Source organism: Homo sapiens, chromosome 4 (assembly GCF_000001405.40).
Source record: "Homo sapiens chromosome 4, GRCh38.p14 Primary Assembly".
Lineage (NCBI taxonomy): Eukaryota > Metazoa > Chordata > Mammalia > Primates > Hominidae > Homo > Homo sapiens.
The window spans coordinates 117,898,145-118,474,860 of record NC_000004.12 but is presented as its reverse complement, the minus strand read 5'-3'; the positions used below and the strand labels follow the sequence as shown (position 1 = coordinate 118,474,860).

The 576,716-nt window shown below is 37.5% G+C and overlaps 2 protein-coding genes, 5 long non-coding RNA genes, 1 other non-coding gene and 2 pseudogenes across 28 annotated transcripts, besides 11 other annotated features; 6 read left to right on the top strand and 4 right to left on the bottom strand.

Moving 5' to 3' along the window:
• On the top strand, positions 73,993-74,465 carry NDUFS5P5 (NADH:ubiquinone oxidoreductase subunit S5 pseudogene 5; annotated as a pseudogene).
• Positions 76,287-76,336: an enhancer, noted in NCBI's record as "active region_21846". NCBI's record gives its function as "activates an Ori minimal core promoter by ATAC-STARR-seq in GM12878 lymphoblastoid cells {active_cell/tissue: GM12878}" and the evidence as "EXISTENCE:reporter gene assay evidence [ECO:0000049][PMID:35858748]".
• Positions 76,422-77,621: an enhancer, noted in NCBI's record as "MED14-independent group 3 enhancer chr4:119318395-119319594 (GRCh37/hg19 assembly coordinates)". NCBI's record gives its function as "activates an origin of replication core promoter dependent on BRD2, BRD4, P300/CBP and CDK7 cofactors, and independent of MED14, by STARR-seq in HCT116 cells {active_cell/tissue: HCT116}" and the evidence as "EXISTENCE:reporter gene assay evidence [ECO:0000049][PMID:35650434]".
• Positions 121,268-122,113: an enhancer, noted in NCBI's record as "H3K27ac hESC enhancer chr4:119273903-119274748 (GRCh37/hg19 assembly coordinates)". NCBI's record gives its function as "activates a minimal SCP1, AML or CMV promoter by ChIP-STARR-seq in naive H9 embryonic stem cells {active_cell/tissue: H9 hESC(naive)}" and the evidence as "EXISTENCE:reporter gene assay evidence [ECO:0000049][PMID:30033119]".
• Positions 121,632-121,891: a silencer, noted in NCBI's record as "silent region_15651". NCBI's record gives its function as "represses an Ori minimal core promoter by ATAC-STARR-seq in GM12878 lymphoblastoid cells {active_cell/tissue: GM12878}" and the evidence as "EXISTENCE:reporter gene assay evidence [ECO:0000049][PMID:35858748]".
• Positions 121,858-194,823, top strand: PRSS12 (serine protease 12). Of its 4 annotated transcripts, none has more exons than NM_001440549.1 (13): positions 121,858-122,642; positions 136,547-136,685; positions 139,210-139,388; positions 142,995-143,145; positions 156,305-156,483; positions 158,538-158,679; positions 161,464-161,660; positions 166,284-166,425; positions 175,923-176,128; positions 179,005-179,083; positions 179,800-179,922; positions 191,750-192,030; positions 192,673-194,823. In NM_001440549.1, exons 1-13 carry the CDS (start codon positions 122,141-122,143, stop codon positions 192,825-192,827), a joined length of 2,475 nt encoding a protein of 824 aa, NP_001427478.1. In that variant the 5' UTR covers positions 121,858-122,140; the 3' UTR covers positions 192,828-194,823. The 4 variants fall into 4 exon arrangements, with proteins under 4 accessions (NP_001427478.1, NP_003610.2, NP_001427480.1 ...); NM_003619.4 differs by having other exon boundaries at positions 192,618-194,823; NM_001440551.1 differs by lacking the exons at positions 175,923-176,128; positions 179,005-179,083; positions 179,800-179,922; positions 191,750-192,030; positions 192,673-194,823 and adding exons at positions 168,858-168,916; positions 170,982-174,495.
• Positions 121,922-122,001: a silencer, noted in NCBI's record as "silent region_15650". NCBI's record gives its function as "represses an Ori minimal core promoter by ATAC-STARR-seq in GM12878 lymphoblastoid cells {active_cell/tissue: GM12878}" and the evidence as "EXISTENCE:reporter gene assay evidence [ECO:0000049][PMID:35858748]".
• LOC124900766 (uncharacterized) lies at positions 182,844-186,908 on the top strand. The gene is made up of 2 exons (XR_007058245.1): positions 182,844-185,161; positions 186,103-186,908. It is a non-coding gene; the product is annotated as an uncharacterized LOC124900766 (long non-coding RNA).
• Positions 195,038-196,099, bottom strand: SNHG8 (small nucleolar RNA host gene 8). Of its 3 annotated transcripts, NR_034010.1 has the most exons (4): positions 196,069-196,099; positions 195,724-195,917; positions 195,430-195,472; positions 195,038-195,237 (listed from the first exon to the last, which is right to left on the bottom strand). It is a non-coding gene; the product is annotated as a small nucleolar RNA host gene 8 (long non-coding RNA). The 3 variants fall into 3 exon arrangements; NR_003584.3 differs by having other exon boundaries at positions 195,724-196,099; NR_034011.1 differs by lacking the exon at positions 195,724-195,917.
• SNORA24 (small nucleolar RNA, H/ACA box 24) lies at positions 195,541-195,671 on the bottom strand. The gene has a single exon (NR_002963.1). It is a non-coding gene; the product is annotated as a small nucleolar RNA, H/ACA box 24 (small nucleolar RNA).
• Positions 196,272-196,321: a silencer, noted in NCBI's record as "silent region_15649". NCBI's record gives its function as "represses an Ori minimal core promoter by ATAC-STARR-seq in GM12878 lymphoblastoid cells {active_cell/tissue: GM12878}" and the evidence as "EXISTENCE:reporter gene assay evidence [ECO:0000049][PMID:35858748]".
• Positions 196,392-196,571: an enhancer, noted in NCBI's record as "active region_21845". NCBI's record gives its function as "activates an Ori minimal core promoter by ATAC-STARR-seq in GM12878 lymphoblastoid cells {active_cell/tissue: GM12878}" and the evidence as "EXISTENCE:reporter gene assay evidence [ECO:0000049][PMID:35858748]".
• On the bottom strand, positions 208,090-208,910 carry LOC124900765 (uncharacterized). The gene is made up of 2 exons (XR_007058244.1): positions 208,879-208,910; positions 208,090-208,410 (listed from the first exon to the last, which is right to left on the bottom strand). It is a non-coding gene; the product is annotated as an uncharacterized LOC124900765 (long non-coding RNA).
• LOC105377392 (uncharacterized) lies at positions 208,828-223,414 on the top strand. Its single transcript, XR_939113.3, has 3 exons — positions 208,828-209,077; positions 215,786-215,885; positions 223,174-223,414. It is a non-coding gene; the product is annotated as an uncharacterized LOC105377392 (long non-coding RNA).
• NDST3 (N-deacetylase and N-sulfotransferase 3) lies at positions 216,227-441,539 on the bottom strand. 13 transcript variants are annotated; one of them, NR_146513.2, is made up of 14 exons: positions 440,950-441,539; positions 419,970-421,105; positions 369,756-369,843; positions 359,901-360,055; positions 336,622-336,807; positions 331,177-331,305; positions 250,188-250,370; positions 247,879-247,975; positions 241,770-241,849; positions 237,641-237,815; positions 234,167-234,337; positions 232,712-232,821; positions 221,260-221,362; positions 216,227-219,268 (listed from the first exon to the last, which is right to left on the bottom strand). NR_146513.2 is itself a non-coding variant. In XM_006714416.4 (14 exons), the coding sequence occupies exons 2-14, from the start codon at positions 420,948-420,950 to the stop codon at positions 219,149-219,151; spliced, it is 2,622 nt and encodes an 873-aa protein (XP_006714479.1). In that variant the 5' UTR covers positions 420,951-421,105; positions 440,950-441,539; the 3' UTR covers positions 216,227-219,148. The 13 variants fall into 13 exon arrangements, 11 of the variants coding, with proteins under 11 accessions (XP_006714479.1, XP_016864329.1, NP_004775.1 ...); NR_146514.2 differs by lacking the exon at positions 440,950-441,539 and adding an exon at positions 440,269-440,375; XM_006714416.4 differs by having other exon boundaries at positions 241,726-241,849.
• LOC107986307 (uncharacterized) lies at positions 270,435-420,124 on the top strand. 4 transcript variants are annotated; one of them, XR_007058243.1, is made up of 4 exons: positions 338,225-341,314; positions 348,759-348,859; positions 418,063-418,199; positions 420,036-420,124. It is a non-coding gene; the product is annotated as an uncharacterized LOC107986307 (long non-coding RNA). The 4 variants fall into 4 exon arrangements; XR_007058242.1 differs by having other exon boundaries at positions 348,759-348,869; XR_007058241.1 differs by lacking the exons at positions 418,063-418,199; positions 420,036-420,124 and adding an exon at positions 270,435-270,701 and having other exon boundaries at positions 338,126-341,314; positions 348,759-349,575.
• Positions 279,943-280,443: an enhancer, noted in NCBI's record as "H3K27ac hESC enhancer chr4:119115573-119116073 (GRCh37/hg19 assembly coordinates)". NCBI's record gives its function as "activates a minimal SCP1, AML or CMV promoter by ChIP-STARR-seq in naive H9 embryonic stem cells {active_cell/tissue: H9 hESC(naive)}" and the evidence as "EXISTENCE:reporter gene assay evidence [ECO:0000049][PMID:30033119]".
• FKBP4P1 (FKBP prolyl isomerase 4 pseudogene 1) lies at positions 279,966-282,134 on the top strand (annotated as a pseudogene).
• Positions 280,444-280,944: an enhancer, noted in NCBI's record as "H3K27ac hESC enhancer chr4:119115072-119115572 (GRCh37/hg19 assembly coordinates)". NCBI's record gives its function as "activates a minimal SCP1, AML or CMV promoter by ChIP-STARR-seq in naive H9 embryonic stem cells {active_cell/tissue: H9 hESC(naive)}" and the evidence as "EXISTENCE:reporter gene assay evidence [ECO:0000049][PMID:30033119]".
• Positions 283,227-283,909: an enhancer, noted in NCBI's record as "OCT4-NANOG hESC enhancer chr4:119112107-119112789 (GRCh37/hg19 assembly coordinates)". NCBI's record gives its function as "activates a minimal SCP1, AML or CMV promoter by ChIP-STARR-seq in primed H9 embryonic stem cells {active_cell/tissue: H9 hESC(primed)}" and the evidence as "EXISTENCE:reporter gene assay evidence [ECO:0000049][PMID:30033119]".
• Positions 532,994-533,665: an enhancer, noted in NCBI's record as "H3K4me1 hESC enhancer chr4:118862351-118863022 (GRCh37/hg19 assembly coordinates)". NCBI's record gives its function as "activates a minimal SCP1, AML or CMV promoter by ChIP-STARR-seq in naive H9 embryonic stem cells {active_cell/tissue: H9 hESC(naive)}" and the evidence as "EXISTENCE:reporter gene assay evidence [ECO:0000049][PMID:30033119]".

Below are 576,716 nucleotides of genomic sequence, written 5' to 3'. Positions count from 1 at the left end.
TTACTGGTTCCTAATCTCACCCATCTCTTAATATTGGAATATACCAGGTGTCAGTCCTTGAACCTCTTATCAATCTATATTCATTCCCTTAATGATCTCATTCAGTCTTATGGTTTTAAATATTATTTACATAATAAAAATCCCCACATTCATATCTTTAGCTTCTACTTCACCCCTGGATTCAACTTTACATTCAACATGCCCCAAATCAACTTCTCAATCTTCTGGATAAGATGGAGTAAAAAGAATTGGATTTATTCTCCTACATTAAACAACTAAAAGATGGGTAAAACACATGATACAATGTTTTACAAGACAATTGGCATCAGGCAACAAAAGACAATGATCTCCCAGAGAAGGGCAACAAAGCAAGAGTCCAATCACTGCCCCAACTCACTGCCCTGTGAAAGTTTCTAGGTCACACTGCGAGGAAGAATAATCCAGACAGAGCCTGGCAGACTCCCTGAGTTGTGATGGAAATGAAGTCAAGAGTCCAAGCAAATCAACATTACTGGAATTCACAGGACTGAGTACTGAAGACAAGCCTGCACAGAAAGAGAATTCCAGAGATTTTCAGTCTCTGGAAAATATGAGAGATAATAGTACCCAGTGCCCACACATAGGGCCAGGAATAGTACCTACTCTCAACAGCTAGACTGTAAAACCTCATGCATGATTCATGAGTCACTGGGTAGAGCACAAGTCAGCAAACTTTTTCTGTAAAGGGCCAGATAGTAAATCTTTCGGTTTCTCAGGCCACATGATCTCTGCTTCAGCTACTCAACTCTGCAGTGGTAGAGCAAAAGTGGCCACAGAAATATGTTAATAGATGGGCATAGCGATGTTCCAACAAAATAGCCTGAGGAGCAGATTTGGTCAATGAGTTTACTGACCCCCCCATAGTAGAATATACAGAAAGGTCTTGCCTCAGTAGTTGGGAATAATTAGCCCAGAACAATCTTAGAAGCCTGACAAATCTTAAAGGAAAGACTCAAAGTGATAAAACTGTTTCCAAGTAACTTGTATTCCAGAAGAATGCTCAAAAATACTTATATAAATACTAAAATATGCATATAACACTCAGCAAAGTAAAACTCACAAAGCCCACCATCTAATAAAAAATTACTATGAGTATAAAAATTAATCAATGGAAATCAACCCAGAAGAGATGAACAAATTTTAAAATAAATAATGGAGATTTTTTTCCAAATTGGATTGAAACTATAAAGCCACAGGATTTTAGAAGGTCAACAAACCCCAAGGGAGTAACAAAAAAACAACAAACAGAAAGAAGAAGAAAGAAGGAAGAAAAAAGAAAGAAGAAGAAAACTACACCAAGACACATCATAATCAAACAGTTCAAAGCCAGGGACAAAGGAAAATAATGTGAGAATACAGTGGAGCAACATCTTTAAAGTGCTAAAAATAAGAAAAAGCCAATTTCGAATTCTATACCCAGCAACAGTACCTTTTTTTTTCTTTTTTGAGATGGAGTCTCTCTTTTGCCCAGGCTGGAGTGCAGTGGTACGATCTTGGCTCATTGCAACCTCCGCCTTCTGGGTTCAAGAGATTCTCCTGCCTCAGCATCCGGAGTAGCTGGGATTACAGGTGTGTGCCACCACGCCCAGCTAATTTTTGTATTTTTAGTAGAGACAGGGTTTCCCCATGTTTGCCAGGCTGATCTCAAACTCCCAACTTCATGATCCGCTTGCCTCAGCCTCCCAAAGTGCTGGGATTATAGGTGTGGGCCACCGTGCCCAGCCAATATTATCTTTCAATAACTAAGAAGAAATACTTTTCTAGACATATAAAAGCTGACAGAATTCATCACCAGCAAAGCCATAGTACAAGAAATGTTGAAGGAAGTCCATCAGGTAGAAACAAACTGACATTATGTGAAAATATGGATCTGTACAAAGGGATGAAGAATACCAGAAATGGAAAGTTCATGGGTTTTAGACATAAGTACAATGGGTATAAAAATATGTATTTTAAAATATGTATTTTAAGATTTTAAAAATTATTTAAACCTCTTTAAATGACAATTGACTTTTTACTAATAACAATGTAGTATGGGGTTTGTGACACACATAAAAATAAAATATATGACATCATAGCACAAAGGTCAAGATGAAAGTATACTGTTGTAATGTTCTTGTACAATATGTAAAATGGTATAATGTTACTTGAAGATAAAACTTGAAATTAAAGACAAATTATAAGTCCTAAAGGTACCACTAAAACAACAACAAAAAATTACAGCAAATAAGCCAACAAAGGAGATAAAATGAAATAATAAAAACTATTCAGATAACTCGAAATCAGAAACGGGGAAAAAGAAAACATAAAACTAATGGGTCAGACAGGACACAAATTTCAAGATGATAGATTTAAAACTAACCACATCAATTATCACATTAAATGTGAATGGCCTACATCACCAAATAAAAGTAAAAATTATCATATCAGATAAAAAAGTAAGAACAACTGTATGCTGCCTACTTTACATGTAAAGACAAACAGGGTAAAAATTAAAAATAGACAAAAGAAAGCTGGAACAACTATAATATTAAGACAAACTAGATTTCAGAGCAAAGAATCTTATTATGGATAAAGCAGGTCATTGCATAATGATAGAGGGGTATAATTCATCAAGATAGCATAATAATCCAGGTTGTCTATGCAACTAATAAAAGAGCTGCAAATGACAAAGCAAAAAGTTCTGCAAGGAGGAGGGGGCGAACCCATAATTATAGCCTGAGATTTCAATATCCCTTTCTTAATAATTGAAAGAGTAAGAAGACAATAAATCAGTAAAATACAGCAGAACTGAACACCCACCAAGCCAACCTGGCCTAACTAACATTTATAGAACATTCCAACCCCCAAATAGCAGAACGCATATCCTTTTTAGGTACATATGGAACATTTACCAAGATAGAACATATTCTGGGCCACAGAACAAGTCTCAATAAATTCAAAAGGATTTGAGACATACAAAGTATGTTCTCTGAGCAAAATGGAATTAGAAATCAGTAACAGAAATATATCTGGAAAACTCCCCAAATATTTGGAAACTAAACAAACTTATAATCTGTGACTCAAAGAAGAAAATAAAAAAGGAAATTAGAAACATTAAAGTAGTAATTGGGGGAAAATTTATAGCTCTAAACACCAGTATTAGAAAAGAAAGGTCTCAACTGAATGACCTCAGCTCCTACCTAGAAAAAAGTTTAGAATAAAGGTAACAGAAATCAAATAGAAAACAGAAAAATGTGAAAACTTGGTTAAGCCTAAAGCTAGTATTTTGGGATGATTCTTCCCATTTTCTCCACAAAACTTGCTCTACCTACAGAATTCTCTATCAGTTATTAAAAGGATGCCTTCCTTTTTCATATTGCTCAGGCCTAAATTCTGGTTCATCCTTGACTCTTTCTCTTACTCTACATCCAGTCTAATCAGAAAATTTTATTGGCTACATCTTCAAAATATACACAGAATCCTTTCATTTCTACTTCCAGATATATCACCCTGGTCCAAACCTCCTTTACCGTTCACCTGAATTACTGCAATAGCCTCCTAACTGGTCTCTCTTTTCATACCCCTGCCCACTCCACCCTTAGTTTTCTTTGAACAAGAGTAGCCAGAGGATCTTTTTAGATGTATGTCATTTATCACTCCTCTGATTTAAAAAACAAAAACAAAAACACCTCCAAAGACTACCCATTTCACTCAGAATAAAAGTCAAAATCCTTATAATGTCCTATGAGAACTGATATATTCTGACTCCTAATATACTCATGTTCTTTGCTGGCTCCAACCACACTGGCTTTTAAATGCTATTCCTCCAATATGTCAAACATGTCTCTGCTTCAAGTCCTTTGTACTATACCCTCATCTGTCTGCAGGACAATATCTCCATATATCCATATGGCTAACTTCTTTACTTTCTCCACATCTTTGCCCCAGTGCTGGCTTCTCATTGAGGTCTTCGTGAATATTCTTTTTAAAACTCTAACTTCCCACTTACCAACACTAGCTCTCTGCCTCCCACTTTCACTTTTTTCCATAGAACTTACCATCCTCTAATACCCTCACTTCTAGTGTGTGCTGTCAGTCCCTTCAACCCCATTAAAGTGTAGGCTACAGGAGAACAGTGATTATGATCTATTTTATTCACAGTTATATTTCCCAAACCACTGGGACTATGCCTGGCACATAGGAGACATTTAATAAATAATTAGGAAATGAATAAACTTTTCCTTATCAGCCTCATTTTTGGCTACCTGAAGATTTATTACCACTTTTTGAAGTTTTTCTTGATTACTGCAGCATTTTAGTACTCCTTATGAGTTTACAGTCATTTTAAAAGCTTGTATATTTCAACTGAGTATGTGCTTTTCCAAATCACTTATTTCTCCAGTTACAAAAAAGACTTATGTTGCCTAATTCTAGTCTCAATCCATGTTAAATTGCTCCTTCTATTGATGTAGCATTTTATTTTATTTCATTTATTTATTTATTTTAGACGGAGTCTTGCTCTGTCACCCAGGCTGGAGTGCAGTGGCACGATCTTGGCTCACTGCAACCTCCGCCTCCCAGGTTCAACCAATTCTCCCTGCCTCAGCCTCCTGAGTAGCTGGGATTACAGGTACCTGCCACCTTGCCCGGCTAGTTTTTGTATTTTTTGGTAGAGATGAGATTTCGCCATGTTGGCCAGGCTGGTCTTGAACTCCTGACCTCAACTGATCTGCCCACTTTGGCCTCCCAAAGTGCTGGGATTACAGGTGTGAGCCACTGCGCCCAGCCTGCTGTAGCTTTTTAATTAAAATAGTTTTCCTCTCCAAAGTATAGCAGTTTATAGACTGCCTATTAAGATTAATTTTAATTATATTAAAGTACAAAAATGTCTTCAATCTAGTATAGCTAAACACAGAAACAAGTAAATATATAAAATCTGCTTTTAAAATTACGTATATAATTTCTGCCACTATAACAGATGGTTTTTTTTTTTTTGAGATGGCGTCTGGCTCTGTTGCCCAGGCTGGAGTACAGCGGTACGATCTCGGCTCACTGCAAGCTCCGCCTCCAGGGTTCACACCATTCTCCTACTGAGGTAGGAGGTAGGAGCCTCCTGAGTTGCTGGGAGTACAGGCGCCCGCCACCATGCCCGGGTAATTTTTTTGGATTTTTAGTAGAGATGGGGTTTCACTGTGTTAGCCAGGATGGTCTCAATCTCCTGACCTCATGATCCGCCTGCCTCAGCCTCCCCACGTGCTGGGATTACAGGCATGAGCCACCGTGCCTGGCTAACAGATGCTATTTTAAAATAATAAAATTATATGAGCCTCCTCTGGGCATCCAGACAGTAGTCATGGCTCAACACTAAGTGCACAACTCTGAGAAAGTCTTTGGGACAAAACATCTGTCCCAGCAATTTTAGACAGACATATTATGAGCTGGTACGTAAGAGAAAAATGTCTGTTTGCTGTTAAGAAAATAGTATACTATGTGTAAAAGCGTGAGGTTTTTTTCTCAATAGTTTCTTCTTGATATAAAATTCAAAGTTAACTTGACAGAGTTTTACTAAAACTTAAATTTCCTAGTATTTTCTCATGATTTGAAACAGTTGATGCCAAATGGATTAAAGGAGGTATCTAAATTCAAAATATACTAGTATTTGTTCTTGATGAAACTTAGGCTGGTAGAAAATGACACCCATTCATTAAGGCTTTAATGCTAATTCTTAATTATTTTGCATGAAGCATTTTTTTTAAAGACTTAAAATATATACAAGTATTACTATTTAATGGTTTGGCTTTTTGTATATTCCTTTGGCTCTACAAGTGTGAATATTATAAAGCATGCTACAAAACTTTAATTTTAGATTTAAAATTTTAAAAATTGTAATATTATTTTTCGTAATTTTTTTTTTTTTTTGAGATGGAGTCTCTCTCTGTTGCCAGGCTACAGTGCAGTAGTGTGATCTTGGCTCACTGCAACCTCTGCCTCCTGGGTTACAGCGATTCTCCTGCCTCAGCCTCTGGAGTAGCTGGGATTACAGGTGCGTGCCATCATGACTGGTTATTTTAAAAATTTTTTTGTATTTTTAGTAGAGACGGGGTTTCACCATGTTGGTCAGGCTGGTCTTGAACTCCTGACCTCGTGACCCGCCCGCCTCGGCCTCCCGAAGTGCTGGGATTACAGGTGTAAGCCACAGCACCTGGACTATTTCTTGTAAATGTCAAGGAACAATTTTATAGTGTTAATACATTTACTTTAAGCATCTACTCTATTTAGCTGAGACTATGCTTTTTCTGCTACGGTGACAAAAGTCCATCCAAATTGCTATGCTTAATACATTCTTTATTACCAAAGTCCCAATAAAAGTAGTAATTCAAAAAAACTAAAACTCAAAAAAAAAAAAACAACCTTCAGCATAATGTGGAATAGCTGTATTTTAATTAAATGTACATAAATCCTTTTTACAAAGCTTCTTGCCTACTATGAATGGAAATGTCTTTCTTCTTCTGCAATCATGCTCCTTCCCTTCACTAGAGATTCTTCACGCTGCCCCATGCAGTTTAATACAGTCATGTCCTTGTTCAATTATTAGATTCCTAATTTTAAACATAAGAAATTTAAATACACACTAAATGCATAATGTGGATTAATCAGAGAGCGTAGGTCTTAGAAGACACAGGATATTGAAAAGTTTGAATTTAATAGGCAATATAGCTGTGATGCATAAAACAGTTAACGGGAGGGATGGAAGGAAAAGTAGGTTTAAATTCTTACATTCATCCCAGGAGGCTGATTCATGCATCGTGTTCCACCTGAAAGCAATCCCTAGGCTGGACTAAAATTAAACATTCCCCTGTCCTCTCCCCAGTTACATTCTTTGATGCTCAAATTATATATGCAATAGCACTTCAGTGAGACTGATGCTGAAACTACATAAATAGAGAGAGAGAGGAAAAAATAAAAGCTGAGTCCACCAACTTTTCCATGATTACTTTTAGGAAGAGGCATAATAACTAAAAATATATATGTATTTTAGTATAGGAATGCACCCAATAAATAGAAATTCTGGCATATCTGTATTGTGAATTGTGTTTTAAAAATGTTAACTTACACCAGAGTAAACATATTTGAATAAATTTAATAAGTACATGAAACCATTTAAGGATATCATATCCAAATCTCAGCTTATCTTCAAGTTTCAAGGTGATATAAGTCTGTTCCGGAATCCTTACATCATTCACAAAAGTCTACAAGGAAACAAAAAAAGATGTTAGGTTACGTATGAGGTATTAATTCTTACATTTCAGATAAGCAAATTCTCAAATCTGAGAGTTAAAAGCACATATCATACGGTGGCTAATACAGCCTGAGTATTATAAGATGTGCCATGCAGCCTGTAAGCTGATAAATGATTTTATACTAAGCCTTTTATCTCTCTTACTGGTAACACACAAAGAACCTTACCCCTGCTAAGGAAATTCTGCATATTATAAGTCATATATAAATATTTGGATTGAGCTTTACCAATAAGCTTGCAAATAAAGTTGAGGCTAAAACTTAAAGAATTTACATGCATTCATCCAATCATTTATTAGAATCATTTAGCTACCAACTGTTGGTGAGTACTCACCACATGCCAGGCTGGATGCTAGGTGCTGGAGATGGTGTGGTGGACACAGTGTGGTCCCTGCCTTTGGTCCTGCTCTTGTATGTTTCTGTGCATAAAGTCTCCCACTTTCAGAGGAGGCAATGGGATTCTTCAGCTTCTGGCTGCTGTCTGAGGTTTAGACTCATCAAGGTGAGGAATGTATTTGTTGCCAGGCTGGAGTGGGGAGCTTCTTCTGAGGGTTGTGGCCCAGTTGGAAAGCCAGCCACAAATCATGCTCAGATTGATAGTGCTCTTAAAAATAAATTATCTCCTGGTCTTACGCCACTGATGGTCTTGTCAAGAAGGACATTAATCCTATTCTCCCTTTAATCACATGCCAGGGTTGCGTACAAGCCAACTGAGACAAAAAAGGTACCTATACAGCTGGACATAGCAAACTGTTTAAATGACAGCCCTGGCTCAAACAGCTTTTCCAGGATGTGAGTGTGTGTGTGTGTGTGTGTGTGTGTGTGTGAGAGAGAGAGAGAGAGAGAGAGAGAGACAGAGAGAGAGAGAGAGATTGAGATTCTCACTGGCATTTGCAGATACATTTCCAACTCAGTACTAAGGGTAACGAATAGGCCTGGCCTGTTGGCCCAAGACTAATAGTAAGGACATGGCATTTAGCCGAGCTTAATTCCCCTGCTTGGTTTCTGGCTATTCAAAGATAGCTCCAGTGTCCAGACTGCAGCAGTCTTTGCTCCTCTGTTAAATACAGTTGTGCCAATTGCCAAGAACACTAAGATATTCTTGATTCTTAAAGACACCAAGCAAGTGTGAAGGGGATGATGAAATACAAATTAGCTTCATCTAGGATATTGCTCTTTAGGCCGGCCTTCCTATTAGTTAGTTGGGAGAATGCAGATTGCCTTGTGGTTTGAGACCTGTTATTCAGTCCAGCTGGTGCCCAAATCAGGAGATTCTTTGGGACTAAACAAATGAGACTTGCTCACTCTTATCTTGACCTCATGTTTATTCCTCAGCTCTTCCCTTGTCATGCAAAGTGGATCCTATTTTTCTAGGACTATATTCCAAACTGCATCTGCTTTAGAACCAAATAAGTCTCTCGCATTCCCCCTCCACTCCTTGCAATAGTTTTCCTTGCCTCTCTAATGTGCATATCCCCTTCAACTACATGACTGGACCAGGAAAAATCTACTTAGCCTGAAGCCAATGACTCCAGATGATCATAAATAGACTCCAGATGATCATAAATAAACACCAGAAATGCTAAAGTCGTCCCTGCATTGGCCAAGAGCTCTTTATTTCTGCATGCTCAATGGAGCAGAGAAAAATGGATTAGAGCCTGGAAGAATGTGAGTGTAACTATTGTTCATTGATGATCAGCTACTGCTGTGTTTTCAGTAAAAGGGTGGGTCTCCTCTCTCTGACCCTAATTTGATTCAAATATTTTTACCCTCTAGATCAACAATTTGAGTGAATGTCAGCTCCCATATCTGGGGAGAGAATTGGGGCCTGAGATAGATTAGTATATTCAGCTCTCAACTTACCCCAGCAAGTTCTGACAATACTGTACAATCAGACATAAACCATTTTAAATTCCCACTTATTCTCTGCAGAACCTGACTCTCAAAGGTAAATTACAGGAATAAAAAGCCATCCGCTGGAGGTAGGAAGTGGGAGATTAATAACAAATAGAGAGCATAAAGACTAGTTAAATTTATTTATTTTTAATCTAAGTGTTCCTTTTATTATCAGATTTGGAGCTCAGGAGAATAAGGAGGTCAAAGAGGTAGAGAGAATACACGTGGCTGAGATTATATAATGCCATTCTAACAAAGTAATAAAAGTGTCATAAACTCCCTGACATTTAATATCCTAAAGGACAGCTAGCAATCTCAAGGACTAAATAGCTTAGGAAATTTCCTTTAGAGATAAAGAGTGTGTCCTCAATCAAAGGGCTGTGGACTCGGTCACTCATTCACGTTTTATGATGACATAGGATGATTTGCTTACAAATTGAGAAAACAAACCATATCCGCAAGTGCCAGCTTCAAAGCAAAACTGGGAAAACAAATCTACCTATACTGGCCATTTTAAATGAAATAAAAACTTTCTGATTAAGGTTTGTGGATTTCTTTCCTTGTTTTCATCACAAAGAAAAGAGAAATGGAAAGGAGAGAAGAAAGGCAAAGCCCACTGCTCTTTGAAATACAGATCACGACGCCCACAGAACCATATTTTTCTTGGATATGTACATTTTTATACAACTAAGCATTCCTGGATTTGGGCTCTTTTAGGAAATGTATCCAACAACCTGATCACTAGCCAGAAACCATAGAGTGAATGTTGAAGAAGCTGACCCACATATTTCCAAGGTACCTTTAAAATACATCTTTTTTAAAGATGATCAGTTCTTTTGGTGATTCACGTAGCTGGGCAATGGTCCAACTTCACTGTCTAATGTCTTTTTCCATGAACAGTTTCTCAGCAGTGGTCAGGTGAGTAGCATTGACCACTCAATGCTCCACTTTAGTTTAGGACATTGAAAGCCACAAGAGAATGTTACTACCGCCTCTACAACCAGAACAAGTGAAAAGGTCTTCAAGAGAATAACATTTTTCAGGTCCTCAGAGAGCTGAGATTATAAAGTAACATATTGAATTAAATTCATGCTACTCCAAAGAGAGAGGAACATACAACCTTTTCATTCCCAACTTGTAGGCCAAAAGCGGACATAATCTCCAAAGGGGGAAGAACCTGACAGGCTTCATCAGCATTTCAAAACTTCCTATCAAGCTAAACCAATTTAAAAATGCCTATTAGATGGCCAGGAACAATAGTTTATGCCTGTAATACCAGTACTTTGGAAGGCTGAGGTAGGAGAATCACTGGAGGCCAGGAGTTCAAGAACAGCCTGGGCAAGATAGCAGACCTGTCTCTACAAAAAAAAAAAAAAAAAATTAGCCAGGTGTGGTGATGTATGCCTATAGTCCTAGCTACTCAGAAGGCTGAGGCAGGAGGATCCCTTGAGTCTAGGAGTTTGAGGTTACAGTGAACTATGATTGTGCCACTGCACTCCAGCCTTGGTGACAGAGAGAGACTTTGTCTCTAAAATAAAAATCTTAAAACCCTATAAGTCACTTAACGATTATTCACAAATAATTAATAATAATGACTAGTGTTTAGCATGTTATATGCTTAACTTCATATACCTTCTAACTCTTGAATCAAATACTGCCACTGAAAATTTTTTTAATAGATAAATAACCCAAGGCTTAGCAGAAGTGAAATAATTTGCTCAGAAACTTTCACAAAGCTTTTAGCCCAGACCAGGCTACTCTTCCACTGCTGTTCGTGATCGGAATGAAAATCAGGAGGTGCTTACATTGCTAAAATTTTCTGAATATCTGAGGCAGATTTTCTTTTAAGTCCCAAGGAATCGTTGTGACATTCCCAGGGAAATGAAAAAACCTGAAGTTTTAAAACATATGCATACTTTCAATTTAACTGCCCCAAATCATCTGAATTGATTATGAAACCAGCCCAATATCCCCATAGAACTGAAGTTTATGGGTTAAAAAAAAATAAACATAGAAATAGACCCCTCTGGTCTTAAAACTTGAGAAACTTACATTTGTCTTATCTGAGTTCCTTTCTTAGGAAACCCACCATCAGGCCTCCCAGATAGTATCAAAGAACTGAAACTTATTAGATCACTGCATCTGGACAATGAGATGCCAGACCCCTCCCTAATTCCTGTTCACCTACACATAGTTCCCGTCGACCAAATCCTCTTCCTTACCCCTCTCTAATTCTGTTCTTCTACATGCAGTTAAATTCCTTCACTGCTGTATAAACCCCTAGTTTTAGTCAGTTGCAGAGATGGATTTGAAACTGATTTCCCATCTTTTTGGCTGCAGCAATCAATTAAAGTATTTTCCTTGGCAATATTCATTGTCTCCGTGATTGGCTTTCTTCATTATTATTTTAATCTATTCATTTATTTATTTTGAGGCTGGGCTATGAGACTGGCTGATTTTTGTATTTTTGGTAGAGACAGCGTTTCACCATATTGCTCAGGCTGGTCTTGAACTCCCGGGCTCAAGCGATTCACCTGTCTCAGCCACCCAAAGTGCTGGGATTAAAGGTGTGAGCCACTGTGCTTGGCCCCAGTGATTGGCTTTCTGTGCAAAGAGCAATAGGACCTAGATCGAACCCCTGACATTTTGCTAACAGTTATTTAAATTCTCAAAGGAATTGTGCAGGGAAATTAAAGATATGCAAAGACTAAATGTTGCTTGAAATAAATACTTAGATGCCTAAGCCCCTCACTGCATAATCACTCTTGACTTTTTTTTCCTTAGGTGGTATATATATGAAATTATTATAAAATATATTATAAAAATTAGAATTTAAAATGTAAATATTCACTCCATGCATGCTTTGTTCAGGAATGTTACAATGATTTAAAACTAGAATAAACTACATCATCAATAGTATTTAACACGCTACTTATAGAGGCTTAATATTTAGAATTCAACCCAATTTCTATTTCAACATGGTAGACTGAGGTGGTATCACTTGCCCTTCTCATTTAAACAAGCTGTAAGAAAGGCTGTTCAAAGGGGAAAACATACTTCCTAACATAGATAAAAGAGTATTCTGTGTCTCAGCCAGCCACAGTGGTGGCTCATGCCTGTAATCCCAGCACTTTGGGAGGCTGAGGCATGGATCACCTGAGGTCAGGAGTTCGAGAACAGCCTGACTAACGTGGTGAAACCCTGTCTCTACTAAAAATGCAGAAATTAGCCAGGCATGGTGGCATGCCCCTGTAATCCCAGCTACTCAGGAGGCTGAAGTGGCAGAATTGCTTGAACCCAGGAGACTGAGGCGGCAGTGAACTGAGATCACATCACTACACTCCAGCCTGGGCAATGGTGCAAGACCCTGTCTCAAAAAAAAAAAAAAAAGTATTCTGTGTCTCTTTGAAACTCTTTGTGGCTACATATTTCCATTAGTTTCATAACAGTTTCCCATTCTTCGCTGAGAAGCACGGGCTCAGAGTGTGACCACACCAGACCAATCTGGCTCAGCTTTCATGTCACAATGTTGTAGTTGTTTTTCAGTTGTCATAAAGCACAGATTGAAGGTCACATAAGCTGAGCATGCCCAGATGAACCAAGTGTGCAACCATAGGGGGAAACCTAAGAGCTCAGACTGAGGGGAAGGGACTGAATTAAGAAGTGGATACAACATGGTAGGATCCAGGGTCTACTTAGATCAAGCTCTGGCATCACCCCATGGCAGGATCCAGACAGATCCTACCTCCCAGCATCATCTCAAATCTCATTGCAAGATCCAATCAGATCACATCTCATCACCTTATGCTTATAAACCCAACCCAAACCCCAGCACAGGGAGACAGATTTGAGTATTTCCTCCTGTCTGCTTGCCAGGCGACTCACAATAAAGCTTTTCTTTTCTCAAAAGCTGGTCCAATGGTATTAGCCTCTCTGCACCTTGGACAGTGAGCTCATGATTACTCAGTAATGAGAGGACTTAACTAAGAGTTACTCAGAACATGAGCCATCCCTGCCGTGAACTACCTAGAAAGATGATGTTGATGGCAATGACGATGATGATGGATAATTGTGAAATAGTCACTAAGTGGCTGGGACGGTGGCTCAGCCTGTAATCCCAGCACTTTAGGAGGCCGAGGCAGGGAGATCACTTGAGGCCAGGAGTTTGAGACCAGCCTAGGAAACATGGTGGAACCCTGTCTCTACTAAAAATACAAAAATTATCTCGGCGTGGTGGTGGCACCTGTAGTCCCAGCTATTTGGGAGGCTGAGGCACGAGAATTGCTTGAACCCAAGGGGCAGAGGTTGCAGTGAGCTGAGATCGCACCACCACACTCCAGCCTGGGTGACAGAGTGAGACTCTGCCTCAAAGAAATAAATAATAAAAGTAAATAAATAAATAAATATATTCACTAAGTGTTTTATGTTAGATTATCTGGTTTAAAAGTCACAACAGCTTTCTAAGGAGGATATTATTATTGTTGTTATTCCAACTTTATAGATGAGGAAACAGCAAAAAGATCTAAAGTCCCTTGCCCAGGACCACATAGCTAGAGAGTATTAATACCTGGAGGCAAACCCAATAATCTGATTCCAAAGCCATGTCCTTTTCTCCATTGTGCCTCTGCGCCACTAGAGCTTACCATGTTATATAAAGTCTCTTGAACTCCTAGTCATAACTTGTTAAACGAGACCTTTAGTTTACTGGTTTAAGATTCTGGATTCTCACAAATTCCACCCATGGAAATAAAGTGTGTGGATGCATAAAATGCACTGGAATACCCCTCACTTCTCCACAATGTCAATGTATTAATTAGCAAGTGCTTATTGCACGGTGGCAGCCTTTAGCTGGATGCTAAGGAATGCTCCTACTTCGGGTTTTTAGCATCTGCTTAGAAATACTCATTTTACTGGGCCAGGCACGGTGGCTCACGCCTGTAATCCCAGCACTTCGGAAGGTCAAGGTGGGCAGATCACTTGAGGTCAGGAGTTTGAGACCAGCCTGGCCAACATGGTGAAGCCCTGTCTCTACTAAAAATACAAAAATTAGCCAGGCATGGTGGCGCATGCTTGTAATCCCAGCTACTCAGGAAGCTGAGGTGGGAGAACCGCTTGAATCCAGTATGTGGAGGTTGCAGTGACCCAAGACTGTATAGCTGCACTCCAGCCTGGGCAAAAGAGCAAGACTCTGTCTTAAAAAATAATAATAAAAAGAAATACTCATTTTACTATTATTCTATAAATTAGAAGTTACTTAGAGATACTTTTTGAAGCAAGTTCTTGTCATCAAAACAATACTCAGGCTCTCGACCTTAGCGCCATTTTCTTGGAAACCTCTGCGCCATGAGAGCCAAGTGGAGGAAGAAGCGAATGCGCAAGCTGTAGCGCCAAAGAAGAAAGATGAGGCAGAGGTCCAAGTAAACCGCTAGCTTGTTGCACCGTGGAGGCCACAGGAGCAGAAACATGGAACACCAGACTCTGGGGGTGCTGGTACAAGTTGTGGGACTACATGCTACTGCCTAGAGCTTGTCTCAATGGATCTAGAACTTCATCACCCTCTGATCGCCGATCACCTCTGAGACCCAACTTGCTCATAAACAAAACTGCCCATGTCGGTCCTCTGCCCTGGACCTGTGACACTCTGGACTATTTCTGTGTTTATTTGTGGCCGAGTGTAACAACCATATAATAAATCACCTCTTCCGCTGTTTTAGCTGAAAAAAAAAAAAAAATACTCAGACACTCAGATCTTCAATGTCAGAATTTTTAAAAACATGACCATGTTCTTTTACAAAAATTCATGCTCAGTTATCAACTGACGTCTGATCTCAATTCGTACAGCCAACTACCCTAAACTGCCTCACTTTGGATTATTTTTAAGCAAACCCCAGATATTAAATCATTTCATGTGTAAATAACTCAGCGTGTGTTAACAACTCAAGGAAAAAATTCCACAGAACCAGAATCTCATTATTATACTTTAAAAAAAGTATTAATTTGTTACTATCAAATATTCAGTTAGCATTCCAATTTCTCTGATTGTGTCCTAACTTTTTTTTATACTTTGAGTATCATGTTGTTCTTTGTCATAATTAAAGGTTATCATTTCCCAAAGTGTCTTCCTTGAGATGTTAAGTGATGTTATGCAATTTTTACAAAACATCTTGTGGGCCAATAAATTTAGAGGACACTGAAGTAAAACAGAGTTAAACAGATTTCTCACTGTAGGACTTTTTTTTTTTTTTTTTTTTTTTTTGAGACAGAGTCTCGCTCTGTCGCCCAGGCTGGAGTGCAGGGGCGCGATCTCGGCTCACTGCAAGCTCCGCCTCCCGGGTTCACGCCATTCTCCTGCCTCAGCCTCCTGAGTAGCTGGGACTACAGGCGTCCACCTCCGCGCCCGGCTAATTTTTTGTATTTTTAGTAGAGACGGGGTTTCACCGTGTTAGCCAGGATGGTCTTGATCTGCTGACCTCATGATCCACCCGCCTAGGCTTCCCAAAATGCTGGGATTACAGGCGTGAGCCACCGTGCCCGGCCTCTCACTATAGGACTTTCTTAAGCCTTCGATATATTAGTGTGCATTGGGACCTTCAACAGAGGCACTTGGTATGCAGCTTTTCCCAAATCAGTTTGAACATAAATTTTTTTTTCTGAAACACACCTTAGAAAATATTGCCATGGGCAAAGATTTTTGTCTCAGTTTTCTTTTCCTTGTGTGAAATTTAATGGAGTTCATTTTGTCCCCCTAGAAATCTCAGTGGAGACCAGTTTCACCTGTACACAGCCTAAATTCTGTTAATGAAGGGATTGTTTCAGAACAATGGTTACAGGGTTAGCATGTGAGTAGAGCAATGGCCACCATATTTTCTGCAAATAAAAGTTTAATATATGTTGGGTTGATACATGGTTTGAATACATGACTTAGCAAAAATGCACAGTATTTAAGTCAGCACTATTCTTAGAATTTAGCACGTGTGATCAGGCTTTTGGATAAAATGAAGCTGTTCTTTACCAGGGAAAACAGCCCATTCTTGCTATGCGACAACTTGCGTAGTGACTATGCTTTCCAAAAACTGATAGAACATATTGTATGAAATAGGATTTCTGTATCACAAGGGGCTAGAAGTAAGCGATCTGAGAAATATAGATTTAATTCCAAAAGTAAGAAATGTCTAGGACATTTTATCGGTTTATAGACATAACAAGGCAAAACATTTGCAATTAGGTGTCTCTAAGAGGTTTGAGATGTGCTATCTTTGAATGAGAAATGGCCGCATAGACTTATCTAGTTCAAGCACTGGATTTTCAGTTTCTCTTGAGGTACATGTTCTATGTCTAGTGCTCACTCCATAATCCTAAAACCAATACTATAGAGAAAAAGTGGCTCAATTTATGTTTCAAAATGAAAGCAGCTATACTGGCAGAGGACAATGATTTCCCATCTCCTATGAGGGACAGGGAGAAAATGGAAGGCTGAAATAATATTATATTAGGATTACACTGAGTTGGCCCAGGTGACCCTAACTTTTCTGTAATATCCCCAGGATCATACCCTCCGCCAGGGCTAGTCTTTGAAATGCCCCTATCTTTTAATCTACAACAGTCACCATCCCCTATGTAATAAGAATGATGCATATCTGCCCAGGACCTTTCCAAAGCCTGTATCTTTTAGGACAGTCATGAGTGCAGTAGCCCAGGGGTTATGTGTTGTTTCAGGATTTTACTTAGCTAACTTGCTTTCGCTTGGGCAGAAACAGCAATCAAATTAAAATGAGTGATGCTAATTGGGAGGCTGGTTGATTTCTATTTTCTTTTGCATCAACTGCTCTGAGAGCAAAGTTAGAAAAGTTTGTTTTCGCTGGCAGGCATCGGGAACATGACTGCAATTACCACCCTCTCATTTTCCAAGCTAAGGCTATAAACAGTGAAGAATGACAATGTCTTCTTCAACTGCAGCCACATTTTTTGAATTGCTGGTCTGTGCGAAATTTCTCTATTGCCTCTAGTTAAGGACCAGGCACCTATATTGAGGCATTAGCACCAGGCTTGGCTACGGAGGTACAGAGTCAGGCCCTAGACCTTCAGGGGTTTGTAGTCTAACTGGGGAGAGATGGCTAAATTATCAATCATGGAGCGTGTGGTCTCCTTTCTTTCCAACTTTTTATTATGAAAAATGTCAACAGTCAGAAAAGCTAAAGGAATATACTGAGCACCCACATACTCACCCCTTCGATTAAAAAACTAACAGCTGCGATTACTTGCTTTATCGCTGTGTGTGTGTGATATTTTTGAACAACTTGAAAGTAAGTTGCAGAGATCATGACACTTAAAACCCCTAAATAATTTGGCCACATCTCTTAAAAATCAGAACATTCTCCTATCTAACCAGAGTACTACTATTATATCTAAGAAAATTTTAACTCCCTAATACCATTAATATCCCATAAATATTCAAATATTCTAACTTGTCCCCAAAACATCTTTTGGTGCTGTTTTGTTCTAACCAGAATGCAATTAAGGTTTACACATTGGATTTGGTTGTCATGTTTCTTTAGTATCTTTTTTTTCTCTTTTTTCGAGACAAGAGTCTCGCTCTGTTGCCCAGGTTGGAGTGCAGAGGCACAATCTCGGCTCACTGCAAACTTTGCCTCCCGAGTTCAAGCGATTCTCCTGCCTCAGCCTCCAGAGTAGCTGGGATTACAGGCGCCCACCACCACTCCTGGCTAATTTTTGCATTTTTAGTAGAGACAGAGTTCTGTCATGGTAGCCAGGCTGGTCTCGAACTCCTGACCTCAGGTGATCCACCTGCCTCAGCCCCTCAAACTGCTGGGATTACAGGCGTGAGCCATTGCATCCGGCCTCTTCAGTATCTTTTAATCTAAAACAGTCACCACCACTCCTCTTCCATCAGGACACCGGCACCCTGACTTTTTGAAGCGCTCAGGCCAGTCATAGAATGTCCTACTTTATAGATTTGCTTCATTGCCCCCTCATGGTGTCCGTTAATGTTTTTCTCTGTCAATGTTTCCTATAAACCAAAACCAGAAATTATGTCAAAAGTCTTGATTAACTTGATTAAACATGCTTGACAAGAAAACTTAAGTACAAATATGACACAGTGCAGCAGTTTTAGAAAACAATCTGGAAGCTCTTCAAAATACGAAGCTTGGAGTTCCCGCCTGATCCGGCAGTTCTGCTCTGAGGTGTACACCCAAAAAAAATGAAAACATGTCCAAACAAAAACTTGTAACAAGTGTTCATAGCAACGTTATTGATAATCGCCGAAAACTGGAAAACAACTCAACTGTCCATTAAATAATAGATTTTTTTAATGTGGCAAATTCACTGGTGTGGTGACTCACACCTGTAATCCCAGCACTTTGGGAGGCCAAGGTGGGTGGATCACTTGAGGTCAGGAATTTGAGACCAGCCTGGCCAACATGCTGAAACCCTGTCTCTACTAAAAATACAAAAATTAGCTGGGCATGGTGGCACACACCTGTAATCCCAGCTACTCAGGAGGCTGAGGCATGAGAATCGTTTAACCCAAGAGGCAAAGGTTGCAGTGAACCAAGATCACACCACTGCACTCCAGCTTAGGTGACAGAGTTAAGACTCTGTCTCAAAAAACAAAACAAAACAAAAAAAGATAAAATGTGGCATATTCATACAATGGAATATTATACAAGGAATAAAGTGCTGATATCTTGAGGAACCTTGAAAACATCCTGGGTGAAAGAAGCCAGTGACAAAAGACCACATATTAATAATATATGATTCCACTTATATAAAATGTTCATAATAAGAAAATACACAGAAAAGAAAGTAGATTTGTGGTTGCCTAGGCCTGGGGGTGGTAGGAGGGGGATAGAGAAATGACTGCTCATGGCTATGGGGCTTCTTTTGGGGGTGATGAAAATGTTCTAAAATTAGATTCTGGTGGTGGTACAACTCTGTGAATATAAAAAGCCTTTGAACTGTATCTTTAAATGGGTGGATTGTGTGATGTATGAATTATACCTAAATAAATCTGTCAGAAGAAAAAGAAAATGTTCATAGATGCTGCAGTGCATTTTGTATTGTGTCACATCAAGAGGCTCCCAAGTTCACACCATCCCCTGTTTAATGATGCTCAACCTCTTAGTTGAGATGGTGACCTCAGGTCTCTCCAAATGAAAGGATTGCTTTCCATTTGTACAGAGCAAGCAATCTGTGGGGTGACAGATTGAAACACACAAGCAGCCTGCTCCCAGCATCTTCCCACCTCATGTTTTAGCAGACACTGCTAAGTCTGGTAAGACACTGCTAAGACTGACAAGTCTTACTGGAATAAATCATTTCACTGGGATTACAGAACGGCCAACAGTTCGTCTTACAGATTCAAAAGCTCAGATGGTTTGACAGACTTTCCAGAGTCACTAGACAGGATAGTAGCAGAACAGGGACTAGAGCCCAGGGCTCCCTTTTCTAGCCCACTCCTGGTGCCATTGCCTTAGACTGTAATTCACCTGTGTATAAAGAGAGCCTCTGCTGCACTGAGGGGCAGGAAAGTGCTGAATAAGGAGTATTTCAAGGATCTGGCCGCAAAATTATTGCCTCACAGCCTGGAGGAAATCCAGAAAGACTTCCTGGATGAGGTTGGGCTGTTGCTGTAGGCCTTGAAGGTTAATTAGGAAAACACAGGAGGAATCCATCTGTAGCAGAAGCAAAGAATCCTGGCAGGAACAGCCTCAGCATAGGGGAGAAACACTGTCAGTGAGCAGGGGAGTTAGAATTATTTATAACCTAGCACTAAAGGGCATGAGCCCTTGAGCCAAATTGTCAGGATTTGAGCACCAGCTCTGCCACTTTCTACCATAACCTCTCAGTGCCTTGATTCCTTGCTTATGAAAAGGGGATCATAGTAATACCAACCTCATGGGGTTTTTATGATAATTAAATGAGTTTGAGAACAGTTCCTAGCAACAGTAAGTTATCAAAAGTATTGGTTACCTTTACATTGCACAAAATGTTTGGATGGCAATTTGCAAAGAATAGGAGTGCTATAGAAGTTAATGACAGCCAGCTGCCTTTCCCTCTGGAAACATGGCATTGCCCCTGCTCAGTAAGCACCCCTTGGGCACTGCTACTGCAAGAGGCAAAGTGGGTTTTAGGGAAATAAGTCAGGATTGAAACCAGGATATTTGGGTTGCAATCTCACATCTGCCACCTACCACTGAGTGATGTAGAGTGAGTCCCCTGTCTTCTCTGAGCCTGTCTCTACAGTGTGAAATGGAGAGGTTGGACTAGCACATGTTCAATGATCTTTCTGCCTCTGACCTCTGACGTGTGATTCTAAGAGTCTTCAGTGGGTATTTCAGCTCCTGCATCCTGCTCAGGGCTGCTAGGTTATGTAGAGTTGGCTCCTAGAAGTCTAAGGCATTACTTCTCTGACGTCAGAGTTGGTACATCTCAGAGCATCCAAGGTTACCCAAGGTTACTTCCATTTATCCATTTATCCATTTGTCAAAAGGAGTAGATTCTTCCCTCTGTTGCACAGAAGATTGGTTCTAGAATCCCCACATATTCCACATTGACCATACTCAAGTCCTATACTCAGCCCTGTGTACAGAAAAAGTTGGCCCTCTGTGTACATGGGTTTCTTGTCCAGGAATACTGTATTTTCGATCCAAGTTTGGTTGAAAAAAAATCCACTTATAAGTGGACCCATGAAGTTCAAACCCGTGTTGTTCAAGAGTCAACTGTAGTTTTAAAAGACTCACCTGAATTAATCAATCCTACAGTGAGTATGTAATTTTTTTTTTTTTTTTGACAGGGAGTCTCACTCTGTTGCCCAGGCTGGAGTGCAATGGTGCGATCTCAGCTCACTGCAAGCTCTGCCTCCTGGGTTCACGCCATTCTCCTGCCTCAGCCTCCAGAGTAGCTGGGACTATAGGCGCCCGCCACCACGCCCGGCTAATTTTTTGTATTTTTAGTAGAGACGGGGTTTCACCGTGTTAGCCGGGATGGTCTCCTCCTGACCTCGTGATCCGCCCGCCTCAGCCTCCCAAAGTGCTGGGGTTACAGGCGTGAGCCACCGCGCCTGGCCGTGAGAATGTAATTTTTTATAGTTACTCTTATTGTAAGTCGTAAGTAGCTCATTGTGTCAATGTCATAAAAGTTATGTTTCTTTCATTGTTTTCTACTTTTTAGTCTATCTATCTGCAACTTATAAATAAGCATGTTGGCTAGAAAACAGAATTCGTGGGGAAAAATGTAAATCTTTGTTTGCACAAAGGTTTCTTTGACGCTCATAAGTACACAGCATGAAGCACATCTAAATGTGTATGTTATATTTATGATTGAGAAATATCAGGTGAAAAACATAATTCTGGCATGTCCTCAACTCCACATTCCATATATAATATTTTCCTTCTTTGCATTTTGAGACATAGCAGGCAATCAGCAAAGATAACTGATTGATATTATACCCTATAGTGGAGAAAGAGGGCTGAAAACATCTCCAAGCTGACCCGTCCGCCCCTCCCCTCCCCTCCCCTCCCTTCCCCTCAAGACAGGATCTTGTTCTGCCACCCTGGATGAAGTACAGTGGCACAATCATAGCTCACTGCAGCTATGATCTCCCAGGCTCAAGTGATCCTCCCACCCCAGCCTCCCAAGTAGCTGGGACTACAGGTACATGTCACCATGTCTGGCTTTTATTTTTTTGTAGAGATGGGGTCTCCCTATGTTCTCCAGGCTGGTTTCGAACTCCTGGGCTTAAGCGATCTTCCTGCCTTCACCTCCCAAAGTGCTGAGATTACATGCATGAGCCACTGCACCTAACCTCATTGTTTTCTTTATTCCTGGGTTTCCAGTGCCTAGAACAGTGCCTGGTACAAAAGAGTTACTAGAACAATATTGGACGCTGTCGTGGCTTTAAAACACATCCACAGGTCGGGTGCAGTCACTCAGACTGAGAGATTCAAGAGAGAGTGGGGAAGAAACTGTGGTGCATTTTGTGATCTAGTCCCTGAAATTGTATGCCTTCACTTCTGCTTTATGCTAAATCACTAAATCCAGCCTACACTTAAAGGGAGAGTAATTACGTTCTACTTCTTGAAAGGAAAAATGTCAAGGAATTTGTGTGTGTGTGTGTTTCTTTCTTTCTTTTTTTTTTTTTTTTTTGAGACAGAGTCTCACTCTGTTGCCCAGGCTGGAGGGCAGTGGTGCAATCTTGGCTCATTACAGCCTCTGCCTCCTGGGTTCAAGTAATTACCCTGCCTCAGCCTCCCAAGTAGCTGGGGTTACAGGTGCCCACCACCATGTCTGGATAATTATTGTATTTTTAGTAGAGATGGGATTTCACGATATATATAGGCCGAGCATGGTGGCTCATGCCTGTAATCTCAGCACTTCGGGAGGCCGAGGCAGGTGGATCACGAGGTCAGGAGATCGAGACTATCCTGGCCAACATGGTGAAATCCCATCTCTACTAAAAATACAAAAATTAGCTGGATGTGGTGGCGCATGCCCGTAACTCCAGCTACTTGGGAGGCTAAGGCAGGAGAATCACTCAAACCAGGGAAATGGAGGTTGCAGTGAGCTGAGATAGCGCCACTTGCCACTGCACTCTAGCCTGGTAACAGAGCAAGACTCTGTCTCAAAAAAAAAAAAAAAAAAAATATATATATATATATATATATATACACACACACACACACACAAATTCCTTGACACTTTTCCTTTCAAGAAATAGAACTTAATTACTCTCCCTTTAAGTGTAGGCTGGATTTAGTGATTCACTTCTAATGAAAAAAACAAAGCAGAAGTGTCTGGGCATGGTGGCCCACACCAGTAATCCCAGTTTGGGGAGGCCAAGGCAGGAGGATGGCTTAAGGCCAGAAATTCTAAACCAGCCTAGGCAATGTAGCAAGACCTCATCTCTACAAAAACAAAAATGTAAAAAGTATTAAAAATTAGCATGAAGCAGAAGTGAAGGCATATAATTTCAGGGACTAGATCACAAAATGCATCACAGTTTCTTCCTCACTCTCTCTTGAATCTCTCAGTCTGAGTGGAAGTAGCTGATGTATTGTGAGCAGCCCTATGGCAAGGCCCACATAATGAGGAACTGAGGCCTCCAGCAACAGCCATGTACATGAACCCTTCTGGAGCAAATCCTCCAGCCACAGGCAAGCCTTGAGACGATGGCATTCCCAGCCAACATCTTGACTGCAGCCTAATGGAAGACCCTGAGCCAGAACCACCCAGCTAAGCCATTCTCACATTCCTGACCTTTAGAAACTTTACAAGAAGACGAATGATTGATGTTGTAAGCCGCTAAGTTTTGAAGTGATTTGTTATGCTGCAATAGTAACTAATACAGATGCATAAATGAATAGAAAATCTGTTGCACATTTATGTACCCGAAGAGTGTCAATATCCAAACATCTTTTTTTCTTTTAAGTTCTCCAATTTATTCCTTTTTTGGTTGTGTCAGTAAACATACAACTCCATGGGTAGTTTTGTGGTAGAGCTGTCAAAATAACAATAAAAATATAATGAAATATGATATGATCTGATTAAGATCAAGTAAGATGTGTGAGAAGTCTAGCAAACTGGAGGGAAAACGCTGAAAAGTCACACTGGCATGAGACAAAATTCTGTCTTGTCTTCTCCACACTCATGCATAAGCTGGGAGTCCTCTTTTCCTCCTCTTTATAGGGAATAAAGTTGCTTCCCCTGCTCCTTCCCTTTTGCTTAGAAAAAAAAAAAGCAAGCTGTAGATTTTTAGCAGCAGCAACCTGCTCTAAAGTAAGCCACGTTATCTAGGAGAAACAGGAACATTTCAATCAGGGCTAAGATGATTTCTTTAAGGATAAAGAGCCCAATATATCTCAAATGGAATTTTCCAGGAAAAGAACATATTGTGAGTCTAGCTCCCAAGTTAGTCCGCTGGCTAATACACTGAGAAGCCAGGGTTACTGGTTGTATCTTTCCAAACCAGCATGGTTAGTTTGGTTGGCTTCAACATGGCATAAATAAATCCAAACTTCTGAGTTTAGTAATCACAGTATTAGAGGTGACACTGACTGCTTCAACAACAACAAAATTAACCCTAAAACGTAGAATGGCTCTCAACACAATAGAAGCTTATTTCTCATTAACATAAAGCCCAGAACACACATTCGTGATCAGTAGGAGGCGCTCATCTGAGCCAGGCACCCAGACCCTTCCATCTTGCGACAGACATATGGCTTCCCATCTGCTGTCTTTGTCCACATGGACACAGAGAAGGCACACAAAGAATTGCAAAGTAGAGAGCCTGTGGGCCAGGCCGTGAAGTCGCAGGCATCACTTCTGCTCAGATTTTCTTGTCTAAGCCTCAGTCACTTGGGCTCCTGACCACAAAGATCACTGGTAAGCACAGGAAGAAGGGGAGACAGACGCTCGAACAGTTAGCCCGTCTCTGCCACAGTAAATGGCACCACTTACTCCTGCACAGCCATAGATAACCTCCTCAGCTTTCTCCCTCCAGAGCCCATTCCATTCTTACTTGCATCCCTAACCCAAGACAGATCGAACCCCCTTCCTCTCTGCTCCAGGGAACCTTGCAGCCATCTTATCTCCATCATATTAAATATTGCTCAATTGCCATCATTTATGGGCCTGTCATTCCACTACTGTGTTAGCATCTGGAGAGCAGAGAGCATGTCTTTTCCTCTGTATATCATGGTGTCTGGCAAAGAGTAGACACTCATTTGACAGATTGAAGGATGAATAAAGTGTTACTCAAAACAAGTCCAAGTAAAATAATATGGAGAATTGTGTGTTAAGACTATTTTTGATAGAACACAAGGTTGGGCCCAAAGGCTCATGCCTGTAATCCCAGCACTTTGGGAGGCCAAGGAGAGAGGATCACTTGAGCCTGGGAGTTCAAGACTGGCCTAGGCAACATAGTGAGACCCTGTTTCTACAAAAGAAAAAAGAATTAGCCAGGCATGGTGGCAAGTACCTATGGTACCAGCTACTTGGGAGACTGAGCTGAGATCACTTGAGCCCAGGAGTTCGATGTTACAGTGAGTTATGATCATGCCACTGCACTCACCCTAGGTGACAGAGCAAGAGCTTGTTTCAACACAACGTGAAAAGGAAATATAAGAAATAGCAGAGCCATGCCATATTCAAAAACAAAGGGCAGCTCTTGCGGTTCCATCGCCTATCTGTGAAGTGCCAAGACAAAAGCAAGAATTCTAGTATTTATGACAGTCTGGTCATGGGCCATGCGAACTCTCACTTCAACACTCATGTTTTTAGGGTATCTAAGATGTACTGCCAGGGACCATAACAGGGTGAAAGTTGGACCTGGGCCGGGCACGGTGGCTCAGGCCTATAATCCCAGCATTTTGGGAGGCCAAGGCGGGTAGATCACGAGGTCAGGAGATCGAGACCATCCTGGCTAACACGGTGAAACCCCATCTCTACTAAAAATACAAAAACAAAATTAGCTGGGCATGGTGGTGGGGTGGCGGGCACCTGTAGTCCCAGCTACTCGGGAGGCTGAGGCAGGAGAATGGCGTGAACCCGGGAGGTGGAGTTTGCAGTGAGCTGAGATCGTGCCACTGCACTCCAGCCTGGGCAACAGAGCGAGACTCTGTCTCAAAAAATAAAAAAAGAAAGAAAGTTGGACCTGTAGGGGAAATGACAGGAAGGCAGACTTGGTCATAACTGAAGAAAGGAAAGGACATAGAGCAGACATCAGATGCTCTGAAGTTCTAGTGTTGGCCCTGTCCTTGGCTAGTGGTACATCCTTGGATAAATCATTTAATCTTTCCATGCCTCAGATTTCTTGCCAGGGAACGAATGAAGTTGGATTAATTGGCCTTCCATATCTAGAATCCTAAGACTCCTTGAACTAGAGCTTGCCAACAAGCTTAGGAGGCCAGTAGCTCCCCATCACTGAAAGTATTTGAGCAAAGATGAGATGATCCTAATAACCATGACAGCCTCCTTTATTTTGTGCTTACTATGTTTCTGGAAGTGTGCTAAGCATTTCTTTTTTTGCATGCTTCCTCTTAAGAATACTATGGAGTAGGTACTAATATCATCTACATTTTACAGGTAAGGAAACTGTTTACAGAAGTTAAGTCACTTCCTGAAAGTCATTCTGCTGCCCAATGGTGGTGCCAGGATTTGAGCCCTGACTAGTGTCTTGCTCTGTGTGTCTGTGTGTTGCATTTCTGTGCTTGGAAAAGTCTGACTGGATGGCTTCATAAGGACACTTCCCTTTTTTTTTCTTTTTTTTTAAGGTGGAGTCTCACTCCGTCGCCCAGGCTGGAGTGCAGTGGTGCAATCTCAGCTCACTGCAACCTCCACCTCCTGGGTTCAAGCCATCCTCCTGCCTAAGCCTCCTAGGTAGCTGGGACAACAGGCACATGCCACCATGCCCAGCTAATTTTTGTATTTTAAGTAGAGTGGGAGTTTCTCCATGTTGCCCACGCTGGTCTTGAACTCCTGACCTCAGATGATCTGCCTGCCTCGGCCTCCCAAATTGCTGGAATTACAGGCATGAGCCACCGCGCCTGGCTGGGACACTACTTACTTATGGAAACTATACATTAAGAAATTGAGTGACTGGGCCGGGTGCAGTGGCTCACGCCTATAATCCTAGCACTTTGGGAGGCCAAGGCAGGCGGCTCATGAGGTCAGGAGATCGAGACCATCCTGGCTAACACAGTGAAACTAAAAATACAAAAATTAGCCGGGCATGGTGGTGGGCACCTGTAGTCCCAGCTACTCAGGAGGCTGAGGCAGGAGAATGGTATGAACCTGGGAGGTGGAGCTTGCAGTGAGCCGAGATCACACCACTGCACTCCAGCCTGGGCGATAGAGTGAAACTCCGTCTCAAAAAAAAAAAAAAAAAAAACAAAGAAATTGAGTGACTGGCCTGGAAGGAGAAAGGGGAAACTCCTGAGCAAAAAAGCCCCTCCTATTTTTACAATCTTAGCATTTATAATTGCATGCTGGTCATCAGGTGTGGCTTGTATGGGCCTAAGAATGTTTTCTGAGCTGGGAGGATGAAAGTAAAGCAAAGTGTTCTGCCCAGCAACAGCATGTGGGACACCAAGGCTCAACTGAGCTGAGCAAATAGAAGACTTGAAATGGCTTTATTTCAGTGGGGGATTCTTTAGTAGTAGTTGTTTTTTAATTTTGTTTCGGTTTGATTTTTTGAGATGAAGTCTCATTCTGTTGCCCAGGCTGGAGTGTAGTGGTGGCACTATCACAGCTCACTGCAGCCTCGATCTCGTAGGCTCAAGGGATCCTCCTGCCTCAGCCTCTCATGTAGCTGGGACCTGACTAGCTGGCCAGCCATATCCCGCTAATATTTATTTATTTATTTAGTTAGTTAGTTAGTTAGGAAGAGACAGGTCTCCCCATGTTGGCCAGGCTGGTCTCAAACTCCTGAGCTCAAGTGATCCTCTCATCTCATCCTCACAAAGTGCTGGGATTACAGGCCGGAGCCACAGCAACTGGCCTTGTTTAGTTTCAGTGAATAAAATTGACTTTTGAGGGAGCTACAGAGGCAATATAGCAGCTTGGAATCCAGGAAGCTTCCTTGGTCTTGGGTTTCTAAGGGTCCCAGGCATATTATAAGCAACTGCTCCTGATGGAGGCACTAGGGTATGAAGAGCTAGGTTCTGGAGCTAGACCGCCTGGACTTCTGTCTTGATCATGTGCTTTTGGGAACATGACCTATCCCGTCAGTGCCTCACCCTCTTCACATGCAAAGTAGAAACAATGACAGCAGCTGCCTCGTTGGGGTTACTATGATGATGTATGTCATGACTTAAAACACATAAGGTGCCGACAGCAGTGGCTGGTACGTAATGGATACTTAACAGAGCCATTCCTTTCAGGGTCAATGGGGTGATGGCTATTTTATTTTTTTCTTTTTTTTCAATTTGAGACCAAGCACTCAAGAAAAAATATTCAGGCCAGACGTAGTGGCTCACGCCTCTAATCCCAGCACTTTGGAAGGCTGAGGTGGGTGGATCTCTGGAGGTCAGAAGTTCAAAACCAGCCTGGCCAACATGGAGAAACCCCATCTCTACTAAAAATACAAAAACTAGCCGGGCGTGGTGGCACATGCCTGTAATACCAGCTACTCGGGAAACTGAGGTGGGAGGATCACTTGAACTCAGGAGGCGGAGGTTGCAGTGAGCTGGGATCATGCCTCTGTACTCCTGCACTCCAGCCTGGGGGAAAGAACAAGACTCTGTCTAAAAAAAAAAAAAAAAAATCATCCTGAAGTCATAAAGCGAAAGAGTAACAAAGGTGGGCAGGCAGGAACTACTCAGCAGTGTAGAATGGGCCCTAGAAGCAAGGATTATTCCAGAGTCATCTGAACTCAGACTCACAGGCATCACCGACAGGCCAGTCCTGCCCCAGCTCAAGCCCTGATACTAGGGGGGCCAGGCTGGGTGGGGGCGGGTAGGGGGTGGCCCTTGCAAAACAGCCTCTATCCTGTGCAACAGTTTATAATTCAGCAGAGAGTGTTTTGTTTTTAAGAAATGTCCAACTGGATATATGGCATTGCTGTTAAAACTGTTTTTATTACCTTATGGGACTACAAGAAAGCCTAGGGATGTATTAATACGTATAGGGTTGACAGGCCCATAACTATAAAGTAATGGCAGGCATTATCCATACATATTCATGGAAGTGGGAGTCCAGGGGCAGACACAGAACATTCCCAGAGGGAGCTGACCCACTTTATTATTTTTATGTAGGTTCAGATATTATTTCTCAGGTACAGCATAAAATGATGCTTTATTCCATCAACTATAACCCAGGCACACAGAGTCATTCCATTTCCCAAAGGAAATCAAGCAAATAAACCTTTAGGCAGCAAACAGAAATGCATTTTCTCTCCTCTCCCTGCCTTCTTTTGAGGAACAGAATTAGCAGGTTTGCCTAGAGTGCACTCTTCTCTCTTGAACCACATCCTCAATCCCCAAAGGGAACACAGTGAGATCTTCCCCAAAGGTAGTTCAAAGTTGGGGGCCCTTTCATTTGCCAGGATCTAACCCAGCTACTCAGGAGGCTGAGGCAGGAGGATCACTTTAGGCCAGGATTTCGAGAGCAGCCTGGACAACATAGTGAGACCCTGTCTCTACAAAAAAATTTTAAAAATTAGCCGAATGTGGTGGGGCATGCCTGTAGTCCCAGCTACTCAGGAGGCTGAGGTGGGAGGATTGCTTGAGCCCAGGAGTTTGAGGTTATAGTGAGTAGTGATGGTATCCCTGCCCTCTATCCTGGACGACAGACCAAGAATCCAGCCCTAAAAAAAAAATTTAATTACAAATTTTTAAATCTTTAAAAATTAAAAATCTTACATTTTTCTTTAAGATTTATAAGAGGACTCAGTAAAGGCTGTGCTGGCAATAACATCAAACTACTGAATTCTTTGAGAACTCACTGGAGATTATTATTTTGCATGACATAACTAAACATCTTAATGGTTGACTTAATTACTTAGATGTCAGTCTGTGTGTTTTTGGTGTCGTAAGTACAAAGCTTAGAAATGTTACTTTTAGGGCCAGGAGCAGTGGCTAACGCCTGTAATCACAACACTTTGGGAGGCTCAGTCAGGCGGATCACCTGAGGTCAGGAGTTTGAAACCAGCCTGCCCAACATGGTGAAACCCCGTCTCTACTAAAAATACAAAAATTAGCCAGGTATGGTGGCAGGCACCGGTAATCCCAGCTACTTGGGAGGCTGAGGCAGGAGAATCTCTTGAACCTGGGAGGTGGAGCTTGCAGTGAGCCGAGATTGTGCCATTGCACTCCAGATTGGGCGACAAGAGCAAAACTCCGTCTCAAAAAAGAAAAAAAAAATTACTTTTAAAACCAAGTACTAGCTCATCTCTAAGTAATACAATTTAAGTAGGCAAAAGCCCCTGGAGGTAGCCTGAACTTTTTATACTCTTAGCTGAGGGGACAGAACAGAAATGATATGACATTTACAGAAACCTATGTGGCCTGGCCTCATTGGAATTTTTTCTGTTAGTTAAATAAAGACCATTTGTTTCTATTGATTAAAAACAAAATTATTCATATGATGGGTTCAAGAAAACAAATTATTTCCCTAATGGACAGTGTAGGTCAGGACTAGAAGCAAACAAGGATCTTCTATCCCTCACACATCTCAACACTCAAGCAAAAACTCAAAGAAAACAATGATACTGATGGCCACGTCATGCACGGTGCTCACACAAGGATGCCAAGAGGCTTAATATGTGTTCCTTACCTGGACCCTTTTCACTGGATCAGAAACACGGATGTCTTAGTCTGATAGGCATCCTCTGCTAATGCATTTTAAATGATTGAATCAATCATTTGATAGGCCACTTTTTATAAGATGCTACGATACCCTATGAAGCACTATTAAAATATTCATTTTTCTGCACACCAGATGCGGCCCAATTGTTCATAACCAATATTGGTTCTCTGGCAAAAGGAGCAAAGGCAGCCCTCTAAGATATTCCTCACTGATATTCCATTTTTCAGTGGCTAGGGAGACATGAGTAGGAAGCAAATCTGGGTCCCAGCACCCACTATCTTGGTGCCATCAAAGTGCCGCTGCTGGCAGGTTCCTGGGCACCATCTGAGACCAACCCCACTGTGAGGTTGAAGGAGGCTGATCAGAACAGTGGTCCTCCACCTCCTCCCTGACTTCCCAAGTCATCTTCTATTTATGTGGAATTATTCCCATAACTGGGGCCAGATGATCCCACCCTGGGAAGACTGGGGAAATTCCCAGAATGCTGACCTGAAAGTCCAATTTTCCCAATGTTTCTACTGTTCCCATGTCACAAGTCTTTGGGCAAAATCTCCCAGGCTTGAGAGATTTCAATCCAGCCTGGATCACCTCTCCACTTCCTCCATCCCAGAATGAAATTAAAAATCCCGTCTGCTGTCAATGAGGAGTCCCTTCAGGCCCTAAAGTTTAGGAAGAGGAATCCCTATCTTGTCTTCTTCACTGTCATCCCGGCACATCAGTTACTTAAAACAACCCAATTTCAAGAACTGATAGACCTTCATTTCTGGACACACCAAAAACAAGCAAATTCCAGAGGATCAGCTTCAGGGTGGCAGAATGGAAGGAGTAAAAGCCAACCACGGGGCCAGGTGCAGTGGCTCACGCCTGTAATCCCAGCACTTTGGGAGGCTGAGGCGGGCAGGTCACCTGAGGTCAGGAGTTCAAGACCAGCCTGGTCAACATGGTGAAACCCCATCTCTATTAAAAACAGAAAATATTAGCCAGGCATGGTGGCGGGCGCTGGTAGTCCCAGCTACTCGGGAGGCTGAGGCAGGAGAATCACTTGAACCCAGGAGGCGGAGATTGTGGTGAGCCAAGATTGCACCACTGCACTCCAGCCTGGGTGGCGAGTGAAACTCCATCTGAAATAACAACAACAGCAAAAAGCCAACCATGGGATCTGTGGCACAGCTCTCACTTCACCATTAGCTCAGCCAGGACTGGCAAGGGAGTGCCGACTGGAGAATCTTATCCTCTGTTCCTTAGCTGTTTAGATGTATAAAGCCTGAGGGCTTTGCACCTAATTAGGGTTTCAGAGCTTTGTTTTTCTCTCATCTAATTACATTTGCCCTGTGGGGAAGAGCCTCTGTCCAGGAGGCATTGCTCTCTGAAAATCTGTCTCAGCCCAACAACAGGTGCGAGAAGGTGAACAGCTCCTCTCCCCACCAATGCGGTGAGATGCCGAGCCAGGCCCTGGCTTCTTCTTGCTCCTCTCCTTTCATTATCTCTAACTCCAGTGTCAGCCCTCAAGCAGTCCCCTGCTTTGTCACCCCTGGCAAGGTGGGGAATGTTCTCTTAACCTGCAGCTTTCTCCTTCGGGAACAAAGCGCAGCCTCTTAGCAGCTAGCAATCAACTCCTGTGCTCAGGGCCTTCCAGCCAGACTTTCTGCAGTGCACCCTGCAGGGGGTAAATTATCCTGAGCTTGGAAAAAGTGACTGAAATCACCTCCGACAGAGGGAAATGGGTTTTCATAAAAGATGTTTCCTCATCTTCGGTTGCAACTCAATTCAACTGACCATTTCCCACCCTGGATCTCAAAAGAAATTTCTGCTTTGCTTCGGGGTATGAGCCCGGGTGATAATGAAAGGTACTTAGGAAGCCAGGCCTATTGAAGCAGCGTAGCCCTCAGAGGGGCATGGCTGACTTGGCTAAGAGTAGGACAGGGTGTGGGGTTGAGGAATCCATGGGGACTCAGGGCATCCTGTCGTAGACACAGGAGCTGACCCAGCCACAGGGTCACAGGACAGCCTGTGTCACCACAGTTTCTGTGCAGAGTCCAGAGTTCACAAATGAGATAAATGGACATTTGCTGACTGGGGTAACTCAGCATCTATTCACCCTATTTCTGGGAAAAGCCTCAATTTACATGTGGGAATGGACCACCCCCTTATTGTTATAGGAGTTATTAAGAAATTATTTTAGGCAGATAGAGAGGAAAAGAGGTCCTTGGGAAGTTTTTGTTTCTTTTAAAGCAGATCCAGAAACCTTTCTTGTCTAACAGGAGAGCGCCAGCTCTAAGAGCCACTGGCAAGCTTTGATATGCAAACGCAGGTCACTGGAAACTGAGTCCACCCAAACATGGAGATTCCAGGTTTCTTCCTTGCCCCAACAGGTGGCTGGCAACATGGCCGCCCCCACATATCCCCACGTGTGTAGAACATCATGGCGCCCTGCATTTGCATCTTAAAAGGCTAGAGTGTGAGGGCCAGCTTTTTCGCAGGCTATGTGAATGACATGCCTGGTCAAACCAATCCTCTGAGCCCTATGCAAGCCAGCACCGCCTCCTCCAGCCTCCTCATATAACTAGCTGATTACACCACACACACACACACGCCCTCCCCCCACATCCCTTCTCCCCACCGGGGTTTTCTCTCTGTTCAAATCCCCTCTCCCTCTGTCTCTGTACTGGGGAGCTGTTTTCTTCTTCCTTCCTTCTTTCTTGTATATTAAACTTTTCGCTCCTTAAAACCACTCCAGGTGTATCCGTGTCATTTTATCCAAATGTGTGCTAGACCAAGAACCCTGGTGTTCCTCCAGTCATCTGAGCCATATCATTATCTCATTCTGTTTTTGATGGCACTAACCACCAGCATACCCTGCTCCATCAGAACACTCATCCTCCTGAGCTCTGTGAATGGCTCAGGATGCACAAGTGAGAGAAAAATGTAGCCAAGTGAGGAGGCAGAGAGAAACTGCCTCCTGGTAACACAGTGTGCACCCCTGGATCAAGCCATGCCTGAAGGCAGTTTATTCTGAACTTTTACAATAAGTGCTCTTTTTGTTTAAATCATTTTGGATTGGGTTTTTGTTCACTTGTAAGCAAAAGCACACTATGATAAAAGGGGATACAAGACAAGTATCACAAATCCAGAAATGGGAAGGGCCCAACCCCAGAGCCCAGGCCAGTCAGGGAAGTGAAGAAACAGACAGCATCTGAGATGCCTATGCCCAGTATCCAGGGGCTAGGTCCATGGTCTTTGAGCCTTAAGATGCAGGAGATCCCCGTGGGGAACTTCACAACAGCGTAGATTCCCACTCATTCCCACAGCCAATTCTCATCCTTAAGTCTGGAAGGGGAACCAGAGGTTTGGTTTTTAACCAGTATCCAGGCAATTTGGAAGCAGATAACACAGAGAATACTTTGAGAAACACTTCCCTACACTCTGAGCTGGGAGTTAAAGGACAGGGTTCCAGTCTCTGCGGTGAGGCAGTGGCAAGAGCTCCGTGGGTGGGAAGAATATTAGGCCAGAGCTTAGAACAGGACTGCAGAAGCAAGCATGGAATGGAAGCACATCTGGTGATCTGTGACATACAACGAGCCTGCAGATCACAGGCAATGATTTTTGGAAACTCATCACACAGTAGTTTGAAGCAGCAGGAACGATTTGATCCAAAGTGCCACGTGAACACTTCCGAGTCTACAAATGCTTTCATAGGTCAATCTAAGCTGTTCCTCCCAACCAACCTGTCTGGCAATTAGAAATTAGGAAATTAAAACTCAGAGTGTCTAAATAGCATGCACAAAGCCACACAGCTCACTGGTTCAGTAGCCTAGACCTGGGTCCCAGTCTGTCTGACACCAAACCCCACACTTTTCAAATAATTCTCCCTTCCACTGGGGGAAGGGCTGGGTCTCAGGAAAGGTCTAAGGGACACACAGTGCGGGGATCAGTGAGACCCTGCTCAGCAGGCCCAGATGAGGGAAGGGGGTGCTCCACCTGACTGCGCAGGAAAGCAAGGCCATTTTAACTTTGCAGCATCTTCAACTCATCTGGCTCAAGAAATCCCAGCCCAGCTTGGGGATGGAGAGTGGAGGAAGACAGGGGCACCCTTGCAAGTGAAGACTAAGCTCTGATTTTTTTTTTTTTTTATCTTACCCAAATTCCCTATCTAAAGGGTCTGGGAGTGATGCCCTACAAACCATAAATTCTCATCAGATGGATTTTATTTAACCCTATATATTGTGACTTACTTTCCAGCCTGACTCTTTCATAACATTATGAGACAAGGAAGAAAATCAAAATATTTTACCCCAAAACATAGGCTTTTTTGTCCATATCTTGAAATGGCCCTGCAAAGCTGTCCTTTGTGGGGGAAAATTTGTATCTGTAAAGAATCTCTATTAACATAGCTAGATATTTTTCTTCCAGGCCCTCCCAATCCTAAAGAGATTAACTGAAAGTCTAGCACTTTGTTTTTTTTGTTTGAGACGGAGTCTCACTCTGTCACCCAGGCTGGAGTGCAGTGACATGATCTCAGCTCACTGCAACCTCTGCCTCCCGGGTTCAAGCGATTCTCCTGCTTCAGCCTCCTGAGTAGCTGGGACTACAGACGCCCGCCACCACACACAGCTAATTTTTATATTTTTAGTAGAGATGAGGTTTCACCACATTGGCCAGGATGGTCTCAAACTCCTGCCCTTGTGATCCACACCGGCCTGGGCCTCCCAAAGTGCTGGGATTACAGGCGTGAGCCACCGTGCCTGGCCAAGTCTAGCACCTTTTAGTGATCTGAATAGGAAACATTTGCCATCTATTGTCTCTGAGGACAGCCTCTATAAGACTTCAAAAGAACCTTGGTCTCCACCATCTTTTATCTTAACTTGAAAATTTCCTTTCTATGGATCCCAGGTCTTTAGACAAACTCACTGAAATTTACCTATAGCCTGGAAGTGCCCCTCTCCTCCCGTTTTGGTCCCACCTTTCTGGACCAAACCAGTGTATTTCTTAAATGTACTTGATCGATGTCTCATGCCTTTCTAAAATGCATAAAACCAAGCTGTACCCCGACCACCTTGGACACATGTTCTCAGGACCTCCTGAGGGCTATGGCAAGGGCCATGGTCACTCATATTTGGCTCAGAATACATCTCTTCAAATATTTTACTGAGTTTGACTCTTCATTTACAGGAGCAATGGAAATGATTTTCTTTGATCACAGTGTCAGCTCCTGACATTGGGTTGCGCCCATCTGTGCTGCGGACTCTTCTCTCAGAATGAGAGAGGGAGATGGCTCCCAGTGCGGTTGGAAGTCACCCCGCCCCACAACAACACAGTGCAACAGGCCCCGGCTTCATGCCCATTCAGTTCAGGACAAGTTTTTTGGAGCATCTACTCTGGGCCAGGCCCGCAGGATACTAAGATGAAATAGAGACAGTTCCTGCCTTTGAAGGGTGGTGATTTACCGGTGGGGAGAAAGGAAGAGGCCCATGAAAAGTCGTGTCTGTAGAAGGTAAGAAGGGGCACAACCGCCATGGCAGGGGAGTCACAAAGGAGAAGCACTCAGCCTGCCGAGAGGTCCCAGGACTTTCCTGGAGGATCAGTCCCCAAACTGACTGTGACAGGGAGTAATACCCAGATAACAGCAGAGGCCCAGAATAAGAAAGAGTCTGTGAGTGGGCAGAATTCCCTCCAGGGTCATGAGGGAGCTGACTTCTGATTAGGGCATTTCATCCTTCTCTGAAATGCAGCTGAGAACTGGTCAGCCTCACTCCCTTGCTGAGACCAATAGCAATCCCTGATGATCTCGCCACAGGTCCAGCAGGTGCCCCATCCACACTTTGTCCCCAGCCCCTACCTGGAAGCTCCAAACACCTACCTGAGGGGCCAACTCTGATTCCCAAGGAGGTGACACCTCCTGCCCCTTGTTGATAGAACATTGATAAGGAAATAGGACTGAGTTTTAAGCTTCTTTCCATGTCAAATATTTAAAGGCAATATAATGTTCATGTTTAAATAATATTTCATGTGTAATTAAACAATCCCTTATTGTTAATTAGATGGGTTCCAATTTTGAACTGCTATAATCTGTGTATGTGTCCTTGATTAAATCCTTAAGAGAAATCCCTAGAAACATTATCTTAGGGTCAAATGGCTTGGATATTCTGTAAACTGCTGATAATTATGGGAAATTGCCTTCCAGGAAGGTTATAACAATTTGCCTGATCCCCAGCAGCAACAGACTTTACAAAGTACTCAGTATCTAATATTTAATTTTGATAAAGATAAGCTTCTCCCTTCTTCTTCACTTAAAATTCTGTGTCCCACCTCACTTTTCAGTGTCTCTTCACACTGACAAGACGGTTAGCTAATACTTCAGAGCTTGCAGAGCATCTTTATACACTTTTAATCCTCCTAACAACCGTGAGAGATGGAGCTTACTATTATCATCCGTGTTTGCAAATGAGGCCCTGAGAAGTTGAGTGATTTCTGTAAGGTCTCAGAGCCAATAGACACTGGTAATGAAATAAAATGCAAGGCCCCTTATCTTTGGAGCCCAGTGTTCCTTCCACATAGGTGGTTCTCCACCCAGGCTGCCCAGGAGAATGTGGAATCTCCAGCAGTTCTGACTTAACTGGCCTGGTGTGGATGTCTGTGATGGGTGAACATTCCCAGACCCTTTTAAGAACCTGATAGAAGTGGTGGACCCACTTCCCAGAAAAAGGGATGCACAAGAAAATAATTGTCCTGAGTGGGTCTGACAGAATCAAGTGAACCCGTTAAATCTGGATCTAGAGGTCAGAGACTGAGAATGTCAGAGATGCAAAAGAGATTCAGTGCAAGAGAAATCCTCCTACTGGTTTTGAAGATAGATGTTGGCACCCTGTGTCAACAACCTGAGAGTGGCCTTGAGTTGCTGGGAGCACCCCAGACTGACAAACAGCAAGAAGAATATGGGGACCTCAGTCCTACAACCACAGGAACTGAATTCTACTGACAACCAGTGAGCTTGCAAAGAGGACTTGGAGCCCCAGATGAGAAGCAACCCTGGCTACCCCGATCTCAACCCTCTGAGATCCTAAACAGACAATCCAGCCATGCAACACCCAAACTTCTGACCTATAGAAACCCTGAGATAATAAATGGGCATTGCTCTAAATCACCAAGTTTGTGGTAATTTGTTACACAGCCATAGGAAGTGAATCGACCTGATATATCTGAGCACCTGCTAGGTTATCATTAAGATTACTCTTCAAAGGTAAAAATTATTTTTCAAAATGTTTCTGCCCTACCTTCCGTGAGCATCTGGTGATGGATGGACACACACACGTAAAGGTAGACTGTGTTTAGGTGGGCATGGTGGTGCATGCCTGTGGTCCCAGCTACTCAGGAGGCTGAAAGAGGAGGATCACTAGGGCCCAGGAGTTCAAGGCTGCAGTGAAGCTGTGATTGAGCCATTGCACTCAAACTTGGGCAACAGAGCAAGACACCAGCTCTAAAAAAAAAAAAAAAAAAAACTGCTGAATGCTATAAATAAGATTGGAACTTGCTCTGCTTTTACAAGACCACTGTTAGATGACCACTGACAAGAAGACTGTGAGCTGGTCTCTGTAGGAAGCAGGGGCCTGGGCAGCTCTGGGGGCAGAGGAGACAGGCCTGGGGCAGAGACACCTCAGGGCATTTTCAGAAGACAGCCAAAGCAGCCATTCCAGCTTGCCCAGGTAGATGGCAAGTCAATGGGAAATGATTCCAGGAAGGTAGGGAAAGATGGAATTCTGGAGAGCATTGGACCTCAGATTGGGAGTCTGAACATCTTTCCATATGCATCAGGAAGTCATGGAAAATTCACAGACTGGAGTGACTTTGGCAAAGGTGGGATTTAGGAAGACTGATCAAGGCACGGGATAGACCCATGGATGAATAGCCTTCTGGTCAGTTTGTCCCTGTGGTTTTCTATGCTGAGGAGGTGGGAATGTGCTGGGTGAGTCAGCTGTGGATTTGTGTCCCTGCCTCACCTCACTCCCCACTGTCGTGGATTTGTTGGCTCATCTGTAGTGCGCTCCCTGAAGAAACACTCAGTTCACTCAGCTTGTTTCTAACCCAAAGCACTCTGCAGGGCCCATCCTCTCATCTTTGCCTGGGGATGCCAGACCACGCACTGCGGATGCCTTCCGCCTTAGCACTAGTGGGCTAAATGATGACTGCCTTGCTGTCCCAACACCACCCATCAAAGGGAAGACATCACTACTGGGGTCAGTACAGCCCAAGTGACAAACTCTATTCCCTCCTTTCTCTCCATCCCATGGACCCTTGATTTGCTAAGTGGGAAGACACTTTCTCGTGGTTCAACATCACTTAATCTGCACAATTGCTTCTGCAGCCTAACTCAGCCAGAAACCCTGGATATCTGGGCAAAAGTGCATATAACTTTTAAAAGGATTACTACTGCTTTTAATGTTCCCTCTGTCTTGAGTCAGACCACCACAAAGGGCAGATCAGAGTTAATATTATATATCAAAGTCCTGCCATCAGCCTGTAGGATTTATTACTAGCATCTGTCCACTTCAGAGCTATGAGAACCAATGGAATTGGATCTAAGGTTTTGAGTTGGCTCTTGTGCATGGAAATTTGATGCAAACACTCTAATTTATTGGCCCTAAAGGGCTTTGGCAAGTCACCCACTGAACACAGAGTGAAATTTGCAGAGGTTTCCCCTCTGCTCGAACAGTGGTGTTCTCAGCACGTACAGGGAAGTTCTGCCCCCTTCCAGCCAGATGAGCTAGGGGATTTTGCCTACCCTTTCTGAACCTCAGTTTTCTCATCCATAATATGGGAATAAAAACATGATCCTGGATACATGTCTCATGCTAGGCACAGAGGCAGGGTACTTTCTGCCCTGAATGCCTTGCTATTGACGCATCACCAGTAAGGCATGCATTCATTGCACAGAAACTTAGGCATATGCCTACCAACATGCCCGATGTTGTGTGAGGCCTGACCCCTGTGAGGATGCACTTCCATCTGTGTGAATGGATTCATGAGACCAGCCCTCACTCTCAGGACTGAGGGCATTGGTGCTCTAACTTGTCTGAATATGGAATCAGCTGGAGAGATTCTGTAAATTACCAGTCCCATTCCACCCCTGAGATTCTGATTTCATCGGTCTGATTTCATTGCAGCCTGGTCGTTGGGATGTTTAAAACTCTCCCTGGGAATTCCAATGTGCAGCCAAGTTTGCAACTACACGGAGCCAGGTTAGTGGTGCGGTCAGCATGGTGATAATTGGGCTCATGAACCCATGACCTCAGCTTCATCAGGAGACCCACTGCAAGTACTGGCCCAACAGGAGGGAAAGGAGCTGAGTCAGATGATACCACTGAGGGGCATGAGCAAATGAAAAAACAGGAACCCAGCCATGAAGCTGGGCCTGAGTGTTGGAGATGCCACTATAGAGACCCTGGTCTTAGCAATCCAGACTTTTCCCTAGTAGAAGGGAGAGGCAAAGATTATCCTGGCCGGGACTGTGTAAGGCCTTTGAAGGTTGACCGTCCATCTCACCCTGCTGTTTCCCTCCTTCCCTGCAGAACAGCTGTTCACCTGAATGTTCCAGGCTTTTGGTTAACAACCCCTGGTCTTTTATACCCATTCACACTCAAAATCAGGGGGAATTCCTTGAAATGGTTAAAATGCAAAAGTGAAATTTAGAAGCCCTATGAATGAAACAACAATCCAACAAAAAATTCCCAACACTTTAAGCAAATGCTTTTCAGGCAGAGCCTTCAAATTGCTACTGTCCCACTATCTTCTGGAATCGTGTGTGTGTGTGTGTGTGTGTGTGTGTGTGTAGAGCAACAGGTGAAGCAGCAACCATAAGGTAGCCTACTTCAGGTCTGGCACCTGTTTTCACTGCTGTCATGCCCTCTTCACTGAGATCCTGACTTAAATATGTACACATGTGAATGCTGATTTCTTAGCATGAATTTTAACTCAGCTCCTGCTCGAGCATCAGTGATTCCCAATTCCCATCAGAGTGAATGGCCCCTTCCTGGTCTCTGCAGTCAGTCCTCTGAAGCTGCTCAGCTGCACCCCTGGGAGCTGAGGGGCCAACTCTGACTCCCAGGAAGGTGACCTCTGTCTCCCTTCCAGGGCCAGAGATGCAACATCACACACACACTGCCTTTGGAACGTGTGATTAAGCTTTTGGCTGCCAGTAGCCTGACAGCTTCCAGCAGCTTTGTCTGCCACTGTGTCCGCTTCTCTGTGCCAAAGTCACTGAAACAAAGGGACTGCAGATGTTGCTGTGAGGTCCTTCCGATTCTCCAGGACAGAGGAAAGCACTACATTGGGTGGGGGGTGGAGTGGGGATGATGGACTGTGGGAAACCTGCATGATGGGCGTGAAACAATAAAAATGAAGCTGATTTTCTTCATAGCACTTGCTGCCATAGAGATACATTTGTTTCTGTGTTCCTCTCACTGGAATGTAAACTCACTGAAAGCAAGGACTTGGCTTATTGCTGTATCCCAAGAGCCTGACACAGTGCCTGGCACATGGTAGACACTCAATAGATGTTTGAGATAGGGAGGGAGGGAGGGAGAGAGGGAGGGAGGCAGAAAGGGAGGGAAGGAAGGAGCAAGGAAGGAAGGAAGGGAGGGAGGGAGGGAGGGAGGGAGGGAGGGAGGGAGGGAGGGAGGGACATAGACTGTGGAGTTGGATAGACTTGGCTTTAATCCTTTCTGTAGCAATTCTAGCTGTGTAAAAATACGCGAGTGAGTCATTTATTCTCTTTGAGTCTCTTTCTTCATCATAGTACCAATTAACAGGGCTGGGGTAGAGAGTGATACATGTAAGGTTGCTAGCACTATTGGCAATCAAAACATGAGAGCTACTTATTTACATTGTGAGTATTGCTACTACTGATATTATTAGTTCTGGACATTACTAATGATGTGAGCACTGGCCTTTCATCAGAGATTACTGGATAAGGAACATTTACCGTCTTGTCTCTGCTCATTGTGCTAAAGTTCCTTCTTTATCCAACAACACTTTCTCCTGTTTTCCCAATTTAGTGAAAGCATTAATCTTTTCACTCTCATTCTTCCTGTTTTGTTTCCCATAATATGGGTCCCATCCTTCCTCATGAGATGGGTATCTCAGCAATTGAGCCCACCCCACCCACATATTTGACCCTGATCCAAGACCCTCATTTCTGGGAATGAACCCCAGATCAGCCATGATAGAGGATAGCCTGGTTTTATCTTTTTGCTTGTGAGCAGGATCCAACAATTCTCATAAAATTTTCCCCAGCCTGTTCAGTGGAATTGTCAAAGCATCATTTTCAAAAAGTGAAAACATGATTCTTATATAAGTCTATAGGGAGTGTGTATAAAGATCTGTTCACTTCACAAAAGAAAGAACCAGAAGATGGTAAAGCTGTTTGAAAAGAGAATTGGAAGGAGAAAGATTTGGATAGACCATCAGAAACAGCATGCTGACATAAGTTTGCTAATTTGGAAACCTCACTCATTAATGTCCTGTAGAGCAATAAAATCTTTTTACAGGACAAAAATCATTTGTATCTCTACCAGACAAAAATTAACATGTAACTTGGCAGAGTCTGGGCCCTAATCAATAGTAAATAGTAAGTCAAACAAAAGTACATTCCCTTAGAGAGTTAAAAAAAGCTTTGGTGGTTTGTTAGGCAACCTTCCAGTATGGCATTAGAAAGACGTGCAGTCATCCTATTTTGATTTCCAAGTTTGGGATACTTTTCTTTTTGAGATGGAATTTTGCTCTTGTTGGCCAGGCTGGAATGCAGTGGCATGATCTCACCTCACTGCAACCTCCCCGTCCCCGGTCCAAGCAATTCTCCTGCCTCAGCCTTCCCAGCAGCTGGGATTACAGGTACACACCACCACGCCTGGCTAATTTCTGTATTTTTTAGTAGACACAGGATTTCGCCATGTTGGCCAGGCTGGTCTCAAACTCCTGACCTCAAGTGATCTGCCCACCTTGGCCTCTCAAAGTGCTGCGATTACAGGCATGAGCCACCATGCCCAGCCAAGTTCAGGATACATGTTTAAAACAAAATTGGTCCCCCTCAGCCTGGTGGATGTCCCTGCAGAATTTTAAAATACTATGATGTTCTAGATGTCTGATGCTGTCAATTCTCAATGGCCAGAAGAGGGCATCTGCCCAGATCAGTTCAGGTGTCTATCCCTGGTCCAATCGCCTGTGCCCAGGGTAGCGTATCAGGTACACAGGGCTGTTTCTTCCCTGCTATTGGTAGAACAGCTTTTCCAAGAAGGGGATAGGCTGGAATGGAAGAAAAGAGTCCAAAGAGGAAGGAACCACAACAGAAAGAGAATTGCTTTCCTTTCAGTTGTGGGAGCACCAGCTTAATGCCTCTTTTCCACATTTGCCCAGCAGAGGAAATGTTTGGGCCGAATGACAGAAAACCTAGGGTAGCCTTTTTGGTGCCTCCTGACAATCACAGAAGCAGGCTGGGATCCTACCCAGGTATGGCAGAGCAAGTGAGCCCACCTAGGTGGGAATCCTTACCCTCCTAATCCTGCAGGTTCACTTCACAATCTTGTGTAGACCTTAAACGGTTGTTTAGACAGTTATATGAAATGGAGTATTTTCTGGAGAAAAGGACAGTGAATGGGGATATGGGGATTTTTTTTTTTTTTTTTTTTTTTTTTTTGAGACAGAGTCTCACTCTATCGCCTAGGCTGGAGTGCAGTGGCATGATCTCTGCTCACTGCAACCTCCGCCTCCTGGGTTCAAGTGATTCTCCTGCCTCAGCCTCCCGAGTAGCTGGGATTACAGGCGCCCACCACCACACCCAGCTAATTTTTGTATTTTTAGTAGAGACAGGGTTTCACCGTGTTGGCCAGGCTGGTCTCAAACTCCTGACCTCAGGGTATTCTGCCCGCCTTGGCCTCCCAAAGTGCTGGGATTACAAGCATGGGCCACCGCACCGGGCTGGGGATTTCTAAGTCCACTTGACTCTCTCCCCTCTGGGCCTCAATGGGCAGCATTTTATCTGTAGCCTTTTTATCTTATAATAGTTTAACTAATGGATCTATTTTGAGTAAGGGATATGTACAAATTCTTTTGTGATTCCAGGAGGAGATGAGAAGTACAAAGTACAATTATAAAATTATCATTGTCACCATTATCTCCAATCAGCACATCATTCACAGTGACAGTTCTAAGAGCTTTATATGGGAAAAGTGTAATCTATTGCAAATAGAGGGCCATCATTACTGCTCTTAGGCTCCCTTTAGGATTAGGGATGCAGGTTATCATCTAGGTCCTGCGGTCTCCTAGAGAGAGCAGGGAGCACCATCTCCATTAGTCAAAAGAAAGAAAAGTAAATGTTAAGAGATGAGACTAGGGCAATGACTCCCTGTTCTTGAGACAACGAGTCAATTCAGTGTCGAAGAAAAACTCAGTAAGTTTTGATGCCTTGCTCTTAACCTACAAACTTGGTAGAGCCACAGAAAGAACATGGAGCAAAATGAAGAAATGGTTTAGTTCCTCTAAGGATCCTTTCATACTTAGGCATTGCTTAATCCAGTTGACTGATTTTTCAAAGAATCTTGCCATATCTGATTTGAAAGCACACAAAGTAGGTGGCTACTTCACGCCTCATCTCTTGGCTCTAGGATCATATTGGGATTAGGCTTTGGGATCAGGTTCTTTGCAGATCAGAAATGGCATAGGGGAGTGTACCGGGAATCAGACAAACCTAAGCACACATCCAGATTCTCCATTTTTTTTTTTTTTTTTTAGCTGTGTGGGAAAATCTCTTTGCTACTGACATGGTTTGGCTCTGTGTCCCCACCCAAATCTCATGTTGAATTGTAATCCCCAGTGTTGGATGTGGAGCCTGATGGGAGGTGATTGGATCATGGGGGTGGTTTCTCATGGTTTAGCACCATCCCCCAGTGCTGTCTCATCATAGAGTGCTCATGAGATCTGGTTGTTTAAAAGTGTACAGCACTCCCGCTTTAGCTCTCTTCCTCCTTCTCCAGCCAAGTAAGACGTGCCTCCTTCCCCTTCACCTTCTGCCATGATTGTCAGTTTCCTGAGGCCTCCCAAGCCATGCTTCCTGTATGGCCTGTGGAACTGAGAGTCAATTAAACATCTTTCTTTTTTTTTTTTTTTTTTTTTTTGAGATGGAGTCTCGCTCTGTCACTCAGGCTGGAGTGCAGTGGTGTGATCTTGGCTCACTGCAACCTCCACCTCCAGGGTTCAAGCAATCCTCCTGCCTCAGTCTCCTGAGTAGCTAGGATTACAGGTGTGCACCACCACACCCAACTAATCTGTGTGTGTGTGTGTGTGTGTGTTTAGTAGACACGGGGTTTCACCATGTTGGCCAGGCTGGTCTCTAACTCCCGACCTCGTGGTCTGCCCACCTTGGCCTCCCAAAGTGCTAGGATTATAGGCATGAGCCACCGTGCCCAGCCCACCTCTTTTCTTTATAAATTACCCGGTTTCAGGTAGTTCTTCATAGCAATGCAGACTAATACAACTACTTTGATTCTCACCTTTCCTTATTTGGAAAAATATTTCCATTGAAGTGTTGTGGTGAAGATTCAATACAATTAAATGATATAACATATGTAAAGGGCTTAGCAATAACCCAATGGCTAATAAGCAGCCAAGGAGTGGTAGCTCTCAGTATAGTCAGCCTCTAAGAAGAGAGCAAATGTTTATTTTCAAGAAGAATTATGCAGAAAGGGCCACTTTCAGTCTACCATTCCCCCAAATTCCTTGAAGGAAGGATGATGTGAGCAGCAAAGGAAGAAAGGAGAGTGGGCATGAAATACTATAGAACCTGCAAAGAATGAAGTCCCTCTGTCTGTGTGTGCCTATATCAATAATTTAAACTTACACATTCATGAGATTTACTGTGTTTATTAGGATGTACATGTGTCCCTAAGAATCTGAGAGTTCCTGAGAGACAGAGACGGTGTCTTACTCATCTGCTCTCCCCAGGTCCTGGCTTACTACCTGGCACTTATTGGGTAATAAATGTCTGTTGAATGCATGGAAAAAGAAAGGTAGGAAAGGTATGAAGGAGAAGATGGAGGTCACGACCAGTAGAAATCTCAGCTGTTCTGCCTGGGCTCCATGTCATCTCCCTGCTATTAGGCCCATCAGAATGTAAGCACAAATGCCTAGAGAATGACAAGCTTCTTTGGGACTCTGCTGACTAGACATGACATAAGACTGGACAGCTTCTGGGGAACTTCCAAGAACTGGCTCCAGGCAGTGACTAATCCTAGGAGCTGCTGGCTTGGCTGCCTCTCTCCCTTCCTTATTTCCAAGATTGGTCACCTCCTGCTCTGAAATAGCAATTGATTTTCAGACATGAGTTGATAGAGCCATGATTTTCTAATACTGTTCCAAAGGGGCTAAAGTACCTCTGAGGAGCAGTGCAGGCTAGGATCAAACTCTCCCTACCTTCCACTCCACTCCCTACCTTGCCCCTCCACCTCTGCCCACTTTCTATTTCCTCAGGCACAGCAGCTTCTACCTTATGGATTACAAATTCTGGTCATCCATCTATGGTTGCATTAGGAAAAGAGTATTGCTACTTTCATTTTCTTTTCTAACCACTGCCCTAGAAGAATAACACCTCACATTCTCTGGTAGACTGAAGCCTGCAGCTGCAAGGATGCTCAGAAAACCAGACTTCTATTCATTGGCCACTTGCTGCACTTTCTGTCCCTCGATCCTTGCAACGTACCTTTGAGGTAGGCATAAAAATCCCCATTTACAAGTGAGAAAACCAAGGCAAAAGAGGTTCAGTTTATTTCAGGCTCAAATGTGCTTCCAGTAGCTTATAGCCTCTACAGCTAGTGTTTGAACCCAGGTCTGAGACAAATAGGATTGACAAGGGGAGGGAAAAGAGGAACAGAAATTCTTTTCTATAAGACAATTGTTTATGCAGCCAGGATTTCTTAACATCCAGTTTGTGCCTACGGACATAATCTTTGAATTTGCTTTGTTTCTCGATGAATAACTTGGAAGCTATTCAAATAACTTGGAAGCTTCCTTTAAAAGGAACATCAGGAGGTGATTTTTGACTAACCCTAGGTGTAGTTTCTGAGCCAAATAGATTTTCAAATAAGAAAATGAGAGGACGTGAGGTTGAGGAAAATGATAGGCATTCCAACCTCACCCGCTTGCTGACGACCTCCAAGTGATTTCAACAATGATTTCAAATATTTCACTTTTTAAGTCAGTGTGACTTAAGTATGAAATTGCCTCTCCCTAAAGCTCCCCTAAGGCCTAAACAGTCGTCATTACCATAGCTGTGACAGGGAGACTGTTGAATTTATAATCTATTGGCCATTCACAGCATAGCGTATAAACCTAGCTCATGATTTCTTTGCAATAGAAGTGCACTTTTTCATCATATTCCCTTCACAACTTACTCACCAGATCAGACTTTGAGCTCTCCTCCTGACTTAGCCTGGATCATTTGAAATGGTCATCCATCCTTTGGCCCCAATACCTAAACTAAGGTCTATGAACAATAAGATGATTTTCTTCAGTGGGACTTTTTTGTTTAATATAATATTAGATATTTCCCCTGATACAGGGCTCAATCTTTTTCTTTTTAAAGCAATATTTCTCAAAGTACTTTTCACAGAACTTAAGTTTCATTAAGCACTTCACTAAAAGAAAAGTCTGTGATCTCATAAATTTGGAAAATATTGAGAATTAGAGCCCCCTCTTAGATATGTACTGTAGCTACTCAGCTTGTTACAGATGAAGTAAACATTGTAATATTCACCCAGCTTTTGAGTGATGTCTATTAACGTCACCCAAATGAGTATTCCATGGAATGCACTTTGCAAAAACCTATTATTCAAGAAAATTCTGGAGCATGAAAGCTATTAACGATAAACCCATTCACAAAATCACACCAAATATCTAAAATCATGTTTAAAATCTCCTAGAAATGGGTTGAATTGCCCACTTCAGAGACAAAGTGATTCTTTTGTAATAACGAGTTTTGTTTAGTGAGTACTTATTATCTCATTGAATCCTGAGGACTACCTCACAAGGTAAGTATAGCTCTTTTCATTACACATGACAAACAAGGCTCAGAGAGGTTAAGTAACTTGCTCAAGATCACAAAACTGCAGAGTGACAAAACTAGAATTTTGAATCTAAGCTCAAAGGGTCACCAAACCAAATTTGGGTCCACCCACCCAGCCTATCAAAGTCAAGCACTGATATCGGCATTGCTGAGACAGAAGTTGAGGAATTTATTGCAGGCAGCAAGCAAGGAGTATCAGGCAGCTAATCCTTAAGGCCTAATCTCCCTGATGGTTTATGTGTAAGGGTTTTTAAAGGTGGGAAGGCAGAGGTTGCAGGCAAGGTCATACAATACATGGAGGCTACATATTGGTTTGGCCAAAAAAGGCAAAATATCTCGAAGTGAGGGCCCACAGGATAGGTGACCATTAGATGAATTCAAAGATTTTCTGATTTGAGACCAGGTGCAGTGGTTCACACCTGTAATCTCAGAGCTTTGGGAGGCCAAGGTGGGTGGATAACTTGAGGCCAGGAGTTTGAGACCAGCCAGACCAACATGGCAAAACACCATCTCTACTAAAAATACAAAAATTATCTGGGCGTGGTGGTGTGCACCTGTAATCCCAGCTACTCAGGAGGCTGAGGCATGAGAATCGTTTGAACCTGGGAGGCAGAGGGTTCAGTGAGCTGAGATCGTGCCACTGCACTCCAGCCTGGGCAGCAGAGTGAGACTCTGTCTCAAACAAACAAACAAAAACCCAAAGATTTTCTGATTTGTGATTGGTTAAGTTTTGGCTACAAACTTGGGGTCAGCAGAAAGGAATGTTCTGCTCTGGCCTGTGGGTGTGACTTCCTCCAGGTCCCTCAGGAAGAAATTGAGAACAAAGAACAGTTGTGAGAGTTCAGTCCTCAGTTCCTCCTTATCTGAGATCTACGAGCCAACAGGTGGTATTTTCCATTTAGCGGGGTCTGGGTTTCTACAAAACAACTCAGGGACATATGTTAAGATGTTATCTCTAGTTTCTATAGGGAAACAAACATTTTGTGGCTCTAATTTTCTTTTTTTTAAATTATACTTTAAGTTTTAGGGTACATGTGCACAACGTGCAGTTCTGTTACGTATGTATACATGTACCATGTTGGTGTGCTGCACCCATTAACTCGTCATTTAAGATTAGTTTGTGGCTCTAATTTTCTTGACTGTTGTTTTAAGCTATTATTACCTTCTTACTTATCAGGGTGCTCATCTACTTCTTGAGGCTAGCCAGGTGGCTGGAATTTTCCTTGGAGGTACTCAAGAGATTCCTTTATTTTTCGTGCCTTAAATGGGTCTGTTCTCCCTCTTCAAAGCTCAAGCTCTTAAGGACTATGCTATTGTTAGATTTTTCATATTGGAGCAGACCTTCCCTCCTACTCAAGAACACCCCTTCTTCAGACAGCCTGGCTGGGTCTTCATCCTGGGAGAGCTCATGAAACACAAACCAGATCTTGGCCCTCACATGTGTCTAGGCAGAGCTGAGCCTGGGCAACACCAAGCATTCCCCCGATTTTGCATGCCCCAGCCAATTCAGAGTCAAGATCCATGCTCAGCTCCTTCCCTGCAAAGTGCTAATGATGAAGCATGGGGATCAAGTCAGCAAACTCCAGAAATGGTCTTAGACTAGGAGTCAAGCCTTGAGATCCTATTACACACCAGATTCATTCCCTGATTAGAGCTGCTGAATTCTTTTACTCTCACTGCACTCATGCTAAAGTTTCTTTCCTCCAGCCTCCTAACCCCAGAGGAGGCTGAGCCATGATACCCATTGTCAAGCAATACATATTTAAGGAGCCCCTGAGATATGTCAGGCACCATCATAGGTGCTGGGACAAGTGAATGTGACCAGGAAAGTCCCTCCCCTCTCAGAGGTTCTTTTCAAGTTGGAGGACAGCAAATACAGAAATATAGAGTCTAACATAACAACAGGGAGTAATAAACACTTTGAAGAAAAATAAAGTGGAATAAGAGGGTAGGGTTGCCATAGGGTTCTCTGGGCAGTCTTCTATGGGAAGGCCACTTGTTTGGGCAGAGAAACAAAAGATGTCTGAAAGGAGGACTACGGGCCCCCCATAAGTGCGCTCCGGTCTGCGCACAGGGCAATGGGCATGTAATTTCCTATGATTAAGACCTACAGTATGTACAATATTACTGCAACAGACACTGAGACTGACTTAGCATTGTTTCATAGTATCCGAGTTGCTCTGTTGGAAGAAAGTGCATGTGATGGGCATTCATTTGCTTCTGCCATCAGACAGATTCTCTACCTTTGTCCTTCCTACAAGATTCCCTAGGAAGGCAGGGCTCAGTGGCTCACACCCGTAATCCCAGCAATTTGGGAGTCCGAGGCAGTCAGATCACAAGGTCAGGAGTTCAAGACCAGCTTGGCCAACAAGGTGAAACCCCGTCTCTACTAAAAATACAAAAATTAGCTGGGCATGGTGGCACGTGCCTGTAATCCCAGCTACTCAGGAGGCTGAGGCAGGAGAATTGCTTGAACAGGGACCCGGGAGGCAGAGGTTGCAGTGAGCCAAGATCGCACCACTGCACTTCAGCCTGGGCTACAGAGTGAGACTCTGTCTCATAAATAAATAATAAATAAATAAATGATTCCCTAGGAAGCTGACTCCCACTGAATGTGCCACTCAGGAGTCCCTGCTCTCTAGATTACAGTTGAGTTTGCTCAATGCAAGGCCCCAGCAGAAATGTTGAAAATAAGAGCAAATAGATAGTTAACCACTCTTTAAAACAACAATGGATGTATACTTCTCTGGCCTCAGCTCCCGTGGGGAAGCTCCAGTGCCAGTCCCTGGGTGCTTCACCATTTTCAGTTAGTTCCTAAACCTTGTAAACAGACCCTTCACTAAATTCTTCCTAGTTAACCCTTTGAGAATGAAACCATTTCCTGCCAGGACTCTGACAGATACAAAGAACCCACAGCCGACTGCTGGGTGCGCGGCAGACCTGGTGCATGGCTCCACACTGCCATCTTGGGGGCTGGCACAGGCTGGCAGGCACTGAGTCTGGGGAAGGGAGCTGGGGCTGGAGGTGTGGAGGGGAAGACCGTGCATAGTTGCTTCCTGATCAGCTCTTTATTTGATTGAGAGTGAGGCAGGGAAGATTAGAGGGAAGCTTACAGTGGAATTCAGGGCTGAGGCTGCTATTCTTTTGCTCCTTGTAACTTCCTACAGTGTTGTCAGCATCCACATACTTCTCTGTGGGGTTGGTCTCAGAGCCAGGTTACCTTGTCTTAGGTCCAGTGGCACCCTGACTGGCTTGGTGTCCTTGAACAAGTTACCTAACCTCTCCATACCTAAGTCCCTCAGCTGTAAAATTAAAAAAGAAAAAAGAAGAAGAGTACCTACTGCATAGCATTGATTTGAAGATTGAATGAGCTGGTATTATACAACGTTTAGAAGCAGTGCCTGACACGCAAAAGGCTCTCAACAAATACTATCCTTTACTAATATCCCGTGTGTCTGTATCAGAGCTGGGGGGGTGGAGGGACAGAAAGAAGTGGGAGAAGGTAAAGAGATGGGCAAATGATCTCTAAAGTCTCTCTGGCACTAACACAATTCTTTATTATGTGTTTTGTCTGGCTCTTTATATTGATAGCTGTTCCAGAGGCAATCAATACCTATTAGTCGGTTTTATTCTTATTTTGCTGTCTGATCTTACAGGGGAGCAAACTGAGGCAAAGCATGAACTTACTTCTCAGGAAATTAACCATTATGTTGGCAATCGCTGTGATTATTTGAACAGCAGCATCTGGACAAATTTAGTCACATGAAGTACAGAAGAGAGATTTCTCATGGTTAAAACGAAGCTCTCTTTATTTGCTTCTGCTAATTAAAAAATCAGAGCTAAAGATACTTAAACACTACAGTTAAAATGCCATGGTTGTCTATTGGCTTAATGAATTCTCTTATGAAATCAACTCTAAAATGTTATCCATCATAAATCATGAAACACAATTTTTCTTATTCTCTTTAGAGCTTTACAATTCATCTTAAAGACCAGTGTTTACACTCTCTTCTGTAGGTTGTACAATAACCTTTGGCGAGAAAAAATAAAAGTCTGGCTTTCTGACTCATAAGTGTGTTCCCTTTAACAGAAAAAGAAAATATGTCCTCTTTAAAACTGATGATCATTGGTCACCTCAATTTTATTGAAGTTCACTTCTGACCTCTTTAGATGTAGTTCTCTACATAAAACTTCCCAACAGAATTCTCTGTCTGAATGCCTCCTCCACAAACAAAATTTTAAGAACTAAAATCATCATCTTTCCTTCCAAATGTGCTCTCCCTATGTCCCCAGGGCTCTCTATGTGTAGAGCTGAGACCATTTGCCACTCAGTTTCCTCACCCAATTAATTACAAGTCCCAACAATTTTCCTTTTTTTTTTTTTTTTTTTTTTTTTTTTAGACGGAGTCTTGCTCTGTCACCAGGCTGGTGTGCGGTGGTGCAATCTCAGCTTACTGCAACCTCTGCTGCCTGGGTTCAAGCGATTCTCCTGCCTCAGCTTCCCAAGTAGCTGGGATTTCAGGTGTGTGCCACTACATCCAGATAATTTTTGTATTTTTAGTAGAGAGGGGATTTCACCATATTGGCCCAGATGATCTCAATCTCTTGACCTCATGATCTGCCCACCTTGGCCTCCCAAAGTGCTGGGATTACAGGCGTGAGCCACCATCCCTGGCCCAGTTTTGCCTTTTTAACATCCCTCAGCTCTTCAAATCCATTTTCTCTTCTCTAACACCTCCCCATTCCCCAGCTCGTAATGAACTCTTAAGTAGATTACTACAATCACTTCCCAAATGGTCTTCCTGGCTCCATCAGCCTTGTGACCTTCAAGTTCATTCTCCACATGGATGTCAAAGTAACTTTCTAAAATGAAAATCTGACCACGTTACTCTCTTGCCTAAATCTGCCTATGGCCGCTGTTAGGATCAAGTCTAAACTCCCGACCCTGGAACATCAGGTCTTCGTGTTCTGTTTACTGCTTCTCTACCTCACCTGCAACCAACACCACTCCCACATCCATATTCTGCTCACCGTGTATCAACATGAACAGGAGGTGGGTGTTTCAGTCCCCAGGAAGACACTGGGCCTTTTCAATCATCTACTGCTGTGTAATAACCACCCCGCAAACTGACCACATGATTTCATTTTGCAAGGGTTCCTTCCTTGGGCTGTGTTCAGCAAAAGGGTTTACTGAGCTGGCAGGTCCAAGATGGCCTCACTCACAGGACTGGCTGTTGATGGGAGCCTTGATGCTCTTGGGCTCACCCCTTATCCTCCAGTAGGTTAGAGCTTCTTACAGTGGTTTCAGGCAGCATCTGAAGACAGTAAAAGCAGAAGCTCCAAGGCTTCTTACATTCTAGCCTGGAAAATCACATCACATTGCTTCTTTCATATTTTTTTTGGCAAATCAGGTTGCAAGGCTTGCCCAGATTAGGGTAAAGAGGCTCCTTTTCTTTTCTTTTTTTTTTTTTGTTTGAGTCAGAATCTCGCTCTGTTGCCCAGGCTGGAGTGCAGTGGCGCGATCTAGGCTCACTGCAAGCTCTGCCTCCTGGGTTCACGCCATTCTCCTGCCTCAGGCTCCCAAGTAGCTGAGACTACAGGCACCTGCCACCACGCCCTGCTAATTTTTTTTTTTTTTGTATTTTTTAGTAGAGACTGTGTTTCACTGTGTTAGCCAGGATAGTCTCCAACTCCTGACCTCGTGATCCGCCGGCCTTGGCCTCTCAAAGTGCTGGGATTACAGGCGTGAGCCACCGTGCCCGGCCAAGAGGCTCCTTTTCTTGATGAAAGGAGTAGTGAAGTCACATTGCATGTCCTTGCAAAGGGACATGCAGACCACATTAGAGAGAATATGTGCCTGTATTTTGCAATCTGTAACATGGGCATAAACTAAATGTTTTCCAAAGGGAATAGGGCAAAACAAAAAGGACCTTGACCACTCCTTTGGCCCTGAATAAATCCAGGAAGCCTAAGAGTATGACTATCCTGAGGTAGAAAGAGGGTCACATGCTGGATAAGAGGTACCTGGGCTCTCCAGTTACAAGAAGAGAGCATGGTTACATTTATAATCACCATTCCCAACATGCTGTGAGTGCAGGCAGCTACCAGGAGGAGAACAAAGGAAATAACCAGGACACCCATCTCTAAACCTGTTAATTTAATCACACAGAACACTTCTATTTAAAATTCCCGAGGGTTAAGATGTAAGAATGCTTATCAAGGTAAATGCTGTTCACACTGCTTGGAGTGTCAGGCCTAGATCTCTATCCATCAGAAACAACAATATCAATAACAACAACAGCAACATGATGATGGGGCAATTTCTGAAAAGCACCATGTATTTTATCGATACATGTCCGTTGCAGAAAATCCAGGTGAATCCAAAGAAGAAATGAATGTCTTCCACAATCCCATAGCCCAGAGCTAACTAACCACTATAAAGAACCCAGCGTGGTTTTAACTAATGGATCAAAAGATGCTCATCAAAGGCTCTGAGCTTTCCTGAGTGCTAACAGGAAACATCCAGCATCTCTGGTCTCTCCAAGGCTGCAGGTGTCTTTGCCCATAGTGCCTGTTTTGTGTCAGGGAAAGAATCAACCTGGGAGCCAAGCCCAGGAATCAGGATGACCAAGACATACTGGACAAGGAGGGAACAAACCCATCCAAGGACACTCAAGGACAAATCAAGCAAATGAATTTAAGGGAGACCGGCTCATGGTCTGCTTTGCTGCTCAGCATGGCTGGGAGGCACAGTGGAAGATCATGCATCCTGCCCCTGGGACTCCTGTGCCAGAGCCTGAGAGCTTTCTCCTGCCCACAGGCTAGGGGTAGGACAGTTGGAATTGATCCATGCCTTCTAGCTAGACTGTGGGTCCCCTCAGTCTTGGGCATGGTGACAGCCCAGCATCAGACAGAGGTCAGTATCAAACTAGAAAATTTAATAAATGCTGTCAGATTTGTAGACCCAAGAAAATATAAACTGCCAATCACGGAGGAAAAAAATCTCTCAATGATCTTATCTTTATATGATTCCCTTGCTGCCTGGAAATTGACATTTCCTTGGGGATAATCTGGTCATAGGATTGGTGAAGGTGGAAGGGAGGCAACCTCCGAAGGTGGGGCCCTCTGCTCACCTGGGACAGGGAGGGCCTGAGGTAGGTGTCTGTGTGGGCTGGGGAGGAGGATGGGAGCAGTGCTTCTAGATGTTTCCACTTTTTCCTCATTAGATAATAACGAATGGGTGATTTCCCTAGTCACTGCAGTGTGAGGAAATCTACAAAATTAATTTCCCAATACACTTTACAGGATAGGTGGAGAAACCCATGAAGCACAACTGCAGTGGGTTATAAAAAACGGCCTTTCGAGTTGAGCAATAAATTCGTTCGAGCAGCCATTCTGAAGGACAAACGTGGCTCTGTATTTAAGAGGGGCATTCCAGCCCTTCTCTAGCCACTGGGTTGACAATGACTCACCAAAGCCTCTGGTAGCCACCACAGGACACCCAGAGCATATGTTTTAAAGCTGAACACCAAACTGCGGACTTCAGGAGTAAGTGAACTGACTGGTTTTTATTTTGTTTTACTGCTTTTAACATTACAGTAACTGTTACAGGTTCCAGCAGGCTAACTGGGTGGAAATGAGTTTGGTTTCACTTAGTCTCTCTAAAGAGAAAGCAAGTCCGTAGACTAATACCTAATAAAAGCAAAGCTCCCAACAATTGAAATTGCCTGGGCTGCTCTGTGTGTCCCACATGCATGGGTGTGGGTGCCAGTGTGTGTGCGCGTGTGCATGCATGTGCATGTGTGTTGGGATAGAGTGGTAAGAAAATGGGAAATAATAAGAATGTTCAGTCCATAGCCTTTCATTATAAAAAGGTGAGCTGTAATAAATACTAGTGCCACATTTAGCCAAAACTTTACTCCAGCCAAAGGTGATATTTTCATGATAACATCCTGTGATTGCTTTGTTCTTCGTCTTTTATGTTCTTCCTAGATGGGCTCAGAACATACAAGAATTAAGCACACATCTTATTTTCCAGTGATAATGCTACCGGCAAATTCTGTTGTTTGTATAAACATCAGCCATGTTTATATAACTAAACTGGTGTTTTGTTTTGTCAATTCAGCAAGAAATTAGACCAAATGGTGGCTTAATGCTGCATTGATTTGGCTATCAATTTCTTTTCACTTTTCTGCAAAATATTTAATACATTATTAAATTGAATTATGCTGACGCCACAGTTGTTCTTATCTCAATTGTCTTAAAATTCATTTAATTTTTTTCCTTTGGTTTCATTATTCAAATTTTAACTTCAGTTATCAAGATTTTATCTGATGGAAGAGATGGAGTCCATTACTAAGGACTCCATTGTGCTCCATCATGCCAGAGTTGTAAAATAGATCTTTTAAAGGAAATTTACTGTGATTTTTTTCTATTTAAGAGCTTCCTCTCCAGTTGAGCATGTAAGAAAATTATACCAGGAGAATACAGTAAACTCTATGAGGCAAGCTATAAACATGTAGCATTGTGATTAGGGCTGGTTCTCCTTCTAGAAACATGGTAGGATTGGAATTTCATACCATCCTTGAAGTTAGAGACAGCCACGTGACTCATTTAGCCAATGAACTGTGAGCAGAATGACATGTCACTTCCAGCAGAAACTTTAAGAATCTGAGAGACAGTCATACGTTTTCCATGTGCTGTAGCCTTATACCCAAAGCCTGGGTCCCAAGTGACCATGACAGGCAGAGCTCCCTGTTGAGCCACAGAGATTTAGAGAATGGCTGTTAACACAGCATAATCTAGCCCATCCTGACTAATCTGATATTAACATGTATAATAAAGAATTCTATCAATGCTGAGGGAAGATGATTAGTTAAGGTCCTAGGTTGCAAGTCTCAAAACCTCTTCTAAGGATTGTAGACAGGAAATTAAATGACTTCTAGTCCCTAGAGTTCCCAATCTCCTACCATCCCATCCTAATATGACAGAAGTAATTCCTGAGTTGCTTCTGAAACCAGAGCTTCTCTCAGAACCCTTAGCCTGCCAGATGGCTTCTTGGAGAGCCCTCACTCACTTTTCTCCTTCTGCTATTGCTGCTCATTCATTCCAGCTTTTAAAAATTCATCTTTATCCAGGAACCTCGCTTCTAGAAAAGTCAAACCGGTGCTTCCAGGAGGCTACAGCTATCGAGCAGTGACCTTGCCTGTCATGTTCAGCCCTACATCTCAAACTCCAAGCACATGGCGGTCACTCAGTTAATATTTATTAAATATTGAACACTTCTTTTTCAAAAAGCAAATTTCCTTTTGAGTATTCAGCTACTGGTAGATTAAACATGTCCTCAAAAGAAACTATTTGTAATCACGCTAATTAATTAGAGGAAAAAAGGTAAGAGAATTCTAGTTTCTGAATAAATTAACTCATGCTAAGTCATGTCCTTTACTCATGTTACCTGAGGTACACAAATATAATGTAGAGTAAAATATATCTCAAGTATATCTTGATTCTAACTGCAAGAGGATACCATTATTGTGTAGTCACAAACTCCAAAAACTATGTAAATTTGTATCCTCAGCTTCAGCAGTAATTCTATGACTTACCCTAGGCAAGCCTGAACAGGTCTCTACAGCTTAGTTTCTTGTTTTGTTAAAGGGATTTAATACAAGCTTACCTCACCAAGATGCTATGTAAAACAGTTTCTATTTATTGCAAGTACTGTATGATTTTTGTGTCTATTGGTGTGGAGCAACACACTCATTACATGATGGCATCAAAAATTTTGTGCCACTAAGGATGCCAAATTCTTGGAGATACTAGAGGGATTATAGTGCATATGACTAATTAATTTTGGGGATTGTGTTGCAGTTACATCTAAAGACAAACTTGGAATTTAGGCTGAAGAATTGTCTCAAATCATTTTAAATTGTGTTTTTAGAATATGACACTTAAATATCTCAGGATAGCCTCAAAACTTCAGTAGAAAATCGGGGAAATATGCCTAAATATCTCAGGATAGCCTCAAAACTTTAGTAGAAAATCCGGGAAATATGCCTTATAAGCTTATAAAGTTATAAAATTTATGGTTTTATGTATTATATAAATAGAGCATTGCAGACACATTCCTTATTTTGAAATAAAAAAACCTTCTGATATTAGCATTCATTTACTTAAGACCCTGTGGAACTCAACAAAGCAATAGAGCTGGAGAAAGGATTGCTAACTTATCCAAGATATAGTTCTGATTCTGAATGGATACTATCCATCTTTCTCAAAGAAACTGGGACTTGCAATAAATATAGTTTGATAGGATGCATTATGTAGAGTTTTTTCAAAGATTTTAAAATGTCAAAAGAGCCTTATAATTACTTTACTATAAGTAGCCATAATACTGCAATAGAATTCAGCAAAATCAATCATTTAATTTAATTTATAAAATTAAAATTTTTGTTTACAAATATAAAATAGGTTTTTAAAATTCTGAAGTCATCAAAATGAACTAGCTTTCTGACTTGAATCGAGTCATCTAACCACACTGTATCAGAGATTCCTCAATTGCAATTCAAAGGAAATGAAATAATTCAGTGATTCTCAAACATTTGGGTCAAGGATACCTTTACCCTCTTAAAAACTGAGGACCTCAAAGAGCTTAATTTATGTTTATGTGGATTATATCAATCATTATTTACCATATTAGAAATTAAAACTATCATTAAGATAAAAACTGAGATACTTACTAATTTATTTAAAAATAAGTAAATATTCTATTACGTTATAAGCAGTATATTTTATTTAAAAAACTATATTTTCCAAAGATAGCTTTTTTTTAAGAAGAGTAACATTGTTTTACATTTTTTCAAACCTGTTTAATGTCTAGCTTAATAAAAGGTGGCTGGATTCATACATCTTTTTCTGCATTCATTCTGCTGTGCATTTATTCATGTTGTTTCGCATTTTGCATTTATTCATGTTTTGGTAGAAATATTATGAAGAAAATTTGGTCGCAAACAGAGTATATATTTGGAAAGGGATTTATGCCTTTAAAACTTTGATATTCATTTCAGATAATTGTTTGTTGCTAATATGCTTATATCATCAAAAGGAAGATGTGCAAAAGGGTAGTTAATGGCATCTTGGGCTGCTGTTTTTAGAATAAGAGAAGAGGTCTTACTCAGCTCAGTAATGCTTGTCTAGAGAGTGCCTGGTTTCTTTTTTCTTTCTTTCTTTTTTTTTGAGACAGAATTTTGTTCTTAATGCCCAGGCTAGAGTGCAGTGGCGCAATCTTGGCTCCCTGCAACCTCTGCCTCCCAAGTTTGAGCAATTCTTCTGCCTCAGCCTCCCGAGTAGCGGGAATTACAGGCATGTGCCACCACACTCAGCTAATTTTGTATTTTTAGCAGAGACGGCTTTTCACCGTGTTGGTCAGGCTGGTCTCAAACTCCTGACCTCAGGTGATCTGCCTGCCTCGGCCTCCCAAAGTGCTAGGATTACAGGCGTGAGCTACCGCACCTGGTCCCTGGTTTCTTTTTAATACTACATGGAAATTTCACATGTAGTAATGTCTTAAAGCCTAGTTGCTTTGTGAAATCTGAAACATAGCAATAAATTTTTTATATTAAGATTGAAAAAAAATCCATATCAAAGAATAACATGTTGGGAATGGCTTGAAGAGACTAATAGAGATTATGCCATCCTTTAGTATACCACTGCTGAGTGATAAGAGGAGGCAGCGGACAAAACTATGGGAAGAATCCAACAAGTCAATTAAAGTTAATGATTTTAACCCACCCCTCTTAAATACTGAAGGAATAAGCCTACCAAAAAATATAATCAAAACTATATAACATGATCTGATTAATAAACTAAAATTAATAAAGGAAGATATAGAATCTTAACAGAGAATACATATTTTTCAAAACACATATGGAACAGCCACAAAAATCACCATGAATGAAGTCATAAAGGAAACTTCATATATTTCAAAGAATTCATGAAATGGAGATTATGTTATTTCATCATTATAGGATTTAATTAAGAATAAACACTAAAGCCGGGCACAGTGGCTCACGCCTGTAATACCAGGACTTTGGGAGGCCGAGGCAGGTGGATCACTTGAGGTCAGGAGTTTGAGATCAGCCTGGCCAACATGGTGAAACCTCGTCTCTACTAAAAATACAAGAATTAGCTGGGCGTGGTGTTGCATGCCTGTAATCTCAGCTACTCAGGAGGCTGAGGCAGGAGAATCGCTTGAACCCGGGAGGCAGAAGTTGTAGAGAGCCAACATCGTGCCATTGCATTCCAGCCTGGGTGACAAGAGCAAAACTCTGTCGCGAAAAAAGAAAAGAATAAACACTAAAAAGATGGATTTTTTAAAATCTCATAACTCTAGGAATTGAAAGTAATTAACATCCCTTGGATTAAAAGGGGGAAATTAAAAAATTCTTTAGGCTGAATGAATACATTTATCAAAAAACAAGAAAGATTGAGAAAAATAAAGCAAATATAAAGCTCAAAGAGCTAGAAAAGGAAACAAAGGAATAAATATATAGAAACAAGATGAGACAAGATTATACAAGTAAGAGAAAATCAATAAAATGGTAAAGAAAAAATTAGTAGAGATAATTTAACAATCAAAACCCTATTTCTTTGAAGAGATTTTTTAAATGTACACGTATCTGACAAAGTTGATCAAACAAATTGTGATGGTTAATTTTAGGTGTCAGCTTGACTGGATTAAGGAATACTTAGAATACTGGTAAAGTGTTACCTCTGGTGTGTCTCCTCTCAGATGTTTCCAGAGGATACTGGCATGTGAGTCAGGGACCAAGCAAGAAAGTTCTGCCCTCAATGTGGACAGGCACCATCCAATCAGCTTGGGGCCTACATAAAGCAAAAAAACTCTCTCTCTCTCTGTCTTTCTCTCTCTCTCTCTCTCTCTCTCTCTCATCCTGATTAATACAAAGAATATAAGAGACTAAGAAATTAAAATTCAACCCCCAAAAGAGAATCACCTATAGAAATAGTAGTGATTTCAGAAATAATAATGAACTATATAGCAATAATATTGAAAAACTTCAATGAAAAAAGAAACAAATTTCCAGGAATAATTTGCCTGGAAAGTAGAAAACTTGAATTGCCTGTTAGCTATGAAATTGATTTCTAATCACCCATCAGGCCTCTGGTGCAGGTAATGTTTGTTATGGTCAAAGTTCTTTATTCTAGTTAAGCAAATCCACTCTAGCTATTATAATCTGAAAATACTTTATTAAGAAATGTATGAGGCCCAGCATGGTGGCTCATACCTATAATTCCAGCGTTTTGGGAGGCCTAAGAGAGCAGATCATTTGAGCTCAAGAGTTTGAAACCCACCTGGGCAACATGGCAAAACCCCACCTCTACAAAAAATGCACACAAAACGTTAGGCAGGTGTGCTCGTGTGCGCCTGTAGCCCAGCTGCTCGGGGACTGATGTGGGAGGATGGCTTGAGCCCGTGGAGCGGAGGTGGCAGTGAGCTGTGATCAGTGCCACTGCACTCCTGGGCGACAGAGTGAGACTCTGTCTCAAAAGAAAATAAACAAATAAATAAATTTTAAAAGGAAATGTATATATATCACAGAAGTACTAGAAAGACTTAAGTAACAGACTCTGACTTAGTTTCCAAGAATGATCTCCAAAACCCAGCAGGACTGAACAACTAAGAGAACTGCAGCCACTATTATGATCAGGAATTTGCCACCAGCAGTACTGGTTTTAGTATCACACTGCCACTGCCACAATCTATACTATAAAACCAAATGTACTGTACCCTGTTTCCACATAATTCCATCTTGAATCAAAATCTCCCACAAGTGAATATTATTAACAGAACCTAAATTACATTCAGAATCCTAACTGCTAGAGAATCTAAAACATGTAGATTTTACTTTCAGTCTCTATATGTTATAAAGCAGTTGGAACAAGATTGAAAAAATAATCTACAGGATCAGATTGTTTTAAAGATGGGTTCTTCAAAACTTTCCCAGAAGAGCTAAGTCTAGTTTATACAAAGTGTTCCAGAAAAAAGAAAGTGAAGGACAGCTGCACAACTCATTTTAAGTCTTCGACTCTCAACTCATTTTAAGAAGTTAATTATAATCTTCAGACAACCACTGGATTAGGACAGTACAAGAAAAGAAAGTTATTAGCTACTTGTTAGCCGTAAGTGAGTTATTAGCTCACTTTTGAGCAAAAATGTGAAATTCTAAATAAATATTAGCTTATTTCAACCATGTTTTAATAAAATATGGCAATGTAAATTTTATTCCAGAAATGTAAGGAGGTTCGTCACCAGAAAAGATATTAATATAATTTATCACATTAGTAGACTAAAGGGGGGGAAATGACTCAACATATGGAGAAAGACCATTTGATAATGTTTAACATCTAATTATGAGATATTTTAAAGTGTTAGAAAAAACTATGAATTAAAGATAATTTTTTAATTTGACAAAAGCTTTTTTTTTTTTTTTTTTTTTTGAGATGGAGTCTCGCACTGTCGCCCAGGCTGGAGCACAGTGGTGCGATCTCAGCTCACTGCAACCTCCACCTCCTGGGTTCAAGCGATTCTCCTGCCTCAGCCACCAGAGTAGCTGCAACTACAGGCACCCGCCACCACTCTTGGCTAATTTTTGTATTTTCAGTTGAGACGGGGTTCCACAATGTTGGTCAGGCTGGTCTCGAACTCCTGACCTCAGGTGATCCGCCCACCTCGGCCTCCCAAAATGCTGGGATTACAGGCATGAGCCACCACTCCTGGCCTTAACAAAAGCTTTTAATAAATATCTATTAGCAAACTTAGGAAAAAAAATTGTGACATATCATCTTTAGGGACAAGAAAGAGTCTTGCATGGCTTCCATTGAATATGGTGAGGGGTTCTCAGTCAACACAGTATTTTTTCCTTCCGAAAAAATGGGAAATATAAGGATTGGATAGAATGGACGACCCAACCCTTTCACAGTTTGCAGATTATTAGATCTTATACTAGAGGACCCAATTGAATCGATAGACAAACTATTAGAACTAATATGAGAGCTCAGAAGGGCTGTGGAGATGCAAGATTTATGATAGACAACAAAACAATAGTGAACACATATAGTATTTACTTAATTCATATATAAGACATTTTATAAATATTTTATGTATATTAATTCATTTAAATTCCATATAAAAATCAGTAACATTCTTCCGTATCAGCAGTGACCAACTGGAAATTAGTATAAAATGCAATTTCATTCACAACAGCAATAAAAACTACAAAGTATATAGGATATAAACTAATGAATGAACCCATCCTTTAAAACAGAGTTTTTCAAGCTCTATTAAAGGACATAAAACAAGATCTAGGTAAAAAGGAAAAAGTACCACATTCATGAGTGGGACAAATGAATACTGTAAAAATATCATTCTCCCTAAATCTATAAATTCAATGCAATTTTAATGAAAATTTCATGAGGATTTTGTGAAGAACTAGGCAATTAATTAGCTTATAAAATGTGCATAGAATAATAATAGACCACAAATAAATAAGATGAATTTTTTAAAAAGAAGAGCAAAGAGAGGGAACTTGTCTAGTTGAATATATTAAGACATATAAAACCATAGCAATAAAAATAGTATGATACCAGTATAGGAATGGACAAAAAAAATGATATAACAGAATAGGAAACCAGTAAACAAGCCTATGTTATATATGAGAATGAGGAATATAGTAGAAATTAGCATCATAACTCATAGAGGAAAGACACATTATTTAGTATGTGGCTCAACACATAGGAAAAAAATAAACCTAACTATGAAAGGCAACACTATGAAGTGAGTGAAATACATGAAGCTTTCTTTGTGAACTTGGGATGGGAAAGGATTTTTAAACAAGACCCAAAAAGTACAAACCTTAAGGGTGTGTGGTGGAAATTGATGGATGTGATCATGTTAAAACTGAATATTTCTATACAAAGAAGATATGATAGACAAACTTAACAGGCTGGTTGCAGACACATTAGCAGGAGATATTTTTAAAGTGTAACACTAAAAAGTGATTAACATTTAGACCATATAAGGAACTACTAAAATCTACAAGGAAACTCAAAAATTGAACAAGGACTAAAATAGACAATTCATGGGAAGGGAATTCTAAATAGCCAAAATGTATATGAAGAGATGTTCAACTTCACTTGTAATCAGAGAAATTCAAATTAAGTCAACAAAGAATCGCTAAAAATTACAAAGTCAGCTAATACTAAGTGCTGGCTAGGATGTCAAGAAATCAGAAAACTCATGCACTATTGATGGGAGTGTAACTCACAATACCTAGTGAAATTAATTATTCATATAATTTGTATACTTATCATTCCCTCACCTGGGTTTATATTGTGTACAAATCCTTAAGGGGATATTTTGGAGTGTGGTATCCTATCATTATTAGTGTTAGCAAGAAGTTAGAGGCAGCTTCATGTCCATCCCTAGGGAAATGGCTACTCAGAATACATAGCATGTACACACAATGGGATAAAATACAGGAAGAAGTAGTTAACCATTTTTATATGTAGGAATGTAGATGGATCTTGGAAATATGGAATTAATTCTATAGAACAAAACAATTTTTATATATTCAAAATACACATATACACAGAAAACAACCATATGTTGTATCTCAGGGCTGTATTTTCAGATGCCTAAGGAAACATATTGGATATATTAATGTGTATATCTCTGATGGGAAAGATGATGTATATGAGAATGAATAGGACAAAGGGGAAAGAATAATGAAATAAAACAGGGGCATTGTATGGACTCATAATGACGATGGAATCTGAAATCTGTGTATTTGAGAGCGGTATGACTCACAGATAATGCATGTGTGTCCTAATTTGGGGAGGAATATTTAAGTAATGTTCTCAACAAAAGGAAGCACTGGTTTTAAAACAGATTCTGGGAGGATTTGAATGGCCTTATGTAGAAGACAGATGGATACGTGATTAATACAAATTCTTGCTTTAGGTATTTTCCTCCCTCAGAAGTGTTGGAAATTAATCTGAAATTAATTTGCCTCCAGCAATCAGTCTAGGAGAGGAGTAGAAATTTAAAACCATGGTTATTTAATATTCAAAGAGAATGGCTCTGTAAATCTGGAAAACACAAATAACCTGACAAAAGCTTGTTTTTTATTTAGTTTCATGTAATCTGTCAGGCAGTAGTTTAAAAAGTATCAGGTTTTTTTCTTCTGGTATTATTTCATTGCATGTACTCACTGACAAAACCTTTTATTTATCAGTAAAATGTTCCCTATTATTCATTGTTATGCAAGCAATATACCACAAATCACTGCATAGCTATTTTTAAAATTTTATTATTATTATACTTTAAGTTTTAGGGTACATGCGCACAACGTGCAGGTTTATTACATATGTATACATGTGCCATGTTGGCGTGCTGCACCCATTAACTCGTCATTTAGCATTAGGTATATCTCCTAATGCTATCCCTCCCCCCTCCCCCCACCCCACGACAGTCCCCAGTGTGTGATGTTCCCCTTCCTGTGTCCATGTGTTCTCATTGTTCAATTCCCACCCATGAGTGAGAACATGTGGTGTTTGGTTTTTTCTCCTTGCCATAGTGTGCTGAGAATGATAGTTTCCAGCTTCATCCATGTCCCGACAAAGGACATGAACTCATCATTTTTTATGGCTGCATAGTATTCCATGGTGTATATGTGCAACATTTTCTTAATCCAGTCTATCATTGTTGGACACTTGGGTTGGTTCCAAGACTTTGCTATTGTGAATAGTGCCGCGATAAACTCATGTGTGCATGTGTCTTTATAGCAGCATGATTTGTAATCCTTTGGGTATATACCCAGTAATGGGATAGCTGGGTCAAATGGTATTTCTAGTTCTAGATCCCTGAGAAATCGCCACACCGACTTCCACAATGGTTGAACTAGTTTACAGTCCTACCAACAGTGTAAAAGTGTTCCTATTTCTCCACATCCTCTCCAGCACCTGTTGTTTCCTGACTTTTTAATGATTGCCATTCTAACTGGTGTGAGATGGTATCTCACTGTGGTTTTGATTTGCATTTCTCTGATGGCCAGTGATGATGAGCATTCTTTCATGTCTTTTTTGGCTGCATAAATGTCTTCTTTTGAGAAGTGTCTGTTCATGTCCTTTGCCCACTTTTTGATGGGGTTGTTTGTTTTTTTCTTGTAAATTGGTTTGAGTTCATTGTAGATTCTGGATATTAGCCCTTTGTCAGATGAGTAGGTTGCAAAAATTTTCTCCCATTCTATAGGTTGCCTGTTCATTCTGATGGTGGTTTCTTTTGCTGTGCAGAAACTCTTGAGTTTAATTAGATCCCATTTGTCAATTTTGGCTTTTGTTGCCATTGCTTTTGGTGTTTTAGACATGAAGTGCTTGCCCATGCCTGTGTCCTGAATGGTATTGCCTAGGTTTTCTTCTAGGGTTTTTATGGTTTTAGGTCTAACATGTAAGTCTTTAATCCATCTTGAATTAATTTTTGTATAAGGTGTAAGGAAGGGATCCAGTTTCAGCTTTCTACATATGGCTAGCCAATTTTCCCAGCACCATTTATTAAATAGGGAATCCTTTCCCCATTGCTTGTTTTTGTCAGGTTTGTCAAAGATCAGATAGTTGTAGATATGTGGCATTATTTCTGAGGGCTCTGTTCTGTTCCATTGGTCTATATCTCTGTTTTGGTACCAGTACCATGCTGTTTTGGTTACTGTAGCCTTGTAGTATAGTTTGAAGTCAGATAGTGTGATGCCTCCAGCTTTGTTCTTTTGGCTTAGGATTGACTTGGTGATGCGGGCTCTTTTTTGGTTCCATGTGAACTTTAAAGTAGTTTTTTCCAATTCTGTGAAGAAAGTCATTGGTAGCTTGGTGGGGATGGCATTGAATCTATAAATTACCTTGGGCAGTATGGCCATTTTCACGATATTGATTCTTCCTACCCACGAGCATGGAATATTCTTCCATTTGTTTGTATCCTCTTTTATTTCATTGAGCAGTAGTTTGTAGTTCTCCTTGAAGAGGTCCTTCACATCCCTTGTAAGTTGGATTCCTAGGTATTTTATTCTCTTTGAAGCAATTGTGAATGGGAGTTCACTCATGATTTGGCTCTCAGTTTGTCTGTTATTGGTGTATAAGAATGCTTGTGATTTTTGCACATTGATTTTGTATCCTGAGACTTTGCTGAAATTGCTTATCAGCTTAAGGAGATTTTGGGCTGAGATGATGGGGTTTTCTAGATATACAATCATGTCATCTGCAAACAGGGACAATTTGACTTCCTCTTTTCCTAATTGAATACCCTTTATTTCTTTCTTCTGCCTGATTTCCCTGGCCAGAACTTCCAACACTATGTTGAATAGGAGTGGTGAGAGAGGGCATCCCTGTCTTGTACCAGCTTTCAAAGGGAATGCTTCCAGTTTTTGCCCATTCAGTATGATATTGGCTGTGGGACTGTAATAAATAGCTCTTATTATTTTGAAATATGTTCCTTCAATACCTAACTTACTGAGAGTTTTTAGCATGAAGGGCTGTTGAATTTTGTCAAAGACCTTTTCTGCATCTATTGAGATAATCATGTGGTTTTTGTCTTTGGTTCCGTTTATATACTGGATTACGTTTATTGATTTGCATATGTTAAACCAGCCTTGCATCCCAGGGATGAAGACCACTTGATCATGGTGGATAAGCTTTTTGATGTGCTGCTGGATTCAGTTTGCCAGTATTTTATTGAGAATTTTTGCATTGATGTTCATCAGGGATATTGGTCTAAAATTCTCTTTTTTGTTGTGTCTCTGTCAGCCTTTGATATCAGGATGATGCTGGCCTCATAAAATGAGTTAGGGAGGATTCTGTCTTTTTCTATTGATTGGAATAGTTTCAGAAGGAATGGTACCAGCTCCTCCTTGTACCTCAGGTAAAATTCGGCTGTGAATCCATCTGGTCCCGGACTATTTTTTGGTTGGTAAGCTATTAATTACTGCCTCAATTTCAGAGCCTGTTATTGGTCTATTCAGAGATTCAACTTCTTCCTGGTTTAGTCTTGGGAGGGTGTATGTGTTGAGGAATTTATCCATTTCTTCTAGATTTTCTAGTTTATTTGCATAGAGGTGTTTATAGTATTCTCTGATGGTAGTTTGTATTTCTGTGGGATCGGTGGTGATATCCCCTTTATCATTTTTTATTGCGTCTATTTGATTCTTCTCTCTTTTCTTCTTTATTAGCCTTGCTAGTGGTCTATCAATTTTGTTGATCTTTTCAAAAAACCAGCTCCTGGATTCATTGACTTTTTGAAAGGTTTTTTGTGTCTCTATCTCCTTCAGTTCTGCTCTGATCTTAGTTATTTCTTGTCTTCTGCTAGCTTTTGAATGTGTTTGCTCTTGCTTCTCTAGTTCTTTTAAATTGTGATGTTAGGGTGTCAATTTTAGATCTTTCATGCTTTCTCTTGTGGGCATTTAGTGCTATAAATTTCCCTGTACACACTGCTTTAAATATGTCCCAGAGATTCTGGTATATTGTGTCTTTGTTCTTGTTGGTTTGAAAGAACATCTTTATTTCTGCCTTCATTTCATTATGTACCTAGTAGTCATTCAGGAGCAGGTTGTTCAGTTTCCATGTAGTTGAGTGGTTTTGAGTGAGTTTCTTAATCCTGAGTTCTAGTTTGATTGCACTATGGTCTGAGAGACAGTTTGTTATAATTTCTGTTCTTTTACATTTGCGGAGGAGTGCTTTACTTCCAACTATGTGTTCAATTTTGGAATAAGTGCAATGTGGTGCTGAGAAGAATGTATATTCTGTTGATTTGGGGTGGAGAGTTCTGTAGATATCTATTAGGTCCACTTGGTGCAGAGTTAAGTTCAATTCCTGGATATCCTTGTCAACTTTCTGTCTCGTTGATCTGTCTAATGTTGACAGTGGTGTGTTAAAAGTCTCCCATTATTATTGTGTGGGAGTCTAAATCTCTTTGTAGGTCTCTATGGACTTGCTTTATGAATCTGGGTGCTCCTGTGTTGGGTGCATATAAATTTAGGATAGTTAGCTCTTCTTGTTGAATTGATCCCTTTACCATTATATAATGGCCTTCTTTGTCTCTTTTGATCTTTGTTGGTTTAAAGTCTGTTTTATCAGAGACTAGGATTGCAACCCTGCCTTTTTTTGTTTTCCATTTGTTTGGTAGATCTTCCTCCATCTCTTTATTTTGAGCCTATGTGTGTCTCTGCACGTGAGATGGGTTTCCTGAATACAGCACACTGATGGGTCTTGACTCTTTATCCAATTTGCCAGTCTGTGTCTTTTAATTGGAGCATTTAGCCCATTTACATTTAAGGTTAATATTGTTATGTGTGAATTTGATCCCGTCATTATCTTGTTAGCTGGTTATTTTGCTCGTTAGTTGATGCAGTTTCTTCCTAGCATCAATGGTCTTTACAATTTGGCATGTTTTTGCAGTGGCTGGTACCAATTGTTCCTTTCCATGTTTAGTGCTTCCTTCAGGAGCTCTTTTAGGGCAGGCCTGGTGGTGACAAAATCTCTCAGCATTTGCTTGTCTGTAAAGGATTTTATTTCTCCTTGACTTATGAAGCTTAGTTTGGCTGGATATGAAATTCTGGGTTGAAAATTCTTTTCTTTAAGAATGTTGAATATTGGCCCCCCACTCTCTTCTGGCTTGTAGAGTTTCTGCCGAGAGATCAGCTGTTAGTCTGATGGCTTCCCTTTGTGGGTAACCCAACCTTTCTCTCTGGCTGCCCTTAACATTTTTTCCTTCATTTCAACTTTGGGGAATCTGACAATTATGTGTCTTGGAGTTGCTCTTCTCGAGGAGTATCTTTGTGGCGTTCTCTTTATTTCCTGAATTTGAATGTTGGCCTGCCTTGCTAGGTTGGGGAAGTTCTCCTGGATAATATCCTGCAGAGTGTTTTCCAACTTGATTCCATTCTCCCTGTCACTTTCAGGTACACCAATCAGACGTAGATTTGGTCTTTTCACATAGTTCTATATTTCTTGGAGGCTTTGTTCGTTTCTTTTTATTCTTTTTTCTCTAAACTTCTCTTCTCACTTCATTTCATTCATTTGATCTTCAGTCACTGATACCCTTTCTTCCAGTTGATCGAATCAGCTACTGAAGCTTATGCATTCATCACATAGTTCTCGTGCCATGGTTTTCAGCTCCATCAGGTCCTTTAAGGACTTCTCTGCATTGGTTATTCTAGTTAGCCATTCATCTAATCTTTTTTCAAGGTTTTTAACTTCTTTGCGACGGGTTCGAACTCCTCCTTTAGCTTGGAGAAGTTTGATAGTCTGAAGCCTTCTTCTCTCAGCTCATCAAAGTCATTCTCCATCCAGCTTTGTTCCATTGCTGGTGAGGAGCTGCATTCCTTTGGAGGAGGAGAGGCACTCTGGTTTTTAAAATTTTAAGTTTCTCTTTTCTGTCTTTTCCCCATCTTTGTGGTTTTATCTACCTTTGGTCTTTGATGATGGTGACGTACAGATGGGGTTTTGGTGTGGATGTCCTTTCTGTTTGCTGTTTTCTTTCTAACAGTCAGGATCGTCAGCTGTAGGTCTGTTAGAGTTTGCTGGCCACTCCAGACCTCGTTTGCCTGGGTATCAGCAGCAGAGGCTGCAGAACAGTGAATATTGCTGAACAGCAAATGTTGCTTCCTGATTGCTCCTCTGGAAGTTTTGTCTCAGAGGGCTACCCAGCTGTGTGAGGTGTCAGTCTGCCCCTACTGGGGGTGCCTCCCAGTTAGGCTACTCGCGGGTCAGGGACCCACTTAAGGAGGCAGTCTGTCTGTTCTCAGATCTCAAACTCTGTGCTGGGAGAACCACTACTCTCTTCAGAGCTGTCTGACAGAGACATTTAAGTCTGCAGAGGTTTCTGCTCCCTTTTGTTTGGCTATGCCCTGCCCTCAGAGGTGGAGTCTACAGAGGCAGGCAGGCCTCCTTGAGCTGTGGTGGGCTCCACCCAGTTTGAGCTTCCCAGCTGCTTTGTTTACCTACTCAAGCCTCAGCAATGGTGGTCACCCCTCCCCCAGCCTCGCTGCCACCTTGCAGTTCGAGCTCAGACTGCTGTGCTAGCAATGAGCAAGGCTCGGTGGGCGTGGGACCCTCTGAGCCAGGCACGGGATATAATCTCTTGGTGTGCCGTTTGCTAAGACCATTGGAAAAGCGCAGTATTAGGGTGGGAGTGACCCAATTTTCCATGTGCCTTCTGTCACAGCTTTGCTTGGCTAGGAAAGGGAATTCCCTGACCCCTTGTGCTTCCCGGGTGAGGCGATGCCTCACCCTGCTTCGGCTCATGCTTGGTTCGCTGCACCCACTGTCCTGCACCCACTGTCTGACAAGCCCCAGTTAGATGAACCCGGTACCTCAGTTGGAAATGCAGAAATCACCCGTCTTATGCATCACTCATGTTGGGAGCTGTAGACTGGAGCTGTTCCTATTCAGCCATCTTGGAACCCACCCACCGAACTTTTCAGAGTTGATAGTAAATTTGATTTAAGTTATTAACCCAATTATGTATTTTAATAATTTTTATCTATGTTACAATTTTTCTAAATTTTGTACAATAGAATATACTACTTTTATAGTGAAAAATCAGGCTGTGTATTGTATTTTGCTATATGATGCCATATAAAGTATATGATCCCAAAAAACTAGAAGGAAATGTGCAAAATATAATAGTGTTTATCTTGGGATGGTAGAACTTCATGTGATTTTTTATTTCTTTTGTCTCCTACGATGATCATCGGGAAAATTTTAAGAATGCATAAATTTCCTGGATAAATAAGGAAAAATGCCTTTTAAGCTTAATTTTATATTTGCAAATCTTTTGTTTAAATAAACGAGTAAATGTTCTGAACTATTTTATTTCACTTACTGATGTAGGAACACTTAAAAGGAAATCAGATGAAGATCACACTTGTGGAATCAATGTAAAGAAACAAAAAGCACTCTAAAATTCTTTCCTGCTTTATTTAGTAGATGTTTATTAGTTGATATATTTCAATGATTATTTCTCTGAAAACTTACAGATTTTACATCTGAAAGTAGATAAATAAACATAGTCAAACACCAAAGGCATTGCTTCTTTCAGTGCTTCAGGAATTACTTTGTTTAAAAGTAATTTATCAAATACATGAGAAGTCATAATTTCAGTATGACATTTCAAAAGTTTTACCCAAGTATTTTAGTTAGGTATTTTTCTTGCTGTTGTAAAGCACCTACTTCTTCAGTTTTGATCCCACCATTTCAATGCCAATATTTTAGCTCTGAAGAAATATTAAATAGAAATATAATCACAATATATAAACTTGCATTCTACTTGGTTTTCCAACCAGAAAGTATTTTCAGAGCAAACTCCAAAAACCAGATAATTCCTCAACTTTCTGATATGATTTGGCCCTGTGTCCCCACCCAAATTTCACCTTGAATTATAATCCCCATAATACCCACATGTCAAGGGCAGAACCTGGTGGAGGTAATTGAATCATGGGGGAGGTTCCCCCATGTTGCTCTCATAATAATGAGTGAGTCTCACAGATGTGATGGTTTTATAAGTGTCTGCCATTTCCCCTGCTTGGATTTCTCCTTCCTGCTGCCTTGTAAAGAAGGTGCCTTGCTTTCCCTTGGCCTTCTGCCATGATTGCAAATTTCCTGAGGCCTCCCCAGCCATGCTGAACTGTGAGTCAATTAAACCTCTTTCCTTTATAAATTATCCAGTCTCAGGTATGTTTTTATTAGCAGCATGAGAATAGACTAATACAATAGCTTAGTTAACATTTCTAGTTTTTCCTATTTTTATCTTTACTAAACTTATTCTCACATTTTATAATCAAGATTTTAAATTCATCTAACTTGCTTTTATTTATTTTATTTATTTATTCATTTATTTTGAGATGGAGTCTTGCTCTGTTGCCCAGGCTGGAGTGCAGTGGTGCGATCTCAGCTCACTGCAACCTACACTTCCTGGATTTAAGCAATCCTCCCACTTCAGCATCCCAAGTAGCTGGGATTACAAGCATGCACTACCATGCCCGGCTAATTTTTGTGTTTTTAGTAGTGACAGGGTTTCACCATGTTGACCAGACTGGTCTCAAGCTCCTGACCTCAAGTGAACCACCCACCTTGACCTCACAAAGTCCTAGGATTACCGCGCCCCACCTAACTTGCTTTTATACATATAAAATGAACTATTCCATTGTGAAATTTATTTTTTTTTTTTGGCCATCATATCAATGTCATTTTTTTCTGGCCTATATTTTACTTGTTGTTCTGTATATTCTGATGTCTGCCCTAGAAACATCCTTGAAAATACAGTCTTGAACAAAGGCAGTCAGGTGCTTCTTCTCAAAAGATGTAAAGAAATGTGAGCTATGTAGAGAACTCTCTTCTTACAGTAAAGCAAGAGGCAGAGAGGCTGCAGCTATTCCGATAGATTGCTAAACTGTGGAATTAAGGGTGGCATTAATTCTTTTTTTCTCTGCTCTGTTTCCTTCTGTTAGTTCCTTCACTGCTGTTTCTTGCATCTAGCATAATGCCCTAGCACCTAATACAGTGCCCGGCATTGAGGAGCCCTTACTTTTTGAGAGAGTAGAAGGAAGGAAGGAATTCAGTTTCCTATTACTGCCGCAACAAATTACCACAAACTTAGTGGTTTAAAACAACTACAATTCTGTAGTTCAGAAGTTTCACATGGGGCTCTCTCTGCTAAAATTGAGGTGTGAACAGGGCAGCATTCCTTTCTGGAGGCCATAGGAGAAAATCTGTTTCTTTGCCTTTTCAATTGCAGAGGTCACCTGCATCCCTTGACTCGTGGCTCCCCTTCTCTGACTCCAAAGCCAGCAACACAGCAACTCTCTGACCCTGCTTTCAGCGTCATATCTCTTTCTGACTCTCATTTTTGGCCTCTCCCTTCCACTTTTAAGGAATCTTGTGGATACATTGAATCTACCTGGATAATCCAGGATAATCTGTCAACTGATCAGCAACCTTCATTCTGTCTGCAATCTTAATTCCCCTTTGCATGTAACATAACATATTAACAGGTTCCAGGGATTCAGATGCGGAGATCTATGAAGGGACCATTATTATGCCTACCCCCTCACTTTTGAGGGCAGTACCTATTCTGACCAAACAAATCTAGCCAACAAGCAGGTCATACAGTAGCAGGAGAGTAATTTAGGTGAAAGAAATCACTTAGAAGAATGTTATGAGCATGGCGAGCATGCTGAACCTTGCTTAGCCAGTAAATCCAGTAATTATATTGTGATTTTTAAAAACCATAAATTAGAGAAGAGACAAGGGCATAAGCATCAGATCGCCATGCCTTTCTTGGATGTGCAGAAAAGGTTCGGCCTTAACGTAGATCGATGGTTGACAATCCAAAGTGCTGAACAGCCCTACAAGATTCCTGGTCGATGTCATGCTTTTGAAAAAGAATAGATAGAAAGTGCACATGGAATCGGTAGTATCTGGGCAGAGAAAGAGTGCAAGATAGAATATGATGATTTCACAGAGAGTATACTTAGGCAGAAAACGATGAGACATGTGAGTACTATGAGGAAGCAGCAGGATAAGCTGATAAAGGAAAGGAAGTGCACCCCTCCACCTCACCATGTGGGCAAGGGGGAGCCTCAGCCCTGAGCAGAGCAGCTGCTGATGTCTAGGGGCTGATTTCATGTTCTCTGTTCTCCACTGGAAAGGTTGTTTACAGAAAACCTCCTTGTCAAAGTGTGTGAAAATAAAGGATTGCTCCATCCTAAAAAAAAAAAGAAAAAAAAAACACTAAACTGAATGATGCACAAATATGTAAATGATTTTCCATTGTGGTAGAATTATGAATTATTTAAATTGTTAATGTTGTTCTGCATTTATTAACTTTTCTGCAATAATTAGGTTTTGCTTTATAATTATGTTAATTTTTCAGAATTTTAAAACAATCTGCATAGACTGGGGAAGTTACAAACAGAAAAGAAATACATGAAATGACTCATATGAAATTAACATATATAGCTACTCTTCAACATGTGCTGTGTCCACTCAGGGTTAAATGGATTAAGGGCGGTGCAAGATGTGCTTTGTTAAACAGATGCTTGAAGACAGCACGCCCCTTAAGAGTCATCACCACTCCCTAATCTCAAGTACCCAGGGACAAACAAACAGGGCAGAAGGCCGCAGGGACCTCTGCCTAGGAAAACTAGAGACTTTTGTTCTCGTGTTTATCTGCTGACCTTCTCTCCACTATTATCCTATGACCCTGCCAAATCCCCCTCTCAGAGAAACACCCAAGAATGATCAATAAATACAAAAAAAAAAAAAAAAAGAAATTGATATAAATGATAAAGGCTTAATACATAAATTAGATAATAATTTATAAAATTAGAAAATTTAAAAAAGAAGGATAAATTTCACACATAATACCACTACTCCCAACACAATCCCTTTAAGATGTTTGGTATAGTCTTTCCTATTCCAACATAAATGAGATAATAGACATATTAAAAACACTGTAACTGTGGATCATTCTAAAATATAGTAAAATTATCAAGTCATCCCACTACCACATTTAGCACAGGCTGCTAGTAGTATCCTTATTTCTTCTCTGAAGTTCTAGTACAGGTAAATAGAGGGGGCATTAAAATGAAAAAAATTAGACTGGAGTAAATAAGAATTTTTTTTCTGGGCCAGGCACAGTGGCTCATACCTGATCCCAGCACTTTGAGAGGCCGAGGCAGGAGGATCACTTGAGCCCAGGAGTTTGAGAACAGCCTGGGCAACATGGCAAGCCTCTATTTCTACAAAAAAAAAAACAAAACAAAACAAAACAAAAAACAAAAAAAACACAAAAATCAGCTTGGCGTGGTGGTGCGCGCCTGTAATCCCAGCTACTCAGGAGGCTGAGGTGGGAGGATCGCTTGAACTTGGAAGGGTGAGGCTGTAGTGAGCTGTGATTCTGCCACTGCACTCCCGCCTGGGTGATAAAACAAAATCCTGTTTCAAAAAAATAATAAAAATTACTTTTTCTGACAAAGAAATCGTTGAAAGATGGCTTAAAACATGTTCAGAGGACAGGGAAACTCAGCAAACACTGTGCTTCCCAGTGCTTTTGTCTCTGTGTACCAGGTTGAGTTTTAAAGTGATCAGGAAATAACTAGGGCTTCTTATTCAAGAGTGAAAATGAGACTCTTCCCACAGGCTAGAGTCTCTAAAAGTTACCACCCGCAAGTCCCAAGCCACTCTTAACCAGTCAAGAAATACATCCCACTGGCTGATGAGAGTTGGAATTACTTCTTTTGCTAATTGACCTAGTACTTGGCATGCTATTGTAGGGGAGAAAATAGAATTTCTTTTCTTTTTCTTAGGTTCTTCGTTGAGACACTCTCCTGAAGTCAGATTAACAAAAGAAAAATAAGCAGAAGTTTACTAACACTTGTACCCATTACGTGGAAGAGGCCTCAGGGCAAACATTTATCTTTCAAGGTAGTGTTTTAAGGGCCTGCTGAAATGGTATTTTAACAATGGCCCATAAATCCTATGTAGTGACAAGACAAAGAAATGTTAAAAGAAAAACCTTAGCCAAATTAAATTTGGCAGAGTTTAATTGATCAAAGAACAATTCGCAAATCAGGCAGCCTGAGCCAGGGAGACTCCAGTGCAACCATGTGGTGGAAGAAGATTTACAGACAGAAAAGGAAAGTGACATACAGAAAACAGAAGTGCAATAGGAAACAGCTGGGTTGGTTACAGCTTGGCATTTACCTTATTGAACAAGGTTTCAACAGTTGGCCCCCTTGGCCAAAACTCAGTAACTGCACAAGCATAGGCTTTAGTCTGTGTACACCTCCATTTAAGTTATAGTTCGCTATGTACAGAGAAACCTTTAGGCTGAACTTAAAATATGTAGGGAGGCAGCTTCAGGCTAAACATGATGTAATAGAAAAGAGTATGTTCAGGTTTCCAAAAGGCAAAAAAATGTAGGAAGGTAAATTTATGGGAAAAGGAAAGTCTCCTCCTAAATCCTCTGGCACCAGTATCTCTGAGTTCTGTTTCTGAGCTGATAAAGGACCCCATCTTCAGGTGCGAAAGGCAGAGGGGAGGGGCACAGTGTACTCCTGCCTTTCAACCTTAATTTTAGCTCAACAATCCCCAGTGTTTTAGAGAGGAATATTCTGGTTTCCTTCATCACAGATATGTGCCCAGAACATGTAAAATTGGTTTTCTGCCTCTATTTCCCTGTCTAGCACTCCTTTTCCTCACTAGAACAACTGGAGTTCTATCCAAAACCTCAACCTGTAACAGATGGGCTGCATCACTGATATTGTGCCAGCTCCAACCCTAGAATACAGACTCACATCTGCCCAGAACAGCTGAAGCCTTGCCAGAGAAGGCATGATTTTCCAGAAGCACAAAGCCTTTCTTCGGTATGGCTATACATTTTTTTCTGCATGATAAAAGCCATAATTACATGACACAACATTAAAAAATGTAGAAAATAAGGACAAATTTCACACATAATACCACTACACCTAACACAATTCCTTTAAGAAGTTTGGTATAATTATTCTTATAAAGTTGTTAATGTACAGTCATTTTTATAAACATGTAGAGCAAAGTTCCTAGTTTCAGAATAAACTAGGCTCACACTAGAACTCAGACATGTCTGGGCATATCTCAAGGTCTTGCTGAGGCCTGCCAGGGGAGAGAATTGTGAGGTGGAGTGGGGCTCCCAGCTGGGATTCATGCCAGCCACACAGACCCACATATAAGTTCTGGGGAGAGAGGACAGTGAATGGATATGAAAAACTCTTCCCACCAACGAACCAGCAAATGAAAACCTAATTTCATTACTGTTTGAAATCCAGATATCAGAGTTTATCAATAAAGTGATGGAAGAGTGATTTCTACAACTTCAGCAGGAATACAGTCGGACTTCTCCTTTAAGGGCTTAGGGATAGCTTCCTCAGGGCACTAACCCAGAGGAGAAGAAGAGGGCAAGATATAATCAGTGAGATGTCTGAGGTCACGAGAACAAATGAGAAGTCCTCTGGAAATGTGAGGAAATGTCGGAGGCTTTTAAACAGGTTGAGGACAGAGGAATGTTACTGTGAACCTATCATTCCACCTCTAGCCTGGAATGGCTTTATGGAATTCAGGTTCCTTTTGGAGCCTCAAGGAGCAACGTTATATCCTGGTGCATTGTCTGTGTGCTCCAAAGATTGCTTCCTTCCCTAGAATTACAGCTAATTGACATGTTAAAGACAATGGTGGGGACATGGTTAGACTACACTGCAAGCTCCTGGAAGACTGGGACTGTGCTTACCTCATTCTCTATTCCCAACACTTAGCACAGTGCTAGCACGTAAGAGATACTCAGTAAACACATGCTAAATAAATGCCAGATAAATACAGAATGAAGCCCAGTACACCTGATTACAGACGGAACCTTTGGAGGTCACCGATGATTTGGGGAAATCAGTGAACTCTGTGACAAGACTAAAACTGAAGACATCCTGCAGACTGCTCTAAGGTCTTCAGAGGGTAGAAACTGATCAAAAGCCTGAAAACCATTCAAAGCCTTATTGCAGACAATCTGTACAACTGTGATGGAAGGCTATGGGCAGGGGGTGGTAGTTTTAGAATGGTAAAGAGTGATTAGCTCTGAGAACATTAAAAGAAGGAGGCTTTTTGGAACAAGAGTTAGGAACCTAAGAACCAGAAACAGGTCAGAAATTGGGCATGCACAACTGAGGTCATATGAGCCAGAGAAGTAAATTCAAATGCAAAATTTTAGTGGCTTAACATAATAAAAACACTTGCTATTAGGGAGTGCAAATGCATATCACTGTCTCAAGGGTAATTTGGTGACATAGTTATAACCAACTATGTGCCAGACTTTAAATGTATTATCTCATTTGGTTTTCTCAATAATCCTAGTTAAGTATTAATATTAACTCTATCATATAGATAGGGAACTCAGATGAATTAACTAATCCAAGGATGTACAGCTAGTGAAGCTCTGAGTACAGGCAGCTTAGCTTTGGAGGTCAAGATTTGAACCAGGCTCTGATCTCTTTCGATGTAGTAAGAGGTGAGGGCTTTCTGAATGATACTTCTGTTGCTAGGAATTTCTTCTAAGGATAAATAGTCAAACATGTTACTAAAAATATTTTGATTGTAACTTGGATTATAATGGTGAAAAAGTGTAAGCATCCAAAGTGAGGCAGCAAGTCCTAGGTGTAAAGACACCAAGGGTTTTAGAGTAAGTTCTGGGTTAGATCCTGTCTCTGTCACCTACCATGGAACCTTAGACAAGTCACTGACCCACTCTAAGCCTCTTCCATAAAATCAGAATAGTAATATGCCTACCTCACAGGAATTTAAAATAGGAAAATACTGTTTTCTGGAAGCCTCAAGTAAAGATGTGACTGCATGAAGACAATAGCTCTTTGAAAATCTCCAAATTTGGTAACTTAATTATACAAATAAAGAAATGTTTTGCCACTGATACAATCAGCTTAATCTTTAGTGCATTAAAGTTAGGGAAACCCCGAGGGAAATTGTAAAAAGTGAAAATTCTAAAATAATCCACAGCAGCTCCGATGAGACAGTGAGTCTCCAGCCTGCCTCTTTCAAACCTCTGTCTGTGTTTTCCATAGATCAACATTCAATGGTGGTGGAGGAGGTTCTCCTGCTTGCATTTGCTGGGACCAGGCCCTTTATTGTTCCACTTTAGTTCAAAGATGCAAGGTCACTAAGCACGCTTCTTTTTTGTATCAGTTTTAGAAATTATTTTATCTTGTTCTACATCACTTTAACATTCATGTAATTGTTGAAATTTTACCACCCAAGGCATAAAAGGAAATATCAAATAACCTTGAAGCAGGAATTTTTTAGATGCATGAGTGGCTTTGAATCCCAGCTCTCTTACAGTGGTCCACAAAGGGAAACATTTAGTCCTTTATGTACTTCTGGAACAGAATGAAGGAGGGTGCCTTAAAACTTTTATCTTTACTGTAACAATTTCTTACTATTGTATTGCCTTTCTTTTCAATTTAAAAGGATAATAAGAGAAATAGTTACAGGGAAAGTAGGTTTCAGTTTCAATATTTTGAACAAAACAATCTATTGAGTCTTTGACATTTTTTAGAAAACTCACCCGCAGGGAAAAAAAGTTTGCTGCTGCTTTTTTTTTTTTTTTTTTTTTTTTTAAATAGAGACAGGGTCTTACTCTGTTGTCTAAAGCGGAGTGCAGTGGCACAGTCACACAGTCACACAGTCACACAGTTACAGGTCTCACTGTGATTTCAAACTCCTGAGCTGAAGCTATTCTCCTGCCTTGACCTCCCAAAACACTGGGATTACAGGAGGGAGCTGCCTGGCCTGCTGCTTCTTAAGTCTCATTTTAAAAAACTTTAAAAACAAGGACATTCATGAGAATTATCTGATGATTCCTGCAATATAGTGAGATTCATTTAAGGTCAGAGCACCAGTAAAAAAAAATTTGCTGCCTGGAGGAAACACAGACCCTAGATTAGATGGTCCTGATGATCTATTACACTGGCAATAAATAGCATGTCAGAATAGGCGCTATGTTCTGGAATATACTACTCATTTTTTGAATTTTTAAAACAATATTTTAAGCAAGGATTCTGCTTCCATAATCTTTGGATTCTGATAATCCAAAAAAAGGATTTAAACCCCTTTTTTGATCCCAATCCAGATTTTACTCATGGCCAGAGCCACCTGGTTTCTGGCTGAGGATAGCTGGTGGAAGATGAGAGGGGCACACGTTGCACAAAGGAGTGTGCTGACTATGCTTGAACACACAGAAGACAGAGAGAGAAAAGTGCTCGGTATGCAATATGTAGAATGATTTTGCACATCTAATTTTTGCTATTCAGGAGTACTACTTAGAAGAAAAATACTACCGTTAATCAGCATCCAGTCAGAAAAATAGAGCCCTCACAAGGTAGTTCAATAGAGGTAATTTAGTATAGAGACCTGTTACAAAGGTCCTGAAATCTGGGGCCAGCATGATTGTCTGTCAACAGAATCTTTACCCCCAGGCTGTTTCTTTCATTTAAAAAAGAATGAGGTAAATAAAAATTTTCTTTTCAGTTGCTTTCTTCTTAGAAATTTTATTCTTCGTATAGATTCATTAAAATGTAGTTTATACATTTATATATAGTTTTAGTATAGTTACTGTAAATCCTTTTCTTACTTTTCCTATGCAACTCATACTCAGAAAAGTATGGGTTGCATTTATTACTATTACTCAGAAAAGTGTGTTTAAAATTGTAAAATCAATAATGTTCATTTTAGAAATCTAAAAAATATAGAGAAAAAGCTTTAAACTACCAGTTATTTTATCACCTAGAAATAACACTTGAAATTTTTTCGTTTAAAAGCTTCTAGAAAAATCTGTATGGAATCAGATATGCTTGTCACCAGCTTTTTTTCCTTTTCTTTTGCAGTAAACATACTTTGTTTTCTTCCTTCTTCATTACGTATTCGTCAGAAGCATTCTCTTTAGTGGCTTTTTCAATATATTCTAAGTCTAAATTTTTTTCTTATTTTCCTACCAGTGGACGTTAAGTTTCTTTTCAACTCTTCATTATTTCAAATTGTGCTTCAATATTGCATTGCAATATTGCATTGAAGCAGGATTTGAGTAACACCTACGCTGGAGTGCGGTGGCACAGTCACAGCTGACTGTAGCCTCGACCTCCCAGGCTCAAGCAACCTCACAGCTCACTGTAGCCTCAACCTCCCACCTCAGACTCCTGAGTAGCTGGAACTACAGGAGCACACCACCATACCTAGCTAAATTTTTGTGTTTTTTGTAGAGACGGGGTTTTTGCCATGTTGGCAAGACTGCTCTTGAACTCCTAGGCTCAAACGATTCACCCAGCTCAGCCTCCCAAAGCACTGGTGTGTCCAGAATTTATTCCTTCTTGTGGGTTCTTGGTCTCACTGACTTCAAGAACGAAGCCGCGGACCCTCGCGGTGAGTGTTACAGCTCTTAAAGATGGTGGGTCCGGAGTTTGTTCCTTTAGATGTTCAGATGTGTCCAGAGTTTCCTCCTTCTGGTGGGTTCGTGGTGTCGCTGACTTGAGGAGTGAAGCTGCAGACCTTCTCAGTGAGTGTTACAGCTCATAAAGGTAGTGCGGACCCAAAGAGTGAGCAGCAGCAAGATTTATTGTGAAGAGCAAAAGGACAAAGCTTCCACAGCATGGAAGAGGACAGGAGCAGGTTGCAGCTGCTGGCTAGGGTGGTCCGCTTTTATTCCTTATTTGGCCCCACCCCCATCCTGCTGATGGGTCCATTTTACAGAGCGCTGATGGGTCCATTTTACAGAGTGCTGATTGGTCCATTTTACAGAGTGCTGATTGGTGCGTTTACAATCCTTTAGCTAGACACAGAGTGCTGATTGGTGCGTTTTTACAGAGTGCTGATTGGTGCATTTACAATCCCTTTGCTAGACACAGAGTGCTGATTGGTGCATTTACAATCCTTTAGCTAGACAGAAAAGTTCTCCAAGTCACCATTCTACCCAGGCAGTCCAGCTGGCTTCACCTATCACTGGGACTACAGGGTGTGAGCCACCGTGCCCAGCCTGTAATATTCTTATAAATAAACTTTATTTTTCCTTTTTGATTATTTCCAAGCCAAAAACAAACAAACAAACAAAAAAAACTTACTCTCTTTTTGCCTCTCTTCTTAATTAGATTTGTGAAAAGAGAAAAAAATCAGCTTCAATCATGATTTAATATGAGTAGTGTTAAATAACATGATTTCTCAAAAATAGGGGAATAAGCAATATAAAAAGCAATTAGACATAACGAATGATCCCAGCAACCTCTAAAGACTTAAAATATCCCTAAGTCCCCTCGACAGTCTCTTTCTTTTTTTCTCTCTGTCTGTTTTCCTCTAAATGACCTCAATCTTTTTCAGTATTATCCCTTAGGAAAAAAATCTGATTCTTTTGTATAGATACTCCATTTGTTTAAAGACTGTAATCAGAAACAATATTATTTTCTACTATTTCTTCAATTGTTATTAACAGCATTTCAGGTAAATAATAAACTTGGATATACATCCTTATACTTAATATTGTTTCTATGGGAAAATGTTCATAGATTCAAATACGTATTTACAAATGAACTTTTAAAAACACAATTTGCTTATAAATAAAAGATTTTCAGTATCTCAAAAATTAAACCATATTCACTTAGCCTCATATTTCATAATTCTTATATTGCCAAATAACACCGTGCTTAGATATATAATTAATCATCAGGTCAAATATTAATATTTTCTTTTTGTTTTAGCTCTTTTTTTGGAGACAGAGTCTAACTCTGTCACCCAGGCTGGAGTGCAGCGGTGCGAACATGGCTCAGTGCAGCCTCAACCTCCTGGGATCAAGCAATCATCCCACCTTACCCTCCTAAGTAGCTGGGAGCACAGGTATGTACTACCATGCCCAGCTAATTTTTTTTATTTTTTATTTTTTGTAGAGATGGGGTCTTGCTATGTTGCCCAGGCTGGTCTTGAACTCCTGGGTTCAAGCAGTCCTCTAGACTTGGCCTCCCAAAGTGCTGGGATTACAGGCATTGAGCCAATGTACCCAGCCCTTTTTTTTGCTTTTTTTGAGATAGCGAGATAGGGTCTCACTCTGTTATCCAGGCTGGAGTACAGTGATGTAGTCATAGCTCACTACAGCCTGGAATTCCTAGGCTCAAGTGATCCTCCTGCCTCAGTCTCCCAAGTAGCTGGGATTACAGACATATACCACCACACCTGGCTGAATACTGTCTTTTCTAAAAGATTTGTGTGTGTGCATGTATTATATATTAGATATGGTAGAATCTTTGTAGGACCAGGGCATTGGAATTATTAGCATGACCCTTAAATTACATTGATCTCCAAAATGAGATTATAAACCATAAGAGTGAAGATCCTGGACAAGCTATATAAAATAGCAGTCACCTCTGTTGCTTGCTGTCCCTTTGCCCGGCTTTATTTTTCTTCATAACATTTATCACCACCTGGCTTATATGTATATGTTTTCATATTTATTGTATGCATATTTCACTAAACTCTAAGTACCATGAGAGCAGGACATTTATTTCATTCTCTGCTTTATTCACTCCCTGGTACATAGAAGGTGCTCAATAAATGTGTCTTATTTGGCCAGGTGCAGTGGCTAACGCCTGTAATCCCAGCATTTTGGGAGGCCGAGGCAGGCAGATCAACTGAGGTCAGGAGTTTGAGACCAGCCTGGCCAACATGGTGAAACCCCATCTGTACTAAAAATACAAAAATTAGCCAGCGTGGTGCTGCGTGCCTGTAGTCCCAGCTACTTGGGAGGCTGAGGCAGGAGAATTGCTTGAACCCAGGAGGCAGAGGTTGCGGTGAGCTGAGATCATGACACTGCACTCCAGCCTGGGTGACAGAGTGAGACTCTGTCTCAAAAAAAAAAAAAAAAAAAAATTAAAAAAATTAAAAATGTGTCTAATTTGAATGAGTGAATATTACTTGAATAAACAGTGAAGATTCTTTGTTTTCAGATTTAATAGAACAGAAATAACGTATAATAAAATACTGAAAAATTTGTAAATAAGCCAAGTTTTGAAAACTTTCAAGTGTCATGTTTTTATTATCCTTTGAAAATTTTAATGTGTCAATTCCGTGGCTAAATCTGTGCAGGAAAGAAATATGAATCTCAGGGAAAAAAATGTCTTTTTTTTCCCAAGTAGATTAAAGAGTTTTGCCTTAAAAATATGCGGTAAACTAACTCTCTGAACCAAGTAGCATTGCTAATGATTTCAAAATGTGGTTGCCCTGACCTTCATGGAAAGTCACAAACCTGTTTTTCATTTAACACAGACTTCATTTGCTAAATTTTTAATAAGTAAATTAAACCTCCCACATCATAAAAATTACCCTTGGATAGTGAATAATATGTAATCTAAATTTTTGAAAACTAAGAATTCTCAGCAATTCAAAGATAAACTGTTCAGTTTCTTTTTTAGAGGGGCAAGTCTACAAATAAATAATGAGGGCCGGGTGCGGTGGCTCATGCCTGTAATCCCAGAGTGCTGCCCCAGCACTCTGGGATTACAGGCATGAGCCACCGCACCCGGCCAGGAATGGGATGGATTCTAAACAAATGTTTATTAAAACCCACAACTGTGTTCACTTTTGGTACTGGACCTCCAAAGCAGAGTAATTGAATATACAATCACAGAATTTTTTTTTCATTTATAAAAGGAACTACAAGTTAGATTGTAAACAATAGGCAAAGAATCGTTAACATTAGTCATCCTTACAACCAAAGCCTTGCTTTCTGATTCACTAGGAGGTGAACCAGTTAATATACCAATGCCCTGCACTTTTTTATTATATCTCTTTTCTCCACGTGTCTTTTTCACTCTAGCCTTCCCTTTTCAGACCCCTTCCCTCCTGTCACAACACAGTCAAACTACATACTATACACATACCAAGCTGTGTCTTTGGTATAAAGCTATTGTATGCCTAAAGTTTAATGTTGGTATGTTGCCTTTACTAAAGGACCTAGGCATAATTATCTCATTAGCACAATTACAGCAATAGCCACACATTATCACAGAAGGTCATATGGAAAAAAGTTATTCCCTTTTCCTTCTCTAAAATACTTCCCTGTAAAGAAAGCAATTACTTTACTTTTGTCATCTCCTGCAAGTATAAAGAATATTTTTTTTTATTTAGTTTGGCCTCTGGAATCACATAGATAGGTATTTATATCAAAGTCTAGAAAAACTGTCAAGAATGTTGCCTTAGTAATCCCAATGCTTGCAAATCTATCATTAGAAAATATTCCAAAATATGGGAAAGTATGAATGTGATTATTGTTACAAGTAACACAATTAATTCTGGCAAAATTCAGCAAATTGTATTTGTAGAAAAGATAACAGAGAAGTCACAAAATTAATGAAACATTTCTAAAACAGGTTCAAGATTGAACAGGAGTTAAAATATAGCTCTAGTGTAGATCGTCCAGGCTACAGAAATCCCTAAAATCTCTTGTCAATATGCTGCTACTGGAATTAGCTCCAACTGCTTTTTCTGTCTTGGTTTCACTGAGCTTAAGATTAAAAACCCAGAAGACTGATTGACTTTGTGTTTTAAAGCAACGAACACTCCAAAATACAGTGGATCAAAAATAAATATAAATTTATTTATCTCTCATGTAACACTCCACATTATAGTTCAAGGCAGATAATCTGTCCCACAATGTCATTCAAAGACCACGTGGTCCCTTTTGTTTCATTGTACTGTTATCCCTTAGGGACTGTCGACTAGCCAGATAACTACAGACGGCTCACATGAAACGAGGATACAGAGCTTAGTGGATAAGCAGCTTAATTCTTTTAAAAGATGCTGCCATCTAGAAGTTGAATATAATATTTCTGTTCATTTCCCGTTTGCTGAATGCTAGACACACATACACAGATCTGAAAGTAAAGTTAGAAATGTGGTCTCCAAACTAAAACTTGAAAATATTCTACTGCTAAAAAATGGAAGAGGAGAGTGAATGCTGGGGACCAGAGCAAAGACTAGGATGAAGCAAGTATATTGCCTAAGGTGCAAAATTTAAGGAGACACTTGCAGAGATAAGGTTTGTTTCTGTGTCCCCACCCAAATCTCATCTTGAATTGTAATCCCCACGTGACAAGGGAGGGACCTGGTGGGAGGTGATTGGATTATGGGGGCAGTTTACCCCATGCTGTGCTTGTGATAGTGAATGAAGTCTTATGAGATCTGGTGGTTTTAAAAAGTGTTTGGCAGATCCCCACCGCTCTGTTCTCTCCTGCTGCCATGTAAGACATGCCTTGCTTTCCCTACACCTTCTGCCATGATTGTAAGTTTCCTGAGGCCTCCCCAGCCATGCAGAACTGTGAGTCAATTAAACCTCTTTCCTTTATAAATTACCCAGTCTTGGGTATTTCTTTATAGCAGTGTGAAAATAGGCTAATACTGGCTGGGTGTGATGGGTGCTGTAATCCCAGCACTTTGGGAGGCTGAGGTGGGCAGATCATTTGAGGTCAGGAGTTTGAGACCAGCCTGGGCAACATGGTGAAAACCCATCTCTACTAAAAATACAAAAATTAACAAGTCATGCTGTTGCACACCTGTAATCCCAGCTATTCGGGAGGCTGAGGCAGGAAAATGGCTTGAACTTGGGAGGTGGAGGTTGCAGTGAGCCGAGATGGTGCCACTGCACTCCAGCCTGGGTGACAGAGTGAGACTCTGTCTCAAAAAAAAAAAAAAGATTAATACACTCAATGTTATATAAATACATGTGCTACTTAAATTTTGCACCCTAAGAACTTCACTTGCCTTAACCTAGTTCTGGTCCTGCTCTGCCACCCCTAGCTTAGATTACATAGGAGCACAAAATAGCTTAATTTACCAAGAGTGCATACATTGGGGAAGAAATGGTTCACCAAAAAGAAGTTGGAATACAATTGGTGAAAATAGGCTGAATATATGGTGTGTGGCCTGAAAAAAAATATCCATTACAAACATGAAGATGGCTGTGATATATTGCCAAATTCCCACAACCTTTTATAGCCCCTGTATCCACATCCTTTGTCATGTAAATTTTCAGCTCCCTCCCTTTGGATCAGGGTTATATGTTTGATGAGCTTTGACTAACAGAATGCAATTGGAATAGAACAATATTGGGAAAATCTTATTTGTTTTAAAACTTCATTCAAAACTACTCCCATGAAAAGGCAAACTGAGTATTATGTTAGCTGTGGGTTTTTCATATATAGTTTTTACATGGAGGTGGTTTTATTTCTGGTTTGTTGTACATTTTTATCATGAAAGGGTATTACATTTTGTAAAATGCTTTTTTCTGCATCAATTAAGATGATCATGTGGGTTTTCTCCTTCGTTCTGTTAATGTTAATTAATGTTAAATAATTAATGTTAATTAATTATGTTAATATTATGTTAATTAATTCTCATATGTTGAACCATCCTTGCATTCTAGGAATAAATTCTACTTGGTCATGGTGTATAATCCTTTTAATATGCTGTTGAATTCTGTTTGCTAGTATTTTGTTGATAATTTTTGCATCAGTGTTCATAAGGGATATTGGTCTGCACTTTTCTTGTAGTTTTTGTCTGGCTTTGGTATTAGAGGGTTGTTGGCCTCATAGAATGAGTTAGAAGATGTTTCTTTAGTTTTTTTGGAAGAGCTGAAGAAGGATTGTTGTTGATTCTTCTTTAAATGTTTGATAGAATTTGCCAGTGGAGGTGGCAAACTTCAGGTTCAGGGCTTTTTTTGTTGTTGTTGGGTGGTTTTTGATTACTAATTCAATCTTCTTACTAGTGATGAGTCTATTCAGATTTTCTATTTCTTTGTGTTTCAGTCTTCGTGTTTCATTCTTTTATAATCTCTTTATTTCTATAAAATTGGTATGCCTCCATTTTCATTTCTGATTTTAGTAATTTGATTCTTCTCTGTTTTTTTCTTTGTCACTCTAATCATTTGTCATTTTGTTAATCTTTTTGAAGAAACAACTTTGGGTTTTATTTATTTTCTCTATTGTCTTTCTATATTCTTATTTTATTTATTTATTTATGCTTATTTGTTTGTTTATTTGAGACAGGGTCTTGCTCTGTCACCCAGGCTGGAGTACAGTGGCATGATCATGGTTCACTGCAGCCTCGACCTTTTGGGCTCAACCGATCCTCCCACCTTAGCCTCCCAAGAAGCTGGGATCACAAGTATGTGCCACCACACCCAATACCCAGCTAATTTTTATTTACTTATTTCTTTATAGAGACAGGGGTCTATGTTGCCCAGGCTGGTCTCAAACTCCTGGGTTCAAGCAATCCTCCCACCTCAGCCTCCTAAAGTGTTGGGATTAAGCATGACACATCATTCCTGGCCTATTCTATTTTATTATCTCTGTTTTAATCAGTATTACTTCTTTCTTTTACTGTTTCTTGAGTGGGCCAACTTTATCCCCTACCTTTACATTAGCTTTCACCTTTGCTTGGGGTGTTCTTTAACAGCTATTTTCTAGTTGGCTTGTTCCTTCCTTTCTCTCTCTCTTTCTTTCTTTCTTTCTTTCTTTCTTTCTTTCTTTCTTTCTTTCTTTCTCTTTCTCTCTTTCTTTGACAGTGTTTCACTCTGTCATCCAGGCTGGAGTGCAGTAGCATAATCATAGCTCACTTTAACTTTAAACTCCTGGGCACAAGTGGTCCTCCTACCTCAGCCTCCCGAGTAGCTAGGACTACAGGTTTGCACCACCATGCCCGGCTTATTTATTTATTTATTGAGACAGAGTTTCGCTCTTTTTACCCAGGCTGGAGTGCAATGGCGTGATCTTGGCTCACTGCAACCTCCGCCTCCCGGGTTCAACTGATTCTCCTGCCTCAGCCTCCCCAGTAGCTGGAATTACAGGCATGCACCACCACACCCAGCTAATTTAGTATTTTTAGTATACATGGGGTTTTTCCATGTTGATCAGGCTGGTCTCGAACTCCCAACCTCAGGTGATCCACCTGCCTCGGCCTCCCAAATTGCTGGGATTACAGGCATGAGTGACCATGCCCAGCCCAATTATTTATGTATTTATTTATTTATTTTGTAGAGACAGGGGTCTCACTATGTTACCCAGCTGGTTTTGAACTCCTGGCCTCAAGTGATCCTCTCACCTCCGCCTCTTAAAGTGCTGGGATTACAGTCATTCTTTTCTTTAGTATTCAGTTCCTCAGGAAACCTTTATTTTCCACACTAGAGTAGCCTGCAGTTATTCTCCATCACCCTTTTATTCCTCAGAGCTTTTATTACTTTGTGATTCCATTAGCCCATTTTGCATCACTATAAAGGAATACCTTAGACTGGGTAATTTATAAAAAGAAGTTTATTTGGCTCACAGTTCTGCGGGCTGTACAAGCATGGCATGTGCTCAGCTTCTGGCAAAGCTTCAGGAAGCTTGCGATCATGGCAGAAGGCAAACGGGCAGCCAGTGTATCACATGGCAAGAGAGGGAGCAAGAGAGAGAGGAGGAGATGCCAGGCTCTTTTAAACAACCAGCTCTCGTGTGAACTAATAGAATGTGAAATCACTAATTACCATGGGGAAGGCACCAAGCCATTCATAAGAGATCCACCCCCATGACCCAAACACCTTCCAGTAGGCTCCAGCAGCAACATTGGGGAACACATTTCAACATGATATTTGGAGGGGACAAGCATCGAAACAATGTCAGTGATATTTTCTTATTTCATTTTGTTTGCTCCCTATGACTACTACATGCATGTACACACACACAAACGTGTGCATGCACACATATTAGAATGTAAGCTCTGTAATAACAGGAACCTTCTCTGTCTGGTTCAACCACTGCATCCCAACTGCCTAGAACAGTCCCTGGTTCAAAAATAAAAGATGCTCAATAAATATTTGTTGATTCCTCTAAGATGTTGCAAAGGCTATTATTGTGAAAAAGAGATGATTGGCTGAAAAATGTATTACACCTTGCTCCAAGGAGATTACTGAGAAAGAAGTAGTTTTAGATTTTAAGATGAGGCTAGATGCAGTATCTTATGCCTTTAATTCAAGCACTTTGGGAGCCTGAGGTGGGAGGATCACCTGAGGCCAGGAATTGAAGACCAGTCTGGGCAACATAGTGAAACCTCATCTCTACAATTTTTTTTTTCAATTTAGCTGGGTGTGGTGGTGTGCACCTGTAGTCCTAGCTACTTGGGAGGCTGAGACTAGATGATCAATTGAGCCCAGGAGTTGAAGGTTACAGTGAGCACGATTGTGTCAGTGTACTCCATCCTGGGTGACAAAGCAAGACTCTGTCTCTAAAAAAGAAAGAGAGAGAGACAGAAAGAAAGAGACAGAGAGAGAAAGAAAGAGAGAGAAAGAAAGGAAGGAAGGAAGGAAGGAAAGAGGGAAGGAAGGAGAAAGAAAAGAGAAAAGAAAAAGGAAGGAAGGAAGGAAGGAACGAAGAAAGGAAGGGGAAGGGAAGGAAGAAAGGAAGGGAGAGAAAGAGAAAGAGAAAAGAAATTTTAAGATGTTAGTAATCAAAATAATTACTAATATGCCTTAGTAATATAATAATTACTGTGTTATAGGGCATCTTTAGAATCAGCATCTACTTATTTATAGATTCTTCCATTCATTTTTGAGGCTAATGGATTTTGGACTACAAATATACACTACTCATTTAAGGAGGTCAGTATGTGGCACTAAAATGAGCATCAAACTGAGAGTTTGATATGTTAGTTTGTAGCCCCATCTTTGCTACAATATAATTGTATGATTTTGATTAGAATTATTTAACTTGGGCCGGGTGCAGTGGCTCATGCCTGTAATCCCAGCACTTTGGGAGGCCGAGGCGGGTGGATCACTTGAGGTCAGGAGTTTGAGACCAGCCTGGCCGTCATGGCGAAACCCCATCTGTACTAAAAATACAAAAAATTAGCTGAGTGTGGCGGCATGCACTTGTAATCCCAGCTACTTGGGAGGCTGAGGCAGGAGAATTGCTTGAACCCAGGAGGCAGTGGTTGCAGTGAGCTAAGATCGTGCCACTGCACTCCAGCCTGGGTGACAGAGTATGACTCTGTCTCAAAAAAAAAAAAATTATTTAACTTATCTGTACCTTGGTTTCCTCATTTGTAAAATGAGGATATTAAATTAGATTAGTCAACAAGTACCTTCTAGCAATCTAATCTATAATTTCATAATTTATAGCTCAATTTTATGGGTTTGAGATAAATTTTTTAATTGTTAGATATTCATAATACATTTCTATATTTTTAAATGCCAAGTTCTTTGATGAGTCATTAATAATCCACTTATAATATTGTATCTACCAATTGGAACACAGTCTGCTTCACACATTTCCACTTTATAATGGCATTTCCAGAACTGAACTTCATTAAGTCTTTCCTACCCTAGGCAAGATGAGTAGTTGACTCTCATTAAATGTTTGTTGTATTTTTATCTTGAGTCTACCAACAGGAGAGCAAAGATAGTACAGCATGATCAATTTTTAAGAAAAAATAAATAAATAAAACTGGACCTAGGCCAGGCATGGTGGCTCACACCTGTAATCCCAGGACTTTGGGAGGCCAAGGTGAGAGGAACTCAAGGATCTCTGGACTCTAGGAGTTTGAGACCAGTCTGGGCAATGAGACTCCTGTCTCTATTTTTAAAAAATTAATAAATTAATTATTTTTAAAAAATAAAAAAACTAGACCTAGTGAAATAAAAGGAAATGAGTTAAAAGGATAAATCATTAACTTCGTAATTTAAAACTGCTAGGTTTTTTTTAAATTTTTATTTATTTTTTCACAGAATCTCACTTTGTAGCCCAGGCTGGAGTGCCCTGGCACAATCTAGGTTCACTGCAACCTCTGCCTCACAGGTTCAAGCCATTTTCCTGCCTCAGCCTCCGGAGTAGCTGGGATTACAGGCGCTTGTCACCCAAACTGGATAATTTCTGTATTTTTAGTAGAGATGGGTTTTCTCCATGTTTGCCAGGCTGGTCTCAAACTCCTGATCTCATGCTGGTCTCAAACTCCCACCTCGGCTTCCCAAAGTGCTGGGATTATAGGTGTGAGCCACCGCACCTGGCCAGAACTGCTGTTTTTATTTAGCAGCCAACAAAGTGTCTAAAATCTAGAAATCAACCTCATTGCTTGTGCTGAATGTTGTCAGTAATCCTGCTGCTACTTATGGATTGGATGTAATTGATTACATTACAAAAGTACATAAATAACACTAAATCAAGGAGTTGCATTTTAATATAACAACTAAAATAATATAATAATAGGTTAAGGAGAAAAATAAGTATTTTCAGACTCTATGATATTGATAAAATAAGTGGTAATTGCATTTCAATATAAAAGACATTAATCTAAATATAAAGAGTAACATCGAGAGGACAATACTGATGCTTCACTTAACCTTTTAAGATCTTAAATGTAAACAACTGTCATACATTGGAAGAAATAGATCTTAGCACGTGAGGTAACTTTACTTTCCAAGCTTCCTGACTCATCACTGGAGGACCCGTCACATTTGTGTTGAGATACACAGTGTGCACAGACACATAAATAAAAATATTTTTGGTACATTTAGAGTACAAAAAAGCTTCTGGGCTATAACAAAAAGAACATTTCATGTCTTCAGAGTTTGAAAGTGGGAAAGACTAGCTATAAAAACCCAATAGGCAGCTCTGCTCATTAAGAAAATTGTGGGTTATAACCGTATAAGGTAAAGTTTTTATTTATTTCCAGTTAAGTTGCCATTTAGGGACACTTGTACGATTGCAAAATGCCTTCTGAGGATATAATCTATTTGATTTGTTACCATTTCTTTATAGGAATAGAGATAACATAAAGGAGTCTCCGAAGAGGTATTAGAGACTTTAGTACTGGCCAACCATTTAGCATGTTTCTAATTATCCTTTTTGTCTCCTCTGTACTTAGACCATTTAACTAATTTAGAATCCTCATTGAAACATCCTCTGCTACGAACCATTTGTGGAAAGACTTACTCTATACAATCCATTTTGTATTATATAATGAAAGGGCTGAGCAGAAGGGATTTGTTAGGCATAATTTATATCTACTGCACAGTCAAACCTTAATTATTTAGTGGCTACCTGTCCTGTTTGGGGATTATACAAGCATTTGGCCTTTACTTTGTCTCACTGTGGCTATTTAGCTATTTCACTAATCACTGATACATCTGCCAAGAGTAGTTTGGAGATAGAGGAAAGCAGGGGATCATGTTGTCCATCATTTTGCTATTTATTAGAGGATTTAATAAAATCTTTGAGGAAAGAGGGGACTTAAGTGCCTGTGTAAAGTGACTGTCAGTGGATTTTAATGTTTCCGTTAGCTGTATTAGTCTATATATTAGTCTCTCTCTCCCAAGGACAATTAAAAGTTGTCTGTATATGTTTTTAAAACCTTAAAATACGGATAAGAACATGGTTATGCATATTAGCATTTTAAATATATTATCCTACAAAAAAGTTATATCAAATTGCACTCCCATAAATGGTATGTGAGAGTGCCTTTCCCCTTTAAATTTCTCCAAACAACACTGTAGCCCAGTGCAATGGCTCACGCCTGTAGTGGCAACACTTTGGGAGGCCAGGAGTTTGAGACCAGTCTGGCCAACATAGGGAGACCAGTGTACACACACACACACACACACACACAAAAGAAATAGCTGAATGTGATGGTGTGTGCCTGTGGTCCCAGCTACTTGAGAGGCTGACGTGGGAGGATTGTTTGAGCCCAAGAGGCTGAGGCTGCAGTGAGCCATGATCACCCCACTGCGCTCCAGCCTGGGCAACAGAACAAGACTTTGTCTCACAAACAAAAACAAAAAAAACCAACACTGAATTTTTTTCCTCAACAGAGTAGGTGAAAAATTATCTTTAACTGTTGTGCATTTTATCTTTCAGATACATAAATGCCCAAAGACATTTTCATTTCAAGAAATAATAAAATCCACAGAGAAGTTTAAGGGGGAAGGTTAAAGGGAGAGGGATATTAAATAAGGAAAATTATTTTTAATATAATAAAATGTTTCCTTTAAATTGCATTTTATATTAAAACTTCTTTCAGAAGTAGAAAAATCAAATGAAGAATTTTAATTTCACATTACAAATATTTAATATTAACATATAACCTGATATTGCTATATTGTTACTTCAATATAAAATACCACTATGAGCTAATCCAGCAAAATCATTATGTAAACTAACTGGAAAATTAGATAAGGGGTAGCATCTCCTGTTATAAAATGAGTGAAAGGAATATATCAAAAGGAATATATTAAAAATTTACTTACTTTCATACTATGACCAGCATTTTCTCTTGCTATCCAAACCCCTTTTTGATTAATCATTTCCTTCTTATAATCATTTATAATAGAGAATATTTGGAAATGGTCAAAATCTTCAACAATGGGGGAGTATAATTAAATATTGTGCAGCCAAAATGGAAATTTCAAAGAAATGTTAATGGCAAGGAAAATACTCTGCAATGACATAATGAGTGAAAAAGTCAGAGAACAGAACTGAAAATTCCATGTGACTTCCATTTAGTACTCCCATCTCCCAAAGGTAGAGAGCAAGAGAAGAGAAGGGAGAGGAAGGGAGAGGAAAGAAAGAACATATATAAGTGTTAACAATAGTTATCTCTGGACTATGACATATGAGAATTTTAATTTTCTAAGCTTTATTTCTGATGTTTTTATTAACAAAATTTACGCTACATTCAATGTGTATTTTTAATGTCTGTATTCATGCACCTATCAGCATACACTACAGCAATTTCATCATGTCACATCTTCCATAAAAATGGGATTTCCTTGGGGAAGGGTCTTGTTTATTTGTATTTCCAGCACATAGTGCTTAACAAATCCTTCTTAAACGCAAAACCTCAAGAAACATTGAAAATAACCTCACAATACAATGAACTTCCAACTATCAGGGTACTCATCCCCTAGATTTTCCAAGTATTAACACTTGTCAGATTTATTATCTGTTTATCATTGCTGATGTCATGACACATCACCTCTCGAGAACAAAAATACTATTCTACATAAATATAATATTGTCACAAGCTATACAGTTAATACTATGTAATACTATTATGTTATGTTCAAATGTCCCCAATTGTCTAAATAATAGCATTGACATTTATAGCTTTTTAAAAAAAAATCCAGGGCAAAACAAGGACCAGACAGGCATTGCATTTAGATCATGAGTTTTTCTAGCTTTTATTCTAGGAGTGTTCTGTTTTTGTTCTTGTTACTTTTCTTTGACTTCCATGAGACTGACATTTTTGAAACATTTGGGCCAGGTGTTTGATAGAATGTCCCACAGTTTCAGTTTGTCTGATTGTTTCCTCATGATTAGAATCAGTTGAAATATTTTTGCCAAAAATATTACAATGATGATATAATGTCTTTCTCAAATGACATTACTGGGAAGTACATAATATCATTTTGTCCTATTTATATTCTTATTTTCCTTTAAAAAGTTCATTTATTTATTTTAATTGACAAATAAAAATTGTGTGGTTATGGTATACAACATGATGTTTTGGTATATGCATACATTGTGAAATGGAAAATTCAAGCTATTTAGCATATGAATTACCTCACATACTTATTTTCTTGTGGTGAGAACACAAAATTTACTCTCTTAGCAAATTTCTTATTTATTTATTTATTTATTTATTTTTGAGACGGAATCTTGCTCTGTTGCCCAAGCTGGAGTGCAGTGGTGCAATCTCAGCTCACTGCAAACTCCACCTCCTGGGTTCAAGCAATTCTCCTGCCTCAGCCTCCCAAGTAGCTGGGATTACAGGCATGCACCACCATGCCTGGCTAATTTTTGTATTTTTAGTAGAGAGGGGTTTCACCATGTTGGCCAGGCTGGTCTCGAACTCCTGACCTCAAATGATCTGCCCACCTTGGCCTTCCAAAGGACTGGGATTACAGGTGTGAGCCACCGCTCCCGGCAACACATTTCAAATACACAATATATTGTTATTAACTGCAGTCACCATGATGTGCTATTTTTTATAGGTCTCTTGAATTTATTCCTCCTGTCTAACTGAAATTTTGTGTCCTTTGATCAACATCTCCCTAGTTCCCTTATTCCCAAGTCTGGTAATCACCATTTTACACCTTGTTCTGATGAGGTTTCACTTTTTCATATTTCACAGATGGAATCATATGGCATTTATCTTTCTGAACCTGAATTATTTCACCTAACTTATGTCCTCCAGGTTCATCCATGTTGTCACCAATGACATATATATTTTTTTCTAATATAAGTATTTCAAGTGCTATAATTCCTTTCGACTACCATCATAACTGTATTCTACAAATTTGCATAAGTAAATTCATTTTCATTCAGTCCTAAATATCAGCTTCCATTGTGGTTACCTTTTGAAATCATAAATTATATAGATATGTGTTTTGACATCTCAAACAAAAGTTTCCCCTTTGTTTTTATCACCCAGATCCTCTGATAATATTTCTGAGCCATTTGAGAATAAGTTGCAGATATTATACCATGTTATCTCTTAATATTTCAGTGTTTGTTTCGTGTATACAAGGACAATCTACTACAAAATCACACTAGGACAAGGAAATTAGCATTGTAAATTACCATCTAATCCATAGGCCCCTTTCAAATTTTACCAATCGTCCAGTGATGTCCATCAAAGGTCCTAGATCTAATCCAGGATCACATGACACATTTAGTTGACATGCTTTTTTAGATCCCTTCAGTCTGAAACATTTCCTGTCTTTCTCTTTCATGCTCTTGTTACTTTTGAAGAGTTACTTTGTAGAAAGTCCCCCAAATTGGTTTTGTCTGATTTCTCATGATTTGTGCATTTTTGACAGAAATACCACATAAATGATGTGGTCTCCTCAGTGCATCATATCAAGACCCACAAGGTATCAATTTGTCCTTTATCTGATGATGTTAACTTTGAAAACTTGGTTAAGATGGTGTCTTCCAGTTTTCTCTACTTGAAAATTGGTTAAATATGTTGTCATTATTAATTAATAAGTAATTAACAAAACACTTTGAGGCTATGTGAATATCCTATTCCTCATGATACTTCACTGATATGATTTGGCTATGTCCCCACCCAAATCTCATCTTGAATTGTAGCTCCTATAATCTCCATGTGTTGCAGGAGGGACCTGGTGGGAGGTAATTAAGCCATGGGGGCAGTTTTTCCTGTGCTGTTCTCATGATAGTGAATAAGTCTCATGAGATCTGATAGTTTTATAAAGGGGAGTTCTCCTGTGCATAGTCTTTTACCTGCCACCATGTAAGACATGCCTTTGCTCCTCCTTTGCTTTCCACCATGATTGTCAGGCCTCCCCAGCCATGTGGAACTGTGTGTCAATTAAACCTCTTTCCTTTATAAATTACCCAGTCTTGGGTATGTCTTTATTAGCAGCATGAGAACAGACTAATACATTCACCCATCAGTTTTAGCATTTTTTTTATTATTCTTGCCTGAAGATGGACTGTGACATTCGACAACACTGTTGAGATTATGCTTTGTGCCAGTGAACCTAATTACTTAGTTAACATCATTATAGATTCATGGCTTTCTACTTTACTCAAAGAGTCTTCATCCATTACCATCATTATTTATTTGTTGGTTTGTTTTGGACCTCACTTCCTGGTGCCATCTCTTCTAGTTTCCTCTTCTGCCTCAAGCACATCTCCACTATTCTAGCTGTTGGAGAGCAGCATGAGGCCTCTGTGCTTAAGAGGCTGAAGCCTGCCAGAGCTGCTTGAGGACAGCTGTGGTTTGTCCTTTTAGGGTTATCTGTCCTACCCTGTCATACACCAGCTACTCAGGGAAACTGAAGTCAGATTTCACCTCCTTTATTTTGCTGCTCGAATTGTCTGACCCTTGGCCAGTGAAGCCCCTTCCAACTGGTTTCTGTGTCCTTTTGATATGTCCCCACTATTCTTTGCTCTTTCCTTATTCTTTAGCCCAACAAGGCATGCCTGCTGTATCCCTGGGATCAACCATTTCTCCAAGGACCCCCTTGGAGAAGAACTCCAGGGTTCCTTCTAGTGGAATTATTTCTAGAAAACTAGATCTAGGCACTAGGTATGCTTGTTGCTAAAGTGATTTCTTTACTTCTTGGACTTCTCAGGGTATTGAGTTACAAAATATATGTGTGCACATTTGGACATACAGCTGAATGTACAACCACACATACATATGTTTATTCCTGTTTCTATTTTTTTGGTTGTTTCCTTTGGCTTTTTTGTTTTGTTTTTTTGTTGTTGTTGTTGTTGTTGCTGTTTTTGTTTTTTAAGATAAGGTCTCACTCTGTCACCCAGTGCAGTGGCATGATCACAGCTCACTGCAGACTCGACCTCCTGGCCTCAAACTATCCTCCCAGGCTCAAACGATCCTCCCACCTCAGCCTCCTGAGTAGCTGGGACTGTAAGTGTGCACCGCCACACCTTGTTAATTTTCAAATATTTTGTAGATACAAGGTCTCGTCATGTTGCCCAGGCTGGTCTTGAACTCCTGAGTTCAACAAATCCACCTGCTTTGGCCTTCCAAAGTCCTGGGATTACAGGCATGAGTCACAGTGCCCAACCTTGCTTCTGTTATTTTATCTATTTCTATATCCATATCTATCTATACCTTAAGCTATCCATTTATTTGAAACAATGAGTTTACACAGATATCTCCAGTTCCAATCCAACGGCACAGGATTCATTCCAGCATTTCTTTTTTCTATATTAGTACTCCTTTTTCCTTTGCTCCCATTATTTCCAATTTTCTCTATATGTAAGCAAATTCCTGGGCCTTCCTATTTGAAATATCTCAGCCTGATGAAGAAGGAAGAAGAAAAAAAGGAGGACAACATAGGAAAGAAGAAGGAGAATGGTCCATTTAGAAAGCATAGCTTCAGGCACACCAAGCCTGGCACATGAAGAAAGGCTCTGCCAAGAAAAGATGTATTAGTCTGTTCTCATGCTGCTAAAAAATACATACCTGAAACTGGGTAATTTAACAATGAAAGACGGCCGGGCGCGGTGGCTCACGCCTGTAATCCCAGCACTTTGGGAGGCCGAGGCGGGCGGATCACGAGGTCAGGAGATCGAGACCATCCTGGCTAAAACGGTGAAACCCCGTCTCTACTAAAAATACAAAAAATTAGCCGGGCGTAGTGGCGGGCGCCTGTAGTCACAGCTACTTGGGAGGCTGAGGCAGGAGAATGGCGTGAACCCGGGAGGCGGAGCTTGCAGTGAGCCGAGATCCCGCCACTGCACTCCAGCCTGGGCGACAGAGCGAGACTCCGTCTCAAAAAAAAAAAAAAATAAAAAAAAAAAAAATAAAAAAAAAAAAACAATGAAAGACATTTAATTGACTCGCAGTTCCACATGGCTGGAGAGGCCTCACAATCATAGCAGAAGAGCAAGGGATGTCTTATATTGCGGCAGGCAAGAGAGAGCTTGTGCATGGGAAATCACCTTTATAAAACCATCAGATCTTGTGAGGCTTATTCATTATCACCAGAACAGCACAGGAAAGACCTGCCCCCATGATTCAATTAACTCCCACTGGGTCCCTCCTGTGACACATCGGAATTGTGGGAGCTAGAACTCAAGATGAGATTTGAGTGGGGACACAGCCAAAACATATCAAAGGAGAAGAGGAAGAAAGAATCTCTCCAGTTATTGTTAATATTAATTATTGTCACTTGGTTTAGGTGTCTACTATCTTTTTCCAATTGTAAAGGAAATGTTTATTCCTGAATAGTTTATAATGAATGTGAGATTAATTCTTTGACAGTAAATATCTTGTTCTCCAACAATATTTTAACCACTCAATAGTTTTAGCATCTATTAATGATACTTTCCTGAATGGTATTATGTTGGTGTCTGGAAAATGGTGATTTACTAATTCTATCATCTTTTGTATGTTCGTTATCTAACACTATTCTCTGAAGGGTAGCTTCACTTTCTCCCTTTTTTTCTTTTTTAGTATCACTATAAACTCATGAATTATTTTTATAATCTGGGTATACAAAGAGGAATCACACTCAGAGCCCACACTCCAGTGGTTCGCAGTTTAGTAAAAGAGAAAGATATATACAAGTAATTACAGGAATGTGATAGAACTCACAAGTAATTCAGGAAGAACCAAATTATCTGTAAACACTAACTAGAAAGCCACTTGTTCTGTTCAACATCAATTTCAGAAGTTATTTCCCACCAAATCTTCTAGGTTGAGAATACAGTACTTATTTAATGGCTGTAGTTCCTGTGTACCAATATACTGTCAATAAAAGAGATATCTGAGGGGAGCCCTTAATTTGGTTTGAACAACTGTTATTCTATTTGTGCACCGAGTAACACATTTTGTAACTTTAAATGGACTCAGTGATGTATTTTAAAAAGAATGTGTAGGTCATGGCTAATGTTGTTGCTGTCTGAGAGATGTCTATATTTTATGAGAACAACAGTCCAGAGGATTATCATGTTTTGCATATTTTCCCCCACAAATGTCTCCATTTTTCTGAGAGGCTCATAAGTTCAACTATATTTCATCACCAATCAGGAAACCAGACAAAGCTCAGACTATGAAATCCATTGGCTTTGTTTAGGTTTATTTTAAACCTCAGTGCACTCATATTTTTGCTTTCATTTAGGTTTTCACTAGTGAGTTCACAAAGTACTGTATGCATCTGTTTGAAGATGGGCAGAAATCTTGTGACCATCTCACTGCCTGTAAGTTTCCCTGCATGCAGGTGTCCTAGCGGTGAAGGACAAGTGCCTCAGTTCTGGTTTCACCTTTTAAGATGCAGCACATTATTCAACCTCACCAAACCTCAATATGCTTATGTGAAAATGTCTGTCTTGTAGAGGTTGCTGGGTTGATTGAGCGAGGTAACGTATATTAAGTTGATTTATCATTGCCAGTAATTAATCAAGCAATGGCCACTGTTACTATCCAAATAGCACAAAAACAAAAAGCAGACTTTAAGCCATTGGTCAGGATATGCTTGATGATTTTTCCACTAGAATTATTTATTTATGTATTTATAGTCAGTCAGTACTTCTCTAAAATATGCAATTCTCTATCATTCCATGTGATACCTTCATTAAGTGATAACGTATCACATCCTATGTGATATCTTTTTTTTTTTTTTTGAGACAGAGTTTGGCTCTTGTTGCCCAAACTGGAGTGCAACAGTGCGATCTCAGCTTACTGCAACCTCCACCTCCCGGGTTCAAGCGATTCTCCTGTGATCTATGCCTCTTTGTAGCTAAATTCACATTATCTATTTAAAAATAATAGATTATTTTTTTTGAAATTTTTTTTTGAAAATTTTTTTCAACTGTTTTTTGAAAATTTCCCTTGTGCCTTCATTATCACACTAACTAAACCTCACTAGATAGTAACGTAAACCTCTTTAGCAACAAGCTGACGCTCAACAGCTTGAAGAAATATGCAGCCATTCTACAGAACTCATTATAGATTAAGACAAAAGACTTCATTGTAATTTCAGCAGACAAGTGACTATAATGTCACAGTGGTAAAAATGCTTCATTTTTGCATGCTTTCTAGAAAAACTGAGATAAAATCTCACAATCACAACTCATATATTTTATAATTTAAATTTCAAGGTATTTTTTCACTCTGAAAGCTGATATCGTGAATTTTCTTATGAGTTTGTGGCAAAAGTTATCTTGTGATAAATAATTGTCATAGGAACTCTTTTATTATGTCTACAATGTTAAAATATCAGTTGGATGCCTCACTGAAATATGTAATCATTTTATGAGTCTTTTAACATGTTGACATTTTACACTATTCTGTTTTAATGATATCAACAAATTATACCAGATTCGAGAAGATTAAATAACAAAAAAAGGGAAATAGCATTGTTTCTCTTAATATGATCAATCATAGTAATGATAATATTAACAGAATAGTGCATAAATAAAATGTAAACACTTTAACGGCCTAATGACTTTAGACAGATATTTAAGGCTTCAATCTGTCAAGGGAGATGAAGAAACCTCCAAGGTTCATGGGTTTTTCACAGAGAGGGAGAGCCTGGTTTCTGTCTGTCTTTAGTCCCACAGAGGAAGATGAGAAACAGAGCTAATGCTTCTTTTATCTTTTTTTCTCCTGTTTTCCCCTTTATTCCAGTCCCAAGAGGAAAATTTCAGAGCTGGCATGTCCATTATGCAAGTAACGGATTTCAGAAGAAGAATTTTGAGGCTGGGTGCGGAGGCTCATGCCTGTAATCCTAGCACTTTGGGAGGCCGAAGCAAGTGGAACACTTGAAGTCAGGAGTTCAAGAACAGCCTGGCCAACATGGTGAAACCCCGTCTCTACTAAAAATACAAAAAAAAATTAGCTGGGCATGGTGGTGGACGCCTGTAATCCTAGCTACTCGGAAGGGTGAGGTGGGAGAATTGCTCGAACCCAAGAGTCAGAGTTTACAATGAACCGAGATTGCGCCACTGCACACTCCATCCAGCCTGGGCGACAGAACGAGACTCCATCTCAAAAAAAAAAGAAGAATCTTAAAGAACGATAGAACATGTACGTGGAAGAGGAAGATAGAAACAAAGGAAGTGGGAGAACTTCAGGCTTAGTAAGCTGTGCAGAAAAAATTACCACTGAAATGGGTGTGGGAAGAGACAAAGAGCATTCAGGAGGAAAAATGGCTGAGAAAAAGAGGGAAGGACAATAGGGAATGGAGATGTTTAGAAATCACCATAGAAAATAACAAACGTCGAGTGGAAAACTTTCCTTTTCTCCAAATGACTTGCTCAAGTTCATTCTGTTTTTTTGTTTGTTTGTTTTTGAGATGTCTGATGCCCAGGCTGGAGTGCAATGGCACAATCTCGGCTCACTGCAACCTCCGCCTCCAGGGTTCAAGTGATTCTCCTGCCTCAGCCTCCCAAGTAGCTAGGATTACAGGCACACACCACCACGCCCAGCTAATTTTTGTATTTTTAGTAGAGACAGGATTTCACCATGTTGGTCAGGCTGGTCTCGAACTCCTGACCTCGTGATCTGCCCGTCTTGGTCTCCCAAAGTGCTGAGATTTCAGGCGTGAGCCACCGTGCCCGGCCAAGTTCATTCTTTAGCAGGCACTGGAAAGCTGGGAAAAAGCTGTTGGCCACGTACTCAGAAGAATCAAGCTCCTCAGCAAGCTACTCATAAAAAGTATCTGTCTCAACCTGTTCACCTTCACCTCTCACCTGGTCTAGAATTTTAACCTCTTCTCTCATTCCTTTGGATGGCAAACCAAAGTATCAATAAAAAACCATCATTAAGACTTTTTGAGGTAGGGAAGAGGCCCTGAAGGTTATTTTAGTGTAGCACAATGGAATTTATCAGATTCACTGGTACTGTTTGAAAACACCAAGAGCCTGATATGGTCCACAACAAAGTGTTTGCACTGAGGGAATTACAGGAAGAGGAAAGATTGTAACTCAACGATTGTACTCCTAAGGCTGCCTTCTAAGTAGGAGTCTCTAGAAAGCACCACACCTAGCAAAGTAGGCCCTGGGATCTGATTCCGGAAGCACACTCTTAGAGAGGGCAAGAGTAACCAAAGTGAAGACTATGGAAAAGCAAGAAGTACAGATTTCTTTTTTTTTTTTTTTTTCAGACGGAGTTTCGCTCTTGTTGCCCAGGCTGGAGTGCAATGGCACCATCTCAGCTCACTGCAACCTCTGCCTCCCAGGTTCAAACGATTTTCCTGCCTCAGCCTCCCAAGTAGCTGAGAATACAGGCATGTGCCACCATGCCCAGCTAATTTTGTATTTTTAGTAGAGACAGGATTTCACTATGTTGGTCAGGCTGGTCTCGAACTCCAGACATCAGGTGATCCACCCGCCTCAGCCTCCCAAAGTGCCGGGATTACAGGCGTGAGCCACCGCTCCTGGCCACTTTAAAAATATCTGTTTTACATAGGGCTTACTTTGGTTTGTTGTCTGTTGACAGCCAGGACTGGAATGGGCCTGGATGGGGTTCCTCAGTGTCTTGAGCAGACTGGCATGAAAAGTCAGGGATTACACTGTTCTTCCTCCTAAAATTGGCTGTCTGGAATAGCATGGTGGCACCCTTAAGAGTCCCAAGTTCAATTTTGGGACTAATGCTTTGAGATTACATACTCATTGAATAGTCTCTGATAATTGATTATGAGAACGTAATTGATTGGGTCTAACCTAAACTCAGAGGTGATCATTTGGGTCAGAGTTGACTAGCAATTGAAACTTAGGGCAGAGAGGTAGTGAATTCTAAAAGGTAGTCTAGTACTTTTGAAAATGAGGGCACTTGTTTTAATCTACATTTTGGGCTGGAATCCTCTGGAAGGACATTTATAGGGGAAAAAATGGACCTTGGTTAATAAGATTTAGATAGGTGGAGAACAGAGTAAAGACAATCATTGATTCATTTACTTATTCCTTCAAGAAATATTTATGAAACTGCATCACAGGTAAAGTTCAATGGCCTAAATGCTTTATATTTTTTCTTTTCTTTTTTTTTTTTGGAGACAGTGTTGCGCTCTGTCACCCAGGCTGGAGTGCAGTGGCGTGATCTCAGCTCACTGCAACCTCCGTCTCTTGGATTCAAGCAATTCTTCTGCCTCAGCCTCCTGAGTAGCTGGGACTACAGGCGCACGCCACCACACCCAGCTAAGTTTTTGTATTTTAGTAGAGACGGGATTTCACCATGTTGCCCAGGCTGGTCTCGAACTCTTGAGCTCAAGCAATCCGCGTGCCTTGGCTTCCCAAAGTGCTGAGATTACAGGCGTGAGCCACTGCGCCTGGCCACTTTATATTTTTAATACAGTAAAAGAGTTAAAATGTCAGTGTGGGAAGACAAAAAAATCAGCATATAATTTAGTCCTTAGAAATATTATTTCGTTTGTTTTGTATTTTGAAGGCTCAACAACACTTTAATTTGGTCTAAATTCCTTTGCCTACCAATTTGAACGACAAAGAAAGTTCACTTCCTTCCCAAAGAAGCTGAGATTTTAATTAAATACACATTATTTACTGGACTTCAGGGTCCCAAATAAACACTGGGTGAGTTTTTTTCTAAAGGTTAGCGTGTTCTCAAGGGTTTATAACAAGTTTTCCTGACTAGTTCCATTTCAGTCTGGATTGCAAAACTGCTTCTTGACACATGCTTTGGAAAGGAACAAACATTTAATCCTCTAATAATATTGAATGAACATTGATCTTTTTTTCCTTTTTTCTTTTTTTTTTTGAGACGAAATCTCGCTCCGTTGCCCAGGCTGGAGTGCAGTGACACAAACTCGGCTTACTGCAGCCTCTGCCTCTCTGGTTCAAGCTATTCTCCTGCCTCTTATACAAAAAAAAAAAAAAAGGGGAACAAAAAACATACCGTCTGTTGAGTGCATATGAAGTAACAAACAGCATTTCTTTTTACAGCATCTCTGCAAAACATTACTATGAGGTGACATTGTCATCTACAGATGCAACTCAATCAAAAACAGCAAGTCTGAGGTATAAAATAGCCAAGTAGAATTTGACATAATGTGCATTGATTGCCAATCTATGTGCTATCCACTAGGCAACATAGTATCTCCTTATTTAAATATAACAATAAATATAAAGAAGAATTTAATGTTAAGAAAAAATAAGTAAATCCATCTTTTGAATGATCACCTTTATTGTAATATTCCCTTCTTCTGACAGAAAGTTAATGGTTAGAAACCTGCTAAAGATCAAGGTTATATTTCAAAGAGAGCTTGTGTTGTTGGAGGCCTGGGGAAAGAAGGAAGAATAAAATCATTTGCAGCTAACTATAGCCTGCATGGAAGCCCTAGAAGCATTATCTATCTGTGATTAAGGAAGAGGAATTTTCTTGAATTCTTTTTTTTTATTTTAATTTTATTTTTTTAGGAGACAGGGTTTCATTCTGTTGTCCAGGCTGGAGTACAGTGGCGTGATGATAGCTCACTGCAGCCTTGGCTTCCTGGACTCAAGTAATCCTCCTACCTCAGCCTCCCAACTAGCTAGGACTGCAGAGGTGCACCACCACACCTGGCTAATTTTTAAAAATTTTTTGTAGATGAGAGGTCTCACTATGTTGCCCAGGATGGTCTCCAACAGCTGGCCTCGAGCCATCCTCCCACCCTGTCTTCCCAAGGTGTTGGGATTACAGGTATGAGCCATCGCACCCAGCCTTGAATTCTTTTGGCCTGTTATTATTCAGGAATTCATACAGAAGCCTAGGCTGGGCACCTTAAAAATTTCTGAAACAAACAATCTTTGTTTTTTCTTTCTTAACAGAATAATCACTGAAATGTTAAGAACTCTTTCAGGTAACGTTTATGTTTATTGATCAATATTTTCCCTTGGCAGAAGATTGTTATGCCTGCTCTTAAGCACCAACTACTTGAGGCCAGAGAGCCTAATGTTTACCCAGCTCCTGGGCAGGCTGAGTCTCAATTGTCATTGAACATGTGACTTCATTAAACCACGTCTAACATTTCCCTCTCCTACCTCTTTTCTCAGAAGACAGTCTAGTGGCCCAGTATGTGGCCAAATTGAATTGCAAGCAATAGGGAGAAAAAGCCAAAGTTCTTTTCACTTCCCTTTACTTGAGCTTTAGAGTTCTTATTTTGTACTTATACTTGAACAATAATAATTTTATTAACATTATTAACAGACATTTATCTAAAGTGTATTATATGCCAGGTACCATGCTGTTATTTCATTATTTATTCATCAAATAATGATTACCAGCTGGGTACAGTTGCTCACACCTGTAATCCCAGTGCGTCGAGAGGCCAAGGTGGGAGGATCATTTGAGACCAGGAGTTTGAGACCAGTCTGGGCTACACAGGGAGATGTTGTCTGTACAAAAAAATTAAAATTAAAAAAAGTTACTGCTGAAATATTAGAGTTATCCTTATTTTATAGACAAGTAAACTGAGCTAAAGGAAGTTAAGCAACTTGCCTGATGTCATCCGAGTTAAGTAAGAAGCAGAGTTAAATTTTGAACACAGACTTTTTCTGACTCCTCTTGAAGGCCAGTCCTTAATTGCTACGTTACATAATATAACATAATACATACAAAATTTCTTTGAAATTGTGTGTTAGTGGTCAGTAGTTTTCAAATAGCTATTTTTGTTATTTTCTTTCTTTCTTTCAAGAGATATGGTCTCATTCTGTCACCCAGGCTGGAGTGCAGTGGCACAATAATAGCTCACTGCAGTCTTGAACTCCTGGGTGCAAGCAATCTTTCTGCCTTAGTATCCTGAGTAGTTGGGACTACAGGTGTGGGCCACCAACCCCAGCTAATTAAAAACAGATTTTTTTTTTTTTGTAGAAATGGGGTCTTACTTTGTTGCCCAGAATGGTCTCCAACTCCTGGCCTCAAATGATCCTTCTGCCTCAGCCTCCCAAAGTGCTGAGATTACAGACGTAAGCCACTGTGTCCAACCTACTATTTTCAATAAGAGCAGTTTATGAACTAAATATTTCTCACTTTCTCCTTAAATTAATACTTCTGTGTATATATATATATATATATATATTTTTTTTTTTTTTTTTTTGAAAAGTCAGACCTGACTGGGTATGGTAGCTCACGCCTGTAATCCCAACATTTGGGAGGCCAAGGTGGGTGGATCACTTGAGGTCAGGAGTCCGAGACCAGCCTGGCCAACATGGTGAAACCCTGTCTCTACTAAAAATACAAAAAATTAGCCGGGTGTGGTGGCGCACACCTGTAATCCCAGCTTCTCAGGAGGCTGAGACAGGAGAATCGCTTGAACCCAGGAGGCAGAGGTTGCAGTGAGCCGAGATGGTGCCACTGCACTCCAGCCTGGGCAATAAGAGCAAAACTCCACTTCAAAAAAAAAAAAAAGTCAGATCTAAAATAAATGTTATACCAAAATATACAAAAATTATCCCACTTAATTCTTATAACAATTTTAAAAGGCTTAATGCAGTTATATAACTTGCCAAAATGCTCAAATTGATAATAAGCAGCTGAGATGAATTTGAACCCAAGCTGTGTGAGCTCATAGCTTGGGTTGGTAACTGCCAAATTATGCCATAGAAACTCACATATGTGACAAAATCATAACCAGGTCAGGCATTCAGCTCAGTGGTAAGTGGTGACCCCTCATTAGCTATAATATTCCCATTTGGTTTTTCTGCTTTTCAAAGTCCAGATCTTTATGTTCAGCTGGTGCTCAAGTGTGGAAACTTGCCTGATAAACTCAGTCACCAGAGACCTGAAGATTTTAAGTTCTTTAAATCTACTTTTCTAAATTGGATGGCTGCATGGCTACAATTCCTATAACCCGATGTAAGACTTCAGTCTAATATAACTTTGTAGATTAATGAAGTCTACTAGGATCTTCATCTTTGCTTTTGAGAAATCATGAATTGAGCATCTGTACTGAATTTTATAGTTGAAGATAACAATTAGAATAATTTAGTTGCAAATAAAGCTTATTGGCTGGTCACAGTGGCTTACCTGTAATCCTAGCCCTTTGAGAGGCTGAGGCAGGTGGATTACCTGAGGTCAGGAGTTCAAGATCAGCCTGGCCAACATGGTGAAACCTCTTCTCTACTAAAAATACAAAAATTAGCTGGGCATGGTGGCGGGTACCTGTAGTCCCAGTTACTCGGGAGGCTGAGGCAGGAGAATCACTTGAACCCGGGAGGCGGAGGTTGCAGTGAGCCAAGATCATGCCATCGTACTCCAGCCTGGGCAACAGAGTGAAACTCTGTTTCAAAAAAAAAAAGAAAAAAAGAAAAAGAAGCTTATTTTCTGTTCTGCAATGAAGTGGTTATGGTCCTGCCTGCGTATCTCATCTTAATCACTTACTACTTTTATAGATTTAGGCAAGTTGATTAAACTCTCTGAGCTTCAGTTTTCTTTTCTTTTATTATTATTTTTTCCCCATTGGATAATAATGCCTGTCTGCCTATATTATAGGCTTTGGGAAGAATTAATGAACATACATAAAATGAATGATTGATATGATTGACGATATGCTTATTGTGGGGTCTTGAACAGAGTAAGTGTTCAATTAATGCCAACTCTTATTATTTTACCTAAATTGTCAAGATATTCACTTTGACTCTTCCCCTGTCTATAGTTTGTATGCTGTTAAAGCAAGTTTTGAACATGAGCTAGAGTTCAACAAACAGACAAATCTGAAAGAATAAGGATAGATTTTAAAATTTAATGTTTATGGCTGGGTGTGGTGGCTCAGGCCTGTAATCCCAGAACTTTGGGAGGCCAAGGCAGGCGGATCACCTGAGGTCAGGAGTTCGAGTCCAGCCTAACCAACATGGAGAAACCCTGTCTCTACTAAAGATACAAAATTAGCTGGGCATGATGGTGCATGCCTGTAATCCCAGCTATTCGGGAGGCTGAGGCAGGAGAATTGCTTGAAACTAGGAGGCAGAGATTGCGGTGAGCCAAGATCGCACCATTGCACTCCAGCCTGGGCAACAAGAGCGAAACTCCATCTCAAAAAATAAAAAATAAAAAAATAAAATTTAATGTTTATTTATTAGATTTACTGTTTATAATTCTTCTTTATAGTTTGTCCCTTTTTATTTCACCTAAAATTTGATTTGGCATTAACCACATAGTGTAGTTTGGAACAAACCTTGCTAGATACTTAGGTATACAAAAAGAGAAGGTAATCTGGCTTTAATCCTTGCAAATAAAAAGCAAGCAAAGGTAAATATTCTCAACCCCCTCAGAGTAACTTAGGCTTATGAATCATCAAGTGTAGATAATGAGAGTTTCTGTTTGAAATAAAACAGTATCGTTAATTACATCTCTTGTATCAGTTTTTTAATTTCCCAAAAATATCTGATCTATTCATTTATTTTTCCTGATTATAGCATATGCTTTATTTTTTACTGATTTAAATACAGTAATTTATACCGCATGCAGAAATCTTTTTAGATTGTTTAATATACTGCAACTTCATGAGCCCCATGGGCTAGAGTGAAGCTATATGAGAAACAGTAAAATCCCAGTGTTCTTCTGTATTTGCCAAAGAGAAATGTAGGTGGTTGTGTGTTCCCGGATTGATTTAGCATATGTCTGACCGCTTAAAGCACTTTTCAAATTATCGTTGCTCCAAATTCATATCCAGATGCTTTTATAAATTGTGTAGGTTACAATCCATCTAGTTCAAAGCCTCTAGAATAGTGTAGGTTACAATCCATCTAGTTCAAAGCCTCTAGAATGGATAATCCAATCCATTTTCTGAGAGAATTAGAAAGAAAATGTAGTGAAAAATGTATATTTTTAGCAAAATATTCTAAACAAAGTAAGTTTTTATTAACATTTCCCATAAAATCTATTAAATTTGCAGGAAACAGTAACAACAACCTTGTAACCCTGTATTCACTGCATTCTATGCATTTACCTCCAGCCAACCATCTCACAAAGGTAATCTAATCCACTGACCAAAAAGAGAACTAAGTAAGAGACTGGAGATAGAATCAGTGAAAAACATTATTGAGCAGCTTTCACTAAATGAGAATCTGGAAATGAGTAAGACCCAATATCTCCCTCAAAAGCTTACTTACAGTCAACACAAATCCATCCAACCACTTGAGAAAAATTCTTCTTCATTATGAATAAGTCGGTATATCTTTAAATGGACGCTACTAGATGGGTGTACATTAAAGATATTTTTACTCTGCTTGCACTCTTTCTTTAAAGATCTTTATCAAACATATTTAGAAAATAAAACAATATAGAAAATTATAAAGTATAAAATCATAGCTTCCAAAAACACTGTGTATCACAATCAAAAATGAAAATCATGACGTTTGTCTTCTTAAACCCATGTCATTTATCTGGTTTTTGTGTGTTTTCAATGTTTAAACATTTTAAATTCCTCCCTTCTAGAGATCTATTTTTTAACAGGTCATCTCCTTCTGCTTTAATCATTATATGCCTTGAGCTAATTAAGGTCCAAAGGTTAATGTTATCCAAAGTTATTGTTGATTCTCTGAAATAATTTACTTAAAATATTTCTGAAGACGAACATTCCACAAGACATGTGCATTGCATTAATAGGCATTGTTTCACAGAACAAAGTCTAACCAGTTACCATTTCTTATTTTAGAATCCTGATGGAACCTAGCAACTTATATAAAGTTGTCTGCTCAGCCTCAGCTGTGGGCTGCAACATAACTAATGCTATGTGCCAAATACTGTCTTACTTGTTTAATGACCATATTTCATCTTTTAAATGACATTCGATAGCAAAGAACATTAAGTCATATGAAAAAGCCTTTTACACTGGGTAGAGGTTTCTAAGCCTTCTAAAAATAAAGACTAGTCTAGGGTAGCGTCATATTTTTAATGCCCTGAGTTTGTTTTATTACACAGCTCAGCTGTTAATACTGCCAATGAGTCTCTGTTTCAAAACTGTGTCAATCTTTCAGCACCAAAATGAGGGCATATTGTCCTTCACAACGTAGCTGTTTTATGAAAGTGGGGGAAAAGAAATTCTTTCTGATTTAGTTGTACCAGCAAATTTTGTTTCTAGTTGTTATAGCTTCATTATGCATATAAACTTTTTGACGCTTTGGGGTTTTTTGTTTGGCTGAGAGTGTATTGGGAGGCAATAGAAATGTGTGTAGCTTAATTTATTGGACAGGAAATTCTGATGCATTACAAAATACTCAGAGATGTTTGTTTTGAAGATAGTAAATATAATTTAACTGAAAAACTTTGGTAATCTTTTTGTCAAATTAAACCATGGTTGTTTTGGTTTTGTTTTACAATTCTTTGTCTTTAGCAGTATTCTAATGAGAGGCCTTACAAGTGATAGCTTTTCAGGAAGCATCTTTCTTACCCAAATTTCTGCTCCTCGGGACTCAGTTCAGAGGGTGCCTGAAATCCTATAGTTCCCTTGTCAGTTTCATGCATTCTTTTGTCCCTATTAAGATATTAATAACTCAAGGCTGATTGACATATTAAGTCTTATCAGGCAGCTGGTACACTCTGGAGTCCTACTGTGAGTCTGGATACCTAAATTCATGGATAAAATCTTTTGCTTTCTTGTAACCAGAAAAATAATAGACCAAGAATGAGCCTGCTCATAAAGTATAGTGGGAGATGCAATTGTAGGGAAATTAAAACACTTTTGCTTGGAACTGACCCTATGTTTTGTTTAAAATGCTTGTTTCATTGAAAATGCACTTACTTATTTAGCATTTAGAAAATACATATTGCCACATTATAAACACAGTATTTTTAAATTCTCTGTTTTAGAGCAATTTTGCAGAATATAACTGTTAACCAGCCTCAAAGATGGCCCCCAACAATCCCTATCTCCTAGAATTCACGTCATTTCATAGTCTTCTCCTGCCCTGTACCAGGGCTAATTTACTGTGTGAGTAATAGAATATGACAGCAGTGATGATATGCCATTTCTGAGATTAAGTTATAAAAGTCTTTGTGTCTTCTGTCTTGTTTGTTCTTTTGTATCATTTGCAATGGGGAAGCTAACGTTACGTTTTAAGCACCACCTTGGAGAAGTCCATGTGGTAAGGAACTGAGGCCTCCAGCCAACAGCCACATGAGTGATCTGGGAAACAGTTCCTCTACCTCAGTCAAGCCTTCAGATGACTGCAGTCCCAATAACATTTTTACTGCAACTTCATGACCCTGAGCTGCAGATTAGCCACTCCCAGATCTCTGATCCTCAGGACTCTGTGAGATAATAAACACTTGTTGTTTTAAAACACTAAGTTGTGGAACAATTTGTTATGTGCTATAGATAACTCACACAATTACCTACACATCATTTACTGTGAAAAATCCATAGACTAAAATACCCATGAAACATTATAACTTAGCATGAAATTCCTGCCAGATAAAGAAGTATAAACTAGGTCTGGTAAAACTCAAATGGTTACAAAGGCCAGGCAAGTGGGGACCATGGGGAACTGAAGACCATTTTCTAGGTCTCTGTAAGGATAGAAACAGCTCTAGACATTTGTTGCCATGTGAGAATTTGGATTGCAGCATTGCCAGATCTTTTGATTTTTCAAGGTAGTACACATAGGTTGGATTAATCTCTTCCCAAGCATCCATTATACCCCAGATAATTAGTCCAAGCTGATCCTAGGATGTTTATCCTCCCTGCCAGAGAATGTTTATTGAACAAGTATGTGACCCAATTCTGGTCAACAACATTAGAGGAAAAATCTCCAAGGAGGTTTCTGGGAAAGATTTCTTTGCTCCTAAAAAAGAGGTACAGAAATAACAAGTCTCTCTTCTTCCTCTAAACACAGGCTCTGTCTGAATATGATGTCTTGCCATTTGCTGGCAGTATGAAGGTGAAGCTAACAGTAAGATGGGCAGGCAGAAAAAGACAAGGAGCCTGGGACCTCAAGAGCATAGTTAGTTAGACATTGAAGGAATTAACCCTGGGGAATTTGATGCCTCCTATTTTATGAGACCTATATGGTCCTTAAAAAACCTTATTGTAAGGCAGCTTGAGGTTTACTTTACTTGCAGCCAAAAGTATTCTTACAGTTACATAAGAGAAGCTAGAAATCAATAATTTTATGTGTGAGCTACTCATCTTAAAATCATGAATGAAATTTAATTTTTAAAATGAGTTGGGGCTGGGCACTGTGGCTTACGCCTGTAATACCAGCACTTTGGGAGGTCGAGGCAAGTGGATCACCTGAGGTTAGGAGCTCGAGAAAAGCCTGGCCAACATGGTGAAACCCATCTCTACTAAAAATACAAAATTAGCCAGGTTTGGTGGCAGGCACCTGTAATCCCAGCTGCTTGGGAGGCTAAGGCAGGAGAATCACTTGAAGCCAGGAGGCGAAAGTTGCAGTGAGCCGAGATCATGCCATGGTACTCGCACCTGGACAGCAAGAGTGAAACTTGGTTTCAAAAAAATAAAAATTAAAAAAAAAATGAGTTGGTAGCACATAAAACATATTTGGATGGCATATGCATTTTGCTGGCTTCTGGTTTGCGATGTCTTTTGTAGACACTACACTACCATATTATAAAAAAAAAAAAAAAAGGAAAAGACTCATTTGCACTTTACTTAAAAACCTCATTTGTTCAATGACTATTCATTGGCTGCCAGTTAAGGACCAATCACTGTGGAGTGCATAATTATTTCCATTAAAGAGCTTATAATGAAGACAGCTCTGGATTAATGTGATTATGATTGTGAAATTCTGTGTGTATAGCGTGCCAGGCTAACACATATTTTGAGAGCAGAATTTGGTTAGGGAAGATTTCACAGTTTGAACAGGGTTGTTGAAAATTTTCAGGCTGACAAGAATTTAAGTAACGTTGTGCTTATTGTATAAGAACCAAATGTTATGTGGCTGTAAACAAGTTAATATAATCATAGTATGATATTTGAAACAAGGGGAACATTTTTATTCTCTCGAAATCTGCTGTGGTCAAATAATACCTAAAGTATTGTTTTTTAATTCTATGAGCTACAGTTTAATGAGGATATTGTTGCACTTGGGCTTAACCAGAGAAGGGGTTCCAGCATAAGGCATCAAAATAAGAAATGGTAGAAGGAAAAATAGTTCATTTAGTCTAGAAAAAGCAGAAAAGCCCTGATAATTGTTTCCACAAACTTAAATGATAGTCATTTGCTTAGTGTCCAACATAATATTTTTAATCCTGTAGAGTAGAATTGTTACCTCCATATTATGGACAGGCAAACTATATTTTGAGAGGTTATCAGTAATGACGGATTACTGGGAAGCTAGGATCCTGAAATCATGTTGTCACAGGGTGAACCCCAAAATTGGGAGGCCATGTGAGTTCTTGGCTTCATGTAGGAAGGAATTCAAGAGTGAGCCAACAGAGTAAAGTGAAAGTAAGTTTATTAAGAAAAGTAAAGGAATAACAGGGTGGCTATTCCACAGGCAGAGCAGCAGCATGGGCTGCTTAAGTATACTTATGGGTATTCCTTGATTATTCACTAAACAAAGGGTGGGTTATTCCTGTGTTTTCTGGGAAAGGGGTTGGGAGTTCCTGAAACTGAGGGTTTCTCCCCTTTTTAGACTATACAGGGTAACTTTTGGATGTTGCAAACTATCATGGCACTGGTGGGAGTGTCTTTTAGCACGCTAATGCATTATAATTGGCGTATAATGAGCAGCCAGGATGACCAGAGGTTGCTTTCATCGCCATCTTGCTTTTGGTGGATTTTCACTGGCTTCTTTACCACATCTCGTTTTATCAGCTGGGTCTTTGTGACCTGTATCTTATGGAGCCAGTCCTGCTCACCTCCTATCTCATCCTGTGACTAAGAATGCCTAACCTCTAGGGAATGCAGGTCTCATCCTCCAAGAAACCAGCCCCTATTCAAGATGGAGTTGCTCTGGTTTGAACACTTCTCACACGATCTTCATGCCTCCCCACTCCCAGTGAATTCCCTGGGAGACATCTATATGTAGAGGACAAGCTTAGCCAAATGCAAGCTTTTAAAATTAACTGGAATTTTGCCCCCAAACCCCAAAGCAGTTTACTAGTATCTAGGCCAAATAGCTAAACAGCGCCTTTTCCTACCTTTTACTACAACTGTTACCCAAACCTCAGCTTTATGGTTCTTATGATTCCAATGATAAAGTAAAGAAAAACACAATAAGCAAAAGGAGAGAAAATAGGAAACTGATTACTTATGCTTATGCAGTCTTATTTATTTTTATTTTTTATAGAGACAGGGTCTTGTTATGTTGCCCGGGCTGGTCTTGAATTCCTGGGCACAGATGATCCTCCTACCTTGGCCTCCCAAAATGCTGGAATTACAGGCATGAGCCACTGCTCCCAGCCATATACAGACTTATTTATACCTCACATGATAATACTACTAATGGACCCTAGTAATGTGGACTAATTACTGCTCTTGGATCTGCCCCCTCAAGTCAACACATCTCCTCTTTCTTGAGGATAGAGAGAAATGGGGAAGAAAAGAGTCTTTAGCATCCCCTGGAGGCCAAGAAGCTAATACATAATTTAACAGGGATTTGAACCCAGGTGGGGTGGATTCCACAACTGTTACTGCCCACTCAAATAACCTCTATTCCCCCAAATCAGTAGGAGGATAGAAACAGAATTACAGCTAGATAAAGTAGGTTTCTACCTGTAGGGAACTTCTGGCTTTATGGAAGGGAAGATTTTCTGAACAATTTGGATTTTCTAGAGATAAGAGTGTGCTGGCTCCCAAGTAGGAACTTCTCCCGTGATTAGTTTTAAAGAAATAGATGGGGCCGGGCATGGTGGCTTACGGCTGTAATCCTAGCACTTTGGGAGGCCAAGACAGGCGAATTAGTTGAGGTCAGGAGTTCGAGACCAGTCAGCCAACATGGTGAAACCCTGCCTCTACTAAAAATACAAAAAATTAGCCAGGTGTGGTGGTGCATGCCTGTAATCTCAGCTACTCAGGGGCTGAGGCAGGAGAATCACTTGAACCTGGGAGACAGAGGTTGCAGTAAGCTGAGATAGTGCCACTGCACTCTAGCCTGGGTGACAGAGTAAGACTCCATTTCAAAAAGAAAGAAAAAAAAAGAAAGAAAAAAGAAAGAAAGAAATAGATAGAAGTCCATTTGTCAGAAAGTTCTGGAAGGATTCCTGCATTTGACAGGAAGTTGGAGCTTTAAGCCCTTTTCCACACTAAGATTCTGTGATTCCCAGATCATTGGCAAGCAGTTCTGGTGCTGTGTTTCTTTCAATCTGTTTACTCTTTTCCTCTGTGATCACAGCCCACTTGCAACTAGAAGGCTGAGGGATTTGAAAACCACTCGTTATACTTAGGCAAACTCCTCTGGAGAAGTGTTTTAATTTGAGATACTTAGTGTTTCATTGGCTTTCAGGGACAAAACTTGTGGAGAGGAAGAGAGAGAACATACAAAGAGAACAAGCGCTCAAGTGAGCAGAGCTACAGCAGCCTCATGACTGCCATCAATCTTAAAGCGGAAATTGCTGAGGTGCAGTAAGAGGCAGAGCATGATGGGGAGGGAAAATCTAGGCAAATTTCCTGCATCACTGATGTAGATTTTCACTGGGTGACTTAGTTTGAGGGGTTAAGAATTCAATGGCAGTTACTGATGCTATTCCACCGTACAATATGGAGTACTCTGTTCAACAGTTTACATGCATTATCTCAACTACCCCTCACAGAGATCTAGCATGCAAGTACTGTCACTCTCCCTTTTTCACAGATGAGGAGCCTTGGGCTTAGGAGGTAAAGAAACTCGTCTGAATTTCCCTACTGATTAGTGTGCAGATCAAGCACAGGTTTGATGCCAAGGCCAAAGTAACCAAGTTTAGGAACTATATATAGAGAGAGTGTGAGGCGCACACACACACACACACACACACACTCCTTACCTATTAGTACATATAATTTGGGTAACCCTGAAAATGAGTCTGTAGAACTAATTTCTGCATAGGAATTATATCATTTAGGTGAATTTTAAACATCAATCCAAATTAAAAAGCATTTTGTTCTGTTGATGAAATTCAACCTTAAACCATGAGAAAAATCAAGATCAAATGACTCCTATAGTACTACTGTTGCAATCATTGGCCCTCAGATGTCTTCATGGTTTGGGGCGAGCAGAGAAGAGTGTGACTAATACAAGGCATAGGTGGAGACTTTCCCTGTATTGCCAGAGACTGCCTACTAACAGGGACTTCTGACCCCAAAGCATTGTGCCATTCATTTGGCAATTCATCATTTATTTTTTGGATGTTTCTCTTATTTTTTTGAATTTTACATAAAATATTATATTGTCATCTAATTTTCTTTTCACCTCTCTATAGGCTGGACAATGTTCTATAATTTTGAGTCCCCTACAGTCCCTAGACAGTCCCTCATATTATTTGACTTTTTTTCCTTTGATGTGAAAGAGCAATGCTCAGTGTTCTTTTGAAAATTTTTTTTGCCATTGGAATTGTCAAAGTAAATACTGTTCTTAGCCTTCTGTTTAAAAGTTCTTAGCTTTTCTAAATGCAGGCATTATCTAAATTGTAAATGGGCCTTTTCCAAAAGTTATTTTGTATATTGGTTTTTGGAACTCTCTAAAAATAATATACATATCGGCTATGTTTCCAAATCAAACTACACAAGAGCTATTCAGCCCATCACTTATGTGAAGTAAGATGATCCCCTAAACTACCACAAAACCAAATATTCATGTATAACACAGTTGCCGTGGGAAAGCACAGATATGCAGATGTATGTGTACCGCACCCTCACCCCCAAGACTACCCACCCTCCCTGCCGTTGTGTGTGCAGGGAGACTCTTCCCTTCACTTCCCTAGGTTTCCAGTTGTTGTTCTGGATCTAGGCACTACCAGAACAGGGCTGTGTGGCAAAGGAGAGTTGAATTCTTGGGTCCCAAATCAATGACAGAGGATTGATGAAATCAGAGGTGATGGAGGTGACAGAGTCCCATTATGGGGGCCTCCCTGGGACTTCCAAGTGTTGAGATGAGGTGTGCCTGCAAGATGTCATTTGTTTCTTTTTGTCCCTTTCCTTGTTCCTTTGTTGCTGCTGAAAGGAAGGGAAAGCAGAGGATCAGCTGTGGGAGTTTTTTTTGTTTTTGTTTTTGTTTTTTTTTTTTTGGCAGGGTCTCACTCTGCTATCCAAGCTGGAGTGCAGTGGCGTGATCACATCTCACTGCAACCTCAATCTCCTGAGCTCAAGCAATTCTTCTGCCTCAGCCTCCTTGTAGTTAAAAAATGTTTTTTTAGAGAGACGGAGTCCCACTATGTTTCCCAGGCTGGTATTGAACTCCTGGGCTCAAGCAATCCTCCCACCTCGGGCTCCCAAGCTGCTGGGATTATAGGCTTAAGCCACTGCACATGACGAAGATTCTTACAGTTGTAACAAGATGGAATTGCCTCCCCTCTCCTTTGGCATATACTAGAGGGTGATGAAAATCCTGGGAGGGAGCTTTGACTAAGTAGCGCCTTAATAGAGGTAGAAGGAAAAGATTTCTTCCTGTAAATCCCTGTACTCTTAATTCCCCCCAACTCCACACACGCTGTGATGTGACAGGTAGAAGAGGGAGAAATGCATTTCAGAGATTGAACTGGGAATTGGAAATTCTAAACATCTGTATGTTGGTAGCAGCAAGGAGAAATGAAAGAAGAGAGGAAGAGAAAATATTAGCAGAGGAGGGGACTAACATGTCAAGAAGAGAGCTATTTAAGACACACTTTTCCTGTCAAATAGAAGGCAAAACCCAAGCCAAGGCCCTCAAATCATAATTACATAAATGCCCTTATATTTTCTAAGAAAAGTATGTTTTAAAACTTAAATGATGAAATCCGGACGTGGAATTTTCTGTGGGTAACTCCACTTTGTGTATGTCAATTTTATAGTCTGTTAAATGTTAAGTGGCCTCAGAGTACAGGGAAGTGGAGGAGAGGCCAGACTGCCTGAGGCCATGCTCCTCTCTGGAGCTCAGATCTAACAGTCTTCTGTTTTATTCACTTCTCTCTCATTATTTTCCTGTCTGCAAGGTATGTAGATGCATGGAAATTGGGTCTGCTTCTGGACCCCCAGGAAGCATGGAAGCAATGATTGTAGGGGTCAATGTGGGAAGGGGAGGGAGCAGGGTCCAAGCAGCCTCCCCACAGTCCTAAAATGAGCCTTCCCTGGGCCATCAGGTGTGTAGCCTAAGGTGGAAAAGCTAGTCAGAAAGAAAAAGGGCTGACCCCTGATAGAACTGTCACCTATTATTTCAAAAATCTGTGATTGATGAGCTCTGCCAACCCTCACTAAAATGAACAAATAGACTACTCCAGATATATATTTTATCTTTCATTGTCTTCCACAAGTATAGATTTAACTATGCTTTTGGAGCCAGAAAAGTATTAGTAAAAAAATAATGGGTAAAAACAACTGGAATGAAAACAACTTGAATAAAGATTTGACAAATACATCCCTGGACTCTTAACATCATTTCTTTTACCCAATTCTCTCTAAAGTAAAATCAAATATTTCATTAATAGGAGTGAAACAAAAAACAATAAAACGACCCACAAAATTAAAGATGGATTTTTTTTTTTTTTCTTGAGACAACGTCTCCCTCTGTCGCCCAGGCTGGAGTGCAGTGGCACGATCTCGGCTCACTGCAACCTCTGCTCCCAGGTTCAAGCGATTTTCCTGGCTCAGCCTCCCAAGTAGCTGGAATTACAGGCGTGCGCCAACACTCCCCCGGCTTTTTGTATTTTTAGTAAAGGCGGGTTTCATCATGTTGGCGACGCTGTTCTCGAACTCCTGGCCTCATGTGATCCGCCTGCCTGGGCGTCCCAAACTGCTGGGATTACAGGTGTGAGCCACCTCGCCCGGCTAAAGATGGCTTATTTAAAGCTAGTAGTGAATTAATTCAGTTCCTAATTGAAACCTAGGTTTTAACAATAAACATTTGAATTTTGTTCAAGTTTTCTTCAGGGTACATTATATTATGAGACAGCATTGCTTTTTCACAACGAAACGTGACCATGCCAGAAAATAAAATGTTGCCTTCTTTACGGGCTTCCTTCTCCTTGTCAAACTTTGGTAGCATAGTCAGAAACAACTGAAAGGCAAAATACTAAAACATACAGCTCCAGTAACTTTTTTTTTTTAAGATTCTAAGCCAACAGTTTTTTGGAGCCTGCGGGAGGGGGGCGAGGAGTGTTGAAAGGGCCCTACTAAGCTGAGGTCGAGCCAACAGTGAAGCTTCAAAATTGTCAGCAGGCAGAGTCTCTGGAGAGGCAAATGAATAGGCTTAACAGAAGTCCCTTGCCCTGCAAAAAACGAGGCAGGTGCTAGGGGGGTGGACTTTTTGGATAGGATGGAAACCGGGACGGATGAAGTCTTCTCTGGTTAGAGAGGAAATTTGGTATTAAGAGAGCCTCACTGAATCCCAATAATAACCAAACAACTGGTGTTGTCCAGGGCACCGGCTGGAAAGTGGGAGGCAGGAAGCAGAAAGGCTCAAGCTCCTTTCCCTGAGTCGGTTCAGGATTTTAATTTCAGCCAATGTTTATTGGGGCACGGTGTTAAGCACGGTGATATCAAGCTGAATAAAACGTGGTCTTGTCCTTGAAGAGCGTATAGTTCAGTGAAATGGCTTTAACATTCCTCGTGGGTTTTGATAACTTTTATCCTGGGAGTTGTCAGGGAAGAGCTGCATCTAAATCCATCCATACTTTGGTAAAGATTTCAAAACAGAGGAAGCAAGATACGGGGCGACGAGGTTGGAGGAGAGATGACGGCAGGGGCCGGTGCCAGATTTGGGAGCCGCCAACGCCGGGCTGTGCTGGTGCTGCATGCTGGCAAGGGGCAGCCAAGACCGTGCTCCGCGCGGGCACCCTCGGGCTCGGTCCCAGCAGCTGGCAGTGCCGTGCGGGCGGACTGCGGTGGGCCTGGCAGGGGCCGAGCGTAGGTCCGGAGCAGCTTGCGCGGCCGGCGCCCGCCCCCAGGGGGCAGAGTTCCCGGGCTCGTGCCTGCGCCGCTACCTGGGGCTCAGGCCCAACCGCTCCCCGCTGCGTCCGCGCCTTCTCTTTTCCGGTCCTCTCCGCCGGCCGGGGCTCGGCTGAGCTCCAGATTTCCCCACCCGCGGCCGCCGCCAGGGGACAGGAGCCGAGGCGCGGCAGGGCACCAGCGGCGGGAGGCAAGGTTGGGGAGGCGAGGGCGGTCCGCGTGCGGGGGCGGGAGGGGGCTGGGGGATTCGAGGGACGCGGCAGCCCCGCCCCCGCCCCCTCCTCTTCTCCGCTCCAAGCCCGAGAAGCTGGGGAGCATGGACCAGACCCCGCAGCGCTGGCACCATGACGCTCGCCCGCTTCGTGCTAGCCCTGATGTTAGGGGCGCTCCCCGAAGTGGTCGGCTTTGATTCTGTCCTCAATGATTCCCTCCACCACAGCCACCGCCATTCGCCCCCTGCGGGTCCGCACTACCCCTATTACCTTCCCACCCAGCAGCGGCCCCCGAGGACGCGTCCGCCGCCGCCTCTCCCGCGCTTCCCGCGCCCCCCGCGGGCGCTCCCTGCCCAGCGCCCGCACGCCCTCCAGGCCGGGCACACGCCCCGGCCGCACCCCTGGGGCTGCCCCGCCGGCGAGCCATGGGTCAGCGTGACGGACTTCGGCGCCCCGTGTCTGCGGTGGGCGGAGGTGCCACCCTTCCTGGAGCGGTCGCCCCCAGCGAGCTGGGCTCAGCTGCGAGGACAGCGCCACAACTTTTGTCGGAGCCCCGACGGCGCGGGCAGACCCTGGTGTTTCTACGGAGACGCCCGTGGCAAGGTGGACTGGGGCTACTGCGACTGCAGACACGGTTAGTGGCCTCGGGGCGGCCGCGGAAACTCCGGACGGGCTCGGAGCCAGTGAGGCTTGGGGCCGGCGTACAGGTCTCTTGGAAAAAGTGACGGGGTGTGTGGGGTTGTGGGCTTGCGTTTGCGGGCTGTGATGGTGGGCTGCAGCTGGGTTACCAGTAAGGTATACTGGTGCTGCAAATCTAAGCCAGCCAGGTGTGCTTGTGTGAAGGTTGTCAGGGGTGACAGTTCTATGCAAGGTGCTGAGCTCTGGGTTTCTGAATTTGCTCTGTCCTCTGGCCACTGTGTGTGTGTGTGCGCTCGTGTATTGGGTGACAGTGTGCTTTGGGCGTCTGTTCTCTAGATTAGCTTACGTTGAGTGGGTTACCATATTTACATTAAAGAGGCATAATTACTTGTTCTGGAAAGGGAAATGTTACATTAACGTGGCAATCAATAACCTTCCCTCCATTCTTTAGACTCCGATTTTTAAAAATGTGGTAAAATTTTGCCTTAATTTAGCTGTTGACCTCTGTTTTAAAAAGTATGGCAAAATTATGTGGCCAAAATCAGCCATATTCACATACTCCAGCTCAGTATGGTAAGTATCATCAGTGACTGGAAAAAAAGAAAGGGAAAAGAGATGGGAATACTACTATCTTGGTGAAGTAGCAACTTAATATAGTTATACACAGTTTTCCAGAGCCATTACTTAGCTTTATATGTTTTATCAGGATTAGTTGGTAACATCAGGAGATAAAGGTGGCAAAATGTTTTAGGTTTGTGGTAATAAAAGCATCACACTAATAAATTTAATGTAAATGAATAATCCAGCTTTGAACATTGCTTCATTTTGAATTGTTGGGATTTTGTTGAAATTAGGTTTTTTTTTTTGTTTAAAAACTGAGGAAGAAAAAATATCCTCAAAGTTTGAATTTCTTTTCAACAAAATATTTTTGGCAGCTTTCCATTCACACTGTGGGGCAAGGGTTTCCTGAATTGAGATTCTGAATCATATTGTACTTTGTACTTTTTGGAGGTAACTTGGAGGTTATCTGTCACAATGTCATTCATTTCCTGGAGAAATTTTATTTATCAGTACCTTCAATTGCATTAGTGCTTTGAGTTAAGGAAAAGTGATAGGAAGGTTAAGATCAATTATCCTTTATCCTCGGGAATGAAGTCATCGCTTTACTTGTGTTTCATGAACAGAATGCCAATGTAGCTATAAAAAATTTGAGGTGATGTCAAACAAAGAGTGCTAGCATTGTCTCGTTATTCACCATAAGAGATTATAGTAAAATCTTAGGTTTAGCAAACATTGACTTTTTTCATCTTCATATTATTCTTAGTTTTATAAATAGATAAGAGCAGAGAATTATTAGAGAATGAATGTGTAGGAGAGAATATACAACTTCTCTTTAAGTACATAAGCACAGACTCAAGAAAAGTAATTTAAAGTTAAAAAATGATAGTGATCTGTTGCTCTCTTTCTGACATAACTCAGCCTTATGTTTCAGACATGGAGAGTAACTTGTCCTTGGATTTCCTGCCACCTCACCTTCTTCAGTTGACTAGAAATGTAAATCTTTTGAATGCCTTTATGTTCCTAGCTAACTCTCACCAGACAAAATCCCAAATACTGCATAATAGTTATTTGTACTTCCTGGAGTAAAGTGATTGAACAAAAGAGAAACAAAAGAAACCACTCAAGATGGGAGATAAATGCCCTTCCCACCACCACAAAAAAATAGGAAAACGATCAACTGTGTAATAATGAATTACTTTCACAGACTCAATCTCATTCTATCATTTACTTCTCCAGTCTGCTTGGGCATAACCTATAGCTTTGAGATGAGTGGCATATTCTGAACGTTACGGCTCTCTTGGTCCTACATTTCAATTAGGGGTGTGAACAAAAGTATCATGGAGTGGTGAAAAGAATATTGAATTGTGCTTTAGAAAACACTGGTGTCTGTTTTGGCTCTGCCAGTAGCTGTGCACTGTTGGGTAAGACTCTTAACTCTTAGAGCTTTGGTTTCCTCATCAGGAGAAACGCAAGTTTTGAGTAAATTAATTTAAAAGACCTTTGCAGCGCTGAGCATGTACGCAAAACAACCTGGCCTGATCATAGTAGCTAGGACTTACTGTGCATTCATTCTGTGTTGGATGCTGGACTGAACATTTTATGTGCATTTTCTCATTTCATTCTTTTATTTTTATTTATTTATTTATTTTTTGACAAGGGTCTTCGTCTGTCACCCAGGCTGGAGTGCAGTGGTGCAATCTCAGCTCACTGCAACCTCCGCCTCCCTGGTTCAAGCGATTCTCCTGCCTCAGCCTCTTGAGTAACTGGGATTACAGGCACCTGCCACCACGCCCGGCTAATTTTTGTATTTTTAGTAGAGATGGGGTTTCACCATGTTGGCCAGGCTGGTCTTGAATTCCTGACCTCAGGCCATCCACCCGCCTCTGCCTTCCAAAGTGCTGGGATTACAGGTGTGAGCCACCGCTCCCGGCCTCATTTCATTCTTGTAGCAACCTTCTGAGTGAGTTCCTGCATTTTACTGATGAAAATATGTGAAGACATATTATGAGGAGTATAGGAGAAAATAGGGTTAGATATGTGTATTTTTACTTCACAGCTGATTTTGCTGTATTTCTTTACTTACATATACACATGTAGAAATATCTGCATTGTGTAGTAATCCTCATTTTGTAGTTTATGGACTAGTCTAACAGGAAGAAAGGGAATTATGTTTGGCCTGATGCACATGATTTACAGTCTCTTATGCTTAAAAGATATCTGGTATCTTTTTCTTTGTTTTTTTTTTTTTTGAGATAGGTTCTCTCTCTGTCACCCGGGCTGGAGCGCAGTGGCGCAATCTCAGTGCACTGCAACCTCTGCCTCCTGGGTTCAAACGATTCTCCTGCCTAAGCCTCCCAAAGTGCTGGGATTACAGGCAAGAGCTACCATGCCCGACATATTTTTTTCTTTAAAGAAATCCAGGGCAAAAGAAAATAACAATTTACAGTAATGTGATCCCTCCTTTAAAAAATACACTGCTGGCCAGAGTCACATATTTCATTGCATTGAGAAAAATGAGGAAGTTGGTGTCTCCATGGTGAAGAGTTGATTGAAGCCAAGTTGAAGGGGCAGGGTGGGGACCTCAGGTGAGCCAGGGCTGGGCGTGGATGTTCCAGTGGCTCAGATGTCAGAGAGCAGGAAACATGATACCTGGGCCCTGGTTTTATGAAACTTGCAAATTAATACTAAAGAATCATTCTAGGGCTGGGCGCGGTAGCTGTCGCTTGTAATCCTAGCACTTTGGGAGGCTGAGGCAGGTGGATCACCTGAGGTCGGGAGTTCGAGACCAGGCTGACCAATGTGGAGAAACCCCTGTCTCTACTAAAAATACAAAATTAGCCAGGCATGGTGGCACATGCATGTAATCCCAGCTACTTGGGAGGCTGAAGCAGGAGAATCGCTTGAACCTGGGAGGCAGAGGTTGTAGTGAGCCGAACTCACGCTATTGCACTCCAGTCTGGGCAACAAGAGCGAAACTCTGTCTCAAAAAAAAAAAAAAGAATCATTCTGGCTATGGGAATACACTGAATCAGCCCAGGGAGCTGGTCTCATTATGAGCATTTAGAAACACCTTGGGACTTGTTAAAATGCAGATTCCTAGACTGTAGCCCAGGCTCTGAGTAATTCTCAGTTCTGGATCAGGAATGGAACATGCATTTCTATTGAGCAGTCAAAGTGATTTAGATGCTGAAAACTCTGTCACAGTCAGGCAGAACACATGGAAGGGCATTAGAACCCACCTAAAATGTATAGTGGTAGGTGATGATATAGACTAACTGAGCCCACCATTCTGTGACTTAACCCTGTTAGGCTTTAGGAGCAGGTGTAAGGCATGCCAATGTTAACTTTTTGTGTAATTTTAGAAATGACACTTCTGGTTTTTTATTTGACCAGTGTAAGATAGTAATAACCTAGTTCACTGGAATATGGTTATTTTATTTTTATTTTTTGAGACAAAATGCATTTGTGCCATCTCAGCTCACTGCAACCTCTGCCTCTCAGGATCAAGCAATTCTCCCACCTTGGCCTCTGAAGTAGCTGGGACTACAGTCCAGCTAATTTATTATTATTATTTTTTGTATTGTTTGTAGAGATGGAGTTTTGCCATGTTGCCCAGGCTGGTCTCCAACTCCTGGGCTCAAGTGATTCTCCCGCCTTGGCCTCCCAGAGTACTGGAATTACAGGCATGAGCTACCATGGCTGCCCAGAATATGGTTATTAATTGAATGTGAGCTAGGTTATTTTTGCATTTCTACAGGAAGAATTAACAGGCAACTGATTTCCCCCAACAATAGCTTGTGACCCAGCATGGTGGCTCATGCCTGAAATCGCAGCACTTTAGGAGGCTGGGGCAAGGGGATCACTTGAGGCCAGGAGATAGAGGCTGCAGTGAGCTATAGTCATGACACTGCACCCCATTCTGGGCAACGGAGGGAGACCCTGTCTCTAAAACAAGCAAAACAAACACAACAAAACACGATAGATTGCAATAACTTAGTGTTTCCTGCCTAGGAGGGGCAGTCACTTTTCTAGTCTCTGGTTGGCATAGCAGATGGGGCAACTTGCTTGACACTGTGCTGAGAGCCTCCCTTTTTTACAAGCCAACCATAGGTGGCTGATGATTGAGAGGTAAAACATTAAATAAATGAGAAAGTTTTAATCATTGAGATTCTGGAGGAGAGGATGAGTCAAGAGATCTGACTTTTTGTCTTGTCATGCTCCTCTGTTCATGTGCACCTACCCACCCAAAATCTCTTGATTGAAATAGAGATAGAGGACATGTGGACCAAGTACTATTGTTTACAGGCTGTACTCATTGAATTCCATCTGTTGTTTGTAGTGAGTGTTAATTAAAAAGTTAGCTGAAAGCTGTCCCCCGCCACTTTTAAGGGCTACATCTTGGTTCTATGTAGCAGGTGCTGAAAAACATTTATTAGCAATACCAGATTTGATACATTTCCTGGTTGATTTTAAATATTGAGCTCAATCTGCTTTTCAGACTAAGGCAGATGTCAAATACTTAGATTTGGGGGCATTATCTGATTTCTTAACTAGTGTGCATATTTTTTTTTTTTTAGAGAAGACAATAAGATATCCCGTTACTATTGCCTTTTATGAGCTATTGTCCAGGGGTGTATATTTACTTATGTGGTCACTGTCTGTGTGTGTGTGTGTGCATGTGTGCATGCATGCACACGCATGTGTGCGCCTATGTGTTAAGACACCAGTCCCCAACCTTTTTGGCACCAGGGACCAGTTCTGTGGAAGGCAGTTTTTCCGTGGACCTGGGGGATGGTTTCATCAGGCATTAGATTCTCATAAGGAGCATGCAACCTAGATTCCTTGCATGCACAGTTCGCAATGGAGTTCGAGCTCCTAGGAGAATCTAATGCTGCTGCTGATCTGATAGGAGGCAGAGCTTAGGAGGCAGAGCTCAGGTGGTAATGTGAGCGATGGGGAGTGGCTGTAAATACAGATAAAGCTTCACTTGCTCACCTCCTGGTCACCTCCTGCTGGGCAGCCTGGGGGTTGGGGCCCCCTGTGATAAGATAACCTATGTAAAAGTAATTTGGTTTATAACTGAAGGGAAAATGAAATATCCAGTAATAAGGTACTACTCACAGGTACCTGCATTTGATGGATATTATGCAGATACTAAAATAATTATTGTAAATATTATATATATATATATATAAATAGGAAAGTGTTTACGATAGTGTTTAGGGGAAAGAAGGGTATGAAATTTATATATAATACATTATGACTGTGAAAATAAAGATGCTTTTGGAAGATTTGGAAGAAAACATGATAATTATGAATTTGGGTGTGGATGTGTCTTGAATCAATTTGGGTGGTTTTGATAGCAAAGAATAGAAAACGGAAACAATAAGGAGGCTTATTGTTCCTATTACAAGAAGTCCATGTGATGGGCAGACTCCAGCATGGTACACTTCTGTTCCTCTGCTACTTTCTTGGCTCCTCTATCCTCTTCAGAAGCGTGGCCTTTATTCTTAGGCTGGTGGTTATTCCAGGCTTCACTTAGAGATAGAACAATCTGCAGAAGGAAGAGAGCCCCTCTGCAGGAATGTCCTTTTGAAACAAGGAAACCTTTCTGGAATTTCCCCCACAGACTTCCACATTTCATTTGCCCAGACTGGATCACATGTTCCTTCCTGACACTCTTTGGAAAGAAATGTACAATTACCATGATTACATAGATTAGTTAGCTTAACCTCTGAATCATCTGGGGATTCAACTGGCAAGGAGGAAACAAGGTAGTTGTTGATCAGAACCAAAAGGGTTTGCTAAGGAGTATGGTTGGGACTTGTCCTTATATTTGGGAAACTTAATGCAATTAAAAAATAACAGTAAGTAATTTATAAAGTGCTGTAAAATGTTACATTCATTTTTTTTTAGTCATATCTGGATGAATAACATTTAGACTCTGGTTTGGTTGACAAAGCATATTTCCTTGTCTTAAGATGCTATTTGCAGGCAAATATTATGACGCATTTATATCTGAAATGAATAATTCCATAATTGATGAGAATGCTGAAGTTAGTTCATTTATTAAGTAAACATGATTATATGATTTAATTCTAATTTTGAAGGTTTTTTCCCCCTGAATTAAATTTTAAAGAAAGCAGTCCTTTGAAGCCTCTCTCCTTAGCTGCATAGTAAATAGGCATTATATGAACAATTGATTTAGACTGATGTTTACATGGTTGGTCTGTTGTCATTAGAAACTAAAGAAGTGTTTATTTTTGCCCCTTTAGCATCTTCCTTTTCCAGGGCAGTCTCCTCTTCCCCTCCTCCTCCTTCTTACAAATCAGTGCAACAATATTAATAAAAAAATTATTGTATGCAAAACACTAAAGCAATGATATTTACCCCCCTACAAGCCACACATGCACATTTAGCCTCAGTACTTTTTATTAGGATCAGCAGAGGGGATACAAAGTGTAATGCTGGTTCTTCTAACAGGGTAAGGATAGGTTTCATTTATTCCTTAAACATTTACTGCATTCACACTAGGTGCAGCATTTATAAAGATGAATCAGAAATTCACCTTTGTCCTCTGGTTGAGGACAGCCATTTTCTGGGTGAGGTGTCAGAAGAATAATAAGCATTTTCATTACCTTCCCTGTGGTGCATGATCTGGGAGACAAGAAGATTATTGTTTGGTTTCAATTTCATCACTCACTGCTATGCAATAAAATGGTAATACCCATACCATTTGTTTATGTGTAGATGGTCTGGGGACACACAATTTGTGAAAGCTTCTGTTGAGGTTATATGCATGTATTGTTAGCCTACTATAGCTTAACCATGGACAGAGTCATCTTTTTTTGTTTGATATCATATAATGTTTTAAACTAAGGAATAATTTATAAGATTTATAAATTTCTAATCAGCACACTGTAAATGGGTAGAATTGCTAACTTAGGGGATGCACTCTCATTTTGAACTATACCAACTGATTTTTTTTCTCAGCATTTAAGTTGTTGTATACATGAATAATAAATGAACAATTAGTATGAATTATAGATGTGAACTAATGGAGGCAAATATAGCTCAGTTGGATCTTGGTTCAGGGGAATGCCTTGTATGTTAAAAATGATTTGATTCATTTTGACCTGGGATGACTTGAATAAAATATACTATTTAGCAAAGATATAGCAGGTTTAATTAACAGGTAAATATAATTATAGATGAAAATAGTATAACTTAGTACTGTAGAATATAGTGAAGAAAGAAAATAACATAAAAATTAACCTAGCATCCCCTACTGTACTTGAAAAATTCAACCAAGAGTCCCCCAATTCAGTTGTTTTCAGGTACTGTAATTTTTTAAATATATTTTATAATTGATAGAGAATGGTCATTTAGTATATTTTTATAGTGTTGCATTTGGTATAAGACATAGTATTATATTTAACTTAATGTCAAATATGTGTACTAAATTGTTCAACATGTAATGGTTTTTTTCTATTCTTTTGAATAGGTCATAAATTGAAATTTCTGTATCACTCACAGCTTTAAGTGTACTTTTTGTCAAGGATCTGAACACTAGCTGGATGTTGCCAGTATGCATTCTTTCTATTCCACTAGAACAATAGAAATGACTAAAACTAATTATTTTATGCATCTGTAAAGTTCAATAATAGACAAGAAAGGATTTGTGTGAAAACGTGAAGTTTTTTTTTACTCTTTTATCAAACTGTGATTTTTTAAAAAAAGATTTTAAAAATATTTATTACTAGTTTTATTCAGAAAACACTATTGGGGTGGGTCTTTGTTTTTACTGCATTTTCTTTCTCTTTAAATTAAGGAATGCTATTTTATAAGTACATTTTAATGAGGGGTTAACTAAATAGGCAGGCATGCATTTTTTCCCCCCACAGGGTCTTTCTTTGTTGCTCAGGCTGGAGTATAGTGGCACAGTCATAGCTCATCGTAACCTTGAATGCTTGGGCTCAAGCGATCATTTGCCTCAGCCTCCCAAGTAGCTGGGATTACAGGCCTGGGCCACCACGCCCAGCTAATTTTAAAATTTTTTGTAGAGGTGGGGTCTTGCTATGTTATCCAGGCTGAACAGGGATATCTTTTCATTTGCTTTATTTTGGAATAAGCTGGGTATATAGAATGAAGATAGTTGACTCATTTGGTTCCTTTTCTCCTATTTCTTTTAGGTTTCCTTCACATATGGAATATGGAAAGGAAGGTTGTTTTGCTTTTGTTTTTGTTTTTTGTTTTTTGAGACAGGGTCTTGCTCTGTCACCTAGACTGGAATGCAGTAGCACAATTATAGCTCACTGCAGTCTTGAACTCCTGGGTACAAGCAATCCTTCCGCCTTAGTAGCCTGAGTAGCTGGGACTACACACGTGGGCCACCAAGCCCGGCTAATTTTTAATTTTTTTTTTTTTGTAAAGACAGTGTCTCACTCTGTTGTCTAGGCCGATCTCTAACCCCAGGGCTCAAACAGTCCTCCTGCCTTGGCCTCCCAAAGTGCTGGGATTACAGGTGTGAGGCACTGTGCCTTGCCTTAGTCTTAAATCTTAAAGCTCAGAAACCAATGAGACTTGTGAAGGGAATTTTTATCCAGTCTGCTGTTCTCTAGTTTACCTGTATTGACTGAGACTGATAAGATGGTTAAAGAGAACTCTTCTTGAATGCCTGTCCCTCTATTTGGGGAATTCCTGTTTTCTAGCGAAGTTGTCCATCAAGCAAATTTCTGTTACATGAACCTTTTATGTTTTCTTTCCTTTATAAAACTGGAGGCCTATGTACTTAGAAGGAAAACAGTTGTAAACTATTTTACTGTAAATGTTTAACAGTTAAACATTTTTATCAAGGAATTAAGATAGTAGAATTCTGAACATTGTTGTACATTGGAACATTTTGCCTTTAAATAGTTATAACACCAGCAGACAGTTGACCTTTTTCTTTTTTGGTAGCCGTTCATTTCAGGAACTCTGGGGCCTCCACTGCATGACATGCCATCACGCATAGTGGTACAATTCCAGACTTTCTTCCTTTACTAGTTTGGTCTGCATGTTTATAATGCTTAATATAATTGACCTAAAACCTCTGCTTGAGACTTTAAATTATTATTCTTAACGCATTTTAAAGATAGAAATATGTAGAATAGAATATTTTCTGTGCACGTGGCACTTGAGAGACTTTAAGACAGTGCAACGCTGGATCACACACACTCCGGTGTGGTCCAGGGACACAAGCTCTGACTAGAGTATCGAAGAATGGTTGGTTGCTCTAGGAGAATGTGGGCGGAAGGTGAGGGATCAATTCTTGATAATAAAAAATTGGACAATTGAACAATATTTGCCAAACAAAGAATTTCGTCTACAATTTATGCAAATCACTTTATTGTTAGGTACAGCAATAGAAATTAGTTCACTTGGTTAGCTTTGGGCTTTGCGGATTTCTTTGAGCTAAGGTTATTTTCCTTTCTCCATTGTGTAATTGTGTACCTATACATTTGTGCAAATGTGTACACCCACACGTTCATAGTCCTCCTACAACTTTGTACAGCTGTGGGACAAATCAGCTTCTACTGGAGGATTTGCGTCAACTATAGGAGCACCAGAAAGCCACTTCTCTCCTGTTCCACGGTGTAAAGAAACTTCAGGCTACTTTATGCTTCTCTTCCTAGTTGGCTTATTTCCATACAAGATTTGGTGGATTAGTTGCAGTATTTTCAGTAGGATGGTGAACTCTAACATGGTATAATGCATAAAGTAATATCTGAAGTTTTGAAAGGTACTTATTGTATTTCAGGGTCTTTGCTTAAGTTTGGAGGTAGAAGGTCAGTAACCAGGGCAGGGAACTAGGAGATAGTTGATCATGGCTCTGTAACTGCTCAGTTGCTTTGGTCTGTAGCTTTTTCATCCATAAGTAGAAGGAAATAAGTTATAGTTTTGTTGTTGTTGTTGTGGTTAGCTTGCTTTTGAGATGGAGTTTTGCTCTTGTTGCCCAGGCTGGAATGCAGTGGTGAGATCTCGGCTCGCCGCAACCTCAGCCTCCCGGGTTCAAGTGATTCTCCTGCTTCAGCCTCCCAAGTAGCTGGGATTACAGCCATGTGCTACCATGCCTGGCCAATTTTGTATTTTTAGTAGAGACGGGGTTTCTCCATGTTGGTCAGGCTGGTCTCGAACTCTCAATCTCAGGTGATCCACCCACCTCGGCCTCCCAAAGTGCTGGGATTACAGGCGTGAGCCACTGTGTCCAGCCATAAATTATAGTTTTTAAGATCTGGACCACCTCAGCTTTTCTAAGAGAATAAATGCAGCAATAACAAAATAAAGCCAGAAAACAAATGAAAACTACTACTTATCTTAAATGTATATAGTGTTGGGTCTCAGAAAATGATATCACCAAATGAAGGCCTCAGAAGTAGTCTCAGAAACAAGTTTTCCTTTGATCTTTTCCTACTTTCCTGTCACTGGCCCTTCATTTTCCCCTGAGGCTAGCCGCAGAAACTAGAATTCCTCTTTTCCAAGGTGGGCCATAGACACCAGAACCCCTTGTTTCCACAATCAGCCATAAAACCTAAAAATATTACTCAACTCCCCTCATGTCCCAGCTTTCTGTGTAAAAACTGGCCTTAAAAATTTATCTGACCTACCTTGTTTGATTACATAAGACCCCCATTCCAGAGAGGGTTCTTCTCCATACCCAGAAAAAAACAAAACAAAACTCAAAGAGGCCAAGAAAAATCTAAACTGATAAGCCTTACTGGGTTTCCCCACTCAGTCTATTGAGATTAGATCCTACCCATTTTGTCCAAACATATTTCTACGTGGCTGACCACACTTTGTTAAACCTGAACATAAAAATGGGCAGTATCTCCTATAGCTTTGGGTCCTCATTCTAAAGGCTCCCACGTCACGTAAAACCACGATCAAATAAATTTATATGCCTTTTATCCTAATAGTATGCCTCTTGTCAGTGAACCTTCAGAAGGCAGAGAAAGTGCTCTTGGCTCCTACAATAGAATGAATCGTGTGTTCAAACTTTTAGTCTTTTAGAGCATATTTGAATGCTGTTTTTAAAAAAGTTGTTTCAAATAATTATTAGAAGAATTGAGCTTTATAGAATGATATAAATACTCATTCTGAGTCCTAGGTAGATGGTTTCCTCCGAATAGACATTTTTATGGCCCTTAGGAAAGGATAAACCATGTGGAGGACACTGTTAGGAAGGTGTGTGTTGGGGCTGGCTGTGCCTGGAGTGGAATCTGACATAGAATTCATTAGTCATTGACATGCAAATTGCCTTTTAAGAATTGCAAATATTTGTCTTCATTTGTTAAAGGAAAATTGGATGAGCACTGCACATTTCTTGCCATATAGCAGATACTGCTAAATGAATCCAGGCTTTCACAGTGTGCTTGGAGCGTTAGAGAAAATGATGGTGCAGCTGATAGTTGACCTGGAAACTATTTCCAGCTCTATCATTGCTATTATATTGTTATGGTCATAATTATACTTTACTCAGGATTTTCTCCTTCTCACCTCTAAGTGCCTCAATCATTTAGATTCATGTGTACATCATTTCTTCTTGATAGCTTTTTGATGTAGACACTATTTTAAATCTTATGATCACTTAATGTGCATAAGTACACATTTCGTTTGTTTTCATTACTAGAACTATCTTCCAGCCCTTTTGACCTGAGTAACTTCGTGATTAAGGGGAGGAATTAGTAAAGAAATAATAGATTAAATATCAGTTCAAATAAAGTTTGCTTGAGGTCAACAAATGAATTCTTTGACTAAAATAAACTGCTGGCATTTGTGATGTGCATAATATTACGTGGACCTCTGTAGAAGAGATTTTGTGATATAAAAAATCATTAAAGATCAGTTGAACTCTTCAGAAATACTTCCTTAAAAATATTCTGTAGTTCATACTTCACTGAGCTAGGCAGGACTTCCTCTTGCTTACTGTGAATTAAAGAAGTTTAGAATATATGAATGAGTTTTAGATGATTTGTCATATGAATGACCCATGCCCTGTTCATTCCTGAATAGTCAGGATTTGGCAGTACTGTACAATGCTCACCTCCATTTATTATTGCCTTTTGTTTGAATTAAATGAGACTTTGTTTTTGTCGTGAGAAATATAATATGTTTTTCTTAAATGCTTACATTTTTAAAGGATGATGATGTGGAAAATAATAGTGGTGGATGACTAAGCCTGTACAAATGAAATGAATGGATACTTTGTGAATCTAATATTTTTGGAAGTTATTATGAAGCCATACATAACTTTGAAATATGCAAATTATGCTAGATTTTTTGGGTAGGATTGATTTTTTAAATTAATTTCTTAATTTTCTTACCTGTGAAAGGCCATTGTAGGTGATTTTAAACAGAATTTTATGCAATTCTTAAGTTGTCTGAGGTTAATTCTGTCTCTGCTCAGTTGTCCCACTTGCTACCTCCCAGTGCCTGCTCTGGAACCAGTCCCAATGAGAAGAGGAATGTAGGTCTTTGAACCACACTTAAGGAATAAGACCAAAGTGTTATCTTTCCTAAGGGTGCTTGAATTTAAATCTTGGCTCTTTTAAAGACTGAAAGGAATGACTTAAATTGTGGACTTTGGGACAGCTCTTTGGGTGTGGTATATTAGAGGAGGTGAGTTTCCAGGGGCATTCAATTATACATACTACCTAGTGGCTATTTTTCCAAGACTAGCATTAGGCAGTATTTTCAAAATGAAGATTATGGACATAATCTTCAGAATTTTAATGACTACTACTGAAAGTTAAAAGGGGAAAACACATTTTATTTTTCCTTAGTGGATGAACAAATCAAATGGAAGATATAACACAGCTAATTACAGCTAATTCATATGCAGAACATTTAATTTTGTTTCTGTGTTTCTTATTGATGACCTCATGAGAAGAGGAAGGTAATAAATGATAAAAACTTCATATGTGATGTAATCTATTATTTGAGATACAAGATCTGATATTAGTCATTCTTCCACTTTTTCCCCCTTTGAAAATTACAGTGGTTGCTTCTTGATGAGGAGATATTGGAATAAAGAAAAAAATTATAATAGGACTGTCTGTTTGCCTAGATAAAAAAGAAAATATAATTAGCATTGACGTCAGGATGTTAATTACAAAAAAGAAGGAGCTTGCTAAATCCTCACTTAAAGGAAGAAACACATGCCACACACAGTGGAGGCTAAATCATTCTGCCTGGATCCCTTACTACTTAAGTTTAAAAATCATGTTAACCCAGGACTGGCTCAATATGTTCAAATGATTATTTACTATTAAAGGGTTTTGGGATTCTTTTCCACTTTAGGATCAGTACGACTTCGTGGCGGCAAAAATGAGTTTGAAGGCACAGTGGAAGTATATGCAAGTGGAGTTTGGGGCACTGTCTGTAGCAGCCACTGGGATGATTCTGATGCATCAGTCATTTGTCACCAGCTGCAGCTGGGGTGAGTGTACCCATCCCTGACCAAATCAGTCAGCTAGTATTTGAGAATAATGCTGGGTGCCCGTCATTGCTTTGTAAAGCTTGTATCTTTGTTTCTTACTGTCACTTTCCTCATTCTCACTTTTCACAAAAGAGCTATAAAGAAAGGGCCCCAAATGGAAGAAATGAATTCTCTCACATGCAAATGTACTTCACATATTACTATCTGGGCTGAACTAGGAAAATGGGCAAATACTAAGTGGGCAAATTTAAAAGCATCTTTTGGTCTTTGTCTTTAACAAAATACAGAGGCCTTTGAAGCAAGTTATGCCTTTACAAATTCTAAGAATTTGATTCTAAAAATTATAATTTCTTAGAATTATAATGAATTAATTATAATTATTCTAATTATTAATTATAATTAATTAATTAGCACAGCCTTAACTTGTTGTTGTCATTTGATTTTACCTTTCTACTTTTATCCACCCACAAGTTCCATTTGTGTGTGAAAGGGGCAATGTTTACCTGTGCCCTTGTCCTTGATGGGGAAGTGGTGATGTCCCAGGCCTTAGGTTTTGGTGCTGAGGAGGTCTTGTGGAAGATGGCAGCTTCTGTTAGCTCTGGCAGTGTCCTGCTGTCCTGAGGAGCTGTCAGCCTGGGAACTGGCTCCACTGTAACCCTAGGCACTGTCTTTACGACAAGTCAGTGTATTTTGAATTCATCAGTCCCAGCATCTTTATTCCTTGTGCCATAGAGTTTCACCAGGAGCAGAAGGCTTCTTTTTGGGACAACAGGTTTTATTTTTGTTTTTCTTATTCTTTTGTTTTTGTGTCTCCTTTATATTTTCTAAGCGCACTTAACATATGTTTTTTCTTGGCCTTTATCACCAGAGGTCTTTAGAAAGCATGGAAATATTTTGTTATTAAAAAAATACAGTCTAAAAGACTGAAAAAGAGGTTTGCAGTTTGCAAGTATTTTGCATTAATAATCAGAGTGGTAATATGATGACACAAAATGAAGAAGTAGAACTTTAATTTACCAGATTTCTCTTGTCTTACCACTAGGAAGCTGAGGAATGAGTATTGAATAAAAGCAAAGCTTGAAGGCCTAAATTTTGCTTAGATTTTTGATGCTGTTAGAGCAATAAATAGGGTTATTATAGTAAATTAAAATTAATTATTTTGATGAGTTGATATAAATCAGGATGAACGAAGGAGTAAGGCCAGAGCCTATAAAGTGTTATGGTGCTTGGAAATGTTAATTACTGATTTTATCATGAATACTTAGTCTGGCAAACAGACAATTGGCAAGTGGGCAGGTCACAAAGAATGATGATTTCATGCTTTTTCCTTTGAGGGGCAAGAGATGTAATAAATTTGTAGGCTGATGTCAATGTCTTCCTTTATATACATACCTATTTGTGCTTTTATTACCCCGGAAAATCAGAAAGGAATAAAATTTTCTGTGAGATACAAAGAAACAAGAACGCTATAGTGGAGGTGTGAACTACTGTGTGGTTTATTAGTCTTTTGATTGATGAAAGTATGTAAACTATTATTCTGCAAACAAACTTCAGATAAGCTGATCCAGCTGCTTATATAGTATCATCTCTCAGTAGTCCATTTAAAAAAAAAAGGAATTGCACGATAAAATCAGAGAAACCCAGCTTTATTGCTGTGAAGACACATTTACATTTTAGATATACCCCAAATATTTACAGTTTGGTTGATGGAATGCTGCAGCATGGAGACAGTTGTAGAGATTACCATGTTAATCAGATAAGCATTTCACCTTTTTTAAAATTTAATGCCAGTTTGTACACAGCAGAGGTTACTTACAAAAATATGTGGATTAGATGAGCTAAAAGCAGAACCCGTCTGTATGCTATTATTTTCATTTTTTCTTTTAAAAATACTCTCCTGGTGTTAGGAAAGAGATGCATGTTGCTATGTTATTAATTGGTTTCAAAGGCTTGCTAGCAAATACTATATACAGTGTAAGGTTTTAAAAATTATAAATGGATTGCCTCCCGTGATATTATTGTGCTTAGATGTAGTAATAATAATTTTGAAAATGCTAGCCTAGAATGTTAGAGTCAGAAAGAATCTTCAAGCATCCAGATTTTTCTTTTGACACATTAGAAGACAAAGCCTTCGAGTTACTTGCAGCTTGGCATGACTTTTAGCTGAGCCCAGACTGGAGTCCAAGCCTCACTGAAGCTCGTGACACACCTCTTGCACACAGCCTTACTTTTTATGTCTGCAGTACTTGGCCATTTTCTTCTAAATCAGTCATTGGTGGTAAAGGCACATAAAGTAGTTATTTAAGATTGATGAAAAGAATTCCATAAGTAGGCAAACCACGTTGTGATCTGATGTTTTGATTTCCTTGAAACTGATGTAGTCTTTTGTGTTTTTCTTCTTTCTTTCTTTGTTTCTTCCATATTCATCTTTGTTGATTTCTTCCATTTTTTTTCAAATCCAAATGTTTTGATAAAAAGTTTTGCCTACATTTGATAAACCTAATATCGCTCATTGTACTTCCAGAGGAAAAGGAATAGCAAAACAAACCCCGTTTTCTGGACTGGGCCTTATTCCCATTTATTGGAGCAATGTCCGTTGCCGAGGAGATGAAGAAAATATACTGCTTTGTGAAAAAGACATCTGGCAGGGTGGGGTGTGTCCTCAGAAGATGGCAGCTGCTGTCACGTGTAGCTTTTCCCATGGTAAAAAAAAGAAAAAAGTTCTGTTGTTTTACTTTCATTATGTTTTAAACGTGATTCCAGATGATGAAAGTGTCTTAGTTATAATCATTTCCTTAAAGACTTTAATTACAGAAATAAGTCTGAGTCAAAATATTTTACCATCTAATTAGTCTTCAATATGAGTACTGTTAATTTGAATTCCATTTGATTTTCCAGTGGTATCTCATTTTTAACATATTTTCTATTTTATATAATTTGCTTAAATAAATATGTATATTCTATAGGTTATATATATACTGTATAATATATTGTATATGAAACACATATTTTAGTCATGGAAAATTATGATGGAATCAAGCTGGAAAATAATCATGAAAGTAAATATAGAATACAGCAAATACAACAAAATATTTTCACTTTGTGTAATGCAATATAATTATGGCATCAGTGTTCTTGGGGCTGTAGAGAGCACCTTCCCTAAAAATGGATTGTTGGCTTGAATGAGGGCTTCTTCCAAGTTCCATAGAGTAGGTATGTGGTAATTATCAGTATGGGTTCAGTGTACAGATATGTTTATATTCATGGAAGTAGAGGAAGGAACAACTGCCTTTAAGATGGTGAAAGAGTTTTCTGGGTACCATGGTGTATTTTAATGAATGATCACAACCTGAAGCCACCATACTCTCATGGTATCCCTTTTTGCATTTTCCTTGGTGATAGCAGCATGACCAGATATCCCAGGACTTGGAATGGTAGCAGTCAGCCCAGGGCAGTGGTTTTTGTTTGAGTACAAGTATCAGGGGGAAGAATAAGGAAGCTCCTACCACAAAACAGAGAGACCCATTTTGGAGTAATTCCTCTGGATTGGCTGGAAGAGCCAATGGAGGGATATAGTCCAGGTGTATACTCTGAGAGCTATAATCCTTTTTTTTTTGACTGGGAGAGGCATATGTTAAACCTTGATGTCTTGTAAGTTTTCCCTTTTCTTCTTTTGGTTCTCTACCTTTGGGTAATGCTACTTTTGCTAAATCCAATGCTGCTTCAAGGATGATGTGAACTGGGCCCAATAATTTATTGCTGTTTGTAGATTATTGGTTTTACTCTATGCTCAACCTGATTGATAAAATGTTTTTCAAGTAGTAAAGTAAAAAATTTTAAAAATAATTATAATTTTTTTTCAGGATATCTATCTACATTTTTTACTCCTTCCACCTTCTATAATCTATTCATCTGTTTATATTCTGGTTGCAAAGATAATTTTATGGTCATCTATAAACATATATAAAATATAGAAAGTTATGATAAATTAGAAGTGAGAATTTAAAAAGATTCTCTCGTGGTAGATTAAATGAGAATGTGGAGTTGTATAGCTGAAATCAGCGAACATTGAGTTCACCTTAAGGGATAGTGATAGATCTTTAGTATACTTCCCTTAAATTTGGGAATTACACTTAGTGTCTTGTCATTCTGTACTTGTAGCTTTTCCAACATTTCAAAGTAGAAGATTGCATGCAACTTGGATACAAAAAATAGCAGCAATCTAAATGAAAACGTGGGGAGTTTAATTATCTATAAGCTAAATATGAGTCCATTGATTTACTGAATTTTCTTTCAAATGAGTTTTGTGTTTGTTGGAAGGATGGGGCTGTTAACTAAATCTTGTCCTTGTGCTTTTCTGTATTTTTTATATTTTAACAGTCATCCAAAAAGAAAAAGAAACCACATTTTAAAATAAAACACAACATAGGAAAGTGAAAGGTGGTTATGCCATAAACTGTCTAGGTCCTAGATGGTTTTCAACTTTCTCTTAAAAATTTTTGTTTTTCTGTTTTCTCCAAGCTTAACAGGTGGGGAAAAATATATTAAGAAATGTATACATGTTTTTCTGTATTTTGTAAGCTTTTTAAAGGAAAAATAAACATCATAATTTGTGAGAATTATATTACCATCATTCAGCCATATATATTAAACCTGTCTTTATCCATTAACAAATTGTAAGTGCTAGTTAACTTATGCAAGTAAACAGTATATGCAGATAGTCACTAATCTAAATTTCTGCTACAAAACTCAAATATGAGTGCTTACTTTGGCAGCACGTGTACAAAACTCAAATATGATATTTGAATTTAAGTGTGAATATCCAAATGCCGTTTACTGACTGCTACAACTGTGGAAAATTAGAAACATATTTCATACAGATAAATGATTAGTATTTGGCAAAAAGTACAACTAGACTTCATATTAGAGGACCAACCTGTTAATTTTTACCATATTACGTCCTTTATTCTAGTAAAATTAGACTGCTTTACTCTTTGCCAGACACATTCAGCTTTGTGCTTCTTTCTTTTGTTCATAATGTTCAAGTGGCCTGAACATGCTTCCCTCATCTCTGACTTCCAAATCCCATCTATCTTGGCCCTCTTAAAAAAACAGCTTTTTCACAAGTGATTCCCTAAGTACCCCCAACCATGAGTAAGGTCCTTTGCTTCTGAACCACTGTAGGGTTTTTTGATAATCTCTTGTCTGTACTCCTTTTATCGACGCCCTTAGGCAGTAAACTTCCTGAGGGCCGGGTCTGTCTGGTGTCTCTTCGAATGCCCTGCAGCACTGATCATAACACCTTGTACAAGGCATATGTCTGATATCTGTTTGTTAATCAGAAATTAATGAATAGATGTTGCCAATTATTTTTTCTTGTTTGGAGTGTCTTTTCTAGGTTTATTTAGCATTGCTTGTCAGTTGAGGCAGTCAATAAATAATTATTATATGCCTCTGTATACTAGGTACCTGAAATACATAGGTGTAAAGGAACACAGTATTTCTGTCCTCATTCTAGCCAAGAGGAGTGAGACAATTGACATGTAAACAGTAAATCAGTGACAATTTTAGATAAAAGTAAATACTCTCAGGAAGACAAAATTAGGCAATGTAATAGGAAGTCCCTTAGTGTGCTGTCTTATCCAGGGCAGAGAAGAGACAGAGAAGTTCACAGTCTGACAAGGGCTAGATCAGGGCTGTAGATTATGAGACGGTAGTCACATTTGATGGTCCTTATCAGCGAAAACGGATATGAGCTGATTCATGCCCAAATGAAGTTTCAATATTGTTCTGTTGAGGTACTGGCCATGATGTCCAGCAACTTGTTTTAACGAATTAGATATTAACTTTGACTTGATTTCTACAAATGCATAGATAATTCTATACTGAAAACAAGTATGTTATAGACATAAGTGTCATTCTTAATAATGACATATTGGTAATGCTCAAGTTACTGTAAATAAAAAAAAATCAATGCCACCACCATAATACTATACAAATCAAACACATTTCCAGTAATGCGCAGCTTTTGAGTGTGCCTTTTCTAGTTTCTGAGGTTGTTGGGGAAAAGTGAATTTAAACACATTTCCTCCTAAGAGTTACTTGTATTCATATAATTCAATTTGGGATATTTTAATTGGCCAAGATTACCATAATATATTAGATATATATACGTATGTCCATATCACTGGTGTGGCTTTATAAATATTATTTAATTATTGAGAATGGCAAAAAATATAGAATATACCTAATCTTATCAATCAATGTAAATGCATAGGTTTTGCTTATTTTTAACTTCACATTGCACAGGCCCAACGTTCCCCATCATTCGCCTTGCTGGAGGCAGCAGTGTGCATGAAGGCCGGGTGGAGCTCTACCATGCTGGCCAGTGGGGAACCGTTTGTGATGACCAATGGGATGATGCCGATGCAGAAGTGATCTGCAGGCAGCTGGGCCTCAGGTTTGTTTTTACTACTCTTGTTTTGCTTAAACTTTTGAATCTTATTATTTCCATACCCAAAGGCAGGTGCTGTTTGTTTAAATTGCACATTTCCTTGAACAAATGGGACAAGTTACCTTTTGATCTTTGTAGTAGGGCTGTAGGCTTCCTGAAGAGCAGTTAACGTGTACTCTGTAGGTTTAACCTGCTTGTGTCTGAATTAGGCTGATTTTATGTCACTAAGAATCTAAGCTTTTATTACTTCTCATTGGTAGTCTTTACGTTACTCCCAGGTAGTAACCAGCACTGTAAACTATAGTGACTTAATCAAATTCCATATGATGAAAAACTGGTTGTTAGCTTGTAACTCAAATTTAACTTCTAGTCATGAAATGTTGTCTAAACTTTTGAACTGCACTTCCTTGTTAGGTATGTGCTTAGAACAAAGGATATTTATTAATGTACAAAGGAGATAATTCCCCTGTAGGGTTGGAAAGGAAGCCTATGTCATGAAAACAGCAGTCTGAAAATCAACATTCCAGGTTGCCTCAGTTGGGATTATTCTGGAGTATTATAATTTTAGGCCTTCTAATCCCTCTGTTTAGTGATTCTGAACATTGGTATAACAAGCCTGAAAGTTTCTCTAAAATTATATTGGGGGATCTTTTAAAAGTTAATCATTTTCTTCAGATTTTAAAAAATATTTCATTTAGTTAATCATTTACTACAGAATTTAAAAATATTTCATTTAGCACTGAGGGGGCCAATGATGGGAGGCCTGTTCTTCCCTGTTCATTGTGTTCAGTTAACCATAATCCTTGACTGGAGCATGATTGTTGAACCTTGAACAATTTTTACAGTTCAATTTTTTTGTAATTTTTAAAAATAATTGGCTCTCTTTCAAAATTCTATGTTATATTTGAAGTATTTTAAAGTAAAATATAGACACTTTAACACTTTGTCTATAAACACTTCAGCATGCATCTCTTACAAATAAGAACATTGTTCTATGTAGCCAAATTATCATTATCACAACTAATTATTGGTAATCATTTTTAATATTGTCTAATACTTCATCTTATTCAAATTTTCAGAGTTGCCCCTACAGTGTCCTTGGCAGATGGCTTGTCTGAAGCAGAATTTAGTCCAAGACCAATCTGGATATTATGTTCCTTAAGTGTCTTTTACTCTAGAAAGGCCTGGGTTTTTTGTTGTTGCTGTTTTTTTTTGGTTTGGTTTGGTTTTTCCATAATGCTGATTTGTTGAAGAGCCAAGGCCAGTTGTTTTGGAGACTGTCCCATCTTCTGAATTTGTCTTATTTTTTTCCTTCTGGTGTCATTTAGTTTACTCTTCTGGTTCTTGTAATTCATAAAATTAGAGTTTAGGTTTAAAGGCTTGATTAGATCAAAGCAAACATTTTGTCTGGAAATCATCACAGGTAATGTATTCTCATCTTGCATTTCACCAGGAGTCATGAAAAGCTCTAGTTTTCCCCACAAATGAAGCTGAAATTGAGCACTGGTTTAAGTGACATCAGCCTGATCCTTTACTGTAAAGTTAGATTTCCCCCTGAAACTGACTATGGGACCTAAATGCTAATTTATAGTTCACATGTGGGACAAGAACAAACACAGCAGATCCTGTGTCAACAGGTTTTGCTGTGATTACTGGCATTGTTTACGATGGTATGATCATTTTCTTTGGGTTGGTTAGGAATATGGCATCTTGGTTTCTTTTGAAAAAACTAACAAGTACGTTTATGAGACAAGATTTTTTAAAAGTGTTTTGACTGGGTATCAATTTCACGAGCAATTTTCTCAAAGTTTCCCGGTGCCTGCTGTTGGAGTCAGCATAGCATATGATTATGGGCGTGTGTTCTGGATGCTGAAAAACCTGCATTTAAATCCCATTTTTGGAGTTGCGAAAAGCTACAGAATATCTCTTAGTTGCAGTTTTCTCATCTATAACGTATTTCTTAATTTATAGGGTTTTGTGTCTACAAGCAGTTAGCACACATAGTAAGTACCATATACATTGGCTATCAAGGGCACTCTAATTAGGTAGTTATATTTTAAAGATGTTGTTAAACATCTTTATTGTTTACATTCAAAGTAACCAGCATTTGGTAATGACAGAGCACCAAACACTATTCCTCCATCTGGAACTTCTATTTAGTTAGCTGTATCTATGAACTTCTATATTTTTAATACACTCTAATGTGTACATATATGTATTCACTGGGTTATCAGTTATGTGTTCAGTGACGTGCTAATTGATTTTCATGTGAGTTACTAAGAAACCTATGTCTTTGCCAAAAATATTAAGAACTTTTAGGGTATAGTAATAGCATTTTTAATATTATCAGTTACAATATGGGTTATTCTAAGTTTAAGGTAAAAGGCATTTTTGATTATTAATATATTTGTGGGTAAAGGCAAGCTTTTGTTGCTTAGAAAAATCCATAGAACATTTAAGTGACACACTGAATATTAGTTACATTACAGTTACTGAAGTGATTCCAAAAATCCATGTTGTGGCCAGGTGCAGTGGCTCATGCTTTAGGAGGCCAAGGTGGGAGGATAGGTTGAAGACTAGCCTGGGCAGTATAGCCAGATCCTGTGTCTACAAAAAAATTTTTTTAAATAGGCTGGGCACGGTGGCTCACACCTGTAATCCCAGCACTTTGGGAGGCCGAGGTGGGTGGATCACGAGGTCAGGAGTTTGAGACCAGCCTGCCCAACATGGTGAAACCCCGTCTCTACAAAAAATACAAAAATTAGCTGGGTGTGGTGGTAGGCACCTGGGATCCCAGCTACTCAGGAGGCTGAGGCAGGAGAATTGCTTGAACCCAGGAGGCAGAGGTTGCAGTGAGCCACGATTGCACCACTGTACTCCAGCCTGGGCAACAGAGCAAGACTCCGTTTCAAGAAAAGGAAAAAGAAAAAATTAGCCAAGTGTGGTGGAGCACAACTGTAGTCCCGACTACTAGGAAGGCTGAAGTGGGAAAATTACTTGAGCCCAAGAGGTTGAGGCTACTATGAGCCATGATCACATCACGGTACTCCAGCCTGGATGAGACAGCAAGACTCTCTTTCTAAAATATAAAAATAGAAATTCATGCTGTAATGTAGAGTTCTTTTTTTTTTTGTTGTTGTTTTAATGTAGAGTTCTTCCTTGAGACAAATATTTTTTTCACTTAAATAGAAACAGTTTTTAAACAAAGGCCATATTGACAAGGATAATCAGTTACCTAGAAAAAATATAGAGATAGAATCACAAGGAAGGCCATATTAATGTTGAACACACTCATGGGTTAAGTAAAGTATTAACGCCTTTCTCAAACACTAGCTCATTGCTGCTTTTCCTATGAGGGGATTCTTTGGAAAAGTGATTAAAATATACAAGCAAAAATCCTCCACAAGCACTTGTAACAAATAACAATCCAGCTTTATAGAGATTTGTTTTTATTATAAGTACTCTGATGCTCTGAGCTGACATTCTTCGTTTACTTTTCTTGCACTTGATTTTATAGTTCTCTCATAAGTTTGCAATAAAGCAGTACTCTACGACTCTTCTTTCTCTATAATTTGTTTTGCTCATTTAAAGGCTAAGTACTTTCAGATGAGGATTGTTTTTTAATGGCACAGGATTGATAGCAGACACATAATTGTTGCTTGTCTCAATTTATGATTCATTCTTAAGCAAATTTCATCTCAGTTTTATCTGCCTTGTTGAATTCCCACAGGGAAACTACATCATGCTTTTCTGGAGTAGTGGTTACAGTTTATTTATGAGATGCTGTCATTGTTAACCTTCATCTTTTAATGGTGTCTGTATATTTTGGTAGCTGGCAAGCTTCCTAAATACAAAAGGAATTATTATACTTAAGATACTTAAATTTGATTAACCCAGAACATGGAGAAAGATGAGCAGCGGGAAAGGAGGCAGCCAGATGTTAGAAAATTAGATAACTTGAGAACGCATATGTACCCAGTGAAGTTTAGTTGGAGACATTTTAACTGAAGTTCCTTTTTATGTGCTTAACATTAAAAGCACTTTCCATGTCTTTCAAAAACTCTTAAAAGCATAGCTTTGTACTGTGAGATCATATTTTATTTTGTGGATGTGCCATAATTTACTTGGGAATTTAAAAATTGTGGATACTTTCTTTCCTTTTAGGGTGCTTTCATTTTTACTTTTTTGCTCTAAAATTATATAGAACCATATTATTGAGTAGTAGAATACAAATTCTTCCCATATAAATTACTCTTTAAAAATTGTTTTTTGCCAGGCATGGTGTCTCACGCCTATAATCCCAACACTTTGTGGGGCTGAAGTGGGAGGACTGCTTGAGCCCAGTAGTTCCAAACCAGCCTTGGCAACATAGTGAGACTCCCATCTCTACAAGAAAAAAAAAATTAGCTGGTTGTGGTGGCACGCACTGGTGGTCCCAGCTACTCAGAGGCTGAGGTGGGAGAATTGTTAGTCCAGGAGGTTGAAGCTACAGGGAGTTGCAGTTGCACCACTGCACTCCAGCGTGGGTGACAGAGTAAGACCCTGTTTCAAAAAAAAAAATTTTTTTTCTTTGCTCTTTTATTTTACGGTTCATTAAATTTTAAAAAACATTGTATAAACCAAGCTTGTCCAACCCACAGCCCGCAGGCCATATGCAGCCCAAGACGGCTTTGAATGTGGCCCAACACAAATTTGTAAACTTTCTTACAACATTATTTATTTATTTGTTTATTTATTTTAGATCATCAGCTATTGTTAGTGTTAGTCTATTTTATGTGTGGCCCAAGATAAGTCTTCTTCTTCCAATGTGGCCCAGGGAAGCCAAAAGATTGGACACCCCTGGTATAAACTTTACAACAAAGATAGCCTGGTATATGGAATTATTGAGCAGGAAAGATAACTTGTTTAACAGTTGAGGAAGTTAGGCCCACTGAGATTACACAATATTCCCCAAGTCTGTTAGTGGGAGGCAGAGTCTTGAGGTTTATGGCTCCCAATTTAGGATTTTTTCTGTTATGTTACATTATTTGTAAAATGGCGAGGTGTTAATAAGAATAAATACAAATATAGGGCTGAAAGAAATAAGGAAGTCAAGAGAGAAAGTTAAATTTAAGAAGAAAATGATAGTGACCGTGTTTTAGATAGACTGTATTTGAGGTGCCATCAGCCATCAATTGACAGCGTTCCAGGAGGCTGCAAGAATGCTCAGTGTTTCGGTCTGCTCTGTAGTCAGACAAACTTTACCATTTAGTAGTAGTGTAATGTTGGACAAGTTATTTAACTTTTGAGCCTCTGTTTCCTTATCAGTAAATTTGGTATAATAGCATCATTCGGTTGCAGGGAGGAAGAAATTAGTTAGTATGTCTAAAAGCACTGTTAGACCAGTGCCAGGCATGCAGGAAGCATTTGATACACATCAAACATCATTATTGGAGATGGCGGGGATTGTTTTCTAGAGAGTAATCTAGGATATTAAAAATGAGTTTTTTCATCCATGGATTACAAACTCTGTATATGGCACAAACTGATAATTGCAGTTAAAGAGCCAATCTTTTATAACCTAATAAATAATTATGTTGTACAATAGAATGGCCTAACTCTATTCTAGGTCTACCTCAAAGCAGTAGCTAATCCTGGGGATTGAGTTAATCAGATGGTGCCATTTATTTGGCCTTTTTCTGTGTATGTAAGGGGGAAACAAAAGCAAAAATTTTGTATTAATACAATTTGATTAGCTAAATTTAGATTTAAGAATGTTTTGAATAGGGATTGGAAATAGAACCAGTTCAGTAAGTGTTTATTGAGGATTGCTGTTATGTAGGTCAAATATCTTTACACAGAAAATAATTCAGGGTATTAGATCAGAGTATCTCTGCCCAAAAATTTATTTACAGATTATCAGAGGGTAAAAAACTAGACAACACTAGAGCTTTTATTACAGATGAACTGCTGGGGCTGGTATGGAAATAATTTCCATGAAGGACAGAGAACACACAGCTTTATCAAATTCACATTTACTTGAACAGTTCACGAGTTTTTGTTGATTTCCTCAGTATTGTAATTCATGACTCTTTAAAAGCAGAGTCATCAATTATTTTGGTATTCTCTTGAAAGCCAGCATAGTTCTGAGTACCAGGAAATGCTAGTGACTGGCTGAAGCAATGTGTGAATATGTAAATACTGTTTTCTTAACTTAAACTAAAAAGTTAGCCAGAAAACCTGATTTTGTGTTACATTATAGTTTCCTGGTTAATGTTTTTTGTTGTTGTTCTCAAGTTTATTCTGCTGGTTATTCTGATTAGTTTATTTTAAACATTTTTGTATCATTAAAATAATAAACATACAGAAATGGATGAGAAGAAAATAAAACACCCAGGTAGTGTTTTTTTTTTTTTTTTAATTTTCAGCTTTTCATGGGTATATTGGACCCATGTAATGAGCATAGTACCCATAGGTAGTTTTTCAACCTACGTCTCTCATCCCGCAGTAGCCTGCAGTGTCTGTTGCTCTCACATTTATGTCCATGTGTGTTCAATATTTAGCTCCCACTTATAAATGAGAACATGTGGTACTTGGTTTTCTGTTCCTGTGTTAATTCACTTAGGATTGTGGCTTCCAGCTTTGTCCATGTTGCTGCTCATCAATGGTGGATTAGATAAAGAGATATTGGCATGTGTATACCATAGGATACCATGTAGCCATGAAAAAGAATGAAACTGGGCTGGGCGTGGTGGCTCACGCCTGTAATCCTTTGGGAGGCTGAGGCGGGTGGATCACAATGTCAGGAGTTCGAGACCAGCCTGACCAACATGGTGAAACCTGTCTCTACTAAAAATTCAAAAATTAGTGGGTGTGGTGGTGGGCGCCTGTAATCCCAGCTACTCAGGAGGTTGAGGCAGGAGAATCGCTTGAACCCGGGAGGCAGAGATTGCAGTGAGCTGAGATTGTGCCACTGCACTCCAGCCTGTGCGACAGAGACTCTGTCTTCAAAAAACAAAAGCAAAAACAAAACAAAAGAATGAAACCATGTCCTTTGCACCAAGTGGTGTTTTCAGAGAGGATTTAAAAATACATAGCATCCCCAGAGTCAATGTTTGGGGCTTGTACTCTCTTATCTTGTAATCTCCTTTAAGGAACGGGCCAAGTTCAAAGGCAATTAACCAGAACTTTTGCTTTTTCCTTGAATGTGTGTCATGTAATAATTAATGTATTTGAAACACAATATACTTCAGCTCCCCTTTCTCAGCCTATCAGAGTATTCTCAGCCAAAGCATGACTTTAGGATTTGTTACTTTTTCTAGGGAATTAAAAAGCCTTCAGTTGCTTGTCTTTTTGCCTAAAAATTGTATGAAAGTTATATTAATATTTTAAATCTCCAAAAATGTGATAGGTAAGCATGCATTATTGTTTAATTTTACCACTAGTGATCTTGAGCTTCTTATCCTGTGGTCATTGGCCATGGATATTACTTCTTCTGTGCATAGTTGGATCCTCTCTATTGTCTATTTTTTTAAGTTGATTGCTTTGTCTTTTACTAAAATGTGATAATATCCTAGCACTTTGAGAGGCTGAGGTGGGCAGATTGCTTGAGTTCAGGAGTTTGAGACCAGACTGGGCAACATGGAGAAACCCTATCTTTGCAAAAATTTTAAAAATTAGCCAGGCATGGTGGCATGTGCCTGTAGTCTCAGCTACTGGGGAGGCTGAGGTGGGAGGATGGCTTGAGCCTGGGAGGCAGAGTTTGCAGTGACCCAAGATTGTCCCACTGGAATCCAGCCTTAGTGACAGAACCAGATGCTGTCTTTAAAAAATTATCTATCTATCTAGATATATATACACACACACACACATATTTATATAAGTAAACTGTAACTGAAATGTGTGTGCATGTGTGTGTGTGTATATATATATATAAAAAACAAGTTATTACTATTATTCATTTCTAGGAGTTTTTTTTTGCAAATTGCAAATGTTTCTTCCAGCCTATTGGTTTGCATTTTGACTCTGATTATGGTGTGTTCTGCTGTATGGTAGTTTTCAATTTGTATGTGGTTGAATTTAACTTTTTTGGTTTTTGTTTTCTGACTTCTGGGTTTCCTAGGAATTCTCTCTTACATCCAAGGTTATAAAAACTATGTTCCTATATTTTAGTCTAGTAACTTTTTAGTTTTCTTTTCTTTCTTCCTTCCCTCCCTCCCTCCTCCTCTCTTCCTTTTTCCTTTTGCTTCTTTCTCCCTCCCGCCTTTCTTTCTTTTCTTTTTTTTCCACCTATATTTAAGCCATCTGGATTTCATCTTTTTGTTATCACTTTGGGATCAAATTTTATATTCTTCCGTATTGGTCTCAGGTTTCCTTATAGCACCTAATCATGGCTCAATGAATTATACCCATTGAAATTTTCCTTAATAGATTTTTTTTGGTGGCATTTATCTCAGGGCAAAGATCCAAGAAGGCTGTTAATCTGCCTTTCTCTAGAGCTTTCCTATCTGGCTTCTCTGTCAGTGATCCTGTCTCCTCCTGTTTTGTCCTTCAACTCTCAGTGTTCTCTAAGTCAGTTTCCATATTTGCTTTCATTAATCTCTTTCCTCTAGAGCAGGGGTCTGCAAACTTTTTCTGTAAAGGGCCAGAGAGTAAATAGACTTTGCAACTACCCAGCTGGGCCATTGTAGCATGAAAGCAGCCATAGACAATAACTTAGGAATTCGTGTGGCATCATTCCAATAAAACTTGGTTTCTGGACAGTAAAATTTGGATCTCACTTGATTTTTCACATCACAAATTATATTCTTATTTTGATTTTTTTTTCCTGGCGTTTATAAAATTGAAAAACCACTCGGCTCACAAGCAATATAAAAACAGATAGCATACCTGATTTGGTGCACAGGTCATATTTTGCTGACCTCTCCTCTAGGGCATAGGGCTTCTTCTCTCCTATCCTGTATCTTCCCTGTAAAAAGGAACCACAGGTCTCAGGCACACAACTCCAAGCAGTTTTCTTCTTTCAACCAATATTAGTATTTTCATAAACATATTACAAATAATACATTTCAGTAACTCAGCCTCCATCCCCAAATTGTGGGAATTACAGCTTTTACATGACTTTTGAATTTTATTTTCTGTGAGTGTTAAACTGTTCCCTTGTTTAATTTATTGTAATTTTTTTTTTTTTTTTAAGATGGAGTCTCGCTGTGTCACCCAGGCAGGCTGGAGTGCAGTGGCGCAATCTCAGCTCACTGCAACCTCCACCTCCAAGGTTTGAGTGATTCTCCTGCCGCAGCCTCCCAAGTAGCAGGGATTACAGACACCACCATGCCTAGCTAATTTTTGTATTTTTAGTAGAGATAGGGTTTCACTACATTGATCAGCCTGGTCTCAAATTCCTGACCTCAGGTGATCCACCTGCCTCGGCCTCCCAAAGTGTGGGGATTACAGCTGTGAGCCACGGCGCCCAGCCTATAGTAAGTGTTTTATGAACATGTTTTCTCTGGGAGAGGATATTTTTTCTACTATAAGTAATCTTTAAAACAGTTGAATTTTTTTCATAGCCTTGTACACTACTATTGCAAGATCATTTTGATTTAAAACATATTTTTCTAGGAACATCAGTGCTTTCATTGCACAAAACGTTTTATTTTGGCACAACAGCCTTTTTAAATAAAATACTTTATGTGCATTCAAATATTTGAAAATGTTTGCCTCTCATTAGATATATCTCTACCACAGGAAAATCTGAAGTTTAGTGATGCAGGTCAGAGCTTACTTAATAGTCTTCTGGGCCGTTACCTTATAATCTATAATAAAAAATAACACATACATGCATTTGTTCAGTCTCCTATAGGCCATAAATTACTTCCATAAATATTTCTTTGAAATTTACTTTAAAATAAATAAATAAATGAAACAACATTAAAACCAGAAAATGTTAAGATATTGATTGATTCTCCCTTCCTTACCATTCCCCCAACTTTACTTTTTGGGGATGAAGGAAAGTAACAACCTTGGTGTTTGTTTAAACTAAATACCAAATGGTCTTTAGATAAATGGCTTAGCAGTGAAAAATATGTTATTTATCAACTGTCAGGGGTACGTGGGGATTCCTTAACGTGCCAGAAGAGGGAAGGGAACCAGCATTTATTGAGCTCCTACTTTGCATCAGTTTAATTCCTACAACCCTGCAAGTTAGCCGTTATCATCCCTGTGTTCAGCTTTGCATCCTAAGCCTGGAAGGTTTTAGTAACTTCCCCAAGGTAGCCCAGCTTGTTGAAGGTACAGCCCAGATTGGAAGCTGAGAGTCTGTGTCCACATATACTTCTCCACTTCAAAGATTGAGCTTGGAAAAAATAAGCTTTTTGACATGGTCAGTAATATACAAATATTTATACATGATTAGTGCACTCTTCTCTAGGCATATAGACATACTTTGAAACAGCTGAAAACTTTATTTAGAACAATCCTATTAATTAAGCATTTATTGACTCTTTCCAGAGTAGACATGACTTTCTGTTTTGTCATTACATTTCCCTTAGCAAAACAAACAAATTCACTCACAAAATTGTCATTTTGACAATATCATTTGTGTTAGGATTCCTTTGTGTTAGGACTCCAATATTATATGTGTTAGAATTCCAAATGTTTTCCTCACATTTGTCCTATTAGTTCTAGATATTAGTCTTTAATTTTTGTTGGGGCAGATTGCTCAGAGTCCACTGTGTTACAAGTATCAGATAGTGCCAGGATTCTAAATTTTAAAATGTTAACTCCATGAAAATATTTTGCTTAAGCCATCTTCTTTTCCTCAGCTTCCTCTATACCTCCTATAATATTCTTTTATCCTTCCTCTTGAATTTTAAACTCAAATTTTGAGTTTGGCACACTCTTTGAATTTTAAACTCAAAGTGAGTCAGGTGATGACGGAGCATTCCCTAAGCATTTGCTTTAATGATATTGTTGTTATTATTATTATTATTTTGAGACAGGATTTCTCTGTGTCACCCAGGCTGGAGTGCAGTGGCATGATCACGGGTCATTGCAGCCTTGACTTCCTGGGTTCCAGCAATCCTCCCACCTTGGCCTCCCGAGTAGCTGGGACCACAGGTGTGTGCCACCACACCTGGCTAATTTTTGTATGTTTTTGTACAGATGGGGTTTTGCCCTGTTGCCCAGGTTGATCTCAAACTCCTGAGCTCAAGTAGTCCACCCACCTTGGCTTCCCAAAGTGCTGGGATTACAGGCGTGAGCCACTGTGTCTGGCCCTCTAATGATATTAAAATAGGTGTTAACTTTTAGATATTTTTGTTTTCTTAGGCATGTTCTTTTAAAAGAAACTTCCATGTTATCTAGTAGAAATAGTGAATCAGGCTCCTTTTTAGCCGCAAAATTGGTATCTAAGACTTTACCATTAGTGGGGTATTACAGCCATTTAGCACACTTTTTTTTCTTCAATATATTTTTGTTGTAAATTCTCAAGTTATAATGTTATAAGAAAAGAGCAGCTAAAATAATGGGGGAGTAGATGCAGTATCATTGAAAAACAAACTAAAAATATAAATGCTATAGTCTAAAAATTAAAAGCCTAAAAGGGACTGAAAATGCAATATCTGAAATTATTAATCACTTTGACAGGTTTGTGATCTTCACTTAAATCTGGGGTTCTAAGAATATGCTATTGCTTTGAATTGTGGGAGAAGTAAATTAACTACAAATAAACTTCAGTAAAGAGATGTTTTTGTTAGAAATAGACTTGGCTGTCAGGCATGGTGGCTCGTACTTGTAATCCCAGCACTTTTGGGAGGTTGAGGTGGGAAGATTGCTTGAGTGCAGGAGTTCAAGACCAGGCTGGGCAACATAATGAGACTCCATCTCTACAAAAAATAAAACATTCACTGGCACGGTGGTATGCACTTATAGTCCCAGATACTGAGGAGGCTGAGGTGGGAGGATCACTGGAGCCCAGGAGGTCAAGACTGCCTTAAGCCATGATCACGCTGCTGCACTCCAGCCTGGGCAACAGAGTGAGACCCTGTCTCAAAATAACAACAACATTAAAAAAGAAGTAGATTTGGCTGTGAGTAACAAAGAACTGAAAATAACAGCAGTTTAAACAAGTTTAGAGTCGAGTGTATTTTATGTTTAGGAAAAGAGACTAGAGGTAGCCAGCTCAAGAGTAGTTTGGTGGTTCCGCAATTATTAAGGCCCCGAATCTCTCTTGTTTGCATTTCTGTCATCCTTAGTATGGGACCCTATGGCCCAAGATAACTTATTAGGCTCCAGCCATCCTTGCAGTCAGGAGAAGGAAGATACTTCCTACAAGTAATACATGGTACTTCCACCTAAATATCACTGGTCAGAACTTATGGCAGGGTGCGGTGGTTCACACCTGGAATCCCAGCACTTTTGGAGGCTGAAGCAGGAAGATTGCTTGAGGCCAGGATTTCAAGACCAGCCTGGGTAACATACTGAAACCCCACCACTTCAAAATAAAAAATAAAAAGAAAATTAGCCAGGTGTGGTGGCATATACCTGTATTCCTAGCAACTCAAAAGTCTGTGGTGAGAGGATTGCTCAAGCCTAGGAGTTAAAGGTTGCAGTAAGCTATGGTCATGCCACACCACTCCAGCCTGGGTGACAGAGTGAGACTATGACTCAAACATAACAAAAAGAAAAACAAAACTTAGGCGTCTAAAATAGGAGCACAATTTTATTTGGGGATGATGAAAAAGTTCTGGAGATGGATGGTAGTGATATTGTACAATAATGTGAAGGTGCTTAATGCACTATAAACCAAAAATGTTTTAAATGGTAAACTTTATGTTATGTTTATTTTACCACAAACAAACAAACTTAGTCATCAAGAAGGAGGGGAGGCCAAAATGTGATTTTAATTTTGGATAGCCATTGTCCTCCTAAAAATCTGAAGTTCCATTACTAATGAAGAAAAGGAGGTTAAATATTGGGCAGTACCTAACTTTGAAACATGGGTAATGGCTGAAAATATAAAGGACAACAAACAAATATACAAAAAAGAAATACAGAAAGTCATGCATGACCTGTGAAGTGAATTAATAAGTGGGGATTAATAATAATGCTTTTACTAGGGACAAAAAAAAAATAAAAGACCAATCTTTGGTATCTAATCCAGAATCCTTACATTCTTTTATTTGTTCAGTGGCATTGCCAAAGCATGGCATCAGGCATATTTTGGGGAAGGGTCTGGCCCAGTTATGTTGGATGAAGTACGCTGCACTGGGAATGAGCTTTCAATTGAGCAGTGTCCAAAGAGCTCCTGGGGAGAGCATAACTGTGGCCATAAAGAAGATGCTGGAGTGTCCTGTACCCCTCTAACAGGTAAGGATTTCACTCCATTAGTGTACCAGTTCTTGCCCCCAGTACCATGTCGGCCTGCCACAGCTTCCCTTCTCCTTAATTTCAACATTACCAAATGAGCATACAAATAAATACACCAAATAAAACAAACAAAAAGAATGCAAACCGTATATTAAAGTACCATCTTTTTATTCATAGTTATTCCTGAATTTTTCAATTTAAGGCTATATAGTCTTGTAAAGCTAGATCAGAAAATAGGACTTTGTTGCAGTATATAGTACCCAATAGTCAAAATCAGTGTGCAGTGATACATTCCAGATATTAGGTGTAATAATTCCATCTTTAGTCCATTCATCTATTAACGTTTCTTGACTCAGAATGTGTTTAGAGCTGGTATTGATGCAATTGTTGATTAAAGCACACTGTGAAAGAAACCAAGTTAACTTTGCTATGCACAATTTTCAGACTATTCCAAATGACAGCATGCCTGTCAAAATGTGTCATGTGTTGTAAGAAGGGCATATGTGAGTACAAACTGGTGTGCGTGTATGTACTTACATGTTTAGGGAGAAGAAGAAGGAAATGGAAAAGGCAAGAGAAACTGACTCATCAGAAACCATTTAGTAAAAAGAACTTGAAGAAAAAAATGTTTTGTTTACATATTTCTTTAGTGAAAATCAATAACTTGTTAGAATCTATGAAATACCAGATTTATATCATTCTCTTCACATACTTCTATACATGCAGTTGTTTTTATTAGCAGATTAACACATTAATACACCATAGAAATGTATTTACGCCAGATTTTTAGCCAGAGCACTTCATTTTCTTGAACTGCCATTTTCCCCTCCTTCAAATGAGGATAGTCTTGTAACATTGCTGTGATGCTCAGATGAGATAATGCATGTCATAATGCTTTGCAGACAGTAAAATATTATATTAATAAAAGGTTTGTTGCTCAGAGACCTTTACTTTAAAAGATCCCTGAGATTTATGAAAAGTATGACCCTTACCCAAGATTATTTATATGTTTCATTGAGAGTTTTTGGATTATTTTGGTTGGAAATGGCTTTTAAATCTACTTTTTTTGGAATTAAATTTATTATACTGTTTATCTGCTTAGAAGCTCTTTATAGAATTATAGGCAAATTAATTATTATTTGAGTTAATAAGATTCAAATTCAGATCTGTATTATCAATAAAAGAACAAAGGCGAGACATATCTTCCAGTTTTTATAATTCATGAATGCCTAACAAATAATATATGCATTGACATGACAGACTGTCTTTTATCCAGAATAGTTTTTTTCTGTCATCCTATTTCAGTATTTTTTTCATTTGCAGTTAAAATTCTGAGCTATTTCCAAGTTACTGTATTTTCTTTTTAAATTTAAATGACATGTATTGCTCTGACTTGAGACTAAAGTTATATGAAATTTCCCAAATGTTGTTTAATCTAGAGAAGTCTAAATAGATACTTTGGAATTATATCAGGATATATTTTTCTACATAGAGAATAGGGGTACCAATAAAAAGGAAAGATATATATATATATATATATTTTTTTTTTTTTCCGTGAGACGGAGTCTCGCTTTGTTGCCCAGACTGGAGGGCAGTGGTGCGATTTCAGCTCACTGTAACCTCTGCCTCCTGGGCTGAAGCGATTTTCCCGCCTCAGCCTCCCAAGTAGCTGGGATTACAGGCATGCGCCACCATGCTCAGCTAATTTTTGTATTTTTAGTAGAGACAGGGTTTCACCATGTTGGCCAGGCTGATCTCGAACTCCTGACCTCAGGTGATCCACCTGCCTCAGCCTCCCGAAATGCTGGGATTACAGGAGTGAGCCACCACACCCAGCTGGAAAGAATATTTTATTAGGACAGAAATGTGTTACGTCAAACTTCAGAAACAACATGATAACCTCAGAGGGTCATTTAGCACAGATGTAATGTAAGTTTAGCAAAAGGCCTAGAGTGAGGCCTGAATATGGTGATATTTCTTGTGAAATACAAATGTTGTTTTGCCTTTTTTTGAAAGTTGATTTGCTTAGTCTCTGTGTCTCCTCTTTATCACAGATGGGGTCATCAGACTTGCAGGTGGGAAAGGCAGCCATGAGGGTCGCTTGGAGGTATATTACAGAGGCCAGTGGGGAACTGTCTGTGATGATGGCTGGACTGAGCTGAATACATACGTGGTTTGTCGACAATTGGGATTTAAGTAAGGTTCATTAATTATAAAGGCAGTTAAATGCCAGATTATATTGTTAAAAGTCTTATTATGTTAATCCCTACTTGTAATTTTTATAATAATAAAAATACCTGTTCTCTCCTACCTGTGTATGGAAGTACAACAATGAAAAATAATGACATTTTCTAAGATGATGAATAACCACCTCTTGCTGTTTATTTCATTTACCTTTCCTGCCATGACCCCTCTTCTTGAATAATTAGTTGAAGCCAGGGGTGACCTCTAAGTCCCCTTGTGTCTATTCAAGTAAGACTTTGAATGCTCATTTTTATTCTGACACGTCATTACTATTGGATGTTTTTAGTTTTGACATCATTGTCTAAAATTGCAGAGAAGTCTAGTGTCAAATGCTTTGGTATTACATTATTCCCTTTCTCAGAATGTGATGATAATTATCACTTTTATTTGAGAAAAACAGCCCTCTTGTTAGGAGATGACCTTTAGAACTTGCTTTTGACCTCACTCTCTTAAAAGCTGAGTATCACACTTTGGGACATGTATTTTATGTCACACACATAATGCATTCCAGAGTAAAGACTTAAGTTGGTCGAAGTAACTGCAAATGATGCTTTTGAGTTAAATATTTGAATGAAAGCTATGAATGCCTATTCTTTCTTGTTTTCCATATTTCTCTGTCATGCTTGAAGTAATTGTCTTATGCTTAAAAAAACTGGCAAAATTGTTTCATTTTAGCTTGATTAGAGCTGACTGAAGATATTCACTACACTTTAAAAACATAGCTTCATTCAAGCTAGGCAAAGCCATGTTAAACATATATTTTAAAATTTATAAAAGTAATGTAAAACCATTGGAAAATGATGAAAATAAAAAACTCCATAATTTTTTATCCTTATGCTATCATTATAATTTGGGTAGATAACTTCATATCAGCTCTAGTAATGGACATGTAATTTTTATCCACATTTTTAACCTTATATTGCTACATACTCACAATTTTTAATGAAAACAATATCCACAGAATTTTCATACTGTAATTTACTTAATATTAGGTCAGCTTAATTTTTCCTGTGATAAGTAATGCTATCATGAAAACACAATATTCATATAATTTCCCCCATTTTGTCTTTTCTTGGGCAGAGAAGTTACTGTAATTTTTGTGTAAAAGGGTATGATATGACAGCCAAATAAATACAATATGCTGACAATTGATAAGAATTAGTTAATAAATATCACTTTATATTTAAGTGAATCTCAGACTGCCAACTATACTCTGTTTTCACAGATTTAGAGAGATTCATAAAATCATGTCATTTCTATTTATTTTCACATTTAGAGAGATTCATAAATCCTGTTATTTCTATTTTTCATATTTTTTTATTAATGAAAACAACACTGATTTTTTTCTTCATATTTTATTTTGTTTCACAAATCTATGCACAGAGTATTCACATTTATTTTAAAAATGTTCTCAATAATGTGTGTAAAAAGCTCTAAATGATTGTGTTAGAAGGTAGTCAAAGCATGTGTTACATTTGCTTCTAGTTTACAAAGGAATTTTTGAAAAAGAATATTCTTTTGTAATGAGAAAAAGTAAACTTTGGGTTTTTTTGTACAAATGCAATTCCAAAGTAAAATGACTTCCTGTTATCTGTTGTGTAGTTGCTATGGACAGATGATAATCTAATGTATTTCGTGAAAAAATGGTCTATAAGTTAAAAGTGAGCAATATACGATTTAGGCTTATTACTTTTCTAGCCAAGGGTTGATTAGTCAGCAAAATAGAAGGAAGAGAAGCCATAGAATGATTAAAATTTTCATTGTTTTAATTTATTAAAATATTCATTTTGTCAAATAAATTTAATAAATACTTGCATAAAAAAAGAAGAAAATTCATGTCAGATAGAAAGATCTCTTCATATTCTTAGTACAGAAATAATAAAAACATCAAGTAAGGGAATTATTATATGAGTAAGAGTTGAATCTTGTAGGCTGTTAGAACTGAAAGGTGTCTTAAAGATTTTTAAGCTCCGTGATTTCTGGAGGTTTGGATTTTATGGAACAAAAGGAAATAAAATTGGGAGGATGAAAGAAGGTGCAGATTGACTTAATTTCTAATTTAAAAAATTTTTCAGATCTCTCCTATTTCTGCAGCATATATATTTATTATACGTTTAGGTTTTGTTTCTGTAGTGCAGTGTTACAAATACACTCAATTGGAACACAAATATAATTGATAAACATTTTAAAGTTGAATTTGTATACCTTATGAAAAGCTAAGAATATTATAATTCTGATTTTGATGGGCTGAAATCTAAATTTAATCATGGATTAGGTATAGTGCTTGAGCAATCACTGAACTAATCCACACTTTTTATTTTGAAAGAAGACCAAAGAGAAGCTGCTGAAATCAAATGAGTTCAGAGGGAGCATCAGAAGCAAAATGAGAAAAGTGTTCTCACTTTCTGGTCACAATTTCTATGGTCAGGAATTTGAGATTGATCTCTTTGCATTCTCTCTGATTGGTTTTGTAGACAAAACACAAGAATGAATGGGGAAAAAGTATTAATTTTTCATTTGTTATTCGTTGAAATAATCGAACATTTTTAAGGTGATTAAAACATGTGATGGGCTGGGCGAACATAGCTCTAAACTGCGTCCCCAAGGTAGGAGAAAGAACAGATACTTATCCTCTGAAGTCATGTCACTGAACTAAGTTGCTTGTGTTAAATGTTTTGTGGTTCCCTGAACCAAGAGACAGAAGTTCTATACACAGTGTTTATTCAATTGTCACAGATATGGTAAACAAGCATCTGCCAACCATTTTGAAGAAAGCACAGGGCCCATATGGTTGGATGACGTCAGCTGCTCAGGAAAGGAAACCAGATTTCTTCAGTGTTCCAGGCGACAGTGGGGAAGGCATGACTGCAGCCACCGCGAAGATGTTAGCATTGCCTGCTACCCTGGCGGCGAGGGACACAGGCTCTCTCTGGGTGAGGACTGGCTGCAGCTCTCAAGTTTCCATCATTCAGTAGCCATTGCACCTCTAACCACTGGCCTTGAATATGAAGTGTTTCTCATCTTTGGCTTTTTTTGGGGTCTATTTCCCATAACTGTCTAATTTTCAGTAATTTTTATGCAGAGAAAAATAATCTTTTGAGTCTGTGCGCCAACATTATGAAATTTCTACCCCTAAATTGTTTTTCTTTACTTAGAAAATTAAGTTCCTCACTAACAATGTTTACAATCATCTGTATCTGAAAAATGGAATAAAGAAGCTGCAGTATCTATTCCCCTTACTCCTCGGTCACTTATTCTGATTTTCATTTACCTTGAATTCTAGTGAGCTATTTGGGATAGGATTTAAAATAAGAATATTCTCCTCTCCCTGTCTCATGGTTCATTTCTTCTCTAGTCCTGAAGCCTTGTCGTTCGTTGGTCACCAACCATCCATTGCTCTTTTAAGTGTCTCAGTGGTCTTCTAAGTGGATTAATTAAAGTTAATAGCTCACCCATCTTTCTAGTGTAACTTGTTATTTTAGAAACCCATCAGGGACCTCTGTTACTCTTCATTTACATTTTTTTAGACTTTTTGGATAAAAGGTAACTAGCTCCTCTAACTGTATTGAAATAATTATAGATAAAGATCCTCTTGAGAGTAGATAGCAGTTAAACATTCTTGATAAATTTCTTAATGTCTGATGAGGAGGGCAGAATATATATGAATGAAAAATACAGAGGGAAATATTCAAAATACTTTGTTGTATGCTATCACAGCTTTATTATATATCTATCTGTGTGTATGTGTATGTGTGTGCGTGTGTGTGTGTGTGTATGTGTATGAATAGATGTTAAAATAGCCTTAGGTGGTCTTTACTTTTAACCTTGGATTGAATCAACTCCTTTGTATTCTCCTGTTTGGAGACTGTGAAGCTGAAATCTTCATGTTATAAAGTAACAACTTTTTGAACCTCAGAGTATTAACCATATTACATACTTTAAATTTGTCAGAGTCTGTGGCTGATTCCTCATTGTACTGTACACTGTGAGAGCTTGGTGACACTGCATTAATCTAGCATTATACCAAGTTGAAATACATGTTTTTATTCCATCTCTTGCAGGCCATATTTCCATTTTTCTTTCTTTTCATTTTGTTCTCCTTTTCCCTTGCCCCTTCTTTTGAAAGATTTGTGATCCTCCCAGGATTATGTGGTGGATGTGGTTGAGGGAGATAGAATTTGTTTGCTGGAGATGGATTCTCTCAGCCCCAGATAGCAGGTGTTGGAATCATGGGATGATCTACGCAGATATGCTCTGTGAGCTCCCAGTGATGAAATACTATGTGACCTGAGTTCTCTGTAGGCCTGTGTTGTTAAACACATCATATGGTTGGAATAACTAATCTTTTCTGTTCCCTTGAAAATCTTTTTAATTCTAGGACTCTAGATGTATTTTTAAAAAATTTAAAAACCTGAGGGTGATAATTATTAATAAAATATATGATCACTATTATGAATCTCTTTGGTTCTAATCTCAGTAATGTGTCTATTAACTAAAGTCATTTGTCTGAAGAACATTATATCTGAGCCAAATATCCTTTTGGGATAGAATCATATTACTATTTGTTCATTCATAGATCATTACTTCCACCTATTAAAAACTACTATATATTTAAAAGGGAAGCTTAGAGGAGGAGATAACAGGATAACAATATAAATAACAGCATTTAGGAAACAATGGAGATTTTTTACTTCTTTGGCACTGCAATGATGAGCTCTTGGACTACTGCTGTTTTCAGCTATTTGAAGGCTAATTTCTGGACCTTAACTTTATATGTCAAGGGAAACTTCTCAAAATTAGTTATAGCCCTGTAGACACTCTTTTGGGTCTGTGGTAGGTGAAATGCTCAAAAGCAGTATTCTAGATTAGTAAAAGTAATTCTAGTAAGAATACAGTTATGTGAGTTGGCAGAAATTTCTGGGATGGTAAAAATATGGATTTCTCGTTTTAATATTACATTAATTCTAAAGTTCAGAGTATTAAGTCCTGGCAAAGATTTCTTTCCCAGTGAGGTTGTTGCCTCTTACTCAATTTTACAGTATAAAATTAGGCTTAATTTAATTAATTAATTAATTAATTAATTGAGACAGAGTCTCACTCTGTCACCCAGGCTGGAGTGCAGTGGCGCAATCTCGGCTCACTGCAACCTCCACCTCCCGGATTCAAGCAATTCTCCTGCCTCAGCCTCCCAAGTATCTGGGATTACAGGTGCCTGCCACCACACCCAGCTAATATTTGTATTTTTAGTACAGATGGAGTTTTGCCATGTTGGCCAGGCTGGCCCCAAACTCCTGACCTCAGGTGATCTGCCTGCCTTGGCCTCCCAAAGTGCTGGGATTACAGGTGTGAGCCACTGAGCCTGGCCTAAAATTAGGCTTTTGCTGTGTATGTATGCATGTTAGAATTTATCTTTTTTCTAAAAGACAGTAGTATTTTATAAAAATAATGTATTATGTTACAGGAAAAATCAAAGAAAACTACTGAAAGCTTGAGATATATATTAAAGATAACTGTATACCAATATGATTGTTTAGCTTTTCCAAAAACTTTATATATTTAAGATTTTGGAAATAAAACATGCTATGTATTATTATTTCTGTAACAACACAAACTTAATAGTGACAACGTATGGATGGCATGACTTTTGTCATCCAGTTTCCCTTCAAGAATTAGGAATTTAATGATTTTGTAGAATGAATGGCTAAAATTAGGTTCAGAAATATTGTATGCATTATTTTTACAAAGCCATGCAAGTTATACTTTAAAAACACTTTATCATTTTTATTTTCAGAGTATATGAAAATGTGCCTGTAAAACTACCAGAATGGAACATGTAGATCTAATTTCATGTGCAAATGTTTTCTTAATTTTGAACCAAATATCCAAAAATATAAAAAGTGAAAACTTTAATAAAAGAATTTCATTTGTTTGATTTTGGTATCTGAGGATCACTTTTTCACTTTCTGTTCTTGCAAAGAACTCCCAAATTTCAGATGTATTAATGAGAAATATGAAGTTTCAATATTGTGTTTTATGACACAGCTAAAACTCCAAGTTTTTATCCAGCTGATAGTAAGCAGTGCATACATAGAGTTGGCACGCCATAAACATTTGTTGAGTTTGATTTTGCTCTGTGATTCCGCTATACTGCCTTGTCCCATGAAGTGAACATGATTAGGGATAGAGACTGGGGAGCCAACAACTCTTGGGGCAACACAGAAGGATGGAGAAGTAAAAAATGGGTCAGAAGAATAAAAATAGAGTGTGTCCATCTTGCTAACAATATTTTCTTTTAGTTAACCAATGTTGATTTAGTAACTTCACATATTGGTTTAAACATATATTAAATAATATATTGTCCATTACCTGCAGACTTCTACCTCCCTAGTTCTGCTAATAAGTTTACCATGCTTTATTGTATTCCCTAAATCCTTAACAGCAAATCTTGGCCCTGAAGCTGGAGACCCTTCTAGTAACTAGGTAATCAGATGTGTGAGTGTTAGCTTGCTTGGGTTGCTATAACAAAGTTCCACAGAGGTGACTTAAACACAGATGTTTATTGTTTCACAGTTTTGGGGGTTGGAGTCCACAATCAAATGTCAGTAGGGTTGGTTCCTTCAGAAAGAACTGTGAGGGAAGGGCTGTGTGAGAGAGAGAGATGCTCCAGGCCTCTCTCCTTAGCTTGTATATGGCAGTCCTCTCCCTGTGTCTCTTCACATCATCCTCTTCATGTCTAAATTTCTCAATTTTATGGGAATACCAACGTATTTGATTAGGGCTCACCCTAATGACCTCACAATTCAACCCATGCAAGTCACAGTGAGGAGTTTCGATTCAAAATCATAATTATTGGTGTGGTGATATGTGACACTTTACAAATCCCTTCATTTGTATTAACTTAGATAAATCTTAATTTGCTAGAGTTCAGTTTCTCAACTTTTAACTCAGTAATTTTTGTGACTTAATTCTTTCCCTTAAAATCAATAGAAAGCCTTAGATGGTAACTGTCCCTATTTACTGCTTTTTTTTTTCTTTTTCTTTTCTTTTTTTTGCCTCCTCCAGCATTAGACTTGAATCAAGTTACCCAACTATGAATGCCAAGATTGTGTCTATTTATATCGTTCTAAAAATCTTGTCTTTGGTGTATAAACTTCTAGCTCTCTGTTCATGGATAAATGAACAGACATGAAGCAGAAACAACCTCAAGTTAATGTTCTTTTACTATTTAGAAGTAAGGTGTAATAAAATAATTCACAGTTTTATAATGCTGTTCATTCATTCAACAAACAGCAATTGCATATCCTCTGTATGCCAGGCACTGTTCCACAGTCTGGGGATACAAGGTTGAGCAAGGTGAGCACTTTGAATTCAAGGCTGCAAGAGACATACAAAAGTGGATAAAATTTTTATTGATATATCTCCTCTCTCTCAAAAAAGTATTTCCCATCTGATTTTATAGCTGATTAAAAAGAACAATTGTGTTTTGTAGAGTCGCTCATGCTTTAGAATCAGTTTGCATGTTTGGGCTGTTCTAATACTTTTGAATCATGACTTAGGTTTTCCTGTCAGACTGATGGATGGAGAAAATAAGAAAGAAGGACGAGTGGAGGTTTTTATCAATGGCCAGTGGGGAACAATCTGTGATGATGGATGGACTGATAAGGATGCAGCTGTGATCTGTCGTCAGCTTGGCTACAAGTAAGGAAAACCTAATTATTTGGGATGGTTACTGATGAGCATATCTGAATTTTTAAATGCTTAATCTAATGAGTTACTTTTTACTTAAAATGAGCTTCTGTCATTCATTTGAAAATACTGGCAGCATATTGATTTGATCCAGAATTATAAAGAAGTAATAAGTAGAGCCTATTCACATTTTTCTACTCACAGAAAATATTATGTCACACAAGAAATGTAGCTTTTTATCTAATAACAAAATAGTCTAATAACTCTGACTAGTCATAATACAGCTTGTATCAGCTTCTGTCAGTTAACCTTTTCTCTGTGATTGATGTTTCAACACTGTAGCCTTTTAAGGGACTCTAGAGTTATTGAAATTACTGTTGGTTCTCATTTTTCTTGATAGTTATAAAGTCACTGTGGACACTGAATTAGCAAATGCTGAGCCATTGCTCCTAGAGCTGAGGTCACTGCTCTCCCTTCTTGTTTCAGCTTTCATACTTGTTAACAGTTGTCCTCTTTTACAGTCTGTGTGGTGCCAATTTTTTTTTTTTTGCATTTCTGTGCTTGCTTTGCTGATGACTTCACTGTTTAAAATGGCCCCCATTTATAGTACCGAAGTGCTGTGTAGTGTTCCTAAGTGCAGAAAGGTTGTGGTGTGACTTAGAGAGAAAATGCATGCATTAGATAAGCTTCCCTCAGGCGTGAGTTACAATAAGAACATGGCACTAAATAGAATGTGAAAAGGACACTTGTTTACAGTGTGAGAGGAGCAAAAAAGAAGGCAGATCATCTCCTGTTGGTTAGACCTCAGCTGGGTAATTTAAAATTTTACTGGCTCTGCATATGTCATGAATGACTGTGAAAGCACCCTAAGTAATGATTTTGAAGTAACAAAAATATGGAAAATGTTACAATTCAGAGGGTTATAAATTTAAGATAATATGTATATAAATTGCCTAGCTCAGAGTAGATTACTAATAGTAATTTGGATTTAAAAATATATCCTTAATTATATATCTGTGTTCATTTTAAATATTGAACACTTCATATGGTTATTTTCTATAAAGAATACATGTTTATTTTAAAAAGCATTTCTGTTTTAATAAAAGTTCACATGTTGGGGGTAAACTTCAAAATCAAAGTTGTTTCTGGTTACTCGATACTACTTCAATTTATGGCTCAGTTTTGGACCCAGTTGCAATTCCAGTTGTCCTACAGCCAATTAATCCTTCATTTGTGATATAAATTTTCAATTTTCAAAATATGGGGCAGTAAAGTAGGGAGAGTCTACATTAGATGTGAAAGTGAATTTGGTCAGTGGTTAATTTTAAACTTCTTTTGCTCACTGTGTTTCTATCACTCCTTTTTCCATTTGAAAAAAAAATTATTCTTGTTCTTGCATTACATTCCCAGTACATTTCCTCACCCAAAATCAGCCATTAAAAGATATTGCTCTTTGAGACTGGTTTCTTGGCCATATTTTAATTTTATTGTCTTGGTGGAAGTGATCCAGGAAACCTAGTATTACCTTTGGAAATACAAAGGGGAAGATTGGCACCAAAGTTGACCTTCAAATTGTGTGTCTCAGCTAAGTTTAAGGAGAGAAAAATTTTCTAGGCATATTCATCAAGCATCATCAACACACATGTAGTCGTGTGTTATTACTTGGATTTCTTTCTAAATTGTTCATTACTTTTTATTTATCATCATTGATATAGTTTGGATATTTGTCCCCACCCAAATCTCATGTTGAGATGTAATCCATAATATTGGAGGTGGGATCTGGTAGGAGGTGTTTGGATCATGGGGGCAGATCCCTCATGAATGGCTTAGGCCATCCCTTGCTGATAAATGAGCTCATGCCCTGAGTTCACATGAGATCTGGTTGTTTAAAAGTGTGTGGCACCCTCCCACCCCGCTTTCTGCTGCTACTGTTGCTGTGTGACTTGCCTGTTCCCCCTTCACCTTCTGCCATGATTGAAAACTCCCTGGGCATCAGCAGAAGCCAAGCAGATGCCAGCCCCATGCTTCCTGTAAAGCCTGTAGAACTATGAGCCAATTAAACCTCTTTTCTTTATCAATTACCTAGTCACAGGTATTTCTTTATGGCAATGGAAGAATGGCCTAACACAATCATTTAGTCCATTTAACATTTAACTCAAAAGTGAATTTAGCCTCATGTTAGAATGGCTATGGTCAAAACAACAAAGGATAACAAGTGTTGGTGAGGATGTGGAGAAACTGAAACCCTTATGCACACTGTTGGTGGGAATGTAGAATGGTACAGCCACTGTGGAAAGTAATATGGAAACAGTATGGAAAACAGTTCCTCAAAAAGTTAAAAGTAGAACTACCATATGATCTAGATATCCCATTTCTGGGTATATGGCCAAAATAATTGAAATTAGGATGTCAAAGAAATATCTGCACTCCCATGTTCATTGCAGCATTATTTGCAATAGCCAAGATGTGGAAACAGCCTAAATGAATGGATGAAGAAAATGTGGTATGTATGTGTATATATATATACAGTTACTGAAAGACAAATACTACATGATTCCACTTATATGAGATATCGAAAATAGTCAAACTTATGGAAGCAGAAATAGAATGGTGGTTATCAGGGGTTGGGAGGAGAAGAAAATGGGAAATTATTTTTCAATGGGTATAAAGTTCCTGTCATGCAAGATGAATAAGTTCTAGAGATCTACCGTACAATACAGTACCTATAGTTAACAATATGGTACTATATACTTCAAAATATGTTGAGGGTATAGATCTTATTTGTGTTCTTACCAAAGCCAAATGAAAACAGAAACAGAACATAACAAAACAAACAAACAAACCTCAGAAAAGAACACAAGGAAATTTTTGGAGGTGATGGATATATTTAGCACCTTGGTTGTGGTAATGGTATCACAGATACATGCATATGTCCAAACTGAAGAAGATTTTTTATATTGATTATACCTAATTAAAGCTAAAAAAGAAGTGATTTTAGATGAGAAACACACTCTAGATTAAGTGAACAAAGTTTGTTGCAGCTTTCAATATTTCTGTAATACTTATCAATCAAGAAAAGCATCAAAAGACTTTATAATTGCATTTTAAATAGTCTTACAAGTAATTCAGTAATTTAATGTTACTATAACAAATTGGATAACATAATCTGCAATTTGCCATCAAATAGTATTTAAATGAGAATTGTTTAGCTATTTGATTAAATATACTTGAATATTTTTATAATTTCCCACTGAAGGGAAATTGGATTTCATATAAGAACATATATGTATATTTTCAGTATATATATATATGTGTGTGTGTGTGTGTATATATATATATATATATAAATTATAAACAGGTATGTGACTAGTGCCGAGGATCTTTTTTTCATCATGTCTATTTTGAATCACAAAAAATCTTTAATAAAGGACTTATTTGTAGAAATCAATCCAGGAAACTTTGAAGCTGTTATAAGATTTGAGCCTCATAAATAGGAATTTCAGAGATCTGTCCTCCAGCCAGTTCTATGATGCATGAGGATTAGTCCTTGGAAATACTGAGAATCAAAATGGTATTAGAAAGCCTTTTCATAATGGGAAAGACAGAAATGAGATAATAAAAAAGGAAATGTGAATGGTAACTAATACAGATATGCTTAAAGTGAACAGAAAGTAAAAGGCATTATTTATTGATGCATTACATAATGTCTGACAAAGTCTAGCATATGAGCATATTGTTCGTAGATTGTTGATAGAGAATGTGTTGAGATCAGTTAAATTCATTGAGATAGACTAAGTAGTCATGACGGAAATTCCATTATATTTACACTTTATGTGGATCCAGTAGCATATGTTCCAATATAGCATTGTTTTTGAACATGTTTGTTAGCGTATTAATCCTTAAAAAAATTTTAAAAATTGTATATTCTCACTGCTTTAATAGAGATCTAAAATTAAGTGTATCTGATATCTATTTTACATTTAAATAGCTGCAAAGGACTTAATTTCTGGTATATTTGTATGACATTTGAATATAAAACAGTTATACCACTCTTAATTATATCCAGTGAAATATAAATATAGTAATTTGATTCAGCTATCCATTTTAAAAAATACATGAACAAAAAATACTTCTTTGACCAGAAATTTTACAGTTTTTTTTTCTCCTTGAAGTTGTATTTTAAATTTTCTTCCCCCACGGAATCTCAATGTTATTATGCCTTAAAAATATGTGTGTATATGTATATATACACACACATATATGCACACATACACACATACATATACACATGTATGCATATATACAGATACACACACACACGTACATGGAGAGAGAGAAATTATGCTAACAAGTTTCAGGTGTCTCTGGAATTTATAATTTCTAGTATACAACTGATAATAAACAGCAAAATATTTAATAAAATTATTAAATAATTATTAAACATAGAAAATAAAAGTTTACCAAAGCTCTCATTTCTTAATTAGACCAATGGGTTGGGTTTGTGTTGCTTGGATTAAGGAAGCTTCATTGCTATCATATATTTTGAATTTTTCTTTTGTCCCCTTTAGAGGCTTTCAAACTTTGGAGGAATGCACTGCGGTAGGATTTGGAGTGAGTGCAAGATATGCTTTTTGTGAAGTGAGAGAAGAGAAATTTTGAAAGAGAAGTTTGATCTTGATAGCAGCAAGATTATTTTTAAGAAATAATATATGTGAAATTTGAGGATATAAAAATTGATTCACTTACAGCCTGTGTATCCCTTGGAAAGTTATTATCTACCAGGAGCACTTGACATCCAGTTTAAAGACTAATTATCAGAAAGTGTTGTGTCATTGAAATTTTCAGCTATGAATTACTAGATTCAGTAAACCAGTGAGAAGCCTTTCCCTTTTTTCTATGGATGGCAGAGTCCTTAATTGTTTAAAGAAAGAGTAGTCAAAAGAAAATGTATTAGATTTCACTATATCAATGAGAATTTAATCATGTGCTGTTATTTGTTAAAATGTTCTCTAATTTCTACTTATTGATATATCTAAAATGGTGCTTTTTTTTAGTTTGTGCAAGTTGATCAGTTGCTAAGAAATGATCCTTTTGGTTTCTTTAAGTGAGTTAAATTTTACTTTCTGTATGTCTACTTCTACCTGCCATCTACTTTTATGTTATTTATCATGCTTTATTTTCTGTTTTTTGTGTAATCATCTGTTTTTTGATTTTCATGATTAATTCAATTTTCAATTTTCATCTTTTCTCAGTGGTCTAGAAATTCAACATTCTTATTGTTTTTCTGGAAGTTCTCTTTAAATTTTTAGCAAACATACTGAAACATACTTTCTTAATAATTTCAAAAATTATTATCTGTAACTTCCCCTTCCTGAAAAAGATAAAGACATTTAACATATTGTTGTTTACTTTCTACCTCCACCCATTCTCACCTCTGAAACTTCTGGGAATCATCTGGAATTTTTGTTTCCAAATTCTATTAATTTTTTATTGTCTTCAAATTATGCCGATTTGAATTTCAAATTTCTTTACATTATACCTATACATTATCAGCAATTATTTTTATTTTTAAAGAAGGTTAATAAACAACAATCTCAACAATCTTATGCAATTTTGCCTAAGAAAAAGGAGAGACAATACAAGTAAACATAGAGAACAGAAAAGAAATTTAAGCACAGATATATAGAAGGTTAAACAAAAACTCTAGTAGATTAACAATACAGCTGGGCACGGTGGCTCACGCCTGTAATCCCAGCACTTTGGGAGGCCGCGGCGGGCAGATCTCTCGAGGCCAGGAGTTCAAGACCAGCCTGGCCAACATGGTGAAACCCCATCTCTACTAAAAATACAAAAATTAGCCAGCTGTGGTGGCTTATGCCTCTAATCCCAGCCGCTCGGGAGGCTGAGGCAGGAGAATCGCTTGAACCAAGAAGGGAGAGGTTGCGGTAAGCTGAGATTGTGCCATTGCACTCCAGCCTGGGCGACTTTTCACCAGTCCTTAAGAAACAGTTTCTGAATTACATGAATTGTTGCAGAGCAAAGAAACTTATGGAAATCTTTCCATTTATTTTATGAAGCTAATTTAATGTGATTTCAAGACTAGGTAAGTAAACACACAAAAAAGAAAACTATACCTCAATCTAATGAATCTACATACAAAGTTATTTTGCTAACAAAATATTAGCAAATTTAATTCTACAATGTATTAAAAGAGCAATATACCACCAGTAAGTGGAGTCTGTTGTAGGAATGTAAGAGTGATTCAAACTGAGACATTCAATTAATGTAATTCAGTGTGTCACCCATAAATATACAATAATTTTAATAAATGATTAAACAAATATCTTAATAATGTTGAAAAGTTATATGATAAAATCAACATTCCTTCTTAGGAAGCTGAGAACAAAATTAAACTGCTTTAATTTTATATCACAAATAAGCATCAAATAGGAACAAAAGAGTGCCTGCCATTACTGCAATGATAGCATTGTCTGGAGGTTGCACTAAAGCCTTAAGAATTGAGGTATCAGTATTGAAAAGGAAGGGTCAGAATATTTATATGAATAATATGATTGTTCACCTAGAAAACCCAAGAGAATCAACTGGAAAGAGACTAGAACTAGTGTTTATTAATGTAACAAGATAAAACATAAATACTTAAAAGGCAATCGTCTGCCTGTGGGATAAGTAGAAAATAAAAAGAAAAACAGATCTGTAGAAGTTACAAAAACTAACAACAAAACAAAAACTAGGAATACACTTTGTAAGAATTGAGACCTATGTGAAAAACCTAAGTCTTTACTAAAGCTAGAAGACCTTATCAATGAAGAGATGTACCGCAATCCTGAATGTGAAGACAAAATAGAAATAAATTTATACATTAAATACTATGCTAGTAAAAATCTTTCATTTTTCTTGGTGTGCATATGGGGTGGGGAGGGGGATTTGACTTCCAAATTCATCTGAAATCCAGTCCATGTGGTACTGGCACAGGAATAGTCAAAGAGGTCAGTGACACTGCAGCAGTGGCTTTCAACCTTGGTTTTAGATTGAAATCATTTTGGAACTTGAAAAAACACTACCCATTCTACTTTAATTCATGTGAGATGAGGTTCAGGTTGTGCTATACTTTAAGTGTTTTCAAAGGCAATTCTGATGGGTAGCCAAGGTTGTGAATTACTGAACTATAAAGACCAAGAAATGGCTTGTGCACATATAGCATGATAAATAAGAAAGACTTTCAAATCAGCAGGTTATTGGGACAACTACTTTAAGGACAAAAATAAAGCTAGATTTCTTACTAACACTAATAGTAAGACAGAAATAAATTTCAGACAGACAAGAACCGTGATATACAATAAATACATAAAATTTAAAAAATGCAATAAATAATATAATTAATTAATTGATTAAAAAATAGAAAAAAGTAGAATAAAACTTCTAGGAAGAAATCTAAGCTGCCCACAAAGATTTATGTATAAGGATATATATATAATTGTAAGAAGTCTAATAATTTTAAAACACATGCGCAACAATGAAGAAATAACTTAGTTTTCTTTGCCAAAGTTTGATGGAGAACTATCCGCAGAAGAATCACCTACAGTTTTGTTAAAAACAGATTACTTATTTTTTAAATGATTTCTTTGTCTATTGTATGCCATTATTCTCTACTAGAAAGTATATTCACCAACAAATATATTTCTAGAAATATCAACTTTTAAATTTATCTTTCCACTTTCCTTGGAGTAGTTTTTAGGAAAGCTACATTCTTAATTTTTAAGTTTATCAATTTTAAAATTTATAGTTTATACCCTCTATGTCCACTTTATTAAGTTTTTCCCTAACTTGAGATTTCAAGGATAGTTTTCCAATAATTCATCTGGAAAGCTTTTGCTTCTGATAACTATTTCATTAATTTGCTTGAAAGCTTTTGCCTTTGATAACTATTTCATTAATTTATCAGAAATTGAGTTCTAAATATGGCGTTAGTTTGAAATATTTATTTCATTTAAATATTTTTGTATTTGCATACTTTAAAATGTGTTATTAAACAAAAAATTAATAAACTAAAAGTAAATCTGCCATTTAGTCATGATTCCTATTTTTCTCTGTCTCCGTTAAAAATTGTACTTTTAGGCCAGGTGTGGTAACTCACTCCTGTAATCCTAGCACTTTGAGAGGCTAAGGTGGGTGGATCGCTTGAGGTCAGGAGTTGGAGATTAGCCTAGGCAACATGGTGAAACCCCGTTTCTACTACAAATACAAACAAATTAGCCAGGCATGGTGGCATGCGCCTGTAGTCCCAGCTACTTGGGGGGATGAGGTGAGAGGGTCTCCCGAGCCCAAGAGTTCAAGGCTGCAGTGAGCCGAGATCACGCCATGGCACTCCAGCCTGGGTGACAAAGTGAGACTGTGTCTTAAAAAAAAAAAGTAAATAAATATAAAAAATTGTACTTCTTTTTTTTTTGAGATGGAGTCTCGCCTTGTCACCCAGGCTGGAGCGCAACGGCGTGATCTCAGCTCACTGCAATCTCTGCCTCCTGGGTTCAAGCCATTCTCCTGCCTCAGCCTCCAGAGTAGCTGGGACTACATGCCCAGCTAATTTATTTTATTTTATTTTATTTTATTTTATTTTATTTATTTTATTTTATTTATTTTATTTTATTTTATTTTATTTTATTTAATTTTATTTATTTTATTTATTTTATTTTATTTTATTTTATTTTATTTTATTTATTTTATTTATTTTATTTATTTTATTATTTTTGAGACAGAGTTTTGCTCTTGTTGCCCAAGCTGGAGTGCAATGGCACGATCTCGGCTCACTGCAGCTTCCGCCTCTTCGGTTCAAGTGATTCTCCTGCCTCAGCCTCCCAAGTAGCTGGGATTACAAGCACGTGCCACCATGCCCAGCTAAATTTTTGTATTTTTAGTAGAAACGGTTTCACCATGTTAGCTAGGCTGGTCTTGAACTCCTGACCTCAGGTGATCCGCCCGCCTTGGCCTCCCAAAGTGTTGGGATTCTAGGCATGAGCCAACGTGCCCGGCCTAAAAAAATTGTACATTTTTCTTCTAAAGGAGGCAAAAAAATTAGTTCTTACCTCTGTAGGTTATTATTTAATCTCATTGTTTTCTTTGCAATATTATACCAATATTAAGAGAGTATTGTACTCTTTAAGAGGGTAAAAAATTTAGAGGTGATTTTTTCCTGCTTAAACGAGAGTTAAAGACTATCATGATTTTTTGATGTGCCATTAAATGTAAGTTTCTTAGAAAAAGCTAAATTAGAGGCAAGTGATGTAATAAAGTAGCTGTGGAGTATGGGAAAGTATAGTTAATACCTTTTTTATTTAATTTTTTTTGACAGTCATGAAACAAATGGTTTTTAGCACATGCAGATGCTAATTTTAATATGTAAAAATTAAGGAATAAAATTGAATACATGTTGTGATTTATTCAGATATATGACTGACTGATTCTTCACATGATTAAGAATGTTCTGTCTTCAGGGGTCCTGCCAGAGCAAGAACCATGGCTTACTTTGGAGAAGGAAAAGGACCCATCCATGTGGATAATGTGAAGTGCACAGGAAATGAGAGGTCCTTGGCTGACTGTATCAAGCAAGATATTGGAAGACACAACTGCCGCCACAGTGAAGATGCAGGAGTTATTTGTGATTATTTTGGCAAGAAGGCCTCAGGTAACAGTAATAAAGGTAAGTCACCTTCTGGAGCCCTAAACAAGTCAAGGAATACTAATTCCCATTCCATTACTATAAGCAGTACTTTGATAACAGAAATCTAGTACAACAAGAACGTATACAGATCCATGTCTTGTGCTATTACTTAGATCCGGTAGTTCTTGGCAAACTTGCCTAGGTGGGGCTGACAGGCAGAACAAGGTTCAGGGGTAGGAATGAATTTACGGGGCCTTGTAATCTCTGGGATCATCCTCTTTTCACTTTCTTAGCCATTTCTCTGTTTCCTTTTTTAGATGTAATAAAGCTCTCATGCTTGTTGCTATCTTTGAAGATTCAGAATTGATAATGACTTCATAAAAAGGAAAGAAATGAAAATATAGAAATGAATTAAAGGCATTTCTAAAGTCTTACTAATATTTTAAACAAGGATATTTAAAAATGAATTTCAAAAAGAAAATGATGTTTTGTAGATTTTATTCTCTGAAATTTAAAAATTTAAGGAAAATGATAAGTAATCCTTTCGTATGATACAGTAATGTTTCATACTTTAAATGAATAGAGTTCTTGAAAGCTCTGCATACATTTAATTTTTTTTTTTTTTTTTTTTGTTGAGACGGAGTCTTGCTCTGTCACCCAGGCTAGAGTGCAGTGGCACGATCTTGACTCACTGCAACCTCCACCTCCTGGGTTCAAGTGATTCTCCTGCCTCAGCCTCCCGAGTAGCTGGGATTACAGGCGCCTGCCACCACGCCCAGCTAATTTTTGTATTTTTAGTAGAGACGGGGGTTTCACGTGTTGTCTAGGCTGGTCTAGAACTCCTGACCTCAGATGATCCGCCCACCTCAACCTCCTGAAGTGCTGGGACTACAGGCGTGAGCCACCACACCTGGCCTATTTAATTTTTATGAAACATTCTTTAAATGACTGAGAGAATGAGCTATTTTGGAGAAATTTGTGGTACATTTTATGAAAAGAACAGTTGCCTCTTTATCTGGATTGAAAGTTTATAGTTCTGATACACTGGATTTTGTTAAAATCAGGTGCACCTGTATTTTGAGGATTCTCTTTTTCTAACACCTTTTAATAACTGCCAAAGACAATGCAATAAGTGAATTGGATGTCGTTAATATGATTCTTTGCTGTCTGAGGGGCTTCTGATTGTGAAAAGAACACTTACAATCCTTTTCACTTTATTTTCTATTCATATATATTAAATATATATACATATTTTTATATATGAATGTGTGTATAGATATATGTATATATGTGAATGATTTGGCCAGCTCTTTCCCCTGAATACTGATTATAACTTAATTTACTGAATTCCCTTTAATAATTTAAATTACCATTACAAATGGGATATAACTGATTCTTTGAATTATGTGAAATTCCGTAAGCAGTTGAAAAACATAAAAAACATTATTTATATGTTTGTTTTTAATGCCTTCCTAGAATTATAGCAATATTCTTTTTGATATCTTTCCATGGTTATGGCAATGCTACCATACTTCAAGTAAAAAGATTTCATCTTAGCCCAGCTAGATTACAGAATCTGGCATATTAACCAGTTGATTTTATGTTGATACTCAGGACCTGGTGACATCTATAAGGTGATTCAAACTGAAGCCATTGGTTATTGGTCATCTGATGGGTTTCTTTTATAAATGAACTTCATTTTTCTTTTAAAAAATTTTAAATAATAGTGTATGACTTTAAATAGAGTTTACTTTCTTGCAGGCTGGTTCTTTGCCCCAGAATGATGTAAACTTAAAATTTTGCTTGTTTTAAACATTACATCATTCCTTTTCTTGGCATCATATACATTGACCCAACTTGGAGCATTATTGGAAACTTATGTTTTTTCTAATATCTTACAATTTGCAGTGTCATCTAGAGGACTCATATTGTAAGAAATGAAGGTTAAAGTTTGAAAGCATACCTCTGAGATCATTTTGCAAATTAATCATCTTGGTACACATTGTTGAACGTCTTTCTCCACCAAGAAATAACTATTGCTGATTCCCTGTTGGGCTCCCTTCTACCTGGTTATTATGGGAGACCATTAGTGTTGATTAGGTCTTCCTGTACTTGGCACAGTTCCCACCCTCCTCCTCTTAGATAGAAAAACAGTACATATCTATACTTTATACACATATATTTAACCAAAGAAACAAAGTACCTCTATATAAATTCTCCTGTTTTCTCAAATATTTTAAAAATTAGTCATACCTGTTGCATTTGCCTTTCTTTCATATACCACCTTTTTATATATTTTTAATTTAATTCTTCTTTTTTGTATGTTCTTGACAGAAGTCTGTTACCTTGGGAGGTTTGCCTGTATACCCTTAACCATAGTTTACCACTTCAATTGGCTTAGCAAACCCTTTCCGTATGTTGACATGCTAAGTAAATGTAAATTCAGATCAGAATTCTAGCCTGGGAATGTGCTTTGCTCTTCTGAGTTACATTTTTTTATGTGACTTAGAACAGTCTTGCATGTGGAAAGTAAGTAATTTAGGCCATTACTGCCTTTGCAGTTCTCTTATTTTGTTTAATGTTCCATACATTTTGTTCCATACATTACACCAAATAGCAGCAGCAGGAGATATAGGTACCTACCAGGATAAAGTACTGGACAGAGTCAAACCAGTCAGCAGCCCATGAACCCCTCAGAGGTGAAGAATGGGAAACCTCATAATGTTTCTTGTCTACTTGCAAATTATTGTCATTTAGTCAAATGAGAAAACTATTTTTGTTACAAGAAAAATTTTAATTTGCAGAGAAAAGGGATTTTGACATAGAGGAGGAAGCATCAGTGGAGTATGTCACTTATCGTCTTACCCCTCTGTCAGCAATGTGATAGTTTAATTAATGACCTATTTCTGCTTCAGAGTCCCTCTCATCTGTTTGTGGCTTGAGATTACTGCACCGTCGGCAGAAGCGGATCATTGGTGGGAAAAATTCTTTAAGGTAAATGTTCCTCCAAAAGAGATTTTTTATATTACAGAATTATTTATATACATAGAGTGTTACAAACTGGGGATGTTCTGTTATATAAGGGACTTGTACTCATTTTATTTTCTAAACTAAATTCAGATTTCACTGATAATTTCACTGTCCTTTGACCTATGTTTACTTGGTATACACCATGTTCTTATACCAGCCTGATTTAAGAGATTAGATGTGTTGCTGAAAAGTTATATGGCAGAAACAAAATAATTTAACAGGAGACCTGGAAGTGTGTGTAACTACAAAGATTCATCTAATTTAGAATGTATTTGTTTCAGACTTGACTCAGTTTAATCTAAGTTTTTTGTTTGTAGAATTTACTCATGGAAAACTTTATTAAATACTTCTTCAGACTGCATAGGCGAGGTAGAGTGAGGAGAGAAATTACACTTTAAATCATGAAATATAAAGAAGACAACTTGTTTCTAAGAGTGTCAGATAGGTGGGATCTATACAAATGCCTATAAGCAAATCTTTAGAGTTGCTGATGCTGGGCCTGCTCAGAGTTGTGGGGTCTCCTTCTCAAAGTAGGAAGGGATGTATCCTGGAGTCCCTTTTGCTTTCCTTTTCCCCCACCTGCAAGGCATTAAAGTTATTAAAGCCATTGCTTTAACCAGTGCTTTCCTTTGCTTTTTTGCCTTTTACTGACGTTGATGTGTAGCTCATTTTCTTCTTAGGGGTGGTTGGCCTTGGCAGGTTTCCCTCCGGCTGAAGTCATCCCATGGAGATGGCAGGCTCCTCTGCGGGGCTACGCTCCTGAGTAGCTGCTGGGTCCTCACAGCAGCACACTGTTTCAAGAGGTATGTGTCCACCTTCCCAAACAACCTAGTGTAGCTTCTATTCATCAGTTCTTCCAATCCCCTCATGCTCTACAGCACTCAAGGTGTCAGAGCCAGGCTATGAGCTTTCGCTGCTTGTGCCAGCAGCCCTGTGGAATGAGGGAGTGACAAAAGGAGCAAAGAGAGCCCTTAGAAGGCCACTTGCTACCCTGGTGTTAAAACAAACTCTGGATTTAGGGAGAATAGAAGAACAGGGGTTTTTGGAGAGGAGGCAGCAATGTCAGTGCTCCCCCCAAGAACGTATCTGAGGCTGAAATTATATCTTTGTGGAGGTAGAATAGACCTCGGATTATTTAGTTATAATGATAAGGACTAGGGAATGCAGTTGTAGTGTTTTTGATTCTTTGAGTCTTGGTGTCTTGTACCTTTGAGAAAGGTTGCATATGTTTCATTCTTGGTTTCCTATAGTTTAGTCCTGATTATTTCTTCTTGTCCCAAACATTTTATCAGTCCTTTCTGAAGTCTTCCCAGTTCAGAGGAGAGGTCATGCAGAGTCACCAGAGTCACGGAGCTCATGGTGGCAGATCCTGCAGTAGAACTGGCTCTACTTTCTCTTGTTTAGTGCTTTTTTGTGGGCCTTGGTTAATGGCCCTTTCCTCAGCATTAATTTTGGTATTTAAATATGTATACCAATGCTTGTCAAAATATTGATAATTATTAAAGCAATGTGTTGAGTACAGAGTTTCATTGTACTATTTTAATTTTGTGTTTTGAACATTGTCACAATGAAGTTTTAAAAAAATGTGTACCACATTGTTGAAACATTTTTGCAAGCAGAAATTTTTCTGTTTTTTCTTATGTGATATCATACGGTACATACCTTTGCCTCATTATGTACTTACGATCCATCCATGCAGATTTGTTCATTCACTTTAACTGCTCCATGAATTTTAACTGCTATTGAAAGACTGAACCAGTTTATTTATTCGCCTGTTGCTGCATAGTTAGCTGCTTTCCATTCTTTCATTGATAGAAAACAATGTTGCAATAAACAACCAGGTACAAGTCTCACTGGGTGTGTGCACATGGGGACATTTTTCTGGGTCCTGGAATATGGATTCCCTTCAATTTTTCAAGCCTTGCCAATTTATCCTTTGAAGAAATTGTATCAGTTTATAACCCAGCAATGTGTAAGTTCCTGTTTCCTCACCACTCCACCTAAACTTGATACTATCAAAATTTTAAATTTTTTGCCAATCACAAAGTTTTGGGGTTTCTTTTTAATTGTATTTCCCTGACCAATGTCTTCCTCTTTCATGAATTCTTTGTTCATATACTTTGCCTGTTTTTGTATTGGGCTATTTGTCTATTTGTAATTGATTTTTTAAATTTTTGGATATGTTCTGTGTGCTAAGTCTTTGTTGTTAGGTGTTACAAGTACTTTTTCCTAGTCTGGACCTTGTCCTTTTACTTGTTTATGGCCTTTTTCTTACAAAACTGTCTTCATATATTTAAAAGTGTCATCATTTTCTTAAAAGTTTTACAAAAGCTTTGTATTTCTTATTTAAAAAATCTTTGCCCCATTTGGTGAAGATATTCTCTTATTTGTTTTCCTAAAAATTACCTTTATAGTTTTGCTTTTAATATTTAGAAGTTTAATTTTTCCAGTTTATTTTTGTTTATAGTATATGGTATGAAGAAAGGACCTAATCTTATACTTTTCTTTATGGATAGTTTTCGCAGCATTTTTTTATTAAATATTCTAGTCTTTACCCACTGATTATGCTGTCATATGCCAAATTCTCATATATCCTTGTTCCTAGGATCTCTGTTTTCTTCCATTTTTGTACTTCAGTAAATATTTGTGCAGTCATCTTCCACATTCAAGGTGCTGCAGATAATATGTATTTTATTTATTTATTTATTATTATTATTATTATTTTTTGAGATGGAGTCTCACTTTGTTGCCCTAGCTGGAGTGTAGTGGCACGATCTTGGCTTACTGCAGCCTCTGCCCTGCCAGGTTTAAGGATTCTCCCGCGTCAGCCTCTTGAGTAGCTGGGATTACAGGTGTGCGTCACCATGCCTGGCTAATTTTTGTATTTTTAATAGAGACGGGGTTTTACCATGTTGGCCAGGCTGGTCTTGTACTCCTGACCTCAAGTGATCTGCCCGCCTTGCTTCCCAGCCTGATCAAACCTGTATTTTACATAACAGTGGCTATTTGGGGATATAATTGAGCTTCAGAGTCCACCTGTTTACTAGTGGGTTTAACACATTCCTGTGTTACCTGAGTGGCATGAACAATAAAGATCATATTAATTCATTCACTTAACAAATAATTATTGAGCCCTTAATGTTCTCAGGCACCTGCTATGTACTAGAGATATAGTGGAGAACAAGTCAGATAGAATCCTTGCTGTTACAGAGTTTACTATGTAGTTATAGGAGCTGAGAGGAAGGAGATGTTGACTTTGCTGATATGACCAGAAAAAGTTTAGGGCACCATTTTTAAAGTGAGATATTTTTACCAAAATGTTAGATTCATTTAGCTTGTTAATAGTCCAGGTTCCTGAGCCCCTGCTCTAAATCTGCTGAATCTTTGGAGATGAGACCCAGGAGTTGCTTAGGTTAAGACCCACTTGCTTAGAGGAGACGTAGTTGAAGAATGATGATGGGGAAGAATAAGTGGAATTGACAGATGCTTATCTTTGTCGTGTTCAACATATTAATTGCTAAACTGATAAAGGACACTGATGGTAAATTGATTATATTTTTGGGTGCCAGAAGAAGGGGAGGGACAAGTAATATGTTGGAAGGTAGGATCATGATGGCAAAATATCTTTTTTTTTCATATATGGGAAGACCAATTTTTAAAAATTTCTTCTAAAAAAAAAACTAGGATACATGTGCAGAACGTGCAGGTTTGTTACATAGGTATACGCGTGTCATCGTGGTTTGCTGCACTTATTGACTGGTCCTCCAAGTTCCCTCCCCTCACCTGGCAAAATATCTTGATAGGCTGATTCTAACAAGCAATATGGAATAAGGATGAAATAAAATGCTGCCTTTAGTTCCAGGAAATTTGGCTGAAATACAGCACAAGTGAAAAACTCACTGGTTTTAGCGTCCTGCAACTTTAATAAGACTCAGCAATACAATATGGTTGCCCATGAAATTAATTCAGTCTTGGGTAGCACTGACGAATGGTGTCCAGACAAAGCAGTGAAGAACCTTGCTATTCTGTCTTTCTGTGCTCAAGCAACTGTCAGGGAGAAAAGCACTGTGTCCATCAAACAGAGAACTGTGCTCAGTTCTGTGTGCCACACAATGAGAAAAGGACATGGTGCTCTAAGAAGGGCAAGCAGAAAGGAAAGATTGTGTGGGACTGGATTAGATTTGTTGCCTTTTGCTTCAGATACCACAAATGTTAAAGGGAGATAAGATAATTTTTGCTTTAACACAAAAAAGAGTTTTCTGTTGTTTATTTTTTATTTCTTTGACACGAGGACAGTTCAAAGATGGAATGGGCTATATGTGGGAGGAAAAGTGAGTTCTGTTAAGGAGTCTGTTTAAGCAGAGAGAGCTTAGGTTCATGTGAAGGTAGAGGCTGGTGGTAGATAAGATGTAGTGTTTAGAGTACTGTGGTGAGAAAGCAAAAGCTATGTTTGAGGGATGGCAATTATTACCTAGAATACAGGATCTGGGATTTGTTAGTGAACTTAGAGAGACGAGAATGGCCTGGGATGCCAGGGTTATGGATTCCTCTTTCATTTACTAGGTAGTGGGAAACCACTAAAGTTTTGAGCCTTGAAAGATGATCAAGGAAGAGTTTCAGGAGATGAGTCATTTGGAGATTTGTGGCATATATCTGAGGGGGTAAGGCAAAGTTATTAATCTAGGGGGGCGTCTGTGAATGGGCTTGACATTATATTAAAAAAATCTTTGTATATGTTTGTACTTACATGCCTTTTTCTGGCAAATTGGTCTGTGTTACCAAATGATTTAAGTAGGAACTGGAGGGACTGTGAGGAAGGGACCTAATTTTATACTTTTATACTGGAGGGAGACCAGTTATAAGATTATTGTAATAATAGAAATAGGTGAAAAGGAAAGGAGGGAGTGAAGGTAGAGAGACTGTTAGAAATCAGTAGAGCCTGGTACAATACAACAGAAGGAGACTTGGATCTGGCCACCAAGACCAGGTTTACAATTCTAGCTCTTCCAATTGTTAATTGTTTAACTTTGCAGAAATTATTTAACCTCTTGGAGTCTCAGGTTACGTCATTTTACATCTGTAAAATGAAGATAATAATGTTCCACAGTGAGAAACAAATGATCTGCAAAGTATGTCAAAGTATTTTATAACCTCTAAAATTCAAAACAAATATTGGTTATTTTTATGTTGGAGTTTAAAGGCAAGAATTGAAGACTATATTAGTGAAAGTAGGGAACTGAGGATTATTTTATTTCACTTACTAATGGAGAAGAATAAGGTATAAAATTGCAAAGAACTTGAAGAAGCCTATTTTGGGGCTTTGAATTTAAGCAAAATAATCTGTTATCTTCCTGTTATTCAAGATTTCTTGTCTTTCAAATTTCAGCCAAAAGTTACAGTCATAGGAGTTCAAGGCTTAAAGTATTAAAGTAGGAAGATTGCTCAAAAGTTGCACTTGAGGTTAAACACTTTAACTTTTGGGTTCCCTGGATGGGCTCTTTTTTTTGTTGTTGTTATTTTTGGATTTATTTGTTTACATGTCATTATTTCTCCTTTGGCCTGCTCTGTCTTGATTATTGCTTAAAGTCAGTAATCGTCTCATTTCTCATTTGTGTTTATACACCAAGTGTCTACTGTATGACTTGGCACATAGTAGATACTCTGAATGATTGTTACATGATGAAAGTGGTGGCTCAGTTGCCAGATAGTGAATTATTTAAGAATGTTGGGCTTTTTAGAGGATGATGATATTTTCAAACTGAGATCAACAGATAATTCCTTCCATATGTCCTTTGGAATTTCTTCTCATTATTTGCACAGTTTAAGATAAAAATAGTTGATTAAAGAGCAGAGGAGCAGATTATGATATGCAGCATTTTGATATGCTTTGGCTATAATACAAGATTCTTTTAATGTGAGTAGGGAAAAAACTGCTTTGCAAATGTGTTATATATCCTTCTGACTTGGCTTTTACCTTTGCCGGATTTCATAGACTTCCTGTTTGAAGCGCCTAAGGAGGCTACAGCTCACATCTTTATTGATGTAAGTTTATTAAAAGGCATACAGCTAGTTACTAGTGATTAGAACAAGCTCCAAATTTTGTTTTCCTAGATTTAGGGACTTTTGCTTAAAACAAATCCTCCTTTCATCATCAGAAACACTGAAATTTGCAAAATAGAGACTGTAATCTAGAAGCAATGTAGTAGGGCTCTGAGAGGTTCCTGTCCTTTTAGATGCCAGGTGAAAGATACCTTAGTTTAATATAAGGCCTATAGGTAGGGGAACGGGATTTCATATTTTGAAATTAGCTTCCCCTCACCCCCTTTTGACATTTCCACTGCTTTATCAACTACTGGGCTTCTGTATACCTAAAGATTTCTTGTTCATCAGAGCTTCCTTGGTACCTAATTCTTGCAGTGATGTAGGCCAATGTTCTTGACCAGCCATTTCTGGACAATAAGGCATAGATCGTTATTACCATTTGTGTTATTTAATTATACAGGATTAGAACTTTTTATGTTTATTTGTTTGCCTTCATAGCATAGTCACTCTTTTATATAATCTTTGTATCAGAATAATCTAGGAATGGTGGCCTGATGAGGATGAGATCAAAATGCCATAATTCCACTCTGCCATATTAATGCCATAATGCCGCTAGCCTCAGTTACACTCATTTCATGTGGAGTAGTCTCTTTAAGGGTGCTTTATGTGAAGGCTGGCAAAGTTTTCGTAACTCAACTCTTATTCCCTCATAGCTTTCACACATTTCCATGCCAATGTAACAAGCGCACCTGAAGTAGTTGGTAAATCACTATTTAAAGGCTATCTCATTTTTCACATTTTTCTTAATGTTAATGCAATACACATGGAATGCAGTAGCCTGTTGGCAATTTGAATTGGAAACTTTGTTAAATTAAGTTCTTTTGTAACTGGCTTGTGAATCTTACATAATATAAATTGCTAATTTTTGCTTTCTATTCTAGATTGTAACTACAAGTACCATGAAATTGCCTTGCGTGTCTATTGTGGTGCAGCAATATAACTGAGACAAAAATTCCTGAATATTAATTTCTTTTAATTGCTTATTCTGATAACAAACCTGATTTTGCAGGAATAAATGTACCTGAAACAAGGGCTTTCTTATTTCTGTAATTTTACTCCAAAGTGGACTTGTTCAAGAATATAACTTTACCTGACTTTATCTCATTGACTTTTTGCCCTAGAAATGCAATAGTAGCTGGAAATTGTTAGAAATGACTAGATATTTCTAATTAGAGAGATGGCCACAGAGGTAATGGGACTTACTTTTTAAGAACACAGTGTGTCAGATGCCTAATATATGTTTCATCATGACATAGTATATGGTAGAGCAGAGCTCTTAGGAACATAGCCTTTGGTAATACACATATCACCAATCATGCTAAAACTATTTCTGTAGTACACATAGTATTTGTGTATGTGTAAGGGCTAACGCAAGATTCTACTGAGGTTTACTTCTCTGTAAGCAATTGGAACCATTTACATAAACAACTTCAGTCAACTACTTTTTGAGTTTCATCCAGAGAGGAAAAACAGATTTTAGTAGTAGCAGATGTGCATGGCCTGATGTAAAATACTGTTTTCCTGTAGAGACGAATCCATGTAGAGAAGAAACACAAAGAATATGACCCTGCAACCTGAATTAATTCTACTTTTAATTCTAGTAATTTGTTGTTGTTGTTGTTTACTTTAGCCTCAGAGTCTCAGAGAAACTTGGACATTGGATTTTAATAAACTACTGTGTCTCAGATCCTCTCTTGCTCAAACTTGTCTGGGAATTTCATCCAATTTTTATTTGAGGGGGAGTTGAAGGCATTTCAGCAAAGCAAACAACTGAATGATGTGTCAGCCAAAACCTGAAATGTTTGTTTTAGAAGCATTTTTGGATAAAATAAAGTCTATCAAAATAACAAAAGTTCAACTAGAAAGACCTTAAAATACATTGCAAAAGAGGATTGCTTTATATGTTGTCTTGAGAAGCCTAGAACCATAATAGATACTTCTGAAGTCCACACACATATTGAGTACTTCAGCCAAAGTGTTATCCCTAAAGCATATAATCATACCCACTAGGAGAGGTGACACTAGAAGACAAAAATTTGGTTGGAAAACTATTCCAATCTTGTGTCAGATGCTCTTCAAATTCTAAGCACAAAATATATTCTAAGAATAATTGGAGTTAAAGGAGTGTGAGACTCCATGCTTAGGTTTAGCTGGTACATTTCCCTAAATTAGGACAACTTTAAAAGTATAGGTACTTGGCCGGGTGCAGTACCTATAATCTCAGCACTTCAGGAGGCCAAGGCAGGCAGATCGCTTGAGCCCAGGAGTTTGAGGCCAACCAAGGCAACATAGTGAGACCCTATCTCTACAAAAAATAATTTTTGAAAATTAGTGAGCATGGTGGCATGCACTTGTGGTCCCGGCTGCTTGAGTGGCTAAGGCAGGAGGATGGCTTGAGCCTAGGAGATCAAGGCTCGCAGTAAGCCGTGATCGCACCACTGCGCTCCAGCCTGGGCAACAGAGTGAACCCTTGTCTCAAAAAAGAAAAAAAAGATGTGTGTGTGTGTGTATTCCATATATACATATGAACTAACAACTTCATTTTGACAAGAATGGTACTGTTCGCCTTTTTGTTAGGTAAATATTTTTATTCTCAGTTTAATATAAACTGCTGATTGGTGAGCATACAAATTCTGGGGTTTACCTGCCAAAATCTACTTGATCCAGGAACACAGTGTATGTATGGAACATGTATGCTTTTTGCATTTTGGTTTCTATTAGTAATCTCTTAGGATGCTTACTTCATCCAGTGAAGTTCTGGGCATGTACGGGCAGGAGTTATGCCCACACTTTTGAGTCTTTGGTTCAGTGGTTCCCAAGTCTGACGGTGGATCTGAACCCCATGGATTTTCATGGGGTTTTTATAGGAAATAGAAACATTTTTTGATAGTTTTGTTATAATATGGTAATTGATAAGATCTCTTTTTAATTTCAGTAAGTTAGGGATGAGAGTGTATGTATGTGGACATGAATGTCTTTCAAAATAACTCATTCATTATACATTTATTAAGCGCTTTCTCTGTGCCAAGCACTTTGCTGGGTGCTAAGGATACAATAGTGATCATGACATGGTCCTTGCCCTTGAAAAGCCTTTAATTAAGTCCTAGAAACTGTTACATATGCATTGAGAGTGTTCAAAAGGATTGGCTAGCTTTCAGGAGAGCAGAAGATTAGGAGGAGCCTCCTAGGAGATCTTTGACTTGATCAGGACAAAATCAGGTTTTGCCATATTAGGATAGAGGGGATGAGAGAAACAACATTGCACATAGTTTGGATAATGACGTGGGTTTGTAAGACAACTCTTCAAACGGTGTAAATGACAGGAGCACAGGGGCCAGGCTGGTATCAGAGAGGGGAACAAGGACCAGTTCTTAGATGGATTTGTGTATCATTTAAGGAATTTGAATTTCACATAGATTGGGGATCCCTTGAAGGGTACTCAGAAGGAGTTATATTATCAGGCAGAAACATCACTCTGGCGGCAGCATGAGGGATGGGTTGAAAAATTTAAAACTTGAAGCGGCAAGTCCATTCAGGCGACTACTGCAATAGTCTTGGCATGAAATGACACATTAAGGCAAGATTGCCCAGGGCTTTAACATTGATATTATTTTAAAAATAAATTGCCTGTGCTAGTAATGTCCTGTTTCTTTGCTTACTGGTTGAAGACTCAATTTTTATAGATAATGCGGAATAGATTTATACAGCCAGTTTAGCTGCAAAGATTAATTTAGCCAAGCGTCACAGCTGTTTCTTACAGAATGGAAAATACTGTTGCAATAAGACTTAAAACAGAGTGAAATCTTGTCTCAAAAAAAGAAAAAAAAAGATAAAAACCCAAACAGGTCAAAGTACTTTAAATAATATATTTAACATAGTGTATCTAAAATATTATCATTGCAAAATGTAACTAATAGAAAAGTTGAGATATTTAATATTCTTATTATCTATAGGGACAATATTTTAGTTTTTTTTTCATACTAAGTATTCAAAATTCTGTGTATTTTGTACTTTCAGCACATCTCAATTCAGACTAACCATATTCCAAGTGCTGCAGTAACCACAGTTAGCTAGTGGCTACTATATCGGGCACTACAGCTCTAGATAATTTCTTAAATTCTATTAAAAAGATAAATGCAACATTTCAGCAGTACTTTCAAGGATGTATTTACAATAATTCTTGTGGGAAAAGTGTTAAATCATTTGGGGTTTTACTTTAAATATGTGAATGTACTGTTAATAAAATTTAATGAATATACTAGCGATATTACTAGCACACAGAAAGTAGAAGTGAAAATAAGTACTTGATTACTCTCCATGCCTATTACTTTTTAGTTCAGTATGTGAAATAATCCTAAATTTTACTTAAATTTTCAAGGAAGCTATAAGAGCATATACTTTAGGCACAATATATTAAAAAGCCTCTGAACTTTAAAGATATGTGATGATTTAAGATTGAGTCTCAAGAAATCACAGATTAACTATTAATATTAAAGATCAACAGTAGGTGGCTATATAAGCCAAATCATCTTTATTGCACTGTTTAGTTTTTGAGCGCTGACAGTTAATCATATATACGAGATGGTCAGAGCCCTACTTAAGGATTAGAATATTCAGGCATCTCATAACCTCCAGTAATTTTATAGAAGTGGGAAGTTTTATTTTAAATAGACACTAGAAAATGCCAAGCTTTTGAATACCAACTCAGTTCTAAGTTCACATTCAAGTACAGGTCTTGTAAACAATAAAAGACCCAAGTTTTGGTTAAAAAAAATTTAAGGTGAAAGTTGTTACATGCGTGCTTCCCCACTTTAACAGTTAGATGCCGGCACAAAATAGGTAGAGCTGATGAAACCAGGGCTGGAGTTTTGGCAGGTAAAAGACAAGCAGGGTAGTTTTTCGAGTGATTGTTGTAATGGGCAGACGGTAGAACCCAAGCCAGATAATAAGGGAAGTCATAAAAGACTAAAATGAAAAAATAGTAGGGCCAAAGGATAGAAGTCCAATGGGTTTGAAGGATTTTAGAGCTGTAAAAACAGAAGGCAGAAATAACGGTATGTGTGAAATCAAGATTTCAGAGGTGTGTGGTTACCTGGTGAATACAAGGTCTAGGTTTTACATTGTAAGTGTGTGGCTGAGATGAGGTGGAGAATACACTCATTGCAGATGAGTAAGTCAGGGAACTACAAAGGAAAAGTTATTGGAAATTAAGTCTTAAGAATGTTATAAGTAGTGGAATGCAATGAGCATGGAGCTCTAGTCTTCTGTGAAAAAGAGGAAGTAACTAGGAGATGGGTTGTGTCATGCATTCTAGGTCAGAGGTTCTCAACTGGGGGCAGTTTGCCTAACAGGGAACACGTGACTATGTCTGGAGACATTTTTGGTAATCGCAACTGGGGATGGAGGGTTTGTGTACCATGTACCAGTGGCGTCTAGTGAATAGGGGCCAGGGATGCTTCTAAACACACTATAATGCACAGGACAGCCCTCACAACAGATAATTACCTGGTCCAAAATGTTAATAGGTTCTGAGATTGAGAAACCCTGCTTTAGGTGGGTTTGGTATCAGAATCATCATACTTTAGTATGATGGCTGAAAAATGGGCTGAGAACTATCCATCTGGTAAATATTGCTTCTATTTTAATGGACTATAGAAAGTATACATTAATAATAAGCATTCACTAACTTAATCAATTTTTTGCATTCCTAATTAATGGCACAACACTATTTTAGGTGTTTTAGATTAATCAGTGAACACAACAAAGATATCTCTGACCTGGAATAGCTTTGACTCAAGCAGGGAGGAGGATAAATGCAATAAATTGTAAATTAGATAGTTTTGTTACAAAGTGATGCTTAAAAACGAGGAAAAGTAGAGATGAATGATATTGGGAGTGTTTGATGATGGGAGGAAAAAGAAAGATGGGTTGCAATTTTAAATACGAGGGTGTCAAAGTAGGCTTCATTGAGGTGACATCTGAATAAAGATTTAAAAGAGGGGAAAGGATAGAAGGAATATATGTTTATCTGAAAGTATAGTTTGGGTTTGCATTCACTTTAGAGGAAAGGGAAGTAGTTTAAGTCCACCTTGCAAGAGTGAAGTCGATTGTACTAAGTACTTTGAGGGACACAAAGTTAGTTTCTGCCCTCACAGAGCTTCATGACAAACTAACAATTCTTGGAAATAACAGGGCAACAACACAGGACAATAATTTTGACCTATTCCTGTTTTGATCGCTTTTCATTTGGGAAATGACAGATTAATGATTAGTCTTTATTTTCCACTCATCCTCCACATTTGCTCCTTCTTGGAGAACAGATTACATAATGAAATGAAGATGAGGTTATGACAATGGGTTTGCAGTAGAGGATCAGGAATGGTGGGTCAGATAAATGGAAAGAAAGGTTGAATTTACAAAAGGGGCTGATGATTTGGAAGAAAGGCTTGTATCTTCATTAGTCTTCCTTCTTGACAATAATTTTCAGTATCTGAAGCAAGTCTCTCATTAGTACTCTCTGCCTCTCAGGTATGGCAACAGCACTAGGAGCTATGCTGTTAGGGTTGGAGATTATCATACTCTGGTACCAGAGGAGTTTGAGGAAGAAATTGGAGTTCAACAGATTGTGATTCATCGGGAGTATCGACCCGACCGCAGTGATTATGACATAGCCCTGGTTAGATTACAAGGACCAGAAGAGCAATGTGCCAGATTCAGCAGCCATGTTTTGCCAGCCTGTTTACCACTCTGGAGAGAGAGGCCACAGAAAACAGCATCCAACTGTTACATAACAGGATGGGGTGACACAGGTAAGGCATAATCAAAAAAAGCAGGGCACCTTTTTGTGTCTGGTATTATCCATATATTTGGGTGTGCAATGGGCAATAAGATCTTAAATGGATTCAGACTTATTTGGAGAAATTTTGCTTAGTGTGAAATGCATGCATGTAATTGAGACTTATATTCTGGAGGTATTGTTGGTTCTAATGAGAACTTTAGCATAAACTGAGAACTCAGTTTAATTCAGTGAAGTAGATATGAATTGATGTGCTAATGCGAAACCAGCATTAATGCATTCTATGCTTTTTAATATACAGAATTCAAATACGAAAGCCTGCACAAATATGCTTTCTTAGGTCACCTTACTCTACAAATCCATAAATGTTATTCATTATTCCTCAGACAATTCAGTACTGAGAAATTTGTGAAGGTTAAGATTGTGTCAACATTAAAAAAGGCAGCTAACAATAGTACATACCAGTTAGTCATTGCTCATTTTAAACTACACTAATGCCACAACAGGGATTTTATTTTCATAACTATTACATGCTCAGTAACTGTTAAATGTTGCGATGGTTATCTGGAATGCCACTAATCAGATGTTTGGTCTGAGTAGGACGAGCCTATTCAAGAACACTACAACAAGCAGCCATTCCCTTACTTCCTAAAAGGTTTTGTGAAGAACGTTATAAGGGTCGGTTTACAGGGAGAATGCTTTGTGCTGGAAACCTCCATGAACACAAACGCGTGGACAGCTGCCAGGGAGACAGCGGAGGACCACTCATGTGTGAACGGCCCGGAGAGAGCTGGGTGGTGTATGGGGTGACCTCCTGGGGGTATGGCTGTGGAGTCAAGGATTCTCCTGGTGTTTATACCAAAGTCTCAGCCTTTGTACCTTGGATAAAAAGTGTCACCAAACTGTAATTCTTCATGGAAACTTCAAAGCAGCATTTAAACAAATGGAAAACTTTGAACCCCCACTATTAGCACTCAGCAGAGATGACAACAAATGGCAAGATCTGTTTTTGCTTTGTGTTGTGGTAAAAAATTGTGTACCCCCTGCTGCTTTTGAGAAATTTGTGAACATTTTCAGAGGCCTCAGTGTAGTGGAAGTGATAATCCTTAAATGAACATTTTCTACCCTAATTTCACTGGAGTGACTTATTCTAAGCCTCATCTATCCCCTACCTATTTCTCAAAATCATTCTATGCTGATTTTACAAAAGATCATTTTTACATTTGAACTGAGAACCCCTTTTAATTGAATCAGTGGTGTCTGAAATCATATTAAATACCCACATTTGACATAAATGCGGTACCCTTTACTACACTCATGAGTGGCATATTTATGCTTAGGTCTTTTCAAAAGACTTGACAAGAAATCTTCATATTCTCTGTAGCCTTTGTCAAGTGAGGAAATCAGTGGTTAAAGAATTCCACTATAAACTTTTAGGCCTGAATAGGAGTAGTAAAGCCTCAAGGACATCTGCCTGTCACAATATATTCTCAAAGTGATCTGATATTTGGAAACAAGTATCCTTGTTGAGTACCAAGTGCTACAGAAACCATAAGATAAAAATACTTTCTACCTACAGCGTATAAACTAGCAAAATTTGAAAGGATTTCTGGTAACTAAATGCCAGCTGGACATACAACCTATTTTATCCAACACATTAACATATCTACTATATTTGCTTTTAACAAGCACCTCATCATAGTCCACGTTCCCCGACCATGATGTAAGAGTGCCACCCACTGACACTTCCCTGTAACTGACTTATACCTGCAGGTTTTCCCAAGCCCAACCTGATACAATCCAATCTTAAAATATACTAGTCAAAATGCTTTCCTGGCCTACACATTGAAAAGTTCTAATACATACAGCAGTTATAACATATGCCAGGCACTGCATTAGGCAGCTTTGCACATCACTGACAATTTGCAAAAGGCCAGTAAATCTTATGGTAGTAGCCCTTGTTTTCAAATGGGGGAAAACAGGCTTGCCTCAAAGTGAGACCAGTTGGTGAAACTGATTCCAAACTCCAGAAAAAATGCTGATTTTTTTCCCCATGGTTCTCCTACCTAAATGATTGGTTTCCCTATGGCTATTTCTCCAAGAGTTAAGGGATAGCTGCTTAACTATGCACCTTTACAGAACATTCTTAGCAGTAATGCTCAAATTTAAAAGGCACACTCAAGATACTTCCATGTCATGGATCCTTCCCCAGGTCCCAGTAGTATAAATATAGGGAAGAGGTTAGCATGAACTTACAAATTGTTTTAAGTAATCCTCTTGAATGCCAGTCATTAAAGGACTTTGCCCTTCTACATCAAATTACATCCTTTTCACAAATCCCCATTTCTGTAATAACTGGTGCAAACCTAAAGGTGCTTTATAGTTTTACTACTTTGCAGATTTGCAATGCTGCATATAATGCAGAAGAGCATTAAAAACTTTTGTAAAAACTCATGATTTTGATAAACTTTTAAAGTAGCGTTTATATGTAAATAGAACTACACATGGCACACACACTTGCACAAGGGCTTCAGAAAAACGTGCAATATAGGTGAGAAAAATGTCTATTGAAACTTTCTCACAGGCTGCCCTTATAATTAAACTAGTGTTGGGGCAAGCAACATCTGTTTCAAGTAGATCAGGGACTAGCAAACCTAAAAGGCAGCAAGCAGCCTGCAGTTTGCTCAATCCTTAAGAATACATGGTTCATACAACATGCTTTTACTATGTCTTAAGTGTGACTTTTGAAAGATACAAGTGTTCTGTGCATATTTGTGTAAATAAATACATAATTTTCCACCTTGTATAACTGCCTTAAATTTTTGTATGGTTTAAAAAGAGTCTGCTGTCTCCCTTGGGGGTAGCCTGGTAATTTTTATATTTTACATTTTTCACAAAGGCTGCAATTACCTTAGAACTGTACTCACACTACTTCCACATGAGCGTGTAACACTAAATAGGAGGTATTATGCTATTAACTACCTTTCCGTCTATTAATCACTCAGTCAAGGAACAATGAGTAGCCACATGAATTAAGCATTTTATTTAATTATCACGGACCACCTTAAATATTACTTTACAAAATTCAGGCCTATATTTAAAATAGGTGTCCTGATAACTTCCAGGATATTATTCGGAACACCCGTTTCCCCAACTACGATAAGTCCATTGCCGGATGCTGAATAAACTTCGCCCATTACCACTTGGATTTCTTGATAGTCTGCAAGAGAAAAAAAGCATTATAAAACTCCGAGCTGTGTACTTACCTCACTGTTTTGAGATCTTATCAGCTAATTCAGTTGGTTGTTAACTCAAACTACAAAAGCCAGCAAAACGGGCCAACTTTAGCTTTCCAACGTCCTGCCGCTAAGGCGTTTCAGATTAACTCAGAAATATCAAAAAAGAAATGTACCTTATGTTTCCATCATCCATCGTAATGTGTTCAGCTCAGCTTCCTAGAAACATTGAACAACGGTTTAGAAATTTTGCCCAATAACCCGGCACCCTCTAGGTTTTTAACAGTGAATGTTACTTGTGCAAGTCAGAATCTGATACCAATTAAATGGTGACAGCTTTGCCAATAAACAAGGATATGCTCTTCCATGGCTAGGAAGGGAGACTGCCACGGCTGACAGGTCCCAAAGATACATGGAGATTCACAATCCAGAATTAACCAGCAACCAAACTGCTACAGGTTATTACTCACCATCTGGCTCAAACTGACGGTTCTCGGGGTGCTAGGGCACAAGAGCGACAGAGTAGACTCAAGATGGCCACATGACACAGACGGCTGAACAGGCTTCACCGGAGTCCCCGAGTGCACGGAACCTTTCCCCGAGGGCCCACGGCCCACGCACGCCGGGGTTCAGGGTCCAGGGCTGCACGTGGACGCCCGGCGACCTAATGAGCACTCAAGTCCGCGCATGCTTGTAAACTTAAGGGTTTCCAAAGCCGCCCCCGACCTACCAATATCCTGACTGCGCTGCCTTTTAGGTAAGGCAGTAAGTTTCGGCCCAATTATCATTTTAACTTACGAAAGACAACTACGTACTTTCACCTAATCCCGACGCTTCCCGAATGTGAAAGGCCGAGGCCTTCGGCACACGCTCTCTTATAGAACTGATGACGCTATTCCGGGGGAAGCGCCGCGAGGGGCGGAGCCTATGCTGTTTCACTCCCCGCCCCGCCTAGCCCCGCCGCGGCTCCACCTGTTCCGTCTACCACCCCCTTCGCGGCTCCTTTCCCCCCTCCCCCGCACATGGTCCACGTCTGAGCGGGTCACCTGGCTCCGGATCCAGACGCATGCGCACATACGAGAGCCAAAAGGTTCTCGCATAGCGAAAGATCCTGACGCTTACCGGTGTAGGTCACGAAAGCGAGGGGGATTTTTTTGGTATTTCCTGTTTAGGATACTTATTTTAGACAATATTAGAAAAAGGGGCCGAACGCGGTGGCTCACGTCTGTGATCCCAGCACTTTGGGAGGCCGAGGCGGGCGGATCACTTGAGGTTAGGAGTTGGAGACCAGCCTGGCTAACATGGCGAAACCCCGTTTCTACTAAAAATACAAAAATTAGCCTGGTGTGGTGGTGAACGCCTGTAGTCCCGGCTACTCGGGAGGTTGAGGTGGGAGAATCTCTTGAGCCCGAGAGGCGGAAGTTATGGTGAGCTGAGATCGCTGGTTAGCATTTTACAAATTACCTAATCACTACTCAAAAACAAGAAAAGTCTGAGAAACTATTATGCCAGAGAAAATGATGCATAATGATTAAATGTAATGTGGTATCCTGGCTGGGATCTCCAGCAGAAAAAGGACATTAATGGAAAACTAGCGAATCTGAACAAAGTGTGGAATTTAGGTAATAGTGCCAATACCGATTTCTTTATTGTGACAGATATACCATGGTATTGTAAGATATTAATGGTAGGGGAAATTGGATGAAGGGGGTGTGGGGACTCCATTTTTGCAAATTTTCTGTAAATGTAAAACAAAGTTTAACTTAAAAAAGCAATTATAACCTTACAGTCTATTATACTTTCATTTTAAGACAAAGTAGTGATTTAGTAGTGGTTTCTATCTACTTTAGTGTGAAATTTGTGGCTGAGATGACAGTATTTCTAAGTTTGACTTGAGATCAAACCCAATGAATTTAGCTGCATTCAAACCAAGGCTTTGAGCCTTTGGATATTCAGGAGAGACAATGTGGTAACAAATAAAAGAATTAAAAATTGGTTGGTAAATGAAGATTGGCTTAAGGATTTTATTTTATGTATTTATTTATTTAGAAACATTCTTGCTCTGTTGCCTAGCCTGGAGTGCAGTGGCATGATCTTGGCTCAGTGCAACCTCCACCTCCTAGGCTCAAGCGAGCCTCCTGCTAGGCGTGTGCCACCACTTGGCTACTTTTTTTTTAAGGTTTTTTTTTTTTGAAAGACAAGCCCTCACTATATTGCCCTCAGGCTGATCTCCTGTGCTCCTGGGCTCAAGTAATCCTCTTTCCTCGGCCTCCCAAAGTGCTAGGATTGCAGGTGCAAGCCACTGCGCCCAGCCTAAGGATTTTAAAGATAGAATGCAAGGTGAACCTGTTAGAACTGATCAAATGATGGCTAGGTAACATTTCAGTTCTGCTTTTGATACATGGAGTGAACAGTTCATTATAGAATATTTATTCTTCAACAATGCTTTTCCCTGCACTATATCTTTTTTCCTTTTGTGGTTTAGTGTTGAAACTGGTAGTCATCAGAAAAATTTAACATAGAATGGCACATCTGTCATATGAATGCTGAGATGAATAGGAGAAAATATAGTGAGGAAATAACCTGTGGACTTATTTCTATCTTAAAACACTTAGCAAATCTAAACTTCCAGTGTATACTAGCAGCGTGATACTTCTGCTGTAAAAATTGGTTTTGCTGCAGTAATAAAAGTATAGTGTATTGCAGTATGATCTAGTGTTAAAAAAAAAGCATAGTGTCCAAAAGAGAGGAGATGGACGTTCCCTCCTATCTATATTAAAATATTCTTGTCAGTTCTGAACATCTTGTTCAGTTGTTAAACATTTACTAGACTCCAGCAAATGTTTATTGAGCAGACATGGCCTTTGCCTCAAGACTTGAGAATATAATTGAGTAACTTACAGTTAGTGCCATTACAATGTTTTCCAAATCATTCAAAGTTCAAAGCAAAGAAATTAGTTCTTATTTTTCCCTATCCTTTATTTTCAGTATTTGATATATTTTTGTATCAACCAATGTATTAGTTATCGATTGCTGTATATCAAATTAGCCTAAAGCCTAGTAGCTTAAAAAAAAATAAGCACTTACTATCTCAAATAGTTTTTGTTGGTCAGGAATCTAAGAGCAGCTTAACTGGCTCAGTGTATCTTGTGAGGTTGCAGTCAGGATGTTGACTGGCATTGCAGCCATCTGAAGGCTTGACTGGGGCTGGTGCGGCAGGATTCTCTTTCAAGGTGGCTCATTCACAGACCTGACAAGTTAATGCTCATTGTTGGCAGGAAGCCTCAATTCCTCAGCATGTGAATCTCTCCATAGGGCTGCTTGACTGTCCTCATGATTCTCGTGGCAGCTGGCTTTCCTCAGAGTGAGTGACTCAAGAGAGGAAGCTCCAACACTTTTTATTGTGGCCTACACACCATCACTTGTTAGAAGTTAGTTATTAATGCCAGCTCACATTCAAGGGGAGGGAAATTAGCCCGTCTTGAGGGGAGTATAAAATTTTGTTGACAAATTCTAAAAGTGTCACAGTCAGGATGGATGAAGTTGTGTTGCAGTTACAGAAGATCCAAAATCTCTGTGGCTTAAAACAACAGAGATTTGTTTCTTGTCATGCTTATGTTCATGTTAGAGACCAGGCTAATGAGGCCTTCACCATTTGTAATGGTTCTAGGCAACATAAAGGGAGAAGGGAAAATAGTCATTATGTTCTTAAAGGATTCCATTCTGATGTGACATATGTTACTTTGACTCATATTTATGGACTAAAGCAAGTTCCATGGCCACACCTAACTCCAAAAGCCTGGGGAAATGGAATCCTACTGTGTGCTTAGAAGGAAGATAATCGGAAGTATTTCAATATATTATTATAGCACTAATGATTTCTACAGTGGCCAAGTTACAACTGTTTACATTATTTTTATAGTTACCTTTTCTCTATTGTTACATTGTGTATTAGTCTGATCTCACATTGCTATAATGAACTACCTGAGACTGGGTAATCTGTAAAGAAAAGTTTAATTGTCTCATGGTTCCACAGTCTGTACAGGAAGCATGGCTGGGGAGGCCTCAGGAAACATTCAGTCATGGCGGAAGGGGAAGCAGGCACATCCTACATGGGCAGAGAAGGAGGAAGAGAGAGCAGAGGGAGGTGCAACACACTTTTAAATAACCAGATCTCGTGAAAACTCACTATCACAAGAACACCAAGGGCAAATCAATGATCCAATCACCTCCCACCAGGCCTCTCCTCCAACACTGGGGATTACAGTTCGACACTGGGCAGGGACACGAATCCAAATCCAAACCATATCACACTGCTAATCTAAGATAATATGTCTGAGCTGTCTCCCTACATTTCTAATTCTCTCTTCCAATCAACTAAGTATATTAATGAAAGATTAAATTTCTGGAAATATTTTCTACATGTTAAGCACTTGTTATAGAAAGTGTAATGACTTTCCTACTGATTATCAGGTAAAATTCCTCATCCCAGGCCAACATACAATGTATGTTACACTTAGCATGCTCATTCCTATTTTTGTTCATGCTATTTCATAGAATAGAATATTCTACCCATTCTTCCTACCCATCCTTTAAGATGCATCTCAGTTCTTATTATTTTTTATAGTAATCTTTCTTTTAGAACATTAGAAAATATTGGTCTCATCTCATTTTTGCCATCCTTAATACTTATTCTTTGTACTGTACATTAAAAAAAATTCTCATGACTAAATAGTGAGTTTCTACTATATCCCAGGTCCTGTCATAGATGCTGTGGCTAGAAAGAGTAAACAAAATAGAATTTAAAAAAATTTCATGGAGCTTACATTTTAGTGGCAGAAAACAGATGCAAATAAGAGTATTAGAGTTCTATCAGAATCAGAACTACTAGGAAATACATATGATTAAAATCATATATGTAGAATCTGACCTTACACAATTGTGCAGTGGAGGGACCAAGGAAAATTGGCATCTACAAGAATGAGCTGTAATCCATGAGAATGAACTAGAATCAGGACCAATCTCTTCCTGGTTTCAAGGGTTTAGCTTTGATGATGGAGGTGATCTGCAAGAGAAGCTGATGCCCTTTGTCACAGACTTAGGGATTGTTGAAGTTGAAACAGAAGATCTGGGATGACTGAAGAAGCTATAGATCTGGCTACTGCCCCACACTTACAAGACAATTAGTAGATAAGTGATAACTTGCATGATCTGCAACATTGCCTGATGCCCCACACTGACCTTCCAAGTGTAAAAAGTGTATGCTGCTTTACTTTGATTTGCCAGGTCTCATACAAAATGTCTCCTGTGGTCTTTCTGAACGTGGAATTATTCAGGGAAGGGAAGGGAAATGTAGGACTAGCTTAGCTAAACTAAAGTAGAAGCCAATCACAATATGTAAATTATATGGTATGTTAACGTCAATGAGTGCTGTGGAGAAAAACAGCACAGAAGATGAGAAGTGTTTGGAAGGTAGGAATTACAATTTTAAAAAGGTGTTCAGGGGAAATGTCATTCAGAAAGTGACACAAGGTCAACAATTTGAAGAACATGAGGGAGCAAAACATGCAGACATTTGGAAGAGGAATATTCGAAGCAACCAATGCTTTCTCATTGGGGCCATACTTGATACAGTAGGCAAAGTTCCCAGTGACCTCACCTCATGTTATTCCTTCCTTTATGTAATCTCTTGAATGGCAAAGTGGTGAAATGTGAGACCAGGTATTAAAACCTGACTTGTGTTTTGCTACCACTTCCTCTTGTGTCTTTCTGTATTGCTTGCTTTGATCTAGCAAGCTGCTATGTTGGAGAGGCCCATGTGGCAAGGAACAGAGTTGCCTCTGGCCAACATCCCACAAGGAACTGAGGCTATCAGACCAGTAGTCCATGAGGAATTGAATTCTGTCAACAACCATATGAATGAGCTTGGAAGTGGATCCCTACCCAGTTGAGCCCTGAGATGACTATAGCCCCAGCTGTTGATGGCAGCCTGGGAGGGACACTGTAGCAGAGGATCCAGCTAAGCCACACGTGGATTCTTGACCTACAGAAAGTGTGTGAGATAATAAATTCTGTTGTAAGCTACTACATTTTGGGATAATTTGTTATGAAAGAATAGATAACTCAGCTTGGCATGTTCGAAGAATAAAATTTGGACCAGTTTGGCTGGAATGAGGTAAGCAAGTAGGAAGTGAAGTTAGAAAGGTAATGATAGGCTACCTATGGCCTTATAGGTCATTATACAGTTTTTAGTTTTTTTGGAATAAGTTGGATAGCCTTTGGAGAGTTTTGAGTAGAATGACATGATCTAACTTAGGATTTACATGTTCTCTCTCAAAGCTCTGTTTAGAAAAATTCTAGGGTAGCGATGGAGATAATGGTAGAGCAGGGAAAACAGTTAGGGTAGTGCAATAATAAGATGAGCTATTGGTGTTGGGTTAGTGGTAGCAGTGAAAGAAATAAATGATTCAATTCTGGAAATATTTTTATTGTAGAGCTGACAGTATTTGCTGACAGATTGGATATAGTAAAGTATATAAGATAAAGGGATTCTAGGCTATGAGAAAAATGACTAAGGTTTTTGGTGATTTGCTGAGATGGAGACTGCAGGAAGAGCAGGTTTTCGGGGAGAAGTATTTAGGAGCACAGTTTTGTATGTTATGTTTGAGATGCTTTTTAGGCATCCAAGTGGAAGTGTTGAGTAGAGAGTTCAATATATGAATATGGAGGTCTGGGGAGAGGTTTGGCCTGAAGAAAGAAATATGTGAATTGTCAAACTATGGATGGTATGTAAAGCCATGAGATCAGATAATTGTACCAAGGGAGGAAGGATAGATAAAAAGTAGGATAAGAAGCCAGGTGCAGTGGCTCACACCTCTAATCCCATCCCATCACTTTAGGAGGTTGAGAGAGAAGACTCTTTGGAACCTATGAATTTGAGACCAGCTTGGGCAAATGGTGAAACTCCGTCTCTACAAAAAATTTTTTTAAAAAATTAGCCAGGTGTGGTGGCACACACCTGTAGTCCCAGCTACTCGGGAGGCTGAGGCAGGAGGATCGCTTGAGCCCACGAATTCGGGGCTGCAGTGAGCTATGCTCATGTCACTGCACTCCAGCCTGAGCATGAAACCAAGACCCCATCTCTTAAAAAAAAAAAAAGAAAGAAAAAAAGAAAATAGGATAAGAAACTGAGCCTTGGAGCCTGTCAATATTAATCTACCAGGAAAAACAGTAGGAACCTGCAAAGGATGTTGAGAAGTAATTTAAGGAGAAAAGCCAGCAGAGTGTGATACCTTAAAAGTCAAAAAAGTTTTTCAAAAGAAAGTGGTCAATTGTTTATGATACAAGTAGGATGGAAGTTGAGAAATGACCATTGGAGTTAGCTATATGAGGGTCACTTGGGACCTTGTTGAGAGTAATTTCAGAGAGAACAGGAGAAGTATTGGAAATCATGGATTCGGAACAACTATTTTGAAGAGTTACACTGTAAAGAGGAAGAAAAATGCAGCAATATCTGGAAAGGGATGTGGGATCAAGAATGGGTCATTTTTAAAGGATAGGAGAACTTAAAGTATGTTTGTATTCTGATGGGAAAGATCCAGTAGAAATGGAAAAACTGATGATGCAGCAGATATGTGATGAACTGCTTAGGAAATGAGATGGGATCTAGTGCACAAAAGTAGGGGTTACCCTAAGATAATAGTTTAGGCAGTTCATCTATAGAAATAGGAGTACATGGGTACAGGTGCTTGTGGATGAGTGGGTGGTGTGAACTTTGAATGTTCTCATCTACTAATGTTTTTTTCCGGGGTAATAGGAAACCAGGCCATCAACCGAGAGTGAGGATCGGGGAGAGAGTGTTGGAAATTTGAGGAGAGAGGAAAAAATATAATTAGGAGATGGCATCAATAGACTTGGAAAAGTAGTGGGTTTCCCCGGTCACATTAGGAGCTCACTTGAGTTCTTGTAATGAATTCAAAGTCAAATCTCTAGCATGATTGTGTATTTTCTCTTCATCATGCTCAACTGCATAGGTGCTGGTATGGAGCTGACAGGGAGTTGGAGTTAACCAAGTTGCAGTTTGCCAAGAGAGTGAGCAAAGTGATAGAAGGGAAAAGGAATGCATGCAAGGGACTGGTTATATTGATTTACCATGACATTTAAGTTAGACAAGAAGAGATGCTAATACTTGAGAACAGTGAGGGACATTGATAATGTGGTTTAAGTTGGATCCATGAATTTTGAGGTGATGGTGATCCAAGAATTTTGGAGCTGGGATTTTAGAGTAAGTGTTTGACATTGTGAAACATTTATAATATAAATTTATTGAAAAGTTTGGCAAGCAACATTGTGAGCCTTTTATGGTTTAGCCTGAAAAATTGGATTGCCTATGTGTTCTATGATCTCAAACTGGCCTCCAGCACTTTAAGAGTGAACGCCTGACTTGGTTGTAGAAGCTTGCACGTCAGTGAGATTCTGCACTTATGTTTCATTAAATATTTAACATCTCAAAAGCTTGACTTTTTCTTTCTTTCGAAGATGGCTTGTGGTACTTGCTTTAGTCTATTTCCTAGTGAGGCTTTTTTTTTTTTTTTGGGCTTACTTGCCTTTATGCAAAATAAGAGTGTTATTTATTTTAACATTTAATATGGCATATTAAAAGAGAAGATCTTGTTTTGGAGTATTCATAAACTAACAATTTAAAAACATCTAATGCTTTCATCCCATATCAATTAAGATAATTTGAAAATTTAATGATCACTTGTTAAAATTCTCCTTTTTCTACACACAATATAGATTACAGATGTCTTAGGATGTCAAACATTTACTCTAGTACCCCAGCTCCAAATTACTTTGGCCCATTATCCATAAGCATTATAAATATCTGTATTAGTGGGAAGATAAGCTTACGTTTATGTAAAACTTGATGGAACGAAACAAAATCACATGAAACAACAGTTTTTATGTGGCCACTAGATGGCTCTGTTACACTATTATTTAGGTATATGTTTAAATCCCTTTGAATTTGTTACCTTATTATTTAGGTATGTGTTTAAAGCCCTTTGAATTAAATACATTTGTTCATTGTGCATGCATGTATTAATGTATATGTGGATAATAACATGAAAATGTCAGCATATCTAGTATCTCTAAAAGCCTATCCTCTGGACTCTAGTTTTATATGATGAATGTCTACAGTGAATATTGAAAACTTCAGGTTCTACCAGAAAGGAACAACTTTCTCCAGATGCATATTCTAAACATACCATTGGAATACACCAGACCTTTTTAATATGTGAACTTGATATACAGATTTTTAACATACTGAATTCATCAATTAGAGATTTAATTCATTTCCTACTGTCTGAAGTAGTTAATACACTGTTAATGTGTTGTATATCAAACTAGACAATGATTCTGTTGGAGAAATAAAATATTTCTGCCCAGTCTACTGGAGGGCAAGAATGTAGTCATATTCATCTTACCTGCAGTAGTACTTTGGAACATGCTCAATGAAACGTTTGTTGAATGAGGAAGCCAGGATGATAAAAGTGAAAAAGAATTCTGGGAAATTATACATAATGTACAGAAGGAAAAATGAATGCAGGGTAGTACATTTAAGCAAAACTGGCAAACTTTTTTGAATGTAGCTTAGTATATTACGGCAAAGTCGACTAACTCTTTTGGCCTCAGGCACATCTTACCTCTCTCTTTGCCAAAAAGTTTAAATTAAGTCTCCCCGCTGCAATAGGACTATATTTCAAATTTTATAATGGAAATCATTTCAGAGAGAAAAATTCTATGGCAAACTTTGAAACTAATTCCTATTAGTTAGTATTTATAACTGGAATAGGTCTTCACTGTCTCTACCAAAAAATACAAAAATTAGCCAGGCGTGGTGGCAGGTGCCTGTAATCCCAGCTACTCAGGAGGCTGAGTCACGAGAATCACTTGAACCTGGGAGGTGGAGGTTGCAGTGAGCCGAGATTGTGCCACTGCACTGCAGCCTGGGTGACAGAGTGAGACTGCATCTCCAAAAAAATAGAAAATCAAAAACGTAAAATAAAAGACTTCAGATGCTATATAAGAATAAATCCAATTTAAGTTAAATGATGAGAGCACATAGACACATAGAGAAGAACAGTACACACTGGGCCTACCTGAGGGCGGAGGGTGGGAGGAGAGAGAGGATCAGGAAAAATTACTATTGGGTAGTAGGCTTAGTACCTGGGTGATGAAATAATCTGTACAACAAACTCCCATGAAACACATTTACCTTTGTAACAAACCTGCACATCTTGCACATATACCCCTGAATTTAACATAAAAGTTTTTTTAAAAAAACATGCTATGGCTGATACATGCTATAGATGAAACTCAGAACCATGTCACTAAGTGAAAAGAGGCCAGACACAAAAGACTACATACTGTATGAATCTATTGATATGAAATGTTCAAAAAAGGCAAATTTACAGTGACAGAAAACAGATCAATGGTTGACTGGGGCTGGGTTGGGGGCAGGGCTTATCTTCAAATGGGCATGAGGAACCCCGTCTATCAGCCTTCTATCTGGGTGTCAGAGATCTTCTGACATCAGATCGCCATGATGGCTATTCAATTCCATTAATGACTCAGCAGTTATGAGATGTACACTTCACCTGGGTGAGTTTTACAGTAGCTAATCATACACCCTCAAAAGGTCTATTTAAAAAGTCATAAATGAATAGATTAATTTCCACCTTCCTGGACAGTGCTCAACCAGCCTTTCCATATTCACTCTTTAAAGTTCACTCTGTCACCGTGTATTCTACCTGTAACCTGTTTCTGGATTCTGCATGCTAACATTGCGTTGAGAATTGTGCCTCTTTATTCAGGAATATGATTGGTCTATAGATTTGTTTTCTGCCATCTTTGTAAAATTTCAAACAAAAAGTTTAAAATAAATGTCATACTTACACTATAGAGAGAAAAATAAATATATTTCATCTCCAAATGAACAATCATTAAAAAAACCTTCAACTGAATATGTAAGACGTGTTAGTAGTTATTTCTTAATTATATAAGTAAAACTATAGAAAACTAAGTAGAATAGAACCAGATAAGTGACTTTTGTATTTCTCTAATTTAAAACCCTTTTATCAGGATGATAATTTATGTAAATGGGCAGTATTTCTTAGAAAACAGAAGGTCTAGAAAGAAATCTCTGCAATTGAGGACTTAAATTTGATAAAAGCCATACGAATTTTGAAATACCCACCATTCTTTATAGCACTGAACAGAACTTACTGAAAAGGACTAAGAAAGTAAATTATATAAAATAACACAAAAGGGTTCTGAAAATAATTATTTACAGTATCTTTTTTTTTTTTTTGAGAGTCTTGTTCTGACGCTCAGGCTGGAGTGCAGTGGCAGATTTCGGCTTACTGCAACCTCCGTCTCCAGAGTTCAAGTGATTCTCCTGCCCCAGCCTCCCAAGTAGCTGGGATTACAGGCGTACGCCACCACGCCTGGCTAATTTTTGTACTTTTAGTAGAGACGGGATTTCGCCATGTTGGATAGGCTGGTCTCCAACTCCTGACTTCAGGTGATCTGCTCACCTCAGCCTTCCAAAGTGCTGGGATTACAGGTGTGAGCCACTGCACCTGACTACAATTATTTACAGTCTCTAAGGGAGATAGTAGTAATGGTGATAACTAATGTTTATTGAGTACTTATGTGCTCATTAACTCATTTAATCCTAACAATTGTATGAGCGCTATACAATTATTGTCTCTAATTTACAGATGAATAGATTGAGGCACAGAGAAATAATGTAATTAACCTAAGGTTTGAAGTGGATTTGAATGTAGTCTCACTGGCTCAGAGCCCATGCTCTTAACTGGTGTTGTGTGTAAAGGGAGAAAAATGATACTAGGTATAAAATAAGTCTGAGCTTTGCTACTTGTGTGACCTTGGGAAAATTATCTATCCATTCCAAACCTGTTTCCTCATCTGTAGAAGGAAACCAGCAGTATCTTCCTTTTGGTATTATTGTTAGGATAACTTATAAGAATTATCTGGTAATTATCATTTAAAAGTTAGAGGTTTTGTTTTTTTGTCCTACATTTAATAATTATTTTGCTAATTTTAATTATTATTTAAAATTGAATTTATTTTTTGTTATTTAGAAGACAGTTTTAAGTCTTTGTATGATTGGGGAAATATATATTTTTGTTAATCGAATTTATTGATTTTTATGAAAAGTTATACTTTTTTCTAGCACTTAAATATAAGAACATATGTATGTTAAAACTGTCATGTCTTTTCCAGTTACTTATTGTGAAATTAATTCAACAAGTATTTATTGAGCACTTATTATTTCAGAGACTAGACCCATCGATGTGGGGATATATTGATGAAAGAAAAGACAAATAGTTTGCTTTCGAGAAGCTTATTCAAGTAGGAGAAGACAAAAGATCTAATAAAATTGGTAAACTACAGAATTAGTTATAAGATTTTAAGTGCTATGGTTCAAAAAAGATTAGTTCGGAGTAATAGGAATCAGGAGTCAGGGAAGGGAGGAAGGGGTGAAATTTTATGTAAGGTTGTCAGGGTAGGCCTTATTGAGAAAATGACATCTGAGCAAAGACTGAACTACAGTGTAGAAGTTAGCCACGTTGATATTTGTGGGCATGTTAACATGAATGTCTTAAATAAGATAGTCAGCAAGGGAGCCAGTGCAACTGTTGCAGAATGAGAGTTTGAAAAGAGGAGCTGCGGTTAGAAAGGTGATGAATACCACATCATGTAAGGCCTTGCAGGCCACTATAAGGACCGTAGCATAAAAAGTAGAGCTATTGCAGGAATTAAAGTGCTTTGATTTAATTTGTAAAAGGATTATGTCCGGACTTGGTGGGTTCTTGGTCTCACTGACTTCAAGAACAAAGCCACGGACCCTCCCGGTGGGTGTTACAGTTCTTAAAGGCAGCGTGTGCAGAGTTTGTTCCTTCTGATGTTCGGATGTGTTCGGAGTTTCTTCCTGGTCTCGCAGCTTGTTTTTTCCTTCTGGTGGGTTCGTGGTCTTGCTGGTTTCAGGAGTGAAGCTGCAGACCTTCATGGTGAGAGTTACAGCTCATAAACACAGTGTGGACTCAAAGAGTGAGCAGCAGTAAGAGTAACTGCAAAGAGCAAAAGAACAAAGCTTCCACAGCGTGGAAGAAGACCCAAACAAGCAGGCTGCCACTGCTGGCTAGGGCAGTCTGCTTTTATTCCCTTATCTGGCCCCACTCACATCCTGCTGATCGGTCCATTTTACAGAGAGCTGATTGGTCCGTTTTGACAGGGTGCTGACTGGTGCGTTTACAATCCTTGAGCTAGACACAAAAGTTCTCCAAGTCCCTACTAGATTAGCTAGACACAGAGCACTGATTGGTGCATTTACAAACCTTGAGCTAGACACAGGGTGCTGATTGGTGTGTTTACAAACCTTGAGCTAGACACAGGGTGCTGATTGGTGTGTTTACAAACCTTGAGCTAGACACAGGGCGCTGATTGGTGTATTTACAATCCCTTAGCTAGACAGAAAGGTTCTCCAAGTCCCCACTAGACTCAGGAGTCCAGCTGACTTCACCCAGTGGATCCTGTACCTGGACCGCAGGTGGAGCTGCCCGCCAGTCCCGCGTAGTGCGCCCGTACTCCTCAGCCCTTGGGCGGTCGATGGGACTGGGCGCGGTGGAGCAGGGGGCGGCGCTCGTTGGGGAGGCTCCCGCCGCGCAGGAGCCCAGGTGGGGGGAGGCGCAGGCATGGGTGGCTGCAGGTCCCGAGCCCTGCCCCGCGGAGAGGCAGGTAAGGCCAAGCAAGAAATCGAGCGCAGCGCTGGTGGGCCGGCACTGCTGGGGGACCCGGCGCACCCTCCGCAGCTGCTGGCCCAGGTGCTAAGCCCCTCAATGCCCGGGGCCGGCGGGGCCGGCTGGCTGGCCAAGCCGCTCCGAGTGCGGTGCCCGCGGAGCCCACGCCCACCCGGAACTCGCGCTGGCGCGCAAGCGCCGCGCGCAGGCCAGGTTCCCGCCCGCGCCTCTCCCTCCACATCTCCCGGCAAGCTGAGGGAGCCGGCTCCGGCCTCAGCCAGCCCGGAAAGGGGCTTCCACAGTGCAGCGGCAGGCTGAAAGGCTCCTCAGCGCGGCCAGAATGGGCGCCGAGGCTGAGGAGGCGCCGAAAGCGAGTGAGGGCTGTGAGGGCTGCCAGCGTGCTGTCACCTCTCAGGATTACCCTGGATGTTGGGTTAATAGCGGATTGTAGTACAGATACCTGGAAGTAGGGAGGATAACCAGGATAAAGATTATGGCATCTTTTTTTTTTTTTTGAGACACAGTTTTGCTCTGTCGCCATGTTGGAGTGCAGTGGCGCGATCTTGACTCACTGCAACTTCCGCCTCCTGGGTTCAAGTGAGTCCCCTGCCTCAGCCTCCTGAGTAGCTGGGACTACAGGTGTGTGTCACCACACCCGGCTAATTTTTTATTTTGAATTTTAGTAGAGATGGGCTTTCACCATGTTGGCCAGGATGGTCTCAATCTCCTGACGTTGTGATCCACTCGCCTTGGCCTCCCAAAGAGCTGGGATTACAGGCGTGAGCCACCGCGCCCAGCTGATTATGGCATCTTAGAATGAGGTGGCAGCCCTGGATTTGGTGAGAAGTGGTTGGTTTTGGATAGAAGTGAAGATTGAGCCAACAGGATTTCTTGACAGATCAAATGTGGGGTTTGCTAACCAAGGGATTCACTATCCTATAGTATTCACAGTTCTTGCCTACACTCAAGGAGATAGGATCATATAAAGGCATCATCACTCTTAGAGTGTGTCTACCACAAGAATGGAATAGGTTTTTTGGAGGAAGATGGTAATCCACAGATGAACCTCACCTGCAGACTCAACCCTGACTACATCACTGTGTGTACACTGGATCATCTTAACTGAGGCAGAGCCTATCACTAACCTCAAACCCTAGCTGAGTGCCCTTTTTCCCTGAGTATCCATTGTTGCTAATTGGACCTGAAATGTAATGCTTATGTAGTGCGTAAAAATTCCATAATTCACAACCTGTCCAAAATAGAGCTTTCTTTAGTTTTTAATAATTGTCCCCATTCAAGATATGATTTTTAAATATCTTTTAGGAAAACCCAGTCAAAGTCAAGATTGTTCTCTCCATTTCTTCCAAAGGTGGTCATGGCAGTGGACATGAAGTGGTAGGGTAACATCTGTTCTCAGCCATCATCTCTCCTCTGCTGGCATTGGATGAACCTCAACAGGTTCAGTCTTTGTAAAGTGATCTCTAGATTCCACGGTCTAGGCTCCTTTCATGGCCCGTAGTCATCAATCTGTGCAGGTTATTCAATGCCGTCTTTGTCCCAGCTGCCAGGTCCCTTTGGATTTAAAAGGCTTTTCTTGGTGATTCCTGCAGCTTATCTGGAGAAATGGAACTTTTATGTGTTCTCCTGTGCCACTGTGGAGCTTGTGCAAACCTGTGTATTTATACCTAGGATACCATGAGCTATCTCTACTGCTTGGAGGGAGGGCCTTCACCATTGGTGGGCAGAGTACACGGAGGAGGTTGCTGCTTTGCAGAGTTTTAAATGGAAAGTAGGGCACAGCTTTCTCTACTGTTTGATCCTCAGACTTAAAGATCTCTCATCCTCCATTTTTAGGGCTCAGCTTGGTGTCAAGGAGGAAGGCAGGGGGAGAAGAAACCCAAACTTGAATTTACCTCTCTTTTCCTTTTTGCAGTATTCCTTCATCTCTAGCCAGGCAACTCCATTCTGGGAGTAGAGTGGGAAGGTGGTGGAGAGGAGGTGTAGTCTGGCTTCCCACTTATTTTCTTTCTAGCCTATTGTTGATGGTGTAAATCTTGGCTTTAGGTACTTAAGTTACTTCCAACTCCCGTGCCAATGGCTCTCATACTTTTTAGTCTGGGGATCCTTTTACATTCTTAAACATTGTTGAGAACCCCAAAGGGCTTTTGTTTATAAAACAAAAGCATTATATTTATCAATATTATAGATAAATTTATCAATATTATAGATAACTCTATATAGATAATATAGAGTTATAGTTTTTAATATTTAATTTATTAGAAATTAAAATGGAGAAATCAAAAAACATTAAAAAATAACAAGAACAAACCCATAATAAAGCTATAGTTTTAAAGAAAAAATAGCTATGTTTCCCAAAACAAAAGAAAATGAGAAGAATGGCATTGTGTTACATTTTGGTAAATTTCTTTAATGTTTGGCTTAATAGAGATTGGATTCTCCTATCTATTTCTGCATTCAATTTATTTTGATAGGTTGTTTTGTTGAAGTATATGAAGAAAATCTGGCCTCATACCCTTATGTGTATGGGAAAGGAAAGTATATATTTATATACCCATATGTGGGAAAAGAAAGTATATATTTATAGCCTTTTCAGATAATTGTGGATATTTTTCTTTGATACTACATTCAAAATTGACAAGTGCTATTGTCTTAAAGGATATTTTTGCAATGTGGAATCTGAAATAAATCAATGAACTGTTCATACTGTGCTACATTAAAATCTACTGGTTTATCTTACTCTGAGAATAGACCTTTCACTATTATAACGATTATGCTATGTATATGTATACTGTATACTATGTATATGTGTTTTGTGACCTCATGCATTGCTTTTTTGGAAAATGGTTTACTGAGTTATGCTGATCTTTCAAACATTGACACCTTTCATTATATAATGTTAGAAAATTACGTTTTTTAATATCACCACCAATCTCATCAGAAAGATCTTTAAATATGAGTATGCTGTGAAGCTCATGGTAGCAATACAAGTTGTACAAAATTCTAATTTTTACTTGAAAGCTGAAATTTTATAATTGGCAAGAAATACTGTCAATTGTTTTTTGTTGAAGTGAGAGGCTCACTTCGTTCAGTTTTAAGAAAACATTTGCCAATTGCTCAAGTCTGAATAACCATAATTCTCTGTCATTCTTTCAAGTAAAAAGGATGTTCCATGAATAAAGTGGCTAGTTCCACTTGCAACTCAAACAGCTGCTCAAGGGCTTTTTTTTCAAGACAACCACCTACTTCAGTATGTAGCAGACATGCTTCAGGCACACTTCACATTTTGTCACACGGAAGATTAAAAAGCATATACTGTAGTGTGGAAATGTAATAATATCAATAATTTTACTGCTTTGTCAAATCATAAGTGACACTGTTTTAAAAAATGAGTGTGTGATGATGATGAATACAATAGTACAGATTAATTCTACTGGCTTGATTTATGCTAAAGCACGAGCAGTTTTACCCATTATTGTTATTGCACCATTAGTATCAATATCAACACAATGACGAAGGCATATAATGAATTCACATTATTATAAAAATCGTTTTGACCTTGCAGACCCCCTGAAGAGGACTGAGGTCTGCTCAAGATCCACAGGATATATTTTGAAACTCTTGTACTGTAGTGCTGACACTACACTATAGCAGAGGTCCTGTTTATTAGTTAATCTCTTGGATAATATCCAGTATCTGATGCTGCTTAGATTTCTTGCTTCTGTGGTCCTCCTTCTGGACACAGTTTGTCCTGAATATTTACAGTCTTGATCTTTAAAATGACAAATTATTGTTGTTATACAAGTACAGCAATTAATGCATTTGGAAATAAAAATTTAAATACTTTTCCCAGGTCCAGCACTCTAGTCCCAGTTATCAAAGGCAACTTGCTTTTACCATTTGTTTAAGCTCTGCTGATTATCTTCATAATTCCAATTACGCTTTTACCTTTGTTAATTTTTCAACTTTAAGCAGTATCTGTTGGCTCCCCACATGAGGGGGAGACATTTAGCTCATTTATATTACTGTTTCTCACATTCTTGCTTATCTTCCTAATTTTTGAGCATGTATTTATGTTTTTATTTTTGTTTTTAGCTCTTCTTTTGGTTTTGTTTGTGGCTTTAAATAAACGTCAGTGTCTGCTAAACTTAACACAGGCCAAGAGGACCAGGGTGGCTCATCTTTGCAGGTAGATCCCAAAGAGAAGTGAGGGAGATAGGTTGAGCTATTCAAGCGGAATTTCTGCTTCCAGTTTTACCACTTAGATAATTCATTGGTTCCTCCTCTATGGGAGAGTAGATCAGAGACAGAATCACATGTTACAATAATTGATCTACTGGAACATGTTAAACAAAGCAGGGAGAAAAGCATTCCCCCTCCTTACCAATCATCACATGTGACTTCCATTGACAGATGTGTAAATTGAGATCAGAAAAGTCACCTACCCAATGTTACTTAGTAAAGAACAAATGTTCAATTATAGTCCAATCTATCTTTTTTGCTATTCTGATTGCACTGAGGACATCCCTGTAATTAACTGGGAATGAAAACAGTATGGTTTTCTCAGGATGATCACAAGTGGGAGGGAGAATTTATCAATATTATATTTTCATAGCTTTTTATTGTTTTTAAAATTATAATCTTTAAATTATTAAAAATTTGTCAATTTATTCATTTATATGTGAAGCAAGCTTTATTTTTGATAGTATATTTGTTTTGTGGGCTTTTAAAAGTTTTGTTTGCTTTGAAGGATTTACAGTAAGTTCTGAAATGATACACTAAAGCACTAGGAGTATATAGCATGTTGAGCTTGCATTTCTGTTTAATGTTGAAATTGAAAAAAATTTAGATTCAGAATATTATTTATCAAATAGAGAAGGCTCATTTTCTTTGGTCCAACTTTATAAATTATGTATAATATTTAAGAGCAAGGTCTGGTTTCCATTTCAGTTATTGATTTGAAATAGAGCATTTTGGCATCAGAAATGTAGACAGCAGGCATTTCCTACACTTAATGTATTCCCTCAAAACCAAGAAGCAGCTTAATGTAGACAGTTTTGTAAGATTTGTCACAGATTCTGGGTGCTTTCGAACTATCTCACATTTTATTCAGTGTAATTCACTTTTCTGTATGGTAAAATGTGGGCAAATACATTCTTTCTAACAATATCTTGGAGACCTTATGCTGTGAGCATTTAATTTGTAAAATGTGGTTTGACTTCCTTGAAAGGGATTGCTAAGTAAATGTGATGATTAATTTTATGTGTCAACTTTGACTGGGTCACAGGGTACCTAGATAGTTGGTGAAACATTATTTCTGGGTGTGGCTATGATGGTGTTTCTGGATAAGATTAGCATTTCAATTGGTAGACTGAGTTAAGCAGATTACCCTCCCCAGTGTTGTTGGGCATCATGCGATCCATTAAGGGCATGAATAGAATGAGAAGGTGGAAGAAGGTCCAGTTAACTGCCTGGCCGCTTGAGCTGAACATTGAACTTCTTCTGTCCTCAGTGCTCCTGGTTTTTAGGCCTTCAAACCCAGACTGCAACATTATTGGCTCTCTGGCTCTTAAGCTTTTGAACTACACCTCTGGCTTTCCTGGGTCTCCAACTTGCAGATGACAGATCATGGGCCTTTGCATCCTCTAAAATCATTTAAGCCAATACCTTATAATGAGTCTTTATATACTTATGTATGTGTGTGTGTATATATATATATATATATGCTTATATGTGTGTATATATGTGCTTATATATATATATATATATGTATATGTATCTGCCCCTAGTTCTATTTCTCTGGAGAGCTCTGACTATAGTATAGTAAAAGAGATACTTGACTTGACTCTGGCAAGTGAATGTCTTTTTTAACTTACTGATACTATTCATGATTCCTCTTTCTCTAAGAGATGCTCCAGAGGAAATGGTGAGCATATAACTAATTCCAACTTTAGTGATTTATTAATTTTTGTATTTATAACTTTTGGAAATAGACTGAGAAGTGATAGATACTTAAAGATGAGGATAGTTACAGGATTAATGGAAGGAGGTTCAACTTATTTATTAGTTTCAGTACTAACAGATAAATGAATAAATTTTACGCTGTAACATTTATTAAGGGCACTGAGTATATAGAGAACTTTTATAGATAACAAATTAGGGACAATAAATGGCAAGAACTGGTAGCAGCACTGGTTTGGGGACAAGTGGCCCTCAAATTTTGTTAGGTATCCTTGGCCATAGGTGAAAGGCTTACTCAAAGTAGATTGCAGATTTTTGGGGGGATGGAATCTAAGTGAAACTGTGTGTCTTAGAGTTCTCCAAAAAAGCCGAATTAATAAGGCTGAGAAGTCTCATAATCTGCTGTGCAAGTTGGAGACTGGGTGGTTAACGGTGTAATCCAATCTGAGACTGAAAGCCTGAGGAACAGGGAAGCCAATGCTGTAAATCACAGTCTGAAGGCAGAAGATGAGATGAGATGTCCCAGCTCAATCAGTGAGCTGTGTGTGTGGGAGGCAAGCCTGTGGGGTATTCAGCTGGTGCCCCGAGATAGGGTGGGTTGCAACATGTGAAAAGCTGATGTCTAGAAAAGAAAGGGATTGGAAGAGAGAAAAGAAAATGTGTGGAGAATGAAGATAAATGGCTAAATTTAAACTCCCCGAATCCCCCCTCCCTCCTTTTTTTGCAGAGATTGTTTTGCCAGATTTTTAGAAAAGAGAGATGAACACCTTTTAAACTCTGAGGAAAGAAATGGGCTCATTGGTATGGAGCAGAACAGAATACTAGGGGTAAGAAATGCTATAATCATTCCTGTTCTGAAGTCCATTTAGTAACAGCTGTGTGATTCTCTTATTCTCTTATTCTAGGGTCCCATAAATGACCTAGAAACTGCATTATATTTATTAGAACTAAAAAAAAATTCACTACAAGTAACATATAAATTTAGGAGGAGAAGGATCTGTGAAAGGTTTTATAAATATAGGATAGATATATATCCTACTTGAAAATTTTCTATCTCTTCATTTTGAATTATGTTAGTAGTATCTATGTTCCGTAACCACCTCCCACTCACTCCCAGGCCAAAACAATAAAATACCTACTGTTACCTAAAATCACCAGGTCCAAACTCTTCATTTTCCTATCAGTTTATTGTTGTACATATGAGGTACCATGCTACTATCAGAATTATATCTAGGTTTTTTATTTTAAAAAACTCAGAGAAAAAAATGTTTCCAGTAATTTTCATTCAATGTGAATGACAAGAATATTACAGCTATAAACATTGAAATAACCATTTCATTTCTTCCTGAGGAAGTTTCATATTTTAAACAATGAAAAAGGGAATTCTATACAAAGCTAGTTTTAAATCAGATTATCTCTCATTATTCTCTCATATGTATTTATGTTACTTTCAGATTAGCATATTAACCAGTTGGAGTATATAATGTGGAAAGTATGCATGTCCTCTAGAATTTGATGCTGTCTTCAAGACACATTGAGTGGTCAAAAATCCTTTCACAGGTTTGCTGCTCTAGCTAGCGTAATACATGTACTTGTGAATGAATAAATTTTGGTAAGATCTCTTCCTTTTTCTCCTGTCTTTATACAAACACGGAGTATGTTTTTGACATCTATTTAAAAGGATGAAGTGTTCAGTCAACTCGATTTACCTAAACAAAATAGGCCATTAGCAGCTTTGCTTAGCAGTTCAAATGTACATCTTACCATTAAAGCATAAATGTATCAGTTTTTCTTTTCTTTTTTTATTAGAATAAATGTTGTTGCCAAATGAAAACATGACACTGTATATAACTGCTGAGGCCTATTCTCATGTTTAACCTTCCTAAGCCAGTTTTCTTAAGTTGGTGGAGATGGAAGACTATAGTAATTTTCCTAGCATGTCTGGCATCTGCTGCTATAAAAGAGACAGCAGTAAGCATGAAGACTGTGTTTCCCATATTTGTCCAAATCACTTTGATTTTGCTTTTAGAGTCAAGAGTCTTAAAAATTGGTGATTTTTCCAATTTTTTCTGCTAATAGTATATTTAAAAATTAGCATATGCTTTAGGTACATGAAACTTTAAAAAAGTAATTATAATGTACAGTTAAAAATTTATAGTAAGTGGATCTCACAATTCATTTTCTAATTAGTAATTGATAGTTTTACCCATTAAAATGACAATGAAAATATTTTTACTATGGGTTTTCCTCCCATTTGTTTCTAATCATACCTTTGATAATATTTTATAAAGGCTTATAATCATAGCAGGGAATTAATTTACTACTTAAATTTTATGTATATGTACAGTACATTTAAAAATTAAGTAGTCAGGGCATGGTGGCTCACGCTTGTAATCTCAGCACTTTGAGAGGCCAAGGTGGGTGGATCATGAGGTCAGGAGTTCAAGATCAGCCTAGTCAACATGGTGAAACCCTGTCACTACTAAAAATACAAAAATTACCCGGGCGTGGTGGTGCATGGCTGTAATCCCAGCTCCTCAGGAGGCTGAGGCAGGAGAATCACTTGAACCCAGGAGGCGGAGGTTGCAGTGAGCTGAGATCACACCATTGCACTCCAGCCTGGGTGACATAGTGAGACTCTGTCCCCCTCTCAAAAAAAAAAATTAAGTAAATATTAACAGGAAAATAAGTATGATGTATTCTTTTCTTTTTTGGAAACTTTATTAACCATATATATTATTTACAATTGAAATGTAAATATATTTCAAGAGCATGACTTGCTCATCTTTGTACTTCCTGCATTTAATTTAGTAGCTAATCCTTAATTGTACCTATGATCTGTTACTTCCACCAGAGTGATGGGTGAAATATTTTCAAAAATGGGCCTCTGCTCTGCTTATGTTTCTTTGCCTTATATCAAAAGTATCATTGCAAACATTAGATTACAAATAATATATTAATTTGTTTTTTGTTATAAATCTCTACTACATTACATAATTTTATTTTGAACTATCTGGGAAAATGCAATTTTTTAATAACCTAAATGTAAATAGCCTAACCACATCATCTAGGGAAACTGTTTTTAGTTTTAGTTTAATAGGTTTTGTTTTGGGGAGCATTAAAAATAGCTATTCACATTTAAAAGTCAACCTGTTTCTGGAGATGACACATACCTCAGACTCTAGGCATGCATTTCTGTAGAACTAGTGAGGACTACTGGGATAGATTCACAGCTTACAGCAAGTGGACATAGAATTCTCGATGATATGTTTTTAGACCCCTACAATTTCTCCCTTTTAGAGGATTCAGTCAGTACACTTTACATTGTTATTTACTGTTTTGGTGTACTTGATGTGTTTCTATTTACCATCCAACAGCTTTACAGTATATATTTCAGTATAACAATTACGTTGTGATGGAAGAGTTAGTAATTTTTACATATATTCACTAGACTATGTATATGAAAAAATCACTTTTGCTATAGCACTTATTTTTTTTTGGTGCAGATAACACTCATATATAACTTTTCCACTCTGATCTAGCACAAATTATAATTTACAATTATTTCTAAATACTTAAGTGGATTTAAATTTTGGCAAGCATTTTTCATGGGTGTTATGCTTTTGACATTTTATGCTACATTGTGATGTTTATTTTGCTTCTTGTTTCATAGGACACTTTATAGAATAAAATAATAAGAAAACATCGTACAGGCAAACAGTGGTCTAAAAACCTACAGAGACACAATCTTAGTTGATATATAAAAGTGTAAATATTACTATGAAATGGAACAGTTCTGCATTTGTGTTTGATATTTATGTTGGTTGCAATTGACTTCCACATGAGTGCACAGTAGTCTACAATAATCCCACAGGCTCAGATATGGGTTAAGAGAAAGGCCACAGGCCTCAAGGCTTGTAACACATACTTTTTCTTTTTTTCTAATCATCCACGTGCCAGCACATGGAAGAAACTGTTCTTTTTTCTCATTTGAAGAGGTATATTTTTCAACTGCCTTTTGGTAGCTTCTGGAAGCTTTGGAAAAGGTGTGTTCTACATGGACGATGAAGTCTCAAGTTTTCTCTCAGTGCTATCTTACTTTCTGCAGCTCCTGTCTCAGCCAGGATGGCAGAGGCTGACCCAGTTTGTGCAGCAGCTTTGAGAGTTCCACGTTGTGATCTCGATAGTAGCTTGACAGAAATGTCCTGCTCTAAGTGGAGAGGAGGAGAGAAAAGTACATTTTATTTTGTTTATTACATTTCATACACTTTGACTACGTTGAAATAAGTACCAAGTATACCAGATCTGGATTAAAATTTGTATTAAGCATATGGACTATTTATTTAGCACATGCTATGATATTTTACTGACAGTCTTGGGTACTGGCATTTTTCTTACTAGGAAGAGGCAAAAGGTGTGGTGACAGTACTGCCCACTCTAATCCCTCCTACACATTTGTATTTTCATTACCTCTGTGAAGACCTCTTTACTCTTACCTGCTTTGTGGACATTATTTTCACAAAATCAGCCACTCCCTTAAATAAACCCAATATGGATTACTCAGTAACCTTGTTGAGAAGGAAGGATATCCTGAAAAGTTGTGTTTTTCTTATCTTTCTCTACCTCCAAATTTAATAAGGTCTGTGTTAGACCAGAGTAAAACAAAATGCTAAGAAAGATATTCTGCAGTGTCTCTTAAACATTTTAGCTTTAATAAATTTACGGGGAAATAGCTTTGACATAAATGCATATGATATATTTTATATTACTTTCTTGAAATACTATAGAAATTGTATGTCAATTTCTTTTGGGAAAAGAAGGGTTGTTTTCAAAGTGCTCTGAAGGTATATTTTAATCAGCCACAGAAAATTGGAGTTCTGAAAATGCAGTTTGTTTATCAAAATAACAGAAACTCTCTCTCTCTTCCGTATATGATTTAATTATGAGTTTATTGAGGACAGACCCTGCATCTATCAGGCAAGGCACAAAAAGTAGTCCTCAAGGTTTTGTTAAAGTATTCTAATAAGTTTAGCCCACCTTAGGATCCTCAGACCATCTTAGGGTTCTCAGTTAATGTAATGTATTAATTGTGGGGGAAAAATCCCAAATCATATTTTAATTTCTGAGATCTAAAAAAAATTTACAAATCAAAATCTACTTGCATGGTTATATTGAAACTACTAACTAGACTAATAATAAATAAAAATATTATTAGTAAATCTTAATATATGTCAAGTAAGCATTAAAGTAAAAATGTGGGGTATAGAAATGGAGAAAACTGTAGCATTAAGTGATCACCATGTCTCCATTCTGAACAGAATAAACAGGAAGTGCTGAATACATACTGCAAAGTGTGTGTCTACATTCCCCAAAGCCTAAATTATCTGCTAGTATGTTAGATGTTGGGAAATACATTGCTTCTTTCATTTTATTAGCATATTAACAGCTCAAAACTTAGTATATTATATCAGTAACTTACATTACTGCCCAGGGCACACTTACTACAACAGAATGACTCAGGCAGTCAAAAAAATAGGATTTTTTTTTTTTTTTTTTTGAGTTGGAGTTTCACTCTTGCTGCCCAGGCTGGAGCGCAATGGTGCAATCTGGGCTCACTGTGACCTCCACCTCCCAGGTTCAAGCGATCCTCCTGCCTCAGCCTCCTGAGTAGTTGGGATTACAGGTGCCTGCCACCATGCCCAGCTAATCTTTTTTTGTATTTTTAGTAGAGATGGGGTTTTATCATGTTGGCCAGGCTGGTCTCGAACTCCTGACCTCAAGTGATCCACCCACGTCGGCCTTCCAAAGTGCTGAGATTACAGGCATGAGCCGCCACACTCGGCCAAAAATAGAAATCTTGGTCCTATTTTCACTTTCCAATGGATATACTTCCTGTCTTGGTTTCAGTTAACATTTATACTAAAATTTTTGTGCAGGTATCATTCTTTTTGGAATAAGATATTATCTCTTTGTTCTTATTCAGAATGTTGAATTCTATTGTTTTCCTTTATTCTTGCATGACAGGTAATAATATATTGTGGGTAAATCAAAATAAGCAACCTACCTGTACTGAAATTGAAATGGCACTTTTAATTTTTAGAAAGGCTGAATTTTGACTTTAACTAGTTTTTTAAGAAAGTAGATGATATTATTGGTTACCATTTTGCTGATTTAGTTTGTATTTTTAAGGTCTATGCTTACATCAGAATCCATTGGAGGGTATTTTCTTCCTTTGCTCTTTCCAAGGCATTTTGTTTTACCTTCTTCCAGTAACTGACACCAGAAACCTTTATGAGAATCAAACCTAAAAAAAAAAAGAATACACACAGAAAAACCAGAAAATCATTTTTCAACCAATTTATATGATATGGTGACCAATACATATGATATAGTGACCAATACATAAATATTTTATTTGGATAACAATCTATAACCAGAGAAACTGAATTCTTTTTTACTATATTCCTTTGCATAAAGTCTTTTGGCATACTTCTAAATTCTGAGTTCATCTGTCATATTTGTGAGTTTGCCAGGTTCCTAACAGAAAAATTGTCAGCACATCTCCTATTAATAGAAATTAATAAGGCTACTTCCTTCATCTGGAAGGAAAAAATGCATAAATATTCAAATTTTTTTTTGGGTTTAAAAACAAGTCATTCTTTTTCTTTGTAGGGTTTAAAAACAAGTCAGCCTTCTTCCATGTCTATGGATTTAGATGCTACTTGTATCATACAACTAGAAGGTAATAGAAGAGAAAAGGTTTCAGTGTATCATGGAGTGATTACTTTTAGGATTCTCTAGCTATAATCCATTTAATTTTTTTCAGAGCTACTTTCTTCTTTTGGTATGAGCTCTGTATTAAAGTAATAGCACCTACAAATGAATTTTTTTCTTTTTTCTTTCTCTTTTTTGAGAAGGAGTCTTGGTCTTGTTGCCCAGGCTGGAGTGCAATGGCGCAATCTCGGCTCGCCGCAACCTCCACCTCTCGGGTTCAAGTGATTCTCCTCCCTCAGCTTCCCGAGTAGCTAGAATTACAGGCATGTGCCATCATGCGCAGCTAATTTTTGTATTTTTAGTAGAGACGGAGTTTCTCCATGTTGGTCAGGCTGGTCTCAAACTCCTGACCTCAGGTGATCCGCCTGTCTCAGCCTCCCAAAGTGCTGGGATTACAGGCGTGAGCCACTGTGCCCAGCCTAAATGAACTTTTTATGCCATAATTATAATAAATAATAATAGCACATTAAAATACACATTTTATCTTACCAAAATATTTCATATAACTCTTTCTCATTTGAGGTTTCATTCTGACACTTAAGGATATGCTGTGAAGGATTCTTCCCATTTTATAGCATTTAGCATACTGTTTGGCTCTTGTAAACATTTGCCAAGTATTAGTTGAACACAAAATGAGAAGGGAGAAAATGTTTGTCAAGGTTTATTTACCTTGTACTATACACTTCTTCAATATTCAAGTCATGACTCAAGTCTAGGCCTGCTGATTTTCGGTTTAGGGCCTTTTCTTTTTTACTGGTCTCCAAGTAGGTTTTATATTATTATTCACTGTAAATAAAGCACTAATTTGTATGCTCAGATATAAAAGTGAATGTAATAGCAATGATAATTCCTTTACATAGCTTTTGTTATTCAATAATTATATTGCCATTTTTCTTCTCAATTAGAATTATTTCAGATAACGTTTTTCTTTTGCCTTTAATCTGTTCTACTTCTAGGAATGCTACTTCCAACACTTTGCTTAAAATTATAATGTGAAAACCTGAAATATCTAGGGTGACAGTTTACAAAAAATATGTGCAATGGCTGCACACTTAAAACTACAAAACTTTGTTAAGTTTTAGAAAAAAAGGGAGCTATACCATGCTCATAAATCAGAAGACTAGATACTTTTAAAATACCAAGTCTCTCCAAATTTGTCTATAGATTCAGTATGATTCCTATCAAAACTCCAGTGGACTATATTTTAAGTAGAAACAGAAAATTATTCTAAAGTACATATAAAAATGTAAAGGAAGTAGACAAGCTAAAACAATTTGAAAACAAAGAGCAAATTTGGAGATCTCATACTATTTAATTTCAAGATTTACTCTAATTCTACAGTAATGAAGATTGTATGGTGTTGGCATCAGTGGACCAATGGATCAATGGAACAAAATGAAGAGTTCAGAAATAAATCTACACATCTACAGTCAACTGATTTTCAAAAAATGGCTGCCAAGGTAAGTCAGTGGGAAAGGATTAGTCCTTTAAATTTCACAAGAAAAATTGGATATCTATATGAAAAAGCTGAACATTGACCCTTACCTCATGTTGTATGTAAAAATTAACTTGAAATGTATTATTGAGCTAAACCTAAACTATAAAAATTTAAGCTGAAAACTTAAAAATTTATAGCTAAAATTATAAGGCCGAGGCAGGCGGATCACGAGGTCAGGAGATCAAGACCATCCTGGCTAACACAGTGAAACCCCATCTCTACTAAAAATACAAAAAATTAGCCGGGCGTGGTGGCAGGCGCCTGTAGTCCCAGCTACTTGGGAGGCTGAGGCAGGAGAATGGCGTGAACCCGGGAGGCGGAGCTTGCAGTGAGCCGAGATTGTGCCACTGCACTCCAGCCTGGGTGACAGAGCAAGACTCCGTCTCAAAAAAAAAAAAAATAAAATAAAAATAATAAATAAATAAATAAATAAATAAATAAAAAATTTATAGCTAAAATTATAAAAATTCTGAAAGAAAACATAGGGAAAAAAACCAGAAAATTTTGCAACCTTGGGTTAGGCAAAGATTTCTTAGGATGAACCATAAGGGAAAAATAATGATAATTTTGAATTTATCAAAATTTAAAATTTTGCTCTCATAAAGACACAAGAAAATGAAAAGGGAAACCACAGACTGGGAGAAAACATTTGTAAAAAATATATCTAATATAGAACTTGTATTTGGAATATATAACTCACTATAAAAGATAAAAATATCAATAAAAACTGCATAAAAGATTGGAACAGGCTGGGTGCAATGGCTGACGCCTATAATCTCAGCACTTTGGGAGGCTGAGGTGGGCGGATCAGCTGAGGTCGGGAGTTCAAGACCAGCCTGACCAACATGGAGAAACCCTGTCTCTACTAAAGATACAAAATTAGCCGGGCATGGTGCTGCATGCCTGTAATCCCAGCTACTCAGGAGGCTGAGGCAGGAGAATCACTTGAACCTGGGGGGCAGAGGTTGCGGTGAGCCGAGTTTGTGCCATTGCACTCCAGCCTGGGCAACAAGAGCAAAACTCCATCTCAAAAAAAAAAAAAAGATTGGAACAGACACTTCACCAAAGAACACATATGAATGGTCAATGAACAAATGAAAATTTGCTGAACATCATTCATCATTAAGGAAATACAAATTAAAATTACAAATGAAATAGCACTGTACACTCAGTAGAATGACTGATTTTAAAAATATCCCATGTTGGCAAAGACATGGAACAAATAGAATTGTTGGTAGAAATTAAAAATATTACAGCCTCTTTGTAAAGTTTCTTAGAAATTAAAATACATAACTACTATATGACCCACCAACCCCATTTCTAGGTTTTTACTCGAATGCAATGCAAATGTATGTCCACACAACTGTTCACAGTAGCTTTGTTCGTGATAGCCAAAAAATACAAATTACTCATGTCCATCAACTGGTGAAAGGATAAACAAATTGTGGTACATCCATAAAATGGAGTAATATATAACAATAAAAAAGAATTGACTCCTGATAGATGTAGCAACATAGAGGAAACTCAGAATCATTATGCTAAGTGAAAGAAAGTAGCTTGATGATTCCTAGGGGTCAAGGTGAGTAGAAAGTGTTGACTACAGCGGAGCATGATTAAATTTTTTGGATTATACCTTTTTGTTCTATATCTTGATTCTGGTGGTACGTACAACTGTATATATTTGTATTCATTGAACTGCACAATTACAATGGGTGATTATATGTAAATTATACATTAACAAAGCACTTAAAATGATAGTGTGATCTAATGTGTGTGTGTGTGTGTGTGTGTGTGTGTGTATGTGGGGCTGTAGTCTATATGTAGTTAATCTTGTAGAATTTATAACTCTAGCCCTATGAAAAGAATACAAACCTAGATTTCTGCCTCTGTATGACTTTGTGTATTAGAGAGAATAATCACTTTCCATTTACGTAAAGCCTGTTTCTCATCATTATTAAAGCAATTGTGTCAGATCAGGACACAACATTTTATGTTTTCATGCTGTTTATGGTCTTGTTTGAATCGGTAAGGCAACTGAATAAATTAGTGCTATATTCAGAATTACAAAGAGATCATTAATAAAGACTGTATTATTTAAATAATCTGTACATGAAAGCCTTTGGGAAACTTTAATACAACATTTCTGGAAGTCTGTGATTGATGTAATATTTTTCATTAACATTTTGCTATCAGCAATTTTCCAAAATTGAATTCTGACTCATTTTAAGTATTCAAGTGATCAAAATTCAGAATCCAGAGCAGCTATTACTTTTTGCTAATATACCTTGCTGTAGATAACGTAACTGGAACATACATATGCTGTGTATTAAAATGAGTAGTCTTCTGAGAGAAAGTTTTTCTAAGAAGCACTGAACTCCACACATGCTAAAATTAAGAATCAAAAGAAAAATAGGTTTTTCTTTTATGTCGGCTAATTAATTAGATCTTATGCAGCAGGTGTCATGCTGGGCTTCACTGAGAAAAACTGTGTGTGTAGCTGGCACCTAGCCTAGGCATCTGTGTGCATACCCTCATAGGCAATGGTATAAGTGTGTCAGGATGAAAATGAGAAGGAGAAGCTAGAAGGGAAAGCATGTTTATTTACCCAATGGCCTGAGGGACTGGGTCTGGTCCTTCATGGAGAACCATCATAGATGAAGGGACTGCTGTTCATTGAAGGTCTTATGAGTTTGGGACACAAGTAATACTATTTCAGAGCCCAAATGAAGAAGTGTAATAGAAGATGGAGAAAATCTCCCCACATCTATTCAGAAAGCAGCAGTGTTTCTCTGAAGTCTGGTGGAACAGCAAGGAAACTATCTTTTTATGTAAGCACTGGCAACCATTGTCATGGCTGGGGCCCTCCTTTCAAGGCCTTCAGGCAGTGAACATTTTGGAGGAAGTGTTCATATATTGTTTAGTGTCCGCTTCTAGGGCTACCCTAACCTGGAGGTGGGGATACTTTGTTCATCATTGTGTCTCCAGAGTCATGCACATAATTATTCAATAACATTTTGTTGATTTAAAGAGTAAAACAAGAATGGGTAAGAATGGTTCTAAAGCTTGTGTGGAATATCATCTGGGATATTTAGAAATAACTGTAAAAGACTTGTGGGCAGGGGCACCAAGATTCTCCAATGATTCAACCTCTAAACAGTGACTTTTTTTTTTCTTTTTTTTGAGATGGAGTTTTGCTCTTTCGCCCAGGCTGGAGTGAAGTGGTGTGATCTTGGCTCACTGCAACCTCAACCTGCTGGATTCAAGCAATTCTCCTGCCTCAGCCTCCCGAGTTGCTGGGGTTACAGGTGTGCGCCACCACGCCTGGCTAATTTTTGTATTTTTAGTAGAGATGGGGTTCCACCATATTGGTTAGGCTGGTCTCGAACTCCTGACCTCAGGTGATCCACCCGCCTCGGCCTCTTAAAGTGTTAGGATTACAGGCGTGAGCCACAGTGCCTGGCTGACATTTTTATATTAATGAAAACATGACTTTATTTCTACCCTCGTGCGGGTTAATCGTACAAAACATTCAGATTACACTTAGAAGACTAAAGTATGTCTGAAATGCCTTTACATCGAAAAACCATTTCTATGGGTGAATACTGAATTGAAAATAGCAATTCAGTAAATTTCAAAATCAAAATACCATCATTTAGATATTACTAATATAGGATAGGCATTGCAGTTTTTTAAAATCAGTTCTCTTTTGGCAAACACGTTTATGATTTAAGGAATCATTTTACTGATATGCATTTTATTTTAACAACTTTTTTAAGGTATTATTTACATATTGTTAAATATACAATTCAGCACTATTTAGCAAGTTTATATAGTTGTACAATTATCACCACAATCCAGTTTTAGAACATTTCCACTATCCTTCCAAAACCCATATTTTTGCAGCCCATTGCAGTCAATCCCTGCTGTCATCCCTAGTTCCAGATAAAGTCTTTCTTTCTTTCTTTCTTTCTTTTTTTTTAGACAGAGTTTCACTCTTGTCGCCCAGGCTGGATTGCAGTGGCGCGATCTTGGCTCACTGCAACCTCCACCTCCTGGGTTCAAGCAATTCTCCTGCCTCAGCCTCTGGAGTAGCTGGGATTAAAAGCCTGCGCCACCACGCCCAGCTAATTTTTGTATTTTTAGTAGAACTGGGGTTTCACCACGTTGGCCAAGCTGGTCTCGAACTCCTGACCTCGGGTGATCTGCCTGCCTCGGCCTCCCAAAGTGCTGGGATTACAGCAATGAGTCACCATGCCCGGCCCAGATAAACCTTTTCTAACTCTACATTTGTCTCTTTTCTGGACATTCCTTTTTTTTTTTTTTTAAACCCCCCTGGTGTGTGGATATAACAAAGCCATGCACCAGTTGAAGAACATTTGTATTGTTTCTAGTTTTTAGCTATTATGAATAATGCTATCATTCCCTTACTAGCTTTTATGGACTTAGGTTTTCATTTATTCTGGGGTAGATTCCTAGAAGTGAAATTGGATTGTTGAGTGAGATTCTGTTTAGTTTTTAAGAAACTGCAAAACTGCTTTCCAAAGTGGCCATATATTATGCATTATCATTAGCAGTATATGAGGATTCTAGTTTCTCCACATATTTGCCAACATTTGTGATATGGTTTGGCTCTGTGTCCGCACCAAATCTCACCTTGGATTTTAATAATCCCCACGTGTCAAGGGCGGGACCAGCTGGAGGTAATTGAATCATTGGGGCAGTTTCTCTTGTGATAGTAAGTTCTCATAAGATCTGATGGTTTTATAAGCATCTGGCATTTCCGCTGCTGGTATTCATTCTCTCTTCTGCCTCCTTGTGAAGAGTTGGTTTCTGCCATAACTGTAAGTTTCCTGAGGCCTTCCCAGCCATGTAAAACTGTGAGTCAATTAAACCTCTTTTCTTTTTCTTTCTTTCTCTCTTTTTTTTGATGGAGTTTCGCTCTTGTTCCCCAGGTTGGAGTGCAATGGCGCAATCTTGGCTCACTGCAACCTCCGCCTCTCAGGTTCAAGTGATTCTCCTGCCTCAGCCTCCCAAGTAGCTGGGACTACAGGTGCCTGCCACCATGCCCAACTAATTTTTTGAGTTTTTAGTAGAGACAAGTTTCTCCATGTTGGCCAGGCTGGTCTCGAACTCCTGACCTCAGGTGACCCATCTGCCACGGCCTTGCAAAGTGCTGGGATTACAGGTGTGAGACACCCCACCCAGCCTAAATCTTGCTTCTTTATAAATTACCCAGTCTGGGGCATTTCTTCATAGCAGCGTGAGAATGGACTAATACAGTAAATTGGTATTGTCTTTTGGATTATAGCCATTTTAGTGGGTATGTAGTGGTATTTCAATGTTATTTTAATTTGCATATCTTTATGATTACATATTTATGAAGAAAAGTGACATCCAGTGCACCTGGAAATGGATTTTATTCATAATAAAATCTGAAACAACTTCCATAGCTCATTTTAAGGCTCTAGTTCTTTTTAAGGAAGCACTTCCTGTTAATATGCTATTCACTATTAAAAATTCACAGTATTGTTTTTCTGTGGTTCTAACATCCTGTGCCAATATGAAGAGCTTAACAGGTTGGCAATGTAGGTTCCAGAGATAACTGATTGAGTTTCAATCCTGCCTCCTCAACTTACTTGCTGAGTGACCTTTGGCTTAACTTTCCTGTGCCCCAGTTTTTTTTAATCTGAAAAAATGGAGCTAATTGTACGTATCACATTGTGTTTTTATGAAGAGAGAGAGATATATAGGACATATAAATGTATATTTATTTTGAACTGTTACAACCACTTAAAAATTTATAATAAGAAATTAGAATAGACTATTTTTTTCTTTTCCCTACTCAGCATTTCTAGGTGTTCTTTCATGCCATCCAGAGAACCAGCAGATTTTAGTTACTGTGGCTACTATAATTTGCTAATAAGAAAGTTTTAGTGTAGTACATTTGTACTAAAATTTATCTACAGTGGGTAGGAAAACAATTCCCGGGCAATATAAATTTCGTTGCCAAGGAAGTTATATTAAAAGCTATTGAAGTCCTTCTGAATTTTGAAGCAGCTTCAGTCCTTCGTGACTTAGCTAACCTCTGTCCACAAAACAAACAAACAACTATACTCAACTCTCGGCTTTCAACTTCTCATTGCCCATTTATTGACATTTTCAAAGTAAATTAATACTAAAAATTCATATAACATAGTCTGGTTTCATTCATCTTGACAAATAGGTTAACTGACTGAGACATAAAGATGCCAGGTTCAGGTATTTAGCTAACTAGTATTTCTAAACATGAAGACATCTGTCATTGGCATTGATGGCTAGGTATTATTGTGAACAGATGTATTCATGGCAAAACTAAAAGTTCATATTTTTCATTTTAGTGTATACAAATTAGTACAATTCCATGCTAAGCATTGTTTTTCCTGTCTTATTTCAAATGATTGCTTCAAAACACTATATAACATGTAACACAAAAACTAAAGTAATGTTAATATATTAATCCCATTTAGGGATTAAGGGTATGTGGAACAAGAGTTGTAAATTATAATTTACTTGATTGAATGAGAAAGTTCTTATTTATATTTTTAAAGCTTATTTTGCTTATTTCATTCACACAATCACTGAGAAAATCAGATTATTTAACATTAAATATGTCATTTAACACCCATGATAACAGTAATAAGTCATTTTAAGACATCACAGATTCTTCAGTGACTTTGTATATCTTTAAAAGTCTTGAACGCTTTCTTTAGCACTTGTGGAAAAGAATAAACAACAATCTTGACATTGGGGGCTTATTGTGATTCTTCTTGAAAATAGTTTTGATGCTGAAATTTGCTATATGGAAGATAATAAGTTTAGAGATATCTTAAATTGGAGTACTCTTTCACACCAAGATTGCATAGCAAAACATTTGTATAGACCTTGCTTCATTCATTTATTCTACTACATGCAAAGCACTAGATTTATGTAGTTAGTTGAGAATTCATATTGGTTTACAGTTTACTATATCCTTAGAGGACTTCCAATGAGAAAAAAAAAATTTTAAGCACCAATGAGATAGTCGTCATTATCACCAGCAGGAAAATAAGAAGAAAAAATAAGAAGCAATACCAAAGTGTACAAAGTATACAAACTGGTATAAATGGCATTTCTGACGATATATATTTTGTACCTCTAGTCATCCTCAGTATTTCCAAAGCACTACAGAAACAGCTATCAGTATAGTTACTCTAATAGGAGTAACTAAATTGTGAAGACAGGTTTCAGATAAACAACTACAAAGGGCATAGGGTGAAGGATGATCAATTTAGACCCAAGACAATGACATGAAACTTCCAAATATTCTACAACTAGTGCACTGCCAGGTTTTACAAGGTATGTCAGGCCAATTGATGATTGACAAGAAAATATAAAAAGAAATGGAATGGAAACACAGTATCTCCACCTGCAGGGTGAGAGCCTGGGTGGCACTGCTGGAATAGAAACTGTGGTTTCAGGGACTACACATATCTTATCTTGCTATTTCACCCACTGAGCCCCCAACCAGGTTAGAGAATCATATAATCAGTAATTTTAGCTAGATACAGCTCAGGTGCAAACGGACTACGGTTCTTTGTATATAGTATGTTGCTTTGATATTCTCTTAAGTTTACACTGCCTTTTCTCAGCAGTGGAGATGAATAAAAAGCTTGCTGCTGAGCTGGCTGCAGAGGGGACAAATACACAGCATGCAGGTCAAGGACCATCCCATAAGAAAAAGCAACTCTGTCTTTATAGAATACTGTACTTCTTTTTTTCTGAAATACAATGCTTTGCTACATACTCTATAAAAAAGACCCACAGATAACCTAACTTGAAATAGAAAACTGTTTAGAAAATAAAAGCTTTCTTTTCCAAGAGATGCTTAAAAAGATACAGAACAGAAAATGGTCTTGAATTTTTAAGTGCAAACTGAAATCACTCAGCTTTCTTTAAGGTCAAGTTGAATGTTAAATACCTAAGGCCAGTGTCTGTGTTAGTACTTGAACTAAGCTATACAAAACTCTGACAGTACTCATAGTATAGAAAACACAGAGGTCAGAAGGTTAATAATAACAGCAAAGTATAAATGACTCTTAGGAAGGAAGCTCAAAACTGCAGAGTTCCACCTACTCCTTTGTCCTCTACAGCAAAATGCCTCCCTTACGTGTCTCTATATTTGATTTGTAGGAGATATAAGCAGTATTTGATGTTTTCCTGCTAATCTTTTTTTCCTGCAAAGTTTGTTGAAAGGTAAAGGAAACCTGCCTCTCACTTTCTAAATTGATATTAAAGAGTACAAAAAAAGGGAAAACTACTCGATCTGTGGAACTGAGTTTTATACTGAAAAACACAATGGAAAAATTCCATGATAGTCTTTTTCAGTTTTTTTTTAAGGCTCAGTCCATGTAATTAAAAAAAAACCAACTTACGGTGTGAGTCAGGTCCATGACCCAATCCAACTCAGTATCTTCCAGTTGCTCTACACATGTGGTAGGAACAAATATAATTCTCCTAAATCTGATTGCCAACTATTCTAAATGGACGCAGTAAGATAGAGGTCTTCTTCAAAAATGCTAAGTGAAGCCCAGAGTCAGCACTAGGGTGAGGTAAGAGAGGCACCTAGGACACAGCACTCAGTCTCAGGCATGGGCACACCTCCGAGAGTGACTGCCTTCTTCAGCCCTAGTTCCTTACTGGTCCCTGGTCATGGACCTTACAGAGTCAGTTACCTAAGAAAATCGGAGGAAACCAGCAAAAAACCATACAAACAAACAGAAAAATCAAACCAGTGCTTTAACTGCTGAGGACTCTGAAGCAGAGATGACAGGGTCAAATAGTGGATAAAGACAAAGATGAAAAAATAAAAAAGGACGTTTGTTTAGGAGCGATAATAGTACATCTCTCTCTGCTTATTCAATCACCTATGGACTATTTCTTGCTGTATGACATTGTTTCTGAAAATTACACAAATGAGAGAAGAGTCAGTTCCTAAACTACCTAGTTACTCACCTGTTCATACTTCCAAGAAGCCCCATATTGCCTGTTAAATAGGCTCAGGCTTTACGAATTTATTTCAGATAACTTCTTTTAAGGTTTGTGGTTTGTTTTAAGATTTACCACTGTTTTATTTCTCTACTTTCCTTTCAGGGAAATCTTTGTACAATTAGGAATTAACACAGGATTTAGGACATTTCTGTGTCACACTGTTGAAATGTTTTTTTTTTCCGTGGTTAATGTCAAATTGAAAAATAACCAGTATATAAGGAACAAGTAACCTGACAGTTGTATGACCAAACTGCAATTTCTTTGAAATCAATTCTCTGCTGAAATGTCAATAAACTAATTAGAATATAAACTTACGTTAAAGCTTCTGAGTAATTATAATGAGGCAAGACTCCTAGAAACTTCTGTACTTCATCCATCACTGTAGCAGGATCAGTTCTTAGTTGTTGCCCATCAATAATTAGCAACTAAATTATCAAATAAAAAAATGCACATTGAAAAAAGACATGTAAACTGTATAATGAAAAATTTCTGCATTCTAAACTCATTCAGTGAGAGACACTGTCCTGAGCAGAATTGCATGCATTGGTGTTAGATAGAATCCAGGTCATCCTCATTAATGACCTGGAATAAGAAATAAATCACACCAATTAAGTACACTCAGGTTTGCAGTCTGAGAAGTCACACTATGAAAACAAAAAAGGCAGTTGAAAGACCAAGAGAGCTTAGAAAAGTGACTAGAAAATCACAAATGGAAACCAACTTTCAAAACAGACAAAGCAGTGATCCTGTCATTCAAGCTGGAAAGTACAATAGAAAAGAAGAAAGGTTATAATAAACTCAGATGTAATCTGACAGAGAACATGTCATTCCTCACGATTCCTTTCAGGAATAGCACTGTCAGGTTTGAAGAAATATTTCGATAATCCATATGGAGAATAAGGTTAGATTCTCAGGAAACTTGAACATGGACAAAGTTCCTCAAGAAACTAAGAAGAAGTTGCTTGTTATGCCAAGGAGGGTGGACCCAGCAAGATGAGAGGAGACCAGGATTAAAGGCCACAAAGCCTGCAAAGCAGGTCTTGTCTATCCATACCTCTTCTCTGATATTTCTGTTTAGCCTAGACCAGCACTGTTCAATAGAACTTTCTGTGATGATGAACATGTTCTATAGCTGCTGGGTCTAACATTTAGCTATTGAACACTTAAAATGTGGCTAAAGGAACTGAACTTTTCATTTTATTTGATTTTAATATAAATTAAAATAGCCATATGTGGTAGTGGCTGTCATACTGGAAAGCATGGCTCTAGACTCACAGGTATATACCATGTCTGATGTGTCTGGATTGCTTACATGATCCCATGAGGGGCTGATTTTGCAATCTAGGTTGATGCCAGGCAGAAGAAATTCAAGGGGCTGAGAAAAACATAGGACTTATCAAAAATTCAGCAAGGTGGTTCAAAAAGGAAATAATGGCACTTAATTAAGCAAAACATTATTTGTCTTGTTTGGTTAAGAGGTTCTCTTTCAAACTTTATTCTCAGGATAAGAATCGTATCTAAAGCTTTCAAAGCTTTTTACAATCAGGAAAGGTACGCACAGCAAATAGAGCAGGGAGAATTATTCTGAAATACTCTTAGAAAATTAAAGTTTTTCTACTTCTGCCTATTTCTCTTTGCCATAGCCTCATTATTTACAACTAAAGAGGAAAAACTAGTAATAGTTTAACAATTGAAAATTTTCTTAACCTTAAGGCAAAGTCATCAACTTAATGAGATTCTAACATGATGTAAATCCTTATTACTCCATACCTGAAATGGGGGGAAATAAACAAGCCATCTCTCGATGTGGCTGGCATACCACCCCGGGACCAAACATCTCTTCTGCAAGGCTCTGAGCTCCGAGGGTGCACGGGGCCCTGCTGAGATCACTTCGTAGAAGCTAAACTTCAGAGCTGCAGGGTCTTCATGTGATCGCTGATGCTATGATGAAAAGGTGGATAATTAAACTAATCTGAACCGTAGGCATAAATAATTAAAAATCAATCTTTGTGACAAGTCTCAAAGCTAAAGAAAGAAGTGCCTCACTGCTGGAGAGTTATCTATTTTGAAATTAGTAAAGGAAGAAAATGTTTGCTTGGAGCATCAGGATTTAAAGTTATGATACTTATGGGAGTAAATTTTTGAGAATTTATCTGGTAGAAGTTGAATTCCTATCGATAGGATTCCTTCACCAGCATTACTGAGTTGTTTCCTTAGTGTATGTATTTTATTGTGAAAGTAAACTTTTGAAAGCTGTGTTAATGCCCTCTTTCCAGCTCATAAGCAAACCATTTATAGTGTCCAGTGAATATCTATAATAGAGAAGCACCCTACTACCTCTGCCAAATAGTTTTGCTCCATCTAGTAATGCAGTTTTAGATTAGAAAAGGCCTATCAGCTCTTTTAAATGAAGAAAGTACTAGAAAGTCTGACATGTACATTATCTGAAATCCACAGCTTTTATCATACATTCCCTGATATCTAAAAGCCAAGATTATTTTATCTAATGGTAACCTTTGCGGTGAATCAGAATCATTTATTGTGCAGAAAATGCAGAAAGCAGCAATCCAACAGGATTGCTCAGGCTTAGGCCCATGGGTTTGAGGAAATCACCTTTTCTTTAAATTGGCCAATAAATATTCAGGCTTAGTGGTGAGTTTGTGGATGTTTACCTCATCTAGTTGAATAGCAAATTTTCTGCAATTGAGATTCAAATCACTGGACTACAAACTCTACTAGACTTTGTTAAGGCCTGCATTTTGCCACTGTGATTTATTTGTAATATTTAGGACATTTTGTTAGCTTGCAGCCTTAAAGCCTTCTTTTTCTGTAAATTCTCTATTTTTCAGGGACTAAGTGGTTGCCAAGCTCCAATTTTCTTCTTTTTCTTGGAGTCAATTAAGGCTTATTTCTCTTTTCTCCAGATACTTGGTGGAAAAGGTAGAAGTTGCAAAATCAAATCAGGCAATTTGCAATTTGCTGTATGTTTTGATTTAAAAGATGGCTTCAGGTTTGGCGTGAATGATTAGTATAGAATGGTGGATTTTTATGGATCTTAGCTTTCCAGGATGTCTCCACTCGCTATTTTTCAGATTATTATCAAAATCCCTAAGATTTCATCTGCTTTTATGACCTTTCCCTACTATGTTCCTGCCACAAAACCTTTTCCAACAATCTGTTCTTCCTCTTGTGAACTTCAAAAACTGCTTTTGTTAAGTAGCAAAAGGACTCAGTAATGAGCAACTTTATTCTCTAATATTATGATTGTCAAGAACTTAGCTGTTTTAAATCAAATCAATAAGAATGGAACATCCCACTCTTGTAGGGAGGATCTAAGCTATGTGGGTCACTTTAACACAGGGAAGCAGTCATATATCCAGCCTATTTGCAGACTTCAGATTAGAGGTTTTTGTACATAGAACATTCCACGTTTGTCTTAACATTTTTGTTTCCAAGAAAATAGGACCCTCAGTCTGCTTTTCAGCACTGACCTGATGATAACTCCTTTACACAGCTCTGCTTTGCACCTATGAAAACACTTCTTCATTTTAATTTTGCCTAAATGTATCCCCTTACGTATCTTTCCCTTATTTAAGAAAGTGCCCCATGGTTCTGGTATTTGGGCTTCTCTGCGACAGCCTTTCCCAGGTGGTCTTTGTCAGGTGGGCTTTGTCATTCCGAAGGAGTCTGTATGTCAGTCGCTTATTACTTTCTAATTTATATGCTTGTTTATACATATTTCTCCAATTAGGCTGAAAGCAATTTCAAGTATAGCTTCAAATTTATTTTTCAAATCACACTTAGAACAAAACTTTGCACATGGTAGTCATTAAAATTACTTGATGAACGGATAAACACATGAACAGTAGGAAAGCATTTTTTAAGTTACAAAACTGAGAAATGAGAACTAAGGGTCCTAGAGACTAAAGACATTGACTCTATTAATTTTACTATGTTCTTATGTTAATTTTGACTGCTTCATATTAAACCCTTCCAACTGGTGGTTAAATTATCACCGAAACAAGTTTTAAAAGATTGTTTCCTATTTGCAATGATTTATTAAAAGTGTATTTGACATATATATTATTACTAGAGTTTGTTAAATTATTTCAAAGTGATCGTTTTTGTGCAAGGTTCTAACCAACATCAGAAAACAATGGCAATGAGTATACAAGAAACATTTAGACATGTTAGGCTCTCAGGGATGTAGAATTTTCTTTCTTTTTTTCTTCTTTCTTTTTCTTTCTTTCTTTCTTTCTTTCTTTCTTTCTTTCTTTCTTTCTTTCTTTCTTTCTTTCTTTCTTTCTTTTCTTTCTTTTCTCTCTCTCTCTCTCTCTCTCTCTTCTTTTGACAGAGTCTCCCTCTGCACAGTACATGCTGCAATCACAGCTCACTGCAGCCCCAACCTCCCAGGCTCAGGCAATCCTCCCACTTTAGCCTTCCAAGTAGCTGGGACCACATATGTGTGCCACCATGCCTGGCTAATTTTCTTTATTTGTAGAGACAGAGTCTCCCTATGTTGCCCAGGCTGGTCTTGAACTCCTGGGCTCAAACAGTCTTCCCACCTGAACTGGGCTCAAACAATCTTCCCACCTTCCAAAATGCTTGGATTACAGGCATGAGCCACCACGCCCAGCCTAAAGATTCTTATATATATTAGTTTTGCCACTAAGCTGTTTCTTTAGTACAAGTAGCTATTTAAGCTGTTTTAGAGCCAGGGTCAGCAATCTATGGCCTACTGCCTATTCAGTAAAGTTTTATTGGAACACAGGAATGCTTATGCATTTACATATTGTCTATGGCTGCTTTCGAAATACAATGGTAGAGTTGCAATGGAGACTGTATAAACCTCAATGTCTGAACTTGTTGCAATCTGACTCTTTATAGAGTACACAAGTATTAGATGAAAAAATAATGATTTTAAATTATTACCTTAAAATGCAGATATATAGAGGCATAGATATAAAAAAGTACATAATATTTTGTTATATTTTAATTTAGTTTCTTTTATTGCATTAATACATTTTATTAAATTAATTGATTAAGTTAATAAAATAAGAACAAAAACTTAGTGGAGGAAATTTCTCAATAGAAATCAAGAAAAACTTGTCCATTTTTCTGTAGATATCAAACAACTAGCAAATCTCTTTTGTGAAAACCTGAGCTAGTGGGTATTGCTAAAAACAATGCTCCATTGTCCATACTCCACTTCTCCCTGTTGGATTTTATTTGCATTTTCCTTACCTGGTACCAGGAGTATGCTCGGTCTGAAGGGTCAATGAGAATGGTGATAATCTTGGCTTTGGGAACCAGAGAAGCAGCTCTTTTAGGGGCTTCCTCTGAGTGGAAGTAATTGGCACTCTTCTCAAACAAAAAGTCGGTAGTGACATTAGATGGGACTGGGAAGAAATCCATATACCTAGAAAAGGAATATTTTTCTCAAAATAAGATTCTGGTTTATACTCATTCTGGTGACCAAAGATGTTAAAAGTGTCCCACAAATTCATGTGTTTCCTAAATAAAAGGCTTTTTCTTTACAGCATTTGTCCTCCATAGTTAGGAAGAGAAAAATATCTAGAACACTAATAATGTGTTTGGAAGATGTTTTTCTAAGTACATTTTCTTTATGTTTTGCTTAATATCAGGAAAAAATATAAGCAATAACAAAAATGTAGACACAGAGTGATCAAACTGCAACAGTGATCGACCTAACTATATCAAATGTGTCTCAATGTAGAAACACTGTACAGAGAAAAATTCAAGTACTCAAAAAGAAAATCGTATTAAAACAGACGATATGTTCAGTTCAGACATTTTAAAAGGATTTAGAGAAAATATTTTTTACTTTATTGCAAGTGAAATAATTTCTTTTCTACAAATGTATTGTGCCGGTGTTACGTTTAATCACATAGTGTGAAAGATGCAGAGTATATCTGGTATAAATATTGCTTATTTGCTTAATTTTTCTCATATAGAGCCACTTATGTTCCTCTTTAGAATAATTGTAAGAGAAGTTTAAAAACTATGTACATTCCAAATATAAAACTCTAACAAATTTCCCAAGGTCATGTTCTATATCCTCATGGGTAGAGAGAATTCAAATTACCAGCAGAATGAACACAGGGATATCTATAGGTTCAAGCACTGAAATGTAGAATTTTATTTAATGTTCCACCTGAATAAAAGTTGTCAAATGTAACTAATTCAGCATATGATAAGAAATATATCTGAAGCACTAAGGAACATCCTTTAGAGGAAAAGGGATTTTTTAGAGTGACTGTAAAAATATAGCTTCTAGGGATTCTCAGCCTCCATTGCCACCCCCTTCAATTCATAAGCCATTATCACACTGGGCTACCAAGACAAGGTAGTTCAATAATTACTGAATAAAAAAGTCATTAATATTCATGCAATGACCTGTTTTTTTTTACAGTGTCTTGTTTTCTTTTGACCAAAAGATCACATGAGATGTTCATAGATTTTTGACTGAGATCATATCCTCAAACATGATAAAGCTTCTGGTAGGATTCCAGTTGTTAACATATTGCAAAGCTTAGCTGGTGCAACACAGTGATATCTTGAGATTCAGAGCAGTAAAGAAATCCTTTTATGTTGTCTGGAATTGGCTTGTTGGTGATATGTAATTCTGGCACCCTTTTAGGGAGAAAGAGATATACAAAAATTTCTGGAAGGTTTGATGTGCTATTTGTTCTGGTGTACATTCTATTTACGGAGAGTGCCAACTTTCAGGATGCTTCTTATGTAGAAGCTCACACTGGTTCCAGGAGTGCTAAGATTATTTCAAGTGTCTAGTGGTATCTTATTTGGTCCAAGCTTGACTCAAACTTGCTTGTTCTGAAAAAGGCTTCAAAAATCACACAAAAGAGCAGAAATTTTAGCTTCTTAAACCTGCCATACCTTCCTAGAAGTCTTTTGTATCTGGAACAGTTTAGGCTTTGAAAACCTCCTCAAGCAAGTCTGGATCTTGGACCTATAATGTGTTGATTTTGCCAGGCCCCAGGGGCTCATGGAGAGGGCAGGGCACAGCTCTTGTTTGCCTATATGTCCGCATTTTTCTAGTGTAGTTGCTGGCACTTACAGGCATTTGAAAGATGTTCGATTAATAGAGAAGTAAATAAAAGGTTCATATTTTTAGTATGAGACCTTGAAGCTCCACAAATAGGCTCACATTTATAGAATGTAAATTCAGGTTATTCAAAGAATTAGTGAACAAACTGGAGTGTTTTAACAATTCAGGGTTAAAAGCAAATGCCTGCCTCCCTTAAGTTTTTCTACTTCTATAAAACATAAAACTTCAGCATTTTCTTTTACCTGAAAAATGGGATTTTTTTTGCAATACTCCACATTTATTTGTTATTTGGGTCAACCCTGAGTCAGTCCTTCCTTCCTTCCTTCCTTTTTTTTTCTTTTTTTTTTGATGGAGTCTCCTTCTGTCACCCAGGCTGGAGTACAATGGCACGATCTTGACTCATTGCAACCTCTGCCTCCCAGGTTCAAGTGATTCTCCTGCTTCATCCTCCTGAGTAGCTCGAATTACAGGCACCTGCCAACAAGCCCAGCTAATTTTTGTATTTTTAGTAGAGACGGGGTTTTGCCATGTTGGCCAGGCTGGTCTGGAACTCCTGAGCTCAGGTGATCTGCCCGCCTCAGCCTCCCAAAGTGCTGGGATTACAGGTGTGAGCCAGTGTGCCCAGCTGGACTTTTTGTTCCTATTAGAGTACCTAGCCACATGATGACCAAAATATATTTTTGTAAAATTTATGGTAAAAAATTAAGAATAACTGTTGCAATAATTTTTTACCATAAATTTTTCAAAAATATGTTCTTTGAAAAAACATCCTAGGGAATCCAATTATTGACAGGAATGTAATACTAATACATTCCTGTCCACCTCCAAAGCAGTTTTTATTCAGTCCTTTTAGTCCTGATGTTAATATCATTTTATTCTATAATTATATACTGGCATGTATATTTGAGTCAGTGATCAAATACAGCTGAAGTAGTCGATGGTTTCTTTCTTTTCTTTTTTTGAGAGAGGGTCTCACTCTGTCACTCAGGCTGGAGTGCAGTGGTGCAATCACAGCTCATTGCAGCCTCAACCTCCATGGGCTCAGGTTATCCTCCCATCTCAGCCTCCCAAATTAGCTGAGACCACAGGTGTACACCACCATGCCTGGCTAATTCTTGTATTTTTGTTAGAGATGGGGTCTTGCTATGTTGCCCAGGCTAGTCTCAAACTCCTGACTTCATGTGATCCACCCACTTTAGCCTCCCAAAATGCTGGGATTACACATGTGAGCCACTGTGCCTGGCCACTGTCGATGGTTTCTTGATTTTCCAGCTGTTATGTAACACCACACAATTAATCAATATCAAACCCTGAACTGAAAAATTGGCAGTGAAATATATAACAATTAGAATATATGTAAATCCTAGTAGGTGCTCAAATTATACTCAATCCATTTCTTTTCCTTTCCATTCGGACTTCTCATAAGCAGCTCCTCAGGGGGCTGATAATTATAAAATTGAGATCATGCAGTTTGACAAGAGATATATATGACTATGCTAAAATACATGCAAAATATATTTATGCTGCAGAATTATTATAATTCACTCCTTTATACCACCCTCTGTTCAGCATTATACCTTCATAGCAAGACCTTCAGAGACATTTTATGGTTAACATGTTAGTTTGTACCATCTATCTCTACTACATTACTGTATTTTGTGTATTCTGACATTTTTAGTTTTTAAGTGTTTGTTCAGATGGTTGATATATTTCTAATTTTGATTCAAAGGCAAGAATTAAATTCTGTGTATTGTTGATAGTTTTTTTTATAGCTTTGATTACTCATGTAATATACAAACATTTCTAGTTTTATTTATTTATTTTTCCTTTTATGTGACAAAGAAAATAGAAAATTACATATGTTGGCTGTAGCATCACTTCATAAAAAGTGCACAAGAAGAAAAATATATGAAAATTTTTTTTCCTTACGAGTAGAAAGGAATTAAATTTCTGAATATTATGCTATTCTTCTGACTTAATATCTATAATTACCATCAAAGAAAATTAATGCCAATTGAAATTACATGTGATCCTCTTGGTATAACAAGTCTCTTTATAAACTGAGAAGAGTTTGTTCTGAAAAATTTCTGAGCCCCTTTATGATATTCAATCAATTTCCAAGGCACAGAGGTTAAATTTTATTTGTGACTACAAACTTAGATGTTTCTAAATATTAGTGCTAAGTTTATACTGTGCACAGTACATATACTTTTAGATTTATACTAATAACCCATCTTACCAATCAATCCCCCTGTGGTAGTTATTTCTATTAAAGAACTGTACCTCCTCAAAGGTTTTTGGGCTGGGGGAGTTACTAAGGATGGAAGGATGCATAACCAGGAACAAATACAAAGCAGTGGTACCTAGAAAGACAATAGAGGTTCAGAAATTAATTAAATGAAAACACAATTTCCTATGATCAACACTTTAAAGTCATGAATAAATATTAGAATGATCCAAACAGATTTATTACAACTACTGCTGGAAATAAATTGAATAGATAATCGGCAGTTTAATAGAAGCAGGTTCTAAAAAATGGAGATAGTGTGGTGTGAAAAGAGGCCTGTTGCAGGGATTGAGAGAACTGGCTTTCAATCTCAGCTCAATGACTGATTTGTCTGTGACTTTGTCTTTTAGCTTCTGTTTGTCTCAGTTTTCTTTTTATCTTTTCTTTCTTTCTTTGTTTCTTTCCTTTTCTTTTCTTTCTTTCCTTCTTTCTCTCTCTTTCTTTCTTTTTTTTTCAGCATCTTACTATATTGCCCAGGCTGGAGTGTGGTGGTGCAATCATGGCTCACTACAACCTTGACACCAGGCTCGTGGGATCCTCCTGTCTGAGCCTCCCAAGTAGCTGTGACTACAGAGATGCACCACTGTGCCGGGCTAATTTTTAATTTTTTTTAAATTTTTAGTAGAAATGAGGTCTCACTGTGTTGCTCAGGCTAGTCTTGAACACTTGAGCTCATGCAATCCTTCCACCTTGGCCCCCTAAAGTGCTGGGATTACAGGAGTGAGTCACCTCTCCTGACCTGTCTCAGCTTTCTTAATGGAAAATCACCTGCCTACTTATTTCATAGATTTTCTCTGAGAATGAAAGAACATGTACTTGAAGACATTTTGACGGTAATAAGGCACTATATAAATGAAATATATTATTATTTAACATATTACATTACCAAAATCAATACTTGGGTTCTCATATTAAGTTCTTCCAGAGGCCTATGAAAGCTAATTAAACTCAAGACAGAATTTAATCTTTCCACAAGTTTGCTTAAGCTTCAATGTACTTAGTAGTGTCAAAAATTGTTTAAATTGCTAAATTGGAAAAAAAAATGGTGCCCTTTCTTAGCGACATAACTTATAGAATTTGCATTTACTAGGGAAGAGAATGGTGTATCACAGGTACGTATATATATTTGTGACTATTGGGGAGCAAGGGTGTGATTTTTCAAAAAGTGAGCAATGTCATAAACTGTACAGTTAGGGTTTTATAAGACTAAATGAGGAGATAAAGGGTGTAGCTTAGTCAGATTGGTACAAGAGAAAGTAAGGCAGTTTGGGTTCAGTTTGTCAAAGATTTAGCCATGTATTTAATACTTGTAACTGTGACTGTGTTTAAAAGATCATAATATAAAAGTATTTCTATATATTGGCTACTCCTAAGAGAGAAATATACTATTATTTACACTGTTATACAATCTGTGGAGCAGGACTTGATAATTATATTCCAAGTCAATAGCTAGCAATAGTAACAAGACATGGCCTTATAATATTTCTCTCACTTGGAGAAATTACTCTAATTATGCTTAGTAATTATGTCATGTTGCCATTTGTACAAAACTTTGAATTTTCTTATTTTTCAGGTAAGCTTTCTTTATTATTTATTTACTTAAATGGTATTAATATGGTATTATTAATAGTACTAATTAAATAATAGTAGTATAAATAGTATTAAGATGATAGTATAGTATTTACTTAAATAGCATTAATATGCTAGTATTTACTTAAATAGTATTATTATTATTATTTATTTATTTTTTTTTAGATGGAGTCTTGCTCTGTTGCCCAGGCTGGAGTGCAGTGGCACGATCTGGGCTCACTGCAACCTCTGCCTCCTGGGCTCAAGCGATTCTCATGCCTCAGCCTCACAAGCAGCTGGGATTACAGGCACCTGCCACCATGCCCAGCTAATTTTTGTATTTTTAGTAGAGACGGGGTTTCACCATGTTGGCCAGGCTGGTCTCGAACTCCTGACCTCAGGTGATCCGCCCACCTCAGCCTCCCAAAGTGCTGGGATCACAGGCATGAGCCACTGTGCCCCGCCCTTAAATAGTATTAATATGGAAGTAAGGTAGTATTTTAGTGTTTATTTACTTAAATGGTACAAATATGGCAATATTTAAGTAAATAAATACTATTTAAGTATTTATAAATTAAGCTTTCTTTAATATTTACTTAAATCTACCATATCTATACAATAGAAAAATTGTTAAAATAACTCTGTCAACAGCAATATTGTCTTAAAAAATGAATTGAAAGAGGTAGTCTTCCTAGATTATATCTGAGCCAAACAATGAACAGTTTGTCTGTAATCATAGATCATTATAGGGAATAAAACAGTAATCTATGATATACAAAGTAAAAATGTGCTTCACAAGCTTGCCTTAAAACAGTGGTCCTCTAACTAGCATGTATCAGATTCATCTGGGGGCTTGTTAAAACATAGCACAGCCCTATCCCAGTATCTCTGATTCGGTAAGTCTTTGTTATAACCCAAGAATTTCACTTCTTTTTTTTTTTTTTGAAACGGAGTCTCGCTCTGTTGCCCAGGCTAGAGTGCAGCGGCGTGATCTCGGCTCACTGCAAGCTCCGCCCGCCGGGTTCACGCCATTCTCCTTCCTCAGCCTCTTGAGTAGCTGGGACTACAGGCGCCCGCCACCGCACCCGGCTAAATTTTTGTATTTTTAGTGGAGACGGGATTTCACCGTGTTAGCCAGGATGGTCTCGATCTCCTGACCTCTCATGATCTGCCCGCCTCGGCCTCCCAAAGTGCTGGGATTACAGGCGTGAGCCACCGTGCCTGGCCTGCACTTCTAATAAATTTTCTGGTGATGCTTATGTTGCTGCTCTGGCAACCACCCTTGAGAATCACTGACTTAGAATAACTATGAAGCAATATCTAAAATTTATTGGAGGAAAAAAGCTCCATTACATGAAATCCACGGTAAAGTAGAAAAAGCATGTTTTTTGAAGTCAGGTAAATTCTAGGACCAAGATTTTTATTCTTGTACTTACCAGCTGTGTGAATTTGAACAAAAATTATTTAACCTCTCTTGAGTCTTAGTTTTTCCATCTGTGTAGTGGGGAAGAAAATACTTAGCTATCAGTGTTTTATGAGGATTAGCGAGGTAACCTAGGTGAAATCACCTAAAGAGTGCCATATCTCAATATTTAAAAGGCATTTTTCCAGATAAAAACTTTATTGAGATATAACTTAGAATTACAATAAATAAATACATTAAATACATTTGAATCTCAATTACATACATGAGATATAATCCAGAAAAATGCATGAGGCATTTTTAAAGTTAAAAATATCTTTTTGGAAATAAGTATTGCCATTATAATGTGAGAAAAAAAGCAGAGAGATTAATTCCTTTCTTAGATCAACTGAAAACATTCTTTTCTGAATCTTATTTTTAAGAATTGTATTAAATACATTTGTTCACTTTTAATAGCCTTTCATGACCAGCATTAGACAAACAGAAAAAATGGATGTAATCTAATTATTTTGCATAGTCAGTAAAAGGCATAATGAATTTATAAGTGTTAAAAAATTGTTAAGTTGTGGTTTCTGAATTCTGTCTTTACCTGTACATATTCTTGGGTCTGAATAAACTGTCCTGCATATATATTTTGTCAGTGGTAACTCAACTACATAATCATAGACACACATTTAAATAACCATCTGTAAATCTTCGGTTTTATATTTTTGTCAGCCTCAACACTGAAAAATACTTGAATATCCAGATAACTAGAAATCTGCAAAATTATCCAGAAAAATACTTTTTATTTTTTGAGATGGAGTCCACTCTGTTGTCCAGGCTGGAGTGCAGTGATGCGATCTTGGCTTACTGCAACATCTGCCTCCCAGGTTCAAGCAATTCTCCTGTCTCAGCCTCCTGAGTACCTGGGACTACAGGTGCACGCCACCACGCCTGGCTAGTTTTTGTATTTTTAGTAGTGACGGGTTTTCACCATATTGTTCAGGGTGGTGTCGAACTCCTGACCTCAGGTGATCCACCCGCCTTGGTCTCCCAAAGTGCTGGGATTACAGGCATGAGCCACCACGCCTGGCCCAGAAAAATACTTTTGACAAAAGTACAGTTAAAAATGAAGCTATTTAATTCTCATGTAACTGATATGAGAAACTACTTTAATTAAAAAATCAATTTCACAAAATATGGATATATACAGCAACATGAATCTCAAAAGTATTATGCTAAATGAAAGATGTCAGTTACAAAAGACTACACGGAATACATGCTTCCATTTATGTGAAGTTCTAGAAAAGGCAAAACTGTAGTGGTACAAAGTAGTTGCTTGTGGCTGGGGATGTGGTGGGGATCGGGGGGGATAGACTGCAAAGGAACAAGGAGAAATTTTTTTAGGCTAACAACTGTTCTGTATTTTGAATGTGGTGGTGGACATAACTGTGTGCAATGTTCAAAATTCAGCTAATTGTACATTTAAAATGGGTGGATTTTATTGCATGTAAATTATATTCAACAAAACTGGGAAAAATCAATTTCTATAAAAAAGAATCAATTTCTATAAAAGGTCTTTTCCAACGACAAATGCCATATCCAAATTGTAACAAACATTTGGAAACCCAATTCAGTTTAAGAGGACAAGTAATAATTCTACCATCTAACCATGATATCAAAATGTCTGCATATCCAGCACAACACGAGAGGAAGCGAATCCTGCAGGACTTTCTAAAGCAAAATGCTACCAAGCCTTCAGGATGTTATCAGTCTTGACAAGGTTATGTGATGACTGGGAGTTCACTGAAGAGAGTTTAGTTTAAATGTTTTCCTAGTTGCCTTTTGACTTTAGATAGATAAGGACAAGTGAAATAAATAAGGACAAGAAAAATGTAAGTATTTGTCATGTTTATTATTGTTTTCAGATTGATATCTGCAAATGACATTAAGGAAAAAAATGAACATGCTGAACTCCCTGTGTACATTGCACAGAATTTTCCTCAGTTATTTCTGGATCAATGAGGAGAGGGAATGTATTCTCCTTAGCAAGCAATATGATTGTAAAGGCTGTTTTCTGTGAAGCCAGTAACCAAGGGCCCCAAATAATTTATCATGCAGGATATAGCATGAATGTCTGGTAGTTTAAAGCTTCCATGATGCTTCATTTTAATACTGATTCTTAGAAACAAGAAGTTTATAGACCGGGTACAGTGGCTCACGCCTGTAATCCCAGCACTTTGGGAGGCCGAGGCGGGCGGATCACGAGGTCAGGAGATCGAGACCATCCTGGCTAACACGGTGAAACCCTGTCTCTACTAAAAATACAAAAAAATTAGCCGGGCATGGTGGCAGGCGCCTGTAGCCCCAGCTACTCGGGAGGCTGAGGCAGGAGAATGGCGTGAACCCGGGAGGCGGAGTTTGCAGTGAGCTGAGATCATGCCACTGCACTCCAGCCTGGGTGACAGAGCGAGACTCCGTCTCAAAAAAAAAAAAAAAAAAAAAAGTTTATGGTGATAAAGAAGTTTATGGTGAAAAAAATTGCACATCAATTTAAGAAAAGGTGCAAAAGATTTCTCCTGGGTATGAATAAACACCTTTCTTAGCACAAAGTTTTGTGTATGTCTAGGAATTCTGCTTGTGAAATATCTTTTAGACTTTTAAAAAATAGTCATCTCTGCAAGAAATAGTTTACAAATAAACAATATTAGGAAAATGGCAGCCTAAGGGACTATTTTTCTAGAAGGGATTTATTATAAAGAGTTATAGGTACTTATCTGTGTCCCTCTTGACTTTTGATACAATCCTGTCAGTGATCAGCTTTGATTTTAGAAGTGTTAATTACAATACTTTTCAATTAAAACATTTGGGGGGGAAAAAAAAAAACATGTGCTACCAAATTGACTGCTGGATATTTGAACAGTGTGACATCTGTTTTATTCCCTTCACTTAAAAAACACTTCGATAAGCATTTAGGTATATTACTGGGCTAAATGAAAATTATGTCAGAGAAAAACATGTTATTCATTCATTAGCAGTTATGGGAAGTTTACGAACTTATTGTGACAAGATCTCATTGTCTAGTCATCAGAAAATTTACACTCGTTAATCATAACATAAAAAGTTCTCACCAGTTTTCTGGGGTCCTATTACCAAGAATTTTGGTAAGCGATCACAAGTTTTTTCTTTAGACCAAATGTCTCTGTGGCGTTTGTCATCGCAAGGATTCTAAATGGGAGAAGAACATAGAGATGTATTTTTTTTCATGAATGTGTCCATTGTGTGCCAGCTTTTCCAACTTGTGTTCTTTAAAAGTATACCAGGAAACGCTGGGATAAAAAATAGACTCTTTTAAAAAAATGAAAGCCCTGAAGTGGCATCATGGAAGTTCTGAATAACTCCCTTCCATGTTGAGGTTGAGAGTCTACAGAGCAGGCTGGAGAGAGGCAGTATTTCCACTTTGGGTAAACAGTCTCATAGCATGAAGAGTTTAATTGGCTACTAGCAGTTCTATTTTTTTTAATAGTTAGCTTACTGGGCAGAGATTATGCTTCCTGCTAACCTAAAAGATGATACACTCAGTATTCAATACATAACTGAAATGTAAGTTGTCAGATCTTTATTCTAAGTAACTTTGAGCTTTCCAGCTGTGCTTCAAAGGGATAGGGATCTGGCCAAAATACTACTATCTAAAGAGACAGCAGATACGTCTCAGCTGCCGTCAAAGGTTGATAAATGTATATCTAAAAATGTAACTTTATAGACTATGATGCTAGAAAGTCCTAAGTTTTAGCAAAAGGGAATAATGAGGGTGAATTACTACCTTAGGGATTCTGCTTTTGGTCTATAATATTTAACACCAACATCCACTGCACAAGTCCTATTTAGAACACCCTTCATTTTAAGAACAAAGTATATATTATGTAGAAAAGGAGGAAGAATTACAGTACCCTTTAATATTATTTCAGGAATGGGCAAACAGTACCACTTTTTTATTTCTAGTCAATTAATACCATAGGTATGTGAAGTTAAATAAGACTTCTGCTTATTTTTAATAAGCAACAGATGTTAAGACTAAAGTGAGAGTATTCTTTTTGGCTGTTCTTCTGAAAAAAAAAACAAAAAAACAGTTTAAAACTTGTCACCTGAAATAATGATTTCAGTTTAAAAGTAAGGTTGAATTAGCAGGAAAATTGCATGTCTTTCCATTGGCTAACATTTGGTGATGTTTCGTGGTGGTTAAAATGAAAAGATGCTTGTTAAAACAACGGAAAAGTAATATGCAGTCATAAGTCCACAACCACCAACTTTAACCTGCTAAATATGCAGTTATGTCTCTTGGAGTCATCTGTGTGTGCTCAGGAGGTAATTAACTTACGGTTGAAAGCTGAATGCATTGAGTATAAAGTTCAGAGTTAACAACTTCAATCTGTGGTAAAAAGTTACTGAGTTCTACTTCTGATGATTGTTATTGTTTTACCATCAGCTCTGTCTGTAACTCTAGTAGCGTTTAGAACAGTGATTAAGAAGTACAGCTTTTGGAACCAGATGGCCTACAACTGATTCCTGCTCTGCAACACACTAGCTGTGTGACCTTGCTTAATTGACTTAGCCTTTCTGTGCTTCAGTTTCTTCATCTGTAAAATGCAAATCATAACTGTACCTACCACTTAAGGTAGTTGTGAGGATTAAATGAGTTAACACATGTCAAGTGCCCCGTCTGACATATAATAAGCAATATGTAATTATTTGCCAAGATTATTATTTTTCACAGATCATGGAGTGGACAATTTAAATTCAAAGTTGTTCCTGCAATTCTATGATACATAAGAGTCTATGCTTTGAAATCTAGGTTACCCCCAGAGTCATCTGAATATGCTGTATTCATGTGGTATTTATCTTAAGAAGCTCAGTGATTTTCCCATGAAATGCTTTCCCCCATATTAATCCCCAATTAATACTTTTGAAAGCTGTCCACATTCAGTGGCTGTTGGCTGTTGGTGTACCTCGTGGTTCAGAAGGCAGATGTCAGTTCTGAACTCTTCTCAGAGATCCTTTAATATGGTTTAGTCATTAGAGATATGGGGATGTGTTCAAAGGCTACCTGTCTAACAAACGACCTGTTTACCATCTTCTACTCTTCCAGCCTATTGCAACCTGTAGATTTATCTCTCACTCCTGATTGAAGACGTTATATTCATTGAATCTGTCACTGAACTTTCCGAATCCCATAATTTCCAATGTGCAAGGGAACAGGGAATTGGGTGCAATATGTAGCAATGATATACAACTACAGTTTAGGAAGGAGTAGTTTCTCAAATTTACTAACATTTCCAAAATGCAGGTTTTTTCAGGTGCCTTCACTTTTCAAATTTGGGATATCTCACAGAATTATGTTCCTGGAATTAACTGGTTATATCAATTATTTAATTAATTTTACCTGCCAGAGAGGGTCTTTCTGATCAGGAAACAGCTCAAAATACTTGTGGGCCAGTTGTACTGGAGGCAGAGTCTGAAGTCGCAGGTTGGTCCAGCTCTTCACAAAGTTGGCCAGATTAACAAATGTATATAATCCCAGTCGGTCATTCCCATAGTTGGACAAATGGGTCATGAAAATGCTGATCTGAAAAAAGCAAATGAACTTCAGTGTAAATAACATTTATTTTGACACTAGAGGGCAGTATAATCACAGCCATGCTAGTTTTTTTCCTTAAGTAGTCTGCACAGGGTTTCAGTTGATGGCGTGTTTTTGGATTTGGGACATGTCCCTCAAACCCTCATTATATTAATACATACTGGAGGATGTGTTATCAGCAAGACTTGAGCATTTTTTCCCTGAAATTTTCTTATATTTCATAACAAAAAAATACATTCAACATCAATAGCTGCTGTATACCCATGTTGGTGCAATAAGACTGATGCTGAATAACAACCTGTATATTTCTCAAGCCCTTTTTCACATTCCTTAGTTCCATTATTCCCAATATAAAACATCTCCTTTAAGAAAAATCTTTAATGCTTGGCTAGATAAAATTGACTCTTCCTATGGAAGCACCTGACCTAGATTGAATCCATGCATTGAAAGACAATCACAGAAAGTGCAGGAAACTTTTTATAATAAAATAAATTTGAACTCTGCAGGTTAGACTGCATTGGTCTGGGATGTAGACGTAGAATGGGTATTTGTAGCTTTAAGTGAATGCAGATAATTTTTGCTGGTTAGTGTTGACAAATGAATTCTTCTGCATGAGATTTTTAATGGCAAAGAAAGCCATTGTGACGTTTATGCTGCTATAAAAAAGATCATAAAATAATTCATGTGATAATAGTACTTTCCTAAAATATATAATGTCATGTGAATGAATAGTAACAATGGTTTACTATAATCATAATAATGAATTTAATAGGTCATTCATTAAGAGGCTGAAAGAAATATTCAAGAAAATTCATTGAGGTAATGTGACAGAGATGAGAGAAAAAGTTATGTTAATATTTAACACAATAAATAAGAAAAATGTAATTACTTAACAACTATGAATAAGAGGAAGTAGTAATATCCTATGGAACAAATCCTGCAGGCTTTTACATAAAAAGCTTCATTGTGATCAAGAATATTTGCATTTCTATTCACTCTGCCTGAACATATATTAAATCTTTGAACTTTTACAAATAAATTATTTTGTGAGTGATTTAAAATAGCTGTCTGTACCAGCAGACCAATGCAGTCATGGAATTGGGAACTAAGCCTTTTACCATTTTGGGTCTTTCTTAAAAAATGAGACTTTAAAACTTAAATCTTCTGGTTATTTTTTAATAGCAACTTCAATTCTGTGACTTAAATTTCCTCTTTTTCTCCTGTAAAATTTATCAGAACATTAGGTGATTGAGAAACTTATGAAAATCATTCTTAAATTTGGAAGTTTTTTTCTAATGTCGTTGGAGGTGGTCTTTACTCATTTGTTTTACATGCCACATTTTTCAGTGTAGCTTAATAAGGTAGAAAAATGATACTTCTGGTCACCTTTCTCCTAAAAATTTTTTTAAATACAATTTTAAAAATGTGTATTTTTAACCTGGTTAGTAAGTTCAAATTTCTTGCTTTATTTTTATGAAAGATTTGTCAGTAAGTCTATATGTGTCATATTTCACTTGAATAATATCTGCATGGGACAGAAAATGGGAAATAGAGATACTATATAACCTCATGATACTAATACATTCGAAATCCCTTTGAATTCACTTTTTAACCTCAGAAAACATTTTATTCTGACAATTAAAGCAGAGAGCTACTCTCTACCTGCATGACTATGGAAAGTAAAAAAATGCTACTCTTTCTGATAAAGACAGATGGAACCCAAAATGAGTTATGAGCTAGTAAAGAACATTGCTTTTCATGAAACTGAACCTGATTTGGAAGAATTAAGGTGATACTTATAAGGTGTTGAACTTAGTCCTGTAAAAGAAAACCTACTTAGCCTCCAAGCGTGGAACTTTTCCCAAATGTTCAATTCTATTTTTATATTCCCACTTTAATATAATGCAAGGTGCACCATAAGCTAAAGGACGGTTTAATGTTTTTGTAACGCATGTCACCTTATGACCCTTTTAGACTCTGTACTCAAGCCTGAGATTTGTTTTGTGCCCCTGAAGGCCATAAGGGAGTATAATTTGTCAGGCATAATACATTTCAATTTCTTTTTGAACTTTTTTTTTTCATGAATCACAATATTTTCTATAGACATGGAATATTGCATATCTTTTGCTGAACATGTAACCTCTCTTTCTTTGTTACTTTTTTCTTAGGAAGGTATGCACATTAAGGAACATAATTGACAAAAACAGATATATAACAAGAATGTTTTGGTTAAAAAGTTAGCTTGCTTTCTAGACAGTCTTTCTTCCTTACCTGTGTACTGACCTATGACATTTATAATGTCATTTCACTTCTTGGCAATTCCTCACCTGACAACAATTTCTGTACAGCATAGAAAGAAACAAAGAAAAGGCTTGAAAAGGCTGCTAGTTCAGGAGAAGCAGATATTAGTCTTTTCCTAAAGATGATACTTTTACAATTTTAAGAGTGCTTCAGGACTGAGGTTTTATTTTTGTTTTTTTTTTTTTAGATGGAAAATTGATCAAAATAAATTATTTTTATTATACTTGTAGATTCCAATGAGATGGAAAGTGTCAATAGAAGTGACAATTGCATTTATAAAACAATTTTTGCTATAAACACACTATGAGTAATTAGTTGTCACCAAAAGGACTGTTTAGCTGCTTAAAACTCACATCATTTGAAACTGCCAAAGGCATAATGTTTATATGATTAACAACTGAAACAATTCTTTCTAGTCTGTGAGATATAGATGTGTATAGCCAGATGGTTATCTGTGAATTTTTTTCTGTAAAAAGGGAAAAGGTAAATGTCAAATACCACATACATTAGTCTTTATGAGAGAGGAAACAGATACTGTTTGTCAAAGTGTAACTAAGAGAAAAGTGTGGGAAGCTTTATCTATACTTTCTAGCATCAACCCTGTGAATCCACTAAGCTCTAGGTATGGGGGATGCATGGCTCATTACCAAGAATAAAAAGCAAAATACAGGTCCTGGTGCAAACGCTGTTGACAATGCAGTAAGTATTCTCTTTCTTTAGAGAAGGCTGGGAAGAGGAGAGGAAATGTGGATGTGAAAAAAAGTATGTTATTTATTATAAACTATGCCTTTCATGACCACGCTGCTCAGTTTAAATCCACAAATATTTTTCTGATTATTCTGCTATTTGCCAGATGCTCTGCTTCATTCTCAGGGTGCAAATATAAATATGCTGCTCATTCTTTTAAGTTTTGTTCATGAAAAGAGTCAGAATTCAGAAGGTAGAAGAGAGGTTACAGCAAACTCTTTCTCTCAGCCAACCAGTTTTGTTTTGCTTTAGTATGCTTCTGGGTGACCATAGGTTCAAAAGGTTTATGATATATACAAATCAACTGGGAAGTTTTAAAACATTCTGATCACCAGTCTTTATACTCAGAGATTCTGATTTTTAGGTCTGGAGGAGGCCCTGGTACCTGCATTTTAATAATCCCTAGTGGTCTTGATGCAGGGATCATTGGAATACAGTTTGAGAAAGCCTGGCTAGACCCAGTTCTCCCAGAGGAACTTTTATTTTCCATAGAAATATATATTTTATTCATATAGGAAAGATCTAACTCAGGTTATCAAACCCATTGGTTGCTTTGTAGTAGTCCTTTTTAAACACATTTTAAAAGCAAGCATGTTTTATTAAGTTCATAAATATATTTCAATGTCCTACACTTAGAGTTGTCCTTAGTACAAAAAACAGCTTGGTAAGTGCCCTTGGCCATGACTTTTGAGGGCTTCTGTACTGCTGACAGATGTGTGGTGATGTTCAGAAGATTGCTAAAAAGAGAACTGGTTCATACAGACATGTGAATTTGGCTCCTAATTCCCTTCAATCCTGTTTATTTTATTTTTTTAATTTTACTTTAAGTTCCGGGATACAAGTGCAGAACGTGTAGGTTTGTTACCTAGGTATACGTTTGCCATGGTGGTTTGCTGCCTATCAACCCATCATCTAGGTTTTAAGCCCCATATACATTAGCTATTTGCCCTAATGCTTTCCCTCCCCTAGCCCCCCATCCCCTAACTGGCCTCAGTGTGTTGTTCCCCTCCCTGTGTCCATGTGTTCTCATTGTTCAACTACCTCTTATGAGTGAGAACATGCGGTGTTTGGTTTTCTCTTCCTGTGTTAGTTTGCTGAAGATGATGGCTTCCAGCTTCATGTCCTTGCCAAGGACATGATCTCATTCCTTTTTATGGCTGTATAGTATCCCATGGTTTATATGTACCACATTTTCTTTATCTAGTCTATCATTGTTGGGCATTTGGGTTGGTTCCACGTGTCTGCTATTTTAAATAGTGCTGCAGTAAACATACGTGTTCATTTGTCTTTATAGTAGAATGATTTATACTCCTGTGGGTATATACCCAGCAATCCCATTGGTATTTCTGGTTCTAGATCTTTGAGGAATTGCCACACTGTCTTCCACAATGGTTGAACTAATTTACATTCCTACCAACAGTGTAAAAGTGTTCCTATTTCTCCACAACCTCACCAGTGTGAGATGGTATCTCATTATGGTTTTGATTTGCATTTCTCTAATGATCAGTGATGTTGAGCTTTTTTTTGTATGTTCGTTGGCCACATAAAAGTTTTCTTTTGAGAAGTGTCTGTTCATATCCTTTGCCAATTTTTTGATGATGATGTTTGTTTTTTCCTTGTAGATTTGTTTAAATTCCTTGTAGTGGATTTACTGCAAAAATTTTCTTGCATTCTGTAGGTTGCCTGTTCACTCTGATGATAGTTTCTTTTGCTGTGCAGAAGCTCTTTAGTTTAATTATAATCCCATTTGTCAATTTTGGCTTTTGTTGCCATTGCTTTTGGTGTTTTAGTCATGAAGTCTTTGCTCATGCCTGTGTCCTGAGTGGTATTGCCTAGGTTTTCTTCTAGGGTTTTTATGGTTTTGGATTTTACACTTAAGTCTTTAATCGATCTTTAGTTTTGTATAAGGTATAAGGAAGGAGTCCAGTTTCTGTTTTCTGCATATGGCTAGCCAGTTTTTCCAGCACCATTTATTAAATAGAGAATCCTTTCCCCATTGTTTGTTTTTGTCAGTTGTGTTGATAATCAGATGGTTGTAGATGTATGGTGTTATTTCTGAGGTCGCTGTTCTGTTCCATTGGTCTATATGTCTGTTTTGGTACTAGTACCGTGCTGTTTTGTTACTGTGGCCTTGTAATGTAGTTTGCAGTCAGGTAGCGTGATGCCTCCAGCATTGTTCTTTTTGCTTAGGATTGTCTTGGCTATATGGGCTCTTTTTTGGTTCCATATGAAATTTTAATTCATTTCTTTTTCTAATTCTGTGAAGAATGTCAATAGTAGTTTGAAGGGAATAGCATTGAATCTATAAATTACTTTGGGCAGTATGGCCATTTTAATGATATTGATTCTTCCTATCCATGAGGATGGAATGTTTTTCCATTTGCTGGTGTCCCCTCTGATTTCCTTGAGTAGTGGTTTGTAGTACTCCTTGAAGAGGGTCCTTTGTTGTAAGTTGTATTCCTAGGTATTTTATTCTCTTTGTAGCAATTGTGAATGGGAGTTCATTCATGATTTGGCTCTCTGCTTGTCTATTGTTGATGTATAGGATTGCTTCTGATTTTTTTGCACATTGATTTTGTATCCTGAGACTTTGCTGAAGTTACTTATCAGCTTAACGAGTTTGGAGCTGAGACGATGGGGTTTTCTAAGTATAGAATCATGCCATCTACAAACAGAGACAATTTGACTTCCTCTCTTCCTATCTGAATACCCTTTATTTCTTTCTATTGGCTGATTGCCTTGGGCCGAACTTCCAATACTATGTTGAATAGCAGTGGTGAAAGAGGCCATCCTTGTCTTGAGCCAGTTTTCAAGGAAATGCTTCTAGCTTTTGCCCATTCAGTATGATATTGGCTGTGGGTTTGTCATAAATAGCTCTCATTATTTTGAGGTATAGTCCATAAATACCTCATTTATTGGGAGTTTTTAACATAAAGGGATGTTGAATTTTATTGAAGGCCTTTTCTGCATCTATTGAGATAATCATGTGGTTTTTGTCATTGGTTCTGTTTATGTGATGGATTACATTTATTGATTTTCATATGTTGAACCAGCCTTGAATCCCAGGGATGAAGCCAACTTGATTGTGGTGGATAAGCTTTTTGATGTGCTGCTGGATCTGGTTTGTCAGTATTTTACTGAGGATTTTCATGTCGATGTTCATCAGGGATATTGGCTTGAAGTTTTCTTTTTTTGTTTTGTCTCTGCCAAGTTTTGGTATCGGGATGATGCTGATCTTATAAAATGAGTTAGGGAGGAGTCCCTTCTTTTCAATTGTTTGGAATAGTTTCAGAAGGAAAGATACCAGCTCCTCTTTTTACCTCTGGTAGAATTCGGCTGTGTATCTGGTCTTGGGCTTTTTTTTGGTTGGTAGGCTATTAATTACTGCCTCAATTTCAGAACTTGTTATTGGTTTATTCAGGGATTCGTCTTCTTCCTGGTTTAGTCTTGGGAGGGTATATGTGTCCAGGAATTTATCCATTTCTTGTAGATTTTCTAGTTTATTTGTGTAGAGGTGTTTATAGTATTCTCTGATGATAGTTTTTATTTCTGTGGGGTCAGTGGTGATATCTCCTTTATCATTTTTTATTGTGTCTATTTGTCAATCTTGTTTTTTACCAAAGCAAAATTTTTCATTTCTCCATGTACCTCTCAGATGCATGTTAACTTATGAGTTCTCTATTTAAAAGGCTGCCTTTCACATTCACTTTTGCTTTATTTCATGACGTTTTAAGGGCTATGTGGCAAAGGAAGAGTGTACTGTAATTTACTTCATGTTCTTCTTTCTCCTTGACTTAGATCCCCAGACCAGAAACACTCTTTACAGAAAAAGTAAGGAAACCAGTTTATTTTTATATAGGGCAATGAACAAACTCCAGAAGTTTCATTTTTATCATCGTGGAAAATGTATGAGTTCCATCACTCTCAAGATTGTACTCCATCACATGAGCACGTCTCATTCTGAAAAATAAGTATAAAATTCTGAGCAGAAAGGATATTCTAATGATGCTCTGGGCCTGAACTTCCTATACTATAATTCCCTGGCTCGGGCCCTCTCATAAGTGCCTCATTAGCTTTTGAGTTGAATAAAGTTCAGTGTGTCAACCTAAGGCACTACATGGTCCCAGTTTATCTTTCCAGTCTTCCCTTCTGTACCCCTTCTGTGCTCAGGGCAAACCAGCCAACTTGTCTTGGTTGTTGATCTACAATATTCCTTGGACTTGCCTCTCCACGGCTTCGTTTATACGGTTTCTTCTCTCTGTAAATACGCTGCCTCACTTTGCTACTTAGCTCAATTTTATGTATTCAAGAGTGTCATGTCCACTGTTTCATATCTCTCAAGGCAAATGCAATGTTTTTAAAAATGCAAGCCCTAGAGCCCCTAGTTTTGTCTTTCTGACATTTTCTTATCCTGGCTTGTTTTGTGCTTTTTAAACATACTTGTTTTATTCATCTCTAGATTGTAAGTTCCTTGGGGGCTGGCATGGGCCTTTCAACTTTATTCTCTGAACTGTCTGTAATATATTGTATGTGCTTTGAGCTGGCTCCAGTAATCTTATTTGTAAAGCTGAAAAATTCTAGGGTCAGTTATTTTTTCAATGCCACTCATTCTGGTAATCTTTTAGCACCATTAAAATTGTGGGCCTCCTCAATGATTTATTCTTGTCTCCTCTAACTTTATCTCCATTCACTGTGTACTCTTCTTTCTGAACTCTGCTTCTCTAGTCTCCACTTATTTTCTTACTGTCCATTTCCCTCTGTTTTCCGTGAAACCTTACTCCTTTTTAAATAAACTATATCTTTATGTCTTTGCCTTTGGCCTGTACAGTGATTAAGAAAGAGGGCTCCACCACCTACTGGCTCTACAGTCTTAGCAAGTTATTTAAACTCTCAGTACTTTAATTTACTTGTTTAAAAGAAAACAAAAAGGATATAATAATAGTAATTACCTCACAGGGTTGTCATTACAATTAAATGTAAAGTTAAAAAAATTTTAATACACTGCCTGCCACATAGTAATTGCTTAATAATGAAGAGCTATTTATTATTGTTGATATATTATTGTTATTTTGGAGAAACATCATTTCTTATTTACAATTTCTTTCTAGCAGCTCACCAGCCTTATCAGGACAGCCTTCCAACCTCTTAACCCTCTTATTTTTTTCCTGCATCAATCAATGTGCTTCTGATCACTTCTTCTACCAGGCAAGATTCTATCTGCAATGGTTTGAACTTCTCTGCTACGATTACCCTCAGATTCCCAAATCATCTTTCTGCTTTCAATGCTCTGCAAATATGAGACTTTGGGCCAGTTCTTCCATTTAATTAGTTCACTTCCACATATGGACTCTTCAGCACAGTTAGAGAACAAACACACAATAGGAGCTATTCATAGCGCATAAGCATATGGTCCCCAATCTCAATGGAATCCTTAGTACTACTGGATATTCTTCTTATTTATTCATTGTCACCTTGCTCTTCTGTTCCCTTCAGCAGCTATTTTAAACTTTCATCCCTCTCTGGAGGCCTTCTGTTCAGTTTCCACTCTCCCTACTTTCCCTAATCATCCCCTAATTAACAGGGAGTGCTGGTCATCAGGCAGGAACTCTTTCAAGTCCTTCTTTCTACACATTTGTCTTTTAAAAATTCCTCCTGACACCTGGAGTGTCAAGCAAAGGTGTTCCATTTTGTTGTCAAGACTAATATATCCCCCAGTGCTTTTCATCGCATCTACTTTCAACTCCCATGTGATCTTAGTCTATCACATATTCCTCTGTTTTCCTCTATTTTCAGTCCTCTCCACTGGTCCTTCCCTCATACCCGAAAACATATTTCAATCTCTCTCATCTTAGGCTCTCTCTTGAGATTTTATCTTTTCTAGCCACTGTCCTACCCAGCCAAGTTCTTCAAAGGAACAGTACTCAGGTGCTGACTTTACTCCTCACCTCCATTCATGTTTCAGCCATTTGTGACTTGGGTTTTGTCCCCACCATCCCATGAAAAATGCCTTCCAAAAGGTAAGCAATAGCCTCGTAGCTACATATGGATACTTGGTAGTCATTGGGTTAACCAATCTACTCCATTGAACATGGTTGACCACACTTAAAATTTTATTCTTCCTTGGCTTTTTTGACACTGTTTTCTCCTAGTTCTCCTCTATCTATATTTTTCACTGATTCTTCCTTCTCCACATTACCTTTAGATAGCTAGTGTTTTTCAGGGTTTTGTTTTTTACATGCTGTCTCTAGGTGGAATCACCACAATGATCCCCAGATCTCAAACTACCATTCCTATCTTTCTCCTAAATTTTATACTTAAATGTCTAGTTGACATTTTTATCTGAATGTGCCATAGCCATCTCACTTTAAACATGGCTAAATTGAGCTCTTTATGTGCTTGTAATAGAGTGTAAGTAAGCTCCAGGAGAGCAGGGACCTCATCTGCTTCATCACTGCTAGTTTCCTAGCACCTAACCAGCTAAATAATAACTAGCACATGGTAGATGCTCAATAAATAATATTTGAATGAATGAATCTTTACAGACAGATCTGGTCTTCCTTTTGTATTCCTTATTTTCCCTAAGGTTACTACTGTTCCTATGGTTATCAAGCCAAAAAACTGAGGGCATTCCAGACACTTACCAGATCCTCATTTCTTATTGAACTGGACTTGTTTTGTCAATGCACTCTCTTTTATAACTCCAACGGATCCTCTCTATCCCTATTTGCACTTGCCTGGTTTAATCTTTCATTGAATCTTACCTGGGTTCTTTAAAAGCTTTCTAACTGGTCTTCCTCCTTCCAGAACTGTGTTCCTCTAATCTATCCTCTAGAACAATGCTGTCCAGTAGATACATACTGTGAGTCATGTGTATAATTTAAAATATATGTTTAGTAGCCACATTATGAAAAATAATAATAATTGAATAAAATCAATTTAAATAATATACTTAATTTAACCCAATGTACACAAAAATGTCATTTCAGCATGTAATCAACATAAAAATTATTAATGAGTTATTTCTCATTTTTAAATATGAAGTCTTCAAAATCTGGTGTGGTGTTTTATATTTACAGTACATCTCAATTAGGATTAGCCACATTTCAAGAATTCAATTCACATGTGGCTGGTGCAGCTGTAGAGTCTGTACCTTAATGCTTCAAGAGTCCATCATGATAATGCCCCTACCTTCTTCTTCATCTTCATATTTTCCCACTTACTTGCTTTTACTTTCCATTCCAGTGTGCATGACAGCATACATTGGTAGATGTTTTTTATTCTACCTGGAATACCTTCCTGTCTCTTTACCTACCATTGCTTTTCCAGTTTGAGGTGACTACTTCCTCTTTGTATCTCCACTGCTCTTTCATAACAACTATTAGGATTAGTTGTTTTGACTTGTTATACGTTCCTCTTGCTAAACTGTGAGCTCATCAAGAGCAGGGATCAGGTTGTACTCTTTATTATATCTACAGTCATGTGTATGGTTCATTAAAGAAATGTTTGTTAAACTTAATTTAATTACATAATAGGCTACTGAAAAGTATTTGTTGAATTGAAGTCTATATCATAAGTGATCTTTTTGCTTTTAAAAATTATACAGTCAAGGTAAAAAACAGAAAATGTCAAAAAAGAAAAAAATTCTGAATTGTTTTCATATTTAAAAATCTTATATATAGGATTTATATAAAAAAGTATATATTATAAATTATGTATAAATTATTTTTATATAAAATTTTGTATGTGTATGTTAATGTATGGTATAACTTGATGCATAGTGTTTGCTGCTTAGCAATATATCTTTAGCATTTTATACATTGTTAAAAATACTTTAAAATGTGTATATATATATATATTTAATGGCTAAATAGTAATTTATCTTATTAATTATCACAATGTCCTTAGTCAGTTTTCTACTCTTGGTCCTTTAGTTTGCTCATAATTTTTATTGTTGTAAACAACACTGGATTGGTCATCATCATTGATACATCTTAGTTGGTATCTGACTATATTCCTGGGAAAAATTTTTAGAAGTGGATGAAATTGCAGGTTCCAACCGAATGCATATTTTAAAGGCTAGTATCTTATTGTGCCACCTGTCTTGGGTTCAGCACACTGGCTCAGTGCCCTGGGCTTTATTCCTGTTCACCTGGGGCATGAATAAGAACAAATCATAAAGGAAGAGCAGTCTACTGGAGTTCATGAATGGTGACAATTTATGTTCGAGCTGTGAGAAAAATTGTCCTCTTCATGTCAAATCACTGCTTTTCATTTTGCATGATTCTTGCTGGCTGGGAAGCATTATTTGGAAATTGTGTTAGCTTTGACGATTTAGCTTGCAATCAATAATGAACTGCAGATGAAAAAGAAACCAAATGTGAAGAGACTAATAAGGAAGGTAGAAAAATAGTCTTTCATCAGACTATAGGGGAGCAAATGTTAGCTTTAACAGCTCCAGATGAATTACATGTGAGGATTCAATGAGATAATACATGCTAAAAGTTCAATATAGTGTCTGACAACATAGTTAAGTACCCAAGAAATACATGTTACCTGAGATTGGGTAAAATATGATATTTTGACTTGTCTTGAAATTCTTGCACCCAAGGCTAACCTGTTATAATTATTTGATCTATTCTGAGGAAGGCATGTGAGTATACTTATACTTTGGAGCTCATTTGGTTCTTTCCTCATGTATAGAAAAAATAAGTCAGCCATTCAGAAAACCCTTCATCCTTTTTTAAAAAATGTCCAAATCAGGTAGACTTTAAAGGTGTAGGATTGTTCTGCTGCAAATGGTCATAGCATACTCTTGATGCTATGTTGTATGATATTATCAAACATTATATTGGATATAATAATTTCTTATTTATTTATAAAAGAATGAATGAAAAACAAGGCCTTGCTTTGCCACCCAGGCTGGAGTGCAACGTCTCCATCACAGCTCACTGCAGCCTCAGCCTCCTGGGCTCAATTTACCAATCCATCTTAGCCTCACCAGTAGCTGGGACCACAGGTGCATACAGCCATGCCTGGCTAATTATTGTATTTTTTTGTAGAAATGGGGTTTCGCCATGTTGCTCAGGCTGGTCTCAAACTTCTGGGCTGCTCAAGCTCTCTGCCCACCTTGCCCCCACTAAGTGATGGGATTACAGGCATGAGGCCTGGCCTTTCTCTACTTTTAATCCAGACTGTAGCTGCCTCTATCTGCTTTATTTATAAAAAACAATTAATAAAATGCACATTGTGGCATGTTTTTTCATCAGGTCATCATACAAATTCCAAATGCTTTATTTGCATTGTGAACCCAACTAACTGTATCCCTCTTCTAATTAGATCCAAAAAGATGCCCGCTGCTATTCCAACCCTACCTGTCCTAAGGGGATGTTTGATACAAGGGAAAGTGGAATGGAAAGAAACAGTGGTCCCAAACAAGCTGTGGAAGGGGTCCATAAAAGTGAGGGGCTTTGAGTCGTTGCCTTCTGAAGTTTCTCACTAAGCCCTCTTCTGGGATGTGGGCAAGCCTGAGGGAAGAGAAGGAGTTCCTCAAGGGGACTCCTTGACACAGGCACATCGTTCACTTTACTTGCAGTGTATTATAGTACATGGCAGTTTATGAGAGCCTAGTTACACAGATTTACGGACTGTACTTTCTAGCTTTAATTAGGCTAACCATCACAAAAAGTCCAAGCGCCTTAAAAAGATTATAAGAAACCATGGTTCATAGTGAATGCTGTTAATAATAATGAAAGCACAAGTGAAGGAAAGGAAAGTGCCAGAGCCAACCCCTGTGCTCCTTCTAGTCTGAACCCTTGTCAGCCCCTAATGCGATGAAAACAGTGATGATATAATCACATTTAACAATAGTAGGCTCCCAAATTTCAAAAGTTTGAAGAAGAGTATTTGAAATATGGATTTACATCTGTTAATCATAATGTGAGGCTACTGTGATTAGCAAGACATTTAAAAATCTTTTTATTTCATTCTTAGAAATTTTATATTTCTATGTATATTCATGGTATAAAAATCTGAATATAAAATGAATGAAATAATCTTAAAAATAATTATGTAGCTCATATGTTAAATAATTAGGATTCATGGGATATTATTACTAAAGCAATCTTACTTCTTTTTCCCACTGTCCCTTTAAAATTTGTTCAGTATGGGTAGTTTTCCCTTGCAGAATGGCCTCCCTAATCTCTTAGGTGACAGAAAGTTGCCATGTAGCTTTAAGTCTTGATTTAGTAGTTTAAATCTTTTGGTTCAAAGAACAATAAAAATTCCAAACTTGTTGCAATATTAAATCTGCTCCTCTCATCCTCCTGAGACCTGGTGCAGGAGAGAATTTGCAAGAGAGGCTGGGAAGAAAGTCTGATCAATGCTCTGTTCTCCAGTGGGTGATTTTACTCTACTTGCTTACTGAGGTTTCTGATCCCTTAGTATCTGGGACATGGAGATGAAGGAGTGAAAAGGATGCAGGGAATTATTACTCAACTGATACTGTCATATGCATATGTTTAAAATCATCTGAGATCTTTGGAGTCATCACTTCTGGGCCCCATCAGTACAACTTCCTTTGGTAGCCAGTGACTCCCCTAGTCTTTTATCAGGAACCCTCTTGAGCAGGGTCCCCCCGCTTTTTTTTTTTTTTTTTTTGAGATGGAGTCTCACTTTGTCACCAGGCTGGAGTGCAGTGGTGCAATCTAGGCTCACTGCAACCTCTGCCTCCCGGGTTCAAGTGATTCTCCTACCTCAGCCTTCTGAGTAGCTGGGACTACAGGAGCGTGCCACCACACCCAGCTAATTTTTGTATTTTTAGTAGAGACGGGGTTTCACCATGTTGGCCAGGATGGTCTCAATCTCTTGACCTCGTGATCCACCTGCCTTGGCCTCCCAAAGTGCTGAGATTACAGGTGTGAAACACCGTGCCCGGCCCAGCAGGGTCCCTTTTAAAAGGATCCTAGGCTAATATTCCTTTTAAGAGTTGCACATTTGGGCCCTGGGATTTGGGAGCCTTTGATCTGTCTTTGGAAAAAAGGGCACATAATTCTTATATGTGGTTATTTCTTCTTCTGATACCACTTTAGCCAATCTCTCTCTCATACTTTGGATTTATTAGTTGTAAGGCAGACAACAACCTACTGTGTCCCCCTCCTGCAGGAAACACCTCTTAAGCTCTCTGATGGTCTCAGTGACCCTCAAGCCAGAGCTCAGCTGAGCAGCAGAGCAGGCAATGACCCCTCTGTTCTCCCGTGGATAGAGGGTGGTGGGATCATGCTCAACACACAGCACAACTCTTTCCAAAAATCCTCCCCACAAATCCTCCTTAATTTCCAGGAACTTGACATTTTTATTCTGGGTGTGGGTAGGTGTTAGAAATTTTGGCATGTTTGTCCCTCTCACAGCTCATTTTGGTGTCTATTATCTTTCATGTTTTTGTGTAATTACAATGGTCTTATGCTAAAAATTTCTTTCACTTTATCACCTTCTCCAGGGGGAGACAAAAGATGTCACCTTAATTTCTAAGGTTTAAATTCACTGAGTACTGTTTTTCTACCTGGCTCGTGCCTTAGTCATCACTTAAGAATCTCAAAGGAAAGCTCAATTGCAGAATACTTTGGCAAAGGGTTCTTAACATTTAGAATTTGGGATCTGATAGGCTTTAAAGGAAAGTTGGAAGGGTAAATCAATTGCTCTCAATTAGAGACAGGTTTCAAAGGTACAGTGATGAGGTCAATGTAATTTAAAGCAATTTAGCTTGGAGCAGTTTGTCTTTTTTATAACATTTATGTCTCTCACATAATTTTTCTGGCTATACTTTCAGAACTGCAAGTTCAGCCCTTTTATTACGAGCTAAAGATTGATGATCAATTAACATTTCTGTTAGGTGTCAAAAGTAATTCTATTGGTTTAATGCATTGCTATTACTTTAGCTGCTGAACAAATATTTACATGTCATGAGAACATCTCCAGTTCTCAGATCACCAATTTTCGATTAATTTTGAATTGTGTATCTTGCTCATGCTGTTCTAATGTTCTTTCTGTATTATTCTGAAAGACCCCATTGCAGTTAGTTAGAGGCCAGACAACAGCTGTTCTTCTTCCTTTAGTGTTAGAAAGTGACAGAATAATGAATACAGTTACTTCTTATGATAGATTTAAAAATGATTAATTAATAGACATCCTTTTTTAAGCAGCAGCATAGCACAAAGGTTATATTAATTTTGCAATGAAAACATCTTTATTTTCCAGCAGGAAGCATTTTGCTTCTTTGTTTTAAATCACTCCCTCCACAATATAATAGATATAGGAAGAGCATTAAATTAAACATCTCTAAATGTGTTTAACTTCAAAAACTTTCCAGAAAATTGACCTACATGAAAATTTGATTTTGGCTCATATGTGAATGAATTAAATTTAGGTAATCACAAAGATCAGCTTCACTACTAAGAGGTTTCAATTAACTATATTTGCTCATAAGGCTGAATTCACTCTGGGGGGAGAGGGTTATCAAAATACCAAACAAATATATTTATTTTGTGATTTAAAAATGCTGGGTTTGAAAAAGCTAGTGATTAATTGTTGTTAAGTTTCTAAATATTCAAACATTTACAGTTTTAAAAAATTTATTTATTTTAAGACAGCCCCTCTAATGAAGGGGTTTGTGAAGTGTTGACAAATTTTGAGAGTACTAATTTGGTTCAGAAACCCAGTTCTTTAAGTAGAGAGTAAAGACTCAAAGGACAAAAAGAACAATGCTAAAGAATGAACACTTGCTAAGTATTAACAAAGTCACCCATGAACTGTTCCTTTATTAGAGAGAATATACTAGGGCTTGACTGGGCCTATGCAAGCCACATCTGTTTTGATTGAAATAAGAAATTTTAAGAAGTAAAGTTTGTCACAAAGATAACCTCAGTGAAGTAGTTTTCCCAGGGCTTTGCAGGGATGAGAAGACTGACCCAGATACAAGAGTCAGCTAAGGTACTGTATAAAGACTTAATTAAAAGCAAAATACCTAGAAAGGCATCTCTGCAGAGATGGGGGAAAGACCAGAAATATAAAAAATTTCAAACCTTTATGAGTCAGCACTAGAGGACACCTACTGCCAAAGCTGCTGGCATCTGGAGGGCTGTTTCAGCTGCAGTGAGAATAATACCCTGATAGAAGTTTCTAACTCTGGGGATAAAAGGTGAGAAGTTCATAAAAGACTGTAACTAAACCATGTATCTATTAAAAATTTTGCAGTGGTAGATTCACATTTGGTGTATTATTTTTTGTTATTGCTTTAAATTATAACTCCCTTAAATAACTTATTGATAGATAAATCAATCTATAAGTTAATACTGTTATGTAGTAAAGGGTTATACTTTCTGAAAGTAAATTATCTTAGGAACTAGCTAAATCAGCTTGTTAAAAAGAACTAGGGTTTATAAATGTTTCCTTTCTAAAAATGTTAACCCTTCCACATAATAGTAAGTACCCAGAACTGCACATAAGAGGCACAAGGAGACTTAATGAGGTTATGAAATCTGAACCATAGATTCAATCTTGACTAAATGTCAAAATTTCATACTGACTTAAAGAAAATTTTCTAAAAATCTTTGCTTGAATATTATTATCAGAATCAGGCAAGCCTCGGATATGTTAGAATTTTGAAAGAATTACACGGATTTTAATAAATGGTTTCATTAAACACTAATGTCTAGGGAATATTTCCTGCTGAATAAGAAAATTCACCTTGTTAGGGAAGGTACATGGGTAACTGGTGAGGGAGGAAGAGGGCACTTCCAGCTGTGAAGGCAATTGTCTATACTTGTCTAAATATCTATGCCATTGGAGCTTTAGATAAAACTTTGAAAGAAGTTTTTTGTTTTTACTGTGTCATCACTTGTGTGACTTTGGGTGAAACAATAAATCTCCAAGCATTTTGGTGCCTGTTTGGCAAAATTGGGATGACAATTATATTCTGCAAACATGATTTCTTAAATTTTCTTTCTGCTTAAAGCACGCAAATCTACACTCATCTGCTTCATGCCATAACATGGCATAATACTATTCAATACTAGGCTTTCTACAAATTTCTGTTCTTCTAAGTCCATATTCTTTCTTTATAAATTTTCCCCCACTATCAACTTCTAATAAGTTATCTCTCCAATATTATAGGTACCACTTTGACTTTAGGCCTTATTTCTTTTAATATTTATTTTGGATTCAACAAGAAGCCACAGATATAATTTGTGTGTGTGTGTGTGTGTGTGTGTGTGTGTGTGTGTGTGTGTGTATTCTTCCAGAATTTTCTTTTATTTTTAAAACACAGATGGAAGCAAATGGTACACAATTTAATATATTAATTTTTAAAAATTTAATACATCTTAGAGATTGTTTTAATCAGTACATAAGGGACTTCCCCATTCTTATTATATATATATATGCTGTAATTCTGTTACTGTGAATGTGCTGTAAGTTATTCAAGTTCTTATTAAGGTTTTATGCTATTATGAATAACTTGGTATATGCATCACTTCACTCATTCGAAAATATATCTGAGGATAAATTCTTAGAAGTGGAATGGCTAAGGAAAATGGTATGTGCGTTTGTAATGTTGGTAGAGATTGCCAAGTTGCCTGTCATAGAGATTGTACTGACTTACATTACCACTAGTAATGTGTGAGAGTTAGTCTTTGTTACTTTTTGCTTGAACCACTCTAATAACTTTCTAAATGACCTCCTCACTTTTGTTTCTCCCAGCACTAATATATCCCAAATGCTAACACAGAGAAATCCTCCTAAAACAAAAGTCCTTTGCTTAGGAAATATCAGTAACTCCTATTTTCCATCAAATTAAACTTCTTAACCTGGTGCTCAGAATCCTTGACAAAACAGGCCTATATTCATTCTTGAGTTTTATCTTCTACCACATACACCCTATATTCCAGATAAATTGAATCATTCCTTGTTCTATGCTGTGCTTTAGGCCTGAAACAGTTTCCTCTGTACAGAATGCTTCTCTACATATGTCTTTCAGTCTAAATCCTATCAACTTTCAAGGACCATCTCAAATATTACCCACCTAAAGGTCCAAATAGGTTAGCCTTTAGGCTTATGTTCTTTGTTTTGCTAATTAATAGTGTACACTCAGAATAAATAAATACTTCTATTATAATAACTGGATTTTGGTTTAGATATAATTCAAATCTTCTTCGTTATGTAGTTGCCCAGTTCACAGATGACAGGAAGGAAAGCATGAAAAGGGGATGAATGTGGGTGGGTGTTGGGTGTTGTGGGTGTTGTAGAGGGTAGTGGCAAGAGACACATATCTATTGAAAGCCCAACTTTGGGAGGCCGAGGTGGGCGGATCACGAGGTCAGGAGATCGAGACCATCCTGGCTAACACGGTGAAACCCTGTCTCTACTAAAAATACAAAAAATTAGCTGGGCGTGGTGGCGGGCTTCTGTAATCCCAGCTACTCGGGAGGCTGAGGCAGGAGAAGGGTGTGAACCTGGGAGGCGGAGCTTGCAGTGAGCCGAGATCGCGGCACTGCACTCCAGCCTGGGTGACAGAGCGAGACTCCGTCTCAAAAAAAAAAAAAAAAAAGAAAGCCCGATAGGTGGCCAGTACTGTATATTTGTACTGTCATCACCTATAAGAAGAACCTTATGGAGGTGGATATTATCATCTCCACTTTACAGTCAGACAAGCCATATAACTAGTAAAGAGTTGATCAGGATTTAATCTCAGGTCTATCTGGATGCAAAGCCTAGACTCTCACATTGTACTACATTGACTTATCTGGCAGAGAATAGCAGCAAGAAATGACTAATATCTTGAACTCTGTCTCTAAAGTTGAAGAAATAAACACCTATGAAAAGCTGAACAAGAACATTAGCATCACTAACTGGAACCATCTAATGTAGATACAACTGTCCTATATTCTGTGAGTGTCAATGTATTAGAGCACAATGAGATAAGCAAATTATGGGTGGAATATCCTGATTTAGAGGGCAGGGAAAGGTTTACTGTATATAGGAAGATTTCCATTCTGTTTTTTAAATGATATATAAATAGATAAACTCAATGTATCTAGCATATGAACTCAATGGCAATGTCTATCATTCTGTAAATAGATGATAAATTAGTATAAATATTGTGTATATTCTTGTGTATTTCTCTGTTGTTCTCTTTGAGTATCTATTTGTCTATCTCAAGCCCATCTGCATAAATGAAAATCTTCCCCATTCACAAATGAATTTACTGTCACTATAAAGTGGAAGATAAGGCCTGCTCAACTCTAGAGAAATGTTAGGCACATAGAAAATAGAAGCAATGATAACATTAACAATATTATTATTAAAATGAAAAGAAATTGAACAACATTTAAAAACTCCACAATTAACAGTTTTTTAGAGTTAACATAAAATGAAGTAAAAAGCAACTTTAATATAATAAGCCAATTACTTGTACACAGATATAGAGTGAGTGAATACTAAGAAAATCATGGGTTTGTTGACTCTAATTTCACACTGAAAATGATAAGCAACTATATTTGTGTTAGAATTGCTCTGTTAACTTTCTCTGCTTTCTAAACTAATCAAATTCATTGTTTTTATCTTTAAATATTATTTAATAACCACTTTATTAGAAGTGCCAATATCTTAGAGAATATATATAGATAGATTTATATTTATATTCACAAAGACACATGTGTATATACACATATTCACATGTAATATTGTTAAATCAAGTTTATCCTAAAGTTGCTTCCTTACATACTTTAAGTTTGGCATAAAGATTTCTCTGTACATAGTGAACAGTAACCTCAATGGAAGTTTAAATAGACAGTAACCTACTCTTGTGCCAGTCACCAAGTTTTGGCCAGTCAGAGGCAGCCAACTGTTCAAAACATGTTCAAATAAGGCAAATGTTGAGCTGTAACCAATCTGGCTGTTTGTGTACCTCACTTCCATTTTCTGTATGTCACTTTCCTTTTTGTGACCGTAAATCTTCCACCACGTGGCTGCACTGGAGTCTCTCTGAGCTTACTCTGGCTAAGGAGGCTGCCAGATGCCAGATTCACAGATCATTCTTTGCTCAGTTAAACTCTGTGAAGTTTAATTTGTCTAAGGCTTTTTTTTTTTTTTAAACAGATGGTGTCAGAAGTGGGATCCGAATTAGAGCTTTCAGTGACCCCCAGGAGCATCAAGTGACCAAGCGAGGTACCTGCAGGGCCCATTGTGTCCATTGCTCTTTCACAGCAACTGGGGATGATGGTAAGTTCTCTCTCAGAATTCAAAGCTCCACATATTTGTGTTTTGAGCTTTCTGAGTTTGTTTGAGCAAATTTCTGATCGAAACTAGGTTTGGAAGTCACAAAAAAACTGAATTGGGTCCAGAATCTGATAATTAACTGGCTTGGATCTAGTTACAGGCCTCTTATGTCTGAATGGTTCAGACAGAAACCAGTAGAAAATGGCAATATTTCAGGGGATGCAAACTTTGGTTTTGGAAATTTATAGGGATTTTTGTGTTCTACCTCCTTTGTTTTTCTTGTGTGCTGAGGTAGGAAAAAATTATTGGCTAAGTTGATTAAGAGGATCTGAGAATTAAAGCTAAGATTCAAGATAAAAATGGGATCCTTATTTTCTTAAGAACTGAGTAATGTATCTTCTGATTATGCCCACACTTACATGTGTAAGTATTAGGTTCTGGAAACAGCAAACACTTTTAGAAATAGCAAAATCTTACTAAAGGTAATTTAAAATTACAATGGAACATTCCAAAGAAACAACACTGCACTTGAAGAAGTGCAGTTGAAAATGAGGGCTCACAACCCTATGCACACAAATTAGAAAATCTAGAGGAAGTAGGTAAATTCCTGGAAGGACACAATCTTCCAAGACTGAATCAGGAAGAGATTGAAAACCTGAATAGACCACTATCGACTTCTGAAATTGAATCAGTAATTAAGAACCTACTAACCAAAAAAAGCCCTGGCTCAGATGGATTCACAGCTGAATTCTACCAGACATACAAAGAACTGATACCAATCCTACTGAAATTATTCAAAAAATCAAAGAGGAGGGGTTCCTTTCTAATATATTCTATGAAGCCAGCATCAGCCTGGTACCCAAATCTGGCAGAGACACAATTAATAAAGGAAACTTTAGACCAATATCTCTCATGAATATAGACCTGAAAATCCTCAACAAAATACTAGAAAATCAAATCCAGCAGCATATTGAAAAGTTAGTAAAACATGATCAAGTAAGCTTTATTCCTGGAATGCAAGGCTGGTTCAACATATGCAAATGAATAAATGTGATTCACTACATAAGCAGAATCAAAAGCAAAAATGAAATTATCTTCTCAATAGATGCAGAAAAAGCTTTTGATGAAATCCAACATCCCTTCATGTTAAAAACCCTCAACAGACTAGGCAATGAAGGAACATACTTCAAAATAATAAGAGCCATCTATGACAAACCCACAGCCAACATCATACTAAGTGGACAATAGCTTGAAGCATTCCCTTTGAGAACTGGAACAGAACCAAGATGCACACTCTTACCACTCATGTTCAACACAGTACTGGAAGTCATAGCTGGAACAATCAGGCAAGAGAAAGAAATAAAAGGCATCCAAATAGGAAAGGAAGTCAAACTCTCCCTGTTTGCTGATAACATAATTCTATACCTAGAAAATCCTAAAGACTTTGCCAATAGTCTCCTAGAATAGATAAACACCTTTAGTAAAGTTTCAGGTTACAAAATCATTGTATAAAAATCAGTAGCATTTTCTATATGCCAACAAAGTCCAGGCTGAGAGTGAAATCAAGAACATAATCCCATTTACAATAGCCAAAAGAAAATGAAATATCTAGGAATACAGGTAGCCAAGGAGGTGAAAGATCTCTACAAAGAGAACTACAAAACATTGCAGAAGGAGATCAGAGATGACATAAATGGGGAAACATTCCATGCCGATGAATTGGAAGAATCAGTTTCGTAAAAATGGCCATACTGTCCAAAGCAAGTTAAAGATTCAACACTATTCCTATCAAACTACCAAAGCCATTTTTCACAGAACAAATGATTCTAAAATAAATATGGAACTGAAAAAGAGCCCCAATAGCCAAAGCTATCCTAAGCAAAAGAATGAAGCCAGAGGTATCACATTACCCAACTTCAAGGCTACACTATATAAGGCTACACTACTACTCCTACTACTACACTACTACTATAAGGCTACAGTAACCAAAACAACTTAGTACTGGTACAGAAACAGACAAAGACAAATGGAAGAGAATAGAAAACTCAGAAATAAAGATGCACACCTACCACAATCTGATCTTCAACAAGGCTGAGAAAAACAAGCCATGGGGAAAGCACTTCCCATTCAATAAATGTTGCTGAGATAACTAGTTAGCCGTATGCAGAAGAATGAAACCAGACCCCTACCTTTCACCATATACAAAAATTAACTCAAAATGAATTAAAGATTTCAATGAAGGTCCTCAAACTGTAAAGATCCTGGAAGACAACCTAGGAAATACTTATCTCAAAGTCAGCCTTGGTAAAAAATTTTTAGCTAAGTATGAAAAGCCATTGCAACAACAACAACAACAAGACAAAAAGGATCTAATTAAACTAAAAAGCTTCTGCACAACAAAAGAAACTATGAACAAAGCAAACAGACAACCTGCAGAATGAGAGACGATATCTGCAAACTATGCATCCAACAATGGCCTAGTATCCAGAATCTATAGGGAGCTTGAACAAATCAACAGGCAAAACACCAAATAACTTCATTAAAAAATGGGCAAAGGACATGAACACATACTTCTCAAAAGACGTCATACAAGTCACCAACAAACATGAAAAAATGCTCAGCATCACTAATCATCAGAGAAATGCAAATCAAACTGACAGTGAGATAAAATCTCACACCAGTCAGAATGGCTGTTACTAAAAATCCAAAAAACAACAGATGCTGGTGAAGATGTGGAGAAAAGTGGACACTTATACATTGTTAGTGGGAATTTAAATTAGTTTAGCCACTGTGGAAAGCAATCTGGAGATTTCTCAAAGAACCTAAAACAGGGCTACCATTCATCTCAGCCATACCATTACTAGGTTTACACCCAGAAGAAAATAAATCATTCTACCAAAAAGACACATGCACTTTTCTGTTCATTGTTGCACTATTCACACTAGCAAAGACATGGGATCAACCTAGCTGCCCATCAGTGGTGGATTGAATAAAGAAAATGCTGTATATACACACCACGGAATAGTACACAGTTATAAAAAAATGAAATCATGGCCTTTGCAGCAACATGGATGGAGCTGGAGGCCATAATCCTCAGCAAATTAATGCAGAAACAGAAAATTCAAAACTGCATGTTCTTCCTTCTAATTGGGAGCTAAGCATTGAGAACACATGGACATAAATATTAGAACGATAGACACTGTGGACTACTCGAGCTTGGGAGTGGGTGGGTTGAAAAACTACCTATTGAGTACTATATTATGCTTACTACCAGGGTGAGGGAACCTGTACTCCAAACTTCAGCATCATACAATATTCCTATGTAACAAATCTGTACATGTACCCTGTATTTAAAATAAAAGTTGAAATTAAAAAAAAAGAAAAGAAAATGAAGCTTTCCAAATTACTCTCATCTATGGATGCCTACTGATATGCAGAAGCTTCTAAAGTATTTCAGTATTTTAAATTAAAGACTCCTTATAAAAGGCAAATAAAAATCTTAAATGACTAATAAGAAAAATTAAATCCGCTTATCTTTTTGCTTAGTTACAATACTGTCCCAAAGACAAAAAAGAAAGCTATCCTGGATAAAAAGTTTATATAAGGTAGGCCCTACAGCTGGGTAGAAAACCAAGTAGGCTCTCACGGTACCTGATTTCAGGACTTGGTTTTTAGATGGCATTTCTGGACTTGCCTTAGGCCAGAAGGGACCTCACTGCTCTAAAGGGTGAGTCCCAGGCCAGGCAGCATTCAACACAAGCTGACTGAAGAGCCCTTGAGCCTAAAGGGAACATGGTGGTAGTCTGGCAGTACTCCCTGTGGGCCTGAGGTGGCCGTGGCCATGAGGTGAGGCTCGCTGCATTTGGAAAGGGGAGGGAAGCATGGGAAGCGCTGCGTCTTGTGGTTTGAGTGCCAGCTTAGCCACAGTACAATAGAACACCAGGTAGACTTCTAAGATTTTTGACTCTAGTTTCTGGCTCCTGAATGGCACCTCTGGACCCTCCTGGAGCTTGGGCTTGGAGAAACTCATCACCCTCAAGGGAAGAACATAGGCCTGGCTGGCTCTGTCACCAGCTAATTGCAGATCTTCAGGGCCTTGAATGAACATAGCTGGTAGCCAAAGAGTGGTTACAGCAGGGCTTGGGCAAGACCCAGTGCTCTGCTGGTTTCAGGTCTGACCCAGCACAGTTCTAGGGGTGATGGCTACAGGGGTGCTTGTGTCATTCCACCTCTAGCTCCAGGTGGCTCAGCACAGAGAGAGACTGGGACAAAGTAAAGGAAGAGAACCAGAGTCTCCGGTAATCCAGATAATTCTTCTGGATCTTGTCCAAGACTATCAAGGCAGTACCTCTATGAGTCTGCAAGAATCATAGTGTTACTGGTCTTGGGGGTCCTCTCTAAAGCAGATATAGCTTAGATCATAACACCCAAGTCCTTTTGAATATCTGGAAAGCCTTCCCAGGAAGAATGGGTATAAAGAGCCCAGACTGCAAAGACTACAATAAATACCTAACTCTTCAATGGCCAGACACAAATGAACACCTACAAGTATCCAGACAATCCAGGAAAACATGACTTCAATGAATAAACTAAATAAGGCACCAGAAACCAAGCCTGGAGAAACAGGGATATGTGACCTTTCAGACAGAGAACTCAAAATAGCTGTTTGAGGAAACCCAAAGAAATTCAAGATAACACAGAGAAGAAATTCAGGATTCTATCAGATGAATTTGACAAAGAGATTAAAATAATTAAAAAGGATCATGCAGAAATTCTGGAGTTGAAAAATGCAGCTGGCATGCTGAAGAAATCATCAGACTCGTTCAATAGCAGAGTTGATCAAGCAGAAAAAAGAATCAGCAAGCTTGAAAACAGGCTATTTGAAAATACAGTCAGAGGAGACAAAAGCAAAAAGAATAAAAAACCATGAAGCATGCCTACAGGATCTAGAAAATAGCCTCAAAAGGGCAAATCTAAGAGTTATTGGCTTTAAAGAGTATGTAGAGAAAGAGATATGCATAGAAACTTTATTCAAAGGGATAATAACAGAGAGCTTCCTAAACCTAGAGAAAGATATCAGTATCCAAGTACAAGAAGGTTACAGAACACCAAGCAGATTTCATGCAAAGAAGACTAACTCAAGGCATCTGGTAATTCAACTTGCAAAGGTCAAGGATAAAAAAAGGTTCCAAAAAGCAGCAAGAGAAAAGAAACAAATAATGGAGCTCCAACACATCTAGTGGCAGCCTTTTCAGTGGAAACCTTACAGGCCAAGAGAGAGTGGAATGAAATATTTAAAGTGCTGAAGGGAAGAGAACTTTTATGCTAGAATAGTATATCTGGTGAAAATATCCTTCAAGAATGAAGAAAAAATAAAGACTTTCCTAGACAAAAAAAAAGTTGAGGGATTTCATCAACATCAGACTTTTTTTTTTACAAGAAATGCTAAAGGGAGTACTTTAATAAGAAAGAAAAGGACATTAATGAGCAATAAATAATCACCTGAAGGTACAAAATCCACTAGTAATAGTCTGCAGAAAAACAGAATATTATAGCACTGTAAATGTGGTGTGTAAACTACTGTTATTTAAGGAGAAAGATTAAATGACTTACCAATCAAACATAGTAACTACAACAACTTTTCAAGACATATTACAATAAGATATAAATAGTAACAAAAACTTAAAGCAGGGGCACAAAGTTAATGCAGGAAGTCTTTGTAAATTTTCTTTTTGTTAGTTTGTTTATGCAAACAGTGTTATTATCAGCTTAAAATAATGGGTTATAACGTAGTATTTGCAAGCTTCATGATACCCTCAAATCAAAAAACATACAATGGAGACACAAAAAATAAAAAGCAACTAACTAAATCATATCACCAATGAAAATTACCTTCGCAAAAAGAAAGACATGAAGGAAAGAAAGAAGGAAGAGAAGACCACAAAACAGCCAGAAAACAAATCACAAAATGGCAGGGGTAAGTCCTTACTTATCTATAAATTGAATGTAAATGGACACAGTTCTTCAAAGGACACAGAGTAGCTGAAGGAATAAAAAAACAATGAGGCCAGGTGTGGTGGCTCACGCCTGTAATCCCAGCACTTTGGGAGGCTGAGGTGGGCATATCACTTGGTCAAGAGATCAAGACCATCCTGGCCAACATGGTGAAACCCTGTCTCTACTAAAAATACAAAAATTAGCTGGGCGTGGTGGTGTGTGTCTGTAGTCTCAGCTACTCAGGAGGCTGAGGCAGGAGAATTGCTTGAATCCAGGAGGCGGAGGTTGCAGCAAGCCGAGATCGTGCCACCGTACTCCAGCCTGGTGACAGAGTGAGACTCCATCTCAAAAAAAAAAAAAAAGCCAAAAGCCAAAAAATAAACAAAAAACAAAACAAAACACACCAAAAAACCCCCCAAAAACTGAGACCCAATGATCTGTTGCCCACAAGAAACAGACTTCACCTATAAAACACACATGGAAAATAAAGGGATGGAAAAGATATTCCAAGTCCATGGAAACCAAAAAAGAGCAGAAGCAGCTATATTCATATCAGACAAAATAGATTTCAAGACAAAAACTGTAAGAATAGACAAAGAAGGTCACTATATAATGATAAGGGGTTCAATTCAGCAAGAGGATATAACGATTTTAAATATATATGCACTGAATGCTGGAGCACCTAGATGTATAAAGAAAATATTATTAGAGCTAAAGAGAGAAGTAGACCCCAATATAATAATAGCTGGAGATTTCAACATCCCACTTTCAACACTGCATCAATCTTCTAGACAGAAAATCAACAAAGAAACATCTAATAGATAGTTACAGAACATTTCCTTCAAAGACTGCAGAATACACATTCTTTTCCCCAGCATATAGATTATTCTGAAGGACAGATCATATGTTAGGTCACAAAACAAGTCTTAAAACATTCAAAAAAATGTTAATCATATCAAGCACATTCTCTGACCACAATGGAATAAAACTAGAAATCAATAACAAGAGGAATTTTGAAAACTATACAAACACATGGAAAGTAAACAATATGCCCCTGAACAACCAGTGGGTAAATGAAGAAATTAAGATGGAAATTGAAAAATTTCTTGGAAAAAATGATAATGGAAACACAACATACCATTTTGTTGTATGGAATACAGCAAAAGCAGTACTAATAGGGAAGCTTATAGCTATAAGTGCCTACATTAAAAAAAAAAAAAACTTCAAATAAACAACCTAATGATGCACCTCAAAGAAGTAGAAAAGCAAGAGCAAACCAAATCCAAAATTAGTAGAAGAAAAGGAATAATAAAGATCAGAGCAGAAATAAATCAAATTGAAATGAAGAAGACAATACAAAAGATCAATGAATCGAAAAGTTTTTTTAAAGATAAAGAAAATTGAGAAACTTTTAGCTTGCCTAAGAAAAAAAAAGAAGATCCAAATATGTAAAATCAGAGATGAAAAAGGAGATATTATAACTGATAATGCAGAAATTCATATGATAATTTCTGGCTACTGTGAGCAACTGTATGCCAAAAAATTGGAAAATCTAGAAGAAATGGGCAAATTCCTAGATGCATACAACCTACCAAGATTGAACCATGAAGAAATCCAAAACTTGAACAGACCAATAACAAGTAACATGATTGAAGTTGTAATTAAAAATCTCCCTGTAAATAAAAGCCCAGGACCCAATGACTTCAATACTGAATTATGCTAAACATTTAAAAAATAACTAATAGCAATCCTACTGAAACAATTCTGAAAAAATAGAGGAGGAGGGACTACTTCCCAGCACATACTATGAAGCCAGTATTACTCTGATACCAAAACCAGACATAGACACATCAAAAAAAGAAAACTACAGGCCAGTATCTCTGATGAATCTTGATGCAAAAGGCCTCAACAAGGTATTAGCAAACCAAATTCACTAATATGGTAAAAAAGGTCATTCATCATGACCAAGTGGGATTTATCTCTGGCTTGCAAGGATGTTCCAACATACACAAATCAATCAATGTGATACATCATATCAGTAGAATGATGGACAAATCCGTATGATCATGTCAGTAGATGTTAAAAAAGCATTTGATACAATTCAACATCCCTTCATGAAAAACCCTCAAAAAACTGCGTATAGAAGGAGCATACCTTAACATAATTAAAACCATATGTGACAGACCCATAGCTAAAACCATACTGAATGGGGAAAACCTGAAAACCTTCCCTCTCCCATCTGGATCATGACAAGGATGCCCACTTTCACCACTGTTATTCAACATAGTACTAGAAGTCCTAGCTACAGCAATCAGACAAGAGGAAGAAATAAAGGGCATCCAACTGGAAAGGAAGAAGTCACGTTATCCTTGTTTGCAGATGGTATCTTATATTTGGGAAAACCCAAAGACGCCACCAAAAAACTATTAGAACTGATAAATTTTGTAAAGTTGCAGGATACAAAACCAACATACAAAAATCAGTAGCATTTGTATATGCTAATAGTGAACAGTGTGAAAAAGAAATCAAGAAAGTAATCCTAATTATAATAGCCACAAATAAAATTAGATATGTAGCATATTAGTCTGTTCTCATGCAGCTAATAAAGTCATACCCCAGACTGGGTAAATTATAAAGGAAAAAGGTTTAATGGACATACAGTTCCACAAGGCTGGGAAGGCCTCACAATCATGGCAGAAGGCAAAGAAGAAGCAAAGGCATGTCTTACATGGTGGCAGGCAAGAGAGCTTGTACAGGGGAACTCCCATTTATAAAACTATTAGATCCCATGAGACTTATTCACTACCATGAGAACAGTATGGGGGAACTGCCCCCATTATACAATTATCTCCACCTGGCCCCACCCTTGACAAGTGGAGACTATTACAATTCAAGGTGAGATTTGGGTAGGGACACAGCCAAACCATATCACCTAGGATTTAACCAAAGAAATGATCTCTACAATGAAAACTATAAAACACTGATAAAAGAGATTGAAGAGGACACCAAAAAAGAGAAATACATTCCATGTTCATGGATGGGAAGAATCAATTTTGTTAAAATGTCAATATCACCCAAAGCAATCTACATATTCATTGCAGTCCCTTTCAAAATACCAATGACATTCTTCACAGAAATATTAATAATAAAAAACTATCCTAAAATTTACATGGTACAACAAAAGATCCAGAATAGTCAAAGCTATCCTGAGCAAAAAGAACAAAACTGGAGAGAATCACATTACCTGACTTCAAATCATACTACAGACTGGCAGAGGTGCTCCAGCCTCCATGTGGTCCGCAGTCAGCACCACAGCACCTGGCCTCCTGCACACCCTGAAGGTAGCACCCCTGCCTTTGGCTCAGAGTATGCTGGTGCCGGTGCCAGCTCCCAGAAAGGGTGCGCTGCGTGGAGATGACAGTTGAGGAGATGAAGGAGACTGAGAATGGGACACAGTTGGCGCCTCTTCCCATGGAGGGAGTGGACATTCGCCCAAACAGGAGGAAGGCATGCTGAAGGTCATCGAGAGAGGGCACAGGTACAGAGATGCCCATGATTGGGGACTGAATCTTTGTCCACTACACTGGCTGGCTGTTAGATGGCACAAACTTTGACCCCAGTCTGGATCACAAGGACAAATTCTCCTTTGACCTGGGAAAAGGGGAGGTCAACAAGGCTTGGGACATTGCCATAGCAGCCATGAAGGCAGGGGAGGTGTGCCATATCACCTGCAAACCAGAATATGCCTTCGGTGCAGCAGGCAGTCCTCCAAAGATCTCCCCAATGCCACACTCGTGTTTGAGGTGGAGTTGTTTGAGTTTAAGGGAGAAGATCTGACGGAAGAAGAAGATGGCGGAATCATCTACAGAATTACAGACTTGCGGTGAAGGCTATCCCAGGCCCAATGAGGGTGCTATCATGGAGATTGCACTGGAAGGGTGCTACAAGGACTAGTTCTTTGAACATCAGGAGAATCTGGATCTGCCTTATGGTCTGGAGAGGGCCATTCAGTGCATGTAGAAAGGAGAACATTCCATTGTGTACCTCAAACCCAGCTATGCTTTTGGCAGTGTTAGGAAGGAAAAGTTCCAAATCCCACCAAATGCCTAGCTGAAATATGAATTACACCTCAAGAGTTTTGAAAAGACCAAGGAGTCTTGGGAGATGAATTCAGAAGAGAAGCTGGAGCAGAGCACCACAGTGAAAGAGTGGGACACTGTGTACTTCAAGGAAGGCAAATACAAGCAAGCTTTACTATAATATAAGAGGATTGTGTCCTGGGTAGAATATGAGTCTAGTTTTTCCAATGAGGAAACACAGAAGGCACAGGCCCTTCAACTGGCCTCTTACCTCAACCTGGCCATGTGTCATCTGAAACTACAGGCCTTCTCTGCTGCCACTGAAAGCTGTAACAAGGCCCTGGAACTGGGCAGCAACAACGAGAAGGGCCTCTTCCATTGGGGAGAGGCCCACCTGGCTGTGAATGACTTTGAACTGGCACAGGCTGACTTCCAGAAGGTCTTGCAGCTCTACCCCAACAACGAAGCCGCCAAGGCCCAGCTGGCTGTGTGCCAGCAGCAGATCTGCAGGCAGCTTGCCTGGGAGAAGACGCTCTACGCCAACACGTTTGAGAGGCTGGCTGAGGAAGAGAACAAGGCCAAGGCAGAGGCTTCCTCAGGAGACAATCTCACTGACACAGAGATGGAGGAGCAGAAGAGCAACACCACAGAGAGCCAGTCTCAAGTGGAGACAGAAGCATAGCCCCTCTCCACCAGCCCTACTCCTGTGGCTGCCTGCCCCCCGTCTCCCTACTCTGCCCTGTTAGTTTTGTAAAAACTGAAGAATTTTGAGTGAATTAGACCTTTATTTTTCTATCTGGTTGGATGGTGGCTTTAGGGGGAAGGGGGAAAGGAGTAGGCTGGGAGATTGAGGTGGGGAATCATTTTAGGTGGTGTCACCCCCTCTTCCCTTCCCCCATTGCACATGAACATATGTCCATCCATACATGCTCATTAGAGTGTTAATTTATTTTGCTCCTTCTGTTTGTTAGGTCCATTTTCCAGGGGTAGAAGAGGCAAGTGGTAGGGATGGGGTCTGATATGAACCCAGGGTGGAGAAGGAGACTCCTGGGCAGCTGTTTTCCTCATCCTTTCCCTCTCCCAGTCCATTTCCAAATGTGGCCTCCATGTGGGTGTTAGGGACATGGGAAGAAACACCATTTCTTCTCTGTTCCCTTCCTCACCCCAGATGGCATGGCTGATGCTGTCTCCTGGTGTCATGGTGACCACCCCCTGTCCCCCGTTCTGGTATTTCCCCTGTCAGTTTTCCCTCTCAGCCAGGTTGTGTCCCCAAACCCCCTCAGCCTCTTCTTTGCATGTTGATGAAGGTCCAGGCTTGCCTGAAGTTCCATGCTAGAGCAATAAAGTGGAAACAATAAAAACAAAAAAAAAAACCCACAAAAAACAAATTATACTACAGATCTGTAGTAACCAAAACAGCATGTTGTTGGCATTAAAACAGACAAATACATCAATGAAACAGAATAGAGAACCCAGAAACAAATTCATACACCTACAGTAAACTCATTTTTGACAAAGGTGTCAAGAACATACACTGGGGAAAAGACAATCTCTTCAATAAATAGTGCTGGAAAAACTGGATATCCATATGCAGAAGAATGAAACTAGATGCCTATCTCTCGCCACATAAAAAAATCAAATCAAAATGGATTAAAGACTTAAACCTGAGACCTCAAACTGTGAAACTACTACAAGAAAACATTGGGGAACTCTCTAAGACATTGATCTGGGCAAAATTTCTTGAGTAATACCCCACAAGCACAGGCAACCAACCAAAAATAGACAAATGGGATCACATTAAGCTAAAAAGCTTCTGCACAGTGAAGGAAACAATCAACAAAGTGAAGAGACTACCCACAGAATGGGAGAAAATATTTGTAAACTCCCCATCTGACAAGGGATTAATAAGCGGAATGTATAAGTAGCTCAAACAGCACTGTAGGAAAAAATATAATAATTTGATAAAAAATGTGCAAAGGATTTGAAAAGACATTTCTCAAAGGAAGGTATAGAAACAGCAAATAGGCATATGAAAAAGTGCTCAACATCATTGATCATCAGAGAAGTGCAAATCAAAACTACAGTGAGATATTATCTGACCCTAGTTAAAATGGCTTATATCCAAAAGACAGTCAATAATAAATGCTGGTGAGGAATTGGAGAAAAGAGAACCCTCATACATTATTGGTGGGAATGTAAATTAGTACAACTACTGTGGAGAACAGTTTGGAGATTCCTCAGAAAACTTAAAATAGGCTTACCGTATGATTCAGCAATCCTACTATCAAACTAGTATTTGATAGTACAGCAAGGTGACAATAGTCAATAATATTTTAATTGTATGTTTTTAAATTACTAAAAGAGCATAATTGAATTGTTTTTTACACAAATGCTTGAGGGGATGCAATTCCCATTTTCCATTATGTAATTATTACACATTGCATTCCTGTTTCAATACATCTCATGTACCCCATATACACCTACTATATACCCACAAAAATTAAGTAGGCCCTTGGGAAAAGTAGCCTTGCTTTTTCAGACCCATCCATGCTGAGTCCAGGCCTAGAGAATGCTTTCTTTGCTCTATTCCTTAATGGACTCCATCCTGAACTCAGTAATTTTAGCTAAGAAACAATAGCTAAGTTTAAAAGATCACCACCTATCAAACTGGAATACACCTTTCTGGAATTTAACTGGCTTTCCTGAAACCCTTTTGTAAAAGAAATTCACACCTATAAAGGAAATCTCCATTTGTAAGATGTCTGCCTATGTACATTAGAAACTCTTCCCATTGTTTTAATTTGCACAAGTCATATATCTGTTTAAGGTGCTTTTCTGGCCGTCTTATCTAACTTAACTTTTACTTACACCACTTTCCCCTTGGTTTGAGCAAATGGTACTGTATTTAGGCCTAAAGTGTTAGCTCTGTGCTTTTGAAATAGAAATTTTCTTGCTTCACCTAAGAGTTTTCCCTTTAGAAATGCAAATTTGTTGCCTAGTTAACAATGGCTTAGGGTGACAAAATAGGTAATTGGAAGATTGATAGGCTGAATGGGGAAAAGAAAAACTCTTTAAAAACTGGCAAATGAGAATCCTTTAAGAAAGGTATAAAATCTGCTTCTGTCTGTGTGTTTGTAGGTCTATATGTATTATGCGTATGTGATAATATTTGATAAATAAAACTTGTTTTAAAATTCTTGGTAAAATAGGAATGACTTCAAAATACAATTGAATATAATTTGATACTTGCTTGATTTGACTGTGGAGCTTATGTTTTGGTTCAGAGCCTCTGGGTTTGGGGGTCTGCATAGGTGGCCATGGTGAGGTCTGGAGACATGTTTTCAGTGCCTAGACCAGCAACTATGCAGCAAAGTCAAACCCAATATGGCCCTTTCTTCCCTGCCCCAGCTTTGCCTCCTGGTTACTTCGGGAGTGGTTAGATTCTCCAGGTATAGTCTTCACAGCTCTGTCTTCTGTCCTGACCTCTATACCTGGTATGCAAATTCAGGACTCAGACAGGCCCTACCCTTCATAGTCCTCCTGGATGCCACATGGCTACTTGGGACCCAAGATGACTGGGGAAGACATTAGGGAAGGTACCTGTGTCATAGTTTCAAAATTTATTTCAGTCATTTCAAATCTTACATACTATGCTAAATTAATTAACACATAGACATAAAATATCTGAATCATTTGTAAGTTAAAAACTGAAATATTACTTATTAAACATGAGTTTAATTCTATATACCTTGACTTTTTTTATATTGTACAGAAAAGCTAAATATATTTAGGTCTGTTAAAAAACAATAACTTGAACCATCTTTTGAAAAAAATTATAAAATGGTTTTTATTTGTAAATACTGATATAAAACAGTTCAAAATTACTTTCAGAGTTTTCACTATAAATTAGGGTTCTAATAGTTAAATTAGAGTTTATATATAATTATATTACTACTACTAGATATGAAACAATTCTGTATACAGAATGTATAAACAAAAGCAAGATATGCTTTTGATGAGGAAACTAATAAAGACATAAAATGTGTATTTAAAATTTTTTTTATCTAGTTTGAAGTTATTTAAACATTTCAAATTGAAGGACTAAAAAATAGGCAAAATTACATAAACCTAGGAAGTTGGGGAAAAATGTAAAACATAAAAGACCTATGGAAATCTTGTGTGGTCGAAAGATGACAAATTTCATAGATTTAGTTATAAGTTTTATTACAATTAGCTTTAGCATTGATAATACAGTAATCTAAAAATAAAATTTGGTTTTCTCTTTTGAGGAAAATTTCAATGGAGTATTAATAAATGACAGTAAAATATCTTTGTTCGCCTTTGAGTAAACTATAAAAAATAGAAGAGAGGAGAGACATTCTGTCTCAGGCTATCTTTCTTAGGTCGTTTGGTTGGAAAACTGAGTCTCCTCTATCAAAGAGTAAAGGTTTTGGTTTTAAAAAATCTTTTAATTATTACATTGGCTAAAAAAATGACTATTATTTTATGGTTACTTATAATCATATTTGTGTTAAGTATTTTAAACCTTTGACATATTTGACAGGCTTCCCCAAATCAAATTTCAGCTTCAGTATTGTGTTTTTTGACCTTCAATTTTGGGATGCTACAGAGGGCTCCTGAAACATCCAAAAAAGACATAAATAGGATTATTTGACATGTTGAATTACATGGGAAGCAGTGACAAATAAGAAATGTTTAACTTTCTTCAAGTTATTGGCTGGATGCTGTGGCTCATGCCTGTAATCCCAGCACTTTGAGAGGCTGAGACAGGCAGAGCACCTGAGCTCAGGAGTTCAAGACCAGCCTGGGCAACATGGGCAAACCCCATCTCTACTAAAAATACAAAAACTTAGCCAGGCATGCTGGCGTGTACCTGTGGTCCCAGCTACTTGGGAAGCTGGGGTGGGAGGGTCACTTGAGCCTGGGATGCAGAGGTTGCAGTGAGCCAAGATTGTGGCACTGCACTCTAGTCTGGGTAACAGAGTGAGACTTATCTCAAAAAAAAGTTATATTTTAATGAATATATTATTAATATATGTTCTAAAATTATATCAGATTTCTAAAATTCTAATATATCTCAGTATATGCTACACAGTTATGGTTATTATGTGAAGTTATTTTATAGGTCAAAGAAATAACCAAATTTCCTTGTCAATTGTCTTTAACTATGACCATTTAAAGTCATTTCTACAGTTAATTGCTTAATTCTGATGCAGTTTTTGAAAACTTCACAAGCACATAGAATCTTAGGGTACTGTGTTTTTAAGGAGGTTCATGAAAGGATTCAAAGCACCCTGGTAAGCACTCTTGGATATAGGTTTGTGATAACTTTTGGATCATATTATGAAGCCTGGATAAGAATTCCCAGAAATCTAATGAGAAACTGACTGGTTTTTAAAACTGCTAACCCAAGCAAGACAAAAATTAATTGAATATCAAGAAAATACTTTCTCAGATTTTCATGCTAAATCAGCCACTACTGTTTAGATATGCAATTTGAATAAACTCCATGGTGCAAGTCAAATTATCTGCGATAGCCTATTAGTTATCAGTGCTCTGCACCTAAATCGGAGAAACAACTGGATTTAAGAGGACATAAGTCCAATGTTAAATGTGGACTCAGGGAGAACTTAGATGGCTGCTTTGTCTTTTCTGAGTCTTTAAAGTTTTCATTATTAAAAGCTGTACAATCCATGATTCATCATGGAAATGATAAAGGAATCCAAATTAATATATAAATTATTAATATATTATATATTAATAATATATAATAAATATATCATATATTAATGATATTTATAGGTGGTGTAACTGTCCTAAATTGCTAAAATAGTTTATGATCAATGTTTGGTTTGTTAAACCCATATTCCTAGGAAGATAATCTAAACTTCAGGTACATTTCTGTTACCTGATGGGCCATTTAAACATTTATAGAGGGATTTCATTCAATTTTCATTTTCAATGTATGTTTTCTGGTTGTATAAAAGCTTTCCTAGGCAAGAGGGCTGATGTTGTAACAGTAGCTCATTAGGCCAAAGTGTATTTTCACCAGTTAAAGAAAGCTTTTTATGGTCCACTGACTGAGGACAATCAACCCCTTAATAATCTAGAATATGAAGACTGGGTCTTCTGGGAGCAACATCAGAGAAAGATTGCTCTTGCCATCCACACTGCAGCAAAACTTTGGGAACTTGAGTCTTGGCTTCATAATCTCACAACTGAGAAGGGTCATTCCACAGTCTTGGAAATGTATGCCCATTGGAACTCTTAAGGTAAAGCTAACCAGGGAGGTTTCTCCCCAAGAAGATGGCATCATTGATGTGGATGGCTTTTTCCCAAGATCATGGATCAAGAATTGTCTGCTGTTATGAAACTCTTAATCTCTCATTTTTTCTTGCTTATGTCTCTAACAACAATAGAGCTAAAAAGGGGGTCTCTTATGTGCCCTCTTGGGGTATACTTTTATTTGTGGAAGATTTCGCAGCCAAACTTCCACATGGACAACCTTATGCCTTGAGAGATGAAAGATGAAGGACCAATACGAACAACAAATGTTAGCCTTGTTCCTTCATAGTCAATCAAAAACAGAACATTGGTCCACTCCTCTTAAGGTACATCATGGATTAAAGAAAACCTTTACAGGAGATCTTCTCTCTTTTGGATGGATATCATTTGTTAGATCGCTCTTTCTGTGGTTGGGAGTAGATGAGGCAATGATTAGAAATTTATCCCTCATGATAGGCTCTGTAGCAGATTCTACTGCAAAAGCTCTGGCTACACAACAGACTTAAAATTCTCTTGTGAAAGTTATGCTAAATAATTGAATTGCTCTAGATTACTTGCTGGCTAAACAGAAGTATCTGTATAGTTGCTGGTACTTCTAGTTGTACGTGAAGGAATACATTGGGTATTATAGAGATTCATTTCTAGGGGATTAATGAACAGGCTACCTGGTTGAAATGAGTAGACTCTTTGTCTAGCTAATTCTTTGATCTATTTAATTGTAGTTGGATTGGTTCATGGGGACTCTGGCTAAAAAGCATACTCCAAACTCTTGGTATTATCCTCCTCATGGTCATAATAGTAGTCTCCCTCATGTGCTGTTTTCTTTAAAAAGTTTTGAATGTTTGCATGCAGCCATCTCAAGAATGTCAAATGGTCTCTCCTGAACTGTAATGACAAAAGCTTAAAGAAATGTGTGACCATGAGGACATGATGACTTATGAATGATGTGCTGAAACTAGAAACCCAAAATGATGGTAACTGAAGTGGCACTAAGGCCCTAAGTTTTGTCACACCGTTACCTAAGTGAGAATGTGATGGTTAATACTGAGTGTCAACTTGACTGGATTGAAGGATGCAAAGTATTGATCCTGGGTGTGTCTGTGAAGGTGTTGCCAAAGGAGATTAACATTTAAGTCAGTGGGCTGGGAAAGGCAGACCCACTTTAATCTGAGTGGGCACAATCTAATCAGCTGCCAATGTGATCAGAATAAAAGCAGGCAGAACAACGTGGAGAGATCAGACTGGCTTAGCCTCTCAGCCTACATTTTTTTCTGTGCTGGACGCCTCCTGTCCTCGAACATTAGACTCCAAGTCCTTCAGCTTTGGGACTCAAACTGGCTTCCTTGCTCCTTGGCTTGCAGACGGCCTATTGTGAGACCTTGTGATCGTGTGCATTAATACTGCTTAATAAACTTCCCTTTTTATATGCATCTATCTTATTAGTTCTGTCCCTCTAGAGAACTCTGACTAATACAGAGAAGTTAATCAAAATGGAGGAATTTTTTTAAAGAAAATTATGGGAGCCATTGTTTTAGACTGAGTTTGTACAGTAGGCCCCAGCAGACCAGACCAAACTAAAATGGAGTCACTCATGCTAAATATGACACAATCAAACTGAAACTTTAAGGAAGTAGATAGGTCCTAAAACAGACCAGATTTTGTTTTTCTCCTGTAAGCAGAAGATTCCAAAACAAGGAGGTACCCTCTCCTCTGACCGTTACCCAAAAAATAACCTGAAGTGCTTGTTTCTACTTTATAAAACCCACTGTTTTCCCACTGGGTTTCAAGACCAAATAAGTAAAATTATGATGGTAATAGTGACATCAATGACTAAAGTTTTGGTCATCCTCTTAATTTTAGAGGGGAAATTGTTAAGTTTAGCATAAAGCATATGCCTCCTTACATACTTTAAGTGCAGCCTAAAGGGTTCTCTATACATAGTGAACTATAATGTAAATGGAGATGTAAATAAATAAACCCATTCTTGTGTCAATCACTGAGTTTTGGCCAATGAAAGGTAGCCAACTATTCAAGCCATGTCCAAATTAGGCAAATGCTGAACTGTAACCAACCAATCTGGCTGTTTCTGTACCCCACTTCCATGTTCTGTACATCACTTTCCTTTTTCTGTCCATAAATCTTCAACCATGTGGCTGCACTGGAATCTCTCTGAATGTACCCTGGCTCAAGAGGCTGCCTGATTTGCAAATTGTTCTTTGCTCAATTAAACTGTTAAATTTAATTTGTCTAAGGTTTTTCTTTTAATGATATCTACATATATCATATGTATGTTATAAAATTAATATATATAATTTATAATAAATGTATAATATACATATTATTAGATACCACTTTATCTTATACTTATTGGCTTTAATTTACAAGCATTTATCATCACAAATTTTATTACACCAGTGCATTTGATTTCCTGTTAAAGTGAACTAAATTTGGTAAGCTTCCCTTATGTTCATAAATAATTTAAATGCATAGACAATTAAAAATGTGTTTAGTTTGTATATACACACAGCATGAAGTAAAATGCTTTCTTCCATATTAAATAATTAATGGTAACATATATCAAATATTTCTTTGAAATTCAATATACATTTAAAAAATGTACAGTAGCATATGTACCCATCATTTCAATTATATTTTAACATTCTTTGATGTTATTAAACAGCTATTCCCTGTTACATGTCTCTTTAGCATTGGTGTCTCTTAACGAAATATAAGAAACTAATAGGATATGTTGTACAAAAATTTAGTGACTCATATTTATTATCCTTAAATTAAAGTAGAAAGTCTTATTCATTTGTGCCTCAATTTATTTGCCAGTTGAGTAGGAATGCAGAAATAAAAGGTAAGTAATAAAGAAAAAGCCACTTCATGGAAAATGGAAAGGCCTGGAGATAGTTTGTAATTATGCAGCTTTCATAGTCAGAGGGCACATGTGAAAATGCAGACCACAAACATGCTTACAGCAAGTAAGTACATAGTACAGAGTATTCCTTTGATGCATAGAATGAAAGCACATTTCTACTAATAAATTATGTATACTTAATATTGCATATTGTTATACAATATTAAAAATGTCTTAGGGTTCTCTAGAGAAACAGAACCAACAGAGACAGAGAATATGTGTGTGTGTGTGTGTGTGTGTGTGTGTGTGTGTGTGTGTAGAGAGAGAGAGAGAGACAAAGGGAGACAGAGAGAAAATGAGAGACAGACAGACAGAGATTTATTTTGAGGAATTGGCTTGTGACTATAGAGACTTGGTAAGCCCCAGATTTGCAGGGCTGGAGACACAGAGAAGAGTTGCAGTTTGAGTCCAAGCACAATCTGCTGGGAGAATTTCCTCTTCTGGGGAGGTCAGTCTTTTTCTATTAAGGCTTTTAAGTATTTGGATGAGGCCCACCCACATTATGGAGGGTAATCTGCTTTACTCATAGGCTACTGATTTAAATGTTATCTCATCTAAAGAAATACCTGCACAGAAACACCTAGAATAATATTTGAACAAATATCTGAGTACCATGGCCTTACCAAACTGACACGTAAGATTAACCATGGCAGAGGATGAATACTTTTTAAAGAAATGATTTCATTTTGTTCTTCAGTGCCATGTGCAATGAAATGATTCTTTAAACTGTTTTGTCAACTTCATTCTCCTTACATCTAGTTTTTTGACATTATTTTGCTAGGTAAGAAGAGGAGAGAGAAGTGAGACTCTGTAAAACTAAAATTGGAACAGGAGTTCTGTGAGTGAGGGGTGGCCTGAGCCACCCTTCTAGCACCGTGAGTAAGTGGTAGGACTTTGCATTTGAGTGAGTGCCCCGTGGTACATCTGTGCAGGCTACAGCCAAGATTTCTGGGTTTCCAAACTTAGTCAAGGTGCCCTTTTCCCAGCCTGACGCACATAGAAGCCACAGATCTGCTGGCCCTTCTGCAGTCATGCAGGCTTAGCCAATTTACGATTAAGAGGATGTAAATATGCAACATATGTAAATATGTTTTAGACTGAGTTTTCATCCGAGGCCAGAAGACAATAGCAATTATCCTAAATTCCAGAGTGAGATCCTGAACCACTTGTCTTGCAAGGGAGGTGGTAAAAAACCTTTGGTCATTCATCCACTTGAAGATTGTTGTGTAATGGAGAATTTGATTAGTGTTTGTCTCTAGTTCTTGAGAGGAAAACTAGTTCTCTGAAATTTCCCAAATGATAGGAGTTCTTTGTTATTCATGGTGGGTCCAGATAGCTTATACTAGTGAGATGATTCATGGTGGGGCCCTAGATAGCTTATACTAATGAAATGATTTGGGATGGGGATAGGCCCTGCCAGAAAGACCGACCATTTGATTAGACTGGTGGAGCTTTGAATCAAATGATATCACCAGTATCCTTGAATCCTCAGAAGGATGAGAAAGAAGAGAAGGGCTGGAAACCGAGCTCAATCATGTGCCCAGTGATTTAGTCAATTATTCCTATAGTTCTGGTGCCCAATGTGGGGCAGCTGGGACACTTGACTTGCTCCAGAGCCTGCAGATGAGATTCTGGAACAACAGATGAAAAGCCAGCAAAGAAATGGTAAACATTGTTTTCCAAGGACAGCCCTCCTGGATCTCTGCCTGTAGTGTCGTCTGGTGGAGAATGGAAGGTAAAATTTTCTCATCTCTTCTTTCCAAAATTCAGGTTAGCAGGAGAAAATCATCCGTATGTACGAGTTGCTGGGTATAGTGAATCTGGTGATTGTTTGTTTGTTTGTTTGGTATGAGTAGTCTTATTTTCTGATCCCTTCCCTTGCAGAGATGCTGCCTTGTTTTCTGTTGTCTGTCTTTTGTATTGTTTATCATAAACAGCAGAATCACAGGGCAAGGAGCACAGGCATAGGCTTTCTAAGGTTGTTGCTCAAACTGGCCTGACAGGCTGGTGGATTTGTAGTTCTTACCAGACTTCTGTTTAGTTAAACTAACTTTGCTGTAGGTAACTGAGTCAAAAACTGGATGAGATTCTCCTTTTGTCTTATATCCTGAGATTCTCTTTTGTTTTATATCCTGAGATCTTGGCTTTGTGACCATTGAAGACATTCTCTCTGTTCCATTTTAGGAAAGTGCAAAGTGTTGGCTTGTGTCAGGCAGCCAGCTGAATGGCCTAGAACCCAGAGGTTTCCTTTGATCATTTCAATTCTCAGGGGAGTTTGTCTTATAAGAAGTCCTTGTCCTCATTGCTTGGTTAGTAAAGGGAAACTCCCATCCCAGTATCATTTGCCTGTTGTCACAGATTACTGTATTTGTGACTGGAGGCATCCCAGATTTTTTGTGGGAGACTGGAGATACCATTTACATAAATACTGTCATTACTACCTGTGGCAATGGAAGTCTTTGCTGTCTTAGTCTCTGGAATTGAACTTTCCATAGTATTATTGGTTTGAGTCACTATACGAAAAATGTTTGAATTGTGCCTTTTGGTCTTGGGGTACCAATTTGTTACTAATCCTTCCCTCCCATGAACAGCTTTTGTTTTCCTGTTTGTTTCAATTCGTGTCCCGAGAACTTGGCTTGGCTTCCTGCCTGTCAGGGCATGCATTTTATTGGGCCTGCTTCCATGATGAACCAACTGAAAAGTGGTCTGGCCCCCAAAATATGGCCAGACAAAAATGTGGCTTGAACCCCATGTGTAGCTAGCATACCTACTATTGCCAGCTCTCAAAGCATTGTCTGAATCTTTTTCTCTTTTGGCTGTCTTTGGGAAGTGGCTCTGGACCTTGAGAGGGCTGCATTTTTGCACCTCTGCAGAGATGACTTGTGAATCCTTGGTTAAATCATAAAAGGCTTATTAATTTTTGTCCTGAGTCACCTATTAGGTATACCTTTGGTTTAAAATTTTGGTTTATTTTATTTGTTGAATCCCTTAAATGAGTTTCAAATTGCCTTATAGATAAATGGACACTCATATTAACTAAATATACCTAAAACTGCTGAAAATATAGTAACAAACCCAAATGTTTTTCACTTTCATGTGACTTAGGTGAATCTCTGGTAAATAAGATTAGTTCAATATTGTTGGCTTAATGGGAGAAAATAGAGCCAAGAATATTTGCTGTTTGTCCCAGCCGAAATCTGATAATTTTTGAAAAGATATTTAAAAGAGCTCTATGGTCAGAAGTGAGCTTAATTGGAAGTTGATATTCAGGGTATAATTTATTTAAGGCCTCTCTGGTCTCTGTATTGGATCTTGCTTCTCCCATGGGAGCTTCTCAGTTAATTGAAGCTTCTCAAACTCATGCTAACTAAATGCTCAGCCCTTCTGTTTGCTTCCTTTCTTGTCGGCATTATTTTTGCTGAAGATAATGTGGAACTTCCCTGGCCTTTTTGGAAAACAAGATCTCAAACTGGCTCCTCTCAGATCTGTTCTTTCCATTTCCTGCTCCTCCTTCTTCCTTTTAACCATCGTTTATCTTCCATCCAGTTTCCTTGCATTCTTGATACGTTTCTCTTCTAGCCCCTACCTCCTTCATTTGGTGGTCAGGAGATGGGAAATTACTAAGAGGGAATAGAGTTCTCGTGGCTACCTGAAGAGACCTAAAGGAGACTTCTGGTGACTCTGATACCCTTTGAGGAACAACACAGGGAAGGTGCCACTGATTTCTTTTTTGGAGTACTCTGTCTTCCTCATGGAGCCCTGAGAATCGTGAGTAGGTTCCCCTCAAGTCTGAAGCTTTGCTCTCCTTTACATTGAGATATCTGATTTCTTTGGCATTTTGGGTACCAAGGATTAGTTTGTGCTATGAGGTGGCACTTTGCCTGATGAGTCATTGGCAAGAGCTGTAGTTTTAAAGGTAACTGACAGTGGTTACAGTAAATGGTTATTACTGCAGGGGACACAAACTCTGGCTGTTGGAATTCACAGGTATTTCGTTTCTTTCCTCTTTTTCCTGTGTGGTTAGGTGAGGGCACTTAGGAGATATTAGAGTGTTCATCACTGAAAAATAAGATGACTGTAAAAGTATAAGCTGGTCAAGAAATGGGCTACTTGACCTTAGGTCACCCACCAGCCTCTAGAAAATGTCTGTACAACTAGGTACACTGTAGATGCACTACATGACCCAATCCTGTGGTGCTTTCTTCTTAGGCTTTTATCTAGGCTCTGAGAAGACTCAAGATTAAACCAAAGCTAAATTGAAAAGTCACCTATCTAACCAAATTTGTCTCCAAACTGTTACTTCCTGGCATTTAGTGGGTTATTTTGAACAGGCTACTGAATTGTCTCCTAAGTTGATCTGTGTACTTCTTTGTACCACTCAAAGAGGGACACCACAGAATATTACACAGCCATGGAAAGCAATGAAATCATATCCTTTGCAGCAACATAGATGCAGCTGGAGGCTATTATCCTACGTGAATTAATGCAGGAACAAAAAACCAAATACCACATATTCTCACTTATAAGTGGAAGCTAAACGTTGGATACTCATGGTCATAAAGATGGCAGCAGTAGACACTGGGGACTGCCAGAGAGGGGAGGAAGGGAGAGAGGCAAGAGTTGAAAAACTAGCTGTTGGGTCCTATTCTCAGTACCTGGTTGATGGGATCATTTGAACCCCAAACTTCAGCATCAGGAAATACACTCAGTTAACAAACTTGTACATATATCCCCTGAATCTAAAATAAAGGTTAAAAAAACAAACAAACCCTATTTCTTTGTCTTTGGCTCTTACCTCTCCTCTTCCTCCACTCCCCCTCTATTTTCACCCTAGATGTGTTAAGAACCATGTTAACTGGAGGCGTAAGGTAGGAAATAGAGACAAAGTCTATCATCCTCATTTTCCCATTGAAGAGCCTTCCTTGTAGTAAAGTAGAGCTGTAGGATGAGGGCAGGGGTTAAAAGTTTCAACCTTAAATTACATTTAGTACTTTGATTATTATATAATATTGGATACATTACTTACTAAATTGAGACTTATTCACAACTAAAGTGACTGGAGAACTTTTTAGTATCTGAGAATAACCAAAAAATGTTGAGGCTTACTTGAGTTTTTTTTCTGGGGAGATGGGAGGAACTAGCCCTACAGATTGGCTTATAGGGATGGGCACAGGAAAAATAATGAGGCTGTTTCTGGATTTTATTAGTCTTGCTCATTTAAGCCAAGGATACATATATATTAAACACAATAATAGGTTTAAGGCTACAGGATATTACTTCATTTTCCAGACACTAAAACTTTTCTAGTTTTTAAAAAAGTTTAATTGGGAGTGGACCTCCACCTTCCCTCCCTTACCACTTCCAAATTCTCACCATTGATCAGATAACTGAAGTTAGATTTCTAGTAATTATGGCAGAATGAGGGCTTGCATTATGATCTAATTTAATTAAAAAAACCTAATTTTTGCAAACCTCAATTTATAGATTACTATTCATATCTGATTTATAGGAATAAATGTTTTCTTATGCAGTACTAATGTTAAAAATATGTGAAGTTACTCATTATGGCACGCTTTCAATGGGTCTCTCATTTAGGTAAATCTTACAAGCAAATATACTGACTGCCTTTTTTTCCCTGGACTATCTTTTTAAAGATATTTGTAAAGTAAACAGCCTTGGAAGACAGAAATAGTGTCTCCCCCCAGGGCAAAGGTCAGGTTTGTCTATTGTCCACCATAATAAAAATTATGACTTTCTAGGGCAAAAGTCAGACAGGTTTATTGCCTATTATGTGAGATTTGGGTTCTCTAAAGTTGGAGTTCCTCTTAGGTAATATATCTGATATTCTGGCTATTGCTATTGCTGTCCTTTATATTTAACCTCATGCCTTCTTCCAGCATCCATGAATTGTAGCTGGCCAACTTTTAGCTTGCAAGTAGGATAAATCACAATATTTGGCAATACTAAAATAATCTCAAACTTATTAGGATAGCTAGTATCAAAGCAACAGGAAATAATGTGTTGGCAAGGTTGTGAGAAAGTTGGAATCCCTGTGCACTGATGGTGGGAATGTATAGTGGTATAGCTGCTATGGAAAACAGTATAATGATTCTTCAAAAAATTGAAGATAGAATTACCATATGATCCAGCAATTCTGCTTCTGGGTATATACCTAAAACAACTGAAAACAGGGTCTTGAAGAGATGTTTGTACACCCATGTTCACTGCAGCTTTTATTCACAATGGCCACAAGGTGGAAGCAATTTAAGTGTTCATCAATGAATGAATGAATACACCAAATGTGATATATACATACAATGGAATATTACTCAGTCTTAAAAAGGAAGAAAATTCTGACACATGCGATAACATCAATGAACCTTGAGGATATTATGCTAAGTGAAATAAGCCAGTAACAATAAGAAAAATACTGTTTGGTTCCACTTAAGTGAGGTACCTGGAATAGTCAAGTTTATAGAGACATAAAACAGAATAGTAGTTGCTAAGGATTCGGGGCAGGAGGAATACGGAATTGCTGTTTGATGGATATAGAGATGCAGATTTGCAATATGAAAATGTTTTGGAGACCTGTGTCACAACAATGTGAATGTGCTTGACACTACTGAGTTCTGTACTTAAAAATAATTAAGATGATAAATTTTACATTATGTGTATTTTATCACAATTAAAAATATTAAAATAACACATCCAGATTCTAATTTCAGCCTTGTTATATGGATGTCGTAGATATAATACAATTTTTAAAAGGACTTATGCTTTTTTTTTTCCTGTGGGTCCTTGAGACCCTCAGAATATGCTTAAGAAATTAAAATAGGGTGTGTGTGGTGACTGAATTAGTTACTCATTCAACTTAACTGTAACTATCCAACTTTATTTCTCATTGTTCTCCAGTATTAGATTTCCATTTCAGTAAAGCCCCTCCTGGATTTTCTAAACATTCCAGGATTATTCTTCCTGCAGATTGTTGCCTTCTCCACTCCTTCACCTAACCGAATCATGATCATCCAGGAAAACTCATTCAAATCTTCCATTCTTCATTGAGACTTCAAGACTCATAAGAATGTTTCCCTTTAAAAAATCCCAGCAGCACTTGTGTTGCAGCCTTGATATACTTTATAATCATGATCCAGGATTACCCCATTCTGAAATATTTATCATGATCTGAAACCCAGGACTTAAATGATAAGTCAAAAGGCAAACTCCATTCATGTTCTTTTGTTGTTAAAATATGTCTGGCTCCATTGTTCTTAATAGTTGTGGTGGAAAAATCTATAGGGTCATGATGTTTTCCTGTAATCTTAAACCAAATTAAAAGAGGCTGACATTGATTGAGGGTATTCAAATTGGGATAAAAGAGCATTTTAAATATTATCCAAATGAAAACTGATAAAAGCAGTGAACCCAGTGATTTCATCAAAGACAAGAAAAAACTTGGTAGAAGGATGCTTTTGCATTTGATTTGGTGATTAATCTTCTAGAAATAATTCATGCTGTACAGCATAGAGGATGCTGAATAATCTGCATGCCATTTTAATGAGAAAGAGGCAAATGGCAAAAACCTTCCTAAGCTGTCTTTATCCTAAGAATCCTATCCTATTTACCAGGAGCCCTTACTGTCTCTATATTTCCCAGTACCTTCACATACATTATCTTCACAAACTTGTTCTTTGCCACAACCCTGTGAGACTGACATTTTCCCTATTTTTTTAATAGTTAAGAAATTTGATATTTGGATTATTTAAATGATTTGCTTGTGACTCTTGGTTCTATCACCTGATTTGCTTATTACTGTCTTATGGCTTTCCTCTTCCTTGTCCTGAATGCCTCCTCACTTCCTCACAATTCATAGATAATTCATTGTCTATTTTCAATTTTCATTTAAATCTAAATTAAGGTTTCAACTTAAATCTACCTTCTCCTTGAAGACCTCTATTATTGATGAAGTTCACATAGTTTTTTTTACTTTCAAATTTCAAGTTGATGCTGCATAATTCAATCTCAAATTCCATTGATTATTTTCCAGATCTTTCATCAGATTATTTCATATCTCATAAAGTAAAATGTAAATTCTTTAAGAGAAAGGGTTATGGCTTACAAAGCTTTTTTGTTCTATCAATTAGTGTAGTGGGTGTCTCATATTAGAAGTTTAATAAATATTTCTTAATGTAGCCTTTCTTAACCAGTTTTTGAGAACATTCCACATTCTCTGTATTATTATTTCTCTATATCATTATGGAGAAAATAATTCAACTGCCTATTTTCATAATTCTCACAACAAGGGTACAAAGCTAGAGAAGTGAACTCATCACGTGCAATGGATTCATAAGAGCATTAGGGCTTAATTCTCCCAGGTTGAGAAGAACAATTTAATGAGCTGACCATCATCAACACCAAGATGAAAGGTTAGATAATAAATGACCTTTGGTCATAATAATATGCAACTTTCTATCTGCATATAATGTTATGAAGGCATAGTGCAAAGTAATTTAAGAAGAAACAGTTAAAAGAATTTATAATGTTAAATGTATGGATGAAGTATGAGAAAATATGTAGGGGATAGGTTTGCTTGCAGGTTTTTTTTTAAATTTTAAGTTCTGGGGTACATGTGCAAGATGTGCAGGTTTGTTACATAGGTAAATGTTTGCTTGCAGGGTTTTTTTTAAGACTTAAATTCAAGAAAGGTAACTAGAATAATTATATAATTATTTTAATCTAAATAATTAGATATTCGAGGAGTACAAAAAATTGCCAAAAATTTTAACCTTTAATATGGCAAACTTTTTACTAAAGCTAATAAAGCATAATGATACACATTTGCATTTTTTGCCACTTTGGAGGTAAGAATGTGCAATGTGTTGGCTAAAGTGGAGTAAGGATAGCACAGACCAGCTAATCAGTCTCCAGTCACCTGAAATTTGGCACAGAGAAAAAGACACACAAACAATTGTAAACATGGAAGAACAATTCCACACTGAGAACACACATTTACATAAAGTCTCTTCTCCAGAGGCTTTCTAATTCACAGTGAAATGCCTGTTTTAGTGGGCGTCAAACTCTTTTCCAGCACAGGTCCAGGCTGAGAGAGAAGTTCGTTATGTCTGCATGCCCTCAGGAACAGGCAGAGGCAAACCACACAATTGAGGTTTTTATAAGTTGCCACAAGGATATGGTTTAGCTTCACCTCTATCAAGGAGGGCCCATGGCGTGTGCCTCCCAGTGTGCGAGATAAGAGAGGGTAGGTGTAATTGTTACTAGAAGAGTCATTTTAATCTTCTTGTGATAAGGTAGGGGGAGAAAAGATACTATTCCAAAGTGTTGTCTAGGAAAGAAAAGAACATAGATAAGACAGCAACTTTTAAGTCAGAGAAGTTAGTAAATGTGGGCACTACTTAGTGATGGATGACTAATTATTATTAATATATGATATTAATCTGATTTTAGAGAAAATAATGGTAATAAAAGGAACTGAGAGTAAGAGGAGGCCTAAGTTACTAGAGGAATGAAAATAAGTAAAAACTGGGCAAGACAAAGGTGGGAAAGAGAAAAGAAGAAATCAGAAGAAAAAATTAATGGCTTTACAGTTAAAGGGAGTTTACTTGGGAATACTGGCATAGATAGGCTATTAAGTGAAAAAGGCAGAAAGATTCTGTTGGAAAAAATCTCTAGGTACCTCTGTGAGGCAAGAAAACAATGAAATCAAGGATAAACACTGGAGCATTGAATTGATGAGGTACACCAGAGGGTTATAGTCAAGTCTGAGAGATGGTTGCTGGTAAAATACGGGGTATTATCAAGGTAGCATGAAGTCCTCTGTAGACTGTACGTGGTCAGAGTTCTGGTCATGGATTTTGGCTGTTAATCTTATGAGGATTATAAAATGTGAAAGGAAGGGATGGCTTTTAGCATAGCAAGCTGGTTCAGAGCAAAAGAAATGACAAAATTATAGGTGACAGTGGAGAGGCAGGCAAGAAGGCAGTCACAGAATCCAACTTTAGTCACAGTCGGATTCTAAAATGAGCTACCGAAGATTAACTCAAGGACACTTGTACCTGGGTGAGCAACTACAGAGAAAATTCTTTCTAGGCTCAAAGAGTCAAGGAGAAGTAAAAAATTAAAATGAAACAGTGCCAAATGTTTTCTGAATGCTCATGAGTCTTCTTGTCTTGGAAATGGTGGTTGGGAGCACTTAGACACAAAAATTACATTAAACAAAAATGTTTAAGTTAGCAGCATGCTGTCAAAATATTCCATCACCTTTCACTTGGAAACATACATGCTTTAAGATCATGCTGGGCAGCACTGTTGAGATCTCTGTACAATGATAGTTAGTTCACAGTCCAGCCAGCTGTACAGAATTATAAATATATATTTCAAAATTTTGAACAAAATAATGTGTTACTTCCATATAGTTCATCAGATCTGATTTCTCTTGTAAATATAAGTAGGGATCATTTGCAAAATAACAGAGTAGAATTTCCTGTGCAGACAGATGCTTTTTATATTTATAAAGCTTGAGCTCCTTTTTTATTTTTCTTTTTAATGTTCTGGGAAACTGGAAACTGATATGATTTTTCATATCAAGTTTAGTTTAACATATGGCAGTGAGCTCTCTGAGACTGTCTCCAAACTTTGCAGTTAACAGTTTCCAGCCTACACAGGAAACGAAGCTGTGCTTCTGACGCATTCCCATTATATGGGAAGACCGCAGAGAACAGCCTAAAGTTAAACCACAAAAAATTATGTTTATACAAAGCGCAGCATTCAATTTAAACCACAGTTGCACAGAAATCTTCAGTTGATGCTTCAATTCCAGTTTTAAGTTGTTCTAGTGAAATGTTGCAAAGTGTATCAATAACCAGTCACTGCTTCATTTATTCTTCAGCTTTTAGTTAGGTAGATAAGCAAAAAGCAAGTTCTGACTCTGGATATTGCTTTCTCAGTTTAAGAATCAGCTTGTGTTTGTAGATCTTCTACTGGAATTCTATGTATTACAATAGCAAAGCAAGACAAACCAATGAACAAAACTTCATCAAGCCAGAACCCTTAAAGGAAAGAGTGGCAATACCCATTGTTCAAAAAATTTTTATATATTACATTCCCCCTAATACATATACATACTGTATACAGAGTGTGTACATACAGAGTATATGGAAAATAAAGTACTGAATATGATGATTACCTCAGCATGACATAGAGTTGTATATTCTGTCATAAAATAGTTCCATACTGCTATATAGCTATGCTTTTTGAGTTCCTGGGCTGCTTTTTAATAGGGTTGAGTTTTGTTTTTGTTTTTTTGTTTTGGTGGTTTACTCTTTTGTCAGCTTTCATTCCCCATTGCTATTGCTCTAGCATTCCTTCTCTTCTTTCTGTCATGTTCTAATGTTTGTGTATACTACATCCCTTAGGATAAGAAACCAGACTAAGAAGTGTGACCAAATTCTGTTTAAAAATGAGGCTATCTAAGGCTATGAGCATGGGCCAGGGGTAGTCTATCAACAAAGCACAATGACAGTGGAAAGAATGTGGGCTTGTTTCTTAGTTGTTTTCCTTTGGTCCAATTATGCAACTTCTTTGAACCTCAGTTTCTTCATCTATTAGAATTTTCAGTTTCCTCATCTAACAGAATTGCTGCTAGGGTAAAATAAGATGTGTATATATCTTATTTTATCATATATATATATACACACACACACACACACACATATATATGCCTCATAGAGTTGTTGTGAGGATTAAATAAGGTCATTTATGAAAGCATGTAGCACATTGCCTGGCACAAAGTAGATTCCTTTTGTCTTCTCTCCCTTCTCAAGGGGACTTTCTTATTTATTTCCTTGTTCTTGTCTGCAATCCATACAGTTGTTATGGCGAGAAGTACAATTGCTGATAGTTTACATATTATTAGTGTTTTACCTCTCACACTATGGACTTTTAGAAAGAGTTAATGTTTTGAAATGTGAAGAAAAAGATTCCTTATATACTCAAAAAGTATCATTTTAATGAACCTCTTAATATATTATCTTAAAATGAGTCATATAATGTTAGTATGATTCATATAAATGTTAATACATAATTAGATAGGAATAATCATTCTTTGCTAAGAACTCATCTTAGCACTTTTAATCAGTGCTTTATCCTTCTTGTTAGAAAAAGTGACATAAAATCATTAAAGAAAAATTAAAAAATATGGAAGAGCAGAAAGAAAAATATGCCCAATCCTCAACATTCAAAGATCCATATCTTTTTGTTATTTTAATGACATTTTGTTTTAAAACTTTGCCATTTATGTATAATTTTGTATTCTTTTTATACATATCTCTCATACCTCATGTTATCACCAAATTATTCATAAGCATAAATTTTTAAGTCTGTACAATCATCTATAAAGTGAATATGATTTATTTACACATTTTCCCTTCAGTTGGACATTCAGGTTGTTTCTATTTTCTGTCGCCATTACAATTTACACTTTTTCTCTATTTAGCACTCTTTCCTTAGGAGACATCCCTAGAAGTGGAATCATAACATTAAAGGATACCAAGATGTTTAAGGCTGTTGCCAAGTTGGAAAACAGCAATCTCAGAATCCCAATTTTACTACAAAAGACACCTGGCCAAGCCTCCCTGGTGTTTGTCCTATTTACACCAAATGAATGCCTCAGCCCTTTATTTTACTATGGTTAGAGAATATCACCTTGACCATGTTCACTTTACTGATGCCAACTGCAATGAACATTGAGATGGCCCGATAATACTTTTTGAAACCTTGATTTATAATGTCTACTAAATAACCAATTTCTCATAAGAGAGACCTCTATTATTATTGTAGTGTTATTGACATTTTTACAGAAGGGGACATGGAAGCACAGAGTAGAATCAGCAAGACAACTGAGGTGTGTATGTTCCTCCTTTGTCATCCCAGGACACCTACGTTGCTTACTGGCTCATATCTGGCTGTGAGCTCCTGACACGCTACATTTACCAACAAGCCCTACTTAACCCTAGGTTTGCTAGTTTGCAAGAAAAGATGTGGCAAACCCACTCCTTTTGGAAAACAGAGAGGGCCCAATTATTCAATTATCTGTGTTATAATACCTCCCTGGAAAGCGGTATTGTATGACCTTCAGAAGGACGGACAATTCCGCTGACATCCAAGACCAAAACATCAGGGGCAAATACACTCATATGCAAATAAAGCTTCTGTGAGGGCCTCCACCCAAGATAGGAAATTACTAACATCTGCAACAGGTCACCCCACACTCTAGGGCCACAGGGAAGTGAGGTCGCTCAGAACACCAAGCAGCATTAGCCTAAGCAACCAGACAAAAAAACCCCAGTGGATTAAACTCTGCAAAGTAAAATCTTAAGAACCTACTGAGTTATGATAGGAAATGCCTCAGCAATCTAAATCTCAGATATGATACAATATCATATGCCCTGGAGGTAAGATTGAAGCTGAGCATTAAGCATCCTAAGGGGGATATCAATTTAGTGAAACTCCCAATTTGAGTGTAACTGGGACCTTTTTAAAAAAATTTCCTTGCCAGGATTGCCTCTCCTGGCCCAAATTTGTAGGCCTTTTTGGGGGTAGTGAGAAATGATTTGGCTTTGACTGAGTTCTTTTAGGGCTGAAGTTTCTACTACAAAGAAAGAAATGAGTAGGCAGGGACTTGAGGTCAAAATAGGAATTCTCTAAGAAGTGTACACAAAGGTTTAAGTAGAAGATATTTGAAACATCAATTAAAAGTAGGAAATTGTAAACAACTTGCTGTTTCTAAAACACCCCAAGCACACTCATGGGGGTTTTGTACTTGCTGTTTCCTTTGCCTGGAGATGAAATCAGAGAGGTAAGCTTTGGGAATCACACAGGATCTTGCAGGCCTTGGTAAGCAGCCTGCCTTCTACTCCGAAGAGAGAAGATTGGAGGGTTGTGAGCAGAAAAATAATGCTATCTGACTTATATTTTACTTTCTCTTCATTTAATTGAGAAAAATATCCTAAATCTATAGAAAAGGCAAATAATTAGTAGAGTGAACATCTGTGTAACCTTTACCTATTCTCTGATTACTTACAGTTCACCACACTTATTTTTTCTTTGTTTCTTTTTTTGAGATGGGGTCTCACTCTGTCGCCCAGGCTGGAGTGCAGTGGTGCGATCTCGGCTCACTGCAATCTCCACCACCCGGATTCAAGCGATTCTTCTGCCTCAGCCTCCCAAGTAGCTGGGACTGCAGGTGTGCACCACCAAACCTGGCTAATTTTTTGTATTTTTAGTAGAGATGGGGTTTCACCATATTGGCCAGGCTGGTCTCGAACTCCTGACCTCGTGATCTGCCGACCTCTGTCTCCCAAAGTGCTGGGTCTGCCTCCCAAAGTGCTGGGATTACAGGCGTGAGCCATGGTGCCCGGTCTCTCTCTTTATTTTTTATTTTGCTGAATCATTTGAAAACAAGTTGCAGATATCAAGACACTGCCATTAAATCTTTTGGCATGTATCATGTAAGAATAAGTACATTTTTTATATAACTGAATCTCATCATCACACCTAAGAAAACTGGTTATTAATTCAGTATCATCTATTATACAGTCCAGATTTAAATTTCCCCAACTGCCTCATTGTTGTCTGTGGTAAATTCTATTTTCCAAAAATGACTACCACAATTTCTCTTTCTTCCAGAATGTTGTCAGTCTCCTATAAAGAGAGATAATTTATTTATTCTGTGTTTGAATGTGGGCAGGCTTTTGTGACAGCAAAAGTGATGCTGTGACTTCTGAATCCAAGGCAATTCTGCTTCTGCCTTACTTGCTGCAACACTTGATGGAGCCTTAAAGCTGTCTGATTGTTCTGGGAAGAGACCCAGATAAGCCCCCCGGTAAAGATCACATGGAAAAGCCCTGGGACTACATGAAGAGATGCCCACCAGCTCACAGATGCTCTAGTCACTGCCACCTGGTTTTCCAGCTCTAGTTACCATCTGACTGCAACCTCATGAGAAACCTGGAGCCAGGATCACCCAGTTCAGCTCTCTTTTTTTTTTTTTTTTGAGATGGAGTCTTGCTCTGTCACCCAGGCTGGAGTGCAGTGGCCTGATCTTGGCTGACTGCAACCTCCGCCTCCTGGGTTCAAGCGATTCTTGTGCCTCAGCCTCCTGAGTAGCTGGGATTACAGGCACCAGCCACCATGCCAGGCTAATTCTTTTATTTTTAGTAAAGACGGGGTTTTGCCATGTTGGCCAGGCTAGTTTCAAACTCCTGACCTCAGGTGATCCGCCTGCCTCAGCCTCACAAAGTGCTAGGATTACAGGCGTGAGCCACTGTGCCCGGCCCACTTCAGGTTTTTCTGATTTCTGACCTACAGAAATCATGAGAGATTGTAAAATGATTAATGTTTTTTTAAGCCTCTTTATTTTGGGGCTAAAAAATAACTTAAAAGTGACTTTTATAGATGTATATTTTTAAAAATTCCAGATCCAATGAAAGCTTAGGCTTATAAATTACATTACATTATTATGCCTTTTAGTTTCTTTTAAGCTAGAATAATCCTCTTTCTTCCTATTTTTAAAAAACACTATATTGTCCTTTTTAGAAAAGTCCAGACTATTTGTTTTATAGAATATATCAGTGTTTGCATTTGTCTGATTATTTCTTCATTAGATTAAGAATACAAAAAGATATTTTAAAAGTTCTTTCTTTTTTTCTTTTTAAAAATTGTGGTAAAAAAATACAACAATATAACATGAAATTTACCCTCTTAAAAATTTAAATATACAGTACAGTATTGTTAATTATAGGTGTGTGTGTTGTACACTGGATCTCTAGAGGGTATTCATCTTGCATAATTGAAAATTTATATCCATTGAACCCTCCCCAAGCTCCTGGCAATCATAAATCTACTATCTGCTTTTATGAGTTCGACTGTTTCAGATATCTCATGTTAAGTGGAATCAAGCAGTATTTGTTCTTCTGTGACTGACTTATTTCACTTAGCATAATGTCCTCAATGTTGATCCATGTTGTCACACATAGCAGGATTTCCCTGTTCTTTTCAAGGCTGAATAACGTTTTATTGTATGAATATACTACGTTTTTTACCCGTTTGCCGATTGATGGACATTTAGGTTGTTTCCTCATCTTGGCTGTGTGAATAATACTGCAGTGAATATGAGAGTGCATGTATCTCTTCAAGATCCCAATTTCAGTTTTTTTGGATGTATACCCGGAAGTCAAATTGTTGAATCATATGGTAGTTCTATTTTTAATTTTTTGAGGAACCTCCATAGTTTTCCATAGCAGCCGTACCATTTTACATTCTTACCAACTGTGTACAAGAGTTCTAATTTCTCCACATTCTCACTAGCACTTGTGTGTATATATATGAGATTAGTGACTTTTGTATGTATGTAAATTTCTCTACATTCTCACTAGCACTTACTTATATTTATATATATGAATTTATATAAAAATTGATGATTAGTGACTTTTTTAAACATCTATATTCATCAGGAGCATTGACCTATAATTTCTTTTCATATGCCTGTTGGTCATGTCGTCTTTGGAGAAAGGACTATTCAAGTTCTTTGTTTACTTTCTAATTGGATTATTTGTTTTTGTTTTTTGCTATTGAGTTGTAGCAGTTCCTTTTATATTTTGAATATTAACTCCTTATTAGACATACAATATGAGGGTATTTTCTCCCATTCCATAGGTTGCATTTTCCCTCAGTTGGTTATTTTATTTTTTTTAATGTGCAGAAGCTTTTTAATTTGATGTAATTCCACCACTTGTCTATTTTTGCTTTTGTGGCATGTGCTTTTGGTGTCATATTCAAGAATCATTGCCAAGACTAATGTAATGAAGTTTTTCCTTTATGTTTTTATTGGAATATTTTACAGTGTCAGGTCTTACTTTTAAGTCTTTAATCCATTTTAAATAGATTTTTGTGTATGGTGTATGATAAGGGTCCATTTTAATTTTTTATATGTGAATATTCAGTTTTCTCAACCCCATTTGTGGAAGAGACCATCTTTTCCTCATTGGGTATTCTTGATGCCCTTGTCAAAGGTCAGTTGACAACATATGCATAGATTTATTTCTGGGCTCTGTATTCTGTTCCATTGGTCTATGTGTCTATCTTTGTAACATCACCATACTGCTTTAATTACTATATCTTTGTAATATATTTTCAAATCAGGAAGTAGGATGCTTCCAGCTTTGTTCTCCTGTCTCAAAATTGTTTTGGATTTTTGGGGCCCTTTGTGGTTCCATGTGAATTTTAGGATTGTTTTTTCTATTTCGGTAAAAAATGCCACTGGGATTTTGATGAGGTTTGCATTTAATCTGTAGATTACTTTGAGTAGTATGGACATTTTAATAATATTAACCTTCCAATCTATGACCATGGAGTATCTTTCCATTTATTTGTATCTTCTTTAATTTCTTTTGGGAATATTTTGCAGTTTTCAGTGTACAAGTTGCTTACTGACTTGGGACAGTTTATTTCTATGTATTTTATTCTTTTTTATGCTATTATAAATGGGATTGTTTTCTTAATTTTCTTTTTGGATAGTTTGTGGTTAGTGAAACATAACTCATTTTTGTATGTTGATTTTGTATCCTGGAACTGTTAATTCTAACAGTTGTTTTTGTGTGTGTGCATGCATGTGTGCCTGCGTGTGTATGTTTCTGTGTGAAATCTTTAGGGTTTTCTAAATATAAGATCATGTCATTTCCAAACAGAGATAATTTTACTCTTTTATTTACAATTTGGATGTCTTTTTTTTTTTCTTGCCTAACTGCTATGGCTAGTACTTCCAGTACAATGTTGAATAGAAATGATCACAGTGGGAGTCCTTGCCTTGTTCCTCACGCAAGTTTTCAGGTTTTTACCATGAAGAATGAGGTTACTTGTGGGGTTTTTCATATATGGCTTTTATTACGTTGAGGTAATTTCCTTTTATTCCTACTTTGTTGCAAGTTTTTATCATGAAATCATATTGCATTTTGTCAAACAATTTTTCTGTATCTATTGGGATGATCATAACATTTTTATCCTTAATTATGTTATTTTGGTATATTACATTAACTGATTTTTGTATGTGGAAACATCCTTGCATCCCAAGAATCAATGCCACTTAGTCATGGTGTATAACCTTTTAATGTGCTGTTGAATTTAGTTTGCACTATTTTTTTGAGGATTTTTGTATCTATGTTCATCAAGAATATTGTCCTATAGTTTCTCTTCTCATAGTATATTTGTCTGGCTTTGGTATCAGGCTATTGCTGACCTCATAGACTGAGTTTGGAAGAGTTCCCTTCTATTCCGTTTTTTTGGAGAGTTTGATAAGGATTGGCATTAGTTCTTTAAATGTTTGATATAAGTCACCAGTAAAGACATCTGTTCCTGGAAGTTTCTTTGTTGGAAGGCTTTTGGTTAGTGACTCAGTCTCCTTACTAGTTACAAGCCTGCTCAGATTTTCTATTTCTTCAAGATGAAGTCTTGGGGGTTGTATGTGTTTAGAAATATATCCATTTTTTCTAGGTTATTCCAATTTATCAGTGTATAATTGTACATTATAGACTATTATGATCATCTTTATTCCAGTGATCAGTTGTAATGTCTTCTCTTTCATTTCCAATTTTATTTATTTGAGTCTTCTTCCTTTTTTGTTAGTAACTAAAGGTTTGCCAATGATGTTAATCATTTCAAAAAACCAATTTCATTGATTTTTTCTCTTATTTTTATATTTTCTATTTCATTTATTTTTGCTCTAATCTTTATTGTTTCCTTTCTACTAATTTTGAGTTTAGTTTGCTCTTTTTTTTCTAGTTTCTTGAGTTTCCCTGAGGTAGAATTAAACTATTTATTTTAATTCTTTCTGTTTTTAAAAATGTAGACATTTATCACTATAAACTTCCCTCATAATACTGCTTTTGTTGCATTCCATAAGTTTTGGTAGGTGTTTTGTTTTTACTTATATCAAGGTATTTTTAAATTTCTCTTTTGATTTTTTTCTTGTACCCAAATTGTTATTGAAGAGTGTTTTATTTAATTTCCACATATTTGTTAATTTCCCATTTTTCCTTCTGCTATTGATTTTTAGTTTCATTCCCTGTGGTAGGAATTGATACTTGGTATGATATCAATGTTCTGAAAAGAGACTTATTTTGTGATCCAACATGTAATCTATCCTGGAATGTATTTTGTGTGAGTTTGAGAAGCATGTGCATTCTGCTGCTGTTGAGTAAAATGTTCTGTATCAGTTGGCCAGGTCAATTGGGTCTATAGTGTTGTTCAAGTATTGTTTTCTTATTGATTTTTGGTCTAAGTGTTCTATTGTTGAAAGTAGGATGCTATCTTCTACTATTATTGTGTTACTGTCTATTTCTCCCTTCAGTTATCTCAATGATTATTACACATATTTGGGTGCTTTGAATTTGCATGCGTTTATATTTATAATTGTTATATCTTCCTGGTTAATTGACTTTTTAATCACTAGATTATGTCCTTCTTTTTTTGTGTGACAGTTTTGGACTTAAAGTCCATTTTTTCTGATATGAATATGGCTACTTTTGCTCTCTCGGTTAACATTTGGATGGAATAAATTTTCCATGCTTTCACTTTCAGCCTGTGAGTGTCTTTAAATCTAAAGCTAGTGTTCTGTAGACAACAATAGCTGGATCTTGTTTTTGTTATCCATTCAGCTACTATATCCATTTTGATTGAGGAGTTTAATTTATTTACATGTAATGTAACTACTGATAGGGAAGCACTTACTATTACCATTTTGTTAATTGTTTTGTCTTGAGGCTTTTCTGTCCATCTTTTCTTCTCTTGCTGTCTTCCTTTGTGTTTTGTTGATTTTTGTATAGTGATAGGCTTTGATTTCTTTCTCATTTATTTGGTAGTTTTTAAAAAGTATTTTCTTTGTGGTACTGTGGGGCTTACATAAAACATCTTATAGTTGTAACAAATATAAAGTTGATATTTTAAGCTGATAACAACTTTAACTTCAATTGGATATAAAACTCTATTCTTTCACCTCCCTTGCCCTTTTTATTATTGTCATATAGTTATAGTGTTTTTTATACTTTTGCCTTTTAACTTGAGTATCAGAATTAAAGGTGATTTATACACAGCCACTAAAATATTACAGTATTATCTATTTTTCTGTATATTTACCTTTACCAGTGAGCTTTATGGTCTCATAATAATTTCTGCTGCTGCCTAGGGTGTTTTCATTTCAACTTGAAGGACTCCTTTTAGCATTTCTTGTAAAGGCGATATAGTGGTAATAAACTCCCTCAGTATTTGCTTATATAGGTCTTTATTTCTTCTAACTTTTAATTTTAGATTCAGGGTTACACGTGCAGCTTTCTTATATAGGTACTCTCATGTCACAGCGGTTAGATGTACAGATTATTTCATCACCCACGTACCCAAGACTGGTACCCAAGAGTTATTTTTTCTGTTCTTCTCCCTCCTCCCAGCCTCAACCCTGTGGTCAGCCCAAGTGTCTGTTGTTCCCCTCTTTGTGTCCATGTGTTCTCATCATTTAGTTCCCACTTATAAGTGAGAACATGTGGTATTTGGTTTTCTGTTCCTGTGGTAGCTTGCTAAGGATAATGGCCTCTAGCTCCATCCATGTTCTTGCAAAGGATGTGATTTTGTTCTTTCTATGGCTGCATTGTATTCCATGGTGTATATGTACCACATTTTCTTTATCCAGCCTACCACTGATGGGCATTTAGGCTGGTTCCATGTCTGCTATTGTAAATAGTGCTGCAACAAACATATGCATGTGTGTTTATGATAGAACAATTTATATTCCTTTGGGTATGTATCTAGTAATGGGATTGCTGGATCAAATGGTAGTTCTGTCTTTAGGTGTTTGAGGAATTGCCAAACTGCTTTCCACAATGGTTGAACTAATTTACATTACCACCAACAGTGTACAAGCATTCCCTTTTCTCTGCAACCTCACCAGCATCTGTTATTTTTTGACTTTTTAGTAATAGCCATTCTGACTGGTATGTATCTCACTGTGGTTTTGATTTACATTTTTCTTATTTTATTTTATTTTATTATTATTATACTTTAAGTTTTAGGGTATATGTTCACAATGTGCAGGTTAGTTACATATGTATACATGTGCCATGCTGGTGTGCTGCACCCATTAACTCATCATTTAGCATTAGGTATATCTCCTCATGCTATCCCTCCCCTCTCCCCCGACCCCACAACAGTCCCCAGAGTGTAATGTTCCCCTTCCTGTGTCCATGTGTTCTCATTGTTCAGTTCCCACCTATGAGTGAGAATATGCGGTGTTTGGTTTTTTGTTCTTGCGATAGTTTACTGAGAATGATGATTTCCAATTTCATCCATGTCCCTACAAAGGACATGAACTCATCATTTTTTATGGCTGCATAGTATTCCATGGTGTATATGTGCCACATTTTCTTAATCCAGTCTATCATTATTGGACATTTGGGTTGGTTCCAAGTCTTTGCTATTGTGAACAGAGCCACAGTAAACATATGTGTGCATGTGTCTTTATAGCAGCATGATTTATAGTCCTTTGGGTATATACCCAGTAATGGGATGGCTGGGTCAAATGGTATTTCTAGTTCTAGATCCCTGAGGAATTGCCACATTGACTTCCACAATGGTTGAACTAGTTTACAGTCCCACCAACAGTGTAGAAGTGTTCCAATTTCTCCACATCCTCTCCAGCACCTGTTGTTTCCTGACTTTTGAATGACTGCCATTCTAACTGGTGTGAGATGGTATCTCATTGTGGTTTTGATTTGCATTTCTCTGATGGCCAGTGATGGTGAGCATTTTTTCATGTGTTTTTTGGCTGCATAAATGTCTTCTTTTGAGAAGTGTCTGTTCATGTCCTTTGCCCACTTTTTGATGGGGTTGTTTGTTTTTTTCTTGTAAATTTGTTTGAGTTCATTGTAGATTCTGGATATTAGCCCTTTGTCAGATGAGTAGGTTGTGAAAATTTTCTCCCATTTTGTAGGTTGCCTGTTCACGCTGATGGTAGTTTCTTTTGCTGTGCAGAAGCTCTTTAGTTTAATTAGATCCCATTTGTCAATTTTGTCTTTTGTTGCCATTGCTTTTGGTGTTTTAGACATGAAGTCCTTTCCCATGCCTATGTCCTGAATGGTAATGCCTAGGTTTTCTTCTAGGGTTTTTATGGTTTTAGGTCTAATGTTTAAGTCTTTAATCCATCTTGAATTGATTTTTGTATAAGGTGTAAGGAAGGGATCCAGTTTCAGCTTTCTACATATGGCTAGCCAGTTTTCCCAGCACCATTTATTAAATAAGGAATCCTTTCCCCATTGCTTGTTTTTCTCAGGTTTTTCAAAGATCAGATAGTTGTAGATACGCAGCATTATTTCTGAGGGCTCTGTTCTGTTCCATTGATCTATATCTGTGTTTTGGTACCAGTACCATGCTGTTTTGGTTACTGTAGCCTTGTAGTATAGTTTGAAGTCAGGTAGCGTGATGCCTCCAGCTTTGTTCTTTGGCTTAGGATTGACTTGGCAATGAGGGCTCTTTTTTGGTTCCATATGAACTTTAAAGTAGTTTTTTCCAATTCTGTGAAGAAAGTCATTGGTAGCTTGATGGGGATGGCATTGAATCTGTAAATTACCTTGGGCAGTATGGCCATTTTCATGATATTGATTCTTCCTACCCATGAGCATGGAATGTTCTTCCATTTCTTTGTATCCTCTTTTATTTCACTGAGCAGTGGTTTGTAGTTCTCCTTGAAGAGGTCCTTCGCGTCCCTTGTAAGCTGGGTTCCTAGGTATTTTACCCAAGATGGCTGAATAGGAACAGCTCCGGTCTACAGCTCCCAGCGTGAGCGATGCAGAAGACGGGTGATTTCTGCATTTCATCTGAGGTACCGGGTTCATCTCACTAGGGAGTGCCAGACAGTGGGCGCAGGACAGTGGGTGCAGTGCACCGTGTGTGAGCAGAAGCAGGGTGAAGCATTGCCTCACTCGGGAAGCTCAAGGGATCAGGGAGTTCCCTTTCCTAGTCAAAGAAAGGGTTGACAGATGGCACCTGGAAAATCAGGTCACTCCCACCCTAATACTGCACTTTTCCGACGGGCTTAAAAAACGGCACACCAGGAGATTATATCCCTCACATGGCTCGGAGGGTCCTACACCCATGGAGTCTCGCTGATTGCTAGCAAAGCAGTCTGAGATCAAACTGCAAGGCGGCAGCGAGGCTGGGGGATAGGCGCCCACCATCGCCCAGGCTTGCTTAGGTAAACAAAGCATCTGGGAAACTCGAACTGGGTGGAGCCCACCACAGCTCAAGGAGGCCTGCTTGCCTCTGTAGACTCCACCTCTGGGGGCAGGGCACAGACAAACAAAAAGACAGCAGTAACCTCTGCAGACTTAAATGTCCCTGTCTGACAGCTTTGAAGAGAGCAGTGGTTCTCCCAGCACACAGCTGGATATCTGAGAATGGGTAGACTGCCTCCTCAAGTGGGTCCCTGACCCTGACCCCCGAGCAGCCTAACTGGGAGGCATCCCCCAGTAGGGGCAGACTGACACCTCACACGGCCGGGTACTCCTCTGAGACAAAGCTTCCAGAGGAATGATCAGACAGCAGCATTCGCAGTTCACGAAAATCTGCTGTTCTGCAGCTGCCGCTGTGGATACGCAGGCAAACAGGGTCTGGAGTGGACCTCTAGCAAACTCCAACAGACCTCTAGCTGAGGGTCCTGTCTGTTAGAAGGAAAACTAACAAACAGAAAGGACATCCACACCAAAAACCCATCTGTACATCACCATCATCAAAGACCAAAAGTAGATAAAACCACGAAGATGGGGGAAAAACAGAGCAGAAAAACTGGAAACTCTAAAAAGCAGAGCACCTCTCCTCCTCCAAAGGAATGCAGTTCCTCACCAGCAATGGAACAAAGCTGGACGGAGAATGACTTTGACGAGTTGAGAGAAGAAGGCTTCAGACGATCAAACTACTCCGAGCTACAGGAGGAAATTCAAACCAAAGGCAAAGAAGTTAAAAACTTTGAAAAAAATTTAGACGAATGTATAACTAGAGTAACCAATACAGAGAAGTGCTTAAAGGAGCTCATGGAGCTGAAAGCCAAGGCTCGAGAACTACGTGAAGAATGCAGAAGCCTCAGGAGCCGATGCGATCAACTGGAGGAAAGGATATTAGTGATGGAAGATGAAATGAATGAAATGAAGCGATTTACATTTTTCTAATGATCAGTGATACTGAGCTTTTTTAATATGCTTATTGGCCACATGTATGTCTTCTTTTGAAAAGTGTCTGTTCATGTCCCTTGCTCACTTTTTAAATAAAGTTGTTTTTTTTTTTTCTTGTAAATTTGTTTAAGTTCCTTATAGATACTGGCTATTGGACCTTTGTCAGATGTATAGTTTGCAAATATTTTCTCCCATTTTGTAGGCTGTCTATTTACTCTGTTGACAGTTTTGTTGTTGTGCAGAAGCTCCTCCTTCATTATTGAAGGACAATTTTGCAGGCTATAGTATTCTCAGTTGGCAATTATTTTTTCTTTCAGCATTTTGAATATATCTCCCTTCTCCATTTTGTCCTGAAAGGTTTCTGCTAGATATCTCCTCATAGTGTTATGGAGGCTCCCTTTTATGTGATGAATCAGTTTTCTTTTTCTGCTTTTAACATCCTTTGAATTTTGGCATTTTTATTATAACCTTTTCTGGTGTGGTTATCTTTGAGTTCTTCCTAGTTGGAGTTTGTTGGCCTTCTTGAACTTGGATCTCTACTTCCTTTTCCGTATTTGGGAAGTTTTGGCCATTATTTCTTCGAATAAGCTTTCTGCATTGTTCTCTCTTTCTTCTCTTTTTGAGACTCCCATAATACAAATATTTGCAAACTTGATGTTGTTTCCTAAGTCCCTTAGACTTTCTTCACTGTTTATTTTGTTTTATTTTATTTTGCTCCCTGGGCAATTTCAAATGACCTGTCTTCAAGTTCCCTGATTCTTTCTTCAGCTTAATCATGTTTGCTATTAAAACTAGGTAGTGATTTTTTCACTTCAGTTATTTTATTCTTCAGGTCTGAGATTTCTATTTGATTCCATTTTTAATATTTTCTATTTCTTTGTTGAAATTCTCACTTTGTTCATCCATTTTTCTCCTGAGTTTATTGAACATCTTTATGATGATTATTTTGAATTCTCGTCAGGTAATTTAATCTCTCCATTTCATTAAGTTGGTTTCTGGAGACTTATTTTGTTCCTTGGATTGGTCTATATTTTCCTTTTTCTTAATGCGCCTTGTTACCTTTTGTTGTGGTCTGTGCATTTCAAAAAATAGCTTCCTCTCTCACTCTGTAAAAAACAGGGTTTGTATAGGAACAAACCTTCACCAATCAGCCAAGTAAGAGATTCTGAGGTCCTCTCACCTCTAGTCTGTGGATACATCTGCAATAGACTTGTGTGTGTAAATTCTCAATTAGAGGGATTTACTGGTTGATTTTCTTCCAAGACCTTGTAATCTATTACTCCTTCTGGTGTTCTCTGGAGCTGCTATAAGCTGCCAAGCTGTCTTTTGTTGTCAGCAGCCCCTGGCTTCTAGAATATATTGGGTCCTGTCAGCACTTGGAGACAGATAAGATAAAAACTAGTTTCTCGGGCAACCATCCACCCACCCTTCTGCCCCTCTGTCCCCTGCCAAAAGCCTAAATGTTCAATGTACAAAAATGTACAAGCCAAATCTTTTCCTCCTATGGGACTGTGGGAGAAGCTAGAAGCTGGGAGTTTTCTTCCAGTTGCTCTCTGCTGAGTCAGTGAAAGGGACTATGGCAAGTGAGTGTTGTGAATTTTTTTACTGGCCTCTATGCAGCTGGTTTTGCGCTTGCCTGGGGTCCAGCAGTGTCTTAATTTGTTTCTGGATTTTTCACAAAGGGAATTAATTCATGTATTGTTGTTCAGTTGATGACTCTATGGAAGGAAGGAGGATATGGGACTTTCTATTTCATCATTTTGCTGATGTCACCCTACTTTATTTTGTATTGAATCACAGGAGGTGCATAATATCAGCTTATCTTGTTAAGTTACTCCACCTTTGGTGATGTTAAGTCTGATCACTTGGGTACAGTAAGAAACTGTCAGATTTCTCTATTGTGAAGAATGATTTTTCTCTTTGTAATTAATAAGTAATCTATGGAATTAAACCTTAAGGCTGTGTAATCTTTCACCCAAAAGTTTCAGCAACTATTGATGTTTCTTTTTTCAATCAATTGTTTTCATTGGTGTCTGCAAAATGATGATCTTTGAATTCCATCATTCTACCTGAATTCATCAGCTGGCACTGGTGTCTTTTCTACAGAAGAACTCTCCTTCTTTTTTCATACTTTGAGTATGTCTATAACCTCCATTTTTTTCATGCTAAAATTATCTCATATCAAGAGCACTTTTAGCTGATTTCTGTCCTGTTTAATACAAGCTTGTTAGTCTTTGAGTGACTGTTTCCCTTTTTTCTGGTACAAGGTGTTCCAGACTCAATTTGTACTTTCCATGTATCTGACTTGAATTTAGCCTTTTCTCCAAAAAGCCCACTTACTTTTGGGGAGAAATAGTATTTAGAAATTAAAATTTGAGCACTAGCTGAGCTCTTTGCTACTAAGTGTCATTGATTCTAGATAGAGGTAGGAAACCTTAAGTTCTTATTAATCTCCTCATTTCAAATTTAAATACTCTAATTCTCTCTTATTATCCTTCTTTCCATATTTTTATTCGTTTTATGGCGAAAACTCAGTTCCCAACAGCATCAATATATTCATTTATTTTTTTCTATCTGACAATACATGAGAAATGTTTCATAATTCAACAAAAATTTATTAATAAAGTTTATATTTTCCATGCAGACTTTTGTCCTATATTTCACTAAACGTATGCAGTTAGAATACTGTACTCAAAATTATTTTAATTAATTATTTTGTGTAATATATTACATACACATCCATGTTAGGTTTATTTGTTCATTTGTCTTCAATTTTCAGGTTTGCTTATCTCTCCCTCATCCTTTTCATTTATTATTTTGACTATATGTAAAACATTTCATGGTTCAAAATCAAAGCTATAGGCTGGGCTAGGTGGCTCATGCCTGCAATCCCAGCACTTTAGGAGGTTGAGGTGGGTGGATCATGAGGTCAGGAGATCGAGACCATCCTGGCTAACACAGTGAGACCCTGTCTCTACTAAAAATACAAAAAATTAGCCGGGCATGGTGGCACCTACCTGTAGTCCTAACTACTCGGGAGGCTGAGGCAGGAGAATCGCTGCTACCTGGGAGGCGGAGGCAGTGAGCTGAGATCACGCCACTGCACTCCAGCCTTGGTAACAGAGTGAGACTCTGTCTCAAAAAAAAAAAAAAACAAAAACAAAACTGTGTAAAAAATGTACGTAGTGAAGTGTTTCTCCCACTCACCCCCTTACTTTTCTGCTCTCATCCCACCATCCCCCCATTTTAAATGTAGTTTTCTTTTTATTAATAATTTAAATTTTTAAAATTTCTATTAATAATTAACAAAACACTTTTATTATTTTTGGTGTGTTTTTCCTGTATTTCTTTTCGTACAAGTAGGTAAATATCAATATGTATTCAGATTGCCCACTTTTTCCTCCCTTAATGTATTGTGGAAATCATAGCACATCAAAATCTTCTTAATTTTATTTGTATAGTAGTCTCTTGTATGGCTATACCACAGATTTTTTTAACTAGTCTCTTATGGATGGATGTTTAGGTTGTTCCCACTATTTGATGTACAAATAATCCGGTAATGAATAACTGAAAAAATGGTTTGCACTCAGATTGTTCATTAAAAAATTGACTTTGTGGTAATTCCTTCTTTAAGGTAGAGTCCTAAAGGTAGAATTTCTGCAGCAAAGAGCAAGTGCTATGTAGATTTGTTAGATGTTGTTAAATTTCTTCCATTAGGGTTGTACCATTTGCTCACGCACTAGGATGTATGAGAGTACCTGTTTTCCCACAGACTTGCTAACAGAATATCTTAGCAATCATTTGAATTTTTGTTAATCTGGTAGGTAAGAAATAGTGTCTCAATATAATCTTACTTTGCATTTTTCTTATTATGAGTGAAACTGAGCATATTCTCATAAACTCAATGACTTCAATAAAATGCCATGTTGGGAGACAATAAAAACCAGTTACTCAAACCCTCTGTAATCAAGTGAATTCTGTGGTGAGGTACTTCCAAGGCAACCAAATTTCTTTCAAATTCCAAAGATAGTATGTATGTAGTCATGGGAAGTCATGGGAAACACATTGTCTTTTATTTAGAACCTACTATGTGCCAAAACTTTTGCAGTGTACTGTGAATGTAAAATAGAATAAGGCATGATGTCTTCCATCAAGGAAGTCAAAAATTACTGGAAGGTAAAGATAATTGATTATAGGACTGTAGGCAAATTATAATTGGGTTATGCCTGAGTACCATGAGAACACAGAGGAGAAACCTTAGAAATCAAGCTGGAGGGTTGGGGATGTCTTCTTTAAAAAAATGATGTATGAGTTCAAATTTGCAGGAGGGCATTCCAGCTTGAGGTGATAGCACTTTAAGACATAGAGTGAGATAGTACAAAGTTTTGTTCAAGGTACTATGAATTATTCTGTATGGGTGGAGTGAAAGGTGCATATAAGAAATTATTGAAAAAAAGGATGAGAAAAGTGGACAGGAGCCAGATTTGATTTTTTTCAAGTGAAGAAATTTTCTGTCTATCCTGAATGCTAGAAATAGTATTTAGGAATTAAAATCTGAGCACTTTGTATTTAGTATGTAGGAATTAAAATCTTTGCTACTGGGTGTCATTGATTGCTATGGGAAACTATCAAAGGATTGAACAAAGAATAACATAATATTCATTTCTCCAACTTAATATCTATTTTCTTACATTTTAAGATAATATCCATTCCAAAAACTCCTATTTTTCTTAACTATGGAGGTCAAATAAAAAGCACAACTTAATCATGCTTTCTTGTGGTTTTCTTAATCTCAGAGTGACAAGTAATTACAGTAAGTTCTCACTTAATGTTATTGGTAGGTTCTTGGAAACTGAAACTGTAAACCAAATGACATATAACAAAACCAATTTTACCATTGGTTAAATAATCTAAACAAGAGTTAATTTCCTATGACATATTTCTGGCCCCCAAAACATCACCCAGCTTCTAAATAGGAACCAAAGAACTTTAATATTAAACATTGAAATAAATGTTAGCTCTACATATATTTAGGAAAGAGTAATAAAAACAAGTAAGATAATCATTTACCCAGTTATTCCAGTTTAGGATTGCTTGGGGGCCAGGGCCTATCCTGGCAGTTCAGGGCACAAGGCAAGAACCAACCCTGGACAATATGGTATTCCATCACAATTTATACAGGACAATTAACCTGATGTGCACATTTTTGGGATGTAGGAAGAAACCAGAGTATCAGGAGAAAACCCACATAGACATGGGGTGAATGTGCAAACTACACACAGATTGGCCCTGGATGGGAACTGATGTTTTCCTTATCAACATTATAACTAAATGATATTAAATGAAACAACATTATTTAAGGACCTGCTGTATCTAACACCACAGTTAGTGATGAAGAACATTAATAATAGAAAAATAGGGCTAATATGGAGGATAGCAAAAAGATGAAATAAAATGTTTTGGCTTTATAAATTTAAAAGTCTTACCATTTTATAAGTAATATCAATACAATGTATTAAGATAAAGAGAACATAGTTCTTTATTCGTAGTTCTTTAAAAGTACATTAGACATTTTTCCTTAACTGCAAGTGCTTATTACAGCTTTTCTCAAAAGCACTATTTTTTTGCTTTTTAACCCTACATGGAGATGGTTTGCTTTTTCTTAGACAATAGCCTGACATGTTAAACCACTCACAGATTTTCCCAGTACCAGGTCACTGACTCATATTAAGAAGGAATGTACATCACGTCAAGACCAATTTAGCCAGGCGTGCAGAAACAGTGTGTTGTAGCGGGTGAAGTGGTGAACTGAGAGTCAGGAAGAACAGAGTTCTGGTCGGAATACTATAGAAGTGACCTGCAGTGAACTAAATAATCTTTTTGGAATTCTAGTTCTCCATCAAAAATTAAAAGATTGATAGATAACCTTCCTGGTCTTTTCCAGTTTAATAGTCCTTTGTTCTGTGTCAGGTAAATTTCATCATCACTTATGAAAACCTGCTAAAGATTTAGGGCCATTCAAACATTTTCTGAAGTCTAAATTTCATTTACTTGCAAGCAGAGACTCTGCCAAATGTAGTTTTATTAAAACTAGGCTTGCTATTCACATTTGGATATACCTTAAAGCAAGTCATGCCCCTGAAATATAACTCTTCATGCGTTTAGTCAATCATTAAAATACATTTAGCAACCTCTTATTAGATTCAAACATTGATCTAGACACAATGGAAAGCACAAAGATGAAACACACACAGATTACCTCTGTAATAAGAATGCCCCATTATACAGTAGAAAAGATGCACACACAAATAATCACACTGTGGGGCAGGTGTTAGGCAACATATGTGACTTACAGATACAGAACAATTGGAACTGAGTAAATAGAAATTCTATTCCTGATATACCAACAACACAAAATAATTCCATTTTATGTACATCACTATTAAGTGATTATTATTATTTTTAGTGTAGCATTTATTGTGTAACTCTGTGTGTGTTGTGTCTCTGTGTGTGTACATGTGTATGAAGTTTCTGGTTATAACACTAATAGGTGTTCACTATAGATATTTTATAAAAATTAGAGGAAGATAATGGAAATCATCTTCAATTGTGTGATCTAGGATAACTACTGCTAACAATCTGCTGAGTTCTTTCTAGTTTATTTCCATACTCATATCTCATTTTCTTGTAATTTACTTTTCCCATTGAGAAGATCATGAATATTTCACGTCATTAAAATTATTATTATTATTATTATTTTAGATGGAGTCTCTCTCTGTCGCCCAGGCTGGAGTGCAGTGGTGCGATTTCGGCTCACTGCAACCTCCGCCTCCCGGGTTCAAGCAATTCTCCTGCCTCAGCCTCCCAAGTAGCTGGGATTACAGGCATGCACCACCACGCCCGGCTAATTTTTGTATTTTTAGTATAGACTGGGTTTCACAGTGTTGGCCAGGCTGGTCAGGGAACTCCTGAACTCAGGTGATCCACCCGCTTTGGCATCCCAAAGTGCTGGTATTAAAGGCATGAGCCACCACACCCAGCCAAACTTATTACACAACATGTTTTAAATGCCTGAATGTACCTTATTATATAGCGTATTTTATTACATAATGTATTTTATTACATAAGGGTGAACATAATTTATTTTGCTACTGGCCACTCCGCTGCTCCCTTTTGGACATTTAAGTTCATTCATTCATTTATAAAATATTTTTTAAGTACCTTATAATGCCATAACTCTTCCTAGTGTTGAGGTTTAGAGTAAACAAAACACAAGATATAAATGCCTATTGGAACTTGCATTCCAAGTGGGTATGGAGCAATACATATAATAAAATGATAAAATTAGCTGGTCCCATCTAAGAGAGCTACTTATTCTACTTAGACTTTGCAAGCTTCAAAATGAATCTTTTGAGCCTCTCCAAAGAGGTTCAGTTTACTCCCAAATCTGTGGGATTGGCTAGAAACCATAATGACTGTTCTCACAGGATTCAGATCAAGATAGATAGCTGCCATCGCACCTGCCTTTGCAAGCCTTTGCTGGAAGGATGGTTCTCAGGTAGCCGTTGCTCAGTCATAGTTTAGAAGTGGGGGGCATGTGGGGATATGAACCAAGAATGGACATTTCACAGAAGGCCAGGACTGATATGGGCTGACTCAGAAAGGTGAGCTGAAGCAAGTGGATTCCCTTGCTTGGAAATTCGACCTGAGAATCCAGCGGACGAGGCAGTCAGCAGTTAGAACTGGAGCTGAATCTTGATATGGAGAATATCTGATGCATTCATATTGGGCCATTTGTAAGATTAATTAACTACTGCAGAAACCGTAAACAAGCAGCACTTTTTTTGAAGGAATATTAATTTAGTCAGGAGTACAGAAAAGAGAAAGTTAGACATGTGAAAAGCATCTGTTGGGTTCAAAATAAAGCACTAAGGCAAGATTAATATTAGCATTTCTCATTTTTTTCTTTACCTTGTTTAAAGTTTTATTTCTATTGTAAGTAAAGCGACCTCATCAGAAAAATATTTACAGTAGGCCCCTTTTCCAGGGTTTTGGTTACCAATTGTCAACTGTGGTCCAGAAAAATTAAATGAAAAATTTCAATAATAAACAATTCATAAGTTTTAAAGAAATTCTGATTTTTATGGACCTTACAGCTACCTTGGTCTCAGAACACCCTCTAGGTCCTATGATTCCTGAATGTGTAGCTTTCTGGAGTCCCACATTACTTGAAGTAATATTACTTTCTGGAGTCCCATTACCTGAGGTAACTTGAATGAGCCTCTAGTCTTTAAACTATATCAACTCAACACAAATGAGTCTCTATACAGGAAGACAAATGCATGTGTAAAGAACAGAACACAACGATACATAATTCAGCCCCAGTGAATTCAGGAAACAGGTTTTCCTTATGCTTTTGATTTGAGAATTTTCTTACGAGGACTCGGATTTCCTTTTATGAATAGATTCATTTTTCTTTTTAAATCAGTTCATTAGAAAAGTTAATTTCTTTTCCTTAACAAATATATGCAAAATAAAAAACTAGGTAAAACATATTATGTTTAGACACTGGGATAGTTTTGGAAATGACAGACACATTCTCTACAACCACAAGCGTACAGGCTAATACAACCCACAATTATGATGCAGGATAATAAATACTTTGAAAGAGTCTGCAGAGGATGCTATAGAAACGCAGGAGGGGCCTCTAAATCAGAGTAGAAAAAGTTTCCTGAGGAAGGTGACCCCTACACTAAGTTTTTGGGATGAACAGCAGTAAACACTATTTTAAAATCCAGTTTAAGGTAGAGTTCTCTGGTCACTTAGGAAAACATTAATTCTTACTGTTTTTTAAAGTTCTATTGCAGATTTGGAGCCATTTTCCATTCTGAAACCTTGATTCTAGGTTTACAATTTCTATAACAGTTTTTGGTAATCTTTGATTACCAAAATTACTTCTCCATTTTCTTCCTCGGCAATATTTCTCTATTTGCCTGATCCTAACATTTACCTAAAGCGCATGGTGAGTATGTAGAGCCCCTAGGTCAATCCTAGAGATTCTGATGCATTAAGTTTGATTTCTAAAATTCAAGCATCTCAGGCAGTACTCACTATTAGGCATGTTCAGGAATTACTTTTATTTTATTTTATTTTTGTTGTTGTTGTTGTTTTTTAATATTTCTTTTTTTTATTATTATTATACTTTAAGTTTTAGGGTACATGTGCACAATATGCAGGTTAGTTACATATGTATACATGTACCATGCTGGTGCGCTGCACCCACTAACTCGTCATCTAGCATTAGGTATATCTCCCAATGCTATCCCTCCCCTCTCACTCCACCCCACAACAGTCCCCAGAGTGTAATGTTCCCCTTCCTGTGTCCATGTGTTCTCATTGTTCAGTTCCCACCTATGAGTGAGAATATGCGGTGTTTGGTTTTTTGTTCTTGCGATAGTTTACTGAGAATGATGATTTCCAATTTCATGCATGTCCCTACAAAGGACATGAACTCATCATTTTTTATGGCTGCATAGTATTCCATGGTGTATATGTGCCACATTTTCTTAATCCAGTCTATCATTGTTGGACATTTGGGTTGGTTCCAAGTCTTTGCTATTGTGAATAATGCTGCAATAAACATACGTGTGCATGTGTCTTTATAGCAGTATGATTTATAGTCCTTTGGGTATATACCCAGTAATGGGATGGCTGGGTCAAATGGTATTTCTACTTCTAGATCCTTGAGGAATTGCCACACTGACTTCCACAATGGTTGAACTAGTTTACAGTCCCACCAACAGTGTAAAAGTGTTCCTATTTCTCCACATCCTCTCCAGCACCTGTTGTTTCCTGACTTTTGAATGATTGCTATTCTAACTGGTGTGAGATGGTATCTCATTGTGGTTTTGATTTGCATTTCTCTGATGGCCAGTGATGGTGAGCATTTTTTCATGTGTTTTTTGGCTGCATAAATGTCTTCTTTTGAGAAGTGTCTGTTCATGTCCTTCGCCCACTTTTTGATGGGGTTGTTTGTTTTTTTCTTGTAAATTTGTTTGAGTTCATTGTAGATTCTGGATATTAGCCCTTTGTCAGATGAGTAGGTTGTGAAAATTTTCTCCCATTTTGTAGGTTGCTTGTTCACTCTGATGGTAGTTTCTTTTGCTGTGCAGAAGCTCTTGAGTTTAATTAGATCCCATTTGTCAATTTTGTCTTTTGTTGCCATTGCTTTTGGTGTTTTAGACATGAAGTCCTTGCCCGTGCTTATGTCCTGAATGGTAATGCCTAGGTTTTCTTCTAGGGTTTTTATGGTATGAGGCCAGCATCATGCTGATACCAAAGCCGGGCAGAGACACATCCAAAAAAGAGAATTTTAGACCAATATCCTTGATGAACATTGATGCAAAAATCCTCAATAAAATACTGGCAAACAAAATCCAGCAGCACATCAAAAAGCTTATCCACCATGATCAAGTGGGCTTCATCCCTGGGATGCAAGGCTGGTTCAATATACGCAAATCAATAAATGTAATCCAGCATATAAACAGAACCAAAGACAAAAACCACATGATTATCTCAATAGATGCAGAAAAGGCCTTTGACAAAATTCAACAACCCTTCATGCTAAAAACTCTCAATAAATTAGGTATTGATGGGACATATCTCAAAATAATAAGAGCTATCTATGACAAACCCACAGCCAATATCATACTGAATGGGCAAAAACTGGAAGCATTCCCTTTAAAAATTGGCACAAGACAGGGATGCCCTCTTTCACCACTCCTATTCAACATAGTGTTGGAAGTTCTGGCCAGGGCAATTAGGCAGGAGAAGGAAATAAAGGGTATTCAATTAGGAAAAGAGGAAGTCAAATTGTCCCTGTTTGCAGACGACATGATTGTATATCTAGAAAACCCCATTGTCTCAGCCCAAAATCTCCTTAAGTTGATAAGCAACTTCAGCAAAGTCTCAGGATACAAAATCAATGTACAAAAATCACAAGCATTCTTATACACCAACAACAGACAAACAGAGAGCCAAATCATGAGTGAACTCCCATTCACAATTGCTTCAAAGAGAATAAAATACCTCGGAATCCAACTTACAAGGGATGTGAAGGACCTCTTCAAGGAGAACTACAAACCACTGCTCAAGGAAATAAAAGAGGATACAAACAAATGGAAGAACATTCCATGCTCTTGGGTAGGAAGAATCAATATCGTGAAAATGGCCATACTGCCCAAGGTAATTTAGAGATTCAATGTCATCCCCATCAAGCTACCAATGACTTTCTTCACAGAATTGGAAAAAACTACTTTAAAGTTCATATGGAACCAAAAAAGAGCCCGCATCGCCAAGTCAATCCTAAGCCAAAAGAACAAAGCTGGAGGAACCACGCTGCCTGACTTCAAACTATACTACAAGGCTACAGTAACCAAAACAGCATGGTACTGGTACCAAAACACAGATATAGATCAATGGAACAGAACAGAGCCCTCAGAAATAATGCTGCATATCTACAACTATCTGATCTTTGACAAACCTGAGAAAAACAAGCAATGGGGAAAGGATTCCCTATTTAATAAATGGTGCTGGGAAAACTGGCTAGCCATATGTAGAAAGCTGAAACTGGATCCCTTCCTTACACCTTATACAAAAATCAATTCAAGATGGATTAAAGACTTAAACGTTAGACCAGGAATTACTTTTCTAGGTCTAAAGTTATTATCATTTATTTATTTTTCAGCGAAGGGTCTCCTATTATTAGAATGTGTTCCAGAACTAGCGAACAAAAAAAGAAACATAAAACTTCCCATTAGGTCAATGTATTATTTCCTTTCAGATGAATTTTAGAGAAAAGCACATACACATATAAAATTACAGTATTTTTTTTCAATTTCAATGTGGGTTAATTTCTTTTTATAAAGGCTTTCTTCTTGAGTGAATTCTGTTTTATTTATTTTAGTTGTAATCAATCTATGTGTTAATCCTAGTTTAAGATATTCACTCTATTCACATCCATGTTTATAATAAGAGAAACACAATTTAGATTTAACTTTTAGGGATTTGAGTAGGAGGGTATGTAGGGTATGGTGGAAGTATGCTATATCAAATTGAGAAACAGAGAGACAAAAAGCATTTAATAAAATGCGTGCATAAAGGGGTTAGCTAATGGTTCTGTGGGATGGTTAATGGTTTGATGAAGGAGGCACAATATTGTTACATGGTCAGGGATTTGCTTCACCTGAATTCCAAGCAAGTGTAGTATTGGCGCGCATTTTTTTTGAGACAGAGTCTCGCTCTGTCGCCCAGGCTGGAGTGCAGTGGCGTGATCTTGGCTCACTGCAACCTCTGCCTCCTGGATTCCAGTGATTCTCCTACCTCAGCCTCCTGAGTAGCTGGGACTACAGGCGCCTGCCACCACGCCTGGCTAATTTTTTGTATTTTTAGTAGAGACAGGGTTTCACCGTGTTAGCCAGGATGGTCTTGATCTCCTGACCTCATGATCTGCCCACCTTGGCCTCCCAAAGTGCTGACATTACAGGCGTGAGCCACTGCGCCTGGCCCATTGGCATGAATCTTGTGGCAATCCACAGCTGCTTTTTTGGATTAATAGGTAAGCACTGACTTTATTATCAAGCATGTTGAAGGGAGGCAAAGTGTTCTATATCTATAGTTGTTAATGACTCAATACCTGGAGTCTATTTATTCAACAAGTGCATAAGCAAAGACTCATAACATCTTGTGATTAGAGATAAGAACCCTGAAGCAAAAAAGTGACATTTTTGTTTAGTGCATATGAGATGATAATATGGCTCCCACAAGAAGTACAAACCTGTCTAAGCCGGAACTTTTCCAATCAGCATATTAATTAACTATTACTGCATCTTCCTAAGATAGGTGGAACTGGAAACTTGTTAAAATGAACACTATAGTCGTACTAGTTCCTTTTGTCTAAGTATATACGTCATATATAGAGTTTTATTTATTGAGGGCAGATGCAGTCATTGCCAATTAATCCTTTTTGTTATCTTCATAAGTTTCAGTTCTTAGTACCCTTCTGCATTTTATTTTATATAAGTATCTAAAGTAAATAGAATATCACAATTTTTGAAAATATATATGAGTACTCTGTATAATTGTAAATTGATCAAGAATGTTTGTATCTAGGTATATTACATGTTTGTGTAGAAATCTCATGCCTGTGTGTTGCTAGCAGTGACTCTGGGGTACTTCCAGTGGCTCTCTCCCATGGTATATCATGAGGTAACTCTCATTACCATCCTTAATCAACGAACACTCTGAGGTCTGTTTCTGACCGACAGGCTCCAAAACCTGATTCAGTACACTTGCAGAGAGAGTCAGTATTTTTCTGGGGCAGAATCAGATTAGCAAAAGCTCATGAAACCAATGAATAAAAGCAGGATACCATCTATTAGTTTAAAATGGGTAATTATAAATTAGAGAGGAACTGAAATACTCTTCAATTACTGTCTATACAATTAGAGGGCTCTTTCCAGGTAGTCCGGTTACATGGGAAGTATTGATCAATTAAAATAAAACTTATAAAATTATATTGCAAATTATTGTCCCAGAGAGTACAAGTTCCTATGATTAACATATTCTTTTCCTATAGTAGGATCTACGTGGGAAAGTAAACCATAATGAGGAAGTCATCAGTTGGGTTTAGAATCAGGAAAAGTAGTATTAGAAAAATGGAAATCTCAATGGTTCCAGGCTCAGATAGCCTGCTAGGTCCACCTCCCCCAAATGGATCTAAACTTCAAAGTCTATTAATCAAAACCCCTGCATCCAGCTTACGTGAGAGTTGTCCAGGCCTGTGACATTGGAAAAGCTCATTTAGAGATGACCAAAGTTTTCTCTTCCCCAGACAGTGCTAACATTTGTCTTTGTAATTCTCTATTTTGTTAAATTCACTTGATTGATACTTCTTTCTTTTACATGACAAATATTTTGGTAACATTAGAACATTTCAGGCCAGAGAGTTATTCTGTTTAACGGTTTTTTTACCTTTGCTGTGATCTTTCCAGTTTAACTCTGAGGGGCACCTTATTGTAACCCTTTCTCACCCCAGTACTGGTAAGTTAGTATAGCACCTTGATATTATGTTGACATATGGGAAAAACTTAAAACCCTCATTAATTAAAGTCCTGTTTATATTTTTGTTTTCAGCTCAAATGTATGTGAATGTATTTAAGTGCCATGTTTCCAATACACATCTATCTTTTTGTAGTAAACGATAACCTCACTTGGCATTCTCAGAAAATGGCACTTCTAATTGAGGCCTGGGGTATTACTTAAACTTACAATGGCTATCTTTCAAATCCACTATAATTAAAATTCATGACTTTCCTGCAGCTAATGTATACTTTGATTCCATCAAGGTTTTCTCATTTCCATCCTGGCCTAATAAAAAATGTCATCTGCTAAATTACTGGCATGCCTTACTGCATCTGGATCTTCCTTAGTTTCAATACAAACTTTGTCCAAGCACTTAATTTCAGGATGGAGAATTCATGGGAAACATGCCACTACTCCTTACTCTGTTCTCCAAGACAGACATCACTAACTAATTATAGTAGTCCGGCCTCCGGCTAGATGTGGGCTGAATCCAGATGTGGGCTTCTTAACCTTTTGTTTCCAGGTGAGTAGAATTGCTTCCAGTATTAGAGTTGGTGTGCCAGATAACGTTAGCTTTGGGTTCCTTGTCTGTCTTGTGGCATCTGACAAGATTTGTCATTTATTTTGAGTCTAGGGATTTTTTTCTGAAAGTAATTGTCTACTGAAAGTTTTCTGAATCAGGAAAGAACAAGTTTTGTGCGGCTCCCCCAACCTGCCACCTTTATTCTTATGAATCTCCTCCTCAAGACATAAAATTGCCAAATATCATTCATAAAGGCCTGAAAAATAGCGAGGTTTGTTAAGGAATTTGCTCAGTTAGTCCAATTAGTGTCCAAGATTAACATAAACTTTACTGTAAGGTTTTTAAAAACAAAGACAATAGTTTGGTTTTTAAATTAATAAAAAATGTAATATTTCTTATCACAAAATGGATGAAATTCTTAGTATAAATCCATTGTACATGAATGATTTAACTTTGAATTTCTTCCACACTAAATGAAACTCATTTGGTTTAGAAATTCGGAGATAAAATCCTACTGTGAACTTTTAAGAAGTTCATGATTATTTGTTAATACTTCTGTTGCTCTATGATGAAAGTAAATGTGAAACATCAGAATTTTACAGATGATAGATTAAAGTGCTTAAAATTATTGGTGAAAATGTTAGCATTTTAAGAGTGTTTTAACTGCTTCTTCAGTTCATAACCAGGCATTGGTTTAACTCTTTTTGACTGTATATTACTGTACTGGCTGAATTGAGAAAAAAGAGAAGAAAGCTGTATAAGGAGACTCAAAATACTTCCATTTGTGAAAATAGGTAAGTTAGAAGAGTTATTATATTTCTGATGTTCAAACCAGACTTATTTGTATTTTTGGGATCTGAAGGTTGATAAACTTTCAAAAGTCCAAATATCACATTCCTCCAAACTATCCCCATTTTTGAATACACGAGCAGGTTTTGTCCAAAGATGAGTTACTCTTTCTTCTATCTCATTTTCTAGGAGTTAAAACATAGGTATAGTGATGAATACAAGCAGAATTGAGCACAATAAATCTCCTTGAATACAAGTAGATGGTGAACACTATCTGCAATTTTATTTGCAGGGACTATAAAACTAAGGTCAAGAGAGGGGTTTTGCAAATTTTATTCAATTTATCCCTATCCAACTTTTTTCACTGATAATTTTTTTTTTTTACATTTGGAAATAATAATTTTTTTTCCATCTTGAATATTGCCAATGCCAAGGGCAAACCCATACATCTTCTGATAAATAAACTTAGCTTTACTTTTTATGATAGTGATTTTCAAAAGGGAAATAAAATCCCTTCTTTTCCTTATGCAGCTTACTTCCATTTGTTCTTTCTCTACACAACTTTCTAATACTTGCCTCAAGCAGAAATATATGCAAATGGTTCATTGTGGAGCTGACACACAAGTATGAAGAAGTAAAAGAGTAGCCCGGCCAGGCGTGGTGGCTCACGCCTGTAATCCCAGCACTTTGGGAGGCTGAGGCAGGCAGATCACAAGGTCAGGAGATTGAGACCATCCTGGCTAACACAGTGAAGCCTCGTCTCCACTAAAAATACAAAAAATTAGCCCCGTGTGGTGGCAGGTGCCTGTGGTCCCAGCTACTCGGGAGGCTGAGGCAGGAGAATGGCGTGAACCCGGGAGGCGGAGCTTGCAGTGAGCCGAGATGGCGCCACTGCACTCGAGCCTGGGTGACAGAGTGAGACTCCATCTCAAAAAAAAAAAAGTAGCCCATTAAATAGGCCTGCTCTGCTTCAGCCTATGACCTAGCAAGACGAATCTAACATGAAGTAGAAAATATAACTAGATTTGCTTACCTAATTCCTCTACTATTTTGCTTCTACGTTAACTTTAAATAGTAAAATAAAAATAATAATAGAGGTAACTGTTGTCTAAATGGAAAAAAAAATGGTTCCCCGTGGAAATAGGAGAGTTTTACAGGTGAAAAATTTTATTCCCCATGAAAGCTTCTGATCACTTTGCAATGCAAAGGAGGATCCGCTGGAGCACTTCCCTGGTTCTGCCATGAGTTCCTCATGTTACTGCTACTTGTAGAATTGGTTTGTTCCCATTTCTAGATGTGGTTCCATTTAGTTTTTACTACTGTTTCAGAGCTAGAACTTCATATTGGCTTGGCTGATGACTGCCCAATCCCTAGCCTCTTTGCCAGGGTAATTTTTGCCAGCCCTATCATTTTTCACTATTTATTTGGAGAATAAAGTACTTACAGGGTTGAGGACGACAGTGAAGAAAAGTTCTCCTCCTTGGATACTCTTATCCAGCTCTTTAGGACCCCCTGGATATTCTTTGTAGAAAATGGTGTGAGTGAAAAGCCCACAGGTTTGTCTTGGGAGAACCTGAAGGAAAAATGAAAAAAGTAAGGAAAAGCTTTTTTTTTTCCAATCAATTTGTTGAAACTTAGCTTTTTGCTCACACAAGATGATGCACAAGCTAGTGAATTATTCAGGTCTAACCAGGGCCTGGACAATCTATCATACTCTAGGCAAGGGAAGGTGATGTTAATATGGAAGGAATAGTGAAGAAAGTTGAAGAAATATTTTAAAACTAAAATAGGTGTTGTGTTATTTTAGCTACTTGTCTGTTTTAAATATCAAAGTGAGTACTTCTTTTATGAAGCCTAGTAGGTTCTAGCATCTTAAGAGATTAAAAAAAAAGAAGTAAAAATGAGACTTTAAAAAAAGTATTGGATTGTCTGTGCTATACTGTAATCTTAATAGGCAATAATTTTAAGAAAATATTTTCTGCCAAATTCTGCCATGCATTAGAAAATGAAGTCAGTTATCAACTCAATGTGCTTCTTAGGGAATGACATTTTAAATTAGAATGAATATTTGAGACACAAATCACAGTATCTGTTCTCGTCTGAAAGGACTACTGCAGGCTATAGTAATTACCTCAGATTCTAAGTGTGAAGCCTGCCAGTTCCTACTGTAAGAAAGAGATTATTCACTTGGTTTGTTACTTTTAGAAAGTGTAACAACAAAATGATAAAAGGTCATTTAGTAAGAGGTCTTCTCTTCATCCTTTGTATATATGTATTATCTGCTTCAATTATATACACTCGTGATAAGGTTTTTCAAATTTTTATAGCCTTTTGCAATTATAAAAGAAGGTGTGAATTAAAGTTGTGCAAGATAATAAAGCCTTAAGCAGAATATTTTACAATGACTTCATGGTGACCTGTGTTTGTCACTATACATTTGAAGTAGCAGAACATTAATGAGTATACTTCAGAGAGCTACAAATGTTACAAAATCATATAGGGACAGGTCTTCTGCTTATTGTCCTAAGTAAATCAATCTTCATGTTTTATGTCTTGAGTCTTAAAGCACATTTGGTTCAGTAAATGCTTTCAAAATATTACCTGTCCAGGACTTCCCATGTTTTGCAACCCTGTAGAAATATACTAGTGTTTTTATTTTATTTTATTTTATTTTTATTTTTTATTTTAGTTTGAATGTGTATTAAAATAAATTTTCGTCTAGCCCTTGGATAGTATTATATAATACTGGTTATATAATACAACCTATTGTATAATCTAGTCCTTGGACAGACAGCTCAATCAGTATATCTGCATAAATAAAAACTCTATATATCCTATTTATTTTGGTAAGTTGGTAGAAGTTATATCCTTAGAAGCTATTTTATCTTAATAAAATAGTTAAAAAACTTCTGTTTAAGTATAAAATATTAGCTCTGATGATGTCTATGTTTAAAAGCATTATGCATCCTCATGATCCTATCTATACACAAAAATAATAACAAAAAACAACTAAATGCAAATGCATTCTAATGGAATTAAATATATTTCCTAACAACTATTATAAATGTAATATTTGGAAATTAAAAATGAAATTTTGAATTTGGAAAGCATTTGGAATAAATACTTTATATAGTATTTATTCATTTATTTAACAAATATTTATTCTAAACTCTATGCTAGCCCACAGAATAGATTTAGTTAAGTGCTAGTGGAACTAGCTATGGACTGTATGTTAATAGGTTGCATGGAGTTAGTTTTATGCTAGAATACTAGATCCATATCCTAGTTCCATGCCAGCCCATGTGAGAGAACAGAAAGATATATGTTTTCTACTCTTGAAGGATTTAAGCTATATTGGGGTAATGGGAAAGACCCAAAAGCTACATAATAAAATGCTCACGTGTTAAATGGCATTTAACATTTTAAAAGTGTATGACTATGACTGAATCACTTCTAGGGTTCAGTTTGAATATTTTGCTTGGAAAATTATAGGATATATACAGAGCCATCTTTGGGACTTGATTGCCTAGCTGATTCTGTGCAAAACGAAGAGAGAAGCAAAAAGATATTTGAATTTTGTCTATTTCTCAAATTATTTGAATTTCAATGCAGTGAAGAGGAAGTGGCAGGCTTTACCCTGCAACTGCAGGAGCACTACTCCTGCTGAGGGTATGAACCCCATAGAGAGCCCTAGCGGGAGTCAGTGGACCACTACAGGAGGCTAAGGAGATGATCAGGAGTGTGATAAGGGTCATATTCCACTGCCTTGCTCCATAAATGCAGTGGCACCGAATGATGAGCATGTTCCTTGAAACAGCTTTCTTATGCTACGGAAAGGATGAGAAACATTTTTAGGCATTCTGCTGTGGACTGCCCCCTAGAATTGGTTCTGGGAATGTAACAGTATCAAAGTCAAACTTTGAGATGCCGATGAACCCCTGAGAACCCTATTGCTGCTGAAAATAGCTAGGAGTTTATTATGAAAGCCATGATCAACAAGAATCTTGGCCAATGTGGACTGAAGTCAATATCCTGTACCTAAGGCTCATTCAGGAGCAACTGCCAACAAATACTTCTGGGGAGATACCAATAAAGACCACTTAGAGGGTTTACAGCAGGATTAATGAGTCTCTACCAATGGGCATTTCCATTAAAAACAGTAAGTAGATAGGATGTGTAGTCTAATTTTTTAGAGGTCTCTGGCTGATATGGTTAGGGTTTGTGTCCTCACTCAAATCTCATTTTAAATTGTAATCCCCATAATACTCATATGTCAAGGGAGAGACCAGGTGGAGGTAACTGAATCATGGGGACAGTTTCCCACATGCTGTTCTTGTGATAGCGAGTGAGTTCTCACAAGACCTGATGATTTTATAAGGGGCTCTTCCCGGTTTGCTCTGCACTTCTCCTTCCTGTTGCTTTGTGAAGAAGGTGCTTTGCTTCCCCTTTGCCTTCTGCCATGATTGTAAGTTTCTTGAGGTCTCCCCAGCCATGCTGAACTATGAGTCCATTAAACCTCTTTCCTTTATAAATTACCCAGTCTTGGGTATTTACTCATAGCAATGTGAGAATGGACTAATATACTGGTTCTTTCCAGAGAGTCATATTCAACAACCAGAGATTAGAGTAGAGAGTGCTGGTTTCCATCAGGTCTTGGCTGAAGGAAAATGACTCAGTTGAAAATGCAATAAAACTAGGGGTCCAGAGACTTTGGTTAGGGCTCAAACAGCTTAAAGTGTAATTGGTGTTTATGTTCCTGATGAAAATACAAAATGATGTGTTGTAGGAATTCAGAGGAGAATAAGATCCCTGTAGGTATGAGTTAGGTATTGAGTTGCTATATACTAAGGTGCTTTGTTTTCAATTATTTAAGATATGGGATTTGATATTGAAGAATAAAGGGAATAGAAATAGGTAGATAGTGGCCAGAAAGTCTCTCAAGGTGGAAAGAATGACACAGGCATGGTAACAGCAATACTATTATGGGGTTTGGTTGGAGTGAGTGTGCTTCAGCCATAGGGAAATAGGAAATAGAAAGGTAGACAGTCCAGATGGTTTTCAGGTACCTGAAGGGCACATTAGGGGATATGGAAGCAACTGGAACTAATCAAGGTTAGGAAGGCCAGGATAAAGGCAGCATTTTAGAAAGATTAAAAGGTTGGCACTGTCTATGGGATAGACTGCAGTGAGGTGGTGGATGGAACCTGTAAATAGATAAAGTAGGAAGCAGCACCAGGTTCACACATGAAAGTCAAGGAAGTAAATTAAGATGGTGGCAGTGGGAAAGGAAATAAAAAAGATATAAAGGAATTATTGATGAAATATAGACACTGATTGGAAGTGGTGGTAGGGGGATAGAATGATGTTTGAATTACAGAACTGAATTAAGGATAATGGCACAATCAATAGCCGGTTCGAAGGGAAGATAATGAGACCTTTTGAGTTGGATTTGGGAATGGATCATCAGAAAAAAGTTGCTCTCATACAGCAAAATAAGAGTGTGATCTAAAGTTCACTCCTCAGTTCCCTATTTCTAGATGCATTCTCTCCCTAGGAGGGCATATTGGCTCCTGTGGTCTCTACTTGCTTCTCTATTTGGATGGCTCCTAGTCTTATTTTCTCTCGCTTATTGTGTAATCAACTGTCTGCTGAACATTTCCCACTTGGAAACTCTCATCCAAGAGCCCACAAGCCAAATATAGGTTTCCACAGATTGCTGCAAAAGCAGATCCACAGGGACAGTTCCATCAAAACAGGAAATCTGTTAGAGCCTTGATTACCTGCATGATTCATGCATTTATAATACAGATAAAAATGTGTTTTCAGGAGAAATGAAAAAATATATCCCAGGTCTTCTAAACTCCCTCTGGTCAGAATTCTGGCAGCTTGAGCCACAGTAGGTTCATTTTCAGTACAGAGGAAGGGCAGATTGGGATAAAATGTGGCCATTATGTCCCCGTCTAGCATTTACAACAGTTTTTATTGAGGGAAAAGTCAAGATGGGAGATGATCTAAGCTATATGTCTATCCACTCTGTAATTTTTGCAGACATTGAAAAACTCTCTGAAAAGAAGTCAGTTATAACCTAATTCTAAAGGGTAAACATCTCTTCAGACATATCAGTTCAACAGAGTGTTACGGTGGCTCATCACATAGTGTTCTTCTGTGGTGTTTCTTCCCAGTGTGTGATTCTAAATTAGGAGGCCCATTCCTAGCTTTACCAGGACTTTCTTAGGATTTTCTGATTTGGGAATAAATTAGGATTTAATTGCTTACTTTGGGAGGTAGTAGCATATTTTGACAATATACATTTGCTGAAATTGTAAAAAACAAAACAGAGAAGCCCAGGATAGAATTAGATGGTGTATGCAAATGATTTAATTAGCATCACCTGTCATTTTTACTCTATATTATTATATGTTAATGATTATGCAGGGCTTCACATGTGGCTTCTGGCTGCAAATGGTTGAGTTCTTTTTTAGCCTGGCATGGTAAATAGAAGAACACAGTTTGACTGGCTTGTCAAAGAGCAGCATGGTTAATATAGACAGAGTTGGTGTTAGTTTTTCATACTGAATAACATTTTGAAGAAGTGATGTCTACTAAAAATTATCTGCAAGTTAAATGTAATTTTTTTTTAGTATTTTAACATCAGTGCCTGCTTACCAGTGGTAATGTCAGTAACAAAACCTTTTTCAGTTATATTTGAAGAATTGAAAAGAAGTGATTTTAATTAAAACATTTTCTGCTTAGATATGACAAATATGCTTCCTGCAGCATGGAGCTTTTCCTACATTTATGCTGCTAACATTTGTGTTTTTCTTTCTTCAAGTGAGGAATGAAATCTTGCAGAATTAGTTGTACCCTATGCATACTGGAGGAAGCTCACCATGATGTTTTTGTGGATAAAACCCCTCCGGTATCTAGCTGGCTTCAGATGTGGATATTCTTCAGTGCTGGTGATTTTAATATTCCAGACCTTCTTCCAGGCCTCATAAAGCTGAACATGTACAGGGTAGACGCCCGAATGGTGAGGGGCCACAGCGTAGCCCATGTCCGTTGGAATGCCGTGCTCCTAAGACCAAGCAAATGTTAATTGGAGCGTGTAAAGATTTATCTTGATCCTATTTTTACAGTAAGATTTTCAAATGTACTGTAAATATATATATTTAAATGCATCATTACTTAATTGTGTGGTAAAATTAAAGTGATATAAGTATTAACACCTCTAGACGTCATGAAGCCTGTTAGCCATTTCACCAGTCCTTATGTTGATGCATCTGTGTTTGAGGGGTGGTGAGACAGATCTAGTGATTTTAATGAATAATTTGAAAGAGCCTCTATTTTGCACATCCTTGTCGTAGCCACCTGTTTTCCTATTGCCCATACGTCAACAAGTTAAATGTTAGACACTTATTACAAACAAAACTAAGCACTTCCCGCAAAATAAAACCAATGTTTATTAGAGGAACAGAACACCTTCCAAGTTCATTAGGCTGCTGTTAAGATTTTATTTTGTCTGCTCTACAGTTTCTACCAAGTTTTCCACATTTCTGTTGTCCTTTCAGCATGTGGGCCAGCAGTAACAACGTTCCCTGCCTTAGGAGAAGCACACACTTTTGATTGGATAATGTGGTAAAATTCAACAGAGTAATTTTTTTTGAAGTAGAAGCCCTTATAGTGAAAGTTGAAGGTACTGAAACAGCCAAATATTCTGGGAACTTAGTTGATTTGAAGTCAAGCTCTTGTACATAAAATGACTCCAGTTAAAAAAAAAAAGGCATAGAGGAAAATTACACAGTAATACAAAATGAAACGTGTCTTTTAGAAATAGAACACCCATGGCTTCAGTAGTTGACAGGTATTTTTTTCTCCAAAGTTATTTTTTATTTTTCTGTTTATATTTTTCAATTGCTTGGAAAAAATCTTCAAAAATTCCACTCAAATAGGTTCTTTTAAATTAATGACTGTCTTCATGCCAAATAACAGTTTCACATACACAGAATCATAGTATCAGGCTGCTAAATGGTTTAAATTGCAGAAATATGCAGCCAACTGATATGGAAAAAGTTAGAGGTATGGTTAGCTTTGTTTTTAAACCTAAATAAGAACAGGAGGGGAAGAAAGTATATGAAGTGCCTGAATGCAGAAAGAAAACAGCTTGCCAGTGGTTTGCCATTACCTAAATACTTGTTCAAATTCCTTGATACAGCATAAAAGGCCCTCAAAATTTGGTCCCAACCTACCTATATAGCCTCATCTTCTATCAGCACTCATCGCCCCAATTTCTGATGATTTCCTTCATGTCATTGCTGTATACTGTACACACTGTCTTCCTCAATTGGAATGCCCTTTTCTTATCTCGTAAACTCTGTTTATTGTTCAAAACTCAGTTCCGTCAGCTGTAGTTGAGGATGCCAAAAACGGGAGCCACTATCTTGCTACTGTGAGAAAGAGGATGGGTGGTATTGGAGGTTGAGTGGACCATTCCTGTGTTTCTGAAGGGTGAGAGGTAAAGTTTCATATTCTTCATTTTATTTGCATCATTTGCAGAAATTACCATAACTACATAACCATCATATTTAGAACTCCACTAAAAATTGAATTGAAATATCTCATTGCTTTTTTCGTACTGGTTTTTAAAAACTCAAACTAAACTAATTTTTTCCCACTAGACATCCCTTATCAACACATAATTTGTGCTCAACTAAAGTGATTGAAGGCTAGGGGTATGGTGATAAAGACCAGATGAAGAAAAATGAATTCATATCACAAACATTAAAAAATGAATTATAGGTTAACAACTTTAAAAAATGTGCTGAAGTAACTTTATTATTTCTGGTGGTTGTTAAATAGTATTCTTTTATTTTAAATTTCAACTTTTAGATACAGGGGTGCATGTGCAGGTTTGTTACATGGAAATGTTATGTGGTGCTGAGGAGGTTAACAACTTTTTGAAGAGTGTGGGAAGAAATACACAATGACAAGAGCTATGTTATAAAATTCAAGCATCTGCAAATTTGTAAGAAATTATGCTGTTCAAAAGCTCAAGGTAGTTTTCAATAACGGCGAGTAGTCAGCTGTGTCTTCAGAACCCACATGGCATGAAAGGATGGCCCAGCATAGCAGAGACATTTCCCTTATTTTGGATTTAAAAATATTTGGCAACCAATGTATATACAGTTTTTACTTTTTTTTCCTAGCTTTAACACTAAAAACTACTGCAATTTTTAATTAATTAGTTAATTTATTGAGACGGGATCTCACTGTTTCCCAGGCTGGTGTACAGTGGTGGTGATCATAGCTTACTGCATCCTCGACCTCCTGGGCTCAAGCAATCCTCCTGCAGTAGTTAGGACTACAAATGCACACCAGCACACCTGACTAAATGGGTTTTTTAGTTTCATCTTTTATTTGTGTGCTGGTGCAGTGTGGCATAGTAGCAGAAAACATCGCTTCTGGAATCAGACGTATCTGGCTGTTCATGCTCTCATTCACCAACTGCATGGCTTTTGGCAAATGACCTATGAGCTCTAAGCCTTGTTTCCTGTTCTCTAAAATGCTAGTCATAAGGGCATTACCTCAAAGGGGTTCAGAGGTAATTTTGGAAGATAGTATAGTTCTGGAAACATGATATGCATTTAATGGATTTTTAAAATTATTGTTGTCATTACTACCCTGCCTCTATTGTTTTTAGATGCTATGATCCTACCACTCAAGTATAATGTGGAAATTATGAAACTACTGGGCCACTTATTTTCCACTAAAAGAGACAGACTGTATTTTCTACTTTCACTGTAGATTTTGGGATTCTTTCTCATGAGACTCCTGTGGTGAACTCTGACTTCTACCCCACTACCCCTTCCTAAGCCTGCTTCTCTTCTGATTCCTCCAAATATGCTCAGCCACTGCCGAGTAGTTCCAGCTTGTGAGTCATTCAGTTAGTAGGGGGCTGCTTTTAAATTCATTTTAGAAGAAGGCAACATAAATTTGCTCCCAAATTTGCATTCATCACCAGAGAGAACACCTGAAACGTTATTGTATAGAAAAGTTTGGGTTAAGATTGCAGGTAGTGTGATCCGGAAGGCAGACTATCAGGTTTTAAAAGCTTTAGCCATCATGCTAAATTTTTGGCTGATTACTCTCCTCTGGATTGTTCGATTTGAGATTAAGCACATATTATTTTTTAATCTGTGGCAAAAAGTCTACCTTAAAAGTTAATTCTAATTAGTCTTTTCATTGATCCTTGATTGAAAGTAGCATCTTAGATCTAGGAACTCTGAAATCTATGTTAAGATTTTTCTAGTGGAGGACATGGTTCAAAAACACTGAGGAATCTGGCTATGTAACTATAAAACGTAAATGAAGTATTTGGATCACAAGTGGAATTAATAGTCTTAATAGTTGAACTCATGATTTCCACATCTCAGCCCTACCAGATATTCTCTTTCTGCAGGGTTTCTCCATGTCATTAAATGACACCATCAACCAACAAGTTGCTGTGTTGAAAGATAGATAGTTTTGACACCTCCTCTTTCCTCTTTTCTAAATTTAGTCCACTGTCATGTCCTATCAGTACTATCTCTGGTATATATCTTAAATTTAGCTACTTTTCTTCAATTCTATCATTATCATCACCCTAGTCGAATCTACCATCTTATCCCATTGCCTTTTGGCATAGAATCGCATTCCCTCTCTTGCTTCCTTCCAATACATTCCCTGCAAAGTAATATTTAAAAGATACAAATATGATTATGTGACTGTCTACTCAAAATCTTTCCCTGATTTCCCTTTCCACTTAAATTACAAAATTCTTAGCATGATCGCAAGCGCTGCATATGATCCTTGCTTCTTTGTCTAGCCTTATCTTGTGCCACCCTCCATCCTTCACTGAATTTTAGTCACATGAAACTTTCCCTGAAACTCACCAAGCACTTTTCTACCTCAGCATCTTCCTATATGTGGTTTCTTCCCCTGAAATGTTTCTACTCCAAATCTTCACCTGGATAAATCTGAAGGTAATTTATTCTGTCATATCTTTGGAGAAGACTTTACTGACAAGTGCCAATCTAAATGAAGTCGACATTAAAACTTCTCTTAGTAGCTTTCCTTGGTTTTTCATAGTACACAGCACAGTTTGTAAGCATGTATTTTTTTGCATAGAAAAGACATTTATGTAATATCTCTCTTTTTCATTAAACAATAAGGTTCATGAAATTTAGGTTCCATTTTATCCACTGCGATATACTCAGTGTCTTGCCAATGGCAAGTACTCAACAAATACTAGTGAAAAAGTATGATCTGATTCTGACTACCTCCTTCTCATTCCAATTTTCACTTTCTCAATTATCTTCATTACACTGCCTGTTCGTCTGAAGAATAAACATATGGTAACTATCAGGGAAATTTTAATATCTATGTAAATAATACTTGAAAGCAATTTTTAGACTGCAGTTAAAAATTATGAGGGCAGAGCAAAATGGCAGAATAGAACCCTATACCATTTGTACCCCCTGCAGGAAGGCCAAATTTTAACAACTATCTGCATACAGAAAAGCACCATCAGAAGAACAAAAAATCAGGTAAGCAATCGCAGTACCTCGTTTTATCTTCATAAAAGTTAATGAAAATGGCATTGAGGAGGGTTGGAGAGACAGTCTTGAATCGCCAATGCCACCTTTCCCCTATCTCCCGGCAGTGGCCATGAAGTGCGGAGGGTCTATTTATGTGGGGGAGGGAGAGCACAGTGACAGGGGGACTTTACATTGAACTCAGTACTACCCTGTCATAGCAGAGAGCAAATCCATGCTCTGCTCAGGCTTTGCTCACACATGGAGGGATCATTTGGACCAGACTTAGCCAAGGGGAAGTTATGCATGTCATCAGTTAGAGCTTGAGTTTCTTGTCAAGTCTTGCCACCATGGGCCAACATGCTCTAAGGTCCTTGGTAAACTTGAAAGACAGTCTAGCACACAAGGACTTCAATTCCTAGGCAACTCCTAGTGCTGGATTGGGATTAGAGCCAGTGGACTAGGGTGGCATGTGACCTAGGGAGACACTAGCCAGAGCAGCTAAAGGATTGCTTGCGCCACTCCTCCCCCAATCCCAGGAAGTGCAACTCACAGCAATGAAAGTGCGTCCTTCCTTCTGTTTAAGGCGAGGAGAGCAAAGAGTAAAGAGGACGTTGTCTTGCATCTTGGATACCGGCTCAGCTACAGTAGGAGAGGGCACCAGGCAGTCATGAGGCCCCCATTCCAGGCCCTAGCTCCTGGAGAGAATATTTCTTGACATACTCTAGGACAAAAGGGAACCCATTGTCTTGAAGAGAAAGATCCAGTCTTGGAAGGATTTATCACCTGCTGATTAAAGAGCCCTCGGACCCTGAATAACCATCAGTGATAGCCAGGGAGTATGCTGTGAGCCTTGGGCACTTGGGACGCACTTACTACATGTGTGACCCAGCACATTCCCAGCAGTGGTGACTATGGTGAAAGACTCCTGCTTGAGAAAAGCATAGGGAAAAGTAAAGGGGACTTTGTTTTGCACCTTATGTACCAGCTTGGCCACAGTGGGGTAGAGCAACAAGCAGGCTCTTGGGGTCTCTGAGTCCAGGCCTAGGCTCTTGAACAGCATTTCCGGACCTTCTGTGGGTCAGAGGGGAACCCACTGTGCAGAGGGTGAATCCCAGGCCAGGCAGCATTCACCACAAGCTGACAGAAGAACCCTTGGGCTTAAGTGAAAATTGCCGGTGGCCTGACAGAACCCTGCCAAGGGCTGCTGGTGGTGGTGCTCAGAGGGAGAGGCTCTTCTCCCTGTGGAAAGGGGAAGGAAGAGCAGGAAGTACTTTATAGTATGGTTTTAGTACTAGCTTAGCCATAGTAGAACAGAATGTCAGGCAAATTTCTAATGTTTTTCACTCTAATCCTTGGCTCCCAGACAGCATCTCTGGACCTGCCTGGGGCCTGGAGGAACTTGCCGCTCTGAAGGGAAGGACACAAACTTGGCTGGCTTTGCCACCTGCTGATTGTAGTGGCCTAGGGCCTTGAGTGAACATAGGTGGTAGCCAGGTAGTAGTTATAGTGGGCCTTGGACAAGACTCAGTGCTGTGCTGACTGAGTCTTTAGGCCTGACCCAGTGCAGTCCCAGTTATAGTGGCCATAGGGGTGTTTGCATCATCATAATCCCAGTTCCAGGCAGCTCAGCACAGAGAAAGAGACTCTGTTTGTTTGGGAGAAACTAAGGGAAATGAACAAGAATCTCTGCCTATTAATCCAGAGCCTTCTTCTAGATCTTCTCCAAGACCACCAAGATGGTACCTCTACGAGTCTGCAAGGACCACAGTGATATTGGGCTTGGGAACCAAGCAGCTTCAAATATCTGAAAAGCCTTCCCAAGGACAAGCACAAACAAGCCCAGACTGCAAAGTCTATAGTAAATACCTAACTATTCTATGCCCAGACACAGATGAACATCTACAAGCATCAAGATGATCCAGGAAAATGACCTCACCAAATGAACTAAATAAGGCATCAGAGACCAATACTGGAGAAATAAGGATGTGTGACCTTTCAGACAGAGAATTCAAAATGGCCATTTTGAGGAAACTCAAAGAAATTCAAGATTAACAGAGATAAGGAATTCAGAATTCTATCAGATTAATTTTACAAAGAGATTGAAATAATGAGAAAGAATCAAGCAGAAATTCTAGAGTTGAAAATTGCAATTGACATACTGAAGAATGCATCAGAGTCACTTAATAGCAGAATTGATCAAGCAGAAGAAAGAATCAGTGAACTTGAAGACAGCCTATTTGAAAATACACAATCATAAGAGACAAAAGAAAACCAAACCAAACCAAACCAAACCAAACCAAAACAACATAGCACACCTATAAGATCTAGAAAATAGCCTCCAAAGGGCAAATCTCAGAGATATTGGTTTTAAAGAAGAAGTAGAGAAACAGATAAGGGTAAAAAGTTTATTCAAAGGAATAACAGAAAACCTCCCAAACCTGGAGAAAGAGATCAACATTCGAGTACAAGAAGGTTATGGAGCACCAAGCAGATTAACTCAAAGAAGACTAACTCAAGGCATCTAATAATCAAACTCCCAAGAGTCAAAGACAAAGACAGAATCCTAAATGCAGCAAGAGAAAAGTAACAAATAACATTCAATGGACCTCCAATACATCTGAAAGCAGACTTTTCAGTGGAAGCCTGACAGGCCAGGAGAGGGTGGCAAGACATGTTTAAAGTGCTGAAGGAAAAGAACTTTTATGCTAGAATAGTATATCTGGTGGAAATATTCTTCAAGCATGAAGGAGAAATAAAGACTTTCCCAGACAAACAAAAGCTGAGGAATTTCATCAACACCAGACCTGTCTTATAAGAAATGCTAAAGGGAGTTTTTCAATCTGAAAGAAAATGATATTAATGAGCAAGAAGAAATTGTCTGAAGGTAAAAATACTGGTACACTGGTAATAGTAGGCACACAGAGAAACACAGACTATGATAACATTGTAATGGTGGTGTGTAAACTTCTCTTATCTTAAGTAGAAAGACTAAATGATGAACCAATCAAAAGTAATAACTACAAAAACTTTTCAAGATATAAACAGTACAACAAGACATAAGGAACAACAAAAAATTAAAAAGTGAGTTGATGAAATTAAAGTGTAGAGTTTTCTTTCTGTGTTTATGCAATCAGTGTTAAGTTGTCTTCAGTTTAAAATAATGAGTTACAAGACAGTATTTACTAGTCTCATGATAGCCTCAAATCAAAAAACACAACAGAAACAAGCAAGAAGTTAAAGCACAAGAGAAAATTATCTTCACTGAAAGGAAGACAGGAAGGAAGAAAAGAAAAGAGAGACGACCCCAAAACAACCAGAAAACAAATAACAAAGTGGCAGGAGTAAGTTTCTACACGTAAATAATCACATTAAATATAAGTGAACTAAACTCTCTGATCAAAAGACACAGAGTGGCCAAATGGATGAAAATACAAGACTCTATGATCTGTTGCCCACAAGAAACACACTTCACTTATAAAGATACACATAGACTGAAAATAAAGGGATGTGAAAAGATATTCCATGCCAATTGAAACAAAAAATGAACAGGAGTAGTTATCCTTATATCAAACAAAATAGATTTGAAAACAAACACTGTGAGAAGAGACAAAGAAGGTCACTATATAATGATAAAGGAGTCAACCCCGTAATAGTATATAACAATTTAAAATATATATGCACCCAACTCTGGAGCACACAGCTATATAAAAAAATATTATTAGAGCTAAAGAGAGAGATAGACCCCAGTACAATAATAGCTGGAGATTTCAACACTCCACTTTCAGCATTGGACAGATGTCCCAGACAGGAACTCAACAAAAAATATTGGACTTAATCAGCACTATACAACAAATGAATCTAATATATATTTATGGAACATTTCAACCAAAGGCTACAGAATACACATTCTTTTTCTCAGCACATGGATCATTTTCAAGGATAGACCATATGTTAGGTCATAAAACAAGTGTTAAAACATTTACACAAATCTAAACAATATCAAACGTCTTCTCTGACAACAATGGAATAAAACTAGAAATCAACAAGAGGAATTTTGGAAACTATACAAACTCAATGGAAATTAAACAATATGCTCTTGAATGATCAGTGGGTCAATGAAAAAATTAAGATGGAAATTGAAAAACTTTCTGGAAAAGAAATGATAATGGAAACATAACATACCAAAACCTATGGGATACAGCAAAAACAGCACTAAGAGGAAAGTTTATAGCTGTAAGTGCCTACATCAAAAAAGAAAAAACCTTCAAATAAATAATCTAACAATGCATCTTAAAGAACTAGAAAAGCAAGTGCAAACTGAACCCAAAAATAATAGGAGAAAAGAAATAATAAAGATCAAAGCAGAAGTAAACGAAATTGAAATGAAGAAAACAATACAAAAAAGTCAATGAAACAAAAAGGATTTTTCTAAGATAAACAAAATCAGCAAACCATTAGCCAGATTAACAAAGAAAAAAAAGGATGAGGACCCAAATAAATAAAATCAGATATGAAAAAGGAAACACTACAACTGATACTGCCGAAATTCAAAGGATCAGTAGTGGCTACTATCAGCAACTATATGCCAACAAGTTGGAAAATTTACAGGAAATGAATAAATTCCTTGGCACATACAACCTACCAAAATTGAACCATGAAGAAATCCAAAACTTGAAAAGACCAATAATAAGTAATAAGATTGAAGACATAATAAAACGTCTCCCAGTAAAGAAACACCTAGGACTTGATGGCTACACTGCTGATTTCTACCAAACATTTAAAGAAGAACTAACAGCAATCCTACTGAAACTATTCCAAAATATAGAGGAGGAGGGAATACTTCTAAGCTCATTCTATGAGGCCAGTATTATCCTGATACCGAAACCAGATAAAGACACATCAAAAAAAGAAAACTACAGGCCAACATCTGTGATGAATCCTGATGCAAAAATTCTCAATAAAATTCTAACAATGCAAATCCAACAATACATTAAAAAGATCGTTTATCATGACCAAGTGAGACTTGTCCTTGGGATGTGAGGATGGTTCAATATACACAAATCAATCAATATGATACATCATATCAACAGAATGAAGGACAAAAATCATACAATCATTTCAATTCATGCTGAAAAAGCATTTGATAAAATTGAACATCCCTTCATGATAAAAAACCCTCAACAAACTTGGTATAGAAGGTACATACCTCACCATAATAAAATCCATCTATGACAGACCCAAAGCTGGTGTCATACTGAATTGGGAAAAACTGAAAGGCTTTCCTCTAAGATCTGGAAGACAACAAGGATGCCCACTGTCACCACTGTTATTCAACATAGCACTGGAAGTCGTAGCTAGAGCAATCAGAAAAGAGAAAGAAATGAAGGGCATTCAAGCTGGAAAAGAAACAGTTAAATTATCCTTGTTTCCAAATGATATAATCTTATATTTGGAAAAACCTAAAGACTCCACCAAAAAACTATTAGAACTGATAAACAAATTCAGTAAAATTCAAGATACAAGATCAACATACAAAAGCCAGTAACATTTCTATATGCCAATGGTGAACAATGTAAAAAACAAGTCAAAATGTAATCTCATTTATAGTAGCCACAAATAAAATTAACTACCTAGGAATTAACCAAAAAGTGAAAGATCTCTACAATGAAAACTATAAAACACTGATGAAAGACATTAAAGAGTACACCAAAAAAATAAAAAGATATTCTATGTTCATGGATGAGAAGAATCAATATTGTTAAAATGTCCATACTAAACAAAGCAATCTACAGATTCAATGAAATCTTTATCAAAATGCCAATGATATTTTTCACAAAATATACAATATAATCCAAAAATTTATATGGAACCACAGAAGATCCAGAATAGCCAAAGCTATCCTGAACAAAAAGAACAAAATTGGAAGAATCACATTACCTGATTTCACGTTATACTAAGGAGTTATGGTAACCAAAACAGCATGCTACTGGCATATAGGCAGATACATAGACCAATGGAATAGAACAAAGAACCCAGCAACAAATTAATACTCCTACAGTGAACTCATTTTTGACAAAGGTGCCAAGAACATACATTGGAGAAAGGACAATCTCTTCAACAAATGGTGCTTGAAAAACTAGATTTCCATATGCAGAAAAATTAAGCTGAACCCCTGTCTATCACCATATACAAAAATCAAACCAATATATTAAAGACTTAAACATAAGACCTCAAACTATGAAACTACTATAAGAAAACATGGGGGAAACTCTCCAAGACATTGGTCTTGGCAAAAATGTCTTGGGTAATACCCCACAAGCACAGGCAACCAACAAAAAATGGACAGATGGGATCACATCGAGTTAAAATGCTTCTACACAGCAAACAAAACATTCAACAAAGTGAAGAGACAACCCACAGAATGGGAGAAAATATTTGCAAACTCCCCATCTGACAAGAGATTAATAACCAGAATATATAAGAAACTCAAACAACTCTATAGTAAAAAATCTCGTAATCTGAATAACTAATGGACAAAGGGCTTGAATAGACATTTCTCAAAAGAATACATACAAATGGCAAACAGGCATATGAAAAGGTGCTCAACATCACTGATCATCAGAGAAATGCAAATCAAAACTATAATGAGATGTCATCTCACCCCAGTTAAAATGGCTTTTCTCCAAAAAGACAGGCAACAACAAATGCTGGAGAGATGTAGAGAAAAGAAAACCGTTATACGCTGTTGGTGGGGATGTAAATTAGTACAACCACTATGGAGAACAGTTTGGAGGTTTCTCAAAAAACTAAAATTAGAACTACCATATGATCCAGCAATCCCACTGCTGAGTATATACCCAAAAGAAAGGAAATCAGTGTATCAAAGAGATATCTGCACTCTCATGTTCGTTGCAGCACTGTTTACAATAGCCAGGATTTGGAAGCAACCAGTGTATATTAACAGATGAATAGATAAAGAAAGTGAGGTATATTATGAGGTGTATATATATATATATATGTGTATATATATATATATATATACACATACATACACACAGTATAATAGTACACAGTGGTGTACTATTCAGCCATAAAAAAGAATGGGATTCAGTTACCTGCAACAATATAGATGGAAGTGGAGGTCATTATGTTAAGTGAAATAACCAAGACACAGAAAGACAAACATCACATGTTCTCACTTATTTGTGATATATAAAACTCGAAACAATTGAACACGTGGAGATAGAGAGTCGAAGGATGGCTACCAGAAACTGGGTAGGATAGTAGATGTTGCAGGGGAGGTGGGCATGATTAATGAGCACAAAATATAATTAGAAAGCATGAATAATATGTACTATTTGATAGCACAACAGGATGATTATAGTCAAAATTATATAATTATTTGAATTTGTGAAGCATTTTCAAGCTTCTAATGATGATTTGTTTTCCTAAGGTGACACTGATGGGCTACACCACAATTCAGCTTATAAGAACCTGTGGAACCTCTGGCACCTGTGGAAGGAGTCCTGTAGTAGCCGCAATCACTGGAAGAAAGTAAGAAATGGTATGGATGTTGGCAGAGTGGCCCAATATATGTAAAGTTGCTATTCAAAGGAAGCTGACTGTCTTCTTAGCCTACAACAAAATAAGGCAAGTCAGGATCATTAGATTAGGGAATTTAGATTTGGTACTACATGCAAAGATTATTAAATGTTAGACTATGTTCCTGTGATAAATGATAATATTTCTGGTATGGTTTGAAATGAAAAATCTTGAAAGAATTAATTACCTTAAGCACAGGAATCTGATTTTTCATTTTCTAAAAAATTGTAAAATAAAGGGGTTGTACAAGTAGTCACTAAAGTCCAGGTTTATAATTCTGTGTTTCTTTGACATAATCTTTGTGGTTTTAGAAATGATTTTATATTCAGATGCTAAATACGAATGTACTATTTTTAATCCATGAACAAACTTAAACTCCCATATACAATTTTCTTTCTACATACTTAAGGATGGAATAATCTCCTAAAATATGATAGACACAGTTACATAAATTTGGTTAATATTTATAGATTTGACCACTAACTATTTCTCTAGTTTTCTTACATGGTGCTCCTTGATTTATAATATAAATTTTGGTTTGCTGGGTGGTATGTGAAAAAAATTTCTGTGATGACAATGTTGTTTTTAGTAGATTTGTTTTAAGGGTTCAAGAATCATCCCCTGTTGGCAGCTGTTGTATTAATAAAGAATTTGTCTGGTCTTCCTTATCCCTGATTCCTGGGAGATAACTCCTAACTCTGTGGAATTTCCTGAGTGATAGAAATGTCTTTGTTATTTATGGTGATACCCTGAAATTATATTTGAGTTTATGCTAACAAGATGACTCAGGATGAAGGTTAGTCATGCCAGGAAGTCCCACCATGTAATTAGAGAATGAGAGCTTTGAGCAAGGTGATATCAGCCTGATCTTAGGGTAGGCGAGAGGAGTTGGAAATTGAGTTCAATCATGTGGCCAATAATACAATCAAACATGCCTATATAATGAAACCCTCATAAAAAAATCTGGAACTTGAGGTTTAGGTGAGTCTCTCTGGGTAGTGATATTCCTATGGATCCAGAAACCTGAGGAAGGAGATATTCTTTGTCTCACAAGATAGCAAAAAATATGGCTATAAAATAAAAGTAACAAAAGTCTTTGGATAAAAGTGTTAAAGGTGTTAATAATGAGATCTTGTAAAACTGAATGGCATTATAGCAACTTATAAAACAGAAGTGTCACCTTATCACTCTGGAGTTACTCATCTCCGGAAAAGAGATGAGTGTATGGTGTTTAATTTAGTATACAGTAAGAAAAGAGTCTTATTCTTTCAATATCTCAAAATAGCCAAACCCATGACAATGAAATTTTCCTTGTACCAGGAATCCTAGGGATAGAGAGTAGGATACTATCATGAAGAGAATACAGATTTAGGAGAACACAGATTTGAGTCCCCGGCTCAATCTCAGTGCTTCTCTTCATTGGTCCCAGGACCCTAGCAGGTTATGCAAATTCACCGTGCCTCAATTCCCTCATTTGCCAAGTAAGGGTAATAAAACTAATGATCTCACAGAGTTGTCCAGCATGAAGGATATAAACAAAGTTATTGGTCAAATGCCATTTCATTTTCTTTTATTTAGTTAACAGTATTCTTTATTTGGGGGAAACAAAAACAAGCAAAACAAAAAAACCAAGGTAAACTAAGACTCCTCTCACCATTACTTCCATTCTCAAACAATTCAGAGTGCTTATTTCAGAGCAGACATTCCTCAAAGAAGATACATTGTCATTATCAATCATGTCTAAAAACAAAGTCTTACTAAACAATATACATTTCTTCTATTATACATATTAGATATTACATATAAAGTGGGAGGGAAGGAATACCTCTGGTGTACCATAAATTTGATAGAGCTGTAGAAATAACATAAGCAAAAACCCCTTCTTAACACCACATATTCCTCTTTAAGTATTATCCCAAGTTAGCAGCTAAATTATTTCAAGAAATGGAATGACATTTTGTAAGCCAAACGTAGTAAGAAATTCCAGTAACAAAAGTTAAGCTAAAAATGTAGTACCAATACTGAAAAAGGGCTATAAAAGGTAGCATACTTGGCTTTAATTTTCATTTTCACTTGTAACCTTTAAGAAAAGAAATATTTGGGGGAGAGTGATTTTCTCCCAGTCTTCCCTAACAATTATAACATTTATTTCAAGTACATTTTCATTTAACTGAGCATGTTGTTTTCCTCTCTTAGAGTTCCCTCCAGAATTTTTGAAGTGTTGTCATATCTTTGTTGAGTGTCTCATAAGTAAACATAGCACTAAAGGATGCGCTTTTGTGAGAATACTCAAAAGAATCATGTAAACACTTGTACTTTGCACAGCCCAGGTTGGTATTTTTGAATTGCTGGGGTGTATTCAAGTAAACACAAGAAAAGGTTTATAGAAATGTAAAAAAAATGAATGTATGAAGCCTTACTTTTTATGCTGTAGCAAAATAACTGAAAAGAAAATTATCTGGATTCATAATGGAGGAATTGAAAGTTTGGTTTAATTCAGCTTTCTCAGAGTTTGAAGTTTATGTGGACCTTTGGGGTCTTTGAGAGGTAAGAAAGCTATAAATAATCCAGGACAGCCTCAAATTCTCAGAGTACTTGCACACACATTTAATCTCCCTGAAAATATGCAAGGTTGATTAGGAATCTTGAAGTCTACATAGTACTAATTTTAAGTGAAGTTTAATATTTCTGAAAGCATAAAAAGTTGATATTGATTTTTGTTATAACCACCGTATACTCTCTGGTATTTATAAAAGCCACCAGGACAGTAATGCTTGCAGCACTGAGATCGCAAACACAAGAAACTACATAAATCCTATAGACAGCTCTTTAGGAGAAAAACATTGTAAAAAGTCAGATTGTATTCTGAATTTGTGTAAAAATATAATTCCTTAAAGAAGTAATAACATTTTGATTATGAGATCTGTGTAACAGCAATAACAGTATCAATGGCATGGCTACTTGTTAATTTTACAAACCATGGTTGTTACATGGGCTTTGGAATTAGACAGACCTGGGATAAAACCCTTTCTCCAGCTTTCACTGGAAAATTTATATAAGCTCTCTAAGCCTTGCTTTCTTCATTTTCAATACGAGAATAAGCAACCTCACAGGTGGTTGGGAGAATTAACCGAGGATGTATGGAAAGCCCTAAGCGCAATGTCTAGTAAATATTTTGGAGCTCAACAATTTATCTTCCTACATTTCCTTAAGAGAGTCAAGAATCTTTCTCACTGAACCGTAAGGTTCTGTTTCATGCAGCGGAAACAGAGTCACAGAATTTCAAGTTTCACGTTTCCTGATCTGAGCAAAAATTAAAGGAAAAAAACGGGAAATTGGGGAGACTAGTTTGGAGGCTGGTTTGGAGGCTGCTGCAATAATCTAGGTGTGGGCTGAAAATTTGGAAGTGAAGTAGAGATGGAAAATTTTGAAAAGGAGCAGGAGCTGGTACAAAAGAAAGAAAAAACTGAAAGAAATTGTTAAATGCATGGGAACATGGAGTGGGAGACACAAAAATGCCAAAGCGGAGCCAAGGTTAGCACTCATGTGAAATTGACTCTTACTTCTTCTGCCATCACTTCCATCTCTGCCATGTTTATAACCACCTCTCAGAATGCAAGTGCCCCCTCCATCTTAAGTAAATGAAAGGCGTAAAAGGAAAGAGCAGTGAAAATTCGGGAGCAGCAGGAATGGATCTGGAAATAGACCTCCCCCACCCTCATACCCACATCTGACTCCAGCCCACTAGTATGAGTTTCTAGGAGAATTCATAAAGGCTGTTAGTTCATTTTGTGTCCACATAAATTTGGACAGTAAGGCACTATTTTCATGCAGTACATGTGCTAAATTTATCTTTCTTTTTATGAAATCGTTTAAGTTACCAGATAAATGTGTTGAAGATGAAATCTAGTATTTCTGTTAGAGGAAAAAGGGAAAGGAATTGAGGAATTCTTTCTACAATGTCTATCTTGTTAGAGAGTATGGAGTCTTCCCATAGGATGGAAAAGAAGGTAATCTGGACAGGAATTTACAAAGAAAAGAATTCCAATCAAAACCACTTTCAAAAGTTCAAATGATATATCCAAATGAGAATACATTTTGCAGTACTGTAGATATGGGTAAGAGGGGGTATCCTCATGTAGGTGAAATACAGAACTTCTAAAGAAAAAGCAGCAGTTCACCTTTGCAAAAAGTTTAAAGAGATACACACAGATAGAAAAGTGGGAGGCTTAAACCCTAATGTTATTTTTGACCTGTTATTCTCTTATGCTTCCTCATCATCCATCTGATTAAAAACTTATTGAATCTATGTCAGAAATACTTTTCACATCTCACTTCTTTATGATCCCGCTTCCACTGGTTTAGTTAAAGCTGGGTTTTATTTCCTATTCTTTGGTTAATTTATTAGTAATCCAGTATGTCTACTTACATCCAATTTTCCCCTGCTTGTCTTCATCCTAAACACTCCTTCTCTAATGTTCTGTGATTCTGCCACCTATGTGGAGGTGCTAGAACTTAGGAGTAGATGACAGTGTTATCTTGGAGTTCAAGATACTTAAAATATATAATTCTAAAAATAATTAGATATGATGTTTCAATTTAGAAAAACAGATTTTAAACTATTCTGGTGAAAAAATAGATGTGAAACAATTGCTAGAAATATACCAAGGGAACACAGCTAAAGGATATGTATTGCTCTACCACAAATCTCTAACCATATTAATATGTTCAACAATACTAATAACTTGAAGATGCAAAAGTCATACTTGTAAAATATAGGGATTACACAAAGCTAGGAAAGATATAAAGCATTTTAAATAACAGAGTCAGTCTTTAGCAGGAGGTTGATATACTAAAACACTGAACATATAACAAATATGGAATATTAAAGGGACAATTGTAATTCCAAGGCTAGCATTTAGTTTGAAAAATCAACTGGATAAAAATAAATACTTGAAGGTTTAATAAATGGCTCATGGACAGAGGGTCGGGCAGACACAGGTGTGATATGATGGTGTAAAAATGTAATGTGATCTTTGGCTACATTAATAGAAGTAAAGTGCACATGAAAGAAAAAATATTTTACCATTTTCTGCTTTGATAACACCACATCAGTGGACAATAATGTTCAGATTGGGGGATATAAGAACGACAAATTAGAAATTATATGAATATGACAGCTGGGATGGTGAGGGGCTTTGAAAACCTGTGGAATTGCTTCAAGATACATAACCGGGAGAAAGCATCATGCCTCTTTATTTTCTGTATTTCTGATGCTTTGATATCTGGGCCTTGCTGACTCTGGAGAGATTGCTGTTCTCAGGCTAGTCAATTCCAAGAGATAGCAAACACCACCCTGAGAGCACTCTCAAATGTAAATCAAGCAATTCAGAGCTCCTACCCTCCTCTGCTTCCTTTATCAGACTCTCATATGTTGAGCAACTATCTCTTTGATCTAATCACCCCAGATCCAAGTATTAGATGACTAAAGACAGCTCTTACACCTCAGAGCATACTGAAATTATTCAAAGTCGCCAATCCTGAGCCTGCTTACCCTGTCTTGCCTTACCTTTCCCGCAGAAACCACAGTAAAGGCTCTTGCCCACCTTTCCCCCCTGCTCCCTCTGCCTCCTGAGCGACCCTGGTGCTTCCCCTGTGGCCCTGCATCCTTGTGGCACACTCCCTCTCTTGGTAACTGGGAATAACAAACTGATCTTTTCAATGGCAGTCATCTCCTGATCTACTGGACTCATCATACCTGTATAATAATAAAACCTACATTTTAATACAGTAATGATAGAATCTTAAGAGCTAGAAGAAACGTTTACTTTTATTTTTATTTAGCAAACATTTACTACCTACTAGATGTCAAGCACCATTCTCTATACATAACTTATCTAGATTGGAAGAACTCTACTTCTTAAATCTATATGACTTCCATACTTTTCCTTATAAATATACTGATTCTAGTCTCTTCTAAATCTTAAGACTGACTGATTATCTTCTGGAATGATAACGAAAAATATCTACCAACCAGCATGCCATGCCACTGACCAATCAGAACTGCTGCCAGCTGGACAGCTGGAGATCGGTGCTGGAGACTCTTTCTGGGCCAGGCCCCTTTAGTTCCTGAGTAATGGGGGAGATTTGGGACACCTTGGGGAAGAATCTGATGTGGTAGCAGGATAGGGGTAAAGTATTGTCACATTTCAATATTGTAATAACTGGCATGGCCATACCAGTACTCTTAGTTGAATAGTAGCCCTGATAATATATCCCTTAGTCTTCTCTTTTACCTCTTGCCTTCTTGAATTTCCTTCAGCTATTCATTTTATGAAGTAAATTATAGACTTCATCATATTGGTCATTTTGCTCTGAACAATGGCCAATGTCTTTCTAAACTGTGCTGCTTGAATTACTCTAAAGTGGCCTACCAGCTGAGTGGACTCTTTGCAACCCGACTGGAATTCTCTATTAGGACACCTAGAATTATACTTTGTGTTCAATGTCAATAAAAGGAAAATCTCATATGCCTTTTTATAAAGTGCATCACTGAAATAAAAGTGGTAGTATTCATTCATTCTCTAGCTGGCAAGCAAACTAATTAAAAGATTGTCATATATTCCTTAAGCCAGCAAGTCTTTCAATATATTTTAAATTACATTTTGATACTATAATCTTTATTTCCATATTGGAAAAGTTAACATGCTCACTAATCTAAAAAGTTTTATAATTGACAATAGACATTCCAGCTAATGTAAATTAACAGGTTCTGCTGCACTTGGAAAAGAGAGGCAAAAAGGACACCATTTAAAAGAATGATGATGATACAATTAGAAGTTCAATCTTCAGTAAGATTTTATGTTATCAGGAACATTGTTCTACTACTACTACTTTTAATAGTATTGTCTATAAAAGCATTAAGTATCATCTGATATTGGCAGAGTTCTATGATAGAAATATCTATTAACTATTTTATCATTAAAAATTTAACCACCACCATTTTCCAAAATTTAGATACAGTTCTTCAATTGAGAGTATATACTATTGAAGACTTTTTTGAGGTTTAAATAGAATACTATTTTACCTTTCTAATGATATGTTATTCTATTTTACACACTGTACAGTTGATATTTTAAATTTTGTGGTAGGTCATTATTAATGATACATTTAATCTTTGTCTCAGAATTTGTACCTTTCCAAAAAAAAATCCCCTGTTGAAATTGCAGTTTAACCCCTGAATTATCCTATATTTGGTAACTAAAAATTTTTTCCATTCAACCTCTAAAGCTGCATTTCCTGATGGGTGTAATCATCAAATGCAAGTTTGCTTAAAGGATTTACTTGACCTTTCATAATAAACTGTTAGAGCTTTCAAAGACAAATTAAAATAGACATCAAATTTGTTTGTGAGTCAGATGTGTCCACATTGTGCAAAAGGATAATAGATAAGATGTATTTGTTAAAACTCAATGAAAATAGCAGGTATGTGGCTGTAAATGATGATAGCAAAGGCCGAAACCCAAAAGTTTTAGATCACAGTCTCGGAAATTCTCTTAGCTGGAAGGGTACTTTAAATGTCCTCTAACACAATTACCCATTTGAATATTGCATCCATGACCTCCATTCTTGTTTGAACACCTATTTGCTCCCAAGACAGCCCACTGCTTCTTTGCATGTTTTTTCACTTTCTTCATTGGGAAATACCAACACTCATTTTAAAATCAAGAGCCTCCAAGCTGGTGGAGAAGAGCAGGATATAATCCAATTTAGAAATGCCATATTAGCACAGGTTAAACATTTGCTTTGTTCCATCTAGTGAGTTGAAGTAGAATTTTCTCCAGAGTACTTTTCATTGAATTAAAGTGGATTCTGTAACTACACATGAGAAGTGATATTTGGTCAAGTGGAAATTTCCTCAGATTTAGTTTTTTGTCTCCCCTACCCCTTCGACCCCCTCCAACATTTTAGAGACTCTGCCTATATTAGGGAACTTCAGGGAATCCGAGGGAAAAGTTGCCCTGTGAGTTCCACCTCAAGTTCTCCATTTCCTTTATATTACCAGCATAACCAGATATTCCCTTGGATTACCAGCAGAAAAGAAATCTTGATTCACACCTGTGAATTGGGTTGGGAGGCTAGGGAGGAAGCCTCGGCAGGGGGCACACTTTATGCCACATTAGAAGACCTAACACTGCAATTTATGCAGCATTAAGATTTCTGGTCTTAATTATACTGCTAGTGAGTTTTATAATCATGAATAAGTCACTGCATTTCTCTGATTCTCAGTTGCTTCATCTATAATGGGAAAATAAATAGACCTACAATTCCGGGTTAATTTGAGAATTAAAAGAAATAATAAAAATATGTTAAAATTGGAAACCCTTGATCTTTTCTTATTATATCTTTAAAGTCAGCAACAATGCAGTTTTGTAACCCTAATGCTTAATGGAAAGTAAAAGAGTTAACACATATTTAGAAATTGGGTAAAATTCACATTAAACAAATGCCATCCCAATACAAAGTAAACTTTTAAACTTAAGGATTTTTGTCCCTCTTACCTGTCAGTCCAAACACCTCAGGAGCCTGGGCAAAAATTAAAGATGGCAATTTTGTGATACTAGATATAATGATAAAAACAGCAGCTGCCATCTATTGAGTGTTATATGCTAATTGCTGTTCCCAAATGCCTTATTTATATGTGCTCTTTCATATTGTTATGGCTGGGGAGGGACTGGTTCTGGATTCAGTCTTTTTTCATATCTATCCTCTTGCAACAAAATAAATTCTACTTGTCCTGGATTTGATTAAACACTAAATAATATATTTGGTCTTATTTCTGAAGATCTATTACAACTACTCTCTTCTGCTTCAAAAACAATAATTTGAATTGCCAACATGTAGTTAGGAATGACGCTTCTAAGAAATCTGCTTTGCTTAACACTTAGGTGGTTAAGAATGACCAGATATTGTTTTTGAATTATTCTTTTACACATGATACTTTTTAGTTGGGAATTCTAAAAAATGCATGTAACTCCTGTGCATGCCTGTTCTAGCATATGTATTAAGTATATTCTTTTTTTTTTTTCTTTTTTTGAGAGGGAGTCTGGCTGTGTCGCCCAGGCTGGAGTGCAGTGGTGCAATCTCAGCTCACTGCAAGCTCCACCTCCTGGGTTCATACCATTCTCCTGCCTCAGCTTCCTGAGTAGCTGGGACTACAGGCGCCCGCCACCACACCTGGCTAATTGTTTGTATTTTTTAGTAGAGACAGGGTTTCACCATGTTAGCCAGGATGGTCTCGATCTCCTGACCTCGTGATCCGCCCACCTCGGCCTCCCAAAGTGCTGGGATTACAGGCATGAGCCACTGCACCCAGCCTAAGTATATTCTTAGGATATGTACTTCCAAATATCTGCAAATGTTTTAAACATAAACATAATATTGGCATTCATTGATTCGTTCAAGTAATTTCTAGATACTATTCTAGTTTTCAGCAGATGTAACAGTGAATGACATGTCTTTTATCAAAGCTGCTTTGGTACATTATTTTTGGAAAGCTGTCAAAACAGCAACAACAACAACAACAATTTCACTCCTCACTTCTCAGTATCTTATCTTTTACTGGTGCTTTACTTTAGTGTATTTACGTATTTTCGTCTCTCACAAATCCCTTTCTCTTTTTCTCAACAGATTTAGAAGTAAACCACAAAGTAATTTTTTCCCCACATAATTTATTAGTGATTAACATTGTCAATATCAACAGTCTAGATTTCTGAAAATGACAGAATTAATGTCTGCTGTTTTGAGATATGAGTTTTAGCACTTTCTATTACAAATTCTGGGGCCGTTTTACCAATTTTACATGCTGCTTATTATTTGTTTATTTTTTTAGGAAAAAAGATGACTCTCCTTCTCACAGCAGTTTGCATATACCATCAAAACATTTTCACAGTATCAGCATGGAGGAGCACTATTCTTGCTTTCTTGACAAAATATCAATATGTGGCAAAGGTGCACCTGAAGCTGTTTGTTTATTTGGGGGAGTAGATTGAAGCTAAAAGACAAATATGGGCCCCTGATGCCACCATAAAGTATTTGGTCTTGTATATCCTCAAGAAAAAAAATATAGTGTATACATTCTAACCTTGTCTTGTATATATTTGAGTAAGGTACTGTGAGAACCAACTGAAACTTCTTAGTTCTAACAGTTGGTGTAGAAAACCATTCCATGTAAGTGTACCTCGGTACTCTCTCTGATCACAAGCACATTTTTCTTCATAATGTGCTTATTTAAACTTTTACTATAAATTTCCCTGTCCTGAATATAAACCCTTCAGTATTACATGGTGTACCTTGCTTCAGCCAAACAAATGTTCCATCCATACAGCATATATGTTTGCAATGCTTTTAACTGTTTAGATTGAGTCTTTATTACCTCATACAGTCATTATGGTCTCCTACCTGCTCTTTTCCCTCAGCCTCATTTCATTTCAATTAATCCTGATCCCGAAGATTTATTCTTATTTCAGGACGTATCTAAAATCTTATTTCCAGAAGAATCCATCTTGGGCTACTCCCAGTGATACTTATTTCTTTGAACTGTGGGTTTTGTGGCTGTAAGGTTTGTCATTAGGTCTTGAAAAAGTATTTCATTTTGTTGGGGAATTGTTTAACATGCATATTTCTGCCTTCTCAGTGCAGCAGGAAACTCCTTCTGGACAGGAGCCATGTCTTAGGTGCTCTGACCATAATGTCATAATAAATCTTGTATTTTGTGAGGTCCCTCTCAAATTAGATCCTTCAAAACATTAAGCATAGTGGTGAGCACTCAATACAAACTCAAGAGCCACATACTGAAAGGCGGCAATACCAAAATATTCCAAATGATCATATGGAAAAGCCACTGAAAAGCGCAACTATGCCACAATGTAAGAATCTTTTCATTTCTCCAATCAGTGTACACTACTTCAATGCAACAAAGTGAGTTACTTACTAAGGCAAATTTTTTGTTGAGAATCATCTGCTCCACCAAAGATGACTCATTGTGGAAGAGGTGGGGCTGCATATGGCTCCACATGTGAGGAAACCACCAGAACTCATCCACAGACCCCAACAGACAGTCATCTCCTTCATCTTCCTCTTCAGTTCCTTTAGGGGGGGAAATATTATCCAATTAATTCCAGTTACACTGATCTATGATCAATCAATCTACTTATCTATTTAATCTTTTCTCGTATATGTATTTAGAAGCCATCATTTATTCTGTTTTACGTATAAGGCTTTAAACCCAAATGTATCAAGGAAAATCTGTTAATCAGGAAATAATCAGAGACCATGTAAAACTCTTAAATGTTATTAAACATGAGACATGGATATGAAATCACTGCAAGATGGAAATATATAACCATTCCCAAGGATATTAGAACTCTTAACTTTCAGCATTTTTGTGCAGTTTATAGTCTGGAGAGAATGGGGGATAAGTAGGAAATGTAATTTAGGAAATATGAGCAAGGAATATGTGTCACAGCCTCAGTAGTAGTAGGTCATTGTGACATGGGCTGTGTATACAACAAAATAATTCTTTTATTCGGGTTCCTCCTTAGGTCTGGGAAGAAGTTACTCAGTATTTGGTGAAAACTGACACATAAGAAAGAGAAAAGAAGGAAATGTGGAAATCGTTGTTGAGAAAATTAGGGAAAACTGAAGGATGAAGGTGATGGACAGAAGTTGTGAAGTGGTGAAATCATGGTCACCACTATCAAAACAATCCAAGCTGCTCCTTGGTGGTACACTTGTGTTCCATATGCTTGTCCTTTCTCTCAAGTTGTTGGAAGAAGATTTTGCATCACGAAACTCTTTTTTCCTTAAGGGTCAGCCCTGTTGTTGTTTCTTGGTGGTTTCATACTTGAACTCATTTTATTTCCTCCCATTTTCCTTGGCCTGCAGTTCAGTTGACTGTGGGAAATTTCACTGTTCTTTTACCTTATTTGAAGGGGCTAAGAGTCCTTTTTGTACTTCCCTAGGCATATCTTCTTTACTATAGCATAAAATAAGAGCAGTATAAGGTGCTCACTACTGTCCTGGAATATCATAATACTAGTCATTTCAAAATTATGCAGCCACACTTGAATTTTAGCCACAACATTGAATCCAATAAGCTCCCTGAGTAGTGGGTTCTTCCTATGATGTCCTTTTTGTGTGGAGAAAAATCTCCTCCCATATTTTCAATGGCAGCTCTGATGTGATTTGTTTTATTAGAGCCCTACAGGCTAAAGATGGAGAATGGACTGCTACCCTGGACCAGTCAACTAAACCCAGTTCCTGTTAACATTGTTCATTCAGTTTCCCAAAGAAGGGAGGCAGAGCCTATTGGCAGGAAAAGAATCAGGTCCTGTGATTTGGTGGGCATTGAAAACCTTTACTAGAGATAAAGGCATACTATGAGATTTCATGGTCATTCAAATGTATACAGAAGAAACAAAGATTAAGTGCTGTAGAGTGAGTGGAATAGCATAATCATTCAACAAGGGCAGTCTTCAGTTTCACTTTCGCATGCTTAAGTACTCTACTGATATGAAGGAACTTCCTCTCCACTACGTACAAAGATTACATATTTAAATCTAATGTTTTATTTTCTTTATTTTTTTCTTCTTCATATACACTTATGTTACCATTGTATAGTAGAACAAGTGTAGCCTTTGGAGTCAGAAGGTTTTAGTTTATTTTTAGGTTCCAACATATTTGAGTTGTGTGGCCAAGTCACATGACCTCTTTAATGTCTGTATTCATGTAGGTAAAGAGATGGACAGCAGTACCTATTTTATTTTTGGGGGGAGGTAGTGTATACATAATTCTGGCAATATTGGGTAACTTATAATACCCCTTTCTTTTCCTCCTGTATTTCCTACTTCTGTTCTTCTTGTGTTTCCTTGCATGGCTCCTTGAGTTTTTTTTTCCTCATTATAATACTACATGAAAGGAGAAGGTAGTTTTCACAGGTGCTATGTGGCAGAGGTGACATTATGTTCAAGAACTGACCAAATCATTATATTAACTCATTGGCCTGATTAATGAATGAGTCACCAGCATTCTTGGCGCTTCTGAGTGGTTATCTTATGGCTCAGGGAAGCTTCATAGTGAGAAAGGCAAGAAAAATAGGAAGATGGATTCAGGGGTTTAGAAACTCTGATGATCCCAACCATAGCAGGTTCTTGGGTCCTTCTAAATTCGAGGTGATAAATAAGGTGACCTTTGTAAAGAAGCATTTTGTAGGTGTGACTGGTGATCTTAAACACATGTTTTGCTTGACATAAGAATGATGTCATTTAGTTTCCCTGCATTTAAACATCTCTGCTTCTAACCAAGATACTCCCCTGTTGCTTAACATTTTGTAGTCTCCAGGACACTGTATTAGTGTCAGTTATTTGTTGCCATTTTATTTTCTCACATTGAGAGCAGGCAGAGTCTCTTGGAGTTTCCCAGAAATCAATTCATTCCTGATTTCCACATACCCTGCAATGTCAGTGAGCTGATATTCCCTAGTTTATGAGAAGTCTCCTCTCCCACTGCTTTTAAGCTCTATTCCCTGTTGCCTATAATTCTTATCTTTCCTTGAAGCTTTCCTGTCATCTTCCCTTTATTCATGTTTTTTTAGTTGGCCTCTGCTCAAATATTATTTATCAGAACAGAGCAGCAGATCTCAGGGTTCTTTGAAAAGATAGCTCAGGCATTTGTTGTCCTTTCCTGAATATCATGGTGAAATCTGTGACTAAAATATTCATATATTTGAATCATGCAAGAGTTAGACAAATGATATCTGCCTTCTGACATATTTATCTCAGTTCATATTAGGCACAATTTTATGTCTTCTCTTTATAGATTTGTCTTATCTGATTTCTTTTAATCCTACTTTGAGAATGTTTTACATTAGAATTACATTGAAAACAAATGTCTGTTGCTTATTACTTTAAAAATTATGGGCCGGGCATGGTGGCTCATGCCTGTAATCCCAGCACTTTGGGAGGCTGAGGCGGGCAGATCAAGAGGTCAGGAGATCAAGACCATCCTGGCTAAAAAGATAGCTCAGGCATTTGTTGTCCTTTCCTGAATATCATAGTGAAATCTGTGACTAAAATATTCATATATTTGAATCATGCAAGAGTTAGACAAATGATATCTGCCTTCTGACATATTTATCTCAGTTCAGATGGGATGGTGAAATCCCATCTCTACTAAAAATACAAAAAAAATTTTGCCAGGCATGGTGGCGGGCACCTGTAGTCCCAGCTACTCAGGAGGCTGAGGCAGGAGAATGGCGTTAACCCGGGAGGCAGAGCTTGCAGTGAGCTAAGATGGCGTCGCTACACTCCAGCCTGGGTGACAGAGCGAGACTCCATCTCAAAAAAAAAAAAAAAAAAATCATGATTAAAAATTAGTTGAAGTGTAATTAACTATGGGTTAATTACATTTGGTTGGACTGTCGTGGCCTCTTGCCCACTCTTTGCTTCCCTACTTTGCCCACCTTTGTCAGAACTGGAGGAAGAGAGAAGAACAAGAAGTCAAATTCCTCAATTTTAAGTGCCATTTCCTTTTTCTGGGAAGATGCAGATTGTATGTATTTTATTTTATTTTCAACTTTTATTTTAGATTCGGGGGGACATGCAGGTTTGTTACCTGGGCATATTGCATGATGCTGAGGTTTGGGATATGAAAGATCCTATCACTCAGATAGTGAGCATAGTACACAACAGGTAGTTTTTCAACCTTTACTCTTCTCCTGCCCTCTCTGCCATTAGTCCCCAGTGTCTACTGTTGCCATCTCTATGACTATGAGTACTCGATGTTTAGTTCTCACTTATAAATGAGAACGTGTGGTATTTGGTTTTCTGCTCTTGCATTGATTTACTTAGGATAATGGCCTCCAGCTGCATCCATGTTGCTGCAAAGGACATGATTTCATTCCTTTTTTAATGGCTGTGTAGTATTCCATGGAGTATATGTATCAGATTTTTTTCATCCAATCCACCATTGATGGACACCTAGGTTCATTCCATGTCTTTGCTAGTGTGAATAGTGCTGTAGTGAACATGTGAGTACATGTGTCTTTTTGGTATAATGATTTTCTTTCTTTGGATATATGATAATATCCAATAATGGCATTGCTGGGTTGAATATTAGTTCTGTTTTAAGTTCTTTGAGAAATTTCCAAACTCTTTTCTACAGTGTTAAGTGCCATTTCTTAACTTATCACAAAACTATGCTGAAATCTTATGAAGTTATTGCAAACTATAATTTATTTTTTAATATATTTATTTAAATAACTTCTCTACACTATTTTATCTGTAGTATTTGCTATTCTGATATTATATTTAAAATCATCATTGATTGAGAGTTTATGTTGTGTTGTTATGTCAAGCACTGTGTTGAGTACTTTACAAACATCATTTCACTTAATTCTCAAAACAACCTCATGAGGTGAGTGCTGCTGCTAACTTCATTTTACAGATAAGGGAATTGACATTTGGAGAGGTGAAGTAACTTGTTCCATCTCACTGAGAGGTTTGAGACAGAGCCTGAATTGAAATTCTGAGTTCTAACTCAGATTGAGCAACTCCAAATTCAGGGCCCTTAACTATCATTCACTGGCCAAACGTTGAGTCTAGAAATAAGATCAGCATTTATTCATTCAATATAACATTGCTCTTCTCATTGTTAATTTATTCTATAATATAATTAGAATGTACAGGTACTACTGGATCTCAGTGATTTGGGGAAACATAAAAAGCTAACAAATCTATAAATAAGGAGAATCTTTTGCCATTCAGCTTCCCTAGTCAAGGATGAGTTAAGACTATTTTTTGACACTTCACAAGCTATGTGACCTTGGGCCCCTTTAAGTTTCTATGTTCTTATCTAGAAAACAAGTTAACACGTTCTTTAACTTCTAGGATTCAGTGAAAAAGTACATGAAAAGTGTTTAACAAAGCACTAAAAGGGAACTATGATTTTTATGTTTTACCCCTTTATTTCTCACATAAATGCACATACCCTTCAAAAATTAAAATAAATCAAACAAGATAAAGCTCTCTTCTGACATAAAGTATTACTGTTATGACAATGCCACTTTTCTTTTTCCCTTCAAGACTGAGTAAAATGGATAGAATTTTTTTATAGAAAAAGGAATAGCAATTTCTTCATTTAGAAAGGAAGACAATATAATTCAATTACTTTTTATCCCATCTAATTTTTGAAAGATCAAATATTAAATTTTGTATCTTTTCCCTCTAAAAAATGATTTAACTGGTCTTAGACAACCCTGGCTAAGTTTTGTGGAAACTCTCATATTATACACAGCTAACAAGACCCTTTCAAACCTTGGCCTCTGTTTCCATCTGTGTTGTACTTTCTCTCACTTAGGGAGAGGATACTCTTATTATGAGCTGTGGGAAGTGCCCAAGTAAAGAAAGAGGACAAACCTTGCAGAGATGAGAAGGAATGACATGAATTGGCTAGCATCATTCCCCAGTATTCAACGATGGGCAAAAAAATAATGGAGTTGCCAGGAGTGTTTTCTTGTATTTCTTGAGCATATCTGGGCTGTCCTGGTTTTGCTGTGATGTCTCTTCCTACTCTCTCCCTCTCCCCCTAAACACACCACATATTTCACCCTAATTTTGCCATGGTGGTTTTTCATCCATATGATAATTTTCCTTTATTCAATGGATGTCAAAGAATCTAAGATAATCATCCTGAAGTTAGGATATCCTAACTCAGAAGTTTAGGAAGAGGTTGTGGGCAGTCTTCTGTTTCCTTAAGCTCTTGGAGCTCTCCATTGTGAAAGTTAGTTATGCTATGAGTCTAACTTCACTAGAAAGATGAACTAAACCTCTGCACATAAAGAGAAAGTTCTCACTTCACATATCTATTGCCAAGGTAGAAGAACTTTCCTGTAAGCAAAAGATTTAAAATAGATATCTAATTATGTTTTTATTTTTGAGGTTACAATAAGAACCAACTCAATGAATCATAAAACAAAGTCAAACATAATCATGAGGTTCCCAGTTGTTAATATTTAAAATAATCACAGAAAATGTGTATTTTATATATTGATCTAAGAAATTCAGAGGAATAAAAGCTTCCACGCTTCTTATGTTAAAGTTATTCTTAAATCCTACACAATTTTCAAATTGGTAGGTGAAAGTTATATGTAGTTGTATGATTATACATATTGTATTCATTACACAATTTTACAATAGGAAAATACTATAGTCAAGTCTCATGGCTCTCTAACTTCCATGGAAACAAATGGAAATTGACTTACTCTAGAAATACAGTATGCTTCTATCTAAAAATAAAATTACTATTTATGTTGTTTATGTGCATATGGAGATTATATTGATGTTAGTAGTATATAGATAGAATTCTCAGCATGATATGTTTATTAAACCCTTGAAGGTACTCATCAAATACATACAAAGTAACTCTTGCTCATATTATCAAATGAAAAATTTGAAAAGCATTTGCAATTGTAGAAAACTGATAAACTTGCTTAAATATGATATCACTTTAAAAAATTACTTATGTGTTTATTCATTTAGATCTAACACACATATATGTTATAAAATGCAAAGGCTCAGAAAAAATTTAGTAAAAAGTAACTCTTCTTTTCATCTCTCTTGTTTGATTCTCAAATTCTCTTCTTCACTGAGATGGTTTGGCTCTGTGTCCCCACCCAAATCTCACCCTGAGTTGTAATAATCCCCATGTGTCAAGGCTGGGGCTGGTTGGAGATAATTGAATCATGGGGGAGGTTCCCCCATACTGTTCTCATGATAGTGAATGAGAAGTCTCACGAGATTTTATGGTTTTATAAATGGAAGTTACCCTGCATTAAGTTACGAAGCCCTCTTGCCTGCTGCCATGTAAGACACCCCTTTGCTCTTCCTTCATCTTCCGCCATGATTGTGAGGCCTCCCCAGCCATGTGGAACTGTGAGTCCTTTAAACCTCTTTTCTTTATAAATTACCCAGTCTCAGGTATATGTTTATTAGCAGCATGAAAACTAATACATTCATAGTTACCCATTACTATCAGTTTATTATGAATTCTCCCACAGATATCCTATACTTGTATTAATAGCCCTTTATATAAAAAATACTTAATTTTAGCGTCATTCAGTTTATCATTTTTTTCTTTAATGGTCAGCCTTTTCTATCTTATTTAAGACATCTTGCATGGCACAAGTTACTTAACTACTTGGTAACTGAGTTTTCTAAGCTACAAGAGTTCTATACATAGAGTTGTACAGATTTCACCTCCTCTTTTATTTTTATACAAATGGGAACATATTCTAATCACTGTACTATACCTTGACTTTTGTATAGCTTTTATCTTCTTTATTTTTATACAAATGGGAGCATGTTCTAATCACTGTACTGTACACTGATTTTTCAGTGTATCTTGAGAGCTTTTTCTATATGGTTTATATTTAAAATTATCTCTTTTTAATGACTGCAGAGTATTCCATTATATGAGTATACCAATACATGTAATCAGTTTTTTTAACTTCTAAAAATACAGAGTAATGCTTTCAATCATGAAATTGTGTTCATCTATCCTGAGGCAAGTCAAAATATCTTTACTCATTTTAATTATGATTGTGAAAAAACTTTTTAATTATTCTCAATATTTAGAGTGATTTCTTTTCACATTTAATAGGGAAATTCAGAATGAGAGTCCACAGTTACATGGCCATATAATTTATGATAATAATGACACTATGAAGCAGTGGGAAAGGATGGTCTTTTCAATACTGGGTGCTAATTAGATGATGATGATGATGATTATTATTATTATTATTATTTTGAGATGGAGTCTCGCTCTGTAGCCCAGGCTGGAGTGCAGTGGCGCAATCTCGGCTCACTGCAAGCTCCGCCTGCTGGGTTCACGCCATTCTCCTGCCTCAGCCTCCCTAGTAGCTGGGACTACAGGGGCCTGCCACGATGCCTGGCTAATGTTTTGTATTTTTAGTAGAGACAGGTTTTCACTGTGTTAGCCAGGATGATCTCGATCTCCTGACCTCGCGATCCACCCGCCTCGGCCTCCCAAAGTGCTGGGATTACAGGCATGAGCCACCACACCCAGCCAATTAGATTTTTTTTTAAGAGACAGATTCTTGCTCTGTTGCTTAGACTGGAGCGCAGTGGCATGAACATAGTTTACTGCAGCCTAGACCTCCTGAGCTCAAGTTATCCTCCCATCTAAGTCTCCTGAGTAGCTGGGACTACAGGCACATGTCACCATGTCTGGCTAACCAATTAGATATTTTTATGAAAAAAAGACCCCTATCTGATATATGCACAAAAATCAATTCCAGATGTATCACAGATTTATACATTGCCAGCCTAGGCAACATAGTGAGACCCCTTCTCTACAAGAAAAATTTGCCAGTCATGGTGGCATGGGCCTGTAGTCCCAGCTACTCAAAAGGCTGAGGTGGGAGGATTTCTTAAGCCTAGGAGGTTGAGGCTGCAGTGAGTTGTGTTTGCACCACTGCACTCTATCCTGGGCAACAGAGCAAGATCCTGTCTCAAAAAGAAAAAAAATTCATGTTCTTGTAGTATGCAAAGATTTCTTAAATAAGATAGAAAAGAATGACCATTAAAGAAAAAAATGATAAATTGAACGGCCTAAAATTAAGTATTTTTGTTCATTAAAAACGCCATAAGGAAAATTAAGAGACAGCCAGACAGCAGGAGAAAGTACTTGGAACACATGGAACTGTAAACTTCAAGGAAAGAATTTCTACAAATCATTAAGTAAAAGCAGAAAACCCAGATACTCCTCAAGAGAGGATATCCAAATAGCCAGCCAACATACGAACAAAGATCATTTACTGCTCTTCAGAGAAATGTACATTAAAACCCTAATATGATATCTCTACATGTTCACCAGAAAAGCTAAAATTAAAAAGACAAACAATATCAAATACTGGCAAGCATACAGAGCAACAGGAACACTCATACTGTTGGGAATATAAACAGGTACAACCATTTTGAAAAACTGACATTTTCTACTAAAATTAATTATAAGTGTGCCACATAACTAGCAATTCCATTCCTAGTTGATGATTAACAGAAAAGAATACTCAAGTCCTCTGAAGGACAGGTATAAAAATGTTCGTAACAGGAAGTTATGAACATTTCTATTCAGAAAAACTCAAAGTCTGGAAACACCCAACCATCTACAGCTTAATGGAATAGACAAGTAAATTTTGTATGTTCAGACAATGGAATACTGTACAGCAAGGAAAAGGAAAGAATTATAACCTATAGACAGTAATATTTCTGAAACAAAAATAACATTGTACAAAATGAGCTGGATACAGATGAATCTTTACTGTATGATTCCTTTTACATACCACTCAAAGCCAAGCAAAACTAATTCATGATATTAGAAGTCAGAATACTACTCTTCTTTGAGAGAAGTTAGTTATTGTGAGGGGCACAAGAAGTGGAGATTTTGGAAGTGTTCTCTTTCTTGATCTGCCTGTTCTTTACACAGCTGTGTACACGTTGAAAATTCACTGAATATCACATTTACTATTTATGTACTTCTATATATGTAAATTATAATTCAATAAAAATGAAAGGCCATCAGATAGTTCCATAAACTTTCAAACCATTAATATTTTACAAAAATTAAAAAATAGCATGTTAAATAGAATTGAATGATAAAATGCTGGGGAGGAACATAGGGAATGTAGGACAGTGTGGGCAGGAAAAGTGTGCAATTTTAAATAGAGTGATCAGAGAAGCCTTAATGAGAACAGTTAATCCCTTTTTCTTACCTGTATGGTAAAATTTCCCTGAAAATCCCAGGTTGAATGTAAAATTTGTGATTTGTGCACGCAAAAGATTCTGAGTATCAAGCAGGGCCTGAAATACATAATTTAAAAAATGTATCAGGTAAAGAATGGCATTAAAAAGTTTCCAAAAGATATATCCTTTTTGCATTCAGAGGATAAAACCAGTTCCTTATACATGTGAGAATTAAATGGTGGAAAATAGTTTCTTTATCACTTTAAAACTAGAGAGATACTTTTGAGTTTACATGAAACACATACATTTATTTATCCTTTAGCTTGCAATAAATCAGCAAAAAGTGTCAGTTGGAAAAAGGAAGTTAAATGAAAAGAGTTTATTCTGTAGGTATCAAAAGAACTACGATCTAGTACATAAAATATATCCAATTTACCCTTCAGGCATATAGATCACCAATTGCCAAAAGAAGGGCACTCATTTTTAGTGAAGCTATGCAAGAACGTATGTTGAAAGAAACAGATTATTTCTCAGACAAGTCTTTGGTTTTCAAAATCAAAATCTGAGATTCCCAAAAGATAATGATTGTTGTTCAAAATGAGATATCATAGTAAAGTAGATCTCTAATTTGCCCTTTCATTAAAAAACAGACTAATAAAATATCCTACTTCTGATAAGTAAAGCTATTTTGAATCAGAGTTTTAATTGTTATATCCTATAAAATATTTACCATGCTGAGTATTTAATGTACTTTTCTTTCTTCTTTTTTCTTTCTCAATCTTTAAGTCTGATTCTTATACTCCCTCTCTCTGTCTCCTTCTCTGTCTCTGTCTCTCTCTCACATACACATACACACACACGGTAGTTGAGTGTTCACTTCAACTAGGCAGAAAGTAATGCTGTTAGATTTGTAAATGATCTTTCATAGATGAAATTAGTGGTATCCTAGCTTACGGATATAGATCCAAATTAGGCATTCCTTCTACTCTATCACACCTTATCTTCTTTCTCCCTTTCCTTAATACAGTTGGGCCCACAACTAAATCTTATTTTCTTAATTATAAAGCTGACATCTGGAAGGTCTGCCTCATCATGTTTATGGTCCCAACTTTTTTGGATCATAAGCAGATAGAGTTTTTTATTCATTGACTACCCCATGATTGTATGCTTTATCTGAATGCAAGAGATTCTTCCTGATTTTAAAAGCAGAGGTAGAGAACTTCTGGGTTCAAATTTAGACTCATCTAGCCAATGGTAAGTTTTTGAAATTTAGCTATCTAATTCTTTTGGTATCACTACTCTCTTAACATAAGCAAGCTTTTTGGTGTGCACAGCTGAACCATGTAATATGTGCGTCCTGATGACACTCAGAAATAGAAGACAGGCCTGTTGGTGGATCTCTACACCTAACTATGGGAGCAAAAGAATGAACTGACAGCAATGTCATCAGGGACAGGTTAGGTCCTTACAAGGTGGGGCACGGTTTGGATGGGGGAGGAGGAATCCAGCCAGCTGGACATGATGAAGTTACAAATGGGACTTCTAGGTCAGATGCTGGACCCTGGTGTGGGGAAGGATATACCTAGGTGTAAGATATATAGTATACATATACAAGTGTCTGTATATTTGTACTGCTGACAATTATAATACACACACATTTTGTGTATAAATATATATATATAATGCTGACAATTATAATATCTTCCCTTTCTTTCTTCTCCCCTTCTTCCTCTCTCAATTCTGTTGTTCCCCAGTTGAACATTCTAGCCCACCCTTCCTATCTTTCCTTCCACTTAGATCATATCTTTCTTCTTTTTCCATTTTACTCACTTCATTTCAGTCTCTTATTTTTCTTCTTTCAGTGGTTAAAATATAGATTCGAAATCTATTTGAACATATTTTTTTTGTGTTCAGTGCTTTAAGTCTTACAATTTGGTAAAATGAACCTTCTTTTTGCCTTTCTTTTTGTTCAAACTTAATTGGAATTCGAACTTTGCTTTGTGATCCTTGATTGCATTTTTAATGTACATTTACAAAACTTGATAAGAAAAACTATATATAAGAAACCTGTCTTCTTCTTAGGCCTTAGAAGCTAAATAAAGTTCCTGCGAACTAACCTCTTAGTCAACTAGAATACAATGATTTAAGTTACTAAATTAGCCCTGAATTTGCAGATTTGAATTTCCATTTTACCTATTTATTTGATATTCTAGAAATAAACACTAAACACATAAAAGATACATTGAAACAGATGGCAGATACTAATTATGCCTATATATGGTAAAGAGGGGAAAATTATTTCTAGATGATATTTTATATACTTAAGATAAACAGTGATATTTGTCATCTTTTATGTTGTTTTTGTAAACCAGATTTTGCAGATGTTTATGAGAACATTATTATACATTCATCCATTATTCCCACCTTTTAAAAATATATTTGTTACTGGCCTAACCCTTGTAAAAAGCTTAAGTACCCAGCAATATTCTTAGGTCATATCCTTTTCACTAAACCCTTCATTACTAGAATGATTTTATTCAGCATTATTCTATTTTAAACTGAAGTAGTCTACTCATTACTATGAACAAAATATAAAAATGATATAAAATTATACTTTATTCTGTATATGCAACATGTCTAAAATGGTGTGATCATATCTAAAATTCTAATTATAATAAATTAAGTCAGTGCTCCACGACCACAGACAGAAAACCACATGTATTCTGGGCAAGCAAAACCCATCTGATAGAGTACTGTGGTCATGGAGGAGGTAAGGAATCACGATTGTCTGAAGAGGCACAATTTAGTGGTCTCCTCAAATGCCAATCCAGGAACCCTAAGAACATAGATGTCTACCTTCAAAAGTGGCTTGATTATTGAAAAATGGGACTTTTGTTTTTAGTTTTTCCAAAATACTGTACTATATATAGGAAGGTAATTTACAATTCCATGTATCAATTATTATTTTTAAAATAACATTTTTTCTAATTAAAAATAATTAAAATCACTAATAAAGTATTATGATGTGTTTTCTTTCCATTTTTTCTCAATAAATAAACATATATAATAATATTTGCAGGCATATAGTTATATAGGTAAATTAGTGCCATAAAATAAAAATTAAAGCTATACCAATCAGGATTAAAAATACAGAGTTTTGAATTTTCATTTGACAGTATATCATGGGCTTTCTCCTATCACATTAATCTTCCAAAACCAAATTTTGTAATGAATGCAGAATATTGCATCAAATGAGTATACTATAATTTATTTACCCATTTTATCCTATTGTTGTACATTTAAGTTGTTTACTTTTTTGACTAATATAAATACTGCTCTGTGTATCAACACATACTTATGTAGTTATGAATCTCATAATGATGTTTCAGTCAACAATGTAGCATGTATATTTTGGTGGTCCTAGGTGTGTAGTAGGGTATACCATCTAGGTTTGTGTAAGTATACTCTGTGATGTTTACACAACAACAAAATTGGCTAACAACACATTTTTTAGAACACACCTCCATCATTAAGCCACTCATGGCTACAGCAATGAAGCAACCATTTCTGCAGCAGAAAATAATTGTTTATGCTTTAGCAAACAAAACAGTTGAAAATGCTAATCAGAGTGTTAGAAGGGAACATAGTGTGCAACTTAATTATATGATAATTGCATTTCAAATACAATTTAACACAAAAATTTCAAAATTATCTTTCCAAATTTTAATCTGTATGCTACCCCACTAACTTAGTTTTTTTTTTTTTTCAAGTCTTCATTCTGTAAAGCTAAGAAAGTTTGCAGGCATTAAAATATCTAGTTGAAGACAAAAAAGAACTAATTTAAAGAATCTGAGTTCTGAGAACTGAGCAAAATGATAGCCTTTGAATTTTCTCTAACTTTTGTTAGCAGAATAAATCAAATAGATGAAGAGGCAGAAATTGAAATTAAAAGTAATTGCAAAGAAGTTTTACATGAAGATTTATGTTAGTGTTGATGACACGTGTGGCATTCTTGGTGGAATGTCTTGATAATTTTTTTGTTTCTTATTTATGCTTCTTAGATTATATTTTGGCCTATTTTAGCAGATAAAAATATTTTTGTTTGAGCACAGTACTTTTAGAGTTAATATTTTATAGTCAATCATATACTATTTAGAAATATAAATGTCTATATTTGCTAGAGTAAATGAAATCAATTAAGCAGCAAATGATAAGCTCCTATGCCTATGTGTCTATCTACACACACGCGTGTACACGCACTCATACCTCCTCCAGGCATCAGATATACTTAGTATACTAGAGATTATTATTCCCATTTCAGAAGTGGTAGACATGATTTACATAGTTTAAGTGGCTTTCCCTTGGTCACAAAGCTATTTAAGAGCTAAAGAGGTGACTTAACAAGGATTTTGGATTTCAAAGCTCACTGCTTCTGTTGTCCATGGAAACAACAAGAATACAACATGAACCCTCTTATCACTGGCATACAGAACTGTGGTGACATAATCTTCCAGAAACGAAGACAAGGATGCTCTTTTTTCCACTTTCAATATTTAACTGTCACTTTTAGTTTTCAAAGCCTAAAGGTATGAGGGGAATGGGAAGACTAGATTGGTCAGTGAATAGTCAGCTATATTATTTAGGATTTTCCAGAGACAGGACGATAGGAAATAGATATGGATATAGATATAGGAGGCCATTTATTACAGGATTTGGCTCATGTGGTTGTGGAGGCAAGCTGGAGAACTAAGAAAGCTGGTGATATAATTCAGTTTGCATCTGAAGGCCTGAGAAATTGGTGGTGGTGGTGGGTGATGGTATAAGTGGCAGTTTGAAAGCCTGAAGCCAGGAGCGCCTATGTCTGAGGCAGATAAAGATGGATGCCTCAGCTCAAGCAGAGAGAGTGAATTTGCCCTTCCTCCACCTCTTAGTTCTATTCAATCCCTCAGTAAATTGGATGATGCCCCCTACATTGGGGAGGGCCATCTGCTTTACTTAGCTCACCAATTCAAAAGCTTATCTCTTCCAGAAACACTCCCACGGACACACCTCAAATCATGTTGTAGCAGCTATATGGGCATCCCTTAGCTTAGTTACGTTCACACATAAGATGAGCCACCACACCAGCCAAACTAGTAATGTTTACCCACTGGCATCCAGATTAAAGAACACTTACTCACTGTACAATCTGCAGAGTTGGACTGCAGGACACTGGAGCACCATGAAGTGCTCCAATGACCACCTTAGTCTCTCTCTGACCAGGTTTAGAACTGGAAAGACTATACAAGACTTGTGCTTAGACAAGAAAAACATTGAAATATGCTGAAAACAGTTAATTAGGTTAATATTAGAGTAGGGCCTCAGGAACAATTAGAGGAAAGATACCCTTAGAGGAAAATAAATAATAAGGCCAGGATCAACTTTACTATTTGACCTACCTACACAATTGACATTCAGCAGGGAAATAAGAAAGAATGCAGGAAAGATAGGTAAGCTAGTGGGAAGCATAATACCCAGTCAGTTTTTGCAACAGTATTTAAACTCCCTTGACAAGAAATCTATAGACATAGCACTGCATTATCTAACTTAATTAACACTCCTAATGGCAAAACAATCACTCAGCTCTCAGTTGCCCATATTCTAAATGTGAAGTCTACATATAAAAATGTAGAAACTGTATTTGTCCTGCCAGATTAAAATAGTCTTAAAGACCAAAGGCTGGACTGTGTTTTCTATGAGCTTTCACCTAGGAATTTGCTAAGTACAGTGAGGAGTCTTAGAGATTATCTTCGCTCTTGTTAAATTGCCTTAGGCCAAGGCCACCATCTGCTGAATGCCCAGTTCTTGTGCTTGGCCTCACCAACATACATGACCATGGCAGAACAGCAGCAGATTGAAATCCGAGTGACTTAGGACTCTGGCTCTGCTACTTGATTACTATGCAGTAATAATACGAGGCTTGGACAAGTTACTGAACCTTTCCAAATCACAGTTCCCCCTTGGAAAACAAGAATAACAATATGTAACTCCCAGGTTTTGTATGAAGATCAAATGAGAAATGGATATATGGTCTTAAATCCTTTCCTAATACACAGAAGTTGAGTTTTAGCTTTGTGAATGAAATCCTTTGTAATTCTGCCAACTTTAAAAGGTCCTTATTGTCCTGTCAGAAAATTCCATGTTCCATTACTTTCTGTTACTCACATGAAAACATCAGGCATATGCCTAAAATTTTAAACTATATTTTTAAATTGAGCCGTAACACTTTTGGAGTTAATCAGCACTAAACAGGAAGATAATCCAAGTAGCTGTATTATAGTAACTTCACAGGGCTTTATATCCTTCATATAAACCCTTCTTGGTATTTTTTCTAAATGACATTAGTGAATTTTCATTCTTCACCTGAATGCTTATGTATTTTATTGTTTCTATTGTAATAACAGAGTAAGGACAAAGGTTTGTGTGAAAGCAGAGAAAAGAGTTATAGAGCAATCTTGAGTTACTTCTGTTACATACTTTAACTGGTCTTGAGCATACATTATATATAACCTCTAAATTACAGCGGTGAAGAATGATTTTCCCAGAGGAGTTCTTGAGCTGAAATTGGCAAATAATGACAGGTTAGTGGGGAAAAGAGAAAACTATTAAGTAAGTGCTACCATCACGAAGTATTCACTTGAAATTGTTATGCATATGCTATTTAGCTTATGGTTGACATGCTTAGTCAAAATACTAATGTACTTTTTAAAAGAAAATAAGTGTTAAAAATAGTTCATTATTTTTTGCTATATAGTATCTCTAGGAAACTATTAGTTAAATCTCATTCATTCAATTGTGCAGAAAAGGGATGTTTATATATTACTATAAACATAATTTTAATACCTTAATTTAAAATACTTGCTTTTAACAGGAAAGCAGAAAAGGAAGCAGAGCTGTAAGATTTCACATGAGGGGACTGAGGTGTCTCAATCCACTTACTGTTATTGCAGAACAAATAGATTTCCTTTTAGTTGCAGAGGTATGAAACTCCTTAAGTAGCGCATCTGTTCTGCTCAAGACATGAAAATGCTAAATACTTAAAAAAAACCACAGTAATTAAATGTTCAGCAACCCACCCCCTTCCAAAAAAAGGTTTGTGTTATGTGTTAAAAACAAAATGTGAGATTAAAGCTGGACTATAAACTCCATGAGCAATGTCTATCCTATTCACTGCTGCATTCCCAAAACCCAGCGTGATGTCAAGAACAGAAGGGAAAGTAAGTATTTATTGAATGGGAACATGAATGAATTTTGATTGATCTAGTAAGGCAATAAACTCATAAAGATTTGAAAATGGCCATTGTAGAACACTTATTTACTACTTTATTTTCATAAACTGTTTTGAATCTTGGTGAAGAATTTCAACATAATTCAAATTGGAAAAAGTAATTAGAAAACATTTGATTTCAAATTATTTTGAAAATTGCTAAAATAAAAGCATTTCCTATCAGTGCTTCTCAAACTTCTATGTACATAAAGATTATCTGGGAAACTTAACAAAATGTAGACTTCCGGGTCCTAACCCAGAGATTCAGAACAATCATTCTGAGCAAAGGCAACATACCCTGGGTGATTTTGATATAGGGGACATTATACCACACTGTTAAGAATCACTGTTCTATTCCTTGATTTCAAATAGTTCAAGGTAGTTTCTAATTTATTTATTTATGAGTTGTTTTTCCTTTTGAGTATGAAATCTTTAGTGTTCACTTCTTGGTACAGTTACTGGTACACAGTAAGGAAATAATTCAGCTAATCAATGATTTCATAAGCCTCATAATTAACAGATACTGTGGATTCTCCAATAAGAAATACTCTAGACAACATGGGTTATATAAGGGCCATCTGAATTCAGTTGAGGTCCTAAAAATTGTGCTGGCTCAAAAGTACTCTGTGAGGGTTAACATTACATGAGAACTTGAATGAGCTATGGGGTGCCCAGATAATTGGTCAAACATTATTATGGGTGTGTCTGTGAGGATGTTTTGGATGAGACTAACATTCAATTAGTAGACTGAGTAAAGCAGATTGCCTTCTCTAAAGATGGTGGCCCTCATCCAATCACATGAAGTCTTAAGTAGAACAAAAAGACTGACTATTTTGCAAGTAAGAGGGAGCTCCTTCTGCCTGACTGCCTTGAGCTGGAACATTGATCTTTTCCTATCTTTAGATTTAAACTGAAACATTGACTCTTGAGTATCGAACCTGTCAGATTTTAGACTGGAATGCACACTACCAGTTCTCCTGGTTCTCAGATTTTCAAACCTGGACAGGAACTACACACTTAGCTCTGCTGGATCTCCAGCTTGCTGCCTGCATATCTTGAGACTTCTCAGCCTCCATAACCTCATAAGCCAATTCCTTATAATACATCTGCCTAACTGTCTATCTATCTATCTATCTATCTATCTATCTATCTATCTATCTATCTATCTACTCTAGCCATAATGGAGTATGTATTGGGGTTCTCTAGTGAAACAGAATCAATAGAAGATTATCTGTCTATCCGTCTATCTTTTATATATATCATGACTAGGGTAGTTTGGGTTAGAAATTATGCAACAGAATTTTAGCTTCTAAAGTTTAGCTTTATATTTTTATTAATTTTATTTTTCTTAGTTTTTCTAATTAAAGTCCATTTCAGCTGGTTTGGGAGAACCAACTAATCAGGTTATCAGTTTTGGCAAAGTATGATAACTCAGTATAAACAGCTCCAATCTAGGGAAGATAAGGTATGAGGAAGCAAGAGCTTGCAGAGAACAGACAAGCCCTGATTTAATGATGGTTCAAGTAAAGATTTTTCAGCTTTATGATGGTGTAAAAGTGACATGCATTCAATACATGAGAATATAATCCCAGTGTATTTCAAGGAGCATCTGTATATAGAGGTAGTTTAAGAATCAGAGTGCTGTGGGACTGTAATGTGGTTCAGCCCCTTTGGAAAACATTTTGGTGACTACTCAAAAAGTTAAACATAGAATTACCATATGATCTAGCAATTCTTCTTCTAGGTATGTACCACAAGAACAAAACACAGTGTTCAGACAAATACTTCTACATACATGTTCATGGTTGTACTATTCACGATAGCTAAAAAGTAGAAACAATTGAAATGTCCATCTGTGGATGAATGGAGAAACAAATTTGCCTATGTACATACAATGAAATATTATTCAACTATGAAAACAAATTATGTACTGATACATGTTATAACATAGATGAACTTCAAAAACATTATGCTAAGTGAAAGAAGCCAGACATATATGGCCACATATTGTATGCTTCTATTTACAAGAAATATCTAGAGTATGTACAGCCATAGATAGAGAGAGTAGATTGGTGGTTGCCAGTGTAGGGAAAATTGGGTGCAACTGATTAATGAGGATGGGTTCCTTTTGGGGTGATGAAAATGTTTTGGATTAGACAGAGGTTGTAGTGGCACAATACTGTGAATATGCTGAATGCTACTGAATTGTTTACTTTAAAATAGTTAATTTTACATAAGTGAATTTCACCTGCATCAACAACCACAAAAAAAAAAACAGAATGTACAACTGTGAGTACTGTTGTCTCCATATTTTCTCCTGAATTTTATTAATATGGTATCATGCAAGTTACCCTACCAAAATTATTTGCAATACATGTCCTATGCTCTTTACACTGACTTTAAGAAAACTGTCCAGAAGTAGCACCAAGTCAAACACACAATGAACTGTTGGGAAGTAGTGACAACTGATGTTCAAAAATCCTTACATTACTTGGTCCTTGCCTTAGGCCTTATATTGTATCATTTCCTTTCCTACTCACTATGCTCTAGACATACTTGCCTTTATGCTACTCCTAGAACATATCAAGTTTGTTCACACCTCAAGGTTTTAGTCTTTCTGTTTCCTCTTAAGGATATGCTCTCCCCAAATACTCATGTGGTTTACTTCCTTACTCTTTCAGGTCTCCACTTACACATAACCTCTTTGGTGAGGCTTTCCTTGACCACTCTTTTTTCTTTTTTTTAAAATTTCACCCAGCTCTGTTAAGGTATAATTGACAAATAAAAATTGCATGTATTTATAGTGTACAAGGTGATGTTTTAATAAATGTACTTGTGAAATGGTGAAATTAAGCTAATTAACATGTCCATCACTTCACATGCTTATATATTTTTTGTGACCACCCTCTTTTAAATAAATGCTCAGCCTATCACGCTATACCTGGATTCTCTGCTTTATTTTTTCATAGAATTTATCGCTATTACTATTGGTGTACCTTTATTTATAGCCATCTATTTAGCTCTTACCCTTAGAGCTATTCATTTAGCTAACAGAATAAAGGTAACCTCTGCCTCTACAATGCTAAATCTGCAGTGCCCAGAGCAGTGCTTGGCATGTAGTAGGCTCCCAATAGAGTCTTGCTGAAAGAATGAAAGAATAAATTAATTACTGGTAATGCCAAAAAATTCTTAGTCAGAAGAGGAAAGAATAATATTTGACTGAAAATTTGTATAGGGTAACTAAAGGGTAAATAGAGATAATGACTTCTATGGAAAGGACACATTAAGTGTACCCCAAAACAAGGGGCACATTTACAATCATGTTGCACCAAGTGGGTAGATAATCAATATTGGTTGGGAACCCTTGCTTCAGTGAGGAAAAAGAAGGGCTCAGACAAACCTGTAAGCTGTGGCTACTTCTGGTAAATGAGATCAGTTTGGTGTGATGAATAACCTCTTAATGTGGCTTTAGATTATACCATAGATTATAAGTTTGATGGGATGAAATGCGTTATAATTTTCTTTGGATGCAAGTTGGGGGAAAGGCACAATTGTATACTGTGCCTAACAACTTTAATCCACTAGAATTACATTGCAGATGCAAAAATAAGCAAAATGCCTATGAGATCAGAACAGCTGTTAGGAAGCAAGTAGTAAAGTTAGTGAATTTTGCTATGGTCTGAATGTGTTCCCCACAATACATATGTTGAAACTTAATTGCCAGTGTGGTAGTATTAAGAAGTGAGGCCTTCAGGAGGTGATTAAATCATGACAGTGGAGCTCTCATGATTGGGATCAATGACCTTATAAAAAGGCTTGAGGAAGTGGGCTTGCTTCTTCCCATCCCTTCTGCCATGTGAAAATACAGTGTTTGTCCCCTCTGGAGGATGCAGCAACAAGGTTCCATTTTGGAAGCAGAGACACTTAACCCTTACTAGACACTGAACCTGCTGGTGCCTTGACCTTGGAATTTCCAGCTCCCAGAACTAAATTTCTATTATTTATAAATTACCCAGTCTGTGGCATTTTGTTGTAGCAGTACAAATGAACTAAGGCAAATTTATTCTTTAAGAAAGGGTTTCATGCTCTCACTTAAAAGTCACTTTATTTTACATACATATAGGTCTAACAGGCCTGTGATCTGGTTTCCAAGAATATAGCAGATTAGATACGATAAGTTAGGAATATACATAAACTGATTGCGAAGAAAGATGTTAAAGAACTTAATGGAAGAGTTAGGCAGAAAAAGTGTAAATCAGCACAAAAATTAGATACATATATAAGTTAGGGTACAGGCAAATGGCTAGATAAATCTTTATAGCTTCTGAAGCTTCACTGAATTATAGTCCCATCACTGATGTTCAATAATAATGAACATGGTAAAGGTGAAAAATTAGAAATTGTGCCACAGAATTAATACATCAACTAATTAATTCCATATACATTTATTGAGTGCTTACTATGCATCATGTCTTGTGTCAGTTGCTGGGATAATCAAATCAAATTAGACCCATGATCCAGTGACAGCATGTTTTGAGGAGAAAAGGAGATAATATCTGGGAAAAGCCTTTTTTATTCTGTGAAGCGATAAACATATGTATAAAAAATTAATATAATCTAAAATAAATTTTCTGAAAAATGGCTATCTTAGAAGTCAAATGCCATTCTTGAATGAATTATAGATGAGTCAAGCAATTTTAGGAATCCATTCATTCTCACTCAGTTCCAGCGCACAGCCCTTCTCATTGTTAGGGAAACACAAGATTATTCCTGTTTCTGGGCCTTTACTCATGCTGTTATTTTCTCTGCCCCTAAGTCTCTTCCTCAGAGCATCACTTTTAAATTCACATTTCTTTTATGTCTCTGCTCAAATATTACCTTATCAGACAGGCTTTTCCTGGACATCCTTATAAATGTAACAACACTTCTCTATTTTCTGAGGCTCAGACTTCTCTATTTCCTTTGCCCTGCATTATTTTCTCCACAACACCTGCCAGTGTCTGATACGTTATGCTATATACTTACTTGTTTAGTGTTATCTATTCCTATTGAACATAAGAAACATGAGAACAGGGAGCATGTGTGTTCCCTTCACTACAGTTTGCCCAGTGCTATGTAGTAGGCACTCATAAATATTTATTGAATGAATAAACAAATTAATTAATGCTTCTGACCTGAAGTTTAGAGTAGTTTAGACCTGAAGCTGAGGTACATTTCTGGGGCCAAAAAAGGAACTAAAATTGTGGAAAGATATTTCCAGAGAAGGTGGACTGGAAGTTTGGAGGGTCAGTGAAGGGACAGTAGAAAAAGCAAAAAGATAATGACTCAAGAAGGAAAGAGAAAAGGCCAGCTGACTTGAGGAATCAGAATCAGAAACGGCCTGCTATCTCACAAAGATTTCATGCCTAATCAAGTACCAAAATAACTTATTGTGACTTTCTGACAATATTCTAATTGGAAGGTTCTTGAGAAAGGTAATTAGTAGTATGGTTTTTAGAGGGAAGTTTCCTGGGCTTGAATCCTAGCTCTAAGGACACTGAGTAACTTTTCCCCTTGGCAAGTGCCTTTCCCGAATCTTAGTTTCCTTGTTCTAAAAAAAAAAACAATGAAAATACCTACCTTAGGGATAGCATTAGGAGATATACCTAATGTAAATGACGAGTTAATGGGTGCAGCACACCAACATGGCACATGTATACATATGTGACAAACCTGCACATTGTACACATGTACCCTAGAACTTAAAATATAATAAATAAATAAATAAATAAATAAATAAGAAAATACCTACCTCACAGAGTTGTAAGTTTTGGACTACATAATATTTAATGCCTCATAGCTGGAAACATAATCATTACAATAAAATTTTAATGCTGTATCCCAATTCTATAAAAAGGATTTAAAGTCATCATAAGTATGTATAACAATAAATATGATAGACATTGCATATAAGTGATTAAGAAAAAGAAAAAACATAGTAGAGATTATAAAATGAAGTCAATTATAATACAAATATAAAAAATACACAACAATACTTTGGGCACTAATATTAGGTCTATATGGGCTCTAGTTCAGTAGATGTGGTGGTGATAGTGGGGCACAAACATATTGCTACTGTAACAGGAAAGGGTAGAGATCCCAGGAGTTCCTTCATAGAAATACTCTTCCATTCCCTCAGTGAGTGAAAGCAGGAGAGGTTTGGCCACCAGAACCTGAGTAGAGAATCCTCTGCTTGGGGTCAGAGTAAGGATGCATCACATTACTCATGATTATCACAAAGAAGGATTTAGAGCTGGAAGATACCTTCGAAACTGCCATGCTCAATTTCTCAAACTGTTGCAGGGAAGCTTCTCTCACTAAACAGGAGGATGAACATATTACTGCCTATCCCTCATACTCCTGAGACCCTGCTGTATAGACTCACATGGTTTCTACAAAGAAAAATATTTTCGAGGGATCTTATGGTTTATCTGCAAAATCCTAGCAGATTTTGCAATGATCTGCTAATGATCCCTAAATTTTTTTTTCCAACTTTTATTTTAGGTCCAGGGGATACATGTGTAGGTTTGTACATGGGTAAATTGTGTGCTGTGGGGCTATGGGGTACAAATTATTTCATCATCCAGGTAATGAGCATGGTACCCAATAGGTAGTTTTTCATCCTCACGCTACTCCCACTCTTCACCCTCAAGTATCTATATCTGGTATCTATATCTACTGCTCTCTTCTTTGTGTCCATATTCTAACAGCATTTTTGTTTTTTTTTTGAGATGGAGTCTCTCTCTGTCACCTAGGCTGGAGGGCAGTGGCACGATCTCATCTAACAGCATATTTTTAAATGTTCACCAGTTAAGGCATAAAACGAAAAAAGCAAAACAAGAAAAAAAGTTTTTTGTTTAATTTGTAAAATATAATTGTAACTATGTACATATTTTATCTCTTTACATCTCATCCAATCAGACCCTTTCATAAAACTCTTCTATGTTATAAAGGCTCTAGAATTTTTGTCTGAAATTCTGCTAGACTAAAGAAGCCTCTTTTAATACTGAGACCAGCTCATGAGACATTTGAAAATTGCTTATGTGTGACATATATATCCAAGAAGAAATAGCTCCTTTTTTTCCTGATGTTTTTTCTTCCTTCGAGTGAAGAAAGATGAAAAATTACAGGTTCAAAATAAATAATTAGATCAATATCAGTATGCAGATTTCAGCATCATGTTTTGTATTTATTTGTTAGTGAAAAAATAGCATCTTGTTTTGATTGTTATCCCAACTTGTACCATTTCAAGCCTCTGCTGTAAATAGAAAGAAAGTTCATTAATTCGTATTTTGTTTAATTAAAGGTCAAAGAACTCCCAGCCAATTATCATAGAATTAAAAAACTCCCATTGCTGACTTCATATTCATCTCAGGGGCATTGATAGGATGGGGCAATCCATTCCAGTTTAGAATGAGCCTTTCAACTGTTTACAAATGCCTCCTAAACAGATTTCCCAAAGCAGAACCAAATTTTAAATTATATTTGCTCTGAAACTTTAACTTGCTGTTTAAAATATTTGATATTCACCTCTTTGTGAAAAAAGTAGGATCAAATGCAGAACTGCTCAATGCCTTCCAAGCTCTGTCAGCAGGAATGTGCTAGTTATATAGGTGTAGGTATAGGTGGTTTTAACGGCTTCTTATTCCTAATGGGGATGTAAGGAATGCTTTAAGACAATGTCGTGAGGATCAGATGGTCCTTTGCTATGGTTGCCCCATGGACTATGGATATATATTTGTTTTATTCATTTGTGGTAAGTGGCAGGTGGTCTTTTTCTATTGGCACTCTAACCCTTTGTGCCTTTTCCTCTTAGGTGTGCTCTTTGAGCAAAAGCAGGGCTGACATTTATCTCCATGATGGAGTAAGCTTGACATGGGCTTCTTCTTTGACAAGATATTCTTTTATAGTTATCACCTCTGCTTTCACCTTGTTCTCAAAGTTTATGTCTTACTTTTCATCTGCTCAGGATGAATAATGTGTTCCTCCTTACATAAAGCCCTTCTCACTCTAAATATGTCACCTTTTATAAAATACTTTTTCATAGGTCTTTCATTTGGGAAGATGTTGGGAATACACTCCAGATCTTATGTATAATTGGTGTGGGGCATTCAAATATACACAGGTGAAGCATAAAACATAAACTTCAATGTTTTAGTCTTTGAAATAATTAACCAATATCTGAGATCACATTTGTTTATGTTGTAGCCTCAGACCAATCTCAGTATTTCTTCTAATAATAACTTGTAGGTTTGATTTAAATTTTGAGTTATAATTGGTCAGATGACTCTTAAACTGGGAAAGATGCCACGATTTTACCTATTTAGGCCACCACATAGTCGTTTGCTTTCAGTGACCCAGTTCAGATGTAAATCAATGACCTTTTAGTGACACCAGAAGTCCAGGATAACATGTATTCCTTAATGGAAAAAGTTTTTTTTCTTTACAAAGATAACTTCAAAAAAATGTAGTAAATGATAAAATTGTCTAGGTAACTATATAAACCCCTTAAGTTCTACATTACTGTCTGCATACCATGGAGAACATAATAGATGTTCTATTACTAAGGAAGAGAGGATTTAAAAATCCACTTATTTTGTTACCAAATAAATTATATCTTAATTTAAAATTCCAAATTTATATCTTTAGGAATTCATTTTATCCATGTCTGTGTTTACTATAGAACAATGATTTAGAGAAAAACTGGTTAAGAAACTTTCAAAATACTTTAGAATGTGTTCCTTTTCCACAAATGTTTCCAATATCACAAATTCCAGATAGGAGTTAAATTGGTCATTTCCTGAAACTATGAAACTCAATTGCTTTAATTGAGTAGACCTAGAAACCTACAATTTTCTTTTGTCTATCTTAAGGGGACTCTAATGATAATATCATAATAGAGGCAATTAACTATCAGAGAGCCAGCAACGGTCTAGACATGGAAGCTGTGAGTTAATACCTAAACTTCTCAACCAAGGCATAACTGTCAAGAAAGTTACTATCCGTCTTGTTCTTAATTTTTCTGTTTGAAAATATGGATGAAAATACGCACACTGGCTTAGAAAGTGTATTTTAGAAAGACCCTTCATGAAAACGAGTCTTATTGGTAATTTGAACACAAACATTTTAGAGTTACCCCGAACTAAATTGCGGTTTCTTTGTTTCACAAGCTTGCTACTATGGGTTATGTAAAAGCTAACGTCATTCCAAGAAAAATTGCAAAGGTGCTGACTAGACTAGGAGTGAAGTGTTGTTTCTTCAGGTATCCTGGTACTGTGAGAAGGTATAATGTGCAGCCGATATTACCTTGGCTACTCATTATTTTGAGTCAGCTGAGAAAACAAAGTGCATTTGGTTGATGTAATTTTGAGTTTCATATTATTTGTATTCTGTAATTCTTTCCATCCACAATAAATACCTTTAGATCATCCTAGGAAAAAACACATTTTCTATTTTGACCAAAGTTTTAGTCACAGAAAATTATTTGAACATGAGTAACTGAAGATAACCCTAAAATTTTACTTTCATCAAATTCTGAATAGTGATTATTTTAAGACGGTATCCTTTAAAATATGATTTAAAGTTCTCTAATTGCTATTATTTTTATTCACAGTACATATTTTTAAAAATGGATACTACTGGGGCTTACTTACATGTCTGTCATTCCTGTTACTTGACTGGCATTTCACAAAAAATTCAAGTTAGTGGCTAAGGTTTTATTGCCAGCTGTTCCACTTATTTTCAGCTTCATCTGAATAAAGGTGGAAATTGAAACCAAAGAAAGAAAAAAATGATACAACGTTATAACTCTCCTCTAACATCCCTCATATGGTGAGTTTCCTTGTTATGAGAGATAGTCTCCAATTGAATCTAACTACATTCCACAGCTTCTACATGGAGAAACCTATCCCATTCAAGAACTGGTAAGGTCAACCTCCCATGCACTAAAATCTAGACTTCTGAGCTTGGAACTGTCTCTCCTTGGGAGAAGTGTCATAAGTCTGTACTGGCCTTAAGTGTGTACTTTAATTTTCTGTGTGCTGTCCTTTGTAACAGAGAGAGAAAACCTTGTATGCAAGGTTTGACTTATGATGCATTTTAGAGACACACATTCTCATCCTCTCTCCCCCTGCCCAATCATACATGTCAAGTATGGACATGGGAGAAGCTCTAGGTTGGCAGCCAAAATTTCAATTCTAGTAGACAGTGATGATTTGTGCCAGGCTCAAATTCCTAGGATAATCTGGAACTGATTAGAGATATTCACAGCTGAGAGAAATGTGTGTCTGAGAAACACAATGGGACTTCCTTTCAGGTTCCCTGAATCTGTGAATGTATAGGTGGAAGTGCTGATGGGAAGGGAAAGGATATGGAATACAGGGGATCTTCCAGGATTCTTTTTATCAGCTAGAAAGAGTTAAGACTTTCCCTGCCTTCGTAGTGATCTTGCAAAAACAGTAGCCAACTCAAATGAGATGATATGTAAAAGCTTTTTGAGAATTATAAGCAATTACACAAACATAAAAGTTACATTGTCCTTTTACATATCATCTATGTGATCTTTAAAACAACTCAAGAGAGAGAAGGCATGCACGATTTCACCACTTTACATTTAAGGAAACCAAAGCTCAGACATGTTAAGAGATTTCCTTAAACCCACACAGTAAATAAGAGGTTAAATGGAAGATTTAAACCCATATTTCCATATGGTCTAAGCTGTCTTGTCTAGAAACAAAAAAAAACTAAAAATATCCTGACCAATATTTCTAGTTATAACAATTTATCTAGGCAAATCTTTCAATTCATTTTTCTTAGACCATAAAACCACCTTTCCTGCCATAAGCGGTGCTTTTTAAATAACTTTCTGCATGAATATTTTTGTATTAGCATGGAAAGATAATGTGTTTTGCTAATATTATGTTTATTTCTTAGTCCACATTCTCCCCTTAATATATGTATAATCTTTCCTGAATATGAATTAGCCTTTCATTTTCAACTACAAAAAGCATTTAAAATGGTTTTAGGATTATTAGGCCAAGAAGCTTACCCAAACCGATGAAAGCATAGCATTTATGAGTTCCCTCATTTGTAGTATAGACTGTAGATTAAGGCCTGATGTCCTGCGAGTTAAGGTCCTAAAGTGCTCTATTGTGATTTTCCAACAAGCAAGAATGACTTTTACTTTGACACTAAATGTGATTTTTTGTCCTTAGGCCAAGATGGTTGGCAGATTGCTTTTATGTAATTCCTGTGAAGCTGGCAGGAGGTGACTCATATACATAAATGCCTCTTTCAATCAGGAAGAAGGTGTCAGAGGGCGGGTGGGTGGTGTCTGAATGACTAAGTTTTAAGATGTTAGGGGTACTGAAAAAAAATGGATTAAATTGAAGGTTTCTAGGGTGATGCACACAAGAGGATCTGGATCAGATCAATAAATGAAAGACAAACTTTGAAAAGATTTTACTACATTGCTAGAGTTTTAGTCTACATTTTATAACTCAATGCAAAGAAAAATTTCCAAAACGATTCATAAATTAAAAACAGCCCAAAGTTTAAACAAGGTCTAGGAATCAGACTTGATTGCAAGATGCTAAAATTGAAATATAAGTAAGTACATTGCGTGAAAGGGACAGAAGATTTATGGGTTTGAAAAAGCTATGAGAAAGTCACCTAATTTTCAGGTACAGCTACAGGGGAGGAGTATGTTCCTGAAAAAATAAAGACCTACTCACTGCCTCATTCAAGTAAAATAACAAAGCTTTCTCACAATGGTAGTCATATGGAACAGAATAAAAATGTCTGTTGAGAGAATAGAGGATTCCAGATAAATGCGAAGTAACGACATGACCATGTAGCTAGGCAGCAGCCCATAATGGCTGATGTTCTCAGTAAATGCTCAGCGGAACACATAAAAGCCCATACGATGATTGAACTCCCAGGGAAAGCTAAACAGGTTGACAGAATGAAATTCTTCATTTCATGGCTTTGTGTTCTGGTTTTCTCATGAGACCATGTTATGTATCTGTTATGTTTTTTTCCTCTAAAAATTTTAAAGAGGGCAAAGCAAGCAAAAAACAAATAACAACAACAAGCCACTACCTAACCCAAAGAGAAGCATATATAAAATTGTTACCCAACAATATTCATTGTTGTTACCCAACAATGAAACGAGAGTGTTCAACTTGAACAAGGGTTGGAGTTTGGATTCAGCAGTGTTATCAACAAAAGGTTGCAGCATTTTTTTCACCACTTATCATTCTGCATATTGTGTTCATTGATTGGCTTGCCCAATATTATAACATCAATCTATTATTTTCAGGAACTGTGTGATTATACTTGCAATTACAAACCAGAACAATTTCTATTAGTACTTTTTTTCTCTTAATATCTGTATAAAGATTATAGAGGAATTCTGAATGTCTTCAGGCAGTTTTGGGACTGTTGTCTGAACTCTTCCACTAGGCATTTATTTTATTTTATTTTAAAAGTTTCTTGATGTGGAGCATTTTTGAGAGCGCTAGAAGCATTTCAGAAGACTTTTGATATGGTCTGCTACTGTCAATAAAGATTTTAGGAGATACAAAACTTAATTCCGCATACTTGATTCTAATGTTAAGATTATTTCCCTATATTGGTTTTCATTCCAGTTGTTGTTGTTGTTGTTGTTTTTACGGAGTCTCGCTCTGTCGCCCAGGCTGGAGTGCAATAGCGTGATCTCAGCTCACTGCAACCTCTGCCTCCTGGGTTCAAGCAATTCCCTGCCTCAGCCTCCGGAGTACCTGGGACTACAGGTGCCTGCCACCATGCCCGGCTAATTTTGTTTTTGTATTTTTAGTAGAGACGGGGTTTCACCATGTTAGCCAGGATGGTCTCGATCTCGTGACCTCATGATCCACCCACCTCGGCCTCCCAAAGTGCTGGGATTACAGGCGTGAGCCACCGCGCTTGGCCCATTCCAGTTGTTTTTAAATAATGTTTAATTGGCTTTCGTGCAGAGTTGGTAAGAAACAAAATTCCTATGGAACTAAGTTAAAAAGGCATGTTTTTAACCTTTATTTGTTTGTGTTAGTGTAATAGTAAGAGTCTATCTCTAAAAGTAAAACACAAGTTCTTTCACTTTCCTGAATGAGGATTTTGTTATTATTGCAGGCTTATTATCACTTCATATTTTCTGTTTAATGTAATGTCCCTTGTAAAACCAACATATGACAGAACAGAGGTCATGCTTGCATTTCTCAAAGATGTCACACTGTCATTAAAGTTCCTGAGAGAGATTTCAGAAACACTAAACTAGGAATCAGGTACTTTCAAAAAGAGTGAGAAAAACATGTTGACTGAGCCTATGGATCCAGAAATAGGCTTTGGTACAAAAAGGGGCATTTGGGCCATAAGTTGCTTGGGCCTAACACATCGTGGATACTATTTTTTTAAAAATCAATTTTATCATGTATAATTAAGATAAACAAAATGATGTTATGGGATACATATAGATAGTAAAATGATTACTATAGTGAAGCAAATAACATATCCATCATCTCACATAGTTACCTATTTTTTTTTTGTTTTTATAGCAAGAGTAGCTAAAACCTACTCATTTAGCAGGAATCCGAAATACAGTACAATTTTATTAGCTGTAGTTCTCATGTGGTACATCAGATCTTTAGACTTGTTCATGCTACATATCTACTACTTTGTATCCTCTGAATTACATCTTGTCATTTCCTCAAAAAAGGTCAAAAATGAAGAGATGGATATCATTTTTAGAAGAATACAGGTGGAGGCATAATCTCTCTTTCCACTGTGAACCTATTGTTCTCATTGGCAATGGAGTCTACAGAGTAGAGAGGATTTTCTGTCACAAAGGCATAGTTAGTCCCAAAAGATAGAAAGATTGTTGAGGAAAATAAGACTGAATGGTTAAAAATTGTAAAGGCACAGAGTCAGACTAGAGTGAGACAGGGTTTGACTCCTGCTTTTCCATTACAAATGGTGTGACCTTCAGTAATGTCTGAATCTCGGTCCACTCATCTAAAAAATAATGCATTCTTTATGAGAATGCTGTTAAGAAGGAATGAAATAATACATGAAAGCACTAGGTCACATAGTCAACTAAAAACACATAATAAGTCTTCAAGAATATTACTTTCTTGTATCTCTACCCTTTCCTGATGAATGCCTCTATACCAACAAAAGGCAAACCAGCACTCCCAAGGTACATTTGGAAGTGGGCTCAATGGTGGTGGTTTAGTGAAGGGGGTATTTTAAGTACCTCTCATCAAAGGGTACTGACAATTAATTCTAATTAAAATTAACATTTATGGAGAAATGAACACTTAATGAATACCAGGCTCTGTGTTAAGCATTCTACATGGACTATCTCATTTAATCTACTCAATAATAAATCGAATTAAGTATTATATTTATTTCATTATACTGGTGAGGAAATTGAGTTACACATCGATTAAGTACATTTACTAAAAATTGAATTTCCATTTAGTTTAAGAAAGGATTTTATGGTATTCTTTGCAAGAAGACTTGATTTTGGGATTATGTATTCAAGTTACTAAGTCCATATTAACTGTAAAAACTCATGTATTGAAAACACTATTAAATTGTAATACACATTCATGAAGAAAAAGCATCAGTGGTGTTTTAAAATAATTCATGGTACTTGATATGGTTTGGATTTGTGTCCCCGCCCAAATCTCATGTCAAATTATAATTCCCAGTGTTGGAGGAAGGTCCTGGTGGGAGGTGACTGAATCATGTGGGGTTGATTTCCTGCTTGCTGTTCTGGTGATTGTGGGTGAGTTCTCATGAGATCTAGTTGTTTAAAACTGTAGCACCTCTCCCTTACCTCTCTCTTACTCCTTCTCTGGCCATGTAAGATGTGCCTACTTCCCCTTTGCCTTCTGCCATAATTAGAAGCTCCCTGAGGCCTCCCCAGCCATGCTTCCTGTACAGCCCATGGAACGGTGAGTCAATTAAGCCTCTTTTCTTTATAAACTACCCAGTCTGAGGTAGTTCTTCATAGCAATGCGAGAACAGACTAATACAGTACTCTTACATTTATGCATATCTTGTGGGCAGAGACACTTAGTGCCTTTGCTCTGTACTGTTGTTTTGAGGACATCTGTAAAAACAACCTTGGAAGATAGAGATAGTGTCTTTCTTTGTAGTAAAGAACAATTTTGTTTATTTTGCAGCATAAAAAGACAATATTTACTTCTGTGGCAAAGGTCACTCAGGCTTACTGTCCATTATAAAATATTTGGTTTCCCTAAGCTTAGAGTTCATCTCCTATAATGCAACCCACTGTATGTGCAGGTATCATCTGGCACTCTTCACATCACCCTGTAGGAATTAGAACTTGGAGTACATGCTGCTACTCTGGCTAACGCTAATGCTGTGAGTAATAAAGTCCTTTTCTCTTTGATCTAAGAGTGTTGCACCTTCTGCCAGCAACCATGAAACTATGTCAGGGTGACTTGTTAGTTTGCAAGTGAAATCTCAAGACTCTTCACTGCTCTTGACAAGTGGCAAAAGGAAACTTGTAAGTATCCATGGACAGCAAAAGATACAGTTAATTTAGGGTACTATCTGAAGCATTGGCACGAGGATGTAAAAATACTCGGGAAAAATAATCACCCCCAAAGGCTGTGTTTTGTGACGTACCAGAGAGACTTTGTGATAGGAATTTGTGTGTGTGCTTGCAAGGAAAAGGAGAGGGTAAAGAAAACATACTGCTTGAAATCATGGAAAACTAATAAATATACATGGCTGTAAACAGCTTTCTAAAGGCAGGTACATTGTGCTGAACATGATTTATGTGTTTGCTCCTGGCTTGAAAATGAGCATTGGTACTAGATTCACCAAAGCTGTTAAATTCTTCTGAGGCTCAATGCTGCAGGAAATTGTTCCATATCTATATTCTCAGGAAGCCAACTGGCTGGCTTTTAACTTTATGCAACTTTTTTATCTGACAAATTGAGTGGAGAAAGAAGGGTTAATTTACTGGCAGGTATAATTCACAGCTAATAAATTGTAACAAGCATCAGGAAGTAAAGAGACAGTAGCATAATGGGGACACAGCAAAGAGGCATTTTTTCCCTTTAAATGTACTTAATTAGCACAGTTCATCCTCTGGGGGGCAGGAAATAATGAGCCCATAACAGCCTTTGCCTCTGGATGCTGCTAAGTCTGTTTAAAAGCAGCAAATTACTACAGTGTAAGAAATCCCTCCTGTTACATATGAAGGATCTTGTCACACATATTTTCATTAAGAAAGAAGTAAATTTATGTATGTAAAACTAAGTACATTTTTTATACTGCAATGTACTTTTGTATCAACAGATCTCTCTCTCGCACACACACACACAATCACTTGCATTGTATGCATCATTTAAAAAATAAACTGAGTTTTATATGCACATAATTGTGAGCTATGTCCTGAGCATAATGAATTCATAAGTGCAAAAACCTTGCATAAAAATATAGTGTATTTTTTAGGAGAGATAAGGAAACTAATATATGAGTATCCAATTTATGCCATAAAAGATATGGGTTCTCGAACTTTAGGGTTCTTCTTCTATAATGCCACACATTGCATGTGCATGCATCACCTGACCCTGTTCACATCACAAAACTCATTTAGACCTTTTCAAACTCCATGAGGTAGGTATTATTATCATTCCTATTTTAAAGATGAGATGGGTTCACATGCGTAAGTAAATTGTTCTGGCTTCACAACTTATATAGATGGGAGATTTGAGCGCAAGTTTGCCTAAGTCTAAAGCCTCATTATCTTTTCACTTTACACCCCTTCCTTGTGCAGTAGAAAAAGACAGGTTTTAGGAAGATAAGTTTATTTATAAGCCTAGATTCATCTTTGGTTTTCCACAGGGTTCACATTTTCTCCCTAATAAAATGAGTTCAGTTTATCTTCTTCCTTAGAGCAAAATAATTCATGTCCTCAGTAGCTAGTCCTTCATATGGTGCCATGGAAAACACAGATTATTCATCATAATTTCTTTAAATAATTATTCCAGCAGACATTTATTGAGGGAGCCTATGTGTATTACTCTGTGCTAGGAAGAGTGAAGGACATTAAAAAAATATGGCACATAACATCACCATGAGGGACCTATAATCTGATGGGAGAACATATGGGTGAAATGTAAAATGGAGGGCAGTTTGTGATCCAGAACTTCAAATGAGACTTTCGTGAATTAATTTAGGAATAGGATGTTCCCTAAAAATAAAGAGTGAAATAAAGAATTCATTTAGACTCTCAAATCATTTCTGTGAAATCTAAGTATATGTGGCCATGACCTTCATGGTGACATACCCCAGGGATGATCCTCTTTTACTCTCTTCTCTACTGTCTTTTCCCAGATGATTTTATCCAGTGGCAGGAATTTAAATACTATCAGTATGCTATTGAGTTCCTGATTTATATCTTTCCTCCCAACATCTCTCTGAACTCTAGACTCGAATACCCTATTGCCTGCACATCTCTACTTGGACATCTAAAAGGCACCATAGATGTAGCAACTGTAGAAGAGAATTCTTGCTCCCACCCTCCCCATCCCGTTAATAATAACTAACACCAGGTACTGTTTTAAGTACTTTACACGTGTTTATTAATTTAATCCGTAAGGCACATCTGAGTAATAAGTGCTGCTATATGATTCTAATTTTACCAAAAAGAAAATTGATACAGAGGATCAGGTGATGAAGAGGGGATGCAAACTTAGTGTTTGTCCACAGTGCATGTCTCACAACTACTGCAGTACAGTCTCTTCTCTAGGGCTCCCCAACTGGAGGAACACACTGCTGTCAGGCCAAAATCCTAGGAGGTATCCTTGATTCTATTCTTTCCTAGTGCTTCCCACATACCATCTATGAGCAAGTTCCTTTAGCTACATTTTCAATATGTCTCAAGCCCGTTAACTTCTCACCATCTTTATTACCACCGCTATCACTTGTTGGGTCTAATTCAGTAGCCACCTGCCTGGACTCTCACCTTCCATTATTTTTCTACAGTCCATTCTCCATACGACAGCCAGTATAATTTTAAGAAAACCTAAATCAGACCTTATTATTCCCTTGCCAAAGATATCCAATGGCTGCTCCCTGAAATCAGAATAGAATCCAAATTCCTCTCCATGGCCCACCAGACCCCACATAATCTGGTTCCTGTCTGTTTTTCTGAATTCCTCTCATCCTGGGCTCCCTCACATTCACTGTGCTCCACGCACACTGACCTTTCTTCTCTCTCTCGATTACACCAGGCTTGTTTCATAATAGGGCCTGTTTCTTTTGCATAGAACTCTCTTACCTTATGTATTTGTGTTTATTGTAGGCTATTCTCCTCTTTCATGTCTCAGCTCACATGTTATACCAGAGAAGATTTCCCTTTCAGCTTCTCTAAATCAGCATTCCCCTTGTGCTCAACCTCCCTGGCATATTCCACCACTCTGCATCCCACTGACCCTGTTTCATTTTCTTCGTAGCTCTCTTATTCCTATAAGATTATTTTATTTGCTCAGGTTCTTATGTGTTTCTTGTCTTTTTCCTCTCATTAGAGGTAAGATATATGTAACCAGCAGACTTGTTCATTTTGGCTACCACTACACCACCAGCTCCTAGAACAATGCCTGGCACATAGTAGACACCAATTAATATTTTTTGAGTGAATGGCCAAAAATGGTCTAGTTTTCTTGTAGCTGACTTTATACTTCTGAAGCATTTATAAGAATTAATTTTACTCATTTTAGTATTCCTTCCAAAATGCTGCTCAAATATATTCTCCCAGTACATGTTATGTTCACAGTAAAAAAAATAGTGTAAATATTGAGGGCCAACTTGTATTAGGCATTTGACATAGAGTGTCATTCTCACTTTCATGCTATGAAGTAAGTGTGATTCTTATTTTAAAGATATGGAAACTGATGGTGAAGTGGGTTAAACACTTGCCTAGGGTTACTTAAATGGAAAGGGGCAGACTTGAGATTTGGACCCACACTGATTTTTTTTTTTTTTTCAGAGTCTGGCTCTGTTGGCCAGGCTGGAGTGCAATGGTGCAGTCTTGGCTCACTGCAACCCCTGCCTCTCAGGTTCAAACGATTCTCCTGCTTCAGCTTCCTGAGTAGCTGGGATTACAGGCATCCGCCACCACGCCCAACTAATTTTTGTATTTAGTAGAGACAGGGTTTCACCATGTTGGCCAGGCTGGTCTCGAGCTCCTGACCCTCGTGATCCACCCACCTCGGCCTTCCAAAGTGCTGAGATTACAGGTGTGAGCCACCGTGCCCGGCCACTGATCTTAACTCTCAAGCTATTTTCAGCAGGAATATTATATTCACCTATGCAACTGGCTAGAAAATGTAAATAATCAGAAAGATGAAATGATGAGAAGCCTTTCAGTCTATAAAAATGTGGAAGTTGGGGAGTTTGGGTCAGCATGGCAGACTAGAAGCAGTTCACGTGTGTCATTTTCACTGACTAGTGAACACTGACCCTACAAGCTGATCACCTAAAAAACCACATTGGGATCCATCAAGGCAGCAGGGAGACATAGAGAGCAGAGAGGAGTGAAGCTGGGCACCAGCCTGTCTGGGCTGAGTGCAGAGGCCAGAAGAACCTCTCCAAAATGGGAAAAGGCAAGTGAGTGAGAGCCCCGTGGGGTCCTGTGCAAGACTGGGAATGAAAAAATCCCCTGGCTCTCCTCCATGCCCGCTCCATCCCCCACACTTCTAAACTGAGGCACAGAGCCACCCAGAAGTTTTACAGGGGCAACTCTTGAGTCCAAGGGGAGTGATCTTCTGTTGTCCTGAAAATCACCTGGACAGAAGGGCGGGCAACCCCACTCACTCCTGCCACTGGTAGCCAGGTGGGCCATGCCTGCTAGAGCTTACAGCCCAGCAGACTGCTTCTACCTGAACTCGGCAGGCAAGCACAATCCCATGTTCCCCAGGAAGTACTTGGATAGCAGATTAGGTGGGCTCCACCCACTCCTGCTGCTCATCGCCAAGTGAGACTTGCTGGCTTGGGTGGTGCCCAAGCAGGAAGGAGCCCTCACTCTTGGATCACTGAGAGAGATGAGATGCCACAGGCCAGTGGAGGCATGGGGTGTACCTCCCTCCGAAGGGCCAGCTGGGCAAGTATATTACCTGTCTGCCAAACGTGGTCCCTGCCTGAGGGACCTCTCTGGACCAGAACACCCAAGAAAAGAAATGCAGGCATAAAGCCAGTGATTGGAGGGGGCTCTTCCAAGACCCAGGAGCAGATTAGGTGAGGGTGTCATCTCTCTCCCCTGCTACCACAGAGCACAAAGAGCCATGCCGCCAAGAGTCTATCTGCTAACACTCTTAAGCGCCATCTACTGGACCACAGCCCAAAATACAACACCAAAATATTTTGCCAGTATGTTCTATCTGTGAAAACGAAGGCAGAGGTTTTTGCTGGCACCCCACCCCAACTGACGCATGTGCACCCCAATGCACCAATGCAGCTGTTGGCACATGTGAATGAGTATGGATCCTGTTGCCATTGCCCCAGTGAAGCACTTTGGCTGGCACCCCCCCATCAGAGTGTGGCCAGTGGACTAAGAACACATTGGCCCTTCCTGCGCAGCAGGTTCCTTACCTCAAGAGGCCAGATAACAAAGCCAAGGGCCCTGTACCAGTTCCTCAGAGTTAGAGCATGTAGCCCAAGATTGCTGAACTGAGCCTTGGCCCCCTGAAATCTTTCAGAATTGAAGCCAGTCAATTGAACCAACCTTATACCACAATCAAACCTCAAAGAGTATCAAAGAAGATAAAAGCAAAAACCCCATCAGCAACATCAAAGACTAAATGATCATCAGCTCACACAGATGAGAAAGAACGAGTGCACAAACTCTGATAACTCAAAAAACCAGTGCCCTCTTACCTCAAAACGACTGAAGTAGTTTTCCGGAAATGGTTCTTAACCAGGCTGAAATAGCTGAAATAACAGGCGTAGAATTCAGAATATGGATAGGAATGAAGATCATTGAGATTCAAAAGAAAGTAGAAACTGAATCCAAAAACTCTAAGGAATACAACAAAACAATACAGGATCCAAAAGATAAAACAGCCGTTTTAAGAAAGAACCAAACTGATCTGATAGAGCTGAAAAACTCGCTGCAAGAATTTCATAATATAGTTGAAAGTATTAACAGCAGAATAGACCAATCTGTGAAGAGAATCTCAAAGCTCAAAGACTGGTTTTCCTAATTAACTCAGTCAGATAAAATTACAGGAAAAATAATAAAAATAATGAACAAAACCTCTGAGAATATGGGATTATGTAAAGAGACCACATCTGTGACTCGCTGGCATTCCTGAAACAGAGAGAAAATGAGCAACTTAGAAATCATATTTGAGGATATCATCCACAAAAGTTTCCCCAAACTTGTGAGAAAGGCCAACATTAAAATTCAGGGAATTCAGAGAACCCCTGTGAGATACTATACAAGATGACCTTTCCCAAGACACATAGTCATCATATTCTCCAAAGTTGACATGAAAGAAAAAACATTAAAGGCAGCTAGAGAGAAGGAGCAGGTCACCCACAAAGGGAAACCTATCAGGCTAACAGCAGACCTTTCAGAAGAAACCCTCCAAGCCAGAAAAGATTGGGGGCCCATTTCAGTATTCTTAAAGAAAAGAAAATCCAACCAATAACTCATATCCAGCCAAACTAAGCATCATAAGCAAAAGAGAAATAAGATCCCTTGCAAACAAACAAATACTAAGGGAATTTGTTACCACCAGACCTGCCTTAAAAGAAGTCCTTAACTTCATGACTAAAACACAAAAAGCAATGGCAACAAAAGCCAAAATAGACAAATGGGATCTAATTAAACTAAAGAGCTTCTGCACAGCAAAAGAAACTACCATCAGAGTGAACAGGCAACCTACAGAATGGGAGGAAATTTTTGCAATCTACCCATCTGACAAAGGGCTAATATCCAGAATCTACAAAGAACTTAAACAAATTTACAAGAAAAAAATCAAACAGCCCCATCAAAAAGTGGGCAAAGGACATGAACAGACACTTTTCAAAAGAAGACGTTTATGCAACCAACAGACACATGAAAAAATGCTCATCATCACTAGTCATCAGAGAAATGCAAATCAAAACCACAATGAGATACCATCTCACACCACTTAGAAGGGCAATCATTAAAAAGTCAGGAAACAACAGGTGCTGGAGAGGATGTGGAGAAATAAGAACACTTTTACACTGTTGGTGGGAGTGTAAACTAGTTCAACCATTGTGGAAGACAGTGTGGTGATTCCTCAAGGATCTAGAACTAGAAATATCATTTGACCCAGCCATCCCATTACTGGGTATATACCCAAAGGATTATAAATCATGCTACTATAAAGACACTGCACATGTATGTTTACTGTGGCACTATTCACAATAGCAAAGACATGGAACCAACCCAAATGTCCAACAATGATAGACTGGATTAAGAAATTGTGGCACATATACACCATGGAATACTATGCCATAAAAAATAATGAGTTCATGTCCTTTGTAGTGACGTGGATGAAGCTGGAAACCATCATTCTGAGCAAACCATCGCAAGGACAGAAAACCAAACACCGCATGTTCTCACTCATAGGTAGGAATTGAACAATGAGAACACTTGGACACAGGGCGGGGAACATCACACATCAGGGCCTGTCATGGGGTGGGGGGATGGGGAAGGGATAGCATTAAGAGAAATACCTAATGTAAATGATGAGTTAATGGGTGCAGCAAACCAACATGGCACAGGTATAGATATGTAACTAACCTGCATGTGGTGTACATGTACCCTAGAACTTAAAGTATAATAATAAAAAAAGAAGTCCTTAAAGGAGTGCTAAATATGGAAATGAAAGTCTTTTGCTGGCCACCACAAAAACAGATGTAAATATACTATATAGCAACTACACAATCATGTATGCATAATATCCCACCAAAAACACAATGAGAGGATCAAATTTGTACATATCAGTATTAACCTTGAATATAAATGGGCTAAATTCCCCAATTAAAAGGCACAGAATGGCAAGTTGGATAAAGAAGCAAGACCCAACTGTATGCAGTCTTCAAGGACACATCTCACATGCAGTGACACCCATAGCCTCAAAGTAAGGGATGGAGAAAGATCTGTGAAGCAAACAGAAAACAAGAAAAGCAGGAGTTGTTATCCTTCTTTCAGACAAAACAGCCTTTAAACCAACAATGATCAAAAATGACAAAGAAGGGCATTACATAATGATAAAAGGTTCAATTCAACAGGAGTTAACTATCCTAAATATATTTGCATCTAACAGTAGAGCACCCAGATTCACAAAATGAGTTCTTAGAGATCTATGGAGGGATCTAGATAACCACATAGTAATAATGGGAGACTTCATTGAGGCAGAAAACTAACAAAGATATTCGGTACCTAAGCTTGACACTTGACCAAATGGACCTAATAGATATCTACAGAACTTTCCACCCAAAACCAACAGAACATCGTGTTTCACATTTGCACATGGCATATAGTCTAAAATCAACCATGCAATTGGCCATAAAACAATTCTCAGCAGATTTAAAAAAACTGAAATCATACCAACCAAACTGTCAGATCACAGGGCAATAAAAATAGAAATCAATACTAAGAAGATCATTCAAAACCATACAATTACATGAAAATTAAGCAACCTACTCCTGAATGACTTCTTGTAAACAATGAAATTAAGTCAGAAATTAGGAAACTATTTGAAAATAATGAGAACAAAGATACAACCTACCAGAATCTCTGGGATATAGCTAAAGCAATGTTAAGAGGAAAGTTTTTAGCACTAAATGCTCACATAAAAAGTTAGAAATATCTTAAATGTAACATCACATAAAAAGTTAGAAATATCTTAAATGTAACATCACACCTAGATGAACTGGAAAAACAATAGCAAACCAACTGCAAAAGTAGCAGAAGACAAGAAATAACCAATATTGGAACTTAATTAATGAAACTGAGATGTGAAAAAATGAACTGAATAAAATTGAGACATAAAAAAGCATGTAAGAGATCAACAAAACCAGAAGTTAGTTTTTTGAAAAAATAAATAAGATCAATAGCTAACTAGACAAATAAAGAGAAAAAGAGAGAAGATCCGAATAAGCAGAATCAGAAATCACAAAGTGGATAATACTACTGACTCCACAGAAATACAAAAAACCCTCAGAGGCTATTATGAACACCTCTATCCACAAAAACTAGAATACCTACAAGAAATGGACAAATGTCTGGAAACATGCAACTACCCAAAATTCAACCAGGAAGAAATTGAAACCCCGAACAGACCAATAATGAGTTCTGAAATTGAATCAGTAATAAAAAGCCTACCAACCAGGAAAAGCCCAGGACCAGATGGATTCACAGCTGAATTCTACCAGACATAGAAAGAAGAACTGGTACCATTCCTACTGAAACCATTCCAAAAAATTGAGGAGGGACTCCTCCTTAACTTATCTTATGAGATCAGCATCATTCTGATACCAAAACCTGGCAGAGATACAGTAAAAAAGAAAACTTAAGGCCAATATCCAGGATGAACACAGAAGCAAAAATCCTCAACAAAATATTAGCAAATCAAATACAGCAGCACATCAAAAAGCTAATCCATCACAATCAAGTGGGTTTTATCCCTGGGATGTAAGGTTGGTTCAATATATGTAAATCAATAAATGTGTTTTATCACATAAACAGAATTAAAAACAAAAACCACATGATTATCTCAATTAATGCAGAAAAGCTTTCGATAAAATTCAACTTCCTTCATGTTAAAAACCGTCAACAGACTAGGCATTGAAGGAACATACCTCAGAATAATAAGGGATATCTATGACAAACCCACAGCCAATATCATACTGAACAGGCAAAAGCTGGAAGCGTACCCTTTGACAACTGGAACAAAACAAGGATGCCCACTGTCACTACTCCTATTCAACATATTCTCTGGAAATCCTATCCAGAGAAATCAGGCAAGATAAAGAAACAAAAGGCATCCAAATACGAAGAGAGAAAGTCAAACTATTTCTGTTTGCAGATGATATAATTTTATATACAGAAAAACCCAGTATCTGCCTAAAAACTCCTAGATCTAATGAACAACTTCAGCAAAGTTTCAAGATACAAAGTCAATGTACAAAAATAAGTAGCATTTCTGTACACCAACAACATCAAAGCTGAGTGCCAAATCAAGAACACAATCCCATTCACAATAGCCATTCACAAACCAAAATACCTAGGAGTACAGCTAACTAGGGAGGTCAAAGATTTCTACAAGGAGAGTTGTACAACACTGTTGAAAGAAACCAAAAACAACACAAAGAAAGGAATAGCATTCCGTGCTCATGAATAGGAAGAATCAATATTGTTAAAATTGCCATATTGCCCAAAGCAATTTACAGATTCAGTGCTATTTCTATCAAACTATCAATGACATTCTTCACAGAATTAGAAAAAAAACTCTAAAAATCATATGAAACAAAAAAAAGTGCCTGAATAGCCAAAGCAATCCTAAGCAAAAAGAACAAAGCTGGAGGTATCACATTACCTGACTTCAAACAATACTAAAAGGCTATAGCAACCCAAACAGCATGGTATTGGTACTAAAACAGACATATAAACCAATGGAACAGGTTAGAGCACCCAGAAATAAAGCCTCACACTTACAACCATCTGATCTTCATATAAAAAATGTTCAACATCCCTAATCATTAGAGAAATGCAAATAAAAACCACAATGAGATACCGTCTTACACCAGTCAGAATGGCTATTCTTAAAAAGTCAACAAATAAAAGATGCTGGTGAGGTTGAAAAGATGACATACAGTGCTAGTGGGAATGTGAATTAGTTCAGCCACTGTGGAAAGCAGTTTGGCAATTTCTCAAATAACTTAAAATAGAACTACCATTGCAACCGTATTATTGGATATATACTCAAAGGAATATAAATTGTTCTACCTTAAAGACACATGCATGTGCATGTTCATGGCAGCACTATTCACAATAGTAAAGACATAGAATCAACCTAGATTCCCATAAGTAGTAGACTGGATGAAGAAAATGTAAATATATGCCATGGAATATCATGCAGCCATGAAAAAGAACTAGGTCATGTCCTTTGTAGAACACCCCAATGGATGGAGCTGGAGGCCATTATCCTAGGCAAACTAATGCAGGAAGAGAAAGCCAAATACTGCATGTTCTCACTTATTAGTGGGAGCTAAACAATGAGTACATATGAAAGCAAAGAAGAAGGCAATAGACAACAGCACCTACTTGAGGGTGGAGGGTAGGAGGAGGGTGAGGATCAAAAAACTAACTATTGGGTATTATGCTTATTTCCTGAGTGGTGAAATAATCTGTACACCAAACCCCTGTGACATGCACTATACCATATAACAAACTTGCACATGTACCCTTGAAGCTGAAATAAAAGTTATAAGAAAATATGAAAGTCAAGATAAGAATGGTTGAGGTCAACGATTATAAATCATGCTGCTATAAAGACACATGCACACGTATGTTTATTGTGGCAATATTCACAATAGAAAGACTTGGAACCAACCCAAATGTCCATCAATGATAGACTGGATTAAGAAAATGTGGCACATATACACCATGGAATACTATGCAGCCATAAAAAAGGATAAGTTCATGTCCTTTCTAGGGACATGGATGAAGCTGGAAACCATCATTCTCAGCAAACTATCGCAAGGACAAAAAACAAGTTCATGTCCTTTGTAGGGACATGGATGAAGCTGGAAACCATCATTCTCAGCAAGCTATCGCAAGGACAAAAAACCAAACACCTTATGTTCTCAGTCATAGGTGGGAATTGAACAATGAGAACACTTGGACACAGGGAGGGGAACATCACACACTGGGGCCTGTCATGAGGTGGGGGGAGTGGGGAGGGATAGCATTAGGAGATATACCTAATGTAAATGACAAGTTAATGGGTGCAGCACAGCATCATGGCACATGTATACATATGTAACAAACCTGCACATTGTGCACATGTACCCTAGAACTTAAAGTGTACAAAAAAAAAAAAAAGAATGGTTGAGGTCTACAGAATTGAGGGTTGAACACATAGATGACGGATTTGATAAGAACCACAGGCTGGGAAATTTGTTTCAAATTAAAAGTAAGCTTATGGACTGTATCAAAATAATAGACTGTAGGGAGTAATCATATGAATACCTACAGAATATTTTAAACAAGTTATATAACAGATGGATAATGTTATTCAGGGAAACCAGAGAGTCTTGGAATTCTCTGCCTCACCAGAAGTCAGGGAGGCCAACCAGCCTTCTCACACATGCATTCACTGGGGCTGTTATGTAAAGCATACCATGTGGAGGAAGGATGGGAATCCTAATTCTCAGAAGCAGTGTTCTGTTCACCCTATTTCACCATATAATTACTCTGCTCAAGTCAATTGGTGCTGGGCTTTCCTTAGTAATGTTTTAAAGAATTTCACAGAGTTAGAACTGGTCGAGACCTTAGCAATGATTAAATCTAATTGTCTAATCCCAGGAAAAGAAACAAACCCAGAGATAAAGATTTATGATTTGTAAAGTGCTTTCACACTCATAGGTTTGCTGCATTCTTATTTCATTGCCATCTTTGCAGGGGAGAAATGAGCTCTGAGAGTACACATTTCAGTAAGTTGCTCACTGCAGGAACACTGTACCAGGTGCTACAACCTGGTATCTTTTGAAAGAGGTTGTATCAGCCTTCCCCCTCTATGATATTAATAAAACTTTTTAAACTTAATTTGTAATAATTAAAACTTCCTGGGAATATAAATACATAAAGGTTAAATAACAACAAAGGAACATGCTGTTCCATTTATGGAGTGTGAAATAAGAGGAAAAATAATAACTGGTCAAAAACAAACACTCCAATGGAAAACGATTGACAAGAAACAATTCTCAAAAGGGGAATACAAATGGACAATAAACATAAGTGACCATATTAACTCTTTCTTACAAATACAAATAAGAATTAAAAAATGAATGAAATAAAAAATTTTACCTATTAGATTTGCAAACATTAAAGATTGACTAAATCCAGCGTGTAGAGAGACTGAGGAGAGAATTGCTTTTTGCTTTCTTCTTTGTAGTTTTCTATATTAATTATTTTCATTACAAAGTGCGTGGATTGTTTATATATTTAAAATAATAAAAATTTATTTTCATTTTGGACATTTAGACAAAAAAACCCCAAACAGGGCTCACTCTAATTGTAGTTTCTCAAAGGCGAATGTTTAAAGCTTCCCAAGGTAAAATTTCTTCATTCAAAATTACTTCTCTTGCTAACATTTAAAAAAATCACCTAATGGGGTACTCTATCCCACCTATATAATTCAACCTCAGATCTCTTTTGTAATTTATTTGCTATTTCATTAGAAGCACATTCAATTAAACCTGAAGTATAATTAACCTCTCTCTCTCTCTGTTCCTTCCCCTTTAGGAAAACAATTCCCATTTCTCTATCCTAACTCTTACACCTCCTGATCATAACCTTCTCTGCTGGAATCTTTCTTCTGACTGATCTGATGCACAGGTTCCTGAAAGATCACAGAAGCAATGTACCTTTCATTACTTTGTCAAAATTATCCAGTGTCCTCTTACTAGGCAATACTAACAAGTCATCCACTTATTGGAATTACTTTCTTCAATCTTCTGTTTCTGTCCCTTCATGTAAAATGCACTATATTGATCTCCATAGGCAGTTTTCACATGTACACATATTTGCCAAAATATTATCACACTGTCTTGGTACATGGTTCAAAATAACTAAATGTAAGAACTCTTCCAGCATCAGATTAAACTCAGTCACAAAACTATTAATTCTATTGTGACCTCTTTCCATTATATATTTGCTTATATATGTAAAATTAAATATTTTTATACAACATGATTTTAAGATACTTTCTACAGGAAAAAATAATAGGACCCAGGTCTTCATATTTTACAATAATATCAAATGTAGTCTATTTAAACCTATGTTTCCCCAAATGTGCATTTCTACTACCTGCATTAGAATCATCTAGGTGATCTGGGCCCCTCACTTCCCCCTGATCTACCAAGACAAAAATCTTTGAGTGTGGAATTGGGGAATCTGCATTTTTAAGCAAACATTTAAAGTGATGTTTCTTGGCTTTTCCGTGGTTTGGAAACTCATGAAAATTGTCTTGTATTGATAAGTGATTAAATGCATCTGAACATCACAGAGTAAAAGAATGATTAAGAAGAAACTAGTGACGAATTCTTGAACCATTTCTTTAAAAAAAATACAGTAGGACTTTGCTTTCTGTTCATTTACAAGTTAACAGTAGATTCATCACTGGTGCCCAGTAATATCTGTGTTTTAGGTTCATCAACAATAAAAGTACAGGTATACTTGGGTGTGCTGGCATGGGCCTGTGGTTTTAACTACTTGGAAGGCTGAGCTTGAGCCCGGGAGTTCAAGTTCAGCCTGGGCAACATGGTGAGACTCTGCCTCAAAAAAAAAAAAAAAAAAAAAAAAGAGATCAAGTATAAGCTGTTGACTATGTCATATGTAAGTGACCAGAAGGATTAGTTTTAATTAAGTAATAACTTTGCTCCTTAGAGACATTCAATTACAATAGAGAAACAATCTGAAGTCTGCTGATGGCTTGAAAACAAAGATAATTAATTACTCTCATAGACTTTCCTTGCTTTTGAGGATGTTGCACTGAAATTGTGTCAATTTCTTTTCTTTTTTTTCTTTTTTCTTTTTATTTATTTATTTACTTATTTTAAGTTCCAGGATACATGTGTAGAACGTGCAGGTTTGTTATATAGGTATACATGTGCCGTGGTGGTTTGCTGCACCTATCAATCCGTCACCTAGGTTTTAAGCCCAGCATGCATTAGCTATTTGTCCTGATGCTCTTCCTCCCATCACCCCCACCCTCCACACTGACATTGTGTCAATTTCTAAGTACGGAGCAGTGAACATAGGCCCTCCTAGGCCTCTTCAGAGGCTCTGAACTATTCTGAAGTTTGATGAACAGCCTCTTGCCACTGGCATCCTTAAAGATAGATTCCACTTAGGTAAACATAACTTTTTTGAATACAATGAGCAGCTGTGTCTTCTTTGAGAATGGTGACTGAGTACTAATTAGTTCTTGCAAAGTGCAAATGACAATGCTATTGGAGATATGCTTCTAGCAGGACAGTCCTAGCAAGAAGGAAAAATGTGTCTTTAGTTTTCCATTGTTCATTTGCCCCTCAGTTAGAGCAATGACAGTGTCCCTGTATCACATAAGAAATGACATAGACTGGGAAAGTATTTTCTCCCTTTACTTCCTTTAAATACTTATTGCATTTCTAGAGCAGATTAGCAAATTATGTCGAGATCCTTTGAATATTAACCTAACTTACTTTTTTAAAGCAATCACACTAGAGTTAAAATGGGTTTTCATTATAATGTCTTTTTCCTGAAAATATTGTCAAATAATTTTTGTTAAATGTTATACAAAATTTCCTAGAAGTATTTTTCAGCATATCAGAAATCTGAGTTTGGCAGGATATAACTATTCATTACCCCATTGGCAGCAACTCTAATCTTCATTTTATTGTCAAAACCACTTGAATTCATTTATTCAAGAATATCAAGTAAGTTGTCTTTCTCTGTGAACTCAACTACTTTGTCTCTTAGGATTCTTAGATAAAAATGACTCTGTTATATGTTGTTCTAGCACTATATATATATATATAATATATAACATGTTATATATAATGTATATATAATATATAACATGTTATATATAATGTATATATAATATATAACATGTTATATATAATGTATATATAATATATAACATGTTATATATAATGTATATATAATATATAACATGTTATATATAATGTATATATAATATATAACATGTTATATATAATGTATATATAATATATAACATGTTATATATAATGTATATATAATATATAACATGTTATATATAATGTATATATAATATATAACATGTTATATATAATGTATATATAATATATAACATGTTATATATAATGTATATATAATATATAACATGTTATATATAATGTATATATAATATATAACATGTTATATATAATGTATATATAATATATAACATATTATATATAATGTATATATAATATATAACATATATAATGTATATATAATATATAACATATATAATGTATATATAATATATAACATATATAATGTATATATAATATATAACATATGATATATGATATATAATATATAACATATGATATATGATATATAATATATAACATATGATATATGATATATAATATATAACATATGATATATGATATATAATATATATAATACATAATATATATAATATATATAATACATAATATATATAATATATATAATATATAATATATATAATATATATAATATATAATATATATAATATATAATATATATAATATATTATGTATAATATATAAAATATAATATATAAGATATATAATATATAAAATATAATATATAATATATATAATATATAAAATATATTATATAATATATATAATATATAAAATATATTATATAATATATATAATATATAATATGTTATATATAAAATATATATTTTAATCCAAAAGAATAGTGAAGAACTTATTATTATTATTTTTGAGGATAGATCTTTGTTCAGTGCCTCAACAAGTTGGTCTAATTTCTACACGCAATATTTTTCTTTCCCAGAAATCTGATTCTACTCAGTTTATATAGTCAGAGAAGAAAATAGAGACAAGAAGTTACATAAAATAAAGATCTATGTATGAAGGGGGGAAAAAGGTACATTACTGCACCAGGCACCAGGATATCAAAGCAGGGGAGATAAAGACAGAAGGGATGAACAGATAAAACACCATTGTTGTTTTTAGGTTGGGGTAGTTAGAATAGAAATTCCAAAGGGGGAAAGGCCAATACAATAAGGGCACTGAAACTGAGGTGGATGCAGAAACATAAATCAAAGAGAACAAAATAGAAAAATAAAAGTATAATGAAATGGTAACAATGAAAATGGTAAACTGTGCTTAGGTGACTATGTGGTAGTCCTAATCAACTGGCTTTCAAAACAGTCTCTAGTCTCATAATTGATGCACTTCTAGAAACATGATATTAGAAACTCCTAAAGTAATGAATTGATGATAGTCACACATCTGCTCCAACCAAGCAATCTTTGGTGAGGTACATTTCTTAAGACATCTAAGTGAAGGAAGAGTTACTTGCTCCCCCATGTTTAACCTCCTGTGTGTAAGGGATATGAAGCGTTTAACAGCACAATAATTTAATTTTCCCTAGTTAACTACTGTTGACTCAGAGATCTAGAGTAATTGTTTGAGCATGTATATGCCATCAAGATTTCATTTCCCAGTGAGGAAAACAGTAGTAGAGTAGCAGAGTTTCTTGCGGGAGTTGAGTCGTTGTAAGAATTGTAGCATGATTACCTGAAGAGCATAGCTTGTGGTACACAGAATAATATCTCCTTTACCTCCCCCGCCAAGAAATCCATGTCCTAATCCCTGGAACCTGTGAATGTGAACATTACATGGCAAAAGAGATTTTGCAGATGTGATTAAGTTAAGGACTTTGATATGGGGAGATTATTCTGGATTATCCAGGTGGGCCATACGGATCCTTAAAAGCAGAGAACCTTTTCCAGTTTGAGAGAGATGTGGCCATGAAATAAGGCACAGAGAGTATTTCTGGCTTTAATGATGAAGGAAGGGAATATGAGCCAAGGAATGTGTGCGGAATCTAGAAGATGGAAAAAGCAAGGTGATGGGTTCTCCCCTAGAGCCTCCAGAAAGGAACACAGCCCTGTGGACATCTTGAACTTAGCTCAGTAAGACCCATGTTGGATGTCTGACCTTCAGAAATGCAAAATGACAGATTTGGGTTGTTTTAAGACACTAAGTTGGTGGTAATTTGCTTTGGCATTAATAGAAAACCATACATAGCTGTTTTAGTAATTGGTGTAACTAATAACTATTAATAATCCTGTATAATCATTATAACTATTAATATTAAAATGAGAAAGCATATAATCTTTTAAGGTAAAATTCTAATATGTATTTTATAGGTAAATTTTAATTTTAATTTTAAAAATTTCAGTTTATCTAGAAGTTTAATAAGTTGGCTATATTTCTTTGGTTATAAACAGTTTATAAATGATGTCAAGTAGATCTCATCATTTATTTTATATTAACATCATGATTTTAAGATCCATTTTGTACTTCAGTCTCCAGTTTCATTATTCATGGAAGCCTATAAAAGTTAAGAATAAAAAAGTGCTTTAGCTACTAATTCATGTTTCCCAGAGACTAAGTGACAATATGTCAGAATTTCCTTGACTTTTTCTATTTTGTTTGTGTGCTTTAAAAAAATGTTAGGAATGCCTTCATAAAGCACTTTACAACATCACACAGACTTTAAAATCTGAGTACATACAGATAGAAAAAGTGAGATTATCAGAATTATGGGCAATTTTGGTTCTTTAATTGATTGAGCGCCAGAAGGGCCTGTCACTATGCTGTCACTATGCCACTCTAATTCATCCAAAATTTATTTCAGCCCAAGACATTTCAAGAAGTGACTAATACTAATTTTTGTTCCAGACTTATCGGTAAATCTAGGGCAAAGCTTTAGATACAACCCATCAAACTATAACAGAATCTGATAGGATGTAATTTACCATAAGGTGGAGCTTGGTAGGAAGAAATTTTTATGGACACCACCTAACACCAGTTGTGTTAAGCTCATAACTGTGAAGCACATGAGGTGGAAAAGCTCAGATTTTGGAGCCAGGTAGATCTGCATTTTGTATTCTAGGAATGCCACTTACTAGTTGTAAGATCTTGGGCAAGTTAGTCATAATCTATCAGCCTCAGTTTCTTTATGTAAAATGATGCTGCTTATAATCTTTGTTTTATAGGATTTCTACGATAATTAAATGATGAAGCAAAGCACTTAAAACAACGTACATACTCAGTAAGTGTTACCTATTTTGGGAGTAACTTACTGCAGTCTGTACAGGTTTAAATCACCAGCATAGAGATACAAAAAAGATTTTTTACATGCTGATTTATTTTCTAGAAACATGGAATGTTAGAAGAAATAAATTCTCTTAACCAAGAGAAGGACATAATCCAGTAACTGGCAAATCGTACAATTTTCTCCAAGGTTTTTGATTTCCTTTATCAAAAATGTGTTTCATTATTCATCAGCATATCCTTTGAAATCTTATGACATTATTTTAACAAAGTAAATGTGCATAATTTTCTTAATATCTCTAGAACCTAAATCTCTGTTCTGAATTTGCCTCTTGTATTCTTCTGCTACTACAGTGTGTAGAACTCATCATTGTCTGGTTGAGCTTTGGTACCATTTATGACAGCCCTCCTGTATCATGCGTGGGTTGGATTCATTGCATCAGACCTTTTTTTTTTTTTTTTTAAACGGAGTTTCACTCTTGTTGCCGGGGCTGGAGTGCAATGGTGAGATCTCGGCTCACTGCAACCTCCACCTCCCGGGTTCAAGCTATTTTCCTGCCTCAGCCTCCGGAGTAGCTGGGACTACAGGAGTGTGCCACCACTCCTGGCTAATTTTGTATTTTTAGTAGAGATGGGGTTTCTCCATGTTGGTCAAGCTGGTCTTGAACTCCTGACCTCAGGTCATCTGACCACCTCGGCCTCCCAAAGTGCTGGGATTACAGGCATGAGCCACTGTGCCCAGACTGTATCAGACCTTTAAAAAATGTAATCAGTCACCAAGTATCCTGTTTACATATTCATGTGTTCAGTAACAGCATTTTGCTTTCTTTAAATAATTTATAACTCATTCTTTTAGAACGTCATTGCATAACAAATCACTCCTTAATAGTAGAGAAACATTCCATTTCACAATGTAACAACAAATTTAATACAATATATTAAAAGTAAATAGATTATGAATATGAAATGTTTTTTCCCTTTGCTAATCTATTTTATGATTTCGCCATGTTAAATTATAAAATTATTTCCTTAAAATAACTGTACAGTTGTATAGTTGCTAGCACACTATGGCTATTTGAATGTGATAATAATATTGACAGTAATTTATTTTCCTGTGTATTTTTAATATGATCACGTTATATCAAATGTAGAAATAAGTAAGTATTCCACCAAACAAAGAGAGAGAGTGAGGGAGAGGGAGGGAGAGAAGAATGGTCTCAAATTGCCTAATATTGTGACAATCATAAAACTATTAGGGACCAGTGGAACTGGACATTCTATTACCAAAAATGTTTAGGTGACTTCCAGGGAGGACCAATCTTCCCAGTGTGAGCAGCAATGGATATATATGAGGGAACTTAATTAGGCATTGTGAAGTCAACCAAACTATCTTTTAAGGATGAGGGAAAATAAAGACATTTACAATGCATAAAATCTGAGAAGGTTTACCATGAATAGATTCTCATTGAAGGAAGTCTTTAAAATAAAGTTTGGACTAAAGCCACCTCCTTACATAATTTCAGTTCAGCCTAAAGGTTTTTCTGTACATTGTGAGCTATAACAAGTGGAGGTGTAAACAGACCGTAGTCTACACTTGTGCCAATCACTGTGTTTTGGCCAGTCAGTTGTGTTCAAATTATATTCAAATAAGGCAAACACTAACCTGTAACCAATCCAGCTGTTTCTGTCCTCACTTCTGTTTTCTGTATGTCACTTTCCTTTTTCTGTTCATAAATCTTCTTCCACCATGTGGCTGCGCTGGAGTCTCTGAACCTACTCTGGCTCGGGAGGCTGCCTGATTCATGAATTGTTCATTGCTCAATTAAACTCCTTTAAATTTAATTCAGCTGATGTTTTTCTTTTATCATGTCTAAAGGATATACTTCAGAAAGAATGCAATTCATTCATCCAACAAATATATACTGAGCCAGGCACATTTCTCTGTGCTGGAGATACATCCGTGAACAAAATAGATGAAAAAAATCTTGCCCTAATAAAGCTTACATTTTAATAGTCCAAATAACAAAGTAGTGGCAAAAACCACAATTATTTTTGCACCAACCTAATAAATTAGTAAAATACATGGTATGTCTGGTAGCATGCTGTGAAGCCTTTAACAACTGGGTCTGTGTGAATAAAAAGCCCAGATTTGTCACATTTGTCTATTTTACAGTGTAAATATTCCTTCCATAAAGCTAGAAGGAGATGCACAAAATTGACCTTGTAAGCCAATGTGAGCCAGTTTTAGCACATCATTGGTGATCATAAGTGCCAGAACAAAACACTCTCAGGGAAAGATGGGAGATTTAGAGGTTGCAACTTTAAAGAGAATGGTCAGAGAAGACTTCACTGAGAAAGTAACATTTGAGTAAAGATCTAAAGGAAGCAAAGAAGAGAGCCATGCACCAATCTGGGGGAAGGACACTTTAGGGAGAAAGAACAGCAAGTGCAAAATTCTGAAACAGGAGCAAGGAACAGCAAAGATACTAGAGAGGCTGCAGTAGCGTGAGGGAAAAGGAGCTGGGCGTGTAGCAGAGATAAAGACACTGGAAGTTGCTGGAGGGTTTTGAGCAGAGGGGGGTCATGATCAAAATTACGTGTCAATGGCATGACTGTCTGCTCTTTACAGAAAGGGGTAAGGTGTAGAAGCTGAGAATCACATCGGATGAGAAAAGGTGAACAGTTGGCAAAGGAAACAGTAGAAATCTGGCAAATCTAATAAAACTTTGATGGTAGTAAAAACAACAGTGCCTAATATCCGGTGTTAAACAGCAACATTAACATCTAGAACCAGAATAACCCAACCGCCAAAGGAGAGAGAGCATTATTGGAGATAAAGAACTTTGTACCTTTTGACTGAGGTATGAAGATATTGGCACTTGTTTAGTGCATGTGTTTAAATTTTTGGAGAAACTACTAAAAAAAAAGAGATAAAATACATTCATTTAAACCAGGAATGGATAGAAAAAAGAAAGAAACTGACAATTCAAATGAAGGTAAAAAGGAAGAGAGAGAAAGAAGAGAAGAAATATAACAAGTGGGGCAAATATAAAGCACAAAATAAAGTAGCTGAAATAAATCCATATACATTGATAATCCAATTAACTATATGTAGATTGATCTTGTTAATTAAAAGACAAATATTGACAGAGTAGACCAAAAGCAAAGTTCACCTAGGAGCTGTTTTCAAAGCTAATTTACAGTGCAAAGACAGGAGAGAGATTAAAAATATATAAAAAAGGAGTAAGATATATTTCTCAAATAGTAATCAAAAGAAAGCTGGTATAGCTGTATTAGCATTAAGCAAAACAAAGGCAAAACAACATTAATAAAGTTAAAAAGATAACATAGAATGAAAAAACATATTAAAATACAATTTCAAAATATGTGCACTTAACATAGCTTCAAAATATAGAAGGCAATAATTTTCAGAACAAGGAAATATTTACAATCAACCATCAGAGTTGGAAAATTAAACATAACTCTTTTGGTAGCATCAGGGATACCATTCCATTCCCTCACCCCCCAAAAAAGAATACAGTAAGAAGACAGATTTGAAAAATGTAGTTAACAAGGTTGTGTTGGTATACCTTGATTAGATAATATATGTTCCTATCAAGTACATGAGGCATACTGTATCCAGTTATAAAGTAAATCTAGCAAATTTGAAGTAATGGGATCAAGCAGATACATGCTTCTATAGCATAATAAAATTAAATGAATATCAGTAAATAAGAGATAAGAAACATCAGATATAATGGAAAGGAACTCAAGAAATATGAGTTTAGGAGAAAAATGACAAAACATTAATACTATGTACAATGTACAGATCTTGACATTCATACAGAGCACATGAATAGTGAACTGTCTGGAGAAATTTTTGCTACCCTTTTATGTGTACTTATGACAGAATAATTGATTGCAGTTGTGTTTTCCTCCTCCTCCCAATATTTGGTATGTTGTTATTTTTTAGTGATTTTATGAAGCCTCTGGCTTCCCTTAGCTGGGGTGGTGAATATTCGTGGTGAAGTCAAGCAGCACAGAGCGCACCTTTACATTCCAATTAGAGCTTCCCACAGTCAGCCCCAAGCAAGACTGAAAAGTCAGCTGAGTTTATCTTCTGAGCTTGATACCTCTTATTTTTCACAGTTTTCTAGCTTCCCACTTCTATTTTCAGCACTTTCTTTTCTCTAGGTACTCTGGGATCTTCCATTAGAGAGGAAAATAATGATATAGCCACTCATGACATTGTATTAAAAATTTAAGAACTTCCCTTTCTTCTGGGGCCACTTTAAAAATGTAGATTTTTTAAGGGCTAATCCACAAATAGACAAGTTATGGTATATTGAAATGTAAGAAAATAGTGAGAAAGGTCTGGGGTAGTTAAAAAAGGAAAGTGGCTGTTGAGTACCTCCAGAAAGAAGTACAAGATGCTCCAGGAGGAGCCACAGTTACCTCTTCAGTAAGCTCAGATGTGACTGGGCGGGTTCTTCATTTTCCGAAGAATGTTAGGAATTTTCTCAAAGTTTGAAAGGAATGTGTACCTATTACAGAAATCAAAGAGAGAGAGGAAGGGAGAGATGCAGGAGGGAGTGATATGTAACCTCTTTTATGCATTGAGAGTATTCAACTGCAAGGAGTTCAGTAAAACCCTGAAAGACCACCTTCTCCAGAATCTTCTCATTTGACTTCTCAGATGTCTTGGGAGATAAATGTTATATGAAATGGTAGGTCTAAAGGTATAATGGATCTTACAACAAGAGTGAGTTAATGCGCCTAAAAGATCACATGGGTTATTAGTGTTCACTGGGTCATGAAGTGCTTTCATGTAAAACAAATGCTTTAATGGTAGAAGCTTTTTTTAATTGTAGAAACATCACTTTCTCTCTCCCAAAACCCTTAGTCGGGAAGTTTGAGGGTAGGTTGTAGATCACAAGGAACTTGAAATTTTGAACGTCACTAAAACTCATCCAATAGTCCAATGGAACACGTTTGCATGCATGCGTGCGCGCGCGCGCACACACACACACACACACACACACACACACACACACACACTTTTCCTGACTTCAATTTCACTGAAATTTGTCCTGCCTTTTTAAAGGAATATTTGAATTATCTAAACAATTTTCTTCTTTGGTTCTTTACAGGCTATGGCTTGTAGCTTGCATATTCCTAGACAAACAAAGACCTCAACTTAGGTCTGTTTTTTTTTTTTTTTTGTCTTTTTGTGGCACAAAGAATGAAACACTTTGTGCCATGTCACAGTTTCTTCTGTGGCTTTGAGGATCTTTAAAATATACTCATATTATTCAACATCTAGGTGGGTAAAGCTGATATTGCATTGCTATTCAAATCTTCCCATTAAATAAGGAAGCACATTTTCTATTCCACATAAGAAAAAAAATAACATCCATGCAGTGATTAGTTTGCTAGTTAAAATTTATGTCTTGCACTCTCCTTCCAATTTTGTACATAACAGTTTATGTAACTTTTGATTTTCTCACATTCTTTTAAATTTTCCCAATACTTCAAATAGGGAAAATATAATATTTGCTCATAAGTGGTAATAATTAAATAAAATAATTGATTTAAACATTTATACTAATTATATACTCTTAATCACAAAATTTATGATTTTTTTAGACCTCATGATTTTTGATTATTCTTCCTTATCTGATTTAGTTAGGTCACCCTATCTAACTCTTGGACTCTACGTTTTAGCAACAAATACTCTCAGTCCTGGACAAACCAGGACGGTTGGTCTTCCTAGAACCAGTCTACCCTCTAGCTACTGTATAATTTCTCTTTTTTCCTTTATACAAAAATGTCTCCACTGAGTGCTCTACACTCTCTTTCTTCACATCTTGACCCCCTTAGTCAACTCCTGACTCCAACTTACTGCAAATGGGCTTCGGTCTCTATCATTCCATTCACATAGATTATGCAAGAGTCCCCAGTGATCTTTGTCTTTTCCCAAAGGAGACTCTCCAGTCCTTAGCCCAGTGGGCCCTGCTGTTGGGTTTTATACTGCTGATCACACTTTTTCTGAAGCTATAGCATCTCAGCTTCCTGGTCTCTGACTGTTCTTTCAAACTCTTATTCAAGGGATATTTCCCTCTACTTGTCTTCTAAATGATGATTTTCCTCAATATTCTACATTTGATCATCTTCTCTTATCACTCTAAATTTTTTCCCTGGCTGAGCTCACACACTTTCATGTGGTGAATGATTCCCTATAGGATGATGAATTTGAAATCTGTATTTCCTACCCAGACTTTTCCTGTGAGGCAACTACCTGTGAAATGCTCTGCATCCCACATGGACTTTAATAAAACTGAAATTTTTATTATGACCTTTAATGATCTTCACTATGATCCTCTTACTTACTGTTGTTCACATCATCAACAATTATCAACCTATGCCAAAAATCCTAAAGTCATCCTTATATTCTCTTTCATGACAAATTCTAATGTCATGATTATATTCTCTTTCATCTCCATTCAGCCAATTACTAAGTTGTTCAATTTTACTTCCTAAATAGATCTTAATTTGGTCCTTCCTTCTCCATTCTTACTCCAATTTCCTGGTTTCAAGAAATTGCTGTCTTTGTCTGAATTACTGCTACATCTTTCCAAATCATCACATCAATCTAGTCTTGCCTTTGAACTCTGTCCTACATGCTTAAGTACATACTTAAGTACATACTTAAGTTACAGGTACACAGCACACACTGTAGTGTTTCCCACAACATAATTTATATGAAACTGTGTCGATATGTTTGCTATTGTGCTTACCATGTTGCAAGCTATTTACCTATTTATCACCCCCACTTTATCATTGTATCCCTAAAGCCTGCCTCTATGTCTGGAATGGGATATAGCCATATCAAGAACTGAACGGATAGATGCTCAGCACAATGTGCTTTCCTATGACTCTACTCTCCCCTGCCCCTCTTCTCTGGAATGGACTACAGTTCAAGATTCTATCTGTAAGTTCCAAAAAGTGCTTCACATGTAGTACACGCTTAATAACTAGTTACAGAATGAATACATGAATGACTGTTTATACTCTCAGGGCAATTGACTGTAGTAAATTAGTGTTTTGAGACACAATCACAGATGCAATTTAGAAGTAATTAAAAAACCCAGATTATTCAAAACACATTTTTTAAAAAAGCATTTAGTTAGTTTAGAAAATATATTTCTATCTAAATATGAGCAGTTCATAAAGTAGACATGCCAAATTTTTCTTTAATGTGTTCAATAAGCCTCTAATTTTTCATACCCCTGAAAACTGGCTTAACTTCTGGAGCACAAATGGCATTTTGTATTTTGTATAATATTAGGGGAAACAGGGGGCTACATACAAAACTCAGGGATTTATTTACCATATTTTAAAATTCTATAACAATATATATTTGACAGTTTCAAACAATTTCACTTCAGAAATATATTCATATTGAAAACATTTCTCACCAAAATCATTTGAAATGGAAAAAAAATGGAAGAATTATATATTGCTTGTAATCTTCAAACACCTAATAAATGCTTAAACTACCAGCTTGGTTTTAATTTAGCTATATTTTCAAAAGTAAGTACAAAGACTTAATGGAAACTTAAATACAGCTTCTTTATTAATTTCTGTTTAGCTAAAAGGAAGAGACTAAAATAGTGCCAAGAATATGGAAGTTTTTTTTCTTTTCAGTCTTCACACTCTCTTACAGTAACATTTAATGGTCCTTCTGGTATTCTTAGCCCACTTAACTAGTGTGATGAACATTACTATTATTTGCCAGATGCTTAGTGACTAGAGAAAAGAACAAAGTTTTCAAGATGTATTTTTTGCTCTCTGATTTGATTCTAGATATTCTACCAAAAGGTCAAAACTGTAGAATAAAAACTATGTATCAAAAGTCTCACTTTTATGAGAAATCAATACATAGTATAACAGAGATAGAATCCTATGACATTTCGAATTGGAAACTAAGACAAATGTAGATAACTTTAATTTTAAAATTTTTTAATAGTAAACAATCAGCTGTTTATGTAACACAATCAACTCATAATAATGACAAACTATTTCAAATAATTGTTTTCTGTTTAAGGGCAGCAGTTTTACACAATAAGAAATGTAATACAATTTAAATTTGGCATGATTGGCTTCATATATGTGTCAGAAGTGTTCGCTGAAATCAAGTTAAATCCTCATGTTTAAATGTGAATAAATATGCTTATACAGTCATTGATCTTCATATTTAGTAGTACTGATTTTCAGTTTCAGAAAAATATGATAAGAGAAAATGCACTGCATATTTGACTTCCAAAAGTATCTGAACTTGCTACAATGAGATCTGTAATTCTTGAAATTTGTGGAAATATTTATTATCATTAAGACAAATTCACTTTAATTTCATATTTAAATGAGCTAAGTCTGAGATTAGTAATAGCTTTTTTTTGAGGTAGATAGTTTCTGGAAAGTAATTAAACGAAATGACTTCTACTCTAGTTGTAAATACATGTAGAAAACCATTTCAGGATCCTGCCACACTCAATCTTTTAGTAAAATCTTTATTTTTCTTGATTCAGATAGAAATACATAATCTTCTTAGTTGATTTAGGGTGAGCGATAATCCTAGATTGCCCAGACTTTCCCAGTAAATCCCATGTCCTGGGTAACCCAGTTGTAGTACAAACTGGGATAGTTGTATCCCTGCTGGAAGATGAACTGAACTTTGAAACTTGAGAAAATAGAGCCTTACCTTTACATCATTGGTGTTCATTCTTGTTCCCTCTTTTCCCACAAATATATCATCAATATCCACAAGAATGTACCTGTCCAAGGACAATGTCAGCCTCTTCCCTGATAAGAAGGAGATGGCATCTATGAAGATGAGCTTGTGCAGCCAAAAGTTCAAGTTGTTGCCAAAAAGAACCCTTTGAATTCCATCATGAAGCCCCAGGTCATGTATAATAGTGGCATAAAAAGCACCTTTAGAGATGGAAGGAGAAAGGTTTTCTGGGGTCTTTACTTTGGCAAATATTACTGGTTGATAGGCTGAATGATTAATCTGAAAAACTGTCCAGTCAGTTCCAGGTAAAGAACCTTTTTCAAGCTTGGAAGATTTGGTCACACGAATCAATGGAGAATGAGGATTAATACAACAATCTTTTACTGCAAGATTTCCATATATGGAAAAAGGGAAACCTTTTAACTGAAAGCTCTGTACACTCTTCTCACTAGTTTTGTGGAATCCAATGACACCCACACCATATTCTACACAGTATTTATCTAGAAGGCTTCGATTCCAGGAATCCATATTTATATACTTTAAAATATTCTCATAAATAATGAGAATGTATTTGCCTTTCATTTTGTCTATAAGCACTGGGAGATCTCCCTTTCCAGGGGCAATTTCAATGTGATACTGGAATCTACTTGATTCTAGAATCATAATGATGTCTTGACCAAGAGATGAGTACTGGCTCTCTACAAATACTAGGACTGTGGGGTCTGTCCTTGAGGCATCAAAAAGCTTCATTGCTTTCACTTCCATTAGTTGATATGGTAGGTGTTGGAGGTCGCCACAGTCAACTTCTGAAGCCGTCTCAGAGAGTTCATTTTCCTGTTTGTAGCCACTGTACAGGTAGTAAGCAGAAATGATAATGCTCACCATACAAAAAGTGGCAAGCAGAATGACTGTTCTTTGAAAGTGTCTGTGAAGCTTCATGATAAAACTCATGTTGTAGGTGCTTTCCCCAACTATGCCAACAGAAGCACCATAAAAAGTTAAAAGAAAAGATGGTGTTCCAGCTACTTTTCCAATCTCTGTCAAGAGTTTATGTCACCATTGCAGCTCATTTGTATCACTTGATCAGGACTCACAGAAAATACAGTCTGAAAAATAGAAAAGAATATAAAACAGTCAGTTTGCAGCATTAAAATAAGCAAGTTTTTATCTTGTTGACTAGCATAAGTGGCAGAGTACTTGGCAGATGAACTGGTGTATAGTAAATTCGAAGCCCTCCCTTTTCTTCTCCCAGATCTGTGTGAGGACATGGGACTGGTAGAAAGAGGAAAAGGGGTCCATTGAGCCCTCTATTCCTAGTAAAAAAAAGACTTTGGGCTAACAGAAAATTTCATGATATTCACTGTGCTTTGCATCAAACTCTGTAGATACTATACAACAAAGACCACGGAGAGGTCACCTAAGTCATACACTGCCATTTCTTGCCATCTGGCTATACATTATGTAATACATACTCAAGCTGTTTGTTTTTAATCACAGGTACTGAATGTTTATGCCATAATTAAAACATGTGTTTTTCTTTTCTGCAAAGTCGATGGCACAGTCAATTTTATCATTGTATACACATTTTACATTCATTAGAGAAACAACCTTATGATAATTGCTCTCATTAAAATAACCCTTTCAAAATGCATATATGGTCCCACAATGCAATTCATTATTTTAGAACTGCATATTTTCATAGTTGCATTTTCCAAAAATCAAAACAGTCATGTGGTAAGATGAATATGAGGAATAAAATACTTCCCAGGGTTTCTGCAAATCTGGTGTGAGACCATTGGGAACCATATACTCTTGGAGAAGAGCAAATTTACCTATTGATTCACTTTCTATACCATTCTATTTCCGCTTTTTGAGGAGTTTAGTAATTATGTGAAAAACTACTCCAAAAATGTTTTTAAAAATGTAATGAAAACAACTGAGACTTCATGAAACACTTTGTTGTGCAATAATTTGAAATCCCTTTCAAGTCTTAGTAACCTTTGAAAATTTAGTAACTTTGAAAAATAATAAGAAAGAAACATGAGTGCTTCTTTTTTTATTTGGGTGTTCTACATTTATTAGGATTACACTTCCTCTGGTATCACAGCACACTGATACAGATTTACTGTTAAGAGTATTTTGAGTGCATGAAGGTTAAGCAAACTGTGTATATATCTCTGTCAACTGAACAATATTTTTTCTCAGATAGTTGAACTAATGGGAAACAAACACATATTTCCTGGCTAGTCAAATCCAAAATAATGTACAGCCATGCTTGGATTTACCTGGGCACCTAAGGAATTCTTTTCCTTTTAAAAAAATTCAACCGTTATTTTAGAGGGTACACATGCAGGTTTACTACCTGGGGATACTGTGGGATGCTGACATTTACGGTATGGATCCCGTCACCCAGGCAGTAAGCACAGTACCCAATAGGTAGTTTTTCCACCGTGTATGTCCTCCTTCCTTCTTCCTCCCTCTAATAGTCCACAGTGTCTATTGTTCTTGTGTATATGTCCATGTGTGCTCAGGGTTTAGCTCCCACTTGTAAGTGAGAACATGTGGTATTTTGTTGTCTGTTCCTGAGTTAATTTGTTTAGGATTATGTCCTCCAGTTACATCCATGTTACTACAAAAGACATGACTTCATTCTTTTTTATGGCCACATAGTATTCCATGGTGTATTTGTACCACATTTTCTTTATCCAATTCACTCTTGATTGGCATCTAGTTTGATTGTTTATCTTACTATTTTGAATAGTGCTGGGATAAACATACAAGTGTATGCATCTTTTTAGTAGAATGATTTATTTTCCTTTGGGTATATACCCAGTAATGGAATCTGTGGTCAAGTGATAGCTCTGTTTTAAGTTCTTTCAGAAATCTCCAAACTTCTTTCCATAGCGGCTGAATTTGTTTACATTCCCACCAACAGTGTATAAGCATTCCCTTTTCTATGCAGCCTCACCAGCATCTGTTATCTTTTAACTTCTTACTAATTGCCATTCTGACTGGTGTAGATGATATCTCACTGTGGTGTTGATTTGCATTTCTCTGATGATTAGTGATGATGAACATTTTTTCATGTTTGTTGGCTACTTGTATGTCTTCTTTTAATAAAGAGACTATTTTGGCAGGATATTTAGCATTTTCTAGGTATAGAATCATATCATCAGCAAAGAGAGATAATTTGACTTCTTTTTCTATTTAGATGCCTTATTTCTTTCTCTTGCCTGATTGCTTCTTTGAAGAAACATCTGCTCATGTCCTTTGCCTGTTTTTAAAGGGGGTTGGTTGTTTCTTTCTTATTGATTTAAGTTTCTTGTAGACTCTGGATATTAGACCTTTGTTGGATGCACACTTTGTGAATATTTTCTCCCATTCTGTAGGTTGTCTGTTTACTCTGCTGATAGTTTCTTCTGCTGTTCAGAAGCTCTTTAGTTTAATTAGGTCCCACTAGTCAACTTTTGTTTTCATTGCAATTGCTTTTGGGGACTTAGCCAAAAATTCTTTGCCAAGGCTGATATCATAAACAGTATTTCTTAGATTTACTTCTAAAATTTTTATAGTTTGATGTCCTGCATTTGAATTAACTTGCTTACTTAATTTGCTTAGGATTACAGCCTAGGCAAATTACCTTGAGTTAATTTTTGTATATGGTAAAAGGTAAGGGTCCAGTTTCATTCTTCTGCATATGGCTAGCCATTTATCCCAGCACCATTTACTGAATAGGGAGTGCTTTACCTATTGCTTGCTTTTGTTGGCCTTGCCAAAGATCAGATGATTGTAGGTGTGTGGCTTTATTTCTGAGTTTTCTATTGTGTTCCATTGGTCTATGTGTCTGCTTTTGTACCAGTACCATGCTGTTTGGGTTACTGTAGCTTTGTAGTATAGTTTGAAGTCAGGTAGTCTGATGCTTCTGGCTTTGTTCTTTTTGCTTAGAATTGCTTTGGCTATTCGGGCTCTTTTTTGGTTCATGTGAATTTTAGAACAGTTTTTTTATATTTATTTAAAAATAGCATTTGTAATATGATAGTAGTGTTGAATCTGTAAATTGCTTTAAGCAGTATGGCCATTTTAATGATACTGATTCTTCTAATCCATGAGCATGAAAAGTATTTTCATTTATTTGTATTGTCTTTGATTTATTTCATCAGTGTTTTTTAGTTCTCCTTGTACAGATCTTTTACCTCCTTGGCTAGCTGTATTGTTAGATATTTCATTTTATTTGTGGCTATTGTACATGGGATTGTATTCTTCATTGGACTCTCAGCTTTAACATTATTGATATATGTATAGGAACACTACTGATTTTTGTATATTGATTTTGTATCCTGAAACTTTCCTGAAGTCATTTATCAGTTCTAGGGACCTTTTGGCAGAATCTTTAGCATTTTCTAGGTATAGAATCATATCATCAGCAAAGAGAGATAGTTTGACTTCTTTTTCTATTTGGATGCTTTATTTCTTTCTCTTGTCTGATTGCTCTGGCTAGGACTTCCAGTGCTATAGGAGTGGTGAGGGTGGGCATCCTTATCTCATTCCAGTTCTCAAGAGTAGTGGTTCCAGCTTTTGCCTGTTCAGTATGACATTGGCTGTGAGTTTGTCATAGATGTCTCTTATTATTTTAAGATATGTTCCTTTAATGCCTAGACTGTTAAGGGTTTTTATCATGAAGGTATGTTGAATTTTATTGAAAGCTTTTCTGCATCTATTGAGATGATCATATGGCTTTGCTTTTAATTCTGTTTATGTGGTAAATGACATTTATTGATTTGCATATGTTGAAATAGCCTTGCGTCCTAGAAATAAAGCTGACTTGATTGTGGCATATTAAATTTTTGATGTGCTGCTGGATTTGTTTTCCTAGTATTTGGTTGAGAATTTCTGCATCTATGTTCATCGGAGATATTGGCCTAAGTTTTTTTTCTTCATTGTGTCTCTGCCAGATTTTGGTATCAGGCTGATGCTTGCTTCACAGAATGTGTGAGGAAGAAGCCCCTTCTCCTCAATTTTTTGGAATAATTTCAGTAGGATTGGTACCAGTTCATTTTAGTATGTCTGGTACAATTCGGCTGTGAATCCATCTGCTCCAGTGCTTTTTTTGGTGGGTAGGGTTTTTTTTTTTTATTATTATTACTGATTCAGTTTCAGAGCTTGATATTGGTCTTTTCAGAGTTTCAAACTCTTAATGATTCAGTTTTGGGAGATTGCATTTCCAGGAATTTATCCATTTCCTCTAGATTTTCTAATTCATGTGAGTAGAGATATTCATAGTATTTTTAAGGATATTTCTATTTCTGTGGGATTAGTTGTAATGTTATCTTTGTCATTTTTGATTGTTCTTTTTTGGATATTCTCTTTATTTTTCTTTGTTATTCTAGCTAGTGGTCTATCGGTCGTGTTTATTTTTTTCTAAGAAACAACTCTTGGTTTCATTGGTCTTTTATATGGATTTTGGCATCTCAATTTCATTTAATTCTTCTTTAATATTAGTTATTTATTTTTTTCTGCCAGCTGTGGGGGTATGTTTGTTCCTTTATTTTAGTTCCCTTAGGTACAAAGGTAGATTGTTAATTTGAGATCTTTCTAACTTCTTGATGAAGGCATTTAATGCTATAATCTTTCTTCTTTACACTAACTTAGCTGCATCCCAGAGATTTTGGTAAGTTGTGTCCCTGCCTTCATTAATTTCAAAGAATTTTTTGGTTTCTGCCTTAACTTTGATGTTCACCAAGGAGTTATTCAGGAGCAAGTTATTTAATTTCCATATAATTGTGTAGTTTTGAGAGACCTTCTTGATATTGATTTTTTAAATTGCACTGAGGTTGGTGAATGTTCTTGGTATGATTTCAGTTTGTTAAAATTTATTGAGACTTCCTTCGTGAACAAACATGTGGTCAGTCTTAGAATATGTTTTATGTGCAGATGAAAAATATGTGTATTTTGTGGTTGTTGGGTGGACTAGTTCTGTAGATATCTATTAGATCTAGTTGGTCAGGTGTCAAGTTTAAGTCCGGAGTTTATTAGTTTTCTGCCTTGAGTATCTGTCTAACATTGTGAGTGGGGTGTTGACATCTCCCATTATTATTGTATAGTTGTCTAAGTTTTGTTGTGGGTGAAGAAGAATTTGTTTCATGAATCTAGGTGCTCCAATGTTGGGTGTATATATATTTAGGATAGTTAAGTCTTGTTGTCGGATTGTACTCTTTATTGTTATGTATTGCCCTTCTTTGTCTTCTTAAATTTTTATTGGTTTGAAGTTTGTTTTATCTAATATAAGAATAGCCACTCCTGATCTTTGTATATTTTCCATTTGTATGGTAGATCTTTCTCCATCCTTTTACTTTGCGCCTGTGGGTACCATTACATGTGAAATTGGTCTCATGAAGACAGCAAATGGTTGGGTCTTGTCTTTTTATCTAGCTTGCCACTCTGTGTCTTTTAAGTGGGGCATTTAGCTCATTTACATTCAGGATTAGTATGGATCTGTGAGATTTTGGTCCTGTCATCATGTTGTTAGCTGGTTGTTATGAAGACTTGATTGTCTAGGTGGATTATAGTGCCTGCAGGCTGTGTGCTTAAGTGTGTTTTTGGGGTAGCAGGTGTTGCTTTTCAATTCCATGTTCAGCACTCCCTAAGAACCTCTTCTAAGGCCAGTCTAGTTGAAATGAATTCATTCAGCATTTGCTTATCTGAGAAGGATTTTATATCTGTTTCTCCCAAGAAGCTTAGTTTGGTGCCATATGAAGTTCTTGGTTGGAAATTTTGTTTTTAAAAATGCTAAAAATAGGCTCTCAATCTCTTCTGGTTGTAATGTTTCTGCTGAAAGGTGTGCTGCTAGCTTAATGGGATTCCCTCTGTACATGACTTGACCCTTCTTCTCTCTAGCTGCCTTTAAGATTTTTTCTTTTGCATTGACCTTGGTGAATCTGATGACTGTGTGCCTTAAGGATGGTTATCTCATATAGTATGCAGCCTAGGTTCTCTGTATTTCTTGAATTTGCAACTCAACCTCTCTAGTGTGATTAGGGAAATATACTCAAATATATTTTCCCAGTTGCTTATTCTGTCTCAAGAATGCCAATGAATCATAAATTTGGTGTCTTTACATAACCCATATTTCTCAGAGGTTTTGTTCATTTCTAACAATTATTTTTCTTTAGTTTTGTCTGAGTTGAGTTGGCCCGAAGAGCCAGTCTTCAAGCTCTGAAGTTCTTTTCCCAGTTTGGTCTATTCTGCTGTTAATACTTCTAATTGTATTATGAAATTCTTATACTGAATTTTTCAGCTCTAGTAGTTCAGTTTAGTTCGTTTTTAAAATGGATATTTCATATTTCATCTCTTGGATAGTATAAATAAATTCCTTGAATTGGGTTTCAATTTTCTTCTGAATCTCAACCTTTCTTGCCATCCAGATTCTAAATAATATGTCTGTCATTTCAGTCATTTCAGACTGGTTGAGAACCACTGCTGGGGAGCTAGTGGATTCATCTGGAGATGAGGAGACACTCTGACTTTTTAAATTGCCAGAGGTCTTACCATGATTCTTTCGCATCTAAGAAGTCCAGTGTTTCTTTAACAATGACGTAATTTGAGTACTTCAGTTGGATTTGTTTCTGGATGTTTTCACATGCCCAAGCCTCTCTATAGGGCCTTTATTTGTGGCTGAATTCTTGCCCTTGGTTTCACAGGGGTGTATAGTAGCAAAATATTTTTGGCGTGGTAGTTTGGGCTGGGATCCAGTAGATGATGCTGAAGAGTAATGGGCAGTAGATAGCCTCTTATCTAGCTGCATGGCTCCTCTGTATTTCTCACATTTGCAGCTGTGCTCTGCAGTGGGCAGGGAGAGAGGTGACCTCCTCACCATGTCCACTCTTGGACCTTGGGGGAGTCCCTCTGATCACTGACAGTGCGTCTGCATTTCTTTTGTTAGGTGTCTGTGCTGCAGGGCTCCCTGGTCCGAAGTTGCAGCAGGTAGATGGGAGACAACCTTTCCTGGCAAATCCTGTGGAGGGAGGCATGCCCCCTCCCACTCCAGCCCATGAATAGGCATCTCACCCCTCTCAGTGCTTTGAGAGTGTGAGCTCCTCTCCCACTTGAGTGCCAGCCACAGAACTTGGCTTGGCATTCCTGAGGTGGCTGCTGCAGCCCTCGGGCACTTGGATGGAATTGGGGCTCCATCCTTCAGGTACTTGGAGTTGGATTCTGGGTGCTCTGAGGAATCCAAAGTGCTCCCAAGCCACGAGGAACATAATCAGGTGGAGCAAGGCACCCAGGCTGGGCAGCAGAGGCTGTACTGTGCATATGTTCCTGCAGGGCTGCTAGGGTGTGGCCCTGAGAGGGGCTGGCAGGCTGGAAGGCCTGCAGAACAGACATGATCCAGTTCCACAGGGAAGTCAGCTCTACTTTCTTCTGGCCTAGTGGTCAGCTGTGGCTAGAGCTTTTTGGAGGGAGATGGAGAGACCTGGGTTATGGACACCTATTACCATGTTCTGCCAGAGCTGCACCATGTACAAAGGCTCCTGTTCCATTCTGGATGAAGCTCTGTCTTTATCTACTCTCCAATCAGATCCCCTTGTCAGATCAAGTGTCCATGGGGGATGCGGGGCCCTCTAAGCCAGGATCCCATAGGCACATGGTGAGGGTGGGCAGTCCCACAGTCCCATCATGAACCTATTCCCCCGGAGCTGTTGAGGGCCAGGGACTAGCCCTGCCTCCAGTACCCTGTGCCTGCCTTCTCCCTTCTCAGCCTCAGCATCTGCATTGCATCTCCATCTACTTTAAGCATTTTCTTTCTAGAGATCTGTCCAAATTATGTTGATTTACTCAAACCCTTGGTTTTTCTCCGTGGGAGTAGCACTTCTTTGCTGCATCTAGTTGGCCATCTTGCCTTCCCCCTCTGGAATTCCTGGGTGCTTCTTAGAGCAAAACCTTATTAGAGTTTTATGGTCCTGGAACTTTGCAAGAAATTATAATGGAACATAAAAAAATTAAGACAGGTCCTGTGATTCTACATAAGGCAGGCTAAAAGCTAGCTGGTACAACAACAAGCACAGGTGAAAAATACTGTATTTAGTGTTTGTCATAAGATTAGAGTCTATCGCACATCTGCTTCTTACTTATTGTGTCATTTGGGCCTCTGTACCAAGTAAAATGATGAAGTTCACGAATAACATTCTGCTTCCAAAATTCTATGACATAAACAATGAACAATATTTTGAACAATATGTTTATCTTTATGAATAATATAACATTCTAGAATAGAATTGTAGGATATTTATGGTATATTCTATTTACAGGATAAATGTGTTATTTATCTTTTAAATTATATATTGTAGTTCATTCATTAAAATATTTAGGGTATATATGTCATGCATTCAAACATTTATGGGGTAGCTCTCATGCTATTTAAAATATAAATGTTCAGCAGACTGAATTTATTTAAAATGTTCTAAATTATAAAGCAGAGATAGTGACAAGAATGATAATAATGTGAGGGTTGTGGATTAGAGACAATGACTATAACAGGATGAGAGAAGAAAGAGACCATGGCAAGTGGGGGAGTCTGTGGAATGCTCCAGGGGGTGGTGAGGCTGTACTGTGGAGTAGGATTTGGGTAGAGCCTTGAAGGATGGGAGTAATTTGAAGAGACATTTGAGATAGAGGGAATGTTACAGAGGCAGGAATGAGCACAATATTGGGTAAGGATGATGAATAATGAGTGGGAGGAAAGAGTGAGAAATACTTAAAAAATAAATTTGACTATGTATGGGTAACCCAGATTATGCTAAGACTTGAGAGTACAGAGGTTGTGAAAGATTGTAGGGAGATCTTATGGTTTGTATGTGTCCGCCAAAGTTTGTGTGCTGGAAATTTAATTCCCAATGCAACAGTGTTGGGAGGTGGGGCCTAAGAAGAAGTGAGTAGGTCATGAGGGGTCTGCCCTCATGAATAGATAAATGTCATTATCTTGGGAGCAGGTTACTTATCTCAAGAGTGTCATAAAAGCAAGTTTGGCTGGCTCTTGCTCTCTTGCCCCTTTGTGCATGCTGTCTTGCCCTTCAACCTTCCACCATGAGATGACACAGTAAGAAGGCCCTCACCAGATGCCAGCACCATGCTCTTAGACTTCCAAATCTCCAGAACTGTGAGCCATATAAATTGTTAATGTTTATAAATTATCCAGTCTGTGATATTCTGTTAGAGACACACAACTTTCTTGATTAGGGGGATAACATAACAGATTTTTCTGGGACAAGAATTAATAACATGGAGAATATCATAGAGCAATCTTACAGAGTTGATCTGGCACGCCAGTGCAGTCTCATTTCTCACAATGTAGTCGTAAACTGTTAATCATCATAGGTGAGGGAGAATTGTAGGGAAGGGACAAATCTTACAAACACTGCAGAGAAAGGGGGACAAGAACTTGGCATGCCATGTGAGGTCTCTTTTAAATGCTCTGGTATAGATACAGATGATATTTAAGCAAATAAAAATTTACCTGGACAACAGAGTTTTCATTGTAATTATAGTTATTTCATTTTGATAAGTAATTGCGCTTTTACAGTTATGTACGTTCTTATGACTATAATATTCTGGAGCATAACAGCAGAATACAAAATCTCATATCCTCCCATTTCTACGTTTCAATTTTACCTGTGAGGTGTTTTTGACTAGACATAAAATGTATTGCTACATTTTCCATTTTAGATAGCAGCATTTTACAATTTGTCCCCTTTGTCAAAAGTGAAAGGCATGTAACTTATACAATTCTTATCTGTGATGAGGCAGAGTGGTGAAGAGTATTTGCTCTCACTGTTTAGGACAGATATTAGGAATCTATCAAAGTTATTTTCTCTGTAAGCCATTATAAAATGCTGAAGGACATTTCTTTTCTATTAAGCTCTTCAAGTTTCCTTCTGAAGCTAAAGAAAAAATTCCAGTGCACGTCCCTGAGGAATTGGTCTAACATATTTAAATGCATACATTAAAATTCTCCTGTTTTCTGCAAACCTTTTTCAATTGCACATCTCACTTTGCCATGCCAACTTCAGTCTCTGGTGCAGATTCTCAGAGCTTTCTATTCATACTACAAACTCATCCAAGGACAGCTACTTCCCATTCTCTTCCATGTTTCTGTTAGCTCTGAAAACTTCAGGATGGACTGACCTGTTGCTGTCACTCCTCCTGTGGAAGGTGGCACCGTAGCAGTAGGCAAAGGCAAAGTTACAGACTTCACCTGAGCCCTTCACTTGTGAGGCATCATGCAGATGGATGAATATGGAAAATTAAGCTCCTCGCCACAATTGCCCTGTGGTGCCTTCTCTGACTTTTCAAACTTGGTAAGACCAGTGGGTATACATGGTCTTTGTGAAAAGAGCATCTCCTTTGTACTTATTGCCATAATTAAAATTTTGTTTAAAGTCAGACTTTCTGTATGCCTGGAAGCTCCAAGAGGGTAGAGATAGTACCTTTCTTTTGCCTATCATTGCACCACTTGTGCCAGGAGCAATGACTTTTTGTGGAATTAATGGAATACAATGGCATCTTACACCTGTAGGTTAATTTGACACTTTTACTGTATTCTAATGCTTTAACTTATCTTTTGAAGTTACAAATAACTATTTCATTCAATGTTAAGTTAATGTAATCATAGCATCCCAACATGGGATAAATTTAATATCATAATATCTATGGTAGATAAAACCTTCACCCACCAAAAATACTTATCATTATGCAATTAGTGATCAGGTATTTACTGAACACCTACTTTGGAATTAGTGCTGTAGTAAATACTGTGGACACCACGGAAGTATATTAGGATATTAGGAATAATCCTTTCCCCTAGATAATGGACTCTATTAAGGGAAATGAGACTTGTGAGACAGCAGCCAACAGTATGTTGTACATAATAAATAGTGATTTATGCAGTATAGACTATCTGTTACAGGTTTCAGAAGAGAGAGAGAGAGACAGAGAGAAAGAGAGAGAGATTAGTGAAGCTTAGTAAAGTCAGTGGCAGTTTCTAAGAGACATGGTGCTTGAAAGTGACATGCCATGATGCACTGGGTTTGGATATGAGGATGGGGACAACATGTCAGGCAAAACTCCCTGGCAAGGTTGAAGAAATGAAATGGTTACAATGTGCTTAGCTCAGAGTGAAATTAACTAAAATATAGGATACTATGTTTGGGGTTGAAAATGGAAATAATATTTGATTAAAAGAGTGGTGCAGATTAATGAATGTCCTTGAAAGTGATTGTGAAGTACAAGAGTATGAGCTTGAAAATAAAGAGCATTGGGTGCATTTGAACAGAGGGATTTGATAAAGACAGTGTTTACAGATGATTAGTGTAGTAGTGACACCCAGAATGATGAACAGCAGTAATATGAACAGAGAGAGAACATGCCACACTGTGCAGAGTGAAGAAGTAGGCAGAGTCAAGACAGTCCCAGCTAAGGGGCTGCTGCTGTAATCCATGTGTGAGGTGGTATAGGTCCAGACTAAGGTGGTTTTGAGAGAGAATGGAAATGAGAGATATTTGGGAAGAAAGAAGAAAAAAAACATGCTTACTGTTAAATTATGGTTGGGGGAGGTAGCAGTCTTGGGGACTAGAAGATAAAGATGCCAGTATAATAGAAACATAAAACTAAGAGGGGAAATTGGCTTGACTCAGTGATGCACACTTCAGATTCAGATAGATAGATGGACTAAGTTATACATGATTAGATAACAAAATCACAATGTTATATAACATAGTTGGATGTAGACAAATACAAAATGTCAAGAAAATCTTTGGAATTGACAGGTTACAGGCACGTCTGAATGTGCTACAAAAACCCAATTCCTCAGGGAAGCCTTTGCTGACCAACTGTATTCTTCCCCTTTAGATGAGGCTCCCTTTGGAGACTTTATCATAACTCTTATGAAATATTATTAACAATATTATTTGTCTAATGTCTGTCTTCCTTGTTAGACTGAAATTTCCAAGGGCATAGGGCTCATGTTTTTTCCCAGTAATTTTTCAAATTTTTCAAAAAGAAATGAGATGAAAACACTTTTAAAGGCCAACAAGATCAACATGTAAACATTTCAGTATAGTGATGAATATGTTCGTGAAATGCTTGCACAAAAATACATAGAAAATTGAAGACTTTTGCATGGTCAGTAGGGTACTCTGAATAAGTACAGAACAAGCACACTAGCCTGCATGTCAGAGAGTTCCCACAGACACAACTGTCTTGATCAGCAGTACAGAACTGACAGTTGTGGTTGAATTCTGCTCCGAATTCAACCTATGATGAGGACTATGCTGACTGATCAGGAAACTGTATTTTAAATTTTGAAAATCAACAGATCACTTAGACAGGCATTCTGAAATAGTTAGGTTCGAGAAAGTTACAAAGTTGGATCAGTTATAAATGTCAACACATCATCAAGATTTCCTATAAGGCACCCTGAAGGAAATAATATGATATGGGAAGATATAGAATAACAATAGTAATGCAGCTAATATTAATAAACATTTACATAGGTACTGAAATTGTGTTGGACCCTTTAGAGGTGAAGTAACCTGCCCATGATGTCACAGCTAGTAGAGGTAGAACTGAAATATGAACTCCAACAGCCTGCATCAAAGATACCATACACCTGGGAAGATAACTGCAACACGATCCTTCCATGCTAGGAACAAGTAGGAAATGCATATTGGGCAGCTATTATCTTTAGATGCTGCAGTTTCCTTCTAAGAAAATGGGCTACTATGATATCTCCTAAGGGGATTTTAATGAGGGTTAAAGCTCTTAGAGGCCGGGTGCAGGGGCTCACCCCTATAATCCCAGCACGAGGGGAGGCTGAGGTGGGCAGATCACTTGAGCTCAGGGGTGGAGACCAGCCTGGGCAACACAGCGAAACCCCATCTCTACAAAAAATATACAAAATTTTATATATATATAAATATATATATATATAAATATATATATATATAAAAATATATAAATATATATATAAATTAGTTGGACATGGTGGCAGGTGGTCCCAGCTACTTGGGAGGCTGAAGTGGTTGGATCGCTTGAGCCTGGGAGGTGGAGGCTGCAGTGAGCCATGATCACACCACTGCCCTCCAGCCTGGGCGACAGAGTAAAATCCTGTCTCAAAAGCAACAACAAAAACCAAACTCTTATAATAGTGTTTGGCACATACAATGAACAAACAAAATTTATCTGCTATGATGATGATAATAGAAATAACACAGGAAATGAGGGAAATATCCTGAAGATGACCAATGAAAGTACACTAAGGGTTCATAAAGGGATAGCTATGAGCATTTTAGCTTAAGTAGAGTTGTGGGAAGCACATAAGCCCACCCTTAGTGCAGAGATCTAAAGTCGGATGGATCTTAGAAGAAAGAAAGAAAGAGGCTCAATCAGAGGCATAACCAGCACCATGTCCTTGGGCTTCTTTTCACCCCTCCCCCTTTCCTTAGATGAGCTCATATACTTCTTGGTTTTCATTATCATCTACACTCTAGTAAATTCTGAATGTTCATTCATAACTCAGACCTCCTTCCTCTAAGCTCTAGGATTTTATATTGAACTATCAACTTGATATAATAGCAACAACAACTCACATAGACTGTGCCCTTTCTTATTATATTCCAGCCACTATTTGGCTCCACTAGAATCATGTCACAAGCAAACTTAACCTGTCTAAAACTGAATTTATGATCTTTCCGCTAAAACCATCCTCATGGTCCCACAATCACCTACGTGCATCCTTAACACCTTCTTTTACTTGCAGCAACTAATCTCACCACAAATGTTCTTGGCTCCTTCTACCATTTTCTCAATGCAGCATCAAAGTGGAACTCTGTTACTTCTTTCCAGCTGAGATCCTGTCAATGATTGCTTATTTTACTTGCTGGTTAAAATTCATATTCTTGTACATGTCCCACAAGACCCTGTGTGGTATGCTTCCCACTTTTATCTCTCAGGCCTGGTTAGATGATGCTCTCCCTTCTAAGTTCCAGGCAAGTGGGTCCTCTTTCAGTTCCCAAAAGAGATAATCTCTTTTCTGTCTCAGGGTCTTTCCACATGCTGCTACCTTTGTCTGAAAGTTTTTTCTCCACTTCCCCATCTGGTTTCATCTTCCAAATCCTATGGTTCTAAGTATATATATCCCTGCCTCACAAAAGTCTTCCCTGATCCCCCTTATCTGTCAGGCCTCCCTGTTACACATTCTCACATCACTCTCTACTTTACCTCTGTAGTATGTTCCAAAGTTATAATTAGTTATGTGATTTTCTGTTATAATTAGTTATGCAATTTTTCTCCATAGCTTGGAAGCATCTGTAAGTACTTGTCCTGTTCACTTCTATATTTTTAATGTCTAATAGAGTACTTGAAGTGAGAATAGCCCATTGAATATTTGTTGAATGAGTGAAAAAAGGCCTCTACTAAATTTTACAAATAGCAGCTGGCACTCACAAACTAGGGCAGTATTTAAGTCAAACCATCTTCTATGAACAGCTACCTTCATCAGTCACACTGGCCTCAAACAGTCAAGGCAATAATATAAACATTGTGAATAGCAGTGACCACCTTGATCAGAGCCATAAATCAGGCATATCCAGAATGTGCTTTTCACTGAAATTTACTCAATTACTTATTTTTTCCATTCTGAGATTTTTCAGAATTCAGCATGAATAGAGTTGCTTTGCAATGCATCTGTTTTTAAAAAGACTCCACCAAGCAAATATTAACCATTAATTATTTACCATTAACAAAAGGCAGAAGAAGCAATTAGTTTTTGGAATCACAGACAATTCCATAACATAGTGAAAGAACTCAATATATACAAACATATATTCTGCAAAGTATTGCAATATCTGCAAGGGGAAGTGCCTGCTTGTCAATGTAACCTATCTTTTCTCTTCCACTAACACCCACCATCATCCCAAAGTAAAAATCAATTTCTAAATGAAATAGAATCATGTTAAAGTTGGCAGTACAAGAAAAGTGAAAAAAGATTACCATCTGGAAAATGAGTATTAATAACTAAAGAGCTTCAGGTTCTAACATAAATGAAAGATATTTAAAAGATCCTGACAATATTCCTTTTTCTGAAAAAGGAATGAACTATAAAACTATATTTTATAATGTTGAAAAATGCAGTGGGAGGCCTCAAATATGTTACATGGACTTGCTAAAAGTAATTTAGTAATAATAATAAAAATTGACAAGGGCAAGCTTTTCTTTGGGAAAGAATGTGTGAAATTGTGTCATGTTAATTAAACCCTGCTGTGGTAGGCAAGTAAGAAGCTGATTTACATGGAGTATGACCAAGAATACACTCTGTCTCTAGAACTGCAATTTTTAAAAGATGGATGGGAGAAAAGCTGCACTTGAGGGCATTAGCTTTGTTTGGTACATTAAATGGAAAATGACTTTCTATTATCATTCTCCCTCCATCTTTGTATTAGAAATTATGAAGAGAAGAATATGTTTTATTCACCTCCCTCAGTGTTATGCCATCCAGTGATGCAAGAGAAGAAAACTACCCCACTGCTGTTTGCTGTTTATTCTGCCCTATATGACTTAAGGGGGAAAATGTCTGCCTTTACCCTCTAAGATTGGACCAGAATGCATGCATCAAAATACGCTGACATATTCTGTCACACATGCTCACATATGACATATGTGAGTGCTGACAATGCAGCTTTTAGGGTCTAATCCAAACCTTTTCTTTGTCCTTCATTAGACTCATGGGAACAAGAGAGTGTTAACCTGGCCTCTCATTGGTTGCCTGGACCATTAGATGTAAAGTTACAGATCAGTGTTGGCTATGTTTTAGGGCAGGTTACATGAACCAGATAAGGAAAGACAGCCAATCTGCAGAGAGAAGATGATGCAAAAAGAGTAGAAACGAATAATGAAAAAATATGATATAGGGAGTCTTGAGGAGGTTGAAGGTTCTATTACTCTCTATTCTATGGACACATCAATAAAGGCGTCAGGTAAATTATTCTTCTGTTACCTTGGGCACATTTTAGAACAAGTGAGACTCAACCTAACAGCAGTAGCAAAAGAGGAGAAAGAAATCACCTGAACTAGACTGTATATACTTAGCTAGGGAAGGCACCACATTTAATTGTCCTGTGGACTCCTTTATGCCTGGTGCAAAAGTAGATGCTTAGTAAATACCTCCTGGGTGAATGAATGAGTATTTCATATGTAAGGGAAGTGATGGAAATTGTTGGAGTGGTATATGGATTACCTCTGTTCCATCAAGAGGCATATCAAGAACAAATATTTGAAACCTATAGAGAGACAATGTAGTATAACGGTTAAAGGAATGTGTGCTGGAGCCGGACTCAAACTGCATACCAGCTTCAGCACTTGCCAGGGATGTGATCTTAGGCAGGTAGGTAACCGCTCAGTGCCTCAATTTCCTCATTTGTGAAACAGGAATAATATTTACCTTAAATAATCTTTGTGAAGATTATATGAGCTAAAAATTAATATGTAAAGTAGAACAGTGCCTGGTACAAGGTAACTATTCTATGAGTAAAAACTGTAACATCTCTACTTAGCAGAAATCTAGACAATAGTACTTATCACCAAGTTAAATTTTGTATTATTCACTGATGTTTTCTCATCTATCTTCGTCCTGGCCTCCAGATCAATTTCTAAAATGTTGAACAAACAGGATAAAAAAGGGTCTCTGGAATCCTCATTTTTCAGGTGAAGAAACCAAGCCCCAGAGCCAGCAAGGGAGCTGTTCAAGGCCACTCCTGTCTTGGCAGAGCCAGTCCTAGAATTTAGGTCTACTTTCATGTTATTTTCAAATATTTTAATGAAAAAAAAAATTCAGCAATGAAACACATGTAAAATGGATACCCATAATTGAGATGCTTAAAGGTTTTAGGATAGGACTGCAATAATTGATTTTTAAGCTCTTATTTGGCAACAGGTAATCAAGAATTATAGCCCTCAGTAATTTGTAGAAGATTTGGGGAAATAATTTCTTATAGACATTAATTAATTGTAGTAGGTCCTGACTACTTTTTTTTTCTTGTCCTGTAACTTACATGAAATCGATGAAAATGTTTAGAGTAACATGAAAGAATAAATCACTCACTGTGATATCCAGGTATCTAAGAGTATAGTTTTTTACTATAAACAAACAGACAAACCAAGAAATATTAAAATCACCCCTTTACGAGAAACTTCAGTCATGAAATAGTTTTGAGGATTGTTCAGACTAATTATCTTTATAATGTAGGTCGTTACTTTTGTGGCCTGGCAGCATTCCTAATCTGGACAGGTGTTCAGAGTTCATGCATTTCAGTGTGAATGCTCATTTATAATAGACACAGCACAGGGAAAGTAAACTTCTACTGTTTTCCCTTACTGTCAGAACTGTTAAGCAATTAGAAATTCAAGGCATTCATTTAGTTGAGAATAGTGTTTTTATCCTTAATTCAATTTCCCTGATTTTATAGTGTATATAAATCACAAAGTATTTACATATAGTTTAAAAAAATATATTTTGCATCTTAACAAATGCACTTTTAAGGCTCTAATCACCAAAAAGCAGCTGAAACTCAATCAGGTTTCAAGGAAGTCATATAATCAGAGTCCCAAGATTAAAAGAAAAAAAATTGTAATTTCTTTACAGTTTTAAAATTTTGAAATGACAGGTAGACAATTACATATTTACATTTTAGCTTATAATAACTTCTTTAGCAGAATATATGGTTTAGAAAAAGAATCTCCAATGCCTGATTATCTCTTCTACTATATATTTTTTAACAAACTTTTCAGTTACACCAAAAATTAATATTTGCCTCAATGTTCAGAAATAATGCTTTTCTCAAGAAAATTAATTTAAAAAGAGGGTATATATAACTCCACCAAACTAAACTATAACAAATATCTCCAGAAAGAGATAAAAGTTTTATTTTATCTAAAACATTTTAGTAATGTAAGAATTCTTCATTTTAAAGACTATGAAGAAAATTAACTCATGTGACAAGCTCAAAATTAACATTATTTACACAAAGAAACAAATCTTCTGTTTTACCATCAAGATGATAAAGAAAAATGATAACAAAATTAGAAATGGTAGATACTGTGTTAACCAGAGAAAGAAAAAAAAGAGCTTATCTTAGGCAAGCCTCTTTATATGTTCAGTACTATTTTAAAAAGGAGCCTCCTTCAAACTTATATTTGAAATCTCCATCTTAAATATAATATTGATAGGAAGGTATGGATGAAGAAAAAGGGAAAAAAATTCCCTTCAGCTGAATATCGGATATTCTAGAGTTTCTCTGCCATATCATCCTGCTCTCTGGTGGTGAACAGCATTGCTCAGTAGTTGATAACATGAAATTTTCTAAGGGCAAAAAAAAAAAACAAAAAAAAAGTGTGTGTCCCAGATCAGTTGCACACATCTCAATATTTGATTTGTATTTTAATTTAATACAAATGTATTAAGAATGTAGCTGTTTGCATTGTCTAGAAGGGTTTTCTTCTAAACTCTTCCAGATTACATGTTGCTATATTTCAATATGTTTATAAAGAATATAGATACTAATACATTTTCGACATTAAATAACTCTGATGCTTAAACAGTATCCAGCTATTAGAAAAACTATTTGAAAAAGGATCTGAGTAAACCCCTTAAAGATGTAACTTTGCTTTTACCTGCCCCCACAAAATGGATATATTAAATAGAAGATATATCTGTTTTCTTTAAATTTAAAGTTTCTGTATTTGATACCTAGATTGATTCTTTCCATTTCCATTTAATTTTATTAATTGTATAGTTTTAAATAATGTCTATAAACTGCATCAAATAGAAAGCCTTTTGAGGATCATTACTGTGTAGATAGGCAGGTAGTTTAAAGTCTCTGATATTCCTTACAAAATTCTGTCAAGGCAACAGACATGTGTTCTGTTAAACAGATCTACTTCAGAATCATTATAAGTTGGTGAATATCTTAAACAATTACAAGAGGTCATTTCTTTAGTACCATAATCTTATGAAAGGGAAGCTTTAAAATCATCCCTGAATGAGACGGTCCTTTGTTTCACTTAATTTAATCAAAATACTCTATATTTCTTCTTCAAGAATAAAATGAAGCACTTGTTCAATCTTGAAATTTTTAGATTATTTGAAAGCAAAGTTGTTATCTCTTAAAAGCCCCTACATTTATGAGTGAGGCATTAATGCACAGTATAAATAAATAAATACACTTACCTGGAATTAAAGTTCAGAGCTGAAAATGCTTGAGAAAGTTGCAATAGATGGAAAAGAAACGGAAACAGTACCACTCGTTACCATCGGCTCAGGCTTTTTGACTTTACAAGTGGTAGCAACACCAGTCCTGGCCCAGTACTCTCATGTTATGTAACATCTTATTAATATTAGCCATCAAACTGCTACCAAGCTGGTGAGGCACTAGAGGGCAAGAGTGTCACATGCAAGACCCGTCGCCAAGGGACCGGCTTTGGTACCACTTCGGGGGAAGACAGATGCTAACTAAGCTGATGAATAACAGGATGCCCGAATACAACAGCAAACTTGTAACGTTCCTCAAAGAATATTTTACATGTCAATTTTCTGACTAGCGGAAGAGTTAACAGGTTAATAAATATGAGCAAGCAAATAACCACACCATGAAAAACTTTTAGGATTATATTTACAAACCCACAGTCACTCAAGAGGCTGTTTGTTTTTTTCTTTCCATTGTCTAAATAAACTTATTTAAAACAGGAGAAAAAAGCTGGTTAAATAAAACGAGTGTCGGTTTCAGGACTCCCTCATTCCAAGCCGCGAGAAACTTGTCTGGTCGAGATGCCGCCTCTGGAGTCCGCATTCCAAGGCGCCCGGATCGGGTTTCTGGGCGAGGAGACCGGCCCCGTCCTCCATGGAGATTACCTGGGGCTGCAGCCGTCCGCGGGCTCCTCCTTCCCTCGGGTCTTCGGCCTCAGCCGCTCCCCAGGGCCCCTCGTCCGGGTGGCGCTTGGGTGCTACGCGGTGCCCGGGGTCCGGCGGGGGCGACAAGCGGGCGACCTCTCCCCTCCGCGCCCGGGATCTGCGCGGACACAGCTGGTGGCGACTTCGGCCGCTCAGGCTGCGGCTGCGGGGCGAGCGCAGCGGGTGCGCCGGGGACTCCTGCGCTGGAGAACCACGGCCCTGGGACCCGCCCGGCCGCGCCTCCGCCGCCCTCGCCACCGCCTCCCGGGCGGGAGCCGCCGCCTCCCAGCTCCCGGCCCGCGCGCGCCCGCCCCGGGGAAGGGGAGGGAGCGGGAGCTGAGGACGGGAGCCGCCTCCATCGACCGGGCTCCCGCCCGGACCGGCCCTGAGGATCTGGCTGCCCGGGCCTCGACAAGGAGACCCCGGGGGTTCCGCCCCGGCCTGCCAGTTCCGACCGCCCCTCCCGGCGGGTTGGCGGCGGCCGCCAAGGATGAAACGTCTTGTGCGGCCAGGGAAAGGGGTGCGAGTCCCCGAGGCGACGCTGGAAGGGTGGGGCGCACCCGCGCGGTCCCTTCCTGTGGTGCTCCTGCCGTTGGCACTGGACCAGGGCGGCTGCGAGGCTGCAAGAGTTTCCTCTGTTCGCCAGTTTTTTTCAAATGCCATGTGTTTCAGCTCCTGAAGACAAGTGGAAGGCCAGCAACTGAAGAGATATTTTGGATTCAAGGTGTGAGGTTACCCTCTCCAGAACTATAGTTTGATTAGAAGTGTGAATCGAATGATATATATTTTTAAAAATTTCATTTGGTTCCACTAACATGTGAATTGTATTAAGTGGGGTCTACTAATGATACTTTGTATTGGCCATTTGTGGTTTTGCTTCCCAGCACTCACTCTTGTTGAAACAGTACTCCTGTTCATTTTGGAAGATCCAACCACTTGATCTCACCCCGCAGCCCATTTGCTTTAGGTGATGTCAGCCGCTGCTGACTCACTGGTAGACCCACAGCTCAGGTCTGGCCAGTGATGGCTTTCTGTCCTGGTAGCATGGGTAGGTATGTAACCCAGGTCTGGCCAATCAGAGAGAAAAACAGAAAAAAACCACCATTCTGGGACTTTTTTTTTTCCTTCCTCTCTTAAGAAAGTGGACTCTCTTCTACTGGACTTTGCATAATGAAGATGTGAGCTTAGAGCTTGAAGTCTGAAAATAAAGCTGATACTCAGGAAGGCAGAACTGAGAGTTGGAGAAAAGTGAAACCCAGATGGAGATTTTCGAGCTTGGAATCGAGCTGTAGCTGAAATAAGTTCTATCTCTGGATATTTTCATTCATAAACAAATACATTCACTTTTTTTTTTGATTCGGAGTCGCGCTCTGTCGCCCAGGCTGGAGTGCAGTGGCGTGATCTCAGCTCACTGCAAGCTACGTCTCCCGGGTTCCCACCATTCTCCTGCCTCAGCCTCCCGAGTAGCTGGGACTATAGGAGCCCGCCACCAGGCCCGGATAATTTTTTGTATTTTGGTAGAGACGGGGTTTCACCGTGTAAGCCAGGATGGTCTCGATTTACTGACCTCGAGATCCGCCCACCTCGGCATCCCAAAGTGCTGGGATTACAGACTTGAGCCACCGCGACTGGCCACATTCACTTTTGTCTTAAGGCAGCTTGGACTGCATTTGCTGTCCCTTGAAACTGAAAGAGACACAAACGATGATACAGTAATTAAATATTCTGGTTGTTTATTAACTTTATCAGGGTATTTGGATTCGTAGTTCAAGACCTTCAATTAGAACCCAATGTCCTGAAAGGGTTAGTTGGAATTGTGTTTTAAAATCAGGAAGTTATATATCCTTTTTGTTCTATGTGATGGAGGGGTTACAGATGTGACTGAACCAATTGCTCCTTCTGGAAGCCCACAAAAATGTCAGGATGCTAGAATTCTTTGGCCAAGTAACATGTATTAGATTGGTTTTATTTATTTTTTAGTTGGAGTGTTCCCTGGAAGTCTTGTGCCTTTTAAGAATTTTAAGAACCCACATTTATTTTTCTATGTACTCCTTACCCAAGAGAGAGCCTGCTCTGTCTTCCGAGCAGCCATGCATTCATCATTTTAGTAATCAAAAAAATTATTGAACACCTACTAAATGGCTCTGGGAATACAATAATATTGAAAAAAGAAAAGCAGGACCACTCTCTGCCCTTCAGTCGCTTATATTGATATAGCTGTAGGAGGTCAGGCTCTTCTACAAGATTTCAGAGAATAGACAAGATTCATGAATTCATAAATTCCTAAATGTTTCAGGGAATGTAGGCAGATTCAGAAATGATATTCACTTTTTCTTTTCTTTTTCTACCTCCTCTGCACAAAAACACAAAACCAGAAAAACTTCTTCTACAAAATAAGATACTTACTATTCTTATGACTGTATTTTGGGGTTTTCTTCAGCTAAGATGGATAGGAGACATAATCAAATTTCTCATTGTTTTTGGGAGAGTTGTTACCTTTACCAGCTACTGCTCCTTCCAACCATCCATCTGGAATTACAAACAGCTTAGGATCATGCTGTCTTTTCCTATGAGATCCTCAAATCTTACACCTCTATTAGAGAAGTCCTCATCTGCACACATATGTCGTCTAAGCCAGTGTAATAGCAGATTGATATGTTGCCTATATTTCCTTTCACTCCTGGGCTGCGTGCCCAGCAGAGAGGTAAGAAGGGACAGACATCAGGGCCAACCATTGCCCCCTGTAGCCCTCCCTTCCAATCTTCTGTTCCTAACCCAGGGACATTAAGGCCAGCGAAAAATTTTCCTCCAGAGAGGTATTCCTATTTAGTCTAACACTGTGGCAGTGCCCAAGTAGAGGTGGAGAAGGCCATCTGATTCAGGGCCAGACATTTGTGAAGCACTTCAAATAGAGTCATCTCCAAATGAACTTGTGCAATACATATATGTATATATATATATATATATATATATTCTTTTTTTTTTTTTTTTTTGAGATGGAGTCTTACTCTGTTGCCCAGGCTGGAGTGCAGTGATACGATCTTGGCTCACTGCAATGTCTGCCTCCCAGGTTCAAGCGATTCTCCTGTCTCAGCCTCCCAAGTAGCTGGGATTACAGGCACATGCCACCATGTCCAGCTAATTTTTTCTATTTTAGTAGAGACGGGGTTTCACAGTGTTTCCCAGCTTGGTCTCTAACTCCTGAGCTCAGGTAATCCACCTGCATCAGCCTCCCAAAGTGTTAGGATTACAGGCGTGAGCCACCGTGCCCGGACTGAACTTGTGCAATATTTTTTTAATAGGATCAATTGATTATGTTTAGTTTAACCTTTTGGGATATACTACAGTTTTTGTAACCACCTTTGGCATTTCTGTTATTACTATTTACATAAATACTGAGAATCTCAAAAAATGGAAGAGGCTCAACTATTGCTAAACTCTGAGAAGCCTTGAAACAATATGAAATATTTTTATTAGCATCCCAGCTTCAGACACAAAAGGAAGCATCTGCTTGTAAATTACATCCCTATAGAAATCATTAAAAAGGGGTGGGCGTGGTGGCTTACGCCTGTAATCCTAGCACTTTGGGAGGCCGACGCAGGCGGATCACCTGAGGTCAGGAGTTCAAGACCAGTCTGGCCAACATAGTAAAACCCTGTCTCTACTAAAATACCAAAATCAGCCAGGCATGATGGCGGTGCCCGTAATCCCAGCTACTCGGAAGGCTGAGACGGGAGAATAGCTTGAACCCGGGAGATGGTGATTACAGTGAGCCGAGATTGTGCCACTGCACTCCAGCTTGGGCAGCTGAGCTAGACTCCATCTCAAAAAAAATAAAAAAAAAAAAAAAAGAAGATAAAAGAAAAGAAAAAAGAAATCATTAAAAAGAAGAAAAAAGAGTAAAACTTGTACTTTTAATATTGAAATCATCCTTGTATTTAGTCACTGAGGCCAAAGGCATTGAATAGCAACTCATGGTGATGTAGAGATTTAATAACTTATGCTTTATATAAGTTAAAAATTATTTATATCTTTTGATGGTTTTTTGTCCTTTATCTAAATGCTTCTATGTGGAGGGTGCTGATTATAAAAGACTTTTGGGAAACTAATTTCAATTTCCAGAGGTCTCTTCTATTTTTCAATGTCTAGTTTAAAGCCATATATTATTCTATTATGACAAATATTAAAAAGTACAAGTATTTATATAGGACATGTTAGTATTTCTAACCTGAAACAGCTAATAAGCTATAAGATTACAATTTCTTTAAAAATCTTCAGCCTGGACTTTATAGTAATTAATGACACTGTTAAGCTGCTTAAAGGTAATAGGGTGAAGATTTAATAGAAATCGTATTCTAGCTAGGAACTGCTAACTCAGCCCAAGGAAATGTACTCCAACTTTGATTGTCTCAAGAGGTGGCAAAGTGAAAACACATCAAAACCAAAAATCTCAGCAAAATGATTGGTTGGGAGGAAGGAGGAAGGAGGAAGGAGATGGTATGCCCCTTTCTGGCTGCCCTAAAGCCACAAAAAGATAAATTTCACCTGCTTCTAAGTGTCCTTGCAGACATTTCCTGTGAAAAGTAATGAAGGCTGAATTAGTAGTATTAAAGTCTCATCTTATTTTTATGAAACACCACTTTAAAGCTTAGTATACTAGATTAGAGCAGTGATTCTCAAACTTTAGTGTGCCTTAATATCGCTATAGGGCTTATGAAATCACAGGTTGCTTGGTCTCACCCTCAGAGTTTCTGATTCAGTAGATCAGTAGGTAGGGCCTGAGAATCTGCATTTTAGCAATTTCCTAGGTGATGCAAATGGGGCTTGTCTGAAGCCATACTTTGAGAACCCCTGGACTAGAGCATTACTGAGAACCCGGTGTCTTTATGTGTGTTTATAAAAATGAATGTGTGTTACTAAATATGTTATTTGATTTTCAAAGCTAATTTTCTGCTTTTATAGTTATCATGGTAAATATACAGTAAATTCAGTATTCTAATTAGTTTTTCATATAATCAATTAGGCAAACTACCAAAGAAAATAAAATGACTTATTCAAAAATATACAGCCTTTGTCACGGTAAAAATAGCAAAATTTGGAAATGGGAGAATGAATGCCAGACTCTTACCTCGAGTGCTGCCTCTGTTACTGATTCATTTTGTGTTTCTCCCTGCTCCAGGGGCACTGCCTTGCACATCAATGATCATTTAAAACACACTAAAGAAGAGAAAGAAATTATTTTCTTAGTAGAATAGGTAGTGTTTTACACTGTCCCTGCTGAAGGAAATAACCTTATTTTATCCTGTCTTAATAAAAAAAAAATTCTAAGCCAAAAATTACCTCTACACATTGTTTTCTGTTTAAATTCTGAATGCGTTTTCCTCAAGAATAGTTATTTTCCCTACATGAGGCTATTTTAAACTCTTATGTGCTGATCATAGGTATGTAGTTAATTACAAGCCTTGGGTGATGACTCTTTGGTAGTTAAAAACATATTCATACCTATAAGTTTAGCATAAACTATTGAAATTATTGTCATTTTGTTCCATCTTATTGGAGAAATAGAAGCAATCATCAGATTGCAGAACACTTTGACTCTTCAAAGCTATCTTGTAATATTCAGGCAGGACCAAATATCATTAAGGTGTTTCTTTGATCTAGTTTGCAACATTAAAACATCATTTTATAGCTTGGCCTTATGCCATGTAGTTCAAGAGAGATTTATTGTGAGAATAAAATGGATGATTTCTCTCTCATTTTGTCTGAAAACAGGCTTCATAAACACTCCAGAATATTTTCTCTACCATATTACAATGATGTATTTCCATTATATCCCATCCTTGGATTTCAGGAGGTTGAAGAAAATACATATTCAAGAAGTAGGAGTTGTATGAATTAACTTAGTTTAGCTCCTTTGAAAGTATGTTTTTGAAAAAGTGATATGATAAGTTGTTAGAAAAAAGAGAAATAACAAAGAAAACTGAGATGCCCTGTACATTATGAATTGACAAATCCAATATTGTTAGGCTTGAGGCTTTTTGACTGAATTCTCCACCAAACATTTGAATTAGAATTAGAGTACTGTGAGTATAAAACACGAAAATTTAATTGGAAAATGGAACAGTCTGTGCATATGGTTTTTCTCCCTCAAACACACAAACAAGTACCCTTAGTAGTAACAGAAGAAATAGACAATGGAGACGCTGTTCACACAGCGCTAAATTGAAGTGTTGCACTACATCTTTTGCATTCTGGAACATAAGAAAAACTCACACTTGAGCTCAAGCACTCAAACACCTAAATGAAATGAAATTACAAGAATTAATGGTCAAGCACAAAATATTTTTCTACAAAGTCTCATTTTAATTATTGGGAACCATAATCATTTAATATTGCTTTCCCATGATACAGTTCAGCCCACTGGAAAAGGTAAAGGTAAATAATATTGATTGGCCAAATGAATTCAATTCTTGAAATTTTATTTTCCTTAAGCCCTTTAGGTAAAGTATATTTAAGAATTAATCTTTGAAAGATTCTACTAGTAATTTGTGCCTATGGTATTATATATAAGTTATGAATTTAGACTTTATTATATGTAAGTTACAAATTTAGACTCTATTATTGATCAGGGCAGGAGCATAAGGTTAGCAGAGACACTCTAGAGTTCTAAAACTTGTAATAGCTTTGTACTTACAGCAGAAGAAAACAAATTTAAACTGGGTTAAAGGATTTGGGGTGGTAATAGAATTATTTTTTATTTATACCTATCTATGCTAGGGGGGCAACAGTTTTTTTTTTTTTTTTTTGGTTGGGGCTACATCAAGCACAGCAAGCAGAGAGAGAGAGATGAAATGCAAAGTCATCAATTATCTGGATATTGCCACATTTCTGGAGTGTGACCAACATCAAATATTTGTCCAAATGCTTAATATATTCACATTTTTATTCTTCAATGAAATCAATTTCTCGACAACATAGTTTAATGGAATCTATGTAGAGCTACATGACCTGGGGCCCAGCTCTGGCTATGCTACTTGCCACTTACTTAACTTTGGGCTGATTGCTTCACCTCACCTAGTAAATGAGAACAATGGACCCATCAGAGGAATGAATTGAGAATAAAACATGTGAGAAAATGCTATGAAATTGGCACACAGATATGTAGATAAATGATATTTTTTAAAATATGGGATTATCAGATTGGTCATATTTATAAGAATGAAACTATTAACTATAAGATAAGATATAATCGTCTTACCTAAGACTTACATTTTAGTGTAAAAATGAAGTGAACATAATTTTCTATTCAAACCCTTTTCTTTTTTAAGGAAATTTAGTTTCTATTCTATTAATAATGCTAAATCTAGTAGTAAATTTAGTAGCTACAATCATAGGACATCATTTGACCACCTCTGAGATTACCAGGTGCTGTTGTGTTCATCTCACCTAATTGCTACAAAATTTCTGATTGGAAGATCTCTGATTGGAAGGCAGTCTGTTAGTTGTCTTTCAATATTTAGTCTTCCCTTCCTCTACAATAATAGCATCTGTAACAGGACACGTAACCATGCAGAAAGAAAGACTACATTTTCCAACAAGGTATGGCTCAGCTCTAGCCAATGGGTTATAGAGGAAGGATTGTGCTATTGTTTCTGGGAACTGTCTTGTGACAGACAGACACTGGAGAAGCCCCCATGGTACCCACCCCTTGCTGTTCAGTACTTGTAAAATACCCTCCCCTGGAGTGTTGACAGGACCTGTGACTTATTTATAACTAATAGAATATGACAAATGTGATGGAATTTCACTCGTTATGTTATGTTATGTTATGTTATGTTATGTTATGTTATGTTATGTTATGTTATGTTATGTTACATAAGACTTCATCTTGCTACCAGACTAACTCTAGAGGCTCTCCTTTCTGGCTTAATGAAGCAAATGGCCACATTGGGAAAGCTCATGTGGCAAGAAACTGCAAGAGGCCTTAATAAATAATGGATAGCCTCTAGGAATTGTGAACTCTAGGATATCAGGGAAGCCTCCAGCCAACAGCCAGCAAGAACCTGAAGCCCTCAGTCCCACAGCCACAAAAAATAAATTCTGATAGCAACTTGAGTAAGCTTGGAAATGGATTCTTCCTCAGTCAAAACCCCAGATTGTAATGCAGCCCAGTCAACACCATGATAGCAACATCATGAAACCCTAAGCATAGTAACTAGCTAAGCTGTTTTTGTACTTCTGACCTAGGGAAACTATGAGATAATAAATGTCTGTTGTCTAAGTTGCTAAGTTTGTGGCAATTTGTTACGTGGCACTAATACAGTCCTTCAGAGGCAGCTGGCACATACTCTTTGCCCTTTTTCTTTTTTCATGTTTTCTTTCATCTTGTTGCTTAGAATTCTGCTACAGCCTTACTGAATCAAGAAGTTGGAGTGTCATTTTCAAGATGATAAATCCTTGAGCTGAAAGAGATCCAGGTTCCTGAAGGGTATTCATCTAAACATAAGCATTTGTCTTGTTTGAGCCATTGTTATTTTGCATTTTCTATCATGTGATGCTGAATTATTCCAAATAGTACAATAAGTACTGTTAATTAGCATTTGTTTTATTTTACTGTTTACTATAATAAGAATTCATGTTTATTATAGGTGATTTGGAAAGTACAACATATACAGAAGAAGAAATATTACCCATTACTTTACACTCAAAAACATCCACTATTAATATTTTGGTATACTTCTTTTTAGTATTTTGATCTAACATTTTGAAAATGAAGACCTCTGTAGCAAATATTTGTGACATTTAAATGTCATGGCTTCTAGGTTTATAAGACAAAGTTTTTGTCAAATTACTTTAAAACATCTGGTGGTGATATAAAAATCCAATCAAACCAGCATGTGGCATAAAAGAGGGAAAATATCCCATTTATTATTTTCATTAAATTTAAGTATTTTTAAAAAGTCAATTTAGACCACATATTTATGTGTTCAGAAATTTGACCTCAATAACTGAACATAAAAGAAGTCAGATTTCTAACAATTGGCTATTAATATAGCTTATTTTAGGTACCCAAATTAGATTTTTTTGTGTTTGTTCACTGACGCATCTCAGGTCATTACTTAACTTTTAAATTTGTACATATATATGGTGTAATTTTGCTAATATTTTCAAATGAGATTTGTATTAGTCCATTCTCACTCTGCTATGAAGAAATATCAAAGACTGGATAATTTATTAAGAAGAGAGGTTTAATTGACTCACAGTGGGGCTGAGGAGGCCTCAGGAAACTTACAATCATGGCAGAAGGCACCTCTTCATGGGGTGGCAGGAGAGAGAATGAGCGCCAGTAGGGGAAATGCCAGACACTTATAAAACCATCAGATCTCATGAGAACTCACTCACTGTCATGAGAACAGCATGAGGAAACTGCCCCAGTCATTCTATTACGTCCCTCCCATGACACATGAGGATTATGGGATTACAATTCAAGATGAGATTTGGGTGGAGACACAAAGCCAAACTCTATCACTAGCTTAAAAGTTACGCAAATTTGAACTTACTATATTATTAATTATAGCTTTTTAAAATTTGAAGATTGGCTAAATCTTAGTTTGAGAGTTTTCTTTTAAAAATTCTCATCAAATCCAAGGTTCTTAGTAGTTCTAATCCTCTACATAATAGTGCCCATCTATCTTTATAAATTTATCCCTAAAGCAAATCTTCGTTCCTGGCAAATTAGTTTGACAAATAAGACAGCTCCCTCTTCCACACCTTTTCTCAACTTTCCAGCTTATGATGCACTCTACCCTGCTCTGGACTTACCTAATTGGACTTTTCCTTTAAAGTTCAGTTAACTCTCAACTTCTTCATGAACTCTCTTAGATTAACTCAGACTTCTGTGATTTCTCCATTTCCTAACCCAGGTAATTTTCTATCCACACTACTTAGATGACATGAAGTACCTGATACTTTTCCCTGATGAATAGGACATTCTTGTCCTCACCTCTCTTCTACTCTCTTCTGCTGCATTTTTCTAGGGCAGTTAATTGATAAATATAGACAAAAATTCAAGGACTATATTTTGCACTTGTTAAAAAAAGTAAGATTGTTTTCAGTGAAAAGTCTGTGAGTTTAATTCATGCATGGGGAAAGATTTAAGAAGAGTACATAAAATGAGGAACTATAAACCTGAATTCTGGAATTCTGTAGCAATCTCATCTTCTGAACTAAAGTCATATTAAGCAGGTATAGTTCTGGGGATTGCATTTCATGTGTATTGTTCTTGATAGAAGCAATCTTGTCTGTGTAATCACACTATATTTCCTTTGGAAGTAAGGAAAATTAAAGAAAAAAGTAAGGAGTACAATATGACATTTAAAAACTGTTGGTAATTTATAGAGACCCTCCAATTCAAAATGAAAGTGTCAGTTAACACTCAGAGGCTTTCATGTTCAAGAGTACTTCACAGAGTATAGATAACTCCTATGGTTTGAATGTGTCCCCCAAAGTTCATGTGTATTAAGGAAACTTAATCCTTAATATAACAGTGTTGAGAGGTGGGACCTTTCAGAAGGTCATGAGGGTTCTGCTTTCATGAATGCATTAATTTCATTATCTCTGGAGTGGGTTCCTTATTGTGGCAGTGGGTTTATTATAAAAACAAGTTTGGCCCCTCTTGCTCTCTCTCTCTTATCCTCTCACCTAGTATCATGGAATGTCTCAGCAAGAAGGCCCCCATCAGATCTGGCATCTTGATATTAGACTTCCCAGCCTCCAGAACTGTGAGAAGTAAATTTCTTTTCTTTATACATTATTCAGTGTTTGGTATTCTGTTATAGCAACACAAAATGGACTAAGACAATAACCAAATTGAAGTGGTCTTTTTCTAAAATGCTCCAGGGTGTTTCACTGTGACTTTGTACTATAGGACAATGGGAGCACTGATGGCAGGGTCCCATGATGCACAGTTCAGTGTATTTAGTGGGGTAGTTTGAACCTTTAAAAAATTTGACAATGCCTTATAATTATATTAGAAACTTTAAAAAACTGAAGTAGATTCCATAACTAGAAAATTAAAATATAGATGGGATGTAAGAAGATGACTTTATGCTTTGCAAATGCTTTTATAATTTAATCTCATTGAACTCTTAGATGATTCCACATATTATTATACAGGTGAAGCAACTGAGGCTTTTGGAGGTTCAAGTTAGTGGTAGAATGAAGGCTTCAATTCTGGTCCTTTAATTCCTTTGGACAAGCTATTCTCATTCTTGTGAAAAGAAACTTATTTTTGGAGGTGTGGTATTTTAAATACATAGCAGATAATTAAAGAATTAAAAGCTCTGTGTTTAAATGTCAAAAAGCTGATAATTATCCCTAGCTAAATAACTCTGCTTTCTCTCTCACTCTGAAAGTAAAAGAAACTTTCTACATTTCCTACACTTGACATAATTTTAGATGTGGTTGTTTTTCTAATTGATTAAGGTAGAACATGCAGGGACTGTGCCTCTAGGAGGTAAAGTATGAAGCTGGTTGAAGGTGGGGAGGTTTATTTTTTCCTCTTCATGGGAAAATTGTTTCATACATTTGATGTGTCACTCCAGATTCTATTTTGTTGTGGTTTTATTATCTAAGTTTCACAGGAGGTAAAGTATTTTAATGATTTTCCATTTTAAAAATAATTTCCAGTTTCAGTGAGGTACAGTTTTTTTTTATTTTTTATTTTTTTACCAGAGTACATTTAATGATGTTAAATCAAATGCTGCCAGTCTCTCATATGTTCTCAGGGCAGTTCTTGTTCAAGGTAGTGTTATCCTTATAAACTCACCACTAGTTAGAGGTTCTGTTCTAGTCCAAGTCACTTTTGGAGTCTCCAGCTATATTTGTGATTAGTAACCACCAATCAGATCTTAGTCATTCCACTCTGTAGCCAGAACCACGATAATATGGAAATAGTCAAAGTGACAGCTGTGTAACTAAATGGATGGAGCCAAGGTGGAAGAGAGAATGAAGTTTCTAGTTACTGATTTCTGTAAGTGATGGTCAAAACTCAATGGTCAGTTAGGAATTTTAATGTGTTCAACTTAGGTATCAGGTTTAAAGCACCTTGTTTAAAAGTGAGTTTAAAAAATCCATAAAAGTCAGAAATCTTGTAGGGTAACAGAAACAATATTGAACTTGGAGTCAAGGGCCCTGAGTTCTACCCATTCATTTAAGTGTTTCTCAAACAGAGTCTCTAAATCAGAATCATTTAGAACATTTGCTAAAAAGCAAATTCCCCCACATTATGCCTAGACGTATTAAATTAGAATCTTTGATAGGAGCGTGAGGGAACTATAGTTTTACCTCTCACCTTAAGTGATTTCTGTGCACTCTGAAGTTTAAATTCCTGTGTCTTCTTTTTAAATTTTCCTTATCTATGAGGTGAAGCCATGAAATGTTTAGGAACTGTAAGTATCTTTTTATTCCCTGGCTCTAGTGATTCCATTAGTCCTTATGTGCCATATTTTTGGGTACAGTAGTTGGTTTGTTTAAATTACTATCATCTCTATAAATGAAAAATTATAATCTGTGCGCATAGTCAGTGATTAACCTTGTAGACATTGTAGCCATCTTTTATTTATCTGTGCTATCTTTGATCTAAAAATTTCAGGATTTAGTGCTGTGTGATTTCTCTTGCTCCTGTTTTAGAACATACAGAAAAATATTTCTTCCCACAAAAGGCATGATATTAGTTTTATGTTATGCCCTTAAAAGAACGAAGATATAACAGAGATGAAGGAGATGCTCATACGATCTTAACAATCCCACTGCCGGCAAATCCTATAATGATTCCACAGTCAGGTTTTATTTCACTAAGGTTTTGATGCTGAAGAAAAACGCTGAAAATAAAAACTGGAAAGATTGAAGAGCCTTGAAGAGGGATGAAGAGAATAATAAAATGAAATTATCGAGTGGGGTACTAAAATCAGAGATGACGATGAATCTTCACCCCTGTAAGTGCCACAAGCTCCATAGGGCAGCAGAATCTTATAAAATTCCTGGGTAGTATTTTAGTTTGATTTAAAAAATAATATATTACTGCTTCTTATTAACATCTTTTTTTTCTCTTCCCGTAGTATCCTGACTAAATTGCAAGGGAAAACACATACTTCCTTTGAAACTATAAGGAAACTACTGTATGAAAGAATTTTTTAAAATGCAGAATAAGAAAGGAATATGTAGATTTGCAATCAAGTATGCTTTACATGGTTATCTGAGACAATATTTGAGGCCTGAGACCAATCACACTGTGAACTATCCTGTTCTTATGCCCTAAATATCTTTATATCTCACATCCCCAAGTATTACACTGGAGAGACCAGATGGAAATTTTTCATGAAACATAATATGAATGGAAAAATATTAAAAGAAGACATACAGCCCGAGGCCTATATGCAGTAGTAAGAAGGAAAAATATAATTCATTTTGTCTTGGGAATAATGCTGCCTATGTGGAACTGCCATTTGTAAAAAGCACTGGCTGAAAATTAATCTTCATTTTCCCACCACCAATTGGGTACTCTCCCAACCTGGAACCTGGATGTTAGGTTAGATTTGAGATTTGAGCTTTAGTCATTGGCTTTTGATTCAGGAGAATAGAATTTTTCTCATCTCCTAAAATGCATAGATAAAATAATAAGAAACTTAAATCTGAATATTAAATATACCTAAGAACATTTCAAGATGTGTTTCTCACTGCTTTAATATTGACTTATAACAAACTTTTTTTCAAAAGCAAGTCACAGCACTAGAGTTGTCATAGCATTAGATGTCATGAGAGTTCTTTTTCAAAAGTGGGTAAAAAATAATTGCAACAGACGGCATTGCAAAAATCAGCCGATCTGTGGTCATTTTTCTAAGTGTCCTTTTAAAAGGGCTCATCAATCTATTTGACCTCTTTCTTAGACACATGATATTGTTCAACATGTGCCTTCTATAATGTATTTCCTTCTAATCTTTCTCATAATAGCTTTAAAACAGATCTCCAAGGAATGCCCTCACAAGAAGGCAGAAGTATAGTAAAAGAACAATAAAAGAACTTGGGGATAAATACTTAAGCTATGATATCAAATGAATTATTAATTATTAGAAAATAATTGATGCATAATCTACTGATTGTGTATGTTATCTCTGAGATGTGATTGTAAGACTTTCTCACATATAAAATGATTAATTGAATTTGTCTCTATTGTTATATTACCTACTAAAAATATTCTAGAGTAAATTTAGAACAACTAGAATTTGAATTTGTTTCGTAATGCTTACTAAGCCATATTGTTTGTTAGAATAAGGGTTTTTTAGTATAAAATTTCAAGTTACATCATCTCTAATTTATCTAATTCCAACTGCTGATTGGAACTTGTTCCTAATCATAGAGGTGAATCATAAAGATGAATACTGTTCCTTTAGCAAAGGAATACAGTATAACTTTTCCGTGTCTAGCTGCAGTAGTATTTCTTCTCTTTGACATCAGCCATATCCCAAGTACTCCTATAAGCTACTTATGGTACAAATGAAACAAACATCAAATGATTTATGGACACCTGAGCATGCCATATACCTTATTAGATAAATAATAATTACTGTACTATACAGGGACATAGTCTTCCCCTCTAAATTCAATATTTGTAGATTTATAGGTCTTGGTCTGAGGTCTACTAAAAATGTGTTTTAACATATTACCTTTGTTTTTCCACTTTCTGATGTCTGCTATATGATTGATCACTGCAGTATCCCTGCAGGAAATCTGAGTTGGATTCCACTTTGGACAGAACCCAGTGTCTGCAAGCTTTAGACTGCTCTTTATACTACTTGTTCATATGTTATTTCTATTGAAATATTTCCAATGGTGTATGTCATATTCATGTTGTTGCTCTATGTGACTTAACTCCTCTAATTATTTTTCTTTAGCTTGTGTGTGCCATTTTATGAGGTCACTAATGAACTTTCTATTAAGGCACTTTGACTAAAGCACTTTAGCACAAAGAATAGCTTTTAGGGATCAATAATTATAGTGAATTAAGTAATGCATTGACACAGAAAGAGATCATTTGTCATTAACTTCATAAATGCACACTATCTTGTGGTTTAATGGACAAGCTCACTCCAATTTATCACTCTATAGAGTATTATCATTTATAGTCTGAGTGCTATTTTATCAGAAAGTGCCAAGGCAAAGAATTAAGCTGCTAAGAAACCAAAGGAAGACTATGTGATCTCATCCTTTAGCCTCAGGGAAATATTTTGCATAAAATCTGTTTCCTGATGCTTTTAAGTTTAGGGTTGTGGAGGTCCTTTGATTTTTCCTGTTTGATTCTGCTGATGTGATGAAAGGTCAAATGGGAAAGACAATTAAGTAATTTGGATACTGAAAGGCTTATTTGTTCCAAAACTTAAGTAGTATATATCTTATTGCTAGAAAAAGTATACAGTTATTCATATTTGTGAAAAAGAAAAGCTTCAGATAAAATTGCTTTAGAGATAAGTAGCAATATGATGTCAGTCTATTTGGGATGTAAAGGTTTAATTTTAAAATACTAAAAAAACTTTAATTTGATTTTGTAATTGAAAGTTTAAAGGTAAACAAGAGAAGACCTCTAAAATTTTTTGCCAGTCAATGAACTGCATTTTCTGCAACAGTTCTTGCTCCATGTCCAGCAGCAAAGTGGTGATCTAATTGATTATAAGCTTGTTGTCAAATCCTATCTCATTTTAATGATGTAGACACCAAAGAATGAAGAAATATAGATAAGTGATAGAACAATTCAAGTATTCTGATATGGAAGGAAATCTAAAGGGCACAAAAATGAGAGGAAATTATATATCAACTAATTCCCAAATTTAAAATAACAACATAGGCTTTTCATCAAGCTGCTTAGAAAAATATTACTTTCATACATTCTAAGATACTATCAGTTCTTAACTGTTCAGAACAGGTAAGTGATTGCTTTCTTAATGTAATTATGTATGAGTATGCTCTAAAATGAATAAATAGCATCAAATTAAAATTTTCTGTTTTAAATGTTTTTTGCTTTTTTGATTATTAAGACAATACATGTTAGAACTTTAAAAAAAGTCGACTTTTTAATACCTTCATTCAATATTTTTCCGTATATTTATGCATATATATTATAGAAATTAGAAAAATGAATATATGTATACATATATATGTGTGCACATATATGCATACAAATGACTTTTTATGTAAGTGGATTATCAGATTATTTCTGTATTGTTGAATTTTTTTATTTCCAATAGTTTGCTGTTATAAATATTGTAAAATAGATGTGCAAAATGGCATTTTAATATATACATCGTTGTTCATATCTGTAATTATTTCTTTGGCTAGATTTCCAGAGAAAGAACTTCAAAAAATATGAGTGTTTTTACAATGTTTGATGCATATTTAGGATTTGCTTTTTAGGCAGGTTGTGCCAATTTATACTCTTTATAGCAACGTGTGAGTTTTTTCTTACATTTTACTTAACAGTTGACACATTTTTGGAAATTTGATAGGTAAAATATAAAATTTCACAGTTGTTTTAAGTTGCAGTTATTTAATTATTAATGAAGATAAATTTTAAAAATTTATTATTTATAATAATTTGTTTACTCTGACCTGTATGTACATTTATTGTTTTATTTTTCTCTTGGTATTTAGGGATTTTCTCAATAATTCTCAGAAGAATTTTATATATTAATTATCTATTATTTTGATATATTTGACTTTGTTTTCCGTCTTTTAGTTTTTTTATGCTTTTTTGATATACAGACACTTTTAATATTTACATAGTTAAGTAAATATCTCTTTCCTTTCCTTTATGGGTTTTCCCCATTGATTTTATCCTTAGAATTTCTTTCTCCAACCAGAAATCAGAAAAATATTTACCTACATTTTCTCCTAGAATATTACGATTTTCCATTTCATGTTTATATTTTTAATTCTTTGGAATTAATTTTGGTGGATGATGGTAAGTGAGTGATTCCTTTGTTTTTATTTTTCATCCAAAATAGCTAATTATTACAATATCATTTATCAAATAACCCACTCCTTTCCTACTAATTTGTGATAATCCTTTCATTATTTGTTAAATGCACCTTATATAAGCTTTGTATTCTGTTTCAATGAAACATGTCTAGCCTTGAACCATAGCAAATTCGTAATTGTGGTTCTATAACACATTTGAATATTGAATAGAGTTATGGTCTCATATTTTTAAAATTTTCTTTTTCAAAAATTTGCCTGTTTATTCTTCCTTATGAATTGTGGAATTATTTTCAGGCATGAAATATTTCATAATTTATTTTGTTGCTATTTACTAATAATTATTGATTATAACTTATTTAATCTGAATATTATTTGAGATAATTAATATATCTAGACTGTTGGCTTTCACTTAGGAATGTGTCTTCATTTATTTTAGTCTTTAAAAATTCTTTTATAGTAAGAGGTTTTAAAATTTTCTTTATATGTACATCCTTCAGGTCAAGATTATGTTTTCTTATTTCACATATTTTGTTATTGTGAGTGAATGGGAGTCTTAAAACTGTTTGTTACTCCTCATTGTAATATGAATAGTAAAAGTATTGAAATCTCTGTATTTTTATCCAGCTGCTTTGTTGAATTTTTTAAATTAAATCTAAAAGTTTTATAGTTGGTTCTTTTAAGTTTTCTAGGCAAACAAATAATAAAATTATAATTTTGATCTTTATTTTCCAATTGAATACATATGTATATATGTATTAGCTGTTTCTTTTGTTTATTTTTGGCACTAGAAAGAAATTTCAGGTCAATATTAGTTTTTAGTTTGATAGACAACAATCTTAACTTCTTTCCAGTGTAAATGGGAATATCCTTGGTATTTGACATTGGGTAATTTTTTGTGTTATGTTGTATTGATTACATTAAGGATAACTCATTTTATTCCAAACTTAACTAATTTTCCTTTTTAATCAAAAGGCAAAACATTTTCAGCCTCTCAGATAGTACTATATTTTAAAATTTGACTTATTAATTTAACCTATCACATAAAAATTTTATTTATTGAAATACTCATTTTTCCTTTCCTACCTTCCTTCCTTCCTTCTTCAGTAAACATACATTATGTGTTGTCCTGGATTACTCCTTTAATATTTTTAGTTTTTAACTATAATGTTACTTGATGAAATGGATCCTGATTAGATTACATTTTTGGGGTAATATTCTTCAAAAGGAATGTAAAATACTTATTGGGCTGACTTTTCTAGAAACCATAATCCATAGTACAAAAATCATAGGAACTAGCTTTATTGTAACTGACAATTCTCCCAATATGCAGTTAAATTTTATTTGCTAAAATATAAGTCTGGTGAAACAAAACTGAAAAACAATTTTTGCAAATGATATACTTAGTGAAGAAAATTACCTCATTTTCAACATTATAAAGAAATATTTATTATTGGTTCATTTTAAATCATTATTTTAAAGAAAAAGAATGGGGAATAAGTTTTAATAACTAATATTAATAACTATTAAGTTTTAATAACTAATTAACATTTTATTATAATAATTTTATACTGTATTTTTATTTATTCCTTATATTTATTATATAATGTTATATAATAAATATTGTATGATTATATTTATTTAAATGTTAATAAAAATTATATAAAAATAAAAATATAATTTAAATATAAGATAAATATATATTATTATACTAATTTTATACTATATTTAATAGCTAATTAATATTTTACAGTAAAATATTTATTAATCTTTTAATAACTAATAAGTTTTAATAACTTATTAATATTAATAACTAATATTAATACTTGGACAGTTATTTTTTTTTGAGATGGAGTCTTGCTTTGTTGCCCAGGCTGGAGTGCAGTGGCCCAGGCTGGAATGTAGGAGCAGAGTGATCTCAGCTCACTGCAACCTCCATCTCCCGGGTTCAAGTGATTCTCCTGCCTCAGCCTCCTGAGTAGCCGGGATTACAGGCGTGTGTCACCATGCCTGGCTAATTTTTGTAGTTTTAGTAGAGACAGGGTTTCACCATGTTGGGCAGGCTGGTCTCGAACTCCTGACCTCGTGATCCGCCTGTCTCAGCCTCCCAAAGTGCTGGGATAATACTTGGATAGTTATTTTATTCAACTCTGGAACTCAATTTCATAACATTTTTCTTACACGTATTATATTTATTGTTTTGGTTAAAGCAAACTGTACAGAAAAATAATTTAGGGGCATCTACAAGGAGTCTTTAGCATGACTAATCCATTTGGTGAAATAAACTCTTCTCATAAACTACTGATAGTTGAAATCAGGGGGATGTTATACGTAGCTGCAATTAACCGGATAAATAGCTTAAGAGACATCTATCTGCAACAGCACATGGAGAAAAAAGCAGGAAGTGTGGACTTCGCTGGAGGCAGTTGAAAATATCTCATCTTTAGTAACCCTCACAGCCAAATAGTCTGGGTTTAGTTGCTATTCTAAAGTTGAAGCTGCATTTGAATTTTCTGAAATGTTTCCTAGTTATTGTGAACCCAATCAATTAAAAATACTGTTTTTTTATTCAAGGCAGCCATACAAAGAAAATTTAAATGCATCTAATTTTCTATAATTCAAGTATAAAGTACTATTTCAGAGCTACATGAAAATATAATGTAGCAAAAGGTTATTTAACCTTTGAGTATATTTGGAATATTAGAATGCCCCATTATGGGAGTCACCTCTAGAAAAATAATTCCATGTGGATAGGTGATTTCATAACAAATGATTATGCTTATCTTAGTCCAAGTTGGAATAAACTGAGGAAATTCTTTCTCAATCTCTTTCTCTTTTTCCAGCATCCTCATGGTGTTAAGATTCATTATGAGGGCATTTCACTTCTCTCTATTTAGGAAAAGGAAAACTGATTATCTAATTGTTTGATCTAGTATATGAAGTCCCATATTACAATTTTTGGTATTACTAATATTCAAAGGAATGCAAATTTAAACAATAATGGGGCAATTTTAACAACTTTTAAATGAGCATAAACATTAAAAATGATAATAGCTTGATGCTGGCAGGTTCCCAATAAAGCTGGTACATTAAATGTGTATTCTCATACCTCTTGGAAAACACTTGGTACTATATATCATAAACCATAGAAAAGTTTATATTCATTGACTCTGTAATTCCACTCTTGGGAATAGACTCCAAGGAAACTCTTCGAAAGAATAAAAAAAATCTATGAATATAAAGAAGCTCATTACAGCAATGATTATAATGGAAAGTTTAGAATGAAATTAATACTATTAACATGAGAATAATTAAGTTACAGTATAGCCAGTTGATGTCATATTATAGTGTCATTAAGTAAAAATTATGAAAATGGTTCAACATGGAAAAGTGTTTATGATTCAGATTAAATGGCAAAAAGTGAAAAGCAAAATTTTGCATACAAGATTATCACAACTATAAATCCAAGTCCATATGGACATATCCTGGAAGAAAAGTTAAAAAGTAGAAATAACTAGCTTGAGACATGTAAATTGAAGACTTTTTTCTTTGAAAATGTCTTCTAATGTTTTAATTGTGTATACTGCATTTTAGTGGCCAGTTAGCTAATGGTTTATTGATGATTTATTAAAATATTCATTAAAAATATTTTCTTCTTGTAGTTTATAGCTTAGACACCATCCATCTCATATTTAACATTATGGATTCAGAGCACTATATGAAATATATGCGGCATTGGATGGTTTCAGTGAATCTGCTGTGAAGATACGTATGATCCAGCAGCACATCACTTAAGTTTCCTTATCTGATAAAATGTGTTCTGTGTATTTCATTTACTTATATACATATAATTCATCATATTTCCAAAACATGTGTTTGCTTACAGCAAAATCATATATATAATCATAAAGATTATATTTTATAGTAAATAACTTGTAAAGCAATGATATACAATGAAAATAATAGAATAAATTACACATCTAATCATATTCCATCCTTTTTGGTGTATATTCAGAATATTCAGACATTTTAGGAGCTTAGGAATTTTCTTCCTTTTTTCTGAGATGGAGTCTCACTCTCTCGCTCAGGCAGGAGTGCAGTGGCACGATCTTGGCTCACTGCAACCTCTGCCTCCTGGGCTGACGTGATCCTCCTACTACAGCCTCCGTAGTAGCTGGGACTACAGGCACACCACCATCTCCTGCTGATTGTTTGTATTTTTCGTAGAGATGGGGTTTCACCATGTTCCCTAGACTGGTCTTCAACTCCTGAGCTCAACAGACCTGCCCGCCATGGCCTCCCAAAGTACTGGGATTAGAGGCATGAGTCACTGTGCCTGGCCAGCTTAGGAATTTTCTTCTTCCATTTTATGATGTTATAACAGAATACCACAGACTGAGTAATATATAATAATAAGAAATTCATTTGTTGTAATTCTAGTAGTTGAGAAGTCCAAGGTCAAGTAGTTTGCATCTTGTGAGGGCCTTTTTGCTGTGTCATCCCCTAGTGGAAGGGCAAGAGACTGCAAGAGAGCAAGAGAACAAGAGAAAGCCTAACTTTTACAAAAAGCCCACTCTGGAGATAATTAACCCACTCTTGAGATAATGACGTTAATCCATTAATTAGGGTGCTACGCTCATGACCTAATCACCTCTTATTAGGCCCTACCTCTCAAAACTGTTGCACTGGGGCTTAAGTTTCCAACTCATGAACCTGGGAGTACATTCAAATCATAAAAAGAATCATGTAGAGGCTGGGTGCAGTGCCTCATGCCTGTAATCCCAGCACTTTGGGAGGCCGAGGCGGGTGGATCACTTGAGGCCAGGAGTTTGGGACCAGCCTGGCCAACATGGTGAAACCCCATCTCTACCAAAACTACAAAATTAGTCGGGTGTGGTGGCACGCGCCTGTAGTCCCAGTTACTTGGGAGGCTGAGGCATGAGAATTGCTTGAACTTGGGAGGCAGAGGTTGCACTGAAGTGAGATCTGCTACTTCATTCCAGCTTGGGTGACGGAGTGAGACTCTGTCTCAAAAATTAAATAAATAAGTAAAAATAAAAAGAATCATGTAGATCAGGACTTATAAACTCAAATCATAAATAAACAGAGCTGTTTAGGATTCATTTATAGTGTATGACTCCACCAAAAAGGGCAACAGTGATCCAGGTCTTGCTGATTGCTGTGGGAAAATATAGGGTGACTGTTCAAAAGAAGCTATACAGGTAACTAGAGTTGTATGTGAACATTCTTTTTAGCATTGAAAATTAATTCAAATTAGAAAAATAAAACCACAGTGGGCCAAAATGCATTTATTTGCATACCATATCTAGCCTGGAGCAGTGTGTAACCTCTGGATCAAGCACAAATTTTTAAATTTTATTTATTTTATCTTATTTTATAAGTAAAGGCATGGCACTAAAAAAAATGAAGTTACTTGTCTAAGATAATATAGCATATTAGTTCCAGAGCTGTCTCTAGAACCAGGTCTCCTGAATCTTGGTCCTCTGTTTTCTTTGGGGGGAAAAATTGATTTTTATTTTTTGTCTTTAGGAAATAATTCTTTACTATCCTTATTAGAAGGTATTTTTGGCTACAGATTATAGAAGAATATCTTATTGGTAGAGAATTGATATGGTTTGGATTTTTGTCCCTGCCCAAATCTTATGTCGAATTGTGAACCCCAGTGTTGAAGGAGGGGCCTGCTGGGAGGTGATTGGATCATGGGAGTGGATTCCCCCTTGCTATTCTTGTGATAATGACTGAGTTCGCATGAGATCTGGTTGTTTAAAACGGTGTAGCATCTCCCCCTGCTCTCTATTCCTCCTTCTCTGGCCATATAAGATGTGCCTGTTTTCCCTTTGCCTTCCATTGTGATTTTAAGTTTCCTGAGGCTTCTCCAGCCATGCTTCTGGTACAGCTTGTGGAACTGTGGTCAATTAAACCTCTTTTCTTTATAAATCTCCCAATTTCAAGTAGTTCTTTATAACAGTGTGAGAATGGACTAATACAAGAGTATTTAATTTTAGTACTATGCTTCTAAAACTCCTTTTATATAAATTTCCTAAACCTCAAATTTCCCCTGAAAATCAAGCAAATGACAATCATTCCCTACTCCCTCCAAGAACCCCCTCCCTTAAACCTTGCATCTGAAGCATTCTTCCAATATTAGAGCAAATGATTTCTCATAAAAAGACCACTATACAGAGAAGTAGAAATTTGGTAATCTTTCTACACCCTCGATGACATTGGCTTTCGAGGCACTATTTTAAATGGAGCATGTTGTGTTGCCTACCTCATTTAGCAAATGTCTACTCCAGGAAGGAGGGCTTCAGAATGTTGAGCTCTGGATCTTCTTGTGCTTTCAGAATAATAATGGATTTGCAATATTATTTACATTTTAACATTTCCTATGTGTAGTAAGTCATATTCTGTAACCCAAGACAATGCTTACATTCAGAATTTTTTTTTTTGCTGTCATTAATGTAGCATCCCTACTTTTGCCAATCAACTCAAAGGCACTCCATTTATAAGCATGTTTCACACATACTAAAGAATAATTATCATAAACATATTTTAGCATAATTAAATACCTTACTCTGAGTCTCCCTTCTTCAGCCTTCCTTTGTTTTCAACCTAATCTGCATTCCAATCTTCAATAAGCCTATCACATTGTTTGACTAGTTCATTCCCCTGCTCAAAAACCTTCAGTGTTTCTCATTACAGATTAATGTTAAAACCCATAGTTCCCAAACTATGAGCTAAGTCACCCAGGGTGCCGTAGTGAATTCACAGGGACACCACAGATTTTTTTGTAAAAATTGAGGGACGCACAGTGAACATTTGTCAGACACTGTCAAAATGACTATCTCAAAGTGGTTCACAGTTTTAATATTTACATTCCTTTAATTATCTTTCTTTCCTTTTGATGATGTCCTTTCTTTTCAAAGGTGAATTTTCAACAATTACTGTGATACAAGACAGTACCACTAAGAAAATAATGTGGAGCATGAAATGAGGGTGGTGATATCCAATCTGATTTTGATGCTTGAGGAATTATGCAATGCCCAGCAGGCATACATGTCTCATTAGTAAACAATCATGGCCGCTTAAGTATGAAATAAAATGTAATTTTTTTCTTTAAATGGAGTGTATTTTTCAAATGATTACTAAGTTGTCAGGACATAAATACTTACGTTGTTTGAACCTACTTAGTAAATGGAGGTATTTCTTTTAGTCTAAGAATGCTATGAAAAAATTACTGAGATAAGGGTGAATCACGAAAGTTTGAGTATGTCTTGTCTGGTCCAAGCCTTTTAGTCTTGCATTCAATGACCTTTAAATATAACTCAACTCTTTTAAAATTTGTCTTATACTATTTTCTTATTTTAATTTTCTATTGTCTCTTAAATGGTGTATTCATTGTCTCTTGATCATGGCTCATCCAGCTGGTATACTGGGTGTTTACTTTCCAACCTGCACTTTGGTTTATGTATTTTCCACATGTGGCAGTATAATTTGTTGAGATATAAATTTGTGTTTTGTTATCTCTTTCCCCCTCTCTTTTCCAAACAAGTTCTTAGGCATTTTTAGATCGTTGGATAAAGGAAGGTGGGTGGGAGAGGAGAAGCTTCCTCCAGTCAGGAAAGAGAAGGTATCGGCAGACAAACCATTTTTTCTGATTTTGTTTTATTCAGAAGTCCAAAGTCTTTGAGAGATTTATGTTTGGGGGTTGGGGAGAGCAGGAAGGGGACTGTGTTGCAGGTGGGGAAAAAAAGAAAAGCAGAATGTCCTAGTTCCCTAGGGCTACCACAGAAAATTAACACAAGTTGGTGGGTTGAAACAACAGAAATGTATTTTCCAACAGTTCTGGAGACCAGAAATTCAAAATCAAGATTATCAGCTGGGTTGGTTTCTCCTGGAGGCTTGGAGGGAAAAGGTTTCCTGCCACTCTTCTAACTTCTGGTGGTTGCTGGCAATCCTTGGCATTCCTTGGCTTGTGGAGATACCGCTCCAGTCTTTGCCTCAGTCTTCATGTGGTGCTCTCTTCTGTGTGTCTCTGTGTCCTCTCCTTATAAGGACACTTGCTTTGGATTTAGGGACCAGCCTAAACTCAGGATGATTTCATCTTGTGATCATTAATTAATTATACCTGCAAAGACCCTATTTCCAAATAAAGTCACATTATGAGGTTCTGGGTGGGCACAGGTATTTTGGGGGACACCATTCAACCCACAATAGAGACTGGGAGTGGAAAGAGATTGGCAGGTAAAGAATATAGGGGACTACAAGTATTGCAAAATGTGAAAAGGGACTGAAAAGCCTTCTATTTCACCAAGTAGGAGAGAATTTACGTACCAGGGTTCTGGCAAAACCAAGATTTTTCTGTCCAAACTTGGCACAGGAATGGTAATCACTTGCCTTCAAGGGACCACACAGGCTTGGACCACATTTGGTTTGAACAAAGTAATTTCACAATCTTTATACATCTAAGTGTGTAAAACATAATATATCACTACAAACACATTTATCCCACCTGTCCCCCAAGTCTGAGCTCAAATTCCCTTTCTTTATAAAAACTTAGGCTAATGTCATTCCATTCTTCATTGTTTTGATGGTGACCTTCTTTTAGTAGTTAATGTGGTGCCTCATCTCATTTTTCCTCTCCAAGTATTTGTATTTTAAGCTTGTGAAGCTATTTATCATTTCGTGTCTGTATTGTGTTTCCCTGCTATAATAGATTTTAGCTTAAAATTTATTTTAGCGTTTTATTTATCTTGGTAGCCATCTTCACTTTTATCACCATGCACTGTTGTGCCAAACTCCTATTAACCTCAATAGGGAAGGCACTAGGTTCAAGAGGTGGAAGAAAAGACCCAGAGCCAGCAAACAAGGCAAGGAGTTTTTTTAGGGGATGATATACAGTGGAGAGAGTTCAGTGGCAGTGACTGGACAAGAGAACTCCCTTATATACAGCCCAGTGGCAGCGGGCTGGACAACCTGACTGCTCGGCACAGTGATGGGGGGCTGGGTGGGTAAACCGCAACTGCTTGCACACAACATGCAGTTTAGATAGCATTTTCACTTAATGTTCTCTCCTTAATGATTTCTGCCTGGCAACCATCATTTAACCCAAAACTCAGGACCTTGATCCTCTGTATGGCCTGCCTGTGTTCCACAGGATGGGCTGAGGTCTCAGGTGTTCCTCATAGACAAGGAATCAATCTCTGGGTTGGCCAGTTCCAGGTTCCCTAGCTCAGAACACAAATTCAGGTGCGACTGTCATTCAGTGTCATTCTAAGAATGTGCTTAAGTTATTGCTGTCAGATGCATTTACCGTGCATATACTCAACAGTTAATGGATCTAATTAGATTGACTGTGTTTACTTTGTTTTCTTGGTGTTCATACCTCTCCCTATTTCTTCTTTGATATATTTAAAAAATATATTTGAAAACATGGTAGTATATGACATTTTTTTCCAGTGCAAACAAAGTATATGGGAGTGTTCAGTCTGCAAATATTCTTTATGATTTTGACCAACCTATCCCAAGGTAAATGACAAGTGAAAGAAGTTTTATTTTCTATGTAGCTTGCATCTCAGGTGCCCTGAAATTGCTTCCTTTTGTGTTGTACAGCATTGCTAGCCAACCTTGGTCATTTCTGAATTTCACAATTTAGCTTGCTTTATCAGATGTATATGGGAGTGAGCTCTTGGTAAGTGAGAAATGAACTATAATCTGATGTACAAACAGATCCTCTGGGACTCAGCTGATGTTCTTGTGGGAATGCACTGCTGTATGTCTTTCCTTTTCCTTGATTTGTGGCATTTATGTTCTATCAGACCTGGAAAAAACACAAAACTTAGGAAAAATTTAATCCCAGGATACATCCATCATTTTCAAAGGAACTCAATTCATCTTCCGTGTCTAGGACCAGGAATTATGTGGTCCTAGCCATTTTCTTCTGTTTGGCTAGAAAGAATGACAGACTTAAGCACAAAGTGAGAATACCTGATATCAATGAAATTTTTTTCAGTTCCAGAAAGTTCTATGTCCAGAGTGGATCTGAATAGCTCTGAGAAAATCTATAAGCCATATTCTTTAATCTTTAATCAACTAATAAAGAAAAGAAATCTTTTTAATCTTTAACTAAAGATTAAAGGAAATATCTTAAGATTTATTTGCCAAATTACACATTATTTATCACAAAATAGTATTTTTCACCTAATCCTAATGTAAAAAGTCATTTCTCCCTTAAATTAGAAAAGTGCATCTATTTCTGAACAATTTACCAATTTTTTTTCTTGATATAACAACCTCTCTTAAGTTCTTCTCCTAGATGTGCAGCGTATACAGTGGAATCATTTAACCTCTAACTTTATTTAGGATGGGCAGTGCCTCAGTTTTGAATTGGTGGCTGTCATTGAATATTTGATCATTTTAAATGAAATTTGTCTTCTCTTTAAAAGTTAGAAGATGCAAAAGTTCATGATCCACATTCCCAAAAAGCAGAAATCTGACCAAGCTCACCCTTTTACACACGCTCTGAAATAAATCATGTACTTAGTCCAGTTCTCTGGGGTTCTTTCTGCTGGGTTTTCCCTGACGTGGCAAAGGTAAGATTTGATCCTGAGTACAGCTGTGCCTTGAGGACTCTGATTTTATTAACTGGTTTCTGCCTTAATTATCTTAACGATATCTTACAAATTTTTCTGGTCCTTCGGTTTCTTTGTTTGTACCCCTGTAATGCCATGTATTGACCACTGAGCTCTGCTGTTGTTTACTTGGAGTGCTCTAAGGCCCTGCATTCCTGGTCTCTTGCATATGGCCTTTTTATAGACACCCCTGCTCCCCTCAACCCTCCAACATCTGCACTCTGTCTCATAATGATTTTTTAAGATTGCTTTTTATTTTGTGGCCATAGCATTATTCTGAAACTCAGCTAAACTTACAGAGGGATGAAGAAAATGGAACCTAAAGTAAGACAAGTAGGAGCACAAGGTAGTAGGGTATGAGAACAGATTGGTATGAGAACCAAGCATTTTCTGTGATTTTTAAAACTTTGAAAATAGTTTCAAACAAGGAAAAAAAGAAGGGGACTTATTGTCAACAGTAATATTGAATTATACAATAATCAGTTGGTCCTAGCAAGAGTCAGCCCAGCTTTCACATGTTGGCAGCTCCAAGAGGCAGAGAGTGTGCGGAGTACCTTGATCACTTCTTTGACATCCACCGCAGTCTGTTTATCTTCTTTTGGACACTGTTTCTCCTCCTGGCTGGAATCTTAACATCTGAGACTGACTTGTGTTTCTCAGCACTGTTATTTCCTCAGGAGGGAAGATTGGTGCCCAGGTTCAGGTTTCTATCTACTGTCTACTGTGAATTACTGTGTTGTGTACCTAGCTGGAACAAGGGATCTAACAAATTCTCTGCATCCCTGTGATATGGTTTGGCTCTGTATCCCTACCCAAGTCTCACCTTGAATTGTAAATAATCCCCACGTGTTCTGCCCTCTCTAAGGCAGGGTCAGGTGGAGATAATTGAATCATGAGGTTAGTTTCCCCTGTGTCGTTCTCATGATATTGAGTAAGTTCTCACGAGATCTGATGATTTTATAACGGGCTTCCCACTTCACTCAGTTCTCATTCTTCTGTTTCCTGCTGCCATGTGAAGGAGGATGTGCTTGCTCCCCCTTCCACCATGATTGCAAGTTTCCTGAGGTCTCCCCAGTCATGCTGAGCTGTGAGTCAACTAAACCTCTTTTCTTTCTAAGTTACCCAGTCTCAGGTATGTCCTTATAGCAGCATGAGAATGGACTAATACACCCTGGATCATGTGTTCTGGTTTAGAGTTAGAAGAGATGAGGTGCATTGACTATGGAAAATGACAGTTGAAAGATGGATGGAGTTACTGTAAAGATTTGGAATTGGGGAAATAAAAGAGGACTCTATTTTGTGTTCCTGAGGTGATGAGCATCAGTACAGAGAATTTCATTTCAAATGATCACTTTTGTAATTATACATGAAGTTTAGTATAAATATGAGTGATCAACCATGGTTTCTTATGTTCACTCACTTGAGTCTTGTTAAACGTTCCAGGTTGGCATGTTCTGGACCAGGGCCCTCTCCTGCATGCTTGTTTATAACAACACAGTTCTTAATTATAAAGAAATATTCTCCGTGCTTAAAACACTGAGAACTATTAATAAAGAGAAGTAATAACTGAAGTTATGAAAGTATTGATATTTTCACTTTAATCATCTTCTCCTTAATTCTCTTTCTATATAAGTTTTAGGACCTGCACAGATCAGGTGGGACTGAGTCTAAAATATTGAATTAGTGGCCAGTGGTGAAAAACTGATAAACTTCATACCCACCTCCCGATACCTGTCTTCTGGAAAAAACTGGAAATTGTAGGAATTTGTGGTCCACATTTTCGGACTGTTAGCATCCCCACATTAGGACAGGGCATTTGTTCTTTACATGTCCTGAACACCACAGCCCTGCACACTTCCTGCTGTCTCTCAAACTGTTCTTACATCTGACTTGCTTCACTTATGTATTGCCTGTCAAGCCCCTGTAGGCATTTAAGAGTCAACTGCTTTTAGTCATGTCAGCATTCTGTCAAAAAAGACCCAATACATTTTCCTTATACAATACAGGTATTATCTTTACTTATGCAATATAGGTATTATAGAAAACAACATCCTTAATATAATAATACCCAGAACCCCTAAACTCAGATAACCTCCTGAAAAGAGGAATCTTTACTTATGCAATAGAGGTATTACAGAAAACAACATCCTTAATATAATAATACCCAGAACATCTAAACTCAGATAACCTCCTGAAAAGAGGAATCTCCTAAAAAGAATAATACCCAGAACCTCTAAACTCAGATAACCTCCTGTAAAGAGGAATCTTTACTTATGCAATACAGGTATTACAGAAAACAACATCCTTAATATAATGATACCCAGAACCTCTAAACTCAGATAACCTCCTGAAAAGAGGAGACCAAGGCCCAGCTTTTTACAATGTATTTCTGTGCTTTAGTGATTAACACAACCACTGTGTTGACTGACCACAGGGTGCCCAGCTCCTGTCTTAGTGCTCTGGCCAATGCATGAAGGTAAATTCTGATTTTGATTTTCTTTGAAAGCAACATAGAAAACCTGAACTTTTCAAACATCTTAACAGTGAGAAATAACAAATAATTAAATACGGATGCAGCACAGAAAAAATCTAAATGTTCCTGATTACAAAGTATAGCTTACTCCTTGGAGATACCAGGCCACATCAGATTCCATATGAAGTGATAGTTACAGCTCCTGCTTTCTGAGTGCCCACCATCTGCCAGTTACTAGATTGGAGCATTATTTATTTATTTATTTTCATTAAGTCTTCACAAAAATCCTGTAAGATAAAGATATTTTCTCCCATTTGCTAACCAGTAGACACAGGTTGAGAGGCAAAGCAACAAGCAATACATCACAGAGCTCTTTAGCCAAGCAGCTGGGCTTTCGCCCCAGATCTGATTCTGGAGCAGACACTTTGGACATAGTGCTATACTGAGAAATGACTAGCTTACAACCTTCTTTTCTTTGCTGCAGGCCTAGCTCCACATGGCTCGCAGCCCCTTTAACATAGATCTCCAGCATGCCATGTTGAAATCTGGAATGAATAATATTATACTCTTCCACAAGAGGCCTGTCTTCTCAGTTGTGTTTTCCAGATTAAAATTAATTTGTCTTTATTGATCTTGAGTCTTCCAAACACATTTACAGATGAATAGCTTTGTATGTTCCTTAGAGCTCAATCTGTCTTACAGCTACACTGTTGGCCTTCACACTGTGGTAATGTCATTTATGCTGAGTTGGGTGGGAAGTTTTCCTGGAGTCCTACTTCATTCAGGCATAATGAGAAGAGAAGCAGTCAGGCTGCTGTACTGATAGGACATGGAGCCACTGTTCCATCATCTAGTAGGTTGGAATGGAGAAAAAAACAATTCCAGTAACACATACAGACCAGGTCGACTAGAGGTTCCCTGAGTCCAGAATTATGACTGAGTGTAACTTTTATGCTAAGGCTTCTCACATCCCTGCCTCTCTTTCTAGTGGTGGGTATAGTTTGGGGTCATTAAGCAGTAACATCAATAAGAAGAGGGAGAATGTGCATGGAGATGACAGCAGAACTCTGTGCTGGGAGTCCACAGGGGTATTGAGCTGATGCAGCATTAGTGACATGGGCCACAAGGTGAACAATATGATCCATCACCCAGATTTCCACTTCAGAATTAAAGAATTTACTCCCTTTGTTGTTGGGATGCTGCAATCAGAAAAACTTCAGCTGTCACCCTCCACAGAAGAATATGCCTCTGCTGAGAAGCCACCTCACGCAAGGTCATATTACATTTCTAGGGTGACCTGCATGCAATGGCTGATTTACATGGGATGTAAAATTTTGACCTTACCCTCCTAACTCAGAACAACTCTAAAGGGACATTCAGCATTATAACTTTCCATAGAGGTGGCTGAGGCCTTCATTGAAATTGCATTGATGCTCAACTTCTTTTGCCCAGTCCTAATTTTTCTCCTCTTTTCCACGGGAATTGAGCCCAATAACACTTCATAATAACTATCTTAAATACTAAACTCATCTCAGCATTTTCTTCCTGGGGAATCTGACGTGATAGCCACAAATAGCATGTAGATGAGAGGGGGCTGCTCCATCCATAGCTGTAGCTAGTCCAGAGACCCATGTGGATTGTTCTAGCAAGAAAAGTCTTTTAGCTGCAGAGTCAGAAAGGACTTGAGGACAATTCTGGATGAAATGAGTACACTGGCAGAAACTTTCTAATGTTTTCAAAAACACCATTTCTTCATTTATTTTATCTCAGTAAGTTTCCGAGGTTTTTGGAAATACATCTTAAACCTATAACTTTATTTAGAGGCCAGTGGAAACACAAGGATTTCTCTGTAGAATACAACAGCAGATTCCACCTCATACATGAAACTTTTTCTGATTAGTTAGCTGATAACTGATTTTCCTTGTCTGTAATTCTACACTTAGCCTGTACTCCATAACTGGCCACTTATCTCTAGCCTTCTGCTCTTTGTAGAGAGTAGCCTTCTACATTCTAATGTGAAGTCTTGTCTTCTTAATAAGTTTATGTATTTTTTAAGAATACCTATTTTATTTTCTAGGTGTATATTCACCATAATACATAGCTAAGACCTGGACACACAGGAGATGCGATGAATATTTTCTGACACAACTCAGATTAAACTCTCATTAATGGTTTGAACAATGGATACAGGATTCAAAGAGCTATATCATGTTGAGAGCAGAATTGGGTTATTCAGGCAGTTTGTCAAGAAATTGGTATTGGATCATTAAAAAAATTATTTCTGATTCCCCATTTGTTTCTTTCCCCTTACTTTTGCCTCAACACAAAGATAACTATTCCAGATTTTTAAACATAGCTCTGTATGTTTATGTCTCATATCTAAAACTATTTGGGGCATAATCACTCTCATCTTTGGTAATATGACTGGTAAAAAGTAGTATATTGTATTTCTTTTGTTACTGATGAAATTAAGCATTATTTACCACTTGTTTATTAATATGGTACTCTTTTCCTCTTAGTGACAGCCTGCTAATATCCAGACAATGTGCTACATATTATATATCTGTTAACTCATTTAGTAAACATAACACTGTGAGGTCTTTATTTTTATCTCTATCTTATTAAAACTGAGTACTTAGGTAATTTGACAGAGATTGCAGAACTAATGTGAGACAGACTCTATTTGTCTGTCTCACCTCTTAGGGTTCTAGGTCCCAGACCATCTGATTATTACCTGGGAAGAGTGAAATAAGGATAGAGAAACAGTCTAGAGAATTACAAAAACGGATGAAGAATTTGTGAGTAAGGTAAAGGTGCAGAGCTGAGCAGGAAGAAGGAAGGGTCTCAGGTTGAGAATATACTGAGAGTAAACTCCTGACCCTTTCTTGACTGGCCTTGTGTCTGTTTCCTCTTGCTGGGTGTGCTTTCGTCTTAGGTAGCTGATGTCAGGAGACTTTTTTCCTACTGTGCTATGATCTTGTGATATAGAGATAAAAGGTGTCATTTTTTTTTCTCTGAACAGCTGAATAACCCTCCTCAACTTATTGTTACTCAGATGGGTCATGTGAAGATAAAGTTCTCTTAGAAATAAACTTCACCATTTTCCTTCTTTTAACATGTAAGAACGCTGAGCCACAAAGAACTTGAAGTCCCAAGATTTTAGAACTGATCGATAGTAGAACTGGAGCTGGAGTCTGGAAGTCCTGACTGATGGTCCTGTCATCTTTCAGTTATCCTGTTCCCTCCTTATATACTCAGACACTATCTAGAAACTGGTTATAGGAAAGTATCTAGTTTAAAATAAAAATAACCATTGTGAATAAAAAAGATGAGAATTGGAAAAAATAACTTGGTATTTGAGCATCCAGAAGGCCTTTAGAGCTAAAGGTCTTACTTCACGGCTGAGTGGAATAAGCTTGTTAGAAGATGAAATATACCTCTTACTCAAGGTGGCAGAGATGACGGATTTAAATGGCCTTTAAAAAATATTGCTTTTCCAAACTCACAGAAAACATTTGTCAAACTGCTATTGTTCATACTCTAGTAAACTATGGCTTGTAAAAAAAAAAAGCAAATAATATGCATATTAGAAAGATTATAAATCAATGGGTATCAAATAGATTCTATGTTGTATATATTTATATTTTGGCTGCTACCCAGCATCCATTTCTATTTCCAATTGACACCCTGATTTTTCTTGAGAGTATTCAAATTTCTCTTACTCTAAGTACTACCTTTAAAACTTTTCCTCTGCAGCTCAGAGAAAAATAAATTGCAAATTGCATCACTTATCACCAAACACATACATTTATATGAAACTAAGCAAGTTTCAGCAAAAATATTACTAATGGTTATACAGTCTGATATTTATATTTCTATTCCATAGGAGTCTATTCTTTAAAAAATTATTGCTGGGAGTTCATTGTACTGATGCATGTCCCACAAATGATTTATCATTTATAGTCTGGAAAATACTCATTTAACTCATTATGGTTTGAATGTAGTTGAACTGACCTTAGGAATGGTCAAATTACCCTCAATAGAGATCTGCTGGGGGATGGGTAAATAACCCAGACAGAGCCAATAAGATAGAAGAAAAGTTTTGCTGGAACATAAGGATGTAAATTTTATAACCCCCACAGGCACTTTGCTACCACAAAGGTATAGTGCACTGTCAGAGGTCACTGGGTGGAGCCTGAGGCTGCAACTTTCACTATGGAAGCATAGCAGAGCCATGGAAATAAACAGATTCTGGGTGCTATTGTTTGAGTAACTGTATCAAGTCACTTTTTCAGTCATAATTCTAGACATTTCAGTTTTGTAAACCAATAAATTGCATATATTGTTATATAATCTCACAGAATGAAAATCTGAAATTTTAATTTGTAATTTAATCCACTACTTTCCATTTAATTACAGGAAAGATGACTTTTTTTCATGAATCTAAGTTGTGGTTGGGAATTAGTCACAGGAGTTGGGATGAGATGATCCATTTAAATTTGTTGCTTGCTTCAGTGAATTCTGTATTGAAATGCACCTTCTTGACATTGACAGCTTAAACTCTTGAGATTAAATGACCCATTCCCCGAAGGAGTGAGAGCTTTGTTTCGAGGACAGTGTTCGCATCCATTTGGAATGAAGGGGATGCTGCACTAGACATTCATTATGGACAATTCAACATTATCCATGTGCTTCTAAAGCCTAATGGAAGTAATCGAGGGAACAAAGGATATGATCTTTCTGCTCTAGGAAGGGAACTCTTCAGTGGCACGGAGGGACACAAACTCAGTGCCATGATAAGACTTGGAGAGGATTTCAGATTTGGATGGAGTGCCCTACCTAACAAGTGCCAGTGTCCTTTTAAGGTTTAGGACACCAGGAAGTTACAAAGGAGAAGGATGTGTTGCTTTGTTGGATAGATGAAGTAACTAAACCTAAATGTTATTTTGTGTTCCAAGTTTGGTGACTAATTCAAATAAAGAATTGTAAAATAATTGTGGAACATCATTTTAGAGATGATGACATTAGCTGTGTAGGCCAGTCAGAACCTTGTGAAATATTAGATGTAACACACATAGGTTTGACTGAAGTGTAGCTGAACATGCTTATTTCAGTTGGGAGGTGAAAAGTACTTTGAAATCTGAAGGTGGATTGGGAATGAAGCACTAGATCTAATACTTACTTGCTCATAATCTTTAGTTAATTTTGACTTTTAATAAATGATTGAGGTATACCTATTTACAAGGATAGTGTGTCTATCAACTTTCTAGTAGGAAAGCAGCACAGATATGGAAACCATTCTTGAAGTTAGAAGTCCTGGTTTTGCCACATGTCTTTGTGACACTTAGAGGTTCCTTAGATTGCCAACTGAGAAATGAATGTAATGCCAATCCCTGTAAAAATGGTTTGAGAAGCATTTTTATGTAGTACTACAAAGTACTATGTAAATATATGAAATTATTTATGTACATTTATAGAAAGAAACAGCTCTGGCAGCATTAAGGAAGAAGTTAAACTAATTTTTATTTGTTAAAGAGGGTCAGAATTTGAAAGGTCTCAATTTTATGAGTTTAATATTTCTGATTCTGTCTGAACATATCAGTATATGTTATAATATTTTCATCATTAGGTGACCTTGTAATTAATCTTGTCAGCCAATTACTGAAAGTGTTAGAGAGCCAAAGTCTCCTTAAAGAGTGGTTACAAGCACAGTAGGTATTTTCATCTACAATTATAGTTTGCTCAATGCTCAATCACCTCACCCTTCTCAATGCTGTGATGTTGGAAATAGAAAGAATCTTAGAGATCACTAATCCAATATCATCATTTTATAGATGAGTAAAAACTGATGTCCAGGAAAGGTAAGTGAGCTGTCTAAAGGTACAGGCTGAAAGTTTTGGGAAAGTGAGAATTAATATTTGGGATTTTTTGTTCCCAGTTTAATATGTTTTTCCCAGGGATCCATGCTGCTTCTCAAGCAAAGAACAATGCCCTGGCTATAGTGGATTTAATTATTGAGTTACTTAAACTTGAATCCATATATTATTTCTACTGTTGGAGAAGAAATAGCTAAGGAAATATGTGAAACAACCCATCTTTTATGTATGCCAGATGTTAACAACTGGTGATCCTAGTAGTAGGGGAAAGAGAAAGAGTCCCATTGAATGATTACTGATTATAAAGGGACTTCCAGTCTTGGAATAAAATTAGAGAAATTATGAAATCACTTCCTTTAAGTTTTTTTGTTGTTGTTGTTCCAAAAGGTAGTGGTGATGATTGTAATGAAAATTCTTAAAGTTATAAACTCAAGGCTCAAAACATGGAAATGTTTGAAACACATCGGTCAGACACTTTGGTCCCATCCTGCATCCTATACAGGTAGGAACCTGTCTCTCCATGACTTTGGCAGGAATCTGGAGATTTCTTTTTTTGGGGTAATTGAACCAAGAGATTCCAGGCCAGGGACAGAAGGCATAGCAGAATATACACAAGAGTTGCCATACCAAAAAGAGATGTTTATGTAAAAACACACCTACTGAATGGTGAGACCATCCAGCTCTCTTTTACCTTTTGGATTTGTGCCTCTTGACGCGTCATTGCTGGTAGATTAAGGTTTCCTCAGAAGACTTTTCCTTGGACAAACTGAATAGTTCCCAAGGAAAGACATATGGTTACTAACATTTGGAGACATCTCAACAAATTGGCAGGCTTCCACTAAACAAAATGTACCCATTCATGCAGAACTTCCAATCTGCCCATTAGTTTCTCTTAAATATGAATAAACCAAAAAATAATCATTAAACATTTGAGAGACTCCTTCAAGATAAAATACTGGAATGAAAGCAAATTAAGAGAAAGTGGAATTCAAAGAAAACAGAAACAATGCAGGGGCAGAAGACGATTTCAAAGGAGATAATACTATCAATGAAAAACAAAAGCACACCACAAAGGGAAAATAAGAGGATGCTTAAATTTTTAAAATACATTAACTATTAAAAATGTTATTAAGAAGATAAAGTCAAAGAAATGTATTAGAAAATAACCCAAAATACAAAGGGATCTACCATTGTGGGGAAAAGATAAGAAACTTAAGAAACCTGACGATGTTCAATAAAAATTTTTGGGAGTACCAGAAAAAGAAAGCAGAGTTAAAAGGGAAGAATCTAAGAAATAATTAAAGGACTTAAACACTTATTTTCAAATTCAGAAGGTTCACCATCCATACTATGCCATTTTATCATAAAATTTCATAGATTTGTCAATATCATTAATTTAGTTAATTTAACAAAAATTTATTGAGTGTCTACTATGTGCCAAGTCCTCTACTAAGTACCAGAGATAAAGTGGGAGCCCAATGAGCAGGAGCCTGTTCTCATAGATCTTCCCTTCTAGTGAGGCAGAGAGACAGGAATAAGCCATCTCACTAAATAATGTAAAACCTCCATGATTACATTTACAGCACATGGCACCAAGAAAGACTATTTTAGGGGCTTTGGTCGTGTAAGAGAGATTAGTAAAGATTCCTCTGAGGAAAAATATTTGTGTTGTGATCTGAAGGAAGAGTAGGCATTATCTAACCAAAGAGAGCAGGGTTGACTGTTTAAGGCAGAAGGCCCAATGGATACGGCAGTAACTGAAGGGAATCCAGTGTGGATGAAACAGAGAGAACAAGTGGGGAACATGAGGTGAGAAAAGGTTGGAGATCATAGGTCAGTGTGATGCTGACTGGGCAGAACTTCATATGCGTGCCATCTTAGAGTTTTGCTTTTTTTCCTATGGGTACATAATCGGAAGTCACTGAAATGTTTAAGCAGGGATGGAGAAGGAGTAAAATTTGGGTTATTGTGCTGGTCACTTTGCCTGCAGTGTGGAATATGGGTTGGAGGAGGGTTAGGGAGAGAATGTCAGCAGCGCTGTTAGGGGCTTTCATAGTCGCCATGCAAAGGATGATGGTAGCTTGGCCAAGCCTGATAATGATGAGTATGAAATGAAAGTTTTTGAGAACTACTTAGTGGATTAAATCAAAAAGACTTTGTGATCAATTATATCAAGGTTGATTCTCTGAATATTCTAAGGAAAAGCAAACTGGCTAGTCTCACCAAAGAAGCAGAGAGGAAAATATAAATTAAGAACATATAAATGTCAAAGCAAATATATCAACTTCAAACAAAAGTGTTAAAAATTTTACCAGTGAGTGCTAGGTATAATTCTATACAGTAAATATGAAAATCTAGACAAAGGGATGGTTTTCAAGGAATATTAAAATTACCATTTTCTTTCATGGCTTGTGACATCCTGGATCTGCAACCTGGAAATAAAAGAACCAGATCCTTGTGGCTCCTGTGAAGGGGAGTGGGAGGATTTAGGGGCAATTGGACAGCACTCTAATTATGGCATCTGGAAATATTCTGAGCAGCTCTACTGTGGTCCCTTTTTATCATCCCGTGGTCCATGTTTTCTCCCTGCCCTAGTGAATAACAAGCTTGGCATTCCTCTGGGGAGTCACTGGACAGACAAGCTGTCATCTTTGCAATAGCCTCTCCTGCATATATTTCTTACATATTTTTCTGATATTTCAGCAGGACTGCAGGAAAAGAGAAAATAATATGTATATTTTTATTCTATTAAATCAGAAGCAGTAGTAGGTATTTTTCTGAATGTATCTTTGCAGTTAATATTCATTATTGTAATAATTTTTGAAAGTTAATATGATAATCTTTGAATTAAATTCAAAGAAAAATATTTTTCTTACACTTATCTCCCCTTTGTTTTAATATTCTTATTTATTGAAGTTTATTCAGACATAAGGAACATCACCATTATTTATTGGTACACATGTTATGTTTGTGTATAATATGGAATCATACTTGTGGAATTAGGAATATAATCTAATGAATTTAAGAGAAAGCAGTCTAGACATAAATTTCTGAATGCCAAGGAAATTTTTATGCCTTAGAGCTTTTGGTTTCTCTATTTTAAAAGATCTGGCAGAAATGAACTCCAACTGAAGCAGGATGGATAATTAGATTCTGCTTCATGCAACTTCAAGGCATTTAGAGTCAAAAAACTATAGTAATAACCAAAGAGCAAGTTACATTTTTCACGAGTTACAAATTATGCAGTTGTACAAACCAATGCTCTTGTGTGCTGACTTGTCATTAAAAGATTAACAGCATCATACTATGAAAAAATGGTTTGATTGAATGATTTTGAACAGCTATACTTAAAATCCTATGGCCTGTTTTCATAAATGGTGGCTTGGCTTAGGACATAAAACCAGGGATCAGGCTAAATATGTTACTTTACATGAATTTTGCAGATGTGATGAAGGTGATGGATCTTGAGATGGGGAAATTAGCCTAGATTATCCAAGTGAACCCAGTCTAATCACTTGAGTTTGTAAAAGCAGAGAACCTTTCATGGATGGAAACAACTATGGGAAAAACAGCACAAGTAGCTAGTTTTGAACCCAAAGTAGCTAGTTTTGAAGATGGAAGAGGGGCCCATGAGTCAAGGGATGCAGGCCGCCTCTAGAAGCTGGGAAAGGCAAATAAATTGATTCTTCCCTAAAGCCTTCAGAAATGAATGCAGCCCTGCCCACACCTTGATCTGACACCATTGAGACCAGAACCAAACTTAGGACCTACAGAACTGTAAGATAATACATTTCGTTGTTTAGGCCACAAGTGTGTGGTGATTTGTGACAGCAGCAATAGATAACTGGTACAGATGAATTGTGGGAAAAAACCCTAGGATGGAGGGTCTCAGGAAGCAGACACCAGTTAATACCACTTCACCCTTCCAAACTTCTCCTTTGGAAAAAGGAGGCTTTACTCTCAGCTCCCCAGGAAAAGACAGAAATGGGAGGAGGCTCTCTGTCTACATAACTATAACTCTCCACTAGGGATGGCTACTTAATTTCTGGGACCCTGTGCAAGAGAAAAATTCTAAGCCCTTTATTCAAAAAGCAGAAAAATACCATTAAAGATACTAAAATATAATGCTTTTTCTTTTCTTCCATTGTCTCTCAACTGGAAGTGTCTTTTTTCTCCTTAGTGTTGTTCCAAGTAGAGAAAAATTACAAATGTAAATTTTTAGCATGAATTTTACTGTTCTTTACTGGCAATGCCACTTTTAAATACTAATATAGGTTGGGCACGGTGGCTCACACCTGTAATCCCAGAATTTTGGGAGGCCGAGGCAGGCGGATCATTTGAGGTAAGGAGTTTGAGACCAGCCTGGCCAACATGGTGAAACCCCGTCTCTACTAAAAATACAAAAATTAGCTGGGTGTGGTGGTGGGTGCCTGTAATCCCAGCTACTCAGGAGGTTGTGGCAGGAGAACCGCTTGGACCCAGGAGGCAGAGGTTGCGGTGAGCCGAGATTGCGCCACTGCACTCCAGCCTGGGCCATAGAGCGAGACTTCATCTCAAAAAAACCCAAAAAAAAAAAAACAACAACAAAAACAACATAAGGGCATTTAAGTTGCATAAAATTATATACTTAGTATTTTATAGCTCTTGTATGTGTATGCATTTAGTTTTTACCAGAACTGGAAATGGTATGCAGAACTAATTGATTGTTATTTATCTATTTATTTATTTATTTCAATCATTTTTTTGGAAAACAGGTGGTGTGCTTCTCCCTTCTTTCTCCCAGTTTGTTATTATCTGAAATTTTATTATTATTATTTTTTATTTCAACAGGTTTTTGGGGAGCAGGTGGTGTTTTGTTGCATGGATAAGTTCTTTAGTGGTGATTTCTGAGATTTTAGTGCAGCCAGTACCTGAGCGGTGTACACTAAATCCAATGTGTAGTCTTTTATCCCTCACCCCTTCTCCCACCCTTCCCCACTGGGTCCCCAAATTCTATTGTATCATTCTTATGCCTTTGCATCCTCATAGCTTAGCTCCCACTTATAAGTGAGAACATACAATGTTTGGTGTTTCCATTCCTGAGTTATTTCATTTAGAATAGTGTTTTCCAGTTCCTTCCAGGTTGCTGCAAATGCTTTTACTTCATTCCTTTTTATGGCTAAGTAGTATTCCATAGTATATATACACCAGGTTTTCTTTATCTACTCATTGATTGATGGGCATTTGAGCTAGTTCCATATTTTTGCAATTGCGAATTGTGCTGCTATAAACATGAGTGTGCAAGTGTGCAAGTGAAAAAATAATGACTATTCTTTCCTCTGGGTACATACCCAGGAGTGGGATTGCTGGATCAAATGGTAGATCTACTTTTAGTTCCCTAAGGAATCTTTTCTTAAAGATTCCATAGTTTTCCATAGTGATTGTACTACTCCTACCAGCAGCATAAAAGTGTTCCCTTTTCAGGACATCCATGCCAACATCTAATTTTTTTTATTTTTAAATTATGACCGTACTTGCGTGAGAAAGGTGGTATTGCAATGCAATTTGCATTTCCCTGATAATTTGTGATGTTGAGCATTTTTTCGTATGTTTGTTGGCCATTTGTAGAATTGTCTATTCATGTCCTTAGCCCACTTTTTGCTGGTATTGTTTCTTTCTTGTAAATTTGTTTGAGTTCTTTGTAGATTCTGGATATTAGTCCTTTGTCAGATGCTTAGATTGTGAAGAGTTTCTCCCACAGAGTGGGTTGCCTGTTTATATTATTATAATATAATGATATAATATGCTGATTATTTCTTGTGCTGTGCAGAAACTTTTTAGTTTAATTAAGTACCATCTATTTGTCTTTGTTTCTTTTTTGTGTATGTTTGTTTTTGGATTCTTGGTCATGAAGTCTTTGCCTAAGCCAATGTCTAGGAAGGTTTTTCTGATGTTATCTTCTAGATTTTTTATGGTTTCATGTCTTAGATTTAAGTCTTTGATCCATCTTGAGTTGATTTTTGTATAAGGTGAGAGATGAGCGTCCAGTTTCCTTTTCCTACATGTGGTTTGCCAATTGTTCCAGCACCATTTGTTGAAAGGAGTGCCCTTTCCCCACTTTCTGTTTTTGTTTGCTTTGTCAAAGATCAGTTGACTGTAAGTATTTGGGTTTATTTCTGGGTTTTCTATTCTGTTCTATTGGTCTATGTGCCTATTTTATACCAGTACTATGCTGGCATAAATGGTATAGATTTGGTTAGCTAGTATTTTATTGAGGATTTTTGCATCTATGTTTGTCAGGCATATTGGTCTTTGGTTTTCTTTTTTTGTTATGTCCTTTCCTGGTTTTGTTATTAGGGTGACACTGGCTTCATAGAATGATTTAGGGAAGATTCCCTCTTTCTCTATCTTTTTTATCAATAGGATTTGTACCAATTCTTCCTTGAATGCCTGATAGAACTCAGCTGTGAATCTGTGTAGTCCTGGACTTTTTCTTTTGTGGGTAACTTTTTAATTACCATTTCAATCTTGCTGCTTGTTATTGTTCTGTTCAGAGTTTCTATTTCTTCCTGGTTTAATGCAGGAGGCTTGTATATTTTTAGGCTTTATCCACCTCCTCTAGGTTTTCTAGTTTATCCACATAAAGGTGTTCATAAGTAGCCTTGAGTGATCTTTTGTATTTCTGTGGTATGAGTTGTATATTAGTATCTCCCATTTTGTTTCTAATTGAGCTTATTTGGATCTTCTTTCTTCTTTTCTTGGTTAATCTCTAATTGTCTATCAATTTTGCTTATCTTTTCAAAGAACCAGGTTTTTGTTTAATTTATCTTTTGTATTGTTTTATTTTTTTGTTTCAATTTCACTTAGTTCTGCTCTGATCTTGGTTATTTCTTTTCTCCTGCTGGGTTTGAATTTGGTTTGCTCTTGTTTCTCTAGCTCCTTGAGGTATGACCTTAGATTCTGTATTTGTGCTCTTTCCAACTTTTTTTTTGTGTGTAGACATTTAATGTTATGAACTTTTCTCTTATCACCGCCTTTGGTGTATTCCAGAGGTTTTGATAGGTTATGTTACTATTATCATTCAGTTCAAATATTTTTTATTTTTTGTTTTTATTATTTTTTTTTTTGAGACAGAGTCTAGCTCTGTCACCGAGGCTGGAGTGCAGTAGCACGATCTCGGCTCACTGCAATCTCCACCTCCCAGGTTCAAGCGATTCTCCTGCCTCAGCCTCCTGAATAGCTGGGACCACAGGCGCCTGCCACTACGCCCGGCTAATTTGTTGTATTTTTAGTAGAGACGGGGTTTCACCGTGTTAGCCAGGATGGTCTCGGTCTCCTGACCTCGTGATCCACCCGCCTCAGCCTCCCAAAGTGCTGGGATTACAGGTGTGAGCCACCACGCCCGGCCAAGTTCAAAGAATTTTTAAATTTTCATCTTGATTTTGTTGTTGACCCAATGATCATTCAGAAGCAGGTTGTTTAATTTCCATGTATTTGCATGGTTTTGAGGGTTCCTTTTGGGGTTGATTTCCAATTTTACTCCACTGTGGAGAGCACTTGCTATAATTGTACTTCACTGAGAGAGTACTTGCTATAATTTCAGTTTTCTTAAATTTGTTGAGACTTGTTTTGTGCCCTATCATATGGTCTGTCTTGGAGAATGTTTCATGTGTTGATGAATAGAATGTATATTCTTCAGTTGTTGGGTAGAATGTTCTGTAAATATCCGTTAAGTCCATTTCTTCTAGGGTATAGTTTAAGTCAATTGTTTCTTTGTTGACTTTCTGTCTTAATAACCTGTCTAGTGCTTTCAGTGGAGTATTGAAGTCCCCCAATATTATTGTGTTGCTGTCTATCTTATTCTTAGGTCTAGTAGTAATTGTTTTATAAATTTGGGAGCTTCAGTGTTAGGTGCGTATATATTTAGGATTGTGATATTTTCCTGTTGGACTAGTCCTTTTTATGATTTTACAATGTCTCTCCTTGTCTTTTTTAACTGCTGTTGCCTTAAAGTTTGTTTTGTCTGATGTAAGAATAGCTACTCATGCTTGCTTTTGATGTCCATTTGCATGGAATATCTTTTTCCACTCCTTTACCTTAAATTTATGCAAGTCATTATGTGTCAGGTGTCTCTTGAAGACAGCAGTTACTTGGTTGGTGAATTCTCATCCATTCTGCCACTCTGTATCTTTTAAGTGGAGCATTTAGTCCATTTATATTCAATGTTAATATGTCTCATTTTGGAGTTTGTGGTCCTCAGTCATCTCATGGCACCACTTTCCACACTTTCGTTTCTTATTTCTTTTTTCCTGGAACAACAAATGCTTCTTTCTGTTTCAGGCAGAAAATTTCTGGGTGCATCAGGGTCTAAGCTCCTATCCCCAAAGGACCACCCAAGGAGTTTCTTTTAAAAGAATACCATCCTTCTCCTGAAAGGAATACTAGAGAAAGATGTTTCTTCTCCAATTTATTGCACAAATTTATTTTATAGCTTCCAAGTAGCTTAGCTCAGGCTTGGAGCATGAACCACTTAATGTTTTTTCCAAGTGCTCCCTGCTTCCACTCCATACTGGATGACGCTCCTTACCCTATGACTCTGTAGAGGAAATGTTCTGTCTGTATTGTTCATCTGCAACTGCTAAGATAAGTGTTATAGTCTCAATATTTGTGTTCCCCCCAAATTCCTTTGTTGTAAACCTAACTCCCAAGGTATTAGGAGATGGGATCTTTTGGAGTGATTAGGTCATGAGGGCAGGCTCCTTATGATTGGGATTAGCACCCTTTAGAAGACACCCCAGAGAGCTACCTTGTCCCTAGTTATCTCCTAGACTCCACTCTATCCACCTCTTCTCTTTGCTGATTCTAATCTGCATCCTTTTGCTGTAATAAACTGTACAATGGGCATAAAAGCTTTTTGGGAGCTTGTGAGTCCTACTGTTAATCATCAAACCTGAAAATGATATTGGGGCTCCCTGACACTATTGGTGATTGCTGCATAACAGGAAGGATGAAACAGAAAAAAGGCTGTCACTTTCCCAATAAGAATACTTCCTGAAAGTTGAACACAATACTTCTATTTATATATTGTTGACTAAAATCTAATTATTAAACCATATTAGCCATAATCTTATAGCTTGGCAGCAGCATGCTCATCCAAAAATTAAATTCTTGTCACTAAAGAAAGAGGGGAAAGTTGATGGATATTAAGAACCAACTGGTAGTCCCTTTCACAAGGAAGACTGTATGTGATTTATGAGGAAAATACCCTCTTAATCTATTTGATTTTTAAAAAGTTCCTAAACATGTTTTTTTCTACTTAACATAACATAGCTTTAACTTAAAAGTTACACAAATGAATTTGTTTATTATTATCAAAACATTTCTTCATTGAAAACTTGATGTTTTAACATGGATTTCTCCGTTTTCCTTATTTATTTTCTTATTTAATATATGCATGAGGTAAGCTTTGCCCAGGCCTCAGTGCTAAATTAATGAGGCACTGCTAATGGAGGTAACTTTACTTGATGAAGATGAAGTATTTGCCAGGAATTTAGCTGTTCCTTAGGACAAAAATAAAATCTTAGTTTTGTGCTCATCATCTATCTATTTATCATCTCTCCATTAATCAATCATTTATTTTTCTGTGTATTAATTAATGAGCTGACTTTATGGCTACATTCCTCACCGATTCAGGATTGTTTTTAAAAATGTTCCTCAGAGCACATAGATTCTTTCCCCGACCTTGATGTAGGTCCTGTGGTGCCTACACTTTGTGCTGTCTATTTAGCACCCTGGATACGTTCTCTTTCCCCTCCTCTCATCTCTTTCCATCTATTTCCCTGTTTCCCTTTGTTTCCCATCACTGCTCTACTAGACAGCTTGGTCAAGATATTGAGCCGTCTGAGGGAAATTACCTCACCTGAAGCCCCGGCCAGGGGAGGAAGTTTAAGTCACTCCAGAGATGGGGTGACTATGGTCTATACCACATGACTCCCCTGTTCCTTACTGACAGCTAACTGTACCAGGGTGGGCACCTGAGCAATGTGTAGGCTTACCCATGACATGATTTGACAAGTGAAAATTCTGCTCCCAGAAAGGATTAGCTGGGAAATTTAGACTCTTTCTCTTATGAATTTCAACTGGAAATAAGGGCCAAGAGATTAGGCAATAGAAGCAGAAGTTGATAAAGACATTCAGAAAAGTGGTGGGACAGGAAGCCATGAGGAAATAAGCTAACAGTAATGGGTGCTGTTGTTTTCAGTTTGTGAAAGGAGAACAGAGAAAGATAAGAGCTCGATACCATGCAGGCAGAGAAGCAACAGTCTCCTGCCTCACAGTAGGTAATAAGAAAACCTATTGAATCTCCAGAGTTCTGCCTGAGCCTCCACTCTCCCAATTGTGTTTTAGTTTCTGTGACATCTTATGCTCTGGGATTCCCATGAGATTTCTGTGGTCCTCATGTGAAAATTGATCTTAACAATAAACCTCCCATTACTTGAGGTAATCCTGCGTGAACCCAACTCATACAGCTGCAATCAGTTTTGCTACTTTAGATTAATTCTCTCTCCTTTACCCACAAACGACTAGCTATTCCTAATTCTGAACTTTAATCCTCTCTTCCTTCAGTTAATCAAAATCTAATTCTCACACACTATAGTTCTTCACAATTCTATTCTTGGGAGAGTTCCCTTTACTCTCAGCACTGGCATGAACTCTTTTACTCTTTTTACAGTATATCTCCGCAGGGACTCAAAACTTATGTTTATGTGCTAAAGCAAACCCTCACTGGCTGCCATTAAACATTTAAACCATCCCTCACTTTCCCTCACCCACTCTGCCTCACAATTTTTGTTGTAAGACATGCTACCCAAAGTGGAGAGTATTCCCCATACTTCATATCTCCTGAGGAGGGGGAATGGTTCTCTCTCTCTCTTTCTTTCCCTCTCTCTCTGTCTTTTTCTTACAAACCAATAAATTTATATAACCTCTACAAAGCTACAGCTGTCTTGAGATTTATAAATAAGAACTTGGAATTTGGGAACTTGGGAATTGCTGGTGTGACTCATTGTACTAAATGATATGCAGAACACGTTAACAAAATGTGTGTCAAGGGATTTACATTTTCATTTTAAAAAATCTTACTGATGTCATTGTCCCTAAGCCAATGGTTTTCAAAAATTCTTAAACAGTTAAACCATTTTTTTCCAAATGTGGAATCCCAACACAGAGTGTAGCTGCTTTGTTGAGAACAGAAATGGAAAGCTCAAAGACTGTCTGTCTCAGTACCTTATCCAGCCAAATCGCTGCTGGTGGAAACTTGAGGCACCTTCTTGTAACCTCACAGCTCGTTGGAGTACAGTTTGAAAACCACTCCTCTGAGTTTTGAGACAAAGCCTGAGTGACAGAAGTGAAGAGTTGACTGCTATCTAGGATCAAATGTTCATAGCCTTGAGAGGCACTGAGTGATACTCTCACAGTCTCAAAGGGGAAAGGACTCCCCCCTACTCACCTTCTACTTTCTATAATTTTTTGTATCTATAAGACTCCATTATTTTGTATATCTGAGAAGACCATTCTGACAGCTTTATGGATGGTCCCAAATGACCTTTCATTTGTTTCTTGAGGGAGTGTAGTAACTTGTTCTGAACCTTATCTGTGCCTTCCCCTATTTGTTCAATCTCTCCCACACCCCCATGCCATCAGAGCTGGGATATGTGCCCCATGAGCAGTGGCACCAAGTTCCTGGTTTCTGTGATGTCAGACACAAGAGGTGGGGGACCAAAGACAGTGAGAAGAGGAGCCTCGTTTGGTGTCTAACCTCTACAGATTCTCTAGATTTCAGTAAGCAGTCACTGAATCTCTGACTTACATGAAAAAAGGCACGTGGATTAGTGCAAGTGGGAGATGCTCTGGCAGCCCCCATGTCTGAGGAATTGCCATAGTATTTAGCTGGGCAAGTTATATTGGCCAGATCAAGTGCTTCCTCATCACAGGACTGCATTTTGGGATCTTATCTGTCTTGGTATGATGCCCTCCTTTTCTTTACGGCTCACATAGGCTTTCCCCTCCTTTTTTAATTTTTAATTTTTTTTTTATTTAGGCATAATAGAAATACCTCTTACTCAATGTAATTCAGTGACATGTAGAGTTCTATACCAGGGTACAACTTCAAGATCCCATTACAACTTTTACTTCCCAGTCATCTCCTGCTCTGTATTCATGGGAGGTGGCAATAGCAATGCCAGTTACTTGGGGAAGTTGGTGGACAGTCCTCTGACTATGAGCCTCAGTGTGTGAATTCTCCCTTCATGGGTGACTCAGGAGAACAAACAGGAATCATCTGTGTGACAGCTTGAATGTCCAGGAGGTATTAGGGGACATATCACAGGATAAGGTTACATAGGGCAGTGGCCTCCAACCTTTACAACACCAGGGACTGGTGTCATGGAAGACAATTTTTCCATGAACGGGGCTGCGGGGTGGGGGAGGGGATGGTTTCAGGATGAAACTCCTCCACCTGAGATCATCAGGCATTAGTTAGATTCTAATAAGGAGTGTGCAGCCTGGATCCCTCTCATGTGCAGTTCACAATAGGGTTCATACTCCTATGAGAATCTAATGCGACCACTGATTTGAACATCTGTGGCCTGGGGGTTTGGAACCCCTGATATAGGGAATGTTAATCTTGTCAAAAGGGAGACTGGGCGATATTGTGGAGTTACATAGTTTAATGTGGAAGCAGAATAAAGTTGTATAAGGATTCAATTAGAATATATACATATATATATATAAATATACATACATATATATCTATCTCATTTAGCACAATTGGCTTATGGTCATCCCTTAATAAATGGTGGTAATTGTGATTATCATTAATTTTTTTTTAGTTTAATATCAACCTGTGTCTGATTGAGTTGACTATACATTAACAATGTAATTTTTTTTGTTTTTTAGATGGAGTCTCACTCTGTTGCCCAGGCTGGAGTGCAGTGGCTCAATCTCGGCTCAAGGCAACCTCAAGCAATTCTCTTGCCTCAGCCTCCCAAGTAGCTGGGACTACAGGCGTCCACCACCATGCCCAGCTAATTTTTGTACCTTTAGTAAAGACGGGGTTTTACCATGTTGGCCAGGCTGGTCTCGAACTCCTGACCTCAAGTGATCCACCCGCCTCGGCCTCCCAAAGTTTTAGGATTACAGATGTGAGCCACCGTGCCAGGCCTAACAATGTGAGATTAAATTCTCATGAGGACTAGTTAATTTTGTCTTTCTAAGGCTGCACCACTGGCATAGTGTTTCTGGTTCATATTGTTCAGCCTTATATCATTACAAGTTTTCCAAAAATTTGTGGAATGACTGAATGAGTTCCTGACCTTGGCATATTGTTTCCCAGCTGTGTATTCTGTCACATCAGTGAATCATGTACATCTATCATCGTGAATGGAAAAGGAAAACAGAACAGCTTACTCTAGCTAGCCTCATTTTAACTCAATTTTGGATTTTGCTTATGCCCCAAGTTTTAATGGCAGTTTTCATTTTTAGGCTCTGTGCTTGTAGAGGGACTTCAACATTGTTACAGGAAGCATCAAAAGGAGGGTTACAGGTGTTTTCAGCCTGTGTTTATTAAGCATTACCAGCCACTTGAGGATGGCTCTTCACGAATGCAAAGTTTTTGGAACATAGAAGTTGCACATCATGTGTAAAGTGTTGGCGCCTTTGCCTGCACTTTCTTTGCTTTTTAACAATTTGGAACCAGTAGCTTAGAACACAGTGGCTGTTAAAGCTGGGTTTACACTTCAATGAAAGGGGAAGATTTATCAGAAGATAAACTTTTATAGTTGCTGTTCATGGTGTGGTTGGGAAAAGAATAATTAAAATCTACAGCATATTCTTTTTTCTCAGTCTATTTTCTTTTAACCCAAGGCCACCTAAATGCCCAACTAAATCAGTCAGCCATGGAGGCAAAATGTTTTCTTCGTGCATCTCAGATATTCTTGCACTTTCGTGGGAAAGTTACAGAATATTTCCACAGAACATCTGCCTATTCTTGATGCTGGTGTTTATCAGGGCCCCATTGCTTGTGTTTGAATGGAAGCAGTGGGCCTTTACAGGAGTAGAAAGCAACCGGAAAAACCACATCCTGTTGAGTTTTGCCTTGTGGTTATGAGGATAAAGGAAGAGACAGACATATTAGCAGCTTTTCAAACCACACAAGGAGAGGAGACCAATTCCTTTCTTTAGTTATTTTAAATGCAGATATTCCTGATATATTTATGTTGCTTTAATTTTCTGTGGACTTTCAATTTTGTAATGTTGGCCAGCTTTATATTTGGCATCAAGTAATCGATTCAAAATAACATAAGTTATAAGTACACCCTCTCTTAAAAATTATAAAGCTGAGTTCTGCAAATACTTGTAGAAGATGTTAAAGAATAGCTTAATATATTGACATATACAAGTTCTGGTCATGAAACATTAACTCTCCTTATGTATAAACTTAGTGAAGGAAACTTAAATTAGTACCTTAGAAACATTAGAAATATAATTCTTTAAAATAAGTTATAAATTTAAAAAATTCCTTTTTAAAAATGAAATTATAATGATTTGACAATAGAGACTGGAAGAATGGTGCAGAGATGCTAATTTTCATGCTGCCACTAACCTTGTTAGCCAAATCAATTAGGCTTTATTTATGATCACAAAAGGTTTATGTGGAGTGAAATAATATTTTTCATGGTTCTGTATCCTGCCCCTTAACTCCAATATACATGTAATTCACTCTTGAACAACAGAAGTTTGAACTATGTGGGTCCAAATATAGGCAGATATTCTTCTACCTTTGCCACTCCTGAGATAGCAACATTAACCTTTCATCTTCCTTTCTCTGTAGACTATTTAATGTAAAGATGATGAGGATAAACACCTACATAATGATCCATTTCTACTTAATGATTAGTAAATATATTTCCTTTCTTATAATTTTCTTAACATTTTCTTTATGAAAGCTCTCTAGTCTCAGAATTATAAATTTTTCCTTGTCTAGAGAAGTGATAAGTTCTCTATCACTTATAAATAATAGGTATTATTTGAAATACAATACCTATATTACCTATAATAGGTATTATTTAAAATATAATACCCATATTACCTATAATAGGTATTATTTACAAGTGATAAGTTTATTTATTTATATTTTTATTTTAGGCTCACAGGGTACATGCACAGGTTTGTTACATGGGTAAATTGCATTTCACTGGGGTTTGATATATAAATTATTTCATACCCAAGTAATGAGAATAGTAACCCAAAAGCTTTTTTATTCTCACCCTCCTTACACCCTCCACTCTCGAGTAGATACCAGTGTATCTTGTTCCCTTCTATTTGTCCATGTGTAATCAGTAATTAGCTCCCACTTATAAGTGAGAACATTCAGTATTTGGTTTTCTGTTCCTCTATTAATTTGCTTGGGATAATAGCCTCCAGTTGTATCCATGTTGCTGCAGAGGACATGGTTTTGTTCTTTTTTTATGGATGTATGTATTCCGTAGTGTGTATGTACCACATTCTCTTTATCCAGTCCACTGTTGATAGGCATCTAAATTGATTCCATGTCTTTGCTATTGTGAATAGTGCTGCAATGAAAATATGTGTGCATGTGTCTTTATGGTAGAACAATTAATATTTCTTTAGGTATATATTCAGTAATGGGATTGCTGGGTTGAATGGTAATTCAACTCTTAGTTCTTTGAGGAATTTCCAAACTGCTTTTCACAGTGTGTGAACTAATTTATATTCCCACCAGCAGTAATTAAGTGTTCCCTTTCTCCTCAGCCTCACCAGCATCTGTTCTTTTTTGAATTTTTAAAAATGGCCATTCTAACTTGTATGAAATGGTACCTCATTGTGGTTTTGATTTGCATTCCTGTACTGATTAGTGATATTGAATATTCTTTTATATATTTATTGGCCATGTGTATGTCTTCTTTTGAGAAATGTCTGTTCATGTCTTTTGCCCATTTTTAAAAGTGGTTGTTTGGTTTTTGCTCGTAAGTTTGTTTAAGTTCCTTGTAGATTCTTGATATTAGACTTTTGCTGGATGCATAGCATGAAAATATTTTCTCCCACTCTTTAGGTTTTTTGTTTACTCTGTTGATAGTTTCTTTTGCTGTGCAGACAATCTTTAGTTTAATTAGGTCCTGCTTGTCAATTTTTGTTTTTGTTACAATTGCTTTTGGCATCTGTCATGAAATCTTTGCCAGGGCCTGTGTTTAGATTGGTATTTTCTAGGTTTTCTTCTAGAGTTTTTATAGTTTTAGGTTTGCATTTAAGTCTTTAATCTATCTTGAGTTTATTTTTGTATATGATAAAATGTAAGGGTCTAGTTTCAGTCTTCTGCATATGGCTAGCCAGTTATCCCAGCACCATTTATTGAATAGGGAATACTTTTCCCATTGCCTATTTTTGTTGACTTTGTTGAAGATCAGATGGCTGTGGGTGTGTGGCATTATTTCTGCATTCTCTGTTCTTTTCTACTAGTCTATGTGTCTGTTTTTGTACAAGTACCATGCTGTTATGGTTACTGTAGCCTTGCAGTAGAGTTTAAAGTTGGGTAGTGTGATGCCTCCAGCTTTGTCATTTTTGCTTAGACTTGCTTTGGCTATTTGGGCTAATTTTTGGCTCTATATGAGTTTTAGAAATCTGTGAAAAATGACATTGGTAGCTTGATAGAAATGGTGTTGAATCTGTAAATTGCTTTGGGCAGTATGGCCATTCGTACAATATTGATTTTTCCTATGCATGTTGTAGAACGTTTTTCCATTTGTTTGTGTCTTTTCTGATTTCTTTCGGTGACATTTTATAGCTATCGTTATAGAGATCTTTCACTTTCCTTGTTAGCTGTATTTTTAGGTATTTTCTTCTTTTTGTGCCTATTGTGAATGGGATTACATTCTTGATTTGGCTCTCAGCTTGGATGTTATTGGTGTATAGAAATGCTACTTATTTTTGTACAACGATTTCTGTATCCTACAAACTTTGCTGAAGCTGTTTATTAAATGTAGGAGATTTTGGGCACAGACAGGAGGTTTTCTAGGTGTAGAGTCATATCACATTTTCAGTGAAGAGATATTATTTGACTTTGTGTCTTCATATTTCAATGCCTTTTCTTTCTTCCTCTTGCCTGATTGCTCTGGCTAAGACATCTAGTACTATGTTGAATAGGAGTGGTGAGAGTGGGTATCCTTGTCTTGTTCTGATTCTCAAGAGTAATTTTTCCAGTTTTTGCCTGTTCAGTATTGGCTGTGGTTTGTGATAGGTGGCTCTTATTATTTTGATGTATGTTCCTTTGATGTGTAGTTTATTGAGGTTTATATTTTTTAACATAAAGGAGTATTGAATTTTATCAACAGCCTTTTCTGAGTGTATTGAGGTGATTATATGGGTTTTTTGTTTGTTTGTTTTCTTTATGTGATGAATCACAATTAATGATTTGTATATGTTGAACTGACCTTGGATCCCAGGAATAAAGCTGACTTGATTGTGGTAGAGTAGCTATTTGATGTGCTGCTGGATTGAATTTGCTTGTATTTTGTTGAGGATTTTGCATCTACGTTTCATCAGGGATATTGGCCTGAAGTTTTCTATTTTTTTGTGTGTGTCTCTGCCAGGTTTTGATATCAGAATGATGCTAGCCTCCTACAGTGAGTTGTGGAGGAGTCCTTCATCCTCAATTTTTTGGAATATTTTTTGTAAATTGTTACCAGTTCTTTATACAGCTGGTAGAATTCAGCTGTGTATTTGTCTGGTCCCTGGTTGGGTAGGATTTTTTAATACTGATTAATGTTCAAAACTCATTTGGCCTGTTTAGGGTTTCAATTTCTTGCTGGTTGAATCTTGGGAGGTTGTATGTTTCTAGCAATTTATCCATTTCTTATAGGTTTTCTAGTTTCTGTGCATAGAGGTGTTTGTAATAGTCTCTGAAGTTTTCTTTTTTTGTTATTCTGTGGGGTTGGTGATAATGTCCCCTTTGCCATTTCTGATTGTGTTTATTTGGATCTTCTCTCTTTTTTTCTTTATTCATCTAAGTAGTTGTCTATTAATCCTATTTTTTCTTTCCAAGAATCAACTTTTGGTTTGTTGCTCTTTTGTGTGGATTTTCACATCTCAGTTTCTTTCAGTTCAGCTCTATTTTGATTGTTGCTTTTCTCCTGCTAGCTTTGGGGTTGGTTTGCTCTTGCTTTTCTGGTTCCTCTAGATGTGATGTTAGGTTTTTAGAGATATTTCTTTCTGATGTGGGCATATCGAGCTATAAACTTTCCTCTTAACACTGTTTTAGCTGTGTCCCAGAGATTCTGGTATGCTGTATCTTTGTTTTCATTAGTCTTAAAGAATTTCTTGATTTCTGCCTTAATTTCATTGTTTACCTAAAAGTCATTCAGGAGCAGATTATTTAATTTCTACATAGTTGTATGATTTTGAGAGATCTTGGTATTGATTTCTGTTTTTATTGCACTAAGATCTGAGAGTGTGGTTGGTATGATTTTGGTTTTTTAAAATTTGTTGAGAATTGCTTTACATCCAAACATATGGTTAATTTTAGAGTAAATGCCATGTGCAGATGAGAAGAATGTCAATTCTGTTGTACTTACATGGAGTCTTCTCTAGATGTCTCTTGGGTCCATTTGGCCAAGTGTTGAGTTTAGGTCTCAAATATCTTTATTAGTTTTCTGCCTTGATAATCTGTTTAATACTGTCAATAGGGTGTTGAAGTCTCCCACTATCACTGTGTGGTTATCTAAGTCTCTTTGAAGTTGTTTTTTCTGGGTACCGTTGTGTTGAGTGCATATATATTTAGGATAGTTAAGTCTTCTTGTTGTATTGAACCCTTTATCATTATGTAATTTCCTTCTTGGTCCTTTTTGATAGTTGGTTATTTAAAGTCTGTTTTGTTTGGAATGAGAAGAATAAACCCTGCTCTTTTTTGTTTTCCATTTGCATTATAGAGTTTTCTGCATCCACTTACTTTGAGCTTTTGGGTGTCATTGCATATGCGATGGGTCTCTTGAAAACACCATACAATTGAGTCTTGCTTCTTTATCCAACTTGCCACTCTGTGCCTTTTAAGTGGGGCATGTAGCCCACTTACATTCAAGGAATATTAATATGTACACATTTTATCCTATCACTGTGAAATTAGCTAACTCTTATGTAGACTTGATTGTGTGTGTAGTTCTTTATGGTGTCAATGACCTATGTACTCAAGTGGTGGTTTTTTTTTCTTTTTTCCCTTTTTTTTTTTTTTTTGGTGGCCAGTAATGGTCTTTTGTTTCCATATTTCACACTCCCTTAAGGGCATCTTGTAAGACACGTCTGGTGATAACGAATTCTCTTAGCATTTACTTGTCCAAAAATAATTTTATTTCACCTTTGCTTATGAAGCTTAATTCGGCTGGATATGAAATTCTTGGTGGAAATTATTTTTCTTTAAGGATGCTGAATATAGGCCCCCAATCTCTTCTGGCTTGTAAGGGTTTCTGCTCAAAGCACTCTGCTCTTAGTTGATGGGTTCCCTTTATAGGTGACATGCCCCTTCTCTCTAGCTGCTTTATTTCACAATGACCTTAGAGAATGTGATTACTATGTGTGTCTTGGAGATGGTCATCTTATGTAGTATCTTGTAGGGGTTCTCTGAATTTCCTGAATTTGAATCTCGAACTCTTTAGTGAGGTTGGGCAATTTTGAGGGACAATATTCTCAAATATGTTTTTCAAATTGCTTGGTCTCTCCCTGTCTTTCAAGGATGGCAGTGAGTCATACATTTGGTCTGTTTGCATAACCCATATTTCTTAGAGTTCTTGTTCATTCTTTTTGATTTTTTTATTTTTATCTGACAGAGTTGATTTGAATTGGTTTTCAAGCTCTGAGATGTTTTCCTCAGCTTGGTCTATTCTGCTCTTAATATTTCCAATTATATTATGAATTTCTTGTAGTGAGTTTTCAGCTCTATTAGATCAGCTTCATTCCTTTTAAAGATGGCTATTTCATCTTTCAGCTCTTGTACCATTTACAAGATCATCTGAGGCTGAGTTGCAAGTAGGTGCAGCCCAGGAAGAGACCCTGGGAGAGGCTGGCAGACAGAGGGGCACTCAGATCAGCCTGCCCCATCCCACAGGAAAGATAGCCCTGTTCTTTCTAGGAGCCCCTATCAACAAAGGCCAAAGCCACCCTAAGGAGTGAGATGAGCCTTGGGGGATGGGCATCCCTGGCTGTGCTCCACTGTAGGTATTCCTTGCCAAACCAGCTGGGCTCCACATGGGCTAGAGTCCTGTCCCTGTCAACTCTCCAACCAGCTCTTCTTGCAAGCTCAAATGTCCATGGAGGTCACTGGGTCTCCTGCAGCTAGGATTCCAGAGGTCTATGGTGAGAGTGGGCCATTCCATGCCTATTTAACTCACTCCTTCCCCAGTAACTGCTTGGGGCCAGGAATGAGTCCTGGTGCTCATTAGCCCCATGCAGAGTTCCTAGCTTCCTTCCTCTTCATCCCAGTGTCTGCATCTTCTCTCCATCCACTGTCAATGCCTTCCTTCCAAAGATCTACTTGGAGTGTACTAGTCTTCATGAAGGTCTGGTCTCGTGACCATGAAGGTCTGGTCTCTTGGTGGGAGAAGCACTTGATGGCTGTGTCTAGTTAACCATCTTGTCTTTTCCCTCAAATAAGTGTTGTATTGACCATAGTATAAAGAATTTTACTAAAAGAAGAATTGTATAAATCTTATGAGACAAGTTCATTCTCTAGTTTATTTGCAGGTAAAAGAAAAGGCTTCTTAATGTAAGATTAGGGTCTGTTAGGAAAGAGGGGGTGCTTGCAAACACACAGACTCACTCTTCTACCACCACTTTGCAAGGCAAATGAGTAATGACTCTAAATTATCACATATTCCTGTTTGTTTGAAATCTATTTCCTTAACAAGCATTCTCTAAATGTAAAAGTGGTATACAAGTATCATTATTTGAAGAAGATCTGGCTGTATTTCTGGAAAAACCAATAACTTCATCTGAATAGCTATTATAAGCAATAACAAAGTTCAGGAAATCAATATATAGAAATCTGTACCATTATAATATATATTTTAAAATATAGTCATGAAGAAAATCATTGCTACAATGAGAAGCAAAAGAAAACCTAAAAATAAGAAAATAAACAGCCTGTGCTTTGATTGGGAAGATCAGTTTTTTAAACCTGTTAAGTGCCATATATGTAATCTACAAGGATTTAAAAACCATATAGCTAGATGAATTGATTAAAAAGTGTACAATGTATATAAAAATGTACAAGAGCAGCCAAAAAAATTAAGGAAAAAAGGATAGTAGTTAAATGAACTAGCTCTATCTGATATTATAGCACATTATGAAACTGTTATAATCCAAACGGCATGGTACTGATATAATTTTGCGGAATCTAATAGAAAAAGGCATCCATATTTACAAAAGTGTAGTGTTAAGATTTTACATAGGTGAAAAACAATGAATAAGTGACAATTGAGAGTAGTTGGATAAATAAACTTAGATTCTGTCTCATTCCTTATAACAAAATCATTTGAAACTGTAAAAGTATTGGAATAAAACTTAGACCAAAAATACATTACTGTAGTTGAGGAGAGCAATGCAAAAATTCAAAAGCCATAAAATATTGATTTTTGATAGAAAAAATACTATAAGCAAATTCGAAAAACAAATAACAAGCTGGGAAAATATTTGGAAAACATGTGAGGAAGACCTAATTATCAAATATAAAAACCTCCCATAAATTAATTTAAAAGGCTATATAGGCTGTGTAAACATAATTCAAACATGAGTGAAGTATATGACCAGACTTTGCAGGAAAAAATAAACATAATTTTTAAACAAAAGAATAGAATTCAACTTTGCACATAATAAATACTTTGCAAATCAATATTAAGTAAAATAAAACCTTTTTATCATTGACAAAATTTTGGGTAACAAAATTGATAAATATACTGACAGGAGATTTATTCTCTCTTCTATTGATGGCGAAATGAATTGACATAAGGAGAGCTATTTGGCAATAGCTATTAAAATTTAAAATGCATGTACATTTTCACCCAGCAATTCTACATTGAGAATTTATTCCCATAGCTTATACACGCAATGTGTGTGTGCAAATGTATCTGTATACTTTCTTTAATAATACAATTTCTGATACAACCAAAGATTGGAAACCACCTACATTCCCATGGTAGGTCATAGGTTAAGCAAATCATAAAACACTATAATGTGGAATTCTAAGCAGCCCTTAAAAAATAACAAAAAATATTCCGTATACAGTAGTCCCCTTTTATCTGTGGTTTTTGTTTCTCTGGTTTTAGTTGCCTGTGGTCAATGGTGGTCTGAAAATATTAAATGGGAAATTCCAGAAATAAACGGCCAGGCGCAGTGGCTCATGCCTGTAATCCCAGCACTTTGGGAGGCTGAGGAGGGTGGATCATGAGGTCAGGAGTTCAAGACCAGCCTGGCCAACATGGTGAATCCCCATTTCTAACAAAAATACAAAAATTATCCAGGCGTGGTGGTGGGCGTCTGTAATCCTAGCTACTCAGGAGGCTGAGGCAGGAGAATTTCTTGAACTCAGGAGGCAGAGTTTGCAGTGAGCCGAGATCGCACCATTGCAATTCAGCCTGGGTGACATATCAAGACTCCATCTCGGGGAGGAAAAAAAAGACCAGAAATAAACAATTCATAAGTTTGAATTGTGAGCCATTCTGAGTAGTATGATGAAATCTTGTACCATCCTGCTTCGTCTAACCTGGGATGTGAATCATCCTTTTGTCCAGCATATCCACATTGTATATGCTATTTACCATCACTTAGTAGCTAGCTTGGTTTTCAGATCGAAAAGGTAGAGTATATATGGGTTTGGACTATCCACTGGGGCATCCACTGGGGTCTTGGAACATATATCCAGAGGATAAGGATGGATACTCTATAGTGTTATAGAACGAGCCTTAGGATCAATGGTAAAATAAAAAATAGACAGAAAAAAATGTATAATTTGTGTACAAATTGTGTACTATTTTTGAAAATAATGCACACAATGCTATGTTAGTATAGGAACATATCTAGAAGAATTCACCAGAAATTAATAACATTTATTGCATCTGAAGCATGGAAGACAAGAAGAGAAGATAGGCAGAGAGGAAGAATTTTTCTCTTTATAGCCTTTTTTTTTTTTTTTTCGCTCCTGGAGTGAATGGGGCCGTGCAAATTGATGACTAGTATTTATAAATATTTGAATGCTTTATTATTTAGAACACCTTTATCATGTAATTTAGCAATCATATTAACACAATGAGATAGTATCATGTGTATTTTACAGAGGTGGAATGAAAGGCTAAAAAAATTTAAGTATGCAAATTAAAAAAGTTTATTAGGGAGGGAATCAGGAAGTGGCTCCAAAAGGCATTTGCTGGGAATAGGCACAGCTGTCCTTCATGGCAAGGTCCAAGGTTAAGTCAAATTTGGCCTTTTGGGTATGCCACCCCTCTTAAAATTCTTTGGGATAGCTTTCCCAACCAGTAGCATGTTTAACTTAGGTGATATCAAAGAATGAGGCCACCATTTAGTATCTGCAATCACACACATACACAGTGCTGAATTTATTGCTTACTTAAGTAAGGGAGAGCTATGCTGGTTAGGTACATCCTCTCTGAGCATAGCAAGGAACTGATTGTATAAAAGGCTTTTGGGAAATAGTAAGTCGGGGAGTTGGTGGAGTTTTAGGGATGGGTTGATGTCACCTTTAGAAACATGGTTACTTGGGCAAGAGTGTAGTTGATAGATTGAGTTTTAAAAGCTTGTTCATGGGGCAAACCTATCCTTATTTGGCTGATTTTCAAAAGCAAAGGACTGTCACTGATTGGTTTGCAAAAGTGTGTTCACTGAGGTACTCTATCACTGATTGATCTAAAATGAATTTTTGTGGTTATTTGTTGTCATGATTACAACATAATCAGAATTTTCCTAGGTGTATGGGAACTTTTAAAATGTTATTCTCCATGTAGATTGTAAGTGTTTCCCATTCTGGGCAACGTATCTGGATTATTTTCTCATTTCCAAACAACTTCTGCTCTTCAGCGCCATGCAAGTATGTCTTCTGGGTTACCTAGTATGTAGACATTAATGACTTGTTCTTATAGTTCACCCTTGCTCATTTTCTTCTCCCACATAAAGAATGTATGAAAGAAGCGTTGACATTTTGGGGAGTAATATTCTAAAATTCTGACATCAGCCTAATCTTTTTGTAGCCAGAATCCTTGCTAAACACAGAAAGAATTCAGATTTCTTTGGATCTATTTGAGGAATTTGTGATTACAGGCAATCAGTGGTCTATTTACATGACAGCCTGATAATTTTGGCTGAGAGAGGAAAGGAGAGGTTTGTGCACAGGATCTTTGAGAAAAGACAATGAAAGAGTCATTAAGGGTCTGGTCCTCTTTCAAGCTGCCTACACATTTTCTTGAGCACCTGTGGAAAAAGGCATGGAAGGAAGTACTATTTTCATAAAAACCTTTTTCAGATGCAATGAGAAAGTGCTCAACAGTTCAAGTTATATCACCTGGGTGGCAACAATTGATAAATACGGGGGCAGGCAGTTTCACTATTGCCTTTCTGACTCTTGTGGATTGTTGGCTTTGGGATATTTGGGAGACAGCATCTTTGTTGAGTTCTCATGGGAGGCAGCACCAGAAATCACAGCAGTTGGGGACCTTCAGCCAGGTTGGGGAACAGAAGTTGTTGCTAAGGAGAAACTAGGGCAGGAGAGCAAGGTCAGGGCAAGTTTTCTAAAGGTAGGTTTGAGAGTCTATATAGGCTGTCATGTAGGGAGACCTAAGAAATATTAGGGGGCATATTTTCCAGGAGACTGGAGACTTTGGGGGTAAATAGAGACAAAAGCAGAATATTTATATGATTATTATATAACTTTGTTTAACTGTTAAAGTGACACCCATCTGCATCAATAGAATTGAGAATTAAGGATATTCAGTTTACGTTTATTTAATTCTGATTAAAAACCAATGTTGATCCTGTTCTGACTTTAATTTTTTGTTCTTCAAGACTCATAAGCACTTATCTCTTTGTGTTTCTAGTCAGTTAATTTATTTATTAATTCATCTGGTTATTTACTTCATTCAGGCTTTCAAACAACAAACATTTAATAGTTGCACACAATAATGAAAAGACAGTTTCTACACTCATAGTGTAGTGTTTGTGGCTTAGTAGTTAAAAATCACAGTAATAATTATAATATTTTGATATGTATAATGGAGTTATATACAGATTTTAAAAAGTTGTACAGAAAAATAGGGTCTTAAATCACCTGGGTAGAGTCAGAGAAGGCCTCCCATAAAATGAAATCTGAGTCACAAAGGAAGATTAGTTGGTTTCCAGGTGGTGACAGTGAGGAGGAGTACCCCAGGCAGTTACGTGCAAATGCATAAGAGATTTGTCAGGGAACAACAGATGATGTTAAATTACTTGAGCATTTAGAATAGAAGTGGAATGGTAAAGGATGAAATTGAATGGATGTTAAGGATACACAGAATGAAATGGTACTTCATGCCCTAGTACAGAGTTTATTATGGGGAGCAATTGAAAAAAGTTAAACAAAAGAGTAATAGGATTAGGTTTTCATGAATGTAAATTGCATTAATAACATTTTTTCAATACAATAAATATAAGTAATTATATATATCTACATCCTTTAATCAATTTCTCTAGTTTTTACAAACTACCTCCCTACCTTTCTTATATTTTTCCTCAATCCCAGTTCAATTTCATATGAAACTATCTCATAACTATTTCGAGGTAAGATAAGATAATTCTTAAAACTGATTTTAGGAGGGTATGTAAAGATGCCCCCATATGACAGCCAGTGTCATCTTTCCAATCAAGAAGTAGCAGTCCTATTTTAGCTAAATATGCTAAAAATATATCTGGAACTGGCTACTTGAGAAACATATTTGGAAAAGTCATTCTTCACAGAAGAATGTCTATCTGTATTGCTCCAACAGTGCACTTAATTTCTAGAAGATTGTCAAATAAAAGTTCTACTCTACATTTTTGTGGCTGGGCATAGCCTTTTTTTTTTTTTTTTTTTTCTTCTTCTAGCTCCTCTTCTCATTAGTGATGTAATTCCCTCAGGAATCTCCTCATAAAGAAAGACATCTGTTTCCATTTTCTTCTTAGAGGAACAGGATCTCTATACATCATTGAATAGATTAGTGTCATGAGTGTTAGCACTTTCCATGAAGCACAATCCCAAAGACCATGAAAAATTGAGATCCGCAGAGGAGAGGATGGAAAGTGTTTCCCCCACACCACAGGGTGTTTTACTGCTGCTGCTGCTGTTTAAGGTAAAGGGTGGTACACGTTTCTCTTTTTTTTCTTGTTTCCTTTCTTCCTTCTTCCCTCTCTTCCTCCTTCTTCTCTTCCCTTTTTACTTCCTTCCTGTTTGTTTTTTCTTTTTTTTTTGGAGGTGGAATTTCGCTCTTGTTTCCCACACTGGAGTGCAATGGCGAGATCTCAGCTCACTGCAACCTCCGCCTCCTGGGTTCAAGCGATTCTCCTGCCTCAGCCTCCAGAGTAGCTGGGATTACAGGGGCCCGCCACCACGCCCAGCTAATTTTTTGTCTTTTTACTAGAGACGGGGGTTTCACCATATTGGCCAGGCTGGTCTCGAACTCCTGACCTCAGGTGATCCACCTGCCTCGGCCTCCCCAAATTCTGGGATTACAGGCATGAGCCACCGCGCCGGGCCTTCCTTCCTGTTTTTATGTGCAGAGTTAGTAAAGAAATAGAGGTATTTTACTTTCATTGAGCATGTTCCTTTCCATTTACATTCTAAATTAGAAAATGATAATATGATTTTGTTTTCTGCAACATCTTAGAAGTATAATGTGTCTCAAATGGTTTTACAGCTCAAAAGAGAAGTATTAATTTTAAGTAAAAAATACATTGTATAGGAAGAGATGAGAGAATAATCTGTGAGAAAAGAGAGATGTTATATTTGTCTGTCAAGCAGCATGGTTAATTCAAATATTTTATTTTGGGTGAAGTGTATTTCATGAATTATGAGCATGTTCAATAATAAGGGACTGAGAAATTCGTTCAGTATCACAAATCACGTATTTTTATTTTTAAAAATATGCATCACTTCAGCTAGGTTAAAGTGTATCATCTTGTGACTTTCTTTTGCAGATTAGGTAGCTCTATCAGAGGACCTCATGAAATTTCTCTTAGTACTATATATTAGTCTAACTCTTAGGGTTCATGAATATTTGCTAAGAAATACACCCCCATTAAGCATGTTGCATATGTAATACTTAAACATTTATATAAGCAAATGTTAATAATTGTTTTTGAGGATAATGTTCATTTTTTAAAAAGTCATTTAGCTCAAAGCTGACAGTAGGAAATAATAAGGAAATCAACCTTTATCAAATGCACACTATGTACCAGGCCTGGTATACACAATATCTTATTAAAACCTTACACAAACTCTAAGTTCACTATTGTTTTCTCCATTTTATAGATGAAGATGCTCAGTCTGAGAGAAGTTAAGAGGTTTATCCCTGTTTGTACAAAATCCAAGTATCGGAGCTTTGAATAAAATTTAGATCTGTCTGGCTTCAAATCCATGCTCTTTTCAGATTATATAAAAGGTTTGAAGACTAATGACACTATTGAGTAAATTATGTGTTTTGTGCTAAATTCAGATAATTTTTAATACAGGTGCTCCTTGAATTTGTTTCAAAAATAAAATCATCCTAAAGTACAATTCCTTCATTGTGTGAAGTGGCCATTTCTTCAAAGTAAAAATTGTTTCATTTGCTAGTCTTCACCTTGCTAAAGTTGCAAACTTGTCAGATATCTAGAAGCTTCTGAAGGGTTTAAGGATATCCCAGTAGGTTCTGGAGAAAATGAACAGAGTAACACTGTTACCCTTTATGGCTGGTGGGGGACAGTGACAAAATAGCCATTTCTCCCCTGGCAAGTCCTGATGCACTTGGTCTTTGAGTTATAAACTTTCTGTCTTATCAGATATACATTAACTAAAGATTTAGCTGGGAGATGAGTGATTTTGGTGCGTGGTTTTCTGAACAGAATTATTAACTAATTCCGTGATTCAGGTATTACCTTGTGTATTTTTATTGGAAGTTAGTGCATGTACCAAAGACTATGTACGTAAAAATGAAAAGTCATTCCTTGAATTCTAAGATTTTTTTTCTCAGAAATATAAAAGGTCTTTTTTTTTTTTTTTAAAAAATACTAGTATTCCCACCTTATAATAGGTGTCTTAGTTTATTTGGGCTGCTGTAACAAAATATCTTAGGGTAGAAATTGATTGTTCACAATTCTGAAGGCTGGGGTACCCAAGATCAAGACACAGAGTCAGTGTCTGGTGTGAGCTTGTTCTCTGCTTCAAAGATAACACCTTTTTGCTGTGTCCCCCTATGGCAGAAATGGGATAGGCAGCTCTCTTTGACTTCTTTTATAAAGTTTTATGAGGGAAATTTGGGCAACATAGCGAGACCCTGTCTCTAAAAAAAAAAAAAAAAATTAGCTGGGCTAGTGGTGTACACCTGTAGTCAGAGCTACTTGGGAGCATTCCTTGAGCCCAGGAGTTCAGGCTGCAGTGAGCTGTGATCACCCCACTGCACTCTAGCCTGGACAACAACGTGAGATCTGTCTCTGAAAAAATAAAATAAAATAAAATAAAATTTTATGAGGGCAGGACCCTCATGACTTAATCACTTCACAAAATACCCCACCTCTTAATACAATCACATTGAGTGTTAGTTCCTAGCATATGAATTTTGAGGAGACACCAACATTCAGACCATAGCAACAGGTTTCATGGAATGTGCTTCTGTATAAGATCATTCCATCCACTTTGGTTTCTCAACTTCTGCACTACTGATATTTGGGTTGGATACTTCTTTGTTGGTGGGAGGCTGCCCTTTTCAGGATATTTAACAGCATCCCTGTGTTCTATCCACTAGATGCCAGTAGCATCTCCTCTTCTAAGTCATGACAATCAAAAATACTTTCAAGTATTGTCACATATCTCCGGGGAGCTGAAATTATCCCTAGTTGAGAATCACTACTCCGGGTCCATAGAACTTTATTTCTGGTCAATTTGGAATAGGAAAGAGGAAGATTGTATTGAAGATAGAGAAGAAAAGAAGATAAGAAAGAAAAGTGAGGTAAATAAATAAAATTAGATGTAAGCAGGATTATTAATAATATACTCAAACTGAAAGCAATCCAAATGTTCATCAGCTGATAAATAGATAACAAATTGTGGTACAGCCATACAGTGGAAATTCAGCTACATATAGGCATGAACTACTGAACAATGCAAAACAGATTGCATTTTGAATGAATGTTTAAAACATCATGCTCAGTGAAAGAAATTTGACATGAAAGACTGTATACATGATGATTCTGTTTATGTGAAGTTCTAGGAAAAACAGAATTATAGTGACAGAAAGCAGATAATGGATGCCAGAGGCTAGGGGTAGGAAAATGCGATTGACCTCAGAAGGGCATCTGGAAGATTTTTGTGGTGACAAAAATATTCCTTATTTTGATTGTTGTGGCTGCATGACTGTGTACATTGCCAATATGCATAAAATGTATACTTATAGTAGTTTAACTTTATTTTATTTAAATTATACCTCAAGAAAACTGTTAAAAAAGTAAATGTGAGAATGTAGGAAAATAAGTACAATATAGTGGACAGGATGGGAGTGGGGAGGAATTTCCAGACTCATCTTTGTAAATAGTCTGTGACAATTGACCTCCTGGAAGTGGAAACAATGCTCAGGGCTGGAATTGATTGGCAGGTCTGAATTTTTTTGGGGGGATATCCCTCAGCAGTTGCGATTTTACACAGTAACTTGTTTCTAGTGGGGCCAGTCAGAATTTTTTTCAAAGATGATCTGAGAACTCCCAGATCCTTGGGAACTATCATCAAGGAACCCAGAGGCCCCTTTGAGAAACTATGAATAAATAAGAGAGAGGTTGATACTGAGGTTCAGCACCCTCAATAAAAAGTCATACAGCAGTGTTTCCTTAGACTCTGAGATGCCAAGCAAACTTTAAAAATGACCTTATGGGGTTCATTAACTAAGCAAATTTTCAATGTTTCCTTCCTCCTCAACCCACTTTAGGAGCTTCTTGACTTAAAAGAATGTGAGTAGAATGATCTTAATGCATTCTTAGCATAAACTTGTTCACTTTTTCTAGAAAATGGTAAGGAAAGAGGCATGGAATTATAAGACAGAAGCCAGAGAGTTAGAAGAAGAAAGGGTTTGTTTGTTTGTTTGTGGTTTTTTAAAGTTTAAAATTGGCTTTAAAGAAAAAGGCTTTATAACTTGATAGACCTGGTGCACATCCTGGCTCAGTCACGCTCTTGCTTAGTGAACTTAAGTCAATTACTTTCTTTTCTGAGACAGAATTTCTTCATATAGAAAATGGGACAGTAGCATCTGCTCCTTATAGTTGTTATGAGAATAAAATGAAAATACTGTATGAGTTTCTGACGGCTGCTGTAACAAACTATTGCAAACTTGGAGTCTTAAAAAACAAAAAATTATTCTCTCAAGTTCTGGAGGCCAGGAATCCAAAATCAAGGTGTTGGCAGGACCACACTCTGTATGCAGATGCTAGAAGACAATCCTTCCTTGCCTCATCCAGCTTCTGGTGACTGTCAAGACTCCTTGGGACTGCACCATTTCAATCTCTGTTGCTATTTTCACGCGGCCGTCTGTGTGTCTCTGTTCAATCTCCCTCTTCTTTCTTATAAGAACACCTGTCATTGGATTTAGTGCCTTCCCTAATTCAGGATGGTCTCATCTCAGGATCCTTAATTATATTTTTACCCTTCTTTCAAACTAGTTCACATTCCTAGGTTCAGGGCAGATATATCTTTTCAGGGTGGGGCGCGGGTATGCCATTATTCAGCCCACTACAGGTAATACTTACGGAGAGCACATAGTGTCAGCTCAGTACTTAGTGGCTATTACTATGGTCAGGATTTTATTTTATAATTTCATGAGGGCTAAGAAAACTTCTGTAATAATCATTTGGATGCCTCAAATTGCATGTAAGTCTACTCTCGTAGGCACAATAATCTATCAAGATGAATTAATTCTAAAACTAATGAAAATTCTACATTTAGTTAGTCCTTTTTCCAATGCTGTGACAATAGTCCTCTTTTGCCTTCTTCCAATCATCTATGTAGCCTCACATTTTTCCAGTAAGGGTGAACATGAGACCACACAATCATTTTTATTTTATATAGTATTTTAATAACAAATATTTATTAAACAATTATAATGATAATTAATCAAAAGGGTGATACGAAGTATAAAATGTGATAATCTGGAAATTTACTCTAGCTGTATGGAATGGAAAAAAGTTAATCTGTTAGTACTCTTTCCACACAGATTAACACAGAGGTGACCTTACTTGCTCAAGGTCACATAAGCAGTGTGATTTAAGGGACATTCTTACCTGTGGAACCAATACTGACTTAGCTGACTTAAGGAGCCTCTCTACATATGGAACTATTACTGTAATACACATAATATATAAAGCTCATTATCTCATCCCTCCTTCCAAGTCAAAATTTTTAATTATATGCCTTTAAAAGCCAATAGCTTTTGAAGTTATGATTAAAATGAATCTCTGCTTTGCTCAGCAGGATTCTGTTGAGTATCTTAAATAACTCCAAAGGAACTTTTTTTCTCTCCCTTTTCATAGGCTTAATAACAATCTTTTCTCTCTTGATGTTCCTTTGTAGTGATATACAGGCTTGGTGTTTTCTATAGATAACATAACACAAGATCAAAATGTGCAGAAGTAAAATAAATGGCGTATGAGGCTCATCTGCTGTCTGTAGGCAGCACGTTGGCAGCGATTCCGTTTGCTTTACTGCGGTCTTGACAGGCATCCTGCTCCCTGACAGTGAAGCTAACATGCCTCAGCAGTGGCTGCAAAAGCAGCTTCGGGTGATTAAATCTCAGTCTTTCTGTCAGGAAACTGCTGGTGATGTCTTTTCTCACAACTACTTATGTGTCATTATAAGCCTCCTTTCTTCTCTGTAGATTTGACTCTGGCATTACATAGAAAAAATGCTCACGTGGCATGTCTTGTTTCCAAATCCCTTACCTTTATATTTTAGGTGACAGGATGCTTTATTTGCTCATTACCAAAGAAGCTGAAAACAGAGGAAAATATTTCTGAAAATATTGAAGCTTGCACATGCATTTCTAGTCTAAATATAAATGCTTGATTTCTTTCCCCCAATAGATTATAAATACACATGGTTGCTCTGTTTTCACTGATATTTTTTAAACAAATATTTCATTTCAGTATCTTAGTGCTTATGATGTAGTGGATTTGTGAAGTTTATATAAATATATAAAACACGAATTTAAAAAACTAATTTCGGTAAGTCTTCTAGCCAAAGCATAGATTTATATGCACAGATAAATATTGTAAAATACATGTATGCATTTGATCTAATAGTCTGAACAGGCTTTTGGATGGCTGTGATTTGTGAAAAAGGACATGAAAATTATGAATAATATTGAGCTAGGTGTTGGCACAGGGGAAACCTATTCCGGGCCTGGAGTATCACCTGTATGACTCAGGAGTGGGTAATACCATTACCTAGGTATTAAGCCCAGCATGCATTAGCTATTTTTCCTGATGCTCTCCCTCCCACTTCTTCCCCAACCAACAGGCCGCAGTGTGTGTTGTTCCCCTCCCTGTATCCATGTATTCTCATCTTTCAGCTCCCACTTATAAGTGAGAACATGTGGTATTTGGTTTTCTGTTGCTGAGTTAGTTTGCTGAGGATAATGGATTCCAGCTCTATCCAGTGTGGCAATTCCTTAAAGACCTAGAACCAGAAATGTCATTTGACCCAGCAATCCCATTAATGGGTATATACCCAAAGGAATAGAAATCATTCTATTAATATTATAAAGATACATGCACATATATGTTCATTGCAGCACTATTTACAATAGCAAAGACATTGAATCAACCAAAATGCCCATCAATGTTAGACTGGATAAAGAAAATGCAGTACATATACACCATGGAATACTATGCAGCCATAAAAAGGAATGAGAGTATGTCCTTTTCAGGGACACTGGATGGAGCTGGAAGCCATTATCCTCAGCAAACTAGCACAGGAAGAGAAAACCAAAAACTGCATGTTCTCACTTATAAATGGAAGCTGAAGGATGAGGGCACATGGACCAGGGAGGGGAACAACACATACTGGGGCCTGTTGGGGGAGGGGAGGAAGAGGGAGTAAGAGCATCAGGAAAAATAGCTAATGCATGCTGGGCTTAATACCTAGGTGATGGGTTGACAGGTGCAGCAAATCACCATGGCACACATTTACCTATGTAACAAGCCTGCATGTCCTGCACATGTACCCCGGAACTTAATAAAACAAAATTAACAAAAGCTTTAAAGATAAAAAGTAATATATGTCAATTGTTTGATTACAGTTGTTTCTAATTTTTAATTACTCTTGTTAAATAATAATGCAATGAATATGCTTATAGATACACCTTTCCCCTTTATTTCTGATAATTGTATCCTCTTTGACAAAGGGTGGAGCTATTATGCCTCATTTTTTCTTTTGTTGTTTCAGTAGTTTCTAGAAAAAAAAAATTGCAACCCAAAGAAGCATACCTAAATATTATCAGTGTTTTTGGTGAAATTAGTTCCTATTATTATTAGTGAAATTGGAAACTATTGTGTGTGTGTGTGTGCATGCGTATGTGTATGTGTGATATTAAGCTCATGGATAAAATGACTTAAAACAGTTTTCCATAATTTTGCATAACTCAGAGATGATTACATCTTTTTGAATTTTCAGCTACTCAAAAATTTAAAGGAGCTGGTTTAAATTGCTATCTATATTAGGAATGTTATTTGAAGGTGAATGTTATTTGAAGTTAAATGTTATGATACATATTATTATATTTTAGTCCATAATTTGTTTTTGGAGTTCAAACTTAGATCAGCTTTTGAACGTTTCCCTTTTTACCAAAATATTATTGTGCAACTATTTTATATTCGTGTTAAAAAAAAGGAATGATAGCACATCTTCAACAAAACCCAAACTTTCACTTTTATCTTCCATCTTCTTTCTAATTCTTGATTGTGGTTATTCTTTCTTCCCCTTTTTCTCTACCTCTTTTGTAATTTTTTAAAAAAAATTTATTTGAAAAAATCTGCATGAATGATTTGAAGGTTAAAACAAAATTAACATTTAAGTAAAAAATTACTAGGTTAGGTCCGAGTCTGACTTTTTATTTCACTGAAATTACTTGTAACCTCAGGCTCCTTTGGATTGAAGAATCTCCCTTTTCGTTATTTGAGAAAATTTTTATCCTATTGTATCTCTGAATATTAGTCTTCCATTTTAACATCTATGATTTCTAGCTTAAAATTATTTCTTATGTTGTGTTTGTCTTTTCTCTCTGCATTCTTAATGAGTGCTATGTTTTTGTCTTTCACACTAGAAATTCAATTTTTAGGCTATGTTTTGTTTTTACAGCCTTCAGCTAACATTTAAATTGTAATTGAATTTTAAAGTCCCCGTTTGTCTTTTTCATGCAATTCTACTCTTATCTATAATTTTTCTTTTCCTTTTTTTTTTTTTTAATTGAGACATAGTTTCTCTCTTGTCACCCAGGTTGGAGTGCAATGGCACGATCTCAGCTCACTGCAACTTCTGCCTCCCAGGTTCAAGCAATTCTCCTGCCTCAGCCTCCCGAGTAGCTGGGATTACAGGCACGCACCACCATGCCCAGCTAATTTTTGTATTTTTAGTAGAGACGGGGTTTCACCATGTCGGCCAGACTGATCTCGAACTCCTGACCTCAGGTGATCCACCCACTTCGGCCTCCCAAAGTGCTGGGATTATAGCCACTGTCCCTGGCTGGATTTTTCTTATATTATCCTGAAGGCTAAGGTTCTTGAATTTTATTAAAACTGTATTATGATTTTTAAAAATATCAAGAGTGCCAACCAGTGGTTTTCTTTCTTAATTTTCATGCATTTCTTGAAGAAAGTCATTTTCACTGCCATTATTTTTCTTTTCTTTCTTTCTTTTTTTTTTTTTTTTTTTTTTGAGACGGAGTTTCACTCTGTCACCAGGCTGGAGTGAAATGAGTCTTGGTCTGGAATTTTCCACATTCTTCATTTTTCCTTCTTGTTACACATTCTAGGAGTGAGTGCTACCTAGACTTACCATTAATGAACAGCCTTGGCAAGGCTGATGATGTGTCCTTAGCCCTTCAAATAATAACTTGGTTATGAGCAGCCTCACTTTTCTGATCTAATTCTGAAAATCAGGTTCATAGTTTCTCCCCTGTTTAGTATGCAATGGCTAGTAGGTATTTTTCTACTCTGAGTCTACGATATTTTAATTGGATTGTCTCCTTTTACTGATTTGGGGGTTCTTTGACTTGCTTAGAGAGTTAGGGATGACACATGACTAGGTTCTCCTCCAGCCAGCTCTGCTCTTGGAGCTCATTCATTCTTTGCTCCTGTGTACACCTTTGCTTAGGGGTTCTGGGTCTCAGAATTCTATAAAATTGTGGCTTTCTCCCTTTCCCTTCTGCTGGGAAGCTGAAATTAGCAATCTTTGCATTTAAGTAATCACAGTGTTGAATTTTACTAAGCCTTGTCCTCCTGGAAAATATATAGTAATAACGTAAATACTCTTTATATATATATTTATATATATATTTATATATATATTTATATATATATTTATATATATATTATATTTATATATAAATAATATATATATTATTATACTTTAAGTTCTAGGGTACATGTGCACAATGTGCAGGTTTGTTACATATGTATACATGTGCCATGTTGGTGTGCTGCACCCATTAACTTGTCATTTACATTAGGTATATCTCCTAATGCTATCCCCGCTCTGCCACCAACCCCACGACAGGCCTTGGTGTGTGATGTTCCCCTTCCTATGTCCAAGTGTTCTCATTGTTCAATTCCCACCTATGAGTGAGAACATGCGGTGTTTGGTTTTTTGTCCTTGCGATAGTTTGCTCAGAATGATGGTTTCCAGCTTCACCCGTGTCCCTACAAAGGACATGAACTCATCCTTTTTTATGGCTGCATAGTTTCCATGGTGTATATGTGCCACATTTTCTTAATCCAGTCTATCATTGTTGGACATTTGGGTAGGTTCCAAGTCTTTGCTATTGTAATGCCGCAATAAACATACGCGTGCATATGTCTTTGAAGTAGCATGATTTATATTCCTTTGGGTATATACCCAGTAATGGCATGGCTGGGTCAAATGGTATTTCTTGTTCTAGATCCCTGAGGAATCGCCACACTGACTTCCACAATGGTTGAACTAATTTACAGTCCCACCAACAGTGTAAAACTGTTCCTATTTCTCCACATCCTCTCCAGCACCTGTTGTTTCCTGACTTTTTAATGATCGCCATTCTAACTGGTGTGAGATGATACCTCATTGTGGTTTTGATTTGCATTTCTCTGATGGCCAGTGAGGATGAGCATTTTTTCATGTGTCTGTTGGCTGCATAAATGTCTTCTGTTGAAAAGTGTCTGTTCATATCCTTCGCCTACATGTTGATGGGGTTGTTTGTTTATTTCTTGTAAGTTTGTTTGAGTTCTTTGTAGATTCTGGATATTAGCCCTTTGTCAGATGAGTAGATTGCAAAATTTTTCTCCCATTCTGTAGGTTGCCTGTTCACTGTGATGGTGGTTTCTTTTGCTGTGCAGAAGCTCTTGAGTTTAATTAGATCCCATTTGTCAATTTTGGCTTTTGTTGCCATTGCTTTTGGTGTTTTAGACATGAAGTCCTTGCCCATGCCTATGTCCTGAATGGTATTGCCTAGGTTTTCTTCTAGGGTTTTTATGGTTTTAGGTCTAACATTTAAGTCTTTAATCCATCTTGAATTAATTTTTGTATAAGGTGTAAGAAGCTATATGTAGAAAGCTGAAACTGAATCCCTTCCTTACACCTTAACGTAAATACTCTTACCCTTTTGTGTTCTGAGAAATGACTGCAAAGAACAGCCCTCTTTCACCACGTAACTAGAAAAGGATCACACATGTCCCCTTAGTTACCTATTAATGCCAGAAACACACCCTCCAAATGTCCGTCCTTCGCATCATAAATGTTAGCTGAACTGTTTTGTCTCCAGTGATGAATTAAAACAAAATGCTTGTTAATGAAAAATTTTGGTTAAGTTTATCATCTTTCCCGGATGCCTGAATGTTGATCCATTCCCAGCCTGGGCCAGTCCTCCTTATCAGTCCCTCCTGAGATTAGTCTGACCTCAGAGTAGAACATGCCCTGATTTACCATTTTATCCCACCCCTCTTGTTTATCCCACTTATACTGATTCTTTCTAGCCTTGTTCACTCCTCCCTATAAAAAAAAAAAACAAAACCCTTTTCTGCCTACCCTTTGAGATACCTGCAAATCTCCTGGTTAAGTGTTCTACCTATTGTAATACTGATTTTATTATGTAGTGAAAGATAGGAATCCAGCTTTATGTTTTTGTAGATGGATATCCAGCTGTCTCAGCACAATTGGTTGAAAAGACTATTCTTCCTAAATTTGATTGTCTAGGTACCCCTGTCTAAAATTAATTCATTATAAATGTAAGAGTTTATTTCTGGACTTTCAATTCTAGTCCATTGATCTTTATGTCTATCTTTATGTCAGTACCACACTGTCTTGACTTCTGTAGCTTTGTAATAAGTTTTGGAATCAGGAAGTGTGAATCTTCTAACTTTCTTCTTTTTCAAGATTGTTTTGGGTATTCTGAGTCCCTTGAATTTCCATATAAATTTTAAAATAAGGTTTTCAATTTCTGCAAAAAAAAATTCAGCTAAGGTTTTGACAGAGACTACATTACCATCTGAATATTTTTTGTGCTCTCAAACACTGAATATGAGATTTCTTTTTATGTATGTATATCTTATTCTTTCAATGATGTTTTGTAATTTTCAGTGTACATGTCTTGAACCTCTTTTATAAATGTATTACTAAATATTTTATTATTCTTGATGTTATTGTAAATGGAACTGTTTTCTTAATTTTATTTTTAGATTGTTCTCCTTGTGCTTTTAACATTTATTTAGCAAGAAAAGTTTTTTTCCTGCAAAGATTTGAAAACTCTGGCAGGTCCTGAATTAGCTTCGCAGGGCTGCCGTAACTAAATACCAGAAACTAGGTGGCTTAGAACAGCAAAGTGTATTATCTCACTCTTCTGGAGGCTAGAAGTCCAGAATCAAGGTGTTCTCAGGGCTATGCTTCCTCTGAAGAGGAATCCTTCCCTGTAGAGAAATTGTCCCTTGACTCTTCCTAGTTTCTGGTAGTTTTCCAGTAATTCTTGGAGCTCCTTAGCTTATAGAGATGCATCACTCCAATCTTTGCTTCCATCATCACTGGTCCTATGTCTGTCTTCGCATGGTGTTTTCCTCTTATAAGAAAAGGACACTAATTTACTGAATTAGGGCCAACCCTAATGACTTCTTCTTGACTTGATTACATCTGTACAGATACTATTTCCAAATCAGATCACATGAACAGATTTCAGGGTTAAGACTTCAACATAACTTTTGGAGGGCCACAATTCAACCAGTAATAAGTCCTGTGAGGTTTCTGGGTTATCTTAGGCAATAAAAAGTTCAATGCCATCTTCAAATTTTAAAACTCAGTTTTTATTTTAAAAACAAACAAACAAACAAAAAAACAGAATGTCCAGTCCAGGTCAAAGGTAAAGCCTGTAGACTTCCTGTCCACTATAGAAAAGTATGAAATGGGTTTCTTTTCTCTTTCTTGCTAGGCTACTCTACCACTTGCAAGCTGCTGTTTCTGACCTTCTGGAGTTTGGAGGAAGGAAGAAAAGAAAAAGAAGAAAAGAAAGTTTTTATTTTACTGGTATGGGTTATAAACTGCCATCATTACCTCTAGGCCTAGATTATGCTTACCATGGATTCTTTGGAAACTTCTCTTAGGTCCCTTTGATTATAAATCTTATAGTGTCCCTTATATGCACACTATTCCTCCAGCTGTTGGCTCACTCCTCAGCTCCTGGCTTTCCAGCAGTGCTCTCCAAGCAGACACTCTCTGTTGGAGACCATTTGCCCTTCCCCATTAGCATTTCTACTGGAAAGAAGCTTACTTTGAGCTAGCTTTACTACTTCATGGCCCATGTCTTGTTCACATATTAAAGTAGTTTTTGCTCTGAAAAGGGTAGCTATATCTCTTTGGATGAGGGAACTAGCAGCCCATCTCTTCTCAGTTTTTTCAGATGGTTCAGTCCCCGGTGTCTCTAAATTGCAGAAAACACAAACCAACTTGTTCATCCCTGTAGCCCTTCTTAATATACTTCAGGTGAAGAAGGAGGCACCTTTATGCTTTCTCTCTATTCAACAGGTAACACTCACAGCACTCTAATATCTGTCTCCAAAGATTCTTCCCACATCATTCTCTCAAGACTCCATGTGTTTATATAATTGGTCTAGATAAAAACTTTAGCTTAAAGGGTATTATAGTTTGAATTCCCCCAGAACCAGACCCTAAGACAGGTTTTGAGTGTAAGTAGTTTATTTAGAAGGGGTAGGAAACATCAGCAGAGGAATAAGGAAGTGAGAAAATGAAGAAAACCCTCTAGAAAAAACATACAACTTTAAAATGGCTACCACGATGAAGGATTGAAGCTTAATTCTACAGTGAAACTGGGAAACTGTGTAAAATGCATGCTTCAGAATTATCCATCAGAAGAGCAAGAGAGAGTGATATTTATAAATCAGAGTTGGTTGAAGGATACTTCTTTCTAGCAAGAAAGAGAAGGAGAAAAAGTGTTAATTTCCTGACATTTCCAGCCTGCTGCACCTGTGAACAGAACTGTTTTGTAGAGATCTAGAATAAGCTTTCAGACACACAGATGCAGATCCTGGCAGTTGGAAGATTTCCAAACAGCACTCTAATTGAAAGACTCAAGGAATATGGGTAGGGCACTCACTTTATTTGCTACAGCCTATTCCTTGCATGCTCAGATTCCATTTGTCCAGGTGGTGGCTGGTCACAATTTCTTAAAAAAGAAAAAGGCCTTACTTATACTACAAAGATTGGGAGATTGAACTTCAAGCTTTAGTCTCTGCTACTTCCAATTATCCCAAGGTTATGAATGATATTTGTTATTTCCCTTCTCTACCATGGATTCTAAATTACCTCACACCATCACCTAACACTTCTCTGTTGCTTGCCCAGTGGTGTAACCTAGACAGACTGTAGCAGTTGCTTTGCCAACATCCCCTTCTGTCCTTCATTATGTTTTTTGTGCATGCTGCCTCTGAATGTTCTTTCATGTCCAACAGTCAGTACCTGCATTATATCGTCACTGCTCAATTGTCAGGCTGCTGGAACCCACTTTGCCTATAGAAAAGGAGACTCGGAAGTGGATGGGAGTTTACGTCCACATGGGGGGCATCTCTTAACCAATGACTGGCAGGTGAAAAGATATAAGTATTCCAATTCTCTTACCTTTGTTCAGTACCACTCTGAGATATAACATATACTGTCCCTGGGGCTCTCTTATGGAATGAAAAACTTTCTCTCCATGGATCTTTGCCTGGCATCATACCCTTGACTGGCCTTCATCCATTCCCAGTCCCATTTAATGTACTCTATTACTAGTTTTTCCTAGGAAAATCTCCCTAATAAATAAATTTTCACAAGAATCCTTGTGGTAAGATCTGTTTCTGGAGCTTCATCTTAAGTGATTGGAACTCGTGGTTACCATGCCTTATTTGGCAAATTCACATTTAGCGTTTAGAAGCACCAAGAAAACCAGTCAACCTTTTGAATTTCAGATATACTCATCCCTTCTCTGCTGTGAAGCAGTAGCATTGTCTGCTCATAATAATCAGGATCAATTTCTTCTGCCTGCCTTTATATTAAATCTGTTTTTTTTTAAACTGCTTGTCTACTGGTACTAAAAGCACCAGACAGTAGCCTAGCCCTAACTTAAAGTTTAGTGGATGCCTTAGCATGTCTTCTGTTAGAGACATCTCTTCCCTGGAACCAGGACCTCTAGTTCGGCAGAGCTTGATGAAAGCACAAATTTCCCAAGGGTGAGTAATGGTGAAGCAGCTACTTCTAATTCCATGAGTGAAGTTCCAGATGTGTATACTCTACTTTTCAAGGATGCATATAATAGCTATTCATTTAAAGTATATAAAGCATATTGAATGACAATGTCCCAACATTGCATGATAACATCTCCAAACTAATGCCTTACTAATTGAGCCTTTCAGAGGCCATTCTAAGGTTGTAGGTAGCAGCTGTTTCTGGGTAATTCGATAAATTGTTAAAAAAAATTTAATCATAGACTCATGGTGGCATCTCTTGAAGTGAAAAGTGGATTATTTGGCTGCATATAATATATGCAGGATCCCATGATGCAAATCAGATACTATGTGAGCCCTTAAAATGTTAAAAGCAAGTTACTGTAGGCAGGAAAGCCAAACCCAAATCTCGAAGAAGTGTTGATTCTTGTCAAAATGAATTGCTGTTGTTTGTTCTCAAGTTGCTTGTTGGTTTCCCTGAGCAGTAGTTTCATAGAGGAGGGGACTCAGTGTTGATCCGTTTTTCTTGGTTGGACATTAAACACTTGCAGTAACTAGATAAGCCATGGTGAGCTGTATGTCTTGCTGTTGAGCCATTCATAACCTCTGTATCTGCCACCGTGACTGTCTATGCCTTTTTCTTACCTACTCTTGATCTGTTTTGGTTCTATAGCATGAGCAATACACTTGTATTGCTTGTGTTGCCTGACTACCCATCTTGCCCACAGGAACACTCTGGATTATAACACATCTATGGAGTCATGAAGGTCAGGACTCATGGGTGCTATTCTATCTTTGAGGCTTGTTGTGGTAATTATGTCTACCTTGCCTCTAGTTAAATGTTGCCAAGTGGCTTTTGCTGTTTTGAAAAATGATGATCTGCATTGACCATTTGAATCTTGTTTCCATTGAATTTAATATCTTGTTAGGTATAATTCTTTTTGACTCTGGATTTCTTTTAGTAATCTCATGTTTGTTTGTTTGTTTTAAATAGAGTATTTTGTTTTCTAAAAGGAAACTCTCAGTATTTTTCCCCAGTTGGATTATCTATAAACAAATGGGCTAAAAAGTTCTTAGATTTTTCGTGTTCTCTTCTTTATTTATTTAAAGCTGTCTAGCATTTGTGCAGCTCTTCATTCATAAAAATGAAAACCAATCAAATTTTGTAGGCCAACAGAGAATTGAAAGATAAATTAAGTCTTCAACTTGCCTTTCCCTTTCTTAGAACTTACCAAAATTTCACATAATTTTTTCAGTTGTCTCTTTAAGATGTTGTTTCCTCTTAGTTTATTTCATGTCAGTTTTGATTACTGATAATCTCTTACAAGCCAGTAATTGAAGCTTCAACTTATTTGTCTTACTCCATTTTCCTTGTAGGCACACCTCATTGCATTCTGTCTCTGTCATGAAATGATCAACTCTTTATGTGAAGCAAGTGTTATGCCATTTTCACCTCTCCATTTCCTCTGCCAAACGTAGTAGGCACTCAATAAATGTCTATTGAGGGAATGAATACATGAATAAATGAGATTGCTGAGGGCACAATTTCTCCTATAACTTGTTTCTTGTCTGTAAATATCTTTCATTGTTTTCCTGTGGGTTTTCAGGTTTGAGTAGAAATTCTAGCAAATAGATTGGAAGCAGTTCTGCTGAACATCCTCTGCTTATTTTCTAATTTCCTTTAAAAGTCTCACTTTTGTAAAACATCTTCTGTTGCCTTTCCAACTTAGCTGTTTTTCTTCTCCTTCACTTTTACTCTGCGATGTTAAAAAAGGACTCTTTCTTCTTCTTTTTTTTTAATGATTATTATACTTTAAGTTTTAGGATACATGTGCACAATGTGCAGGTTTGTTACATATGTATACATGTGCCATGTTGGTGTGCTGCACCCATTAACTCGTCATTTAGCATTAGGTATATCTCCTAATGCTATCCCTCCCCCCTCCCCCCACCCCACAACAGTCCCCAGTGTGTGATGTTCCCCTTCCTGTGTCCATGTGTTCTCATTGTTCAATTCCCATCTATGAGTGAGAACATGCGGTGTTTGGTTTTTTTTGTCCGTGTGGTAGTTTGCTGAGAGTGATGGTTTCCAGCTTCATCCATGTCCCTACAAAGGACATGAACTCTTCATTTTTTCTGGCTGCATAGTATTCCTGGTGTATATGTGCCACATTTTCTTAATCCAGTCTATCATTGTTGGACACTTGGGTTGGTTCCAAGTCTTTGCTATTGTGAATCGTGCCGCAATAAACATACGTGTGCATGTGTCTTTATAGCAGCATGAGTTATAATCCTTTGGGTATATACCCAGTAATGGGATGGCTGGGGCAAATGGTATTTCTAGTTCTAGATCCCTGAGGAATCACCACACCAACTTCCACAATGGTTGAACTAGTTTACAGTGCCACCAACAGTGTAAAAGTGTTCCTATTTCTCCACATCCTCTCCAGCACCTGTTGTTTCCTGACTTTTTAATGATCGCCATTCTAACTGGTGTGAGATGGTATCTCATTGTGGTTTTGATTTGCATTTCTCTGATGGCCAGTGATGATGAGCATTTTTTCATGTGTTTTTTGGCTGCATAAATTTCTTCTTTTGAGAAGTGTCTATTCATATCCTTCGCCCACATGTTGATGGGGTTGTTTGTTTATTTCTTGTAAATGTGTTTGAGTTCTTTGTAGATTCTGGATATTAACTCTTTGTCAGATGAGTAGGTTGCAAAAATTTTCTCCCATTCTGTAGGTTGCCTGTTCACTCTGATGGTGGTTTCTTTTGCTGTGCAGAAGCTCTTGAGTTTAATTAGATCCCATTTGTCAATTTTGTCTTTTGTTGCCATTGCTTTTGGTGTTTTAGACATGAAGTCCTTGCCCATGCCTATGTCCTGAATGGTATTGCCTAGGTTTTCTTCTAGGGTTTTTATGGTTTTAGGTCTAACATTATAGTCTTTAATCTATCTTGAATAAATTTTTGTATAAGGTGTAAGGAAGGGATCGAGTTTCAGCTTTCTACATATGGCTAGCCAGTTTTCCCAGCACCATTTATTAAATAGGGAATCCTTTCCCCATTGCTTGTTTTTGTCAGGTTTGTCAAAGATCAGATAGTTGTAGATATGCAGCATTATTTCTGAGGGCTCTGTTGTGTTCCATTTATCTATATCTCTGTTTTGGTACCAGTACCATGCTGTTTTGGTTACTGTAGCCTTGTAGTATAGTTTGAAGTCAGGTAGCTGATGCCTCCAGCTTTGTTCTTTTGGCTTAGGATTGACTTGGCAATGCGGGCTTGTTTTTTGGTTCCATATGAACTTTAAAGTAGTTTTTTCCAATTCTGTGAAGAAAGTCATTGGTAGCTTGATGGGGATGGCATTGAATCTATAAATAACCTTGGGCAATATGGCCATTTTCATGATATTGATTCTTCCTACCCATGAGCATGGAATATTCTTCCATTTGTTTGTATCCTCTTTTATTTCATTGAGCAGTGATTTGTAGTTCTCCTTGAAGAGGTCCTTCATATCCCTTGTAAGTTGGATTCCTAGGTATTTTATTCTGTTTGAAGCAATTGTGAATGGGAGTTCACTCATGATTTGGCTCTCTGTTTGTCTGTTATTGGTGTATAAGAATCCTTGTGATTTTTGTACATTGATTTTGTATCCTGGGTAGGATACAAAATTAGAGAATGAAGAGATGCACTCAACTGAGTTAAACAAAATTTGCTGAGTGCCTACTATGTGTATGACAATCTGTTAGATAGAAGGAGGGAGGTAAAGAAAAATGAATAAACAAGACATGGCAAAGGAGCATGATTTCAGTGAGGGAAACTGACATGTACCTCACAGACTTTTATGGGATATACTGCAATAAACTCTAGAGTAGTAGAGAGAAGAAATAATTGAACCTGACTTTGGGGCTCTACAAATGCTTTTCAGTACAGATGATGTCTGAGCTGGCTTTGAAAATGGGTGCAATTTTCCTAATTGAGTGCCCTTTATTTCCTTCTCCTGCCTGATTGCCCTGGCCAGCACTTCCAACACTATGTTGAATAGGAGTGATGAGAGAGGGCATCCCTGTCTTGTGCCAGTTTTCAAAGGGAATGCTTCCAGTTTTTGCCCATTCAGTATGATATTGGCTGTGGGTTTGTCATAGATAGCTCTTATTATTTTGAGATACATCCCACCAATACCTAATTTATTGAGAGTTTTTAGCATGAAGGGTTGTTGAATTTTGTCAAAGGCCTTTTCTGCATCTATTGAGATAATCATGTGGTTTTTGTCTTTGGTTCTGTTTATATGCTGGATTACGTTTATTGATCTGCGTATGTTGAACCAGCCTTGCATCCCAGGGATGAAGCCCACTTGATCATGGTGGATAAGCTTTTTGATGTGTTGCTGGATTCGGTTTGCCAGTATTTTATTGAGGATTTTTGCATGGACGTTCATCAAGGATATTGGTCTAAAATTCTCTTTTTTGGTTGTGTCTCTGCCAGGCTTTGGTATCAGGATGATGCTGGCCTCATAAAATGAGTTAGAGAGGATTCCCTCTTTTTCTATTGATTGGAATAGTTTCAGAAGGAATGATACCAGCTCCTCCTTGTACCTCTGGTAGAATTCGGGTGTGAATCCATCTGGTCCTGGACCTTTTTTGGTTGGTAAGCTATTAATTATTGCCTCAATCTAAGAGCCTGTTATTGGTCTATTCAGAGATTCAACTTCTTCCTGGTTTAGTCTTGGGAGAGTGTATGTGTTGAGGAATTTATCCATTTCTTCTAGATTTTCTAGTTTGTTTGCGTAGAAGTGTTTATAGTATTCTCTGATGGTAGGTTGTATTTCTGTGGGATCGGTGGTGATATCCCCTTTGTCATTTTTTATTTTGTCTATTTGATTCTTCTCTCCTTTCTTCTTTATTAGTCTTGCTAGCGGTCTATCAATTTTGTTGATCTTTTTGAAAAATCAGCTCCTGGATTCATTAATTTTTTGAAGGGTTTTTTGTGTCTCTATTTCCTTCAGTTCTGCTCTGATCTTAGTTATTTCTTGCCTTCTGCTAGCTTTTGAATGTGTTTGCTCTTGCTTCTCTAGTTCTTTTAATTGTGATGTTAGGGTGTCAATTTTAGATCTTTCCTGCTTTCTCTTGTGGGCATTTAGTGCTATAAATTTCCCTCTACACACTGCTTTGAATGTGTCCCAGAGATTCTGGTATGTTGTGTCTTTGTTCTCGTTGGTTTCAAAGAACATCTTTATTTCTGCCTTCATTTCGTTATGTACCCAGTAGTCATTCAGGAGCAGGCTGTTCAGTTTCCATGTAGCTGAGCGGTTTTGAGGGAGTTTCTTAATCCTGAGTTCTAGTTTGATTGCACTGTGGTCTGAGAGACAGTTTGTTATAATTTCTGTTCTTTTACATTTGCTGAGGAGAGTTTTACTTCCAACTATGTGGTCAATTTTGGAATAGGTGTAGTGTGGTGCTGAAAAAAATGTATATTCTGTTGATTTGGGGTGGAGAGTTCTGTAGATGTCTATTAGGTCCGCTTGGTACAGAGCTGAGTTGAATTCCTGGATATCCTTGTTAACTTTCTGTCTCATTGATCTGTCTAATATTGACAGTGGGGTGTTAAAGTCTCCCATTATTTTTGTGTGGGAGTCTAAGTCTCTTTGTAGGTCACTCAGGACTTGCTTTATGAATCTGGGTGCTCCGGCATTGGGTGCATATATATTTAGGATAGTTAGTTCTTCTTGTTGAATTGATCCCTTTACCATTATGTAATGGTCTTCTTTGTCTCTTTTGATCTTTGTTGGTTTAAAGTCTGTTTTATCAGAGACTAGGATTGCAACCCCTGCCTTTTTTTGTTTTCCATTTGCTTGGTAGATCTTCCTCTCTTTCTTCTTTTTTTTGAGACGGAGTCTTGCTCTGTCGTCCAGGCTGGAGTGCAGTGGCAAGATCTTGGCTCACTGCAAGATCTGCCTCCCGGGTTCACGCCATTCTCCTGCCTCAGCCTCCCCAGTAGCTGGGACTACAGGCGCCGGCCACCACGCCCGGCTATTTTTTTGGATTTTTTAGTAGAGACGGGGTTTCACCATGTTAGCCAGGATGGTCTCGACCTCCTGACCTCGTGATCCGCCCGCCTCGGCGGACTCTTTCTTCTTCTGAGTTTCAGTTAAAATATCAAAGTCCAAGAAACATACAATAGGTGTAAGTATTTACATAACTTAAAGTGAGTTATATAGGATGAGATAAATGTCTGGAAAACTGATTCTGCCAATATAAGAAGTCCTCTACCTCCGTCCGTAAAAGAGTGGGGATTAATGAGTTAATGAGTATAAGGAGAGGATTCCGTTAGGGAGAATTGTTGGAGTGTGATGACATATCCTGCACTGACCTCCCGCTCCTAAATATGAGAGACGAGTGCATGTGTGGGATTCCTCCACTTTATGTAAGAAAGACTTCAAGAGAACTACTCAGAAATATGGACAGGTGCCTTCAGAATTTAAGAGAATATCAAGGTTAAGATGAAATGCTGTGCCTAGATTGGCCTGAGGCAGCAGAGAAGAGAAAAGAGAGGAATAAATCAGAAGTCAACTGTACTTTCACCATCAGTGGTGGGGCCAAAGTTGTTATTACCCATGGACCAGATATGGACTATGTGGGTGGAATCCTTTCTGGAGCTTTCTTCCAAATGACTATCAAGATGGGTAGAGTGACCCAGTAAAAAAAGAACAGAACTTCAGAAGCCCAGATGATGAGGGGGAGTCAAAAGCAGCCAGATGGAGTATGTCGCTCTGGTCAATGCTTGCAGATGGAAGTTCCCAGTGAAGGACTATCACATGGATGCATCAGCGTGACTCATAGGAGAAAGTGTGAGCTGCAAACATTTACGAAACCCAAGAGGACACCATGGATAGATCACAACCTTTCCAGGCACATATTTGTGCCTTTTTCATTTAATCTCTTTTCCCTCTGTCAATGATAGTAGCATAGAGAAAGTAGGAGTGAAAAGATGTTAACTTCTCTGAATGAAAAATAACCCCCAAACTTGTCTAAAAAACAATATTTTTGTGTAATGAGATTTGTAATTTCCTGTGATAAATAATCAGTATTCCCCATAAAGTGCTTAAACCATTTTCTCACATTTAATGGGATTAAGACTTGTTTTGGGAAATCATTTACCCTTCACCCACCTACTCCACTGACTATTATTCACCTAGTGGACCTTATTCATTCTTTTCAATTTCGGTTTAGTCTAATAGTCTAATAATTTTCAGGCCATGTTCTTTGCTTATAAAATGTTCCTTCCAAGAGAAAATTGCAGAATTAGTCTGCTAAAGGCCTTCTTTCTTATAGCAAGATTGTAATAAAATTTGGATACCCTTTTATACACTGTCAGAAGGTTTTTTTGTTTACTTATTTACTATTATTATTACTTTTTCATATACTTCCTTCTCATTCTTCAGGCTTCTAAGTCTGAAGCTGACCTGAGTTAGGTCTAGAGATGTGTTTATATTGAATTCATCTTGAAGTCATAATATTATGTTAGATTGGACTGGAAATTTTAATTATTGGAATGAGATTACCCTTGTGATTCAGATGTGCTATAAAGGCCAAATGACTTAATTAAAGGGATTAAGGAAACAACTAGATTTTAGAGAGGTATTGAAGGAGCAAAGGGAGAAAGAATAAAATAGCTTTTTGATTGTGCCATACTAAAGCAGCTCATTAACAGTTACAAATCTTACTATATAAATGTGACCCATACTTAAGCAATTTCTTATTCTATTAATTCATAAACATGGCTCCTTTTGTATTAATTCAGTGTATTATATTTCAGTGTGTGGTTCTAGGTCTGTTCACTGGTTTGCTGATGATAAATGTTTAATACAGGCATACATCAGAGATATTGTAGATTTAGTTCCAGACCACTGCAATAAAGTGAATGTCTCAATAAGGCAAGTCACACAAAGTTTTTGGTTTCCCAGTGCATATAAAAATTATGTTGACACTATACTGGGGTTTATTGTGTGTGCAGTAGCATTATACCTAAAAAATGTACATAACTTCAGAAATATTTTATTGCTAGAAAATGCTAATGATCATATGAGCCTTCGGCAAATTGTAGTCTTTTTGCTGGTGAAGGGTTTTGCCTCGATGTTGATGGGTGCCGACTGATCAGGGTTCTGGATACTGAAGTTTAAGGTGGCTGTGGCATTGTGTCTTTCTTAAAATAAGACAATAATGAAGCTTCCTGCAGTAATTGAATCTTCTTATTAACTGACTTTTCAATGAAAGATTTATCAGTAGCATGTGATGCTGTTTGATAGCATTTTACCCACAGTAGAACTTTCAAAGTTGGAGTCAATCCTCTCAAACTCTGTAACAGCTTGTTTAAGTTTATGTAATATTTTAAACGTTTTTGTCTTTTCAACAATGTTCATAGCAGCTTCATCAGCCGTAGAGTCCATCTCAAGGAACCACTTTCTCTGCTTATCTATTTATCCATAAGAATCAACTTTTCATCTATTTTAGTTTTATCATGAGATTGCAGAAATTCAGTCACATCTTTAGACGTAACCTCTCATTATAGTTCCCTTGCTATTTCCACCACATCTGCAGTTTCTTCCTCCGCTGAAGTCTTGAACTCCTCAATGTCATCCATGAGGGTTGGAGTCAACTTTTTCCAAACTCCTGTTAATGTTGATACTTTGAAATCCTCCCATAAATCTGAATGTTCTTTATGGAATCAAGAATGGTGAACGCTTTTTAGAAGATTTTCAATTGACTTTGCTCAGATCAGAAGAATCACTATCAATGGCAGCTATAGCCTGACAAAACATATTCCTTAAATAATAAGTCTTGAAAATTAAAATTACTGCTTGATCCATGAGCTGCAAATGTGTCAGCAGGTGACATAGTTTGGATCTGTGTCTCCACCAAATCTCATGTTGAATTATAATCCCCAGTGTTGAAGGTGGGGCCTCATGGGAGGTGATTGGATCATGGGGGTAGATCCTTTTTTTTTTTTTCAAGAATGCAGGTATTTTTATTTTATTTTTATAATTTTTTTGGATGACAATTCAAATTACAGTAGGAAACTTTGGGTAATAATGGAACATCACTCACATTGTGTGGCATGTATTTCTTCATGAAAACTAATTAAGGGATCCTGACCACTGAAATAATGTGGTATAAAGACAGACAAGGTACTTATTTTCTAAAAATGCTATCTCAAATTAGATAGATTGTTTAATGACTCAGGATGCTAAAAATGTGAGCCTGATAAGAACTCCATTTTCAAATGCAGAATATGAAGAATATTGCCTTATGCAGCAGCCTAGATGAGGTAATTGTACATCAAGTATTTCTGTTGAAACATTTATTTAGGCATAATGGGTTTATTCAAATACAAGTAAAAACACCTGACTTTTGGTCTCTGGCATAAATCACAAGTGACTTTTGGCCACTTCCATTTGGCCATAATATTCACCTGCATTTCTGCCTCTCCCTCTCTTTTTCCTATATTCTCTCTTTCCTCAGTTTAGCTGTAGCATTAAGGTTATTATTAATATAGTAAAATATTTAAGTAATTACAGATAAGTCATCTTTTTTTCAATGCATATCTATTCTTAGCGAGTAGCTATTTTCCACAAATGGAATAAAACTGTGATTATTTGCTTGAACTTTCCATAAGAAAGGGTGAGAAGAGGAGATTCAGAATTTTTTTTTAAACTAGGCTTTGTGTTTTTTTAATTTGATCTAAGTTTATTTCATTCTGATTCCCCAACATGTTACATTCTTCTTTTTTTTTTTTATTATACTTTAAGTTCTAGGGTACATGTGTACAACCTGAAGGTTTGTTACACATGTATACATGTGCCATGCTGGTGTGCTGCACTCATTAACTCGTCATTTACATTAGGTATATCTCCTAATGCTATCCCTCCCCCATCCCCCACCCCACAACAGGCCCCAGTGTGTGATGTTCCCCTTCCTGTGTCCAAGTGTTCTCATTGTTCAATTCCCACCTATGCGTGAGAACATGCAGTGTTTGGTTTTTTGTCCTTGCGATAGTTTGCTGATAATGATGGTTTCCAGCTTCATCCATGTCCCTACAAAGGACGTGAACTCATCTTTTTTTGTGGCTGCATAGTATTCCATGGTGTATATGTGCCATATTTTCTTAATCCAGTCTATCATTGATGGACATTTGGGTTGGTTCCAAGTCTTTTCTATTGTGAATAGTGCCACAATAAACATACGTGTGCATGTGTCTTTATAGCAGCATGAGTTATAATCCTTTGGGTATGTACCCAGTAATGGGATGACTGGGTCAAATCGTATTCCTAGTTCTAGATCCTTGAAGAATCGCCACACTGTCTTCCACAGTGGTTGAACTAGTTTACAGTCCCACCAACAGTGTAAAAATGTTCCTATTTCTTCACATCCTCTCCAGCACCTGTTGTTTCCTGACTTTTTAATGATCACCATTCTAACTGGTGTGAGATGGTATCTCATTGTGGTTTTGATTTGCATTTCTCTGATGACCAGTGATGATGAGCATTTTTTCTTGTGTCTTTTGGTTGCATAAGTGTCTTCTTTTGAGAAGTGTCTGTTCATATCCTTTGCCCACTTTACGATGGGGTTGTTTGATTTTTTCTTGTAAATTTGTGTAAGTTCCTTTTAAAAGATTTTGGATGTTAGCCTTTTCAGATGGGTAGGTTGCAAAAATTTTCTCCCGTTCTGTAGGTTGCATTTCTCTGATGGCCAGTGATGATGAGCATTTTTTCATGTGTCTGTTGGCTGCATAAATGTCTTCTTTTGAGAAGTATCTGCTCATATCCTTCACTTACTTTTTGATGGGGTTGTTTGTTTTTTTCTTGTAAGTTTGTTTGAGTTCTTTGTAGATTCTGGATATTAGCCCTTTGTCAGAAGAGTAGATTGCAAAAATTTTCTCCCATTCCGTAGGTTGCCTGTTCACTCTGATGGTAGTTTCTTTTGCTGTGCAGAAGCTCTTGAGTTTAATTAGATCCCATTTATCAATTTTGGCTTTTGTTGCCATTGTTTTTGGTGTTTTAGACATGAAGTCGTTGCCCATGCCTATGTCCTGAATGGTATTGCCTAGGTTTTCTTCTAGGGTTTTTATGGTTTTAGGTCTAACATTTTAGTCTTTAATCCATCTTGAATTAATTTTTGTATAAGGTGTAAGGAAGGGATCCAGTTTCAGCTTTCTACATATGTCTAGCCAGTTTTCCCAGCACCATTTATTAAATAGGGAATCCTTTCCCCATTTCTTGTTTTTGTCAGGTTTGTCAAAGATCAGATGGTTGTAGATGTGTGGTATTATTTCTGAGGGCTCTGTTCTGTTCTATTGGTCTATATCTCTGTTTTGGTACCAGTACCATGCTGTTTTGGTTACTGTAGCCTTGTAGTATAGTTTGAAATCAGGTAGTGTGATGCCTCCATCTCTGTTCTTTTGTCTTAGGATTGACTTGGCAATGAGGGCTTGTTTTTGGTTCCATATGAATTTTAGTTTCTTCCAATTCTGTGAAGAAAGTCATTGGTAGCTTGATGGGGATGGCATTGAATCTATAAATTACCTTGGGCAGGTTGGCCATTTTCATGATATTGATTCTTCCTATCCATGAGCATGGAATGTTCTTCCATTTGTTTGTATCCTCTTTTATTTCGTTGAGTAGTGGTTTGTAGTTCTCCTTGAAGAGGTCTTTCACATCCCTTGTAAGTTGGATTCCTAGGTATTTTATTCTCTTTGAAACAATTGTGAATGGGAGTTCACTCATGATTTGGCTGTTTGTCTGTTATTGGTGTATAAGAATGCTTGTGATTTTTGCACATTGATTTTGTATCCTGAGACTTTGCTGAAGTTGCTTATCAGCTTAAGGAGATTTTGGGCTGAGACGATGGGGTTTTCTAAATATACAATCATGTCATCTGCAAACAGGGACAATTTGACTTCCTCTTTTCCTAATTGAATACCCTTTATTTCCTTCTCCTGCCTGATTGCCCTGGCCAGAACTTCCAACACTATGTTGAATAGGAGTGGTGAGAGAGGGCATCCCTGTCTTGTGCCAATTTTCAAAGGGAATGCTTCCAGGTTTTGCCCATTCAGTATGATATTGGCTATGGGTTTGTCATAAATAGCTCTTATTATTTTGAGATACGTCCCATCAATACCTAACTTATCGAGAGTTTTTAGCATGAAGGGTTGTTGAATTTTGTCAAAGGCCTTTTCTGCATCTATTGAGATAACCATGTGGTTTTTGTCTGGGGTTCTGTTTATATGCTGGATTACGTTCATTGCTTTGCGTATGTTGAACCAGCCTTGCATCCCAGGGATGAAGCCCACTTGATCATGGAGGATAAGCTTTTTGATGTGCTGCCAGTGTTTTACTATTTTTGCATTGATGTTCATCAGGGATAATCCGTAATGAATAGTTTAGCACCATCACCTTGTTGCTGTCCTCATGAGAGTGAGTGAGTTCTCATGATATCTGGTGTTTAAAAGTGTGCATCAACTCTCTGCCCTCTCTCTTCCTCCTGCTTCAGCCATATGAAGTGATACCTCCCCCTTTGTCTTCCATCATGACTGTAAGTTTCTTGAGGCCCCCCCCAGAAGCCAAGCAGATGCTGCCATGCTTCCTGTACACCTGCAGAACTATAAACCAATTACAACTCTTTTCTTTATAAATTACCCAGTCTCAGACATTTCAGTATAGCAGTGTGAGAAAGGACTAATATAGAAGGCATAAAAAGGATATTCATTTCTTTATACATCTCCATCAGAGCTTTTGGGTGTTCAGGTATATTATCAATGAACAATAATATTTTGAATGAAATCTTTTTTTCTTAGCAGTAGGTCTCAGCAGTGGACTTAAAATATTCAGTAAATCTTGCTGTAAACAGGTATACTGTCATCCAGGCTTTGGTGCAGTTGTAGAGAAGCAGAGAAGATTTAGCATCATTCTTAAGGGGCCTGGAATTTTCTAAATTGTAAATAGCATTGGCTTCCATTTAAAGTCACCAGCTGCATTAACCTGTAACAAGAGTCAGTCCACCCTTTGCTTTGAAGCCAGGCGTTGACTTCTCCTTTCTAACAATGAAAGTCCTAGATGGCATCTTTTTTCATATAAGGCTGTTTCACTCATATTGAATGTCTGTTTTTTAGTGTAGCCACATTCACCAATGATCTTAGCTTAAATCATCTGGATAACTTGTTGCAGCTTCTCCATCAGCACTTAACTGCTTCGTCTTGTCCTTTTATGTTTTAAAGACAGCCATTTTTCTTAAATCTCGTGAACTAGCCTCTGCTAGCCTCCATCTTTTCTTCTGAAGCTTTCTCAGCCTTCAAAGAATTGAAGAGTGGTAGGGCTTTGCTCTGGGTGAGGCTTTGGCTTAAGTTTAAGGGAATATTATGGCTGGTTTGATCTATCCAGACCACTAAAACTCTATCCATTTCAGCAATAAGGCTGTTTCCCTTTCTTATTGTTCCTGTGTTCACTGGAGTAGCACTTTAATTTTTTCGAGAACTTTTGCTTTTGCATTCACAACTTGGCTGTTTGGCACAGGAGGCCTTGCTTTCAGCTGATCTCTGTTTTTGACATGCCTTCCTCACTAAGCTTAATCATTTCTAACGTTTTATGTAAAGTGAGAAACGTGTGACTCTTTCTTTCCCTTGAACAACTAGAAGCCATTATAGGGTTATCAATTTGCCTAATTTCAATATTATTGTGTCTCAGCGAACAGAAGGGCCTGAGGAGAAGACAGAGATAAGAGATAGGAGAAAGGATGGTGGTGGAGAAGTAAGAACACACATGTATTTAGTTTGCCATCTTTTTTTATTTTTTATTTTTTAATTATTTATTTATTTATTTTTTGAGAGGGAGTCTCGTTCTGTGGCCCAGGCTGGAGTGCAGTGGTGTGATCTCAGCTCACTGCAAGCTCCGTCTCCCGGGTTCATGCCATTCTTCTGCCTCAGCCTCCAGAGTAGCTGGGACTACAGGCGCCTGCCACCACGCCCAGCTAATTTTTTGTATTTTTAGTAGAGATGGGGTTTCACCATGTTAGCCAGGATGGTCTCGATCTCCTGACCTCGTGATCCACCCTCCTAGGCCTCCCAGAGTGCTGGGATTACAGGCGTGAGCCACCGCGCCCAGCCTAGTTTGCCATCTCATATGGTCATGAATTATGGCACCCCAAAACATTTACAATAGTAAAATCAAAGATCACTGATTGCAGATCACCATAATATATATAATAAAAATAAAAATGTTTAAAATATTGTGAGAATTACCAAAATGTGACACAGAGTCATGAAGTAAACACGTGCTGTTGAAAAGCGGGCCGTTGAAAAGCATGTGCTGACTTCAGACGGTGGGGCCAAGATGGCTGACTAGAAGCAGCGCGGTTGGGAGGCTCTCTTCAGAAAAAAGGATAATAAACGTGTGAATCCTTCACCAGCAACCAAGGTATCCAGATTCTCTCACCAAAACTGACTAGAACGCTGGCGTGACCCATGCAGAAAAGGAAGAGCAGTGTGGTGCTGCGGCCCACTTGAGAACCACACAGGGAAGGGGAACCCCATCCCCCCAGCCAAGGGAGGCAGTGACTGAGCATGCTATCCAGCCGGGGAAACTGTGCTTTTTCCATGAAACTGTGCAACCCATGGATCAGAGTATCCCTCTTACGAATCCATGCGACTGGGGCTTAGCGTCCCAACCCCAGAACACACAGATTTTTAGAGCCTCTCAGCTGGAGTCTGCTTAAGCTTACTGAACTCCCACGGGGAGGGGCAACCAGCACAGGCTGTGGCTGCCTCCTGTCTAAGCCATTTGAGCTCCTTGGGGGAGGGGCAGCAACCAGCACTGAGACTCACAACTGCCTAACATGCTAATCTTCCTGGGCAGGAGAAGGGTGGCACCCATTTCCAGAGCTCCAGTCTGTGCTTTTCCCCTGCTGGAGCCAGGGAAGCTGGGTGGCTTGGCCCCAAGAATTGTCCCCACAGCCCAACACACTGGCTGTGGCAGTGTGCAGCCAGAGTGCCTCTTCAGGTCTAAACTTGACCCATCCTTTCTCAGTGGACAGGGCTTCCCTGCAGGATCTCCAATAACGCCAGCCAGAGGCTCAGGAACAGAATTTGGAACTCCCTGGGCCTGAGCCCCTAGGGGGAGGCATGGCCACAGTCTCTGCTGACCAGCAGACTTAGTCTCTCCTCCTGGCAGTTCTGAGGAATCTGGGCAGCCCAGACGAGTGAGTTTCCCCCAAGAAAAGCACAACCTCTCCACCAAGGGACAAAGTGCTTTGTTAAATGCATCCTGTTCCCTGTGACACCCAACTGGGTGAGACCCTTCAACAGGGGTTGTCAGACACCCTATATAGGAATAATCCTGCTGGCATCAGGTTGGTGCCCCTTGAGGTCAGAGGTTCCAGCAGAAGGAGCAGGCACCCATCTTTGCTGCTCTCCAACTTCCTTGAGTCACATCTCCAGGCACGGGAGCAAATCAGATGAATAAGGTCTGAAGTGAACCCCCAGCAAACTGCAGCAGCCCTACAGAAAAGAGACCCGACTATTGAAAGAAAAACAAACAAGCAGAAAGCAACAACGACAACAACAAAAAGGTCCCCACAAAAACCCCATCCAAGAGTCAGCAGCCTCAAAGACTGAAACCAGACAAACTTATAAAGCTGAGAAAGAATCAACAAAAAAATGCTGAAAACCCAAAAGGCCAGAGTGCCTCTTCTCCTCCAAATGATTACAGTGTGTCTCCATCGAGGGGACAAAACTGGATGGAGGATCAGATGGACGAATTGACAGAAGTAGGCTTTAGAAAATGGGTAATAAAAAACTATGATGAGCTAAAGGAGTGTGTTCTAACCTAATGCAAAGGAGCTAAGAACTTAGATAAAAGGTTAGATGAATTGCTAACTATAATAACCAGTTTAGAGAGGAACATAAAGGACCTGATGGAGCTGAAAAATGCAGCAGGAGAACTTTGTGAAGCATACCTAAATATTAACATATGCATACATAATATACATACATAATATCAACATATTATGTATCTACATACTTAAATATCAACAGCCAAACTGACCAAGTGGAAGAAAGGATATCAGAGTTTGAAGTCCATCTTACTGAAATAAGACATGCAGAGAAGAATAGAGAAAAAAGAATGAAAAGGAATGAACAAAGCCTCCAAGAAATATGGGACCTCATAAAAAGACCGAGCCTACGATTGATTGGAGTATCAGAAGGAGATGGGGAGAATGGGAACAAGCTGGAAAACACACTTCAGCAAGAGAGGTCAACATGCAAATTCAGGAAATACAGAGAACACCGTTGAGATACTCCATGTGAAGATCAACCCCAAGACACATAATCATCTGATTCTCCAAGGTTGAAATGAAGGAAAAATGTTAAGGGCAGCCAGAGAGAAAGGTCAGATTACCTACAGAGGGAAGCCCATCAGACTAACAGCAGATCTCTCTGCAGAAACCCTACAAGCCAGAAGAGAGTGGGGGCCAATATTCAACATTCTTAAAGAAAATAATTTTCAACCCAGAATTTCATATCCAGCCAAACTAAGCTTCATAAGCAAAGGGGAAATCTAGAGAAGCAAATGCTGAGGGATTTCATTACCACCAGGCCTGCCCTGCAAGAGCTCCTGAAAGAAACACTAAATACAGAACAGAAAAACTGGTACAAGCCACTGCAAAAACACACCAAAATATAAAGACCAATGACACTGTGAAGAAACTGCATCAACTAGTGCACAAAATAACAAAATAGCATCATGATGACAGGATCAAATTCACACATAACAATACTAACCTTAAATATAAATGGGCTAAATGCCCCAAGTGAAAGACACAGACTGACAAATTGGATAAAGAGTCAAGACCCATCAGTGTGCTATATTCAGGAGACCCATCTTACATGCAGAGACACACACAGGCTCAAAATAAAGGGATAGAGGAGAATTTACCAAGCAAATGGAAAGAAAAAAAAAAGCAGGGTTTCAATCCTAGTCTTTGAAAAAATAGACTTTAAGCCAACAAAGATCAAAAAAGACGAAGAGGGGCATTACATAATGGTAAAGGGAACAATTCAACAAGAAGAGCTAACTATTCTGATTATATATGCAACCAATAAGGAGCACCCAGATTCATAAAACAAGTTTTTAGAGACCTACAAAGAGACTTAGACTCCCACACAATAAGAGTGGGAGACTTTAACACCACACTGCCAGTATTAGACAGGTCAATGAGACAGAAAATTAACAAGGATATTCAGGACCTGAACTCAGATCTGGATCAAGTGGATCTAGTAGATGTCTACAGAACTCTCTCCCTCATCAACAGAATGTACATTCTTCTCAGTGCCACATGACACTTATTCTAAAACTGACCACATAATTGGAAGTAAAACTCTCCTTAGCAAATGCAATACCTGAAATCATAACAGCCGCTCAGATCACAGTGCAATGAAATTACAACTCAGGATTAAGAAATTCATTCAAAACCACACAATTTCATGAAATTTGAACAGCCTGCTCTTGAGTGACTCCTAGGTACATAATGAAGTTAAGGCAGAAATCAAGAAGTCCTTTGAAACCAATGAGAACAAAGAGACAACATACCTGAATCTCTGGGACAGTGTTAAAGTAGTGTTAAGGGGAAAATTTATAGGACTAAATGCCCACATCAGAAAGATGTCAGATCAAAACCCTAACGTCACAATTAAAAGAGCTAGAGAGGCAACAGCAAAGTAACCAAAGCTAGCAGAAGACAAGAAATAACTGAGATCAGAGAAGAATTGAAGGATAGAAATACTACAAACCCTCCAAAAAAATCAACAAATCCAGGAGCTGGTTTTTCAAAAAATTAACACAATACACCACTTGCTAGACTAATAAAGAAGAGAGAGATTAATTAAATAGACACAGTAAAAAATGATAAAGAGGATATCACAACTGACCCTACAAAAATACAAACTACCATCAGAGAATACTATAAACATCTATATGCAAATAAACTAGAAAATCTAGAAGAAATGGATAAATTCCTGGATGCCAACATCCTACCAAGACTAAACCAGGAAGAAGTTGAATCCCTGAATAGACCAATAACAAGCTCTGAAATTGAGGCAGTAATTAATAGCCTACTAACCAAAAAAAGCCCAGAACCAGACAGCTTCACAGCTGAATTCTACCATAAATACAAAGAGAAGTTCTTACCATTCCTTCTGAAAATATTCCAAACAACTGAAAAGGAGGGACTCTTCTTGAACTCATTTTATGAAGCCAGCATCACCCTGATACCAAAACCTGGCAGAGACACAACAAAAAAAGAAAACTTCAGGCCAATATCCCTGATGAACATTGATACGAAAATCCTCAGTAAAATACTGGCAAACCAAATCCAGCAGCACATCAAAATACTCACCCACCGCAATCAAGTCGGCTTCATCCCTGGGATGCAAGGCTGGTTCAACATATATGCAAATCAGATGAACAGAACCAAAGACAAAAACCACATAATTATCTCAATAGATGCAGCAAAGGCCTTTGATAAAATTCAACATCACTTCATGTTAAAAACTCTCAATAAACTAGGTATCGATGGAACATATCTCAATATAATAAGAGCTATTTATGACAAACCCACAGCTAATATCATATTGAATGGGCAAAATCTGGAAGCATTTCCTTTACAAACCAGTAAAAGAAAAAGATGCCCTCTCTCACCACTCCTATTCAACATAGTATTGGAAGTTCTGGTCAGGGCAATCAAACAAGAGAAAGAAATAAAGTGTATTCGAATAGGAAGAGAGAAAGTCAAGTGGTCTCTATTTGCAGCTGACATGATTTTATATTTAGAAAATCCCATCATCTAAGCCCAAAAACTTCTTGAACTGATAAGCAACTTCAACAAAGTCTCAGGATACAAAATCAATGTGCAAAAATATCACAAGCATTCCTTTACACCAACAATAGGCAAACAGAGAGTGAAATCATGAATGAATTCCCCTTCACAATTGCTACAAAGAAAATAAAATACCTAGAAATACAGCTAACAAAGGATGTGAAGGACCTCTTCAAGGAGAACTACAAACCACTGCTCAAGGAAATCAGAAAGGACACAAACAAATGGAAAAATATTCCATCCTCGTGGATAGAAAGAATCATGACAATGGCCATACTACCCAAAGTAATTTATAGATTCAATGCTATTCTCATCAAACTACCACTGACTTTCTTCACAGAATTAGAACAAACTGTTTTAAATTTCATGTGGAATCAAAGAAGACTTCTTATAGTCAAGACAATCCTAAGAAAAAAGAACAATGCTGGAGGCATCACGTTACCTGTCTTCAAACTGTACTACAAGGCTACAGTAACCAAAACAGCATGATACTGTTACCAAAACAGACATATAGACCAATGGAGCAGAACAGAGACCTGAGAAATAATACCACACATCTACAACCATCTGATCATCAACACACCCGACAAAAACAAGCAATGGGGCAAGAATCTCATTCAGTAAACAGTGCTGGGAAAACTGGCTAGCCATATGCAGAAAACAGAAACTGTACCCCTTCCTTACACCTTATACAAAAATAAACTCAAGATAAATTAAAGACATAAATGTAAAATCCCAAACCATAAAAACCCTAGAAGAAAACCTAGGCAATACCATTCAGGACATAGGCATGGCAAAGACTTCATAATGAAAATGCCAAAAGCAATTGCAACAAAAGCCAAAATTGACAAATGAGATCTAATTAAACTAAAGAGCTTCTGCACGGCAAAAGAAACTATCATCAGAGGGAACAGGCAACCTACAGAATGGGAGAAAATTTTTGCATCTACCCATCTGACAAGGGTCTAATATCCAGAATTTACAGGAAACTTTTTAGGAGAAAAAGACAACCCAATTAAAAAGTGGGCAAAGTATATGAACAGACGCTTCGCAAAAGAAGACATTTACATGGCCAACAAGCATATGAAAAAAAGCTCAACATCACTAATCATCAGAGAAATGCAAATCAAAACCACAGTGAGATACCATCTCATGCCAGTCAGAATGGCAAATATTAAAAAGTCAGGAAACAATAGATGCTGTCAAGGCTGTGGAGAAATAGGAACACTTTTACACAGTTGGTGGGAATGTAAATTAGTTCAACCCTTATAGAAGACAATATGGCGATTCCTCAAGGGTCTAGAACCAGAAATACCATTTGACTCAGCAGTCCCATTACTGGGTATATGCCCAAAGGAATATTAATCATTCTACTATAAAGACACATGCACACGTATGTTTATTGCAGCACTATTCACAATAGCAAAGTCATGGAACCAACCCAAATGCGCATCAATGATAGACGGATAAAGAAAATTTGGTACATATACACCATGGAATACTATACAGCCATAAAAAGGAATGAGATCATGTCCTTTGCAGGGACATGCAAGAAGTTGGAAGGCATCATCCTCAGCAAACTAACACAGGAATAGAAAACCAAACACTGCATGTTCTCACTCATAAGTGGGAGTTGAACATTGAGAACACATGGACACAGAGAGGGGAACAACACACACCAGGGCCTGTTGGGATGTGGGGGTGAGGGGAGGGAACTTAGATGATGGGTTAATAGGTGCAGCAAACCACCATGGCACATGTATACCTATGTAACAAACCTGCACGTTTTGCACATGTATCCTATTTCTTTTATTTTAGAAGAAAAAAAGAAAAAAAGGTGAAAAATAAAAGAATAAAAAAAGAAAAATGATGTCAATAGACTTGCCTGACACAAGTTGCTGCAAATTTTCATTTTGTACAAATTGTGATATCTAAGAAGTAAAATAAAGTGAAGTACAATAAAATGAGTTATCCTATACTAAATGCAGGAATTCCTTTTATTAACTATACAAATGGTCCCAACATATTGTATTGCATTGGTCTCTATTAGCCAAGTAAAAAGGAAGTTATGAGAAGCTATTGGATATTCTTTCAGCTTTTAAATACTTCACTGTTTCTTCTAATTAATAAGTCAATTGATATAATTTTTGAAATCATTACTATTGTAAGTATATCACATCAAATTCAATTTATAGATTTTTTTGTTTGTGAAAGTTAAACAGGAGCAATGTTGTCATAATTTACATCAGCGTTTAACTACCTGAACATCAGTCTTGCATGTAGTCTGTGCATAATAAATAGTTAAATTGAATTAAATAACATAGTCTCATAAGCAAAGGAAAACAAAACCGTGTTTGCAAATTTTTGCTGTTAGAAAACCATGATCATTGCTTCTATTCTCATTACTCCAGCAATATTTCGCAAGTTTGTCAATTTTGTCAAATATTTAGTCTGATTTTATTTCTTTGTTATTAGGTATATATGTGTTTGTATCTTTATATCAATTTTGGGGATTTCTGTTTTATTGTTACTAAAAATCCTTTTTATAAGTTAGTAGTTTTTACTTGAATTCTGTTTTACATTGTATTGACAATGCCACAGTTCTGTTTTCCTGTTGCTGTCATTTATTTTTTATCAATCTCTTTTTTATACTTTAAAAAAATAATTTTGCTTTAGACATATTTCTTTTTGACAGCCTTTTTTATTTTTACAAAAGCCTCTTGTTTTTTCCACTAATGACTTCTATTAAAAATATACAGTGTATTATGTAGTACTTCCTCTATTTGTCTTCCAGTTCTCTGATTTGAACTTTGATTCTAACTCAGTCTGAGGGTCATTGAATTATGATAGCAGTATTCAGCCTATTCATGGTTTTTTGTTCCAGAGCTCCTGGTTTATAGCTACCCTTAATTATGTTCTTTGTATACCTAGTTTATACTTACTTTTAAGTCTACATTATTTGTGTTACTGTTTTGTCTTTCTATTACTTGATGATTTATACAATAAGTCTCTTTCTTCCAGGCTTAATATTTCATTCATTTTTAAAATTTGTTTTCCCCTTTGAGTTGTGACATACATATTCTGCTTGAATTTTATGCACACTAATTTAATGTTTAGGAGTGATTATTCTCTTTTTTTTTTTTTTTTTTTTTTGAGACGGAGTCTCACTCTGTCACCCAGACTGGAGTGCAGTGGCGCGATCTCGACTCGCTGCGAGCTCTGCCTCCCGGGTTCACACCATTCTCCTGCCTCAGCCTCCTGAGTAGCTGGGACTACAAGCACCCGCCACCATGCCTGGCTAATTTTTTTTTTTGTATTTTTAGTAGAAACGAGATTTCACCGTGTTAGCCAGGATGGTCTCGATCTCCTTGACCTCGTGATCTGCCCGCCTCGGCCTCCCAAAGTGCTGGGATTACAGACATGAGCCACCGCGCCCAGCCGATTATTCTCTTTTTTAATTGTGTGATTGAATCTTAAATACATAAACTATATTTTTTATTTTGAAAAATCTTTATGTTTACTAATGGTAACTAGCCATTCTTATGATATTTATATTACAATTACCTTGTGTATTTTTCAGAAGTTCAGTATCATCGGAACACCAGTTCTGTTTGTTCAGTTTATTATACCTCCTCCCAGTGTGTCCCCTTAAATGCCTTGTGGATTTTATGTACCTGCTTATGTCAACCAGGATTTAGTGTGATCCCTCTATCCATGTGAGTCGGTGAGTCAGAACTCTAGGCTATGTAAGTTCAGTCCCTTTGGCAGTGAGCAAAAGAAAGCAGTGAAAGATGGAGTTGAATTGTTGTTGTTGTTGGTGGTGGTGGTTGGGTGTGTGTGTGTGTGTGTGTGTGTGTGTGTGTGTGTGTGTGTGTGTGAATGATCAGTTGGAAATCTGGGACATTTCTTTTGAATTATTTTGAGAACTCTGTTTGCAAGTAAAAGTGAGCTCTTAGGCGCAACTGTCATTTCCTGACCGTGCCGTCAATGTGAGGGAGAAGCCAATTTCTCCTCACTCTGGACACAGCAAATGGATGGAGACAGTGAGGAATTCACTCAGGCCAGCCAGCTGGCTCCCTAGGTCACATTTGTCCCGTGTTTCCTCAACAGGCAAGTCTCTTCAAAAGCCTCGTATTCCTGGTTTCCTCCTTCTTCTGCCTTGGCCCTTGCACTTTATTTCCAAAGATGTATTTCAGAGCTATCTATGTTAGCTCGGGTGAAGTGGGGCTATTGTAACAAAAGGCCTAAAAGCATAATGACTTAAAAGCTAGTTTATCTCTGAATGAACTGTCTGAGATGAGGGACCCAGAGCAACAGTCAGCTCTGCTCTACACAGATGCTTGTTTCTGTCATGTGATGGTCATCAGTACCATGAAAGCTTAGTTGTCATGGATTATACCTGTGGGAAGGGGAAGACCATGGGGCATGTACATGCTTTGCAGGCAGGCCTAAAAGAGACACACATCACCCCTACTAACATTTCATTAATAGAAACTTAGGCAAATGGCAACACTTGGCGTAAGGGATGCAAGGAAATATATTCCCTGGTTGGCAACCCTGTCGTAGATACAACTATTTCTATGGCAGAAGAGGAAAATGGATTTTGGTGGACAGTTAGAAACTTCAACCACAGTATTCATGCTTTTTAGAATACATATCAATGAGCCCAATAATTACCTTGTTCTTTTAGCTGGTTTCATCATTCTCTCCAGAAGGGGGTTGGGAGTAAAATTTGGTTGCACCTTATATATCTAGAACATTGGAGAGTTTCACACTATTGCCTATATGAACCTGCTGCTGAGACAGCACATTATTAGCACCTATTAGCACCCTATGGTGGTTATGTAATTTACTGGATAAGCAGGGCACCTTTAGCAAAAGAACTGGGGTGTTATTAATAATTATAGACTGCCCATGACTTACAATGGTTTCAACTTTAGGATGGTACCTATACAAGCATTCTGTTTTTCACTTTCAATACAGTATTCAATAAATTATATGAGGTATTTAACACTTTATTATGAAATAGGCTTTGTGTTAGATGCTGTTGCTCAACTATAGGCTAACGTAAGTATTCTGAGCATGTTTAAGGTAGGATAGGCTAAGTTATGATGCTCGTTAGGTTAGGCGTATTAGATGCATTTTCTACTTAAAATATTTTTAATCTATGATGAGTTTCTTGGGAAGTAACTTCATTGTAAGTTGAGGAGCATTTATACACCAAAACACTAGAAAAACTGCAATGTCTAGTTACCTTATCTTGAATTCTTGACTCTGAAGACTGAAAAATTCTTTTCTTATTGTACTATTCTTTTGCTGTATATTTTGGTTAGTAATGGGAAAATCATTACTAACCAAACCAAAGCCATTTTGCAGATTTCCATTTTTCTCCTACTGACTGCATAGCCTCTAGGATGAAACAAGAGAATCCTGACTTACAGGCTTATGAACAATTGCAACAACTAACTCATATTATAGCTTTCAATTTCTTTTCACATATGTTGTCTCTTTTGACTTAAAAGAATGCTGTGTGGTAAATGGTATTATTATCTCTGTTGGATTAATATGAAAAGAGGCTCAGGAGGACTAAGATTATTAGATGGTACAACCAGAACTAGAACTTACATCTCCTAATACCATTGGATGTACTCTCTCACTATACTTGGCAGTTTTCTCTCATTCTGACAATAGCTTTTCCATTGAATGATTTATTGGTAAAACAGAATGGAGTCAGCTCCCTGTATTAGCTGAAAAACAAATGCTGAATGCTGGAAATATTGTCTTTGGAGCTAAGAACTGGAGACAAAATGAGATGTTCATCATTCTCTTTTATCTCAGTTTCCATTATGGATAAGTTAATTTCTAAGAAGAAACATTTTGTTTTTCATCATTGCCCTTTCTTCTTTAATAATAGTAACTGGGCATGTTTTTAAACAGATACTTTTTTTTTTTTTTTTTTTTGAGATGGAGTCTCGTGCTGTCACCCAGGCTGGAGTGCATTGGCATGATTGGCATGATCTCAGCTCACTGCAAGCTCCACCTCCCGGGTTCACACCATTCTCCTGCCTCAGCCTCCCGAGTAGCTGGAACTACAGGCGCCTGCCACCATGCCCAGCTAATTTTTTGTATTTTTAGTAGAGATGGGGTTTCACCATGTTAGCCAGGATGGTCTCAATCTCCTGACTTCGTGATCCACCTGCCTCGGGCTCCCAAAGTACTGGGATTACAGGCATGAGCCACCATGCCCAGCCTGAACAGATACTCTTTTTATTCCTCAGTTTTCTCACAGTAATTTTAAAAAAATAATAAAAGTCTTGGGAGAATACTTTTAGGCTGTCATGTTATAATATAGTGTTTTCCTGAATATTTTGTTAATAGTTTTAAACAAACTCGAGCATATCACAATACAACTATTCTAATTACGTGGCTACTGTTTGTCTTGTTTATTCATAACTTTTAATACTATGTATTTTTCGCTATTTATAAAATTATAAAATATAACATCTGTAAAAGATCTTAGAGATAAAATAATTTATCACCCAAATCCCCATTTTATAGTTGAAGATAGTATTCAGATTTCTAATTCCTTCCAAACAGAAAAAAAGAAAAACAAAAATAAACAGGATAAAACAACAAAGCACATAAAAAGCAAACAAAAAAACCAATATTAAATGAAAAATAAGCTGTAAGTATAATAAAATAGTAAATATTCAGTATGCTTTATTTAAGTGAAAAATAAATTGTGGTATATGTATTCAGTGGAATACTTTTCAGCCTTTGAAGAAGATACTGCCATTTATAACAGCATGAACTAACCTGGAAATCCAACTCTTTAATTTCGGTTTTATTTGTTGGTATTTGGGTTATCCCAGATATAGGATAGTTTCAAGAATTATAAGTTTTGAAGTGTTTGATTATATATCTTTTGCAATACCATGAATGGCTCTAATTTTTTTCATTACATTTTCTAAAAATAATTCTTACAAATCCTTATAATCCATGTTACCACAAAAATAATGTGTTGGAAAACTGAAACTTATTTCTAATAGACACTATTAGTTTCTTGCCCACATCTCTTAGGCATTCACCATTTCTAGGCTTATTAATGGCTTCCTATTGCAAATAACTGCCACTCTTATTCAGAGGACTTACTCGATTTGCAAGAGTATTCTTGGTCCCCTGAGCAAAGCAAACCAGAAATGCTAAACAGTAAGTGTCCCTGGGAACAGCCCTCAAACTGTCATGGGTAAGAGTGGAAAAAAAAATCTCAGCTTCTTTACTACTGAAAGTCCAGAAATAGTGGTGCTGGCAGAAGTGCTGCAGGCAGAGAAGGCAATCTATGCCAACAAAATGTATGTAATCCTATGAGGATGAAACACTGTATCCTACATGATGGGAAGTTTTAATGTAATAAATCTACGGCAAGGCATTTGGCTGTTCCTGCCAGACATAGTGATATTTCAGGGTCTCAGCATTGGCCTGGCCTGTAAGTTGGCAGGTTGGGCAGTCAGCACTGATGGTAGCTAGGTCAGATCACAGAGCTGATCTCACGCACGGCCACCATCCCTAATGCCTTTGTCAGTTCGTACATCGGCCCATTGAATAAGGAAGAACATGAGGTGGCCAGTGAAGAAGACTTGACATTTTTAGGATGGGTCTTCTTGTGTTCCCGTCAGAATTGATTGGGTCTTCCTTCAATTTTGTTAAAACAAAGAACTGGAAATCACTGGTTTTACAAAATAATTTGCAACCCAGCCATTAGAGTCATTCATTTTCTCGATTTCATTGAACTATACCAAAAAAGCTTTACAGAAAAAGGCTCCAATTTTACCTGTTACTCTTTCACTTAGAATCTTATATTTAAAAATAGAATCTTATATTTAAAAACAGACTAAACTGGGATAAAATCAACCCTGTAAACTTAGAACTTAATTATGAACAAAGACTTATATAATCATGACAAATTTCAAAGTTTTCAAATTGCCATTAAAGGCATATACTCATCTCTTGGTGTCCATGGGGGTTGGTTCTAGGATGCCTGGGGATACCAAAATCCACAGTTATCCTCAAGTCCGTTATATAAAATGGTGTAGTATTTGCAAAGAACCTATGCACATCCTCCTGTATACTTTAATCTCAAGATTACTTATAATACCTCATACAATGTAAATACTATGTAAAACATTGTTCTACTGTATTTTTGTTTATATTTTTTATTGTTGTATTGTTATTTTCATTCCTTTTTTTCAACTTTTATTTTAAAATCAGGGCGTACGTATGTATATTTGTAACAAAGGTAAATTGTGTGATACTGAAGTTTGGGGTATGAGTGAACCCATCACTCACATAGTAGACATAGTACACTGTAGGTAGTTTTTCTCTTCCCCATCTATTGTTGCTATCTTTATTTGCATGTGTATCCCATGTTTAGCTCCCACTTATAAGTGAGAACATGTGGTATTTGGTTTTCTGTTTCTGTATCAGTTTGCTTAGGATAATGGCTTCCAGTTCCACCCATGTTGCTGCAAAAGGCATGATTTCATCCTTTTTATGGCTGTGTAGTATTCCATGACATATAGGTACCACATTTTCCTTATCTAGTCCACTGTCGATGGGCACCAGGGTTGAGTCCATATTTTTGCTATTGAGAATAGGGCTGTGATTAACACATGGGTGCATGTGTCTTTTTGGTAGAATGAATTATTTTCTTCTGGGAATATATCCAGTAATGGGATTGCTGGGTTGAATGGTGGTTCAATTCTTAGTTCTTTGAGGAGTTTCCAAACTGCTCTCCACAGCCGCTGGAATAATTTACATACCCATCAACAGTGTATAAATGTCTCCTTTTCTCCTCAGCTTTGCCAATATCTGTAATGTTTTGACTCTTTTGCAAAAACCATTCTGACTGGTGTGAGTTGGTATCTCATTATGGTTTTGATTTGCATTTCTCTGATGATTAGTGATGTGGAGGCTTTTTTCATATGTTTCTTGGCCACTTGTGTGTCTTCTTTTGAGAAGTGTCTGTTCATGTCCTTTGCCCACTTTTAGTGGGGATATTTGGTTTTTGCTTTTTGATTTGTTTAAATTCCTTATAGATTCTGGGTATTAGACCTTTGTTGGATGCAGTTTGCAAATATTTTCTACCATTCTGTAGGTTATCTGTTTACTCTGTTGATAGCACTCTTGCTGTGCAGAAGCTCTTTAGCTTAATTAGGTGTTACTAATCAATTTTTGTTTTTGTTGCAATTGCTTTTGAGGACTTAGTTATAAATTCTTTGCCAAGGTCAATATTGAGAAGTGCATTTCTTAGGTTTAATTCTAGGCTTTTTATAGTTTTACATTTTACATTTAGGTCTTTAATCCATCTTGAGTTATTTTTTGTATATGGTTGGAGCCCAGTTTCATTCCTCTGCATATGGCTAGCCAGTTATCCCAGCACCATTTATTGAACAGAAATTCTTTTTTCCCATTGCTCATTTTTATCAAGTGTGTTGACGATTAGATGGTTGGAGGTGTACAACTTTATTTCTGGCTGTTTTGTGCCAAAATAGTATCATGCTGTTTTGGTTGCTATAGCCTTATAATATAGTTTGAAGTCAAGTGTGATGCCTCTAGCTTTGTTCTTTGTTTTTTTTTTAAGTTCTTCCAATTCTTTTATTTATTTATTTATTTATTTATTTATTTATTTATTTATTTATTATTATTATACTTTAAGTTTTAGGGTACATGTGCACAATGTGCAGGTTAGTTAAATATGTATACATGTGCCATGCTGGTGTGCTGCACCCATCAACTCGTCATCTAGCATTAGGTATATCTCCCAATGCTATCCCTCCCCCCTCACCCCACCCCACAACAGTCCCCAGAGTGTAATGTTCCCCTTCCTGTGTCCATGTGTTCTCATTGTTCAGTTCCCACCTATGAGTGAGAACATCTGGTGTTTGGTTTTTTGTCCTTGTGATAGTTTACTGAGTATGATGATTTCCAATTTCATCCATGTCCCTACGAAGGACATGAACTGATCATTTTTTATGGCTGCATAGTATTCCATGGTGCATATGTGCCACATTTTCTTAATCCAGTCTATCATTGTTGGACATTTGGGTTGGTTCCAAGTCTTTGCTATTGTGAATAATGCCGCAATAAACATACGTGTGCATGTGTCTTTATAGCAGCATGATTTGTAGTCCTTTGGGTATATACCCAGTAATGGGATGGCTGGGTCAAATGGTATTTCTAGTTCTAGATCCCTGAGGAATCGTCACACTGACTTCCATAATGGTTGAACTAGTTTACAGTCCCACCAACAGTGTAAAAGTGTTCCTATTTCTCCACATCCTCTCCAGCACCTGTTGTTTCCTGACTTTTTAATGATTGCCATTCTAAGTGGTGTGAGATGGTATCTCATTGTGGTTTTGATTTGCATTTCTCTGATGGCCAGTGATGGTGAGCATTTTTTCATGTGTTTTTTGGCTGCATAAATGTCTTCTTTTGAGAAGTGTCTGTTCATGTCCTTTGCCCACTTTTTGATGGGGTTGTTTGTTTTTTTCTTGTAAATGTGTTTGAGTTCATTGTAGCTTCTGGATATTAGCCCTTTGTCAGATGAGTAGGTTGCGAAAATTTTCTCCCATTTTGTAGGTTGCCTGTTCACTCTGATGGTAGTTTCTTTTGCTGTGCAGAAGCTCTTTAGTTTAATTAGATCCCATTTGTCAATTTTGTCTTTTGTTGCCATTGCTTTTGGTGTTTTACACATGAAGTCCTTGCCCATGCCTATGTCCTGAATGGTATTGCCTAGGTTTTCTTCTAGGGTTTTTATGGTTTTAGGTCTAACATTATAGTCTTTAATCCATCTTGAATTGATTTTTGTATAAGGTGTAAGGAAGGGATCCAGTTTCAGCTTTCTACATATGTCTAGCCAGTTTTCCCAGCACCATTTATTAAATAGGGAATCCTTTCCCCATTGCTTGTTTTGGTCAGGTTTGTCAAAGATCAGATAGTTGTAGATATGCGGCGTTATTTCTGAGGGCTCTGTTCTGTTCCATTGATCTGTATCTCTGTTTTGGTACTAGTACCATGCTATTTTGGTTACTGTAGCCTTGTAGTATAGTTTGAAGTCAGGTAGCATGCTGCCTCCAGCTTTGTTCTTTTGGCTTAGGATTGACTTGGCAATGCGGGCTCTTTTTTGGTTCCATATGAACTTTAAAGTAGTTTTTTCCAATTCTGTGAAGAAAGTCATTGGTAGCTTGATGGGGATGGCATTGAATCTGTAAATTACGTTGGGCAGTATGGCCATTTTCACGATATTGATTCTTCCTACCAATGAGCATGGAATATTCTTCCATTTGTTTGTATCCTCTTTTACTTCATTGAGCAGTGGTTTGTAGTTCTTGAAGAGGTCCTTCACATCCCTTGTAAGCTGGATTCCTAGGTATTTTATTCTCTTTGAAGCAATTGTGAATGGGAGTTCACTCATGATTTGGCTCTCTGTTTGTCTGTTGTTGGTGTATAAGAATCCCTGTGATTTTTGTACATTGATTTTGTATCCTGAGACTTTGCTGAAATTGCTTATCAGCTTAACGAGATTTTGGGCTGAGACAATGGGGTTTTCTAGATATACAATCATGTCGTCTGCAAACAGGGACAATTTGACTTCCTGTTTTCCTAATTGAATACCCTTTATTTCCTTCTCCTGCCTGATTGCCCTGGCCAGAACTTCCAGCACTATGTTGAATAGGAGTGGTGAGAGAGGGCATCCCTGTCTTGTGCCAGTTTTCAAAGGGAATGCTTCCAGTTTTTGCCCATTCAGTATGATATTGGCTGTGGGTTTGTCATAGATAGCTCTTATTATTTTGAGATATGTCTTGTCAATACCTAATTTATTGAGAGTTTTTAGCATGAAGGGTTGTTGAATTTTGTCAAAGGCCTTTTCTGCATCTATTGAGATAATCATGTGGTTTTTGTCTTTGGTTCTGTTTATATGCTGGATTACATTTATTGATTTGCATATATTGAACCAGCCTTGCATCCCAGGGATGAAGCCCACTTGATCATGGTGGATAAGCTTTTTGACGTGCTGCTGGATTCAGTTTGCCAGTATTTTATTGAGGATTTTTGCATGGATGTTCATCAAGGATATTGGTCTAAAATTCTCTTTTTTGGTTGTGTCTCTGCCAGGCTTTGGTATCAGGATGATGCTGGCCTCATAAAATGAGTTAGGGAGGATTCCCTGTTTTTCTATTGATTGGAATAGTTTCAGAAGGAATGGTACCAGTTCCTCCTTGTACCTATGTAGAGTTTGGCTGTGAATCCATCTGGTCCTGGACTCTTTTTGGTTGGTAAGCTATTGATTATTGCCACAATTTCAGATCCTGTTATTGGTCTATTCAGAGATTCAACTTCTTCCTGGTTTAGTCTTGGGAGAGTGTATGTGTCAAGGAATTTATCCATTTCTTCTAGATTTTCTAGTTTATTTGCGTAGAGGTGTTTGTAGTATTCTCTGATGGTAGTTTGTATTTCTGTGGGATCGGTGGTGATATCCCCTTTATCATTTTTTATTGTGTCTATTTGATTCTTCTCTCTTTTTTCCTTATTAGTCTTGCTAGCGGTCTATCAATTTTGTTCATCCTTTCAAAAAACCAGCTCCTGGATTCATTAATTTTTTGAAGGGTTTTTTTGTGTCTCTATTTCCTTCAGTTCTGCTCTGATTTTAGTTATTTCTTGTCTTCTGCTAGCTTTTGAATGTGTTTGCTCTTGCTTTTCTAGTTCTTTTAATTGTGATGTTAGGGTGTCAATTTTGGATCTTTCCTGCTTTCTCTTGTGGGCATTTAGTGCTATAAATTTCCCTCTACACACTGCTTTGAATGTGTCCCAGAGATTCTGGTATGTTGTGTCTTTGTTCTCGTTGGTTTCAAAGAACATCTTTATTTCTGCCTTCATTTCGTTATGTACCCAGTAGTCATTCAGGAGCAGGTTGTTCAGTTTCCATGTAGTTGAGCAGTTTTGAGTGAGATTCTTAATCCTGAGTTCTAGTTTGATTGCACTTTGGTCTGAGAGATAGTTTGTTATAATTTCTGTTCTTTTACATTTGCTGAGGAGAGCTTTACTTCCAAGTATGTGGTCAATTTTGGAATAGGTGTGGTGTGGTGCTGAAAAAAATGTATATTCTGTTGATTTGGGGTGGAGAGTTCTGTAGATGTCTATTAGGTCCACTTGGTGCAGAGCTGAGTTCAATTCCTGGGTATCCTTGTTGACTTTCTGTCTCGTTGATCTGTCTAGTGTTGACAGTGGGGTGTTAAAGTCTCCCATTATTAATGTGTGGGAGTCTAAGTCTCTTTGTAGGTCACTCAGGACTTGCTTTATGAATCTGGGTGCTCCTGTGTTGGGTGCATATATATTTAGGATAGTTAGCTCTTCTTGTTGAATTGATCCCTTTACAATTCTGTAATGGCCTTCTTTGTCTCTTTTGATCTTTGTTGGTTTAAAGTCTGTTTTATCAGAGACTAGGATTGCAACCCCTGCCTTTTTTTGTTTTCCATTTGCTTAATAGATCTTCCTCTATCCTTTTGTTTTGAGCCTATTTGTGTCTCTGCACGTGAGATGGGTTTCCTGAATACAGCACACTGATGGGTCTTGACTCTTCATGCAATTTGCCAGTCTGTGTCGTTTAATTGGAGCATTTAGTCATTTACATTTAAAATTAATATTGTTATGTGTGAATTTGATCCTGTCATTATGATGTTAGCTGGTTATTTTGCTCGTTAGTTCATGCAGTTTCTTCCTAGTCTTGGCATGATTTTGCAGTGGCTGGTACCGGTTGTTCCTTTCCATGTTTAGTGCTTCCTTCAGGAGCTCTTTTAGGGCAGGCCTGGTGGTGACAAAATCTCTCAGCATTTGCTTGTCTGTAAAGGATTTTATTTCTCCTTCACTTATGAAGCTTAGTTTGGCTGGATATGAAATTCTGGGTTGAAAATTCTTTTCTTTAAGATCGTTGAATATTGGCCCCCACTCTCTTCTGGCTTGTAGTGTTTCTGCTGAGAGATCCACTGTTAGTCTGATGGGCTTCCCTTTGTGGGTAACCTGACCTGTCTCTCTGGCTGCCCTTAACATTTTTTCCTTCATTTCAACTTTGGTGAATCTGACAGTTATGTGTTTTGGAGTTGCTCTTCTCGAGGAGTATCTTTGTGGCATTCTCTGTATTTCCTGAATCTGAATGTTGGCCTGCCTTGCTAGGTTGGGGAAGTTCTCCTGGATAATATCCTGCAGAGTGTTTTCCAACTTGCTTCCATTCTCCCCATCACTTTCAGGTACACCAATCAGACGTAGATTTGGTCTTTTCACATAGTCCCATATTTCTTGGAGGCTTTGCTCATTTCTTTTTATTCTTTTTTCTCTAAACTTCCCTTCTTGCTTCATTTCATTCACTTCATCTTCCATCGCTGATACCCTTTCTTGCAGTTGATCGCATTGGCTCGTGAGGCTTCTGCATTCTTCACGTAGTTCTCGAGCCTTGGTTTTCAGCTCCATCACCTCCTTTAAGCACTTCTCAGTATTGGTTACTCTAGTTATACATTCTTCTAAACTTTTTTCAAAGTTTTCAACTTCTTTGCCTTTGGTTTGAATTTCCTCCCATAGCTCAGAGTAATTTGATCGTCTGAAGCCTTCTTCTCTCAGCTCATCAAAGTCATTCTCTGTCCAGCTTTGTTCCGTTGCTGGTGAGGAACTGCGTTCCTTTGGAGGAGGAGAGGCGCTCTGCGTTTTAGAGTTTCCAGTTTTTCTGGTCTGTTTTTTCCCCATCTTTGTGGTTTTATCTACTTTTGGTCTTTGATGATGGTGATGTACAGATGGGTTTTTGGTGTGGATGTCCTTTCTGTTTGTTAGTTTTCCTTCTAACAGACAGGACCCTCAGCTTCAGGTCTGTTGGAGTACCCGGCCGTGTGAGGTGTCAGTCTGCCCCCGCTGGGGGGTGCCTCCCAGTTAGGCTGCTCGGGGGTCAGGGGTCAGGGACCCACTTGAGGAGGCAGTCTGCTCGTTCTCAGATCTCCAGCTGCATGCTGGGAGAACCACTGCTCTCTTCAAAGCTGTCAGACAGGGACATTTAAGTCTGCAGAGGATACTGCTGTCTTTTTGTGTGTCTGTGCCCTGCCCCCAGGGGTGGAGCCTACGGAGGCAGGCAGGCCTCCTTGAGCTGTGGTGGGCTCCACCCAGTGGGAGCTTCCCGGCTTCTTTGTTTACCTAAGCAAGCCTGGGCAATGGTGGGCACCCCTCCCCCAGCCTCGCTGCCGCCTTGCAGTTTGATCTCAGACTGCTGTGCTAGCAATCAGTGAGACTCCGTGGGCATAGGAACCTCCGAGCCATGTGTGCGATATAATCTCCTGGTGCGCCGTTTTTTTTTAAGCCCATAGGAAAAGCGCAGTATTCGGGTGGGAGTGACCCGATTTTCCAGGTGCCGTCTGTCACCCCTTTCTTTGACTAGGAAAGGGAACTCCCTGACCCCTTGCACTTCCCGAGTGAGGCAATGCCTCGCCCTGCTTTGGCTTGCGCATGGTGCACGCACCCACTGACCTGCGCCCACTGTCTGGCACTCCCTAGTGAGATGAACCTGGTACCTCGGATGGAAATGCAGAGATCACCCGTCTTCTGCCTCGCTCATGCTGGGAGCTGTAGACCGGAGGTGTTCCTATTGGGCCATCTTGGCTCCTCCCCACTGTTCTTTTTGTTTAAGATTGCTTTGACTCTTAGGGCTATTTTTTGGTTCCATATGAATTTTAGAATAGCTTTTTCTAATTCTGTGAAAAATGACATTGGTAGTTCAATAAGAATAGCATTGAATCTGCAACTTTCTTTGAGCAGTATGGTCATTTTAACATGGAATGTTTTTCCATTTATTTGTGTAGTCTTTGATGTCTTTAACAGTGTTTTGCAGTTCTCCTTGTAGAAATCTTTCACCTGCTTGGTTAGCTGTATTTCTAAATATTTCATTTTCACTGTGGCTATTGTAAATGGGATTGCATTGTTGATTTGACTCTCAGCCTGGACATTATTGGTTTATAGAAATGCTACTTATTTTTGTGCATTTATTTTATATCTTGAAGCTTTACTTAAGTCATTTATCAGTACTAGAAGTCTTTTGGTGGAGTCTTTAGGGTTTTCAAGGTATACAGTCATATTGCCAGGGAAGAGTTTGACTTTCTTTTTTCCAATTTTGGTTGCTTTTTATTTCTCTCTCTTGCCTAATTGCTTTGGCTAGGACTTTTAGTAGGAATGATGAGAGTGGGCATCCTTGTCTTGTTCCAGTCCTCAAGGGGAATGGTTCCAGCTTTTGACCACTCAGTATGCTATTGGCTGTGGGTTTGTCATAGATGGCTTTTATTATTTTGAAATATGTTCTTTCCGTGCCTCATCTGTTGAGGATTTTTATCATGAAGGGATGTTTGATTGTACTGAAAAATACAATTTACTAAAATGCCTCAGGAAGAAATATAAAAATGGGAAGAGCTCCATATTGCTTAAAGAAACTTAATTTTCAATAAATAAGCTTTATGAAAATACTTCAGTTATAAATGGCTTCTCTGATGATGCTCTAAAACATTCAAGGAAGTAATCCCAACCTGGCACAGTATCTTTCAGAAAACACAGAGGAAACCAACTAAACTCGTTTTATGAAACCAGCACAACCCTGACACCAAGCCTAACAAAACTACGAAAAAGACAATTACAGGTCAATATCCCTCCTGACCACAGACACAAAGTCCTCAACAATACATTAGCAAACAAAATCTAGAATTATATAAAAATGTCAATACATTATGATCAAGTGAACTTTATCCCAGGAACACAAGATTGCTTGAAAATTTGAAAATCATTGATGCGGTGATTCACTACACTAGCAGATAAAGGAGAAAAAAATTTGATCATATCAATAGATGGAGAAGAATTTGACAAAATTCAATACACATACATGATAAACACTCCCAAAACTAGCAATAGAAGGAAACTTCTTCTATTTCTAGGGAAATTTTATAGAGAAAATCTATAAAAATTCTGATAGCGAAACTCATATTAATGGTGAAATAGTGAGCATTTTTCCTTAAGACCAGGATTTTCCTGGCAAGGATGTCTGCTTTTACCACTTTTATTCAATGTCATAGTAGAAATCCTAGCCAGTCTAATAAAGCAAGAAAGTAAGAGAATAGACATAGAGATTGAAAGGAAGAAGTAAGATTGACTTTATTTGCAGTTCTAAGGAACCTGTAAGACAAAGAACATAAAAAGAAACAAAATTCCTTCTAGAAACTCTCTGAAAATCTAGCATCGAAAAACATAAAATCCTCAGAGAAATAAACTTACCAAAAGATATGCAGATGTCTACACTGAAAAGTACAAAATGTTGCTGAGGAAAATTGGAAAATTTTTAAATAAATGGAGAGCTATATCATATATTTATGGATTGGAATATTGGGGAACCTGCCCCAATATTCACATAGGTTCTTTTCTATTTTCCTTACACATCAGCCAGCTTGAGAAATAAAGGGACAGAGTACAAAAGAGAGAAATTTTAAAGCTGGGCCTCCGGGGGAGACAGCACATGTTGGTAGGTTCCGTGATGCCCCACAAGCCGCAAAAACCAGCAAGTTTTTATTAGGGAGCTTTAAAAGGGGAGGGAGTGTGCGAATAGGTGTGGGTCACAGACATCAAGTGCTTTACAAGGCAATAGAATATCACAAGGCAAGTGGAGGCAGGGTGAGATCACAGGACCACAGGACCGAGGAGAAATTAAAATTGCTAATGAAGTTTTGGGCACCATTGTCATTGATAACTCCTTATCAGGAGACAGGGTTTTGAGATCAACTGGTCTGACCAAAATTTAGTAGGTGGGAATTTCCTCTTCCTAATAAGCCTGGGAGTGCTATGGGAGATGGGTCTATTTCACCCCTGCAGCCTGGACCATAAGAGGCAGCCACGCCCAGGGGGGCCAGTTCAGAGACCCACCCCCAGGTGCGCATTCTCTTTCTCAGGGATTTTCCATGCTGAGAAAAAGAATTCAGCGATATTTCTCCCATTTGCTTTTGAAAGAAGAGAAATTTGGCTCTGTTCCGTCCAGCTCACCGGTGGTCAGAGTTTAAGGTTATCTCTCTTATTCCCTGAACAATTGTTGTTATCCTGTTCTTTTTTCAAGGTGCCCACATTTCATATTGTTCAAACACACATGCTGTACAATTTGTGCAGTTAATGCAATTATTACAGGGTCCTGAGGCGATATACATCCTCCTCAGCTGACAGGATTAAGAGATTAAAGTAAAGACAGGCATAGGAAATCACAAGGGTATTGACTGGGGAAGTGATAAGTGTCCATGAAATCTTTACAATTTATGTTTAGAGATTGCAGTAAAGACAGGCATAAGAAATTACAAAAGTATTAATTTGGGGAACTAATAAATGTCCATGAAATCTTCACAATCTACGTTCTTCTGCCATGGCTTCAGCTGGTCCCTCCATTTGGGGTCCCTGACTTCCTGCAACATTGTAAGACTTAGAATTTTTAAGATGTCATTTTCCCTGAATAGATCTATAGGTGCATCATAATCCCAGTCAAAATTCTAGCATATTTTTTGTAAAAATCCTCTTCAACAAATAGTACTGGAAGAACATATTTTTCATCCAGAAAAAGTAAACCTCCAGCATAACTCATATCATATATATGTGATATATATATGATATATATATATGATATATATATATATGATATATATATATGATATATATATATATATAATTTGAAACTGATCATAAGCCCAAATATAAAAGTCAAAAAAGATAAAACCTCTAGAAACAAAACATGGGAAGAAACCTTGCAATTTTACATTACGCAAAGATCTTTTCAGACAGGTTATAAAAAACACTAGCCATAAAATAATAAAGCAAGGTAAACTGAATTTTGTCAAAATTTAAAACTTTTCAAAAGATATCATTAAGAAAATAAAAGGGTAAACCACAGACTAGGGGTAAATATTTGTAGTACATAAATCTAAATAATTATCCAAAATGTAAAATGAATTCCTATAACTCAATAATTTAATTTAAAAAGTTAAAAAGACAAAAAAATTAGAACAGACATTTCAAAAAGGAAGATACTAATGGTTAACAAGTATATGAAAATACTATTAGTCATTAAGGAGATGTAAATTAAAGCCAACATGCAGTATGATTTCAGACCATCTGTTATGGCTAATACTAAAAAGATTTAGTATCATGTGTTGGAGTGAATGTGAAATAATTGGCACTCTCACACATTGCTGGTGGGAGTATAAAACAGCACAACCACTTTAGAAAAAAAATTGGCTGTGTTTAGTTTAAATATGGACTCTCTATATATGACCTACTAGTTCCACTCTTCTGTATTTACCTAAATGTGTGAAAACCTGTCACATAAAGACACACAGAGAAATGTTCAGAATTGTTTATTTGTAAATCTGAAAACCAGAAACCAGCCAAATATAAATGAATGAATAAACAAATTGTGGCTTATTCATATGATGGAATACTACTCAAAGCAAAAAATAAAAATAAACGAATGAAATATTGATGAATACAACATGGACACTTCTGAAACACATACTGAGCAAAAGAAGCCGACCACAAAATAGTACTTAATATATGATGGCACGTATACAAAGTTCTAGAATAGGAAAAATGAATTTAGAGTAATAAAAGTCAGATCAGTGGTTTTCTGGGGATGGGGACGTGAGGCATTGATTACAAATGGAGAAGGGAGCTTTCTGGGTGGTAGAAATATAATCAAATTAATATCTCATTTGTAAAGGTAGGCATATGCATGTATACAAATGGGTGCATATATTTGTCAAAACTCATTGAACTACACTTAAAATGTATGCATATTAATTTATTAAATTATATTTTAGATTTTTTCTTTTTTTCTTTTTCACAAAATGGTGGATTAGAGGCATTTCTAGCATTTCTCCCCCACTTGGAAGGACAAAATAGTGTGTAGAGATTCAAGCTGTGAGCTTTTTTTCCAGAAGTGGCACAGGAACTGAACAGGAAAACTGAAGAAATCCACAGACCCTTTGAAGGAAGTATCAGGCTGCAGACTACACCTTGAGTTAGAGGAAGGCCTCTGAGTTCCGAGTGAGAGAGGGGGAGAGACTGCCTCCAGGATACATACCCCAACTGGGAGCTTGAAAGTTCAGGCCACAGAGGAAGACCTTAACTCTACCCAGAGCAGGTGCCAGCTTGGGGAGGGTCATGGAACATAAAAGTAGGAGGAGTGTTGGGAAGACCATTGTGTGCACTCCCAATCAACAGTCCAGACCAAGGGAAACCATTCCTTATTGTTCCTCACAGGGAACCCTGTGGAGATCAGCCAAAATATAATTCAAGCAGTGGTCACAGATTGAAAGATGCCCCCAACTGGGTTTCACGATATAACCAATATAACCTCAGGTGGGAATGAACTCCCTTGGCCAGGGCTGGGTAGCGGTGGTGGTGGCGGTGGGGTGGGGAAGGTGGGTTGAGGGAGTGCCGCATCCAGGAATGCAGGTGCAGAAGCCAGCTCCCAGGTTTGCGGGTGGATGGGGAGGCCTCACTGAAAGCCAAGGTTGCTATTTCTGACGGAAAGCTTATGACCTGGGTCAGCTGGGAGTTCTGAGTGCAGGCTGCCAGGAACTTAGCTTGCTGCTGCTAGTAGAACACTGCAGGAACAGGATATGCTTCACCAAGTGCATGGGATCTGCATAGAGCTTACTGCTGACTGCTACGCCCCACTCCCTGTGTGAAGTCTCCTGTGCAGCAGAGACAGCAGCACTTCCTTCTGGATCGTCAACCCAGTGGCCTGAGAATCACCCCCATCCACTGACACCCACAGGAGCTGCTGCCCTGTGTGCTGAGAGTCAGAGTACAAACCTGCTTGACCCAGCCCCCATCTGGCTTTGCCTGGACACCCTCCCTGGTAGCTTAACGCAAAGGACAGAAACTCTTGGGAGCTTTATGGCCCCACCCATTGCCTGAGAAACCATTACCCTCCTGGGCAACATAAGGCAAGCAAAAATCCCACTGCTACCACCTCAGGTGGTGCTCTTTTGCAAGCACTACCTTCTGACTGGAGGCCAATCAACACAGTCCATTACAGCATCTCCTGATAGAATAACACTGCTCCCAGGAAGGAGAAAACGGCTGTGTGACCTCAGCTATCACCACTGTCTGCAGCACTCTGGCTAACCAGGAGGTCCTGGGTCTTTCCACATGACAAGTTCATTATTACTATAACCAGCATTCAAGAAAGCCAACAAACTAAGGTTATCTATAACTAAAGAATCTCACAGAGTCTATGTCACTCCATTGCCACCTTCATTAGAGCTGATGCTGCTACCCACTGCTGGGAGACTTGAAGAAAGATCACATCACTGGATCCCTTGGAGACATTCCCCAGCACCAGCCTTGAGTGTAGTAACTTTGCTGGGCAGCTAGACGCAGAGAAGCAACAACACTGACAGTAGTCTGGATCCCACGGACTCCCACTCCTAGGGGAAGGGGGAGTGTACCATATTAAAAGAACACCCTGTGGGACAGAGGAATGTGGACAGCAGAATGTGAGCACCAGATCTTTGCACTGGTGGGAAGTTTCTTTCAGCAGAGGTACAGTTGCAGTGCTTGGCTCAGCACGGCAAGTCTGTAGTTCTAACCCAACAGTCTGATATCCCTACTGCACACGAAGGGTCTTAGAGTAGGGGACATCTTTCCCCACTTACCCACCACAGCAGACACAGTGGGGGCTTCTATCACAGGAACTCTGCATAGGTGCAACTATAGATAATCTTTCTGGAACATGTCAGGGTACTGCATCCCCACTGGAGGAGCACCCTCCAGGTTCAGGATTGCATGAGAGACAGAGTCACAATCCCCCACTACTTGGAACATCCACATTCCTACAGATGAAAAGAGGTGCTTGTCTAATCTGAATAGCCAGAGAGCTGAGGCAGGAGTGTGTCTGAGGGGTGGATAGCTTTCCTACTGAACTGTTAGGGGAGCTTAGGTGGCTTCCCCCCTTTCTCTTGACATGACCTCAGTGTGACTCATGGAGAGCTCCTCCAGCCACTTCTCTCAAGGCTGGGACCTCTGTTCATCACTGGGTATTGCATTTACCCACCTGCTTTAGCTACAGTTGGTTCCTACCCAGGGACACCTCCCCTACTGTCCTGAAGCCTGGACCATCAAACCACTAAATAAAATACTGGGGAAAAATTAATAAATAAAGGAGTGCATGACATGGGAGAATGAAATAAGCTCCAAGAGACTACTAACATTCCAACCCCATAGGCAACAGTAAACTTGCTCACACACTGAGCACATTGCTACTATAAGCAGCATATGAGAAAACCATTTATATAAAGACTGTCTATAGCCAAGGAACTCTAACAGAGTCTTTACCATTGAGATCACCAAGTATAGAATTAGGCTGTAATAAACCATCGCCATTAAAATCACATGATTAGGGGAAAAAAGAAATTTTAAAAAACAGTCAAACCAAACATAAATTCAAGAATAATTAGAAGAAATAGTCTACTCAATTGAGAAGGAGCCAGAAAAGTAACTTTTGTAATATGGCAAAAAAGGGTTCTATAACACCTCCGAAAGATCACACTAGCTCTCCAGCAATGTATCCGAACCAAGATGAAAACTTTGAAATACTAGATAAGGAATGCTGAAGGTTGATTATCAAGCTACTCAATGAAATATGAGAGAAAGGTGAAAACCATCATAATGAAATTAAAAAGCAGTTCAGGATATGAATGAAAAATTTTCTAGAGAGATAGCTATCATAAAGAAAAACCAATCAGAATTTCTGGAAATGGAATACACACTTAGGGAATTATAAAATGCAGTGAAAATTATTAATAATAGAACAAGCAGAAGAAAGAATTTCAGAAGTTGAGAACAAACTTTTGAATTAACCCAATCAGGTGAAAATGAAGAAAAATGAATCAAAAGAAATGAGCAAAGTGTCCAAGAAAAATGGGATTATGTAAAATGGAAAATACCACATGCGTCCGTGTGAAGAGACTACCAACAGGCTTTGTGTGAGCAACAAAGCTGTTTATTCATTTGGGTGCAAGTGGGCTGAGTCTGAGAAAGGAGTCAGTGAAGGGAGTTAGAGATGCGGCACTTTTATGGGACTGGGATAAGCAGTGGAAAGTTACAGTTAAAGGGGGTTTTTCTCTTGCGGGCAGGGGTTGGCGTCGCAAGGTTCTTGGTGGGGAGATCATAAGACTCATTTTCCAGAAGAAGAATGTCACGAGGTCCATCGATCAATCATTTGGGACAGGGCAGGAGCAAATCATAATGGAATGTTGTAAGGTTTGTCCATCAGTTAAGAAAGGAGCTGGCTCTTTCACTTCTTTTGTACTTTTCAGTTGTCTCAGGCCATCTGGATGTATACATGCAGGCTTGGGCTCAGAAGCCTGACCGAAAACCCTATGAATCACTGGTGTTCCTGAAAGAGAACAGAAAACAATAAATCTGGAAAAGTTGTATGAGGAAAGAATTGAGGAAAACTTCCCGTGCCTGGCTTGAGATCTAGATATCCAAATCTAAGAAGCTCAAAGAACTCATGGGAAATTCATTGCAAAAAGATCTTCACCATGACATATAGTCACAAGGCTATCTAAAGTCAATGTGAAGGAAATAATTCTAAAAGCAGAAAGAAAAAAGCATCGGGTAACCTATAAAGAGAACCTATCAGGTTGACAGCATACTTCTCAGCAGAAATCTTACAAGTCAGAAGGGTTTGTGGTCCTATCTTCAGCCTCCTTAAACGGAATAACTGCCAGCCAAGAACTTTGTGTCCAGCAGCAAAATTAAGTTTCATAAATAAAGAGGAAATAAAGTCATTTTCGTACAAATAAATGCTGAGGGAATTTATCACTACTAAATATGTACTACAAGACCTGTTAAAAGGAGTTTTAAATCTTGAAACAAAAACTTGATATGCACCAAAATAGGTCTCTTGAAAGCCTGAAACTCACAGGGCCTGTAAAAAAATAACGCAGCAACAACAACAACAATAACAACAAACAATCTGGGTAAAAATTAACATGATGAAAGAGAATAGTACCTCACATCTCAATACTAACATTAAATGTAAATGGCCTAAATGCTCCACTTAAAAGATACAGAATGGCAGAAAGGATATAAAAAATCACAAATCAAATATCTGTGGTCTTCAAGAGACTCAGGTAACATGAAAGGATTCATATAAACTCAAGGTAAAGGGGTGGAAAAAGATATTCCACACAAATGGAAACCAAAATTGAGCAGGAATAGCTATTCTTATATCAGACAAAACAGACTTCAAAGCGACAGCAGTTAAAAAAAAACAAAGGAGGTTATTATATAATGAAAAAAGGACCAATGCAACAAGAAGATATTACAATCCTAAATTTATAGGCACCCAACAGAGCTCCAGATTTCTAAAGCAATTACTACTAGACCAAAGAAATGAAATAGACAGCAACACAATAATAGTGAAAGATTTTAACATACCACTGAAAGCACTAGACAGATCATCAAGGCAGCAAGTCAACAAAGAAATAATGGACTTAAACCAGATTCCAGAACAAATGGACTTAACAGATATTTACAGAACTTTATACCCAAGCATGTGGTCTTACCACTTCAGCTCCCCCCAGTAGCTACAGGACCTGGTTTTGATCCCCCGTCATTCACAGGGCCAGCTCCAGGGCCCCAGGTTACTCATCGAGAAAGAATCCAGGAGGGTGGTGTTTCCTCCTGAAGGATGGAGGGGCAATAAGAGGGTTTTGGGAAAGCACTAGATGCTTACCTTAGCAATAAGCAAGCAAGAACTGCAAAATATACATTTTTTTTTCATTAGCACATGGAATATTCTCCGAGATAGACCATATGACAGGCCACAAAACAAGTCTCAATAAACTTTTAAAAATCAAAATCATATCAATTATCTTTTCAGACCAGAGTGGAATAAAACTAGAAATCAATTCCAAACTCAAAACCATACAAATACATGGAAATTAAATAATCTGCCCCTGAAGGATTTCTGGGTTAATAAATAAATCCTGATGGAACTTAAAAATTCTTTGAATTGAATGATAATAATGACACAATTTATTGAAACCTCTGGGATACAGCAAAAGCATTGCTAAGAGGAAAATTTTAGTGCGAAATGCCTACATCGAAAAGTCTGAAAAAGCACAAATCAACACATAATGTCACACCTCAGGGAACTAGAGAAACAAGAACAAACTAAACCTAAAGCTGGCAGAAGGAAAGAAATAGCAAAGATTGGCACAGAACAACAACAAAAAATACAAAATATCAATGAAACAAAAGCTAGTTCTTTGAAAATATAAATAAAATTGATAGACCATTAGTGATATTAACCAAGAAAAGAAGAGAGGAGATCCAAATAAGCTCAATTAAAAATGAAACTATAGGCATTACAACTGACACCACAGAAATACAAAAGATCATTCAAGACTACTGCAAATACCTTTAGGCACACAAACTAGAAAACCTAGGGGAAATGGATAAATTCCTGGAAACATACAACCCTCCTAGATTAAATCGGGATTAAATAGAAACCCCGAACAGACAAATAACAAGCAGCAGGATTGAATCAGTAATAAAAAAAATTGCCAACAAAAAACCCAGGACCAGATGGATTCACAGCTGAATTCTACCAGATGTTCAAAGAAGAATTGATACCAATCCTATTCAAACTATTCCAAAAGATTGAGAGAGAATCCTCCCTAAATCATTCTATGAAGCCAGTATCATCCTGATATCAAAATCAGGAAAGGACGTAACATAAAACATAACTACAGACCAGTATCCCTGATGAATATAGACGCAGTTGTCCTCAACAAAACATTAGCAACACACACCAACAAATTGAATCCAACAGCACATCAAAAAGATGATACACCATGATCAAGTAGGTTTCATCCCAGGGATTCAGGGTTGGTTTAACATAAGTACACAAGTCAATAGATGTGACACATCAAGAACAAAAACCATATAATCATCCCAATAGATGTAGTAAAAGCATTCAACAGAATCCAGCATCCCTTTATGATAAAAACTCTCAGTGAACCAGACATAGAAGAGACTTATCTAAAAATAATAAAAGGCGTATATGAAAAACCCACAGCCAACATCATACTGAATGTGGAAAAGTTGAAAGCATTCCCCCTGAAAACAGGAACAAGAAAAGGATGCCCAGTTTCACCACTCCTATTCAACATAGTTCTGGAAGTCCTAGCCAGATAAATTAGACAAGAGAAAGAAAGAAAGGGCATCCAAATTGGAAAACAGAAAGTCAAACTATCACTGTTTGCAGATGATATGATTGTATAACTAGAAAATCCTAAGGACTCCTCCAAAAGGCTCCTAGATTTGATAAATGAATTCAATAAAGTCTCAGGTTACAAAAACAATGTACCCAAATCAGTAGCACTGTCATACATCGACAGTGACCAAGCTGAGAATCAAATCAAGAACTCAATCTCTTTTACAACATCTGCAAATAATAATAATAATAATAATAATAATAATGATAATAATAATAATAGCAATACCTAGGAATATACTTAACCAGGGAGGTGAAAGATCTCTACAAGGAGCACTACAAAACACTGCTGAAAGAAATCATAGATGACATAAACAAGTGAAAACACATCCCTTGCTCTTGGATTGGAAGAGTTAATATTGTGAAAACGACCATACTGCCCAAAGTAATCTACAGATTCAATGCAATTGCTAGCAAAATGTCAACGTCATTTTCACAGAATTAGAAATAAAACAATCCTAAAATTCATATGGAACCAAAAAAGAGCCTGAATAGTCAAAGCAATCCTAAGCAAAAAGAACAAATCTGGAGGCATCACATTCCTGAACTTCAAATTATACTACAAGGCTATAGTTGCCAAAACAGCATCGTACTGGCATAAAAGTAGGCACATAGGTCAATGGAAGAGAAAGAGAATCCAGAAATAAAGCCGAATTTGTACAGCCAACTGATCTTTGACAAAGCATACAAAAACATAACTTGGGAAATGGACACCCTATCTAATAAATGGTGCTGGGAAAACTGGCAAGCCGCATACAGAAGAATTAAGCCGGATCCTTATCTCTTACCTTATACAAAAGTCAACTCAATATGGATCAAAGACTTAAATATAAAACCTGAAACCACAAAAATTCTAGAAGACAATATTGAAAAAACTCTTCTAGGCATTGACCTAGGCAAAGAATTCATGACTAAGACCCCAAAAGCGAATGAAACAAAAACAAAAATTAATAAATGGGACGCAATTAAACTAAAAAGCTTCTGCACAGCAAAAGAAATCATTAGCAGAGCAAACAGATAACCCACAGAATAGGAGAAAATATTTGCACACTACACATCCAACAAGAACTAGTATTCATAATCTACAAGGAACTCAAACAAATCAGCAAGAAAAAAGAAATAATACCATCAAAAGTGGGCACAGGTCATGAATAGATATTTCTCAAAAGAAGATATACAAATGGCCAACAAAAGTATAAAAAATGCTCAACATCATTAATAATCAGGGAGATGCAAATTAAAACCACAATGAGGTACCACATTACTCCTGCAAGAATGGCCATTATTAAAAAAATCAAAAGCCAATAGATGTTAATGTGGAAGTGGTGAAAAGGGAACACTTTTACATCACCAGTGGGAATGTAAATTAGTACAACCTCTATGGAAAACAGTATGGAGATTCCTTAAATAACTAAAAGTAGAACTGTCATTTGATCCAGCAACCCCACTACTGAGTATTTACTCAAAGGAAAAAAGTCATTATATGAAAAGGAAACTTGCAGACATATGTTTATAGTAGCACCATTCACAATTGCAAATATATGGAACTAAACTAAGTGTAGACCAACAAGAGGATAAAAAAAATATCGTATGTATAGGTATATATACACCAAGGAATACTACTCTGCCATAAAAAGAGACAAAATAATGTCTTTGGCAGCAACTTGGATGGAGCTGGAGGCTATTATTCTAAGTGAATTAACTCAGGAGTGGAAAACCAAAAACTGTACATTCTCACTTACATGTGAGAGCTAAGCTGTGGGAATATAGAGTGATATAATGAACTTTAGAGACTCAGAAGGGAGAGATTAGAATGGAGGGGTAGGTATTAAAAAAACTACATATTATGTACAATGTACACTACTTGGGTGACAGGCACCTGAAAATTTCAGGATTCACTACCATCTAATTTATCCATGTAACCAAAAATCATGTGTATCCCAAAAGCTATTGAAATAACAATTTTTAAAAAATTTTATTTTAATAAAGTAAAGTAATCAGTGGGAATTTCTTTGCTTCAGCTGCTTCTGAAGGTCCACAACTCATAGTCTGTAGATGGACCTGAAGCCACAGCTGGTGAGTCTGGCAGGAGGGAAAAAAGCTGGATGTGGAGCCAGGGAGAAGGAGGACAAGTTAGAACCTGTGACATCTTTGCTCGTTTCTGTCATTGCATGTAAATATAACTACTTCAATCAATGGCTGCTGCGTTACCTCTGTTTTCCAAATTGCATACACATTGCTCTGATGCAGAACCCTGCAGGGAATTCTGGGACAACAGATTTCAGATTAAGCAAGTTGACACAGTTCAAACCACCTCACTAACCACGAATCACTACAATTCTATTTTTAGAAGCGAGAAAAACCCAGGTCTAACAATTTCACCCACCAAAGCTTGAGAAAATTGGGAGAAACACTATCTAAGTTCATAACAGTTTTCCAAAGGGTAATTTATCCACTTGATATTGTTAGCTGTCAAATTAACTTCTCTTACTTCATTTGCACACATGAAATTTATTCATAAAGGACTGTGCATGGTACACTGAGCAGCAGAGTATTTGTAGCTTCTTTACATTCACTACTCAGTATTTTTTTTATTTTTCATTTTACTTCCTTAGTGTTTAGCATACAGCTATTATTATGTATGCCTTGTAAATATATAATTACACACCAGGTTTGCATCTCACTGAACAACCCTATTTCAGTAGGAGGGAGATATCTAAAAGCACAGCTGCTGCTATTATTGTGTTGCTCTCATGCTTTCCACCCAGGGACAAGGAAAAAAAGAAAGGAGAAAGATACACTTCTCTTCATTATTCTTCTGGCACTGCACAATAAATTTGTGACTAGAAATCATTATTTTTTTTAACAGGTTTAGTTGCTAGGGGTGACTTCTGTTACTCCACTAATGAGCAATTCTGACATACGCAAGTGAATTGCTGATAAGCACTGTTTTTATACTTATCCTGGTGCTCTGAAACTTTTATTCTTTCTAAACTTCTTTCCCTTGTCAATATTTTGTCATTAATATTTTCTAGGTCTACGAAAAATTTTAAAACACAGACATTAAGCATTGAACGATGGATATGGTAATTACCCTGATTTGAACATTATACTATGTATTCATGTGTTGAAACAACACTTTGTACCCCATAACCATATATAATTATTATATATCAATTATAAAATTAAAAATTTGATAAAAGGAGGAAATAAGTACTTAAGAAACAGACAAAAATGTTCTTTATTACCTTATTCAGTTAATAATTAAATCCCATTAATACTTATTCATTATTCTATTTAACATTTATTAAATATCTAATAGGTGTTGGTAAAGAAAATGGGCTAAGGAAGTGGGAGGGAAAAAGATGAATATAATGTAGCCACAGCCCCTCCTCTCCATACATTCCCATGGCTGCTGGCTCCCTCATGCCCCATGGGATCAAGTGTGGTTTGCTCTTACGAGACTCATCAGAAGGCATTCACAATACCAACCAATCAAGCTTAGTAAACTCTGTTGGATACATCTTAAGGAATCCTCTGTAAAACCCCTACTCTACAAATTTATTCCCATTGCTAACTCCTCCAAGATTTACTTCCCACTGCCCCTATCCAAACTTAATCTCACCTTATCCCTGTCTCATCTGTTACTCTCTTCCTCAATGCACTAGGTTCAAGGCCATTTCCTAGACTTACTGCTATCCCACCATCTGGGGTGGTTTCCTTCCTTGTCTTCATATGCTACCCATGCTTTAAAATCCATTCTGACAACTCTTATTCTATATTCTATATGAGAATTTCTAATCTATAAGCACTATATAATAATATAATGATACCAATCTGTTTTTCTCAGTCTTTGTTTCATGGGTGTATGTTTTTCTAACTAATTTTCTAATTAAAATCTATCCACATTTTATGCTGAATAGCTTCAGGCAGGCCATTTAATTCATAGACATCTGCAATGAAGTGATTCGGAGCCCAGCTTCTGAAACCCCATACTGGATTTATATCTGAGTTACTTACTGCCTTATCATGGGCTCATTTGTAATAACACTTACCTTAAATACAAGCACATTGTAGAGTAGTACAAAAATATTTTTTTCTTTAAATTCTTATTATATAGAGCATTTTCCTACTTTAAAAATTTTTTATTTTTTAAAACTCTTAAAACTTTTTTTTTTTGTTAAAAGTAAAGACACAAATATACACACTAGCTTCGGCTTACACAGGGGCAGGATATCAATATCACTGTCTTTCACCTCCGTATTGCCCTACTATAAGGTCTTCAGGGGCACTTACGTGCGTGGAGCTGTCATCTCCTATGATAATGATGTCTTCTTCTGGAATATCTCCTGAAGGACCTGCCTGAGGCTGTTTTGCAGTTAACTTCTTTCTTTATAAAGAAGAAATACACTTTAAAATAGCAATTAAAAGTATAATATGGTAAATACATTAAACAGTAACACAGTTGATTATGATCATTATCAAGTACTATGTACTGTAAACAATTATATTGTTATATTTTTATATCACTGGGAGACTGTAGGTTTGTTTATACCAGCATCACCGCAAACACATAAGTAATGCATTGTGCTATGATGTTATGAGTGTCATGAAGTCACTAGGCAATAGGAATTTTTCAGCTCCATTTTAATCGTATGGACCATTTTCATATATGTGATCTGCCATTGAGAAAGTTGTTATTGCTACTCATGACTATGTTTATATAGCATTTACATTGTATTAGGTATTATAAGTAATTTAAAAATAATTAAAGTATATAGGAGGCTATGCATAGGTTACATGTGAATACTACGCTATTTTATATAAAGGACTTGAGCATCCATGGATTTTCGTATCGTTGGGGGTCCTGAAACCAATCCCCTGTGGATACTGAGGGACAACTGTAGTAATGAACATATAATCTTCAAAGTTTCTACATTTAACATGCTCACATGGCAAACGTCCCATCCTGGTCAAACCTAATTCTTCACAAACTGTTCGATTGCACCTGTAACAGTAAAACTTAATTTGGAGAAAGCATATAATTATGCTGACTGGTCTCAGTTTAAATTTATGGGCACTAATTTTTAGTTAACCCTTAGTGTGGCCTCGGCAATTCATGTTTTCCAGTCCATTCATGTTTTTATTGTTCTTGGGCAGCTAACAGTATCATATCTTCTCCTCACATCTTAATCTTTTATCAGTTTATCCTCCATTTTTATGCTTTTATCAGTTTATCCTCCATTTTCATGCTTAGCTGAAAATCATACTTTCTCTTGTAGCAAACAGAAGAGACCTTCACACGTTACCACCAATACATCTTCCCTCCTTCTTGCCCCGAATCTAAAAGACTGTACCCTTCCTCCTGTTAATATAATTAGCAGTTAGTGCTGCTATCTAAGGCCAACCCTTTAAATTGTACATTAGAACTTATTTCTCTTGACTACTCAAGAACATCCTCCAGCATTTCTCCTCTTTTTTGTAAGCATGATTAATATTTCACTCTCACCTGGATCAGTTTTATTTGCATATAAACATGCAGTTATTTCTCTCATCGAAAACACCTTCTCTTGGTTGCCACTTCTGCCTCCTGCTATCAGGTCATCTCTCTACTTCCTTTACAGCAAAATTCCTTAAGAGCTGTCTATATTCTGTCTCTTTTTCCTCTTCTTTCCTTTTCTCTTGAACCTACTCACTTCAGTCCCTTGCCTTGAGCTCCAAAACTGCTCTTTCCAAGATCACTAATGATTTCTCCATTGATAAACTGGCCAAGACAGGCTTTAACATTCCCTGCAGCTTGACTAAACTTTAGACAGATTTCTTCTTGACTACAGGCCTCTGACCTCCCTTTTCTTAGATCATTTACTTCAGAACACTTGCAATTGTAAGTTCTATCTTTGTCCCTTTGATACAAATCTCTCAGACTCTTGTCAGTTTTACAACTCAGGACTGTCTTTCTCAAGGACCTGAGAGCTGTCCCTTTGAGATATAATCATCAAGAAAGTTAGCACCCCTATATCCTGGTCTGTGGGAGTGTAGGAGTCTAACTTGGATAAGCACCAAATTAGCAAACACAAATGGCCTAATCTTATTGACCAACCTCTCCTAGTGTCCTCTAGGACTTTTCTATTAGCTCACCATTCCTTCTAAAATCCCTCTCACCTTTGTCTCAGTGGAGTTGAGTTCAATCTTTCTTTCCTATTGTGAATCTTCTTTGCTTATTTAACTCCATCTGGTACAATGGCCAACTCTCATTGCTTATCTTTCCTAACATATCAATAATATATGGTGTAATTGGTCACACTCTTTTCTAAAACTTTCTGCTTTTCTTTTTTATAACATATTGGTTGCTACTTCTCAGTCTTGCTTGCTTCTTTTTTTCTCATAAATTTGACCTTTAAAGATAGGACTGAGCCAAGGCCCAATCCTTACATATTATTTTCCATAGTTATGTTATAATCCTTCAGTAATTTTCTCTAGTTTTACAGCTTTAAGTGCCATTTACATCAGTTAGAGTTTGATCAGGGAAGCAAAACCCCCATGAATGATATGGAATAAGAGATTCATTACAGGTGTTATAACTGCTCTGGTTGCTGGTGAAGTCTGTGGAGGGCTGTTGGCTCTGCATATGGTATGAGCTTAAGGTTATTGGAAATCCTCAATGGCTGGCGGTTGGAAGAAAATCTGGATGTGAAGCTTGGGAGAGTGGGAACAACCCAGATCCAATAAATGAGCAGAAACTGGATTTCATAAGGAGAAACTGGAACCTGCCTCCAACTTGGACAAAATGGAAGAAGCTAGTACCCTTCCTCAGGGAACTACACCTAGGTGGGTCCAGACCTTGGAGGAGATGAAGAAAGAAATTTGGTGGGAGCTAGAGGAATTGTAGCCTGTGTACTGCCACATGCCATTAAGGTGCACAAGCCGATCAGTGACAACAACAGCATGTTTACAGCAATGCCTGGTGCTCCAAACTTCAGAACTTTGTGCCTTCTGGCAAACTTCTGCTTTCCAAATCTTACACAAATGTCTTGTCTGGCCCACCCTACCATAGAACCATATAGGAAGGAAAATCTGGGGAAACATTTTGGTAGCGAATCTGATATCCTTCAAAATGACCACTTGCCTTATATACTGACAATTTTTAATTTTGTATCTATAGCTTAAACCTTTCCCATGAACGCCAGATTTGTCTATATGCCCACTTATTTTCCATTCACATGTCTAGTAAACATCTTAAACTTAACTTGTTTGTCTGCAATTATTTGCATTTGAGTAAATTCAACTTCATCTTTCCAGTTTTTTATGCAGCTGGAGTTACTCTAGTCTCCCCACTTCTACCTACATATGATCCATTAGAAGATTCTGTTAGGTCCAACCCTCACAATGCAGGTAACCCTTGTTATCTAAATTCTCTGTGTCTAAAACTCAGTGGTTTAATTAATTTCAGTAAATGGAACTTTTTGTTACCTAAATATGCAATCAATGCTGTGCTTTGAATATAGGAAATGAAAAGAAGAGCACAATGAGGCCTATATGTATATTCAGGATCTGATATTTCTCAGCATCTCTGTCAAAACCACTCATCTCCTCCCTCATTTATTGCTGCTTGATTTGTCTCTCTCTTCTACCCTTGTGCCTCTGTAGTCTATCTTTAACCTAGCATTCAGAACAATCCTTAAAAAAAGCCAAGTCATGTTACCCATCTGATTATAACCCAGTAAAATCCAAAGTTGTTTTTATTCTTGCCAAAGCCTTTGTAGTATGACCCCTCACTACCTCTGAGACATCAGAGCCCAGTAACGCTCCCCTCAGTCCACACACACACACACCTTTTGCTTCATCTCCACTGGTTTCCTCCCTGCTCATAAACACTCTACTTCAGCTTTGCACTGCTGTGTCCCCTGCCTAAAAACTTTTCCTCCCCTCCCTCCAACAGGCACGTGGCTTATTCTTTCTCAAATTTCCAAGTTTTTCTGAAATGTCACTGTGATAGTTAATTTTGTGTGTCAACTTGGCTAGGCTGTGATGCTCAGTTGTTAGGTCAAATACCAGCCTAGATGTTGCTGTGAAGGTAGTTTTAAAGATGTAATTAACATTTAAATCAGTAGGTTTTGAGTAAGGCAGGTTACTCTCTATAATGTGGATGGACTTTGTCCATTTAGTTGAGAGTCTTAAGAGACTGATGTCCCCTGAGGAAGAAGGAACTCTGCCTTCTGACTGCTTTGGGACTCAAGACTGCAACATTAACACCTGCTGGAATTTCCAGCCTGCTGGCCAGCTCTTCATATTTCAGACTTACCAGCACATCTGTGTGAGCCAGTTTCTTAAAACAAACCTCTCTTTCTCTCTCACTCCATCCTATTATTCTGTTTCTCTGCTGAACCCTGAATAAAAGTCACCTTTTCATTAAAGTTTTTGCTTTGTTCACAATAGGAATCATCCTCATACAAATGCCCCAAGACAATTCCTATTCCACTTAACTGATTTTATTTTTTTCCTAGAGCCCTTGTATCCTATGTTGATATGGTTATTTATACCATCATTTTCTTAGCTTGTGCCAGAAATTCTAAACTTTATAAAAGCAGGCACTTTATTCTGTCCTCTGCTGAATCCTTAGCTTCTAAGAGTGGCTTAGAATATGTACTTAGTGAATATTTGTTGAGTGGATGAGTGAATGAATGAATGAATATTTGTTGAATGAATTTGTTAAATGAATGAGCTTTAAATAAATTGAGTTTCCAATTTGGTTGAAAAATTTTTGGTGATGATTGAGTGAGTCCTTGGAATGGCATGAAAACATAGTAGGGAAGTTGTAGATAGGAAGAGGAAATTATGAAAACATAGATGTATGAAAACTGTTGTAAATCATAGAAGAAAGAAACAGAAGGAAACCATTAAAAAAAAAGAACTACTTTCATCTTCATTGTGCAATGTTTAAATTGATAATGATAGTTACTGTTTTTCTTGCTTCTGCCTAGAAAAGAAAAACAGTCCAAAGAAGATTAGCTTTGAGAAATAAGCACAAAGAAAAAGAAGAAAATTGGAGAAAAGTAAAAAAAAGATAAATGGTCTTAATGAATGCCAGTGCTTAGCTAAGATTAGGAACCACAAATGCTAATGCTACCTATTTACATAGATTGTAATACTGCTTATCTGTTTTGCAGAGAAGAGAAATTAGCTTATGCTATAAAATATAAAAGTGAACAAAACACTAAATATTTATAGCCTTCAGAATAAAATTGAAAAGAAAAGATTATTTATGGAATTTAAATATTTTATTCATTGCATTTAAAAGGATATTCTGTACTACACTCCTGACAAAAACAGATCAGATAAAATAAAATAAAAAGCATACTCACTCCTTTTATATGAGATATCCAGCCCAGACAATGCATTGCAAGACTAAGGTGGCTTTTAGAGTTTCCTTTATTCATTTATTCACAAAATATGCACTGATTACTTCCCATGTGGCAGACCTACTAATAGGCACTGTGTTTATGAACTTATCAGATATGACCTTTGATTTGTGAAATTAGAGGCTACTAGGGTAGCAGATGCTCAGGACTAATCAGATTCACATATAATTGCAAATGGTGACAAGAGATAAAAAAAGGCGGAAATTATAAGATGTTAGGGGCTCTACTATAAATGGGAGACTTAATTTTGATGGGGTGTCAAAGATCATTCTGGGGCATGTTTACAGTAAGACCTGAGGAATGAGTAGGGCTTAACTAAGCAATGAATGGAAGAATTTAACTTTGGGATGGAAGGAACAAAACACCTAAAGCAGGAAGAAAAGACTTGGTGCAGTTGTGGAAATGAAACCAGTCCAAGATATTTGGGGGAGAAACTTGCTTGCTGAGGAAGACAGTAGGGGACAATTCCTGTATGTTATTGTGGTCCTTAAGATTTGGAAATTCATTGGTACCTAAACTATCAACATTGGTTATGTGAAATTTTAAACATACTGTCAGAAAGTTGCATATAAAGGCAATACAATATTATTTACAGGAATATTATTATTATTTACAGGATGTTTTATTGCTAGAATCAAGGGAGAGAGGCTTTGTTAACAGGAGTCACCGGTAAGTAATTGAAGCTATCCTAATGTCACATGCAGACTGTAAGATTAGAATTTAAATGCAAGTAGTTTGTTTGAGAGCTGATTCCAGGAAGCATGGTAGGAAAGCAAATGAAGTGAGTCAGATGAGGGAAGAAAGCTGTCACAGGCTGAATAATTGCTCCCAAAGATAGCCCGTTCTAATCCTCAGAACCTGTGAATGTTATCTCATCTGGTAAATATGTCTTTACAGATGTGATCAAGTTAGGGATCTTGAGGTGAAGAGAGTATCCTGGATTATTAGGCTCAACCCTAAATATTGTTACAAGTGTCCTTCTAAGAGGGAAGTAGGTGGAGGTTTGATTACAGAAGAGGAGAAAGCCACATGACTCCAGAAGCAGAGATTGAAATAATGTTCTTGGGAGATAAAGGAAGCAGGCACTAGAAGCTGAAAAGGCAAGAAATAGGTTCTCCTCTATAGCCTCCAGAGGAAGTATGGCTCTGCTAACACCTGCTTTTGGCCTGGTGAACCCTGCTTTGGACTTCGGACCTGCAGAAATGTAAGATAGTAACTTTGTATTGTTTTAAGCCACTGTACAATTTGTTACAGCAGCAGTAGGAAAGAAATACAGAAGCAGACACAGAAGGGCACATTGAAAAGCAGGTTATGGACTGCTAGGGCTCAATGTTATCGGTGATCTCTGGTAGATAGTGAGCGAAAAATACTCCTCAGAGTTTTCCAAGCCCAGTGGCAAGAAGGCTGGAAAATTATCAATCGACACCCATTTATGATATATTGAGGGTGGATTACAGGGATATTAGCTGCCTGACACCTTCGGCACCTTCCTGTAGGGTGCTAACCAAATGTGTCTGAAACCAGAGAAAGTACTCAGGCAGAAAATGGTAGAAGCATGAAACAAGAAACCATTACAATGCATGGAAATGTTTGGGGTCAAGAGTACTGACAATGTCCACCCTTAGAGCCTGGATCTACTCATATCCATGATAAGTTCTCTCTGTTCTTTCATTGACTTTTCAAGCAAGTTGAAGTTCTTTCTTTTCTTTAAAAAAGCCTCAAAACAGAGAGTACAGTGAAATAAACTATCTCTGCTCCTCTAGTTGGTTCCAAAACCATATTTGACTTTTATTATGTGCTTTTTCTAGTACTCATTTTAGATCTCCCTACTCTTAGCTAGCAATTCTGTGGATTTAGGTTTTCTTGTTCAGTAGAGTGACTAAGATCTTCACCCATAAGTTATGTAAACCTTGTTTACTTTGCCCCTGTAAGACTGTGGGTGCTGCAATAGCCTATTCTTGGCTTTGATTGGGCATGGAAGTGCTAAGAGAAGATCCAAGGTATCCCCATAGTTTTAACATTTTCTTCCCTACCTTCATTATGTAGCAGCCACCTTATCTCATTATGACAATCAGAGATTACCCCTAACAATATAATAACTCACTTTTCTTCTTAATAATTTGCAGGCATATAGAATAAAGGAACATCTGTAGCTTTATGTTTTATGAAGTGCATACTATATCAACAGATAGAAGCATTCCTTCACATAGAAAGCACAAAGTTCCTAAGTGGTTCCTGTAGAATTATGTTGAGGGAGGCCAATTCTACTTCCATCTCTTCATTTCCAGACTCATATGTTGTCACTATTAGCAGCACAGTATCATAAAACAGTTATTGCTTCAAAGTATATGCTGCATGTCAAAGAGAGTATCCCAACTATATACAAAGTGCCATCCCCAAACTGATGCCTTAAATTGTGTCTGTAAGACACAATTCCAATGTCCAATTACTCTACACACTTCCAGGTGAAGCAATATATAGTAGGACTGGTAGATTCCATAGTCATGTGCACACTGTCACACCTCTTGTGTGATAAAGTGGGTCCTCTCATCCAGGTTAATATGCTACAGGATCCTGTTTGGTAAATCAGACCTTAGTGAGGCTTTGAAAAATGGTGTTATTTAACAACTCATTGCAGAAAGAAAGGCAAATCCACACCAAGAACACACATAGTCACAGTAAGGACAAATCGCTGCCCACCTTCAGAGCTGAAGGAATCCAAAATAATCCATTACCTCCAAGTGTGTGGTTAATCTCCACAAGTTATAAAACCATATTGAGTTTTATCATCAGTCTCTGACTGTTGACAGTTGATAGGTTAGACTTTCAATGCTGACACTAACCCAATAAACCTTGATTAGAAGGAGCCCATGTTCAGCCTCCATCCCTGCCAACGTGTCAATCCCATTCATAGGCCCATTGTGAAAGCACAAGGGTGGATTATTTCAGAGGCTGGTAGACATCCATGAGGCAAATCATACTGTGTTCTTACTCTGTGGTAGATGCTCTCTGTTGGGTTTTGACATGAGACACAAAGTTGTACACATGGATTTGTCTTTCCTGCCTACAGTGCTTCTCCTAGCACCACCATTCAATACTTTCAGAATGCCTTACCCATGCCATAAGGTCCTATACTACAATGCTTTTAAGTAGAGGTGATTCATGATTACAGAGGAAATGTGGCAATGGGCTCTTTACCAAGGATTTCACTGGTAATTATCAAGGATTTCACCACATCCCTTGTCATGCAGAAACAGCCAACTGTTTGGAAGAACAATAAAATAAACTGCTAGGATTTATTCAATTTTGGAGAAATCTGAGACACATGCTTTCTGATGTTTGGAGGAGCTGTTGTGCAGCTTGTGATATATGCCTTAAACAAATAACTAATATATGGTGCTGTCTCTCTCACAGAGTGTGTGTACAGGTGTGTCAAACATGGTAGAGAGATGAGAGTAGTTGTCTCTCACCATGACCTTTATTTCTGCTAGATTTCTTGCTTCCTTTTCCCATGATCTTCAGTTCGTGGATTTGGTGATCCTAGTCCCCAAGGTGGGGCTTCTTCCACTAGAAAAAACAGTCATGATTCCAACAAATTGGAAGATGAGTCCCCTGGCCTTTCTGGACTCTATGCCAATTATCTAGCTGCTGGGGCGATTAATCCTAATAACTAGAGACAAATTGGCTTGCTGCTAAACAACGAGGAAAAGACTCCTTTTAGAAT

Coding starts and splice junctions, on each gene's coding strand:
- PRSS12 (NM_003619.4), top strand. CDS start 122,141: ATGACGCTCGCCCGCTTCGTGCTAGCCCTGATGTTAGGGGCGCTCCCC. Junction 158,680..161,463: donor TGTCGACAATTGGGATTTAA/GTAAGGTTCATT, acceptor CAATTGTCACAG/ATATGGTAAACAAGCATCTG. Junction 176,129..179,004: donor CTCAGGTAACAGTAATAAAG/GTAAGTCACCTT, acceptor TTTCTGCTTCAG/AGTCCCTCTCATCTGTTTGT.
- NDST3 (XM_017008840.3), bottom strand. CDS start 420,950: ATGAGTTTTATCATGAAGCTTCACAGACACTTTCAAAGAACAGTCATT. Junction 360,056..369,755: donor AGGGAAATTTTACCATACAG/GTAAGAAAAAGG, acceptor CCCCCCCTAAAG/GAACTGAAGAGGAAGATGAA. Junction 247,976..250,187: donor AGAAAGACCCTCTCTGGCAG/GTAAAATTAATT, acceptor TCTCCCATTTAG/AATCCTTGCGATGACAAACG.